Raw genomic sequence first — 576716 nt, 5'->3', positions numbered from 1 at the left:
TTACACCAAACCTTTCACATCCAGGTGATATAATAAGGTGGGTTTCTATGTTACTGTTCATGACATACAATCATTCTCCAAAAACTGGAATTTGCTCCAAAAACTGTGTTTGTCTGAGCTTCCACACGTTCATTGTTTCATTGATGAAACTCCTTTTAGTGATGAGTGGCTTCCATCAGATTGCACAGCTGTCAAAACTCTGAGGTGCAGGGATTTTATTTATTCACCCCAGCAGCACAATTGCTCTCTGTCTCTCAAGAAGCAAGACTGGCTGTACCATCACACAGCTCCAGGACAATGCATGGCTCCAGGATGCCTCAGCAGGGAGAAGTCATTTTAAAAGAGTTACACCAGCCTAAAATCTGAGCAAGGCAGGGCAGAGTGGATGCACTGGGTTCCTGATGATACAGTTGTCACTTTGTAATGTAATCCATCTGTTTGGCATCCCTTCCATATATCAGTCTCTCACAATACAGTATACTTGAGCTCTCAGTACAATTCTTGGACAACAGTAAAGCTCCAAACTCAACTTCCCCATCTGAGCCACTATTTTCCTCCCAAAAATTCCTTTGGAAATGTGGCTGCAGTCTTCCTCACTCCTATAACTATGGCTAAAAGTGAATCCTGGGTGTGATAGCCTCAGCAAGCCTCAAATAGGTTTTATTCACTGCAGCAAGGAGACTACCACCTTTAAGACAAACTCTAGACAGAATATTCCCAAACAGGAAACTTCACAGCACTTATAGTCTGCGCCCACCTAGTTTATGGTCAAGAGGTTCTGCCATGTGAATAAAAAAATACATGTATTTTGATGTTATTAGAGGGTTATTTCATTGTTGGTTTTTTTTTTCACAGATAGCTTGTGGTGCTCACAAAGGGACCATCACAGTGCTGGAAAACAATGCCAGGAAAACGCTCATGTTGTTCAGCAACTGTGACTCCTATTTCATGGGACTTCAGGTTTTGCAGACATTTGGCTTTCTCAGGCTCAATCTAAATCCAGGTTTTGGAAGACAAGAGCTGACTGCACATGAAATCAAAACGATAATGGTGGCAGGAAATAATTGGGGGAGATGGCAAAAGTGGTGCTCGCCATCTGGATGGAGGGAAGCCTTGCCCTTTGTTGCCCGGCTGGAGAAGGCCTCCTGGATTTCCAGATGCTTTTGAATGTTCCAGTGGCAGCAGGAGCTACGAGTGTTTATTTCCCCTTCTCCTATCTGCTTGGTGAGGAGATTTCAACCTCTTGTCCTGTTGGACTGTGTCGCCATTGTCTGTGCTTTTCTCATCTCCAGACTGGATCGCTGCCATGTGGTCTGCTCAGCTCTACGTCTGAGGACCACTCAGAAACTTCAGCTAATTGCAGTATGCAGCTGCCTGCTTACATATCCACATTTCAGACACAAACCATAGAGCGCAGATGGCACACAGGCTGCGCCAATTTTCAGTTCATTTCCAGGTGCAATTCGGGCCTTAGTTTCTAAATCTCCTTGTGATTTGAACCTGCTCGTCCCACAGAAACTACATCTGGCCACGAACACTAGGTCCACCATGGAGATAAGTTGGTGCCTTTGAACTGGAAGTCCTTGGAACATTTGGAAATGGCTTTGGGTTTTTTTCTCAGCAGAAGAAGGCCCACACTCATGAATTTGCTTTCTTGTGTGGCAAACCTTCAGGGCACATTGCAAAACTTGTTTCTTTTGTTAAGCTTTAGTTTAAAATATTGGGGTGGGCTGTGAAGGGGAGGTTTTGATGAGGACACTTTTACTTTCATTGTTGTCATGGCAGTATAATTCAGTAGGGAATATGAGGTTTGATTTGTTTTTATTTTAACTGCAGCTAACGAAATCATTTGTGCAGAGCATAAATGAAATCAAATAAATAATTGCAATTGTTTCAGGCCAGTGCTGTTTACTGGAGAGCCAGGGAAGGAAAGACAAGAACACTGTATTTCCAGAAATTACTAACTAGGTATGGCCAAACAAAAGGGAGTTAATCAGGCTACCTCCCTTAGCTCAAGTTATGGGATGCCACTGATAAGTTCCTTGCAAGGGGATCCTTGAGGTCTCATGTGATGTGTCCTTCAAGCTCATATAGAGAACTTGCTGCAATATGGACTGCCATTGGTCTAGAGAGGAAAGGACAGAGACACCGAGAAAGAAAAGAAAAGAAAAGAAAAGAAAAGAAAAGAAAAGAAAAGAAAAGAAAAGAAAAGAAAAGAAAAGAAAAGAAAAGAAAAGAAAAGAAAAGAAAAGAAAAGAAAAGAAAAAAAGAAAAGAAAAGAAAAGAAAAGAAAAGAAAAGAAAAGAAAAGAAAAGAAAAGAAAAGAAAAGAAAAGAAAAGAAAAGAAAAGAAAAGAAAAGAAAAGAAAAGAAAAGAAAAGAAAAGAAAAGAAAAGAAAAGAAAAGAAAAGAAAAGAAAAGAAAGAAAGAAAGAAAGAAAGAAAGAAAGAAAGAAAGAAAGAAAGAAAGAAAGAAAGAAAGAAAGAAGAAAGAAAGAAAGAAAGAAAGAAAGAAAGAAAGAAAGAAAGAAGAAAGAAAGGAAGAAAGAAAGAAAGAAGAAAGAAGAAAGAAGAAAGGAAGAAAGGAAAGAAAGAAGAAAGAAGAAAGAAAGGAAGAAAGAAAGAAAGAAAGAAGAAAGAAAGAAAGAAAGAAAGAAAGAAAGAAAGAAAGAAAGAAAGAAAGAAAGAAAGAAAGAAAGAAAGAAAGAAAGAAAGAAAGAAAGAAAGAAAGAAAGAAAGAAAGAAAGAAAGAAAGAAAGAAAGAAAGAAAGAAAGAAAGAAAGAAAGAAAGAAAGAAAGAAAGAAAGAAAGAAAGAAAGAAAGAAAGAAAGAAAGAAAGAAAGAAAGAAAGAAAGAAAGAAAGAAGAAAGAAAGAAAGAAAGAAAGAAAGAAAGAAAGAAAGAAAGAAAGAAAGAAAGAAAGAAAGAAAGAAAGAAAGAAAGAAAGAAAGAAAGAAAGAAAGAAAGAAGGGAAGGGAAGGGAAGGGAAGGGAAGGGAAGGGAAGGGAAGGGAAGGGAAGGGAAGGGAAGGGAAGGGAAGGGAAGGGAAGGGAAGGGAAGGGAAGGGAAGGGAAGGGAAGGGAAGGGAAGGGAAGGGAAGGGAAGGGAAGGGAAGGGAAGGGAAGAATAATAAGCATCAACAAAGCCTGGGGTACAAAAACAGAACACATTAAAAGAGATCCCAAACCCTAATCCTAACCCTTTGTCAAAGAACTATTTTCTCCTTTTCTTCAGATTTTAGTCCCCCCTTTGTGTAACCATCTCTGCCCTTTTTCTCAGGCTCTTTTCAGCTGGGTTTGAATATTGCAGATTAGAACTAAGCAGTCACACTAAATAATTCTTACAGGGCAGAAATGAAAATTCCTGGAAAGAAGAGAGGCAGATTGCTGAAAACACCCAGATGATAGAGCTGATTCTATTGAAAGGCACTTGCACATACATGTACAGAGACACACACAGGTAAATAGCTCATAATTTCTCAAAGCATTTCTTTGTGTAACTCCACAGTCTGGAAATACCTCTAATCATTTTATGGACACTTGTATCCTTTTCAGCTAGAGACCTGTGTATATTTTTATTTAATAAACCAGCTATAATTAATGATTGCTTTTGGGTATGCAATGACAGTTGTAGTGCTTCAATTTCTGTAGCCATGTGAGGCAGAGCTTCTTGCCTAGAGCTTACAGGACAAAACCATGGACAGAACACACTGCAGAAATCACTCTAAGACCCGGGAAAGGAGAGAAACCCAGGGCCCCAAAGCATGCAACCAGGAAAGAGGAGGATATGTCAGCTCTTTGGAGCTGTGCTTTCTTTACCTTAGAAAAGCTTTGTTGAGGAGGTCTCCAGTGGTATAAAGAGGACTGAGAGCTGCCTCAAACCGGCAGCAGAAGGTTTGGTCTTTTTTCCTGTGATGAGGATTGGCATAGTTTTGGGAGAAACGGGTTTATACCATCTGCTTCCCCCTCTTATTCAGAGGAGAGGCAAAGGACAAGAGGGCCATGCACCACTCTTGGCAGTGTGACCTACAGGAGACCAATTTAAACTTCTGCCAGTAAAGTGTTCATCCTGCTGAATCATCATGTCTTCTGTCATCGTGTACACAGCTGTGTCTGTAACCACTCCAACAGAGCAGGGTAAAGGTTTGTATCTGGGGGTTCACCTCTTGTGTTCCAGGCCTTTTCAGGTTTTTTGGGAGTTGAGGAACACCATTTTATTATTATTTTGGGGTTGGTTGGGGTGTGTTCATTGATTCTCTTGTTAGCTCTCTTTAAATGCTGAACATTTTCTCAGTTGCACTAACTCCTTTGCCAAATGTCACAAGTTAGTCGCCAATAATCTCAACATTTTCAACAGGTTCTTCATTAAAGTTAGCTTCAAAGTTGGTTTTCTCTTTGAAATCCAAGAAGAGAAGTCTGGGTTTTTTAACTCTGTTTTCATATGTGCAGCTCTCCATCCTAGGGAAAGCAGTGTGATGTCTCTAACTTAAATTCACTCAATCATGAGTTCACGTCCTCCAAGTCCAAAACTCAGTGGCATGAAAGGAAGCAAAAAAACACTGCAAGCTGGACTTGTTACATGAAGAACAGGAAACCAGCTCTGCATTTTGCAATCAGAGTACATCTTGCCCGTACAGGCTTGTGTGAAAACTTCCACAGCAGTACCCACCAGCAGGACAAAGGCAGGAGGCATTTCCTGCACTGAGGGGATTGGCATCTGCACAAAACTGAGGACTGAAGTTGAGAAATGACACCTACCTGACAAAGTCACTTTGGATGCTACCTGAATCACCCTCTTTAGCAAAGCAGAATTGGAGAGGCACTGCAGAAGGGAATGCGGTTGTTTGAAAATCCAGAAGTTCCACTGTGTGCCAAGGCACTGTCAGAAGAGCACAAAGCAGGTTGGGGCAGGAGGCTTTCCTGGGGGGCAGAGGACACTGCTTGAGATGCAGGTAGCCTGGTACAGCTAGGCTTGCCAAAGCCGTACTCCTGCACCAAAACCCTGACTGCCACCCCTGAGCCAGAGCAAGAATGGACTTCCCCCCCTGGAAATATTATGGCTTTGGCAGGAGAGGACCTTGTCTGGAGATTGGTATGAGTCAATCGTGAGGGTCTTTTGTGTGTGTGCACGTCCATGTGTGTGTGCATTTACCAAGCATGCTGTCAGGGACTGATTTTCAATGATGCAAGTCTCCTCGAACTGATAACACTCTAAATAACAGGTGAGTGACTCCTGGCAAGAAGGAGATTGTCTGACCTCATTGTTTGCCTTTTTTCCCCTCTCTTTGTTCTTCACAAATAAAGGTTTTTTAATAAACTGAAAGGTCCTCCGCTCCTGCCTGATGATAAAATGAAAGGAACCAGTGAGGTATGGTACAACGTGGCAGCAAAAAAAGAGAAGCTCATCAGAAAATAACAAAGGTGCAAGTTAAAGATAAGGCAGCTGTCAGAGATTAATCCTGCTGGCCTGATTGTTTTCTTTAATACCAAGGCCTGCAATAGCAAGCGATAAGTTTGCTGAGTAATTTGGTTTTTGGTGAGGAAATAAAATTCAGGTAGGCCTCATAATTGATTTCCTTTTCTTTAGTTTTCTAAACATTAAACAAAACAAAACAAAAAAAACCCCAACCTCTGCTTTGACTACACTTTCCTTTTTTCAAATTTGCTCCAAGACTTTGAGCTTTCCCCCAGCCCAGGTCGGCAGGAAGGCAAATGCAGGGAGGGCAAAGCACCCTTTCCTTCTCCAGCAACCTCCTGGGAATACTTTTGTTTCATCCTAAGGACTAACTGCATCTCTTGGTCATAACAAAGTCTACCCATTTTTGACTTCATTTTACTCTCTGAAAGAGGGCAAAATGTGAGGTGGTGGGAAAAGGAAATTTCTAAAGAAAGTAGGTGCTGCCTGTCCTCAGTGGGTTACCTGGTACCTGGACATGGCACTGGCCACCATCTGCAGAGGGAGGAAGGGCAGTGTGGTACTCCTGGGGCTGGGGAAGAATCATTGCTGTCAAGCTGTGGAGGTCATCCAAGGGGGTCACACTCTGGGGGTCACCACAGCAGCACATGGGGCCTCCTGTCGTGTGCCTGGCCCTGGATGTGGAAGGAGGAAGAGCAGCCAGCAGGAGGGGTTATGTACCAAGCTGTGCTGGTGAAAATCCACTCCTCACCCAAACCTTCCTCCTTTACCCTTAGGGGGGCACACAGCCAGCTGTGGGGGCGAGGCACCCCACATGCAGCAGCTCTGGGACGAAGCAAGAGAGAAGAGAAATTGAGGGAGGGAAATCTCTCCAAATCAGGTTTGTCACAATGAGGCAGAGCCACTCTCAAGTGAGAAAATGACACTGAGGGAGAGACAGTGGGAGTGTGAGTGTGCATATGTGTGTGTGTGTGCCTTGGTGCACATGTGTGTGAACAGGAGACAGCAGAGCCTTAGTTATTGTGACAAAATAAACAGCCCCCGGGATGCTCATCCAGAAGCTAATTTCTCATCTTATCTATTATGTGAATGAGATGGGAAAACAGTTTCCTATTTTTCACAGATATCACTAACACGAAAGATACAGAATAAATTCCCTTGAAGGCCATGCAGCCAGATCCAGCCACAGACTCATTTGTTCCAATGGAATGAATAAATGCAGTTAGGGACTGCCCATTGATGGGGAAAAAAAGTCTGTGAAGCTTTCTATAGAAGCAAACGTGCTGCCACCACCTCCAAAACAAATGAAGAGCTTGGCACACACTTTCTCCTCATCCATTGACAGCACACATACAGGATCAAGGCTTTTGCAACACACAAGCACACACAGTTAAACCTTGCCATTTCTCTTGTTGATAACATTTCTAGTGTTATAATGCAACACCGGTGCTATTGGAAAAGGGAACCCACAATGAAGGACTTCTCTGCCCCTAGGGAGCTTTTAAGGGTGTAAGAGCAAGAAGTGATGAGTGTGCTGAGCCACCAGCCCTCAGCACACCGAGTGTAGGGTGAGGATTTGGAGAGTCTCATGCTACGGTCAAACATATGGACCAGACCAGCTGTCATAAAGCCAGCCTGTCATGAAAGGAGGCCATACATTTCTTTTAAAGCATAGACTCATGGAAAAATCCATGGGAACAACAAACAAACAAATTTCTGTGTGTGTCCACTGGCAGTCAATGGCTGCAACTACAGCTACAGAGGCCTCTGACAGAATGGAAAGTGTCATGTTAGCACTTTCTAGGCCAATTTTGCCCATTTTGTGTTGATTTTCATCTCTTTACTTTTCCCAGCAGAGGAAGCACCAGACCAAAGTGCTGAGAGGCAGCACCCCATGGAAGGCCACCTCAAAAGTTTCCTTTGTCTTGCTTTTCCTCCGTCAAAGGCACAAATGGGAGTAGGGGGCAATGGGAGGAGGACCCAGCCTCCTTGCAAAATGGGCAGCTTCTCAAAGATCAGTCCCATCCCACCTCCTGGCTGGAGGGAGAGCAGGACTGGGCAGGAAGAATGGCTTTTGACCAGACCAGGGTAAGATAGGCACAGCTGCATTGCACCGTGCACACCCCTCTGTGCAATGGGCCCTGATCTCCGCTCCCCGTGTCCCACCTGCTTCCCTCCTTCTTAAATTTTAACTCTTGTCTCTCCTGCTCTTTTATTCCTGTCCTAGAGGCAGCAGGAGCTTTCTGCCTTCTGTCAGCCTCTAACCTTAAGTACATCTTCTGATCCACTGCAGCTGGAAAAGGGATATGTACCTGCCCCCTGCAGTGAGATTGGGTTTGACCCACAGCCCAGGGGAGTACCAAGTGTGTCAGGCATCCCTGCCTGCTGCCTTCCCATTGCTAGCAGAGGATGAATCCAGATGATGCCCAGCATCAGAGGCTGGATGAACAAAGAGGTGGGTAAATAGCTCACAGAGAGAGGAAAGTGGGAGAAAGAGAAGTGGGAAGTGGCAGAAGCGAGACCTGAAGAAGGTTAAAAGAAATGAGAAAAGACAAGTCTGGTACTTTAGTACAGTAAAAAGAGATGCTCCAGTTACACTGCAGCAAGGCATTAGAGTAGGAGAAATGAAAATAAATTCAGCCTACAGTCCTAATGAAGTAAATTCCAGAGTGGGCTGAGACCTTAACTGATACAAATGAGGATCATTATCTTCACTCTGCTATCCTGCTCAGCACAGGGCAAGAAGTGCAGAGACAGGAGGGGACAAGCAAGGATGAGATGCAGTACAGTCCTGCCACCCTGCTGCTGTCCTGTGATGAGGAGTCTCATGCAGGGGGCTAGCAGCAGCACTCTCTGTGAACTGTGCAGGCCATCTGCAAGCCTCAGTCCTCTTGTGGTTTAACCCCAGCTCTTGGTCCAGTCAGGAGAAGGGCTTCTGGATGCCAGGCCAGCAGGCTGGCAGGAGGAATGCTGGGTCTCTGGAAGGATGGGCTGTGAGCAGCTTTTGTGTTGTTCCCATGTGTGTCCTGACAGGACATTGGCAATATCAGCCACCTGTGGGAGTGGCTTCTTTGGTTTCAGCTGTCTTCCTCTGCCTGGCAATGCCCACTCAGCTGTTGGGGTCAGTCCTGGCGCCCTGGGACTGGGTTGAGCACCATGAGATAAGAAACAGCAGGTACAAAACAAAGTGCTTTTCACCTGCCCATGATTACTGTTTGTCCCCAGGGTGAGTGAAGTGGGCACTGTTTTGATGCTTCCTGCTGTTACACACACAAAAAAAAAAAAAAAAAAAAAAAAAAAAAAAAAAAAAAAAAACCACAAAACAAAACAAAACAAAAACAATGAAAAATGCCAAAAAAAACCCCAAAAAAATAAAAAAGAAAGAAAAAAAGCACGCATTGGTGCAAAGCAGAGCAGCAGCACATCTGCTCAGCAAAGCAGGGAACAAACCTTCTCCCCCATCCTGTTAGTGGGATGCAGACTCCTTGGTGCAGCCAGAGAGGTTTCAGCACCTGCTGCGGCTGCGTGTGCCCTGCCAGGCTCACCTGGGAGCCCACCTCTCTCTCCCACCAGCCATCCATCTCCTCCTGACAGCAGCACATGGCCACTCTCCCACAGACCCGTGATTTATGTGGTGTGGAACTCACCACCATCAGAAATTAAAATGACCCCAAGATTTGCCACATCCAATATTAAACCTAGAGCCTTGCTGCCCTATCTCCTAACCTTGTCTTCTTCTGATCCCTCCTTCAGCTCTTTCCTCTCAGAAGGGGTGATGAAAGCTACACAGAAATACAGCAAAAGCTTTCTCTTGGTACTCTCCATCACCGTATTTACATGTTAATATTTCATCTCATATTTAATACTGACATCATAAATCCCTCTTGGCTTGGCTCGGTCAGGTATGACATGTAAGTAGGCAGTGACTTAGTTTCTGAGTATTTACCTCTAATGAAAAGAGCTGGAGTCCAGATAGGTCTGAGAAAAGAAAGATACATTAAGATAAATTCACTGTGGCATTAAATCAAACTCTTAACGGGATATTTCATTTAACATTTCTCTAAGAACCAGGCAAAAGCCTCTCATCCAGACTCAATGGAAACATTTACCTTGTATAAATGTCTCTGCTGCAGGTGCAGGGTAGTGGCAACAGAATTTAAGAGTGAAATTCCAGTGCAAAACTGAAGCCCTTACCCAATTTAGTCTCTTTAGCAATGATCTCAATAAAAATCTCATTAAAAAGACACTGGAATGAAATCAAAATGAGTTAGGTGCTTTCAATCCAGAACACGTTGGCATTTTGAGGTCAGATTTTTGTTTTGAAATGATATTTGAGAATCTAATGTCAAAATGTTTTTAGGTGGTTTATTTTGGGGGTTGTATTATTTGTATTTCTTATCAGGATAGCTCTGATAACTGACATCAGTGAACACCATAAAATTGCAATAATTAGCTTCCAAATTAAATAAATGACCAAGTGATCTACTTCTGAAATGCTACAAGGCAAATTTCCAAAAGTGAAATTTCAGAGAAAATATTTAAACAAACATATTTCTGGTTCAAACAGGGTAGAAATAACAGACCCAGTGAACTGAAAACTCAGTCTCAGCCATCTGTGGTGGAGGCTTGCATCTGAGCACTGCTCCCAAGCAGGCAGGCAGTGTGCTTGCTTCTCTCTTAGGGTGCAGGCTAGGATGCATTGGGGTGGGAGGTCCTCTGCCTGACTTCTCCCGGCTTGGCCTCTGGGGCTGTAGGAGAGGAAAGACGGTGCAGGAAGATGGATAAGAGCTCTAGCAGTCCACTTGTTAAAACAATCCCACTTCAGTGTTCAGGACAGCAGCATGCACAGTGTGGTTTTTGCACGCTAGAAGACCAGTCCAGACTCTCATTTTCACCACCATGTCACAGCAAATGAGTCATCTTCAATCTAAGCCAGACTTGGAGACAGAGGTTGGACCAGAATTCACATGAGATTTTGTTTATCTTCATTTTTCTGAGGCTGGACCACGGAGGGTTGGAGTTGGGTGGCAGGTTTGGGTTTTTTACACCACCGCATTCGTGTAAGTGCAATGTGGTTTCCTCAACTGCTTCACAGTTGGGTTAGTGACATTTAGACAAGCACAGTGAAATGTAAACTCCAGCTACAACATCAGACAAACTCATTTTGCCCTGAAAAACCTCTTTTATTTTTCTGTGCTCTGGGGGAAGAAGGCATTCACAATATTGTGGTGGAGGTGTATGATCCACAGGGTTATGATAAAGGTGCCAAACCCTTCACAAGCCAAGTACACCTTGCATCAGGTCCACAAGTGTCACGGGTGAGGTGGTATCCCTTCCCTTTCCAAAGCAGTGGCAGCTGATTTCCCTTTCAGTACACACACCTGTTCAGCACATGCTCCAGGGTAGGTTGTATCCAAATCATCCAAAACTACAGCTTTGAGAAGACCCATAAGAGCTACATCTTTGCCTCATCTAGGGAGAAGTTGCGTTATCCACCTCTCCCATCACACACTGGTTTCACCCAGTCTGGCTGCTGTGCCAGGAGCAGGCAAGAGGACAGCTGTGGCTTCCCTGGAGCTCTTTCCTAAGGAACTGATTCCGCCCCACAAGCCATCCCAAAATGAGTCTTGTCTGGCAGGTGCCCCTGGAGCAGCTTCAAAGGTGCCATGCCCTCAGTTCCCCTCTCCTTCAGGGAAGCAGCTGGATCTATCCTGTCTGAAGGTCTCATTCTTGATATTGAATTCACTGCTGAGGAATTTTTGGTGAACCAGGTGCCCAAACCACAAAGGTCACAGGAACAAAGATACAGACATCCCAAATATGGTCCTCCTCTCCTTGGATGCGATTTTGTTCATTTGAATACAATTTTCTTTTGTTTTAAAATCTGGAACAAAGATGATTTCAATACAAGGATACCTATATATATAGATATACCTAACCAGCACCAAAAAGAGAAGGAAAGATTGGCTTTGGGAATGACTGGTTAAAACCAGAAGGACCCAGCATTTCTATTTTATTTATTACAATCTGCATGATTCTAGGGGGGGACATGGCAATTAACAAACATAAGAAGACCAGAACTCTGCCCTGAGGAGCTGGTTTAGCTTAAATTAGGCAGACCAAGCACAAACAAGTCTGGATAACAAGAACATCTAGAATTTAAATAGTAAATATTAAGATAAAAATCAACTACTGCTTGAGGCCATAAGTCACCCTTTAATTGACAGCAGTTCAAAGGAAAGTTTCCCAGGGGTGAGCCATTCCATAACCACCTGCTGTGGGATTTTCCTCTATCCCCTCAAAGCACATGGCTCCAGCAACTCCTGGCCATAGGCTCGGAGCTCAGGGCTCAGCTGAGCCATCTCTGCTGACATCTGACCTCTCCTATCAGGTCTGACCATGCAGGCTGTGGCTCCCCAAAAGATGTTGCCAAATGGAAGAGAAGGCTGATGGAAAAGTGCACCCAACTGCAAAATACTGAAGAAGGGGTCAGGGTGGAAAAGCCTGAGCCACTCATGACTCAGGACCTGGACAAGGACACTGGAAATCTGGATTTCATCCCAGCCTTGACCTTGGTCAAGTTCCTCTGTCTCCATTTGCCTGCTCCCACTCCCAAATGTCATCTGCCTTCATCACACTGTTTATAAAACTCTTTGGGGCAGCAACTGGCTCTTGCTACACTCTTGTACAACACTGCTCACAACAGGGTCCTAGTCCTCCCTCAAGTCTGCTGGCATGGATCTAATGAAAAAAAAAATAAAAGTGAGAGGAAAAAAACGTTTAAAAACTTCAAAATCTGTTAAAATATTTAAAGATAGGCAACCAAAGGGAGTTCAAATGAACCTCAACTAAAGATCTGATTTCCAGTGTTGCTACTAATTATTACAAATAAAAAAAACCCCCAAATCTGGCTTCGAATGATCAATGAATAATGGCTAGGACACATTTTTCACCCAGGAACAATGGAGAATTTCACATTGAATACATTTTAGATGAAAAAAAAAAGGACATTTTTCGGGATTTCCCTCCTTTTGGCAAAAATTTGCCATCATTTTAACAAAATTAGCACTGAAGTTACTGCTGAGTGGTTTTGCTCTCTGAAAAAGAAAGACTGCTTGCAGTAAATGAAATATCTCAAGAGTTATCCTGCTAACAAATTTCACTAAAGGCTACTATGGCCTATTTCACAAGAAATTTTTAAAAAGTCTGTTCTGGTCCCTGCACAATGAAAATAACTTAAGAAGTTCAAAATTTGACAAAGCTGTTTTCCTGAATTGAGGCCTGCTCTATTTTTCACGCAGTGTTGACAAGAGCAAGATGAGAAAGAAATGCAGTTTCCATCATCTATTCAATCTCTGGCCCCTCTAACTATTAGCAAAAGCGCCTTTTTCACTGGTGTTTTCTTGTTAAATAGAAACTCTTCCCATAGAAACACAACTCAAAACCATCAAATCATTTCACAACTGACAGATGGTAACAGCCATCCATGCAGCCCTCAGCTGGTTTTATCCAGAGAAGTGGAGGCAAGAACTGCTGTATCATGATCAATCCCTGCACACCTCATCCATCTTTTAGGATTTCCTCTCTGAAATAAAGGCAGAAAAAAGCTGCAGTCATACAACTCACTGATAAAGCCATCTTACACCCATTGCTTTGCTCCTCCTTGAAATTAATTTTTTAACTAAGAATTAATATTTTTTTTAAATAAGGATGTAGGATTCTCTCTTTCTGCTTTCCCCAATGGAATTACCCAGCACACAGAAAAAGCTGAGCAGCAAGATGAGAACATTCAAAGGCTCCGTATGGTCTTGAAATCCATATAAAGCTGTTCCCCACCACAGGAAAAATTTATCAGCATTGTTCTGTTGTTTTGTAAAACAATTTCTTCCAGAGCAGGCAAGCCAGGAAAATGCCAAGGGGCATAGGGATGAACAAGGCTATGTGGGAACCTATCATTCATTGTCTGTGTGCAATTACAGTTTCAGCCTGGCAAGCTACTTACTGTCAGTAATGGTCACTCACCAGCCTCTTTGGAAGCAATTTGTGGCCTGGGTCTCGTGTCTGAGACAGGTAACTTCAGGTAACACCAGCTCTGCCAGGCTCAAAGCTGTGTCCAAGCATCCCAAGGGATGGACCAAATGAAAATCCTGCATGAAAGGTGTGAGGTGCTTCCAGAAGGGAGCAGTGCATGTGAGGGAAGCTGCCCCTGCTGCTGTGGTGGCTTTGTGTACAGAGGGTTTTCCTTTCCTTCCTGGAACTCCCCACCCTGCTGCTGCCACACTCACTGAATTCACAGGAGATGGAAAAGCAATGCCTACAGAGAGGTTAGCTGGCCATGAGCCCTCAGCCTCGTCCCTCATAGATGTTTGGCCTCCTCAGGAAAATGGCTAGAATGGACTTTGGGTGCCACTTTCAAAGGACCTGAAAGAAAAACAAACATTTGCAAATGCTTCTTGCTAGCATTTTCAGGTCAGAAACACAGGCAGCCTGGAACACACATAACATTGCAGAGCACCCTTCACACCATGCCACCATCCAGCCCCTTCTGTACCTCACTTGCACTTCCAGAACAGCCTTCATGTATGCATGCAGTGCAAAAGAAGTTTGAATTGAGGAAACTCCCATGTAAACCACCCTAAAGAAAATTCCTTCCATACATTGATGATTCCTAGCTTCTACTACAGCGACTCTCATGGAGCTGTGACATTCAAGGAGGATTTGTTTGCAGCACTCAGATATATCATTATCTGGACAATTTTTCTTGTGAGGTTTATTTTTTTCCCTGCATTATTGAAATGCCTGCACTGTACTCCTGCCCTTACCTTAATATTTGTGGCACGAAGACAAAGTAAGCAAGGAAGAGTCCATCGCAATGTGGAAATAAAGGGCAAGGAGTGATAGGAAAAGGGAGAACAGTTTTAAATTAAATGGGGAGGGAATTAGGTTAGATGTCAGGAAAAAATTATTTGCACAGAGCATGGTGAGGTACAGGAACAAGTGGATGCCCCATCCCTGGAAGTGCTCAAGGCCAGATTGGATGGAGCTCCAAGCAACCTGGTCTGGTGGAAGGTGTCCCTATCGACAGCAGGGGGGCTGAAACGAGATGATCTTTAAGGTTCCTTCCAACCCCAAAAATTCTGTGATTCTTTGAAATAAAATATGAAAAAGAACACATGCAAAAGGAAGGAAAAACCAAACAAAACACAACCCGAGGTTTTACAAAAGCCTGTATAAATTGTCTTTGGGGCTGAAGGAGAAAGAAATGCATTTGCCTCAGGTGAAGGAAAGCTAAATCCATTTATGCGCAAGCTGCAGGATTTTAGCCATTTCACTGATACAAAACACATCAGCATTAGTGGCTGGCAGTACTGAGAATACCTTCTCATCCCTGACCTGCTAGTGAGCTGAGGGTCTGACCGTTTTTAGGCACAGAAAGGAAACATTCAGGATTTATTTTAAACGCAGCGGAGAGCTGAACAATTCTATGTTTCCCTTTGGGGAAAAACAAAAAAGGAAAAGAAAAGAAAAAAAGGAAAGAAAAAGTAAAGAAAAAGAAAAAAAAGGAAAAAGGAAAAGAGGAGAAGAAGAAAAAAAGAAAAAAGGAAATAAAAGAAAAAAGGGGGAAAAAGAAAAAAACAGGAAAAAAGGAAAAAAAGGAAAAAAAAGGGAAAAAGGGGGAATAAAGAAAAAAAAAGAAAAAAGAAAAAAGAAAAAAGAAAAAAGAAAAAAGAAAAAAGAAAAGGGAAAAAAGGGGAAAAAAGAAAAATAAAAAATAAAAAAGGAAAAACTAAAAAAAAAATAAAAACACAAAAAAGAAAAAAAAGAAAAAAAAAGAAAAAAAAAAAAGAAAAAAAAAAAGCAGTAGGAAAGAAAGGGGAAAGGAACCCAGGCCCTCGCTTTCCTTTGGCTTCGCAGCCGCCCCTGTGCAGACGCCGCTGGGCTTGCAGCGCCAGCTCCGAATTCTTGGGGGAGCACTGCCCCCTGCCGGGCACTTCCGGGCACTGCGGGCCCGCCCCGCCCGCGCCCCGGCCTGGCCTGGGGCCCTGCCCGGGATGGGCGCCCACAGCCTCTCTGGGCAGCCTGTGCCCATGCATCGCCTCTCTCGCAGGCAAGAATGTCTGCCTAACAACTCATCTAGACCTACTTTGCTTCTATAAAGCCATTGCCCCATGTCCTATCACTGCGTGCTTTTGTAAAAAGTCCCTTTCCAGCCTTCAAAGTCTCTCTCCAGCTTTCAAAATGGAGTCCAGGAAGGGCCAACTTTCCATCGCATCAGTCCTATTCCCTTCTCCACAATATCACGCCTGAATACTTAGCAGCATTTGGGTTTACTAACTTAATTTAATTACGGTCAGCTCCCTCAGAATGACTGACGGATGGACACATGGTCATTTCCCCCACTTGTGCTGCACTGCTGAGCCATTTTTTAGCCTAAATAGGTACAGACAGCTTTGGTGCATCTGCCTGATGGCAGCGGGCTGGGAGCAGTGGTACCCCTGGAAGCACAGCCCCCTGCTCGGGGCAGGCTGTGGGTGATGTCCTCCAGCACTGCCTGACAAGGTGGGCAAAATCCTGCTGCCACCAGCTGTGACAGCCCAGTCAGGCACAGGAGGGCTGGACTAGGAGCACTAAAGCAAGAGCTCTGAAAAAACCCGTTTTCCTCTGAGTGTTTGTGTGTGTGTGTGTGTGTGTGTGTGCAATTTCCATAATAATTGTGTCTGTTGTCTGCAGACATGAATTCATTACAGCAGGAGGTAAGAGAACAGCCAGCCTCAATATACATTTCAAATTCCTTACTACAGCCTTGATTTATAAGGCACAACCTGAAACACTGACTAGCTCGTTGCCTCTCAGTGAACTGAATTTAGCGTGATAGCTGAGAGGACTGAAAAACAAATGAACAAATTTTGTTCTTGAAACACTCCATCTCTGTATTTTTCATTTTTGAGAGTTGCTAGCTCTGTCCTGGGTATCCCCCTGCTTCCCCCACTCCTTCCCCCTCCTTCCTCCTGTGCATGCTCCATCGGCACTTGCATTAATCCGGGCCCGAAAGTACTAAATTGATTCACAGTAACGCAGGCACCCAGGGGCAGAATATTCCGGGAACAAATGAATTAATCATCTCAGAGCCTCTGTGCTAACCCACATAAAAGCCCCCTGCCCAGAGTGGTGGTGATGAGGGGCTCAGCCTGGCCCCTCAGCCGACCACACAGCACCCACAGCAAGCATCCCATCTGCTGGACATGCACATGCAGGCTGCCAGGCACGAGCCCATGTGAGACAGTGCTCTTTGAAGAACTCCAGCATGGAGGAATTGGTCTAACAGGGAATCCTGCAGAAAGAGAGAGGTCTGCAGTCATTATGAATGGACCTTCACGGCAACAACAACAACAGGAAACAGAAAATAATGTTTTGCAATTAGGACCCGCAGCTGCCGCAGCACCAGCGCGCCGGCTATACACAGGTGCAGCTATTACAGCAATGAATAGCACACACTAAAGGTGCCATCCACACAGGCAATAACACCAGGGCTGAAAAGGTATTTCCATTTGCAGCCTGATGTCGGGAAGGAAAAAAGCACAATAAGTAGGCTGTCTCTCAGCCACCCAGGCCTCAGCCTTATCTGGAGCACCAGCTGCGCAGGTGAGCACTGGCAGAGAGCTCCTTTCACCATCTGACTGGGGAAACCAGGTAATGTCTGAGTCAAGACCATGAGGCTTCAGCCAGTTGAAAAACTGGCAATTTTTTTGCTTTCTTTGTTGTGAATAGAAAGGTTTTAGAAGTTTCTTCCCTTCCTGTTATTTAAAACACTCAAAAGGTTTTTGAGAGTAGGAGAAAGCCACGATTCTCTCTTCTGGTCCCTTTCACACAACACTCTGGCAGTGCCATTCTGCTGACTTCAGTGACAGGGTCTCTTACTGGTGGGAACAAGAGACAACCAGATGCAGAAAGAATGCTGTGGGACCCATTCATCAATATTTTGCCCTTTCACCCCACCCCTGTCCCTGTGTCAGCCCCATGCAGCAGCAAGTGAGCCTGGAAAAACCTGACTCCAGCCTCAGTTATGCTGCTTCTGTGACCTCCTGCTGGTGCAAAGTGGCTTAATCTTGTTAGGCTCCATCGTGATCTATTGCAGCTCTCAACCACTCTCCAGTGGCATAGATCTGAGATCCCAGGGGCACAGGATGGTTATTTCTCTACACTCTGCTTTGACCCCCTAAATCTTAGAGATTAGTCTTAGAAAGGGAGAGGGAATCACAGACTTATCAACCCCTTGCAAAAAAACCAAACATTTTCCAGACTGTTTTACCACACACACATATCCTTTCTTTCATCAGAAAGGGGCTCTGTTTCAAAAACACTTTGCAAAGAGCTAAGAGAAGAGCAGAATAGGGGTTAGCCAGTGCAATCAGGCATCCTGCCCCTGGGTGAGCTCTTATTTTTCTGATCTGTAGGCCACTAAATATTTTTTTCACTGGTGGTGAAGATGTCTAAATCACAAATGTAAGGCTAGCATCAGGTTTGCCTTTTTCTCATGGAGGTCCTGGTCGCTGTCCACAGACCCACAAGCATCCACAAGTCACAGACCCCTGTGCAACTCATGCAGCTGTCAGAGGTACAAGGGTGTCCTCATCCCCCTCACCTCTGCCAACTCTGATCCCATGCCAAGCTCTGTGTTGCCAGAGAGCCACACAGTTTAAAGCTAATGTGGGTAAACAAGTCCACCATACCCTTTTGACTTGCACAGACACAAACCTAAGCTTTTATTAATTTTAATTTTTTTTAACTTTGTGTAGGAAAATCAAATCACTTGTCACCTCGGCCTCACTGCTACCCACCGGCTTCAGCTGGGCTTTTTTGGAATGAGCCAGTTGAGCATGGAGACACGGGTGTGAGGCTCAGGACTGCCCTGCTGGGGTTGCCTGACCCAGCACAGCGTGGGACAGGGCTGTGACATCCCAGATATAGCTCTGTCCCTCTGACCCAGGATGGAAGCTGAGGAGGGGTCCGGATGTTTTCGGACTGATAGTGCCAGGAACCCACTGGATGCAGGCAGGGGAAACAGCTACCCCCAGCACCAAGGCAAAAGCATCCTCCAGATTCCTGAACAGGTCCCAGTTCACCAAGGTAAGCAGAACCAAGTTCTTTTTATAGGCCTTAAAATTGAGGAAGGCAGTAAAATTAATTTGAAAACTTTGCAGGAAGCTGGCATAATGAAAACAAAAGTGGATTGATGCACTGGCTGGCATACCCTCGCTCTGGGAAAGCGCTCAGGCAGCCACTTCCAGAAAAGCTGGAGCCTGCTGGAAGAGAGCACAAAACAGGAAACACTGCTCAAAGGAAGCTCACAGACAAAGTGGCAATGTGGAAGAAATTATAATCATTAATACAGCGCCTGAAGTGTGCAGGGGAGCCACAAAAGATTGAGAAAAAAGACCCAGAGATTTGATTTTCCACTGCCCTTCATCAGCAGCAGTCATTTTATACCAGCACAAAGCGGGAGTGCAATCTTCACAGCACAGAACAAGTGCACTTTCTGTTGCCTTTCTCTTTATTTTCCTGCTGCAAAACTCCCAGGGAAAGGGGCAATCAACACCATTTGTCCCTGACCACTGGGGCTTGGAGCCTAAGCTAGGACAGAGACCATAAACAACAGACAAACGGAGAGGGAAATCACTGAGAAGAGCTACCACATTTATCTCTGGCTAGGATGGTAGAGACAATAAGAATAAACTGGGGACAGCATCCACTGACAAGCTGCAGAAAAATCAGAGTTATAGAAAAGAAAAACTTGTTCCTTCTCTTAATTTGATTGTGCTCCAGAGTTTTGCCATAATCAGTCTCTTCTAATATCAAAAGCAAACCAAATTAGAGCCTTAGATAATAACATTTTAAGCTGTAGTTCAGATTCAGTCACTTCTGTATATCCATCATAGCAAGTCAGCAGCAATAAATGAATAAGGATTGAAAGACAGGCATACAAAACAGGTATGTAATGTCACCAAGGCCAACCAGCAGCTTTTGGCTGTAGCACCAGCTTTCAGCAGTCCAACAGTGCACTCTCAGGGCGTTTGAGGTTTGTCCTGTGAGGTGCCCCCACACTTCAGGTGCTGTGGTTTCTCCAGAGTGAAGAGGGTTAAGATTTCAGTTCTTGGTTCCTGCTCTCTGAAAAGCTGTGGCTTGAATTAAGAGGTGTCTTGCTCAGGTTTACTGTGGATGGGAATATGTTTCTGCCAGGTCTGTCTTCAGGTCCTCGGTGAAGATGAGCAGCAAATCAAACTGCTTGTGAGATTTTCACTACTAGTACATTGAGAAATTTAAACATACCTAAGTGGCATGTAGGTTTACAACAATGAGCAAAGGGGCATGTTAGGTATAACTTCCCCTGAGTAAATTAAAAACACATATATTCAGCAATTATTTATTTGCTACATCAAGTCCAGAGCAGATGATTTTTGCATGATTTGTATCTCTGTGACAGGGGAAGTATGTTTGGTCTCTCTACACTCTGGCTTTATAAGGCTTCATAAAGACATTCAGATGTATATTAGTTATATCCTAATTTGTATATATGTTCTGTGATAATGTTTGGACTAAGCTTCTAACAGAAGGGAAAAAAAAAGGGGGGGTAATGTTCAAAGTAATAGGCCACTTTCCCCTAAACCAAAAGCAAGCAAACAAAACCAGAACAAACTTTGTGGCTAGATCCTTTATTTTGTAGTTTTTAAAACAGAGAAGGAATATTTTTTTATCTGGATATCTAGAATATTCTTCCAGCTCAGAAATATTTGTCTCCTCACTTGCACTTTCTTGCAGCAGTCTCTGAATTCCTTTGAGCCATTAAAGGATTTTGTCCTCAAGTCATTCCCATTAGGGGAATATTCAATTTAGAAACTTGCCTCCTGCTCAAGGTTTGCATGTGAAATTCACAGTTAACATCCCTCCTCACTGTGTTTCAGGTCAGTGCCCTAGCCACTGAAGAGAGAGAGATATTTAACAATTAAATAGTCCTCTAGGCTACATCCGTATGAGGCAGTCCAGGAGTGCCTCCCAGCCCAGGGCTCTACGTGCCCTGACTGTTTTCACTCCATGCTGGAATGGTTATCACCCTGCCTCTCCTCACACTCCCCATCCTATAGGAAGGAAAATCCTCTCAAAGGGTCAGGAAGGACACACAGTGCCCTCCGATCCTCAGAGCAGGCGGCTGGGGTCTTTGGCCACAGAGCCAGCCCCACCGCTGAGCACTGCTGAAGAGCTGGGCACGAGCCCCACAGTTATCTCCTGGTGTCTGAATACCTTGTGTAAATATGTCCATTGCTTCAGGCACCCAAGAAGTGGAGCAACCTGAAAGGCAGGAGGATGTAAGGATGTATTTTTGCCTGCTCAAAGACGACACAGTTCTGCTTGTAGAAAGCGAGATATTTTTCTATTCTCAGGCTTTTGATATTAAGAATTAGCTATCCACTTTCCAGAAAACAGGGAATTAGTCTTTCCAGACTACGTGTTTAACAGAGAAGAAATGAATCTTCATGAGCTCAAGACATATTCCCTCTTCTTCTCTTAGCCCCTCACCCCCTGCCTCATATCTCTTCTATGCAGTTTTTCAAATAGTTTAATAATATTCACAGGGACATTAGATTAATTGGATTTTAATTCCAAATGACTGTGAAAGCAGAGAAGTGAGTCACCAGTCCATGCTAATGAGAAGATCTATTAAGGACCCTTCTCTGATAGACACATAGAGTAGGGTTATAAATATTTCATATTCAATTAATTGAATTTTGCCCCCTGTTATATGATGCTGCCCTGGAATGTTAATCAACTGGGACCAGAGAGAGAGGGAGAGATGAAGAAAGAAGGGGGGAAAAAAAAAATCTAAAAGACAGTCTTTAAACAACATCAGAGCCGTTCCCATCCTCAAATCCTCCCAGTTCACACAGTGCCCTGCACATCAGAGCAGAGGCTTTCATACAGACTGCATCTGGTAACACACAGTGGATAAATTAATGTTAATTAATCAGACAGTCATTTTATGGAGAACTGTGCGCAAAAGGTTATTCGAGCCCTGCTGCAAATAGATTTATAGGTATAATTGCCATGTTGAATGACCCTCTGTACATGGGCTCATTAAACTGGCCATCAGTCAAGAAGTCTAATTGAGGAAGGCCCATATCGTGCCGCTGGGACCACGCGCTGGCTGCAAACAAACCCGCTCCACAGAAGCCAGCTCTCTGAAAGCCGCCAGTAATGCCACTTCCCATCCTCTGGGCACTTCTGCCACTGCTTCTCCTGCCAGCTGAAACTCCGGGCAGAAGGGAGAGAGGAGAGCTCCTGTGCACATCATTGTGGCTTTACATCATTTGCAGAACACACAGGGGGACTGGGTGCAGCGTGGAAATGGTCTTATTGACAGCTGCGCTTTCCAAATGCCTCTCTGGCCTTGGCAGCTGGGAACAGCTTGGATGCAGAGGCTTCAAAGGCGCCAAGATCAGAAGGCAAATATAAAGACACTAAAGATTCTTGATGACATTTTATGTTTCAAGAGCATGTTTTGATTTGGAGTGGGAGGAACATGGGAGAGTCCAGGCCAGGAGCCGAAATGTCCAGGCACAGTCACATAGTGTCTGGGGCAGCTCATGGGGCTGCAGCTCATGGGGCTGCAGTCCTTCCCTCAGTGCCACCCAGGTCCTTCAGCTATGCTGTGGCAGACAGTCATTCCCATGGGGGCTGTGTCCAGCCCTGTGGGTCCTGGGTCCAACATGGAGCCCTCCAAAACAGCAGACAAACCTTGCCAGCATCCCTAGCAGCAGACACAGGAAGCCATACAGGAAGACACAGGCACTTTGAAAATTTGCCTTTTCTTCTTCTTGTGGCACGAGCTGCCTGCTCACAGTCAATTGTCACAGTCTCTATGCCTCCAGTCCCCACCTATGCAATTGTTTGTTTGAGGATTGCCCCTTATTTCACACGCCCGAGGACCCTGCACCCTGATTTACACGCTGAGGGCTGCAGTTGCAATTCTCTCTCACGCATGCTGTGGATCACACATGTGTTCCCAGAGTGGAGACAAGGAGGGAGTACATGGGACTCCCCACTACCCCAAAGTGTCCTGGGCAGCCACTCACTAGGCCAGCCAGGGGACCTCTGGGTGTCAGAAATGAACATTTTTTGTCTAAGCTGGTTCCTAAGACATCTCCAAGGGAAAACGCACTATCTGCTCCACTCTGGAAGGTGTCATTTAAGGGTACTTGGGGGGAAAAAAACCCAAAACACATCAGAGTAACAGACAGGTAAATCAATTGAATGTGTTCACATTATCTCTTTCAATACTCATGTTACTCACTTCTTTTAAGGTTGTGCTTACCAGTGTATCAGCCTGATCAGATCTAAAATGGCCACAAAATCATCTTTCTCAAGCGCAAATTATAAATTAAAGCAGAAAAACTAAAGTGCACTAATACAGAAGACATCAAGGCAAGAATAAGTATGAACAGGAAATCAATTTGTCTCAGAGCAGTGGCAATGTCACTGTCTGAAGATGTTTCTGATGAAGAAGGGTTTCCATCCCTGGACAAGACAAGGGTTGCATAGCATGTCTGGGCTGTGGCAGCATTTCTCTTCATCCTGTTCCACCATGATTGGCTTGGCCTCGATGTGTTCAGCACTTTTCTAAGCATTGGTAGGCACAGTATTTACCTGTACAGCATCTGACAGAAGGATCAGGAAAACTGACTGTGAGCATGGCATGCTCCTGGATCAGCTGCCTGCCATTGGTGCCAGGGCTTCAGAGGCCAGCTGCACGGCCCCTCATCTGGGTGCACAGGGAGTCATGCTGCAGCAGAATAGCCTCCAGGCAAGCCTGGGGTCTCACTTTCAGAGCTGTTCTATGGATGGACAACAAATTGAGTCCCAAGGGCACTGTCAGGGCACCTCTCAGAACTGATATTCCCTCATCCTGTGTGCCCCTTCTGAAGACTGTGTTTGAGTTAGGAGAATGAAAGCGTGCCACAAGTTCTTAAGGCATACAAACATCCTTTCTTCTATGAGCAAAGCAGCATTTCCTCCTATAATAATAGAGGTTTCCCCCAGTTATCTAAGGTCTTCCATTTCTCCCACTCTCCTGCACGGCACACCTGTGTTACCACAGACCTGAAACCCACCAGCTGCCTGGCATTTTGAGCGTCTTGGCTGCTGCCAAACCTTTTGCCTCTGCAGTGTCCCCCGCTCGGCACAGGAGGAGAATCTTCTCTCGAGTGCTCGCCCACAGAGGGCACCACTCGTAAATGTATGTGAGTAAACGCGCTGCCACTTCACGTATGGGCAGCACAAACGCAAACCCTTCGTGCATATCATTACTGTCATCGCCGGGAAGAAAGGGAGCAGCAGGCTGATGGCGCACAAGAGGAGGCGATTTTACAGCGCACACTGAGCATTCGCGCTCATGCTGAGAAGTCAGGCAAGGCTTCCCCTTCTGTATCGCTGCGCGACGCCTCCAGCCCCTGAGAGCTGAACTGCATCGGCTCAGTGACATCAGGAAAGAGAACGCTACCTCAAAGGACAGCTGATATTTCCATGTGCAGCCATGCATGGCACTTCTTCTTGGGCAAGGAAGAGGAGACACACATGCTCTCCCTATGTCCACAGCAGGTGGACTATGGGGATTCTACCCTTATACATTAAAGACAAGTTTTTATTTATTCTGCGGCCAGTAGATAATTTTTCTGAAGTCCTCAGTCCAGGGATAAGGAGACAAAGGGTTTAAACATGAGTCACTAACCTCACTGATAGGAATTTTGCCCCTAAACTTCCTTGGATGTTGGGATTTCAACTTGTATTTCTGCAAAATCCAGATCAGGATTGCTGGGCCTGCTTTTACATGTGTAGAGAGGTAAGTTTGCAGCTTTATGCAAACACCTACCAACAGAGTAAAAATCTACAGCTTTCTCAGCCACCTACTTCATTTTAAGTGATACAAAAATCCCAGCTATGTGCAATGTATGCATACAAAACAGAACAGCCAAACAGGGAGAAAAAAAATATCTGCCCACCTTGTATCCCACTTCTGTGCTGCCTCCATTGCTTGGCAAGCTCCAAGTGGACATGCAGTAATGTACTTAGGACGGGGGACAGCTTACAGGACAGTAAAAATGTACATTGTGCATTCAGTTCATTGAAGAAATTGCTGAACACTTGCTTCTTTAAATACCAGACTCGTAATTAAGTTGAAATGAAGTTTTACTCTTTATTCAGTTTTCTCTTCCAAGTGCATCTCAACTTCTAGTTTAGAAAAATCAAAATATGCTGAAAAATAACAGCTAGAATATGCCTTCAATACAAGGGGGTAATGGTGGTGGTGTCTTTTTGGTATTGTCATATTTAAAGTCAACCTTTGTCCATCCAGTACAATCTACCTTTCTCATTTCTGTGTGATAGTCCTGTATTTCTTTCTTACAAGCCATCAAGATTGTTGCTCTCTTCAGAATTTCTCTAGATGCTCTTGAGTTTTTTGCAGCACTAAGAACCCAGAGAGGGATTAGAAACTAATAACATGTTGGTAATCACCACCATGTATTTTGATCACTGAAACGCACAAATGACACTAGAATTAGAATTACCAGTATTCAAGTTCCTGATGTCATCTTTTTCTAACCTAAATATCTACTTTGGCTCTTTGAATTACATACTCCTGTGCAAAGTAGATGCACATTACTAGCACGAGTCTCCTCTAAAGAGTAGCATCTGTTTGCAGTCTTTCTATAAAACAAAATATCATCCCCCTGAGAAGAAGAAAAGGAGAGGAAGGCTCAACACACCAGATTGATCAAGGTAACCTCAAAGCTAACAGCCTTTTTTTTCAAAGGAATTTTTTACAGCCATTTATATCCACTCTGTGTTAGCTTTGCAGGACTGCCACATTTGGTTAGGTTTGCTGCCTAGTCCATAGTAACATAGTACAGCAAAGATTTTAGGTAATTTTCTTCTTTTCCATCCAGCTTTAAGACTAATTCAACCACCAAGTTTCCCTGCAAATGCCATGTTTCAAAAAGCCAGTTTCAATTTTGGCTCATGTAACATATGACATTAAATCTGTATGACTGGTTCTCTTTGATTCCCAGGGCACCTGTTTTCAGGGAGAGGTTCAGACTGAGAAGACAACATGACAGGAGAGTAACAGTTTTCTCACTAGCCCAGACTAATTCATCACATTATAGGAGCTGAAACTACAACATCAGTCAATGGCATTTTACATATAAGCAAGTTTCACCTGGGGAAACACTAGAAGAGAAACCCCTCTGGTCATACCTGGCTTCTCTTGAATGTGCACAGCTCAGGAAGAACTACAGAACAGGGAACGAGCTGTGCAGGCAGATCTCAGGCACAGAGCAGCAGGTACAGACCCCCAAACCCCTTTGAGAGCACTCTTTTTCCAAAGCAGGTGCTAAGGCCAACCTGCTGGGAACATTTGCCTTCCTCACTTTTGCCAAAGCCCAGCATTGATGTGAATTTTGCTGGCTCTGGCAGAGCTCACACTGCTTCTTTTGTTTCTGAGAGGCAATTGCAGACTGGCTTCAGCCCACAGGATTCCAGGGCCAGCAGCACCCAACTCCCCATCTCTTTCTGGGGATGTGCCCTGGTTCCCTCCCACAGGATATAGGAATGGCACAATCAGACCTCAAGGGAAGTATTAAATGCCCAAAATGCAACTGAGGCTAGTGCCACAAGGAGAACACACACACCATGACAAAAAAAGACCAGCCAAGTTAAGGGCAAAGCTGCCATGAAAACAGACAGGGGTCACCTTGTCTCTGTTTCAGCAGGAGCAGGATGGAAAGCTCAGCTGCTGTAAAATCCAGCAGACCTGAACATCTTCCCTCAGAAGTGTGATTTCACCCACCCACTCACCCATTTTTCACATTAGACGTTAGTGATCAATAATGCCAGGCAGTGACACAAAGCAAATTGTTTATTCAGATCAATCTTTTAATCCCATCTTGCCCTTTAAAATAAATTAGCAAATAAACTCTTCCATGAACTATGCTGCAAATCATAATGTGGTCATGGGACAAAAAATTCCCATCGATGAAAAAAAAAATCACTTTTTTTGGAACTGGGTTGGTTTCATTGATTTGTTTCTCTCAAAACATGAGGATTCTGCAAAACTTTAATCTGACACAAAAATCAGAATGCAGGAAACAGCAGGTTCTTTCCTCAATCACACATTATTTAAATGTCGATAAAGTAATACCAATACATTAACAAGGGAACTGCTTCTACAAAATCCTGATAAAAACATTCCTGGAAAACATTTTAAAAAATGCTTCAGTTGGTTTTGATGTGTGGTACCAGTCTATTTTACTGGGTTAAGTGGATTTAAGAAAAAAAATTATAAAAAACCCTGACACAGCATTTTGCAGCAGGTTATCTCGATGCACAACAAGCGCTTAGGAATCAAGCCTCAAAACATCCGTGTAAGTCAAGAACTTTACAAGCAGGGAAACTTGCATCAACAGTTAAGTCAGATGTGAAGATCACACAAGGACTCAGTCTCGACTCTTGTGGTGATCACAATATTTTGTAGAGAATGATTTATTATGACAGTGATAATTACTGTTCAGGTTTCCTATTAGTGTTATCTGCTGGAATGTAACCCCTCCTTAAGATGGGATGTTTTTGAGTAGAACAGTCTGATCCACTAGAAAGCTTTTTCAGATTTAACCCATAACTGCAGGTTTTAAAACACTAACCCTATATGGCTCCTCATGCATTTTGATACCAAAAAGGAAGTGCTGCATCACTAAGACTACAAAGTAAGGCTGATGTAGCAATGAGCACCAGCTGTGTCATTAGAGAAGCACAACTCTACAGACCACAGGCTGTATGTCCCTTCTTTTACTCTAGATTTGAGTTCCCCCTTCTGCCTTTTGTTTTTCTTTTACTTGGCTTTAAATTTTGGCTTAGCCAGTTATCACTGCTCCCAGACATCGAATCCCAAAGGACTTGTCTTGCCCTCATCACCAGCAGGTGTCACATTGAAGGATGTGAAGTACCTTTGCTGCCCAGCTCAGGCTGCAGTCCCTGCTCCGCGGTTTTCCGGGGAAAGCCCCGCTCCCCCTTCCCCCTGCTGGGGCACGAGTTAGTGCCAGCACCTTGAGCAACCCCATGCCTGTAGTCTTCTAATTGCACCATCTCTCTCCACAACCAAGAGATGAAAAGTTTCCCCTGACAGCTGCCCACAGCACCAGGCTACCAGGCAGCTGGTCTAACATTTACTAGCTGCTTTCTGTCCCTCTCTCTAATCACAAGATTATTTGTTGATTAATAGTTGTGTGTTTCTGTAAAAGAGAAAAAATGTCTCTCTGTGAAAAAGTTTAAATATATAAAAACACTTCATAAAAATATTTATTATAAAAATTGAATGCCCCATGAGCCTGTAAACGTTGCCTGTAAAATCTCCATTAACTGGAATAATTTGAATTACAGTCATTCAGGCTCTTCTCTGCCCTCTCCAGTAAGATTTTAAGATAGCCAAGAGAAATGCCACTTGTCTTGTACTTTGATCCTCCTGCAACCCGTTTTTCTTCCTTTTTTTCTTGTTTACAATACAACAGATTGATTTCCCAATGCTGGCAGTTTTCTTTGGAGGCATCATTTGTCTTTGTTTTTAATAGAGTTCAGCATGGCCTGATTCTGAGCCCTTCTTACAGAGTGGGTTTGAGGTCTGACTGGTAACAGGAGCAACACCAGGATGCTTAGAATGTGCATGTGAAAATACACAGACCTGGGAACAAAAGCAGAAAGAATATTATATTTTTGTTGGGAAAAACAGTAATTCTGCAGCCCCAATATGCAGAATTTAGTGCTAAGGAATGAATGCAGGATGTATGAACCTGACCGAGAAAGCACAAAAATATACCCTTGAATTTCACACAGTCTTGGAATATGATGTCTGCTGGCATGGATGAAAATGCTGCTGTGGATGATAATGGGGCAAGGCAACCATCAGCAAACCCTAGAATCCAAAGTCTGACAGCTCAGATAAACCCATCTAATTCAACCCCAGACTTATTCAGCCCATCTCTCTTCTAATATTAGAATTTACAAGGCCAAGTTGTGAAGAAATATCACTCATGGTTCAAAAAGAATTTTAAAAAGTGACAGAAAGAAATAAATTCAACCAAAATGCTGAGACCTGAAATAAATCAAAACACTCAGCTTTTAACCGGCGAAGGTCAGGTAATGACGTTTACAGAAGGCTTGCATTTCTGAAGGTAACTGCTCAGAGATATCTGTATTTGGTATGTTTCTAAACATCAAATATTTTGATTTCAAATAATTCAGTATGCACAAGTTCAAAGAGAAATAAAAAAATACTTAAACCAAATAGATGAGGTTCTGGCAGCTAGGGGAAGATGATGATTGGGACCAGTATGGTCCAGCTGTTAAACATAGCAATGTACATTTCTGTGGTCTCATCTATGCTTCTTACCATAGTTTTTAATATCCTTGTAAGGTGCTTAAGACCACTGCTTGTGGTGTGAAGTGCTCCAAAAATTCATGCCCTAGTCCAAAAGCATAACATTTCCTTGCTTACAAGTCTCTAAGTTCAAATGTTAACTATGTTCAAAGTTAACCAGGGCAAAAGTCACCAGGGCAAAATTATTAAGAAATGAAGCTAAGAAAGATCTGGAGAAATTTTTACTCCATCATAAGTTTTCTGTGTTGAAATCAAATGTTTCAAGAAACAGGAATAGAAAATGTTGAAATTCAGCCTCCTGCAAACAGACAGCGGCTATCTTGACTACCAGCTTTGTGTATTTTATGTTGGAGGAGGGAATTGACTTTCTTCTTAACCAAAAGCTGTTACTCTATATTGACAGTAAAATGAAAGAAGAGTAAAGCCATGTAGTCCTGTTTCCCTTTTCTACTTATTTTCTCAATTTTTCTGTGTCAGCTTGGTTTTATTAGAGCACATTCAGTGTACTCTGCAACACCAGTGTTTTCCTTTTTTTAAGGAATCTTATTTTTAAGGAATCTGGGGAAGTACTCCCTTTGTAATAAGAGAAGCACACTTTCATAATGAAAAGCACACTGATTTCAAGGAGCACTGCTCTGCCAGGAGCCCTCCATATCTCCTGCTGATCCATCACACCTCCCCTTATACGCATTGAGCAGCTGGAAGCCTGGTCTTTGCTCAGCGCCTCCTTCCTTCTGCCAACTCACATTATTCTTAACCTCTTCAGCCTTGGCTCCTGCTAATGGTTGAGGCCCAGCTGTTTTGGAAATGGAAACCCAGTATATGAAATGTCGTGTAAGGACACAGAATGAGAAGAACAACCAAAGTGCTCTGCCTTGGCATTGTTATAATCTCATTACATTACAGGAGTGCAAAAGTCACCTCGTGTACTTTAGCAAGCATCCTGTCTGGGCTCCTTTCAAATTTGATGAAATGCTAACTGCCTTTCAGCGTGGTTTGGGTTATTTAACACAAGTCTGTGGCACCCTGGAGAGTAAAGTCAAGGGCAGAGGACTTACTTGTAGAACTTTATGGTGGGCTCCACAGCCAGCATGACGAATGGTGCAACAGTGTAGCACACAGCCAGCTGAGTGACCGCCCAGGTAACCACGTCGTAGGCTATCTTCAGAGGCACTGACGAGAGGAAGTAATGTCTGCAGTTGTTCCTTATCTGCAGGTCAGGAAAAAGTTAGCAGAAAATTATATAAACATTTCTTAGACAAAGCCACACAGACACACAGCAGTGCATGACTCTGTTTACCATCAGCATTAGTATCACAGGAAGGTTTATTCAGCAGTTACAAAGCACTGGGAGAGGAATACAGACGTGTATGGACTGGCATTTTCAAGATCTCACAGTCATCCAGTGGCAAACAGGGAAGTGGCCCCCAGCTTGTTCTGTCATAACCACAGGTGCAGACTCTCTCATTCTGGATGTCTGGTACAATATTCTTTGGGAGGGAAGCTGTTCCTCCCTCCTGACGTTCATTTCTTACTGGTTATTAACAGTAAATCAAAGTTACTTTAAATGAACAAGTAAGTGCTTATACCTACAGGTGTGTGCCATTCCCTAGAGATTTTAAGTTACTTTCACATCTTTGAAATCCTCATAATTGAGAGGCAAAGCAACCTGCTCTAGTGATACTGGTTAATACTGGTCACTAGTTTAAATCTCCTTTCAGATTAACCTGGTTATTTATCCACAGTCATCTCCAAAAGACAACAGTGGTGCTTCCCAGCCCTGCACAAGTGGCTGGTTCAGCCTGAAAGATCAGCAGTGATAAATTTAACAACAGTGAGACATGAACCCTATTCTGTCTTTGGTTAAAATAAGGCCCATAAACACAGATCTCATTTTACTGCATCAGTTGGATCCACACAAATTGTTCAAGTTTGGGCTCCTTGTGCAAGACTGGGCCCAGAGTTAATTACAAGCCAGCATACAGGCAACATGACCCAGCAGAAGTCTGGAATCCCACATGACCTTGAATCCCAAGCTAATTTGACTGCATAGACATAGCTGGTGGCACTCCTAACTATACATCCTGAAGCAACATTTCCTCTGACAGCCAGGGACAGAAGTGCATCATGTCCAGAATTGGTGCTGGTTATAACTGCTGGGTACTTAGCAATTAGCATAAATACAGAACAGAGTTTCAGGGAGCATCAAGGCTGCAAAGGCATGAAAGAGGGCTCACAGCAGGGACAAGCTGCTTGACCATGTGAGGGTGCAGCTGACAGCTGGATAGTGTCTAGCCTTAGAAGAGAACAATGAAAGGTACATACTGCTCTGGCTGCGAGTGTGATAAGGATTCCAGTGAGAAACGTAAAATAATATCCGGGATAGATACCATGCCACAGGGCCGAGAGGATAAATGTTAAAGCCGTAGGGTACCAGGGAGCTCTGTCATAGCAGACACTGCGAAAATGAAAACAAAACAGAAGAGGTTGAACAGTGGCCATTGTGCTTGAAATCCTTCTGTTTCTAAGGTCTTACTCTGTGTTTTTTTAGCTGTCTTATCTTGGTTTAGTCACAGGCTAAGGCATGAGACACTCTCCCTTCGTTTAAATGGAGGTTTAGATGGAATGAGGAAGCATGCTTAGATGCAAATGAGTTTACAAAGAGTGCCTGAACAAATATTTCTGGTGCTCAAAGCATTTTAATCAATAATGGAATAAAGGGCAGGCAAGACTTTGTTCACCTTTACATCTCTATCTGGAATCATACATTACCCTTCCAAACTCTGATGACAGATCAAGAGCAAGTTGAAAGACAAATAAATGTGACCCCACCCTTCACTCTAGTGACAGAGGTATTTTTAGGCACAGTTATCTGGCAGATGCTGGGAACAACAGGGAGTGCCGTAAACTATTGCAAAACAGGGGATTCCAGCTAACTTTAGCAGCAAAAATCTTACTCCCAAGATGCAAGGATAACAGTTCAAGAAAACAACACCCAGTCTATTTGGCTATCTGAAGTTTAAATCAAATGCTGTGCCCCACAGAAACAAGTCAAGATAATACATTTCTTACCAGGAACCATTTAAATAATGAAAAATAGTAGATATTGACTTTTAAGATGTATAGATTTACTTACAATAATTACAATAAATCTGTGCCTGCATTTCAGACACTATGTCGACAGTATGCTGAGCTTTAATCACACCAAAAAGTGAAATGCGTAATGAGACACAGTCCAATCTACAAAATTTGGACTTATGCTAGTATTTATAATACATGCCTTAACAGCCACAGGTTAAAACCAGATCCTCTCAGTGCTATAAGTATCTTCCCCATATCCTAAACAAGAACTGCCTGGCAAGCATCTTAGGGTAACTCCAAAGGAGACTACACTGGGGCTCTGAAGATTTTGACCTTATTTCTCATTGAATTTCTGGATCCCAGTGACACAGCAAGGCTCACCTCAGTGTGGGGAACATAACATAGCAAAGTAAAACGGTACAGGAAAGTTAATGGAGGGAAACAACAAAATGCTATTGCTTTCTATTATGGAAGTTTTGAACAGTTTGTTTATGACTTTGCTGCTCATAAATAAAATACGAGCATTTTACACTTGCAGCAATAAAACTTTACAGCACCAAATACCCTTGTATTGCACCAACTATTACAGACACAGGAAACAAAGGAAGAACAAGAGGCTTTATATTTATGAGAGCTACCAAGCAGCATTTTTCCAGGCCACAGTGAGCTTTTGGATCTCACAAGCATGTAACTGTTTCATTACTCTTACCGTTTCAGCCAGGCAGCTGTCTGAATGTTCCAGTTTTCAATGTACATTTTAAAACTTGTTGCAGTCTAAGAAAGAAATTCACATGAAATGTTAGCAATGAAGCCTGTAAAATACTACTTGCAATTTAAATTAGTGAGGAGGTACATGGAAAATATTAATTCTAGCAGCTAACTTTTATGATGACTGTGCCACAATCCATCATTATACTAATATGACTTGGGAGGGACATTAACTAGGCTGATGGCTCACTGCTAACACTTGGCACTTGCTCTAAAATCTCACTTTGTCTCATATAATTAAATACAGTGTTTGGTTACTTTTCAAATAATGGGCAATCTGAGAAGCTTTCTTGTTTTATATGCTTGGCCTTCCTTTCAGTTCATAAACAGCTTTATTTCTGGAAGAGATATCTTGCCACCCATTATGCAATCTGGACTTCCCTATGGTGGTACTAAAACAAAGTGTTATTTAAAAAAACCCCAAGCATTTATTATTATTTTTATTATTATTATTACTATTTAGAGAAGGAAGGGGGAAGACTGAAAAACATGGGCAAAAAAAATAGGACTAAATTTAGAAGCCAATTCTCAGCCCACCGCTAAGCTTGAGAAACCAGAGTGGACTCCAGTATCCTGGGAGAACTACCCATACCTCCTCCTCTGAGCTCCCCCAGCTTTAGGGACTGCTGGACTCTGTTGTTCAGCATCTGTTCCCCTACTGCTGATCAACTTCCCCTCCCAACTCCACCTTGGTCCCTCACCTGCTGGCAGAAACCTCCAAGGACACCCTGGCCAAGTGGGAACATGATTCAGTGACACCACAATATTATGCCATATCAGCTGAAGGCAAGGAATGGAAAAAATGACTGAAAAATGGATTAAGGGCAAGGGCTTCCAAGGGGAATGTGCAAATATCTTTCCACTTCCACACAGAATCCTTAAAGCTAGCATTTCATCCTCTGTTTTTAAAGAGTTAAAATGATTAACAATTCCTGCTGCAGCATTGCCACATTTTAATTGCATTACTGCACCACGAGAAGCCAAGAAAAACATAGTTTCTCTTCCAACTAATATTGTCACTCTCTTTTGGCCTCCTTTAAGTTCCCCTGTTACATTACCAAGAGAGGAAGTAGTTGCTGGCTGTCAAAACAAGCACGCTGCCAAGGCTTTCAAGTCCCTCACGTGGGCTTAGCCCCTGTCATGTTTTAAGGCCCACACAACCCCTTCCATGTGCTTATCTTCTCTACAGATCAGATAGTCACAATTAGCAGTCAAGTTCCCAGCTCTGAGGTAATTTTACACATGCAAGTGGCTATACCTGCTGAATATATAGACTGCATCTGTATACACTGTACAATAATACTTCAACTGCCAGCATTGCTGTTGGCACAAAAAGTGATGGTTCAAGGCTTAGCCAAAGCCATGGTCTCTGTAGGCTCTCTTTTTCTCATTGCAAACATGAAAAAAATCAGACAACACCCTATTTTATGCTCTTGGAAACAATTTCTGATCTCTTGCCCATGTGACCCGTAAAAGAAGTTTTGAGAGGCCATCAGTTCAGTGGGTAGAGAGGAGCAAAGGCTCCTTCATTTGGCTTGACTGAAGAGTACTGGCTGCATTTTACTTTCCTCTTTCAAACAGAAGCTGCCTCAGCCCATCAAAGAATCATCTCCTGCCCCAAAACTGAATCAGATACAGATTCAAGATCTCAGAGTGGTATCTAGGGTGTTGGTGTCATCAAGAAGTGTCAAGCATTTCTGGGCTGTGTATCCTGTACTCATCAAGGACTACACCGAGGATTAATCATGGTTAAAAAAGAAAAAGAGAAAGAATGTTGAAAAACAGGCAATGTATAATGAGACTTCCAATTTTGCCATCTTCAAGGAAGAATTACAGGGGTTATTTCATTTTTGAGAAGAGCTATTACAGTACATTCACTTAGTCACAGATTGTTCAGCAATAAAGCAATCAACTTATTTTTATCTGTGATTACTTTTAAAATCACAACTAGAGAATTACAGAGGGAGGCTTCTCCTATTTCTAAAAAAGAAGCCTTTAGAAAGCAGTTGCAGACACACAAATATTTCCACATCTCACTGGCACTCACAAAATATTCTTCAGGGCAAACAAATTATATGGGTCATCTTTTGCATTAGAGACACAAACATGAATAGTTTTCAAAAGGCTAATGGATCTTAAAAGTATGCAGCAGTCACAAGGAAGGAGTAAGAGATGTTTTGAGCAACAGTGTGGCTCCCAGCATGGTGTTCTAAGGCCAGCACCCACCTAAGCTTTGTGTGCCCCTGTCAGCTCCCACTCAGGTTGCTTGGTTTGTACCTGTTATGTCTCCTACCCTTGCTTTTCTCCATGTACCAGAGGCAGTTCTGCCCTTGCACGTGTCTGTGCCACTTGTGGCAGCCTCTTTCACTACCACCACTCATCTCAACTGGGCTACAAAAGTGAAAGATTGTTAGAAGTAAATAAACAGAACACTCCACAGATGGTGAAGAATCATAGCTGCGAACAATTTACTGACCCACTGAGCTCAGCCTCAATCTACAGTAATTGACTGTTCATTTATTAAATATCTGATAACATTATTTTTAGCCCTCACAAAACTATTTAGAAGTACAACCTGAATACAGAGCATGAGGTAGCCTGTATGACAGATGCATTTTATCTGTCCAACAGATAAAATACAAAACCTCTTCGTGCTAAAGAGGAGCAGCCTGGTAGCATAGATTTCCTTTCAGTAAAGCCTTTACCCATTACCATGCTCATTTCTGTATAATTATGCCAATGCAGCCACTCCTTTATCTCACCTCAATGTTCCAGATATTCAAATTGGACAACAGGTCCCAGCGGAAAGTGCCTTTCTCATCAACTCCACTGAATCCATAACCAGCTGCATTGTTGACTGCATCTGCTGCAATGTCAAAGCAAAACAGGTCAAAATCAGACTGCTGGAAGAGACATGTTTTCTTACAAGTCAGTATGGCACTAAACAAACATTCAAGCCAGCTTTGTAGGATTTAGCAACCTCTCTTCCTAGGAGAAGCTTCTTCTTTGCAAAAGGGCATTACTATAAGACTACACAATAGTAATTTCCTCAAGAGGAAAGACTAGCTACTCCTTGTGCAGAAGAAATAAAATAATAAAAAACCAACTAATATAAATCACTTTTCCTATTATTTTTCCTTTATTATCATCCGAGACAGATATTACTATAAAATGAATGAGCAATTTTCTCAAAAGGGCATCTGGATGTCACAGCATTTTCCAGAATTCAAAAAAAAAACTTAATATCTCAAAGACATGCTTATTATTTCCATTAAGAGTTCCAACGTGGCTATGTTAATTAAGACTGTCATTCAGAATTCTACAGACAAAGCCTTTTCCTAATCCTCTTGCCAAGTGCCTCATAAAGTGCCTCAACATCTCTATGAACCAAATATTGAGTAACTTCAGTTACACATGTAGCTACCTTAAAGCAAGTAAAATCTTGGATAAGAGTAGGCATTACACACTGATGCACTCTTGTCAACCACCTCCTCTCTCAGAGTGCCTGGGAATCACCTCATCACTGGGTCTCAAGATTCTGATTTCAATGTGCCCCTGCTAGAAATACCTACTTGGAGTACTAAGAAAACAGAAGGGAGAATTCATTATTGTCTCCGGATCACTAGTGTTGCAGCCAACACTGAGGATCATAGCAAAAAAAAACGGGAAGCGCAAATACAGGTTAGGCTTTTCCTTCCAGGTCATTTACAAAATACAAGCCCGGTTATTCTTTAAAAAGGCCAGCATTTCTTCCCCAAGATTTTACTTTGTAAATGCTGTGAGTACAGGCACAAACTCATGGAGAAGCCCTAGTGCACAAAACTAGGGAGGAAACCTAACTACAAGCAACAAGAGTAACAATAAATAAATAAACAAGCAACCTTCTCTAACCTGAAACTTTCTGTTTTGTTTTCCACTTTCCTAAATGAGAGAGATTTTATTGATGAAAAGAAAGCTCTCCATGTTTTTAATTTTCTCCCTGTTTAAAAAACACTCAAACAATGAACAACAACCCTGCCTGAAGCTGGCCCAGAGGATTCTGCCCAGTCTCAGAGACTGGAGCTGCACATAACCATCCTCCCAAAGCAGTGCACTCCTGGATTTGCTCCTCCTTGCTCCAAGGGTAGCAGGGACAAAATAATTAGTGTTTCTCGGCCAAAACCAAGAAAGCAAGAATCATGGGATGAGCAATAATTATATAGCATCCCCCTTGGCCATTTGCTTCCCAGGCTGCTGTCTGCAGAGCACGGTGAGAAGCACAGGAAAGTCGCAACTGTGTGCCCTCAAGCTGCTCACGAACAGGAATCCTCCCAAGCTCCGCCGAGCTTCGCTTCCCTGCAGCCTGCAACAGCTCGGGCTGTGCATGGCTTTCACAGCTGCTTGCTTGGAGGCACTCGGACCCAAAGTGGTTTCAGTGGCAGCTGGGAGTTCGGTTTGCAGCCGTGTTCCCAGAGCTATCCCAGCGAGAAGCGGAATTTTCTTTCCATGGATCTGGGTGGTGCAGCTCCCACACAATAGCGCGCCTGTCCTGTCCTGAGGACGGGAAGCATTTCTCGGCCCGTTTCAGCAGGGCTTTTGTAATGCCCTGGGCCATGCCACCGGGAGCAAAACTGGGAAAGGATAAAAAAAGGATAAAGTGCCTGCTGTTCTGCTGCCTGGATTTGGGATGTGAATAGATGAGGCCTCACCCTCCGCTATGCAATGCATACTTTTCTGCTAACTGCCTCATTTGTAAGACGTTTCTAGAGCCTCTGCAGCCTGCTCTTGTCACAAATGCAAGTTCAGTTTATTTCTTTTATAATGGCCTTCCAGTTAACTATAATGCCAGAAAAAATGGAGGCAACAATTTAACATTGGATCCCACAAAAGTAAGTTTGTGAGCAAGCCATTCTTTATCTCAAAGCCTTTCCCATCCTACACAAGCCAGTCCTGGCTGCCTTCCCTGAATCTGACAGTTTTATTCCCAGCAGTTTAATCACAGCCTTGCAATGAATCTCCCTGCCTATTTCCAGCTCAGTGACACCCTGCTCAGCCTCAAGGTATGCACATTCCTTGCTGGACTTCCAGGATCTCCCCTACACACAATGTCTTGTAATACCAGCAAAAAATCCTGGAGATTTTCAGCTTGGCCTGAAGGATTTGACTCCTCACACATAGATGGTGAAACATGACTTGTAAAAGATGAAGGTAAAATGCAAAAATATTATTTTGACCACCAGTCTGACTGGCTCTTAAAAAAATTTGCTTCCCTCTTCAGTTACTTTTTCTCTCCCTTTTCCTTGCAGACATTTTGGTCCTTCCCAACACTTCCTTTGCTCCCCACAGTTCTCCAATTTTTTCTCTGGACTGCTCAAAGCCAAGGTGTATACAGGACCCCACTGTGCTTTAGAGGCAAGGCCTAGCATCAGCCTCCCAACAAGCACAGGATCCACTGCTTAAAGGAACACATCTCCCACATGAACTACAGGTCTAGGGACAATTTTATTTCCCCCCCCCATCCCAGCTTTCAGACCTCCTCCCCCATTTAGGAACTTATTTGCTACACACAAAAGTACATAATGTAGCCAGACTTACCCAACGTCCATGCAAAATAATACTTTGGTTTTGCTGCCTGTGTTACAACATACAGGTAACCAAGTCTTGACAAGAAGGGAGTTTTATCAAGAAATTCGTCATCAATAATATATGCCATAGGAAAGTTCTTGGTAAGTGTCAAGAATAAAATGAGAGATACTAGTGTGATACACAGCTTGTACATCACTGCTCCCTAAAAAAGCACAAACAATGAAACATGCATTAGAAACATTTGTTTAAGGGGAAGAACAAGGCACTGCTCATGACATACAAAAACAATGGGCTTCAAGAACCATTAAAGTTACCAGTGACAAAGTTGATACTAATTAATTTAGAAGAGGTGACCAAGAGAAGGCCAGAGTCACAGGCTCTAGTTTAATTTGGTTTACTGAACTACCTGTAGATAGGTAGGACAATCACAAGTCAAAGTCAGTGAGGAACTTCATGACAGACTCTACATCAGTGTGCGGAGATTCTAAAATGGGAAAGGAAGCAAATCAAGCCCCACAGTGGAAAGCAGAAATCTTCTCTAAATGTACTGTCCCCTCCTGGAACTAAAGACTGGATTCCTCCTGGAAGCAAAAATCACTGATATTCTGTGCAACAGTAGGTCTTACTACCCAGCTACCACCCAGAAGACTTGCTAAAAAATCACTTGTCCAAAAAGCATTGTGTTGTTACAGCACACTTGTACCCACAATACAGGGTATGTGCTCTGCCACATGTTTTCTATTCCAGCTCCCTAGCTTCCTACACACCATTATTGACAATCATTGCAGTACTTCAAAGCTTGTTTGCAAATACACACCATGGATAAACCCTTCTTGATCCAGCTGTAATTAAAAAGTAATCTGGCACTTGGATACCATGTGAAAATTGACTCATGTTCTCAAAAGGCTAATAAAAATGAAATATACTATTAAAACAACCATGTATTTTGCTTATCCTTTTGACTTTTGATCTATTTTTATATATTCTCCATATTCTGGAATAAAGTAATGTGAAAATTTTTTTTAACACAGATTTCAATACTCTCTCCTGACTTGCATCCTCCACAATATAGACCTTATTCTGACCTCAGTCAGACTAATGTAAATCAGAACTAACACCACTAGGGTCAGTAGAATGACAGCTGTGTGCAACAGGAATCATTATACAAAAGCACATGATCAACTTCAGAGGAGACATTCTGCACACACACAAAGTTACACTTTCAGTGTCACCTTAAGAGAGAAAATCTGGACCTCATGCTATGCTATCCTGCTTTACAAAAAGGCTATTTTCTAAGAATATTTTAAGTAATGTTAAAAAAATATATAAAACCAGATCAGTGTTAAAACTAGGTGAAAAAATTACCTCTTGAGTCCTCTTAAAGTGTATTCTTGCAAAGCACCTGGACAGGCTACAGTTTCTGATTATCAGTGATTCATGTACTTCTAACATCTCCTGCACTGTGGGGGAGATTTGACTTTTTTTTGTTTTTCTGACATTTCCTCTTCTGTCTGGAGCTGAGCTGCAACTTGTCATTGTCAGAACCTGCAGTCCATTCCCATTGTTGCACAAAGAACACCCATTAACAACTGACCCTTTTTTGCATGCCAAACCCATTTGGCAAATTCGCCAGCCCCTTCACCCCTGACCTTGTGATAAAAGCAGCAGCCACTGGCAGAAAAAAACTCACTGTAACCTTTACTGGAAAGATAACCCAAAACTGGTTTTTCTTCTTAGCTTTTAATTATGAGAATCATGTACAAAGCTGTAATTTCCTGCCCCCTGCAATCAATCTTTGTCATTTTAAAACTTACAGTTGGAGAAGGATCAGGAAGTCTGTCATAACCCTTCTGCTTCCAGTTCACTTCTAACAGTTTCATGTGCACATGCCTCCCTTCAATGAAGGCAATATAGTCCTTGTAATTGCTGCAAGGCCCTGCTATGATGCTCATAAAATTGAGGAGATAACTTAAATACTCCAGTAAAGAAGGTCTTGACCTGTGAAAAATCAGCCACACACAACAGAGCAAATTAAAAAAAAAAACAAACCCAAAACAGGGTAAAACATATCAAAAGCTTCCACCAACGTTTTTTGTCGCACTGTCTGCCTCAGTCCTAACCTCACTCCTACCCGTTTCCCCCCAGCTGAAAGCTCTCTAGGTCTGTTCTGGGGAAGATAAAACACAGCCTGTCATAGTCTGATGATGTCTGGTAGATGGCAGCCAGAGCAAAGGTAATGTCAAAGTGCTTAAACTACAGGTGAACTAATGCTAGTGATTTTAAAAGTTGTAATCTTAGAAACTTTTTAGCTAAAAACAGTAATAAATTTGTCCATTTTGGACAGGTCAGCAGTACCAGGAGTGAGAAGCTGGTTATTGGTTTTGGACATCTGTCCAGGATATCAGGGACCATACTGCCTTGTTATAGAAACCACAAGGCAGGGAGTCTCTAAAACCAGGGCTCGCAGTCCTGGGAGGAGCCTTTACCCTCCCTTTAGTTCAGCCTTTCAAAAAATGGGAAGTGTCACGTGAGACATACAGGAAGAGAAGCACTCTCTCCTACTGTTCAAATAAAGGAAGTAATTGCCTGTATTGCATCATGAACAGGAAAAGGAACTAAGGGGGGGGGGGTGGGGGGGGAACATATCAATTGAAAGATGGCTGAAGATGAAAGTCATATTAATTTTTTTCCATTTTGCAAGTGCATAGCCCACAAGTTCCTTCTGGTGCTGTACATCTGATGTAAAATTAAGAAGATCCACTACCTTTGCTACAGATCATTACAATGCAAAGGCCTCTCAGCAATAGTGTAATTCGTAAATTGTTAGGCTCAAGGTTTTTATGTGGCAGAAAATGCCAACATCTAAACTGTGCACTGTGTTCTGCACTGCATTAGAGTGAGTGCTCTCCACAAATGTCCTAATTGTTACCATTCAAGTAATCATGGAGGCCTCAGATGAGAACACAAACTTGGGCACAGTGCTTGAGGGCTCTCCTGCCCAAGACACAGATGGACACGCATAACCAAAACACACTTAAAATTCTTTAAGACTAAAACAAATCTCTAGCAGAAAAACTAAGCAACAGTTAAACATTTTCTGTTGCCTACTTCTATTCTGAAGTGGAATTAGTTTGAATAAACAGTTAGATTAGCAAGGATTTTCTGCATTCACCCTAGTGGTAATTGTAGATATTAGTGCCTGAATGGTATGTTCTCTGGTGAAAGCATTTCACAGAAAGATGGAGCAAACAATTGGGGTAAGAGTCATCTTTCTGTCCTGCAAAAAGAGGTCCATGGTGTGGGCTTCCTAGCTCTACAGTAAGATTAAAAATAAAGTCAGTTTCAACTTGGGTTCTGCACATGGTTGGGTGGGGAGACATGAGCAATGCACAAAGGAATGTACAGAGGATGAGTGAGAAACAAAAACAGACCAAGAACAGGAGGGAAGACAAAAGGCTGTATTACCAAAGGGGATTTAAAACTCTTCAGTTATGACTTGTCTGCCACTGACACTTTAACTATTGGCATCTTCTTTTCTATTATGAACTCATCTACTGTACAAGAAAAAAAACCAAGCGTGTTTAGTGAGAATTTGACTAGAATTAAGGGCCAAGTGCAGTTAGAAATTATGCTGTGAGCTTTAAAAATAGACACTATGGGGTCACAGCTACCTACAAGAGTTTTGCTTTTCAAGAAATTACTCCCTTTCTGAAGTACGTAGGCAGATTTTTTGATGGCTGAATCTTCTGCCTTGGAAATTAAGGAAATAATTTCCTTGGCCATAACAAACATATCATGGTGAAAAATAGTTATGGTTCTAAGAGTAATTCTGTAATGTTAATTCTTCATTGAAAACAAAAGCAAACAAACAAAAAAAAACCAACAACAACAACAAAACACTTACAAATTCAACTCCATGTTGCATTTTTATTGAGAGACAAACTAGGAAAAAAAGGGTGCTCAAAGAAGTGCTCTCTCCATATAAAAAATTAGAAGTTACATAACGTGGAGACCTAGGAGTATTAACATTATGGAGGGAGACCAAAAAAAATAAAATCCAGCATTCAGAAATTATGGCAAAGGAAAGCGGCACTTGAACTGTCAGACTCAAACCAAAATGGACTTTTTACTATGCAGTGGATTGTTGACAGGGGAGGAGTAATTACTTGGAAAAAGAGCACATCACAGATCAGATGAAGATAACAGCCAAAAAGTCTGTATAGCACAGTCTTTGCCTGAATTTAAAAGAGTTAATACAGCAAATACTTGTTCTGTTGCACGTGGAGTATATATTTAAGTATAATTATGAGACATTGCCAAGTACTTCAGTGCTTTACTGACCAGCACATGTGATAAAGGCAGAGGTCCTGAACTGAAGAAAAAAAAAGGAATATGAGAGAGAAGGTATGTTTGTTTTAAGGAGGGTAATGAAAGCAGCATTACAAGAAAAAACTTCCCAAGCAAATAGAAAAAGCATGTAGGACTTTTGGTGTCTCATGGACTGGAAAGTAGCAGGAAACATTTCTATGGCTGGGCCACTATGTTGTCCCTGACACTGTAATGAAAAAAAAAAAAAGAAACCCAAACAAAATAACAAATAACGGACAACCTAAACAGTCAACTTCTTTGGCAGAAATTAGACGCAAATCACTCAGATAATTACATCCTTACTTTACAGCAAGCCGATTTTGCTCAGCAGTGAGTTCCTCAGCTTGTCGCCCTATTCCTGGAAAGAAAAGACACATTACACCTTTCCTAAAGACAAACAGTAAAAGCTATTCCCAAAGGCTTATGCTTGCACCCCACAAATAAATTTCTAAGGCCATAATTTCAAATTTTTTTTGTCACAGGTGGTTTTAATACATCGCAATCCCTAACTTCTATGCCAAGTTCTACTGTACCTCTTTACCCAGTTCCTTACCTCATTCCCCCTTTCTCACCCAGGCTACACTGTCAGGAAGAGCAGCCATAGCATTCCCACACACACACAATGGAAGTGGCAATGCCACCAACTGGCTGCGACCCCCAACAGCCTCTACAAACTGTCCTGGGCTAGAAAAACCTCTGTTGCCAGAAGCTGCTGGCTCATTTAAGCACAAGCCTCCCGCTGGCTCCTTGGTGAGAAATGGAGCATTTCACAGCAGGAGAAGTGGGCAGGGGAAGGGAACAGAAGCTCCACTGGTGTGAACGAGCAGCCGAGCAGCCTGCTGCTGGAGCAAGCCTAAACATCCACATGAGCAATAATCTGGAATTGTACAAGGTCCAGACTGGAAGGGTGACCTGCTGTTGAGTGCACAAGACCTTTGGGGCCAGAGGTAACGCACAGATTCAATGTCCCAAGAAAATGATGGAAAAATCTTGTATCATGGCCAGTGGTAAACAAATACTGTTTATAGCACATACCTCAAACCCTTCAGTCTAGAGCTTTAGCTGCACATACTGCAGGGAATCCCACTGGCTTCAGCAGAACTACACGGGATGAGTCTCAGCACTTGGTGTGGAGCATGTGCACAGCTCCATGTGCACAGGCCCAGAAGATCAGGGGCTTGGCACCAATTGACACTCCTGTTCTAAACATACTGGCCATAATTACCAATACAGACACAGGACCCACATCCTAAAACGGCTGCTGATAAGCTGCTCATTTCCATTCTTTCTCTACTGTTTCAGTTTGTAAATACTGGGAGGGCCTGAATTTCAGAGAAACAATTAGCACTTAATTACTTAAAGGACTGGGTATTTTGTTTGTCTGTTTCCATTTACAGACAGCTGTGTTAAATTTTTACAAATACAAATTTGCCACTGATGCTTGAACTGAAAGCTGCCTTTATTTGATCAACTGCTCCATATATGGATGTTTGCAATGTAATGAGCCTTTTCCACCATCATTAATCTCTAGGAATTCTGGTCTGTTTAGAATGCTTCTGCCTCTGCTGTTGTCTTTTTCCTTTCTGTCTGGTCGTTTACCTTCAGCATCCTAGCTGTGTACCTTGGCTGCACATTGCTGTGGAATTACAGCAATACCAGAGCTGACTCAACTTACAGAAGCAGATAAGCCTCAGTAACATGAATGCCAACAACATGGTCAATTAGCCAAGCTTCCAGCTGTGTCTATTATACCCAGATAAAAGCATTAGATTCACTTGTCCAAACCTGGCTTGCAAACAATGTCAGACCCTCGTGTGCCATCACCTAAATCCTTGCTCACAACAACTCTATAGCAAGGCACTTTTTCAGTCACCCACAACTTGTAAGGCAGTGGGCCTCAGACCATCAGAAATTCGCACTGCATCAGTAGGCACGAGCAATAATGCTACTGATGACAAGTGACATTTTTAGCCTTTGCACTGTAGTAGACACAGGCGTTTTACTGGGAAATAATAGTGCTCTTTGTCACAGCACAGCACAAGACTGAAGACAATGTTATTTTGCTTGCAAAAGTGCTTCTCTCTGCACTGGGGAAAAGCTACTGAATTCTATCTCTCACAACTCATGGAGTATATTACCACTGCATATATCAGTGCTAGCGTATTTTTTGCTAAATTAACATTAATGACTGAGTGTATGTATCCTCAGCTCTTGACTTCTGAGAATCTGTAACAGCTTCAGAGAACTTAATGGAGATGCACTGTAGCATCTAAACAGGAGATATTGGCACTAGCTAAAATCCAAACTGGGCCCCAAGGAAGTAGAATACCCAAAGGGGAAAACAGTTGTCTCTGATAATGCAAAGACAGTTTGATCCTAAAAACTGATCGAAACTTTAAGTTTCTCATTTTTCCTCCATAAAGCGTTTTTCTTCTTCACTTAGAACAACTCACTGCACTACATTCATTCACTCCATAAATCAGCCATAGAATTCACTGGTACATAAAGGCTGTCTCCAGGACAGAGATTCCTTTTCTTACCATCATGTAGCTGGCATGCAAGTGTTGTGATCTTCTGTGTTATTATCATCAGCGGACTATAACAAAGACAGAAACAACAGTTACGTGTCTTGCAATACAAATTATTCCCAATTTTCTCACTGAATATGCCTTTAAAAGGCATAACTGTATTAGCAACAAGTGGAAAACATCCAATTAAAGCTGAAGGAGGCACTCAGGCATAAGACAATTGCCTGGTTCAAAACAACCCCACAGTAACTTGCACTGGAATTTTTAATTGCTAAGTGCACACAAAGCCTTATTTTATATCTCCCTATCGTGCAGCAGTGCAAATTGTAGTTCAGAAGAAATCACACCACCAGGAAACACCAGCTTCTGCAGCCCACTGAGCTTCTTTTCAGGCAAAGACGAAATCGAAGCCCCATACAATGCAACACTAGAATACAGCAGTGCTGCTGTAACCCAACTCTGGCTCTTCTTACTGTTTGTTACTCTCCTATTGTCTGTCTCCTCAGTGCCCTAAAAAATGTTGACTCTGCAGATATAGATGCTTATTTCCCCACATGAATAGCTCTATCAATTAGGACTGTGTGCAAATACCAGAATAGCTGTCAGCACAGCAGTTTCCCACTTGGTTATTGACCATGCATCTGTGTTGTGAACAGCCTGTAGAAGATACACCATCCAACTGGGAGTGTATGGGCATGTGGGATCTGGAGCCCCTGGAAAAAGGAGCTGGTTGTACCTGAGCCAGCCTTGCAGCCACCCAGCAGCTCTGTTGCCAACTGAACATGCCATATAGAAATAGCCACTACTCCCAGTAGGGCCACTCATACTTCCCATATCCAGCTTTACAGAGCTTCTTGGCACTGAAGGCAGATGTGAGCTGCTGCAGCTAAGGAACGGGGGAAAAGACTAAACTCAGCTTGGTGGCATCAGGAGCTGGTTCCCACAAGGATTAAGGACGCAGCCAAGTGTATTTAGAGGAAGGTAAGAGGAAAGATGGGAGGAAAGCCATGGGGACAGCTGACCAGTTCCTCCATTGTCTGTGGCACCCTAAACATGAAACCTGTCACTGAACGTCTGCAATCTGGAAGAATCCATGGTAGGCAAAACAAGGGATGAGCACCACCTCACACTGCTTCTCCCCATTTCTCTGCCACGGGAGACAGCAGCACAGGGTGCCCAGATCTCTCACAACCACAATAGCCACAAGATGGGAATGAGTGATGAGGATACACCACTATTTTAAAAGCGTTAGTTGTGATGAATGTATGTAAAACCAGTCCCACAAAAGAGATCTGTCTTCACTGAGGATTAATACAATGGGTTGTTTCTCCATTTGAGAATAAATTAACAACATTAACCAGATGGAGGCTTCTGTTTGAACACAAATGATATCTTCAACCTGGAAATGAAAACTTGAGTTTGTACACATTTATTTAACTATTTACACAGTTTGACCGGTATATGGGTGATTGTGCCAAACATTACAGCTGTTCATTTTAACTACTGTAATATATTTTCTGGAACACAATTAAAGAAAAATGTTGAGGATGGTTGTTTTTTTTTTTAGTTCCAGCACTGTGTTTGTCTCACAGATTTCTCAAGGTAAAGGAAAGAAAAGTGGAACTTACATTCAGTGATGTCTCTGTCTAAAGTCAAATACTTATGTCCTACAGAGATTTTCAAGAGATTCGGGATCATCCTTAACTAAATGAACCTACTGGTTACAATCAAATGTTAACCCAATGGCTAAGATAAACTGTTTACAACCTGATTATCCCACTAATATAAATCAAACAGATTCTCAAGATAATTCATAGGCTGAGCATGGTATACACAAATACTGGAAAAAGACATTCTTTCATTTTAAGTGGTCTTTTTTTTAAACACTTAATATGGTTGATTTTTTTCCAAAAGTCCACAAGCAATTCTGTATTTTCTACCCAAGAGCAGAACGGGCAATATCAGCCAATTACTTAATCAGAAACTGCTTTTATCATTTCAGAAGTACCTACTTGAACTGCCAATGAAAAAAAGTTTGCACAAAAAATTCAGAATAGGCTTAAATATACACAAAACTTGAATACAATTGTAACAGAGGGGTTTGTACAGCAGCTTTTCTTGGGTCACCTAGACCACTGATAGTAGTCAAGGAATGGATGAATTCAACAATGACTTTTCACCTTCCAGCAATATTGTCAAACAGTCATTCTAAATTTTATTCCAATTAAGCTTTCAAGAAAAGTGATTTATAAGCTGTTTTTACCATTATCTTCAACATCCTGTTTCTCAAAGTAGATTTTCCCAGACAAAATTTAGCTTTGCTTTCAAAGATACATAAATCCTAATCCTTTAAGCATATGAAAAGGCAGATTTTTTTAATCCTTAAGAGAGACAGAGGCTGTCACTGAATCAAGCAGTTTTACTGCAATAAACAAAAATTTTTATTTCGAGTGTTTGACCATTTTAGCTTTATGGGGGAACATTACGACTTGTTTCAAATTGCTTCAATTTGTTGCATATGTTTCTTATGGCAGGGACTTCACGCCAATATTGAAGTGGGTAACTTTAAACCTCAGGCTCTGAGCCAAAACCGTATGACTTCAAGTGTCTAAATTTAGACACTTGTCTTAGACAAGGCCCCCATGGTAAACCAGAGAGAACCAAAATGCAAACAATCCGAGGGCAGCAGGAGTAAAGCCTTCACTGAAGTCATACTACATATAAACACAGAGGAGAGAGGCTCTCCTCATCTATATTAGGAAGTCATTGCCTCATTGATGGCACATTGTAAGCCAAGAGAACAAGTCAGCCTTTCCTGCACTTTCATCAAAAAAGATGGACAGTCTTTCTCCTTCAAATCTCCCAGCTCCAGAGGAGACAAGAAATGACAAAAGTGACATGTCTGTCAGGGCGAGTGGGAAGGAGGTATCATTAGATACCTCCTGTTCTCCCTCCTGACATCATCATGTTACATGTCATATGTATTTTCCAGAGTGGCTGGAAAGTGGCCCAGCAGAAAAGAACCCAGGGGATGCTGGTCAACAGCCAGCTGAACAAGAGCCAGTGTGTGCCCAGGTGGCCAAGAAGGCCAATGGCATCCTGGTCTGTATCAGGAGTAGCATGGTCAGCAGGAGCAGGGCAGTGATTGTCCCTCTGTACTCAGCTCCAGTGAGGCCACACCTCCAATCCTGTGCTCAGTTCAATTCAGAGGACATTGAGGGGCTGCAGAATGTCCAGAGAAGGGCAATGGAGCTGTGGAAGGGTCTGAAGCACAAGTCCAAAGATGAGTGACTGAGGGAGCTGGGATTGTTAAGTTTGGAAAAGTGAGCCTTGAGGGGACCTTATCACTCTCTACAACTGCCTGAGGGTGTAGCCAGGTGGGAGTTGGTCTCTTCTTTTGAGCTGCACCAGAAGAGGTTTAGGTTAGACATCCAAGGAAATATTTTACAGAAAGAGTGATTTAGACATTGGAATGGACTTCCCAGGGAGGTGTTGGAGTCACTGTCCCTGGAGGTATTTAAGGAAGGACTGGATGCGGCACTCAGTGCCATGGTCTAGTTGACATGGTAGTGATTGGTCATAAATTGGATTTGACAATCTCAGAGGTCTTTTTCCAATCTAAATGTTTCTGTAATCTCTTTTCTACCCTACTCAGGAAGGTGGAAAACTACAGTAGAGTGGCAATGGGATGACACACACTAAATCTTTCACGAGATCAGTGTCAGGTATCAGCCAACATCTCACACAAAGGGTAAGCAATGTTTCAGGTGAACAAGGAGCATCTTCCTCCCTCCTCTCCTCCTGCCCACTATTCCCCTCTGACTTGATCTCAGGGGGACCATATCTGTGCTGCAGCAAAAGTCACAGCACAACAAAATAATGACATTACTGGAACTCTCTCTTAAGGGCAGGGAGGGGGGAGGGAAGAATCATAAACTCCTAAACATATGAGTTTTGATTATTAAAACTTTTAAATATCAGAGTATGAAATTGCCATTTCTATTCAGCCTCTCAGGCAAGCTGTAACTTAAAACATCAATAAAACATTGAGTAAGTTAATACATTAAATACAGTACCATATCACATATAGTCAACTGTTTCCAACATGGTACTATTTTAACCTTTAGACACGACTGGAAAAAGTCAATATTGGTAAAAATAAGAAGGGAAGTTAACAAAACTATAAAACTCCCAATCTCTTTTCTTACTCCCAAATTTTGCGATGCACAGGTTTTTGGAGGGGAGCAATTAGATTGAATTCAAAAAGAAAATCTACACTTGCACTTACAGATGAAGCACAAAGACTTATCCTTAGGAAGGAAGCATTCGAAATAAAACACATTTAGAAGCCAAAGCAACTTGCAATCCATCACATTTGAACACCTACTGATTGCTTTGTAGCCACATGCTGAGTGGTGATTCCACACCCTCTCCACCTGTCCTATTAAGCAGTACAGTTACAAACTACCACAGAAACACAGAATCTGATTTATGTGTGGTGTGATTTCCCCTCCCTTCCCATGTTTTATGTATTGGTTATGAGTTTAATCTTAGGTTGTATATGTGCAGTACCTCCTACACATAAACCAACTTTTAATTAAAAAAAAAAAAGAAATCAAGAAATTGACCCAGGGACAATTTTATTTTTCAAGGCATCTAACATAAGGTAAAGATAGCTTTGGGTTTTTGTTTACCTCACATTAGATGAAAATAACACAAGAAAAGCCTTGAAAAATAACACAAGACTAAGATGGAACCATTTACAGAGAATGCTCAATAAAGGGGTTTACTCCTCTAATAAACCTTCCAAATGGAAACCTATCAGTTAATATAATTTTTAAATCCAGCTTTCCCCAAGGCAATAAATTTGCCAGAAGTGACAAAATGGAAGGCCAGTGGAAGTACAGATGTTTTGTTTGTAGGCCACTGTGGGGGTCCTCACTGCATCACAGGCTGGCTTCTGCACAGAGCAACTTTCACTGCTTACAAGAGAAAAGACATTTTCCAAGCATAGTCTGCTTGACCTTAGGTAATCCCGTGGAGAAGTCTGGCACACGCTCGCTAGAAATAGTTTCCACTGACCTGATTTCACTAAGAGAGGAGGTGGAGTCAAAAGGCTCATAGCAGACAAGACTCCAGAGCAGCAAACATGTATTTCAGGGTTACCTCTGCAGCACTGAAGCCATGACAAGAAGTTCACACAGTCACACCCTACTGTGACAGTAACCATTGCTGACAAGGGGATGGCCAAGCTGGCAGTGAGCTCATACTTTTGCTTTCAACAGTAAAAGGAAGAGGTACTGAAGTACATCAGAGGAAAAACACTTCACTAAACACACTTGCCACCTCCAAAGCAAGTTACAATTTCCTTCATGTGATGTGTTGCCTTTGTGTGTGTCTGTGTGTGAGAGCTCCCAAGCAGTATTTCTTAAGCCTTCATGGTAGAAGCATTTCACTTAAAAGAGTGTTTACTTCTGGAGAAGTGTCCAGGGATGTACTAGATGCATGGAGCTCTCTAGTAGTGATTGCCTGCTTGAATTCTGCCTAGTTCCCACACAGCAGTTCTTGCAGGGCTCCTGTGACTCCAATGGTAAGTGATCTCAGGGCTGTTTCCAGTGGGCAAGCACCCAGCCAGGCAGTAAAGCAGCAAGCAGGCATGGAAAACAGACTGATCCCCCCTTACTCACCCTGCACCTGCACTGCTGCACTGCCTCTGGGGACCAGCTGCACACCAAGGTTCCCCAGCGCTGCAGGAACAGACACTGCAGCAATGTACTGCATGTCATGCATTTAGAAGACAAGAAAATAAAAATAACCAGCTGAAATTGCAGGACCAGACAACATTTCTGCTCTGTGTTTTCACATGGTAACATCTATCTTTGCTTTAATCAGCAAATGTATTTCCTTTGCAAAAAACAGCTGCTGTACTTTTATTCCTTCCTTTTGTGGTTGAAACAAGAAGCCAGTGAGAGAGGAAAATCCAGCAACAAAGCACTAACCACCCAGCAAAACTTCACTGCCTGAAGTGACACTTGTTACTGAAGCATCTGCTTATATATATGGCTTTTTGAGAGGGCTCTCTCAACGATCATTCCTTTCTAGGGGGTTTGCTGAGAATGCTGCTGCTGCTGCTCTGCATTTGGGATAGGGTGAACACAAAGGTGGTGTCTGGGCAGTGATGTCCACCAAAGCACTTGTGTAAGAGCTACAGATTTGACACATGTGGAGAGGAAAACTGCTCAGGCCTCCCACATACTTCAGCTATGGTCTCTCTAAGACCAACAGAAGATTGAAAACTGTGCCAGTGTGTGTGGTGATCTTCACAAACCGAGTTTCTCTTCTGTAAGGGATGGCAGTAAGAATCATAGAATCATTAAGACTAGAAAAGACCCTTAGGAACACTGAGTCCAACAGTTAACCCAGCACTGCCATAACCATGTCCCCAGGTGCCATAACTGCATCATTTTTGAGCACTTCTAGGGATGGTGACTCCATCACTTCCCTGAGCAGCTTGTTCCAATGCTTGGAAACACTTTCCGTGAAGAAACTCTTCCTAAAATCCAATCTAAACCTCTCCTGGCATAACCTGAGGCCATTTCCTCTTGTCCTGTCACTTGCTATATGGGAGAAGTGACTTACCCCAGCCTTGCTACAGCCTCCTTTCAAGTAGTTGTAAAGAGTGATAAGGTCCCTCCTGTTCTCCAGGCTAAACAACCCCAGATCTCTCAGCCACTACTCATATATGAAAGAAACTCCCATATGCACAATCATTCTCTGACATTTCACTGAATAACCTGCAATATTAGGGAATTTTGCTCAGACACTGCAAGAATTCAAAGAGGAAACTAAAAAGCTCTACAGCCCTAATCAAGCAAAGGATTGAAACAGACACAAGTTCCATACCTTCTGAATTTTATCTGGATGATCATGTGCATCTGGCATTTGGTCATGAAGCTTGCTAGACTGAAACCCTATCTATTACTACTTTCCAAAAATTAGAATCAAGATTCCTTATTTTAAACTAATTTTCCTTAAAGCTGTCATATTGCTATACTCAAGCTGAGCCTGTGATACAAAGGGAAAAAACACAAATTCTATGATATTATTACGGTTTTTATGAAGTTGTATAGGCAGGCAACTTACCAGCATAATCCTCTTAGCATAAAGAAGAAGAAATAAGAGAGAGAAAGAGTTAGGATTTAGTTTTTCCAGGTACAATGTACAAATGTCATGGCAAACCAAGCAAAATAAAACATGCATGTTTCTCTCAAAGATTGATTTAAATTAAGGAGGAAGCACAGGATTCAGTTATTGTATAATTAGCATTCAAAACAAATAGGATTTTTGAGGAAGTGCTAAAGGGAAAATTCCTAAATTACATAATCACTTATTTGAGAAATAATATAACTGAAAGAAATTTGATAAAATATATACACTTTTTAAAAGTAATTAAAATTGAAGTGCAGTAAGCTGGAAATTGTTTTCCTTAAAACCTGGCAGTAGTTTAAAAAAAAAACACGAGTTTTTCCTTAAGTATTATGCAATACATGAAAAACTCCTAAATCCAGAAATAGCTGCAAGCAGCTTGAATACAGTTTTGACAGTGGGACTCAGTGACCTTCCCTTTTCAGGAGTAAGAATTAACTAATCACCAGCAGGTAAGGAGTCCCTTATTTCTTATTCTGTAACCTGGAAGTGATATGCCACTGCTTGATCGTTCATTTTCCAGTTTGCTTAAGATATGACTCAAAAGTTACTTGTTCTCTCCATCTCTACCTGGATTTTATAAGCTCTGTTCTCAAAATGGAAGGGCTCCAAACAAATAGCAAACCAACTATTAGTAAAAATGCCCCAAAAATGTATTTGCAAGCACACTTAAGAAGGGTTATGCGTGCAAGTTGTTAAGTGCACCAGGCAGGCCAAGGGAGAAAATGAGGAATGCTGGCTTTCAGCACTGCCACTGGGAAACACTCAATGATCATCTGGCTTGTCACTTCAGGGAACTGACATTGGAAAGCTGATGGCAATAGAACTGGTTATGTGCCTATTTGATGTGGATTATAACTTCCTCCTTGCAACCAGATATCACCAGACTCATGGGGTACTGAAACCTCAAAATGCAAGACAGCAGCTGATGGGTTTTTGTTGCATCTTAAAGATTCCCCCAAGTCCAGTGTCTTGCCTTCTCAATATATATCCCCAGCCACATTCACCCAAAACTGTGGGAGGCCAGAGGGAGATGGGCACAGCTCCATGGTTCTGTCTCACTCATTTCTGAAACCCTGAGGGAGAACTTCAATGCCATCCTCCCAGCCACACCTTGTCCTAATGATTCCCTATTGCCACATGCAACAGATGAGGAACCATCAAATATGGGAGAACAAGCAAGAGGAGGTTCAGTTGCTGCTCATACATGGTAAAACTGTGTCCAGGGCATATATTTTGCCTCTCTGGATCATCACATCTGTTCAGGTATGTGAAAAAAGCTTCAATGGGCACATATTTACAGCTGAAGAAAACAGGTTTTAAGACAGATTTATGAGGGTAATCTGGGTTTCAACACTTTGGATTGCAAGTTTTTATTGATACCACCACAGTATTTGTATTCATTCTTAGCTTTTAAAATATACCATGAAGGTGCAATTCATATCCATAGTACATTTTCCACTTGTTTACTACTTGGTAGGTTTTACTTCTGACTGAAGTTTAGGAATTGGTGTGTATCTTGAAGCAGCAAGTCAAAATCAAATAAAAGAGTAAGTTCAAGCATTACTTTTTCAGTACCATTATTATCCTCAAGCTCATCATTAAATAAGAGTAGTTACTTTTCCATTAAGGGAGCAGAGAACACTACCTAATCCATAACAAACAACCACCATTCCTCTTCTTTCACCCCCAGTCTCAGCTGGATTTTTATTAAATGTATTCAGAGAGAGAGAGCTAATATGCCTGACAGTGCATTTCTGAACACAGCATTCAGAAAAGCATGATCTCTCACATTTCTCTCTCTGTCTCTGTCTCTTACACACACTGAGCTATAGCATTCCAATCCCATTTATAGCCTTCTTGGTATGTCATGCTCTTTGAGGACATGCTTTTGTGCATTAAGAGAACTGCAGAAAAAATTACAGAACTAAATTTCTTTAAACATATAAGTTCCCATTACTGCAGCCTCCTTAATAAAAAACCTCAGGAGTTTGAGAGAAACTTCTCCTCCACCACCTGAAGTTTAATTAAATACTGAAACCCACCACCTCAAAGAGAGAGACACATGCACAAAGACAGCAAAAACCTTCATTCTCCTACTCTGTGCCTGTAAGATGAAAGAGACTTGGAAGAGTCATGTAAAACTTACTGTGCAAGTTTACAGAAATTTTTCCTGGTATATTACTGATTACAGTGCCTTCAGACATTCAATTAAACAAGTGGAATACGGATTAGCACTCTGGTTTCAAATCACACAAAAGCACACCTTCCTCCCACAAACAAAGCTCATAGGGTTGGTTAGCTGTCTCTATCTTTGCCAAGCATCCTCCACTGCTTCTCTGAGTGAAATCAGAGGCCACCGTGTGTATGAAAACCATTTCACACATATCACAGCATACAAAAAGTTGTGCTATTTAAGCAGCAGCCACAAGCTAGCCTCATGAGAGAACCAGTGCTGACAACCTGAGCTGATCTCTTGTCTCTCTGCCTGGGTTACTCACTCAGCTCCACCAGCATCTCACGCCTGCCCAAGTCCTGCCCTCACATCCTGGAGAGCCTGGGCTGGGAAACACCTTCCCAGCTGGGGCTTCAAGGTAAATCAGAATGGGGGAGAGGAGACACAGAGCTGACAGCTGTGCCTAGGATGCTGGAAGGAGAGCAGCCCACCCAACCCCTCAGGGCAGACCACCATCAGCCACATAAGTCACTCCTACAGCTCCAGGGAGAGACTGCCCAACTTGTCCTCCCAGGCTGCTCTGCAGGGAAACCTAGCTAGCTAACTAAGCTCTACCTTCCCAACTGCACAGCTTCCAGCAAGAGAACAGTAGAAACAATGAATCAGTGCAAAAATCATACAGTGCTTATTCCTTTTTTAAAAAACAAAACCAAAACCCAAAGAAACAAACAAAAAACCCAATCCAAAACAAAAGAAACCCCAACAAAACCCCAAAGATCACAACAAAAGCCTCAGAAAAAGCTTAAGGGAAACAAAATTGCAGGTGCTCCACAGATAAGATAAAAATTATTCTTACTACTTATTGAAATCAATTAATACTGATTGACAAGGGAACCAGTTTGCAGACTCACTCACCCGGAAAAGTCTGTAGTGAGAATGCCATAATGAAATATGTATATTCGACTTATGTGGCACAGTGTGAGGTATCCCATGGCTACGACAAAGGAGTACCTAAAAACATAACACACAGAACACACAGTTACCAACACAAGTACCAAAAAGAACTAGAATCACTCAAATTGGCTTGGGCTTGTTTCAATTTTTTCAAATCAGATTGTTAAAAGGTCTGGAGCTATGCCTACAAGGCCTGGAAGAAATTCTCAAAGGGGGCTGATGGTTTTGTGTCCCCAGCTGAAACCTTACAGAGGTGTCTCCTCATTCTGGGGGTAGAGAAAAAATGGAAGAAGAAATAGGATCAGTTCAAGTTTCAAAATTGAATTTTCAAAGCTCCCATCTCCACATATTATTTTGGAATTTCTGTCCAACTTAAGTATTTGAAAGCAGATGATACTGTATGTCATTCACTGAAGTTATCCACTGCATTTTGGTCTGTAAACGTTCTTTATTTACAACTCTTCCTCAGATCTAGGAAAGATAGAAAATACTAAACTATTTCAAGCTTAAGGTATTCTCTCTCTCATGATTTTATATAATGGCAGACTTGAAGCACACCATCTTCCAGAAAAATCATAGAATCAGATAGATTGGAAAGGACCTAGAAAATCACTTCAGAAGCATTCCTTAGGTAGGATGTGACAAATTCATTTTGTATTTCAAGATGGTAGCACACTTCTGTTGGGCAGGGCAGTAGCATGGTTCTACCTTAACAGCTGCATAGTCTGAAGACTGAAAATATTGCAGTGTCTGCATGGGCAGACGCAGCATTTCATACAAGTAACTTCTCCCTGTATTTACATGAGCAAGGAAGAGGATTCTGGGGAGGAAGGAACTGGATGGATGTTTGGAGAAAGACTGACACATTAAGCAAATTACACCATGCAATGGAGAGCTGGGACACCAGAATGAAAGGCTGGCACCCCAGGGACAGGCCAGGACCAGGTCTGCTGGTGTCCTCCATAGGTGAGGTTATTATTCTGTGGTATCCATGCAGGGCAGAAGAGGAAAAGAGCAACAGACTACAGGAGGAGATGGCACATCCTGCGTGCCTGGTAGTGCTGAGCCTCGGGGGCTGGTCAGCACACATTGCCAAGAGGGTCCTTCTTGGACCCATGAGAGCACCCACCACAGGGGAGAACTAAAGGTGAAATCAGACAAGAGGATCAGGCAGCAGACAACTGAAAAAGAGCCAGGCCTTTGTCAAATTATGGCTGGTTTTAAAAGAAATGAGTTTTTCCTCCCTGGGGGCTAATAAGCTGCAGTGTGAGTGACAGTGATGGATCACAAGGCAACCTGCAGGTCATGTGGCCCACAGCAAACAGCTGGATGAAAGGCAGACTGAAGGGATATGACAGATTCTTCAGGAGATTCAGAGTAGAATTTATCGAATTTTATCTGGGTCAAGCATCCAGTCCTGCCTCAGCAAGGTCCTTGGGTTCCCCTCTCATCAAGGGAGAATGGCAAGCATCCATCCAAAGGCGAGTCAGACATGTAACAGCAAGAGATAGGATGAAGGATCTAAAATAATTCCCCATGCTGAGGTGTAAAGCACTTAGACTGAAACAGGGGGCAAGCAGGGAGAGATACACTGAGCTGCTGCTGCAGCTGGGAGCATTTCTGATGCTGGATTAATTCGTCCATTTATAGGCCTTGAAGGCTAGCAGCTTCACCAGAGAGCAAACTAGCAAAAAATAACCAGGGAAAAGAGAATGAAGGTTAAATTAGGCAGTTTATTTAATTTGTTCTCTTCCACTGTGTTTTTCTGGGGAAATAAGAGGCAAGTCTTGAAGCCCCACTCTGAGGGATCTGCTCCTCTGTATGAACAGGTCGAGACCTTAAAGTGGACTCGTTCAAGCTTACTCTCATCTGGTTTGAAAATATTGTTACTTTGCCAAAATTAACAATGTGGATGCACTTTGAGTCACACTGCTACGGCTAGTAGAACACAATAGAAAAGCCCTAACCCAATCCTCCCTCAGAACTCCTGAGGTTTTTCAGCAGGTTGGATGGACATTTCACATTGACTCAAATCAACATTTGCTTGTCTTGCAGCAATGGGTGACATTATATGAACTGGCTTGATCTGTGTTTCAGTATAAAGCTGTTTTGTTATTAGCCACTGTGGCTAATTAGCTAAAGAGGAAGAGTGAGGGGGTTTCCCTCTGAAGCTGTGTCCTTTTCCTTATCACCACCCCACCTTGTCTGGGAAGATGTAAATAACTAGTGGATGATTCCTTTGTAGACTTGGTTCTTCTGATCTATAGCCACGAACTCCTGCATTTCCTCAATGACAGGCAGGGACAATGACCAGGAAACCATAATACAAATTTGTAAGACATTTTAGGTTGGTCTCTGGATGGCATTCCTTTAACAAACACTGTCCAATTACCTTTCTTTTTTATGACATTATTAATTATCTCTAGACTTCTGGGCTTTGCACTCTGTGAGAGGGTAAAAAAAAATACCTTGTTAATTCCCTATCTTGCTGGTGCAAAATGCTGTAGACAGGATTGCTTTTTACAGTTCACATTTCTGAATAATATTAGAAAAATCATAAGTAGGGTTCCCATTTAGATATTAGAAAGGGGCCTCCTCATGAAAAAAAGGAAGGTGACAGGTTTATCAGACCATCAGATTCTCAGACAGCCCTGGCCTTGAAGGCAAGTGAAGAAAGGGTTTCCATTCCCCAGCCCAGATTTATGTCGATTCTGAGCCTTCAGCAGCAGCTACAGAGACAGCCAGACAGTGCAGAGACAGAAAACACCTGTCACACACCCAAACCATAAGCTTCTGCTTGAAGCAATAACAATTCTGGTATTTTCTACTTTTTCACAAAGCCCAGTACCAAAAGCAAGACCTCATTTTGTGAATCACTAAGCTAAGCTGCATCGGTGACCTTATTTGAACAACCTAACTCAAGAATAAGTGGAAAATACCTAAAGGCCAAACAGCAATGGGGAAAACACATTAAAAAGGATTATAAAATGCAATCTGGAAGAATACAAGACCAAGGAGAACATGACTTCATTATGTTTAAAAAATCAAAGGTTTGTCCATAAATTATTATGCTTGCAAAAGTCAATTTTTGAGGCCAGTGATTTCATAGGAAAATGCAATACATCAACCCAAAAAAAACCACAAATTGAGATTACAGCTGCTTCTGTAACTCCATGAACAAAGCTCCTGCAAATAACTAGGAAAGAAAAGAAGGAAGGAAAGAAGAAAAGGTGGTTCTAGAAACTCCTCATGATTCTCCCTGAAAGCAGAGAAGTTATCAGAGGGGCAGCTGTAGACTTGCAGCCACATCAGCTCACCTGTGAATGTTGGGAATACTCGCCATATTCATAATGCCATAGTTCATCATCACCAGGACAAAAAGATGAATGGAATACCTTGAAGACAACAAAGTGAGTATTTAGATAATTGCTATTTTATCTGGAAGTGCTGGCAGTTCAGAGCAAGAGAATATTTTTCCACGCAAATGACATCAATGTGATGTCATATCAGGCTACCAGTAAACATGGATTACCACAGGACATCTGACTATCCAACACGACTGATACTAATTAAAAAGATATTATCCATGTGTTTAACTGAAAGAGAAGCCTGGCTCAAAGTGCACATTCAAGTTGGATACATCTTTTCCAGAAGAGGTATCTTCACAGCAGACTGGTGTGGCCTTAAATTACAGAACAAACATCACAAATTAAATTAAATACTTCACTTAAAAATACTTTTATGAGTCACTTTACTCTGAGGGTTTGGAATGGTTATGTTGGTTAGGATATTTTTTTAAGGTAGCATTAAGAGCCTTCAGATTAAAAAGATGTAATCCAAAAAAGCTGAAGTTTAAAATTATTTTTACCCAAGTCTTGTCTAAATGGTGACTAAATACTCACCACCCAAAGCAGAAGACAGCAAAGTATATTCCAAAGAGGGTGGCAAATGCGTGGCGAACAGCAGAGCTGGCATGACTGGGACTCAAGTAAATACGAAACCAAAATGCAGCCAAAAGTGCAAACAGTTGACAGGCTACAAAATTGATCTGTAAAAGACAAGCAAAACAAAAAACTGTTTTGATTCTTGGAGGAGGAGGAGGAGGGGGAGGATTCTCTCTGTTCTCAGAAAAATTAAAAGCAGAGGTAAGGAAAGGGGACGAAATCATGAGCTAGGAATCTTTCCCTCTCAACATTCTCCCTTGTGAACTCATGTGGTAACTTTTCTTGGCCAGTGACAGAAGGAATTAAACAGGCACACAGCCTGAAGCAGAAGCAGATGAGGAAGGTCAGGTCCAGCTGCCCCAGGGTACAGCTGGGCTCTGGTGGTTCTCACTCTCCTCAGAGGAAGGCTCTGCTCTGCTGCCAGCCTGGCCCAGGTGCAGGGCACATCACTCCCCTTCTCAGAGCTCTTGGCGAGGGGCAGGGGCCAGGAAGCAGTCTGGGACTGAAATATTACCCCAGTACCTGACTGTCCCCCACCCCAACACAAGGGCAAAATCAACAATCCTGATGTGACACTGTTCACTAGCAGTGAGAACAGGGCAGCCACCCTAGCTGAATTCCTCCATTCCACAGCATCTTCCACACAGACCTTCCAATTCTCCATTGTTTTGTGGTTTGAGTGCGAAGCAAACAACTTTGCACTACCATCAAGCAGACACCTAAAGGAATATGCTTCTCAAATGTTCTTTGGCTACTGCATGTGAAAATCAGTCTGGCCTCGCTGCAAGGAGGTACAGATGGCAGTGGGAGCACAAGAGATGCAGAGGGGAAATAGGACAGGAGTAGAGGCTGCTCTTGTCAGACACAAGGACATGCAAAAGCTTCAGTGTCCTCCAGAGCAAAACTGACATCACGTTGCCTTCTTCAAGTCACCTTCTCTTTGACAGCCTCAGCAAAAATCCCAGAAGTCAGAGGAAAAACAGATCAAAGTCACAGTCAAAACAGAGCCAGGAGCTGTCTCTAACAGAGCAAATACACCACTGGGATACAACATCCTTAAGTCCAGCCTGGACCCTGGACAGCTGGAGGTAAATTCATTTATTCAGTCAGAGTGTCTCAGTCCTGATTTTTGCTTTTTGTCTTTTTAATCTTTTGGGTTTTTTTTTTAATTCACCCTGAGCTCTCCAGCAGCAAGTCATCCCAGACCAAGCAAAACTAAGCAGGCTGCAACATTTAAGCAATCACATGGATTAGAGGATTATCTGAAGCTATCAGTCCAGGACAGGATAATACATCTCACTCAGAAATGCTCTGACATGCTGGCTGTCCAGGGCTGGTTGGATTCTGCCAGGCTTCTTGTCAAAAACATTTACAATGTGTTTAACAAGATATTATAGCCCCAAAGTGCTTTTATTCTGGTGGACTACATCCAACATGGTGTTGGCTGTTCATGAAAATGCTTCCATTAAAGGTTTGTTGGCTTCATTGGTGCAGTTGCTCTATTTCAGTGATGCAGGCAGTCATGAAATAGAATAATGCAATAATTTAAATATTTAGGTATGTTGAATTCTAGTTGTTTGGAGCAGAGACAATATCAATTTATTTCTTGCTCATGCAAGCAGCATTTATAATAAATAGTATCACAGAATTATAACCAAAGCAAGTAATTTTCATTTTTAGTGCAAGATCTGTAGAACAAAAAGAACAAAAGAACAATATTGCACTGGTCTCACAAAACCCAGATGCTGTAGTAGAAGTCCTGAACTTGTCTGTTACCATAGAGTTACATTCAAAATGCTAACACCTTGCTCCCACCCTTCCACAGACAGAGGTGCAGCAGAAACCGCTGAAGCTCCTACAGGGCTGCTCTGACTGCATCCTTTCCAAGCAAGTGGAAGAGCCTTCAGATTAAAAAGATGTAATCCAAAAGAGCTGATGTGAAGTTTAAAATTATTTTTACCCAAGTCTTGTCTAAATGGTGACTAAATACTCACCACCCAAAGCAGAAGACAGCAAAGTATATTCCAAAGAGGGTAGAGACTCTCATGATTCTCCTTCAAAGGGAGAAGACTGATGGGTGCCAACTCATCAGTGACAATTCAGTGACCCTTAATACCCCCCATCCTGCTCCAGCTTGGGGTCACACTGGCACATCCAGTGCAGCTCAACTCTGTGGCATGCAGAGCTTCTCTGATCTGGTGTGAAGAAGGATAGTGCAAAGACTCACAGAAACTGATGGAAAGAAAGTGCAAAGACTCACAGAAACGGATGTGGTTGATTGTTTGAAAGACAACACTCCCCGCTGTGCAGTGCCACTCACGGAAACTTTATACCAGGAAAAACCATCACGATAAGCAGGCATTTGTTTTTTACTTTCACCTGGCTCTTGTAAGCCCAGTTTGAGATGTTAACGATGCTGGGATCTCAGAGGTTCACACACATAGCATAAGGAAAGTGCAAGAACCCAGAGCAGACACACTTTAACATTATTTAAACAGCTAAGGCAGGGAATGACAGTGGCAGCAGCAGCAAAAAAGTGGCAGAGACTTCATCACAAGCATCACAGCAGCCTCACATACACATGCTCTTGCTTGCCTTGGCCTTTGAGTATGTGTTACCTGTGCTACCAACCATGCCACTGTCACACCTTCATTTTGTTGTGCAAATTAACCAAGACAATTAACCAAGACTCTGAGCTCTTTTTGCAAGGGTCGGTGCAAAACCTTGTACCAGGCCAAAACATCACCCTTATGTTTCAATGAGTTTTTGGTTTCTAAGGGTTGTTCCTGCACAGCAGCCAAACATCACAGACCCAATGCACTCAGCAAGCAATAATCTGACAATAGACCAGACTTGCTCTGCTCTACATTGTGGAGATTCTCAGTTCAGTCGAAGAGAATTCTCCCAAGCTTCAGGCCTGGGAAACTTAGAGAGGAAGAATGAAAACAATTATTATCTCTCTTTCTGTTCAGGTTACTTATAGATATGTACCTTCAGAGTGTGCAATTCATAGTTCACCAATGCCACACAAGGGAATAGAGGGATGCAACAGCTTTTCATATAACCTCCTCTATTTAGTAATTTCTAGGTACCATTTCAAACACATGCAGTGTTCACATGCATGCACACAAAGGCTGACAGTTCATCTGACAGTGACTTTACTGCATTCCATTTGACATTAGTTTTATTCTTCATTCTACATACTTAAGGCATCCAAGTAAACAGATCCCTAAGAATTTAACAAATGTGCTGCATCACAAATGAACTAAGTCACACTTTCCTTCCTTTCCCTTTCCAAAGAGAAAAGGATTCATACTTTTGGTTATTTCCACTGTTGCTAGAAACACTTTATAAACAGAAAACTCAGAGCTTCTGAAAACTGATGAATGGTGTCCAGGCAAAAACAACACGGAAATAAAAATTATATGCCAATTAACCTTTTACAGCATTGCAAGTCATTTGACACGTGTTTTTAGCTAGCCACATCTCTTTGGTGTTGCCACCAAAATTTTGCACATCTTGTTTCAACTTTGCTAGCAGAAAGGGAACACCTTTGCTTTTTACAGTCACTTTCTTCCATGCTCTAGAGAGTAAGATGTAATAAAATTAGGAACCAGAGCACATGATATGCTGCCAAAAGAAGACAGTATCTTCCTTTCATTTTCCATGATTAAACACTGGAAGACAGAAAGGCAGTCTCATCACAGTATTCTGCATCGACATCTGGAAGTCTTGTGTCTGAGCCACAGCCAGCTGGAGACAGCCTTGCAATGCAGAAACAAGATATCCACACTTTCGGAGAGAGAGAAAATCTGGAACAGCTCCAGCACAACCGAGTCGATCATTATTGTTGTCTGCTTAATTAAGCCTTTAATCCTTTATTAGTCTCAACTTTAAAAGGCTTGATGGATCCAGAGCAGGTATGAACAACAAAGGAAAAAAAGAAACTGTAGTTCCTCCCTGTTTTCTTTCTGTAGTAGCAATAACTTAGCAGTGATGTTTAGATAGCAAATCTGAGTTTTACACAAAGTTAGCAATCAGGTCAAACCAACCCACCAAACACCCACGATGTTGATGCAAAAATAGCCAAACACAGTGGTTTCAAGATCCCCCTATTGGATTATGCTGTAATCCAATCCCTCAAAGTACATAAAAGGTCAGTTCCATCTGTCTTGAGTAGTTGTATCTTCTCCCATTTTTAACAGGATGAAACTTGGCAAACTTTGGAGTGGTATGTGTAAAGGGGAAACACTAACTCCTAGGGATTGGAATCACCTTTTCAGTCATCTCCATCAACAGGCAGGGCCTTTCACATAGCAAAGTCATCTCCTCAACTTTCTAACCACTCTAAGAGGAAATCCATATGATTTTTTGCTCAGTATTTTATTTGATCCAATTAACCATTTGCAAGTGGGCACTTCTAAGGGCAAATGCCAGTTGGCAAATCATAAAATAAAGGTTCCAAATACTTGGAGTTAAATAGGTGGATCTAAAAATTTCACCCTTTGCAGGACATGAGCCTGATGTCGATAACACTGAATAGAAGCAATTATCACTTTTTGTGCTGGGAGCAAACTGGCTCCATGGTGAAGGCTGAGGAGGAAAAATCAAACTCAAACAAAAGTAGTAACTGGTCAAATCCCTATAACAGGAAAGCCATGGAGCCATAGAGGATTTCCAAAGAGAGAGGTAAAGTGTTGCTTGGTACACTGAAAAATTACTGAGAAAAAATCCCACAAAAATCTGAAAAGGAGAAAAGAGAAAGTGCATTTCCTAGCTAGAAATTCTTGAGATGGGAAACAGAAAATATGAGAGGAGACAAAATCTGACTATACACCTTTAAACCAAATCATTACCAAGACTTTTGGTCACTACTTCTTGTAGTTGAAGGTAGGCTACTGATAACCCACTTCAGGAAGTTTCAGTTCTGCTCACCCCATAAGCCTTGCATCTGCAAATCTCCCTGTTTAAAAAAGTGGCAATACACAGTTGAGAGTTCCTAGATCACACTGTAGGAAGAGATAGTTAAGGTCAAACACATAGCCTCTTATTTTAGGGCTTTTAACCATTTCCTTACAGTTAAGCACCAGAAGGAAATATCCTGCATTCTGTTTTGATCACAAAAACACTTTCTTTTCCCTCTACTACATTTTTCCTCCCTTAGGCTTGAAGAAAATTTGATCTCACTTTCCAAAAATCTAGGAGGATATAACAAATTGACCACACAGTTCTCTCCAAACTCCAAATGCCTATTAAGTCCATTACCCAAACCAGACCATCCTCTGTAAGCAAAACTCCTGTTAATGCTGTTACTCTGACAATCACTAACAGGAGTCACACTGCTAACTTGCCCCTTGTTGATGACAGGGTGCTGGTGTGTCCTCAAGAGCACACAGTCTGTGGATAAAAACCAGGCATGTTGCACATTCAGACACATTCCCAGAGAGAGATACAAGTGTGTTTGAGCACAGCCAGGCTGTCAGAATATTCCCAGCCAGCATCAGGTCCATGTCCACTTCCACATGTAGCAGATGATGCAGTCAGGTTATAGATATGGCAGAAGATGCCTCTAATTTATTCTAGGTCTTGGATTCAGCAGAAAAATGAGAGAATAAAGGTTTAAATCTGCATTTCATTTACTGCACAGAAGTACAAGAACAGAGGCCTCTCATAGTGGTTCAGTAGAAAGATGAAATTACATCTCATGGTGAAGATACTCTGTTGCCATTACTAATGAGCTTCTAAGAGCTACTTTAGGAGATTGCTACATGGTTTTTATCTGGTAAATTAGACTTTCTCCTCTATTCACAGACTTACCACAGACAACCAGACAGCTCTTTTCAGTATTTGGAAAAGCATAAAGAACCTTGCTAACAGAAACTACTTCCAGCAATAGCAATTCAAGTCAAATCACTGTCTGTGGAATACAACAGTGCTTGGGTAGTATTTTGGAAAGGGAATGCCATAATAAAGCATTCCACTCTGCCAGAGATCAGCCCCATCTTCCAGGGTGATGCCTTTCTTCCAAAGAATAAAGCAAGAGCTACAGAAATGCAGTAATTTGTTTTCCATGTGTAAAAGATTATTTTGCACATATAACCAAAGACACCTGGCAAACAACATGTTTAAATTCACTTTGCAGGAGACATTTCTACTTTGATGTTGAAAAACAGACCTGCTGTTATTAGAGCATTTCATAACATCAAAAGTGTGATATTTAGAAGGGGCATGTTAAGAATGAGAGATGGAATAGTCTTTAATCAGATCTCAAAGATATCCGATACTTGCTGAAATTTCTCAAAATATTTTGATCTTCCAGACTATTTTTATGAACTATAAGGACAAATATCCTCTGCAGAGATCATTTAGCTCTACACAGGGAGAGGACAAGCATCTCCAAAAAGGAGGGCAATACCACAGAGACCATGTCATGTTCCCACTGCTAGAGTTCTGACCTAGGCTTCCATGAAGGAAAAGGATTTGTGTAACATGGCCCATGCAGTTCCCCTTATTGCCCACAGTGGTATTGCTTTGCACAGAACTCAGTGCACTGAGCCAGCACAAAGAGGCTTTTATTTGTAAAGGAAGCAGAACTGACTGTCACTTGCAGGATGCTGTATTTTCTGTTCATAGCCAGGCACTGCAGACTGCAATCAGCATGGATCAGAGAGGAGAAAAATCAACTTACATTGGGGAAATAGTGATTCCACTGCTGCCATGTCACATCTCCAGAGCTATACAGAAACGACTTATTTCTCTGGCTTTGTGTTGTAGGAGTCCTATGGAAGATTTTGGGGGGGCAGAAGCAAAGGCTTGAAAACAGAATTTCTGTCATGGGAGAGACAGAGAGAGAAAAGCATGTATGCATGACTAATTAAAGATTATTGTCCTCTTCAGAAGCAGCACTAAGTTGTCACAGCCCTGGCGTTTTTTGTGCAGTTGCATGCAGAGAATTGAGTTGGTGAAGTAGAATATACAAAACTGACAGTATTTTGGCTTGTTGTGCTGTTTTCCTGGGTAAATTCTGTTTCCCTACTTACAGGGTCAAATATCCTTCCATGATTTAGACTGTAAACTTGAAACAGATGTTCTTTCTGGATTACCTCTATGAAACCACTAGCAGAATAATCACTAGCAGGACACAAAATATAGTTATAGATTAAACCCTGAGTCATCAAAAATTTTGAAGGAAAAACATTTAAGTCAAAAGTAAGCTTGAAAAGTCAAATCTACATCATAGTGCTAAGTCACACTCCCATACACTTACCTTTGATAAATTTAATATGTGGATCTGATCCAAAAACAACTTTAGCTCATTGTCAACAGCTCTCACATTGAGCCGTAATGACTCTGTATGTTGAACAGATGTTTAAGCAATGATCATTTCTGTGCAGCAATGTTCTGCCACTACCTGTACCTCATTAATTACTGCTCTCTCAGCAAGTGATGCCAAATGATGAAATTCCCTTGTATCTAAGATAGGCAGCACTAATTCCTACCTGTAATAGGAACAGCAGGAAAATCAAACAATCTGGAGCCTTAAGTCATCCTGGTGGTTCTTTTAAAACAGAATGCCTCTAGGTTATTAGAAGATCTGTCTTGCTCCTTCAGACTGCTCAGCAGTGAGGCAGCACACTAATTACAGTACCTTTAAGTCCAAAAATACTTTAAAAGAATAATTTTGCATACTTCTGTGCAGGTGGAGTATTTCACAGTACTACGTGTCAGACATGTCTAAAAGCAGAACTACAACTAGGAAGTCAGAGTATAGAGGGTATTTTAATAAGAAAAAGAAAAGAGGACTGAAGTGTTGTTATCCAAACAAGAAGTTTGGCACACCAAAAAAAATCCCAACAAAATTAGCAAGCAAAAAACCCAATACCAGAACTACCAGCCTTGCTTCTTCACAAAAGAGTCCCTTGGATCAAGTACTTCTGGTAGGAAAGATGGCATCTTGCACCATCTACCCTCTATCACTACCTCACTCCAACACTCTAGCTCTTCTGTCAGGTATGCTCAGAAGGCCCCATTTAAACATATGTAAAGTTAGGAGAGAGATGCTTAAGTGAAAATTAACAGAAACAAGGAAGACACCTACTCCAGGAGAGTAAGATACAACAAAGCAGACACCTGAGTCCCTGCAAGGCCTTCTCTGAAAGTCCCTAGAACTCTAAGAAGTTCCCAGGGTGGGAGCACCACAGCACTGCTTCCCCCTCTCTTTCTAAGCCACCTGCAGGGCTCAGCACCTATCTGGAGCTTGGATCCTTGGCATCCATAATCATTAAATACACCACTTCCCCACCTTTTTCTCACAAAGGAATTCTTGGGTAACAGATACTGACTCCAGCTAGTCTTTTCAGATGTGATGAGTGCCCCAAATCCCAAACAGGTATTTCCACAGCACCTTCCAAGAGCACTGCTGAGCTCCCAATCCACAACACTGTGTCCCTTCATCCACCACAGACAATGGATGGACACCACAGCACCAAAAAGGAAGCAGGACCAAGACAGGTCTCATTAGACATGATTCAGGTCACCAGCCTCAAGCACTGATCCTGAGATTTCAGCCCAGTTTTTACATCTGCATTCTTGAGTAAATAACTTCAAAGAAGCAGCACTAAGAACAGCATCAACACAGACCTGATTTTTCTCCCACCACATTTAAAGGTTTAGTTTTTAAAAACTTAGAGCAAAACACAATAAGCCAAGCACCTTTTCATTTTGCCTGTGTAACTGATAAGTACACAGCTGATTTATGCAAAACACAAAGAAGGAATACATACAAATGTTTGTCTACCCAACCACCCTTCTGTGACTTCAATGTAAATTTATCTTCCCCAAATAACAATGGGGCTTGCCTGAATGCAAAGATGGCAGGATCCTTTTAGCAGTATTTGTAAAGTCCCAATTCAGACACACACTTAACTTTCAGGCCAGATGAAAGCCTTGAGCCTGCACATATTCATCAATTTAAAAATAAAACAGTAGGCTTAAAGAGCAATCCGTCAGTAGAATGGGAACTGACACATCTAAAATAACTTGCCCCATTCTTGCTGCTGCAAAGTCTGTGCAATTCTATTTTCAGTTCCTATTCTATAGAAAAATGTCAGTGGTCTTTAAAAAAACAAACCAATACAAACAGAGCAGTTTTGTTCTCATTAGCCCAGTGATGTCCCAGTAAGTGCACACAACAGAAAGAAACAAATATCAGTAAGGGGAAAAAAGTTGCAACTTGACAGGTTATTTTATGCCAGAAGAAAGTTGGTTTTTTTCCCCACTGTAGAAACTGGCAGCACTGTGCTAAATTTAAGCACATTATCCTTGGAATTAGTGGTTTGATCAAATACTAAACTTTTCAGACATTGCAATGGTATTATGTAACCCTTTATTAGGCCCTTAAACACAGAAAATCTGGAACATCCTGTATTTAAATACCAAGTCATGTTCATAGTAACTTAAAACAAGGGCACAGTAAAATTAGCCTATTAGGATGTGCTTAAAAACTTTATGCATGGACTTTGCTAGAAAAAAGGATGGATTTTATCTGTCCTTACACTCATCTCGATAGCAGAGCTATAGCAGAATCTAAATTTCTTTTCATTTCAGTGAGGAAAAAAGGCAATTCTAGGTTGGAATTCATGAAATTCCAAAGCATAACTCTAAAACAGGTACTTCTATTGTAAAAGTACTCTAGATGAGTAAGGTTAGGTGCAGAAATGTACAGTGCATACTTATAAACAGTATTTATACTACACACACTAACTTTACCAGAAGCAAAAAGAAATTCCTGGATTGTGAAACTGGACTTCATTTACTTGTAAGAAATGAAGTTTTCAAAAGTGACCCATAGTTTCTCATGTTTCAAATTTTGGTTTAACACTTAAAGCCACCATAAAAAGGTTTCATATTCCAGAAGCTGGTATTCTACACTAATTTCAAGTGCCTGAAACAGAGCTGGGATAAAACAAAACAAAACAAACAAAACACAAACCCAAAACCAAATGAAAAAAAAAAAAAACCCCAAACCATGCCAGTCAGGAGAAAAGCAAGGTAGCATAGCTACTGCTAGATATGTGTAGAAGAGTTTTAGGGTGACAATGCTCCCACACAATGGGTGTAGTCAAACACATTCGGTTTCCTGCTTCCCCAAGCAGGTGCTACAAACCTCACTTCTTCCTGTCCTCTTCCTTGACTAAGCAGTTTTCTGTCTCAGAAATACACAGGATCAGCACTTGCAGAGGGAGTGAAGAACAAAGCAAATGCTTCACACAAGCACAGAAACATAATATTGGGGTACATCAACAAGGAAAGATGAAGATCTCTGTTGCTGTCTTATGCTCCAACCTAGCAAAATAAAGCAAATCTTTATTTCTTAATAAAGATTTGCTTTATTTTCTAAATAAAGAAAATCTCCTTTAATGTAGCCAACAGAATTTGGTGAAAGAGGTACAGAAAGTATTCCCAGCTACCTTTCACGGGCAGAAGAGGACACACAAAACTTTTGGGAAGCCAGCAGTAAGGGCCAGGGGAAATCTGCAGTGAATCTGCAGAGAATTTTTTTTCTTTAGAATTAATTTTCAGTCAGCTCAACCAGATGCACGTTAGAGAGGTTTTTCACATGGGGAAAAAAAGAAGCATCACACAAGGGCAGGAAATATATGCACAACCACATTTTTTGGCAGTAAACCTTAGTCAGAACCATTTAATTGGGAAACTCAGTTTATATTAGACAATTATATTTGCAAACATAAGACATAGAAAAACTCACTCTTTTTGTTTCCAAAAACAATGAAAACTTTATATTTTCCAGCAGCTTGCCGAGTCACACGTTTCCCCCAAGGCACTTGATTCTCCTGGACAGCAGATTTTCTAGATAGCTATTTTCTTCATTTTTAGCCTATTTCCAAATAACTTTGTATGTGTTGCTTTTTTTCTTTTTTACTAATTCAAACACAACTATCTTCATTTAATTCCTTTGTTATTACAGTGACCATGTAGAATCTGCAAACCTCTGTTAACTGCCAGCTCTAGATATTCACTTTTACAACCACAAAATACTGGCCCTTCCTATTGTTGTACAGTTTAAAAGTAAAATTATTGCCCTGTGTTCTTCAATATATGACATGTTTATCTAACCTTCATTTATGTGGGCTGCAGACTTATTTTTAATCCCTTCAGAACCGTGGCAGGAAGAGAAGACACCAACAAAATGTGCACAGTGACAATATCCTGTTGTGGCTTTTTTTCTCCTTCCTTATTTCTGCTCAGAATTTGCAGCATATTTGCTCCACAGTCATTTATTTTGGATGGTGAACCATGCAAAAAGACAAGAACATAACCCCAGCTGTTTAGTTGTGCCTGATACAAGCACCTTACATCTACAGCAAATATGTCTGAAAGCTGAACTTAGGAGCATGTCTAATTTTAGGCACTCAGCTTCAGACACTACTGAAAACAAGTAACTTGGAGATGACAAGTGCTCAGGACTTGGCACAAGTCAAACATCTCAACCACCACTAAACTAACATATTTGGAAATCATCAGTACCTTTCAAAAAAGTCATGCTCTGAAGGAATTTGAGGGGTTGCCCCTTCAAATTAAGCAAACAAATAATGAAAACCAAAAAAGCCCACATTTCCTAGTTTTCAAACTTAGCAACCAAATCAAAACAAAATCTAACAGGAAAACACACAGCATGATCAAGCGTCAGTTGGTGAATAAAGAAATGCAAACAAACAAACAAAAAAAGAGATATTTGGCTTTTGCTATAAATTAATTTTATTTGCATTATACTATATTTGAGAAAAAAATATTTAATTTCCTGGCCTCATTAAAGCCTTCTTCACATTCCCCCCACTGGAGCTCCGTAGTTCTATTTGCATGCAGTGCAGCAGAGCTTTGGTTTATTACATTGATATTTTCCAAAGATAACTGCAATATGAGGAGGAAAAAACTCACTCACCTTTACTTAATCATGGTATTTTTGTATTCTTGCCATGCTTATGAGTCAGCAATAGCAGAAACTTAACTTGCTTTTCTTAGGCAAGGGGAATAAGTCTCACTTTTTCCTCTTGAACAGTTAGGAAAAAAAGAGAAGAATGTCCTTACATTTTAAAATTATTGCAGTGATGCTCCTACTGTGCAGTGACAGGCAACTTATTATCCAAGAAACAAAGTACAACAACAAAATTCCAAAAACTCCAAGTGAACTCTTCTCAAAATACCGTAAGAAATTGAACATAGCCAGGGAAAAGAAATTCAACAATCCTTTAAGTAGCATAAACAATTATAATTTCCCTTTCAAGCAAGTGCTTTACACATAAAGCCTAAAAAAACATACTGTGAAAGAACTAGGACATTGCATGATCTGCCCAGCTGGCTTACAAAATGTATTTCCACCTCCCTATCACAAGGTTTTATACCACTAACATCTGGGTATCTCAGAGGCACTTTGAGAAAGCATTTCAGGTCTGATTTTTAGCAAACTTTGCTATCTCAAAATGCACATGGTGATCTTCCCACTGTTGCTGTAGCACTAAGGTGCAGATTCAGATGTGGGGAGGGTTTCAGTTTCTCTGATGCTGGGACGCACCCAAGCAATGAGCAGCACAGAGTTTATATGGGATGAGGGAGAGGAGATCCAGGAGCTGGAGGTGACCAGCAACCCCTTTGGGTCCCCAAAGACCACCTGAAGTTTTCCAGGCCACAAGCCACTAGTTCCACCTGTCAACAAATAAATGAGACCACCATCTCATAGACAGAAATTCTCCAAGCCATTGCAAAAACACGATCCTAGACACAGCAAACAGGCACACCTGCCATTTAGGGTCTTCTAAAAGTGGGCAGGTGTCTCATCCTTGTTAGTGAGTGACTATGCTCAAAAACTGAAGTGCCAAAGGAAAAGGAAATAGAGAAGGCAGATACAGAATCTATTTTCTCCTGATAATCATTTCAAAACTAACTCAACTCTATCTAGACAAAAAAAAAAAAACAAAAACACAAAAAAAAAAAAAAAAACAAAAAAAAAAAACAAAAAAAAAAAACAAAAAAAAAAAAAAAAAAACAAGAAGACTGTGACCCCTAGACAACTGAGTTCATGGTGCACATAAAAATGTATGACTGATAAATAGGTAGATAACAGACTACAGATCAGGATGTCAGAACCCTATCAAAGGATGAAGGCAGACTTCACCAGACACCTGCTGGCATAATCTATTCAAGGAATATATGCAGATCACGAAACTATCAAATACAGCATTAAAGATATGCAGCATGAACTGAAGAGAGGGAAGGTGCTCAGCATATGGACAAAAATCCCCCAGCAGTTAAAAATCAGAACAGAAAAGTAAGAGGATAACCCAACAGGGGAATACATTTCAAAACATATAAGGAGCCAGTTACTTTTTATATAAACCAATAAACAGAAGGACAGCTGCAGCTGGGGCTGCCTGAAAGTGGGATGTGAGAGAAGTGACCTCTCCTGGGTGTTGGCTAATCTTCCCTGCAGAGATCTGGTGCTTCCTGCTATATTATCACCATGTGAAGAAACTCAAGGAATAAATCCAGCATGAGTCAAGGTCTGGGAGGGGATGATGACTCTAGCAGAGCCACTCACCCATAATGGAAGTAGCCATGTTTTGGACTGTCAGCAGTGATTTGGGACCCCAAAGGCATCAGCAACACCAGAGGCAGGGCTGATAGAAACCAGTGCCTGGAGGGGGAACAAGCCCTGAAAGGAGCCAGCAAAAGAACAGGTTCCTCCAAAAGGTTTTTCTTTTAAGCTGTGCTTACCCTAGAAACTCATGTTTCATGTAAACATCCAAGCCCACTCTGGCTCTGGCCAAGTTCTTGGCCTTCGCAGCCTCCTGTTGAAAGGCTTTCACAGCCAGGTGTGGACCACATGAAAAACACCCTAATTTTAATCACTGATGAATCTGCAGCCTATCACATGTCTCTCTGAACATGAAGAAACACTGGGAGACACAAGGGAATAAGTCCTTTCTTTTCTTGACCAGAAAAGTTGTGAACTCCTCCTCCCTGGAGGTCTCCAAGGCCACCTGGGGCTCTGAGTAACATGGCCTAGTGGAAGTTCCCTGGCATAAGGATTGAAGCCAAATGAACTTCCAACATATTCTATTACTCTATGGTCTAAATACATTGCTTTCATGCTGCTCACATACACTTTCAACATGATCCCTCTTAAAAGTCACATTTCTAAAGCAAACCTCTTTGTTCCTTCACTTTGCTTTAGCAGGTTTAAGAAAATAAGCTTACCCTATATTTTTTTCTCTTTTATCTAGTTCCAGTTTTCATCCTGGTTCATGGCAAAGAACATCTACAGTCATCTTTTCATTGACAAAACTGACCACAATGAAACAGAAATATAGTTATGTCACTCTGCCCTGAGCATTCTTTGTTCTAATCCTCATCTTATTTACTGATTAGCATCAGCAGAACACCTCTGAAACTCTCTTTTTCCAAACTGCTGAGCCCATTTTCCTCTCTGCAATGTTAGGTTTGCAAATTGGGAAGTAACACCCTATCAGAGAAGTGGCAACAAAGGTAACACAAAATTAAGATTATATTATCTGAACAAAAAACAAACAAGTGTTTTCTCTCTCAAGAGTCTATCATATTTCACAGTGTCTCACAGCAATATGCCTACACTTTCAACATTCTTGTACAAAGTAAGGAAAACCCACCCATACTCTGAGTGCAGTGTTATTGTTGCTGTGGCAACTACAGACCACAATTTTTTGCCTCTAGAGAATTAGCATGAACACAAACATACACATTGAGGCAAAGACCATTGTGGGTCCTAACAGTGGCTACAACTCACTGTAGATGCCTAATGCTGCCATCAAAAACTGAATTTAATTTTTAAAAAATGAACTTTACCTTCTCAGTCACTGTCTCCATTTGTCTATACTTTGTTTCCAATTTCAACACAGCATAGTTGGCAAAATATCCTGAGAAACCCTGACATATGAGAAGTGTAAATGTCAGACTACTTAAACTCCACTTGTGACTGAACAGAGTAATTATAAAACTCTCTCTAGAACAGATAAATTAGTGATCCATCAGCTGGAATTTGCTGGTATAAATACTTAGTGCAAACCCTAGGAGTCAGGGATTTGAACCTGCCTTCTGTGTGTGTGAACGTGAGATGAACAGTCACTGCTGTACTCTCTTTAACATTACCTCACACTGGTAACAGGAAAACAAAACTTACTTTCACCAGTTTATAATATCATTTGAGCCAGATGTAAGAGTTAAAAATGAAAACTTTTCTACTCAGTGGTCCTTTAAAATAAGAGGTTTTACTTAGAACCAATACATGAGCATGAAAATAAGCACAGGATTTATTTAAGAAATATTGAAAGCAGGGGGTCCTCAACTGTTTTAGGTTTTGCCTTGTCATTTTGCCTTCCCCATTCCTGCCCTATCTGCATACCAGGGCCGAATTGCACTTGAACAAGAAACCACAAATGAAGAAATTGCTGAAGTCCAATTAGAGCTTTGTCACAAGACCAGGGCCTATGGAAGCAGCAAACACTCACCCAGTTCATGACAGTCAGCATTTGAAGTCTGTTTCTTGGCCTGAAATGGTTATTTAGTTTTTCTAGTATTCTGCATGTAATCCAAATAAATTATTTAAAAGAGTATTTTCTTGCCTCCCTTTTCCATCCTAGATGTCCCCAACCTGACACACCCACTGAACTTGAAGACCACAGAATACAATCTCTCACTGATCAAAAATTTAAAACTTGCTATTCCATAGGGTTGCCAGGTCTTTGTCTGGGATTTAGCAGCCAGATCCACTCAGGTCTATTTGCTTTTTGCTGAAGTCATCTAGGTAGGCAGCTCACATGCTTTGAGACAGCTTCCCACCCACTACACTGCAGGGTGTGACATGAGGGCACAGGCAGGACAAAGCAACCAGAAAGAGGGAAATGAAGAATTGGTCTTAAGTTTAGTATTTATTTTGCCTCAGACCAGATAGCATGGCAACACTCATGCTACAGACTGATTGATTAACTTTATAAAAAATTTTCAGGACAATGAGTACCATTTCCTGTGGAAGAAAAAAATAAAAATTATTCCTGGCTGGAAAACTGTCTAGTTAATACTTTGGATTTGGGTTTTAAAAATTGTCTTCTATTTGGGTATTTTACTAACATTTAGAGGAATGATTGAGAAAAAATTTTTTGGAAATTTGTAAATGATTCAACATATTTTATTCAAAAATATGTTTACAAGGGTTTTTCTCCTCACACTATTAAGATTGGTTTTGTAAAGCCTGGAATTTTCTTATCATGAGGGAAGCCAAAAACAAAAGAGGAAAAATATTTCCACCCATCTCCATTAAGGGTGAAACATACTGTAAGTAGACCCCATCCAAAAAACTTCAAATAAAACCATTTATGTCAGAATGTGTGCTTTTGGCTGTGCATCTGTGCTCACCTGTGATTGTGCAAAAGCTGTTTAAAATGCTTTAAGCCAGGGGGAAAAAAAGGACTGGTGAAGATAAACATTCCCAATCAAGGTCATTAGAAGGGAGACTGATGCAATCTTGGAAAAGGACCACCCAAAGGCTTTCCCTTGGCTGTTTCTCTCCAGGGGCCATTCTCTCTCTCGGCAGAGGCTGCCCTGGCCGAGCCCTGCGCAGGACACGCTGGGTTCCACCTATTCAGCAGTGACCAAACAAGCCTGACCAGTGCTCCTCACTGAAGGAACCACCAGATGGAGGTCAGAGAATTCCACCTTGTCCATCTCTGCACGTGCTGAGGTGGAGCAAAAATGGCTCTGAAGAGCGAGGCAGCTGGGGACAAGGTGCCTCATCCATGTGACTCATTGTCTGCAGGGTCTGAGGTCAGAGGACCTGGACTCAAGGGCTGTGTGCCCCTCAGCAGCTGAGCCACGGCAGGTCCCTGGGCAGCATCCTCTGGCTTCACATTCCCAGAAAGGAATCCTGTGTAAGTGCTCCAGGGACACTTTGTGTCCAAAGTGTGCCCAGTGGGGACAGTCAAGGGATTCCTTCCCAAAGCACACTCCTGGTCCAAACTATATATTAACATAAACACTCTCACCACCATTAGTGAACTAACTGTAGAAACTTTTGCATCAGGCTGTACTTTTGAGAGCAGGCCTGAGTTTCTGGAAGATCTCCTTAATGACCCTCACTAGACTATCCAAGCATCCAGATGAGGTTTGGTACCCTCAAGGTTATCTGTAACTACTAAGTAACATAGAGAGGGATTTTTTTTTTCACTCCAAAGCAAAATATGGCCCATTGACACGTTTTAAAAATCATGCTACCTGTTCCTTGATTTTGGACAAGTACAAAAGGTTGGATTCCTGCAGCAATGCCAAGCCCAGTGCTGCAGCCTGCCCTGCCCAGGGACTAGCAGCAGCACTTTGCAGTTTGGCAAGCCTGCCTCTAGTGCTGCCCGTCCTTGGGAACTGTAACAGGAGCCAAGGAGCAGCCAGAGGATTAAACACTGTGCCAGGCTGGCAAATGCACAGCAAATCCCTAAGCATCAGGGGCTCCCCCGAAAACACAGAGCTAGCTCTGTGCTCAGTGCCTAGACCCCTAGGCTGGAGCCCAAGAGTTTTCATCACTACTTGAGATTTTCTCAAAATAGCTGCAGAGCACCACTAAATCAGCGCTGGCATGATTGATGCGAAGGGAAGGTTTCAGGGAGCTTCATGCAGCCCTTCAACGTTTATTTTTCCAGATCTTGTTTAACACAGATGAGAAGGAAAGTGCTTAAAAAGGGGAAAATTGTAAGCAGCTGATTCCAGTTGCACTTTTGTCCCTTGCCAAATTAAAAAACTTAATAGGACAGGCTTTGTTTTCAAGGCATGAGGGATGTGGAAATATTTACACTCGTAGTATCAAGACATCAGCCATAAGGTTCAAGACTACAGTGCCAAACACAGTGAGAACATGTTGGAAAAGGCAGCACACATTTCCAAAGCAGAGGAGAACGTGTATTTATTGCAATTGTTAGTGATATCTGACCTGAAAAGGAAAAAAAATGCTTTGAAGATGGCATTAAACTTTGGAAGAAAGTATTACACCTCTGTCCTAGGACTGTCCCAGGAGGATACAGACTCCTGGACCTTGCACAAGTGGTGAAACAAGAGACTGGATTTACTGCAAATGCACTATGAACTGCCCTGTTCACAAGCACCTGTTTAACTGGGGACCCAAATGAGAATCAGCAAGATTCTTCCTCTGTTTTTTACATCATGCCTTCTCCTTCATGGCATTATAGTAAGAAGCTAATGGCTTCTTTCAAGGAAAACAGTTTTATAAAACTTAAGTATTCAAAAGCCAGAAAGGCTCAAAATTAAAGTTGGTTTTGGCAATGCAAGTAATATTTCTCTATAAATGTGTCGAATTCAAATTTCATTTTTTCTTTTTGCTTCTCAAATAACTCAGATTTACATGGCTTTTTTTTTTTTTTTTTGCAGTTGAGTGTGTTAGGCAGGGAGGGATGTAATGTAACAAATACTGCTGCAATTCAAAATGGAAATGTAGAATTTTCAATTGTAAAATGATGACATTAGGAAATTGAAATACAGCATAGTTATACCAACCATGACAGTTTTTTCCAGAGTTTCAGAGCAGCTTTTTTCAGTTAAAAACCTGATGCTATCTCCACTTAAATCTTTAATGAACTTCCATCTTCAGTTATCTCACTTTGGTCTGTGACAAATTACCTTTCTTTCTTCAGCATTACATTTTCTAATGTCTCTATTGACAACCATTAAAGGATCCTCAAAGTTCACAGACTAAAGTCTGTTAAGTTCCTAGAAAGTTAGCTTTTTATTTGACTTTATACTGCCCAAAAACTGGATAAGAAAAGTCATGCCAAGAGGCTTGGGACTAACAGATCTTCTGACTAGTTAAATCAGAAAGCAGAGAAGTAAAACTAAAGTCAGAGGAAAAAAAAAGAAAAATGTTAAGAAAAAAATTTAACAAAACCATCCCTGATATTGGGATCAGAATATATGTTGATTTTGTAAAAGTTCAAAAAGATATATATACTTTTTTCTTCTTTCTTCTTTTAAAACCAGTTCACCAGCATGCTTTGTGCAGTTTTTCAAACTTAAGGAATGGTGAAAAGACATTTTTCATACTCCAACTATCCCAAGATTCAGAGACGTCCCAGAACCCCTTCACAGTTAGTTTTTTTTATTTAAACTGCTGCCAAAATATAAATATGCAAATGACCTACAATGAAACAATTAAAATGAAAAATTTTTCATTCCCACCAGCAGACAAAGCCAAAACTAAGTTAAAGTGGACTTTTTTTTTCCTCTTTGGGGAAACATGGCTGGCCTAATCAATGAAGACACCAAAATTAAAAGCCCTCTGATATAAACAGGAGAAGATGCTCATAGAGTTTTCTGGGGGAATTTCCTCTGAACTTACTTCCCTCAAAGTTAACAGCCTTGGTACTGTCTGACAATAGGTCAGGGTAACAAGGCCTGTTAAAATGTTATTGTTATATAGCAGTTGACCATTTGCACTAGGGTTGCTACTTCTAAAGCAATTGGTAACCCAGCATATGAAGGATACTGCAAAATAACCTTGGGAAGTGAAACTTTTTAATCATGTGTCTTAACCCTCAGAGCCTGAATACGTCTAAAGATGCCTAGAGCTTAGGAAAGCATGGTAAAACTACATATGAATAAACAATGCCATTAAATTTACTTTAAATATGTCTTGAAATAGTATATTTATTTCTTCACAGTATTTTTACATGCATGAGCTTTGTTTACATAAATTACAGTATCAAAAGTTTAATGTTTAACTTCCCATATCTCACTGATTTATGGTAGAGGACTACATCCCAAAATTGGTGATTTTGGGCATGTATAACAAAAAAGTGTATACTTTTCCAAAAGTCATTGTATAAGCAATTGAGAGGGAGGATATTCCAGCATCAATGATTTGGGGAATACATGATATGGAAAAAAAAACACCCCAAAATTCTTTTGCAATTGCTGCTGAAGGTATATCATTGACCTAGACAGGTATTTTTAGAACACAAGTCAGCTAAACTTCAAAGTCTGCTTTCCTGAGATATGAGAATTAATTGAATACAGAGAGTCTTTTCATCCTCTCTGAAGATCATTAATCTTGTTACCACATATAGCACTTCTTAAAAAATAATATTTCAGTGCTAAATTCAAAGATCAATCATCCATTGAAGAGACGTGCAAATACATGCTGACACATCAGGATTGTTTCAGCATCTAAAGCAGAAAACACCTTTATGTCCTTGTGCAGTGCACTGTCTCCTAAACAAAATGTGAGCAGTCTGCCAGGTACACAGTGCAGAGAGGAGCTCCACCCTCTGTAAATCTGGGCTGCTTTTAAAACCAAGTCGCAATTTTTTGCTTAAGAAAACCACCAATGTGGAAAACGACATTTCCATAGTCATCCATGCTTCCCATATTGAGTGGCACAACAGCTGCTTCTGAGATGACAAAACATTTTCCAAGTACCATTACCACAGCTTTTCTGCCCCAGCCATGAAAGGATAGTGATTACAACCTTCATTTCTCAGACCTTCAGCTCAACTTTTTTTCTGGTCTTTTACACAGAGCGAAATCTTTCTCATAGCACAGTTCCCATGGAAAATCATCTCTATGAAAGAAGGGACAAGTCCTCTGTCATTTAACACAGACATACATGGTTTTCACATATCACAGTGACCTGGAGGGTCTAAACTTCACCTCTACCTCTTGCTCACCAGGCACGTTCTGGCATTTTTGAAGGTTCAGGGACAGCCATGGGGAACTGCCAGTTGCATGGAGCAGAGGGAGATTGGGGCTGTCACCCTCCAACAGGCTAAGCATAATGATGTGGCAAGAGTGGCAAAGCAGAGATACCTCCCCTGCTGCAGCCTGGGCACTGAGCAGAAGGCACAGAGAGCCTGTCAGCACTGCACTAAGGGGCTCCTGTAAAACCAGCCCCTGCTCCACATGGGATTCAGATCTGGCAAAGTTGTCTTTCATATACAGAGCTCCACTCTGTGCAGAGGAGCAAGTGACTGAACTTCTCCCTGCCTCAGCAATACACTCTCTCATTCTTATGAGGAAGGGAAGCAATCCACCTGGCAGAAGAGTCATGTAAAAAAGATTTTATTTTGCTTCTGAGGGCCTTAGCACTGCAGGTCAGAGTTGAGACTCATGTAATTTGAGGGAACAGTGGTGGCACAGTGCTTCCACACATACCCACAATGTGGGTATATCCTGTCCCAGGACAGCCAAAGTCCCTGATGCTTGGCGTGGAGCAGCATACTGCAGCAGGGCAGGAGGAGTGGGGGAAATTTTTAAAAATATCAATTGCATAGTCTCACAGGGACAATTAAATAGGGGGATTTTCAGGCAAGGAAAGTTCTATTTCATTGCAGCTATGCTACAGTTCCTTGATGAACCCCAGAAAAGGGGGGGTTCCTCCTGGCCCACCGCTGCCCCGTGCCACCTGAGCCAGCAGGGTCATGGCAGGGACAGCAGCCACACCTGCACACACACTGACACAGCCCAGGCACTCTCACAGAGCCCAGGCACACTGACACAGCCCAGGCACACTGACACAGCCCAGCCACTCTCACACAGCCCAGCCACTCTCACACAGCCCAGCCACACACACTCACACAGCCCAGGTACACTCACACACCCAGGCACTCTCACACAGCCCAGGCACACACACTCACACAGCCCAGCCACTCTCACACAACCCAGGCACACTGACACAGCCCAGGCACTCTCACACAGCCCAGGCACACTGACACAGCCCAGGCACACACACTCACACACCCAGGTACACTGACACAGCCCAGGCACTCTCACACAACCCAGGCACACTGACACAGCCCAGGCACACTGCTGAGCCCAGAGCTCATGGCCCTGCTTTCTACTGTGGGCTTGAGACACAAACCAGCAAACACAGAAATGCCCAGCACCAGCACCCATGAGACCAGAGCCCAGGGACAAACACAACACATAACCAGACACAGTGAAGCATCCTCAGGCCCAGAAGAGCATGAGAAGAATCTTCTCCACAGACAACACCATCTTTGTATCACCTCAGCTGAATGGAAGGGCAAGACTTTGAAAGCTTAGAAAGAAAAACTGCAGTCTGTCAAGACCTCATTGTTTGGGAACTGAGTCAGCCTAACTCTGTACGTACACTGTGGCACCACAAACAAGCTGGAACAGCAAATGTTTGCTACTCCTGGCTTCTTTGCTGCTCCTGTATTCATCAATCATGGCATGGAATACCTCAAAAAAGAAGCTATCACTATTCATGTGCCTTCTCCTAATCTAATGGCTCACAGATAATTATAGGCCTTTATTGTTTGACTGTTCTAGTGTTGAGCAACATATCTCTCTTCTTGCATCAAAACCTGTTTTCTGTCAAAAAAAGGGAAAACTGGCATGGTTAGATGAAGGAGTTTAATCTACAAAATGACATATTCCTTACTCAGCTTTAAAAACAAACAGTAGTAAAAAATGACACATAGCACTACTCACTCTGCAAACAGAAGAAAGCAAATAAATCTCAACCTTTTGTTGATATTTTACCAAGCACACCTCTGCTGCCCTGGTTTCTTAGAGCACAGGTCAGCTTCCTAGTAGCTTGATGGAGTCTTTTTCTGGTCAGCACAAACTTCCAGACTGAACTTCCTTGTCGCTGAAAGAATGCAGGAAGGCAGCAGGTGCATGCAGGCACAGGGACAATAAAAGGCAGGGGGTAGGGGAGAGCAACGTTTTTCTGCCTGTTAGGGATAAAGTTAACTAGGAGACTATAAACAATTAGAAAACACCACCACAGCCAAAAATTTATAATGCTGTGAAGGATTTAATGCAAACTTGCCCTCCCAGAAGACCACTTGTGTGTCTGTGTGCTCTGCCTATCTCCATATATGCACTTTGAGATTCCATCAGGCACTTGGACTAGGCTGGAAGCGGCTTCTGAGCTTCCCTTCTACAGTCCTGTAGCCACGAAAGCAGAGCCTGAACGCAAGGATTCCCTACAGGGCACCCTGCATCTCCCCACGAGGTTGCCAGGGCTGGACCAGCACCCGAGATCCCGAAGCATTCCAAACTCTGCCCCAGCCAGCCCAGCACCGTGACTGACAGCATCCAGCAGCATCCAGCAGCGTCCAGCGGCGACTTCTTGCGAGAGCAGGAGAAGCGCCAGGCATTGCCGGGAAAAACGAAACGCTTCCCCGGTGACAGCAGCCCGACCCCCGCCCAAAGCCGCTCCTACCGCTGCTGCCGAGGCCCTCGGGCAGACACGGCGTGACAGCCACGGACCCGCCGTCCCTCCCTCCGCCCCTGCCGGCCGGGTATCCGCGCTGAGGATGCCGCCGGGGCCCGCGGCATTCCCGCCTTCTCACCTGGTCCAGCGGGATGCCCAGCAGCGCGCTCAGCGGGTGCAGCAGGGTGGAGCCGGTGGTGCGGTGCGGGGCTCCGGGCGGCTCGGCCATGCCGCATCCCCCCTCGGGCCGCCGCACGGCCCCGCCGCCACCTGCGCGCACCTCCCGCTCCCGCCGCCGCCGCCGCCGCTCCGCGCCCGCCCGGGGCCCTCCGCGGGGCGGGGCCGCCGCCGACGGCCGGGGCGGGGCGGGGCGGGCTCCGGGGCGGGGAGCGGGGAGCCCTCGCCGTGCCCGGGGCCGCATCTGCCGCCTGCCGCCGCCCGCGGGCGGGCGCGGTGCCCGGTGCAGTGTCCCGGTCCCAGGCTCCTGCCAAAAGCACACGCTTGTCCGGCGCCGGCAGAGCTCGTAGCTGCCCCCAAGCAGGGGAGAGCTGGGGTGTCACAGCCAAAACAGTCCCGAAAATAAATATTTATTTACTTATTTATTCATTTATTTATACAGACACCCTTCACAGGGGGAAAAATGGAAAAATGAGTAGTAAGCTTTAAGTGATGTGTTTATGTTGCAAGTGAAATATGGCCATTAAAAATATAGGGAGAGGATTATTGCTTGGGTATTTTTATTGATTGCCCCAAATGTACATTAAAACAACAGTTAGATAACAAATGTAAATACCGAATGAAGTATCTCCAGGAAAGGTGTGTTTACTAAGTAGTTGCAATCAAAATTATTGAATGGGATACACTCAAGGATGTTTTGTTCTGGATGGCTGACAGCCTTCAATCCAAGTTTTGATGAAAAGAAGTGCTGTGAACATGGCAAGAGACAGTGGAGCCACCTGCTCTCTGTAGATTATTCTGTGTGTGCACCTTTGTATCCATCAATTTACAAATGTGTGTGAGTGCTGAAACTGCAGGCATTTGCTGCGTGCTCACACACACTGCACACATAACTCATGTGTATGTTAATAATTTAATCTTCTTATAACATTAGTGATGGGAAAATATTATTCGTTGCAGCTGAAATTTGCTATAATTTCACAAGAAAGTATACCTAAATCTAGTAATAACCTCATGAGAAGGGTGCTCTATCTTCTTATGCTATGTGAACACTGGTGCTTTGCTGAACCAAACTCAGAATTCTTGAAGCCTTGTAGTAAAATGGAAAGAGTGGCCTAAAATCAGCTGGGAACTATGCAGGTCATAAGGAAGTGGAGAGAATTTGGAAAATTCAAGAAAGCTCGTCTTATCTGCAGGAGGAGTGTTCTTACGCCTGCCCCGGACAATGCGGTGTTGTGTTGCAAGGAGAGCTCGGCCAGCGCTGCGAGCTCTCTGCTCAGCTCACAGCTGCTGGCACGCTCACAACCTGGAATATCCCAAAGGGTCCTTGCGGGCTTGGTTACACACTCTTCAATAGGCCGGTCGTTTTCTTTTCTTCAACTAATTGCCAACTGTGGTAGCTGAAACTGTAACAGTGGCTTAAAATGGTATTGTGCCATTTTAAAATGGTATTGTGCCATGCTGAAATGCCCTGCTTATGCTGTGCAAGGGAAAACCCAGGCAAAGGCTGTTCAGTGGGGAAGGAGATTTACAGAAACAACATTCTCTTAGTATCATTTTAGTGGTGCCACTTTGAATGCATGTGAAAATATACACATGCACACACATACTTTAAGTGGAAAAAGTAAGAGGTTTGGAAGAACTGGATAACCGTGCATTGGAGTTCTTAACGTTTTCCATTATAAGTTGCTCTTTCCAGTTTAAAATTTGCCAGCCTGAAACTCTCTGGATGGAACTTTCCATGGGCTGTGTCTTCCACAAGCAGGCTGCTTGTTGAGCCTTGGCTAAAAACATTGATCTGCTTTTGGGAACAGAATAAAAGTGATTTATGGCACACACAGTACAGATAATATCAAAGCTTTTTTTTCACTGTGGAAATCTAGTAGCTCTGGGAGGGTGACTTCAAGTTTAGACATGGTAGGTTTTTTTTTGAATCAAGGAAATGCCTTTCTCTGTGTTTGTGAAACTGCCCAAGAGCCATCAACCGCCAGAGTTCTGGGAGGAAAGCCACACACAATCCATGTGGATACTCAGGGCTCAGCACATAATATTTCTGAAGACCATAAGCATTCTTCTCCCCTTAACATTTCCTCTGTGTCACTGGACTCCACCTATTTCTGCCATTAGAGGAGCAGCATGGGATATCACCCAGCTCCAGGCACAGGAACTGCGTGTCTCTCTGTGCTCAGGGCTCAGCCATCTGGGCTTTGTGCGGTGGTGGAAACAGCTGATCCGGAAAACAGCTGGAAGGAGGGAAAGACAGATGGAGAAAGTCAGGCACAAGAGCACAAGAAGGAAGGAGTTGGCAACTCTGAAGTGGGTTAGCACAAGAAGCTTGGTGAAGGGAACTGAGCAAAGCTGGCTACAGATACAAAGGAACAGAGCAATCCTTTTACCTTCTACTGTAGCCATCAGGACTTGAAAATGGAAATTTCATCTGGAATATCATGTTTAATAGCCACTCATAGGCCTATCTTACATTTCTAATATATTTTGAATTAACTTATCTTTTTGACCTCCACAGGATCCCATGGGTTCTGCTGTTTAATTATGTGCTGCATGAAAAAGTACTTCCCTTGGTTTGCTTTAAAGCAGCTGCCTTGTAATTTCATTGAGGGCTGTCTTGTTCTTGTGCTCTGAGAAATAAACAAGTAATCATTGCTTAACGACCTCCCCCATGTTTTTCATAACTTCATATACCCTGAGCTGCCTCTTGTCCTCACTGAGGACTCCAGTTAATCTCTTATTACATGGAAGTTATTGGTATCTTTGTCCTTTCTTTTCACCCTATTCTGTTTTCTTTGAAAGGAAGAGACTGAAGTTTTGTGGCAATGAACTATATTGTTCTACATTCCTTTACCAAGAACCTCTAATATCATCCCCAGTGACTTCAAAGTCTATTTTCTCAGAGGTAGTAGGTAATTTACAGCCTAATGTGTATATATAATCAAGATTTGCTTTTTCCTGCTTACATTTACCAATATTAAATGTTAACACTATTTAAATTGCACCACATACAACATTGTTAAATCTGTCTCAGCTCAATAACAAAGCTCTGAATATGCTGAATTACTTCTTATCCTTGCTAACTTGGTCGTCTTATCTCCCTTTCCAAAACCTTAGAGTGTTCAACAGGACAGGTTTATTTGTATTATCTTCCAATTCAACATTTATTCTCATCCTTTATTTATTTTCTTTTGAACAGCTAGTAAACCCAGGGGAAGTATTTCCTGTGATTCTGTGATTATTTAAAATTTTGGGTGTGAAACCTTACCCCTTCTTGTATCTGGAAATACAAATATACTTTCTTGACAGGATCACTCTTGGTGTTTAGAGAATACTAATAGATTTGTGATGTATAACTTCTGTACAATGACATTAGTTTTCCCATTATACCATAGTTTTCTGTGTGTCTTCTGTGCTTAAAAGACTCACAGCCATCAATAAGAGTACTTTAAAAGCTTACACTAAATTCTAGTACAGTCCAATATTATCATTTCCTTTCATGGGAATATTAACTCCCTGTGAGTGTTACTTAACTTTTAAAATGTTTTCCCCTCTGTTCTCTTGTAAGAAAGACAGGATATATTTCTTCAGAAAAGCAAATCAGACTGTTTGGAAATAGAGATATAACTATTTTATCATTTATCTTACAACACTGACAACATTAATTCTATACCAGGTTCCTTTTTTTAGGGAAACCAACTGTTAATGAGTAACAAATAATTCTGAATTAAAATTAGAAATTAGGCAAGAAACATCTAGGTGGTCATGCTAATAGTTTTCCTGTCTGAATTTGTGCTCATTGATGGCTTAACTGAGTTTTACTTCATAAACACATTATTTTGTTAAGCTTGTCTAATGTTATTGTTATTAACTTATATGCAGCTGTGAGCTTCTTAAGACTTTTTTTTGTTTGTTTTATTTTTTAAATAATTTGCTATTAAAGAGAACTAGCATACAGCTATGTGTACTCTTTCGTATCAAGACCTGTTTGGTAGTAAATCTATTTTTGGGTGACTAATTTAACAAACCTGGCAATTTTGCAGCTCATAGAATTCTCCCTTAACTAAAACTTGGAAAAATCCCCAAAAGATTTGCTAGTTTTCCTATTGCAACTGTGAAAGAAAATATGTTGACAATGTAGCTGATACATAGTTATAAATGTAAGACTATTGGTGCAGCTACACTTGCTCAGGGAGTTTTTCAATGTCACAGTTCAGGTTAGGCCTGGGTTATTGGGATGTGTGCACTGTTCAGGCAATACTCAGCAAATGACAAGAGTTTATCTGTTCACTGGCAGTTCCTGGCAAGATTACCAAATTTCTATGTGTCTCCCTGCAGAGATTCCTAATTTCAGCAAAGCAATAAAGCATAGGCTTAAATCGTACAGGACTGCAGTTTTCATTGAATTTTAACTAATGCTCTGCTGCCTTGACATGTCAGGGCCAAAATGTTTGAGTAAAAAAATGGGTGAAAATAAGGAAAATATAATCCACTCTCAGTCTCATATAAAGTACTGTGAAACAAACCTGTGTGAAGAATAGAACAGTATGAGTATTCTGATTATTTGAAAATATAGGAGAGGATTATTGCTTGGGTATTTTTATTGATTACCCCAAATGTACATTAAAACAACAGTTAGATAACAAATGTAAATACCGAATGAAGTATCTCCAGGAAAGGTGTGTTTACTAAGTAGTTGCAATCAAAATGATTGAATGGGATACACTCAAGGATGTTTTGTTCTGGATGGCTGACAGCCTTCAATCCAAGTTTTGATTAAAAGAAGTGCTGTGGACATGGCAAGAGACAGTGGAGCCACCTGCTCTCTGTAGATTATTCTCTGCGTGCACCTTTGTATCCATCAATTTACAGATGTGTGTGAGTGCTGAAACTGCAGGCATTTGCTGCGTGCTCACACACACTGCACACATAACTCATGTGTATGTTAATAATTTAATCTTCTTATAACATTAGTGATGGGAAAATATTATTCGTTGCAGCTGAAATTTGCTATAATTTCACAAGAAAGTATACCCAAATCTAGTAATAACCTCATGAGAAGGGTGCTCTATCTTCTTATGCTATGTGAACACTGGTGCTTTGCTGAACCAAGCTCAGAATTCTTGAAGCCTTGTAGTAAAATGGAAAAAGTGGCCTAAAATCAACTGGGAACTATGCAGGTCATAAGGAAGTGGAGAGAATTTGGAAAATTCAAGAAAGAAAGTACAAGTCTTTGCTTCCACATGTGATACCAAAACATTGAAAGGTCTTTAGTATTAACTACAGTGCAGGGAGCATCTGACTTAAACAAAGGGGTTTTTTGAAGCAGTTGGCAGACTTTCAACAACCTCTGTGTTTACCAAGAGTGCCTTTAAATGCTCATTTTTTTCTTGCTGTCACCTACACCTGTGATGACACTTAGCACTAATTTTTGCAATTTATAAATGAATCCCTGCTTTTCCCTTGTCCTCAGTGGGAACAAAATTGAATTAAAAATTAATGTTTTATTAGCTGAGAGCTTCCACTCTTTAATTTTAAAAAGGTTTCAAAAATCTCTTATTTGGAATAAACTAGAAGAAACTAATTCTCTGTAAAACAATTCACAGTTCTGTATATCAAGAACATATAATTTCATGATTATGCTTAATAGATTTTCAAAGGCACAAGTTTTATGCATACTATTTATACTGTGAACTGTCTGATTAGTGCCAATGCATTTCAATGTATAAACCACTGCCTTACAAAAGTCTTTAAGAGTAGTTTGACTGGACATTCACTTTTACAACCTGGACCCCAGCTTTTGCACCAGCACTGATGTGCAGCAGTTGAAGAAAAGTTCCTAATCCAAGTTCCTTCCATAGAAGAATTTTTCAAGGCATTTACTTTCTCCATACTCCAAAAGAAGTTATGAAAAAGCTTGTCTGAAGCTAAATTCCTCTCCTGAACTCCCAAGTCACAGCCTCAACACTAGTGGTTTCCAGTAAAGAGGTGCTTCTACCTTCCAGGCTTCCAGGTGTGTGAAAAAAAGCACCAGCCCGGTCTTTAAAGCACTTGTGGTACAGCCACCAGCGCTATGCTCTGGAAAATGGACAATCCCTCTCTGATTCATAACTTCCCACCTACCACCAAAATCATGGTGAGGATTGCCTCCCTCTCAGCATCTCACTGCCAGCTCTTCCCTAGGGAATGCCTTTTCTCTGTCACTGTGGGACAGGGTGGATGTGTTATCATTATGTATCTCTCTAGAAACAAAAGCTAAAAACTCAAATATATGTTTCTTTCTAAATGTGCTGGGAGGAAATGAAGATGAGCCAGGCTCTTCTCCAGAGTGCCCACTAAGAGGACCAGAGGCAACAGGCACAAATTATAAAACAAAAAGAAAGTAAAACAGAGAGAGAGAAAAGCCCCTTTTATTTTGGTGAACATCAGGTGCAGGAGCCTGGGGGTCCCAGAGGATGCACCCAGGGACAGGAGATCAGTACCTGCAACAACAGAGCCAGAAGGCACTGATAAACCTCCAGAGGCAGGAACAGGCATGCCTTGGTTCCCCTTTCTCTGGGAAACATGCTTGACAAGGAATCTTTTATAGCGCAGAAGAGAGAGCTAGTGCTGGCATTGGTTACAGGCTGTCTCCGGCGCCTCATCCCCTTGGGAAATAATGTCCTTAGGAATCCATGCACGTGCAGAGATGCACAGTGCCCCAGTGCCAAGGCACAGGACTCAATGGAGCCCCTGGGGAGCTGCCATGGAGTTCTTCCCAAACCCAGTGCAGCACCATCCAGGGATGCTGTTGTCCTGGCTGTCCCTTGCCAGCAAGCTGAACTGACTTAGAGCAGGGCTGAGAACTGGGAAAAATGGGCAGCAGAGCCTGGTAGTCAACTGGGCCCCTTCCTCTTCTGAAACTTGGGCTTAGTTTCAGTCTCCTCCTTCTCTTTTTCCTTGCTGGATGCCATTCCCTCTCATCTGCCCAGGGCTCACTTCTCCTCCTTTTTCTTGGCTTTTCGCTTTCTTGTGAGGAGCGTACAAAACTTTCTACCCCACAGTGGGATGAGATAGGGACAGGTAGGATCAACTGCAGTCAGCTCTTGATTTAACCAAAGCTGCCTCCCTTTACCTTCTTTCCTCTGACAGGCTCCCTAGGTCTCCTGCACATACCAGACAGCCTAACCTGGTCTCTGGGCTGGTTGGAGACAAAGGAATGGGTGCCTAAAGCAGAAGTGTTGGAGTCTGCAGGCGACAAGGGACAGCCTGAAGCAGGAAGAGACTCTGTCCCACTTTTGTCTCTGCTCTGCAGAGGAGATCCCTTGGGCTGGTTTACATCAGACCTTTCTTCAAGGGCCTGCCTTGGGAACACAGTGTTCACTCACTGGGAGGGTGACCCTTGGCTCATTGGGGAGCTGCATGGGTTGGGGAGCCTGCAATCACTCTCCAGTCAAGAAAACGTTTGCCTGCTTTATTCCACTGGGATTTCCTTTGCTCTCGTGAGACAGAGAGCCCTTCAGTGCCATACGACCTTCTGTGGTGGAAGACTCTGCTGTGGGAAGCTGTCTCTGGAGGGATTTTGCAGGTGTTGAGGCCAGTGTGCTGAAAGAAGTCCAGCAGCTGCCTCAGGAAGAGGTTGGATGCTGGTGGCTTCTCAGCCATGCCGAGCAAGGTTTGCCAGCAGCACAAGGTTCACCAAGCTGATCCCAGAGCTGGCCTGGGGCAGGAGGCAGCCAGCAGCTGTGCTGCACAGCTGTGCAGGTGCTCTCAGCCAGCTATCAGGGCTCCTGTGGTTGAGCAGGGAAGGAAGCCCAGCATTGCTTCCTAGCATTGATTCCAGCCAAGCCCAAGCTACAGAAGGCTGTCTGTCCATGCATTTTCCTCCAATACACAAGTGCACCCCAGCAAAGGTGAGCTACCAGAAACACCAGCTTTTGAAGGAGGCAGTCCTTTGGCAGGCAAGTGCAGATCCCCTCCCAGTGCCTGCTCATCTGGCAGGCTGCAATCCCTGCTTATGCTTTCAGTTCCTCCAGCTGTGCCTGCTTGCTGCTCCTCTGCCTGGCTGCCATGCACTCCTTGCAGAGCTCTGTCATGAGAAGCTCTGCCAGGAATGCTCTGCAGGAAGTCCTTCAAGGGCTCCCAGTGAGCCTTTGGAGACTCCAGGCCAGAAAGGAGCTCTTCCAGCGTCAGGTCAGAAGGGATCACCTTCAGGTCAGCCAGCAGCAGCACAGCTTGTCTTTGCCAGCATCCAGGATCTCCATCAGCTCATGAAGGGCTATCTGCTGGCACTCTGTGGAAGATCCCCTCTTGCACAAGGTCCCTCTTGCTTGCAGGATGCCCAGGAGCTGGATGGGCCAGAGTAGCATGCTATTCTCCTCACAGGGGGGTGCTAGGGGCTGTCCAAAGAGTGCCCTCCTGCAGCTGGAGCACATCTGGCCTGGGCCCTGGGCAGCAGCCACTGGGCTCCACCACATAGGGCCAGCACAGCCCCTTCCTGCTGCTGCTGCTGCTGCTGCTGATCCTTCCTGCTGCAAAGGAGCACTCACCCTTATCCAAAAGGAATGTTACCTGCTGAAGGAGTCTTCAAAGGTCATGGGATAATGATTTTTAATATTTGCAAATAATAGTGAATTAGAATTGGAATCTGTTGATGAGAAATGAAAGACAACAAAAGACAATGAATGGAGGCTTACACACACCCTTAGCTTGTGATTCATCCTACCAACGTGAGGTCTTCCACGTCCAGGCTTGACATGATTTTGCAGCCTAGTTTCTTTTCTGCTGCTCAGAGGGACATCTTGACTTTACTAAAACCAGTGGTCATAAAGCAGGCACATGTATATATAGAAGGATTCTCTTTTTTTCATTTCCTAGTGAATTGAAAGGAAGGTGGTTTGCATGGGATCTTTTTGTGAGCTCTACTGCTCTTCACTCCAGAACATTTTGAGATGTAGAAGCCTGTGTAGTACAGCTTGAAACTAAAAACCCGGAGGGGTATTTTTTGATGTACAAAATGAAAAATTGTAAATATTGAAGTTTAATATGAATTCCTCATAGTTAATATGAAAAAAAGTTTGCATGAACCTTTGTTCATGCAAATACCTCAGGATCCAGTAACTATTGGACATGGCAGAAGATTTCAGTTCAAGTACATTAAGGAAATCAAGAGAAGGTTTTATAAAGAAAACAGGAGATGTCTAGGACTATTAGAATAACGATATTTGTATTTTTAAGGAAGGGTTTGCATAACAGTTGTGTAAAGGCAAATCATAGAGCATTAAGGTTTTTGATAATAAAATTCCTTTAAAACTCCAGTTTACTAGGAACCATTGGTGTTTTCAGTATAACTCTTCTTACCTATGTCAAAAGAAAACTGAACGTGAAAATAATTTACTATACAGCAACTTTTCAGCTTCTTTAAATCATAATTCACTGGCAGCAGGTTTTTATTTAAGATCATCCCAGTCTTCACAGTGCAGGTCCCTTAGATTTTGTTCTCTGCTACCATCTAGAGGAGAAACTGTACAGCACAGAGAAAAATAAATTTAACTTTTCCAGAAAGTTAGATGAATAATTTAAATTTTTTCTTCTTCAGAAATCCTTTTTGCAGTAATTATAATAGGTGAGTAAAAATAGGTGTTGAGACCAGTCAAGACTTAGAGTTAGCAGAAAGGTATTTCAGAGTTTTTAAAGCTGTAGGTGTAACACTACAGTTTTATAGAAGGAGAAAAGAAACTGGTATATTCAAACAAGCCCTTTCAACTGTAGTTAAAAGTCTTATGGCAAAGATTCAATTACATTGCAGGAATCATTCAGTACTGGTGCATAGATTCAGACAGCCAAGATCTACAAAGTTTTTTGTCCACTATTGCTCGGATAACAGTGCTCAGCAACATGTATAGCCTGAATAAGATATATTAGAATAATATTAGTGCTAACTGAACACTTTGTCCCTCAGTACATGGTTAAAGAGCTTTAATTGTGTGCATTATTTTTCTAGTTGTGGACAGTCATTACTTTTCCAAAAACATCCAAAGGAAAAAAAGAAATTAGAGATGAGCATGGTTTGAAGCTGATTAGTGTTATTTAGGATTACCAATATATTAATTACGTAATTACAATAAATTCTGGGTTGTTAAGATTTTCTAACTGTTTTGCCTTTTTCTTCTTTAAATTGGTACTTCATTACCCTGCTTCAGTGAATACTTGTGGAGATCTGGTTAACACCTTCTCAGCTAAAATCTCCTGCACCCTCTCACTGTCTCTTCTTGTGATAACTGAAACTTTTTTCCTCCAGGACTGGCAAATCAGACATTGTCCTATCAGAAAGCTACTGCAAAGTGTACTTTCCAAATTCACTTCTTAGAACACGTCACTCTTATTTTTGCATATTCTGTTTCACTCCTTCTAATGCCATTCTTCCTTTTCTGGGTTCCCATTGTCTATTCATCCACCCTAAGACAAGCGTTAGCCCTTATGTTAGATTTCAAATGAGCACTCTTGGCTTTTCTTCTAAACTTGCCGTTTTACAATTAGGAGTTGACCCCAATAACCATGCAAGATTAAAAAACTATCATCTTTTTAATTACTTCTTAAAACTTTTCTTTTTCTTATTGTTTCAAGGGGGAGGGGGAAATGCTTTTCTACTGAAAGCTTGTCAACAGAGACTTGTTATGCTGAGATCACAGCATATTCACTGATTAGTGCTGTCTTATTGTTTTCCTTGGCCTTCTATGCCAGCTGGTCTATATCCAGCTTTGAGTCCTGCCTCCTACTTAGATCATTAGCCCCTTCAGCCAGAGCTGCCTGCTTTATTCTGAGCTTGTGTAACATCCAGCAAAACAGGGTCTTCCTCCATGAATGCAGCTGCTTGGCACAGTGATAACAACATAATAAACATATTACTGCTGGAATTATCATTATGTGTGTAATATTTATATGTGTGGGGAAAAGGTCTGGATTTAACACACAGTAAACTCCTTCCAGGAGGAACATGACCCAGTTAACAATGAGATCTTTAGGTGTATTTTCATCACTGGCAAAAGCAGGACCCCTGCTGATTGATCTGTAAAACATTGATGATGCTTGTTTTAAAGGCAGCCACTTACTAGACCCTCCTGGATGGATCAGTCTTTTTTGCTGTCTCAAGCCAGGATAATCAAAGAAAAACTGTGGATACTTTTAAGAAAGAAAAACTTGATGCTCACATTCGAAGTCTGATGTCAATCACATCTGTGAGCAGATATCTTATAAAGTTATCATGGATGCTGGCACACCTTTTGGTTGTCTCATAAATGTGAGGCTACTTCTATTTAGAAAAGGAGGTGTAGTTAAGGAGAACATTTTGGATTAATTTGGCCACTGTCTGCTTTAGCAGTTGCTCAGAGAGAGCACCATGCCTACAGGATTAAGTGAACAAATTCCAGGTTTCTTAGTAGTGCAATAAAATAAAAAGTAATCATCTGTCCTACTACAAAGCTGGGCATCCAAATTACATTTTAGCTTTATTAGTGGTCCAGCTAGACCAATCTCATGGCACAGCATGCATTTCCCACAAGGCTAAGATGGTGCATAGAAAACTGGGCCTCCAAGTGCCATCAGAATGGTGCCAACAGGAAAGTACACAAAGATCCTTCAAATGAGGGGCTAGATGTTATATGTATAACAAGACTGCATTTATTGGAAAGATGTTTGAGTATTTCCCTCTCTACCTCACTCCTACTATTTAGCTTCTCTTTCAGAAGTCACTCCCTTACCACTAGCAAAAAGCCTTTTACTTAAACTGGCAGAAATGAGATGAGCTTGTCTTTGCTGAATGTTTTTCACTGCATATTTTACAGCTCATCTAAAAAATGGGTTGATTGGCAATGGTGCACTCTTCTAGGTTAAGTCAAACATTACTGATTTTCAGAAACTGCTGTCTTGTTCAAATGATGACTCTCTTAAGTACTTTGGGGGATTTAAAATGTATGAAATAAGTGATGGAAATGGTTAATGTAGCTGAAAGCTTCACTCCTCACATACTGCTGGTAGAGATTCACTGGCTATAAGGCCAGAAGTGACCCTGATGGTCATGAAGTCTAAACAAGCTTCATTTTAACTTGATTAAGCTTTCCTTTTGTCATCCTTCTGTAGTTTTCTTTACACTAAATCAGCTTTAGACTTCATATGGAAAATATGTACTATATGTAGATATTAAGCACCAAAAACAGCCCTAAGTTGCTTGCCTTACATTTGAAGAGAAGTTTTGGTAAGTTTTTCAGGTTTTTTGCATGTTTTCCCTACATCTGCATTAGTGAGAAACTGTTGAGTTTCACTACAAAAAGCTTGTACTGTGGAAGTGGCCAAGGCATCATGCACACCTGAACTCTCAGAAACTCATTCTGCACACATGGTAATGAAGCTTGTCTCAGAAAATTAAAAGGTTTAGGGGTTAAAGATTGGAGTGGGTGGGGGGGAACCAACTCATGTGGTAAAATCAGCTTTTTGTAACAGGTATTTCTTGTTCAGACCAGAGCCTAACTTTAGACAGGCAGATTCTCTAGCTTTTAAAATTGCTAGGGATAGAAAAAAGTTATAGTCCTATTGAAGTAGTTTTAATGGATAATTAGCCTGAGAGACAGACAGAGAGGTGAAAAATGAATACTCAGTGTAGAGGAAGGACTGATTCTCCTGTCATGTACAGGTAAAATAGAAGCTATAACTTTGTAATATTTGTAACCACAATCCTGATTATCTTTAAATCAGAAACCAACTCTGTTATTAAATCTTATTAAATAGGAAATTCCAAAACAAGAATGCCAACCTACAAATTAAAAATATCTTCCAGCTCCTTCCCAGTACCATTTTTTCACAGGGACAGCATCAGGTGTTAATGGAAGGGTGCTGAAGTTGGTGATCTGTGGCACTGGACAAGAAGACAGCTAGTCCTGGCACCCTTCTCTCTGGCAGGGTGCAGTCCCCTTGGTAATGATAACTCTAAGAACCTTTTTCTGTGCTTTCCTTCAGCATAATTTCTGAGGAGCAGTTAGACCTGCTCCAGAACCTCAGCTGAACACATGCCTAACAGGGCTCTGCTGTTTCCAGCTGGTTCCATAGGAATACTTTCTTTCCTCTATCCCATTGTTAGAATCCTTGGTCCAATGCAGGCTTTCTTTATAGGAGGTCATTGCTGCTGTCACTACACGGGCAAAACAGCTTCTTCTGAAGGGGATGACCCAATTACTGAGGTAACAGATGGGCCAATGTACAATGCACTTGCCAGCTGACTGCTTGCAAACGTACTCTTAAGCAGATATCATCGTCATTCGCTACGCAGGAGCTGACAAATTGCATCCTATGTGACAGGGTATGATATGGATCTGTGGTGGTGCCAGCCTCCTATACAGTTAATGAAAGGTCTCCTTTCCCATCCCATGCATAGGCAAGGCTGACAACGAGGGGGATCATCATTACATAGTTATTGTACTCCTGTAGCTTCCATTGATGCTTGCAGCTTGCCTGAGTTATCCCTATAAGGAAGCATTGAGGCTTCTGATCTAACCTGAATATATCTTCTCCAGCTAGACTGCAGATAGTGTCTTCTAGATTGCTGCACAGTGACACTATGGGCAACATATTCCAGCTATGTGGGTCTTTCAAATGTCATTACTGATTTTAGGGGATTAGAGAGAGCTTCCTGACCTCTTGAAACCAAGCAATGTAATGATTTTGGCAGAGGATTGCAGTTTTCATCTGCCATGTACACAGAGGGATGCTGCTATTTGTTTGTCTTGAAGAGGACAAAGAATGGTTTCACCTCTGCTGTTCATCTGTGCCTACCAGTGGGAAGCATCTTCTCCACACCCATGCTCTGGGACCAGGCAAAGGAAGAGGCAGTGGGACAGTATCTGAAGCACAGGACATCCTGTGCATCTTGAGCTCCCATATCTGCAGGCAAAGCCCTCTCCTCAGCCACCTTGGAGGAGCTCCCTCAGTGACTGTGCTGTCATGGCCTGACTCTCCCCAGAGGCACTCTGACTCCTGAGATGGCCAGGAGAAAACAACAGGGTGTAACAGAAAACTAACACTGCTGAAGGTATATTGACTCTGAGCAGTGCCTGATTCCTCTTCCCGTTGGGTTTGCCAACTTTTCCATGTATCCCTACACTGTAGTTTTGACTCTAGGGGAGGGAAGAAAAAGCAGAGTTGTTTGTCCTCTTTGCAAATCTTCCTCCTGCAAGATTTTTCTGGTCACAGGAGTGGCAGGACAGGTTGGTTGTTAAAAACATCCCAGAGTTTTACATTAGACTTCTGGAAGGTTAAAACTAGCCTTTGCTAGTGTTTACAGTATGGTAAATTATGACCTAATGTTGCAACTCCCATTCTAATTTGCCTCTGCCTAATTCAGCTCAGGTTGGGTGTGCAGATAATTAAGTGCTGACTGCTTGCTCGAACTGTTTCTTTGGTTTCTCACACATGACGGTACCATGAAATAGAAAAAAATAACACATAACAAAGTCCAAATTTTGCTGTTTCAAGATCCCTGCAGATGTAGCATTCATCTTCACTTTTGGATGTGGCAAAAAGTGCAAAACACACATGTAATTCTAATATTCCCAAGGGACATAACAGAAAGAAAACAAAATTAAAACACTAAGTTATTAAAATGTTTTTGTAATGTCAAGATATTATGTCTTAACAAGCTATGGATCCAAAAACCACACTGTTCTGAAAAGTGTGGTCCTTTCAGTAGGTGTTAACTCTCTGTTGTATAACTTCTGCAAATTGCAGTAGTTTTTCTGGCAGGGATGTACCCTGTAGATAAACAAACCATCCTGTGTCTCTGCAACACGTGTCTGAGGCTGTCCCATGCCTCACTGAATAACTTTCTAGTTTCTGGCATCATCTTTGGGGTTCCTCAGGCTGAGAAGCCCAAGCACAACAAAAACCCAGCTACTGCTTCATAGCTATAAGGAAAGACCAGAAATTATTTCCTAAGTCTGTGACTGTGCTTGAAGATTGTTTTGCTTGCAGCTTATCCAGTGTGAATTTCTGCAACTTAGGAGATAGCCCCAGTTACTTAGGGCTGAGAAGTAAAACTGAACACCTTCCAGCACTTGAAGTTCATGTTGGAATTCGAGACTGTGAACAGGAAAGCTAGAAAATATAGTCTGCAAAGTACTTATCACTCCAAGCAAATATTTCAAGGGCCCATTTAACAGCTAAAGTGTAAAGTCTCTTGTAAATAGTTAGTGCTGAATGTTGTATATCATCCATAGTCAGGGGCATAATAGTGGGAACTTCTGGATGGTTAGCAGGCTTCTCAGCAAATTATTGACCTGCTGGGCTAATAACACATGGAAACACATTAGCCATTTTTAAAAAGTTGTGCTAATTGTTTATTTTGACTCTATAAACTATGTATATATCTTTGGCCTAGGGAAATTTGAGAACCTTGAACTTCGTGGAGGGCTCTGCTCTGTGTTTGTTATATCAGAACATGTGAGGAAAGAATTTTTAACCTCTACTTTACTCTAGATTTACAACCAGTCACAATCATCAACTGTTCCTTAGATTAAATCATGAGAGTTTTGCTTTCTAACAGATTGCTTTTTAGAAGTAGATATACTTTATAAAAGGCAAAAATTTCTCCACAATACTGCCTGCAACTTAAAATATTATTTTCATTGCCCGATAGCTCCATTTTGACATTTTCCCCTTATAGTTTGCAGTGAAACTGGATCAGAACTTTCCCTTACTAAGGCTTTTTTATTCTTAAGAAACCATCCATACCTACAGAAATCTGCCCCAAAAAATATAATGCTGAAGCTTGAATGCCATCACTAAAAATCTGATTTGTAGTAGCTCTTAAAACATATGCAGAATGAAGGTTGGACTTGATGATCTTTGAGGCCCTTTACAAATTAATGATTCTATGATTTTGTTAATAGTGCTTTTTAAAGAAAAAACTCATATTAATAAAAAATGGACAATATTCAAATAAATGTTTAATAAATGGAAAAGGGATGAAGATATAGCAACCCAATGTAGAATGAAAATAAATTTTTTTTTTAATGGAAATAAAGGTCAATTAATTGCTGTGGCAGAAAGATTTTATTTTTCAGGGCCCTGTTAGTCTGACATTTTTGTTGTATTTGTGGGTTCTATTAAATGAAGAAATAAAAATTATTTCAAGGCTGTAAAATGGTTTCAAGGCCACTTCCCATTTGATCTGTGGACAGCAAAGCTTTGCCTGGTCACAGTTACTTGAAGGGACAGGCACTCATAGAGAGTGGTCTGAGTCATTCTGGGATAACCTGGACGTTTTCAAACAAGGTGCAGTAAAGGTACAGTTTCACAGGGAGCAGAGGCTCTGCCTGCAGCATGGGAGGCTGCAGCCTGGGCAGTGGTGACTCCAGGAGGAGCTGCAGGAAACAGCAGCTGGACAAAGACACCAATGAGTGCAAGGCTGAGGTTTGGCATGGCTTGGAAAATACTGCAGGGAGAAATGGTGGGAAGGAGAGAGAGTGGAGAAAGAAGAGCACCAGAAATCTGCACAACTGCAGACCTTATGGCAGCCCTCCAGTACCATGGAGGGGCCTGCAAGAGAGAAGGGGCTTTTTACAAGGATTAGGGCAGATATTAGACAGAAATGCTTTACTGTGAGGGGGGTGAGGCACTGGCACAGGTTGCCCAGAGAAGCTGTGGGTGCCACATCCCTGGAAGTGTTCAAGGCCAGTTTGGATGGGGCTCTGAGCAACCTGAGCTAGTGGAAGATGTCCCTGCCCACGGCAGGGGTTGAATCCAGATGAGCTTTAAAATCTCTCCCAACCCAAACCATTCTATGAAAACCTCATTAGCCATCATTATTTAAAAGGATGTTAAAAATGGGTATTGATATGGAAGAGAGCAGCAGTATTTATTACAGAGCTATAGGAACTGCCTTATGGACAAAGACCTGAAAACACAATCTGTTATAAAAATCATATTTGATTATAGTGTATAAGTATATACTGAAGGAAGAAGTACTGAAAAGAAAATCAAAATGACAATCAATGACTGGAAATTGGAGCCATGTACTTAGAAACAGACTGTAAGCCCAAATGATTTAGAATAATAAATTGTCCAAAAAGTGAGAAATGTTTAATCTATTTTGATATTAAAATATAATTTAAATTTCTTTCCAGAAACTGAAGTGTAGTATTCTAATGAAATATGATTCATTGAATGAAATAGTGGGAGATATCAGTCAAAAGTAAGAGTCCATAATATCCTCCAAAAAAGAATGGCCACATCAAGTGGTTAACTAGGAATGGTCCCAGGCCTGCAACAATTCCTGAACTATGCACAGAACTGATCTGGGATCATGGTTAGTCAGGACCATAATCATGCCAGCAAGATTCTATATAATTTTAAAGTTTAAAAAAAAAATCAAGGTCCAGAAGAGTTCCCTGATGCTTTTTAATTTCTTAGTAACACATAGTAACAACACTGTCTCTGAACACACAACCTCACTTAAGATTTTTGCATCAATTCTTAGTTTATTTCTCCCTTTCTTGCAGAAAAAGGCACAAATTAGGCAATTTTATTAATTCAGGCCTAAGATGCAACATCACATGATTCAGTAGCACACAAAAATTAAGCTCTTCCTCAGCAAAATTGTAAATTAGACAAAACCCAGGGGAAAAATTACACAACAGAACAGTTTATGAGTACAGAACATTGAATTGACACACCCACTCATCTCATCCTACCTTCCTCAGGCCCATCTCCAGCCAGCTAGGGAAGGGGAAGAAGGAAAAACACTTCCTTTCCCAACACCCTCCAACCCTTGTTTTCTAAATGAACCTGCCCAGACAGTTAACATTGCACACTTGGTGCCAAGAGATCTCAAGATATGCATCATCTGCATGTAAATGGGTCCTGTTGAAACAAAAGATGAGGAAATATCAACATTCAGAAACAGCTGATTTTGGTTCCTTAGCCTGCACCCCATTCCATATCTCTTAGCAGCAGGGTTACTTCTGCTCTTCCTCTCATTTACATCCCAATTGAAGCCACTAATGCTTGTGTGTCAGTTTGATGTCACCAGTTAACTCCGTAGGAAGGGTCACTTCATTTTAACATTGTCTTCAGAGCCTAGGAGTGAGCAGGTGCAGTAACAGTTTTAACTTGTTATAATGTCAATGAGCCCAAGAAGATGCACTCAAACAGCCCTGGTTTAGACAAAGAGCCTCAACAGCAGGCAGGAGCAGGCTGTATTGCTCAGCATTCATGTTATTAACATACTCTGCTGTCATTTCTGTGAAATCAGTGTTCACAGAATTATTCACTGACCTCATGCTTGTACTAGCACAGCCGATTTTGTTTAAGTCACAGTCAGCCTAAATAGGCCCCACCAAGGAAACCCAGTCCCTAAAAAAGCTAAGTTAGCACTTAGTTATTAAGTTTCTAAGTACTTTCTCAGTAGCAATCCTTGCTTCCTTAAGTACACAACAATTTAAAATTATATGCAACTGGCAGTAGGTGGAAAGGGATTCTGAGAAACAGCTGAGAAAACTTGGATATGTATATTTTTCTTTGTTTGTTGTTATTTTACATGGAGGTGTTTTGGTCAGGGAGTAGAGCTTTATAAATTGGAAGGGAACAGACAGCTGTAAGTGAACTGAGGAAGTGTGTGTGGGTAAAGTTCTGACCAGTTCCTGTGAAAGAAAAGAAAAATCTACAATTAGTTTTTGGGGACTTAATAATCAGGGTATTGTTCCTTCTGTCTCTCATAATGCTTCCATTTCAAGGTCACATCCGACTTGACCTAGCCAGGCAATATTTCAGCTCCAGGGAGGAGGCTGACCTGCACAACCACCACATGTTCTGGCAGCCTTCTCTGCTTCCACAGCTCTCTGCTAAATTAATGCCAGCACCTTCTACCACCAGCATGTGAACTTGTGAAGCACCTCTACACAATTCTTGGCTCATTGTGCAGCAGCATGGCACCCCTTCAGAGGCTTCTGGCAGTCCTGGGATCAGGGAAGCAATATTAAGACAGCACATTTTGTAAAGTTCCTCAGGCTTTTTGTGTGTTTCAGTAGTGCTGCCCCATTGGGTGAATCAGGAGTATGTAATTATCCTCCTGTTGTTTTTGCTGCCCTTTACCTCAAAAATTGGATTTCTTGTATCTCTGAGAGATTGCATATTTACCCATGGTGATTCCTGGTATGCAGAGACTTTAACATTTGATAAAACATTGATGAAGTGGTTGACTAGTTCATGAGGATCTCACTAATCTCAGTGCAACAGTCTCCAAAGCTTCCAGGCTCCTAAGGTTTCCCATCTGTCTCACAAGCTTAGAAATGGCATTCTGCAAAATCAGAAGAATGTGAGATCTGAAGAAATCTGTTCCTTTCCCAACTGATTTGCTGCCATCTCTTTCCCAGAAAGACAAGATCTTCCCAGATGAGTCAGACATGAAAGTGAATTAAGGACCAAAACAAGAACGCATTTATACCCCAGCACAGCTAACTTAACCTCCTGCATCATACAATTTTCTGAAATTGAAATGATAAATTATGAAAAACAGAGCATAAGCCTCTATTTTCTATTCTGCTAAGTTCAGAGTTTAAATTAGAGACACAAATTATCTTTGTTCTCATTGAAAGAAAAAGGATACTTTAAAAAAACCCTAAAAGAATAAAAGAGATAGAATCAGAGAAACATTTCCCATTTGTAAACATTTATAAATAATAATATGCTTTGCAACACTTATGCTTCTTCCAATAGCTACTCTTTCTAGTCTCAGAATATTGATGTCTGGCTAATGAGATTCTCATGGACTTGAATCTCTTTGGTTTTTTTAAAGATGCATAGCAGGATTGATCATTTTGAGGATTGAATCCTAAAATCTTTATGCATGACCAGATTGTGCTGAAACATGGGGACACAAAGGGAGCAGAAAACCTGACAAGAGGTTTTCCTTGTGGGGAAGGAATGCATCCCAAGAGACACTGTTTCCTTCTAGAAGTAAAGAACAATTTGCATTAGTGTCTTCTCTCACAACTGTCCATTCTACAAGCTTCATCTTTTTATAAGACTTTGACAGCCACACCATTGCACGTCCACTTATGCATATGGAGTTCTCCAAAGAAAGGGAGTAAGATTTGTCCACCTCTGTGATATTACTCAAGAGTCTTTCCCAGCTCACCATTATCAGTCACAACCTCAACAGCCAACTATAATATATTTATGATCCTTGTTCTTACAATGGTAACCATGGAGTGCAATGATAGTTGGTTATAAAAAGATTATTTTTATTTTAAAAAGCCAAAGACTGGTGAGATCAAAGCAAAGTCAAGTGCAATGAACTGGTGGCAGGACATGGCCTGGTTTGGTGGGAGGAGGTTCTGAGAAAAGCCAACCTAAGTAAATAATAAGAAAAGTAGGCAGACAGGGCCTTGCCAGGGATAGGTGTGTATTAAAACTGAGAGTAAGAGACCGACCAACAGCTGCTCCTGGAGCTGGTTCTTCCAGCTGCATCTGCAGCTGGATCTTCCCTCGAGTTTGAGGGCAGATGGTATCACCCCTACATGCATTTTATGCAGAAGAGTCCTGGAGAGTGGGACAATGCAAGCTGCTCTCTATGTCAGCTTTTACTGCCAGGTCTGAGGAAACTTGATTTTGCAGCTGCACTCAAGCAAACCCAACAGAGCCCAGGGCCACAAACCGGAATGCATCAGCTCTGTTAAGATCCCTTCTAGAGAGAGCCGAGGCTGCTGTAGGGCAGTGCTGAGCAGCTCATCCAGCTGTGGCTCAGCCAGGAGGAAACCTGTGTGGGGCTGCTGTGCAGGTGGAGCAGGAGCTGTCTGCTGAACCCTGCGGTGGCAGTGAGGTCTCCTTGGCTGCAGTTTTCTCTCTGGCCACCAGACTCCACTCTCCTGCCTGGGATGCAGGCAGCTGGGACACGCACAGCTCCACTGAACTTGGGGGCTCCCAAAGTCCCACCTTGGAAAGCAGGAATGGTAGGCTAGCTAAGGCCAGAGGAATGGAAGTTGTGTGAGTCACCTGTTGTACAGAAATGGGTGAGGAACGTGGCAAGACAGCAAAAATTCAACTCATTGGCCTCATTAACTGAAGTCCTGTGAGGCACAGTTGATAAAAAGTATGGAGTTTCATTAACTCTTTTAGCTGCTGTCATCTCCTCTCCCTTTTTTCCAGGCACCTGGATCATCCCTGTCTGCATGTTGTTTCTGTTCTTGTGTTGACATGAGAAAAATTCTCTTCAGCTCTACAGTGAAACAGATCAGGAACTGATACAAGAGTAACCCAGCCCAAGTCAAAGTTGGCTCTAACTCAGATCAGTTCCCCAGCCACAAGCAAAAGGGAGGGGTAGCACAGGAACAGGAACAATTGATAAGTGAAAGGCAGGACTGCTTCTGCTGTTGGCAGTGACAGCTTCTGCCTGGTCAAGTTGTGCATGTAACCACAGCCCCAGAGGAGAGGCTCTTGGGCTCAGTGCTCAAGCCTGAATTGTTGGAGCAATGTTGGATTGCTCTGCCTGTACCCCCTGCTCATATATCCCCAAAAGGTACCTAACTTGAACAGCTCTAGACAAAGCAAGATGCTAGAAGTCAGAAAACAGGGATTCCCAAATGTCTTCATAAGCACCATGGCACGTTGATAGCAGGGAAGACAGAAGAGAGTCCCGTAGGAGTCGTGCTGACCACATTTGGAAACCTTGGGGTCTTGCTAACTTGGTTCCCACTGTAGGCTAAATAGAATGAGTTTCTGAAGTCCTTATGTGCTGAAATAATATTGAAGCATTGTTTGAAAGTTTATTACTATTTATTGTAAATACTTCTGATGCCTCCAAAGCGCATTTCTTGCAGCTACACTCCTGTGATGATGGAGTCTCAGATTTTGGACAAGCTGCAGGTGTTGGAGAAGTGAGGCCATATTCCTGCAAAAGCCATACTGGCAAATCAGTTCAAACCTAAGAAAAATACTAACTGATACTGTATACAGGCATATGAAAGAGGAAGATAATGACAAGCATAACTTTACTTACAGAAACCCACTGTGATGTGAACAGTGGATTTATTTCAAGAAGAAAATTAATAACACAGTAAAGAAATGCCTTTTCACAAGGCACAGAAAAATCTGTGATCTCAAAGCAAACTTTACAAATATTCTGATGCAAGAGTTCCTGAAGTGTTAGAGAAGTTTGAAAGCAAAACAGAAGGAAGGACAGGATTTCCTTCTCCAAAAGTGGCAATTTCTACATCTATCAAACCACAGATAATATGAATTTTGAAAAAATCCAGGACAAAACTTTTAAGTTTGATAGCACAGTATGCCTCATGCAACTCTGCACCTCTCTAAGATGGTTGTTGGTTTTCTGGTTAATAAATAATAAATCTGGCCATTTTGCCAAAGCCTGTAAATAAAGAGTTCATTCCAAAAGTCAGCACATTATGAGAAACAGCCTCAGTGCCTGAACATTTTAGGCAACTACTCAAAAAAGTAAATACAGCATGCAATTTATCTGATCTGGACGAATGTGGAAAAGAGACTTAACAAACCTGGATTGAATTAAGGCATTCCACTAGTATAACTTTCCTACAATAAGCTCACTTATAAGTTGAAGAAGGATAAAGGAGACCTTGTGTACACAGAGATGAAAGTCTTCTAGTTACAGAAGAGACAGCGCCCTAGTAAAGTAGTTCTGCTCATGTATCCTCTAATTGGAGGTAATTTTGAGCAGGATTGATGGAGGGGATATAAATTGAGTATTGTGATGCCTGTCTTGTAGGCCCTGACTGTGGCAAGGAAACAGTCTCCCATCCACTTGGCCATTGGTACTCTGCCTCATCCTCTGCCTGCAGCCTAGGCTCATGCCCAGCCCAGGCTCCCATCATGCAGCCGTGTGCTTGGCCAACATTCCTGGCCTCCTAGTGAAGCCTATGGGTCTGAAACAAGCACTCAAGCTCTTCCTATCCACTGAGTGGAGAGAAACAGGCACTGTAAGTTAACAACTGGCCTTACACGCTCAAAAAAAAAAAAAACCAACAAAATGAGCAGGAAGCTTCAGAGAGGCTCTTACTCCAGTTCTTCACAGCAAGTTACTGAGCAGAAATTGCAGTTTTTTCTGATTGTTTCCCCACAGCAAAAGGTATTAGAGCCCTGGGTCCAAATCTGTGTTCTGCTTACTTTGGAACATGGGTTTGAGCATGTGTCTCTGCCCTAGGAAAGTGCACAGGCTGTGAGCACCCTCCAAGGGAGTTGTTCCCCTGCCAGCCAGACCACTGTCAGAGCAAATCCTCAACAATGATTCCAAGTAACTGAACCAAAAACCTGGATTGAAGCCCTTGGTCTAGTGTGGAAAACTGAAGAAAACTCCAGAAGTTTGAAACAGATGCCTAATCAGAATGCCCTGAAACTGTATTTCCCCCAAAACTTGTTCTTTAATAAAAACATTTAATACAAAAGTACACAAAAATTAATGAATCATATATTGTCAATATTATATACCTGATTATATGATTATATACCTCAACGACTTTTGAAAACTAGTTGTTTCATGAAGTTTAGAGCATGAGAGGTTCAGTGCCTGCATGAACAGCTGTCCCACAGACACCTACATACTCTGGAGGCCAAGGAGCTGAGGTGAAGCAATCCCCTCTGGGTGCAGAGTCTCTTTACAAACAATTGCTTAGCCTTGATTATTGCAAGGAGATTGTTTGTTCTGTTGGGAGGCAAACGGTTTTCAGTTAGACAAAGGCTGAAACAAATAAAAGATTGAAGGTCTGAGGAGTAGACTTAAGAGGTTAGATGGCTTCAGAGCAGCTTTACATTAAATTGCTTTGTGTTTTAAGTAACACTTGATCAAGAGGAACAAGGTTTCAATTGATTACTGTGTCAGTACATGGTGCAGGAGGCTACTGTGGACATTAACTCTTTATGCAGAGTTGGACTGAATTGACAAAAGGGATTGGAACTGCACAGAGAGGAACAGACCTGACATCTCTTCTCATTCCCAGTGAAACCCCCTGCACAGTTCTCAGAGGGCAAGAACTGAGAGATGTGCAGTAATCTTGCAAAGGGAAAGGCAGAAAGTTGCAACAGAAGGACCAGCAGTCTAGAAAGCAGCCAATCCCCTAATCCTGCAACACACAGACACTTAAAGTCACCTTGTGATAACTAGCCTGCATAAGGTCAAGTGTATGTTCTGTCTCTCCATGATAGGGGCACAGCACCCTTCCTTTCATCAGGCAGATGGTCAGGCTTGACATTCCTCACTAAAACCCTCCCCAAAGCAGAACTGTGCTGACATACAGAATTTATAATGCATGCATGATTTTTGTTTTATTTTCATAAGTAGCATTTGCTGCAAATCAAAACTATATGTTTGCCAATGTATGTAGGTAATGAAGTATAGAAAAGGAAGACATTGATAAGTTTATAGATGTATACAGGATTTTTTAAAACATAAATACATGGCTACATGCAAAGAATTGAAATTCTTTTGGAATATCAACAGATTGTGATAACCTTGCCTAGGGTTAAAAAAAAAATCATTAACCCTGAAAAGGAAACTCATCTGAACCAGGCAATCATTTCTCACCATACAGTTCTTTTGATATTTAGGTTTAATGGATGCTACACAGGAATAATGAGGAGATGCTACCAAATGATGCTCTGTAACTGTATATCCTTGCTCCAGTTAGGTGGTCACCTGCTTTCTCTGAAACCACTGAAATAGGAGAGATGTCTCATTAATTAAAAAAAATTGTGTTAATGTACAAATAATTTTATGGCAAAGTGACATTTCAAGGTTGATGCCTTTTGCAAATTAAGGGAAAATAACCCTTTAATTTTTTCCAGAAACTATTAGGTAAATACAGGCAGTAACTAGATCACATGATTCTCGTAACAGTCATTTCACTTCTAAATTCTCAGATCACATTCTTAGAAGAATTTACAGACTAAGGAAGTCAATTTAGTTTTAGTTTCATTTCTCTGGTATTTTGGGTTGTTTTTTTTTTTTGGTCTATATAATATAAAATATAATAATAGTCCCTGTAAATTTTAGAAATGTAGATGTGATTCATGAAATTGCTCAGATTTTTATTTGTGATTATTCTCAAAAGGCTTCCTAGAAGGGATGCCTGTATATTACTCTCTGTGAGGGTAGACATACCTATACTTAAGGTTATCCAGCATTTCTTATTCTGGGACACAGCTTTTCAACCTTCTGTCACCTTCTAAAAGCTAAATAATTTGGTCTGAAATTTCACACAGAAATCACTTGAGAATCAAGGCAAAGGAAAACAAGCTGTCTTTAAAAAAATCTGACAGGCTTTTCTTTGAAGTAAAGCCTTGAAATCTGGTCAAGAATAAATCTAATACAATTTTTCTGAAATTTTCTTTTTCTAGAAGTAAAACATATTGAACATCTCAGCTCACAATTGTTTAGCAGAGATTCAGAAGATGTTATCCTAGGATGGCAATCATCAGTGGAGGGAGCGAAAAATAGCATCACAATTCAGACAGAAAGAGAACAGACTTCAGCTTTTCCAGTTATCTGACTGCAAGAATCCCATGGGAGATTGTCCTGGAGAGGAGACCAGAAGATCAGTTGCTTTTCATGGATGACCTCCTCCACCTTTAAGATGGTCCCACCCTAATGAGCCAGAAATCAAGGAAAGGCAACAAGAGGCTGGTATAGATGAACAAGGAGCACCTGACAAAACTCAAAGGAAAAATGTGGTGGAAGCAGTGACAAGTGGCCCAACAATAATATGGAGATGCTGTTCAGGCATTAATGGGGGGGCTTAGGAAAGTGAAAGCCCTTGTGAAATTGAATCTGGAGAGGAATGTGGAAGGCAAGAAGAAGAGCTTTTCTATGTACATCAACAGCAAAGGGAAGATGGGGGAAAATATGGGCCCACTGCTCAAAGGAGAAAGGAACTTGGTGGCAAAGGACAAGGAGAAATCTGAGGTACAGAATGCCTTCCTTGCCTCAGTCTTTACTGGCAAGATTTGCCTTCAGGAATCTCAGCCTCTTGAGACACCAGTGGGAAGGTCTAGAGAAAAGAGGATTTACTCTAGGCAGAGCAGGACCAAGTTGGGGAACATCTAAACAACCCAAATATATACAGGTTCATGGGATCTGACAGGATATACCAACTAGTGCAGAGGGAGCTGGCCAATGTCACTGTGAGGCCACTGTTGATAATCTGTGAAAGGTCATGGAGACTGGGAGAGGTTCCTGACAACGAGAAAAAAGTAATTATCAATTCTGTCTCTCATAAGGGCAAGGAGGATTGGGGAACTAAGGTCTGTCAGCCTCACCTCAGTCCCTAAAAAGAAGGTAATGGAATAAATTATCCCAGAAACCATTTCCAAACACAGAAAGATGATTTGGAGTAGTCAGTGTGGAGTAGTCAGTAGTCAGTTTATGAAGACAAGGATAGGCTTGACCAACATGATAGCCTTCTGCAGTAACACTAGTTCACTGGATGAGGATGAAGCACTGGATGATATTTATCCTGGCATCATTAAAGCCTTTGACAGTCTCCAGTAACACCTTCATGAAAAAATGGATGAAGCATTGGGTAAGTAAAGTGGGCAGTGAAGTGGAATGAAAACTGACTGAACTGTGAGGCCCAGAGGGTTCTCATCCAGAGCACAATGTCCAGCTGGAGGCCAGTCATTAGTGGTGGCTGGTACGGGTAATGCTGGGGTTGACAGTGTTTAACATCTTCTTTAATGACCTAGATTATGGGATGTCACACTTTCAGTGACAGCAGGAAACACACATCCCATCAGTCTCAGTATTCCCTCCAGATGTCCCTTTGCTGTCACACAGGTTGTGTTCCAGATGTGTGGTACTGAGCACAATCTCATCCTTCCCTTCTCAACTCTTCCTTGCATGCTTGTGAAATCAAGCTCCAAAATGTAGGAAATTAATTATTTAAAGGGTAATAATTAGCAAGCTGGGGGGGTTTGTACAATGTCAGTTCTACCCCTCACATGTATGCATAATGACGTGGTCTTTTATTATGTGGACATTTTTCCTGCACAGTTCTTCATTCAGTATGAAGGATGGGCAAGTCTCATGGAGTAAGTAGTTGTTGAGTATTTACTGTCCTCATAATTATTCCATATGCAGGGCTATCCATTGATTTTTGCTATCTATTTCTATTACAAACTTTCTTAGAGAAAGTTTTCACTTAGGAATGTTTTGCAGTCTCCATTGTAACGTTGTCCAGAATCTTCTTCATGGGAGAGGTCTTATTGGAATCCAGGTCTTCAAGTCAGATTTAACCATTTTAACATCTAAGCAAAGATTTTTTTATTGCTTCCACTACCTGTAACAAGTAAGAATCCCAAAGAAAGCAATTCTCATTACACATTATTTTCAGGACAAATACAGCCTTTTCCCTAAATGACTGTAAATTGCTTATCATCACACAGATAAAGACCATATCTTGGCAAGGATAGCAGGACAGTACCATAGAACCATACTCACAAGGAAAGATAAATCACAGCTGCACACCAGCCTTAATTATAGGATCTCCTAGGCCTTTGTGTTCTGCAGGGTACTTTCTCTGCAACAGATACCTGGATGATGACATCCCTTTAGGCAGTAATTTGTTTTTTACAGACCAACAGAAGTCCTTGGGCCTGCAATTAGCTTCCTTTATGTAGCTCTCTGTACACTTTTTATGTATATTTAATTTCCACTTTCTTTATGTTCCTTCCACTAGCTCCAGCAAGTGAAATGCACATTTAACAGGTCCCACTGCAAACTGAAATATCTGCCACAGAACTGTGTTTCAAGAAAAGAACAATACATCTCTTCTCCTGCAGTATTTTATGCAGATTTCAGTTTATGGACAGCAAAGTTGCTGTTCAGATGAACCCCATGCTTTTTATTTAAAGATCTTCCACCAGGCACCCCACAGTCACAGCACAACTCCAATTCCAGAAGACAGGAACATAGGACCCTCCCATCCAGATGATATGGGCCCCGTCTCCTGGCCATCCCATTTGGCTGTTGTGCAACTCTGGGACTAGCTTTTAACACCATATGTCTGGTTACAGACATAAATCAGTGGTAAGGATTTCTTTTCCATTCTTTTGTAAAAATAGCTGTTGTTCTTCTGGGTTTATTGCAGTTCAGTTAAAGTGTCCTTCAGAGAGTAACACTGCTTTCCTTGCTTCTTGTAAACTTCTAACCTTTCTTATGCATTAAGCCAGACCCTTTCCTTCAAAAAGTAAAACAACACAGAAAGAAGCAAGATAGGATTCAACTGTTAATAGTTTAGCTTTACTTTATTTCAACTACTTGAGTTACACCCTTGACAGAGTAATGAACTTGTAGAAACTTAGAGGATGAAAGAACCAATACATGAAAGTGAATTCTGAGTGTACCATGCATTAGCCCATGCACTGTCTGTTTTACTCCCTCAATTTAACTGTGCTTTGTTTCTGCTCCTGGGATCCTGGTGAGTCTACTACATCTACATGGCTCTTTTTATACTCTCATTTTTGCCATTCTTTCTCTTTAAAGGTCTGCTCTAAGGCTCTCTAATTTTGCCATCCTCATTCTGCTGTGTTTTTTTATTTATTGCTTTCTTTCCTTATGCTGAAATATCAAGGCCCACATTTCTTCTCTCTGTCTTGCAGGATCCTTGAAACCAATGTAGTGCTACCATTTCCATACATATAAAAAAATTAAATCTTTACTTTGAACTATGAGCACATTGCCTGCCTGCCTGCACTTTTCTTTCTGTCTGGACTTTCCCTTCACCTCTTGCCTGCAGTTCTTGTTTCTCAGCCTCTTCCCTGTTTTGGTCCTTGGATGTGCCTCAGTTCTGCACTAGGCAGTGACTCCTGCCGTGGGACACTCTTGAAGGATGGGTAGTTAACTAAATATGGCAGAGGGAAACCATAAAATATGGTTCAGAAGGAGACTGGAGATGAACTCTGCAGCAGGGAAAGGTTTGTGTTTCTCCCTGCTTCTCCTTGAGGAGCCTCACCCAGCCAGCAAGGTGCTGCTACACGTGCTTGGTCTGGGCATGTTAAACACAACTTTTACCTGCTTCACCATGTGCATGGGCACAGAGTTGGACATTGCTGGCTGACTCCTCAAGAGCAGTCCACAGCAGCAGAACTGATCATTTGGATGAAACTTTAAAGACTGCTAAAGTTCTGCAGAAGAACATGAAATTTTCCAGGCAGCCCCTGCTCCTGCCTGGGCTGGAAGGACTATAATGAAGACTTTGGAAGGCTTTTAGGTCTTGGATGCTGAGCACAAATGCAGACTTGCTAAAAGAAGTTGAAAAGACTTGCTAAAATAAGTCTTTCTCATCTATTAAAAAGACTCCGTGGTAAGCTACTGTAGGATTTCCTTACCACAAAATTCATTGATCCCCAATTGTCTAGATTAAATTTAATATTTCCTAAAAGGTTTGTTACCCTCTCCACAGAGGAAGAGCCATCTTCTGTCACCTTTTGTGTATCAGGTCACCACTATCATCTCCTCTTCCCCTACTTTTCTCTATGACAAAACAAAAGCCAGAAGCAAAGGTTTCTTTTACAAAGAAGGACACATTTTTCTGACCAGGTTTTCTTGCCCTGTGGTATCTTTCCTAAGGTGCAGTGCCCAAAATGCATCCAGTAGGTTAATCAAGGCTTTTTCAGTGCCAAACAGAGCAGAATTTATTCCTTTGATGGAAGACATGCCCAGAATGGAAGATGCCCTTATTTAATATGCAACAGTATTGCACCTTAGCCATCTACTCTGACTGACCTGGGGTCAGACCAGGAGAACCTTTGGGAAGGGCTGAGGATTTGATAGAGCAACTCACTTGGTCATGTACTTGCTAGAGATGGAAACACGGAAGGTTCCCAAGGAAAAGGATCCTTATCTGCCTGACTCAGCAGTGGCGGCCTGGACACGCTGTCTGCTGGGAGCACTGGTTGAGGGAAAGGTGTGTCTGGAAATAAAACATGAGAAAATAGGGCATAGCTGGTGGGTGCTGTGCAGGGTGGGGCATTAAATAAATTAAGGGGGCGTGTTGGCAACGCAGTTTAAATTCAGGGGGTAGGGCGGTGTTTGGCCGAATGTTGGACCCAATTATCTTGGATACCTTTTCCATTCCTTAACGATTCTATGATCCAAAGGAGGCATTTAGTAAGTGAAGAGAACTGGGAAGAGCTAGTGAGCATACTTCCACTGTTTCACCTCTTGGAGGTAATACAGACCATAATGGAAGGGGGTATTTTGCTAATCGCTTATTTTTTGGGGAGAAAAATAAGTAAAGTGCTTCGGGTGAGCTGATTTGAAAATCTGTGGATGCAGGCGCACGAAGAAAGCGGAAAAGCCGTTCCCCAGCTACCGGAGGTGACATCCCGCACCGGGACGCTTTTAAAAGGGTCCCTAGGAATTCCCCGCTGGCGCAGGCCGGTGCCTCTCCAAGCAAACCGGGGCGAGAACTCAGGTGACCCGTCCCGAGCCGCAGAGCTACCGCGCGGGAACCGGCACCTCCCGGCAGCTCCGCAGCGGGGGCAGCGGCAGCGATCGCGCCCACCGAGCGGGCCAGAGCCTTCCGAGAGCTGAGGAACGGGCGGCTCGCCGCATGCTCGCCGCACGCCCGCCACGCCAAGGGGAGCCCGGCGGTGTCGGTGCTGGATCAGCATGGGTGTAGGGTCGGTGTGGGTGTGGGTTACGGTGCCGGGGCGGGCCCGGGGCGGGGCCCGGGGCGGGCCGGGCGCTCCGTGCGGGAGCAGCTGTCACTGTCAGCGAGCCGGCGAACCGGGATCCCGGCCGCGCGCAGGGGGAATCCCCCAGCCTCGCCCCCGCAGCCAATCGCCGCGCCGGATGCAAATCGCGGCCGCACCCGGGCCAATGGGAAGGCGGAGGGGCGGGGAGGCGGCCCCCCCGTTGGACGGCGCGGAGGTCGGCGGGGGCCAATGAGGCGGTGAGGCGGGCGGGGCGCGCCCCGGGGGCGGGGACATGCAAATTTGGTTTGAAAAGAGGGCGGGAAATCCGAGTTTCGCGGGAGGCCCTTGGCGCGTAACCCGTCTCCTTTCCCTTCATTCATTGTCAGCAGCCGCCGCTTCCTGGAGCCATTTTCCAGCCGGCCCCACACAGCGGGAGCGGCCCCGCTCCATCCGCCGCATCTGCCCGCCCCGCCGCCTCCGTCCCCCCCCGGCGCCCCGCATCCTGCAGCCGGGGCCCCCCCGGCACCCGCAGCCCCCAGTATTTTGCGCGGGGCCTCGGCATCGAGGAGGAAAGGAGCTGGGAAAGCCGGGGGGGGAGGAGGGACGGGGGGGAGGAGGAGACGCGGCTGCGGGGACAGACCCAGAGGGAAGGATGAGAAGGGGACTCCAGCCTTCGGCCCCGGCAGCAGCGCCGCCGCCCGCGCCGTCCACGGACTCCAGAGCAGCCCCCGCCGGCTTCCCGGCCCGCTTTGCCGCCGGCACCTTCATCCAGATCCGCAGCACCGGCGCCGTGGCGGGGGCGCCCTGTGTTGTCTCCTCCTCCTCCGCCGCCGCCGCTTCCCAGGCTCCCGGTGCTTTTGCCCCGGCGGCGGATGGGGGCCAGCCCGCTGGCAGCTCGCTGTACTGCACCCCCCACGGACCCGCCGGCAGGACGGCGCTGCTGCAGCCCGCTCTCGCCGCAGGCGGAGGCCGCCCCCCGGTAATTTTGTGTTTTCCCCCCGTCCCCGAGGGGAGGGTGAAGGGGACGGGGGGGATCCCGCCGCCGGCCGGACCCGGGGGCCGGGCGGGGTGCGGGGGGAGGGCAGGAAAGGCGGAGGCAGCGCTTTGTTGCAATAAACTTTCCTGCCTCCTTCCCAACCCCCGCTGCCGGGTCTTATTGAAAAGGAGAGGGGGAAAAAAAAAAAAGGGGGGGGGGGCAAATAATAATCTCCCGCCACGTCCCACCGCACGGGTGCAAAGAGCGAGCAGCCGGCGGCGGGGAAGGGCCCCGGGGCGGGGGGCCGGGCCGGGCCGTGCCCCGCCGGTGTCTCCGCTTCACCCCCGGAGCCGCCGGTGACGTCTGGCACACGTGCGCGGAGGCCGCGGCTGTGACTGGGAGCCGGGGCGGGCGGGGAGGGGGACGCCGCTTCCTCCTCCTCCTCCTCCTCCTCCCTCTGGCCTGGGACAGCCCGACCGCCGGCCGGCTGCCCCCGGCCCCCGCCGCTCTCCGAAATGCCCCTGCAGCAGGTCAGTGACTCGTGGGGCGGCGGCGAGCACCAAGCCTCCTCTCCCCCCGCTTTACAATTTATACCCCCTCCTTAAAATTTACGCCCCCCCCTCCTTCAAAAAAAAAAAAAAAAACCCGCCTCCCCCACTCGTGGGGTTTTCTTTGTCCTCGCCGATTTCGGGTGCGCGCTTGGCCCTCGTGGGCTCCGCCGAGTTGGAGAGCGGGGGAGGGCGCGGGGCATCCCCGCCGCCGGGGGTCGTGGGCGTCGGGAGGGGCTCACCTGCCCCCCCGGGCTCCGTGACCCCCGCCCACCCCGCGGCGTGGATTGCTCCACTCCTTCCCACCTCCCGCCCCGCTGCGCCCCTGCCAGGGCAAAAGGGGATTTAGCACCCCTTCCCCCCGCCCCCTTTTCCCTGCATCTGGTCGGTGATGGTCCAGGTATGGGATGGTGCTGTAATTCTGAAATACTTCTGGAAGAGCTTTGGGGGCAGCTGGGAGGCCCGTGAGGATGGCATGAGCTGCTTCATGTGTGGGTTTCTGCAGGTGTTGGTTGCTGATCTAGTGGTGGAAGTTTCAAGGCTTGTCAAATCCCATCCAAAGCTTTTTTAAAAATTATTATTATAATTTTTTTACATTTAAAAATAAGCATCTTTGCTGTAAAAGAGAATAGATTTTTTTTTATGCTCTTGGTCTTCAGCATGTCCTAATAGCACTCAGTGTCAAGCAGGCTACTTCAGGCCACTTTGTAAATATTTGTCTGTCCTATGTGAAGGTTGATTCCTAGAAGGTGGTGGTAAGTGAATATAAAGAGGAGCATATGTTACATGATGATTCTGGGGAAAAAAATTAGACAGGCTTTTTTAGCTTTGTGGGAGGAATGTTGATGTCATAGGAACTCCTAAAATTTCTCATTAATGGGTCCTATAAGACCTTCATGTATGATTTGAGTGCTTTTTTTTTTTTTTGTGTGTGTGTGCTGCTCACCTCTGGCAGGAACTCCTGGCCTTACAAACCTGGGAAGGCTTGTTTCCACCTTAAAGGTTTGGAATTGGGGAAAGTGATTTTGGCCTCTGCCTGCAAAGAAGTCCCCACACAAGTGACGAGTTTGTTGTACACCCTCAGCCCCCATATTAACTTTGGGAAGAGATGTGGGATGGAGGAGGAAGAGAGTGGTCAGGCCAGCAGTGTCTGCAGCTGCTGGCTGGCACCCTCCCAGGGCGATAAGCCATGCATGGCACACACCAGGAAAGGGGCTGTGCATCCTGCTCTGCCCTGTGAGCCATGCTCATGCAAGTGCCCTTCTTGGAGCTGTGCTGGTTTGCCACACACCCATCTTTTGGGAAGTCAGGCTGAAGCGCCCTACTGCTCTGCCTGGACCCCAAACTTCTTGGCAGGGACACTATCCTGCCCTTTCTGGTCTGTGGCTTCCAAGTAGCTTTCCTTGAAAGTCATGGAGGATTTTCTGGGATTGGGAGGTGAGGATGTTCTGCCCTTTGTTCCTAGCAGAGTATTTCTGACAAACCTAGCATTAGCTGGACTGGTGAAAGGAATGAGAAAACGCTGGGTAGCTGAGGCAGTGAGCTTAAGCAAGTAGCACCAATATAAATTTAGCTCTTGATTATTGAGTTGCAAGTGGTGGATGGAGTCTGAGACCCCCAGCTGAAAACAGGCCCTGCTATGCAAAAGACTGTAGAGGTAAGTCTAAAATTTAGCCAGCACACCTGCACTGGTTAGGATTATGAAAATATTCTTGCCTTGCAGATGTAACTGCACTGGCAACCCACCCATCACTTCCAAATATAAACTATGGTAACACTGAAAAAGAGTCAGTACAGCAGTATAGTTTAGGCTGTGCAGGGAGGTGTTCAACTACACGAGCAAATGGAAAAAGGTTCTTTGGCCCAAATAAGCTGCTTCCCCTTGGGAATTTGGTAGTTCTTTTATCTGTGCTTGTGTATGTGTAACACTACTGGAAAAGCCTTGAGAAGTGGCCTAGTCCATAACAACAGGCCTTTCCAACCCCACACTGAGGAGAATTTGCACACTTTTCCATGTCCCCAGCAAGCATCTCCATAGGGTCCAAAGCCAGTTCTTGCTCTGTGGCAGCTCCTGTGCCTGAGGGTTGCTAAACTGGGTCCTCATGCCCTGGAGAGCCCTGGCTCTGGGAGGCTGTGACCTAGCCTGTCTGCCCTTTCAACCTGAGGGGCTTTTGCAGGATTCCTGGGGAGTTAATGGAAAGTGTTACCAGGTGGATCTGAACCCCTGCTATGGCTTAAACACCAGCAGTAATGAATAATTTAACCCTTGCAAAACAGCCATCAGCTTGCTCCCCTTGGGAGAGCCTGAGCCTCTGGAGACAGGGTCAGTGCTGTGGCAAGGGGCCAGTGGTCCTGCATCCTCCCATGCTCTCCTGCACCCTGCTGGGGGCTGGTGCCTTTTCCCTTCTGGAATCTCAGGCTTCCCAGGATGGAAAATTAACCCTGACCTAAATAAATAGAGGTTTTCTGCTGGGCAAGCAGGTTGAACCAGCTAATGGCAGGTCTGGGAAGTGCCAGGGACCATCAAGAGAAAGTAGTGGCCAGGGATATGGCATAGGAGTTGTGACACCACGCTCTTTTAGTGTCAGTGAGTTTGTGAATTGACTTGGATCCTCATGAGAATGCAGGAGAAAATGGATAAGGTACCCCAAAAGCATTTTCACTGGGGTTGCCTTCTCACTTGATGTGAGAAAGTCACTACCATTTGCACTACCCTGGACTGAGAAATGGGCTTGCTATAAAAGCAAGCTGCTCAAAATGTTTCTAATTCAAATAGTAGAGAATTTCTTACTGTCTTTGGGTTATAAAGATAAGCCTTTAAAAAGAGGGCCATTTTCTTAGCCATGAGAAAATGCTTAAATGGAGACACCACCCACATGTTAAGTCCTTTTTAAAAGGGGCTAAATCCTCTTAACAACAATATCTTTAGAGAACTCCTGTGGCCTTTAGATGACATGAGCTGTGGAGAGGCTAGTTCGGCATACTTCAGAAGGGGGCAGGAGGATTTACATTTCCAAGCTGAATACTTAGTACCTCTCTCATTTTTCTGGTAGTTTAGAAAGTACCTCTTCCTTCCTCCCTCCTTCTCAGCAAGATGCAGCTGGAAGGGGAGAAAAATGGGGTAACTCAGTCTTTCTCCTAGGTGTTATGTAAAGGAGCAAGCCAAATAAGACATAAATAGTGAACAAGGAATTAGGGTGTGGAAGAAGAACGTGTAAGTCACGTAAAGAAGCAGGCAGTTAACTTAGTAGCTTTTCTTTATTTTGCAGCAAAGAAAAGGTTTGTATGTGAAGACACAGGTATCTTCATATTCAGATCTTTTTTCTTTGCCTGATACGTTGTGTTAGTAGAAATGGATGTTAGTATGAGTCTGGGACTTTTGCTTTTTGATTAGCATTTAAGAGATTTTCTTTGGTTCAAATCCCTCTCCTCCAGCAACACAGTGTTTCTGAGCCCCAGGAGGTACCACATGGTCCTTTGGGTGCAGCTGTCTGAGGCGGGTTCTAAGAAGTACAAATCATGATTACCCTAACTACGCTGACAAACATCTTGTGAAAAGTGGGCATCCAACTAAAACCCCACAGGAAGAGGCTGTAGCTTGCTGATGGCTTTGCTATCCTCATGCAGAGTCCAGCTGTGCTGGTGTGGCTCCATCTGCACCAGAGCTCCTGAGTATGGTAGCCCCATGATGATGATAAGGGCTTTTGGCAGGGTTCCATGAGCAGCTGAGCTGCTCAAAGGCTTTACTGTTGCTGGAAGGAGTAGGCTGGCTTGTCCCTCACTGTCTTCTCTTTGTCATCTCCTTTGCTCTGCCTATAGCCAGACAGGGTTCTTGCCCTCCTACTGTGCCTGGGGAGCATCTGGCTGTGCTGACAGGTTGGTTTTTATTCTGTTTGAGCAAGGTAGAAGAGCTGGGTCTGAGCACTAGGTCTGGCAGGCATCTTGGGCCCAAGATGGAGTGAGTGAGGAGGAAGGAGACAGGAACTTGCCCATGGTGGTGCAGAGGTGTTAAATTGTCCCAGCAAGCCTCCATTTTATCATGTTGGTCTTATTGTTCTTTCTGTGAGTGTATTTTTCTTGCACCACCAGTCTGCTTACCAGAATCTGGGTAGGGGTCACTTTGTCCTGTTTATTCTTCTGTAGAGGATGCTCCACCTGGTTGAGCAAATACAGGCATTTTGTTTTCCCTCATTTTATTCCAGGTGTGTTGGTGCTCTTCTGTTCATTTTTACTGTGTGCTTATCTGTGAATATGTGCAAGCATTTACAAGGAGAATAATCTTTGAATTCAGGAACAGCTGTATATTTTGCAAGATGAAGGGTTTCCCCACTACTTCTCTGACTATGACTGTGGCAAGTGTTTCAGGAAAGAACACAGGGAAGGAGGCTTGCACAGGAAAGCCCTTCATGCTTCAAAGAGAGCACTTTCTTGGTCAGGGGTTACAGTGGGTTTTATAGCTTTCAGTGGCTGGTGGTTTTTGTGATCCCTGTTTGAATCTAGCTGTATTTCTAACCTTAGGTAGCAACAAGTTCTAGCCATGATTTAGCTATTTTGTATGAAAGGAACAAACTATTTTCTTTGTTTCTTGCCTTGCTTCTTAGTTTTTTGTTTTTTTTTTTTTTTCAGTTTGAACTTGATGTCTGTAGTGTTCTTGGGTGATCTAGATATTGTGGTAGGGAAAAATGATTTTCTGATATATGTTTCTCTGCACAGTTTATGATAAATTATCTTATGTCCTCAGATGTCTTCTCCATTCTGAAGAGTGTCAGACAATTCATTTCTCCTGAAATGAAAGCCATTAATGTGAAGCTAAAGCTGTCCTTTTGTAAAGGAACCACATGGGTGTGAAAACAAGTGTGTCTTCTGTAACTGTGAGTTCTTACTTGTAAAACTTATGTGGACTGGCAGCTTTGAAAGATGTTTGGAACACATGTTAAACTCACTTTGCAGGGACCCTTTCAGACCCAGCTAGTTTCCTGATGTCTTAACCTGGCCCTGGGGAGGGGATGAGTAGGCGTGGCTGCTGTGGGAATAGCTCATTATGAGATGCAAAAAGGAAAGTGAAGTAGCACCATTCCTCTTTGGAGTCCAGTCCTGTGCAGGCCAGTAGGCCTGGTGTGGTTGTGGGAGGGAAATTCAGCCCATCCCTCCTGTTCAGAGCACCAAGTATGAGATTGGTGGAATGAAGACAGGAGCTTTTCTTGGTAGCTTCAAGTATGGCATCTTTCAGGCTTTGCTTCTGAAGGTGTCTGCCTGGTTGGTGGCCGTGGCCCTGGTGGCAGGGCTGGTCCTGCGGTTGGTGTGCAGGGGTGGGAAGGTGGCTTAGGCTTTAGTCTTGGTTTGTGGGGGAACTGCCTGCTAAGGATGAGTTGGAGACTCTGACTTCAGTTCCAGTGGGCTTCTCGGTGGTAACAAAGATCCAGCCCAGCCCAGTGTGGGGCTTTAGCAGATGGAAAGCTCTTAGAGTAACTAAATCTCCAGGTTTTAGAGTCTCTGCAAATAATCCCATTTACAACTGGCAGCCCTGAGTGTGTATATATGGAGGTAACTCTCATCCTTACAAATGACTAAGTTGGACTTCAGGCTTTTGTTTTGGCTGACAGAGTTAATCACTTCCTGCATTAGTTTTCAAGACTAGGGTTGTGCACAAAACAGTAATTCTGGGGAGAAGAAACCCCCATCATGTTCCCTGGTGGAAGTGGTGTGCAGTGGGAGAGAGGCTGCCCGTGCCTCTGGGATGGGGCTGCTGCAGTGCTGGAGGTGCTGCTGGTGAGGTATTTGGATTCTGTTTCAATTTCAGTTCTGTTTGAAGACGGGCTTGGCAAAATTGCCCAATATATCACATCTTTAAAAAGGAACTATTTAACTTCTGTTTTCCTCAAGTAAGTTGGTCCAAAACCACACTTGGAAGTGCTATGCCTGGCATGGGTGTCTCTTGAAGTGCTATGCTGTCTGCTTGGATGCTGCTGCTATTTGCTGGATCTAGTGGCATTCATGGAGTTCTTAATGCCTTGTGAGCTCAACATAGCCTGTGGTAAATATTTGCATCTGCAAACCCTGTAAAGAGAGAAGGCAGGAGCTTGACTAGGTGTTGATTAAGCCAGAGCTTAATGAAAATGGCCTCTGTTGTGTGGTTAGAGTACTACTTCATGGGTTTTAGCATCCCTTTTATACATACATGAATGCATAGCAAATGTGCTGTTTGCAAACTGAGCTTGTCTAAGGTTAATGGTGTGTGTCACGAGTCTCCTGTCCCACTTTATGAACGTGGGCAGTTGTTGACCTGACCTGTGACAGTGTGAAAACTAACATGTTAACTCTGGCACTGCTGCACATGCATGCCCTGCAGCTCTCAGGTGTTTTGTGTCCAAGCTCCTTGGCCTAGGACTAAGCTAGGAAGGCAAAATGGAGCATTAAAGATCACCTTCTCAGAATCAGCTGGCATCTCTTCTGTGAGTGTGCTGAGTTATGTGGGCAAATACGGCTTTTCTTTATTCCTGGCTCTAAAAGTAAAACCAGTATTCCATTTCATTGCTTTCTTTGAGTAGGAGACTTAATTTGATCACCTCCAGCTACTTTCAAGATTCTTCCAACTTGTGTGTGGCTGCATTTAGGCCCAGAAGTGTCCACTCCGTAAGGCTGGTGCCATATTCAGGTGCCTCACCTCAAAGGTCTAGAACCTGATTTTTCAGAAGATGTGGGGTGTTTCCTGTGATGCACGCTTGCAGTATTTCAGATGTTGAGTCCTTGGTGTCTGGAGTTTTATATGGGCAAATCACTGTTAAAGCAGAGGCTGCTATTATTTTGGCCTTCATTTATTTATTTTTACAATGAAATCTTAGGATCCTGTCACATAGACCTTGCGAGCCACTAGATGTTTTGCAAACATCTGTGAAAACTTTAGAAAACATGTAAAGAACTATTTTTGGTAAAAATAAGTTGTATTGGGCATCTGGACAGCAAGAGATGTTTGCTTAGCCTTCCTTGCTTCAGCTCCAGCATTCCTGCCCTGAGTTGTGGTATGTCTGCTGGTTATGTATGCATAGATTCTAAAAGTAATTTTCATTAATGAACTTCTTGAAAGACATTCTCGTCTTAACCATGCTGTTCTGGTTTGGGGTTTTTTGCTTGTTGTACAGCTGCTGGTTCAAAGGTTGTTGCATATTGCATAACTAAGTGCTAGAAGAGGGGGGCGGGTGAAGGAACTCATTGGCAAACTTCCTTCCTTGTTAATTAAGGTGACATTAAAGGTCTCTGGTTTAGGACTCAGTGGTGCACACCATGCACTGCAAGAGTCTAATTCTTATATGTCATGTCAGGGCTCATTGGTCCACTCTTCTAGTTCTCGTTGAATATAACTTTGTCTTAATTTTGGTTCTACCCGTTAGTTATAAAATCATACTAAAATTAGAGTGCAGTAACAGATACTTTTTTTTTTTGCAAGCCACTGAATATGCACTGTAGGATTTTTATATTTTTTACACATTTTAAAGTACAGATGTAATTTTGGAGTGAAATACTTCTCCATGGGGTGAGTGTACTACGCTGTCTAAAAACTTAGCTTTCAAGTTTGCCTTTAAAATGTTTTTCAGAAACAAATTGACGTGTAGACTTGCTTGCTTCCCTCCTTCCTAGACCTTCAATTTAGGAGGTGTCATCTGGCAAATTTTAGGTCTGGGAGTAAAAACCTTATCTCTTGGCTCAGCAATTATATTGGTGCAGTCCACTGAGGTGAACAATAGGCTTCTGACTTTTCAGGTGCTACGCAAGTGTAAGCAGATAACTATGTAAAAAGTACAAAATGGTGCCCAGAGAAGGTTTCATCTTGTACCATAGGTGCAATGGTGGTTTGTGTGTCCCAGGTTGTCTCCCATGGCTTAGGCTGGGTATTAGGAAAATGGTCTTCACCCAGAGGGAGTTTGGGCACTGAAACAGGATCCCCAGGGCACTGGTCACAGCACCAAGCCTGGCAGAGTTCAAGAAGCCTTTGGACAATGCTGTCAGGCACATAGTGTGATTATCAGGGCTGTCCTCTGCAGGACCAGGAGTTGGACTCAGTGATCCTATGGGTCTGTTCCTGCTCAGGTTATTCTGTGATTATTAATGGGTAATGGTTTTAAACTAAAAGAGTGTGGATTTAGGCTAGATATAAGATGGTTTTTACAGCAGGGCTAATGAAACATTGGAACACATTGCTCAGACAGGTGATAGGTACCCATTCCTGGAAACATTCAAGGCTGGGTTAGATGGGGCTCTGAGCAACCTGATCCAGTTAGATGTCAGTGCTCATTGCAGGGGGGTTGAACTAGATGACCTTTAAAGATCTCTTTCAACCCAAGCTATTCCGTGATTCTATAGGAAAATGCATGCTCTAAAGAGCAGATCTGAAGGGTTTGCTGCATTCTCTGAGTGCTTCTGTAATGGAAACTGGGCTTTCTTTCACCTTCTGCTTGGGTGTTTTTTAACATCTGCTGTCTCTAAAGTCATTTTTCTACCAGGGACGCTAGAAATGGAATTATATGGAATTATAATGTCTTGAGTGATGCTAGTAACCTAATAGTGCCTTCAGTACTTGTTTTCTTGTGCTGTTAATTCTGGAATTAAATGGCAATTACCATGTATATATGCTGGTGCTATTTTGCCTTGCCAGCACTGTGTTTTTAGACAGCGTTGGTCCCACACATTGGCAGTCAGTTTTTTGTCCCCATACAGTAAGCTAGTTCACACTTTGCCTAATGTCTTCGCATAGTGGGACTTGATGTTGGTTACAGCTCTCACAGAAGGCTTTTGTGTGGTGATATCTGAAAGCTGTCTTGTTGGAGCTTTTATCAAGGCTTTTGCAATGAGGCCATTATCTCTGCTTGTGGAAAACATAGATATTCGCAGAAATTTTTATAGCAATGCTTGGTAAGTGTCATGCTGGGACAGAGTGACAATGCTGGAGCAGGACAGAAATAATACCCGAGGTGGCAGCCATGCCGTGGCAGGGCGTTATCTGTCCTTGCAGACTTGGGGACAGGGTGGGAAAGGAACCCCACACGGGGCAGACGGAGGGTGGTGATCAGGGCTATCGCAGGCACGAATAATCCTGGCTGTCCGCTCAGCAGAATAAAGTTTCACTTTTCATGGTAAGAATTTTATTGAGTGGCTCTAAGTAACCCAGCTCTGAATTGCTGTATAATGCTTCTGCACCTCTTCTGCGCTGTGTTTTTTTGGGTGGGCTGGTTTTTTTTTGGTTTTTTGTTTTGCTTTCAGCTGCATGGTATCTGTGACCAAAAAGTGTCTCTGGGGAGTTATGTAAAGCTGCAAGTCGGGTGAGAGGAAGCTGAAACTTCACAACCCGGCTGTAGAACCCTTAAGCACAAAATTCTTTCAGCCAGTAAAAAAGACAGCTTACTACTTGAGGTGGGTACAGGAAGGACTTTCAAAATTATAATAGCATTTTCACTGGCTTCTTTGTCTCAACCGTGGGTATTTCACTGGGTTTATTCTTTCTTTCCCTCAGGAATTATGGGTTAGAAAAAGCTTTTTTTTTTTTTTTTTTTTTGTAAAATACAGTGTCCTGAAAGCATAAGCAAGTTGCTCATTTTCTTTCTCTGATTCTTAATCATAAGAGCTGCCTTGATGATTTTTCCCACCTCAAATTAGCAGTTTATTTATAACATGCTAATGTTCTGCATGCCCGTTGGTATTGCTGTTCTGTCGTGCTGAGCTGAGAATTGTTCTCTCAAAAACTGACACTGCAAAGATGACATAAAAGAACATGAGAAATTGCCTATGATAGAGAAACATTCAGGTGGCTTTTGGTATGACTTTGATTCACGCTTTCTATAAAATCATTTACATTTCCTTCCTGATTTCTATTGCTAGTCACATTGGTGTTGCTTGGTTTTATTTTTGCTTACCAAAAATAAAGAAAAATGCAGACCGTTGGCTTTTGGCATCCTCGTTACTCTTTCATTCCTCCTGGCAAAACTTCTCTGTGATCGTCTTCCACGCAGTGTCACCAGCTGCCTTCTTGGATTGCAGGCAGGGGAATGAGGAACTTTAGGAGGTGTTTCCCCCTTCTGCAGGGTGCCTGTGGAAAGCCTCTTCCAGATCTAGGTGTTAGCAGCATCCTTCCCATTGGTCCTCCACTTAGCTGCTCTGCAGAAAGACAGGAGAGCGTTCAAAGCCCACACGATGCAATGTGGGGTGTCTTGTGCATGGAAAAGCAAAGGGCAAAATAAAAACATATCCTATGAGTTTCTGTACTTGGAGCCATGTGTTTTGTAGGTGTTTACAAGAGAGATGGCAAAGAAAGATGCAAGATCATTTGGCAGCCTCCAGCGTTGTTATGACCTGTTCATCTGTAAAGGTGCTCTTCGTGTTGCTGCTGGTCTTGGTGCACTGAAGTCCTTCACTATTCTTGTCTTGGTGGCATTGTGTTTGCTGAATATGTGTGAAGTGAACGCAACAGTAGTGAACAGGTTGTGTGCAGTTGGCTAGATATTACACTTAGGTACAGCCTTCTGTGGGCAGAATTAAGTTAGTAGTTACAAAGGAATTTCTTTGGTGGTGTTTGTATTTTAGGGGGACAGAAGCCCCTTTTGCTGTGAAATGGAATGTGTAGGGAATTCCAGAGACTGGCATATTTAATTTAGATGAGGAAAAAAAAAAGGAGAAAAGGAGGCAAATCCCCCTTATTCAGAGCCATATGTTCAAGATACTATGCTTAGTGTGATTTATTTACTTCAGAATTAGGGAAGAGGGTTGCTAGGAAAAGTAAGATGCATTCACTTCCTTCACCTAAAAGAATCTTATTAGGGTGATTACAATCTGCCTCCTTTCTCCCTCTTTCCTAGTCCTGGAGAATAATCGATATAGTGGTAAGTCAGAGCAAGCAAAAATGTGATTGTTCTCCTCTGCAATGCAGAGACTAAGATGGACTCCTTTCTCTAAGGCCAAAATCAGGTCTTTCTGTTTTGAAGTGAATCAAGAGTTACCATTGTGTTTTCAGTAAGAAATGATCAGAATTTCAGTCTTTTTCTTTCCCCTTTAAGATTTGTGCAGTTTGGGGGCTTTTTTGACTACCCTTTCACTCTTTTGATGGCCTCAATGCCAGTTTCAAACCACTTCCTTACTTCCTCCAAGGTGAGGAAGCAGCCCCAGTTGTACTGGACAGGGATTATATCTGTACTTCATTTCAAGCAGAGAAATGTGGCTTTCCCAGCTGTTTAAAAAGCTCAGTTGACTCAGCATGTGGAGAGCAGGTCCCAAACTCTGTTCAACCAGCAGCAGAGAAGGGGGGAATTGCCTTCAAGACCTTGCAGGGAGAAATCTTGAGGCAACTGTGAGGTGCTATAGTATATCTTGCTAAAAATATCAGATACTTGAGCTTGCCTTATTGACTTGTTGGATGGCAACACCTTGTTGAAGTGGAAAAAGCCAGCAGATTTGGAACTTTGTGAAAGATCCCAGCAAATGTACTTGCTCACCAGAGCTACCTCAGCTTTCCCACTGAAAGTGCAAGGGTGCCATGCCTAGAAGATTAGAAATTGCCTGCCTGCCTGTAATGGTACTGGAAGATTTGCTTTCCTCCTGAAAAGCTGATGTCAGATTCTTTGTCCGGATTTAGCCCAGTTTCTTTGTTAGTGTGGATCAAATCATATGAAAATGTATTGTTCCTTCTGCTGCAGAGTGATGCCGAATGCCTTCTACAAGTACTTCACCTCTCTCTGAGAGATGATGCTTTTTGTCCTCATTGTTGCTCTGCCTCGTCTTTGAGTGCCTCTCCATGACTGCGTGGGCATGAGCCCCAGCGTGGAGCAGGTGCAGTGATCTTCCCAGCCAGAACCCTGAATTAGAAGTATTGTCTCAATGGGAAGGTACATTTTAACTGGCTACATGCATCTCCTGTAGCATGATGAAATTGCATCGGTATTTTCACTAAGCATTTTTATCCAGAATATCAATTTCAACAAAGTGTTTTCTTAAGTTCGCTATTAAGGTCTTTAATCTTAGAAGACAGGCCAGTGAGGTGGTTCAGGTAAAGAAACTTTTAGAATCACAATATGAAATTTTTTCACCCTAACAAGGGAAGGTGGCGGTTTGAGCACGTGCCAGTTTGCCTTTCCAGTGCTGTGATACAGCTGAACCACAGTGGAAATCTGGAACCATAACAACACTGCTTATAGGAAGTTTGACTCCCTGCATTTAACCACAAATGTGGTCAATGTTAGGAGAAGCAATAGCAGAGGGGAAGAAAGGTGGTAGTATTTGATTAGCTTTTTTCTCCTTGTTTTCTGTTGTGAGGGAAGAGCGATAATATTACTAACTGATGGTTCCAGTTTCCTTGTTATACTTTGAGGATACTCTTTTAGGGTAGATATGATAAGACTTGCTTTCAGCATTTTAAATAGTCACATGCTGTTAAGCAGTTGTGCTGCTTGGTAAACTTCTGGGTATTTCTGAAGACAGTTAGATGGAGAAGAGGATTAAATACCATGTCAAGATCCTTCAGGTGGTCACTAGCTTCATGCAGGGATTGGAATGCAAAGTGATTCAGTCATGATGGGTTTCTGCAGGAGGTTATTGAGAGATAGAGGTCTTCCCATTGGTCCTCACCATTGTGCCCTAGATCAACATGCTGTATTCATTCAGTTCAGCAGCAACAGAATGGTTCTCTGTCTTGGACATTAAAATATCCTGCTGTTTCCTATCTGCACATTCTTGGAAATGAAATGTAATCATCTCATAGGCAAAGTAGCCTTAATTGCCTCATGGGATAGGAAGGGAAAGGATGATTTGGGAACCAGGTCTGTGCTACTAGAAGTTCTTCCCATGACAGAGGGTATTTCCTGGAACCATGCTGGGAGACCCTTTGGGGATGTGGTTTCAGAGTCAACTTGCAGCCACGATCCAAATTGGTGCCATGACACAAATAGGGTCACACTGCCCTCCCTCCCTCCCTGATTTGGCGCCTGCCCTCGTACCTCTCTGTGTTTGTCAGGCCGGGGACTGCTCCAGCTGAAAGCTAGCACTGGCTGAGTGATTAGTTTCAGCACAGGGAGCTCCCTGGCCCAGCTGGCTGTGGGGTTAGGGTGGAGGTGGCCGGCAGAGGCTGCCCCCGGCCGTGCCCTCTCCCCACACACGGGACGCTTGCTTGGAGTGGCAGCAGACCAAGAGCCTCACTGAGTGTGTGACCTCAGCATCTCCTAGAAGCCAGTGGAGTTGTGCAGAATGAAACCCTAGCAGATGGCGAAGCAAAGAAATAGGCAGCTTTTGTGCCACTACTCTCTGCTTGGGTTACTGAGGGTGTGCAGCTGCCCCAGCCTGGCCAGCAGTGCCCAAGGGCTGGAGGGAGCTCGCACGCTTTCCCCATCTCCAGCTTTGAAGGGCTTGAGGGCAGTGTAGTGGGTTTGTGAGCACATGGAGGAGTAATTATGGCTGAAAGCAGCCTCAATTCATGGAAGAAAGCCATATTTGCTTAAACTGGGAATCTGCTCAGTGCTGTTTGCACCATGCCTCATATGCTTGTCTTCCAGTCCCTGACCGAGGCTCCCAGGCTACGTGTAATTTAATTACAGTCTGATGGCTGGCACTGAAGTAGGTGAAGATAAAAATGTAATTTGTGCCTAGAAGTTATGTATGTAGTGAACTTGCAATACTGGAGGCCTTCTCGGCAATCGCTGCTATCAGGGTATACCTCCAGAGGAAAGACTGGCTGTGCTGCTCTGGCAGGTACAGCTCTAAACAGGGATTTAATGTGACTGATTGTTAATAGGTGAAAGTAAAGGAGCTGTGGTCTTGCGTGAAAGATCACAGAATCCTTGGAGATAGCAACTGGGATGGCTTTTACAGTCAACAGCCGCTGCAGCCAAGGGTCTTGTGTAGCTTATGAAGGTGGGAAGGCTCATAGGGCTTCTGGTCAGATGGGGGGTAATGAATACCAGTCACATGCAAAGTTGGCTGAGGAAGGTTGAGTTTCGTGACTGCGCTCATAGCAAAGTCTCCTTCTGCCTCTCGAATGGCGAGGTGGAGCCAGCCTTTGTGGCAACGAGAGCATCCAGGGTCCTGCTTATTCCATGCTATGGCAGAATTCTGCCTTTGTGACCAGAACATACTGCTGAATTTCAGCTTTGGCTTAAAAGAAGGTGTATCATTGTTACTGTAAGTAAACCTCCACTACAAACTCAGCTAGTGCGGAACTAACTGGAGACAGCCTGTAACTCAGGGCTGTGAAATAAGAGTTTCACTTTAATCTGTTGTCTGTTTTCAAGCATAACTATTTTGTTATTGATTACTTGCGAAAAAGGTCTGATGTATTTATCTATTGATCCTTACACATGCTGCCCACTGCCAGTAGCCTCAGTTTTCCTCTCAGCAGCTGCCAGGATTTCCATCTTTCTCCTGATTTCTTTAGCACCACTATGCATTGAAACGCTTGCAGGATAGCAGTAGGCGAAAGCTGTGTAGCATTCCTGTTTATCTTGGAAGTCAATGTTTTACACATGGAGCGCTGTAACTCTGCCATATTTACTTTCTTGCATTTAATTCAATAAAATGTATTTACCTGAAGTGGACACGAAATTTCCAGTTTGCGGTGGAAAGCGTAGGACCAGGCTGCAGAACTCATTCCAAGTCAGGACAGAGTGTGTGAGGGCTCCTTGCCAGTGCAAAGCGTGGGAGGACATTCGGGAGTAAGACGACTCTTGCTGCCATCATCAGCAGGCGCCTGTTGAAAGGGTAGGAGTTATGGATGTCAAGGCAAGACAACAGGTTTTTGTGTTTTCTTAAATTTTAGACTTGCAAGATAAACTGATGACTGACAAAGCGGGTTTTGTCCAAGACTGTCTTTGCTTTAGCTTGGATAAGAACTTGCAGTCCCAGATAGTGAGATGTAGTCAAGTTTTCTGGGGTAATCTTAGCTTTACAGTTTGATTATAGTTTGGAATTAGGGTTGGGAAAACAATTAGTGTAGAAAATGAGGGTTTCTATGGGAATCTATCATGCTTAAGGATTTTTAGCAATCTAGCAAGCCTACAGGCTGTGGGAGCTTCCCACAGCTGCCTCAAGTTACCTTTTCTCCTGCTTCTAAGAGAACAAGGCTGTCCTCCTTCCTATCCATATATTGTTGAGAGAGGGCATCGTCCACAGGCTATTTTTATTCTTATTCCTTTCCATAATTATATGTAGCTTTTATAAATCTGTCTGGATGGAAAGCTCTCATGTACTTTTGAAGGGTTTATTTGATCTAAATTTAAGGATGTCTCATGTCCAGTTGTGAAACTTGCTATTTTAGTTCACCCTACCTACAGCTTTTACTAAAACAAGAGGAAAAGGATGAAGAGGAGAGACTGAAAAGTGTGTGTGAGAGGAGGGAAAGATGACTCATAAGTGGGACTGCATTTGAAAATGCAAAGGATCAAGGTGTACTGATCATAAGAGAGAAAGTTATGGCTTCTGTGAAAAAGGCACAATTAAACTGTATGGTCATTTATCTTCTGAACAGATTAAGGTATGTTTGGGAAGGAATCCATGGGCCTGAATTGAGTAGATGGATTTCTTCTCTCTTCAAAGTTATTTAAAGAAAGGAATTTTTAGTGCAGCCTTTAATAGGTGATATTTTAGTGCTAGATTCCACTGGAAGACTTCCCCAGGCTTCTGGAAAATCCCATTTAGCTGTCCATTGCCTACAGGATAGTTCTAATAGCTGCATGGTTATGCAGCAGGACAGGTAGCAGAAAGGGAAAAAGGAGGAAGGCCACAGTACAAGAAGCCAAATGGACTTTCTCAGAACTTTAGGCTACAATCAATGGAAATTAAAGCTCATGAATAGATCCACAAATTTCTGCTTTCAATCCAGGTGTTGTCTCTTTATCCCTCTGCTAACATTCTGCTCTTCCAGCCTTGTGCCAGTGCTTGTAAAACTTTCGGAATACTTGGGATGGTCAATAGTCTTGAAATAAATCTCTCTGTAGGGTTTAAGTAGTGTGCAATTATGAGGATGGAGTTCTTCTGTATACAGCACTGCAAAGAGTGCCTGTGGTGTTTCCAAAAGTGTTTACCAGCAGTATCCCACAGACAGCTCTTCCTAGCTTCAACCTTCTTCTCCTGCCGAAAGCTGGAAGTTAGCAAAGGTACAGCTGTCCAGCATGTCAATGAAGCTGATAGAAAATACATTTAATTTTGTAAAGCATTTTGATTAACAAAAGTAACTCTCAATGTGAAATTGGTTTAAAAAATCGGCTAAGTGGCAGGAAAAGGGTCCTTTCGATTGATTCCAGTGAGTATTTTCCCTAATCCCAATACTATGAGGTGCTTTCATCATTGTCGCAGAAGTAAACAAAAAAACTGTTACTGATAGTAATTGCCAGCAGAATGGGAGATGATAATGGAGCTCTCACAACTTGCTCTGTAGGCACATTCAGACACACTGTGTCTTTAGTACGGCCAGAGGCAAAGTTGTATGCCAGAGCACAGGGAATGCAAGCCATGCCTTATGAAAGGGGGCCTGTATCCTGGAAAGCAGCACTTCTCAGAAGTCTGTAGTAGACAAGCAACTGCACACCAGCTTCCAGCACAAGGCTGAGAGGCAGTGGCACTGAGGCTTGCATCCTGGCATGTACAAAAAAATGAACAGGAGTGGGGATACTTTTGCCTCAGTCAACAGTTTTGGTGTAACTGATACCTGAAATGACATAATGTGATTCAGTGCTAGTATTTGTAAGGGAAAGATCTTGAAATCAGAAGATGCTGTTAAACAGGACAGCATCAATTATTTGAGGTCTAAAGAAAATGCCCTTCAGTGCAACTTAAGCAATGTTTTGCTTATGAAATTAATATTAAGGAGTGACTTCACTGATAAGGAGATACAGAATTGGGGGCGGTAGTTGATACAGCTGATGGTTGCACTGCTGTCCAGAGGAACTTTGACAGGCTTGAGGAAAGGGCTGGCAGGAACCTCATGAAGTTCAGCAAAAGGAAGGGCAAAGTCCTGCCTCTGCAGAAGAATAATTCCAGGTACCAGCATGGGCTGGGACAAACCTGCTGTAAAGCAGCTCTGCAGAGTGAGAAGATCCTTTCCCTCTGCTCAACCCTGGTGAGACACAGCTGACATGCTGGGTCGGGTTCTGAGCTCCCCATTGTGAGGGGACATGGACATACTGCAGCAGGTCAGTGAGGGGCTACGAAGGTGGTTAAAGCCTCAGAGCATCTCATATAGAAGAAGAGGCTGAGAGAGATGGGACTGTTGAGCCTGGAGGTGTTTAAACACTTGATGGGAGAGAGTGAGGAAAATGGAGCCAGGCTATACTGGTGGCTCACTGGTGGCCAGTGACAGGATAAAAGGCAATAGGCAAAAATTGTAATGAAGAAGTCCATTTAAACAGAAGATGATACTGCAGAGGTGTATCCCTAGGAACAGCTCCCTTAGGCTGTGGAGTTGCATTCACTGGCCACATTAAAAACTCCCTGAGCATCCTGTTCTAGTTGCCTTCTCTTTGAGCAGTGGCAGGTGGACTAGGTGATCTCCAGAGGTGTTTTCCCACCTCAGCCACTCCCTGAGATGATTCCAGTGTTAAAGGACTTCTAAGTTGTTGAACTTGAGCACATGGATGATTTAATATTGAAAGCTTAAACAATGCAAACTCAAAGTGGAAATTAGATTTTTTAAGTGAGGGGAAAATAATGAGTTTATGCCTTCCAGTTTTGACACAGTGACTGTTTTGCTGTAATTTCTCTCATAACTGTAGAGTTATGCTCTGTAATTTCAACTCTGAACAGCCTTGAGGTTAGCAAATCCTTCTACTTGCTTTTTGGTAGGAGCAACTGTGTTTATGGTGCTTCCTGACAGATGCTTGTTCATTTCATTTTCATAACAAAGATTCTAAAATTGCATTCTTATTCTTGGCAACAATAGCACAGCAGCTAGGGTCTGTGATACGTAGGAGGTGATATTAGAAAGTCAGATTCTTTCATCAAAGTGTAGATTAGAGAGAAAAATGCAAATTCACTTCATTTTAAAATTTGAGACTTCAGAGTGCTACTGATTCTTCTGGAGAAGTCATCTCAAGGTGTTTAGGAAATACATTGTAAAGAAGACAAAGTAGAAGGGACAGATTGTGTCTGGTGTGGGTCAGTTTTTGCAGAGGTTAAAGTTCTTGTTTGACTGTATGACTGGAGATTTTCTGCTTCACCAAAGCCAAAAGGGATACTTTTGAAAATATCCAATGTAATCTTTAATGTCTTTTCCTCTAGAAATTCATTACCTGTGACTCCAAGGAAAATCATCTGTTTTGGTTGTCGTCTTGTAAATTAGGCTGTCGCATCAGTTTTAGATTGTCCTGCGCGTGACAGAATTTTCCTAAATGTGAAAAAGAAAATTTAGTCATTCACGCTCATTCACTTCACTTAAGGCCTGCTGCCATCATGTCTTCTTTTTATTCCCTCTCTGTCAATGGGAATAAGTAAAGCTTCCTATTCGAAATCAGTTTGTTGTCCTTTTGCCAGCACGCTCAGGTTGTTCTGCTCCATGGTGTTGCTGATGGATTGATAAAAGACTGCCAAGGTAGAATGTGCATCACAGTGAAAGCTCAGGTGGATTAGTTGTTCTTTGTGACATTACACAGCATTTAAAGCATCAGGAACTTGGCTATCTTGTGCCATTTCAGCCATGTAAACTGTTGCCAAACTGACCCGTGCAATAAAAGTAAGTGCAGCAGCTGCCTACCTTGATGTGGGGAGGGAGGAAGTCATCAGTTTCTAGAGTTTAGCAACCTATGCTAGGAGAAAACCAAGTTCAGTTTGTAGTCAAAGAAATGTGTTGCAAAGAGAAGCCTTCTGATGGCAGTACCAGCTCCGGATCTAGGGTGGAGGAGGCTGTCAGTCATCACTGGGGTCTTTAGGGCCCAGCTATCTGTGATTATCACCCTTGCTCTCTTACAATCTTTTATCTATTTCTGTGACTTTCTGGTAATCTGGAGCCTCCTTTCCAAGTGCTTTTGGGAATAGCTGCTTTTGGATATGTAAACCATGTTTTCCTGTTTCTTGGGTACTTGTTATTTATTTTTGTTACTCTGAGGTTTGGTGTGTGGAAGAGGTTATTGTGTTAACTTCATCAAGGTTATGTAAGGATTTTTTTTTGTATATAATGCTGGTAATTTAATTTTTGAAATGATACTTAAGTTTAGAATGATAAATTGATCTCTTGAGCAAAGTCAGCATTGTAGTTACTTGTAGGTGCAAGCATAACTTATCAGGGTTAACCTGTTTGAACAATGTTGAGACTCCTTAAAGTGAGCTAACACTCACAGTTTACATAATGTACAGAACTATCCTTTGTTACAGTAAATGCCTAGGATCCCACGTTATTTCTCATTGTCCGAGTCTGTAAATGCAAATCATTGCATGTTGCCTGGATCTTCTGAATGTTTTTTGTCAACTTTCACAGTGACCTTTGGAAACTAGATAATATTTTTATCACCCTAAATGGATTCAAAGTCCATTTATTACTTTGGGGGAATCCTGCTGTATGCTTTTATACTTGGGTGAAACTGGGTTAAGAAAGTACTTCAGAATAAAAGGTTTCGCTGCTTAAGATCTGACTTCTCATTACTAATTACATTCATTGAAAAAGTAGATAGATGTAAGAGCCATCGTACCTCAGGCAGTGAATTAAAAATATGGAGTCAGGATTGGTGTTGACCTTTAAGGACGGATTCACCTGCTTTGGTGATGTGAATACCCAGCACTAATGCTCACGTGCACCTGAGTTTTCAAAACTTGTTACCTTCTAGTTTGTAGCTCTGTAGTTTCTGAAGTGTTTACATACGTATCCTTTGCATCATTAATTTTTGAAAGAATGTACAAGTTTGTTAGTTCCCAGTGAATCACCTCTCAGTGAGTCAAGTGATGCAGTCCCATGGCGCTCCTGTAATGTAACTTGGTATGGGTGTTTCGTGTGAAATACAGAAAGGTTTGGGGTGCCAGGGTGGGAGATCGCGAACCGCAGACACGTGTAGACACGAAAACTTGCACTCCAGAAATTTCATTTGTGAAATTCCACAGTTGTCTTCTCTTGTAGGTATCCTGTATCCAAGGAAAACAAAGCTCAAGATGCTGTGGCTTAAGCAGGCAGTTTAGTGAGCGAACTTTGTAAAGCAAGTCCAATCTTGCACCATTACAGAGCACCTACACTGTGATAGCTCTGGTGTGACTTTGTAAGTGCTCCTCTTTCTCCTCACTTTTCACTGTGTATGTATGCAGTCTTATTAATTACATCTTCCTGGAGAGGTTTATCACTGTATTCTGTACGTTTTGTAAGCAAGGAGTAACACTTTTCCTGATTCCTATGTCAATATAGGTGCTTGGAATGCTGCTATTAGTTTTTAGCCTGTTTATCTAGTGCTCCATGGCATTTACTGGAATTTCCTACCAGGAAGTTCATCCTATTATATTCTCCAGCTCTCAGTGTCCTTCCTCCCCCAGTCTCAGGGCTTGTTTGTTTAATAGACAATTTGGCAGACAAGGGACAGTGTTCAAAAGCTTTTCTTTTCTAAGTAGCTGTGCAAATTTCCACACATAGAGTGGAAGCCACTCAGTGAAACAAATCCAATTGCAATCTTATTTTGAAGTTAATGACATTTAAAATAAAAAATAATCCTTAGATACAAAAGAAAAAATATCTCTGGGATGTATTTTGAGACTGATTTCCTTTGCAATGGTTTTTCTTTAGGATCAACTGTAAAATGATAGGGAAAGAGTTCTTTCCCTTGGTCCAGTTCAACTTTAGCTTTGCTATTCGGGAGGCTGAAAGTCTCCTGAAGGGCTGAAACATTGCAAGCAGCTCTGAAACCACACTGAGATGTTGTGCCCTATCATACACCATGTGAATTGAACTATCACTTCCTTATTTGGCTTACTTTGCTCTCAATGGGTAGCATCAAAAGTGGACTCATGTTGGTGGAGCTGTTGCATGTAAATGCAATACAAAGAAATTACACCAAGAAATTACATGGCTGGTCTGCTGTCACATCCTGTCCCCTTTGTGTTTATGTCCCATCATGTTCCCCCCTCCACTCCCCAGCTGCTTGCCAAGAGTTTGCAAGTTCAGCATCAGCCTGTTCTGTGACAATCTTGTTTTCTTTAAGGGATGTGTGTGGTGAGAAATCACTGATGTGAACCACAACTGAAAATCCCCAAGCTCTGCTCTGGAGGCAGCAGCCTTGCTGAGGTGGCATCTTTGGGAATGGGGTAGGCAAATGGGCTGGGAGCTTTGACACCCGTTTGTAGGATGGCATTAGAGCCTGCTAGTGACAGGGTCCAGCCTTACCACCAAGGCCCAGGCCATGCTTCCCAGGGAATGGGAGGGAAACGATCCTGCTGCATCCAGACACACCCCCAAAATTCTGTGGCCAGGATTCCACATCCCAGATGCTGCTTAGTCTGGCTGCACTCCTGCATGTGAGTGTTGGGTGTTTGTCATTACATTTTCTGGAAGTTTTGTCTCCATAGCTTCCACCTTAACCAAGCAGGTGCAGCTCAGCCCCTGGCAGCTGTTGGGATCAGAGGCTTGCATGGAGGTGTTTCAGACTGCCCAGAGACACAGGCGCTCCTCACCATGGGCAGTTCAGCAGTTGAGATGAAAACTGGGTGCAGTTTCCTGAAAACAACTTTTCATATTTCAACATGAAGTGGTAACTGGAGCTTTCAACCTTAGTACAGTGCAAAGCCATTGCTTCCAGTAAGAAGTAATTGTTTCGTATTTGGTGGAAAAATTGCAATAAGAAAGATCTCAGATGATTCATTTCCTATGCAGCATAGGTGTAATTCTCTTGGTTTGAGGCCAGAAACGTGGCTTGTGCTTTGGTTTATGTCTTGCACAACCGTTGTAATGTCCTTCCTCTTTTAGTGCAAAGAAAATATGAAGTACTGCAGCAGAGTAGGAAAACAAGATAAGCTGCACGTTTTGACACTGGCTGCTATACTGAGTGCAGGTCTGGTGGGGTGTGGGGCTGATCCCATGGCATTCCAGTAGACCTATGAGCCTAAAATGGAGGGATGTCAAACAGGGCTGGCCACTTACCTTGGTGTCAGAATTATGTTAGCGTTGGTGACTATAAGACAATCAGACCAAAGGGCAGGCCAGGTCACATGAGATATCAGGATGAAAATCAAAGGTAATTAGTACATTAAGATTATAATCCTGCTTCAGTGATGACTTACTGTGCCGGTGTAGGAAGAAACCACCGTTTTTCATTGCTACATTTCAGTACTTTTTTGATTTGGTTTGGGCCATTGTGTTTCATTTAAAAGCAGTTGAAAATGTTCAGTTCAGCCAGGCTGGGGATGAGAGTGTGAAGCGCCTCATTGGCGTGGCACTGATGCGCAGAGCTGCTAAGGCGGGAGCGCTGAGCGTGCCTGGAAGCTGATGTATTCCTTTCTGTAGGTGTTAAAAAAGGCTTTGTGGGATGTTCTGCAGCAACAACTGGGAGGCACTCATGGCACTTGCATTGCTTCTTCCTGCACATTCATCCTGAGAAGGGAGAGCTGCCGCTCAGTTACTCTGGCTTGGGTCCCACTTTCAAACAAGAATTTGCCGCTGAAAGTTGGCCACCCACATTTTAACTTTTTGGAGCTAAATAAAAGTTGTGTGGTTTCATCTCTAAGTGCTTACAGTTCATGGCTTCCTTGGCTCTTGGATACTCGGTGGCAATCATGAAAATGGGAAATTTATAGAAATAGGATGGTTTAATTAGGCCTTGAAAGAAACTTCATCAGAGTAACATCAGACTTCAGCCCTCAGTGTCAAATACCTAATGGAGGGCTGCGTGTGATCAGAGTGTCATTTTATTTGGTGATTGTGATGTGCTTCTTATTGAATTATAAACCAAATTAAGACATATAAAAGGGATTTTCTTTTAATATTCATCTACATTAAAAATAAAAAATTGACTGTAGCTTAATTAATAATTTTCAATATAAGATCTAGAGAAGAATTTCCCTCAGTCAAAACTATAATAAGCTGGAAAAGGTGATAGCTCAGGTAACAGAAATTGCTATAATAGAAAGTAATTTTTGGTCCTTTTTTATATACAATTGCTGTTTTATAAGAAGACAATTTCAGACTTTTTTTGTTGGATTAGATTTCTGTAAACTGTTTTCATTTGCTTTAAAAAGATTGTTTAAATTTTACTTTAAATACAAGCTGCTTATTCTGATGAATAAGGAGCTATTATTTCAGGTTCCTGAAATTATTTATTTCTGCTTTGTGTTGATTTTACAATATATTCAGTTTTCAAGGCACTATTTCTATATATATCTTTTTGTGATCTTTTACTTCAGTCTTAAGAATGGCTATGAGTAAAGCAGAATTTTGAGGTCATGTTTTCATTAAAAGTGCCATTCCTGGTCTTGTTCCTCTTGTTCCTCTGTATGGAACTGCCTGCTTTCCATAGGGAAATAATACTTTGGGAAGACTTGAGAGGACTTACAGAACTTTCCTTTTAAAGACATGCTTTGTTGTCTTTTATGTGCAAATAGTTTAATTCCCAGTTATTTCTTTATTTTCTTATTCTTTCCTGAAACCTCTTAAATGTTTTACCCTGTCAGAGTTAACTACTGAAACTGGGGGTAGTATGGTACAAATTACTGGTATCTGTGTGTAGACCACTGGGGTAAATATTTCTTCATGGAAGATGGAAATCCCTCTCCCTTCCAGGAGTTTGAGCTGCAAATTTATTTCTGCTGAGAAGTGAGGCAGGGGGTATGAAATGAGTTGTCAGTAAGAGTTTGAAGCCAGGAACTCTGGAGCTCCTCTTGCATCTTTTTGCTGACCTTGGGTGTTTCTTTGCTTGTAAGCTGACCAGCAGAGCTGAGCCCCTTCCTTACTGAGAGCTCCTCTGCTTTCCTCTCTGCGCCTCTCCCTATTTTCCAGTCTTCCGAACATTTGCCGTGCCCTCAGCTGGGTGCAGCCCTCTGGCAGACACTCACAGCTCTCCACATACCTGGCTTTGTTCATTTGAGTGTGTTCTGAATGCTCAGCCTGTATCCCTTCCTTCAGTGGAGACGTTTCCTTAGCGTATGAATATTTTTCTGCATTCACCCCAAGGTGTCTTTTCTCCTTTGCTCCCTCTCATGTATTCCTTCCTCATCAAGCTCCAGTTTAATTTACCCTTTCATGCAATATATTTGATTTCTTCTCTGCAGCTCCTGACCTCTGGAACAGCTTACTAGAGTTCATGCCTGCAGAACCTCAGCTTTTAAATTGTATTTTTAAGTGACTGCTTAATTTAGAAAATGTAGAAGAAAGCCTGTGCAAAGTGTGTGGGGATTGGTAGAGAACCATGCTATGGCTTCCTTGCTGCAGTCAAAACTTATCTGTGCTCACTGGAAAGGCTTGCATCCCCTCCCCAGTAATATCAGCCTTGTGGTAAAATACAGAAAAGCTGCCATTTTATCTGCCCCTAGCAATTGTAATATCTTCTAGAGACTGCACCAGGCTTAGTCATCGTCCCTTGCTTAACTTGCCCATCTTACTCCTAGCTCTGAGACACCCACAGCTGAGGCCTAAGACACATTTCTCTGCCTTGCTGCTTAATTCACTGTCAGCTATCACTTAATACAAACAATTTACTCCTTACCACGCTTGGTTGTTTCCAGTCTTCCTGTTTTTCCACCTCAGTCAACCATAAAGTAGAGTTTCTTTTCAGCTCCTCATCCCATTGTTTTTTTGGAATAAGTTTTTATCTTCCATCACCATCTCAGCAGGCTTTGTCCCAGGTTACTTTTGTTCTCATTCTGAGATCAACTTGTGTCCTTTTGTATTTAAATCAGACTGCTGCTCCTCAAACACACCTTGAATGCCTGCTAGGGGAGCAGGGGATGTTGGTAGGTCTCAGGACCTCCAAGGAGGTGGGATGTGCGGAGCCTGGGAGGCCCAAGAGCTGTGATAGGAGTTTGAAGTGGAATTTGGTGCCTCACACTTGTAATGAAAATGTACTGACTGTACTTTCCAAATGACCTTGAATTTAGGGTTTTGGGGTAGTAGAATATGCCCAACTCAGATCATTCCAGCAAGCTTTATATGCTTGCTGAAGTCTAATGGGTGCAGCAATATTTCAGACAAAAGATTTTCAGAAGGTAGCACAGGTAATGTAATTTAAAATATAATTTTTCCTAGGTCTGTCTCTTGCAAGCAGTGCAATTAACTTATATCCAGTAAACAAGCTGAAGCACACATCTAGCAGGACAAATTCTAGTGCACATACTTTGGCAAAGTTATTCTCCATGATTTTATCACTGGAAAGAATTAAGAAGTGTTTTACTACTTCTTCCCTCAAACTTACGAATATAATTCTCAGAGAAACTAAGGCTTTGGGTGGATATGATGCAGTCCTCAAAAACTGATGTCTGCCCCACCTGGGCACTGTGCTCTGCTATCTTGACAAAACCCTGTGCTGGCTCTTACCTGATGCTTAGCCTTTACTTGTCTGTTACAAGGTAACACTCTGAAATTTTTTCTTTATACCTAATTGCTGCCAGTTTCTTTCCCCAAGAATGAAGTTGATTGCTGTGTGACATGACTGTGAAGCTGCTCAAATGTCAGGCTGATGCTCCAAGGGGCTTGGGTGGGTGTTACACTGCTTCTACTCAGCAGCTCTCAGTGCAGGCTCATCACCCACCCAGCAGAAAAATAATTTCTGTTTTGGAGTAGGACTAAGTTCCTGCTGGTGGGGACCTCTTGAACCACCTTTCTGTGGGGGCTGATGAGGACATATCAATCAAGTGCTGCCTGCACCAGGAGAGCAGGGATGGAGGGAGGATGCAGAAGAGGTGGTGTCAGCAGCCTGATAGACCTAGGTAGCCATGAACTCAAACCAGCCCATTAAAGGGAATGGGCTATAATTTCCCCTTTGCACCTTTTCCACCCCTTTTGTCAATTAGTTAATACTACACTTGCTCCTTTTTTTCTCTTCTATAAGCATAACCAGCCTCCAACTTCCTCTTGAAAGTTAATCCATGAGACTGAGTACTGTAAAGTGAATTGCGTCAGGTCCTGTATACTTGAAAATACTTAGCTTATCCTGGGAGTTTTTAAACTATTTTCCTCTAGAGACAAGTGTTCTTAGGAAAGACGTTCTTGTGGGTTTGCCTCTGATGTGGATTGTGGTAGCTATCTAGGTTTCTTTAAAAAAAAAAAAAGAATTGAAGCTAAAAGGGCAAACCTACACAGGACTCAAGGTGCCATCAGTTTTTCATGGTCTGCACTGAACAGTGGGTCTGTAGTTGTATCTATATCAGGGATGGCTCATAGTATTGGAAGAGAAACTTGAGTTAAAGCAGTTGATGCCACAATTTTTACATCTGGACCAAGGTGTTGGGTAGGTATCTGGTTTAGCTTAATGGGATGCTTGCTTTCCTGTTACTTTTGTGTCTCTTGCTGGAAAGTATCAGTTTGTGGCTTACCTGTCTCATAGTTCCTTTTATTTTATGCTCCTTTCACTGTCTCCCTAAAGAATCTGACTTCCCATTTCTTGCACTCAGGTTTCACGTCACTGAGAAATTTTTAGTCCCTTTGCTTCCTATTTGTCCTTGTCATTTGGGATGCTTTGTGCTGGTGTCCTTTGGCTTGTTAAGTCTTAGCAGGTCCCTCTTACTGTGTCAGATGGTTGTGCATGCTATGATTGATCAAGTAATGAAATAAGGACAAATAATACTAATTTGTATAAATAGTACAAATAGTGAATACAGTGCTGTAGCAAAAATAAGTGACACAAATCAAGATGTTTTTTAAGAGGCTCACTGATTCTGCTGATCACAGATCTTGAGATTTCTGAAGAGAAGCCAGATATCGGAAGGCACTATGAATAATTTTGGAGATGGAAGAGAAACTGTGAGTCACCATGGATCTCTAGTGCAAACAAAACAGCACTAGGAAATCTTTAGTCTGCAATTCATGAAAGAAGAAATTGAGAGAATACACCACTTCAGTCCTGCATATTATCAGTTATGAAGTTTGTAAAACAGGAAGGGGAAGTGAGGACTTGCTGAGTGACGTGTAACATCTGGCCAGAAATTAAACATTCCTCAGTGTTTCCTAAAATTGCCTGTCAGTAATCAGGATCTTTTGGACTCCACTAAAATATTTTGCTCTATATATCTCTCAGGTTTGCTGTATGCTTTGTAAACTAGAAAGCATCTATCTTGTAGATAGCTGTCATGTGGTATTTTTTTCACTAGCCTTACAGTGTCTGTAGGTGCACTGAGCCTGACAAGAGTGTGGTGTTTGTGCCAGCCCCAGCAGACGCAGGGAGGCTTTTGCTGCTCTGCAACCAAAGGATGCTGTCTGCATTCTCTCAGATTATTTGAAGTTCACGGGAAAAACTTATGTAAGTCTTTAACCACAAAAGTAGAGGCAAAATACTGTTGTTTTTATCTTGCAGACAAGTTGAGACAAAAAGTTTTGATGTGTAATCCAAACCTAAGTTTCTCTTCTGATGGAGAGAGCTGCAAATCTCTGGATTTTATGTTTTAAGCATTGCCCCTCCTTCTCACACCTGGTTTTGAGATTCTCTTTTATCTTTAATTGTATCCCTTTGGCCTAGTCTTCCCACGCCCTGAATTGTTCCCTTTTCACCCCTCCTTCCTTTGCTCTTACAGTTCTCAGGGTGGAAAAACACTTGCATAAAAAAGTGTGAAATGTATTTGTCTCTGTGGAATAGCTGTAATCTTAATTTAATCCAATTATGTTGGCTAAACATATTAGCTGGATGCTTTTGTTAACACTTGACCTTTAGAAATCTGTGTCCTTGGATTACAGAGCTGAACAGAGCAGAGGTGTTTCATGCTATTGGAAGCTGCCACCAGTGGTCTGCTGGGAGTGTAGTGCCTGTGTTGGTTAGAAGGATGCAGTTCAGTTTTGCCCTGTTGCCAGTGAATTTTATGCCTCTTCACACAAAATGTGGAGAAGAGTGGCTTGAATGCTCTGCATGTGCTGTTACACCATGGACTTGTATGGGTTTCATGTGCTTTAACTTGCCTTTTAATAAGTCTGAGGTTTGCAAGCAGAGTCCAACAGAAAGATGTTATTTAGCTATCCATAAATAAATGCATATAAATTACTTTATTTAGAGCCTTCTGTTGGTCACAGATGCAAAGTAAAGTGCATAAGAGAAATCCACAATACAGAAATACCTGTCTACAACTCCATAGCAGAACATATTGTTTTGTCTTGGTTCAGTGAGGAGCAAGACATTATCCAGCCCCATAGGGTGAATCTTAAAAAACAAGCAAATAATGTACTCTGAATTGCTCTACCTGACTGAATAAACAACATTCTTCAGGAACAGTTATTTTTCTAAACTTGATTAGACATAAAAGTTCTTTTTCCTGTGTCTTCCAGGTAATGTGCTTTCTATTGTTAGGATAACGAGTATCCCCAGATTTAATTTCAGTAACCTGAGTGGCAGGGAAGGGTATAGAATTGTTTCCAAAGATAGTATATTGTGTTTCTGTCTAGGAACAGAATTCATATTGGTGGTGGTTTTCACTGCAGTTTGTCTGTGTGCTGCAAAGTTTAATGGTTTCATTCACTATTTTCGTTATTCAAGATGTGTTTCCTTTGAGCTGAATGCAACATTTAGCAGATTTTCAGGCTTTGTCTAATACTACTTTTGCTCCACCTTACTTTAATTTAGGCAGCACATGTGCTAGTTAATGTGAAATAAATGTAGTGGTTGTGCTTTCAATGAGGACAAGTTTTTGAGAGGCAGAGGAGAGGACTTGTCCAATGCTGCTCTTGGTGTTGTGTCATGTAGGAAGTTCATAGTAGTGGAAATTATTGGTCCCCTCAAAGCCATCCTCTCAGACAGTGAAGGGAAAAATATAACTTGGACTAGGACTACTTTTGCAGAAACTTAGATGGTTATAACAAATTTTTCAAAGGAAATGTAGATTTGTGGATTCATACATATGGGTGCTTGAGAGGCTGTCTTTGTTTTTCTTAAATGAAATCTTCTCAACTCAAGTGAGGCCTGAAATCTTTCATACCTATTCAAGAAAGTCCAGACTAGACTGGAATATACCGTGAAATGGTCACTCAGCTTTTCAAATCTAAAAAAAAATGCTGAATTTTCAAATAAAAACCTCATCAACCTAGCTTTTGAGTGATATATTTAAGTCTGCCTTAAGATTCCAGTAAATATTTGGATTCGTTGTGATGCACATGGGCTATGAACCTGTACTGATACCTTGGTGTGAAAAGTTCACCACTCTCTGCCTTTCTGTAGTCCCAATAATGTGTTTGATAAAGTGAAATATACTTCTTAACAATGCATTAATTATTTTTTTTTAACAGGCAAAACGAAGGCTGGAGCTAGGAGAAAGTGGCCACCAGTATCTTGCAGAAGGACTAAAGACTCCAAAGGGGAAAGGAAGAGCTGCAACAAGAAGTCCAGATAGTCCAAAAAGTAAGGGAGCTGGTAACATGCTGTCATCAGTCTGCCTTACCTAGCTTAGAATGTGTTTATTGCTGTCCTTACCTAGATGTGTATGCAGCAAACTCAGCCCCCCAGCTGGGCAGTGGTCAGCAGGTTTGCAGCATGGAGGGGTTGCTGCAGAGCAGGGGTTGCTAAGAGGCTGCAGAGGCTCCTGGCTGCCAGGTGTGTCCCTCTGCCTGCTGGGCAGCCTGTATTCTCTCTGCCCAGGGCCTCCTCTTCAGCCAAGGATGTGATGCTGGGGTGCTTGGAGAGGTGGATGCTGAGGAATGAAGGTGGCGTGATGGCATGGATTGCACAGTTATTAGGCAAGGCTCATCAGGCCTGCCTCCTCCTTGGCTGCTGGAGTTACAGCAGCTGCCTGCCAGGGCTTCTTTCCCTGGGCAGGGATTTGCAAAGAATGCTAGCTGTGCCTCAGCAGCACTGCATGAAAAATGCTCTTTGTGGCATCTGAGATGCCTTCTGTCCCTGCAGTGGGACTCTGGATACTGCCACTGCCTAGTTGCTCTGAGTACTGATTTTTGTACATCTGCATTGCCTTGGGCAGTGGGCTTCTTGCAACAGAAGCTGGGGGCTGTAGCCCTGCTGTCCTGTTTGGGGGTTTCAGCAGGAGAGTTAGACTGGCAGGGGGAGCCAGATGGGGCAAGGAGAGGACTGGAGCAGCAGTGGTAGTGATGTCAGAGCAAGAGATGCCAAAGGGCCTTCCTCATCAGTCTGCTGGTTTCTATTGAGGCAGATAGGAAAAGTGAAAGTAGTTAAAGATAGAAACTTAAAGCATAGGAGTTAAACAACCACAGTTGATTTAATTAAACTAAATTTCATTAAGCTGTATGAAGCTTATTTTAAATTGAAGTGGATTTTTGTAGAAATTCAGTACTGTTTGGTGCACAGGATGCTGATGCATCATTGATAAACGTGTACAAAGAATTTGGTGTGGGATGAAGAGCACAAGTCGTTTTAGGTGGGACTCCAGCCACTTCTTGCCATTATTACTCTCATCCTCTTACACTTTTCTAAGCCCCAAACAAAACCCTGACAAACCAACCACCCTTGCTCTAAATCCACAAGGTCATGTAAGTGACGAGAATGAGATTTAGATGAGATATTGGGAAGAAATTCTTTCCTCACAGGGTGGTGAGGCACTGGAACAGGTTGCCCAGAGAAGCTGTGGATGCCTCATCCCTGGAAGTGTTTCAAGGCCAGGTTGGATGGGGCTCTGAGCAATCTGGTCTAGTGGGAGGTATCCCTATCGATGGCAGGGAGGGTGGAACTAGATGATCTCTTAAGTTCTAAGTTCTACTTCCAACCCAAGCCTTTCTATGAATATTCTTCCATTTCCTAGAGCAGACAAGCTCTGAGTCTACCCAAAGAAATACAGCTAGCTGGTTCTCTTTGCAAAGATGCAATGTCTTGGTTTTTATTGAAAAGCCATTGTATTCTTCAAAATATTTCAGGGTAATCTAAAGGTTCACTCCTCAGTGGGATTTTCAGTTTTGACTGACTTCTGCAGTTTAATGTATGGCATGACCCTTGAAAACCTGAAAAAGACCACTAAATCAGCCCATGTTCCACCCTGCATAATAGTGGAAGCAAATGAAGGGTTTGAGACGTACCAGCCCAGCAGACTTGTAATAATGGCTGGCTCATTTCCCTTGACAGAGAGGCCTTGAACATTGAGAATTAGGCATCATTCTGATACAAGTATTTAAACTCTTAAAAGCCCATCTGTGAAGTATATAGATGCTGCATTTGTGCATGGAAACCATGAATTGGTCCAAGCCGTTTGCTGACTTCTAATTTAGAAGCTATGGATACTCTGTCCCAGTTTGAGCATTGCTTGGTTATGAAGCAATGATGATTATAAATTGTTATTTTGTATCAATCTCCTCTAATTCACTTGAGTTTTCTCAAGCTGTGGAGTCTGACACTGATGGAATCTGTCATTGTGTTCACCCACTGAAGTACACCTAAGTCCTGCTTAATTGCATATGAAACACTTATCTCACATGAGGGGAAAATCAAACCCTGATGAAAGCTGGCTATCAGACTGATGAAGGAGAGTCACAGGGGATTTTTTGGGTTTGCTGCCAGGATAAATAGATACTAAAAATACTATTATGAATTCACATAGAAAAAGCCTAAGCAGAATATTTCCATATGTATCTATCAGACTACTGGAAATATTTGCATTTTAAAAAATGTATATATTTGCTCATGTACCTGTGACTTTTGGAAAAGTACATCTTGAAATACAAATACATAGTGGTAAGTTGTGTCTTAATGCGAGGTATGAGAGATTTCTTCAGTAAAAATGAAAGAAGTAACTGTAATATATGTAATTTCATTTTTGGTTGCTGCTTTCGGAACCAAAATGAGAAAAAAACTGATTTAACTTTCTTTTTCCTTTTCCTTCCAAGCTCCAAAATCTCCTTCAGAAAAGACTCGGTATGATACATCCCTTGGCCTTCTTACAAAGAAGTTCATTCAGTTGCTGAGCCAATCTCCTGATGGGGTCCTAGATTTGAACAGAGCAGCAGAGGTCCTCAAGGTGCAAAAAAGGAGGATTTACGATATCACCAATGTACTGGAAGGCATCCATCTCATTAAGAAAAAATCCAAAAACAACATTCAGTGGATGTAAGTATTCATTATCCTTTTCCATCCCTGCTGGCTGATTTCACTATCACAGGGCTGCAGTGTTTTTCTTCTCCCACCTTTCGTTCTAACACTTTGCTCCAAGCAATTATCCAAAATGCCTTCCAACAGAATAAAGTCCTATTTTCTTAACAGAATCTATTCTGTTAAGAAAAGTTTATAAAAAGCATTTTTCAGGGAATTTAGAAACCAGCATTTTGTTTGAAAACTGGATTAATTAATTTACTTGTGCATGTGGAGTAGGTTTTAGGTATGTGTTTCTACCTACTGCCTTCCTTGGTAAAAAGTAAAAAAATAAAAAGTAAAGTAAGTAAAAAAAGTCCTTTTTTAAACTGTGGTTAGAAACAAGATTTTGGAAGTAGCTGGAAATACTAAACTCTTTCATCTTGGTGGCAGTTCCAGAATGTGTTGTTGTCATAAAAAGATGCTTTTTCTGGAAAGCATCATTTATGTTGACTCGGTAGGGATGGGTTTAGGGAGAAAGAACGAAGAACCTGATCTGCAGTGTAAAACCCTGTCTCTCCCCTTTACCATGGTGTAGAATCAGGTTTTACAGAATTCTTCCTTCCTTCTGTGTGTCTGCAGGGGCTGCAGCCTGTCCGAGGACGGTGGGATGCTGGCGCAGCGCCAGGGCCTCACCAAGGAGGTGACGGAACTGACTCAGGAAGAGAAGAAACTGGATGAGCTAATCCAAAGCTGCACACTGGACCTCAAGCTGCTAACAGAGGACTCAGAGAATCAGAGATATCCTTTTTCCCAAAACCTCAAAGGTGCTCAGCCTCCTTGCTGTGCCCTGTAATACTAGGAGACTTCCTCTGTGTAATGTCATTGAAAGAAAGCATCAGAAGCTTCTAGAAGTTGAAAAGGTTTTAATGTGGTTTGATACAAAAGCTGCTTAAGCAGCTTGAACCTGCAATGCTTCTGGAATGTGAAAAGGAAAACCAGAAAAGGTGATACATGAAGGAGATTGTTAACATTTGTGTTCACCTACAGTAGAACCAAGAACCTTTACTGATTAATGAGTGAGGATATCCAATTGCATTTTTTTCAAGCCTACAGCAAACCGCAGTTTTATGTGTTTAGAAATTATAAAGGCATGAAGAGAGAGTCTGGTCAGGTAACAGACTTGTTTAGTCATTACTTTTTTTTAAATTTATTTCACTTTAAATATAAATTACAGGCACAGAGAGGAAGATAAAGTTGGGATTAGGTTTAGTATGAAACTTGCAACAAAGTTTCGGATTCCTCTGGTTGGAGAATCGGTAATAAAATATAGATAAAACTTCTGTGAGCTCTCAGAATAATTTAGGTTGAATTATTTAATGTAATAATTGCATAAGGTTCATATGACTTATTTTGGCTGTTAATGCTCTTCGTAATTAACCAGTTGTCATTTTCCTTGGATTTCCCAACTATTAGCAACACAAGAAAGCATTTTATCAAATGCTGATATGAAAATTTATTACTATATATAATCAGTAGTGTTCAAATAGCATCTAATAAAGTGGATTTATTCTCTGTTCTGAGGGACAGGAAGTAACTATGGGAGTACCAGTAAAAAGTACTTGAACTATGTGAACATTGACTTTTGACTGGATTTCATAGACATTTTGATGTAACCAAAGATCGCCAGGTGGAGTGGGCAGTAGGATCAGTACTGCCTTTAGCTAGAGTATAATCCATGAGGAGACATAAGCAAGACAAAGCTGAACATGACAGTTCTGAATTTTTGTAGCACTAAATCCTGTGGGGATGAACTCTGCCTTTTCAAACCTTATTTAACGAGTGGCAAAAGCCTTGATAAAAGCCATTTGGGTGAAAGATGATGACCTATCACTTTGCCTCTTGACTTGTTTGATCCAAGATAGATACAGTATGTATGGGAGCTTGGGCAGTCGGTCTTGCTGTACTGCTCAGTAACAGCACACACTCACACCACCCAAAAGTATCTATAAAGTCAGGCTTTTTATTCCCCTGGATATTCCCCTGTTATGCCAGGTAACAGATGACAAAACTAAAGAGCTGGAGCTGTATGCATGTGATCATGGCCATTTCACAGTTCTTTTCAGAGACAAAAGCACTTTAACATCTCAGTTACATGGATCAGTATGTGAGGCTTCCCCATATAGTAACCCCTAAAACACTGACATTTTGACAAATACTTGTTGAACAGCAAAATATTCATATTTATTCTGTCCTTATGCAGAAATTGACATTCTGCACTCTAGAGGTTTAAAGTAGCTGCTTAAACAGGCTTTAAAAATAGTTTTGTATTACATAAATTAATATATAAATATATGAATGTTGCATAAATGTTTGTATATTTATATATATTTTATATAGGTTCTATGTATTATATATTTATGTTTGCAAAGCCCCTCAAATTTAAACTGAAATTAGGATTTTTGTCAGCCTGGAGAAGAGAAGACTCCAGGGAGACCCTATAGCACCTTCCGGTACCTAAAAAGAGCCTATGGGAGATCTGGAGATGGATGTTTTATTAAAGACATTGTTGTGAAATGGCTTTAAACTGAAAGGAGGTGGGTTTGGATGAAATATTAGACAGAAGTTTTTTACTGTGAGGTTGGTGGGACATTGGCACAGGTTGCCCAGAGTAGCTGTGGATGCCCCGTCCCTGGAATTGCTCCAGGCCAGGTTGGATGGGGGTCTGAGCAACCTGGTCTAGTGAAAGGTGTCTCTGCCCATGGCAGAGGGGTTGGAACCAAATGATCTTTTAAGGTCCTTTCCAGCCCAAACCATTCTATGATTCTATGATGCTGTGTATGCACTTCTATAGCATGCATCTATAAATTTCCTATACCCTTTTCCTGTGATTTTCAGCTCTCTACATATTGATAGCAAGTGCATAAAAATTTTTGCTTCATGGAGTCTATTAGTAATTTCAGGTTGTTGAACCTGAATTTCTGTAGTTTCCCCCATATTGAGGAGGAGAGGAGCACTCAGCACAGAGAACCCCTTTTGTTCACTGAATGGTGGCCCCAGCTATTACATCAAAGGGAAGTTCTCACAGGGCTTCACAGTGGCAATCACTCTGTAGCGAACAGAAAACCTTGGGCTAAGAGCTTTTTTGAAAATCAAGAAAATGGAAAAATAATTGAAAGACTTCTGCCTTTTCTAATAGTGTGAGTGTATTGTAACCTGGGTTGAAAAATTCCTTAACACTGATTACATTAGCTTACGTGACGTACCAAGATATTAGAAAAATTAGTGGCCTTAAAGACCAAACTGTTATAGTTGTGAAAGCTCCTCCAGAAACAAGACTTGAAGTGCCTGACCCAGTGGAGGTAAGGAGAATCTGGCATTTCCTGCCTGGTTATATATAGTTTTTCTACAAATGCAGTGTCTCCTGAGTCTTACGGTAATATGTGCCCAGGTACACAATCCTATATTCTTACGCATTTTAGGGATGTTTCTGTAGAAAAGGAAGGGGAAACTTTAAACATCAATTCACACAGAACAATCGTTATTTGTTCCTTTTCACTCACTTTCAGATTTCTTCAGAGTAATCCACACTATTTACAGATATTTTCTTTTGCTATGCTTTACATAAAGAGAAACTCTTTCTTGACAATTGAAATTTCCTTGGTTTGTAGCAATGTAAAGTCTTTCACAAGAAATTCGGCTTTCTTATCTTAGTTAAAAAGTTAATGGAAAACTCAATGCCTTAAGCATCTTGACAATGCATATAACTGATATCCTAATTTATTGAAACATGTTTTCATGTAGGAATTTATTTTCTGAAGTATTACAGGTATTGTAGAAATTTGTGTTTTACTCCTAGAAACATTCTTGCCCTTCCTTCTTTCATCATCATCATCTTTGCTTCATTGGCACTTATTTATTTTAATTCTCACTTGGGAAGACAGACTCAAGTATGTTGGGCAAATGGGAATAATTGGCAGGAATAGCTTGGTTAGAGATTCAAAAAATGTACCTAATTTCTTCACTCAAAGAGCAGCTAGAGATGGGGCTAACCCCACAAACACGGCAAATGTTTTGTTCATAGCTGTGCATTAATCTTTCATCCCTACACCAGGCCAAGTGAGCTCAGCCATACCTGCTGCCCTGTGGGCAGGATCAGACTCTGGATTCCCTGTCACTTTTTTTCCTAAGATTATTCTGCACTTGCTTAGACCCATTTTGGTTTCCATCCTTCTTTTTTTCTTTTCTTTGCCTTTGTCCTTACTTTCCCCTTTGAACCTTGTTGCAGGTTCTGGCAGGAAGAATAAATCATTTTGCTGCAATGAGAAAAGTGTATCTTTTATCAGTATTCATAAATATATACTGTTATTGTTGTTTGCTTTCCTGTTTCTTTCCCCTGGGCATTTTGCTTTGATTTTTAATTCAGCAAAATCAGGCAGGCAGAGAGGGATGCACACGATCATTAAAATTAGTGCTTAGACCTCCCTTATCCTCTATACCCACCTTATTTAATTTTCAGCTTCAGGCAGTAAGGTCCTATTTCTTTCTGTCACATGCTATTACATTTCACTGTTCTTTTTTTTGCATACCTCAGTCACTCAATAGTACGTTCCTTCTTCAACTCCTGCTCTTTACATCTCCTTTTCTCCAGTTATCTGCAGCATTGACCTAAGTACTTTTAACTGTTTTCTCTTCCCTGGCAAACCCCCATTCAGTTGCTGTTCTCTGTGTTTGTAAATGCTGTCTATTATGTTACATAACTGTCAGAACCCAAATAATAAAAGGAACATTTTGCCAAAGGGCACGAAAGGAAATATTTTAAACAAGTCTGCAAAGCGGTACCTAATGCCTATATTTATGCTTTTTAGAAAACTATTGATGCAATTCAGCAGCAGCAGGTTTATTTATAACCAGAGTAATTTATGGTTTTCCATCATAACACAAAGAGCAGCTTTGCAGGTTTTCTGTGCCTGGGTCATGTTGGTTTACTGCATCAGTGTGTGAAAGTTAAGAAAAATGTGACTTCTTGCAACAAATTAGCAGTTCCTATTCAGAACCGCCATCAAAATCACTGCCTTGATGGGGAAGAAGAACTTAGATAAGTAGTTTGGGTGAAGAAAATGGCATCTGGTTTGGAGATTTTTGGTTATTTGGAGATGTTGCCTGATAGATAGGTGAACTTACATACAGGTATCTGAGTTCAGTTGAGTAGGTGCTGAAGGCCCTTGGGAAAGTGGGAAAGATGTTTTGGCATCTTTTTAAAGCAGAAACATTTGTACAAATACATTCAATATTATTGTTATGAATAATAATAAAACCTGTGACTTGCATCCCACAGTTCCCTTCCATCAGAATGCTCCAGGCTATTGTGGTTATAAGAAAATGTTTGGAGTTTAATCCTTTATGCCTCCCTTCTTATGATATGACATACAAAAATGGTGGGATTTTGAGATTTGTGCACTACAGTGGAAAAAGTTTTTATGTTCTAGTCTGCAAGATAAGATACATCAGCCAAACCTTTCACATCTTGGAAAAAAAAAAAAAAAAGCTTGGTGTTCTTTTCAGGTTCTTTTGATTAGTAAAACTGTTCTCAAATACTCACAACCCAGTAAGAATTTACTCAGTATCATCAATATTCTCTTGTGTTCATTGGTGTAACACCATTCTGCTGTTTGTTTTGTTAGCAGAGCGCCTTGATACATTTATCTAGTACTCAAGGACCTATTGAAGTTTATCTGTGCCCAGAGGAAAATGATGCCCTCAGTCCAATGAAAACCTATAGTCAGGACCACAATGGAAATATTTCCAAAACCATTTCCAAAGGTAAAATTATTTCTTTGCACTACTAATGGCCTTTCTTCAAGCTCACATTAAAGGTTTCAGCTTGAACTTTGGATTTCCAGCTCTTTTTCTTTGGCTTTATTTTTCTAAGTGGAAAGCTAAGGTATCAATTTTTCACTATGTATTTCTGGTTGATGTAGTCAGAAATAAGTTTTCATTTGCATCATTTCTTTAAAGTAAGTTTTCTATTTGCATATCATATGTAACCAAAATGTATGTAATTCTGAAGAAAGAGACAATAGTGTTCCTTTTAAGTTTTCAAATAAGACAGTAGCAGTAAAGATCCATCTCAACACAAGAGGCAGAAATCTCTGTGTATGGGTATATGTGAAGCTACATTTCTTCACTGACATCTGGTACCTAGAAAATTCTCAGGTTTGACTATGAACTCCATTGAAAAATGGGCATCTCACAATGTTTATTTCCCCCTACAGATGTTTAAATCTTGTAAGATGATTTTTTTAATAGAAAAGTCAGAGATGATAGCAACATGGTCATTTTTGAGAAGCCCTTTGTAACACATCAAAAACAAGCTAGCAATTATATGGAGGCCATTTTTTTATTGTTGAAATGATTCTTTATGAAAGGCCCTTTATGCAGTGGTTACTTTGTTTGATCTGTGTTTGATATTTCTACAGAGATTAAATGTGACAATTTTTATTTTTTTCTCGCTCCTGTCACAGAAGTGGCTTCTGCTAACTCAGGACAAGGTGACTGCTCAGTAAATATGGCAACAATCTCTCCATTGGCTTCTCCAGCCAACCTTCTACAGCAGACTGAGGACCAAATTCCCTCGAACTTTGAAGGACCATTTGTGAATTTGCTGCCTCCTCTGCTTCAGGAAGATTATTTGCTGGGCCTTGGGGATGAAGAAGGCATCAGTGACCTCTTTGATGCTTATGATTTAGAGAAACTTCCTTCACTGATGGATGAATTTATATACAGCTGATTGTCTTAAGTTCTGTCCGTATCTAAACTATGTTTTTAATGGAATCAAAAAACCTGCCGTCATTCAGAGTTGTCCTCTACTTACCATAAAATAGCATTATTAAATAAACTAGGCTCCTGAACAGTGCTGATATTTTAATTGAATACTCCCTGTAACACCATAAGAAACAAGGGAAGGCTATTACAGCAGAGCCTTCTCCTTGACCCTGAGCTCCAGTGCCTTGCGAGTCAGCAGGTGCAAGCAGGTGACCGTGGATGTTTTGTCTTCACACTCCCCCAGTCTCTGCTTCCCGTGACAAGTGGGCTTACGGAGAAGGGCTCCATGAACTGGTTTAGTCCTAAATCACAATTTTGTAATAGTATTTCAGGTCGTGCCTTCTGCAGAGAATGCATGTCTTTTGAGTGTCACAACATGGATTGTACATGCAGTGAACGTAAATATGAAGTAATGCAAAAGAGTGGAATGGGATTCTTGAGCTACTTGTGGGAATGTTTAAATTGCTGTCATAATGCTCATTTTGAGCTATGTATATGTCTCATTATGAGGTCAAATACTTATGTCCTTAAAAGCTTTTAATGAAAAGAAAATACACTGTAAATGTAGTGTATATTGCAGATATTGAAAAGTATAAAGTTCTGCCACTTCTCGTAGTAATCGCAGATTTTTAAAAACGCTTGTGTGTGCGTGTGTGTGTGTGAAAGTAGCTTTTGTTGGTTGTTTTTTTTAAACTAGAACGAAGATGCACAGTTCAATTTTACTGCCCCCAGTGTGCATTAGAACTGGTACAAGAATTTTTGTGGTACTAAGTGGGGCTTCATGTTAAGTGCCTACTAGAGATGCACTGTGGGTTTTTCCCTCTATGGAAAACACTTATGCCAAGCTTTGTTTGTTCAATATATCATATTTATCTCAGTGGGTTAGTTTCCTCTGCTTACAGCTTTTTATAATTCTCTTCGCCAGCAAAATGGAACTAATTTTTTTCCAAAGTACATAACTGTAAGTACCACATCAACTGAATTGCATTTATTTTTTGAAGATCTTTGCTAGTATAGTATAGTACCAATATTTATTTTTTGAACGTCAGAGGAATTCTAAGAAGTCTTAAATAATTTTTTTTTTCCTTGAGTGTAAAATATTTTGCCATGTTCTGGGCTAAATTAATGTAATGTTGATTAGATGGTGCCCATATAATCTTTTTGTTTGCATTACTGTTGTGCTTATCTGACATACTCAGAAAATTAGTACTATTTGTACTGTAGTAGAATATTATGTATGCAGGTTTTCTGGTACCATTGAGTTGCTGCTATGAAAGCTCACACACGAAAAGGCAAGAAGTCACAGTACTAATAAGGAAACTGTATGACTGTGTGGGTTTTAGAATATAACAAATGTATAAAGGGCAACACATAAAGAACTGTTAAACAGTGTTAAGTGTGTGTTTATATGTACAAATGTTTGCATAGATCATTCAGCAGTTGTATTTAATTTGATATATGTTCTCAACTCACACTTTAGTTATCTAGCAGTTTTGTACAATAGAATTAATTTGTAAACACTGCCAGAATATTTTCTAGCTGGTTTGTAATTTTTTAAGAGTTTTTTTAGATGTGGATCTGTAAATAAAATTGTAGTATTTAAAGTTTTTGTCTTGTGGAAGAGGAAAGTAAAAGTTGTGTGAGCATGAAGATTTGCGAGACAAAGGGGCACTTTTGCGAGGGAAGAGAAAATGAAGACTAACGCAGACCATCTTTTTTTTGTACAAATTAAACACTTGTCCCAGTGCGTGTGGGCAAAATACTAATCTAATTTAGCTTTGCATTGTATGCTAGTTTAAAAAAAAAAACAAACCTCTGTAAAATACTGTAAAAAAAAAGGAAAAAACCAACAAAAAAAGCTTTTATGGTGAGTTTTGTAAATAGATTTACTAAAGGGTGACATGTTCTCTAGCTGTGATCTTACCACTTCAAATGGATGTAATTTGAATAAATTTTGTATGGTAATGAATCAATAAAAATGAAATTTTTTAAAGACTTTAGATTTGTATACAACTATTTAAATTTTTCTTAGTCTTGGTGCCTGTCATACTGCTTCTTGAAACCTGTTACTGTTTTCGTTATTAGTGCAAACACTCATTTGACAGATAGTTTCAATCCCTTTGTTTTTAATTATGCCAACATTTCAGTGGGTTTTTTTAAGCCAGACTGAAACAAAAATAAAAGACACAGCAGGTGATCCAGAGGTTGGGATTATACAAATTTATTTTTATTTATTCCCTCTCCTCTCATATGAATTATGAACAGACTTCTTGCACACTTGATAGAAATGGTGTTATTGTAGGATTAAATAACATTAAAGTACTTGTTGAGGAACTGCTTAACCTGCCCCAATAATTGTCCAGAAGTTTCCTAAAGTAGCTTTGAAAAGAAGTGTTTTCTTGAGTCACTTCCAACAGTCCCTTGCACCAGACCTATATTTACGAACTTGTACTTCTTTTCTGGTATTAGTGCTGCACCTTTTTAGATACTTGGCCATCCATCAACTGCAAAAAAGGAAAAAAAAAAGGATAATAAAATCACAGTAATACAGTTGATTGCTTAAATGTTGTACCTCTGAGCAAGTCACTTGTGTCTTGTTGACTTCCAGTACACTAGGAGAAGGCTATTACTTTTTCTGTGCACCTGTATATATTCAAACATCTGCACACAACAGTACTGAAAGGAAGATTACTGAAAGGTCCTCTCTATATTCTTAATGAATAATAAAGGAAGGCCAGAAGTCTGTGTTCCATTATCTCCTTTTGAAGCAGAGGTGGCAATAAATATCTGCTGTACCTCCCTGGCTTGTTCTCAGTTTCTCTGTACTCCAGTTGCCATAAGCACTTTTTTATTTGCCCCTAGAATCTGCTTCTGATTACTAGTTTTCATGTCACTTTCCCCTATCCTTCCTTCTGCTTTCTGTATCTGCTTTGCAAACTTGGGATGTGCTGAGGTGCAGGATAAAAAAATCAGCCAGTTAAAATACTTATTCCTGCTCTTCCAGGCTAGCACTGTGTACCTCAACATTATTCAGTGTACAAGTATTAGTTCCAGGGAGGTTTTATTGGGGCCTGTATGTGCTGCATCCCTTGGCTGCCAGCAGATGGAAAAGGTTTTGGAAAAATCTGTCAACATAGCCTGAATGATAGGCAACTGTTTATTTCTTTACACACAGGAAAGGAGTTTGAAAAAAAAAAAGGGAGGTTCATGCTCATGTACAGTAAGAACTCATTCACCTACAAATGACCAGAAACAGTAACTATATTCCTTTTTACTTATACCTGAAAGAATAAATTGCACCTTGATCTTGATGCTGACATGAACATCTCTGTTGTAGAAAGAATTCAAGATATGTGAGGTAGCATGAAAGAGCTATATGTTTAAAAGCAAAAAAATTATTATATGTTTTTTTTTTTCCCCCGCGTGAAACACAATTAATGCACAATGCCATTAGTGTTCCTGCAGCCAACAGTTCTCAACACTGAGTGAACCATGAGCCTGAATAGCAAAGTCAGTGAAGTGATACTAACCAAAGCATAAACAAGCAGAATTCATCTCTCCATTCTGCTTTTCATGCTGAAGTAAGATCTGCCTGGATATTACTCTACAGCTAAGCAATGATCAGAAGAATGCTTGCTTGGCTTAATTTATTAAGTCTGGGAGTTTCTTTACCCACTATTTTCTTTCTAAAACTTGACAGGAAGAAAGTGTCATATATAACAGGAAAAAATAGGCTGTCACCAGTTCTGAATGGTGTTGAATGTTGCTCACAAATGACAAACCAAATTCTCTTAAATTTCAAGAGTAGAGGAAAAAAAGATCTAATTTCTTGTGTCTCTTTTAGGACTTCTCCTTTTTTTTATTAATACCTTCCCACCCATTTCAACCCAGATATGATTTTAGTTACCAGAGAATTAGGTTGCCATATAAAAATTGAGCCTTCCCCTCCCTGGCCATTTTCCTTCCCTAAGGATGTTTGTTGAGATGCTCTAAACCCACTAAGGATGTAACTTCTACTTACCAGGACGTGAAGCTGAGATTTGGATTTAATTTTCCCAGCAGTTTTTGTGTTTTTCCAACCACCTGCTCCTGGCAAAACCTATGACTTTAGTTGGTAACTCAGGTAACTGAGTAATTGAGGCTGATGTGTTTGAGTCCACCAGCCCTGAAGAGTAGGAAGTGAGGTCTGCAGGCAACTTGGAAATTATGAAATCTAAAGCTCTTCTTTGGACACTCAAGGAACTGGAGCGTGTATGCTCCAGTATCTCCAGCCCAGAGAAGGCCAGCACTGGAAGTTGTAGTCCCAGCCACTGTCACATAAGAAGCAGTTTTCCCAGGTAGGTATGGATCAACTTTCTTCCTGCAGTCAAGATGTAGTAGGGAATTATCTGCTCCCTTCTCTCCCTGCTGTGCTACCTGCTAGGAATGTGCTACAAAGCAATTTAGGTTTGTGAGCTTCCATGGCACTGGGAGAGCGCCTTCCAATTTGTGGCCACATCCTAGGGCTCACCAGGACCGTGCTGGCACAAGGGCTGCTTGCTGCTATGAATTCTTGGCAGCAGGACAAGGTAAAGGCTCTGCCAGATCATGCTGGAGCTGATCAGTGTGGCCTATTTCTGTCACTAGGTATGGGACTCATGGGTTATTCCTGCCTGGGAGCTGCTCTTGGAGATCACTGCCTCCCCTTAATAAGTAGTGCTTGTCAGTGCTGGCCATTTGGAGATTTTTGGTTGTGTCTGCTCTTTTAGCCAGCTGTAAGTCAGCACTGGTGTGTGCCCAGTTGGGTTTTTAACCAGAGCAGGAGCACTTGGCTGGTGGGGACAGCTGTGAGGGAGGGCAGTGCAGTGCTCCCTGAAGAGAGAAGATGAATCCAAGGACTGCATGTGAAATACTTTGAACTGAAAAGAAGAAAGGAAAGGAATTGCTACCCTTAGGAGGCAGCAGTTAAAATGCTGACTGGGGATACAGATACCATTGCTACTGACCTGGCAGGGACTTCTTACTCCATAGGAGGTGGTCTGAAATAGATCAGTGTGGCTGCCCATTTTGAAATATTTCCCTCCATTCTCTCCTGGCTAAAAATGCTGCAAAAGTAACAAACTACTACACATCAGACAGTGTCTCACTGAGAGCATCTTTGGAAAGTACTTGTGTGCTTAAGCAAAGACCAAATAGGAAGGCAAATATATCTTCAACTGTAACAATGATTCTATCATGAGATCAGGATGATATTAATAGTGCTCAGTCCTGCTCAGAATGATTTGTTTTTAAAGATTGATTTAAGTGAGGTGCTTATTTCGTTCTGTCCCTGTTCTCTTCTTTAAATCTCACCTGTTCTTTTGTCCACATTTTCTGTTTTTTTCCTTTTCTTTTTTTTTCTTCTTCCTGCGAGCATTGTCAGATAAGCATTATATAAAGTAAGCACGAGTTTGTAAGAAAAAGGAGAGGGAGATGATATTCTTAATTAGAAGTTGCCACATTTTATCTGTGAGTCAACCGACAGACCTATTATGGAGAACACCCAGGGTTTTCATTCTCTTTCGTTCCAGTTCCAGAGAGGCTACAATCTGCTTTTTTAAGAATAAACTGATTCCAAGTGCTCCTTCTAAAGCAAGAAACCTAACGTTTGAAATGCAACTACAGGAAATGGTGACTTTTACATTCCAAAGCTGACTACCTCAAAATAGAATATACTAAATACAAATATACTATACAATATAAATAATCGTTTTAGGTTAACTGTGTATATTAAAGCCAAAGCAATAATAAATTGCTCACTCTCGACAACACTTAGATCAGCAGGGACACTGCATGCTTAATCTGCTCAGAGTTTTACCTTCAGCCATCCAACAACCACCCTGGTGTTTTACTAAATATCAAACAGAAAAGTTTGGAGAAAAACAGTGCCAGAAACTTCAGCCATCTGATACTGAATATTTTGACCAATATCTTTTATAGTATTCAGCAAAGCTGCCACTAACATTGTATTTTGAGGAAATAAACAATGAAAAAAAAATAAGAATAAAAAAAGAGCGTTGTGGCCAGAAAAGGATTGAATAGCTCATCACCCATTTGGATCAGATACATCAGCATCGCAGGATAGGTATAGCTGGGATTGCTATTTTCCAATTAAAACGAAGATGAAATTCCGAGGCTTCGGGAGACCGCGCTTTCAGCGGCAGAGCGGCGGCGCCGAGCCCTCCGCGCTGTTTTGGCCTCCGCCGGCCGCCGTCCTGGCGCCGCTGCGCGCGCGAGGCCTCGGGGCGGGGCGTGATGGCGGAGCCCGGGTGAGGCGCGGGTGAGTGTCGGGGTCGGGCTGGGCCCTGGCCCCCTTCCCCTCCATCCCTCTCCTTTTTTCCCGTCCTGTCCCGTCCTTCCCTCCCCTGCCTGGCTGTGACTGCCTGGCCGAGTTGCCCTTCTCTTGCCCGCGCCATGCTCCCGTCCCCTGTGCGGCCCTCCAGGGCTGCGTGTTAAATTCGGGGGGAGGAGACGAACGTCCGGGCGGGAATCTGCGGAGGGGCCGGCGGCCGGGATGCAGCTCGGGGATGATGGGGTACCCTCAGCGGGCTGGGGGAGCCGAGCCCAGCCGGGTTGCGGGATGTGCATGGGCCAGGCTGCCCCTCGCCCGTGGGCCGCTGTTATGTGTGTGTTTATATATATATCTACATATATATATATATGTATATATATATATGTATGTATGTATGTACGTTGTTCGCATATTTATGTGTATGAGGAGAGACTGCGGGAACTAGGTCTGTTTAGTCTGGAGAACAGAATACTGAGAGGGGATCTCATTAATGCGTGTAAATATCTCAGAGGCGGTGCCGGACTCTTCAGGTGCCCAGTGACAGGACGAGGAGCAGCGGCCATGAACTACAAGGCAGGAAGTTTCGCTTTAACAGGAAGAAGAACTTTACATTGAGGGTGGCCGAGCACTGGAACAGGCTGCCCAGGGAGGTTGTGTCGTCTCCCTCTCTCGGCACGTTCAAAACCCACGTGGGGACATTCCCTTGTAACCTCCCCAGGTGGCCCTGCCCGTGGCAGGGCTGGATGATCTCTGGAGCTCTCTTCCAACGCCAACAATTCCATCGTTCTGTGATATGTACATATATATGGACACACACACATAAAACATACGTATACGCTCTAAACTTAGTCTCTGTGTATTAACGCTGCAGTTTTCTTCTGCTCTTTGTGGGGCCGGGAATAAAATCCCGGGACTTGACCGGAGACACGTGTTGGTAAATAGCTGAAAAAAGCAGCCCTCTTCCACCTGGATGGATGTTCCCCATTTGAATGTGCATGGAGATTGAGCATGGGTGACCAAACCAGATTGGCACACTGGAAGTTTTGGTTGTGACAAGATGTTAAAACAACTCTAGTTTCTTAATTGCTCTAATGTTGCTCTAAACTAATGTTTTTTTAAAGAAAAATGTAGCGTTCTGTAGGTGCAGCTGGGCTGTATGAGAAGAATACATTGACTTCTAATTTTGTTATCACTTCTTATTTCAGTCCCTCTGCCAGAATAGCTGCAGGAATTCATCTTTATTTTTGTTTTTTTCCTTGTGAAGGAGATCTCATGTATGCATATGGAATTAGTGCAGATATTAAGTAATCTGTTTTAAAATAACTTCCACAGTGTTTTAATTTAAAAAAAACCTGTGAATGACTTCAACTAAAATTTGCTGTTAATCTTTCTCCCTTCTTTCATTCAAAACTTTAAACTGATTGAGGACAGAATCTGGAGGAAGTCTGAGATAACTTAAATACATCTGACTTAGACAAAAAAAAGACTCTATAGAAGAAGGATAAAAAGAACAGTGCCACTGCTCGGGAGACAGGGAAAACGTGGGAACTCTTCCACCTTGCCAGCCAGCCAGCGTGCATACCAGCTCCACATGAGGTCAAACTCATGAGCAAGGAATGTATTTCTGCAAAGGGAGGATGAGTGCTTGTTGGACAATAACATGAATTCATGGCTTTCTGTCTGCTAGTTCTGCTTTTTCATGCCATATCTTTTTTCCTTTTCCTCTTCCTTATTCCCCCCACCCCCCAGGTTTACTGTCCAAGAGGATTTATACCTTGCTTAAAAAGGTAGGAATTTTAGTTTGGCTGTGTTCTTTGTTCCATGGGTCACTGAAATAAGCTAGGGTTATTTATTTTTCCAGCTGCTCCATTATATTGGGTATTTTTCTGTAAGAGAGAAAAAAATGATAAATCAAAACTTTTTGTTCCCTTCCAGATATTGATTTGAACATTACTTATTTGTACATATTCTCAGTGGTGTAACTTAGACATATGAGATGCCACCTTTCTCTCACATTCTTTATTGCTAGAGTTTTCACAAATGTTTATTTTTGTTCACCTTTTGCTGCATTATTGTATAGATCCTGTTTTTTTTTTTATCTAGAAGAATGCTAACTGCCTAAGTAGCTTGGGCAGATGCATCCTCTTTGTGACATCATTCTGTTCCTTTTTAAGTTAAATGCAGATGTGTGATGGTTCAGCTTACGTGAAGTTTTATTTTGAAGTATATTTTGCAAGATTGACTGGGAAAGTGCACGGGTGTTCCACTTTTTATGTTCTTCAATAATTCATTTGCAACATCTGGAAGTGTTTTTATGCCAGTAGCAAATCTTCAGTTACTGAAGTATAAGTTTAAAGACATGAAAGCCTTGGTTTTTTGTTCTTCATGGTCACTTAGGAAAGTGTTGTATTTTCCCTGTAAACTGTGAAATACCCTTGTATGATTTCCTTAGTAGGCTGTTGGTTTATGTAAAACACCTGAGTTTCCACTGGTACTTCAGACTTAATTCTAACTAGGAGTTACAGCACAGTGTGGTGTGTAATTAATTCAGTAGCTTTTTTTATAGACTTTTCTAGCAAATGGCTTTTTTTTGATTCCTGAAAACTGATCTGGATTTTCTCATCTGCTGGAGATACATATACATATATTTTTAGTTTCTTGTGAAAAATATAATTAAATATTAGCAATCTTTTAATATATTATTCTAGCCAGATTATAGTATATATATATTTTATTAGTTAGGTATAGTTGTTTAGCATTCTTTACCTGAAAAGAGAAATTTTTATTTTACTGTTCCAGTGAATGAACTAATTCAGATGAAAGCCATGTGGGATCAGGAATTGTAGGAAGTTTGGTTTGTTTTCAGAAGGACTGTGAAAACATACTTGGTTAGTGTCCACACACAGATAAGAGAGCCAGAATGGGCTCTGGAACAGTCACTTGGGTTCTGTGTCTTTTGTTCTTTTTCTGTGATGTGAGTGGAAGTACATCCATCATATGACAGGAGCTCACTATTTTATTATGATGCTGACGTGATTAAAAATACCTGTATCTTGAATGTGTCATGTCAGAGGAGGTGAAGGGGTTTTGAGTTAGGAGATGACAAGGAACAGATGATTTATAAATAAGCTCTTAAGAATCTATATGGTTCGTGACTTTCTCCCTGCCTGTGTTCAAGGTATTGGGGGAAGAGGGCATTCAGGAAATGTCTCTGGTAGTGGATTGTTTCTGTGTACTCAGTATCCCTCATGTGTGTGATACATTGCACATATGCTTAGAGATACATCTGACTTTTCCTTGTGGGAAATGTGCAGTAGATACAAGGCCTTGGTTTTGTATTTAAATGCTTTCCTAATGCCAATCTTCTCCCAACACTTCTTGAAGATGCCTGCTGCCTGTGAGTCAGTGCTTGAGGATATTGAAGACATCGTGTCAGCAGAGGATTTGAAGCCACACGATCGGCAGTTTGTGAGAAGGAATGTGTTTCCCAAAGTGCGAAAACGCAACTCCCAGAAGAATGCTCAGACAGATGATGAGCCCCCAAGTGACAGGTAAAGTCTTACACTGACCCTGTGCTGGTGCTTTTCTTGTGTCTCCCATGCACTTGTCAGATTTTAAAAATAAGGTGGAAGTTTGTGTTATATCTTAATGTGAAATCTGTGTACAAGATAAAAATGAGTAAAATAGTCCGCATAGAATGTAGAGAGAATAAATAATAAATCCTAAGCAAATTCCTTTTCCTAGACAGATTTTCTGTGGAAATCAGTTACTGCTGAGATGTTGATGAATGGAATAATCAGACTGGAAAAATGGTTTCTGTTACGCTTTTATGTGTAAAGGATTTCTGAAAAATTGTCTGTTTAATCTTAATTACCTAAATATAATCTGAGCTCTTCAAAATGCAGTTCTGGAGTAGCCTTTTGACTTGTGAAATGAGTAATAGGAACAAAATCCTGAGAGGTGCAAAAGGGTTGGGGTTGGAAGGTCATCTTTTCCAAACCCACTGCTTGAGCATTGCCACAAAAAAGCAGTTGGCAGGACTCTGACCAGGTAGTTTTTGAGTATCTCCAGGAGATGGAGATTCTCCAGTCTCCCTGAGTAACCTGTGCCAGTTCTTGGTCATTCTTAGAGTGAAAAAGGTGCTAAGAGGGAACCTCCGATGTTTCAGTTTATGCCTGTTGCCTCTGGTCCTGTCACTGGGCACCACTGAAAAAAATCCTGGCTGTGCCTTCTTTGCACTCTCCCTTCAGGTATTTATATACTTTGATGAGATCATCCTGAGCCTTCTCCAGGGAGAGCAGTCCGATGCTGCTTCTGTTACGAGGCGTGTTCCAGTGCCTTCATGATCTTTATGGCCCTTTGATGGACTGTCTCCAGTACGTCCCTGTCTCTATTGTGGGTGCATCCTGTCAGGGCCCAGGGACTTGTGTATGCTCAGTGTGCTGAACTGTGTATTCTCTGACCCAGTCTCCTTTCATGAAGGGTACATCAGCCTTGCTTCAGTCTTTAAATCCGTTTTCTGCATCCTGGGGTGTGCAAAGGCTGTACTTCTTGTGTGTACATCCTGCAAGTGACATGGTAAAATTTCTTTTGACCTCAATGTTTTATTTCAGTGGAAATAGTATGCAGTAAGCATGAAATGCATCTTTATGTTTTTCCTACTTGTGATTTCCATAAGAACAGAATCAACTTTCTGCTGCAGTGGAATTGATTAGAGTATAGGTCAGCTCAGTTATTGATTATAGTTTCTACTGCAGGTCTGAGATCTATGTTTGTTTTTTGTTTTTTTTTTTTTTTCCAAACATTAGTTTCAAGTTGGTGCATAAAATTTCCCAAGATGATAAGAATGAAAATAAATTGTGTATGGAAATTTAATTTGCTGTGGAGAAAAAAATTCTGGGTTTTCACTGATGTTGAAAAGAGATTTTATAAGCATAACAATGCATTTTTATCTGCATGCCCCTAAAGGTGCATTGGCCCCAATCTGCCAGGAATGTATGGACAGCTGAGCTGGTGCTCTGTAGATACTTCACACAAGTAGTTCATGCCCTAAAGCGTTCAGGTACTATATATTCTCTAGCAGGCTGTGTTTTAATGTTTTGTACCCAAGAAAGCACATTGAACATGTGTTGTTTAGACAGCAGGAAGTCTAAATATCCTGTGTTTGCAGTTAATGATCATTAATGTTCCATCAACAAATTTCTATTTTTAGCTAGGGGAAGTGTCTGTTAAAAAAGAAGCATGGAGGGGGGAGGGGGAGGAAAAAAAAAGCTGTAGGCAGGGCACAGTATTGTGTTCCAGGATGTGTGGTGTTCTTGTACTGGCATCTTTAGCTCATTGGCAGTTATCCCAGGAATTTCAATGAGAGCTTCTTACAGAACTTTTTGTTGGTTTTTGGAGCCTTGTATGTGCTAGCTCCAGACTGCATGTCTGCCATGCTGCTTCTGTAGCCCGGAAAGGTTGGGATGGGGGCTTTCTGCTGTTCGTGTGGCTGGTGGCCATCAAGTTAATTTATAGAGCTGGCTTGTGTGGAGGGAACTGCAGTCAATGCATGCTGTAATATCAAAAGGTTGCAGTTTGTTTGCTGGTGGCCTAATTTCAGTGCTGTCACTTGAAGGTTCCTTGTTACGTGGTACAATAATTTTGAGAACTTTGCGGAGTTTAAGTTTGGGATTTTTTTTTTTTCTATTTGTGTGTTTTGTTGGAGTTTTTGTTGTTGCGATAACATAACTGCAATGTACTGATTCTGTTGTTATCCTACAGCTCCTGCACCTTCTCCATGCTGAAACTCTCTTCTGTCTCTTTTCTTACTAGTTGTGGTGGATTGACTCTACCACAAGGGAGAGAACTGGAAGAGTAAAAGTGAGAAAACTTGTGGGTTGAGATGAAGACAGATAAAATGAAGGAAGGAAGGAGCAGGGAAAAACCCAAGTGATGCAAAAGCAGCCATTTGCCACCTCCCACAAGCAGACTGGTACCCAGCCAGTCTCAGAACAGTGGTTATTTTGGAAAGGCCGAACCCACAGCTTTTATTGCTGAACATGATGTCATCTGGAATGAATTATCCTGTTGGTCAGCTATTCTGCTCATGTTCCTCCCAACCTGTTGTCCATCTGCAGCCTGCTTGTGGCGGGATGGAGCACAGTGGGAAACAAGCAAGCACTGTTCAATGACAGCTGAAACCACCGGTGTGTTAACACTGTTACAGGCACAAACACAAAACACGGCCCTACAGTGGTTTTTGTTACTCTATCTCATCAAGGCCTAATACCCATTACACTAAAATCACATAATTACTGTTTTTCTTCAGCTGTTTTGGAGTTGTTACTACTTGCATTGCTTATTTTATGTTTGAAGAATTACAATTCATTCAGTCAGTTCAGTGGGCTTAACAGGGAAGCTTATTCATCATTTAACTGGCATTTCTCATTTGTTTTTACTTGACAGCATTATTCCTGGTGTTCAGAAAATCTGGATTCGTACATGGGGATGTTCTCACAATAATTCAGATGGTGAATACATGGCTGGACAGCTGGCTGCATATGGATACAAAATTACAGGTAACAGTATGAGTGAGTCCTGTAATTCAGTTTTTCTGGGGTGAATGTTCAGAGCTGTCAAGCTGTCAGCAAATGTTTTCAGTCTTAATTATACTTTTAAAAATCCACTTCTGACCCCTTTCTGATCTGAAGGTGAGGAGGTAAAGTGTTTTCCTGGCATTAAGCAGAATGATTACAGAATGAGTGCTTTCAGAATGGTTAGATTTTCTTGACAGGGCAGACATCAGATAGATGCAATTCAGTGTCTTTTTTCACATTTTACTTGCTAAACTGAATTGAAAAGTTTTCATAAGAGTGGATGGGAAATCCATTAATTCTTGGTGTTTATTTGTGATTGGTGGAACCCAAGGGAAAGAGGGAGAGAGGCAGTGTTTTCACTTAGTGATGTGTGTGTTTGCATTGGAGCAGAGGTGCTCTACTCCAGGTAAACATTCTTTCAGGAGGGATGATCAGTATGATGGAGGTGGGATGGTACAGGATTGTACCTCATAGGTTTCAAAGAGCTGAGAATGCTATTTCTCTTTCCCTTCCAAGTATTTTAAAATCTCCCCATCATCTTGTTGTGCCTCCCCAAGCCTAAAAATACATCCAAATTTGTGCTTATGCTGACCACATTTCATCTCCTTAATGCAAAATATGCTGACAAAAAAGTTGAAAAGTTGGGTTAATACCATGTTTCAATATACAAGTATTATCTGAATATTTTTGTATAGCTTTTGACTAGTCAAAATAGAAACTTAAATTTTACTAATTAATTCAAGTTCAGGTGTGTATTGCACCTAAACTTGTAAACTGAAAGACCACAAAGTTGTCTCTCCTGACATTTTTCTAAAAACAATACTGATTTCACAGAATGACTTCCTGATTTTCACATGAATGTGTCACGATACTGTTGAACAGTTGCATCTTATTTTTCTTTATTGCTGCTGATCTTTCTTATGTAGAAATAAGACACTAAATTATTTAAGTGCTGAACTACTTTGGGGAACCCATGTGATGATTAAATTAGTAGTACAACTCTGGAGTAGAGGTATGCTCTTTCCACAGACAAGTTGAGTACTGGTCCAAAACCCCTTATTTGTGGCAGCTGTTTGTATAAGATTACAAATATGTTCTCCTTATGGCTTTCTTAAATTTAATTCCTCTTTACCTTTGTTGTTCTAATGCATATTATTACAGAAGCTGCTTTTGGCTTGTCAAGATTCAGATGACTGTTCTGTGCTTCTGGAATTTTACCAGGAGAGATGTAGGGAAGATGGGAGTGCAGTGAAGGAAGGATCTATGTTAAATTTTCGATACCTTTTTTTTTTTTTAGAAAATTAACTGTTTTTGACATTAGAATAGAATGAAGTCTACATCTAGAATCTGAAACTGAGAATTAAAAACCTAATAAAAGTTGCAGTTGCTGGGAGAGGAGTCTCAGAGTAATTTTGGTAGTTGTATGTGAAACTGACTACTACTTTTTAGTAATTATTAAATCTAAGTCTTGATTTAGTTTATGTTAATGTGTGTACATACATTAAATGGAACAAGCAAAAAAGCCTCAATGCTAGGTGATAGGCAGAAATTACGCAGTGCAGTTTCTTCTTTTGAAATTAAGTAATTCTTGTCAGTCTGTTCTTAAGAAGGCATGTTTGGCTTTTTTTACATTTAGTCATCTGAGAAGTTGAGATAGGATGTCAAATAGGGATTTAATCTTTTTGTCCCGTACAGTGAAGCAGCTACTCAGTAACTGTTGCTTAAATGATCCAAATGTAAAACATTTCTTGTAATTAAACTGAATATTGTTTACAGTATGCAAAATTAAGAAGAAAATGTTTTGTAAGAGGTAGTTTGTAAATCAGTCTCTGTGTTGCTAGAATTTGTTAGTTTTATGTAAAACTGTTACAGTCTTGGGGAAAAGATAGAAATACTCACTGAGATGAAAGATTGTGTGTTGTCACAGTGTCTTGGACAGCTATTACTTAAAAGTGTTTGGATTAACCTATTTCATACATGTTCCTAAGCTTTTGACACAACACTTTGTGAAAAGATGCTGGAATGAAGTTCTGGCTTTAGAAAATAAGATGTGAGCTTTTCTTGCAGTTTTTGCTCCATTATGAAGGAGTCAAGCACTGTTTCTACTGCCTTCTGTCTAATTGCAAGATTGGAAAAAAATATAGAAGGAAGAAAAGCAGTGTCAGACAGACTCTTGTTGCTACCTGGAAGTTGTAACAATGCAACCTGCCTCATAGTTGACTTATCTGAAACTGAACATGGATATAATGTCCTCCTTGCTTTTCATGTTTTTCAAAAATGTTCTTTCTGTACAAGCACCCTTTGTTGCTTCCAGGAGTGTCTATATCCAAAGGTAAAACTGAGGGCTGTACTTTTCACAGCAAAGATTGCCTCTGTCTGGCGAGAGACCAGAGTGTCAATCAGCAATATACAGATACTGCAATAACAGCAATGATGATTAAAGTCAGGGACTGCATCAGCTTAAAAATAGGCAAAGGGAAGCCAGCAGAAGAGCTGAACCTATTTTTATATCTGCTTTTACAGTGTGAAGGTGGGCAGCATTCTGAACAAATCTTGCATACCATCCTGTGGGAACACAATGCTCCTTTATAAGCCTGAGCCACACAGAAATGTGTGGACCAGCTGCTGTCAATATAGGGCTGTACCATGGGTAGTTGTTCATATTCTGAAAATGGTGTAGCTGATGGTGGCTTTACTGGTTCTAAAACTGGTTTTGGTTTCTTGGCAGCATGCCTTGCTGTATAGTTTAGACATGCCTGCAGACCTGCTGGAGTGCTCCCTGTGAGATACGCCCTGGAGGAAGAAACTCATGGTGCAGACTGCCTGTAATGCCTGCTGTGAAAAACAGGAAGTGGGCGAGCTGGGAGCTTTCAAATATTGTGAGCAAGATTTTTGTTTGGAAGGGACTTAAGTATGTTTGCCATGTAGCTCGCTTTCTCTGAAAAATGGAACTGCACATGTGTAGTCAGACACAGAATGTTTTGACTTCTCAAGTGGGCAGTTCTATTCACGTATGTTGACATCTGTATGTTTCTAGTTCTGTGGAATTAATGGGTTTTGGCCCAGCTTTGAATGCATTTTGGTGGACCCAAGACATTAAGTATGCTTGTTATTTCATACAGGTTGCTTCTGGCTCAGGGCTGTTCAGGTGAAAAGCATTCCCTCCTCAGCCATTGTAAAACATGCTGGGGGTAAGAAAGGCATTGCTAGTAACTTAGAAATATCAGAAAAACGAGCACTAACTTTTTCTTTCATGGAGACAAAGCAAAAATTGCTATTAAACATTCAGTGAAGCTAAACCAGTCACAGTTTATCTGCACTACATTTTCATGGATTTTAGAAATAAATGCTAGTACAGAACATACTCCTCATCTAGCATGGGATTCTACAAACAAGAATTGTTTCTGCTAAGTCAGTGGGCTTAGCTTTGATGAAGCACTTAGCAAGTGGGTTATTTTATAGACCTTTAGCTTTACTTGTGCAGTTTTACACTAATCTGAAATTAGCTCAGGCATCCTATTCACTGTCTTAGAGATTTCTTCTGTAAGTGTGTTGGATGCAAAGTTGCTGGCTGTGTAGAGTTCACCCCATTATTGTCTTTAGTTGGCAGGACTTGTATCAGTGAGACTTGCCAATTCTTACTGTTTATAGTCCAAGTTATATGTCTTACACCTCTGTAACTCCCTGTGCAGAGAATTTATGTATTTCTCTAAGGCAAATATCAAATAATATTTTGAAATCCTGTTAAAGAAATTATCTGGGGTTTTTTGCCTCTTCTACTTGTTAATTTTCTAAACATTTGTCAGTTTTGCTTACCAGTGGATATAACTGAGGTATCATTAAGACTCTCCATCTGCTTAAACAACATGTTTGAGTAGAAGAAAGAAGGAAGAAGACAAGGATGAAAGAATGATCTCCTTAAGACCTCATGTTAAAAGAAGACAGGTGTAAAAGGAAAGAGTCTGCTGTTGAAAAGCAGATGAGGTGCTGCAATCTAAAATGGACTTCAGCGTTCAATGGCATTGTCTCGTGTGCATTGTGTTGCATAAGCCATGCTTGTGTAGATTTTGGCCATCCCCATGCAGATGCAGCAAAGCATGCTGAAGCATGACTTTTATTCATCCAAGTGCAAAATAAAGAAAATTACTAAGACTGTACAGGTATTGATTCCTGGCTTGTGAATCACTTCAGTATCTGGTCCTTTGTTTCAAGTGTTGCCTTCTTAAAAGTACTTTTGTACTACACAATAAAATTTTAATACTAGATTTTGATTTATTTTATTGTTTTAAAGTAGAGATCTCTTTAATAGGTTACTGTATTATTAAAATAAGCTCTCTGCAGCTTGCATAGTGGTTGATGAAGTATTTTGACTAAGATCTCTGCTGGTTTCCAGTGTATGCTTTTAGTTGCTCAGAATCAGCAGTTGGTCTTTCCATTTTTTGCTCTCCACCCTGCTGATAATGCTCATCTGTTCCTTCATAAGTATCATGTGAAATTGTAGTGACTACTGTGTAATTTTTGGGGTGAGCCATCCTCATTGTGAGGTATTTTTAGTATTCTTTATTAAGCTAAAAGACAAATCTTTATTAGCTGCTCATGAAGTGCCTTATTAGTCAGAGAATTCAAGGTTAGTCCTTGTGTTTGGATTTGTTTTTTTCAAATGGTTGTGAGTGCAGTTCCAATTTAGAAAGAAAAAATAATTTGCAATCCTTTCTTGAGGGGCAGGGTATGCATGGTGTGTGCTTAAATATGCAAAATAACCCATGCTACTTTTCTGTTGATGAGAAGTGTTTGTTTTCTCTACAACACTGCAGTCATGAAACTGTCTCTGAAGCAGCTGAGTAATGGAGAGGAGTGAACAGAGATGTAAATTCTGGTGTTTTGTACCCTCACTGAAGAATTCTCCCATTGTCTATAACTTACAGAGTCACAGCCCTGTATGATTTTTGTGTTGCTTGATAACCTTACCGGCATACCTGTTCTGCCACCGATTTTTCTTTCAGATTCAAGCTGACTCTTATTTCTGGATGTAAAAGCTTTTGGATGTTGATACTAAGTGAGGCAGTAAAGTAACATTTCTGTACCTGTTATCTTTACAGTTCCAGCGATGTGTATTCCTGCTGTTAGAAGATCAGAGTTGCTGCTTGCCATAAGTTTGTTTTGTGTGCTGATTCTTGGTGCTTAGGCTTGAAAAGTGTGCTCTGACATACAGTTTGTATGGGAATACTTGGGATGTGGGTGTGAAGGTTTTCTTCTTTTAAAATCTAAAACTTTTATGGTGAGATGTTTAAGAGGATGAGGATAGAGGGTGAAATGGGACATGGTGGGGAAAAAAAGAGGTGAGGCTCATGGGATGTAGCAGATGGGGTTGCACAACTGTAGGTGATCAAGATTTCACAGTTCTTTAGAAGGACTAGATATTCCCAGAGCATCCAGTGTCCTATAAGCCAGTGAGGTACAATGAATCTGGATGTTGTTGGGATGGTTTCTTGCAGTATAGAGTTCATACAGCATCATGCTGTGACTCATGTGCAGCACTGCATGTTCCCTAAGTCTGTAAACTAACGTATAATTGTGGTTTTGGCAACTGTGTATTACTGCTCCAGTGTTCCCTGTAAAACTTCCTAACCCATGTGTGGCTAGACTTCTGTTACTTATCACTTCTGACTTGTAGCACAGTGCAAGATATATGACCTCTTTGCGGTGGGTTTTTCCTACCTCAGCTTCCTCAGGATCAACTTCTTATTCCTGTTGGGCAACTTTCTGTTAAGTGGGGAGTCCAGCTTTGAGGATGTTGTCTCTGTTACAGGATAGAACTCTGAGTTCTCAAACTGGGTAACATGTCCCCTGTTTATGGGGGAACTAGATAAGAACTAGAGTCTGTTTTCTTCTCATAGTGGCATCACTGCCATTAGTGCTTGATGTGAAAAAATGTGTACTGTCCTTATCCTCTTTAAAATTGTGTATTCATCTGTGAGTGGCTTCTTTGTTTGTTTTTGGTTTTTTTTCTCTTTCAGTGTTTTTATTTCACAATCATAGGGCAGGCAACTGAAAGTTGGGAGCACACTGAAGAACCTCATAAATCCTACGGGCACGTTATCTTCAGAGACACTTGTAGAGAGCTCAGATAGGCAAATTTAAGCATGCACGACATGTTTAGGGTTACTTCTAGTGACAGGGCATTGGCTCCATGCTCTGGTGGTTGTGCAATGGAGTTTAGTTCTGGCAATGCTGAACTTAATGTTATCCAGAAGAATGAATTTGAAAAGGATTGAACCGTGAAAGGTAAATTTCAACTCCTGGTAGCATCCATCCTCCTATGTGGAACATGTCCCTGTAGTAGATAGTTAAGCAATTAGCAGATGAAGCATAAATAGCAGTGATGAAGTGAGTTCAGCATACACACCCAGATGATGGGGTGCTTTATAGGGTGTTCTACAGAGACATTAGTTTCACATGTCTCATGGTTCTTCATACTTAAGGACAATTTATAGTAGATTTATAAAAGCTAATGGGAGAACAGACCATTTTTTTATAACCTGAAGAGATTTCTTTGACGATGTACCCTCAAAGGTAGGAGCAGGATTTTATTTTGATCAGGAACATTTGTAGGAGCATTTGAAAAAGATGTGCTTGTTACCCTGGAGGACTGGGGAATAGTGATGGAGGGTTAATGTTCACTGCAGGCTCTTGCTTCAGTTTGACTACAGTTTGTTTGCTAGAAAGGATGAAGTTTAGCTGCCAATGAGGACAGAGTTCTCTGAACTTGCCAGGGTTGCAGCTTTGCATTAAGATGCTTTTAATATATTCGGGAATGTTTTTTTGTTAGTTGCAGTGTGGATACCTCCGTATGAGAATTACTCTTAAGTTACTCTGGGGGCAAGGCAAGCCTGGCCAAGTTGCTTTCTAGCTTGTTAGTTTTAAGAATTTTGAATGTAGCACAACTTAGACTGTTCTGTGTCTCCAAATACAGAACGTTAATCTGTGTTGTTCTCCCTGTTTTAGGCCTGAGGGCATACTAAGAGAAAAGACCTGCTGTGTGATTATGGAGGCTGTCTGGGGACAGTAGAAATGCACTAAAACAGATAATAGACACAAATTGGTTTTGGTGCTTTTCCTCGTTGATGGGAGCAAATAAAGAAAGACGGGGGAGTAAAAAAAGAGAGAGAGAAAGAAAAGGACTTTCAGACTGGGTGTAATTTCTTTTCCTTCTTCAGGGCCGGCTTTGGTTATGTTCATGTAAGCCTGGTAGGTGATTCCGTGGCTCTCAGGTGTTAAAACAGGTTCTGTCGCTGAGTGAACAAGTAATGAAATATAGCAATTTTTTGTCTCTCGATTCCCATCCCTGGAGTGTGCCTGCTACTGTCTTAGCTCATCTGTGCTTTTAGTTTATGCCTTTTTTTTTAATAAGTGATACAGCTCTGTGTCTCCCCAGGCCTGCTTGGCCATATGAGTGAGTTTGGACACTACCCTTCTGGTTTCTTCTCATAGAATGTTTATACAGTGATCAGGCACACACACACACAGTTGGGATAAGGTAATGTATGAAATAGTTGAGGTTTTTTTCAGCTGGAGAAGGTTTGAGAGGTGGGGCTGGGCCGGAGCCTTGGCGGGAGCAGTCGAGAGGGGGCAGCAGTGCCCAAGGAGTGCCGCGCTGCGCCGCGCCGGCCGGGAGGGCTCCGGGCCCGGCCAGCCCTGCTGAGCTCGGAACACTGAATGGATGGAGGCGCCTGGAGCCTTAGGCTCCTGGGAAATACAGCCATGTGCGTGGGAATAAACCTGCTTTGGTTTACGTTACTTGGTGCCGTTCTGGTCTTATGCCAGTGTAGTTGGCAACTTTGCTGTTGATTATGAAGGTCTGTTTTGTACTTCTGTTTTGTCTCGAGAGTTACCACTTTTTAACTTCAGTTATGTTTTGTGTTGGACTCAGTTTCCCTTCTAGAGAGTCTCTGTTAAGGAGATGAGATTCATAAGGTGTAATTGCCTAAATGCACCTTTTTGAAGAACTATTCTGTTTGGAAGCAGTTTCTGCTTTATGTTTGCTGATCTGGGTAGGCTGGGTTACTTTTATCTTTGAAGCATTATTTGAGAGTTTGCTTATAATGATCAACATACTATTTTCTTTGAAGAAAGAGTAAATTAAAGTTAAACCATTTTTTAATCTGTCTTACTGTATTTCACCGAGACACTAAAAACTACTGTAAGGACTACTGAACAAACACTACTTGTTGAAATGCATAACTACATCATAAATAAAACTGTGAGTGTAAAGGCAGATGATTTTCAGGTTGGACATCAATATTTAATTGTTTGGGTGCCTAACAGCTTGTTAGGGCTAGTATTTGGTAACTGTTGTCAAGACTGTTGTGCTATCCTAAGTTTCCAAAGCTAGCTTTTTCATTTGTTCAGGCAAATTCTAAACAGTCTACAGGATATGATTTAATGTGGTTTTTTGAGGGAAAATGATACCTGCTGTGAATTAACATCCTAAGTTGACTGTGGGTAAGACCTAGCTGTGTACTTGGCTTATGTATTCCGTGTCCTTAACTTAAGGTTTGTGGAAGTACTTATTTTTTTTTTAGTTTGTGTATGTTGACTGCATATCATTTTCTTGAGCTTATCTTCAGGAGTATCTCTGAGTTGTATAATTTTCTTGCTTTTGCCGTCTAAATATTTTAAATTTAGTTTTGTAAAATCTTTTATTGTGAATGATGTTTGAAATAGTGGAGACAAACAAGTTGTCAAAGGACAGTCTGTCCCTTGCACCTCTGGGGGCAGTAGAGCTGTGCCCCAGGAGGCCTTTAATTCAGCAGGGAAGGAGCTCTGTGATAGTGAAATAACATTGTGCTACCATCTGAAGCAAAGCTGAAGCAGGCTCCCATGTGACCTGTATCCTCCTCATGGTGTTCATGGAATAACCATTCAGTCCTGCTCTTTTCTGGCATTGCTGTAATTCCAAAGCATTTGAAGCTGATAAGCCTGATTTGAAACCAAATGAGTTATGCACAGGCTCATAATATTTCACAGCAACTGAGTAATTACTTGGTCTCAGCAATACTGGAGAGATGGTGAGCTGTCTCACCCTGAGAGAAGTGGTAAGGCTGCTCTGCATGTCAGGATGTGCAGAGAAAATACTTTATTGCATCTTAAAACTATGTGTTAGAATATTTTATGTTGTCATAACCTATTTCTGCTGTTCATATGAAACTTCAGCCTCGTCCTGTCCAGTTTTTGTGATTTTTGTGCTATTTTCAACCACTTGGCGAAAGTGGGATAGCTGTTGTGGCCAAGCAGCACCCATGGGGAGCTTAAGCTGACTGAGCTGGTGCAGTCTTTCCAACACTCATGCTTAGCCAGAGCATGATGGACCTACAGCAATGCACATCTATCAATCTTGAATTCACTGCTGTGAATCCTGTGGCTTTTGTGTGCTACCAGTTGGAGTTAGCAGATTAAATGTTGGGGCTGAGGACCCGGCTATTTAAGCAGAAGACATTAGCTTTTGTCTTGTCTCAAATCCCTGGCTTTGGAATTTGCTTACAGAAAGAAGTTAAGCAGGAACTTTGTCGTGGATAACTATAAATAGACTTGGAGTTAATTGTGCCAAAACTGAATTGCTGTTGACTGGTACAAGACACTGGTGTATAGAGAAGTGATTTTTTTGGCTTGTGATTTAATAGAAGACAGAAGACTTGAACTGCAGATTTTATTAGGCATTTTGGACCCTCAGCTTTTGTTGGCTGGGTTTTAAGGGTAAAAGTGTGCTCGTTTGTAATTGAGTCCCTAACTGATAGTTGACTTTAGAGATTCTGTTGTTTATTCCTGGGTTGCCACTTTTCTGCTTGTCTTTATCATGATTTGAAAAATTCACTTCCCAGTGGAAATGCTGATTTTCCTTTGTGAGTGTAAAGATGTAGACCATCAGATGATGGTAAATTTGAGCATCCAGTAGTTATTTAACTAGAAGCTTGAGTCTCATAATTGGTAGTGATGGAAGGAGAATATCAAGTGAATATGGTTTGGAAGTCTTACTAGAAAACAAAAAATTAAGTTCAGTTGTAGGACAGTCACCTTTATATATTTGCTGTTGGTTCCAGATATTCTTTGTAACACTAGAGTACAATAAGAAAAGCACTACCAGAATTTTCTTTACAGGAGAAAAATCTTATTGTTTAAGTTTTTTTTTTTTCTTTACCTTGATTTTTTGTAAAACCCCAAACTCCAGGAAAGTAATGAGAGGAAGGAAATTTTCTTCACAAACTCTTGCCACGACACTTGTGTCTTTTTGTTAAAAATGGCTTGTTGGAAAACTTGCATATTCAGAATTGTCTTTGAGTCTGTTTATGATTTTCCAAATAAAAACAGAGCAGAGCAAGAAAAAGAGTGTCTTCTTCTGTAAGTGACTGCCAGTTCTTTTACAGGTGCAGCTTTTCAGTGTTGTCAGTGGCTCCTCTCTTTACTGAGGCAGAATTACATTTAAATGGAGGGGACTGTGAACTTTGCCTCTACTCTTTGGTGGCTTGAGGAGGAATTGACATAGTTTTTGATCAGCACCTCAGTCTGATGCTGCTCACCTGCTGCAGGCAGCCCAGCTGCCAGGTGCAGGAAGAGGGTTTTAGTTCTGGGGTGTAAACTGATGCAGAGGAGGACTGGGAGAGGAATTTTAAGTGGAACTGTTTTCCCTCACCACCTGCAGGATGTAAGTTTGTGTTCATGGCTGACAGAGCCTCCTCCTAGACTGCTGCATTCTGTTGAAGATCATAGGCCAAAAGGCACCTGGCAAGGTGAGCTCCCCTTCCCAGGGCTGGGCCATTCAGCAGCTTTTGTTTTAGCTGGGTGTTGTAAACCTGCAGTGATGGAGAATTCATAACCCCTTTTGGATGATTAACTGCCTTTCTGGTTGAAAAGTGTTTCTGGGTGTGTGACCTATACCTTTTAGCACAGTTAAGCCTTTAGCTGCCTGTATGTTCCTTAGTGGGTATGGAGAACATCTGATTCCTTTCTTCTGCATTGGTGCCTTCCACATATTTGAATGCTGTTATGCCTTCTCTCTATAGACATCTTGTGTTTAGGCTAAGTAGACCTAGTTCCTAAAAGCTTCTCTCATAGGTCATCTTCTCTAGAACTCTGACCTTTCTTGTTCCATTCCTCTGGACATTATCCAGTTTATTTATTTGCATCAATCTTCGAGTAGATTAGTATGTTTATCTAGCATGTACAATTTTGATAAATGTGGAGGAGGGAGGGTTTATGTTGCCTTATTCAAAATACAGTTTATGAAACCTTCCAATTTAGGTCCCAGGACAGCTGAAACCTTGATCAGGCTCTGTTAGAGAATAACTCTGTCATAATTGACTTAATGTTTTTTTTAATATAAGATAAGAAATACTGAAATCCACCTCCATAGAGAAATACTTACAGGAAATACTTTTTGAATAAAACTGTTGAAGATGGGGAAGTTGATGTCTTGGTGCTAGCTTGTCAACTATCCTTGTCAGAATAGCTTGCTTCTCTGCTTTGGTTTTTTAATGTGTCTGAAGTGAATGATGCTAATTTACAGAGAGTCACAGTGGGTTTTTTTTAAAGGCTTTGCTTTCACAGCTCATTTAGGGCCACCACTGTTGTTCATAATAACTGTTCTTAGTAATACTAACTCTGAATTGCTAAGTAAAGGATTGTCATCACACTTCTGTTATTTGCTTTTACTTTTTCCCCACTGTGGTTTCAAAAATACTCTGTCACCTTTTGGTGGTTTTTTTGGGCCATTTTTGTGTAAAATCATATTAGTTGCTTGGTTTGATTCAGTGCAAATCTTTGTGTCTATGCATATGCATTGAGACATTGAGAAAGAAAGAAGGCAGAGCATTACCTGCACTGAGTGGGCAAGATATGGCTTACAAGAGATGGCTTGTCTTTCATTTAGCACTAAGGCTTCCTTGTGCTGAGTTAAATTATGTGCTTGTGAAATCAGAGCTTTAGACTTGGAATGCTTTGTTTTAGTGTTTTGTGCCATGATAGATTTCTGCAAGTATTTTGTGCAACTTGATCTGGTAAAGAATCCATCTTGATGCCATTTGTTGGGGCCTTAAAAGATCCTCCCCCCACCCAGTACGTTAGAAACCCTGAATTTATTGGTGTGTGTAACTTGAGGTGTTTCAACAGTTTTAGTCATGACAAGCAGAGAAATCTTGGCCACTTAAAATAAGTGAAGGTAACACGTTGGAGAAACATTAGATCAGAGTCTGATGTCAGACTTGCAATAAGAACTGCGCAGGACTACATTACAGCAAGAGTTCTACTAATGCTTACTTAGCTTTTTCAGATCATTTTTAGAAAGATTTTTGCAGAAGTAATAAGCTATCAAAGATGTTTTTAACACCTTCTCCCTTTTGGGAGGCCAAAGTTTGGTCAATAGGAAGAGAATTGCAGCAGTTGGTGTAGATTCGGTCTGTAAAGCTTCAGCTTTAGGTTTGTTTATAGCAATTGTACGGGTCACTTCCCTGGATTCTTTTAATTTCTTTAAATGAGTGAGGATTTTACAAACTTTGATTTCTGAAAGTGTCAAACTCGGTGTCACAGTAACTGCCTTACTGTGAGTCACTGCTAGATGGCGCTGTGTGACCGCGCTGGCACCGAAATGGGTGCTGAAACCTCTTCTGGAGAACCGTTTAAATTAACATTTAGGTTAAAAATGCCATTTTGTTGAATTTTATTTTCAATTTAGTCACTTAATTGATCCCACTACAAATGATCTCCTGGCTCAGGGCCTTGCTTTGCATTGCTTGAAAAGATTCAAAAGTTCAGAGGAAACCGTAGCAAGTGAGGTAAAATTTTCATTCGTTTCCCACAGAAATTATTAATAATGCAGGAGCATTGCATACATTAGGCTTGTGTAAATATCCTAGAAGATTATTCCGAAAAAATGAGATCCACTGTCATTTCCAATATGGTCGCAAAGGAAATGAAGCAGTGATTAGTGTAAAAGTCTTTTGAGATTAGAGGGATTTGTATGATTTTTATTAATTGATCATCGTCCATGTATGTTCATGCTAGTTTATTAACTCTTTATTTATTTTTTTTTAGGTGGGAAGGTTTAAAATAATTTGAACTTTTTTTCTGTCCTAAAATTGGACTTTTGGTTTCAGAGTGTGCTATATAATTGTAAACAAATAGTTGTTCATTCATGGAAAAGATCATATCCAAATAAAGATTTCTGGGTGTGGTACTAAGTCGCTTGCAACGTGATGCAGCCAGGGTTTTGTGTGTCCAATCAGGATGGGGTGAGGTTTTTTCATAATGCTCAGCGTTAGCAAGAGGTTTTCACTATGCGGGAGGTACAATGTGCTAAGCAGTCCGTTTCCTTTACTGTCATGCTTAAAAACATTTTAGAAATTTTGGCAAGGCAGATTTTCATGGGGCTCAGGTACGTACACCAGGAAAGTTTGAATCTCTTAAAGATGTGAATTCTTCCAGCAAAAGAAAGTTTGCTTCAGCTGCAGCTTGTTATATGTATCATTAAAAAAACCCCAACCAAACTCCAAAGGGTCTGTGAAGTGCAAAAGTGGCATTTATGTTACCAGACTGCATGTTTTCTGTGTGCATGTGTGAATTTTTTTCCATTGTTAAGTGTGTTTTACTTGGTTTTTTTGAGAAGGGGGGAACAGATAAAGTTGGTGAATGCTGTAGTTGTTTCTTACAGTAATGATTACATTGATTTATTTGTTAGAGTATATTCTTCATTTACATCCTAAGATCTTGCTGGTTGCTGTCTTGGATCACACCTCTACAGGTGTATCAGTGATTATTTGCATTGTGTGTATACAACATTTCTAGTTTGACTCACCTTTGTGGCACTAATTGAAATCAGTTGATAAATTTGTACTTGAAGTGCCAGGTGTGCTACCTGGCACATACTAAAGAGCAAATGTGGTATTTGGCATAACACTTTAGGTTAAAAAAAAAAAAGAAAAATATTAGCAGAACAACTTATCTTATAGGAAGATTCTAAAGAAATACTGAGCAGCAAAAAGTATTTTGCTTCTCTTTAGCAACAAAAGCTTTATTACAACAATATTTTTCACAGTTTTTGGGGAGGATAGCTCATTTGTATTGAAGAAGTGGACTTAGGAATACTGTATACCACAATGAAATGAAAAGTAGTTTCTAGCCCTATATAACTCAAGACATTGAAGTCATGATGATCTGGATTGGTTTGCAGTATGTGGTTGGATGGCAAAAGTTAGATGTTTGTGTCTGTAAACCGTGGGACACCAAAGAAGATCTCTTGTCTTAGGTGAAAGTTTCCTCAGTTTAGAAATCAAAGCATAACTCTAGGAAATATATCCATAGCTGCTGATCCCTGATGATGATGCAGTGCTTCTGAGGTAGTTCAGTCTAAAATGTGTAAGAATTAGTTTAACATAATTCTCTTTCTTATTTTGCAGGTTTTCACAGCTTTTGGTTTGAAGCAGTAAGGCAGCTTCTAGGATGAATTAATAACATGTAGTTGATTCAAGTTGAGATCTTTCCCCCTGTATCTCAGTTAATTTGGTTCTGCAGGAAAATGATTTTTTAAGGAAAATAATATTTTGTATGAACTGATTTATAGGTTCTTACTTCTCTGCGAGAGCTACCCATTCAGGACTATTATTTATTTTTCTTTCTAGAGATCAGCGCCCAAATTGTGATTCAAGAAGGTAATTGAAGGGGTCTGCATTTTTCAAACAGGTGGACACACAAAAAAGAAAAATTAATGCAAACTGTAAACATTTTTCTAAATTTTGGTATATCTACAAAGGAAGAAAATTTGAAAATCCCTCTGGACTAGGGTTGGATTTGTTGTTTTTGTGAGACCTGGGATACAAAAATGCCTGCTAATCAGTCTCTTGCCCTTGCAAAACCTTGTTTTAAGCTTCCATAGCTGTATTTTTTTCATTTTCATTAATACAGTCCAGCTTTTTGTAAAAGCAATTCTACTCCCCTTAACATGTTCGTCAGGTACCAGGAACTAAATCAAGAATAACTTTGATGTGTGGAAAGTGTGGAACCAGTTAATGTCTTGCTAACATCAAGGAGTGTGTGACTTGTGAAACAAACTGTGTGGTACTTGATACCGAGTTGTACCCAGTTACTTTAGACACATTCCAGGATTGAAAACACATGTGCCATCTATGTTGCAAACCATATCCTCAAGAAACAAGATTCCTAAAATGAAGGATTTAAAGCCTGATGAATGAGGTGGATTTAAGACATGTTTTAAATGGAACTGCTCGTATGACTTTCTGTATGCTAAAACATGTATTTTTTAACCTCTACAGAGTCTGCTGATTTTTAGCATTGATTTCTGTAGCATTGTTTCACAAATGTTTTAATAGTTACACCTTGAAAATAGAGTAGTGTCTTCGAAAATGTCAGTCTGGAATAAACAATGAAAAGACTTCTTTGTCAAAAACCTCCAAGCAAAAAACTGTTGAAATGGGACTTTCTGTCCTTGTTTAAATATACGTTTTAGCTGCTGCATTAAAGTGATCATAAACAAAGGACTATCTTGGGAATGCTCAAATATCTATCAAATTAGGTGTTCAAAAATTGTTGTTACCATACATCCCATAATTAAGTTTCTAAGTTAGGTCCGGTTAGCTAAGTGAAAATATAGTTGCTTTCCTGAAGCACCCCCTGGAGGTAAGGAATTCAAGTGTGTTGGCTTTTTTCCTTTCATTGTAGGGGGAGTTCTGGTCCTAACTCAGGCAAGACACTTAAGAGAGATGCATAGCTTGAAATGGTATGAATACCCAGTTATTAATACAGTAAAACCAAGTATTTTGTTTTAACCTTATCTTCTCTTAAATTACGTAAATCCTTTCAATGTTTAGTCAGCCTTACAGTTCTGCAGAGTTTTTGTGTGTCGAGGTAAGCATGTGAAGTGTGTTAATAAGTTACCATGAAAGTAATGTGGTCAGGCTGACAATACAATTTCAAGTTCAGTTCAACTTTCAAGTTTTTTATTTCTTGTTAGTTGATATTTTATTATTTGGTGGGCTCAAGATTTTGTGTTTTAAGTTCAGAGCTTCAACAGCATACTTAGTTAGCCATGAATAAGTTGATAAAAATGATCCTTGTTCCAGTTCTGCTTTGGCAAAAGTAATTGCTATGCCTTTCTGATGTGCCTTATGTGATAATTTTATTTGTGGATTCATACATCATCATTAAAACAGAGAAGCAGGTACACAGTTCCTTGACACATCCTGTAAACAGCTGCAGATCTGTCTGTGCATCTGACAATGGACAGGATCTGCTTATTGGACTGTCTTGCCACCTTCACTTAAAATGCTCTTTCTGTCTGAAAAGAAACAGATTCAGTCCAGTTCTGTATGTATACCCTGTGTTTATACACTGAGCACTATCCTATAAGCTAAAAGAAGCAAAACAGAAGGTGGAGGAACCACTTGCTGCAATGACACCAGTCTAACATTCTGTGATGGAGCTGTGAACATGTTTGTCTGGCAAACCAGTACTGTGTTCTGCTGAATTCTATCTGTGATTTCAAAATTCACACATGATTTCTTTTTGTGTCTGTGAAAAGAATAAGACTATTAAAGTTTTTCCCTAATATGATGTGTTAAATATTCTTAGTATGTCCTTGTATGTTAGGGGTTACATGATGTCTTTGTTTTGTAAATAAATAGTCAAATTGAAATGTGGTGTTTTGTAACCAAAGTTCAATGCAACATTAGTAAGTAACTATTATATATAGATTTTCTTGCTGTTTGGCAATGGATGTTTCTCACTAGGAGCCAAAATTGTTTTAAATAGAAGGGTATTATAAGATTCTGTTTACTAGGAGAAAGAAGCAGGTCAAATATACTTTTATATGTTTTTAGCTTTGCACTAGACATACTAACATTATAAGTATCTGGGCTGGTTGGGTTAAAAGGAAGTATAATGGAGAGTTCCACACATGAGAAAAACAAGATACTCTACCCAGGGAAGGAAAATGCTCCTTTATTTCTGCTTACACTTGCAAAGACCCATTTCTCTGAGTGCTGGAAACTTCACAGGCATCTAATGATGAACAACTGTTGTAGAAGAAGTTTAAGCTTGTGTCATTGTTGTTTATAATGTTTGAATTTATAGATCTAAAGTGGCACCTGGATAACAGATAACATCCAATATTGTTTGACTGGCACATGCAATTCAAACCTGAACTACTTCCACACTGGAGTCTCATAAAATACAGTAAATTGTGTGGGATACAACATTATTTGAATTTGTCCTTGGCTACAATTTGCATCAGTTTGATCTTATTGCTAGTAAAGAGATGGAGGTGTAAGGGTGTATGCTATGGGTGGTTTTCAAGAGAGAAGGGATTAGGTCACACTTTAAGTTTCACTTCATGGGGCATCAGTATGAGTGCAGAGAAACAAGTAGTTTCTGAAAGAAAGAGAGAATACTTTTTGGAATTGTCATCATCTTGATGCTTCCTGTGGAAGGTTTAGTCCGTCTATGGGAATGGTAATTAAAGAGTGGTTTTGCTATCAGTAATAGAATAGTTCTTTATCCTTAGTTGCTTTCAAATCTGAAGAAGAAAAAGGACCTATTTGTCTTCTGAGTTAGAAGACTGATATCACTCTTTTTGTGGAAGTTATTTAATGCAATTATCAGTTACACTTGAGGAACAAACTTTGGTTTACACGTTCCATTTCAGGGTTTTTGGTATCTCCTTATCCAGCTCATTTGCTGTGGTTGCCATAAAATTCTAAGTACTTGCATTTAGCCTGGTGGTCATACCATCACCTCATTCAGCAGCAGAAGTGAGGTACAAGGAGTGAGTGGACTGTGGGTGTTGTGTGGAGTTAGTGCTCTCTATTGTTTATATGAAGCACTGTAACTGAAGAATTTGGTACACTGTCAAATGTCAGGATATTTCTGGCCTTCAGTATAGCATACGTTGATTACCAACCAAAAACCTCACCCTGAAAGTGTAATGTAAAAATATTAAGTTAGAAAAAGACAAACCCCAAACAGATAGATATTTACCCTAAAATTGTGACTTAATAATTTTTTTACTAGGCTGAGATTGCCTTGACTTTGTTTACACTGTTCTCAGATGTATCACTTATGAACGGCAATAATTTTATTAAGGGATTGGCCAGAGACAAATATCTAATAGGGAATGAGCTTTGTTTATCACGTTTTCATTGCTTTGATATCTAAATGTGAGATTATTTTGAAGAACTGTTTTGGTACCGTTCTTAGTATCTTAAATGGATGCTGAAATCTTTATTGGGCTGCCTTGAAAAATCTACTGGTAGGTTGAAAAAGTAGAAATGGTTCAGAAAGGTGGTTTATGTGAGGGGCCATTCATATGTTTTGGGGGAAGGTGCTCTAAGTCTTTCAGCTGCAGTGATGTTTCTGTATGGGTGCTATTCAGAGTAGATAGCCCATTGTGAACTTTTTAATATAGATTTTAATTAGAGTGCTGTTCCTACCACCTGCTGAAGTAGAGCTGGAATGTCTGCTGACCTGAAATGAATGCACGTGTTCAGTATTAATACTGCATGTCTGGATCCAGACAGCAATCTTTCATTTTGACATGCACATAGTCAAAGTAAATTAATGTTTAAAATCTGAATACTTGAAGTTCAGCCAGAGTGCATTCATAATTATCTTCAGGCAAATTTAAATGGAAATGTGTATGCTATTTTTATTCTTTATTTACAGTATGTACAGGTAAAATTTGTGATAATGCTATATAAGTTAATTATGTTAACTTGTTTTTTTCCTATTTGTGAAAGTATTTGTTAACAGATTTTAAAACATTTCAGTGACAGCATTGAAGTTCTGCATGGTTCAGTGTGTGCTATGTGGGTTTTTGTCATGTATCTTGAAAAATTGATCCCATTTGTTTTCTAGTTGTGTATATACATGCAATTAGTCTTAGAAATTGTAAAATTGTTTCAGGAAGGTCTAAATTGTTGCAGATTTTTTTTGTCAGCAAAATTCTATCTCAGAAGAAACATTCTCTAGTAAACAGCATTGTGGCCTTCAGAGATTTGATTGTGACCACAGCATCCCCTTCCTTATCATGTGTATTCTTAAACCTCCCAGAAGAAGGTAAATAGTCTAAATGCTGCCATTCGTTCTATCCCTGATCACACTAGAGCAAAATTATTTTAACTCATATATTTAAAAGAGAGCTGCAGCTCTGACAACACAAACATTGTGACGCTAATTTTTGTTTGATTGTAAGTCAAGTAAAGTTCAAGCACTTAAGTGCTTCTCAGTCAGCACAAAACTTTACAGTGTTGCAAAACTGAGGTTCAGGCCTGTGTCTCCAGAAATGAAAATTATTGGCAAGAAAGCTGATCAATGTACTGGTGCATCAATTGCTTTTTACAGTAACATGACAGCAGGAAATCTTTCCAGTAGTTCTTTTCTCTTAATAAATAACGCTGATGATTACTGGAGGCCATGTTCAAAGACTGGAAGACTGAAAGGCCTATTGGTACATTATCTATTTTACTTCTGTTGAGACTATAATGAACATAAGTCCAAAGCTGTTACCTGTGGAGTGTTCAGCTCTAAGTAGTTCAGAGAAACAGACAGTGTTTTAAAATCTGAAGCCTATAAACAACATAGAAAATCAGTCAAACAAAATAGACCCTTCCATCCCCCCAAACCACCCCAATATATTTTAACAAATATAAAAATGTTTGTGTTAGTGTAGCTGCATCTGCACATGGATTGTGTTTGAATCTGAAAGAGGTGTTATCCTATACTGGTTTTTGCTGGTAAATATCATGTCCTTAGATTCACAGGAGAAATGTATACACTGGTAACCTGTAATAAGTGAGCTCTGAATGGGAAGTTTTGCTGCTGGCCAATGAAGAATCTTTCTTCTTCTTTTGAACTCATGATTGATGACTGCTAGCTGAACAAAGAATGAGCAATCAGATTTTTTGAACTTAATTTTTCCTTCATTAAATAACTTTCTCGCTTGAATTCATGTTTTACTGTCTAATTATAGAATCTCTTGAGTGTGGAGAGTAATTGGTTAAATTTTATGTTCCAGTCTTTTATGTATCCTATTTATAGTGTTTATGTGTTCACCTGATCCCTTGCTTCCAGAAAGATTCTTGTGGTGAATCTTAAAGCATTCTTTCTTGTTTCCTAGCTGACCTGTGAATCTGTTTTTAAGCAAAAAGAGATTCCTCACTTCTTGTCTTACTGGCCTCAAGAAAGAAATAAATAATGTTTTGTGTCCTTGATTTTACAGCAGGAGATGCATATGTGTGATTGCAGGGCCATGTGTTTTTGAGTAATGTTGGTTTCACTCTTCTGTGCTTTGAAATACTAATTCTTTAGCTGTGTAATTTTTTGATCTTCAGGTGAAAAGTAACTGCATTTCTAATCTGCTGACTCTCTTAGTTGTCAGGAATTTTTCTTAAATTCTTAAGGGTTTGGTTTTTTTTTGTGTTACTTGTGTGAGTAAAAAAAGCCAACAAAACCCAGCCAGGCATCAGGCTGTTGGTACATGTACTTCCATTATGCTATCTAGTGTTCTTATATCTGTTTCCACATCTTAACTTATTATACTGTCTTCTACTATGGGATTCTGTTCTAACTAAATACAAGGTACCAGAATCAAATACTGAAAACATCAATCAAGGAAAGAGAACACTGCAGATATCAAAGTAATAATTCTCAAGGTTTTAACTTGTCATTTCAGTAATTAGGTAATTTAAGTCTTCATTTTAATATGACATAAACCAGCAAAAATTACTTTTTCTAAGCTACCTTTTGGCCTACTTCTTCGCTGGTCTCCTAGTCCCTGGTGTAAAACAAACATTGGATTTCAACAGAAATTTTTCTTCTGTGTTACCACTTTATGAAGAGAGAAGCATGTAAAGTGTGAAATGTTATAAGGAATGCTTTATGACTCTTAAATTCAGTACAGCTGTTGAATTTATGCAGATTTTCCTTCTTGTTCCTCTTAAACATATAGCGATCATTGCAAATATGTAACTAATAATGTCTGCCTACAATGTAGTGTAATAATAACTCGGGGTTCTCTTCAGCAAATGTTACTCTGTCTTTTGCTATGGTCTGACAGGCATGACCTACATTTAAGAAAGCCCTCTGGGTCTGTCTGGTTCATTACTGTCTACTTGCAGATGCTTCTTCATAGATGGTTAGTTGAGATGCTCTTGCAGACCTCTAGGTTTTTTTGCGACGTTTTGCTGCAGTGGTTTGGCAAATTTATGTTCTCCAGTAGTAAGAGCCTGGCTTGTTTAATAGAATTTATGTGGAGCTTAGTTTTAAGCATATTTCTAATATCTTAATATCAATATCAATATCTTTCTAATAGCAATATTGAGAGCATTTTCATTTTTATGTCACTGAGCTTCAGGTTGTTCTGGGTTTTTAGATAAAAGTAAATACAAATGAAATATCCTGTCTCTATTCTAAATTCTGCTTGAGAGCCTGTTTTCAGTAGACTGTTGGCAATGGTTTTGCACATAATTTCAAGGCATTTCCAAACCAGTGGATTTTAACAGTAAAGGAAACTGCCTCGTGTTTTCTCCTTTACTAATAGTTAAGGCTGCTCGTTGAAACTGGCATAACTTTTAAAGTTACGTAGTAGTGATTTTTAAATTCATCAATACTGCTTGTGTTTGAAATGCTAATCCAGCAGACTGTATGGTTTGTACAATTATTAATACTCTTTGTCTGTGTTGCTTAGTAGTTAAGAGGTTAAACAGTTCATGGGGGGTGGTGGGGCGAACAAAAGCAGTTTGCATTTTGTCAATTTTCAACTTCAGATATCAGTAAATCATTGCAGCAGCCCTCCTTATCAGTTGTTTGCACAAAAAAATAAGTGGAATGGGGGAGTGGAGAAAACCTGTTAGAGTTGTGTCTGAGGGGACCATCTGCTGTGGTTCCCAGTGTTGGCAGTGTGATAAGGGATAAGCTGTGTAAACAGAGGTACCACAAAAAAAGGCAGGCCCAGTTCAGGGAGGCATATGTATGATTTGGATTTGGGTTGATAAGAGCCTTAGAAAGTCAGGGATCTTAGAGTAAAAGTCTGTTAAGCAGAGGAGTGATGTATTTAATCTGAAACTCCAGATGTAGCTTATTAGCATGAGTTTGCCTTTGGACTAACTTCTGTAGCTTTTTTCTGATTTATTGGGACTTCTACAAACAGAAAATATGGATGAGTTGCATGATTAATCCAAATATTAGTACAAAATGCTGACACTTCTGTGTTTTGGAAATGTTCACTAGTGGTTTGTATTAGTGCTTAACCAGCAAAGATAGATAAAGATTTGAAGAATGACCAGCAGTGTTAATAAATGTTTGATTTTTGGGGAAGAAGTAGCCAGGTGGCAGAATAAGCATGCCCATATGAACAGTCAGAGGATAAGCTGATTGGTGACTACTCACCTGGCCACAGGTGTCTCTCGTGTATCTCAGTCTGATGTACTGTATCTTAGACTTTTGGAAAGATGTGAAATAGAAAGAGACTGCCTCTGGAAGTAGGGAGGGGATTTCCCGAGCCTCTTGTTAGTCACACAGTGGTTGCTCATTACAGCAGGGTGGGTTGCAGGTGGCTGCCAGTCCACCTGCAGTGTGGACAAGGCTGCATGGATCAAAGAGCCTTAGCTCTGTTTGGACTAAGTCAGGCATCTGTTACTAAGGCCTGTCTAAGTAGCTAGTTCCAGTTTAAATTTCTGTATCGGGGTCACTCATGTGTCTGGTTTTATGGTGACTGAAACACTGGAAAAGGGGGAGTGGTTTTGCATTAAAAATGAAGTTAAACTTTCTGCCTATCAGTTTCTGTCTACTTACCACAGTGCTTAGGGGAAACATATGCACAATTTGGAATTTTTTTGGTTAATATGAGGCTTTACTACTAAGATTCCTTCAGCTATGTGTAAGACCTAGTAGGAATGAACTCTTTGGGAAAACCACAGATAGAATAATGTTCTGAGGAAAGGAGAATATGATGAGCTGCTTACTACTTGTCCAGGACTGTCTCCCTTTCCATCACACAAACTCTCCTCTCCAGTAGCTACATTGGGAAGGTAATGATTTCTTTCAGTTGGTGATGATGTGTGAAAACTGAAAAGGTGCCAATACCTTTGCCTTGCTAACTGCTGGAATGGGATCTGCCATATTTCGGGAGACTTAGCCTGGGTGGATGTTGGCCAGGAGGTATGTGGTATTACTCCTTTGGGGTGGAGTAGCTGCTATGAACTCTTACCCTCTGTGAGGAGTTGAAGCCTGGAATTTGAGGTGCAGAGGTTTGAAACAGGCTGAACCTGGAATCTGTCTCAAACCTTTATAAGAAAGAAGGAAATTTTCAAATCTAAGAGAAGTTTGAGCAGGGCTGACCTGCAGATCCATTTACTTTCTGGTGACTATATAAGATCTGAAGATTTCTCTTGCCTATTATTGAGCCAGTAACAGCATAAATGTATTATTTTCCTAACTTTGGAGTCTGGCAGCAGGTTTATAATGGCCCTGTTTAAATACATTTGCTGTTTTCTCTGATGAAGGCTCCCAGACCTTTCTGTGGAGGGCTTGACTGATGTCCCTGCTGCCTGTGCAAGTAAATGATGCCTGTCTGTGCTGAGATTTGCATCTGTGGTGTCCAGTGATGGGACAAGGCAATGTGCATGAACTAAAATACAAGAAATTCCATGTAAACATCAAAAAAGGCTTTTTTTTCATAGTGATTTTGATCAGATGCTGTAACATGTCTCTTGAGATGTGGAGTCTCCATCCATGAAGACATTTCTAGTCCAACTGACCACAGCCCTGAGCAACCTACTCCAGTTGCTCCTGTGGCTGAGGATGGAGGTTGGACTGGAGGATCTCCATAGGTTCCTTTCCACCTCAGCTGCTCTGTGACTCTACAAAATACTGTAAGCTTCAGAAGCCTCTAGATAAGGAGGAGGATGTTGGGGAGGGGAAAAGACTTTTTTTTTTCCTTTTTATATGAAGTCTTCTGAGTTGTGGGTCCTTGGTACTTATATTTTGAGTCTGTGGGTCTGCACTTGGGTTACTAGGATACCATGAGGTGTCTTTATCTCTCTTGCAGAGGAGGGAGGCTGGTTTTCTTGCACTTATGGGAAGTGAGGGTAAGAGAGAAGAATTTTACATAATTTTCCTTTATCTCATAGAAAGTGGTTTCTAACTCCTCTTCAGTTTTTATGAAGTTGAATTCTGTACTAACCTAGGTGTTACTGTCTTTATCACTTTTTAAATGAAACTGCCCAAGTCTCAGTAAGGAGAAATGTGATTCTGCTACCATTTCCTTTGATCAAACTATGATCAAAACTTTAGAATTGATGTACTGTTTGGAAGAGTGACTTCATTTTTTTTTCCCTCTCAGTTCAGGCTCAGTTATTGATTATGTGTGAAATACTATTGAGGGATGAGAAAGAACAAAGTGAGCATAAAGTACTTCTTAAAAATAAATTTTCAAGGCAGAATGCAGCACTTTGTCTTTATTAAACCAATTGATGTTTCTTTTATACTCTTTTCAGTTTGTGAAGATATTCTTCTTTACCTGACAGCCTTTTACCTTCATGCTTTGGAGACCTTCACCTTTTATTGCTAGGGCTTAGTTATACTTTCATTGATTCTCATCTTGGTAGAATATTATACTTCTTCGAAAGAGTTTCATATGTAAGGCTCTCCACAGAGAACTTTGACTGAAATTAATGGGACACTTGCTAGGCGGTAGAATTTGCTGGTTTTTCTTGGATCTTGCAAGAAGAAGATAGTAAGAGTTTGTCTTTTGTTGTAGGAAATAGCTCACTGCTGGTGTATCCCTGTAGAAAGAGTAAAGTTTTATCAGAGGCAGAAAATGTGACCCATAGAATTTAAGTAGGTATCATCTGTTATCATCTGAACAAGATAAATTATATGGGTATATTTCTACATGTTGCTTAAAATGCTGATTTAGTGTGTTTTCTTTCTTGTCAGCAAACATCTGGTATGCTACAAATAACCTACTCTCCTTAGGATATTAAAAAAAATCTAAGTGCTTTAAATTATTGAGATTCTGCTTAACTACATGTACATAATTATGAATTAATTGGTGGTTTAATTAATGACACTTTAATAATTCTTTTACAATTAGATTGAGTGATAGAAAGCAATTGCAAGCTGAACTATCTGTGAAGTTATTTTGCACATTGTTCCTGTGTCATCTGCAGGATATGTTTATTGATAATTTCTTCTGCTATAATTTCATCTTGGCTTACTGCAAACTCCGTGCATTATGAAACAAAAGATTGTGTTTCATATAACCATGAGAACAATACTTCAAATCTGTCCTTATCTCTGGTTTCCTTCATTAAAAAGATTACGAGGGAGAACACTGTGGGTCAGATGCAGGGTTTTATATTTCTTTATTCTGATCTGCTATGGACTTTTAAGTTCTTGTAGTGGTTTTAAAAATCTGTCTTACCTGCAACAGCTTGTTTCTTTGTAAACACATCTGTCCTAATTATGTTGTATTCTTTTCACGTTTTAAAGCCAAATATTGGAAGCTATGTAGCCAAAACTTGCACTCTGGCTCCTGTCTGCTTTTTCTCACTTGAAGAAATAAAGTTAACAGGCATTATTTAATGTGTTGGAGACCTTTCTTTAAATAGTTTCAACATTGAGTTCAGCTTTCTGTTTGCTCTTTTCCAGTTTCTGCAGTTGTTCTGAGATTTGCTGCTTCAACTAATAAAACTAATTAGAACTTGAAGAGTGTAGTTTTTGCTTTTACAGCAGTGTAATTTATTTTCCATTGAAAGTAATTGCCAAGTGAGTGGAGTCTGTCAACCTGCTGTGTACCTGCAATATTCTGACAATGTAAGGTGTCTAAAAGATGAATTGTGTGTGGGGAAAGACCACATGTCCTTCCCTGGCTTGTGCAGTGCAGAGGTGGACTAATCGAAGGGAATGCAGACTGATGGAGAAATAATATTTTGGACAGCATTTTTTTGCATATTCTTTTCTCTTTCAAGTAATCTTTTATTTGTGCTGACTTTAAAAATCAATGTATGAAAGATATCACAGAAACACAATTAATTGGTTTCTTCAATAAGACTAAAGAAGCTTTTATAGATGGAAAAAAATTAAAAGAAGTAATCATTATCAAAATGAAAAGTTCTCTTGTCTTGAATTGCGATCAGTTTCAAAATTGGTTTAGGTTTCTCCATTACTGTATGCTGACATAAGTAGTGTATTGAGATCTTTGGGAAGAGAAGCAACAAAGATGATCCAATAATGAAAACGTACAGTCAGACACCTTCCTTCACTGCTGTTCCAAATTGTGGCCACCTGATTTCTGCTGCTGGAGGCTGGGAAGCAGGAGGTGATGGGCACACAGATCTCTCTGTTGTGGTAGCACATCTTGGTGTCCTGTGCAAATGGGAAGGGGGTGTGGGCTGCTGGTGGGAGTGTTTGGGGGAGCAGGCAGTTCACAGCCACTGCCCAGTGCTGGGGCTGGACATCAGCTGTGGGATGTTGCTCCCAGCTGGTGCTGCACTTCACTGCTCTGCATCCTTACAGGCATCCTCGCACCCATTTGTGTGTCAGACCCCAGGAAGCTGGGAAGGATTACTTATTTTTACACACTGGTCCTGTATCTTCAGCCTTCTTGGAACACAAAGAAATTATCTTGCAAGTGTATTTTTGTTCTAGAATATAGGTCTCTGCTTCTGTGTTCTCTGAGGCAGATAGATCAACAGGCACATAAAGTCTCTTGGCCTTCATAAAAACTCATGGACGCAGTTTTGCTGTTTGTTTTAAGGTGCAAAGCAGCTTTTACCATTTGTTTGTATTTAACTTGGGAATTATAGAAGAGCTGTGGAACATATTGCAGGTAATCTGCAAAACATTTATCTTTGTGTGTGTGTGTGTGTGTATGTGTTTTTTGGTGCATCTTAATTAAGTGGCAGTATGGATAACACAGTTAATCCTTTATCCACAGTCTGCCACAGTGAGCAGTTCCCTAAGATAAAATTTAGCAATGTTTGATTGGAAATTTTATTTTATGTATACAAGAAAAATTCCTTCTGCAGGATCAGGAGGATGAGTTTGGTAGCTGCTGTTCAGAGTTGAAAATAGGGGGCAGCTCTGTACTGGGGGTCAGTTTATGAGTAGACTGTTTAGGGGGGTGTCTAGGGGGAAAGAGAGCTACCACCATGTAGGAGGAGAGGCAGGCAGACCTGTATGTGGGCAGTGCATGTATCTCAATTACAGAACAGGACGAAGCAGCGGGAGTGGGAGTGGCTGTCATTAGAGAATTGGTAGAGCAGGACTTGATACCTGGTTTGTGTAGTTCAGAATGCTCCATCACCAGCTCTTGCAGCAGCACAGTTCCGCCAGAGTACCAGAACCTTAAACTGTGAGCTGCATGATGCCAAAAGCTGTAGCTTTGATACTGCTGTTTCAGAATGTACCAATTCTGAAAAAGTGTGGCATAACTGATTTGTTCACATTTTGAATGATACAGGATTTTAGCAGCAGTGACAGCATTGTGGTCTGGTTCCTTCATTTCATGCCATATGTCACACTTGTAATTTAATTCTGAAAAGTGCTTGCATAATGATTTAAAAGTGCTTTAAGTACTTGACAGTACATCATCAGTGGGGGAGAAGTCAGTTTGATTCTGTGTGAATTCCCTTCTAGTCCTTTTGACTAGATTATTCAGCACCTTGTTTGAAAGACAGATGACATGCAAGTGTCTTTTGAAAGTCAATTGTATAACTTGAAATTAGAAAGTAGTGCAGAAGTGTTAATGATAGCACCAGACAGAACATTGTGATGCACGACACAGCATGACAGACAGAATTGTGCCTCCCACACGCTCACCTTGCCACGGGGCCTTCGTGGTGTCACAGCTCTATGGTTTTGTATCCATCAGACATCCAGCCTCACAACCTATAGCCTCTGCTGAGCTCCTGACGCCAACAAATTCAAAGCTGAATGAGTTTTTGCATATTGACTTGGACTGTCCTACGCTCACCAGCCATGCTGGCAAGGCAGAGGTGGTAACAGCTGTAATTAAATGTGGCCATCTTTTCATTGACTTCCTGAATGCTGAAAAAAGGGCAGGAAAACCCCCGATATTTTAGCAATCTAATGAGCTTTTTCTTTTAACCACAAAGCTGTAGATTGCAGAGAGCTAAGCTTGCAGGGACCAATTTAACATTTTTTTGAAAAACAAGGTATATACACATCTTGCACACTTTTATTTCTAGCACTTGAAGACATCTGCTTCAGTTTTTTCTTTTGTAGAGTATGAGCTCAGATTTAAAACAAACAAACAAAAACCAACCCAAACCTGCTGTTAGGGAAATCTGTGCTGATAGGTTGGAATTTGAGATCTTCCTAGGAGTGGTAGGTTTTTTGAGAGCTAAGCACTGGTTAAGTGAGGAAACTTCAGTTTTTAGAGCGGTTACTTGTATATTTATGTAGAATATATGACAAGTGTCTTCTGAAATTGGACATTTTTTATCAATCATGCACCAAACCTTAGATTACGCCACAGGATTTGCTTCTTTCCAGTTAATGAGTTAGGCAGCTTAGCGGGGAGTCTGTCTTTAGGAGTGCCATGCAAAGAATTAAATGTATTTTTTATAAATGTATAATGAATTAACTTCCTTATTGGAAAAATGTGATTGCTTAAATGACAAAACAGCATGGGGGCAATTTGCTGTTTTGGAGAGTTTATTTTTAGTGCATGTTGTCTGAAATTTGTTTTTTGAATAGCTAAATAATGAGTGGCTCTAAAATCAGATGATGATTGTTGTTATGAAAATTCCATTCTCATAGTTTCCAGTTCTGAAAGCATTTACCATTTATTTTGAGTTTTGAACACATTTTCTAACGTTTAATCAAATAAATCTTAATAAATTACTGAAAATCTGCTTGCTAATGGACTAATGGTTTTGGTTTTTATGTGAAGTAAATGGACAGAGACTTTCATTGCTAAGTAGGTAATAGTCTCAGAAATTTTGAACAGTAGCTGTTGACACTTGGAATTTTACTGTGAGATGCTCTCTGTCCAGAGATTGGCACAAAGCAGTTTTATATTTCTATATTATATCATTGAAACTCTAAAACAATAGTTTGTGTAGCTTTTAAAAAAAATCACCTTTTTTTTGTTTTAAAGAGATGCTCTTTGTTTGCTATTATTCATCAGTTCTTTTGTTATTAGACAGAACTGTTATTTTAAATCTGCAGGATTTCTCCTGAAAGTTCTCCTAAGCACAACTGAGTTTTACTTGATTTGTTTTCTTTTGGATTGATAAGCCCTGAGGTAACAGAGTAAAATATGTCTTCTCTTCATAGTTAAGGCATCCAAATACAAAGTATTAACTACAAGAGGCTAGTTGGCCCCCCTGCCTACCATCTGTGATGGCCAGCTGCTGGATTGCACTACGTTGTGTTGGAGGAGAGGCACACGCCGGAGTGGCTGCGAGATGAAAAGCTGGCGTTGGGAACACTGCTCCCCAGGAGCAGGCAGCCTGCCCTGGGCTACTTCTGTGGGGCAGGTATCTCTTATTCCCTCACACTCTTAATGCACAGAACACTGTGTGCTCTCAGTTACTGACGTGGTGTTTGCATTGAGCAGCATGGAGGGAGGGGGTAGGCTGCCCCCAGAGAGGGTTGTAGGGAAACAGCGCTTCCCACTTGTATTCCCTTGGCTCTGTGCTCAGAGCAGGTAAGTGCCTGGCACTCTGCACGTGTTAAGGCTTTCCTGTGTGTGTTGGCCTGGGCAGACCAGCTTGGATTCTCCCTTCTTTGGGCAAGGTGGCCTTCAGGACTGTTCAGCTGAGCTGCTGCCTTGCCCAAGCAGTGTGGTGGTGTTCGCAGGGGTCCTAAGATGAGGGAAGAGATGAGAATCTTGACTCCATGTTTCAGAAGGCTGATTGATTATTTTATGATATATATTATATTAAAAAATGATATATTATAACTATACTAAAAGGATAGAAGAAAGGATTTCATCAGAAGTCTAGCAAGGAATGAAAAGAATGATAATAAAATCTTGTGACTGTTCACAGCCTTGACACAGGTGGCTGTCATTGGTCATCAAGTAAAAACAGTTTCACATGCTGGGTGAACAATTCTTCAGATCACATTCTAAAGCAGCAAAACATGGAGAAGCTGAAGCTTCTCAGCTTCTGAGGAGAAAAGATCCTGGCAAAAGGATTTTTCATAAAATATGTCTGCGTCACAAGCAGAGCCTCTCTGTCCCTGCCAGGGCACTGAAGTACTTGTCGCCCAGACATGGCTTAAATGTCATTACTTCCCAGGATGTGGAGGAAAAAAGGAAAGAGAGAGGAAAAATAATAATCACATGTGATCCATTGGCTTTCTGTGAACACTGAGATTTTCTGCAGAGATTCAGGAAGGAATAGTCATGAAGTAATGTTATTGAATTTATTCTAGATAAATTCTGAAGAGATGGAAGTTCTGGTTTTGGTTTGGTTTTTTGTTTGGGTTTTTTTTTTGAAACTACTCTTTGTCTAAATGGATAATTTCTTTAATTTATTTAGACAGAAATTGCATATGCAACACGTTAAGGCTTGCTTCGAAGAAACTTATGGGGAGGCATAGAAAGTTGTTTGTGAGACACAGAGGGAAGAGAGACAGGAGAGCAAGCTGAAGCTTGAAGATTGAGTCTGAAAATGCTTGGTTTTGTGTTGAAAATGTCTGATTTGAAAGATGGTGAAAAAAAAAAGAGCAAAGCTGTCTTGAAAGTTGGGGGTTATTTTTCCTACTAGTGTCAAAAGGAGCAGGATTGCTAAAGCTCACAAGCTAGTTTTCCTTCTCTTTAAAAGGATAATAGTAAGAAAAAAAATCAGATCTGCAATTTGTATCAGGTACGGTGATTTGTATGTAGTCATTTTAATTTACAGTTTGATTGCACTTTGTTTTTCTCTGCTAAAGCATGTGGCTCACTCTTGGTAAGAAATGACCAATTCTTTTGTGTTGCTTTTGTGGTTCTATGAATGCTTTTTTCCTTGATTTAAAGCGGTGCCTATGATTAAAGTGGTACGAGCAGCATTTTCTGAGTTACTGGACAGACACAGCTAATTAAAGGAGCTGTGAAAATGAGGTTTGATGTAGAGAATGATCAGTGAGAAAATGCTCAAAACTGAGAGTTTCAGCTCATACTAGGTGAGAAACATTGGAAGGGATATGACTTGTTACATTACTGTGTTGCTACTGTTGTGACAGGCAGCTAAGCTAAAACCACAAAAAGCTAAATTTTAAAATACAGTGCTTTTGTATGTGCTGTAAGCTCAGCTCCTGATATTCATTACTGGAAGTATCTTCAGGGCCAAACACTGAGGAATGAATTCATACCTCGTATATTAAGTGAGGTGTCATTACCTATGGGCCTGGAAGCAGCTTCTTTCATAACTCACTTGCTCTTATGTTTTTGACACCTTCTTGTGAAAGAGCCTGTGTGCCCTTCTGCCAGAGTGTTAGACAAAGAGAGACTGGCCAGCGTGTCAGCAGTGAGGAAATTGCTAAGCAAAAAGCACTTATCCTGCACTACTGTTATTTTGCATCAGCTAACTGTCCAAAGAGTATGTGGAGGAAATTGTAAGGATCATTTGTTATTCAGATAATATTCTTGTAATTTGTGCAGCTTTCCATGCAGAGAACGAAAATGGGCATATTTTATGAAATCACTGGGTTTTAACAAACAGCAATAATACTGAGTAAGTGTGAAAATTCTTAAGAAAATTTATTTTCTTCATGAAGAGTTAGTACTTCTTGCACAGTGTCAGAAGAATTCTTTTCAACTTTTATAAATGTAGCTGGCATTTGCCTGTCAGGAAGATGTTAAAGCTCTTCATAATATTTAACATTTGCAACCTGTACACAAAGCTTTGTTTCATACTGTACTTCTTTTTCTGTCTTCATTCATCATATGAGTGTTGGACTAAACTTCTTGGCTTTTGTATTCCTAAAACGTGACTGTGTGTGAAATAGAGATGTATATTGCCACTGCCTGAACCCAAAGCCTGCCAGAGAAAGGCATTTACATATCTCTCTCCTTTGTATCTGTGCCTATACCTCTTTGAATGAAAATATTACAGAATAATAAGTGCAGTTTGGTATGGAAGTGATTTCAAAATGACATGTTGTCTAGTGCAGAGAAATGGGATGGTGCTATCTTGCACAAAACCCCTCGTGTTGTGTAGAGTTTCTAAATGTTTTATAGGTAAGTTCTTAACAGTGAGCCAGAAGCTTAAGGAGTAAAATACAGTGACACCACCTGAGCACGTTTTTCTCCTAGAACTGTGCAGGTGAAGGGACGAGGAAGTAGAGGCTTTTCCATGCATGCTACTGAGGTTTTGAGTCCTCTGGTTTCCATCCAAAATAGAGATTTATGTAAATGACAAAGGAAAAGTTAAACATTAATTAGTTGGTAAAGAAAAATACTTAGTGATTATTCTTAACATGTGAAAATGTGAAGTTTTAGAATCTGCAGAGGTCTGTCTTGAAGTTGCACAACTTCTTAAGTATAGAAAGAAGTGTATTTTGTGGTTAGCAAAGAAGGATTTTGGTAGAAGTTATAACTTAGAGACTGGAATTCAGAGCAGGCTATTATTTTATGACATGAGTTTGAAGTTAAAGTTGTGCTTCTTGACTACAGTAAAATAGAAAGCAAGTAGCTTTACATAACTATGCTTAACCTTGAAGCCTTGCTGTCTTACTTTTCAAACCAAGCTGATATTCAAATCTGCTTCAAAGCAGCAAAGTCATCCTAAAGATAACGTTTAATCTTTGCAAGTGTTGAAGTGGTGACATGTTTTGTGGCTAGCGTTGTTGAAAGACTGCAATGGTTAAGAATTTGCTACTATTCATGTGTTGGCATAAACTTCAGCATGTTACTTTATATTACTTTGTCAGAAGCTACTGTTAATGATTAAAATTGTTTAAAGAAAAACAGATTTAATTTTTACCATTTTTTGTTCTGACTGAAATGTTCCATTGTGTCAAGTGTTACAATTTGGTTGGAAGAAAAAGGCAGTCCTTGGGCAGAGGAGGGAAATATCTCTTCTTCAATGAAGTGTTAATTGAAGTTTTTAATGTGTTTTGGGCCATTTTTCAGCTTCAACAAGCTGCTAGTCCAAATGACAAGAACACTAAGATTGAAATGAGAGATAGTGAGCTTCATAGTTCCAGTTAGGAATGTTGCAGAAAAATTGTATTTTTCTCCAAAATAATAGTAACTTGAAACATTTTCACCAGCATTTAATGAGAATTTCTTAAACATTTAATATTGATTCATATATAAAAGGGGAAAAAAGTTGTATTTGAAAACCTGTTAAAAGTATAGTTTGTAACAATGTAAAAATCTTTTCCACTTTTTTGTGAATTGATATTTAATGAAATTTTAAGTGTTTCACTTCCTGTATTTTTTCAAATGGAAGGTAGGTTTTCTGTTGAACTTCAGTATTGATGTGTTTGAAATGCGTTACCACTGATTTTGAAAGTCAAATAATTTGAAACCTAAATAGATTTTTTTAAGTAGAGGGGAAATTAAACTTATAGTGCCATGAGGTAAACAATTTGCTGGTACACACTTGATTGAAATTAATTTGAGTGGCTTAGCCTGCCAGCCCATCGACCAGGTGGTTCTTGTGCTAGAAAGTCTGCTGGAGTTACCAGGAGTTGGCAATGGGGCAGTGGGAACTGATTACAGAAATGTGCCTGCAGATTTTCCTGCAGCAAACATTTAAAACACTGCCTTGAACTGTAATGGCTCACTGGCTGGGGAACGTGTCTGTGCTGCCTGTTGATGTACAGCTTTCCTGCCAATCATCTACTTCTGTATATAAGCTCTTCTTTGTAAATACCGTTGGGGGTGAGATGGCACCTTCAGTAAATCAGTTATCATGGGAGAGGGTGTGTAGTAAGTTTGAAAAGTTTCAAGTGCAGATTTGAGATTGCCTTTTGACGTTAAGTTACAACAGATGTTGGATTTATTCCAAATCCTTAATAAGAGATGCGGGTTATAGTTTCCACTTGGCAAGTTACCAACCTAAAGAAAAAGGCTTCTATTCATGCTGTTATAATGGAAACTATTCTCTTTACCTTAGTCTTCCACAAATGCAGCTCATTTAGTGGATAAAAATATCTCCTTATATTCATAGATTTCAGTCTCCTGGTTATTCAGAGCTAGGCTGGTTTGTTGCTGTTTCAGAGGTCTTGGGCAATACAGGCAGATCTGTACAATAGTGAGAAAGCCTCCTTTGAGGCTTGACTGATACCTTCTTTAAAGTAAAAGGAGCTGAAGAGAAGCCTGGTAGTGGGCTTAGTGACTCATTTGTCCTTCAAGGAGTAGTGGCTTAATCTTGTGGCATCACCTGCTGTACTTGGCCAGCAGGAATGGCTCTTGTGCTGGTGTTTGGCTTCTGGGCTGCTCAGTTTGTGCATGGAGGCCAGGTTACTAGAATGGTAAGAAGAGCAAGACATACTGTTCTGTTCAGCAAAAAAAGAATTATGGACCAAAAAAATTTTTAATTCTGTATGTCTGTTTTTCAGAGGAAAGCCCTCTGAGGGCTTGGTTCATTACCTCTTGAAGCGTGCTTGATACATCACCTCAGTGCATTGCAGTGTTGATGGAGATGCAGATCTGTTGCTACGATGTGAATAGCAGGCAGAGATGTAGATGTTCTTCAAAACTGTTCTGCTTTATACATCTCATGCCTGTTCCCCAGTCAAAAAAGCATTCAGATACAGCCTTCTAACAATAGCACTTCAGCAAAATTCAGTGAAGACGGGCACAGAAAGCAAGAGAGTTTTGAGCCACTAGTTACAGGACAGATAAATAGCAGCTTTTATCTCAAACCTTACAGTCCAGTGCACTTTTGCAGGGCTGATATTAGCCTGAGCACTGAAAGTTCACAGTGCTATAGCTGACCCTGGCTTTCATGATCTTTACACCAGTGACTAAAAGGTCATGATTTTAAGAACAATGATACAGTTGCAGCCGACATTATCACTGTGTCATATTGCCTGCATAGCACATTGTGGCAAAACAAAAGTCACCAATGGCAGGCATGTAATGGAAGAAGCCAAATGTGAAGGGAATATGAAATGTGTAGGAAACACTTAATAGAAAATGCATGACTTCAGTATTAATCGGTAAAAACTGGTTTAAATGATTCATATGCAAACTGTTTTGGTTTTGAAGTTTTCATCACTTCACGCATTTTAAGCTTTATTCAGTCTGTTTGGTTTGTTCTATTAGATGTTAAACATGCATTTGCTGTCTGACTCTTTAATAGGACTGGTAGCCAATTATTCCTCTAGAGGATGAAAATGGGAACAATAAGTCTAAGGAAAAAGTAGTAAATTCCAAGTCTGTAATTCTAATTCAAAATTCTTTTTTTTTTATTGAAAGCTAGTTAATAGAAGTCCACCATTTCTAAAGTCCACCACTTTCTGTGTCTTATGGAAATTATTTCTGCTTTGATGAGACTGTATTACTGTGTGTTGTGATTCATGAAACACTTCTGCTTCAGTATCATTCCAGACTTCTTTTTCAGTATTTGCTGAAGAAGTCTCAGTTACAAATTTGTAATTGCCTAAAATAGAAACAGTTTTTCCATATTTGTTAACATATGGGGACGCTGATGCTACTGCCTGATAAAAAATCTATAAATAGAGTTAATTTACCTAAAAAAATCAGGACATTTGAGAAAATTAGTCATTATGGTATCTCAGTAAATCTGCAGTGATACCTAAAGTCTCCTAATTTGATGTTTGCATGGCATTTTAGGAATATTTTTATTCTTGCACTGTTTTGTACTGATTTATTTCTTACTGCACTGTGTACCCAAGTTGCATTGTTTAAGAGGAGTTTAGGAGGCTGCGCTACATGTGATTCATTTGGAGAAAAATTATGTTCATTGAAAACAATCTAACAAACCTCTCTTAATCCAGCATTACTATGTCCTCATGGAGGAAGCATCCTTTCTGAATGTTTCACTTTGACCCAACCCGTGTGCAAACTTGTGTTCATATGCAAACAGTCTGTGTGTTATATAAATATGACCTCCTTTATTATTTGACGTTTCTCAAAGTGGTTTATTTTGGAATTTGCCTAATCACTTGACTTGGTATTTTGTCTTATCAGGAGTGCGGATGTTATAGTTATGAAAAATATTACAATGTGCACAAAACACAGAAAGGTAGTGTGACAGGCAGTTTTCCCAGGTTAAAATCTTTCATAGGTATTTGCATGCATTTTGAATATTGAATATTCCAAGGTTAAAAACTTTTGCAGGTATTTGCATGGATTTTGCATAGTGAAGCATTCATGTGCTTATTAGCCCCACACTATACTTGCAGTTAAGAAATTTGCATATGATTTACTTTGTGTTGAGTGAAATAAGCTTTACACAGAATTCAGGGCATTAACTCTTTTTATGCATGACCTATTACTGAGTGGAAGGCACTTGAAAAAAAATCTGCTTAGCATTTTGTAACAAACACAAGATTTAAAAGGGCAACATGAGTATGAAGTGTTCCTATCAGTAATACCTTTCAGGAGCACATGCGTGTGCTGCGTGGCATGTTTCCAAATTTAATTGTATTTGTACCTTACCAAGGACTCAAATTTGAAGCTTGTTCTTCATAGAAGATGCAGAAAAACAGATATAGGCGATAGTTTGTATTGTTTGTGTGTGTGAGTTTTGTTGTAGTTTTCTTTTCTTTTCTCCCTGGGTTCTTCCATTCATTTGTTACAGAAGCACTGATTCATTGCCATGTTCATGACTGATAGCGTGAGTTGTCGATTTGTTGTGTTCTTGACAATAAATTGCCATTTGTGTTCAGAATATTTCCTAGTTAATTTTGGCTTCCTTTTGAAGCATAATCAATATTCATTGTTCTTTCAGATCTACAAGCTTGAATTGATATTACTCAAATCTTTGAAAACTTACTAAAATCCTACACTTTTTCAAAGACTGGTGGAAAATAATTGCAGTTGGAGCCTGACTGTCAAGTCACTAACAAATTTCAGTGTGTGGTGCTCTGTAGTTCCACAACATGTGTGTAAAATCCTACCTCTGCATGTCAAAGTAAACCAGCCACTTGCATGTGACTAGTTCTTTTTGAGCTTGATTTGCTTTCAGTAAATTCTAAATTGTGGTAAGTTTATTACTTTGGTAATATACTTGTGTGCTTCCTAAACAGTAACTTATTTGCCTATTAGTATGTTAATATTGGACAGTCAACTTTTAAAAACATTTTCATAATTTCCAGTGCCTGTGCCAGCATCTTCATGGCATTGGAAAGTGATTTCCCCTACTTTGGCTGCACATCTCTTGCTGTAGGCAGCAATGTCAGTGTGAGCAGCTGCTGTTGTGTTCCCCTGCCTGCCCAGCTGGGCCAGTGCAGATGTGCTGCATCCCACAGGTCACTACCAACAGAGGCAGTCCTTTGGCCTGGTGCATTTTTTTTTAATCCCAGGACAAATATTCAGCTAATCTTTATAGTGGTATCATTCCCGTGAAAGGGTGGTATGAGAAAGAGGAAAGCTGCTACTTGAGGGAAGCTTTGTAAAGCTGTGCCCCAAGTCTGTTCAGTGTGTAAAAAAAATGTAAATTGTGTGTGTGGGCCAGAACTGGCCTGTGAGTAGGATAGAGGACCAAAGAATTTCTGCAAGGAATGAAGTGGTTGGTTTTAAACAATGATTTACTGCTGTTGCTGATGGCTGCATGTTTCTTTAGCTTTACACACTGCACTAGGCAGAACAATAAGCTGTGTTTGAAAGCCTGAGCTTTGCCTGTGGTTTGCATATTTTGTCTTTGGATACATACTTGGAGTTCATATGACTAAGTTCAAAGGAAGTAGCTTTTCTTTTTTCACATGCTCATGCTGATCTTGAAATATTAATTTATTTTACCTATTTAAGTGATTAACAGGAAAAAATAACTTTTTTATTACATTGGTTGGTGTCAACACTGTATGAACATCAGAAATTCAAAGTAGATCTGATTATGCAGGAGAAAGTATATTATGTAGTCTATTGGTGTACCTTGAAGGGGAAATGTGTTTTGAAACTTATTACAAAACAGATAAATATGCATTTTCTCCAAGAGATGTTCTTTAACTTCTGTATCTGAAAGTCATTGTTAGTGATTCCAGAAATAATTTTCATATCTGTAGTAAAAATACTTTTTATCTACTGAGATTTAAGAATCACTCTTGTACAGATTGATAGTCTTTTTTAGTGATCAGGTAGCAGTGTTTCCGGGCACATGAACACAGTATGGGTAAAAAAATGTTATTAAAAAGAGGGTTTAAAAATGTTTCATTATCTTGATTGTGCTAAAAATAATAGCAGCAGTGAATGCAAAAGCTGACCAAAAATCATCAGAGCCTTATTTTGTTCTGTTTCTGCTGATTTCCTCAACTGACTCCTTTTACTACTGTGACCAGGCTCCTTGGCTTGCCATTCTGTGAGCATAAGTGTAACAACCAAAAGTGCTGGATTCTAAGCACTTCATTGAATTATTTGTGTCATTTGTGCCAGTTACATTTACACAGTATATTTAAATGGAGACATATAGAAAGGTGTCATAGGAGGCAAAATTTGGTAACAGCAGGATTAGGGTAAGGACAAAACTCTGTCTTTTATAGGGAGGGTATTCTTTGGGATAGACCTTGGTTTAAATCCCTTCTTCTCAGATGCCTAAGTGCTTTGTGTTTAAAGCCTGTGGACATCGCATCTGTAATCAGGCAGTGTTTTGGGAGCTGGTTTGTGCTTCCTTACATGTATCGTCTCCTTGGTGTTTTTGAATTCATTCTCCAGTGGTGCAAAATGTCCACAGAAGGTCATGGATAAAGACCCTGTTCCAGTCTGCCTTGTATTCTTTCTTGTCTGAATACTGTTCTACAAATTAAAAATCATTATTTGACTTTTTAGAATGTGTTACTGCTTGCCTTTATCCTCTGCACTGTGTAAAATTTTAAATCTTCTGGAAGAGAAGCTGGGGAGGGTTTTTAAATTTATCACCATGTAGACCAAACCTGTGTTGTGTATTTCAGCTCTACAGCTCATCTCTCCTGGAGAGTGAGAAAGATAAAAATAATCATCTCCCATTACCTGCTGAATGGGGCTTTGTGAGTATTTCAAGCACCTTGGTCCACTTAAGAGTATCTGGTTTTTCTCTGGGGACTCTGGTGCCAGAGGAAGGACAACTTACATTGCATTTTGTGTAGCTTGTGGCTAGTTTCTTTTAAAACACTGGGCTGCCTGGGATCTGTTTTACAAGCAACTTGGATATCCAGACTGTAGGAACAGAGTAACAGTAGCTTTGAAAGCTGTCTCAGTAGAAGTCACCTCTTTCAGTCAGAGCTCTGTAATGGAGATTACTTTTTCTGTGATGTTTAGCATCTGCTTCTTGAGACTAAGTAGCAGTTCCATTTTTCATTACAGGTGGACGATTGCAACTACATTTTAATTATTGCTATAGCTTTAAAGGCTTTTTTTACACTGTAGATATGTAATTGAAAGAATTGTGTAGGTAATGAACCTGATTTCAAAATGTGTAGCTTCCTAAGTGGATCCTCCCCCCTCCCCAGCACTGGTGAGGGCACACCTGGAGGACTGTGTCCAGTTCTGGGCTCCCCAGCAGAGAGACATGGACTTAATGGATAGACTCCAATGAAGGATCATGAAGACAATTAAGGGACTGGGGCATCTCTCCTACGAGGAGAAGCTGAGAGAGCTGGGATTATTCAACATGGAGAAGAGAGGCTCAGAAGAATCTCATCATTGTGTACTAAATACCTTAAGGAAGGGTGCAATGGGACTGGAGCCAGACTCTCTTCAGTGATGCCCAGTGACAGGCCAGGAGCCCATGGGCACACAGTGACACAGCAGGTTCCTTCTGAGTACCAGGAGACACCTCTTTTACTGTGAAGGTGCACAGGTAGCCCAGGGTGGTGCTGGAGTCTCCATGCCTGCAGATATTTAAAAGACATCTGGACATGGTCCTGGGCAGTTGGCTGTGGGTGGTCCTTCTGGATCAAAGAATTTGGACCAGATGACCTCCAGAGGTCCTTTTCATACCCAGCTTTCTGTTGATTTTTAGCTTTGGAGAAACTCTTGTGCTGTGTGTTCCATGCATTGCTTTCTTTCTATAGAATTCAGGTTGGAGGATGTGTTTCTGCTGCATCAAGGTAACAACTGTAACCCTGCCCAAGTATTGTGTGTATTTGTGTACTTTTCCCACAAAAAAACCCAACAAAACAACACAGCAAAAACAGTCAGCAGGGAGGCTCTTAACTACCTACTAATGTTTTGATGTATTTTTAGTGTGATAAGCCTATCCTATTTTTTTTGTTAAGGGTCTAAAGCAGGAATGCACTATGTGTGTATGATTAGTATGGGAAAGAAAGAAAGAAAATTGATGAATATTTATCTGGTGAAAGGCAACTTGAATTTTAGTATTCAATATAGTTTTGCTCCAAATCAATTTTGGTCATTTACTGTAGAGTTGGTGTGCATTTACATGACACAAGGTCAGTATATGCGACTTAGAAATCGTTCCACTACCCAAGAATACCTTCATTGTCTTATGTCCATCAGCTCTTGTGTTTGTTGGAGGCAGAACGGGATTGTTTTAGGATTCGAGAATCCATTTACATTGTCAGAAGCAATATCCTGTTGAATTGTAATGTGTTTCACAGCTTGACTTGTGACATAATATTCCACGATGTGTTATAAACTGATGTAATGTCAGATCTTTGGAAGGCAGGAGACAGATTATCTGGAGCAAATACCAACCTGTTCTTGACATTTGTGAACTGGTTCATTAATTATCAGAACTACATACTCAAAGCTCAGCAACATTCTAGGATCTCATAAAACTAATTTCATATGACAGAAAAGCCATAGGAGAATAGGAATACGGTTTTAACATTGTGTCTGAGTGAATTTGCTGTTTTCTTGTAATAGTAGCTAAACACTGGTTTTAATCTAATCATATTTTGTAAATTTTTAAAGGCCACTCTATCTTTCTGGGATGCTGTATGATTTGGTGAGTGCCCCTCCAGATTGGACTACATCTTTTATGAGGAGTCTTGGTGGCTGTTGCTGTTTTTATTTTCATTCCAAGGTGGTTAATTACTTTTGAAAGTGCTAACACAAGATTTGGAACCTACACCCCAGAAAAGACTAGAATCTGTACAACATTTATGGGTAAGGCTGATTCTGTTTTATTGCATAAGAATTGAAGAAGCAGATGTGCTTTTGCATACACAGACATAAGGTCTGAAATAAAAACAGCTGACTTCAAAAGTAAATAAATGTTGAGAACGACTGCTTAGTCACATATCCCTGAAAAAAAAGGACAGTGGAGTTTATGGTGGGGCCAATGATAAGGGATGATAAAAGGGTTCCCTTTGGAGGAAGAAGTTTAGCTTATTTCTCATAAATGCTGATTTGAAGTTCTCTTGTGGAGAGACACAGAGGCTTGCTTTTCTGAGATGTGTGGTAGCTGATCTGGCTTCCAAAGCTGATGAATTCTCTCACTTGGGTGTTTGCAAGGTGTAGCATGGTGGCTGTTTTGGCTTTTGTTAGGTAGGCATTGCTGGTCACTGCCTCTCTGCTAAATGTTTGCAAATACTGCTGTATGCTGGGTAGCTCAGGGTGCTGATGAAATAAAGTTGTAGGCATTATTGGATGAGTCTTCTTCCTTTGGGTTGCTAAGAGCCCTCAGTTCTTAAAGATTGGTCAGAAACCTGCTTTCATCCTGAGGGAAGTAATTCTTACTATGTCATTGCTCTATGAAATCTTCCTCCTAGTAAGGTGGTACTTATATTTCTGAAACCCATATGCTTTATATTTGTTTGTGTTATTTCAATTTCCTGACAGGTCTGGTAGGCAAAAAATCAGTTTTCCATTTGCTTATAGACCTTACTATACCCTGAATGGCACAACCATTTTTGCAAATAAACATTTATTTATCTTTCAGGTCAAATTCTCTACTAGTCTGGTATAATTAAAATTCTACCAGTTTCAATTTTTCATCATTAGTTCTTACTCACATTTCTTGCAAGACTACTCTAGTTGCCCATATACTTGTAGTGTAGCTTTGCAAAGTATTTCTGGTAGTGCTTTGTGTTGCGAGGCTGAAAACACTGAACTGGACTTAGCATGTTTGGATACACTTTGAACAAAACCAGTGTATTGAAAAAGAGAAGATAGATGTGTATTCAGACTTTATTTAATGCATCAGAAAATAATACAAAATGCACTGAAGATAATTTTCTGGCTAATGACTGTGTCTTGTGGTAATAAATGTGTAAAAATAAAGGATTTAAGCGTCATATAGAATTTTTCTTTCAAATGCAATGGCAGTTTCTTTGAAGGGTTTAAAACAACCAAGCAACCTTATAGCTCATATTGTACTTTACCTCTAGACTGACGTGTGTTGATTATCTGTACGTATATTGGGATTTTTTTGTATGTGTGGGCAACAAATATAATTACCAAGTAGGATTACTTCTGCTAGTAAGATTCCTTTAATATTTTCATGCATGGTAAAAAAAGACACTGGATGTACAATTAGCAAATAAGGAAACAAAAGTAACTTGAAGACTTCATTACCATATTATTTGCAGTGTATTATTAAAATGAAGTAAAAAAACATCTATCAATAGTGACTTTTTAAAGGAATAATGCCCACTTTTTCAGAGGTACTGGTGTTTAATATACACCTGCTTGAAACAGATGTAATAAGTTTTCCTCTTTGAGGCAGTCATCCTAATAGTGTATATCAAATTTGCTCCTGTAGTACAATGGAGACCCCTTAAATGCCTATGTTGAAACTGAAATCTTCCTGTGAAATCAAGGGTGGAATATGTAGAATATATGCATTTGACAAGTATTTACTTTTCTAGTAAATACTCAATTCTTCATACTTCTCAGAATACTTCTGTGTGCCAGTGGAATGGGAATGTTATGTGTGGCTTTTTACTTGCTTTTGTAAATGGTTTTAAGCAATTAAATTCTACCACTTATTTATTTCACTAACCATTTGTTTCAAATGGATGGGTCAGTAAACATACCTGTTTATATATGCTACTGGCACTTGTTTCCAGTCATTAATTTTGTATGGAGTTTGTTGTGGATCTGTTGAAGAAATGTACCTTTCTGTGATTTTACTGTGTGCTTCCTAAACATGGTCTTAACCTGAGCCTGCTTCCTCCCTAACCTCAGAGACCTTGTAAAAATTCAGAAGCTGTTGGTGTCATCTTTCATGTATTTGTGATGCACATTTTTTGCCCCTACCTAATTTAATCTTCAGCCTGAGCATAATGATGACTGATCTGTACCTTTTTAGTGCATGCCTTAGCCTTTTGAATAGTTTAATCCTTGCAAGAATTTCTTGAAGTTACAACCTGTTTGAAATAATAGAGATCTTCATTAAATGTCCTTAGCTAGGACTTCAACAAATCAGAAAGTGTAAGAAAAGTGAAGTAGCTGTTACTTTTATGACACTAAAGGAAGGCTTTACCTTTAATATTAAATTTTATTTTTAAGGAAAGAAGTTAACTGTATATTGATACTGTAAAAAGATAGTGGGGAACAGAAAGATAAGAAGTCATTCAAAGTTTTGAAAAGGGGCTAATCTATTTGCCATAAGTGCTGAATATTGCTTTTGAAAGTAAATGTAATGCTGGATCTCGAGTAACTTCAGCAAAAAATGAGGTATTAGAAGCTTCAAACATTTAAGTTTTTTTTTTAACAGTGTTCAAAAATTAGTTTTTTCAATCCCTCTGCTGTAGATCGATCTTCTTTCTACTTAATAACACTGGTTTAGTTGTGAATAATTGATGTCCTTTTGTGCAGGACATTTTGGAAGAAATTACACCTGTTATCTTGAGTGTTTGCTTGATCTGAGGATGTAAGTGTGCTTTGTGTGTAAGAGTTCACATTTGTTGGGGAGTTTGGATTATGTGTACAGTTTAAAACCAAATACAGCAATTGTAATAATTATTTTCATGATCCCATACGAATTGTCAATTTAAGGATTACACAAAATGGGACAAAAATACATTACTCAGCATCAGGAATACCAGGCTGTGCAGGGCTTCTGGATTTGAGTGTAGCTGGAGGTTTTACCTGCTGACTGAGGGTACAGGCAGGGCAGGGTGCAGTGGGCTGGAGAGTCCAGGAGAAATGAAGTCACCCCCTGTGGGGCAGTCTGAGAGCTACAAAGGTTTGGGGCTTATTTCGGCTCTTGTGGAGCTTGCACAAAAGTTGACAAAGTCTGCTGATGTTCTTGGAGCTGAAAGTTGGTTTTTGTAATGAGAGATGATGGGAGTCCTGGCATGGATGGGTTGTTGGGGGTGTGGACACTGAAAACACCTGGGTTGCAGGTGGGGGGCCTGATACAGGAGTTTCAGGTGTGGCAAGTGCAAGAAGCTCTGCAATGAAGTGCATGCTTTATTGGTTTTACAACTTGGAAGTATTGGCAAAATGTGTTGGTTCAAAGCCACTTGCAACATTGTGTATTAAGTGCCAGATGATTAATGGAAAATACACTGTGTGTGCTTGCAGGACCCAGTGATGATTAATGGCTCCGAAGAGCTTGTAACAAATAAAGCCTGTAAACAAATAAAGGGTGAGGAGAAGGCTGAGGTCCTTAATGCTTTCTTTGCTTCGTCTTTAACAGTCAGACCAGTTAATCTCAGTGTACCCAGCCTCCTGAGAGAGAAAATAGAGACAGAGAGCAGAATGAAGCTCCCATAATCCAAGGGGAAATGGTCAGTGACCTGCTGTGCCATGTGTACATAAGTCTGTTGGGTTGGGTGAGATCCATCTGAGGGTACTGAAGGAGCTGTCAGAGGCACTCACCTTCTCTGACCAAGTGACCCCTTTGGAGGGTGAGGGAAAGGCTGTGGGTGTTGTCTTTCTGGACTGCATTAAAGTCTCCCATAGCATTCTCCTGCAGAAGCTGGCTGCTCATGCTTTAGATGAATGCACTGTTTGCTGGATTGGAAGCTCTCTGCCCAGAGAATTGGTAAAAAGGGGAGTTTGGTCCTGCTGGTGGCCGGTCACAAGCACTGCTCCCCAGGGCTGTCTTGGGGCCAGTCCTGATAAATACCTCAGTGAGCTAAACAAGAGGATCAAGTACATCCTCAGTGAGTTTGAGGACTGAGCTGTGTGGGAGTGTCAATCTGCTGGAGGGTAGGAGGGCTCTGGTGAGGCATCTGGACAGGCTGGATTGATGGGCTGAGGCCAGTTGTATGAAGTTGAACCCAACTTCAGCCACAGCAACCCCAGGCAGTGCTCCAGGCTGGGGGCAGAATGGCTGGAAAGCTGCCCAGGAAGGGAGGACCTGGTAAGGTGTTGGTCAACAGTAGCTACACAGGATGCCAGTGGCCAAAAAGCCAATGGCATCCTGGCCGGTGTCAGCAATGGTGTGGCCAGCAGGACCAGGACAGGGATTGTCCCCTGTACTTGGCACTGGTGAGGCTGTGCTTCAAGTCCTGTATTCAGGTTTGGGTTCCTCACCACAACAAAGACATTGAGGGGCTGGAGTGTGTCCAGAGAAGGGCAGCAAGGCTGGGGAAGGGTCTGGAGCACAAGCCTGATGAGGAGCAGCTGAGGATCTGGGGGTGTTTAGCCTGGAGAAAGGGAGGATCAGAACAGACCTTGTCACTCACTACGACTGCCTGAAAGGAGGCTGTAGCCAGGTGGGGGCCGGTCTCTTCTTGCAGGCAAGTGGCGACTGGACAGGACAAAATGGTCTCAAGTTTTACTAGGGGAGGATTAGGTTAGATATTAGGAAAAGTTTCTTCACAGAAAGGGCTGTCAAGGACCAGACCAGGCAACCCAGGGAAGTGATTGAGTCACCATCCGTGGAGGCATTTAAAAGGCTCATAGGTGTGGCACTAAGTGACATGGTTTAGTGATGGATTTGGCAGTACTAAGACCTCTAAGATTTTAGAGGTCTTTTCCAACCTGAATGACTCTATGAAAGTGCTGTGATGCTTGTTTTCTGAATATATCATTGTAAGTTTGAGTACAGATATTTTATTTTTATTTTTTTTCTTTTTTAAAATCCAGACTTGGTGGAAACAACAAACAAACTTTACACTTCTTTTTATTTATTTCCTGGTTTTGGTGATAAAGTGTCTGCGATTTTTAAGAAGCAAATTGGCAGTTTGTATCCAGGATGTAACAAATACTTTGCTTTCAAATGTGAAAAAATACAGTTGGAAATTGTCCTGGATTGGTAGTGCTTTTAGTGTTTTTTCTGATTTTTTTCTATCAGTCTGTATACTGCCTTTGTTCCCTCTCCATTACAGTTGCCTCTTCACTACTATCATTACATGTATAAACCCTCTTTCCCTGTCATGGCTGTTTGGTTTGTGAAATAAATTATTAAAAATTACTGTAAAGATCTTTTGATGTAAGACTGTGGTTATGAATATCTAGCTACTATTAGACCACTTCTTTTTATGTGGGTATTAGTCAATTGTCCATACACTGCATGTAGCTCATTCTGGCTCCTGTGATTTCTCATCCAGGAGAGGAGAAATGTTCTCTTAACGTGTTCTCTGGATCTGTTGGAAAGCAGCACAGTGTTTCCTGGAGTCAGATGGAATGTGACAGTAACTGTAAAGGATTTTCACATGACAGAATTCTTATGAATCTGATTTAAATCCAATTAAAGGATGTGGTATTCTCTTCTCTGGAATTTGGAAGACTTTTAATTTTTATTTACATCAGGACCACAAATTTTCTCTGCACTTAACCTTTGAAAGAATGTAATACCTTTTCTCTTCCACAGTTACAAGTAGGTGCTGTAAAGTACTTGTTACTTTATGGTGATAATTGATTTTTAGTAAGGGAAGGGCCATTGGAGCAGTAGGCAGGGTGTTGTATATTGTCTTATGTACTAAACACTAAAGTAACTTAGCTTTATAGAGCTCAAGTATATGGAGCTTAAATTCAATCCAAATTGCAGCCTTGCTGGCTAAGTACCTGTGTTGAAAGAATTTTAAAGTGATGCTAGCAGAGACAGAGCTGGTCAGACTGAGGAAGAGGACAACATGAAAATGTGAACTTAACATGGTTGTCTCAGGGTATCTTTATTTTCCTGGATTTAGACAGAAGTAAATACTTTTATCTGAGTTCAATTTTAGTATTTTAGTTGGAAGACCTTAGAGTGGGATCTTTAGTAAGGGTTAGGCACTTTGTGGCAGCTAACTTCTGTACTTTATAAAGGTTGAATGGTGTGGATGAACCTGAAATGGAGATGAAGTGATTTCAAAGACAGGAAGCCATCTGCTCTGCCTGCACTTTGGGAGACCTTGATGATTCCATGTTGTCTTTTGCTATGTGAGCCATGCTGTGTTCATAGCCTGGATTACCAGCTGTATTTCAGTTTAGATCCTGCCCAGCTGTGCTGATGACCCTAAAGCTGAATTAATACTTGTGTTCCTCTATCTTGCTGGATGCATCCAGACAGGACACTCAGAAATTACTTTTTTTAAGCTTTCCTTACCTAAAGGGGTCTGTTAATGTACTTAGAGGTCGTACTGTTTTTCAGGGTCGTGGTTTCAAGGCCAGTTGAAATAAATAAAGACTAATTACAAACCAATGCCCTTGGTTACAAATCAGTAACTTTATGGGCTAAAGGTAGGTAGTCTAGGCTTTCCATGTAGACATGGGCCTCCTGGTATCCTCTGTCTGCCACCCTTCCCCTTGTATCTAGCAACTTCTCATTAATTACTGTTGGATTTTTCTCTTCTAAAATGTTTAAAATACTAAAGGTGAGGTACAACAGATAATGAATGTCTTTTCCTACTGGAAGTGACCATAACCCTTTAGCCAGGGGAGTTTACAACCATAAGCATTTTTATTTCTGCAAAGTGTATATTAAATAAAAAAGTAGTTTGCTTATGGTTTTCACTTTTTTTAAAGATTTACCACTAGAGTTCACCAAAAGCTTTCTAAAAAAAAAGTCAGTATCAAACACTTGGGCAGATAATGTGCCAGAGTGGGATGGGTTATGTGACTTGTAGGAACTTGATATGCTATTTTTAAAAATTCATCTTTGAAAGCAAGAAAAAGGTGAAATCATAAGATATAAATATGCAAAGAAAGGATAGTGATCATGGTAAACACCGGATTAAACTCCCATCACTGACAAACAAAAAAGAGAAGTTTGTGTAAAGATCCCTCTCACGTCAGAAAATATAAATTAAATTGTGGATAACTACAGGCCTTGAAGTCTTAAAAGTAAGGAAATGAAGTATCTTCAATTTTCAGAAAGGAGAAAGGTCAAAACGGTTTTTTCAATACCTTGAGCTGTGTAATGAAACGTAGAACGTAGGTTTTGTGTTGTTGCTCTTTACCTTGCCTTCAAAGTAGGAAAGACAAAGGTAAATCCAGCCAAAGGAAGATACTCCCAGTGCGGAGCCTGGGGTAGGAAGAAGATAACATCCCAAAAAAATTTGACTCCCTCTGACCTATGGAGCTCTTCCAGCAAATCCTCTGCCTTTTCCTTGAAGGAAATTGAGAACTGCTAGACAGCACTGTGCATTTTTAAAGTGCAGCTCTGCCTGCTGTAATACACCAGCATCACTCCTTGTGACAGTCCTTGAAATCCTGAGATGTGGCTGCCAAATAAGATGAGAAAATGGATCCTCACCCACCTTCTCTTGTTTGTCAAAATGTTCATTTTATTTTTGGGAGCTGCTGTTACATCAAATAATACATGTCTCAAACTAATGTTCGAACTGGTTTGTGCTTGATGAAACTGAACCACGCTGAGGCCGTAAAGCTACATTTTTCTATGCAAAACTGGCATGTTTTAACTTCAGCACTTGTAAGTGCTGCTGAAAGTTTCAAAATAGGCTTGTCTTATTGCGTGCAATACTGTACTGGAAGACTATTTTCTGGTGCTTTTTTTGTGCATGATGGTAATTTAACAAAACTGCCTCTAACAAGGGTATCAAACCTGCACTCAGGATTGACAGGAGACACAGTAGAGAAATAATGTGTGAGGCTGTAATGGGTATCTCAGTGTTGGAACAGAACAATTCAACCTCTTTAGGCATGGCTCTGTAGCAGCTGCATGGGCTGGTGTGTCTGCTCTGCATGAGTCAGGGCACGGAGAAAGGGCAGCAGGGGCTGGGATACACCTTTGCACACCTGCCCATGCTGTCTTTGCTTTTCTTTCCCAGCTCATCTTCACTCCTCTGCCATGAACAGGCTTCCTTACTATTCTGGCTCAATGGGAGTAGATCTGCTACTTTGTCCTAAATGTTTCCAGATGAAGCTTTTTCCAAACTTGTTGGTGGGATTTTGTGAAGAAGCTTGCACTGCTGATTGCTGTGCTGCATTTACTGGTTGTGTGTGTAAAGTGTGAGCTTTAATTTCTGCTGTGCTTAGTCTGGAGCTTTCACAAGCACTAAATTTTGCTGATAGTCTGAACTGGGGATGATGGTTGGGAATTAACCACAGCGGAGGCTTATCTGGCTGCTGAGTATGGTACCTTAAGCCCAATATCTCCTGCTTTTCAGAAAACTGATAAAGTAGAAAATAGATGAGGTGTGAAGGTAGTTCTGAAAAAGTCAATAAGTAGCCAGAAGCTACAATTTAATAAGTGTTTAGACATATCTGGCTCAAATAGCTTATAATTTTAACTCTTTTAAAAGTGATAGCTAAAACCTAAATCCATATTCCCTGTGGCATTAGGTATCAGGAGAAATAAGTGGAAGCAAGGCATTTGGAATCAATAAATGGCTTCTAGGTACAACTTAATGCAGACAGAACTTGGAGGAAAAAGATTGTGAAACAGATACAGGAATAAAATTTAGGTTTCTTTTGCAGACTATAGCAAAGTTCTAATCCTAGCTCTTGTGAAAATGAATGGAGATTAGAAAGTTGTGGAAATGTGGAAGTTCACTGCCATGGGCCAACTTGTATGGAATTAGATGTACTGAAAAAGTAAGAAATCTGTGGAGTAAAAGTGCTGTCTTTATGCCTTAAATAATAAATGAAATAATGTTAATTACCTAAGATCCATTTTGTATTACACGGGAAATGAAGCAAAGATTTTTTTCCCATTTGCTTGGGGATTGTGTTATGCTTGAGAATCTTCTACTTCACTGCTTTGAGTTTCATGTTGCTGGATTTAGTTGTGGCTTACAGGGCCTAGAAGTGCAAGAGGCTCCTCTGGGTAGGTAATTCAAGTGATGCAACTGCATTTTATGATGGCCCTTGGTTTCTCTTTTCTGTTCCTTAGCCCAACAGATTGTACTTGCATGTATGATGGGACTGAATAACCATCAATTTATATTTTCTTTGTTCTATCCCATAGACATGGTGAGGAAGAGCCATTAACATTCTATTAGCTCTGTGGATAGAAGCATTTATATTTGTGAGATTTGTCATAGTGTTACACCTCAAGGAGATTAAAATTATATTCCTGGGGCAGGTTCCAGTCAATCCTTCTTGATTCTGAACTGCTTATTTTTTACAGCAATTCATATGGAATCAAATGATGCATAGTGGAAAACATAGACTTTTCATTTTTCATTTACCCATACCTTTGCTATCATCATATGAAATACCTGCTTATGCTTGATCGCAGTAGTTTTTTACCTGAAGCATCACAGTATGTGATATTTTCAAATCAATAGTTTAGATGACATTTCTGACTTGCAGTTTGTGTCTTGCCCATCTCAACATCAGCAGTTTTCACTTAAATTTCAGCCATTTTTTAGAAACTCCGATCTGCAAAACTGAATCCTCTTTAATAATTTTTACCAGGTAAGGCTAATTCTGAGACTACAGATAAAGCAAGTGGAGATTTCTGATGTGTTGTATCAAAATGAGAATGCAGTTGTTTTTCAGTGAGTCCTGTGAAATCTGGAGATTCTCTTGGAGCTCACCCATCAGCTGTCATCCTTCTAAGGCTGTAGTTAGACTTCAATAGATGCTCTGAGACAGCTGGTAACACATCTGCAAGACCTGTGTTTGAGCACACATGGGGAATTAGAGCTATTATATCTGTTTGAGATAGTTTTTTTGAGGGGGAGGAGAGATTTTTAATTTTTTTTAACCTTGTCCCATAGAAAGGAGTCAGTTTGTTCTGCTGTTCAGTGTTTTCTGTTCATTTGCTGTGCAACCCAAATTACTGAAAAGTTGGGTTTTGTGATTGCCTTTAAACTCGCCAAAAATTTAGTGGATATCACTTATCTGGCCTCTAAAGGATGTAGACTGAAATAGTGCATATGAATCTAGGCAATGGCTTTGTGTTCAGGGACAGACCTGAAGGCAGGGACAACTTGACTAGGATCTTGGCTTGTTTGCATAGACATCCTGTGTGGCTCTGTTGAGTTACAGAAATTCTGAAACTACTTGTCTACATTTATGAGATGAAAAGGAATTGGTGTAGGGAAGGGTGCATATTTAATATGTGGCTCTTGAAGGTAAATCAGTTAATATTTGCAGCGTGCTTTGAAACTTCAGTTGCATGGTGTTGTGCAAGATGTTTTGTTCATGGTTGGCTTTGGATTTTGAGAGACTAAGACAGAAGCAATCAGTCTGGATTTGCTCATTTGAATAACTCGTGCTTTGCGTATGAAGCTGTATGTAGGGACAGAAAAGCACTGAGTTGTACTGTGCCTGCTATTTCTGGAATATCAAGCAGGCTTAAGACTCAAAGGAGGAGGAGTTTCTGGGATTTTTCCAAATTCTGTCAACAAAACAAATTCTATCCGCATTAATCATCAGAATGAGTTGGAGTTATTTGTGTGTTGTTGTAGCATAGCCTGGCTGAAACAGGCGACTTGACCTTGTTCCTAATGTAATGGGACTTTTCCCAAGAGTCTGATAAATCACGCATCACTACTTTGCATATTGAAATTCTTCACACTGATCATTAAGTCTTCAGTGAAATGAAGGGAGCAGTTGACCCTTGGAATGCCTTGAAAATATGTCTGTGCTCAAGAGCAGGGTGAAATGCCCACCTTAGAGCACCATGCTATGGCACCTGCATCTGCTGCTGCCCAGGGAAATTTGGGTTCCTTAACATCAGGTGTTATTGTGCTGAACAGCCACTGGCAAGGCTTAGGCTTTCTGCCAACACACCTCTTAGCTAGCCGTGAGATTTATCTTCTCTTGTTTTAAGGTCTTGTTTTGTTCAAGAAATAGTTACATGATCCACTTTTCTCAAAGTTGTGAAGTCTTTATTTTGAAGGAATGAGCTAAAAATGCAGCCTATATTTTCCACCTTTGGTATATAATACTGTGTGCAGAGTGAGCTTTGACTATTTTATATCAAAAAAGAGCCTTGAGAAAAGAGTAGCTCATTAAGGCCATGTCATGTTGGAATAAGCTTCCTTTAGAACATGGCCATGGTCATTTACTTGTAAGAGGGGTGCTTTTCCTTTAAGTGTCTTTCTGGGAGCTGTTTGACAAGACAAGTGTGGAATGTAGACTAAAATGCAGCAGATTATGGCACATGAAACTAAACTGTACCCAGAGTTGAACTGAAGTATACAATTTTTTTTTCCATGATCAACAAAGACAGCAAGCAGGTAAGATGTGGAAATGATCAGTCCCTTTCTTGATTGGAACAACTATGAGTTGTTCAATAGCTATAGGCTTGGGAAAGTTCTCATTCATGTGGGGGAATTATTGAAATGTCTTACAAGTACTGCAATTTTAGAGTGTTAAAGTTCCAAAAGGAAACCTGCTGTTTTTCAAAAACATTTCTAGCTTTAGCATTTTTAAACATAAATCATTTTGCAACTTCAAGTTACCCTCAGGTGCCTTAATGCATGGAAAATCTAGTGAATTAAAGTAAAATGAACAAAAATACCAAAGTAATTTGTCAATTCATGTTGTCTGTGCTGCGTGCAAAGGCAGAAGAATCAGCAGGACATCGCAGAAGGAATGAAAATACAAGTTATAACCTAATTGGATTTTTTACATTGCTAAAAGGTAAACCTTTCTAGTAGGTTTAACTCTCCTGTTCTTTACTTTGTGCAGCTTAGGTGTTGCTGAGGGTGGATGGGCTGAAGCCTCCCTATGCAGCTGTGTGTGTCTGGGTGTTGCAGTGCAGACCCTGGGCTGCAGCAAGCTGTGTAGCTGGGATATCCTGCTGGTCTGACACAAGTCTCAAGTGTAGAAAGTGGGAGAAAAAGGCGGCTCACAAGGATCACCTCAGAGCCAGACTGCAGCCTGTGCTGTGTCTAGGGCAGAGATGAAAAGTACTTAGAGAACACATTACTCATTTCAAAATCCCAATATAAATTTGGATTACTCTTGTAAGTGCTGTTGATGGTTGCAGAGTGGAAGTGAGAAGTAAAGTTTATCATCATTGATATTTTGAAGCTAAATTTATTCTTTCATGTACTTTTTCTCCTGTGTTGTCTAGTGTTCAGTACCGCCATGCCAGGCCTGAAGTATTCTCTTAATAAACATGCTCTGAAATACAGATTCTTTTGTCTGCACTATTTATAAATATGCTAATGTTAGTTCAGGTGTTTACCTATTGTAATTTTTCCAGTTCCAGTTTCATGTTCTCAGTGATCTCACAGTCACCCTTTAGTTTTAGTGATGGCGGCAGAAGCCATAAGCTGTTTTTCTGACCTTGGTAAACTTTAGCAAACTAAATATATTTTGAAGGAATTTGTTTTTGGGAAGGAGTGGTAAGGCAAAGTTCCAGATCATGAACAGGTTGAATGGACATCAACTGATAGGTTAGTAGTTTGTCCCAGTAACTGCATGATACCCCATAAACAGCTGAAAAGAGAGGTGTATGTGCTTCTTTTTTCAAAAAGAGTTTTCAAAGGTGAGTGGAAATAAACCAGTATTTTTTTAGAAAACTTTCAGTCCTGAAAGTAGGCATGAGTACATAAAATTGAATTGTTTGTCTGTTGTACTGAAATGAGGAGAGGCAATGATTTAATGTTTCATATTTTGAATCCAGTAGTGTATTACTGGATTTTAACTGGCTAGATCTTATGTGTTTAAATGTGCTCAGTTCCTACTTATTTGGTGTGCTCAGTGGACAAGTCCCTGTGCACCTCTGTTTTGGTGCTGGACAGTGAGAAATATCCTTTGATAGCAGGCACTGCATCCTGATCTGGAAGGCTTTATAAAATCTGCTTATAGTCCAGCAGTAGCTGCTGTTGAGATGTCTGCCTGCTCAAGAAAATTTCCTAAAAATACTAAATTTCTTAAAAACCAGAAAACCCAAGAAAGGTTACTTACACTATTAGCTCAGTAATAAAAATGTTAATGGAGAATAAAAATGGCAAATTTGCATATTTGTAGTTTAAATCAGGGCAAGAGGCATGGCGGGAGAATTATTTTTTTCATGAAGGCTTGTCTGCATTACCTGATTTGATAAGCAGCCTGGCTTTCCTTTTGGAACTTTAAATAACATATATGCAGGGTGAACTAAATAGTTGTGTTTTCATTAATTGTGAACGAAGTAATTTGTTACGTCCAGAGTATCTCAGAAGTTTAATGAGAAAACAGAAGTCATGTTGCAATCAAGCTGATCCTTTTATATTTTACATCCTGATGGTGTTGATAAGGCATGAGTGGGATTGTTTTGAAAGACATTTGCAATCTGCAAAGTTGGTATTTTCAGCATGCCTTGAGTGTTTTGTATCATTGGCAAATGCATGGTACGTCTTCAGAGGTGGGAACTGATAATGTGTCCCTGAGATTCCAAACAAGTACCATCTGGAAACTCATGATAACTTGTGGTTTTGATTTGTAGTTGCTGTCAGGGGTGCAGACACACGGAAAGAGCTTGTTTGCTTGGAATCTTTTCTGTAGGACAAGTTACATGAAAGTTGATAGCTAACTATATCTGATACAATATTGAGAACTAGCAAATGGTAGCCAAGTATTTTGTGTGCCGAGGAAAGGCACACGAATAAAACACCAAACTTTTTCTTGTTACTCTAAACTTTATTGAGCTTTTTTCTTCTTCCAAGCAAAGCCTATTGTCTGCAAACAAATAACTAAACTCCCTGTCCCCAGAGGAAGATGTACCTTTCTCCTGCACTGATGATTCACAGCATTTCTGAACTAGTATTTATGAGGAGATTCTTTCCCAATAGTTGTTGAGGTCTCTCAATGCCCAGTGGTCCAAGAAATCATTAAATTAACCAGCACCTAATTTCAGTAACCTAATTTGAGTGACCGTGGGTTTCTGTGACACAGGGATGTCGAAAGAAAAGAATTAGTTTGGCAACTTTGTTCCAGTCAGGATCCTCCGTGACTTCTGTAACTGGCTGTGAGGTGTCCTCATGCTTAGATGTTTGTGTCTTTTGGGGGCAGATGATTCCCATGGAGTACAGTTGCAGGCACACATTCCAGATACCTTGGATGTTACTGGATCTACTACATTTCATGCTATTCCAGAGCATGAAATGGCAACCAAGGTATCAAGGGAGGGAGCAGAGCTGTTTTGGAAGGAAGAACACACAGGACAAAGTGTTTAATGGGGAGGTCCATAAATGGGAACAGATGCTAGAATACAGCATGGGGAAATAGAGAAACTGGAGGTATATTTGTTGTGTAAGAGAGTTAGAAGTAACAAAATCAGAAAAGGTGAGAAGGAAGACTCGCAGAGTGGTTAGGAACAGGATAAGGACAGCTGGAGGGAAATGCCCTGGAAGAGCCTTCAGTGATTACAGAGAAAGATCTGCTTTCAGATTGAACTTCTCAGATCGATGTACAGTATTTAAAAGTATGTCATAATAGCTATGAGTCATGTTTTTTTTAGCAAACTGTGCTGAGCAAATCTGGTAGTGGTTTGAGTGCAGAGAGAGGAGTGATGTGCTGAAGAAAGTAAAGAAAGGCTGTTCTTTTAGGGCTTCACTAGCTGTGTTTCTTCTAATTTTTTGCTTCGTGAGTGTTTTGATTTTCAAGGAGGTGTGGTTTGGGGGGGCTTGGAGGAAAACAAAGTTTTGGAAAAAATTGAAAGAAGAAAGACTAAAAGTTAAGAGACCAGGCAAACCCAAGTCAGTTGTTTATTTTCAGCTGATAGTATTACTACAGTCTTAAGAAATTCTGCTGATGTATGATTTCTGAAATGATAACAAAACTGACACTGCTAGTTAGAAAAGAATTGTAAATATTATTTTCCTCTGTAGGTATACTGATGTTACAGACTCTTACCATTTTATCATCTTAGTATTGCATAACGCAGCCAATTCATGTTTTCCAGAGTTTCCCAATTAACTTAAGTGCTCAGAAGTTTCCATGACCTTTAGGTTCCTTTGTACTCTATGTTGTTTTTCAGAGAGTATGATAGACTTTGTGGTTTACTTCCAGTGTAGCCTTTTTTTATGGAAAAGATGTCACAATGCAAGAAGTCCATGGTTTTGAGTTGTGTTTTTGAGCATTTAATACAAAGCTGATTTGACATATCTTCCTTTTTTCTTTCTAAAAATGTCTTATCAAAGAGGAAACTGTTTAAGTAGCTCATAAAAAGAAATGCTGGCAGCAAAATATCATAATGAAAAAAGTATCATTAGGCTAAATATATGACAAAAATAATTTGAAGAAGATCCCCATAGAGAAGATTGTTGCAGAATATATGCACCTATATCATATTCACTGCTGTAACTGATGTTCACTGTACTTATGATTCTTGCTTCAGTTTTGGCTGTTGGTCTCCATGACTTGCTGGAAAACCTTCTGTCAAGTTTAGTTTGTCCTGTTCACTCAGATCTGTGTGAGCTCCCAAACACAGGCCTCTGTTCTTCACTGAAATGCTGGAGGTTTCCCAAAAACTTTACCTATGGAGTTGGAGAAGGTGGCAGGTGGAGAGCTTCCAAGGAAGGGTGCATGGATGCCTCAGTGAGTGCAGCACCACATTCATGTGGTGCTTCCCATCCAGACCTAAACTCGTCATCTGTCTGCCTGGAGTATAAACAGGGAATCCTCAGGGCTGTCTGCCCCCACCCCTCTAGGTATGTTTTGAGAAGCCTGAGTGTATTTGTCAGAGCTGTTTGACTCTTTATTTGAGGACAGTGCAGAACAGTAGCACCTACTCATGTCAGAACATGTATAGGTGTATATATGCAAAAAAAATATATAAATACACACATATACACATGCATATACCTATGTATATATATATATATATGTAGCCAGTTGCTCCAGTCTCCATGCCCTGAATAAAGGATTATTACCCCAGTGTTGCTTAATATTTAGTAATTATGAGCCAGAAGATGTTGTTTATACATGCCAAGCCCAGTCTGCTCTTTTGGTCCATGTTTGTTTCCACACATCCATCAAGGCCTTGCAAAGCAAAATGTGACTGCTGACAAGTTATTCCCACAATGTTGCAAATGTTCACATCTTCCTGCAACCTGATACAAAAAGGCCCCATTGGCAGTTTTTTTCTTTTTAACTGAAATTTTATTGAAAAAATGCAGTAGTCTGTGGTGAGTTTACAGTGCATGCAATTATTTCAAGTATGAATAGGGCAGAAAAGTACGAAGAAAATTCAGCTATCATTTTGAAGAGTTATGTTATAGACACTTAATAAATGAATATAACTCATGAGTGCGTGTCTGTATGTTTATATATATGCATAATCAAAACTTGTATGTACCTATATTCATATGATAGATCATAAAAATTAATTAGAAAAAAAAATATAAAAATAAAGGCAGAAATAGAACAACTAAATATGATAAAACACTACTGTTGCTGTAAGAGGAGGACAAACCTCAGCTGCACTTTTATGTTCCTTAAATGATTTTTAGATATGTACATGAATGAGGTTCCTTTTCCCAAAACTGCTCAGGAGATTTTATTCTGTAATAGCCTGTGCTTTTTATCTTCTGTTCTGCAGAAGAATCTGAAACCTGTTAAGGAATGAATTTATGTGTATTTCTAAACTTAAATGTGGTGCTTTTTCCAAGGCTGTTTTGAAGAGAGGGTTTGATTTTGGCTTTAGGGGAGAAGTGTTGCCACAGTGTTGTCTCTTCCTGCACACCTGGAAACCATGGTACAAGAAGGAACTGGGACCAAGCCCAGAACTGGTGTTCTCTGTATTAAGGCATCTCTCCTCTGAATAAAGGCATCTCTTGAAAATGGTTGTGCTTTACAGTGGTGAATGAGTGCTACTGCAACTGAACTGTTGTCTGTTAAATGTAATGTCTCACTTAAATTTTGGCCTCTCTCTCTTTAGTGTGTGTGTGTGTGTGTGTGTGTGTCCCACCCCTAATTCTCAGGTGGGTGTGTTATGGGTGTGGGGCTGAATTTATAATCGTTTTATGCTGCTGAAAAGAATAAGAAATACAAGGGTTTGGCTGTGTGACTGGAAAACTACTTTTAAAATGTGTTTCTTTTCATACTTGGTACATCTGACTAGTAGGCCAAGAGATCACTCTTTTTCTGACATTGAAACTGTTTTTTTGCTTGTCTGTACATAACTCCTAATCTGTTTTTTTAACCTCTGATTATATTTCTAATAGTAAATGGGTCTGTTCATTAGTCTAAAAATGTAGTTTTCATGCCGGAGAGGTTCTTTGTCTTGTTGCATTTTTTTTTTTGACTTCTATGTAGGCTGAAAAACTGAGTGCTCTTTCCCAACCTGATAGGGTCAGATATTTGTTTTGTTTAAAGAAGCTAAAGGTCTGATTGTTGTTTAGGTGACTGCTTTGTGGTCTTTCCCTGTTGTGAAAGGAAGTTGTGTTTTAGCCAAATGAATAGTGTAATATTGGTCAACAATGATTAGAACCCCCCTGAATGTTTTCTCTTATTTAGCATTAGTTGCATTTTATGTATTATTTTCAATTTACCTGCTTCCTAGGTTAAGTGACTGATAATTAATTGTAAATGATTCTTTCTTTGAAGAAAATGTCAATGAGACAGAAAGCTTTTTCGATTTTAGCATTTTGTCATAAGTGTGTGTGCATGGAGGAAACGGATATTCATGCCTGTATGGATGTATCCATGATGGGTGCATGTATGAATATGCCTATGTCAGCTTTCTCCTTCTTTAGCAGGACATCAGATCAAGTAAGGCATCCTAAAAATTATGTTTTACCTGTATTCATTGATCACTGGTTTATGTTATTTAAAGTTACATCAGTCAATACTTCACTGCTACATGTACTGAATAGTAGCGAGTGACGTGAATTTTCTTATCCAAACTGATACAAGCTATTCTGATGAATGCTAAAGCACTAAAATATTTGAGATAGATTATCTTTATTCTTTTGTTAAAAAAAAAGAAGCTCTAACTTCACAAGGATAATGACTATGCTAGTCATTTTGTACTATAGGCCATGTTTTACAGGATTACGGTTTATATATGTGCTTCTGCAGATAACTCTGGGATTCAGTTCTGTTAATGAATTTAGATATCAAAGGCTCTGAACATACAGAAATATTTGGATCCTGAAAAAAATAGTATTCTTATCTGAATGGAGATAGATACTGGTTGCTTGAATATCTTTTGTCTGAAAATTGCTGAGCTATAATTATACCATAACTAAGATATAACCAAAACTAGAAATATGTCTGTTTCTTTCCAAACCAGCTACATTGACTTTTCTCTTTGGTAGAGGTTTACATGTTATGAATTGTGATTTGTTTCTTTTGTAGTATTAATTCACAGTGGAGCTGAAGCAGGGATTTTGTTTTCTTAGTGAAACCTGCTTTTGTTGACCACTTAATTTTGCCTTTGTCTACGGAAGACTTTTCTGGGAGTTGTGACCATTCTTTTTACCTTTGTTTTCCATGATGTGCAACCTAGTGGCATCTCAGTTGGTAAATGAGTTAACAATTCATTCCCCATTGGCAAAAAATTAAAAAGAAATTACAATGGAAATGCTCATGTGTCTCTTTTTATTCTAACACAAAACAAAGAGAAACAAAAAACCTCTTCCAAGAATGTAATTGAATATAAAGTAATCTTGCAAATAGCCAACTTATTGTTAATGGCTCAGTTTGGTTTTTTTTTAAAATATTATATAAGTTAGGAGTTGGCAGGTTTAATAATTCTTAACACAAGTTTGTTTCTTTCTATTTTGTAGATAACTCTGATGAAGCAGATTTATGGTTGCTGAACAGTTGTACAGTAAAAAATCCTGCTGAGGACCACTTCAGAAACTCAATCAAGTAAGTTGTTTCCTTACAAAGATTTTTATTTTTAACTATCAGTGAGTATTGCGTGTCTTAAAGCTCTGTGTTTTCAATCTAGAAGTAATTTTGTGTTTTAGAGCAATAAATGTGCTGAGTTTATGTTACAATGGTGAATTCTCTAGAATGGATTTGTAAGATAGACTGGAATTTTAAAAAATAGCAATAACTTGCAAGTGATTGTCACTGCACTTATTTAGGGGAACTGCTGACCCATATAGGGACTTTTATATCACTTTTTAAGACAATGTTGTAATAGTCTTCTGAAGAATTGACTGCGCTTTTGGTTTTGTTATTTGCTTTTTAATATATGAAATGTTAGGTTGTTTCATTTTTCACCTACTTAAATATGGCATAACTGGCACCTGCTTTTCAGTGGTGGGCAGCAGTGGCCATAAATTAAATGAGAAGAAGTACCTTAACAAGAAGTACCTTAACAAGAAGTACCTTAACATGAGAAAGAAGTTCTTTATGTTGAGGGTGTCAGAGCACTGGAACAGACTGGCCAAGGGGGTCATGGAGTCTCTCTCCGGAGACATTCCAAACCCACCTGGACATGTCCCTGTGTCACCTGCTCTGGGTTACCCTGCTTTGGCAGAGGGTTGGACAAGATGATGTCCAGAAGTCCCTTCCAACTCTACCAATTCTGTGATTCTTTGTAAAGGGTAATATACTTAAAACCAGCTATTTCACTGTGCATTTTCTTGGAAGATTAGTTGATTAGCCTATAACAGAAGTCTTGTGAAGAATGTTTTATTACTCAGTACCATTCCATTGATGTCAAACAAAATGACATGGTAGTGATTTTGCCTCCAATTTCTGCAGAAGTGTAGTTATGGTGAGAGTAACCGGAAAAACTGTACACATACAGCTGCCCAGTATAAAGAAATACTGTGGTGTGTGTCTTGTAGATTTTACATTTAGTACACAAGTTTGGCTATTTGTGGAGCCATTTGTTTAGTGTGGTGCTCTGGGGATGGACTGGCTGTTGAAATCCATTGTGGTTAGAAACACATAGTTCTTGGGAATGGAAAGAGGAGAGAGAAGCTGGATATAAGCTACCTGTTTGCAATGCTGGAGTTACTAACAGGATATCAGAGATATAACCTGGAACAGAAACCACTTGCCTGCTGTAGGTGGCACAGCAGAAATTTCCTTCACCCCTGAGAGTGCTTCACTTTCTGGCTGCTGGTGTTGCACTTGGTGACCAGAATGGCTTAGGCCTTTCCTTCTCTGTTGCCAAAAAAAAAAAAAAAAAAAAAAAAAAAAAAAAAAAAAAAAAAAAAAAAAAAAAAAAATCAAAAGGCAAACTATTCCCAGAATACTTCCAGCAGTTAGTGTGTGTTGGCCAGCAGAACTGATGACAAGATACTTTCCAGCTCAGTTGTGGCCATCCTTCTATTTTACTCATCCCATGCCAGAAATGATGTGGTATGGTGTGTGTCCCAGCCAGGAGAATAGAGTTAGTTAAGAAAGAGGGCCTAACTGAAAGCAAATGACCAAAAATATTTCTTTGAAGAACATGTTTCTGTTGCTGCTCTGTTCCTGAACCTGATGTTACTCGTAGCCTGGATTTATTCTTTTTTATCCTTACATCTCCCTATACTTGTTCTTTTCCTGTAGCATTCATGCTCTAGTCTCAGATCCTGGCAGTTCCCAGCCATGGAGAATGACATCTTCTGTAGTTGTTTCTGATTTTTCGTATTGGTGCATTAAACACAAGGGAAACACATTGTCTCTTCAAGAAGAACAACTTCTCCCAAATAGTTCTTAATTTGTTACAGCAAAAATGCAATGCATGAAGTTTGGGTGATAGAAAATGAACTGCCATTATATCCTGTTACAGCAGCTTGTTGGTAACTATGGAAATCTTTTTTTTTCTGAATTGACTAACAAAATAAACATGTAGTGTGCATGTGTGTTGTCAAAGCAAACATGCTTGGAGCAGAAAAATTAATACCCAGCCCTGTAAAATTCTTCTTTAAAAAAAAAAATCAGTCTGAAACTGTTACATTGTATTATGCCTGTTATGGAGAATAGTATTTATTCTCTGCCCACTGCAACAGTTCCTACATTGCTTGAATATATGACTTTTAAATGCATTGATTCAAACTAGTGGTAGTGTGTTCCCACTGGTGGTTAGAGAATGGCTGTGAAAAGCTGATCACTCACTAGTAGCATGGGCCAAAGAATGTGCCAGAACCCAACAAGTCCTGTAGGTACAACCTTTTTGGTCTGGTTTTCTTCTAAAAAAGGAGCAAAACCACTCCTAGATGCTCTGAACCTTTGCAGATGTGTATACAGCTGATACAAGATGACTGACAGTACAATCTTTATGCTTGTTTTTTTTTCTTATAGCTCTTAGGAATAGTCTCCTTCAGTATCAATAAAGTTAAACTTGCTGAACTAGAGTAATGGTAGAGAGGGCAAAGTGTTGTTTAAAAACATTAGCTTATAGATGGGAATTGAGTTCCTTGGGCAGATTTTATTCTCAGTTGATTAATCTTAAAATAAGATTAAAGAGTTAGGCAATAGCAGTAAAGAATTCCCTCTATAATTAAGTGGGTGGAGTTTAAAAAAAAATTATTAAGGCTAATGTTTTGATTAGTGATGGATCTACCTCTTGTGCTTTGTAGAGTAGTTGCTGGGCATTCCAGGAAATTAGCAGCTTTTAGAAAGTTCAATTTTTTGAAGTTGACTTTATTTTCCCTTAAAATAAAATAATACTTAGAAAATGATCTATTTATTTAAAAGTCAGTCACATTCTTTTTTTGCAGATAATGTTTCAGTATGATATCTTTGTTTTGGACCTGATCATCTGTCAGTGTGACCAACATGGATGAGTTAACTGTATATGTATATGTGTGTTTACTTAACACACATATATATAAACAACAAAACAATAACATATTATAAATACATAATATATGTAACATATTATAAAGAAGTATAAATAGCAAAAAAATAAGTAAAATATCATTAAATTTCTTCCAGAGAGATGTCACTATTTATTTGTTTTGGGGGATGTTGGTTGGTTTTTTTGTGGTTCATTTATGTGCTTCTGCTTATTGTGTTTGTGGTATTTCTGTTTGTTTGGTTGGTTTTTCTTCTCATTTGCAGAAGGTTATCAGGTAACATTTTCTGCTATCATTTATTTTAGTCAAAAGTAGTTTTCTTAAAACTTAGTTGTTGGTAATAGCAAGAATAAACATTCAAGAAGTAAGTTACTAACCTTAACTTGTGTAAACCACAGTAAATCTGGTAAGACTGATGAAGAGAATTAAGCCCAAGAGCATGTGCTAGAGGAGCTTGCTTCGTTTGAAATAATGTTATTTTGCTCTTCAGTTTCATGCTCCATTAATTTCTATGTGCTCTGATACTCTTTTCTTGACTGTTACATCTCAGATACATAACCCAATTTTCCTGATGCCTTCTGAAGATTTAGAAACTCTTGAGTGTTTCTACCCTAGCTGTCTTTTCCCTTGCTTAATCCTTTCCTAAGTGCTGGTATAAGTTACTCATGAGTTTGGGGACTTTGGCTTTTCCTTAAGGAGTTCTCCTTCTGGTTGAAGTATTTTGGAGAGGAATTTGGTGGCTCGCTTATAAAAACAGCCAGAATGATGTCTGGGAGGAAAGATGTGGTTATGCTTTTGAGGTGTCCATAGCCTGTCTCATGCTATAGAAAAAGCCTGACCATTATGAATAATCATCTTTGTTACTATATACAATGAGCATGTAGCATTAACACACATTCTCTGATATATTTGTTGCTGCATTCACTTTAAGGCATGCTCCAGTGTGTGTTCAAGCCTTTTCTTTCTGATAGCTATGAGTTGTGACAGAGATGCGAGGGCTTTTAGCACTGAAGTAGCACCATGTGGCTTCCAGTTCTGTCCCTGCTACAGTTTTCACCAATTCATGAATAAACACTGTGTGGGGCATCTCACTTTCATGCTAGAAGGAGCATCAAAACCCGTAGAATTTGTGGAGATGTTTGTTTAAGAGGACTGTGATTGTAGACATTGCAAGTTGTTTAAAGCTCTCAGTGGATTAAATTGAAGAGTAAAAGGCATGACTGCCTTTGGATGATACAGGATTTCTGTTAACCAAATGCAACTGTGTTGGTGTTAAGTACAGAAGGAGGTTATTTAAGAAATACAAAAGCTTGTTCAGAGATAAGAATAATTTTCTGCTGCTTGAAATCTTTGCAAAAGAAAATAACCCTGGAAGAAGGTTTTTTGTTGTTTTTTGTTTTCTATTTTCCCAACATTTATGAATGTATTTTATATGATGCATTTTGAAATGGAGCAAAATGAAAAATTGCACACTATGCAGAATTATCACTTTTTTAAATGCAGCATTAGTCCTTTTGCTGTTCCTAATACATTTCCAGTGTAGAAGTAGACTGTGATTTAGAGTTGTTTATACTGTTCATGCAATACAATCTAAGCTGTAATATACTTCCAGGAGAGGAAACATAAGTATTTCAAAGCTCTTTATTTTATACATCCTCTTAACATGAGAAGATGACTTACCCCAGGTGGAAGTTTCTGAGCTGAGTGTCAGAGCCTGGCTATTGCATTTTACAGAAACAGAGTGTTGCCATGACTTGGGGCGTTTGTGTTGGAGTACTTAAGGTACCAAAGCAGTATTGAGAATTGTAGGTAGGGGTACTGCTGTTCCCCACTTGTACTGAAGAAATCTAAGGAAGGCCTGGATTCTCTAAAGTAAAAATACCTGCAAAACAAAATGCATTGGGTGGGAGGAAGTTGGACACTCGATTTCTATTTCCCTTAAGACTTGCCAACGATACTCCTTGCTCAGACTCTCTAAACTAGTCTACATCATGTTGGTGAAAACCTTGCTTTTTGCCAGGATGAAAGGCTCACACACCTACAGATTGGCAAAGTGCTTGTATTCAAGATTCATACCATATTCATAGTGAGAGAAACTCCTTCCCCAGCCAATAGGAGTTACTTGGTTTTGAGTGGAGGCTGTAAATCAATTAGCTAGAATTGAAAGTCACGTTTCTTTTCTAAGAACAACCTGAGGAGCTTATGTGACTGCTGAAGTTGCTTCATAAAAACCTTGATTGGAATACATTTAGGCACAATATTTTATGTTTACAGATATAGGAGATCTATTAATATCTCAGCAATCACACACCATTAACCAAAATTAACTTTAAAATTAGTTTTGGACCTCATTCTGTTTTGTAAAGAAATATTTTATTTTTTTTTAGGAAGTGCTCTAATCTTCGGTGTGATGTGTACAAATTAATTAGCTGAAAACACTGAATACTGAATATTTCTCTTATGTTCACGAGTTTTTGGGGTTTTTTTTGAGCTTCTGGGTTTTCTCGGCAAAAATTTCAAGATGGGTTTTCTACTTTAGCATTTGAGAGGGTTTTTTTGTAAGCTGTGCCCATCCATATTACAAAGCAATGATTTTTTTAAAATGTTCATTGTACTAGTTAACCTTTCTCAGCTTAAGCAATACCAGTTTCACATTTATATATTTGGTCAAGCTTTACCACAGAGCATAGCTGACTCCAAATGCTCTATGGCTTCCAAATGCTGCAGAAGGATTTTATAGGCTTAGAACAAAATTATTTTTAAACTGAAGTCTTTATTTAAAACTTTTCCAATCTAGTAAGTATTTTTTTTTCTTCTTTTTACACTTACTGAATATTGTCAACCATGCTTTTAGTGTCTTAAGCTGATGGAAGACATAGCTGTTGGTGAAGAATTCTGTGATTTAAATGTTAGTGGAAGATTTTTAGCTACATTTGAGTGTGTTCTTTTTCTTGCACTCATGTCTGCCGTGAATAAGAATGTTAAAAGCTGGTTGACATGATGCTATAAAACACAGAAAAAGCACACCATTGAGAACTGAGTGCTTTCCATTGCTTAGTATTTAGAAGATAAAAGGATTATGGACTGCTTGTGAATGCATGTGTTACATGGCCGCATTTTGCAGAGATTTGCAAAAGCCTGGGTTATAAACTTGTGTGCACTTTAATTGAATGTTTTTAAAGGTTTTTTAAAAAGTACAGGAACAGAAACTGTAAAATCAACTTCTAAATGTGATTCTAGAAATCTTTTCTGTTTTGATAGGAACACATTTGGGACTCCTTTAAGTACGACATGATCTGATACTTTGAGAGGTTACTGCAGTGCTGATTAAGCCTCAGATGCTTTAGTGGCTAATTAGCTTTAGATACTCTTTATGTCTTGAGCCAGATCATTGGGGACAAATGTATGTTTGATTGCAATTTTATGGAAGAAATATGGCCAGGACATGAGAGGCCAACTCTAGTTCATAACTTCATGTATCTGTATTTGAACTTTTTGTTGAGGCTGTAGTTACATGTCCCCAGGTATATAGGCTCCAGGAGCACTGGTGCTTCACAGGCAGTGTTTACAGACATTGAAAATCAGTTAAGTTCATTGCTAAACATACAAGATACACTTTCCTTTGCAAACAAATGCAATCAACCATTACACTTCAGTGATATGGGTAAACAAGGAAAACTTCTGATTTAAAATGTAGAGCTCTCCTGATAGTTCATGGACTAATGCTTTCACCTTTCTCCTTGTCAACCAAAAATGGGAACACAGGTATCATAGAACTGTAGAAGATCCAGAGCTGGAATGGACCCATAAGGATCATCGAGTCCTGGCCCTGCACAGGCCACACCAAGAGTCATACCATGTGCTTGAGAGCTTTGTCCAAATGTTTCTTGAACTCTTCCAGGCTTGGTGCTGTGACCACTTCCCTGGGGAGGCTGTGTGCCAGTGTCCAACCACCCTCTGAGTGAAGAACCTTTTACTAATATCCATCTCTAGTTAAAAACCAGAACAGTTCTTCTCCCTCCTCTCAGACTTGGTCAAAATGTATAATTTTCGGAAACCTCTCCAGACAGAGTTAATGAAATTAGCAAAAGGAAGAATTGGGCTTTCCTAGTGTTTCTCATGCTGTTGTGCTATATGCTTGCCTTGGGGATGGGGTGTTCCCCTGGGCTCTTAGTGCTGGTGACCCCCTCTTTGACCAGACCAGGGACAGATACAGGAGATAGATCCAGGCACTGTTTTGGGTCAGAAGTTTTGGGTTTGTTTTGTTGCTTAATCAAGGGCTTTAAAGAAGAGACTTTTTGAGGGATTGGAGACATTTGAGCAAAACTATGCTTGCTTTCCTATTATGAGCATGTACATAAAAAACATGTTGAAATCTATTTGAAATGTCTTGCCTCTTTTAACAGGACGGGGACAATGATTTCTCGTGACCAAGTTCCTTCCTTGATTTAACTCACACTTCAGATTAGCACCTTAGCCTCTAGTTAATCCTTGCTGGATTGGAGGGTTTTCTGTTCACTGTTCAAAAAACAGGCTACAAAATAAACACTTCAAAAGTCTCATTTGGGTTGTGGTGTGCGAAAGAATAAAATCCATGACTGTGTGTGTGTGAATTTGAGGAATGTAAATGGAATCAGGATGTTAACAGTTTGTAAGTCAGCATGCCTTCAGGTGGAAAATGCCCCTGTGGAGTTTGCCAAAGCAGAGAGCTGGTGACAACCCCTGAGGAACTTGTGATTCAAACAGTGGTGAGATAGCGGGCAACTGCTGGAAACAGCAGCAGTCTGAGACGTTGTAGTGTGCTTTTTTATTACCTCAAACAGTAGGCTGTGTGTATTTTCTTGTCCTTGAAACAACATTTATGACTTAGCCAAGCAGACTGTGCCCAGTAGTGGACTACTGAAGCTGAACTTTGTGTTGCAATTAATTTGGGGATCTGCAGTCGGAATCCTTGCTGCTTCTGCCGTGTGACATTCACCTCCCATCTGTTGGGGAATTTCTGTTTCTTTCTCTTATTGAGAGGTAACCAAATTACTTTCTCCAGCACTAAAAAGTGTAGGAGATTCTAAGAGATTTTAGATTTGCCTCAAATAGGCAATAGCATTACTGAGAGAGGATGTAGTATTAATTGATGTCCATTGGAATAATGTGGGACAGAATGAGGACAGAGCTTTGCTTGGGTTGGTTTGCTTGCATACAGAAAATCATAAGAGTTGAAAAAGAATGGAATATTTTATTGGCTTTGTTTGTTTTCCCTTTTCCGCTTGCTCTTTTGAGCTTTTAACTAGTAGACCAGAATATATGAAATACAGTAGAATGATGAAAGGGTGATTCAGCAATACTAATTGTTAGCTGGTTTTTGAATGGGTTATATGAGCTTTACAGAATTAGTGTTTGGTATATTATGTGTCCCCCTATCTTAACAGGTGTTTTGTTTTACCATTTCAGATGAATTGAGCAGAAAAGGTTAATGATTTGAGTGCTGGAAGCAGGTGGTTGGTAGCTTTGACTATTTATCTAATTAGCTGCAGGCTGCCTGTTGTCCTAGCAGGCCTGACTTTTCCCAGGGAGGGAGCATAGGAGAACATGCAGAAACTTGCTGTAGCAGGACTAATGCAAAAATCAACATGATCTAAACTTGTCCTTACTGACAAGTATGTTTTTATTTGTTTTTGATTCAAAAGATTATCTACTAATGCTTTTTGGGTGTTTGTCCTAAAACAGTATGCTTGCTTGTTCAGGTAAGCTTGAGTGTCAAAAGCATTTTCTCTCATACTTCTGAAAGCATTTTTCTCATGGTTGTTAGATGCTAACCCACAAAGAGCAAAAATAATGTTGGTGATTTTTTTTCTTTGTCTGTATTCAACAAAGCTCTTGTTTTTTACACTGAGTTCCATTGTAATTCCTGTGTCTGTTAAGGTTTAATTGTGGCATATTTAGTCAAGGCAAGTTGGGATACTATCAGTGCAGCACAGCAGTTCACGTTTGGCATTGTACACCTCAGCTGCTGACTTGACCCTTGGTGCACCACTCTTGGGAGGGACATGAGCATAGACAACTGTTCCTCTTGAATTTAATGTTTTATCCAAATTTTTTTCTTGTAAAGTTTTCTTTTTAGCTTTCAATGAAAAAAAATGCAGAAACACAGGCTAACACCAAGACACAGTTGACCACAGGATTGTTTCATTGCAAGTATGTGCTTGAATTTGAAACTTTGCTAAGAGATAATGTCTGGTAACTACTTTTAACAGGATAAATAGTCAGCTTTTTTCATGGATTGGTTTTACCACTCCAAGCACAATGGAAACTGATGTTTGTTAGTGGCTCCAGCTACCAGCATAACACAAATACTCACCAAGAAATTTTATATGTGTTTACTCCAAGTAGGAAAAAACCTATTGTTTTGTTTGGGTCTATTATATTTTACTAGCATAACCTCAAGGGAAACTCAGTAGTGAAGAGGCAGAGGCTCTTTTTTTACAAAAGTACAGTGTTAAATAAAATTGTCTAAAATACAGCAAAACTCATTGTAGAAGCAGTCTGTTTGTCTGCTTTTCCTTGTACCAGTCCTTAAATAGGAACATTTACTTTGTGGAGCTGTCAAATTGATACCTGCAACTCCAAAAAATGAAGATGAGTGAAAAATGTTCTTTAGAGACAGAAAAGATGTAATGATCGATATATCCTAAATACAGTGAAGAATTTTCTTTCACATTATTTCAGAAAGGAATACCATGTTTAATTGGGATCCTGAATCCAGGTTGTAAAACTTCTTATACAAGGAAAACTGCAGGAATTGGGTTTTTACTTCAGATTGCTCTTAGCTTTAAATACTGCCTTTTAAATACATAATATCTGAACTTGAAATTATTATTTCAGGTATTTATTTTTTTCATATTAGTAGAATGTTGTTTTTCTTGCTATTAGTAGGAGCTCTCTTGTTTAGCCAGTGTTGGCCACATTTGCTAGCTTGGTAATGTGAACTGTGCTGGACTGAACCAGCAAAAAGATTTAAGCTCTTCAAAGGAAAAGACCAAAAATAGAAGGATTTTTGAAATGGATGGACTTTTACACAAGAAGTGGAAGTTGTGGTTCTTTTGCTTTTATACATATGAAATTTACGTGGCCTCTTTTGGTCCTATAGCTTGTAATTGTATTTATAACCTGTAAATTTGACTGTTTATGTGTACATGGATGTAACACATATATACTCAAGCATTATAGAAAACAGGTCAAATGTGGTTTTGCACAGGCTTTGTTATGACCTTCCCTCTCTGGCTCAGCAGAGTTGTTTTTAATTTAGTCCTGAATTAATATAAATTCAATGTATGGTAAACTTGGGGCTTCACGATGTGGTAACTGTAGGATTCACTATCACAGTATCACTGAATAGTCTGGGTTGGAAGGGACCTTTAAAGGTCACCTTGTCTGACCTTCTGCAATGAACAGGAACATCTTAATCTAGGTCAGAGTCCTGTCCAGCCTGGCCTTGAGTGTTTCCAGAGATGGATCATCCACCACCTCTCTAGACAACCTCTTTAGTTTAAAACCATAACCCTGTGTCCTATTACAACAGGTCCTATTACAGAGTCTGTCCCCATCTTTCCTATAAGCCCTCATTACGTATTGAAAGTGCTCCCTGGAGCCTTCTTCTCTCCAGGCTGAACAACCCCAACACCCCCTGTCTCAGCCTTTCCTCATAGGAGAGGTGGTCCAGACCTCTGATCATCTTTGTTGCCTTCTCTGAACTTGCTCCAAAAGGTCAGGGACCTTCCTGTGCTGGGGACCCCAGAGCTGGATGCAGTGCTGCAGGTGGGCTCTCACCAGAGCAGAGCAGAGAGGCAGAATCCCCTCCCTCATCCTGCTGCCCACTCTGCTTTGGATGCAGCCCAGGACACAATTGGCTTTCTGGGCTGCAAGAGTACATCGATGGCTGAATTTTGGTATTTCATCCCACAGCACCCCCAGATCCCTCTTGGCTTCCTCTCACAAGGCAAGGGATTATTTGCTTCACATTTGAAATACACTGGTTTTCAGTGTTAATGGCATAATGCAGTGTTAAAATATGTCTTGAGCAACATGTTTTTTAAGTCAACAGTTCACAGTTTTTACATCAAGCAGTGCATGCTCTTGGTTTTGTGGTTTCCATTTGTATTTCACAAAAGACACCAGTTAAGCATGCTTGTTGCAAAATTTTTAAGTTAAGCTATTGTGAAATGCTGCTTAACATATTACAATTATTGCAGGAAGGACATTTAATGAGAAGAAGCCAGGTATTGCGCACTCTGTTGTTATGATTCTTTACTGATGCTGTGGTTGAGATGCAGTGAGTGATCTTGAATTTCTTGTGACTATTGCTCAGAAACCACATGCTAAGATGACATTGTCATATTCTAAGAAAATGGTCAAGGAGTATGTTTGGATTGAGGAGAATGGGCTGTAACTGACTTCCTCTAATGTCCTAAATGATATTGCTTACATAACGAGGTTTCCAGCTGGGAATCACTTCTTGATGCAATATTTCAATGTGAAGAGAACAGAGTTGCCCCATTTCTTTCTCTTTCCCCTGCTCCCTGCTGGAGCTGTTGTGGTGACACAGCTGCTACCAGCTTCACCCCTTGCCAAAGATGTGGCTTTGCTTTGTGGCCTCGTGGACAGATGGCAGGTAGCAGGATGGAGAGAGGGTGCAGCTTTATTTTGTCTTAAAATATGCTTCGAGTAACTTAGTGATGGTGATGCTACATTTTCTTTTCCCACCTTTGTCTTTCCTGACAGGGAAATGCAACTGTTTTGCAGCCTGGGTGCTCTTTTGTTAATCTTTACCTACCATCCTGAGGATTTGAGATTTGAAATAGAGTTAGAAAATCATTACATCACTGTGTGAGGTTTTTGGTTTTTTTAACTTCTCCAGTGCTGGTTTGTAATGCTTTTTTTCTTGGTTTCTAATTTTGATATGTTTGTAATAGGAAGAGGTAAACTATTTCAATAAGAATATTATTTCTTACTTTGACTTGAATGGTAATGAGATGCTTGCAGTATGTTTTCCCAGGGTTACCTTTTTTTCAGCATTGAGATCTGAAGTTGTGTAACTAGAGGTTTTGTTACTGACTCACAGTAAATTTGGACTGTGTTGTTGTTGTTTTTCCTTTGGTTAGCTTAATTTTTTTTCTAAGGACACTCATCTATAGTAGCGATGTGGACACACTGAACCATTACCCCAAACATCATTGATTCAACTGCACAGGGATTCAGTTTGCATTTTTGAGGAAAAATATATATTGCTATGTGAATGTATGCAAGAGGTGAGCATGGCTAGTAGCTATTACAAGCAGATTTGTTAGAGTTGAGCATGTGTTCCTTGGTGTTTGCTTTTAAGAGACAGGGAAGACTCTGAATTGGAACCTGAAATCCTAGTTGAGTCTTTTTGCAGAACCTTTTATTAGATAAGTGATATCACTTTATCTTTGACTAATACATTGGATCCCACATAGGAATTAATGGCACAGTGCTGTAATAATAGTGCAACAAAATCTGATGAAAGATCTGGGGAAAGTGGTTATATTTTGGAAAAACTCTTACTGATTCATAGCTGCATACTCACAAGTAAGGTGGTTTTCCAGATATCCCTGCAGGAGAGGAGGAGAAAAGATATATTATTAGCTGGGATCGGTGAATTCGAGTTACACCAGCAGTAAAAATTATTTTGCTTGTATTTATATATCTCAGTTAAGTATCCAAGAACTCTGAGACAGGTATGGAAATAAAGCAGCCATCTTCAGTTAGAACTGCACAGATGAGCAGTGCTGCTTCTGGACCTCTCTTACCGAGCTGTTCTACAGGGCCATTGCTCTCTGTCATCCTCTATAACCTGTACTTTAGATGGAAAGGAGAGGTGAGAACATAGGTAGTTCAAAGGCAGTTTTGCCTTATTCCATACCTTAGCATTGTTTCTGGTACTTTGTCTCTTAGGAATCCCAAGGTTTTACAAGATGAACCCAGGTATTAGGAAGGCTTATGTTAAATCTGGATTGTAAGGAGTTTGTATCATAGATGGAGAGCAAGAAGATACTCAAAAATAGCATAGGACCATTGCTTTCTCTACTGTGTTTAAACAAACTGCTTTAATTAAATTCCTGAAACAGTTTAAATATTTCTTTTAAATTAACTTAAGCCAAAAATGTTTGTTTATAGTTTTTGATATCTGATGTAATTATGTTGAATTATTTTGTACTGGGATATCAGCATCCATGCAGGTTGAGAAGGTAACTAAGTACAACTGGAACATATAAGTATGGATCAGTAATTCCTAAGGTCTTTTGTCTGTTTTCTGTATCAGAGTTGGTTGTGTTCTGAGCAGTCCCCCACAGCCAAGCAATGACTAACACAAATAGTCCCTCTTCACTGCTGTAGGTTATCCAACTTTCTTGTTGCTATTGTGTGTGCAAAAAATAATAGTTCCTCATATAATTTAAGTAGACTTTATTAGTTGCTTTACTCTCTCTGCACATAAGCATGTCTGATCTGTGCATTTATAATGTCCATCCATAGCTGTCTGCAGAGAAATACAGCGTTTGGCAGTTGTGGGGTGGAAAACCCAGAAAAATCCCAAACCCAAACAAACCAGGACCAACAAACCCAAACAACAAACAAACCACCCCCTTCTTAGAATGAATAATGAATGGCCTGGTTTGGAAGGGACCTTCAAGATCACCTAGTTCCAATCTCCAAGTTCTTTGGTACTTGTAATACTGCAATTAGAATAAACACTGCTACATCAAGCACTGCAGGCTTGTATATTACTTAAACATGTTTTTATATGTAATATTTAAAAAAAGTATGTCTCTGTGTGTTTATATATATCTCAATAAAGGTTCCTGGTTATGTGCTAGCTTTATATCACCTAAGGATATTGTTATGCATCTCTTTGAGAGCAAAATTTTACTTTTTTAATCAAAAGTGGTATCGTTGGGAAGGATTAAGGCATTGCATTCTTAAGCAGAGTGGTTGTGTCTGGCTTCCACTTCCTTATGGATGTAGAGCAGTCTTTATTCTGTGGAAGTTATGTGACTAACTCTGACTCTAAGGAGTTACTACTGAAGAAACCAAGGACCTTCCCACTGCTCCTTCCAGACTTCCCTGGTGGCCTTGCAAAAGGAGATACTGGGGTGATAAGAGCCACAGCAGTAGGAAACATGGGTAGTTGTGTCAGCAGTTACAATTAGCACTTTGTTATGGCAATTTCCAGGGAACTCATGTGTGAAACGTAAATTGCAGGTCAAATTAGTACTCAAAATATTTTCCCATAAACAGATGCATGATTTTTTGTTGTTAGGGGTTACTGCCTTGGGAGTCATTATGAAATTTGCATCCTTGTTTAACTCTCAATTGAAAATATATTCAGAATATGGAGGGGAAGGAATACTGATAAGGTGTATACAAAGTCCACTACAAAGTACTACACCTATGCGCTAATGTCGAATTGAAGTTGTTACTCTGTGTTGATCTAATGTTTGATGTTAATACTTGAAAACTGCTAATGAAACTTCCTGGCACTGAGCTGTTCCATCCTGTTTGCTCACTTATGCAAAGGAATCCCAGATAGCTTACAGATGTTCCTTAGTAAAGACTGGGAAGCAAGACACTGAAAATCCCCAGGCAGTCAGTTCTAGAGAGGCCTGGTATGTTTGATACAACCTTATTTTGTGACATAAAGTGATCTCAGGGTAAATTGCTGATGTACTTAACAACTCCATTTCTGGTCTCAAGGTAAAATTTCCTCAAAAGATGCAGACTTAACAAACCTTCTGCTCCTTAACTCCTAAGTTCCCGTGACTGTTAGTAATTCAGAAACACGGGCAAAATTAGCCTTAAACTGTCAAATTAAAAGCAGAATTTTTTTTGTTGGTTTGTGGAAGGTGAAGCAGGTACCCTGGTTCATCAGTGTTTATCTCATGTCAAGGTGATGATGTCAGGTGATTCCAGGATTCATGTGAAAAATGTCAGGTCTCCATTGTCTGTCATGTTCGTTACTGACACTGAATTATTTTTGTAAATGGCAACCGTGAAACGTGTTTTAACAGAATACTAAGGAAATTGTGGTATTTTCTTCTATGGTACCAATCATTTAGGAAAGTTTTAGATTTTCTTAGAAATCTTATGTTGTTTGCTCTGTCTTGTAAGTAATTGCACAGTTTTCTTAAATTTTTTGTGTATGGTGGGCTTAGAGAAGGATGGCTTTTGCTTTACGTGGAATATGGTAAATCTGTAAACTTCTATGCATTCTTGGAGGGTAAGTTTCTTCGAATATGATGGATGTCAGAATAATAACTGTTTTTTACTTTTGATGTATTGGTAAAAGATGTTTTATTTGGGTGTGTGCTTCTAGTTGGGAGTAGGTGATTTTCCTTGCAACTCTTCCCATAAAATGCTTTGAGACAGGTTTTTACTAGATCTCTAATATGTAATTTATCTAGTTTCTAAACATCTAACAGTTTTAGAAAATCAGGCATGGACAAACTTTATTAAAACTTATTTTAATAAAAGTGTTCCTTTTCTCTTTGTATTTCATGCCTTCTGTTACATCATAGGGGAGATATGCTCACGTAAAACTACAGAAAAACAAGGGAGTAAATTTGAAATAGGAGTGTGAACGGCTGCTTTGTTAGACACAGATTGATTTAGGGGGAGAGAAAAAACACAAACCAAAGTAATTGTGTTTTACTCTTGAAGTGTTTTACTGTGGCACCACCCTTTTGCCTGGGGTCTGTTGAGCTGAAAACTACCCTGCCCCTGGCTCAACAAAAACATTTCTGATGGTTTAAGACCTGTTACTGCACCTACATCAGACTTAGCGGAGGAAAAATCTGTAGTCAATTTTCTTCCATTCTTTCAAGCAGTTCTTTAGACTTCTATAAAGCCCAATGAAGGGAATGAAAGTGTGTAAAGTGAAGGACTGAGGTCACTCTGTACTTGTCATAACTAGAAATCTGTTTTATAATTTCAGACCCAAAGCTTTGGTCAGTATATATCTCTGCAGCCTTCAGTCTGTATTGGTGGCAATTCCTTTTTCTCATAGCTGCAGATGTACAGCTATAAGGTGTATTACTCATTTTCCAGAATCAAGCAGGCAGAAATGAAGATCAGTATGGAGAACAGCTCTACAGCCTTGTTGTACCCTGTGACAATTCTTACTTGGTGATTACTTGCTGGTGTTTGCTAAAGGTTACTTCCAGTTTCAGTGCTGTGATGCAACTTCCATGGCACATTCTCAGGTGTTATTTACTGGTCTCTAATTCTTCTTAAAACTTGAAAACTCTTGCAGGGGGCATGATTTTAATGTTCTTATGTTTTTTCCTTACTTTCCATCCCTGTAATATGCAAGTGCTTTACACAAATGGTTTAATTTGTTTTCACACTATTCTCTGTGGTCACAGCTTCATGGTACTCCTTGTTTCTTAGTGTTTGGAAACTCAGCAAGTGGGAATAGGGTCAAATGTATCCCCAGGCTTAGTCATCTGATATGTGACTCCCACAGGTTTCATGCTTCTGAGCCTTAAGCTGTAGCTGTGACTTTCCATGCCTGGTGCCTCTTAGTGAAAGCTGCTTGTGCAAGTCAGGCAGGCTTCACCCAGGGTAGTGTGTTCTAAAAGGAATATAAGTTCAATTTGCAAGGATAAATCAGTTCTGGAGCAGGAGCACCCTTCGGAACTGGGTTGTGACTGGGTTTCTGGTTTTGTTGTTGTTTGGTTGTTGTTTTTGGGGGGTACAGGTTTTTTTGAGGATAATGAGGGCTCTTCATTAGGACACCATATTTTCTCCTTTTGGAGCCCACTAAATATGTTTTTCATGACTGTTAAAAAGATCATAGAAAGTACAGTTGCCCTCATTACACAAGCAGTGGAAATTGATCTTATCCAGGATGGGGTGAGATGAGAGTCCTGGAGAAATGTATGATCCTGTGTAAATAATTGTGTTACAAATGCACCAGGAGGAAGTATTAATGTGTGGGAGCAGCCTCACTTCTGACATTTTCGCATTTTAAATCTTTGACTTTGCAACCTAAATAGTGTGTTTTGCCCACAGTTTTGTGTGCATTGTTTCCCAAGCCAGAAAAAACCCCAACAGCAATTTGTTACATAATGCTGCGCTCCATGCATCCCTGGAATGTCTTTTCCAGGCTGCCAAGTTGGTCACTGTTCCCCCCAGTAGCACTCCCTGGTTCACCTCTACCCTGAATTTGTGCTGTGCAGTTGAGCTGTTGCTTGAACAGATCTGAGTCCCTGAAAGCAGAGGCTCACTGCTTGCTGATGGGTGGTTGGGATGCAGCCTGCTGGATCCTGGAGCTGTGTTTGGAGGGGAAGCTGTCCTACCTGGCTGTACTCAGGGCAGGCAGCCTCTATTGGGTCTTCAGTCTTACTCTTGAAAGACAGCTGTGATTTCACAGTTCTGAGAGTTAGGATTTTATGCTGGCGTTTCCAGAACTAATAAGATACTTTATAAATTACAGTCTGCTAGAGGGGAGGGGCTTTGAGCTGAAAAATAAGGTATTGGCCAGCTGGTAGACTACTGTTTGTAAGCAATCTGAAGAACACAGCAGCTGAGTAGTGCTTGATTTGAGTTTGGTAATCCTAAAATTGTTTTAAAATGACCACTAATAGAATAATTATATTTTTGCAAGGAAGAAGGCCCAAGAGGTGCAGAGATGTCAGAACCTCTCTGGCCTCTCCTGCTTTGCATCCACACCCCAGTGACCTGTGAACCCAAAGGTTTGACAAGTGGTGGAGGGAGATAACGGGGGTTGTATGTGTTCCCACAGATGGAGGTGTAGTTAACAGGTACACTTTGTTTACCAAATGGTAATGGTTTCTTGAGGAAATAACTCTGTGCCTTCTGGGGCAGTTTCATAACTGAGTGGAATAGTTAAAGCTCTACAAATGGCATTTTAAAATGGTGTTTCATTATAACTAATGAATAGGCTGGCCAACTGATATTGCTCAGGAACAGCTATAGCCACAGTGGCTTGAAGTGTGCCTGTAAAGCTAGTTTTTTTTTTTGGTCCTTGAAGATTTTAAAATGGTTAAAGAAAGTGCAATGGATTCTGGGTGTTCTTTGAACTTTGAAAACAGTCACATTATTTTTAAGGATGAAATTGAGAAACACCCCCAGTCATTCATCACTGCCACTTAGCAAATGGAGAGGATAGTAATGGCCTAGCTTTAATCAGAAAAATAACTACTACTTGATACACTTACCTCAGTAGTTGTAAGGACAACATTTAATATGTTTTGGGCTTTTTCTGCTTCAGTTGCATGTCAGTGTGGAAGGCTCACTGAGCTTGAACAATGAAAGAAAAATCTGTCTCACCTTTCATGAGTTAAAGTTTAAACAGTGGGGGCTAACTATCTACAGACCAGGTGAAACAAAGGCCTTTTTTGAGCTTTACACCTGTCAAATGCTGGAAATAATTGCTGTTCTGAAGCAAAAAACCCTAAACACAAGCTGCACAGCAGCTGCCAAGCCCAGAGTGTGGGTATATGCAGGTACCTGGGCTAAGCAGGATGAGGAAGCAGAGCTTTTGGTGCACGTAGCTGAGATGTGTTTTGTTGTGTGGAAACCATGGGATACAGGTGTGGTGTTTGCACAGGAGAGAAGAGCCTGAGTAGCCAGGAAGGGAGTTTGCACTCAGGTGGGAGGCAGGGAAAGCCTGGCTGTAACTTGAGTTGAATATGGCTCAAAGCGTTTTTCCAACCGTCTTGAAACAGACAGGAAGCCTCTCCCCTCGTGGAGCCTCCCTTGGTTGTGTCTTCAGGTCAGAGGTGTAGCCACTCTCCACACTTGTGAGTCATGTTAGGAAAGGTTTTCTCCACTGCCATGTAACCGGAATGAGAGAATTGCACCCTAACGCGTCTTTGTAGGCTTCAATTGGTACCCTTGTTTTGCTGAAATTAATGAGCCATGTGGCTCTTCTATTACTAGAAATCTATTATTGAGCACTTCAAAATCTGGAGGGGAGAAAAAAGGTGCAGATACTGGAATTTGAATGCTGCTCATGGTTTAACTCAGCTCTAATTGATGAGGTTTTAAAGATAGAAAGGGGCTTTTTTTTGTGGTTTCCAGACTTTTCTGTGTCAGTTGGAATAACCCATTAGTACTGAGAGAAAATGTAAAACTTAAAATGGTGGGACTGGTAATAATTTACAAGTGATGAAATGAAAGTTGAATTACCTCCAGGATTCCTTAGTTAAGGCACGTGTTTGCAGCAGCTTTAGCTTTGTCCTAATTGATTTTGATATTAAGCTTCTTGTGTAACTAATTTCCTTGGTAAGGAGGTAATTGGAGGATGCTTGTACTTTTTATTGTTTAAGGAAACAAAAAAGGGAAATTGTCTGATAAATCTGTTGCACTTGCTTATACTAAACAAGGCCAGTAGTAACCTGCATCAAGGTTTAGCATGGAAATAAACTGTTGGTCCCCCTTCCTCCACAGGTCTTGTTTTCTTTCTTTCCTTCCTATGTAAAATTACAGTACTTTGGTAAGCAATGAAACATGATTTATTTATGTAGTCTGAGAACACCTGGATCCCTAAAGCAAAATGGCCCAATAAATATTGGCTTTCCATGTCGAGTTTCTTGCTATATCTTGTAAAGCTTGGCTTCTAGGACGGACAAGAAAAAGGAAACTGGGTTTCAACTTTTGTGTCAGGAGGTGAGAAAAAAGGCAGCTGTGCTCTCTAAAGGGGTTTTAGCTGTAACTGACCCAACTATAGGTTATTTGAGAACAAGGGAAATGTTCAAGACTGTGATATTACAAGTGTTCTGATGCCTGGCTGTAGCTTTGTTTGGTAGGCATCTTGGAGCATCTTCCATGGAATAGATAAAACTAGTGTGAGTTTTAGGAATGAGGACACTGAGAGAACTACGTGAGATCTCAAGAAAGAAAACTGTGTTATGTACTAATTATGTACTTAATTGCATTTTATATAATCAGCATCTAAAAAATATTAATGAAATTAATGTACTATGTGAGGAAGGAAAGTATAATCAGTTTTGTTTTAAGAGAATGAAGGCATTAGAAGAACTAACAAGATTCTCATAGGACATTGGTAGCAGAGGTACAAAACCAAACTGGTTTACTAGAGTCCCACTGCAATTCCAATAACATCAAGGGTTTTTTTTTGCTCTTGTATATGCCAGAGCTTACAGCCAAATCCAGTCATGTTTTTAGACTGAATTGTATTGTTTATTCTCATTTTAAAAGAAAAACAGAAACACATGAGAAATTTTTTTGTCTCTGCTAACCTATATTGAAGGATCTTGAATTTGCTTCATGCTAACAAAAAGCCAGTGTCTTTTTACCAAAGGCAAAAAAAAGGCTTGCTTGCCTAGTGTTTGTTTTCGCGCTGATCTTGTTAAACTGGGAGCTGAAGAGATACAAAAAGCTCTGTGTACACTTAGAGAGGAGCACAGAAGCTTGTGCTCCTGCTGTTCTGTGCAGCCACGGGTCTCTGTAGCTGCTGGCACTTACATCCTCTGTTTCTTCTTGCTGTTTTAAAAGTCACATTACTGTCTTTTCTTTACATGTAGGATGGGGATGCTGTGTTTCAATATGTTCATGCAATTCAAGGATGCTGCAGTGCTGCTCTGCATTGCTGCTGTTGCTCAGTGCCTCAATGCAATGAAGTGAGGTGTAAAGTCCATCCCTCCTAATCTCATCATTCTTGGTTGACTTCTACAATTGTTGTGTTAAAGAACTCAAAGGTGGGCCAAAATTGTGCCCCTTTTCCAAAGCTTTAGTATTTCAGTGCCAAGTTTATTTGGATCTAGGACCATACTTTCATTAGTTATGGGTGATGCTTTTTTCTCTCCTCATTCCTTGTCTTAGGACTGTGTGGCCTGTGTGCACCATACTTGTGTTATAGTAGTAATAGGCAGCCTTGCTTGTACACTGGCAATTTCAGTGCACCAACTCACAATTTTTGGTTATACAGATAAAAAATAGCAGTTGGTTATTAATTTTGAATGTATAATATTGAGCACTTCATGTTTGGCTGTTTCCTACTTGTTTTACACACAGAGAATTTACCATAATAGTCAACTGGTCTTAATGTTTCATACCTTTAAAGTGTAGGATCTTCCAACTCTGTGTGCTGAAACGAAGATATACCATGTACTGTAAAGTGTATTCTGTTTGCTCATTTTTTACTTAATAGTGACAGCCTGGGCACTCTACGTGACTCTTTGCAGGGGCATGGCAATAATGCATGTATCATTGGGGCTTCTTGGGTGTTCATCTTGCTCAGGGCTCTTTTCATTGATGTGGATGATGGGATGAAGCTCATCCTTACCAGGTCTGTGGATGACATGAAAGGGACATCAAACACAAAGACTGTTTGATGGCACAGCAGCCTGTGATTGGGTGGGACCTCAGCAAGCAGGAGGAATGGGCAAACAGAACCTCCTGAGGTTCAGAGAAGACATGTGTGCCTTGATTAGAACAGCCTCTACATAGCAGTGTGGGCTGGGAGCAGCTTCATGTGTGGGTTGTGTTTGTGCTTGATTTGGTTTTTTTGGGGTGGGTGGTTTGTGTGTGTTTTGGTTTTTTAAAGAAAAGTAAACTTGTGGACGATAGGCTGAGTCAACTCTGTGCCCTTGTAACGCTAAAGGCCAAGGTCTTGGCTGCATCAGCAAGAATGCAGCCAGCAAACGGGTGAAAAGGATTACTCTTGTTTACTGCTTGGGAGAATGGGGCTGGAAAACTGCCCAGCACAAGACTTCTGAAGATAAAATGGGTATCAGTGACCTGGAGATAAGATATCATTGCTGTTTTCAACTGCCTGATTTGTAGCTACAGAGAAAGTAGAACCTGAATTTTCTCAGAGGAGCCCAATGATAGGACTGGAAGCAGTGCACTTAGCAGCAAGACCTTGGTGTAGTAATGGGAACAACAGGAGTAATGATTTTATTGTAATTCTGGCTGGTTACAAGGAAAAAAATGTTCATGGCAAGAGGGAACAGGTTTCCTGGAGAGGCCTTTGGGAGTCTCCATCCTGAGACCAGAGAATGGGACCAAGTCTATCAGGCATGTTGTCCTGTTTGACAGGCACACACATTCAGGAGGGACACGCGTGGAGTTATCTGTCACATCAGATCTGCTCAAAGCTTAACTGGACAATTTTGGGTTTCATTATTGAACTCTAGAATTAGCTCAGTTTTAAGCAGGTGCTGGAACTAGATGGGAAGTGAAAGCAGACTATAGAGGTCCCACCTAACCATAGCTTTCCTATGGTCCTATACAGCTCTCTTGCTGATGAAGGTTTCCAAAGACAACTTTCTATATCATTATATAAACCTGTCTTATGCAAGGCACATGTAACAGAGCCTTGGTTTTTGAGGCCTGAAGACTGGGCCAGTTTAGCTCTGGAGTGTGTGTATGTATATGTCATTTCAAGTGATTTTTTTGTTTTGTTTGTTTTGGAAAGAGCTTAGTTGACTGGAGGTGGGGGTGTTTTCTTTTGGCATCTTCAGAAAACAACATTAGTGTCAAAGAGCAGAGCCAAAAAGAGCTGCAAAACAATATTCTTACAAATAAAAATTCTCTCAGTGACAAGCTAGTTGTTTGCTTACACAGCTAGTCTGGAACACTGCTGTTCCCTTGTTTTTGTTCAAAAGTCCAGATATTTGTAAATACAGTCTTTATAATTTTCCTAAGAAAAGAGGGTAGCAAGATAGGGGCATATACACTTTCAAATGGCCTCATTATTGAGTAAGGCCAGAATGCCATGCCTGTAATGTTGGCTAGGAGTCACAATGGAAAAATGTAGAAGAGTAAACAAGATAATTGTTAACTGTTTACAGGCATTGTCTTCCTAAAAGTAACGTTTCTAAAATGAAATTGCTTAATCCTTAAAGCAGGAATTTCAGAGAATAATTTTTCAATTCATTGATTTAGGATTTTTGCACCTTGAATGTGTAGTTCTTGCCATCTTGATTTTGGGAAGAGGTAGTGATAGGTCCAGAGGAGCGCAGTTGGACTAGATGACAAACTGGACGTTGCACGTCCCTTCCAACTGAACTATTCTAAAATACTCAATGTATCTTTAACTTTTTATAAGCTTGTTTCTGCCTCGGTGGCTAGTGAATTTGTTTCCTGGAATGTTACCAGAAATGAATCCTCATAGTCCATGAAGTTGGTGCATTTTATGATAGGCACTTGCTTCTCTTTTCTGAGTCAAGGATTGTGGCATCCTCTCTTTTGTCTCAAGGGAAGCTCCTGTGTGCCTGGAATATAGTCTGCTATTGATCTTGAATCCTTCATTGTGGATTGATGTCTGAGTAGGGACATACTCAAGAACAGCTTAGATTTTTGTCTGTTCCTTTGCCATTTTTTGGTGCTTAAAAATATGTCTCAAACAGAAGAAAGCTGGAGTGTATTTGTGTATCCAGCCCACAAGGACAGGCGGCTGATCTGATCTGACATGCATAAAAATCCTGTGAGTCTTGACCTGTGGCTCAAAATTAAAAGCTGGGCTCCCACCTCTATTTCCTTGTAAGCACCATCAGCCTGCAGCTGTGCCCCAGGCCCACTTTGGAGTGAGCAGGTATTTAATTAGCTACACATATGCCTCTCTGAGAGGTGCAGGGATATGAGTCACTTGATAAGAATAGAGAGCATGTAAGAGAGGCTCTTGCTTTTTTCTGTCTGGACTATAATACTATTAAAGGTAGGACCATAATTCTCACTTTTCTCCCCTCCATATCTTTGCACATGACAATGCTATGGTATAGAGTCCCTGGGCCTTTGTACCACTTACTGAAATATAGCTGCAGTGTACAGTTAAAAATGACTCTTAGTATCAAAGAAGGATATTGGCATGCACCTCAAAGTACAATCTAGATGAGCAGTTTTAAGCCCTGTGTCTCGTAAGCAAGGGTCCTCCTGCTTTTTGTGGAACTAGTGCCTGTCTGCCCCAACAGCTGCAGGTGATAAAAGGCAACGTTGGGCTGAAGCTGCACAGGTGTGCAAACACAATGTTTGCTTACTCTGTTTGCTGCAATCTGAATCCTTCACTACTCCAAGTATTTTCTTTCCTTGGAAAACTACATTGTAGTGTAGCATGTATAACACCACATTAAATACCATGTAAAAGGTAGGCTGGCTGGTCACTGGGAGCAAAAGGACTGATTTTTTTAGTCAGGGACACTATCTAACTAAGGAACTGCAAAACCACCCCACCTCAATATAGGACTGAAAAAACCTACATGGAATAAACACTAATGCACATGCAGTTTCCACTGGAATTTTGTCTTGCTTTCAAATCTTTGACTAGTGGCCCTGGGGAAGAATGACCTCTTGCTGTGGCTTAAGAAATGCAAGAATTGCATCATTGGCCTGCTGCAGCTAAGCTTTGATTAATGCTGTGTACTATCCCTGGCCAGTGTGTAAATACATTGCAGCTGAGTGTTAGTGTTGGCTTCACAGGGGTGGTACCTTTCTGGTTTTTGTCAAGTTTGTGGAAGCAGTGAAGTTGGGATGAGCTAGTTATTACTGGAAGGTGTGAGCATACGATTGTTTCCTCCCTCCTACCACCTCAGCATTCATTACAAGGGTGGGCCCTAAAAGTTCAGGAAGGCAATTTGCCCTCAGAGCATCTTCCTTTCATTGGTGTTAGGTCCTCCTTGCTTTACCCAGGCTGGGGGTTGTGGAGGTTGGACTAGGACTTCTGTAGGGTGCATGGTTAGGGCTGCAGAAATATGATAATTTAGTTCCCACAATCCTATTGCAACCCTAGTTTCATAGACTATTTTATACAATTTCTCCTGTTTGCCAGGAAGTTACTGGATAACCTGTATGTACTCATGCCACGTGGAGATATTTATTTCTTGACAAGAAGAAACAAGTGGGTATTTTCTGGGCTTGGGGTTTTTCTTGAAGAAAGAGGAGTGCTATTTGAATTGAATGGTCTTATTTGGACTTGACTTGTGTATCTGATCACAGTAGTGTGGTAGTGTCTTCATGTAACAAACATTTTACAATATTCCATTTTATTATACTGCAGTGTTAAAAATGCTGTGGCGTGGGCCTGGATACCAGAACTGGGGTCCAAATTTCTTATTTTAATAACAGTTGAAACATCAATAAATATTTTATCTCGAACCAGTGAGGAATTCAAGCATATAATCTGGTTTAGTAGGCTGATTCATTATTCCAATAGTATTTATGTATTATACACTTCTGTTTATTAAATATCAAATAGATTATGCAACTGTTCTTAATTCTTCTTCTGAGCTGATGCCTCCTCAACTGAGAAGGGGTAACTACTGCAGTAAGCAGAATGGAATTTAATAGTATTGCAAGAGGAAAGCCACAGACTGAAGACATCAAAACTAACACAAAATCTGAGTAGCAATGCTCTTTTTCACACGACATGTAGTTCTATGGAATTTTAGTGCTTCTGCATGTAACATTAGTTTTGTTCAGTCTCAGCTCACTAAATTTATTCTATGAAAAGAAGCACCAACAAACCCTTAATGTGTTTTTAGGGATGTAAAAAGTCTTTCGGCTTCTGCCTCTGATTTTCTATCCTTTAGCCCTTTCTCCTAGGCTACAAACTTTTTAGCTCTTAGCCTTTTCACTTCTGCAAGTGGTGATGTCCTTTATTTAAAAATAAATAAATAAATAAATGCAATCAAGAAAACAAAATCCCAGAGCAGACAGTACTGGGCGTTGAGATTATTTTTAGGCATATCTTACTTCTGTCACATCAGTTTAGCAATGTTGTATCACTAAAAATATTACAAGCATACTATTAACCTTTGCCAAATAAATGCAAATGGTATTTCAGATTTCGAGATAATGCCAGCATGAGACTGGCAGATGTTTTTCCCATGTCCCTTTCTGAGAAATCCTGGAGGGAGAAGGGGCATGTGAAGTGCAGTAGTGCCTAGAGGGGTAGCTTCTGTGCTGTCCCCATCCTCCTTGAATGACTAGAGAGGGAGTATTACAGTATGCATTTCAGGTACAAACCTATTGGAATTAAATTACCAGTGAGAAATGAATTGAATTAGTGGAGTATTCAGTGCTGCTTTTTATGGTCTGTTCTCTCCTTCTGTTTATTCAGACCAGCACGGTTGTAATGACAGAATGTTTTTCTTCACTTCAGGTGACCTAAGTAACCTTCCTTTATGGTGCACAGCAAAGTGTGGAAGGCAGTAAATTCCTTTCCTATTTAAGCCTGAAAGTAGCTGCTTGCAATTTCTTTGGGCACGGGCAGATACACAATGAGCAAGTAAAAATTATTGAGAAATAATACATTTAACATGAGAGTCACAGGCTGCACTTTGTGGCTTTTCTCTAGGACCAATGTTCCCCAGGTTTCTTGTCTGAGATGGCGAGCACTGGGTTTTCTCCCTGTGCCCAGTGTCACCTGAGCAGCAGGCCGGGAGCAGCAGGGAGGCTCCCACATTCCTGGCTGCTTCCAGGGGGTGCCTGGTGCAGGTGAGCAGCTGCTTGAGCTCCCTGGGTGAGTCGCTGCTGTTACATAAAGGAGTAACTGAACGATGGGCTGGCCAGCAATAGTCCCGTGTCCGTTTGTCATAAAATGTTTGAGCCATCTGTTGCTAGAAAAACTACCCCAGCCTACCACCTGGTGTTTCACTGAGCCTGGGGATTTAGCCCAGATAAGCACTGGTTTACTTAATAAATATTGAAAGGGAAAAAAATGGAGAATGGAGGGGGGAAAGATGCCATAGTTGTTCTCTGTTTTATTGAGTGCTGAATGAGACCATTTGGATCATTGTCTCCTGCAATGGTTGGTGTGTCACTAAAACCCGTTTTCTTTTAATTTTAAAAATTGAGGAAGAAGAATAACATTAAACAGATACAACACTACAGAGGGAGTGGTATAAAGTTCTGAGCAGCATGTGATTTAATTTGGAGTTGTGGATGGCCACCTGCTGTACTTCTGTTCTGGTGGCAATCTGGCAAGTGGCTGCACTATTTTGGTGCTTTTATTTGTCGGGTATGTTAGGATTCATCCAGGGGAGCTGCAGACTGCCTGGGCTGGCACAGCCTGGAGAGTGCTTGGCCAATGGCCCCTTGAATACAAACAGAACCCCAAACTGCTAAGGTTTCTTCCAGTGATCACAAAATGCATCACTGTGTTTCTGTCACATACAGGTGAATTATAACGTCATCATAGGTTAACTTGTTTCCTTTTGCTAATCATTAAAATAAAAAGGAATGCACTACTCTCAGGTAACAGAATTCCCAGTGCTGTCACAGCACCTGCTGCTTATGCCCTCGTGGAACCAGGGAGGTTCCAGTTCAACAGGGAGTGCTGGAGCAGTGGGGGTAGCCCACTTTTTTGGGAGTGGGCTCAGCTCAAAGCAAGACACAGCTCTTGACATGAGGCTTGTTGTTTTTTATTAGTCAAGGCTTTTTTTGTTTCTTTGGTTTAGTTTGTTTTTTGGATTTTTTTTTTCAGCTTGAGTATTTATGATCTGTCCTTCAGAGAAAGCACATAACACTGTTCACCATCAAACCCTTTGGTTAAAAACCCCCAGCCTAGAGTTGGCAGCTGTGGTCTGCTGGTGTAGCCCTCAGCTTCCTCTCATTTGATTCTTTCACAGGGATGTTTTGGTGCCCCAGTAATGTGGGAAAGTAATGTGGGAATTATTTAAACACTAATAGGTGTGTATTTTTCATATCATTACATTCTGGTGACTTTTTGAGTTTAGATACCAATTAGGAAGCCATAGGGCTAGAAACACCTGTTTCTAATTTGCTGTTTGCAATTTTTTGTAATTGGCTGAAAACTTTACCATAAAGCACTACATGAGTACTAGGAGGTTTTTAGTATGTTGCATTTAAATTTATATAAGAATTGAGAAAATATTTACTGTAAAATAAGCTCTAAAGGAAAAGCATAGACACCCAAAATATTTTCAATGCAATAAATAACACAATTGTTTTTGTTTTGACATAAACTGGAAGTATTTCATAGCCTGTACTTAGAATCTGATAATTTTAAATGAGTTGTCTTCATGTACTTGTTTCTTTAGGCTACAGAAAAACATGATTTTTGATTATGAAGGCTAATACTCTTTTTGTAGGAAGTGCAGTTAGAAACAGTGAGGAAGACAGTACAGTACATACTCCTGTTGCTATTTGAAAACTTCTTTGCACTTGCCTGTTGTGATTTTTAAAGGAGCATTATTTGCAGATGTCTGTAATTTTAATATCAGCAGAAAGCTAGCGTAGTGTGCTTTTTGTTGCAGTTTGTTTGGGGTTTTTTTCCTCTTGTTTTGGGGATTTGGTTTGGGTTTTTGTGGGTTTTTTCCTGTTGTTTTTTTGAAAGTTCTTGCTTACAGAGACCCATATTAGATGCTTACAAAAAAACAAATTAAACAATCATGTGTTGAGTAACTATCACAAATGCATTCCTGTGTCAGCTTGCTAACTGACAAATGCTGGCCTCTTGTATTCTTGTTTCCAACATTATTTGACACATCCTGGAAGCTGCTTAACTTTAGTCAGTTCTGTCTGCACCAAACTGGTAGGCATTTAAATAGCTTTCAGCTCTCATGTGGATATGGATTATATAAACAAACAATGTTTTAGGCTTGGATGGGATGTCAAGGCATTTCATAAATTGCCTTGTTTAGAAGTTAGAAGTTTAAAAGTATCACATTTGTTAGTTAGATCAGATCTTGTCCCTTTCCTGTGTTCCTGATTTTGTCCCTTTCCTGTGTTCCTGCTGTGAACCCCACTTCCTGGCTTTGGGAAGCTTCAGTGCTGGCTGTGTTACAGCTATTTCTCTGGTAGAAATACTGCACCTTGAATCATAACAGCTTATCAGCTGCTAACTCTGTCACTCTGTAGGGCCATTTTTTGGAGCATGAGGTGGTGTAGCCTGTGGTACCTCAGCTTGTTTCAAAGGGAATTGACTGGCAAACTGGAAGCAGTCAGCTGCAGCAAAATCCTGCTTGAATTATCCTCAAAATAATTCATCATATGTGGAGTGTATTGATGGGGTGGCTGGGGGACTGCTTCCAGTACCTGCTGCAGCCCCTTCAAAGCCACATCACCTTGCTTTTTCTAGCCAGTCAGATAGCATGGCCTCTGCAGCCTCTGGGCTTTGAAGGACGAGAAGTTTCACAACAGGAACTTGAGTTCCAAAGGCAGCTCAAGATTGTTGTGGAAATAAATACCAGCTGAACTTTCTTTCTCATAGCCTGAACATGTCAGGTTTCCTTCAAGAGAAAACTGAGAAAATGCTCAAACAAGAGAAAATTGTGTGTGGTAGTAGCTTTGTTTTGTTTTTATAAACCATGAGCATGGTCGGTTACAGTAGAAGCATAATAGGGGTAAGATACTCACGTTTTAACATGTGGGCAGGTAACATTTCTGTTGGCAGAAAAATTGATAATTTTCTTAAATTACCTGTTGAAAAAGAACCCCTGTGTACCATCCATTATTTTGTTGGAGAAATCTGTCCAAATGCACTTGAAGTACATTGAGGCGGATGTGATAAATGGTGCTTTACCTTCACTACAAATACTTGGTAACACAAAAAGTGCTAACAATTTGATAACAAAAAATTCCATACCATGGTTCTCTAGTGCTGAACTGTATCTCTAGTTTAAAAATGTCTTGTTGATTATTTTAAGGAAAAAGAAACAATTTTGAAAACTTTTCCTTTTGATTGATATTGACATAGTGGAAATGCTTGTGTGCAGTTAAATCCAGAGTCTTCACTGGAGAAGTGTATGTAGGAAGCCTGGATGCTTGATATGTGCTCATTGTCTCTCAGGACAATTTGCCATTGAGGGCCCATTGTCAATTTATCTAAAATACATGGAAGAGCACAGAAAATGTGACTGGGCTCCGCTAAACTGTTTGGGTGTGTAAACATGGTGAATAAGCTCCATGGAGTTGTTGCCAAGCATGGACTTGGGAAGGAATGCCTGCCTGTGTTTTTTGGGTGCATCCTTGCGTTATTTCTGAGGTTGCTGTAAATTCTTCATCTCAGACCCAGTGGGTTGTGCCTGAGGTCTGGCCTCAGGGTTACAAGTTAACCAGCTGGCTGGAGCCAGACAACTAACAACTCCTCATTTAGCCTCTTGTGCATTTTTTTTGTAATTTTTCTGGAAAAGAGAATGCCCCTGACACTGCCTTATTTCCTAAAAGGTTTTTTTTTGAGTTAACCTTGTAAAGTTAAATCAGCCATGTGAGGTAGGTAAGCTGAAGTGCGAGTTACTCAAACCCAAACTCACTCCCTCATGAGCACAAAGGGTTTTGTTTGTCCCTCACGCCATATCAGAAATGGCACATTGAAGGAGATAGGTTTACTCATCACTCTGAACGTGTGCCAGTCGTCTTTCTGAGATGGAGCCTTTGTGCAACACTTGGGCAGTGAAAGTCTGAATGTGGTTCATTTTGTGTTAGGCAGTTTTTTGGCTCTGCTGGCTCCGATGTTGTAATGCACTTAAAGGGAAAGCTTTGTCCGCTGAAGTGGAAAAAGTAGCAGCCAGTCTGTCTCTTGTTTCGCACCAACCCAGGCTGGCTTAATTTTGACAACAGGATGATGGTCTGGATTTTGGAAAATGGTTTTGGTTTTACTGCTTGAGTGACTTTGAACAAGTCACTCTTTACTTTTCAGGGTTGTAAAATTGTGATAAAGAAAGGATATCCACCTTATGGATATGAGGGTGGAAAAATGGTTCTTGGACAAAGAAAGGATTTATGATCCTCGGATGAAAGCTGATACATAAAATGCAAAGCAGCACCATTCTGAGCTGTTGGTTTGTTTTTTTTAAAAAAACCAAGATTATTCTATTATGCAATGGGATAGTCAGCTCTAGCATATCATGACATGCTGAAATATGTGTCTGCTGTGTATGGTTACCAAGCAAGCTTCCATGTATTCATAGTGATGTTCAAGTTGAGCCTTTTGGTAGGGGTCTTAGTGAGCCAGAGGGCTACCAGGTTATTCCTAGACGTTACAACTTTTTAAGGGATATTTCAAGAGATGGTTATTTATTTATAACAGGGAATGTATTAACTTTTACTGTGATGCAGTTAACTCTTTTGCAAATAGTGGAATTCATTAAACTTAACAGCCTGCTGTAGGTATTTGAGAAGATAATTACAGTCTTTTGCTTGGGAACAGAGCAAATTGTCTTCAGAAGGTGGGTTTTGCAGGCACTGATTCTGATTTGATTATATTTCCACTTGCCTCTGGCATGGTTTCTAGCAGATTTATCTTTTTTTATTATCATGCCAGAAAACAGCCTTTGAAATATGCAATTTTATGTAAGCTTAGCACTTTCCCCATCTGTCCCACTGTTCAAATTTGAATTTTTTAACTTCCAAAATAAAAAGTTCATAGCTTCCATTAGTATGGCTGTATTCTCTAATGCTGAACTATCAAACAGGGCAGAGAAAGTGAGGATTTTTGTATCAAAATTAGCTATGTGTATTCTCTGTGTGTGGGTAGATCTGGTGAAAATTGCTGCTCCCAGAAGGGAGAACACAACAAAGATGGAGCGAGACTACTTGCAAGAACGTGTAGTGACACGACAAGGGGGAAAATGGCTTCAACAGAGACACAGTAGGTTTGGATTATACATTAGGAAGAAATTCTTCACTGTGAGGGCGTTGAAGCATTGGCACAGGTTGCTCAGAGAAGCTGTGGATGCCACATCTTTGCAAGTGTTCCAGGCGATGTGGATGGGGCCCTGAGCAACCTGGTCTAGTAGAAGGTGTCCCTGCCATGGCAGAGGGGTTGGGATCATTAAGATCACTTCCAAACCATTCTGTTGTTCTCTGATTGACATTGCAAACAATTTTATTAATTTAAAATTGTTATGGTTACTGTGCTTTTTTTCCTCACTAGTATTTCCAGCACTTTGCAGGACTTCCAGCTAGAGCTTCAGACAAACTTACAGATAAGAAGAGCAGCTTCTTTTTGAACTGATGTTAAGGTTTTTGCTTGGCTGTTTCTGCTCTGTGTAAATGCAAATGCATCCAGAAATGACCCATCCCTGCATAGCTGGACATGTGAGCTGACCATTGATCTGTTGGTCACCCTCCCATTTTGCAAGCCAGAATTGCTTTTGGTCAAGAAATGCATTCCTTCCTGTTCCACCTATGTCCTCTTTTCATCTCATCTGTGTTGCTTGGTGAATCTTACTGTAATAACTCATTCAGCTGACCACTGGGAAGGAAATACAAAGACCATGCTTTATAGAAGTAATCTGGAAGATCTCTTTTTCTGTCACCTGCCTTCTCTTTAATTATAGCCCACAAACTGTAGAAATACAGTTCTCTTGAGGCCACATTTTCAAATCTGTAAGACCAAATTTAGGCACTTAAAATTCCCCATTAGGCACAAATTTTCATGTGATGATGGTGAATAATCATGCTCTTCACCTGATTTTTTTTTCATGGATTTTTTTTCAAGCAACACAAATAATGAACATGATCCATTTGAAAATGGTCACTGGGTAGAATACTCAGCAGCTGGTCCCACTGGAAATTTTGGTTTTGCATATACACTGGTGGCATGTTGACTTAATACAACAGTGATCCTAGATTCTCTTGTGGCCAGTTGATTACCTACAACGTACTATAATTAGAAATTTTGCCCATTTCTGAGTGGGAATGAAGAGAAGGTAGAAGGTAAATGTATGACAGAGAGATGCTGTCAAAGAAATAAAAATGCTGCATTTCTACATTAGGAACAAAGAAAAACCTGCCTGTTGATGAGGTCTAAAGGAAATAATTCTGGCCACCCTTTTGTGAGTTTTGACAACTTACTCTTCTCCTTTCAGTAGTCTTCCTCATTTGGCATCTATTCACATCCTCTTCTTGTTTGTGTTTCGCTCTGAGTCTCATGGTTTTCTGGGACCGGAGTGGCAAAATGTAGCACAAGTAGATTAGATAAAGTCAAAGAGCTGGAGTGAAGGAAAGTAAGCAGTAAGGTGGGATAACTGGGCTTTTATGCAGTGTGCTCTCTGGGAATGAATGGCAGGAATGAAGTAGGCACTGCTCTTGTTAGCCTTATTGAACATGCAGCATTAGAATAGGAGTACTGGACAGTACTGGGCAGTCCCTTTACTCAGGAGTTACAGGAAAAATGCATTTTGAGAAGTTCATAACCCTAACAGTGTGCTTATGCTTTGAGATAAATATATAGTAATTTAGTTGTTCTGTAAAATATTCTTTACAATTATTGCAGGGCATAATATTCTTCTAGCAGCACTGGTTTTCTGTAGCAAACAAAATTTTTATAAAATGTTAGTGCTTTATTAGATACATGAAAAGTCATACTTCATTGACTTTAGTTCATGAGAATTGTCCCTTATCACACATTTTGTTCTTTTTCTTATTTTGATATGTAACATGGTAGGATACTGTCTTTTGTTTGAAATTTCTTGCAGTACTAAGCCAGTGACAAGTAACTGCTGACAGATACAGACCAGATAACCACTCAGTGAAAACACAAACATCCTGAAGGAAAATGTTTTAAATCAAGCCGAGTCTGAAATAACATGGATGGGGTCTTAAAAGTCTTGTCAATGATAATTGCAGCTCTGCATACCACAGTCTTAAGAAAATGTTACGTCTTTTGTACTGGTTGAGCTGTGAAATGTAGAGCACTTGTTATTCTGAGTCTCATATTCTGAGAACTCTGTCCACTTTGGGGGCTCAGTTAAGTGCAGCTGTTACACAGTAGTCTAAATAAATGCATGAGATAGAGCCTGGTTTTGTGTAGAGGATGACTGCCCTGCTCTCCAGGAAATAATGTTACATTACTTGTTGCATTTTTCACTTATTTACACATTGCTAAATGTCACAGTGGTAGTAAATCAGCAATAATCCATTACTTACCTGTAGTGTTTTAATATGTCTGTAGGTGATTTTGTGTACTACTGTTGAAATATGTTGTTTCCCCAAATATTTTACTTCAGGTGAAGACTTGTGATATTTCTGCCTTTGTCTTTTTCTTTTCTTTTTTTCTTTTTGTGTAACAACTGCTTGTTCTGGATTTTGGCATTAGGCTAAAAGCTTATGATGATGCTCTGTAAAGGTGGAAAGCATCTTCAGGCTCTTTTGGAAGAGCATTTAGGAACTCAGGCTGTACAGCATTGTAATTCAGTTGCCTTGAGTCATTCTAGATTGTCAGCCTGGAGGGAATGGATTCCAGTAGCACTTGTGAAACTTGAAGGCAGGGTGACATTAGGCATTGGTAAATCACTAAACATTTCCTGTAATATACCTAATCCCTCATATCTTGCCTTCTTGGCCATCCTTCTTTGCATCTCTGCTGCTCTACCCATCCCTGTATCACCTGCTCTTTGTACCTGGCACACTGACAGCAGGGTGAGTTTGATGAGCCTTGTAGCTATGTCAAGCAATTCACAAGTGAGAGTGAAACAGGGAGCTTCCAGCAGAAGTATCTGAACCTAATCTTCATAGTGTTCTTTGGAAATGCTCATGCAATGCTCTCTTCTGTTGGTAATGGGGAACGTAGAGGGAAGACAACCCAGAGTGAGCGATTTTAAATGCTCATGTCTTTTTGAATATGGAGTAGTAGACTAGTAGACTCTTACTTTTTACTCAATAGTTATCTCATCTTTATTGAAATCAGCATAACTAGTAACTTTGAATATAAATTGGGATGCTTGAGATGGTCTTTCACCCAACTGCTGGCACATGTTTCTGTGTGTTTGAATGATGTGTTTTGTATTCTATCAGTAATCCTTGATTAATTTAGAGCAATAACGTACTTGGATGGAAGTTTGATGTTTCTTTCCTCCACTCTTCCTTCATTGTAACAGTGGATGAAAAGTTGCAGGAGTTGGAGTGGAGATCAGATGTGTTAACAGAGAATGCTGTTGACTTAGTTTATAGGATTCACTGTAGAGACTTCAGGTCATTCTTCTTTCACTGTCCCTTCACTCCCTTCAGTCTTTGTATAGATATGGGCCACCATAACAAGTGGATAATAGCTAACCAGATAGGTATGAAGAGATTTAGTATTTAAAAGAACACTTGAAGATTTAAGTGAAAGATATTGTGTATTACCTAAACACACTGTATTACCACTAGAAAAGAAGTATTTTAATAGTCCTGGTGTTTGTCCAGTCTTCCATTTTGTTTAGGATGTTGAGGTTATAAGATACACTGTTGCAGAAGGTGCTTGGTAGCTGTGCTACCAAGATAGTTTCTGCACAGAGTTACAAAGCTCTTCATTTCTACTGCTTGCTTACTGAGGCTTTTTTGTTTGTCAGTTCCAAGACCCTATTTTTGAATGGGAAGGAGCTCATGTGAGAAGCAACACAAGTCAAATAAAGTAGGCGGCCTCAGTTAGTGCAAGAGGAATTCAAGGTCTCTTACATTTGTCTAATAAACTTAAGATAATAAATCTTAAGTATGTTTAGCAACATACAAAACATGCAAATACAAACTGACATGACCTCTTATTTTATTTTACCGGTTGAGGTTGATCTCAGAATTTTTCCCCTGAGGCTAGCTAGCTCTTGTATCCAGTATTGTTGAGAGGCTGTCTGAGGGATGGTGGTTTTGTTTTCATGTAAGATTTCACAAATTGCTCTTCTGCTCCACATTGTAGCTTTACTCTTGCTTTATCTGTAATCTGATAAAAGGGTTCCTAACTCACTGTGAGTTTCAAATGTAAACACTGCCAGGTCTGAGGTGGAAAGCAACATTCCAGAAGCTGTCCACCCCTGCAGCTAAGGTATGGGGTTGCCCCCCTTCATTTTGCTACTTGCCAAACTTGTTAACAGATCCACCTTGCTGTGAGACAAGGAATTCTGACCTGAGTTAGGTGAACCCCATCAGTCAGAGACCACAGATTGCTTCACCTTTTGAGAGAGATCTCAGTTCTAAACCAAATTGACTTAAAATAGTTTCTACAAGAGTACAATCCTAATGCATTCTAGGTCTTAGGAAAAAAAAACCAAAAAGAACACAAATGTTGAGCTTTTGCATTCAGAATAATAAAAACATTGATTGCTGGTTATTTACAAGATCTTTCTGGCAAACCAGAAATTCTTAATTCAGCTTTTTCATTTGTCTTATGGTATTACTCAGGTACTTGGCATGCTATATATTTTTTAGAATTGGATAATAATGGTTATGTGAAGAAATTACTTTCCTCCCTCACTTTTTCACTGTTTACACTTGCAAAAGTATGTGTGCACATACTGAATACTGCAAAAGGAAAATTTCTTTTACCTGGTATGTTTTGTACAAGGCAGATGCAGAGACCCCATCTACAAGGGCATTCCTATAAGACAAGGGGGAATGGCTTCAAACTGAGTGTGGGTTTAGATTAGATATTAAGAAGAAATTCTTGACTGTGAGGGTGGTGAGGCACTGGAACAAGCTGCTAAGGCAAGTGTTCAAGGCCAGGTTGGATGGGGCTCTCAGCAACCTGGTCTTGTGAAAGGTGTCTCTGCACATGACAGGAGGATTGGAACTAGGTAATCTTCAAGGTTCCTTCCAACCCCAACCATTCAATAACTAAAATTTTATTTATGCCAAGAATTGTTCTTTAGTGTGATAATGCCTTCATGTTTCACTAGAATTTTCAGAGCTCAGTTTAATTCCTATTTAGTGAGCAATACTTGTGAGTGAATGTCAGTCGCTTTGGTACTTGGGAGCTTTTGTTTTGCTAATGATGTCTTCTAATGGCATAGTTCAAGATAAGATGTTGACCCTTCATAACCATAGTTCAAAATCATCTCATATCTGTCACAAGTCTTCATCCTATTCAGCACTTTCATTTTATAGTAAATACTGCTCTGCTAGAAATAAAGCCAAATTTTCCAGAGTCTGTCATGTGCAAGAGTTAGATTTCTGTGTTTTGTGTCAACTGGATTTGTAGCTTTTACTTCTTCTGGATGAGAAAGGTTCACTCTATCCAAAAACATTGTGACAGTAATGGTGTGTGAGATCCTGCATCAATAACCACAGGCTTCTGAGAGGAATAGAATGAACTTAAAATGTTCAGACAGCTGATGACTGGTAATTGCCCTTCTTTAGGAGAGGTTGTTGATTATGTAGAATATGGAGTAATAAATGTCTTAACCATTCAAGTATGTTAAATTATTAATCAGAACTGGTTTGGTATAACAGATGTAACAAAAAGATGAACTTTTTCTATTAGGGCTTACCTTACCCATGATAATTTCAAGTGCTGTGTGGTTTTTGTTACAGCAGGTAATTAGAAACTTTGCTGCTCTGCTGCCTCCCTTTGCTGCAGGTGGTGCTTAAAAATACTTGATACCATATGGTGGTGTTTCTTCTTAAAACATTTACTGTCTCTGGAATATTTTCTAAACAGCATTTCTTAGATGTGTATTGGAAGAGGATGGGAGGATCTAGCCAGTCAACTTCTCAGGCACATAATTTTTAAGGAAAAAATCAGATTTTTCTTGAAAGCAACTGCATTGTTATATAGTGGGAAAACAGCTACTTAACTATCAGTCTATAATTTCATTAGTTTTGTTATTTACCAAAAGTACTTTCCCTTTTTTTTATCATTGGACAAACAGTAGTTTCCTCAGCTTCCTAAAGAGAGAAGCTGTACCTAGGTAAAACCATGATCTGTAATGATGTTATGAGAATTTCTGAAATTCATACTATAAACCCATACAATTTTACTTTGAGGTTTTTATTTTACTGAATTTCCTAAGACCTTTACTGATTTTACCATGTTATCACAGCTAACCAGGTGATTTTCAGTAAAACTGGGAAGATCTCCTTCCCTCCTGCTACCTCTTGTGAGGAGTCTTGTCAGTATTAACTTCTCCATCACCCTTCCAGGAAGCCTGTTTGTAAGCAAAGAGATGTGTCTTGCTCCCCCATGCTGATTAGCTTTTACTGGGAATGCAAACAAACTGGTTTTGCTATTTTTATACACAACAGATGGGCAACTTCTGCTGGAGTGAGGCTTGCTTGACAAATAGAAGTTCAGTGTTACAAGGTGCCTTCCAACACAACTGTTTGTCCCTTTGACCTGTTTGGACTGTTCATCTGGTTTCTGAACTGAACAGTGTTCTTCAGTAACCTTAAACCATCACATTTAATTGTCTATATTTTTACCCTAAACATTTTTCTACCTAGAAGAAGGTGATTGCTATTTTTGAACTGTGTCAGGTGAAGATGAAATCATAAATGGATTTCAAACTGATAGATTGGGAATGATTAGGGACTTTATGAAGCTGATTGTCTTCAGTGGGGATTATCTCAGTGAGTAATGTGTTTGTCATTTGGAAAGAAATAAAAAAGCCAGTAAAATTGTCAGAGAAGAAAAATTTAGACTACATTGAGAGTTCTCTGAGAAGAGTTCCTTAGCTAGTCCACAATTCTGTAATCAAGAAGAGTGAGGAATGTGGAATAAAGGTCTAATTGGGTGATATTAAGGCAGCTTTTTTTAGATATCCACCTGAAAGTGGAAAAAAGTTACAAGATGAATGTTAGAAAACATAGAATTTTGGCAAAGAAACACTAATGTTATTAAGGGAATATATATGGTGGAGAGCTGTAAGAATAAGTGAAAGGCCATGTGCATTAGAACTAAGAAGAGAGAGCCTACCAATTTTGGAGTGGTGTTAAAAGAGATATATTTATTGTCTATCTTTAGTATTTTATGTACAAATTTATACAAAGCATGTCAGTGCTGCCTTTTTAAAATGCCATTGGCTGTGGTGATAATTGATGGATGTTAAATCAAACACGTGTCACAATGCTGAGAAAGTTCCATTAGACCAGGGCAATGCTAATATTGCAATAATAATAAAAGAAACAATAGCAACAGAAAGCAAGATGCTCCAGATTATTGATGTACTCATAAGCTCTCTTTGTCCTGGAGAGATCTGTAAGCTAACCAAAAGATAGGAGAGCACTGTGTATAGCCCATAGAGAAAAATATTGCTGATAACCATGCTGATATTGCTGATAACTAAGCATCCAAAAGTGTTGCTTGGGCTTGCACAGGACTGCCAGTTTGGTATTTGTGCTCTTTCTGGGGTATTGGCTGATGACCATGTGGCGAGTGGAGTGCTGCATTTATAGAAGGAAGGGTGTGTACAGCTGAGGAGTCTGAGAAGAACAGGAGAGAAAAGACAGGTTTTCCAACAGCTCCCAAGCACTTTCTGTGGTACAAATAGGAACTGAAGTGTGTGTTTTATGGATTGGGTAAATTCTGGAAGATGATAGCTGGATATCCACTGACTGTAGACCATAGCCTCAGCAGTGATTTCTCTCAATTAGCATTTGGTGACTTCTCTTTGTAGTAACAGTCAGCAAATGCTGTTTTCAGGAAAATATTGGCATCTTGAACTGTTCCTTTCAATTTATGCATCCGTTTTATTATATCCAGTCTTGGAAAAAGAAAAAGCATAATAAAAATAAAAATATTTTGTATTGTATTGGGCAGTATTAAATGAAGTAAATGTGTTGCAGACTCTCTAATACCAGGATTTGGAGTACCAAGAGTGAGAATGGTTGGTAACATATTAATTAAACTGTATGTAAGTTGAAAGTATGGAGAGAATCATTGTCTATTCTGATGTCAAGGTCAAGTGAGCATATTTTAGAATACAGAAAATGAAATTAAGGAGTTGGCTCGTTAAAATTTATAACTTTTGAGAGTTATGTGCAAATTCTCAAATTATTCATGTACTTTCAGAGCTTGAGCAGTCCTGTTGAAGTTGTAACTCATTGTGAACACCACATGTACTCTGGTTTTGTGCTTTAAAATTGATAAAGCGAATGTATTAATGTTTAAAAATATTTATCTGTGTTTTCTCCTGAGTTATTTTTTAAAGCAGAAGTTTTTAGAGGCATGGTTTGGCAGAAGTTTGCTGCAGCAAATAATTCTTGGTGTATGTCTTCATGTTTTCTAAATTGGTATCTCTGTTATTGACAATGTGATTTTCTGATACTGATGACATTTCAAACTGGATAGATACAGAGTTTATCCAGCTCAGTGTTATTTTAAATACAACTATTTCCACAGAGCAGGATTAATATAGTCATACAGTGTCTCTTTCAACTAACCTTGCTTTACTTGTAGGGTCTTGTCTGGGTCTGCCTAATTCCCATCAGAGGGAAGACACTCTTGCATGGAACATCTGATAGCTTTTTCAGAAAGTGGCAAATACTGGCAGAAATGAATTGATATACATTGTGAATGGAGGCGGAAAGTAAGGGCAATTTTTGGCACGCTCATGGGAGTAGGGAGGGAGAATGTAGCTGTAACAACATTTTAAGGAGAGTGCATGGGGAATGAAGGCTCTCAAGTCTTCTGAAGGTCATCAGAGTGGATCTGGCCTTCACTTGACCCATGATCAGGGCACAAAACAGGGTAAAAGCTTTAATTTGAGGAAAAGAACAAAACAAAAAATAAGTGAGCAGTTAAGCACTGTTTAGCTCTATGTAAAGGGTATTATTAAAACCAGGTTAGGAGTATAAGATGTTTGTTCCTTGCTGTTTTGTAATGTTAAATTGAAGAAACCTTAAAAAAATCAGGTTGAGCTGCTGCTATAATAGCAATGTAGAATTGACCTTTTTACTTCCGTAATGCTGTAGTGTATTTTGAAGTACAAATGCATGTGAGCTCATGTGCCCCGTCCCTTACTGAAGAATTAAGCTGCCTTTTGCTGATACAGGTAGGCCTGTATCTTACACATATGGCATTTTGTATCATCTGAAGTAAGGTTAACACACACTTTGCTCCCCTGAGTTCTAGGGAAACCTGGAGTGTGTTGTCTGATGCAAGAGATGTGAAAAATTGATGAATGGGGCGCAGATTTTGAAAGGTGTTTCAGGGAGTGCAGTGCTCAATTTCCTAATCTGAGTTTTATTCAAAAGAAAGCTCTGCCTTCCTCTGGCACCTGTTTTAAAGTTAAGCTTCTGCTTGCTCACAGGAGAAGATCTTCCTGTGTGCAGACTATTCAGAAAAAAAAGGCTCAATTGCCTATTTAATACTTTGAATCTTTGTATAGAGGCTATGGTAGAAAAAAAAATCATAATGTTTATGAATGAAGTAGTATTTGAAAGAAAAAATATTATATGTTTAGTGCAATCAGAGTCTAAAAGAAGTACTTGAGTTGCTAGAAAAATTGGAAAAAAAGACATGAAAAATCTTTTAAGCAAATTTCAAAGGCATAAGTTGTGCAGTTAGTGCTTCTCCCACCCTCTCAAATTCTGTAGTGTTTGGGAGCCATAGAACTCAATTTCTTTGAAATTGCTGGTGGGAGCAAAGGGGTTTCTTTTCTGGAGTTTCATAACAGGATGACAATTTCCAGTGAGATTCAGTAGAATTTTGATTTAAGTGAGTTTGATGCAGAGCCTTGCATTATTTAGTATAGTTTTCTGGTGTGAGGTGTCTTGAAATCTGCAGAGATGCATACTGTATAAAAAATAGAAATGAATTAAAAATATGAAGTGGTTGCATAGGAAGTGATCTTTAAGCAATTCATATTCTTAGAAGTATTTAAAGGTTGATATCATCATTGTTATGAGCTGTTTATATGTTAGAGAGAAACCTGAATGTTACAACTTTGTGGTGAATTTACTATGTGTTGGAAGTCCAGGAAAGGAGCTTTATGAGGAGGGCCTTTTTCATTAGAGTTTTAATACAAACACAGATCCATTGCACAAGGAAAGTCTGGGAGCCCCACAAACATGCAGCTGGAGTCTGCCTCCATTTCCTGTACTCACCTGTGGGTGATCATGCTTCAGGAACAAGACTAAGAAAAAGGTTAGAGGTGGTTACAGAAGCTTTATCTGTAAAGCACCAAGCTAATTTTACCTAGAAGTAACTTCTAAAAATTTTCCTTGCAAAGTAACCTTTAAAAATGATTTATTACTCTTCTGATTGATTATTATCAATTATTATCTCTAACGAGATCAATAACATATTGCACCAAGGCCTTTGTTCTGACCTTTCTGATCACTGGGATGGGTGACAAAGCTGTGAAATCCTGGTGAAGTGTTACATGTGGTTTACTGTGCCCAGAGAGTTACTGCTGCTGGTTATATACTGCATATGTACAGCTGTGCAGTGTTGGAGCCTGCTTATTCTTCAATATTAGATTATTCCATCTATGTGCAGGTGAAGGAGCACTGTAAATATGGTGGTATGAATCTGATAGAATTAAATTTTATGGAAAATTTGGAGGGGAAAAAAGGAAATAGAGCTTTAGGAGTGAAGTAGCTGTTGTCACATGCAAATATTTATGTTCACTCACACACAGAGAATGACACTGATCATGCTGAGTTGGAAGGGACCCGTAAGGATCATCAAATCCAACTCCCAGCCCTGCACAGCACCATCCCCAAGAATCACATCATGTGCCCAAGAATATTGTCCAAATGCTCCTTAAGCTCTGTCTGGCTTGGTGCTGTAATCAATCCACATTGGATTGCTCTCTGTTAGAAATTAAAAGTTTTGTTGCTAGAATCCTTTAAATTCTTCTGACTTTTCAGATATGCATGTGATTTAAAACTTACATGAACCCATACATTTATTATTATCCCTATAAAATGCCTGGGAATGTATTAAAGTTCTAGAAGATCATCTATTGTGAAAACTACTAGAATGATATCTTGGTTATTTTAGGAAACATTCTTAGGCAAGCTAATATGCTTAGAGAAATTATCCCTTCAGCTCTGACAGAAGTTACAATTTTTAGCTCTCTAAATAATACATTTTGAACTAGATTTAGATGTCTAAACTGCAACTCTCAGAGCTGCTTCTAGGACTTGTCTTTTTTTTCTTCTTCCTCTTAGCAACCACCCAGGAAATGTTTTTCCAACCACAGACATCAAAAACCCTAAACCAGAATGGAAGGAAGTGTGCTGCATAAATTGTAAGCAAGGAGCAGATGTAGCTCCTCTGATCAGTCCCACCTCACAGTGGGAGAGCACTAAAGCCATCTTGCGCTGCTTGATGCACTTCTGGGCTTCCACCTTTTAACAGCATCTTCTCCCCTTTCCCTGCTAAAGCATCAGTGACAACAACTGAGTGGAGAATTTTTTCCACCACTACAAGCAGAAGTGAAGTGCAGTTGTTGTTCAAGTCACCCTTGATACTGTAGCTAAAATTGCCTTAATAGAAAAGATGAAATCTTTTTTATTTCAGAAGCAGTATTACACTTTTGAATCTATATATGTAACCATAGACTCAAAGCTTCAGTCTCTGAAGGAAATAAAATTGTAATTTCTCTTCCATTTGTATTGTAGCATGTGGTGCAAATCCCTCCTAAAGCATAAAGTTAAAGCAGTGTAGGAGTCTGTTGCTTTCAGGGATTGAGATGAATTTGTGTGAGCACAGAAACCACTAAGATGTTCTAGCAATACAAAAACCATAAAAATAAATTGTATGTCAAAATGTAGTCCATGGAGAATTGTTTGGATTTTTACCATTCTTTCAGGTGTTTTGTGAAACAATGAGAAATTAAAGATATCAACGAAGAGTTATTGGCACCTCTTGGTAATTTACTGAGATAAGGCTGGTGGCTAAGTGGCCTGTTGTGAAGAATGTGAGATGTATGGTGAAGACCCAGAAACATGAACCAGCTCTCATGAGTCATTCTCAGTTGTAAATAAGTAAAACATGAACAGATATTGAGAGGAAGCATTTATTGCTCTTTACTTGGTGGGGCTTCCCCTGGATTGCTGTGTCTTGAGTGTAGCAGAGGCAGTTGAGGGATATTAGAAGACTGGAGCCAAGTCCATTGAAGACCTGCTAAAATGATCAGGGATGTAGAGGCTAGTGGATAATTTCTGTTGCTGTTCAGGTCCTGTGATCAGTTCTAATCTATTTTGATTAGGGAGAGCTTGGTGGGCTTTATTGGAAGAATTTAAAGGAAACAAAAACCCTAAAGTTTAATAAAAATGTGATACAGTGAAATTTGGACAGATTGAAGGTTCCAGTGTTGAGGAGTGACTTTTTTTTTTCTCCTTAATTTTCTGCTCTGTTATTTGTTGCTTTTTCCCCTGTTTTAACACACTATGTTGTGTTATTTGTTGCTTTTAACACACTATGTTAGAGTCTTTTTCTATTTCATAATTCCTTACAAAAGCTAGTCACAGTGCGGCTGCTCGTATAGGAGTTCCATAAGGAAAAAAAGAACATGCAGCTTACTGTTCTGAAAAATTACTTCATTGAATTTTATGTCCTTTTCTTTGTTGGATAACTTCTGACAGTCTTCTGTGCACATAAGATGAAAACTATATTTAGTGGCTCTCAAGTAGTTATTTTTGTTTCTTTCATGTAGTAGCTGTAGCCACCTGATTTTGAGAAAAAAAAAGCCTAGATGTTGAGAATTTTGGCTGCCTTTCAGTTTTGTGCTTTTCTTCCTCAGCTGCCCTGGAGGAGTCCAAGAAAAAATGAATTGGCTGTTAGTTTCTTTGTTATGTTCGATTTTTTTATCAGAATGTTCCATGTCAGACATGCCATGGAGTTGTGCAGGGGTTTTGTTCTGATGACTTAGTAAAACACTGTTGGTATCATGTGTGTTTAGTCCATGTACATTCTGCTTTCTTCATCTGGATTTTCACCATTCTTACCCTATCGAGAAAGATTCCTGGTGTATTATACTTAGCAAAAAACCTGGAGAAGTACTAATAACCTCTTCTAGAACAAAACCTTTTAAATTTTGTAGCTAGCTTGTTAGTGAGAAGCATGCTGTACCTCTGGGGGGCGGGGGAGAACGGATTATTTAATTTTCATTCAACACTAATTTCATTTTTTAGTCATTGTATCAGCAGGGTTTTCTATTACAACCACTGGCCATGCATACATATAACTTGAAGCCTGCCTGTACTTTGAACCTGAGAGGCAGTGTAGTATTTCACACATTAATTACAATCATTATTCTGTGCCCTAAATGCACTCCTTTTTTTTTTTTTTTTTTAATAGATGAATAGAACTAAGAGGGGGGTAAGACTGGGAAGGTGAAGTAGAATAAATTGTCAGTTAACTAAATATAAAGGAGAGATATGCTATAAATACTGTGATAGAATATTCTCACTCCTGCAGGAATATATGTTGAAAGAACAGAGTAATAGCCTAAGCGCTGTGTGGTTGATATAAAAGTTCACTGTTATGGTTTTGACTTCCATTTTTTTAATCTGTTAGAAGTTTAGTGTCACTTTGCAAGTGAATTTATGTGAGATTTCCTTTCACTGTTTTTGAGACAAGTGTACCTTTTGACAGTCCACCTAGATATGCAAAAATAAATTTGGAACAGGATTAAGTTTTCCAATTTGAAGGGGGAGCATGATGTCTTGCTTTTTTGATGTAGTAGAAAGAAGTGAAAATGCTTGCTCTTAAAGAAGGAGAGTAGTGTCAGGAGGCAAAGAGAAAAGACAAAATTGCTGCTAGAGCTTTGGAGCTATTTCTGCTTCTGAGAACTCTCTCGCCATTGTCGCTTCTGAGATTCTTCTGAAGAAAGGCTTGCATGAAACTGAAGATTTAGAAAGACAGTGAAGTATTTTTACAACTCTACTACAACTCGTCATATCTGTGCTAAAGGACATAAAGATTCAAGGATGTTCAGAAACTGCAAATTTTTTTGAAGGACAATTCCAGTTTCTGTGACCTGCATCAGCTCCGGTGGTTTGGCTTCTAGCAGCCTCTGCTTTTCAAGACTGAGTGGGCAGAACTTCAGTGTATCTGGAACTCTGTGCCCCAGAGAAGTTGAGAATACTCGTGCTGTCAGCAGAGGGATAAAGAAGAGCCTGAAAGGGGGGAGGAGGAAAAGGAGCTGAGAAGCATAGTAGTGTCTCCTACCAACAATGTGTTTGAAACCAAAACTCATAAAGCCCAGATTTGTAGAGCAGCAAAGGCAAATACTTGATTGTTTTATCTGAAGAATGGTGGGAGGCTAAACACTTGCAAAATACTGCAGAAAAGAAATTTTCTCTCAACATTCTAGTGAGTACCTTCTATAAAGCATGGATGTCACCTGTGTTAGGCAGTGAAGGTTTGTCAGTGCTCAACAAGTCCTGGCAGACTGTGCTGTTCACTTGACAAGAGCTGGGGGAGGTTTGAACCAGTTGAGTGGGTGTCTTGGCACCCCCTGAGCAGATTGCCGGGTCCAGTCTGCTCAACAGTCTTGGGAGGACAAATTCTATTTCTAGTATTTTCTGTTACATGACAAGGTCCCTCAGTCTTCTCAATAAACAGAAAAAAGGAAAAAAACCCAAACCAACAACTTTGTAATTACAAGGAAAAATAATTAAAATTTAAAATATATATGCCTTTTTAGCCAACAAGTAAAAATCTGTCTGCCAGCAGCCAAGACGAAATTTTTTAAGGAGCAGATTGTCATTAATTACACTTTCCTTTTAAGAACAGTTGTAAGGCTGGTAACTTCTAATTATGGGTTTTGCAGATTTGCTTTAAAGCTATGGTATATTGATTTATAAAAATCTGTTTTCTTAATCATCTGTGGGGACAGGAACTGGCATGTAACCATTTTTGCCTAGCCTGACCAAAAGACATTCTGGAAGTTTCTCACTCATGTTGATCTATTCAGCCTTGGTTGGGGCTACAACAAAAATTACTAGCCAGGGCCAAGGTGAGATTGAGGATTTGTTCCCTTATCCCATCCTCTTCCTGAAAACATTCTGGTCTGATTTTTCAGTTTGATAAAGTCTTTGAACTATTAATTTGAAAGCCTTTGCAGGAAGAAAAGACCACCATTACCACTAACATGCTCTGTTTGTGTGAGTAATGACTGCCCAGGAATAGCTGTTGCATCTTTAATTGCTGCCTATAAAGTTACATTTACAGAACATTTGAGTGAAACTCAGGCACCGATTTGACTGTGTCTAGAGTTTCAATTCAGATTTCCTCTTGCAGACAAAGCTGCAGTCACTTCACTTTCATGCCAGGTAGTTGGGTGAAAACAAGTTTCCATTGAATTCAGGAACTTGGGGAGTAATTTGATAAGTAGCATGTGAGTCTTGGGGTTATTCTCAGAGCTGACATTTCACCTGCTATAAAAAACTCTCTTAGGGAAGGATATTTTTATGCTTTTATTTATTAATTTTTGCTTGGAACATGTCTTTACAGCCTCAGTCTGGAATATTGCATGTAACCTGATGGTATTTGCCACAGGAAATGCTATTTGACAAGTTTGGTGGGTGCAGCTTGGCAGTGAGACAGCCAATTTGCTAAAGACTGGTCCTCCAAGAGCAGTTCAGTAAACTCCAAGAATCAGCATAGGCATCCTCAGATCAACTTTGCATCTTCACATGCCTCAAAGATAAACTACAGTAATTTTTGGGGGCTGTGGGAAGTGCACAAGGAAGCAGACTCTTGAGTGGTTCTGCTCTGATTAATAATGTTGACAAGCTTTCATCAGGTTTTCCACAATGCTTTGTCTATGGGGCTGTCCGTAACTTTGAAAGCAGAGCATTTGAGTTTCTAACATCCTTTTTGCTTCTTTCTCACCCACTCTGCTCAGCATACTGTGCCCTCAAAGGTTTCATAAGACTTGTTAAGCTCATCAGAGATAAAACAAGGAGTTCCCATATCCTTCTCTTTTTCTGTTTCCTTCCCAACACCTTTTGTTTTCGCTCAGTTTGGTGGTTCTGCTGCATCCCTTTTCCCATGAGCTAACTTAATGGAACAAAATGGTTAAACTCCCCAATCTTGGCTCAGTAAATTTCTCCTATATCAGTGAGTTTAATAAGTGAGCCCACTGGGGCTGTGGAAGGACCCAGTGAGCTGCAGAGCTTGGAGCAGAGGAGGAGTGATACCAGATGGCCAGAAGTGAGAAAGAGGGGGCGTTGAGAAAGGTAAGAGCAACAACAGCAGACAGAGAGGATGGGAAGTGAGCTTTTGAGTACTAATGAGACATTAGATGCCTGTAAAGCCACAAGTTTAACTTACCATTTGTAATTTTTCAAACAGAAGATTGCTGTGTGATTTTATGGATTTTCAGGAGTGCAGTCCAAATGCTGTGGAATCTTTTAATTCCATGGATGTTGCACTCTCTTTAAGACTTGTGGCTTTCTGCTGATTAATTCAGCAGATGAGAGAGTGGGAAGATCTTTCACATATTTGCATCTTCAGCCAAATAGCATTTCTTTTTCCCCAGAGATAGCACAACATCATTTCTATAGCCTGGGAAGTAGTATCTCCTGAATTTTTCCTTTTTATAACCATTGGCAGCCTGATCTCATCATGTACCCAGCTAATACTGTATTTAGCTAGAGCTGCTGTAGCAGACCTTTTTCATGTATGCTGACATTTCTTTGGGCACTTCTAGACACAAAGCTCCCCTTTGTTTATGGCTTCACACCTTTCTAAAACACCCGATAAGGACTGTTGTGGATTTTGTGTAATAGGAGACCATGAAAATGGTATGAATAGACTACAGTGATGCATTGCACAGTTCAATTTAAGTATACACATCTTACAGGGAAGTTGCCAGGTTTGTGCAGGTACAACAATGAGGAGGTGATTGCTGCATTTGTTGGGAATAGCTCATGGATGGTCAGTTGTCATCTGCCTAGTAGGATTCAGGTTGAAATAATTACTTTTTCATTTCAGTTAACAAAGTTACTTCCAGTTGTACTTCAGCATTAGAAATAGTTCTTATTTTATGAACATTTCCCAAGTGCTATCCATACAAAGCCTGAAGAAGCTTACTGTAAAGCACTTTCCCCCTTAATTTCTTGTGCTTCTTTAAAAATTCTACTCTTGGTTCTTCTCTTACTTGTATTTTACTGTTACTTAGTCCTGCTGCAGGCAACCTTCTGCTCATTGTTTATACACTTCTTCATTATTTAATTCCACCAACAATGGGTTTTGGAAAAAAAATGTGAGGTTTGCAGGCAAAATACTTGGTATCACATATCTGATACTAGAGCAGCACTTTACAAATTACATGTTTCATGCTGACAAGTCTGTAGTTTATTAGCTTTCCTCCCTGCAGACCAGAGTGCTTTTTATTTCAGAGGCCTGTTAAGCCTTCCTGTGCAGCTGGGATCCCTTGGTGGGGTGTAGTAGTGGCTCCCTGAAAGCTCTGAGTTACTTAAAGAGTTCACAGCTTACAAAACTCCAGTGGGCAGCTATGCTTATGGAGAGGGAAACGAGCAGCCAAGCAGTCGTGGTCTGGCTCCTCTTATCTCTAGCAAAGAGCAAGTTAGCAATTACTTTCACTATCACAGATGGTCTTCTGTTGAACTTGGCCCATCTTCTCTGCTTTCACTTTTTCAGTGCCTTCCTTAGATTTGAAGCTCAGGGAAATGTCCCTAGCTTTTTTCTTTTGGTGGTTCCACCCAAGTATCTGTGAGTCATGAAAAAGTGGAACAGCTTCCTGCCCTGGCTGCCATGGTATCCAGCAGTGTTGCTATACACACAGTGCTGATGTAGCAAATGCTTATGTGGAGCTTTTTTGGAGGGTGGGAGGTGTTTCTTTGTCTTTGTATTACTGACTAAATTTTCTTGGGAGTTTAAAAAAGAAAAATTGGAGGAACCATGCCACAAACTACATAGAATTGTGAGAAAAATATTCCAGTTTAGGAAAGTCCCTAACATAAATACAAGTGCTCATGAGCAAGGCAGAAATTCTCCAGTTACATTCTTAAATTTGCTTTTTAAAGGCAGAATACATGGAACATATGTCATTAGCTCTGCAATGGAGTATAAATCTTGTGATCCTGTATGAGTCCTCTGCTGTATGCAGCACCTCATGCTCCTGTTGTTTCCCACTTGTTTTTTGTTTCCCACCCATTACTTAGGAAGTAGCTTGAATAATTCCTTTCTTAAAAAAATAATAATTGCTCTAATTAAATTTCTATTCAGATGTATATCTTGCAAGTAGCTTTTAGAAATGAATATTTCTAGAAGATGTTTCATGAGTCAATTAAATTGAAAGTTCAAGGTAAAGTTCATGTAACTTAAAAATAAAAAGGGTTCTAAAAGAGAAGCTGTATTTATTCATGCCACCTACTAGATTCCATGAGGTATTATTCTCCTTACTATTCATGTTTTTGAAGACTAAAGGCTCTTCGAATACAGTTCTCATGCTAACTAGATTTCTGAAGGATAATTTTTGCAGGCTTTTGTTATTATGAGTAGGGCTCATTAAACAATATTAAAAGGAGGTGACAAAATAGCACTGGAATGCATATTTTGAGAAGTGGTTGTTGAAAATGAGGCAAAAAAATCATAATTTCCTTACAATGGCTTTTAATTTGTGATGGGTTTTATGTATTGTGTTGTATATTATGAAGGTAATGAAAATTTGCTATGATTGAAAATTTAGTTCTGGCATTACCACTTAATTGCATTTTAAAGAAAAAAAAATCTCAGTGTACAGAATTCTTTACTCTGTAGAGACCTGTACGACTTTTAAAAAGTTAAGTGAAGGCAGTGCTTATTATGAAGAATATTCATTTTAACTTTCCCCCCCTAGCTCTCGTTATAGTCCCAGAAGATATAGCAAAATGTTAAAGCTGTGAAATAACATTAAAATGCCATTTAATGTGTCAAGGGAAACTTTGTTTATTTTTTTTTTCCTCAGATAAAAAGACATGAATAAAAGCTTTTTCTTCTGTGGTGCTCACAGGTTTTCAAGTAGATGGAGCGGGCTGTTGCTTGCAGCAGATTATACCAGATGCCAAGTTGCCTAGGGATGTGTGCTTTGTTTGCTGGAGACAGGGCTTATTGTCTTGCCTCCAGGCATTAGGTTGAGTCTGTTAGACTATATAAGTAGTGATTTTTATCCTTTGAGTTAGTGGAGTGTCACATGGTGCTATGTGACATTTTTAGGTAAAGCATGAAGTCTGATTTTTATTTTCTTATTTTTTCTTGGATATGTAGTAGGTAACCTCCATTGAAGTTTTGCAAAACCCTTAAATGTTTACCACTGAAAGAAAAGAGGGATTACAGGTTTTGGAGACATGTTTTTACATTCTGTGCTGAAGAAATATAATAAATTAGCTTCTTATCATAGTTCTTTACCCACAGAAATATTATCAAGGAAGAGATGAAAAGGTGTGCATTTATATTATACACTCAGTGTGCAAGTAGAGGACCAACAGGGTTCTGTATGATGAATGTCTGAATATTTCCTTAAAGTCCCACTAAAACAAAATCAAATATCTTATAGATATTTGCTGCATTTATATTGGATATGAGGTAACAGTGATAATCTATTTACTTGTTATTTCTCACTTGTGTTTGTTTCTTTCCATTAAAGTAACTCATTTTAGTGCAGCAGCCAACACAAGGTATTTAGGAAAATGGCCTGTGATCTCCTTTATTATTGCAATCTGTGTGTTATTTTGAGCTTTCATTTGAGCTGTAAATTGTAAACAGATTTGTCCATATAACAAGTGTGAGAATTCTGAGGACTGAAAGGAGTGAAAATTCTGAGCAGGGAAACTCTCTGTGGTACCACTCTGGGTTGGTCTGGGGTTTTTTTGTTTAAATTGCCTTTTGCTGGAGATTGACAGATACTCATTTAGTGTTCATGTGCTTGTTGAACATCACTTCCTTTAGTGCATTCATCTTGCAGATGGCTCAAACAAGCTGAAGAGTATAAAATTGTCAACTTACCCACATATTGTGGATATTTTTTCTGAAAATTGTTGTGATGTGTCTTAGCCTATTCCAACATAATGGTAAACACTTCCTGAATTCATACATTGCTGGAGAAAAGATCCAGGTTCCAGTTTGACAGAAGCCATGATAGAACATGCAACCATGAAAGATTGTTCTTGGAGCAACCCGTAATATGTTAGACCTAGCAAATCTCCTAATATTATTCAGCACTTTCCTTCTTTTGTGTTTTGCACGTTGTTAATGCAGTTTTTGTATTCTTAATGTGGTGATGGATGTTCAAAGTTGAATGGACATTGGCAGGTTTTGCATCTCACTGTTTTGTGTGTGGCTGCTAGTTCTGTGCAGAACTTCATCAGTTCTGAGACTCAGTCCTGGCTTGATACTCACTGCTGAATTCAAAGTGAGTAAAAATGTTACTAATGAGATGAACGGTGTTAACCATTTCATCTTAGTGTTTTCATTTCCTGCCTGATGCTAAGGTAGTGTAAAAGTTAAGGAATAAAATAAGGTATCCAGACAAAGAGCTCAATATGCTTAAATACTGAAACATTTTAAAGTAACTCCATATTTTAAAGTAAATAAATGTTTTAAGTAGACATCAGAAGACTGATGTAACTGGTCAGTTCTGACTGGTGCTACATAAATGTGTCTGTTCTGAGCTAGGGGTTCCTGCCTGCATCCTATCCTCTGTCCCTTGCATTCTGTGTAACTTCTTGAATCAATGTTAATTACTCTGCCCCATCTTTCTTGGCCAGTTTCTCTTCTACCATTTTGGCAAATAAAGTGAACTTGATTAGTGCTTTCAAGGTTGTGTTTTTGCCCAACATATGCAATGGTCATGGTCTCTGTACATACTCCCCAAACTGAACCAGGTGTGCTGTAGCTTCATATGGGGTTCTTTTGGTGTGTTGGTTTCTTTGGTTTCTGAGGCTCAGACATGCTCAAGTTACTTCTGATTTGGCAAGGTCTTCACTGGGATTGTTTTCTGTTGTCACATGTATAACGTGATTGTGTTGAAGTTAAAAATGATAATTAAAAAAATATTGACACACTGTTTGTCTTTCTTTAGGAAAGCCCAAGAAGGGAAGAAGAAAGTTGTGCTAGCAGGCTGTGTACCACAAGCTCAACCTCGCCAGGAGTACCTGAAAGGCTTAAGTATTATAGGGGTATGTATCTTTAGAAATCAAAGGTTTTCATAAATATTTTCAGTAGGTCAATGTCAATATCTAGACTCTATTACATTTCTCTGGGAAAAAATCAGCAGAGAAGCTTCCTGCCATGTGCCCCTCCTGCTCATCTTTTTGCATTACACAACATTTAAACCTTCCTTCAATTGAGGGTGATTTTATTTGGCTGTGGCAAAAGAGGGGAGAAAGAAAAGCATGCTGTTGTTGGAGCTGACTTCCAGTGCCCTTTGAAGCCTGGAAATTTCCAGGCTTGATCCAGGATGAAGATATCAGTTACCATATTCTTAAGAATATCACAGTTTATTTGCTCCAAGACAAACCTTAAGACCTTTGTTAAAATCAGTGGAAAAAGCATAGGGCATATGAATTACACAGACACAGATGAGGATTTCGTGGTTGTTTTTTTAATTCACACTATTAAGCAGAATGGAAAATAGAAATTATTATTTTGTTTAAATTTGAGGCAGTCTGAAGAGTTAAATCCACTGGTGACTGACTTGTTAAACAGTTACCAAGCTTTACCTCAAAAATGAAACCACAGATCTTTGACTTAAGTAATAAAGTGTTTTCAGTGTTTTGTGGGATGTGGTACTACTGTATCATTGAATCACCTTGAATCACATTGAAAAAAGTAAAATGGGCAAATGGATTTCCTCTTTGCTCAGAGGCCACAAAGTTATTGATCCATAATTGGTTGTTATAGCCAGTATAATAATACCTACACATATGTAGACAGAGGGGACAAAAATGAGCAAGTCACTATCTTTTCACCAAGACTGTAATTCAGTGTTTCAGTTTTGATGAATTTTAACCTATTAGAATTGGGAAGTTAGATTTTTTTTTTAAACATTTTTCTCCTCTTTTTAAAAATTCTCTTTTAGGTAACATGTAATTTCTGAAAATTAACCTCTTCAAATCGTCTTAATTTGAGTACCTAGAACCAGTGTTTCATGAAAAGTATTAGTAGTTTAGTATTTTTTACAGAAAGATTTCTGTTAGGAGATGAATTAGGTGTTAATGCAGTGTTCCCAAGTGCTTTGAAACTAGACCTGAAAATACTGAAATTTAGTCTTTGCAATAAGGACACTGTCCTCTGGCTGTCATTGCTGTGGAAAAATTTACTGTGCTTTGAATAAGAGATCCCTCAGCTCAGAAAGATCTCAACCTTGAGGCAAAACTATTAAAAAAACAAAGCTAAGAGAATGTTATTGTCTATGTTTTCAGTTTGTACATTTAAGATTTTCTTCCCATTTTATAAAGAATGTGTGTGAGAGGGTGACTGTATTTAAAGGACAAGACTTGTTATCTTACTATTGCAAAATATTTTTGAAAGGCAGTTTTTGCAGAATTGAGAAATAGAAAATGTTCTGTTGGCAATAGGATATCGATTCTACTTTAAAATTTTGGGCATTAAGGGTACAGTTTTGAAAATCTTTCTTTTATATCAGGTTGGTTTTGTCTTCAACTTAGCTGAGAGACCTAGTTGATTTATTGTTGCTTATATAAGTTCTGCTATTTTCTGTCCTCCCCCCTTTTTTTTCTCTTTTTCAATATTTATTTTAAAGACCATGTTGTCTGAGAATGTGTTTATTTACCAGCAATTGGAACTCCCTCAGAGTGGCTTTCTAAAAGCAGTGTGTCAGAGGCTCTTCTGCTCCTCTTGTTAGGATGGAGGAGGAAACTGTGTTGTAACTACCAGAGAAATTCTAGTAAATCAGAGCTTGTTTTGATCTGTATTTGAAAAATACAGGACTGAACTTCCACTGTTCTTTTTTTATTGCCTAATTATTCCTTGGGCAGAAGGAAAGGAAGGGCAACTTCATATCCTTCTTACAATTTGTGATGTTACTGTGCTTCTGTGTTTTTTTAAAATAATTGCTACTTTATAAACATAATGTGGGTTGAGGCCTTGCCATAGGCTGTGTGTGAGGCAAACCATAATGTGACATGACAAAGTGAAGGAGCTCTTTTGTGCAATGGGAAAATTCTAGGCTGTAATAAACCTGCCAAGGGTGTAAAGTACCTGAAGCACATAATAATGCATTACAGAGGTTCACAGCCAGTTCCCCTCTGGTGGTTTCCAAAGCTTATTCCTTTGTGTTTGTGGCATACTCACTTCAAACTCAAGTGCTCGTGCAGTGCACAAAGAGACATCAACTCTCCTATGCAGTTATCCCTCACTTTTCATTTTTAGTTGCTGAGAAGTAACTAAAAAAAAAGTTACACCTAAAGTACACATCCTAAGTACAACTAAGTTACACATCCTAAAGTAGGATGTGTGACTGCGCAGATTGTTTTGAGGGGATCGTAGGGGAAGGAAAAGGAGAGACAAGGGGGAATGAAAGATTTATCTGACAGGTTATGTTTTAGGACCTGTGAATGGATGTAGGTAATGGCAGTGTTTCCTCACTTCCTGAGCTGCATACAAAAACATGCAAAACCCTGGTTCCCAGTGATAGTTGAGCCATTGGAATGGGATATTTTATTTCATTGACATTTTCTGGAGTTTTAAGGTGCTTGATCTCCAAATGATGCTGTGTGTTGGACCCCCTGGTCAGGCTGCTGGGAGTTTATAGGTCTTAAGAGGCTTCACAAGGCCCGTGCATCCATACTTTGAAATCATCAGACTTGCTGTGCAGACTGAAGCATGAGGCCTAATCCACATATGTATTCCAATAAAAGCATACAATAGCTCCACAGGTGAGTGAATCCTGAATGAGAACTCCAATTCTCCTTCCTTCTCTATCTTTCCCAGTGTAACATCTAGCATCAAAGACCAAGGGAAGAGTTTCTGCCTATTCTTTCATCTGCACAAACCCACACAAGCAAGCCAGTGTTGCAGCTCTGGAAGGCTGTAACCCCCCCCCCCCCCACCTTTGCTGCTGCTCTCTGAGTCAGAAGGTGCAGGTCCTGTGCATGGTAGGGCACTGCAGGCTCTTTGGCCAAGGCAAGCCTGAAGCCACTGCTTCCAGGAGAAATACATAGCTATGAAAGCCCTCTGCCAAGGTTCCTTGCATTGTCCTGACCTCCAACTAACCCTTTCCCCTGGCTATTCTACTGTATAAGGCAAGCCTTAAGTAATTTTCTTTTCATATCCAGTTTGAAACTCTGGAATGTGATTAGTGGGAGTGCTGAACGCTCCCAGCAGCAGCACATAACACTTGGAGCACTGCTATAAAGAGATGATGCAGCATAAAAAATGCTAAGTGCATTACAAAAAGCAAGCACTTTACTTCTCAAGCTGTACATCTGTAATTGTTAAGTTTAACGTACCTTATTCCTTCATTTGTAAAATGCTCCAGTGAGCAAAGCTTTAGCAGTGCCATTGTGAAAGGAAATCACTGGAACTGTACCAAGATGCCAAGTGTCCATACATCCCTGCTGCTTTGGCCTCATAAATGAGGAAGATACATTGTATGGTATTTCTGTGGTTCAGGTCATAAAAGTTTTGATGATGTTTGCAAAACAGTGATAGTGATACTTGCCTACCTTGCAGTGTTTATAAGGCCAGACTGCATTCAAGATTGGGAGCCTGTCTGCTGCCCTTAAAACAGAGCCTTGCATGAAATGCAAATATCCAGTATGTACTTCATGAAAGCCAAATTTGATGGAATTTTACTCTGAATTATTTGAATTAGCAGAACTTCTTGGAAAGCATGCTGCAAACCTGGGAACAGGTGGATGCTCTTCTTCTGTAACTTATGGCTAAGAATGGCTTCATACAATTCTCAGCTGGTTAGCTTTGGCTTTTGAATTCCCAGGTTTATATTCATATAGGACACTTGAACTGGGAAAGCCAGAAAAGAGTGTCAGTTAAGCACCTGCTTTTAAACTGAAAATTGGATGTGCAAATAGAAAATGCTCATTTCTACAGCAGCTATGTACTATCCTATCAATCAAAGGGTGTAGCAATTAATTTAGATAAGAACTATCCTTCAGCTGTGTCAGTGTTTAGCAATGAAAATCAGTTGTTTACGTGCATCTCTGGGGTAGTTCCCTTCCCTTTAAAGTTTGTGTAGATCCTCCTCTCAGGATACATTCCTAACCCAGAGTAATGCCCATTTGGTCAGTATTGTCAGCAAAGGTTTTAAACACAGATGTTATCCCTCTGAAGCCAGGGTGGCTATAGTCACATGCCTTTTGAAGTTATGTACTAAGCCCTAGATTTATCTTGCCTAAGTGCTGTAATTTGAGAGTCTGTTTTGCTCAGCTCTCTTTATGGTCAATGAAGATAATTATCTCTAAAATAATTTAGATTTTTAGAAGACCTGAGGTGCCTTTTGAAGCCATGTATTTCTCTTTTTACTGGCTTTAGAGAGGGGATAGGCTGAGTAGTCTTTTAACATCCAGCATTTGGCAGAGATCCCTAAACAAGGTGAGATGAAACAGAGTTGGTGAGCTGGAGTTAAAATCTTCAGAATTATAAATAGCATGTTCTAATTACCTAAGATAGACTATTTTATCTGTGTAGTGACCATTTTGTTTCTTAACTGTGTCAATGAGGATCAATGTATAGGGTTTCTTCAAGATGAGAAAAAAAGATTGTTTTACTTCAAGTAGCTCTGTATAGATATTATGCTCACTCCTAGGGTGTTCATATTGGAAAAATTTATTTGTGTAAAGGATGATCATGCATTGGACCAGACTACTCAGGGAAATGGTTGAGTCACAATCCTTGGAGGTATTTAAAAGTTGTGTAGATGTGGTGCTTAGGGATATGGTTTAGTGGGGTCTTGGCAGTGCTGGGTTATTATGAATACAAATGATTGCTGAGCTGCACTTAGGCCTAGTTCTGATCCCACCAGGAAGGGTCAAAGATTTTTTCTGGCCTTTGTTTCAACTCAGCCTTCGTGCTTTGATAAAACTCTCTTTATCCTTGCCTTTTCACCAGACAGTTCCCTGCTTTGGCTGCTCTTCCATGAATTCATGAACCTTGCCTTGCTCTTGGCCTGTATCAATCTCAGCCCAGATTTCTGCACCAGCCCTGATTTGTGGTGGTTGAGTGTTTTGTTTCTTGTTTTTCTTTTTGCACAGTTCTCCTCCCAGTTGACAGCTGTCAACTCTGTTCTGTCTGTGGCTCTTGTTCTGTTCACCTCCCAGTGGAGAACCATTTGAAGTGGACATTAAGTCAGAAATGTACCTAACTATGCTGGAACCAAGGTCCCACAAGATCTGTGGAACCAAGTGGGGCACACTAACCACACCCAGGAGTGGTGTCCTGCTGTCAGTCCTGGGGAGTTGCTTTTTTGAGACATTCTGCAAAAAAACGTTGAGGAATGGTGTCATTTCCCTTCATACACCACCAGGATGTCTGTGCTTCATGGACTTCCTGATGCCTGATGGAGAGAGACATTATTGGAGCTCTGCTATGAAGGTTTATACATATATACCAGTCTAGAGCAGAATTATCCATAAGGTCAGTGAGATGTGAGGAAAAGCATCCACCAGACCTTTATATATTCAAGAAAATTTCATTACTATAACTTTGTAATTTTTTTTCCTTTTTCATTCCCCCCCCCCCACCTTTTTTTTTCCCAAATAAGAATTTTATAAACCTTTCCCTCTTTTCACTTCATGTTCACCTCACATTTTCTAAGATACTTTTATCTTCATAAATGCAGACTGGAAGCATTACACATTTTCTTCTTGAGCACTTGGGGCTTTAGCCAAATAATTTCAAATGAAAAATATTTAATGTGGGAAATAACATGTAAGGCAGAACAAATATCCATTTCTCGGTGAAGATCTCATTATATCTCAGACCTATAATTTTAATTACTTACATGAGCCATCTTCTTGACAGACATATTGAGAATAATTTAATTTATCCAATAAAATGAAGATGCAATATAATGGTTGGTGGTTTTTTTCTGTCTCTATTCAACAGGGGATTTGGAGCAATGCAAAAATTCCTCAGATGCACAATGCAGAAAGTAATTGGTAGCTCAGGTTATGAACCACCCAGATTTCTCATATTTTAAATTATTAAAATGGTCATGAACTTAAACAGTCTAGTACTGAGACATATAACAATAATATTTTAGGTAATATAACACAGACTTCGCTCCCTGTCTGTAGTGTAGTTTTAAGTGTGCACACTTCTATTTTCAAATGGAATTTTTCTATTTATTTTTAAACATTTAGTAGAAAGTATATATGTTAAATATCTTGAGTCATAATTTTTAAAACTACACCCAAAATGGATGTGTACACAAGTATGTAAATAGGCATGTGTTCCATATGACTGCTTATTTGTGCTTTATTTATAAGTTGATTGCTAGATTTGTATGTCTGTAATGTGAATGCTTGTGATTCAGAAAATTATTTAAATACATTTATTTTTCAATAAAATTATTAAACTGGAGATATTAGGAATACTATAACTTAATTTCTAGAATTCTTAACTAATATACTGTATTAAATAATCTGAAATGGTGGATATCCCTATTTTAAAATCTGTATTTCAAAAGGTAAAAAAAAAGAAAAGAAAAGAAAAAGAAAAATACTTTTACATGGACTTGATCCAACACTCAGGCAAGGAAAGGAATTGACTCCCACTGACTTCAGTTGGGAATTTAAAATCAGACTCCAGCTATAGGTGAGCTTTTTTTTAACTTCTACTAGACAGATTGGAAAAATGAATGTGAAGCAGACAAGATTGTGCAGTCTTGTGTTTACAGGAGATGACAAGATCAGTGGTTTAGGGCAGAGAGACTTAATGGCTTTGATATGAGGGACCCAAGTTGCAGGCTCCTTGTTGCAGACCAGGCTCTTCTCTTGAAGCCTCTGCAACTTGTGCTTTTCTGCTTGTTTTGGAAAAAAGTTGGAAAACAATCTCCAAGGAAAAGACTGCTAAATTCATACTACATCTAGTTAATGTAATGTACAACTTAGAGAAGTAGTGTTTAAAAAGGAATAATGTGGAAAAATTGCAAACAAACTTAAGTATGGCAAGTTGGCTTTTCTGCATTGTATATAAATGTAGAATTGTATGTAGAGTAGAATTGCACAGAATAGTGGTTTGGATGAAAGCTCTGGAGAGAACCTCAGCTTCAAGAATTCGTGAGTTTTAATTTTGTAGTGTTAATGTTGATTCCTTTTAGCTTATATTCCAAAATCTCTACAATGTGTTGGGCATTGACTTTATTTAAAGACTGATATATCTATTAAGAAATAATTGAACTATTTATCTCATTATTGGTGAATTTTGGCAAATATAGCATTAAATTTATTGTCTTTGTTGCAGACATTCTATAAAAGTAATTAAAGATTATTCTGTGTTGTGAACAGCATGAGGGCTTTTCTCTCCATTTCCAAACACAGCCTGCATCACCTTCAGGAGAATGTCTTGTTCTTTTAAATTTTACAATAGTATTTTTAATTTCTTCCCCCTCTAGTACCTCATTCATTTTCTCCCCTATATTCTGCCCTAACAATATCCTCACTTTTTTGTTGTGTTCTCCACCATCCACTATTTTGCTGTGGAGACTGGGGTGAGGGAGCACTTTGGCTGTTTGAGCCACCCAGGTGCTGAGTGCCTGGTTCACCATTGTCTGCCACAAACCATGAACAGCACTTAAGGCGTGAACACTTTTCTAGCAATTTGGTGATTTTTGCCAAATTTATGGGAGCTTGCCATTTTTGAGGACAAAATTTGGTTTAAATTAGGTGGCAAATTTTAAAGTTACTTTTGGCAGATTGACCAAGATCCACAGAAAGTTAAAACTGGCTAAAAACACAGCTCAAAATTCTTTATTCCCCCTTAATCCAGAAGAAGACACTCTTGAAAGACTAGTTAATATGAAAGTATGTCCAGTTGTTGACTACTTAGGTATTTACCTTCTAACTTTTTTTAGGTTCAGCAGATAGATCGTGTAGTAGAAGTTGTGGAGGAAACTATTAAAGGTAAGCATCACACTTGAACTAATTGCAGCTAGTTGGAAACATGTAAGCTTTACCAGAAGTGCTGCTGGTGCATTCTTTTTCACCCTAACTCTTGCTTTGTGCTCCAGCTGAATGTTTGGGCAGTGCTATACTTTGTCATGTATGCTTTGTATAAGTGATAATTTCAGAGTGTTTTCTGTCGGGAGCTCTGTGGGCTGTTGGTTTCGTAGGTAAATGATCAAGAGGAGACATCAAGAAATCATTTCATCACTGTAGGTTGGTGTAGAGTATTTCTCCTGCACTATTTTAATTGAGTGTTACACTTCTACTTTCTTATGTTTAGTTCTCTGGTATTTTCTTCTTTTCCAATGTTTTGGCTTACCTCCCTGAGCTCTTCTCAGCCGGGCACATAAATTATCTTCTGGTTTAATGTTCTTTTGTAACTCTGTTCCTTGTTCTCTCTGGCTTTGATCATGTGTGTACTCTTAGTACTTTGCAGCAAAGGAGGGAAAAAACCCAGTATTGTTTCTGCAGCCTGACCAGTAAACATTTGCTGTTAAATAAATATATTTGTCTGGGTCTTTCTGGGTTACCTAAGTTTGTCTCCTTTACTTATCAGGCCATAAAAATTACTGTTCCATGAAGCTTTAAATTACAAGTTTTAGTTTAATTGTCTGTACTTTCAATATAAACAAGTGTCTAGTCCACAAGACATTGTCAGTAACTTTATTGCTGGAATACAATTTTTTTTGCACTAAAGCATGAAAGTTTAAAGCAGTGCAAATTTTTAAAAGGAAAAAAATCTTCTATCATGAAATTGTGTAGTGTGGTGTAAAGTTTCTGGAGCTTGTAGTTTGAAGGCCTTAAGATTTCATGTTGCTTTGAATGCTTTCAGGAATGAAACCGGTATTTTTATGTACTCCTAACCAAAATTTTCCCCAGATTATCCTTTACTTATGGCATCTATTTTTGGGGGGTAGAGCCTACTTTTCCATACAAACAAAGAAGAAATATATTCAGTACATATTTTTTATTTAATAAGGCAAACTCTTTCCCCAGAAGCATCATGGTGTTCATGACAATATGTTGGAAATAACGATGCTTCATGATTTTTACAAGAGTATTTTAGATCCCTATCTGCTTTTTCCCAAATTTTATTAGTTTTTAAGGGAGTGAGATGATAACCTGGGTCAGCATGCCCTCCCTTGACAAAAATGGGGTTTGTAATATTTATACTGACTCCAGATATTACTGCTTTTTTGATAACATAATTACTCAGGTTATGGTGACTGAATGTTAAAGAGTCCAAATAATCTAGTAGCAGCTGTTAAAATAATGATTTTCACCAAATGGATTTTTAGATTGCATTTTAAACATTGATATAATGCTGGAAAATAATGTTCATAGGAATGTTAGTGAACATTTAAACTTTAAAAGTGTGAATTTTTGGAAAGATTTTTGTTCCTTTCTAGCTTACTAAAAGTGATTTGAATTAGAAGGAGAAAGTGAGCTGCTGAATTCCATACATAGTGCCAATTCCATCAGGGATTTCCCGAAAGGTAATGGAACACAGGATTTCTGGAGTTTCATTGGAAAAAAATGAATGAAAACCAGCTCTCTGTTTTGAGAGAGACATTGACATACTGGAGAGAGTCAAACAGAGATGGTTAAGAGACTGAGACTGGATAATTCCTCCTCATAGGAGAGCCTGGGAAGGCTCAGGGAGAGGGAATCACATCAAAATATATAAATACCTGAAAAGAGTGTGCAGAGAGAAGTGAGACAGACTCTTTTCAGTGTTGCCCACAGACAGGACCAGAGGCACAGGCACAAAAAAGCAGAGGAGATTCCCTCCAAACACCAGGAAACGCATTTTGATTGTGAGGATGACCAAGCCCTGGCTCAGGTTACTGAGGGAGGTGGTAGGGACTCAATTCCTGGCTGTATTCAAATCCTGTGGACATGGTCCTGGGGACCTGGCTCTCAGTGGCTCTCCTTGGGTGAGGGGGCTGGATAACGTGGTCTCCAGTGGTCCTTTCCAGCTGTAACCCATCTTTAGCAAATTGCATTTGGAAGGAGAATGAAGTTGGCAGAGATCATAGGATAATGGCTTGCTTTGGTAAAAGCTAGCCATAAAAATAGGAGCTTTTACTTATATTTATTTAATTTACTTCAATAAGCTGCATTATTTTATGTATTTTGGAATCATCTACTAATGGAGAAGAAGAAGCTCTTTTTCATTGTGTTTTATGAAGAGTGTGTGAACTTCCATTGTCCAAGTGAAGTAAAATACTGTAGATAACAGGACTGTTGATTAGAATATTTTATTATATAAAATAGATACATGGTAGAAGATTAAATTAGTGTTAGATCAAATGAAATGTAACCCTTTGTTTTCATGAGTCTACATCATTGGCAACAGCTTCTGAAGCTGCTTTTGCTTTCAGGAGATTGAGGTGATGTGGGACAGGGGATTAAATATGAATTCTGAATTCAGAGCCAGCTTACACCTGTGACTTTTAAGCTGAGTGTCTCTCATAGCTGTACAACAAAATTTTTTTTCACTTTTTTTTTTTTTTTAAGAAAAGCTAAAGGTTGCATGGGTGATATACTCTTGTAGTGTGGTTATGTATACATTGAAAGCTTCAAAAATACTATATACTGAATGTTTAAAGAAAATTTGATTGAATAAGTGGAACTTCATAGTGTCTCTGCTCTGTAGGACAGCTCTGTAGATTGATCAGCCTAACTGAGTTGTCTGGAATTTCTGGCCAAATACCAAGGTGGAAACAGGTTACCCTGATGCTAGTTTTAAGTCTAAAAGTCTGGCTTTCCCTGGCTTCCCATTTCTTAAGTGGTACCTAAGTTTTTTTCTTGGATGCTTGAATTTTGTAGTACACAGTTTACAAAAAGGGAAAGTTTGCAAAAAGAATTTTTTTCCTTATCTTTTATTTTTTTTTCTAATAGTCATCTTTTCAGTTTTTCATGAAAATGGCTTCCCTGTTGGATTTGGTTGAAAGCTTGCTGCACTCCCAATATAAATTGATTTCTTGGAATTATTTAGAACTCTTTGTATGAAATATGAAAGGGTTTCTTCTAGCTTTATTTTTCAGTCTTAAGGGCATTGTCAGGAAGACCTTTTCAGAGCAATTCCATTCTGCTGGGTCAAGAGGTGGTAGTTTCAAGAAATATATCTTTGTGGTGGTCTTTACCACATATATGTGAAGTCAGTGTAATTGTTAGTTCCCAACTCTCCATCGAGATAATTCTGATAAACACTTTTTATGTGACTTTATCTTTCTATCCTGTTTCATCAGAAAATGGAAAAGAAGGATGTGCACATTTGTTGTTGCACTGACAGTTAAAAGAGAGAGAGAAAGAGAGACTTTTAAGATGCTTAGTGATTTCTCATTTTTATGCCATCCTAACTTTTATCACAAGTGTTGAATTGAATCTTTGAAATTTCCTAATTAGCAGGTAAATTAGAGGTAAATTGTCACTTCCAGAAGCAATCTTCAATAGCAGTGCAGTATTTGTATGCAGGTCATGTCTAATTAATATTTATACTGTGTCCCAAGATATATCTTAACTAGAGGCATCTTCAGGTACTTTTCATATGATATGGTAATTTATAATCTGAAACCTCTATACTGCCTGTGAGGAACTAGACAAAATAATTCATTGACAGTCTCAAAACTGAGTTTCTCAAAGTGACGGCCACAATTGTGTAGCCAGTGTGTCTCTCATTCTTCCGATAGAACAGAATGGTTTTGTCATGCAGGGCTCTGATTTAACAGTTCAGTAAACCTTGCTTCATCTGTACGTTTTCCAAATTTTAAGTCTGGATTACAGCAATTTTTACAACATTAGGGCAACATACCCACTCCATATGCTTAGTTTTCCAGTAAGGTGTTATGATGACGTAGAATGTGAGGAAAATATTGCTAGGGAGTTGTGGTGTCTGTGAGCTGGGTGAAAACAGGCCTATAATTGATGTATGTTGCATCACTTAGTAAAATTTCTGTATAGAATATAAAAGTTATTTGGGATGACCAGTTTCTATGGTATGCTCCAAAAAGCTGAAGATTTGTCTTTGGAACTGCAGAACATCTTTATGGTGACTACTCAAGTCAGCTTTTTATGAATCACTCTAAAATCTGTCTTTAAAAAAAGCCTGTGTGTGTATACAAGCTTGGCTATAAACAGTTTACAGTAGGCAAGAGAATACATTTCTTCTGTATTTTAAAGGAAAAATGTTAACTGCTTAATGGAGAAATTCTTCTTTTCTGGCTTTGAATTTAGGTCTTCAGAGATTTAGGTCTTTCCCCCTTCCTTTCTAGACATGCTCTCAAATCTCATGTTATTAAGGGTTTGTGGGGGTGGGAGATGTGGGACCCAGAGTATTTGTGTACAGTCTGCTTTTAGCTTAGGCCTTAAGGAGATGAGGGACATAGTTTGAATTGAGTTTTGTCCATATTGTGTCTGTCTAATGCTTTCACAAAACATAGTTTTACAATGGGTCATTAGACCTGATTATAAAAAACAACCAAAGGAAATTACTTCAGGGTTGAGCCCTTTATACTTAACATAACCTTTCTCAGTTTCAGTCACGTTGACCTGTCTGGTGAAGTTGTCCATCCATTCCCAGTTTAAACATTGACCATTATTTGCTCAACTGTTTAATTGTCCTCATGTGGTTAGCAGGATTCATGATAGTTGCAGTGTCTGTATGAAAAAGGGATAGACAGTACCTATATTATATATAGGCTCAAGTGTAGAATATATACTGGATTGTCCACCTGACAGTGAGTGTGTGTGTATATGTGCTTATCTGTACGTGTATGAATGCCGGAGTGTTAAACGGTGTTTGTATGTGCTGCTTGATTTCACTAGAATCTGCTGGTAACAGTAGATAAAATAGACTATTTTCAATTTCTATGACTGTGGGAAGAGTAGCCTTGACTTGAGAAGTTGATGACAGGCCAAATTGAAGAATAAAAATTGGAGGAGTCAGGAGTTCCTATTTGAAGAAAAGTATCATTTGGCTCCCAGTCAGGAAAGTGATTGTTTGTGCCAAAATGCAGCTTAAGGAGGGTCAGAGGGAGGGTAGTGGCCTCATCAAGTCTCTGTTTCTATCTCCTTTGAAAGGACATAGAAAGTAGGGGTGAGGGGGAGCAGTTTTGGGTGGGTTGTTTTATTTATTTCACTTTGTGGTGGGTTGACTTTGTCTGGCTGCCAGACCCCCACCCAGCTGCTTTCTTGTTCCCGCTCCTCACGAGGGCAGTGGAGAAAATAAAATGGGATAACTCTTGGGTCATGATAAGGACAGGAAGATCACTTACCAGTTACCATCATGAGGAAAACAGACTCGACTTGGGGAAAATTAATTTAATTTACTGCCAATTAAAAATAGAATAGAGTGGTGAGAACTTCCCCCACCCCTCTTCTTCCCATGCTCAGCTTCATTCTCTCATCCCAGACTCCTCCATCTCCTCCCCTGAGTGGTGCAGAGAGACGGGGAGTGTGTGGTCAGCCCAGTGCACCCCCTCTGTGCTGATTCTGCTTCCCCACCCTGTCCCCCTGCTCCAGCCTGGGGCATTCCTGTGGGCTCTGGGGATCCAGGAACTGCTCCAGCGCGGGTCCTCTGCAGGGGGTGCAGTCCTTCAGGCCAGGCTGCTCCCCTGGTGGGGGTCCCCACAGGCTTCGTGCATTTACTGCCTGCTCCCCGCTCCTGCTCCGCGCTCCCTTTCCGCGCTCCGCCGCGGGCTGCGGGGTATGATCGCCTTCGCTCTGCTCTTCTCTTCTCCAGCGGCTGCAGGGGAATCCACTGGAGCACCCGCAGCAACTCCTCCTTCTCCTCTTTCTCCTCCTCCTCTTCTCTCCTTGCTGCTCACAGGGCTTTCCCTCACGCTTCTTTCCTGGCTGCCAGGCAGTGTTTTTCCCTTTTTTACCCCTGTGGCAGCTCTGGAGCTCCACGGCACCGTGTGGCAGGGCTTTTGGAGCCAGCTGGAGCCGCCTTTGTCTGGCCCTTGGCAGCCCCGGCCTCTCCTCGCAGAGGCCCCTGCAGCCCCCTCCACACACCCCGGGACAGTACCATGTCCCTAATGCAATTTCTAGGAGGTAGAATTGCCTTTTAAACTGAGATTGTGGAAAAGTAAGGGCACTAACTGGAAAAGCTGTGTTCGAGGCAGGTTGGATAAGGCCTTGAGCAACCTGGTCTAGTGGGAGATGAGCCCATGGCACAGCGGTTGGGACCAGATGGTCTTTAAGGTGCTTTCCAACCCCTTAACTAAGAAGTCTATGATTCTATGAACTCATGCCAGGGACTGTGTTTAAAAGACTTAAGGAAGTTGGATGGGATTGAAATAATGTTTTCAGTGGGAATACGCAGAGCTACAGTGAGTCAGTAACTTGGGGCCGTGACTGTGATTAAAGGATTCACCCATCGCTCATTTGTATGTATCAATCACTGAGGTTAATGGCATAATGTTGTACATGTCACCTGCCTCTGTTTTGTGTGCCCTGGATTGGAAATTTTGGAGATACTCCTATTTAAACAAAATTATAATATTTTTGTTGTCATCAGAGCATTATGGGTAGAAAGAGCGTCATTGCTCAAACAAGTAGCTTTTTCCCCCCTTTTGTTATTTAAGAGCTACTTTGACAACAAGCATTGGCTTATAAAAGACCTGGCTGGAAGGTGTCCCACTGTATGGTTTTTAAAGAAAAGTTTTTTCATGTGGACAGAGGCTTCAGTGAGAGCACCACGTTGCATTTTGATTGCCCCTTTCTGACTGCTTACTAAAATGTGATGTACTGAAGGGTACTGATGAGTTCCAAATAGTAATACCATGATCTGTGCCATTATCAGTTCAGAGGGTTCAGCTTTGTATACTGTAAATTAAATAAAAATGTAGAGCATGATGAGGAATATACAGTAATTGTGGAGAAACTGTTTCTGCAAAGGCAGATTTTAATTGCTTTTGTAAGATATCAATAATAATGTGGCTCAACATTAAAATCATCCCTGCTGGGGCAAGAAATTTCTGTTACTATCAACTGATTTTTGCTCTTACAAGAAAGTTTATTGCTGTTTTTGCTGTGTCTGTTCCAATGCTTTTGGGCATGCAGGGACTATTAGGTATGTGAGATGATCCAGGACTTTAGATAGGTTTAGTAATTATTTTTCTCAGTGTAGGTGTTTCACTGATTTAATTTATAAATCTGATAGAACTGACTATCCTTATTATGACTGTCACTGTTATGACTTTATTTTGTAAGTAGCTCACAGAAACTGAATGGAAGATAAATAGTGCCACAGAAGAAGAAAACAAGCAATTGGGGGAAACAGACTGAAAATCTCAGTAGCACAACTGTGATTGCTCATTGCTAAATGAGCCTGTGATGTACATGGAAAAGGTGCTTTTTCTTCCAAACCCTTATGTTCTCTTTTCCACATTTTGAGTGAATCTTACATCATCCCTATTTTTCTGTCCTATTCACATTGATTAGACTCACCTGGATTTAGCTCTATTAGAGAATCCTCTTGGCTGGTAAATGTAAAGAGTACCTCATGATTTTGGATACAGTGACAAGTTCAGTTCAGCATTTCACTCTGATGCTAAATTCATTCTGTTCATCCTGCACACCCCAAAACATTAGGCAAGTTACTTGTGCTGCTGCAGCTGGCTCTGACAATCCTGCTTTCAGCACTTCCCTTCCTCATAATGCAGCCTGTTTTATCTGATTCAAAATGTCTTTTCCCTTGGAAGTTTCTCTCCAGGATCTCCTGAGGTTTTGAGCAGAATCTTTGATCTTAATCAAATGCATTTCTTCACAGAGAGGTGAGGACAGAGGGTCAGGGGAACTCTTCCTGTAGTCGATTCTAGGTATTGTCCTTCTGAGCTGTGGAATTGTGGCTGGCATTTTGAGCTCACAGGAGATTTAATGTTCAGGCACTTTTCCAGAAAGACAACAACATTGCCTGATCTCAGAATAAGTAGGATTGAGCTAGTGAATCCTAAAAAAAAAAAAAAAAAGCAGTGGTGCCTTAATAGTGCCTATTAAGCATTTCAAATGCTTTTGCTGTGATAGAGGAAAATACTATGGATGTGTCAAAAATGTTCCTGAATACTTATATTCTTAATTTAACTTGGTGAAATTTTTACATGGACAGTAATTTCTTGTTAATAGTTATCTCTTTTTCTGTATGACTTCTTCTACAGTATGGTTTCAGTGCTTACAGATATTGTTATGATTGAGTCATACACTGGAGACATGCCAAGAATAAAGAGGTATTGCATGTTTAATGGAGAGAAAGTAGTGTATTAATTTTAGCAATATGGGACACCTGTGGACCTTTTCTACTGAATATCTTGTTTTTGAAATTACATTAAGTGAATTTTAAAAAGCTCCTGTCTTCACCAGTGTGACACTCACATTCCAGAGTCTTCCAAAGCAGTATTATTGTTGGATGCTAATTCTAAGTGCAACACTTAGTAGTTCTCTGTATTTCAAGCTAGCTACAAATGTGCTTTATGCTTAGTAATTCCTGCACATTTCTATGAAGTTTTTTGATTTGGTATAGAGTGGAAAGCAGTCTTTTTATGAAAGAGTTTTGAATGCAGAGACTGGATCAAACATAGCATCGGCTGTCATTATCCTAATGGGACTGGATGCCTGGCCCAAGCACAAGGAAAGATCAGTAACTCTGACACCATTAGTCTGAATTGTTCCCTGTTCCTGCCTACACCAGATGGAGGAGTTTGGCTGCTACAGAACATTCCTATCATCTTCACTGATCTGGAAGAGGAATAATTTTTATTAGTTGCTTGGTCAGGAGCAGGGCCTATACCTCTCAGTTAGGTTTGGCTTTTCTTTGCTCCTTGAATTTACTTGGGACAGGAAATGCCACTGATGACATTCAGGGATGCCAATGTGCTGCTGGCCAGCTGGGGTTGGTTTGGATGGGAGCATCCAAACAGCAGAGCACTAAACCAATTAGTGACCTTGTTTTTGCACTTGTGTATGTCTGACAGCATGTGATTGCTCTGAGGAGCTTGGGAATTCCTTTGAAATCAGTCATGTCTGCTGTGGGACAGCATGTTTGTGCTGCAGGGCAGGGAGAAAAGATGGGAGAGGAGCTTATGGTCTGCCCTTGCTTGATGTTTCTTTCAGTCTTTATTACTGCTTTTGCTTCTTCTTTACACTTCTTCCTTTAATTTTTCTTTGAAGAAATGTATTACTTTGTTTTCCCTTCATACACTTTTACCTTCCTTTCCTTAGCTACACTGCTCCAATGTGCTATTTTTTCCAGTGCTAACCTTGAGGAAAGGAAACTCTCTATTCATTAAGAGCCAAACAGTGGTGGAAGGAAACATGTGCAAGAGTACATGAAATAGTGCTTAATCCGCTTCCTTAAAGATGTTGGAGAAAATCAGGTTGGTGAGAGACATCTGAGAAGTGCAGAACAGCGCGTTGGCAGCCGTGCTCTGAGGAGAAAAGCATCTTTCAGGAAATGGTGAATAACCTCTAAGCACAGTGATGTAACTGGGAAAGGGTAAGAGTGTGTAACAGAACAAGCAGAAAACAATAGAAACTGTTGCTGCCAAGGCTAGGGTTTCCTGCATCTTTGAGGATTTTCTGTAAAATCATGCTTTTGAGCTGCTTGAGATATCTGCACTGAACTTGGAAGCTAAGAAATCTGTGTCTGGCTGGAAGTTGTGTTTCAGAGTCACACTGTATAGCTCCAGTGGGGTGTGCAGGGATGGGGAGCGACCCTCAGTGGGTGCCCTCTTCCATCTTTCAAGCAGATATAATTTCCCAGCAGTTCTTGAGGAGTGTAAGCCTATGGACACAGTGAAACTGACCATTTTTTAACCAGAATATAGATCTCCTAGTATCTGATATGATGCTGATAGCCAGGTAAAGTTTGCTAAAATTTACTAAGCCAGGCTACTTTCCCCTGATTTATACTTGTAATAAACTAGGAAGGTACCAGTCCCATTTGAATCTGTTTGCTCTTATATCATTAGCATGCTTCTGTGGTTCTAGGTCTCAGGGATATGGTGGTAACCTGAGGTTCACAGGACATTTAATGTTATAATCTTATGACAAAGAAATTCCATTACCTGTTCCCTTCATATATTTGTATTTCAAGATTGGGCCTTTTCCATCAATCCTGAAGCACATACATTTATGATTAGAGGAATATGTACATGCCATTAAAACTCTTTGTGTCCTTTTTAACAAGTGAAAATAAATACCTTGAAAATATTTTCATTTTGCATACTGAATGATCAAACTAGACACATTTAAATGCCTTCTTTTAGACTAACACTAGGATTTAATATCCTGGTTAATTCATTCCAATCTCATCCTTTTTGCAGATAGTACCAAGTAATGTGAATTGCATCTACTGACTTCTATGTAAAGATGAATTTAATATTAAACTATTCTGATAACTAGAGAGCTCTGATTCATTTTAAATTGTTCCTAGCTTGATTTCATTTGCATTTGATGTGAGTGATTCTGCTCTGCAAGTGTCCTTGCTGGACTTGGTTAGTACTTCTGTTATTCGTAATCTGTATTAATTATCTACTAATTAATGAAAAACTGCTCTGACACATGACCTAAACCACTAATTAACTTTTTCAGGTTTTGTTTTGTTTTTTCTTAATGGAATTTTATCTGCTGCTAGACTGTGTGGAAGATGAAAAGTTATTTTTATAGCAGAAGCAATTAATAGGCCTAGATCGTTTAGGCTCTCCTATCTAACCTGACTAGATCTGTTTGTCTTTAAGCTGTGTTTCAAAGCTTGCATTGTAGAGTGAGCCCTCAAAAAAGGAGTGGTGTTTGTTTGATATCTGAGATGGAGCACTCATCATTATGGTAATAGACTTGTGATTAACTCAGTTTTCAAAAATGTTGTACAAAACTTAAAAAAGGAAAGAAAACAAACATGAAAAGAAAGACTCCTTTTAAGTTTGGGACACCTGCTTTGCTTAGGTAAGTTATGCAACCTGTAAAGTCAGAGAGAAGGTAACTTAATCAGATAAAATGCTTTAGAAGTAAAGCTTAATTGCAGTGTTTTGTCCCATTCTAAGCTTTGAAAGGAGGTCATGAATGAGATTTCAAGTTACTACCTTTTCTGTTAAACTTGATGTTGATCTGGGCCTAATAGTGCTGGTTAGGCAATCTAAAAATAAAAAGGTCATTTCGCCTTTTCCTAGTTGAAGATAGCAAAATACTTAAGTTTTCTTGAAATAAGTATGAGAGAAAAAAGATTTACAGCATGTGAAAAAGTATGGTTCAGTGTTTATCAAGTTATGTTTTATTAATAGAAACAATTCTGTAAACCGATGTTTTAGTGCTTACTTAAAATGAAACAGAATAGTCCTTGTATGGAGTTGGGGAAAAGGATTTAAGGTCACAAATACTGTAATTGAGGGGGTTTTCTTATTAGGAAGAATAATTAAGTGTGCCTGCCACACAAGTCACAGTAGTTGGATGTGTGTGTGCTGCTTGCCTTCTGAAAGCATTAAACTCTCTGCTAAAAATCATCTCCTACCAGAGGCATTTTTTCAGCCTCTGGTGTCTGGACTGAAAAGTACAGGGATATTGTTATTCTTGAGTACCCCACAAGTCTTAAAAGGCTGTATTAATTCAAACTTCAGTGTCCTTCAGGAGGAATATGGGAAGTGTATTTTATGTGAGAATAAGATGCCGCATTTGATTGCCAGGCCATGGATTTCCTGAGCTCTGGCTCAGGGTTGGGGTGGGTGCTAACATTCAGTGGGTCACGTGGGGGATGGTCACAGAGCTGGGGTATCTTTCCTGAATAAAGGAAGTCTCTGACGATAGAAGCAGCTCAGTCTTATTCTCCCAATAAACCATATTCTATCTGTAGAATGGCCTCATCTTGTGGGGTGTTTTTGGGGGTGGTTGCCTGTTTGAGGACTGCTCTCAGTCTGAGAAAGGGAGAGCATGAGCTAAATTCCTGTTAGAGAGCAGTTACTCACATGGCTTTTCCGTGTTGAGGGTCCGTGTTCTGAGGAGATGAGGCCTCCCCAATTCTGCACACTGAGATATTACCTGGGGAGGGGGTCAGGTTGGTTTTGTGGTTTGTTGTTTTCATCTTGTTTTTTAAACTTAAGAATGGTGGTTTGACCCCAGTTCTAAGTGTGTTAATTTTAAATTTTGGGTAACTTGTTAAACTTGATTGTTTTAAGACTACAGTGAATTGTTCCACTGTATTTTCAACCATAAATCCAAATACGCCTTTAATATGGCAATGTAGCTGAATATTTAAAGAATTGATAAACTGGTTTATTCCAAATAAACCACAGTATTAAGAAATAAAAAAGGAATGTTTTCTGTTTCTGGTTTAAGGCACTTACTTTGGTTATACAAGTAAATAAAATGATGCCATGCTTGCAGCTCTTCAATGAAGCATTAGATTAGAAAATAAGTGATGGTATTGCGAGACAAGGATATTGCTGTTATTCTCAGGAAAAGGTAGAAGTGAGTAATTTAGCAAATTTTAGTAGCACAAGCACCATATTACTAAATTCACCACAGGATATAATGAAATTTTTGTCAAATGCCACTGCAGAAGTAATGCCTTTTGTTTCCTTTTGACATGATGATGTCTTCTATCAGTATTAACCATTATGTCTCCTATTGGTATTAACCTTTATGCTGTCAGGTCAGTCCTGCTCTCCTCTTCATTAGATCACATTTTTGATTTAAACTTTTTATGTACCTTTAAAAAACTTGAGGAAGATGTTATTCTAGAAGTAGTTGGATTTTTTCCAGGCTGTTGTTGCCATATCAAGGAAATAAATTAAGAGAATGAATGCTACATTATTCAAAAATTAATTTATGACTCAAAACAGGCAGTGAAGAAAGGCTTTGACTGATGAAGGAATTAATTTAAATTCTTATTAAAGTAAATAGCTGTTGGTAACATAAGTTAGGAGCTTTGATGTAACACAGTTTTTAAATGATTTGAAGGGGTCATAGGCTTTGCTGTGCTGGATGTAGCTCTACTTGTACTTCATAGTTTCATGCATTCCTCTCACCCCCCTCCTATTTTAGGGTTAGCTTTTTCTTTCCTGAAAAATGTGGTGGATTGGAGCTTTAGGGTTTACTATGAGGGAGTTTTCCAAGTTCAAGAAACACGTTTTCTTTTCCTGCCAGTTTGACTTGTTGTCTTCCAACTCTATTCAGGCATCTACCATTAGCTTTCCCTTGCTGTCTCTCACCTGCCTGTCCTAGGCTTTGTGGAGTAAATGATACAAGTCTTACGCTTATAACACTTGGGAACACTTTAGACTACCTTATGCAATAATACACACAATTGTTTTGATTCTTCATTGTTAGTTCTTGCTTCAAAATATCAGTGAACCCTGTCATTTGTGCTCTTTAAATAGAGGACTTGTCATGGCATGACTGATGTTGCAGGCAGTTGGTGAAATTATTTTTATTTTACTCCCTGAACATTAATGGCTTCAGGAAAGTAGTTGTGAGGCAGTTTTCTGACCTGCAGTTGTCCTGGTGTGGGAGGAATATGTGCAAATCTTTAGCCATGGACATGTGAGGATATGCTTCACAGCACTTCCAGACTTACACAGTCAGGTAACCTTGAAATGTGTTGGTTCTCCATGTAATAAGCTAAAACAGTATTTAGTTGTTTATTACCTCCTAATTTAGGTTTGAATTAAATTTTTCAGGAAGAATCATCTGATCCTGCCATGCAACTCATTTAAATATTATTGCTATGTTGCTATTTGCTAGAGAATATGAAAATGAGACTGCTTAGATAATTTTAATCATATAAAACAGAAAATGTAAGTGTGAAGAGATAATTGGATGAAATAATTTTCTCATTTTAAGGTGATTTATTTTACCTGTCAGTGTCTCTTTATAAATGCTCCAGATGGTGGAAATATATTATTACATCTCATTCTCATTTTCAGTCTTTGAAATATAAACACTACTTCTGAAGAAGAGCAAATCAAAACAACCATGATGAGACTTCTTTGTAATGACTGCATTTTTTTTGTTTTATTTGAAGGTCATTCTGTGAGACTGCTGGGGCAGAAAAAGGATAATGGAAAACGTTTGGGGGGAGCACGACTGGATTTGCCAAAGATTAGGAAGAATCCACTGATAGAAATAATTTCCATCAATACAGGGTAAGAATCTTCCAAAGTTACAAAACATTCAGTACTGCAGAAGAATTCCTTTTGTCTCTTTCTGCAGGTCTAGTGTACTACTCCTAAGCTACACAGAAGGAGGCAGGATAACCACTTTTAAATAGTTTAAGATATTAAATTATATTCATTTTAGAAAATAAATCCCTACTTATTTGGTTACAGAATGAAAAGAGCATTTATAGGGTTTTTTCCCCTCTGTGATTTTTTGATTTCTAAGATGGTAGTTCCAGAATATTTTTAGTAACTCATTATGATCTGTAAACATTGTTAAGATCTGTCTGATGTGATTGTCAGCCCAGATTTATTAATGGCTAAATTAGATATAGTTACTTCTGTCTTGCTCCTCTAACCTGTTTGTGAAGAGTCATCATGTATATATTTCATTCATATATTCATTTGAACAAGCTACTCTCTCCTGTCAATCAACTCTGGATGCCCATTTCCCAGCAAGGCTACAAGTATTTTCTGTTCTGTACTTCTGCTTTGAGGAATTCTATTTTAATCTTCCTTCCCTTGTTGCTTTCAGAAGTGTTTATCAATGCCAATTGGTATCCTTCCATTTTGTCAATTTATTAAAAAAAAAAAAGAAACAAAGCAGCAACAGCAAGAATCACAAAAGTCTTCTTCTGATTTTCCTATCTTCTCCAACTTATGTGGTAATTTCCCTGGCTGAATTTAAAATCCATTGCTCTGGGCATCCCAGGTAGGTGTGAACTTACTGCCTAGCATGAAAAAAAAAAAAGTGGTGTATCTCAGGTCTGAGTTTAGATTAGCACATTCATAAACATTTCATAGAGGAGTTTTGATACTATCTTCTTTCTCATTTCCTTGTCTTTTAGTAATGTGGCCTTCATAATTGCTGTGAAACCTAGTGTGCTGTTTTGGTCAGAATACCAGTTCAAGGTTTAGTGTGGTTACTTTTTCTTCCTCTGACTTCTGGTAAATATATGGGTGACATTTTGTTGTATTGCTGAATTATAATACCTTTTTAAACTGCATTTTTGTTCACGGATTGGTTTTGAAGTCTGGATATAAGCTCTTCGGTGTAGTTACTTTGAGTGCTCTACATTCTTTACCTCATTTTCTTTCCAATGGACATCTTGTTTTTGCCCATCAAAATCCTCTTCATGATTAAAACAATTTTTTACATTTGCTGAGTCTGACTTTCAGATGGTAAAAATTTTCCTTTTCCATTAATATTTATCACAGTATAATGTTATAATATCTTTCTGGTTGTAAATGTTGTCAAGGTTGTGAGCTAATTGAGCTGTGGTCTTGTTCCTGTCTTTTGATGTACAGTAATGAATTTAAGATAGGAAAATTAAAAATACTATTATTTCAAATATCAGATTATTACTAATTTAATTACAGAGGTTAATACAAGGGTACTGTAGGGTATGTACACTTAGCATTAGGTGACTGATGAGGGTAGCAACCATTTGAAACTTTTTAAAATATATTTTGAACAGATGTATTTTTTTACTGTTTGAAAAAACAATTACTTCCCAAATTGATCAAAAGGCAGACTGTTAACATCTCCTAAGAAGTTACTCTCAGAAACCCTTTGCTTTAGAACCTGATAGTTTACAAACAAAAATTACGTTGCGTAGTAGTTCTTGCTGTTCTCAGGTCAATTAAATGCCTACTTACTAACATAAGACAATGTAAAAAAATATTGGAAGCCACAAGAAGCATATCTGTTTCATTGAGAAGAAAGTCAAATATGACTTGATAAGGCAAAAGCATTCTTAAAGCCTCAAACAAACAAGTTAGTTGTATAAGATACATAAATTAACTACTATGTCAATCTGTGTTATATTGCCTGCATTCCTCTCCTGAAATACAGATGTTTGGGTTTTCCTGTCTTTTTCTTCCCCTTTCCTAGTCTCCCCAGCTGCGTATCGTAGGTGACTTTTTTGCCTGTTGGTCTGGGTTTGAAAAACAAAGCATAGCTTTAAAAGGCAGCAGTGTGCAGCAGTTTCTGAAAATATAAAAATGTAATGAACAAAGAACAAGACACAGACTGTATTAGTCACCGTGATTTGACTGTGCTAATTTTATCAGCTTTGCCTTAGTAGTCTGGTTATGTCAATTTTAGTACCAACACCACATTGGACCAAAGTTTTCTCTATGTAGAGACTTGAGGAAACTTTGAAGACTATTTTTTGGTACAGTGATCTTTATTAAGAGGTGAGTTTGGATCTGACTAAGTGGTCTTAAAATAGTAAAATATATACTTTGTTAAAAAGAGTGGTTTCCTCTTTGGAAATATTTTTATCTGATGCTGTTAAATGTTGGGAGCAGCATGAGCAGGGCTTCTCTGTGAGGGAGGCCAAGAAGGGAGGTGAGGGTGCCACCAGCCCAGGCAGTGCCCACTCCAGCAGGACACCTGGTGCCATGGAGCCTGAGCAGTGTGACAAAGCTGGGGGCTGGTTGTGGGAGCCATGAGCAGTCCCAGACATGGAAAATTCCATAAACACAGATTATGCTGTGTTGGAAGAGACCCACAAGGATCAGAGTCCAACTCTTTGCCTGCACAGGACAGCCCTAAGAGTCACATCATGTGCCTGGGTGATGGAATGATCACCCACCCTGGCTATGAAGAGTACAAATAACACAGGTCTGAGGAGATGAGTGCAGGACTGGAGGCAGGCATGGTACTTAAGCTCAAGCCAGGTCTAGGAACAGAAGTCTGAGCTTCACTGGGGCTCCTGGTGCAGAATGGGCTGTGGAGGCAGCAGCTGAAGCTGGGCAGGTCAGCGAGGGCCTGGGGGTGCCCACGGGGCTGTGACAGGTGGTGCTGAATTACCATTTCCAGCTGGGGTTTTAATGAAACCTTGGCCTCTTTTGTAATTCTGTGGGGGAAGAAAAGGCTTATTGGAGCATGTATATTCCCTCCTCCCAAAGCACTGGAGTCTTCCATGGCTCACATTAACCCCTTTCCTTCTCCAGTAGGATGAATTCCTTTATGTACATGGACATCTGCCAGCTGGAGGTATTCTTCTGAGGGTTCAGAAGGACCACTTAATTTTTGGGAGTCTCCAGAAATGCTGATTGTTAAGACATCTCTCATCTGTGTCTTTGTTTCTTAACTCAAGATGGTGTCAAATTTGGTAATTTTGACTTGAGATTTCTTCTATTGATTTCTTCTGTCAGAAATGGAGGAAAAAAATTTCCTAACCCAAAGATTTCTGTCTTTGCAGAGTAGCTTTGAACTTTTCCTGTACTTGTCCAAGCACAAATGCATGCCTACATATGCACATGTCCCTCTGTGTTTGTATTGCCTGGACTGCTGCTGTACATGAGTGTCCTCAGCTGTTTGCATAAATCATATCTGTCCTATCAAGGGACAGACATATTGTCCACTGCACTGTGCAGTCTGTAATAATTATAATTAAAAATAAACCAAAACAAGAGCCCACTAGGTATGAGTATCTGTGAAGATCAGGTACTCTTCTGTCAGTTGTGAGCCAGCTCAGAGGTTTTGCACAGTGACATGTTTGTCCCTAAAAAGGTGTTGCTCTGCCTTTACAGGTATCTGTGTCTTTTTCAGAGTTTGGCACTTATTTTATTTATTTCTTTTTTTTTAAAGTATTGGACAGTTTTTTCCTACTGTTAATTTTGATTGTCCTGAGGGTTGTTGTTTTCTTATTGAGAAATCCAACCTATTTGTTTAATTTACCATGACAGTTGGTGGTTTCTGTCAACAGACTGTGACTCTAGAGAAAAGCTCCCATCCCAGGAGTGACATGTTTCAGAGTTTCCAAGTATGTTTGCAGAGACTAATGGTGAATTACCAGAATAGAGGCACAGGAGATTTACCAGATTTCTCTGACATGCAAAGATGTGTTAGTGACTCTTCATTTTTCCATCTTCAGATATGTAAGAAGTCCTTACCACCCCAGTATCCCATACAAGCTGTAGATTGGCCTCTGTAATTTCTCCCTAAGAAATAAGTGACCTTTTCTTCCTGTATGGTTTGCTTTCTCTGTTATTGTTTAGAAAACACTTTGCAATATTTTTCAAATCATTTTTTTTTCTATAAAATAGGCAGTCAAAAGCCAGGGATTGTCACAGTGCCCAGATAGCTGTCTTAATCTTAGTATATCCTGCAATGATATTAGTAGATCTGAACCTAGAAACAGAGAATTCTTCCTGTACTCCAAAATAATTCTCTGCTTTAAATTAAGGCATTTGGTTAAATCTCTTCCACTTTTATTTATGTCACAAGTATGTATTGTACAGGTCATCATCTTACTGGAACAAGCCAGGTAATAGTAGTAGAAAAGCATGTTAAATGCTGTTTGGAGAAAAGGCATAAATTTTTAAACTAATCTACTAATGTGATTATTCTGTTACTTTGAAGTAAGAAAGAGAAATGTTCTCAAGTTCATTTTGTATTACAGCTTCATTTAGGTTTAAGGAAAAATCTTTTTCTCCTTGTGGTCTCATCTTCATTAGTGCCAGTTTCATAACCCATGTAGCCACCTAGACAGCTCTCTTTAATGGGATCAAGACTTGGTTTTCCACATACTAATTAATTCTGTATCTGCTTTGCAGCTTGGACTATTACTCGTGTATCTTTGTTGTTTGTATTACTTGAACTTCCTTATTAAGACTCACATACATTCAAATATGACTTTATTTGTGCTTTTTCTGGATGCCCTGGGAAGCATGAGTGTAATATCACCTGAAAATGAGCCCACACTAGAATTTACTGATGGGTGGATTTGCACATGGGTCTGTTGAAGTGCTTTCCGTATTCTTTTTGAAGTTTCTACCTCTCCTATTGGAACAGGCAAGTAACGACACTGCTCATATGACTGGCTAGAGAAGAATTAAAATATACTGAACAGGGAATTCAGAACCAAAGGGAGCATAATAATGTACATGCATGTATTAGACTAGATTATTCCTGCTGTGCTGGAGCATCTTAGAGAAGATCAACATGTTACTTTATTTCAGAAAGATTATCAGATCTGCTTTTGTGTCTTAAATGCTAATTAAAGTATAACACTTCAAGCTTAGTACTCTGTGTTGATGAACTGCAAAAGTGAGCATACACAGTATTGCTTAAAAGCTTGATGCATCTTGCTAGTTTTGTAGGGATGTTTTAAGTCACGTTATCTAGTGGTGGTTGTTCAAAGTGTTTCTGAGCTACCAAAGGATCTGAATCTAGCAGAATTAAAAAAAGAAAGTAGTTTTACATACAGAACTGAGTTTGTTTTATCAATCAGGTTGTAGGCACACAGTTTGTGGCAATTGGGAGTGGGGCTGTGGCTGAGCCTCATCTCCAATGGGCTACAGCTGTGCAGGACAGATGACTGGTATTGAAGGTAATGAGACACAGAGTGTCCAGGTGCACTGATAAATGACAGAAAGGTAGAGAGGGCACACAGGTGCAGTGCATGAACGTGAGGAGTATAAAAGGTTGAGCTAAAGAACAAGAAGGGCAGATGCTTGAGGCCTTCTGATGGGGTATGGTGGGACTCTGTTCATAGTGGCAGTCTGGACTGTGGCATGTGCTGTGACATATGTTGCAACATCAGGTGACTAAAAAGTCAGCATTAAAAAGAAGCTAAAGAGCTACTATTGTCAATCCTGATTTTCCCAAGCAGGAATATTTCCCTGGTTATGTATTGTGAAAGGTTAAAATTCTATTTCTTCATCTTTTTGTGTTGTAAGCAGATATTTCAGTTTTATAAATTGGGGAGTATAAGAATTGAATTTTCTCCAAGAGGTGCATTTTAATTTATATGAGATCACACAATAATTTTTCAATAGATTTCATTTCAACATTTGTTTAGGTTTGAATATATAAAATACTTGGAGCTGGATGTCCATGAAAGTGTAGGTAATTTGGGTTTTGGTATTTTTGGTTTTGTCTTTTTTAAATTGTGCCAAAAAAAAGAGGTCATAAATTAAATGCTTTCAACTCTCTGTTTTTTTTAAGGTGGTTTTCTGAAATAATTGATTCAGTTAACTTTTGTCACATTTAAACTTCACAGCATTAGCTGGTTTTCTCCTTGAAAAAAGGTAAAATAATGATGGTAAGAGGTCTGGAAAATCTTTGGCAGTATGTATAGATTCATTTTGCTACAGGTAGTCTTCATTGAATCAACACCTATTTCAGGCTGCTTTTGGCATTAAAAGGAGATCATATTCCATCTCTTTGCTGCAGTTGGGTGAGATGTCTGAAGAAGAAATATCAGTAGGCCTCCCCAGCCAGCAGAATGTAAGGAAGACAGTGACAGAATGTCAAAAATGAGGAGAATGTCAACAGAGAAATCAAAAAGAGAAGTACAGTGCTCTATTTTCTTACTCTGATGGAGGGAAAATTTTTGGTTCTTATTTGATGCCAGTACACTGACAGATGTGTAGAGTCCAGTTAGAACAGTATTTATTCCTTTGCTAGCATAAGATACTCCACTGAGAGATACTGAAGTCCTTGGGAACACTTCTGAGTGCTTCTGTGGGTTTTTGTCTAATTATCTTGTTATCTATTATAGATATATATCTAATTTTACCTGAGCATGGTCTAGCAAGTCTAAAGAGTCATTTAAAATTAATATTTAGCAAAGTAGTACAGAGATCTACTAGCATCCACTAGGTTTTTTTCTATTGCTGTTTATCAGACAAAAAGAGGCCTTAACTGTGACTGTTAAATCCCTGAGTTGTTGCAGTGACCTGTGTTGCCTGTCCAGATTTTTGCCTAGTTGAACTGTCTGAGCTAGATTTCTACCTTTTTGTGGCATTCAGCAAACATCACCTACACCTGTGAGTCCACCTTTGAAAAGGCTTTGTTTGTTCACATCACCTTTGATTTCTTTGTAACAGGGATGAACTTTCTGGAGTCACCCTCTTAAAACCATATCAAAATATCTTTGATTTCTGAGATAAGGATGTTGTGGCTTAAGTGTGAGAGCATGTGTAGCCAGTGCCTTTCTGTGCTGATGTTCGTGGGTTATTTCACTTATAATCTCATCAGTTCAGCAGAACAGCCATTTCTTTGGCTGTTTACTCTTGTGAATTGAAATCTATTCCTTGGTAAAAAGTTATCTCTAGATAAAAATATATAAGGAGATGGAAAGTGAAAATCTTTCTGGTATGTGAAAAATTGGATCACCTACTGTTTGACAGTGATGGACTATTTTTTTGGCAAATGCTTGTATATTTTTTGTCTATCCGGCTATGACCCAATGTTTTCAAATTGCCCTCCAGAATATTGCTGTCCCTGTTTTGAATGAATAGTGAGTCTGAATTACAAATCTGCTCATATTTAGCAAAAATCTTTGAGTACTTACAAGGACGAATTCCACACCTTCAATTTACCTGGTTTAGCTTGTTTATTAACAAACTAATAACACATACCTTTTCCATATATTAATGTTTTACTTTTGAAGATACTCATGTAAGTGGCTCTGAAGTCAAAAGCAGATTTTGAGAATACAAGATGAAAATATGTTTTGATTTGCATTCATTATTATGCTTGGAGAGGCAAAATAATATTTCTTTGGATTACAATAATACAATTAGTATATAATTACATATTATATGCACACATATTGTATTTAATTGTAGTTGGGTTCAAGGTAAATGCTTAGAGTGAACTCCCCAGGAAATATGAAGCTATTTATAATTACTTTGAACCTACTTTACCTTATAATATTTAAATAGGCACTTTTCATAACTGTTTAGGTCAAACATTGATGACATGCTAGAGCCTATCATGTCAGTTACTCTCAGAAACAGGGAAGGTAGAAAGGTAGTGTACGTGTTTTTGAAAGGAAACCTCTGCATCAGGCTTTTTTGTTTATATTTCAATTGGTATTTGCATGTTCATATATTTAGATTTTGGCTATACTATCTTCAAGCACCTATTTCAAATGTGGATGTAACTGATATTAATCTGTTCTGGTTTGGCACAATTCACAGAACAATTTACATAATGAAAATGGTGGGTGACATAGTTATGTGTATCTAGGCATTTTAATTTTAGTAATAACATCTGAAAAGCTAGTAGTCCAAAACGCACAAAAACCACATTGCTGTAACTGAGGGAAAAGGAAAATCAGTTGTTTACAACAGACAGTCCCAACAATCTATTTTTTTGCCTAAGGTCTCTTTCCACTGCAACTTACTGTAACTCACATCTAAGGTCATTATTTCTTAATTAGATATTTAAATAGCATATTGATAACACTCTCTGAAAGATTTCTCTCTTTTTCAGTTATTAGTAATTTCTTGCAATTATTACAATTGCATTTGTACAATGACTATAAAATTATATGTGATAGTCTGTTTAAAAAAGTGCTACAAAATCTCTAGGTGCTTCATGGTAGCAATTTCACTGAAATCTTGGGAAAATTGTATTGTTTATAATAAAGAGGTGATCTATCAGTGTGGCTTGCATTCTGATCTTACCAGCTTGTTGTGCTTGTAGTCATTTCTGTTCTGTGTGTCTGTCCTGCTTCTGTGTCTCCATTGCTGAGAATGTCCCTGCCCGCTGTGCTTCCTCATGCAGAAAAGTGGTGTGGTTTTACAAGGTGGTTTCCTTCAGCAGCTTATGCAGGCAGTCATTTAAGAAAGCAGGAAGGAAAGTAAGTGGATTGGACCAGCAAAGGACCTCCTGAGCAGCTTGATTTCTGTCTTCTGCAGCTCATTTTGTGGCACAGATTTGTACCTCCTTCAGTGTCAGAACCTCTATCTGCTGGTGCAGCTTGCAGGGGTTAATTGCTCATGGACATCAACAGCTGAGGGCAGGAGGAGGAGGAGGAGGTAGTTATGGTCCCTTTCTCTCTCTTGGTGGAGGTAGTTGTGGTCCTCCTCATCCCACAGAAGTATTAGGCCTCGTCATCTTCATGGGACTGTCTGGAGTTTAGTATGATAAATTTCCTTCTGCTACTGGGAAGGTGGAAGGTGTTGATATCTTCAGTTCCTTCTCCTGTTGCCCACGGTATTTCTGCCATTTGTGTTGAGCTGTATTATACAAAATTGCTTTGGTGAATAGTGAATACGATGTAGATGTTTTGCAGATCCCTGTAGAGTAAATGTCTGTCACCATGATAACCTTGAAAGGAGGATGATCTTGAATTCAAGATGATCCCTCACAAAAAGGAAGATGTTTATACACAAGAAGTTTATTGCATACCTGTATTGAATATATAATAAGGATAGAAGTTTTTCATTAAGTATTTGCCTGTAAGAAACAATTTTTTCTCTTATGCTTTTAGACTGTTCTTTTTACATACCTTCATGATTTCTGCCACCATTACTCTCTTTATAATGCTACTTCTTTCTCATTTTTAGAGTCTTCACTGCCTGAGCTCACTTCTTTGAATTTCAGTTCTATCCCTGGGATTTCAAGTACAGAACTTGTGAAACCCCTTAGCTATAGGATCTGAATTTCTCTGATGTCATGCTGTCTTTTTCAATGACAAAGTAATCCTGAACTGGGCTTCTTTACTTTCCCTTTACGGTTTAGAGCATGATCCTCTGCCAAGAGAAATTTTTTGCGGGTGGGGGGGGGGGAAGCGTTCAAAGAGTCTTTAAAGGACTTTTCTCATTAGTACATCAAATACCTGCAGTCATAACATCATTTGTGGTATGATGACTCGAAAACTCATACTTCTTTTTCAGGCTGTATTTTTCATTGCTGTTGTTTAATGCTGTTAGAATGGCTCTAAGAGAAGCATATGTTCAATGAACAGCATGCATCTTGTCCTTTCCAAGAAATGCTTGGCCAGTCCCTCATTAAGTTTGTTGGCATATGACACCTAAGAATTATTCCTGTAAATAGGTGTTTCTTTGGCTTTCTTCTGCTATTCAGAATGACATACTCTGGCAATTTCATACTAGCTTGTAATACTGCCTGTATTATAATGTAATAGAACAAATATATTTGATTTCCCTGTTGTTATGATGATGGATTTTGTGCCTGTTGCTTCACTGGTGCTATTTGATGATGTCAAAGTAAACTGACATCTAAACCTGCTCTGTCCACTTGGCTCTTCTCTTAAGTCATGTGCAGTTTTCATGCAGTGTGGTTTTTCAGTGGAGTCAGAAGGTACATGCTGGTAAAGTTCTTCGCCATGGGCAAAAATCATTATGACATTGTTTGTACACACTGAGCATTACTGGCCCAGAAATCTTTCTGTTCAGTGTTTTGTGTTCATGCTACTTTGTGAGCTCTCAGTTTTTGAAAGATGCTGGTTAAGTATGTGTAATACAGCTATTTTTTCTGGGTCATGAAAACTTCCTCTTTCAAGTCTACTGAATTACTTCTGCATCGAGTTAGAAGAAAATAGTTTGTTTTGATTGTTTCCATTTTTGCACATTTGCTTCCCCTGTGTTATTTCCTTGCAGCCTCACAAATTTGAACTTTTTCTGCATAGCGCCACCATGAGTTTAAAATTTGCATCAAACCTTCTTATGCATTTTGATATAATTCCTTTTGCTCTTGTATATCTCGAGAAAATTTGCTATTTCACAGTTCATTTACAAGGCTTAGTAAGACTCATAAAACTTGTCAGGAATCACTGTGCAATTCTCTAAACTGTAGTATACCACACAACTTGTAAGTCAGTGAGAAAAACAGCGGTCATCACATGCTCCAACTGCGTCATCTCGTTAAAACCTTGGGCAGCTCCAGGCATTTTTGTGCTTCTCCGTCACTAGGTGGCTTCCCACACTGCGCAGTTTTGTGACTCTCTTAACCCAAAAGGAAGATCACCAGAATTTTAACACAATCCCCAGTTTCCAACTTAAATTATGTGGGGGAAAGGCTAAGAGTTGGGAGGGGGCACCGAGCTTTATTTTGCTTTGTGTAACTATGATCTGCAGTTTCCTGCACTTTCAGCTCAATCCTTTCAACGCCACATTCCCAATTATTTTGAAGACTGATTGAGAAGATGAGACAGCTTTAACATCCTGGAACCTGATTGCAGGGTAGCACAGAGCATTGTAAGGCAACTTCCTGCCTGCCTCTTTGGCAAATGCTTCCTTGCAGAAGTGGTTTTGGATCACACAACAAGCTGCATTTTGCAGTCTGTCTGAGAAGAGATTGTTCTGAAGTTGTTTGCAGTTTCATATAGCCGTAATTCTGACATCACTTTACTCTCTGAGGTTGGAGATAAATTCCTCCCTGTTGAGCAGAGCATTCATCTGTGTCCCTTCTCTTATGCCCATATTCGTATTTCCTAAGGGAAATCTGGACAAAATAGTGAGAACCACTTTATTCATTTCTCAGATTACAGTAAAGACTGAGAAATAAGCTCCTATGTCAAACTTACAATTGATATTGTGTTGTCTTTAGTCCCAACTTTTCACATAAAAAAACCCCCAAACTTGAAAAACAAGACAAGCACTAGAGAATCCATTGTTTTTCAAAAATACTGTCTTGCTGAATGTTAGTATGAGAAATGCCTGGGCTTTTATGTACTCATAGTTCTGGATGGTTTAGTGGTCTGTTCTTTAAAGTGTTGTACAAGTGTTTAAAGCTAAGTGCTCATGTCTTTGCCTTTACTGCTCATCAGCAGAAGCAGGTAACTTTTAGTTGCCTAATAATAAAACCAACTTATTTTGCTGGCATCCGTATGACATCTTAAACATCACCAAAAATGAAAACATCTTGTCAAAGTGTCTGACTGAAGTGCCTCTTGTGCCCTTTCAGGTCAAGGTTGATTTTTTTTTGGAGACCTGAAAGGGAAATGTGTTAAAAGAGGTGTAAAAATAAGAATCAGATTTGGGAAATGTCTTCAATTTGTTCTTAGACTTGACCTAGAGAGAAATTTAATAGAAAAAGAATTTTCCATGAACAAAATTTATGAGCTTAAAATAAAAAAAAAAAATATTTTGCATTACCTATCAAGTACACAAAAGCATGTGTTTATGATAATCTCATTGACATGTATGTATAATCTCATTGACATGTAAGATTTGAAAAATACGGAGGAATAGGGCATTTAAACTGTGGTTAATCAGTATGGAACATAAGAGCAAAATCACTGAAGGAAAGGTGCTTTTAAAAAAATCCAAGCAAATAATAAATGAAAAGTTAAGTATTGAGATTGTGCTTCGAAGATAATAGGTGGCATAAAATCCAATGTAACCTGTTCCAAGATTATTGATATTATATCAAATGTTTTGTGTGGAATAGTATCTTTATATGACCTATTTATATGGAAAAGTAAAAAAAAATTAACACCCTTTAATTCTGATATTTATGCTAAAGTTCAAATAAGCTGTGAATTTTTAGATTACATGATCCTTATTTTTTAGGTAATTTACATTATCTCTCTTATTTCTTGATCTGTTAATTTTACTGAGAGTCTCAAAATCTGTGTATTTTCTGTATTCTTCTTCTTGAAAAAATTCTTGAAAAAATCAAATTCCTGATTGCAAAAACAAGTTACACTGAATTGAGTAATAGTTTTATTTGTGCTTCAGTTACCAAAAAAATGTAAGATACTTAGTGCAGATTTCTGGATTTCTTCTCCTTTTGCTTTTACTGCAAGATGCATGTTAGGAGACTTAGTGTTTACACCAAGGATAAATAAGTTTAAAGGAGGCACTTGAAGGGTCCCCATCTCCATTTGTGCAATTTAGGCAATAAATGGTAGATTTTTGTGGATGCACAAATTTTTTTTTCCAATGAGGAGTCTTAACAAAAACCCTTTGAAATATTTGCTTTAAATTTTCTTTTGACTAGTTTAAAATTTTTTTTCTACCGAACCAAGATGAATCATATCTAATAAATCACATGTGTTTTTTCACTAACCATCTATTAGTACGAATGAGATTGATTTCCTGAGTTTGAGGTCCCCTCTGGATCATCTCTTTCTGGGCAAGTTGCTCCTTTAGAAACTCAGGGTACTCAGCAGATGATGGAAAATGCTGAGATGTTTCTGGACTCCTTTGCTGCCGAGCTCTGTGCAACAGTACTGTGCTAATTCAGGGGGACTTAAAATGTCAGGGCCCACAAAAGGTAATTTCTTTCTCTGTCAACTGGATACTAATTATGGGAGGGTGTGGAAAACCACATTTGTTTGGGGTTTTACCTAGAAGATGTTTGGGCTTTTTTTCAAATAGAGAAATACAAATGCAGAAGTGAAGATTTGAGAAGTGCCTGGAGTTGGTTCCACCCCAACTATTAATAGTTGTGTTTGGGATTAACTGAACTGGATAATTCCCTGACTAGAGAACGTCTTTCACATGCTCCTTCTCTCTTGACAGAGATCACCCATTAGTTCCCTTGTTCAAGTTGTCATCCTTGTTTTCCTTAAGACCAGACTCAATTGAGAGGAAAAAAAAAGGTGGTAAAATGAGATCTTGGATCGCTATTTAGACTATAGTAGAAGGTAGTTGTATAACTTATTTCAGCATGCTAGTTCTGCTGAGGAGTGTGGAGTGAGGCTTGTACAACTGTTCTGTATTCCCTTCTGCTCTGATGTATAGCAAGATGTACAGAAGGCTTCAGTCAAGTGCTCCCCAACTACTGTGTCTAGAAAATGAGGATCAGATGTTTTTCTCTATCCCCATGAAGTGTATTGGTAGATGAAGCTCCCCAAAGCAAAAGTTTACATCAGTATGTCAGGTGTTCGATGGAGCTCCTGACTTGTGTTTGCATAAACCATCTTTCCAGACATGAAAGGTCCATATGGAATGAGCCTAAATTTGACAGTTATAGTTAGCAGTGTAGCATTAAGTCATGTATATCATCATGAGAAGGAGACAGCTCTTTAGACCTCTGTTTAATCTGTTCTTTTTTCCTTTGTCTTATTTACATCTTCAGGGACTCATCTTGTCCTGTGTAGTAAGAATGTGAATGCAAAAGAAATTGTCCTGGCATGATGAAAGTGGAACTTTGTGTGTGATTCTCGTTAATGTCCTTTCTTGCAGACACTGCTGCAAGTCTGAAAGCTGGTGCTTTCCTGTTTGCATATCATTCCCAAGGAGTCAAGAAACCAGAGTGCTTGTTGGTGGGATTGTGTCAGTGTTAGTTAAAACAGGCTTTATCCTTACAAATGGGGTTTAGTTGTCTGGCTTGTTCGAAGCAGTGAGAAAATTTCTCTGATGTTGCCATATTTGGTTTTGACTTCCGGATAAAGAACAGTTGCTCTTGGATGGGTGGTGGTAAATGAAAATGCATTTTTAAAATTTTTTACCTCTTTTGATGATTAATTGTAATGATTAATTCCTCTTTTCAGAATTACTGTTGGTTGCCCATTTTTAGGGAGATTCTTAGTCTATATCAGGAGTGGTTGGGGACTCTTAAGTCTTTACTCTGTATCTTGAATACACTAGATGAAAGTGAAGAAAGAAGCCTAAAAGAATGTGTTGTGCTGCTTGGAGTGTGGTTAACAGCTTTGCTTTTGAAACTGAATATCACCACTGACAGCATCATATATATTTAGGTAAAACACAAAACTAACTGTGAGGTTAGGCCTAAAATATGAAACTCTGTGCCATGCATCTCCTTACCTTCAGTTTAAATGGGCAAACCACATTTTTAAGGCTGTTCTTAGTACTCTCCAGGGACAGAACAAGAACCAGGAGGCACAAATTGAAATATAAGAAATTTTATTTAAACATAAGGAAAAGCTTCTTTTACAGTGGAGGTGATTGAGCTCTGGCAGAGATTGCCCAGAGGTTGTGGAGTGTCCATCCTTAGGGATAATCAAAAGCTGTCTGGACCTTCTCTGGTTGCTGCTGCTTTGAGCAGTGAGGGCTTGCACCAGATGATCTCCAGAGGTCCCTTCCCACCTCAACCACTCCGTGATTCTGGGATATTTTAAATAAATATAAACAGCAACAGAAAAACTCATGAGGATTTAGATACAAACACTATGCATAATGAGTTTGCTTAATGCTGGTGGAGACCCTTACTCCAGGGGTAAATTTTGTGGTTTCACACTTCAGAAAGTAGTACCCTAAAGTAAGGGTTTCTTGTCCCATGCAGAATGCATCCTCATTTCCTGACTTAAAAGAATTTCCTGTGCAATCCTGTAGGCCTGGTCAGCCTCAGGAAGGAGGAACTTTTATTTCCAAATTCCTTGCCTGCTAGGCAGAATGAAATATTCCCACTGGAAATATACATTTCATCAGTTTGATTTACAACAAGACCTCAATGCTTTTTAAAGAAAAAACATTTTTTTCTGAATTTGTCCTTCAAATATATGGGTTTTTTATTTTTCTATGTAGAATTTTGGTTTTAAGGACTATTTTCAACACCCTGGATGAAATGTAAGGTTTTAGCTCTTATTTTTTTAGGAGTTTTGTTGATGTCTGTGTGGATTTTTTGAAAAGGAGCTATTAAAGCAAAGGTCAAGTACAAAATTGTCACTCATCACATGCTTATCTAGCTTATTTTTAAACTAATACACAAGTGTCTGAGTATCACATGCTCTTTCTTGCGTTGCAGACTGGTGCCAGTCCTGGTGTCTTTTTTGCTTTTATGAGATAAATGTCTAGTGTTTTTTGTTTGCACTGACTATGGCTTGTGAGTCATGTATGTCATATAATGTTGCTTTGTTTCTGAAGTTTTGCAGAAGGTAGATGGAGTCTCCACATTTTAACTTGGTATTAGGCTGAAAACTGCAGCTGGGGAATGTTTACTGAAGGGTTTGTTTAGTCATTCACATTCCTCTTTTCTAACAGTTTGGTTTAGATCATTTGTTAAAGAGCTTAAAGAAGAACTCCCTTTATTATTGGTGCAGATGGGAGAGGGTTTTTGTCTGCAAGTTATGGTTTTTAGCTAATTTTCTAAAATGTCTTTTTCCTTTACAAAACTGTATCAGTTACTATTTAAAATTTTAAGTATGGGTAAAATAGTGTAGTGATTTATTACTAGTCAAATACATGTTGAATCTTTTGTCTTTTGCTTTAGCTATATTATAATTCTTCAGTAAAATGAAATGTAATAAATTTTGAGATACTGTTTTTAATTTACCATTTAGGACTAGACTAGGACTAGTCTAAAGAACAGTTTTGTGCAATAGAGAGAAAATATTAGTAGAAGTTAAACTATTTAAGGAAGTATCTACATCTTTAGGACAGCTCAGCTTGTGTGATCACCAAGCACTCTATAACCATGTAAATAACCTTTGATCCTGACTCAAGAGTTAGAAGTGATGTCTTCTCTCGGCTTGGCCATTTTGCTTGAACAGGAGGAGTATGATAGTGTTGTGCTTGTTGGCTTGTGTCTGCAGTTGCTAGGTTTGCAGGGTGTCTTCCTATATCTGCAGCTGGTCTCAGAAGTGTTTTTTAGACATGTTAAAATCTTAATCCAGCTTTTTTTTTTTTTGGTGGGAACAGGGAATGTACTCCAAGTTTAGAGATATGTGTATGGGAAAGCCTCAAACAAGCTTGTACAAGCTTGTTTATTGTAGGTTCCTTTCTCCTGTAAATGTTTCACTAACACACTCAGTATACAACCCCTGCAGCTGTGCTGCAAGTCAGGCTGCTGCAGACACTTTTTAAGCTGCTGGTATGTAACACAATCATTCTTTGTGGTTCAGACAGCTGCTGAACTTACTGCAGAGACTATAATAGGAATTTTCATCATTAAGCTTAAACTAGGCCTTGCTTGTTCATTCCAGCAGCTTATGTATTTTTGAGTGTTTGAGTGTTTTGTTACCTTGAGTGTAGTATTAAAGTCAAATATAGGAGTGAAGCTATACCTCTTAATAAAACAAAAGTCAGTTAAAACAGAGAGTCACAATCACAGAATGGTTTGGGTTGGAAGAGCCTTAAGGATTGCCTCGATCCAACCCCCCTGCCATCCCCAGGGACACCTTCCCCTAGACCAGGTTGCTCAAAAGCCCATCCAACCTGGCCTTGAACAATTCAGGGTATGGAGCATCCAGAACTTCCCTGTTTCAGTGCACCACCAACCTGACAGTGGAGAATTTCCACCTTACATCTAATTTATAACCTACTTCCTTTCAGTTTGATTTATGTATGTTCTTTTAAATGGCACTTACTGCTAGTTAGTTCTCAAAGGTAATATTGCTCTACCTATATCCACTTAAAACTCTGGTCTCTGCTGTCCTCCTGCTCTTCTTTCTTTAGGAGTTTAGGATTTATGATGTCTTATGTACACGTGGAATATTTTATGAATGTTGTTGAATACTGTATGCTCAATTATTTTCTTATGCGAACAATATGTGGGGAAAAGTAAAGTTCTCTTTTGAAGTAAAATTATGAGAGCAATACATAAATACTCAGTAAATAAAATGGCTTTTTTATTTTGGTCTAGAGGAACTGAATGGCTTTATTTTCCAAAGGGATGAATGCTCCTCTGTGAAGCAAAGCTAAGAGATAGAGACCTATCTCCAGTCTTGTGAGACTGGAAAGTTTGATTCTATAGTTTGAATAAACTGCCTTAGACATGAACACACACAAACAGCTTACTGCACATCTGCTCATTGGGGGCTTTTCTTTTTTGTTTATACAGTTTACAATCAATTTAATGCAATCAGGTCCATTCCACCCCCCCCCCCCCCCACTTTTATGTGTGGTAAAGGTGTGTTGGTAGAAGAGAGTTTAGGATTTTAGGGTGAATTCAAGTTGAGTGAATTCAGAAGTTAAAATACAGCCAAATGTAACTCACAACAAAACTGATAAATTTAACCTTTTGTTTTTGGTAAGACTTATTTACATTTTGGGTTGATATGAACATTTCAAAGGAATATGGAGAGGCACAAATATACTCCTCCATTCAGGAAACTAAATTATGGGCACACATCTGCTCACACTCATACATGTGGACACAAACCTAAACCTGGAGCAGCAGAAGTCCTTGGTCTCTAGGGAGGAGGAGTGTTCTTGTTGGGTTTCAGGGCCTCAGAGAGATGAGATCAGCTGTGGTGCAGCTTGTTCCAATACTTGATGGCTCTCATGGTATAATACTTTCTTTGGTCTGATGGTATTTTCCTGTTTTACAACTTGCATCCAATGCTTCTAATCCTGAGACCTCGAACCTCCAACAACAGCCTGGCTGTGCCTTCACTGTATGCTCCCATCATCCCTTTGTAGACAGCAGTAAGAGCTCCTCATTCCAACAAGGAACAAACCAGTTTTCTTCATGAGGTTCCCCCTTAGCCCCTTTCCCCAGGCTATTGATGTCCCTCTGAACAGCAAACCCGCCTTCCAGCATGTGAAGTAATCCTCCCAGCTCCACTTTTAGATTTGCTGCAGATATATTACATCCCTTCACCTCTATTGCTAATAAAGTTGGGAGATTGGAGTGTCCCCAGCATCAGTCAGTCCCTGAAGAACACATCACCAGTTAGACTTTGCACTGCTCACCACATCCCAAGAGTCCAGCCCATTTTTAACCCACTCTAATGAACACCTATTCAATCCATATCACAGAATTTTGACTTTACAGATTCTAGAGGAGCCTTGCAAGTAAAAAACATGAAAAATATCAAGTCTCACGACATCTCCAGTCTTCCCCATCCCACAGGGTTAGTCACCACCTCTTTGTAGAAGGCAAGGTCAGTTTGTGTCTTCGGACAGCTCAGCCTCTTGAGGAAAATGTCTATTTAACCCATGTCTAGAAAAGCACATAAGTGTCTTGTAGTACGTCATCAACCATATTTGTGAAAGCATTCTTGCAGGGAAGTAACTGGTCTGTGTTCTGTGGGAATCCATCAACTTGTTGGGTCTTGTTCAGCAGCCCATAGGCACATCCTGCAAAACTCCCTATCATCCAAAAGGCTGGGTCTTTTAAAGAACTTGGTTGAAGCTGAAAAAATAGTTCAAGTCAGCCATTGCAAAGATAATGTTGTAGCCAGATGGAGATGTGGAAATGTGAAAAAAGCTGCCATTTGAGTATTGACTAAGGCCTGTAAACAACTGAATTGCTGAGCTACTTTGTGTTTTGTCTGTCCATTCCTTTTTATTGTTAAGTCTTGCTTTGGATGACTAGGGCTGCCTCTTGTGTATTTTCCAGCCTGTAATGTCTAGAAGGCTGTTTAGACCCTGAATCCCCAAGAGGTTCTGTGGCCTGTTTTTAATGCTCTGATTTATGCATTAAGTGCTTTAGTAATGGTCTTTCTGATTTTCTTTTAAATGACTGACCGTAACTGTCTGAATTGCAATGGAAGTGACAAGGCAAAAAAAAAAAAGTCATATTAAAGTCTAAAGCTCGTTGTCCATCTTAGTGCTTTAAAAAAAAAAAAAAAAGCTAGCAAATTATGGTTTCTGTCAGAGCTGGCAGCAATTGAACTGGAAAAGTTTCAGGCTCACCACAGGCTTGAGTAGTTAAAGAGGAAATCAAAGCATACAAACACTGGCCAACTAGCTTGGAAGAATGTCAGACCATTCCAGTCACTGGGATGAGAGGACACTGCAGGAGAGTTACAGCCCTACAGGTCACCAAATGCAAGACAAGATGAACAACTTAAGAAAATGGCAGGGAAAAAAAACGCAGAAAGTAGAATAAAAGATTTGAGGAATTATTAGAATGGGAGAATTTTAGAGTAGTAAAGCAGATGGAGAAGTTGATGATCATTAGTATTGAAAAACTACAGTTTTCCTGGTGTTCTGCACTGTCATTAGTTTTAAAGTCTGCAAAACATACATTTTATGTTAAATATTAAATACATTCAAAGAATAACGTTACAAAATAATGAAAATAAAATAATTCATAACTCTTTGTTAAGAAAGTTATGTCCATGGTCTGACTGACTCAGCTCTGTAACTGTGCAAAAAGGAGATTAATTTGCTTTTGAAAAATCCCTTTGGAGACTCTTAAAGGCAAACATATAAGGGCCCTGGTTTAAATTTCTGTTTTTAAAAGAAATCAGTCCATGCATCTTATAAGAAAATCTGTTTAAATCAGTTCATTAAATTGTTTGGGAAATCTGTGATTTAGGATTGGCAATTAGTGTTGAAATACGTGGTCTTCTTTGATTTTACATTGACAAAGTAATACATAGGGAGGGGTATGTATTTGAAGCATGTATGTATCTACCTCTGCACAGATGCTTTTATTTCCCAGCAGGACTAACCATTTTATTGCAAGATAGAAATGACATTTAGGAGCAACGGCATAGTATTAATTGCTTAGATCCTTGTCCACATTGGAGTTTCTAACAGTCCTACTGCTACCACAACCAGTAGGATGTTTTGGGACAGAAAGCTTTGTGTCCGTGCAGTCATTGGGAAGGGCTTCTAGTGATGCCTGAAAGATAGGCTGGAAATAAATCCCCATAGAGTGATGTCTACAGAGCAGGTATTTGTTGACTGCAGTGCTGGTGGTGAGGGGGATATCTCCTCCTAACTCACCCACCTTTGTCAAGTGCTCTGGTATATTTGTACAGTAGGTATTGTTTAGTGTCACTATGTCACTACACCATCATCATGTAGGCTCCAGAACTAATTTACATTGCATGATCTCATGGTTATTAGTTCTTTCGCACTGCACTTGCATCTGCCCAATTTGGGGGTTGTCAGGGGTCTTTGATGAAGGCTTCCAAGGTCTTCGTAGATCTGAACTTTTCAACTTTGTCTTTGGAGCATGTGCAGTTACAGTGTTCCTTGGTCTGTCTGGTCTTAACTGGTCTAAATTCTTAATTTTCTGTCTGATTGGCTTTGCACTTGCAATTTTTCATTAGTACTATACTTATCTTTATCTAAAGCTATCCACCTGGTGAGGTTTTTTCTTTTTTTTTTTGTCTATTCAACATTAAGCAACTAGTTAACTGTATACTAGTCACTATATTGTATAAAAAGGTATTTATATCAGGTTATTTAGGTATAAAAGGCTATCATTCAGGTTATATTGATATCAGGTTCCACAGATATATAAAAGATATATAGATAGATATATAGATATGTAAAATAGATAGATATATTCAGGTTATATTGATATCTTATAACTCAAGCTATATAAGCAATATATAACTTTGACTTAAGTTATAATTGGTGAGTTTGTTTTTATTATGCAGTTACTTCCATTATTTTACCCAGACAATTCAGATCCAGTTTCCCACAGACATTTTACAAATGCTTTTTTGGAAATTAGTCTGATGGCAATCTCAGATAAAGTCTAAATTAAGCCTGGTAGTTTTAGTGCTGCTGAAATGTGACTTTTTTTTTTCCCCTCAGGATGTTTTGACCAGTACAAAAACAATACCTTTTATCCCAAGAATCTGTGTGGTACCTGCTGTATGTTACAGAATTAACGGCAGCCTAATGTTTCCTGTGAGATTTCACCACTCTAAAAGGGTCTGTCCCAAAACCCATTCAGGAAGTAAAAACAATAGCTCTTGTCACAGGCAGTGGTCTACTTTTCAGCCATGTTTTCTGTGGGGTTGGTTCAGGAGCTGCTAATGTTATGAAGATGCATGGTAAATCAAGTGGATTGATTATAGAAGGACATTTGACTCCCTTTAGCCTTCTTCCAATCATACAGATCTGCTGAAACGCTTCATTCCTGAAACAGGACTTTAAATGTGCTCATTATACACACCCACGCCCCTAAAATTCACAATTTTAATTGAAACAGTAGTATGTCATTAAAACCTTTGAAAGCTTGATTTTTAAAAGCTTTGGAAATTGTTCATTACTAACCCAAATATGTTTTGCAGCACATTCTCTGTAAGTTTTGCTAAGTCATCTGCCCCCCAGTAGAGTATTTTAAATACAATTACACTGTTTGTTGCTTTAAATACTAAGGCAGTTGTCAAATCACAGCCCTCTGGAACTTTATAAATTAAAGCAAGTCTCCAAGAATCCTGTTCTCAGGGGTCATTTTTCAGCCACTGCTGTTCATTAGGAGGGATCTGAGAGTAGCAGTTCCTCATGATAAAGTGATGTTGGGCTGTTCTGCTGCTGTGTCTCTGGGATTAGCTGTGAGCAGATTTCTAAGAAAGTATCTTTTTTCTGAGATTCTTCTGCCATAGCTCTTCATTTCTACCCCCTTCGTTACTACTGTTTGACTAAGACCAGGAGTCATTATCTTCTAAATATTATTGCTGTTTATGAAGTGCTGAAAGAATTGATGACTTGTAGTTAGAATGCCATGGCATTTTCTGCTCCATGCAACCACAGAACCTCATTTATCTACCTGTGCTGTTTTAGCTGAGTTGCTTTCTTGATATTAATGCCTGTCTTGATCTGCCCCCAAAACTGATTTCTACATAGCCACGAAGCTATTTGGAAATACTTCTAAAATAAGTTATGTCTCTGTGAATCATAGGGCTTTAGTTTGAATTGAAAAAAAAAAACCCAACAAACAAAACCATTGCAGTTTCCAGTAAGCATCAAGCACTGTTTTGGGTCAGGATGGGGAGTACACATGTGCGTACCTTAGCAGTGGGACATTTTGTCTTTTAATATCAATTTAGAATGCCTTAATATATTAATTCAGTTGCAAAACTGTGTGGCCAGAGTAACTAATCAAGAAGTTCATTAGACAAACACTGAAAAGTGCCATTAATGTACTTGGTTTTAAATCATTGACCTTGAAGTGAGCAAGGTGAATGTAAGTGATATAACTACACAGCTGTGACCTTTGAATCACCTGCACTTGACTGTAGGAATTCAGTTTCAGAAAACGCAAATATTTAAAGTACGAAATTGAATCATATTATGGCTTATCAAACCAATGGAGCTCCTTCTCTCCAAATTCCTTTTGATTAGTAACTAGTGAGACATTACCAAATAAAACACTGGCTTCCAATATCTTTAGAAGAGGAAAATTTAATGCATTTCCTTGCCACTTTGCTGAACATGGCATGAGTAGCAGATTTAAAAAACAGCATCTCATGGTGGCATCCTACTTTGAGAAAAGTGTGTGCAGTCCCATGTGTTGTATAGTATTGCTTGAAGCGTCATATTATTTTCTGCTAGAACTCTTTTGAGAGACTTTGTAGGCTGGCATTGCACTTTCAGAGAACTTTTATCACAGCATATCTCTAAAATACTTGGCTACAAAGATAAGTTCAGACAAGTCCTGTTCTTATCATATCGAAAATGTTGTAACCTCAAGTGTGTGTGTGTACCTGTGGCTGGTGTCCAAGCTCAGTCTGAACAAGCTGGGATACCAGAAGCAGTATTTCTGTAATAATGTGGTTTGCTGCTTAGACTAATTAGCCTTTATGAGAAATTGCTTGCTGCTGTTTCAAAGGTATTTTAAATCTTGAATATTTTGTGAAAGTGAAAACAACCTCCCATACCCCAAATACTTGTCAGGAAGTTATACTCCCTGCCATTGTGGGTTGAAAAGCTTTATTGTAAAATGTGCAAACTTCAAGCAAAAGAACAGTTTCCTGAAAACAAGTCAGGCAGATTGGGCATGCCTTTTTTTTTTTTTTTTAAATTTTCCTGTGAACAATTTTTTCCCCCGATCCATTACAGTTATGCTTGAGGGAATTTAGATATTTTGGAAGTAAAAGTAGATTTCATAGAGGTAGAATGCAAAGAAGTATTACTGGCATTTAATTCTACAAATATAATATGATATTTGCTATAAGTATAGTGTCAGTGTTGTTAGGTTTTCAAAACTTGGTATTCTAAGCAGAAAAACATTTGTAGAACTCTACTAGCTTTTGATGAATAATTTGTGACTAGTATCCATCTTTTCACCTGCTGGCAGTAGGTATTTTGTGTATTTCTTTTGCTCAGTCAAGCCTGCAAAGGGAGTTTTCTCTGTATTCACACTACAGAATGTTTTTGTCAAAATGACATTTGATAGAAACTGTAGAAATATCTTTTAAAAGCATAAATCTCTTCTCTAACCTGTATTTTGAAGCAAGCAAATGATATTCTCCTTTCAGGAAAACCATAGTTTTAATACAAAATATTCTTGGCCTGGAGCTATTGAGACCACCTGAGGAAGTCTGGTGGTAGGTGCAAAGAAATGGTATGGGGGGCAGTGATGAGCAATCTTTCCATGTTTGTACTGATGTAATGTGCCAGGGGGGTCAGTGGCACTGCAATACTGGCAGAATTTTTTCTTTTGTTTTTTTAAAACAGGGCAAGCTTCATAAAATTTTGAACATGTAAAGTTAGTCAGATCTCATGATGGCAAATATTAGTGTTTAGTCTGAATTGTGATTAATGATTTTATGCAAATTGCCACTTTGGTACACCACCTCAGGAGCAAGCAGGATTTTACCAGATTATTCCAGCTATTGAGGGAACACTTCCCCAAGACTAACCACCTGCAGAGTAGCAGAGATCTTCTATCATATTTTATATATATATATGTGTATATATATATATATATCTCATTGCAGCATTCAGCTTTCCCATCTTGCTCACAGATGTGTGGTCTTGATCAGTCACTTTCAATTTGAATGACACACACACTAATGGCTCATCACACACTGTAATTGAACTGTTTTCTGATCCTTGAATGAAAGATATTTTATATTTTTCCTATCTGAGGGTGGAATCTTGTCTTGACTAAACTTAGTGGCATAAGTCCTATTAAGAGGAACCAGCATTTTTTCCTCGTGTCTGCACTCTTATGCTTGTCTGCTGCTGAAATCCACTGATTAGTCCCACTGAAGGGAAGTCTTTATTTGTCTGCTGTGTCATAAGCATTCTTACTCATAATTAGTTCCATCTGTAAGGGGGAGCCTTTCATGTTAAGTGCATGTTTTATGAAGAATATTGCTGTTTTGAAAATGAAGAGTCAGGTTAGTATAATGCAAAACATGAGCATGTACTACCTAAACATTGTAAAGACCACTGTTACCTATGTCTATAAGAAAATTTTAGGCATTTTACCAAAATGTTGATGATGCTCAGTTTGGTAATGTGTTTGAAAAGTGTTTTAATTAGCCACATTGTTGTAATTTATCTGTGGATAATATTTTATCTTGCTGTGAATAGTTCTGTGTATTGGGCACATAACTGATTAACAATTCAAAGTACCTTAATCAATTTAGTTTGTTGGAAAATCATGATTTGGTGTTTTTTATTCTGGAATTACTCTAAAATTTAGCCAAACATTGGCAATTGCAAACACAATGATCATTAATTATTTTCTATAAGTGTCTGATTTCTTTGTGCAAAAAAAAAAAAAAAAAGCTATGACCTGCATTAATACAAACTAACATTTACAAACCAGCTATAAATGCTTCAAGAATGCTCCCAGTTTAACACAAAGCAGATACACTCTTGCAAGTACTGGCTTCTTGGCTGTGTAGTCCTGTGTATGTGAGCTAGAGCTGTGGTAAAGGCTGGTTTTTAAGGAGATGTTGGTTTTAGGTGATCCACTTGGGGGTGGGTGCCACCTAGTAAGAGGCAGTGCTCAGATTCTCAGAGTTCCCAAAAGCCTTTTTCCACTTGATTGTGGTCTGAGTATGTGGCAGCATGGACATATGAGTAATTTGTTATGCTGGAAACTTGGAGAGGAGGCTGGCTTACTAGGGAAGAAACCACTACAGATCCTTGATTATACTTATGGTTTGGTTTAAATTTCTATTTTCAAGAATTGGTAATTCTTATATCTATGAAAAGTGATCAGTTCAGCATTTTTACAAGTAGTTTAAATCTGCATCCTTTTGTTGGTCAGCTGTATTCCAAAAGATTATCTCCTTATACAAGTTGTTATTAACAAATATAATACAAACAGGATATAGAAGTTTTGTCTCCTTTAGCTTGCTTTCTAAAACTGATCCTTTTGTATATTACATCTAAGCCTGTCTCTTTCTGGTTTTGTTTTCTCATCTCTAAGTACCAAAAAAAAAGAAAAAACTAAATTATTTAGACATGTCCAATACTTCTTTTTTTATAGTAGGAGTAAGTTAATTACCACAGCAAAACTTGAAAAAAGTCTGCCTCCAAGTTCCAACTTTCAGCTCCTACCCCAAAATAAATCAACAAACCCTCTGAAGTTGTACTCAAAGACCCTAGTAAATGTCTCGGAAGCAATACCACATACTACAGTGAATATTTGGAAAATATAATATTGTGAAAATATTGGCAAATATCATAATAATACTGTGAATATTTGGAAAATATCTTCTTCTTTATTGCTGCTTCTTTCTCCACATTTCCATGCTCTCTTTGTGACAGAGTTTACTGAAGTACCATAGAAGAGCTGCTGTTACTGCATTTTTTCAGGTAGTGCAGTCTTGTAGGACAAGAGCATTGATTGAAGATGTGAGAATTATGCTCAAGGTTTGCAGATTTAAGATTTCAGTATTTGGCACTGGTGCATAGTACTTAACACTCCTAGTGTTTGCTATTTTTGCTGTAAAGCTTTTCAAATACTGCTACCCAAATATAGAGCAAAATACATAGTAAGGAATGTATATGATTTATGCATAAATAATGAGGAGAGGGGAGGAGAGAAAGCGGTGATGTGGTGTATTTTATAGACGCACCATACATGATAAGGAACAGGAAAATTCTATCTATATAGCATAAATTATCCTTTTTACTGTACCTCAACACCAGTTTATATTTTACATCTATTACACAGGAGTAAGTTTAAAAGTTTTTTAAAATAACTTACTAATATTTCAGTTTTTAACAATCTTAGGATGATTTGACACACCTGAAGGTTGACAAAAAGCATTGTTTTCATTCAAGGTTACAGTTCAAAGCAACAAAAAATTTGTGATAAAGTTTTTTGTTGCCTTGAGGCAACTCTTAAGGCAGAATTTGCAGATTTAAGGAAATTATAGAAGTTGTTGTTTCATTTTTCTCATTTGTTGTTGTTTTTTTCCAAATCTGAGCTTCAATTTGAGCCCAATAAATTTACTTTATCCCAAGAGAAAAAAATCTTGGTGCATCCCTTTTTTACTGATGGCTGACAGTATTCTCTTCTGTGAGTGAAAAAGCCAGCATTAAAGTAACCTGCTGTTCAAGGGGCAGGATAGTTGTAGTAGAATTTCTTCTTCACCTGAGAAGTTTGACAAAATAGCAGGCAATTTTATTTTCTTGGAGAAAACAAAGGTTAGTATAGTACAAAGGTTAGTACATAATATCACACCTTTTGTGTTTTAGTTCCAAAAGGGCAGACATATTTGTTCTGAAACTGATTTTATGTTTCCTTGACTGATCTGTAATGCTTTTTCTCCGTGTAGCTGTGTGGAAAAAGGCTGGTTTGCTGAATAAATGATGTAGAGGAAGAGGAGTGTGACAGGGGTATGTCAGGATAGGAGCATGCTTAGAAATGAAGTGTTGGCTTGAATGGAGAGTTGTGCTTTAAAAACAAACTAACAAAAAAGAAAATCAAGAAAAGAAAAAAAAAGGAAGGAGACATGTTTTGCATAGCGGGACCATGGAGAGGAAGAAGTACCCATGGGCTTTGAGGGAAAGCCATTCATGGCAAAGTTTAGATGACAGTGACCTAGAAGAAAAATATTTTCATTTGCTACATAGTTACACAGACAAAGTATAAACCAATTATCTGCTTACACTTTCTTGATTTCAAGTCATACCTTTTACACATGCTTCAGATCCTGTGCAATGAAAGGCTTTTGATTTGCAGAAGAAAGGTGAGATACATCTGATGAATAAGTTGTCTTTGGGTGGCAATTGGTCACTTTTTTGGAACAGGTTGTAAAGATTCAGATTTAGGGATTTTTTCTATTTTTAATAGCCAGTTGGATATTTTACTGGCAACCTTTTTCATATATATTTTTAGTTAATAGAACAGTCTGATTGCTGCTGTTAAGCAGTATATTTTAATTTTGTGATCTGGAGTGAATGCTAAAATCTGATGTTTTGGTCTGGTAGGCACAACAAATAATATACATATCCAGAGAGAATCACAAACTACCTAAATGTTCTCCTAGAACTTAGGATTCTGTTGAATGGAGAAAGTCTTGGGGCTGAGGGAATGTGCAGTGGCAGGAGGGCAGCTGTACAAATGTTCTGGGCAGTGTTCTGCCCTTCCTGAACCCTTTCTTATGCAAAAGCAGCAGAACTAACATGTGAGTGGAGTCTTTGTGAAGAAAAACCTTTGGAGTTTGCAAAGCACTAATCAGCTAGTCATGTACATGCCAGACATCCTAATAGAAGACAAGATACATCCAAGTAGTGAACACAATCTTGGAGCTGGTGACTTCATCAAAACCCGCCCTGTACTATATTTGCCTTTCCAGTATTGTTTTGAAAGTTCTCTGGTATTAGTTCCAACTATGCTATAGTTGGAACATTTGCCTTTTCTGGTACCTAAATGTTTTCCTGTCCTGTTAAATATCTCTATTGATGAGGGGATCAGGTGCATCCTCAGTAAGTCTGCAGATGACACTGAAGTTGGGCTGGGGTGTAGATCTGCTGGAGGGTAGGAAGGGTCTGCAGAGGGAGCTGAACAGGCTGGGTTGATGGGTCAAGGCCCACATTAGGAATTTCAAAGACCAAATGCTGGGTCCTGCACTTGGATTGCAGCAACCCCTTGCAGTGCTACAGACTGGGGGAAGAGTGGACAGAACGCTGTCCTGTGGAAAAGCACCTGGGGATGCTGGTTCACGGTGGCTGACGTGAGCCAGCAGTGCCCAGGTGGCCAAAAGGCCAATGGCATCCTGGCCTGTGTCAGCAATAGTGTGGCTGGCAGGAGCAGGGCAGTGATTGTCCCTCTGTACTCAGCACTGGTGAGGCCGCACCTCTAATCCTCTGCTCAGCTGTGGGCCTCTCACTGCAAGGAGGAGATTGAGGGGCTGGAGTGGGAAGGGAAGGGAAACAGAACTGGGGAAGGATCAGGAGCACAAATCTGATGTGGAGCAGTTGAGGGAGCTGGGAGTGTTTAGCCTGGAGAAAAGGAGGTTCAGGGGAGACCTTATCACCTTCTAGAGATGCCTGAAAGGAGGGTGTAGCCTGGTGGGGATCGCTTGCCAGGAAACCAGTGACAGGGCAAGAGGAAATGGCCTCAAGTTGTGTCAGGGGAGGTTGAAGATGGACATGAGGAAGAGCATCTTCACTGAAAGTGTGGCCAGGCATTGAAACAGGTTGCCCTGGGAAGTGGTTAAGTCACCATTCTTGGAAGTGTTCAGGAGATGAATGTAGCACTTAGTGCTGTGGTTTATTTGATGCAGTGGTGATCAGTCAAATGTTGGACTTGATGATCTTGGAGGTCTCTTCCAGCCTTAAAGATTGTATGATTTTATGAAGCTGTGGCCTGGACAGAATTTATGGTCTTCAAGTAAGCATGAACAACAGAAATATTTAAAGAGTTTTTTGGGGTCTGTGAGGTTTTTAGGGCGTAGTTTTAAATGCTTTAACCCGAAGAAACCTAGAGCAATATCAGCTCTAAAAAGGGGAGAAGGGAAGAAAAGCACAACAGGTTTACAGTGAGAGGTAGTTTTTGTTTGTTTTGGTCTTTCCATCCTTGTACTCTGAATAAGTCTGCCTTTAGTATATTGTCAGGTAAATTAAAAGCAATCACATTATTTCTTCATTTTCTTGTAGGAGTTTTCATTAGTTTTGCAGTCTTTTGTGCCAAACTCTCTTTTCTAGTTGGTGATTCTGTCTTCATTACATTGTTTGTTCTATTTATACAAGCCAAAGTAAAGTTTAAAAAATGAATTGAAATGTCTTTTCAAGTATATGCACTTTTAAAAATCTACTTTCAGCCTTTTGGGACTTTTTTCATTTACTTTCTGGTTCAGGTTGGATTTCTTATGTAATAGAGGGATCGGAAACCTGGAAATTGATCTTTAGTAATGAAAAAATTATTAACCTGATTATACCTTTCTAAAAATTTTTAAATTGCTACTCTTAGTTTTGTTTGTGGTTCCCACTGATTGTTTTTCAAACTTTCATATAGATGTGAAAGATACTTTAAGAAGTATTCCATTGATTTAAAAACAAAATATTACTCTTTTCTGGTCATAGATATAAAAACTCATTTTTCCAGAGGTACTTAATAAATACAGCTGTGCCTATAAAGGCTTTCCCGGCTAGAAACTGAGTATTTTCATTTTTTGAACAGGTGTCTCAATGCATGTACCTACTGTAAAACTAAGCATGCCAGAGGAGATCTAGCAAGTTATCCTATTGAAGAACTGGTGGACAGAGCCAAGCAGTCTTTTCAAGGTAAGGAATTTTATCCCTACAATAACAGTCAGCCACTGAAGCGTATCTGGGCTTACCTTCACACATAATGATTGGGGCACAATATGACTCTGTTATTAATAGTCACAGCTGTGTCTCGTGGTGTCTTTGTGGTAGAAAGCCATGCTTTTGTTATGGTGTACACCACTATTTGCAAAATGCAGTCTTTTAAGAAGTATTTTATTTTGATTTTGTATTCTTCAAGTGAATTTCTGTGCGTGGATCTTTTGGAGGTGATGTGGAAATGGTAAAATTTGTTCATTTTACTGTATCTCTAATTTCTTAAAGAAGGTGGTGGAAACCTTTTTCATTCAGCTATGAAAATTTAATGAGCCTCCCAAGGATTCTTAAATCCTATTCAGCAATACATTGCTTTTGCTGATAGTTGATTTAGTGGAGACATTCTGGGGTGTTTCTGAGACCCATACAAAGCTTATCAGCTTTTAACTTCAGTAGGATATCTGTAGTGTCACATGGATTCAATCAAATACTAAGTTTTTCCTGCAGTACACTATCTGGGGCCAGTATCTGCCTAAAGCTCTTGCATGTATGTTAGCAATGATAGCTTTATTGTATCTTAGTATTTGTTCTTTATATCTAAATTTTACCTGTGTTTCAAAAATACAGATTTCAAATTATGCCAGTATTCATTGTGAAGGCACAGGTGATGTTTGTTCTGTTTGTGTACCATTTTGGAGGACTGAAATGTACATTGAAAACACTCCGGTAATTCTGGTGTAGCAGCTCCTTCATCTTTGTATGGAATACTTTGCATCAAAAGGAGTAAATGCAACATTTGATGTCACATCCTCTGTGGATGCAGACAGTACATCCTCTGGGCTTCACTTATGGCTCTGAGAGTTGCAAATGTTCTAGTAAGAAGTCTCCAATAATTGAAAGTTTTTTTGAATCTATCCTTATTTAGGGATCCATAATGAACCTTACTTAGGCCAGTGATAAACTTTTGTCTATTCCTATCAGTTGTATGCAAGGAAACCCTTTTTCCTAAGCAAAGCCCATATTCACAAATTCTAAGTTCTACATTATGCACACAGAAGGTTCTTGCTTAAAATTGAAAATGCCCTTTCCTTTCACTTTTGTGAAAAGCCAAGTACCTCTCTTTTCTTCTGTGAAGCTCATCCGTGATTTCCACTAATTTTTTCTTATTGCTTAGGTTTGTAGAATTAATGTTCTTATTGTTGTGCATTGGATTGGCTGCTAGGATTGTCTGAGAAGAATCCTGTCATATCAGATTTCTTGGTTTAGTAGGATAAGTTTCTAAAACCTATATACATACTGTGAAATAATCAATAACTGAAATACAGGATACATAAATACGCTTGTTATTTTGGTGGAGAAGCAGCTCAGGAAACATTTTTCAGAAAGCTAGGAGTTTTCAGTAATATAAAACAGATGATTTTGAAATTGGCAAGTAGTTACTGAGCAGGAGTGAAGCTGCCATTTATAAGTAGCATAAGAAGTGTTACTCAGCACTGTATAGCTGCTCTAAAGAAACTTTGGACTATTCTTCAGGAAAGTATGACAAAGATAAGATTGGTAATAAGCAAGGATTATGACCTTGTTTAAGTTAACTATCTAAATTTTATTTAGATTTATGGCATGTGTGGAAAGAAAAAACCCCAAACTTGTCTGTTCTAATTGTACTTATATACCATAAATTCCACATTGTATTAGCATAAAGATGTATTTGCTTGGCATAACAAGAAAGAAAACTCAAGTTTTGTTTGTCTTTGCAGACAATGAATGTGAAATTTTGGAAAGTATTTTGAACTTGAGTATTGTACATTTGGATTGAAAAATGAGTAATTCAATTCATGTGTTGTACTGTGGCCTTTATTATAAATATTGACTCTTTCAAAATAATTTGATTTCTAATGGAAAAAGTTGCCCTTAAGCTATTGTTTTGAAATTTCTTGAAGAAATGCTATGACGTTCCTCACAGCAGGCATCTCCAGGGAGTTCTATTCTTGTTTGGCCTTACACTACTACCTCTGTTAGAGGCCATAAGGAAAGAAGCAAGTATTTATTCAGTTGTAAAATGGCTTTGCCTCCAGCTTTCACATACTTAGAAATGGATGAAATAGTCAGATCCTTAGTTTGCAGTGCATGGAGAATTTATTACTGCCAGCTTGCTGCAGCTGTGGGCTGCAGAATCTTCATCAATCCAGTGAAAGATTTTAGCAATTCAAAGCCATTATTCAATTTTTGCTGAGTTATTGAGCCACAATCTTTTCAACAATCACTTCTGTTTTCACAGAAGATATATTGCTGAAGCTCTAGTTAAAAACAGGGAGGTACAGATGTGCCATGAAAAGTTTTTCCACTTTGAAAACTGATTGAAAAGAGATTGCTGAAATTCACCATGATTGAACAAATATTAGCCTAATTCTTGTACTTTTTCAGCCTCTGAAATAAGCTGGTTTTCTTTTTGTATATTATTTTAATATCTTGAATTCAATGTGATGTGCACAAAAACTGTTGTAGATTTCTAGCACACGCTGCATACTTTCATAATGCCGTGGACTAAGTGTTCAGTACTGAGGTGTACTGAAATTGAGGGGGTTTTGCATACTTTTGCATGGTTTATGTTTCCTCTCTGACCTCCATAATAGTTTTGAAGTTACACGTCACATGAACTTGAATATTTCACAAAATTTCATTAAGAAAATAATCTATCTCAAGTTGCAAGTAGTTTGTTGAATTTTTTCATATTTTAACTTTAATGTGTTTTTCTCTGAACTTCAATTGTTAGTAAGTGGTAGTTTAATTTTTTTACATGAACAGCCATGTCAAATCAGAATATATAGCAGAGTTCTGTAAGAAAGCTAGTAAAAGAAAAAGTATTGTGAAATACAGTAAAGTGGTCTTTGAGTGGAGAACAAATGTCTACTGTTAGGTTGTTTATGCAGTGTTTTTCTACAGCTGATTGTACAGCGCTTTCTTTGTGTCATCAATTTATTAGTAAGTTTTTTTCAAAATGTGCTGTGTCATGTTCAGTGCTGTGTTTTAGGGGATCACATTTACAGTTATGAGAGGGCTCTTTCTTTCCTGGGCAAAGCAAATTTATGTATAACAATGTGGTTTTGCTTAGTATATAAAGTGGAAGGCTGGGGGAGCTGCCATTAGTGAACAGTATTCCAAGGAGACACAAAAGTTAAACAAGCCTGAACTTTGAATATTGTGTGCAGTGGCGTCCTGGGATGGCTTTGGCTAAATTGCAGGACTCAAAATTGATTTTTTTCCTTGAGTGGGGCTTTCATTATTATAAAAAGCCTACATATTGTGAGAGGCTTTCTGGGCAAAGACAATACTTTATATTGCAAGCAATTTTGGCTCATTCAGCAAACTAAGTTAAAAATATAAATATTTTTTATGGAATTAGCTGTTATTCATTCTAGTTTAGAATGAAAATCTTTTGTATGTCCACTTCAAAACTATACTTCTTAAGCATTGCATGTCTGTTGCAGATGGCAGGGAATATACTGCTGTTAAATATACATTTTATAATTAACTACTACATTAGCTTACTTTATGGTAGCGGTCGGGGTGCTCAGATGAAAGTCAGTCTTGTCAGGAAACAGTGTTCTTCAAACTATGTGGAACAATTGCTTCTGGATGGGTAATTGTAGTGGCAAAATATCACTTATTTTTATTCCATTATTAGCATGATGGTTCACTGGCATGAGTGGTGTGGAGCTCTGAATAGCACTTCTGTTAGAAATCTTGGACAACATGTAGCATTGCAAAGCAGGGAATACCAAAACTAAGATTCTTGAGTCTTGAGTTTCATTAGTTGTCTTTAGCAATTATCCCTAATCTGGTAGACCTCAGAGTGTTGAGAGTTTAAAAGAGATTAGTGTTAAATATTTTTCTCTCGACAAATTTGCCATAAACAGGTGTTTATGGGTGATGATAAGGATTGATTTTATATGATGTGATTGGTTTCTGGAGGTTTTCAGATGACTGTGAGCTTTGCTGAGGATCTTTGGTTTCAGCAGTTCTGATGAGGTACTGTCAAGACATTCTGCTTTATTCCTAGTAGCTGTTTTGCCCCTGCACAGCTACCAGTAAATCCTCTGTATGATTTCAGGGCAGCTGGCAGTCATGAAAGGACAAATATGAAGTATTGGCAATGTTTGAGTTTCCCATTGGTTAGCAGAAACAGTACCCCAAACCAGGATGCTTGGGCCACACTCTTGGTAGTGGTTTTTGTCTCTGAACACACTGACAGAGACTGGGTGTCCAGTTATCCAGGTGGAACCTGGGCTGTGCACTCAGGGTCTTTCCAGAGTAGAAACTAACACTATAGAGAGAGAACTTGTGTCTGCAGTCTGACCTAGAGAGAGAGAGGAGGGAGGAGAATGGTGACTGTTTGTCTACAACCAATCTTTTCTGTCAGCCTTTTTACTGACTTCCAGGGAATGTAGACTTGAACATTGCTCCTGAATTATTTTCGTAATTTGAAATTGTGTTTCAGAGAGCTTGGGCTGCTGTATTTAAGACACTTTGATAAAAAAACCTGTCTTTGTTTTGCTGTGCTTTTTGAGTATGGCTATAGGTTTTTTTGAGCTAGGGTTTTTTCATTGTTATTCTAAGGTTTATTAAAGTTCTTTCTGTATCATTTTTTGTCTGATGAATGTTTCAAGCTTTTTTACTGCTGACTTTGCTAATGCACAGAATACTTAAGCCAAGATAAATATTTTTGTACCAGCTTGTCATTTCATACTTAGATGGGATAGCATTATTAATTAGTTTTCGTTGTCCACATGTATTTTTTATTTTATTTTTTTAGATGTTGTAATCCATCAGTAGTGAATAGAAGCAGCATCTCCAAGTATGTGAAAACTACTGTGTAACATATACAAACACATATAACCAATATCATATAGCAAAGAGATATTTTAACAGATAAAAATATATTTTCAGTAGTAAATTGCAATATTGGAGATACTTTCCAGCTATTTTTGAGTAAGCATATTAGTTTAGTGAACTTTCTTCTTGGCTCTGAAGGAAATTCCCTGTTGTCTTCTTGGTACATTATTTTACACAGTCATGTTGACCACTATGTTACTGTTATTTCTGTTGTCTTCTGAGGTCCTGTTGCATAAAAGATTCCTTTGCATTATTTTAAATTTTACTCAGAAATGTAGTGGCAATTACATTAAATTATTGGTGTCTAGGTTTTTTCCTCATTGCTCTCTCCAGCTTTTTGAGAAGCAAAGGCAGAGAGAACAGTGCTGATCCCTTTTCTATGGCATCCAATGTCAGGACACATGGGAATGGCTCAAAGCTGTGTCCCTCAGGGGAGGTTTGGACTTCACATGAGGAAATATTTCTTTACCAGAAGGGCACTCAAGCCCTGGAACAGGGTTCCTGCAGTGGTGTTCAATGCCCTGACCTGGTCAGTGTTGAAGAGGCATTTGGACAACACCCTTATTAACATGCTTTAAATAAATTCCTCCATTCATTTTATTATGACAATTAAGTACTGTGAAAATTCTGTGTGGATTTTATGCTAATAGTTTATTTTATTAAAAATTGTTGCATTTAAAAATATAATTATTCTCTGCATGTTTTTCTTTTGTTTTTACTTGGCCTTTTGCAGTTAACATTGAAGCTTCCTTCTGAGATGGCCAGATGTGAGCTGACTGTGAGCCAAAAGCCATGTAGCCATTCTTGTGCATTTGTAGTGTGTTGTGTGTGCAGTCAGTCCACTGCTGTCAGAATGCTTCAAACCCATTGCACATGCTGGGTGATAGACTCATGCAGAATAAATTCAGTGTTTTCAAGATCTGTTGCCAAAGGCTGATCACTCTGCAGTGCACTTGCAGTATGTTTGATGTTGTCATCAAAATATTAAACATACTGATCATCTCTGTGCCCTCTGGCCACAAAGGATTCTGGGATTCACAACATGCCACTGTTTTTCACAGAAACACTAAGAATCAGCAGAAGGCTCAGATTTAGTTTAATATGTTGTTAATATTTTCATTAAGGGTGTAGAACATGGCATCTTCTAATTTCATGGTTGCCAAGTACTTTCAGTAATATAATCTTGCTTCCATTTCCTTATAACTCTGTCAAACTTTAATTGATACTTCTAGTTAAGATCATCAAATTATTTGCAAGAATTACATTTGGGAAAACATGTTATTCCTGACAAGTTTAGAAACTAGAAAAACTTACTAATAAGTTATGGAGCCCTTTGTGCCTTAGTGTGGCAGATCAGATACTTTGCCCTAGGTGACCTTTTTTAAATTTTTTTTAAATTTAATTTAATTTTATTTTTTTCTTGGTTCAAATGGGTTTTGTGGAGACTCACTTGATTTTGCCTGTTAGATTTTGTAGGCATGCTCCCATACCTCAGTTTGGTTTTATGCATGATGTTTTTTTCCCTTGCTGCCAAGTCTACTGTGATACTAGGCATCAGAAATGAGGAAGGGAAACCTCTTTCTCTTTTGCTCCATGTGCCAATGCCTTCTTCCACAACTCCTATAGGATTTAGTCCTGTCAAACAGCCTTGTGGAGCAATCATGCCATAAGAGTTAATTTGCCAAAAAATCATGCCCATGCCTCAATTAAGAAACAAAAATTAATCACAATAGCTTTTGCAAGTACGCAGCATAACCTGCAGAGCTGTAATTGGGCTGTTCACTTTAAAGGAAAACCACTTTGTCACTCATTGCTATTTGTATAATTGGGATTTTATTGTGTAAGTATTGTGTACCTGATAAAAAAAAATGTGGCCCCAAAGAGCTTGTAATGTAGCAGTGTAAACAACTGAAGCAGAATAACACATGACTGCATTCAGGATAATAGGTGGTTGGTCATTTTATTTGAGACAACCATGGCGTTGTCTCAGATCTTGTGTGGGAAGACAGAGCAAAGTTTGTGGTTTAGTGAAGACTGGAAAGAAGATAATGCACAAGGAGTGGTCATTCATTTAATGAGGAGCTGTCACCCTAGAATTTGCAAAAAATCTTGTTTCCATAAAGATTTTAATCAAATTCTCCATGGGCTGCCTTGTGTTCCTGAAAGTAGTATTTTCTCCTCTGTGGGGATTATTATAAGCTTGAATAGCTTTAAATAGATTATTTGGATGCCTTGAAATGTTTATCATATCATGGTTATCTGTTCCAACACATAAAGCATATTAATGCTGTAACATGAAATAAAAGGCATATTTTTTGAAAATCGGGACAATTGCTGCTTTAGGATGCTGTTCTCTATGTGTTGCCAGAAGTACATAGGGATTGTCCAGAAGCTAACTTGCCAGATAAATTGAAACTGTTGCCAAAGTGTCTGATAGCATGACCAGATAACCTTTTTGTCTCTATCCAACCTATTCTAGTAATGCGCCTTTTTTATGAAGTCTTTTGACTATGCATGGATTGTTGTACCTTCCAGTGTTGGAAATAAGGATTATAAATTGAATACAGGAATGCTTACTTTGCATGCCTGACTAAAAATCCTAGAGACAATAAGACTCCACTAATCTCTTAGCTTTGGCAGTTTCAAGAGCCAGAAAAGTCTGTCTGATGAAGGTTGTATTTTTTTTTCTTCAGCAGAAAAAACCCCCAATTTTTGGTCACATTTGCTATATGTAATTCAGTCTTCTTATTCCATTTTATTTTCCTACTCAAATATTTGCATTTGTGTGTTAAAATCCTTGAATGACAGCCAGCCTGTTTAATTTTGATTGTTATGAAAAAAGGTGTATTTTATTTTTGTGTGAAATAAAAGTGTAATAGAAAAGAGCCAAAGCAGAGATGTAAACAATTCAAAATATTACTTGATCTTCAGCCTTAGGTTATAGTTTCAGCTGTACTTTCAGCAACCACTGCAAGTAGAAGGAGCATTTCTGGGCCGTCTCTTCCCCTGCCTTTCCTCCTCCATCCAGCCTCCCTTTGCGCCTTGTTTTTTTCATAATTTCCTCAGGCCACTTGCTTTGTAGCTGGGAGAGTGTTCCTTGTGTGAATCAGGCTGGGGGACTGACCTGGGGTAAAACTGAATGTGTTTTTAGAAACCTCACAGGGTGACATTAGTAACTGATATAAGCTGAATCTTCCCAGATGCTGACATAGTGGAAGTACCACAATTCTGCAGTATCCTAATGGAATTATCGTTTGGAGCAAAGGACTGGACGGATGTCTGGGAAACCAGATTTAGTAATCAGCCCAAGCTTCTCTCTCTCATCACACAGCTGCTCCTTCCTAGGCCAGTTTAGCTTGCTTTTGGGATGAGAAAAGGTCCTACAGAACTTCTGTAATATTGGACACTCTGGGGTGTCTTCTCTCATCTTCCAAGGACAGGAGAGATACCTGTTCCAGCTTAACTGGGGAAGGGGAAGAGAGAGGGTTGAAACACACTCTAGTCTTCATGCTTTTTAACAGAATGTTTGACTCATTTGTGGCTTCTTCAGAAGAGCTCATCAATCTGATGTTTGCTTGAAATTATTTTTTCTCTTTTTTGGAAAATTTGTTTATGTCATACAAGAGTAGTGTATGTTATATTCTTTCCATGCTTATTTAATGGAACAGCAGCAGAAAAAAGCTGGGTTGCATTACTTGCTTGTTAATTTTATTTATAAATTAATTTTTGCTAAGTTTGCCTTATTTGAAATGGAGTGTAAACCACAGAATTCAGTAATGTCAAAGCCAGTAAACTCTTTACCAGGCAGATTAAGTTGGTTTTGTGTGTATTTAGTCTTGAATCTAAAAAGACTTGGAATTAAAGTATGATGTATCTTTTAAATAAATGTGATTTTCAGAGGGGAAAGGTTTTAATCTTTAAATTTGTTTGAAGGTGGAAGTTTGGTTTTATGTGGCTTCTTGACCATAGAGGTACTGGAATTTTTTCACTCCTTGCAAATATTTTTTCAGCTATAGGAACTTGTATTTCTTTGATAAGTCACTCATGTATTTACTGCTGGTTTTGTTAAACCTGAATTAGAAATACTTCCAAAACATTATAAGAGCATTCTCGGGGTCAGCTTTGCATAATATGCTGCAATCAGCTGCCTGAAGCTTTCTATAGCTCCTGTGAAACTGAAGCTTTCTATAGCTCCTGTGAAAATATCATGAGCAGTTTCTACTGTCAAACAGATTTGGTAACTAGAATCCAAATCATTAATTTAACAAATCTGATGCACTGTGTTGCACCATGCACCTACCAAGTTGAGGTCATCATTAATGTCACACATCCAAACGTAATTTATCAGAATGCAGCAATGATTCCTTTTATCATCTGCTAAGTAGTCTGCTGCTGGACAGCTTGTGTAGGAACAAGCCTTAGCTGTTCTGTGCCACTGAAACCTCCTGCTCACAAAATTACTCAAGTCCTTCTGCTAACTTTTTTTTTTTTTTTTTTTTTTTTTTTTTGCTATGGGGGTGTGAAGGAGAGATTTTTTTTTAGGAATTGGGGTTGTGACAGAACTAGGACCTCTGAGCATAAATTTTGCCCACCTCCTTTCTGTGTTTTTGTTCATGGGCTAAGTGAGTCATGCATGCCGCACTACCCCTTCTGCTGTAAGGTGGCCAGTGTGCTGGCTACTTAAAATGAACAGCAATGCTGGACGTCTCAACCCATACCAAGTTCCAAGGCATTACGTGAAGCTAGCAAAGGCCAGGTTCAGATGAAATTGTTGTGGGATTCTTAATCTTGTAGTGTGGTCAAAACTGAGAAAGCCCTTAGCATGGGACCTTATTGTGTTTGAAGGGAAGCCCTGACAAAGGCAGTAATGATGCCCATGTTCTCAGAAGGCTAATTTTTACTTTGTAATACTATATTTTATTAAAGAATACTATACTATACTAAAGGATACAGAAAGGTTACTTACTGAATGCTAAAAAGCTAATAATGAAAACTCGTGACTCTTTCCAGAGTCTCGACACAGCTTGGCCCTGGTTGGCCAATGAGTCAAAACAACCCACATCAGAATCCAATGAAACAATCTCCAAACACATTCCATACAGGAGAAGCAAAAGAAATAAGAATAGTTTTCCTTTTCTCTGAGGCTTCTCAGCTTCCCAAGAGAAAAATCCTGGACGATGGGATTTTTTCAGAGAATGTGAATACGCCGCAGGACATAGTAGAAGTTTGAGCATTTGGAAGAAAGAGGACAGAGGCATGGAAGAAGAATCAATTTTTTAAAATAATAACAAATCTTCTGTCAAGTGTTGCAATTTTCTGAGTATTCAGCAAGTCATTTATGCATTTATACTCTCCACTAAGCATTCTATGGGAGAAGGCTCTAGGCTAAGCTGACTAATGGTCTTACTTTTGGCTATTCTTAAGCAGTATTTCAGCAATTCACTCATTTCCCCCAGTGTACTTTATATAAAATGTGCCTTATGCTTTTAGTATTGCTCTCAATTACCTTTTGTAATGAGTTGGAGGTTTGGTTTTGTGGTGATCCTCTTGACATGTTGTACAATACCACTGTGACTCAAGGCCATGCCATCTCTGTATCTAGTGCTAATATAAGATTGTAACTTTTGAGATTAATTTAATAGGAAACTAAGAGCTGGTTTGATCTAAGATAACTTTCTTTCAAAGACCTTTAAAAGTGTTATGTGATTAAATGATAAAGGTGCAGTTCACAGAAGCAAGAGACTGCAACATCAAGCAACTCAACTCACAGCATATCTCAGGTGTAAAGTGTAAGTTATAAAAAGAAATTGTCTAATCTTTCATGCTGTAGTCAGTGAGGACATAGTGAGAGTAAAACTCTGGGTGGTGATGAGCCCAGATGTGACAGGGAGAGAATGTTGAGAGACTACTAAATGTAACTTATAAAAAATAAATTTGTAGGCTTGGGCCCAGAAATTAGATGGATCTCTCATGGTTAACTATTGTCCCTTCTTTCTTTTAACCTTCCCTTGAGTACCTCCTACTATGTTAAGGAAAAAGTCAGTATATACTAAAATATTTTGATGCCAGCTTTAGACATAATGCTACAGTGATTGTGATTATTCATGAAATAACAGGACAGGAATAAGTAGAAGAAAACATTACTTGCATGCTGCCCTGTCATCATTCATACCATGTAATACAAAGACCAATCGAGCAACACTTCTTTTAAACAAAATGTTTTCTGCAGCTTTAGCAGCCTTCTGAAGGCTGTTATATTTATTGTATTGGATGCATTAGGGACTTTTTTCATTAGACAAGACATGGCTGCAGTTTTTCTTATCTTAAAACCCTCTCACATGTGCAAGTGTCTGCATTCAAACATTTGATGTTCTTATTACATCCTACAGAAGTGACAATTTAGGTGCATATTGTACTGGTACATTTTAGGGAGCTCTTTGGCCTCTCTAGTCTAAATCCAAAGAAAATAGACCTTAAAATGCACTTAAGACCCACTTTGTACAATTTGGTAAGCTCAGATATTAGGGAGATGGCTCTTATGCACGGTTTGGTTGTATGTGGAAATAGATTAGGAGCAATCATGATGAACGACACAATTTTTTTTTTCTGCAGTATCACTCCATGAAAATAAAAGCTATGATTTGTACAGATGTGTGGGACTCCTGATGTGCACACCAGGGTGTCTTGATGGCTTTAATAGATGCCTTTTTAATGCTGTGTATGTTGTGCAAAAGTACTGAAATCTGAAATTCAAATATTGCACGTAAGCTAGGTGTAAGAGCTGTCAGTGAAAATACTTGAGAACCTCTAGGAAGGCACCTGTGAGAACAAGTTGTTTCTGAGCAAGTTGCTTCTGCTTTAATTTAGGATAACTGTATTTGTGACCTGTTCATGGTTTGTTTTCATATATGGGCCCATGCCCTAAAGAAAAAAAAGGAAAAAATAACACTCTTGTTCCTAGTTTATTTGTAAACCAGGTCAGATACCCTTGATTAGCTCTCAGCTGGAGCATAATTTAAATCCTGACAGATTGAACCTAAACAGCAGGCTTTTTTCAGATCAGCCAGAAGATTGGGGGGGGAGAAAAAGAAAAGCTATTTTCAGTCCACAAGCAGTACAACAGTGCCGAATAAATCTGCAACTGTTAATGAATAGCTATTTCAAATATTTACAGGAGGCTAAAGAAAAGAAGATTGGCATCCAAGGCAGCTGTGCCCAGGGAGAGCTATTAAAAAGAAACATGATAAATGATGTTCAAGTGCTCATAGAGCTGTCAAATATCAGAGGTACTCAAAGAGGAAAGTGTTTATACTCTATGGCCATGCTGCTAGGCATTCTGGACAGGGATGTTTTTTCCAAAATTTTTTGCAAAATTGACTTAGCCGATCAAAAGGGGAGAGAGGATCTAATGCAAAACTTTCCAGAACCTTTAACGTTTTGCTGCATTAAAATACAGAAGTGCTTATTTGCTGTGTAGATGAGAAATTAAATTTTTTATACATTTAATTATTTTCACAAGAACCCATTTCTTTAGTCCTGATTTATAATATAAAAATGCTATGAGAGTTTATGCTTGTTACAAAATCTTAATTTAATGATTTTTTCAGTCTTCTGTATTAGTGGATGATAATGATGAGGGTCTGTGACTGTTGCACTGATTTTGAGCACAACTTGAAAAATTGTATATACAGAATAAACTATGAACTTCATGTGCTTTTGTACACAGAGACTTATTCTCAGGTAGTCTAGAAGGTATTTTTATATCAATTTTTAGTTCTGAGTTTAATGTATGTCTGTTGACTGGAAACTTTTTAGCAGGGACATTTTATTTTTTTACTTCACTGTGAAAATAATTTATCAGAAGCTGTCAGGCTGGTGACAAAAACTTGATGCCTTATATGCTGGAGATACACCAAGTGCAAAGGACGTGGAAAGCATGTCATTGCTTACAGGATGCTCTAGTACAAATCACATTTTTTATGTATGGATATTGCTTTCTTTCCTCTTGTAATTTATTTTTCCCTTTTCAAAAATGAATTAGAGAAAGTGATGGTACAATTAGATTCCAGCTTGTCTTAGAAGCAAGTTCTGGTCCTGTGTTTTAGGGGTAAGCAAACATGGAGTACATGTAACTCATGTATTTGTAGTGGAACACTGCAGCAGGCCCATGTGTTACAGTGACATGGATTGCTGACTTGCATGTGCATAAAGGCCTGTCCTTTAGAGCCAAAATTCCCTGTGGAATGAATACTGGCTCACCTGTCTGAACCCATTGTGGACAACAGGCTAAATGGTGTCAGTTTTATATTTGGTGTCTTGAGCTTTGGAAGAGTTTCTTAGATTAAGTGTCTGCTATTGTCACAATGAAGAGGAAGAAGAAATTTGAAAGCATCTCATTCCTTAACCTGAAGACATCTTCAATGTTATGCAAATGGCTTCACAGTTTCCTCAGAAAGTAAGTTTTAGCAAAATCTGCCAGATCTACTTATCAAATTGTGGTAAGCAACCACAGTGAGTGATGGTGGAAAAAATGGGACCTACCTAAGCCTGAAATTTTCCTCCTTTTTCAGGTTTTATCTTAACATGCAATAGCAGATGTAATATACCACATTAATGTACCCCTGCATAACAGCAGAGTTTCCTAAAACGATCAAAGGAGACAACAGACTCTGGATCAGTTTTCTTCATATAGAGGCATTGTAGGTCACTGGGCATTGATTTGAAAGCTAACACATTGTTAGATGTTGAAATGATTGTGGCTGTCATAGCCCAACTTCCTTTCAGTCACCTGTAGTTAAGCATGCCTGATTGCCTGATCTCCTAAATGGATCTCTTGCTAGTTAAATTACTTTTATTGTTTCAGGACTATAATGCTGTGCTGTGTGGGGTACAACCCCTGAGTCACTTTAGGACACTAATGTGTAAATATCTCAGGTGAAATTTTGTGGTTGTACCATGTAAATCAGACCTCGGAAATCTGTGAGACATTTTTTGTGAATTTTAAAGGAGAAATTGTTGTCTTTGTCACTTTTGAAAAGTCTGTGTGGTTTGAGTAAGCAGTTCTCACCTACCTAAGTAATACTGCCCTGCTAGGAGCAAGAAGTGGCATTTCAGAGTAGAATAAGGTGTTCTCCCTTAACTAGATTTTTGAAGGTTTGCTTTGCAGTTAGCTCATCAGAATCTAGACTTTAACTTTCTGTATGTGGTAAAACCTCAAAAATTTCCAAATTACTTAAGGGAAGGAATAGGTAATGGTTAAGGAAATTAAGCTGTTTGAAGGCTTTGATAGACATGTATATCAAAATAAAAATTGTTGTATATAGATAAAACATATATGATTTTTAATCTGTATGAATACTCTGCAGGGCAGGAAAATCCAGTTTATCCAGCTGCCTTTTCTTCCCCCCCCAATTCCTTTTTGGCTGCACAGTAGGAATCCTACTCATTACAGAGTAGGCTTTTCATTGCCTTTGGATAAACAGTAAGCTGACATACTTTTCGAACAAGAGTTGAACATTAGTAGTAGGACTTTTAAAAAAAAATTTAATTTTTAACCTGCAGAGTCTTACTCAAAGAAAGTGACAAATACTCATAGCAGTCATTTAACAGGGGTCTATCTTATGCAAGTAGTACATAATACTCTTCAAATAGTAAAGCTTACCTTTATGTATTTAAAGTAAAATTTGTGTGGGCTGCATTATTGATACAAGCTAGTGTTTTATTAGTATTTGATTCTCCTTCAGCTGTGCTCAGTGTTGTTATTTAAACATAGATGACATGAACAGAATTTTGTTGGAACAAATTTTATCATAGCAAGCTTAATAAATAGGGTTTCTAATTGGAGAATGTGAAAGAGGAAGGGTTAATGAAGAGTTCAAGCAAGTTCAGTTTTATTACCAGTAACAAAGACATTTTTGCTCAGAAACTCTGGGGTTTTTAAAGGCCTTGTGGTTAATCCATGAAGGTATATTTCATAGATTTCACTGGACATACATGTACTTGCAGACTGCTGCAATAATTCCTAACAATAAATGTAGATGTAAATATAAAGTGCATTCAAACACTGGAAGGGTGTATGAGACTTACCTTTTATCCTTTACTACTTTCCAGTTTCTACAAATGGAGTAGATTATTCTGTCTTTCATACAAGAAGCTTCTTATCGTTCTTGGGTGTAGAAAGGAGAGAGATTCAAATGGCACGTCTGAACAAAATTTACAGCATCATGGGAGTGATTTCTTTGGACATGTTTGCTGCAGCTCCCCCCACCATACCCCCTACTGAAAACAGCAAACATTATCTCGGATATTGTGTCACATCTGCCACGGGCAGATCCAGCTAAGCTGACTTCAGTAAAACTACCCAGAGCACTTGTCTAAAAGTAATTAATGTTGCCCTGCACCAGGTTTTCTGCTGTGAAGAGCACTCTATTATTTTTACCATTCCATTTTTTTTTCCTTCTTTGTGAATATGCTAGTTGCTGCATCTGGCCATATTTTTCCCAGGCTGCAGCAATGAGACAGAACAGTAGTGTTGCAGAAAACCCTTAGTATCCTGAGCAGAGGCAGAGAAGGAAATAAAACTAGCATCAGTTTCTCTGTTGCTGTCCTTTGCAAATTCTGAGGAGTGGTAGCTGGATGGCCTTGAAGATGCAGGGAGGTGAAACTTCAGCTACTCAATTTCCACTCTTAGGTGGAAAGTTTTTTGCAAACACAGGGATAGAAATTTTCTTGGAGGTTTAATCAGATACCATGAGGGTTTGAAGAAGGAAGCATAAGCAAGTGGATTTTCTTTTTAATGCATTGTTAGAGCACAATATGAAGTTCTTTTCTGAAAAAGGAGAAATAAAACATCTTCTATTAAGTATGTTTGGTCCTTTAAGTATTCTAAGCAGTAGAGGTGTACATAAAACAAATAGCATTTTTAAATTTCTAGTCCACTGTGGCAAAATATCTCTTCACAGCAAATAATAGAATGAAACTTCTCTAAGGATATTATAGTCCTTTTCATGCTTGGCTATCATAAACAATATCTTTCACTGTAACTTAATTTTTAAAGTATCTAAGTCGGGATAGTTATCATAAACAATATCTTTCACTGTAGCTTAATTTTTAATGTATCTAAGTCGGTATTACTATGTTAATTTTAAAGGTTACAGGAATTTTATTTAGATGTAAGTTAGAGCTGTGAAGATTTTATTTTTTTCCCAGTCCCGTCCCCACTGCAAATCTTGCTTTATAAGGTATTTATAAAGCATTCTTACATGTATTTTAATGCATTTAAAAATATTTAATTATTTTAATTTGCATATTGGGCTTGCATAGTCTCCTTAAGTTAATTGTTTCATTTCTTCAGCTGTTCCTAAATAGCCATTGTGCTGATCAAGCACTTACTTCAGTATGTCCTTGATAAAATTAATGAAAGCATCTGCAGAAGCAGCGACAGCAGCTGCAGTGCCTTATGGAAGCCAACTTCTGCTTAACATTCTGATAAAATAAATAGTTTTGTACTTGTGCTGGAAGCTAATGCTGGCTGGCTTATTTACAGCATAAAAAAAGTTGCACCTGCCACAGCTAGACCAAGCACTGAGGCTTGCTGATTACATGTTCTTGTTAGTGTCATTGTTATTGGTAAAATGGGAGTGATGTCATCCTTATCAAACCCTACTGGCACCCTACAGAGTGACAAATAATTTGCCCACTGCTGTTTATCAGCGTGGGCCTTGTTTTAGAAGTGACGAGAGTGCCGAATTTTCACAGTTGAATGCTGTACAACCACAGAGGTGTATGAAAATGAAATGGATTGATACTTGTAATCAGCGTGCATAGTGATGGTTAAGGTGTAATGAAACATAAGTGCACATTTAGGGTAATTATATGTCTGCCAGGTGGGGCCCCAGGGCTTTGCCTGTATAGAAGCCGCTTGAGGTGGCAGATACGCGGGAAGAAATGCTGCAGCACCATCTGCTTTTTTTCTCATTTCCTCATTAAATCTTCTGCCCCTCAAGCCTGGACTGCACAGACTTAAGCAGCCCTTGGTCTGTTCAGTGTCACGTCTCCTTCTAGTTGGGTATAGCCCCAAACACTGGAGTGGATGTGATGCAAAACAGCAGCTCTTGTGAGTAGAATCGATTAATACACCCTTCTGGAGCTCACTGAGACATATGTTGCATTCTTCTTAAACCTCCTCTCAAAATGGCTTGTAGGAAAATGTGCTCTTGTTATATTCTAAGGCAGTATCTCATACTCAAAGGCTTTGTGCATATATGGGTTGTCTACACTGATATGTCTATGTCTTAAATGGGTGATGAAAAATACTAAAAATTCCTTTAGACAGGCATCTGTATTTTCTGTTCATTGGAGTGGAAATCTGTAAGCCTTATATTACTTGCATTTATCTTAAGTAATTAATGGGAATAAATGGTTGTTAGTTGAAAACACTACAAGTGTCTTTTGCTCCTTGGAATCACTGCACAGACTAAGAAATGAGAACTACCATTCATTTGTGGTAATTACTAGGGGAAAGGGGGATCTGTGTTTTCAAATTTAAAAGGGGAAAAGGAGCTTGGTGCCTCCAAAGACACCATTCACACAAGAACACCAAATGTTCCAAATGTCATAGATCTGCAACACATGCAGTTTGGCTGCAGTCTTATGTAGAGAAGGTTTAATGTATCTCAGATGCCCTGCATTCATTTGTATTTGGTAACTGATCTGTGCTTGTGCATTTACTTGCCTGAGAGTGTGCAGTGTTTCCAAAGCAGTTACTGGACTGAGGGCCATAGTCTGATTGTATTACTGTGAAATGTTTTGTATTTGATATAGCTTTTCTATTTTAATGCATCTTTTATACATCTTTGACATTTTGATTGATCTCACTTTTCCCTTGCTGAATATAGGTCATTATATAGTTTTGCACTGTTTGTTCCCTAATAAAAAAAAAAGAACATTGCTGAATCTGACTTTTAAAAAATTTTAATAGTGTGCCCTAGGGTCAGGGTCATACTTGATGTAGCTACAGGGAAGTCAGTGGAGTAATACCTTGGATGAGTTTCCCCCAGCTTTTAACTGGAGCCTGACAGTATTTAAAAAAATAAAAAGAAAATTATCTGACTAGGTATGGAAACAATTCTATATGTCTGAGGTAGCTCCTGGTAGCTGTTTACCTTAAGTAATCAAACAAACTCAGATTTTGGAATGCTGATTTACATAAGTTACTGCTGATTTATGAGTTAAATACAAAAAAAGAAAAGTCACATCTTAAACTGATTACTTTAGTGAGAGAAACTATGGAAATTTTAAATATAGGTATGTGTACAAGCTGCACATACAGGGAACATAAAAGTTTAATCACTGTAAACTTTGAATGAAAAAAAGTACTTATGGATGGCAAAGATATTCAAATTTATCAGCTTGACAAAAGCCAGTCAGTTCTGAACATTATTAAGCCCTTTATTTCACTTCTGGTAACCCCTGCAGAATGAAAGCATGAGCAATCCATTTTTTAGAATTAACTTGGTGGCAGTCTTTTATCAGAGGAATGCATCAATATCTCATGGCCTGGTGGATAAATTACCTCTGCAGCCTGTGACCTGAGAGGCTGTAGAACTCGTGGATGTGCTGCTCTTAGTATACTTAAAATAGTTCTTTTGATTAGAGTACTGGAGTATTGTGTTTATCCCATTGATCTTACTAAGGTAGAACATTTTGTAACACTCAAGGGAAACAAGGAAGGCTCGGGGGTTTTTATGTTCTGCTACCACATATGTTATTTTTTCTCTCTTTTCAGGGTATGGGGTCCAAGATGATTCTTTTGATCCTCTCTTTCTCCAACAGCAACCACAAGACAGAAAGCATGTTTACATGAATTAGTCTTTTTAAATGGTTATTGGTGTTGGTGGTACTTTAATGTACAGGTGTCCACCACGTATGCTTGCAGAAACTCTGGGACTCCATTTACCCCTTTACTTACTACATTGTTATCCTGTTGGTGATCATAACTTCAGAGACGAAGAACAGTGTTGGCTTTTTAACTGCTCCCATAAGCTACCCTTAGAATTTAATTTTAATGCCTGATCTGGACTTGGTGTACAGTTAGCTTTTCCTCCTTCTTTCTGCCTTGTTTCATACCAGCTGAGAAAGGCATAAGTGCATTCTCTTTGGGAACTTAAACCAAGAAGTATTTTGATTTAGGAGTTGGGAGTGAGATTTTATTTTTAAATCAGCATTTGAAATATTAAAGGTTTTGATTTGTATTGTTTTGGGGGTTGAGTGTTTGTTTTTGGCTTTCTTAAGAAAGGTTTGCCAGTGAAGTGCTTAACACTGGGCAAGAAATATTTAAAGTGTTTCTGTCCTAAATTATGGTAAGTTCAGTTTTGCATGGGTGGGGGGAGAAATAGCAGCCTGTTTTTTTTCAGACAAGACCTTAGTTTGCAAGATTTTAGTATACATATTGTCTTTTAAATGCAGTTTCTACCTCAGTCCTGTCTGTCATTCTTGCCTAGATAGACATATCTCTCTCTCTTGTGAAAGAGAGCTTATTTTGTCCTTGCAGGCATAAGTCTCTGGAACTGGTACTGTTGGCCTTGGTTTGTGATATGAGGTGGCAACTGTCAGTAGCAAGTTATATTTCCAAGTTAAATGGAAGCAGCAGCTCTTGACTCCAGGGATCTCTCTTCTCCTTCTGCATCCTCCAAAGTATACATGCTGTGTTTTTAAAGATCAAGATGAAGCCTTTAATTCTATAGCAGCTGATGAAAGAGCCAACAAAAACAAGCAAACAAACAAACCAAGTCAAAGCATAACTTCAAAACAGTTGATTCTGGCAAACATCTAGATTGGACTATAGGTGGCTTTCACTCATATTATTTGTATTCTCAGGACAAAAATAGCTGTTATATTGAAAACTTTCAGCTTAAGAAACTTTTATACAGCATTCTTGCCTAGAATCTGTAGGGTCATCACAAGTAAAATATCCGTTACTCTGCAGCTTCTCTGTGTGACTAACAGCTCCATTGTTATAAATACTTGGTGCCATTAGGGAAAAACTTGCAATAAATTTATTTATATTTGTTTGACAATATATTTAGAATTGTCTGTCTTCAGTAGAGTAATTATATGAGTAGTGCCGATAAAGCTCATGAAATGATATGACCATAAGAAGTGACACCATTTCCATCCATTAAGGCAGAGAAAAAGGAACTGCAAAGGTGATTTTAAACGTGAAACATGGGCCGTCTTGCTTTTAAGTTGGACATGAAACCCTGATGAGCTGCTGGGGTATGCAGTTCGTTAAGCCTGCTCTAAGCAGCAGCAAAAGGTGAGAGAAGTTATGATGCCAAGTTAGTGGGAGGAAAGGTATGTATGGGAACAAGAAGGGGAATGGACAATGCTACAGGCATCATGAAGACAGATTATGCTGAGTTTCTCCAGCCCTTGAGCAATGCATGAACTTGTACTCACTGGTTTTAATCTGGAATTCTGTACTGAGATGTTTGATATTTTGGCAAGAAGGAAGGGTGGATGTTATTTATGCCTGCCTGGTTTTCTGGATCTTGGCAATATGAAAAGTGCTTAGTTCACAATAAAACACACAATAAACTCCTTTAATTATGAATTACTGGTTTTATATTGAATTGCATTTGCTGGATATATTCTGTAATGGAACAAGTAAAAGCTCTGTGCCTGAATAGATACAGAATGTGATTCTGTCTTCTCCTTATACTTCTTTTGAAAAAGCATTTTCAAATTCTTCTGTTGGTTTTCTGTTTTCCTGATAACCTTAACTTGACACCTGTCATGATGTCAAAACTGACTCCTGTACTTTAGAGTAACAGTTAATTTTTAAAAATTATACTAGCAATCAATTTTAATAATAGGTTTTAATTCATAACTCTCAAATTATAATATTTAAAGGTGTGTGGAACTCTTAGCATGCCAGAATTGCTTGTTTGTTAGATGAAATTAATTTAATTCTGAACATCTTCCATATGAATGTAATGTAATTAGTTGAGATGTATTAGTCAGTATATGAAGTATGGAGAATGAACAATTTTAAACCAGAAGAGGGCAGCAATGATATAAAAAAATAATTTTGGCTCAATTACCTTCCTTTTTCTTTTTTGCCAGTAAGTCACATGTATGTACTCTGCTAATTTCTTGGACAGACTGTAAGATTAAAGCAGCTTGAAAAAAAGTCTGTTAATACCATTGCAGTGGTTATTATTTCAGTTTTATTTCTTTGAACAGCTTCATCCTGCCAAAAGGTATTAACTTGAAGAGTACATGTAGAGGACCTACTGACTTATTTTCTCTAAGAGATATTTCTAATATGAAATTTTGCACTATGATGTTTCTGTGGTGATTTCTGATTTTATTGTGTTGGTCCTTAGATGATTTAGAACAAAATCTTTCATTTTCTATTTGTCACAATCATATTCATTTTAGGGGATTAAATGTCAAGCTGCATACTTTTTGATCTACATGTTTTAAGCAGTAAGCTATGCTGGTCAAATATGTAGTGTGATACTTTCACAACTTTTCTATAATCAGAATATGACTGTATTGCAGAAATTTATCAGAGTATGTAAAACAGTATTAGGTACCTGTGTGTAGAGTGGGGCCATATGGAATGTGAGATAGTTCCTAGGTAGGCAGGACTAAAGTTTACTCGATTCTTTCTGATGATGCTTTGGTTGTAGGAAAAAGATGTTGTCTTCTTTTAGGAGTATGATCTAAGGGGAGAGGAATAGTTTCAATTTCCATACATACAGGAAAGTAGGTCTGTTGAGGAAGGTGATGTCCTACATATTCTTATTATAGAGCAGAGCTACTCCTCAACACTCAAAAGTGCTGATACAGTTTTGTGACTGAGGGTGAAGAGGAGATAGACAAACAAGTCTGCGTTGCTTATTTTGGTGCTGAGTGAACATCTGAAGAATAACTGGAGCTATTTTTGTGGCATTAGCAATGTGTGGGTGCTAAGGGTTATGGAAATGCACATCTTGTGTACAATTAATTGATTGTGTGGAAATGTAGGGTTTGAACCTTCTTTTTTCCTAGTGCTCCAGTGCTGATCCATATGGGAAAGAGCAAAAAAACTCTTCAAGGGTCCACACTGTAGTCTGAGAGAATAAACTCAAATGTTCACAGGCTACAAAAGAACTGGAATACACAGAGAGTGTTGCTTCACTGTCTGGGGAAAAATTAGCATTTCATTTGTATTAGCTGCTTCTGTTCTGGTTTTAGAAGCTGACTCATTGTCTGAACACACTAGAGGGCTTTTCCTAATATGTTAATTTTAAAACTAGTCTATGTGGTGATTAGTATCCTTAATAGTTTCCTGAATCTGATACACGTTGCATGCTAACATGCCATCATTAAATAGCACCGTGCATCCAGGTTGCTATTGGGTTGGCCCACTGGAAACAGAAGTACAAACTTATTCCTCCATTGTTTTGGTACATGTAATTATCTAAGCTGCTTCCTGGCTAGACTGTCTTAGTCCTGTGTCAATCTTGACTAAGACATGACTAAGAGGAAATGTAGAAATCAAGAAATCTTTGAAGATGTTACAATGACAGCATTGTTTAAGAATCCTGACCTGTGTTGCTTGTCACAATCATGCTTGTGATTACTTCTAGGGAATTTCTGGTTCCAGATTTCGAAGGCAGAAATATGTGCTAGTATGGCACAAAAACTCCTCCCAATGGGCAGTTCCCCCCTCCCCCCAGGTACATGCTAAAGATGAAATAATTTAATATTAACCATAATGTATGCACAGTGAGACAAACTGGGCATTAATACAAGGAACTATTGAGTGGCTGAAGTCTCATGTATTACTGCATGCCAAAGGCATGAATTCTTTTAAAACAACCTATCCGTAAGTATGTCTTGCAGCTTTTTAATTAAATCCTGCAAAATTGCTGCAAGTCTTAAATGTTTCTACTGTTCTCTGAATCTTGCTCTTCCACTTTAAGTAGTGGTTTGGTTTTTTAAAAATTTTCAGCACAGAGACGCAAGTTGGATTTTTTTGCAATTAAATGAATGTGTAAAGGAAAGAAAATGTTGGTAGACATCATCTGATGCTGTGGATTTCAGTCTTAAAGATGCATTTGACTTTAGTGTGTAATTGAGCTTGTTTTGGCTTGATGTGTATAAGTCTGTATCTTTCAGAGTTCTTCAAGCTTTTTGTCAAACTGACAGAAAATGGCACAAGAAAGCAGGATTTCAAACACAGTGAAAGTTATTTACCGTGGTTTCATTTTTTAAGATGACATTGTTTGTTCCAAGAGAATTGCTTCCTGGCTTCTCTTAGTATGCTGTGCACTTAGGTAACCTACCCAAGATGTGTAGGAATTAAGAACTAAAGCCCAGTCTTCATTGACTATAAAGGTAAATAATAATCTTATTTAGACACCTAAATGAGATACTTGAAATCAATGTAAACCCATCTGTTTTCCCCAAAGTATTCAGAAAATTCCCTTGCAGAATTTACAGATGAAAATAAGCATGACACTACCTTCATAACATCTTGCCAGACTTCAAATAACACCTGAGGTGATGTCATGTTTTCTTATGTGGAAGCTGGGAGAATTTTATTTCCTAGAATCATTGCAGGGTTGAGGCTGAAGGCACCTCTAGGTATTCTCTGCTCCCAACCTCCTGCTCAGGCAGGGACAGATTTTTGAAGGTCTTTCTCATGAAGGGATCTTTTCATTGTCAACTGGTTTACTCTAAGGGATGTCATTGCTCTTTGCCTGCAGTGCAGGCTGCAAAGCATGTTAGCTTGTTCAGTCAGAAGAGGTACCTGGTAAGAGATACCTCCCCACACTCCTGGCCAGTTTACTACTGGAATATATAAATTACAGATAATTTGATATTATAAAGTGAGAGGAGTTTCTTTATATTGTATTATGGTATATTTTAAGGAAAGAACATATGTTACTACCATGTAAATGCATAAAAGTAAACGAAATTTACATAATCTGATTTTTGGAAACTTCCTTTTTCTATTTAGATTACTGATTGCAATAATTCAGGTTTAATTGCAAGATTATTTTTGGATTTCTTTTCAAGTATTGTATTTCTTCTTTTCATGGTTTCCATATGAAATATTGCTAGACACTTGGAGCATTTTTTCCTGTTCTTACTGCAGTAATGGATAAATTTCAGTTTAAAATTTAAAGTACTCTGTGACAAATATATTCTGGTCCTATCAGCTGCTTTTGGTAACTTAGCCATTCAGAATTGTTCATGTAGTTGTTGGAACTATGCTGCAACTCATATACATAATATAGGTGCTGAATCTTATATTAAATGCTTCAAAAAATAGGCTTGCTGATTTTGTATTATTATTGATTACACTGTTTGGACTAAGGTATGTACTTGCACAAGGTAAATTGCATATCTTTAACACCATGATGTTAAAGCTGCCTCTCCTTGGAATCTTAGTGGTTTTATATAAAGTTTGAGTCTTCTAATAGTAAACGCCTTTCCATATGCTTAAGTGAGATTTATTTACTTTTCAGTGTTCTTGTGCTTCCACATGTTTTTTCTTTTTTCTTTTAATAGCAGCTGGAGTTTTTTAGGTTTTTTTGTCTCTCTGGATGTATCAGTTGTGGAATGATGTATTTGTGTCATTTGTGCTAGGGACTAGTTGAAATGGGTGCATTTTATAATTAATTTATCTGGGAATTTGGTCAAATGCACTGCAGTGTGGGCTGGATTTACCATCTCTCCTTACCACTTTGAACAAATGTTTTTCAGACAATGTGTGCTGCTCAGCCTCTGGGTATAAGCAGTTACTGTTCCCTCTTCTTTGTAGAACTCACAGTATTAAGGGTGAAGCCTGACTTTTTTGTTTTAAAACCATCAGCTTTTCCCTCTGGTGATGGAAGTGAGAGATACTAGATCAAAGGACCTTGGGGGGTCTCTTTCTTAATCTGGAGATACTTGCTCTGTGATTCCCCTGTAGACAAGCAGAGGGCTTTGTTCAGTTACCTGCCCAAGAAAAAAACTCATGGACTTTCAGGCAAACAAAATTGGTCAGAGCTGTATGTGGAATACTTTTAGTTTATTAAATGACATTCGTGAAAACAACATCCCATGGAGCTGTATAAAAGTAGCACCTGTGGCCATCGTGTCTGGTTTGGACTTTTGCTGTTGGTTTTGGTTTTTGTTTTCTTTTCCCCTCTCCTTTCTATGTTGCCTTAGTCCTGCACCTTTGCAGTGTTTAGGCCTGGTTGTTAATTTCTCAGCTTTGACACGTCCTCCACATTTCTGGTTTACCTGTGAAAGAGGAAGACAATCTTTCAGCTCTGTTGAACGAGGACTCTTGACTATGGCTGGCAGGAAAATGCTTTTGTTGGCTGTAACGTACTGTTGCCAGTAATACTTCATGTAGCAAGAACTGCATGTGACAGAGCATAAGAGGGGCACCAAAATCAGCACAACACAGTGATGATTAAACAGCTGGCTTGGAACAAGGAGTGGTGACATCTCCAGCCCTCTGTCTGTTGCACCTAAATTATTATTATTTTTACTTGAGAACTTGTTCCAAAAATTGTGCTCACTGTGCAATTTGGGCATAGTAAAGCAAAAAACCTTCTGTGGTTTTTAAGACCAAGCCAAAGGAAATGTTTGAGCACCAGCAGCTGGCTTTTCCTCCCCACAGCCAGAGTGACAATTCTCTGAGTGCGTTTTGGAGGAGGCACTGAGAGAGCCGTGAAGGAGCGGCCTCCTTCAGCCGGGCGTGCCAGGCTGTTCCCCAGTGAGCCAAGGTCAGGGTGCTGGGCCACGCTCCCAGCAGCTGCTGCCAGGAGGTGCCGGGAGGTGCCCGGGCAGGGCTGGGGGCAGCAGGTGCTGCAGGGCTCTGTGCCCCTTTGTCCCGCACCTGCCGCACGCCAGGTGAGTATGAACAGCTGTCGGATGTAAACCGGGATTAGCCAGTAGGTGGGCCTGGCCCTGACCCAAATAGCTGCCTTTTTTTGCCCCACCCACCCCCTCTGTGTGCAGCTTGGTTTTATTGGGTGTTTTGAGCCGCAGGTCACAGAGCACGCAGGCCGTGGGGGACGGGGGCTGGCAGTGCCCGCTCGGTCTGGGAATGTTCCCTCTGAGGGCTGGGAGCTGGAGCCCGCCTGCTTTGTGGGGTTGCCAGGCACTGTGCTCACCCACAGGTAGCTGCAAGTTGCACCAGCACGTTGAAGTTTTCAGATAAGCAGTCAGCCAGTTGTTTGACTTAGAAAACATTAACTTCTTTGTGTGGCTTGTGGCAGTGTAGCAATAGGTGGAAGGGGAAAGAGCATAGAATAGAAAGCAATACTGCTTTATTGTTTCTAAAAAGGACCGTGATTGCTTTGTTGTCAATTCTGAATGAGGAAAAGAGACTTTCTTGCTGTTACCCTTCCCTTATGAAACAGAAGTACATTAATGATAAACACTTGCAGTGGGAAAATATATCACTGCAGTATGTGTACTAAGCATAGGAAATACCACTGTAGGTCAGTACCATGGCATAGTAAATGTTTACTTTTAAAAGGCATCCGCTTTTTACAACTTTTTTCTTAATGCAGAGTTGTGTAAAAAGTGTTTGTCTATCAATATACTGTTTAGGGAAGAGTCAAATGTAGGCAGCCAGTAAACCACAGGAGAATTCATTATGCATCAGTTTAATGAACTTCATAATTTTAATTTCTTTATCATTGGGTCTTTGTAGGGTTTTGCGCACCATTCATGGAGCTATAGTTGTAATTAACTATTGTGAGAATAAATTTAGGTCAAAGCAAACTGAGTTCTTCTTGTCTTCTGAAAACAGAAAATTTTAAAGAAGTGGGCAGAGAATGACCTAGATGATTAAACCTATCTGGTATGTTTGTCATGTCTCCTTCAGAATATGAATAACATATGAGCAAGACTATGATTCTGGATAGAGTAAATGCTAGTGGCAGAATGATGCAAGAACATAGAACAGTAATCTGGAAAACTAGTTATCAACAGTTATCCTGAATGTTGAAACAAAAGTTCTTGAAATAAGAATATGGACCTATTAAAATGCTGACACTGCTGAAATATGGTTGAAACTTAGTGAAAATTCCATTTGGTAGCACAGTATCTATTTAATAGCTCAACAGGTTGGAAAAGAATGCTGTAATTACTCTCAAAGTTGATAGTGTCATTTGTAGGCCTATTAGAAATAGATCTGAAAAATCAATATAGAGGAAAAATGGTTTAGGACATTGGAGGAATTCAAATAGATAAAAGAAGCAGCTGTTCTTACGTTGAATTTTACTCTAGGGGACAGTCATGGCGGAGAGAGTCCCTAGAGGACTTTTGAAAAAAAAATAAAAAACAGGGAGGAATAAGGAAGTTAAATTTCCCATTTGGGGTTATGTTGTCAATCTAAGTGAAAAAGGAAGGAGGAACTGGTTCAGCTTAAATTTGATTTTTATTAGCATAAAGGCAGGTGTGTGTCTTGATAGAGTGTACTATCTGAGATAAATAAAAAAGGGGGAGTTTTTAATGCCAAGAAGCTACATATATGCAGGCAACGAAAATGTTTAATTTACAAAGTGTAAAATAATAAACAGATTCTAAGGTGTTTAAAAATTGCTGCTTAGGAAAGTCATTAAACATTTTTAAAAAGAAAAACAAAGCAAAAGCCAATGATTGTATATTCACAAGAACCATCAGAATAGCAGTTGCAGACTGATGTCTCTCCCTAAGTGTGAATTCAGTGCGACATGAGGCAGACTATTCCTGGCCCAATCATACCCTTCTCTCTTTACTTGCAAGGGCCACCTGGAAATAGACAAGATAGTTCAGTCTCCTGACCTGTTCACTCTTAGTGCATTGACTGGAGCTACTGGCCAAGTGCTAGATCATTTAATCATAAATCAACACTTTTTAGATGCCCTTTAGATGCCTTTAACACTAATTGAGGCTTTGGTCACAAGTTCTAAGTGCCTTATTTAGAAGTCCTCGAGTTCTGGTATTCAGAAGAAAGTGCAGCTTTATTAAAAGGCAGTAGTCATGCATAGTGCTGTCCTGTAGCCCTTTGGTCTGTTTCTGTGTAAAAGAAAAGTGCACTGATAAGTGCAGCTAGTGAGAAAATAACTTATGTTTTTGTTTCAGAGTTTCTGCTTAAGGGATAGCTGTTTTACTCAACACAGTTGAATGATCCAGTTCTTGTTGGGTTTACATTTGCAAGGAAAGACCTTGATTTTCCTGACCCTTATTTATGAAGAAATGCACTTTGGCTCTGTCTGGGTTTATTAGTCCTCGAAATGAATTGAACCAAAATGTTCTCTAACAGTGGATGTTTCACATATTCAGAGTATAAAAACAAGCAGTTGTATGGCAATATAAGGTAGCAGAAACATCTAAAATGAAGGTAATGGTATTTTATTACACCTTCTTCTGTATACATTATTGGCATTAAAGTTTGAAAATTGAAATTCATTTTAGGCAACTCCCTGTGCCATGTAAATTGAGAGGGTTTATTGTGACCAGGCTCATGACTTGTTCATAATTTTTTGTGATTGGTTGTGTCCTGTTGCTTTAAAAGAACTGTACATTTAAATGTAGAAATTTAATATATTCAAGCACTTGCAGGTGCAATAAATACATGTCATGCCAAAAGCAAGTAACTTGGATATTTGAGAGGAAGACAGTTGCTTTCAAATACAGTGGTAAGACTGATTATGGTGCCATGTGCTTACTTGAATTGTTTCTTTTCAAGCATCTGCTCCCTTACTGAAAATGTATTTTTGAACACCTGCAGAGCACAACCATTTCCCACTTCCTTCCCACATAATGGAGTTGTATTTGCTAATGGTTCAGAATCCAGCACACCCCCAGGGAGAAGGGGAAGGCACGTTTTGTTTTTTATCACAGTGAGCTCTGCTGTGTCAAGGAGCCCACTGTGATAATCTCCCTGTGCAAATGCTAAAACTCATTGTGAGGTGTTTGTTAGGGGTAGCTGCAGGGCTTAGCATCTAAAACAATCCATTTCAAGGTGCAAATTTATTTTATCCAAACTTAAAGATTTATTAAAGTGACCCAAGGATCATGCACACTTTCTATCATAAACCATAGGGAATTGTTTGAATGTCTGCTGGAGTATCCTTATGTCCTAAAACCTGAAGAAGCAAATAAGCTCTGTGGTAGAAAGCATAGCTGACTCTATGGTTGAATTTTGTGACTACTGGAAGGTACATTGGAAAGCAACTCTTTCCCTATTGGTCTTAGACAGCAGACATATAGATAGGTTTTACTGCTCACAGAATAGTATCAGTAACTGGTACAGGTCAGGTGACAGAAAATTTACTTGTTTGGTTTGTAGCATGCTGGCATTTAAATTGTTGGTGGTTCAGGGTGCTACAGAGCTATTAGCATATTTTTTAATAGTTTGTTGCTGTTTTGTTTTGTTTTTCTTGTTTGCTATCCTTGAACCCTAAATTTAAAAATGTGGTTTCACTGGAAGTTGTTTGAGCTTGTTTTCTGCTGGTCTTGACAGGCTATCCAGTCATTATGTCCTCAGGCTGTCATATCACAAGGTGTTTATTAATACTGTTTACTGGTAACTAATGGTTTTGAGCAAGAGAATATAGAAGCAAGTGTGTAGGACTTAAGTTGATCATCAATTTTGAATCATAGAGTAGTCTTTGTAATGGCTAATAGTTTTTCAGTGTACTATTTTGAATCTCCAGAGACAGTCTGTCCTTGCCTGCCTTCTAGTTTTAAAGGTTTAATTGTCTCCTTTGGACTGACGTTACAAGTCCTTGTCCGGCCCATGCTTGCATGGTTAAAAGCAAACAAAAAAACTTACATACCTTTAGCTGTACCAAAACCCCCAAACCTGTTCATGCAAACATACAAATGTAATTTTAATAGAAACAGCAATGAAAAGCTTCAGTATAAACCACTCAGTTCAGCATGATCTTCTCAGGAGTGTCTGACTCTAGTGTAGTTATTAGAGTAAATAATAATTGTATCATTGTTACCTTGAAATATTTAATTGTATCTAACATAAGACCTAATAAGAACAGCACAGTATATGTGTAGCTCTTTCCATTTTCCAGGATTTGAAGCTTCATAAAATTCCTATTAGGCTTTAATATTAAATGTATTGATTTAATATTTCTGTTTCCATAAGAAGGGGTTTTCACATCTATAAGTGAGGTGTTCATCTACGTGTTACTATCTTTTTGTTGGTTCTTCATAGATATATTGGCTTTGCATGTGTGAGAACTGCTGGAACTTCATTGTAGCCTAGGCAGATACAGGATTCAGACTGTCCTGTTGCAGATGAACCTAAATTGAATTAACTTGAGTCTGCTTTGCACTGACTTCTCACAGATGAAAATTACAGCTTATGAGGTAACTGATATTTATCTGAGTCCTGGCAGAACACACAGACTTTTGACTGCATGTACATTTATACTGCATAGACAGATGAGTTTCTTTGGGTTTTATCATTGTTGTTGTTTTTCTGTAATTTAATTAGTGTTATTTCTAGAGGAGGTGTATATTGATAGTTGTAAACTCTTAGAATTGGAAATACTGTAGCATTTAGTACTGCCAGTGTTCCCTGCGGGTTCCAAGTAATAAAGTCTTGGTTTTTGGGAAGTAACTAGTATTTTGGTAGGAACAGAGGGAACTTGTAACATTGTATCTGTTGCTATTTTATGGCACTAAACTGCTCAAACTGGTCTTTGTGACTGCTTATTGCAGGATTGCTTTTTTCATGTGTTTCAGATTCTCCTTAGTAGGCAAGAGTTTCATAAGCCCATCTCTTTCTTTCCATTTTCCTGTGCAGTTTTCTAGGATTTTTAGAGCTGTACGTAATGCGTGGTAGTTGTACTGCTGTCCAGCTTGTTGTTGTTGCAGTTTAAATTTACAATTTTCAGAAGCATTTTTCATTCTAAATTTTCCTTTTCAGGCAAATTTTCTGAGTAGCAAAAGGAGGGATTCTGCTGGGGTCCTGTAAGAATTCACTGACCTGAATGAGGATTCTTTGTCTCGGGAGTACATCTCCTGCGCCTTCTGAATTCTACAGGTTTTTTTTTTTTAAGTAAGAAGAACTTAATCAAGAGCTTATGAGATTGTGCTGCTGGCTGTGGAGCTCTCCAAGTAATTTTGGGGGCTTCTCCTTCAAGCATAAAGGACTTGCTAAATTTTTTCTGTATTTTTTTCCTTTTCTATACTTTTCTGTTTCCATCTAGATAAAATGTCTTATGTGGAGCTGATAATTATGTGGCCAACTAGAATTGAAAATATTCGAAGGATAAGTATAAAAGGCTTCTTCACACAGATCTGCTGAGCTGTTAGATTTTCTGAAACAAGTTTTTCTATAGTCCTTCCATATTTGCATTTGTAAACTGTATCAGACTTTAATCCCATTCAGTAACAACTTTCTTTAATGCTAGATACTGCCATGCTACTTTTAATATGGTTTCTGCCATTTATGTTGGTCATAACTCCTCTAATCAGTTGGGCTGTTAAACAATATAAACTCTTGGTTTGTTGGGTCAGCAGTTTCAAAAAGACCCTGGTGAAGCCAGTATATTGATGGTGTAAGGGATTCCTTTCTCCCTGCTGAACCTGAACATTTGCCCTCAGCCTTGTGGGCCTGTGTTTCCTCTGTCAGAATGGAAGGGGGGAAATCAATAAAACAGGATGTTCTTGTCCATATTCACCCCTGAGCTTTGAGCAGTTTGTATCCTAGTTTGGATAGGCAAGGAAAAAATATGTCATTGGATTTGTAAATATACCAACATTATTCGTTACCTTTCAGGCCTCCATTATTTACTTACACCATTTATGCACCCTCAGTGAAATCGGCCAAGCTGTGTGTCTAGGAACAAGCAAATATTTAAGTATGTGACCTGTAAAGGCATTTAGATTGCTATTTATGTGCAATTGCTTTTTAATTTCATTGAAGATTATGTGATTGAATACATTTATAGATCAGTTATTACACAGGAATGACAGGCTTTTTTAATAGTCACACAATAAAAGTCTTTTCCATATAGAAGAAAAATATTTATGCTAAGATTAATAGATTAATTCTTGTCAAAATATGTATAATACCAGTATTAATACCAGTTTTCAAAATGTGTTTAATACCAGTATATTGGGACTTCAATGGCCATATATTTCAAATAGTGCAATTTTATTTAATATTGAGTCATTAGCCATTTCTTGGTTTACTTAACTTGGATTTTTATTTGCCAAAGCTTGGAACAAGAAAGAAACTTTTATGATAAAAATGTTTCATTTGCCTTTTTCTAGAACAAGAAATACATATGTACATCTGCCTGAATTCCAGTATTAGGAAAATGAACTTTTGTAAATTCAAGAGTTAATTTCTCGATTTGTTTTTCTGAGCGGGAGAGTGTCTTAAGAGGTGCTGTAAATACTTGACAGGCAATAGTAGAGCTAACAGATTTTTGAAAAGTGGCTTCTACATTAACTCAATTTTTATTCTCCCAGCCTATTACCCATTTACTTCAATGCCTTCAATATGATACAGATATAGTAACAATAATTGGATTTCTAGCTATTTCTTAGCATTCATAGGCTTACATGCTGAGGTTTGGTGTCCAGTTCAATGTACGCAGACGAAGATTCAGAACCAGTTTTTTTAGACTTGACTTCTTACTCTAAAATTCTCTAATCACCTAATTTGTGTAAAAACCTTCAGGGAAAGTCTTGACTTTTGTTAAGAGATTCAAAATTTGCCCATCACTGGCAGGCTCTGTGCATCTGACTTGTATTTCCGATCAGTTGTTTATTAAGGTCAGTTGTACCTTCCAGAAGTGGGTGCCGACATTCCAGGTGTCTCCTCAACAGAGTGATCTCTCTTTAGAAGACTGTGGCCAGTTTCTTACTAAAATGTAGCAGTTGTATTCTCATGCCACTAAGAAATTGCTGTGTTATATTCTGCTTTTCAGCTTAAAAACTTTCAGGAAAAGTCTATTTTCTTTGTAGAGCATATAGACTTATTTAAATTATATATATAGAGAGTGTGTGTGTGTTGTTTTTTTCCTGAGTGAAATGGTCACTTAATCCCAGAAGATTTTTTTTTCCCCTGGGAAGTGATTAATTACTGAAGGCAAACTCGTACAATAGAAGCTATTTTGAAATCTTAATTATAGTGTTGATTATATTCAATTTACAGGCTTCTGGACATGACAAAACGAAGTATGTAGGTTTTTTAGACACTGAAAATTAGATGTATAATTAGTCTGTTAGTGTCATTATTAAGATATTATTTCCTTTTTCTTATTGATCAATGATAAAAGCAGAAATTTCTTCTTTCAAATGAAATAATGATTATGATATTTGTGATCCAGCATTTTTAATGTTAATTTGTCATTTGGTGTCACTGGAAAGAAACGATTTTCATTGGAGATTTTTTTCTGGATTGGACTGGAAAGTGTGGCTTTGTGCTTTATTATTTTTATAGGGTGGAGAAGTTTTCCTGGTCTGTTTCTGAAAGAGAAAAAAAAGATCAAAGTGAAATGCTCTGACATTTTTCCTGAGAAAAGACCAGCCTACTGTTTGATAGGCTTTATGTTTTTCTCTTGCGTGATGATTGATGTTTCTCTGGTACACTGACGTGTGTCCCGAGAGCATAAAAGTGAGGGGAGGATGGTGCTAACATTAGACATCATTTGAAATGACTTTGTGTGATCATTTCAATGTGCTTTATTTTTCTGTCCATTGTTTATCATATTTTTCTGAAGCCAGGAGAGCTCTTGTGTTCCACTTGGTGAATATTTTTCTGGAATGTTTCTCATTGAGTTGAAACAATTTGTGTAGTTAGTTACTCATCTATCACTCTAAAGGTTTTCTTTTTTTCTGCTGTCTACTGCCATGTTTTCATGAGGAATCATTTTTTCTCAAGTGACTCTTCACTGTAAGAAACTATTTGTATTTGTTAGGAACAGTACATTATTTTAATAAAACCAAGTTAAGGAAAATGAGATATTGGGGTTAAAGTTTCAGAATGATCTGTAATGACTTAAAAACTTAAACCATTAGTAGTTAAAAGGTGGTAAGTACTCAAAGGCCTATCAAAATGTTACCCTGTGCCCTTGGAAACTTTGGCTTAATTCTTTTTAAGTTCAGAAAGCATCAGACATTGTTGGCAATAATCTCCATATAAAAATATTGGTGCTAAAAGCAGCTTCTACAAGGACAAAACCCCGAAACAGTCCACATAAATAAACATGAAATGTAGCAAATGTGGTAGTTACATGCACTCTTTGCTGGTGTTATTTTTGGTAGGAGCAGGTTTTCAGCGCTCGTTGAGAATTACATTTTGCATTTCTCCTCCTGTACGTGTGCCTTTATATTCTGTCAGCAAACAGGTTGACATCCTTTAGAAATCTGAGAGCTGGTGTTGGCTCATTCACATCTCTTCTTTGAGCTGTGTCAGTAAAACCTTCACATTCTGTTGTCGATCTGCAGCGTGGGAGCATTGGAGTTTGTAAACCCCAGCAATGCAAATTCATCAGCAGGCAACCGTAGTAATGCTGATGTGTGTAAGGAAATACTTCGTAGAGCATTAATGTCTGCAGTATGGACTGTCTGGTTTTATAATCCTGCTAGCTCCCTCTCTCAGAAAAGTGATTGGTTTTCATGGGTATGGCTAGAGGAACGGCCCGAGAAACAGCAAAATGCTTGGCAGGGACAGTGGGGGAAGGAAAGTTGAGTTAGACAACTTCAGTTTAATTGTGTTCGTTTAGCTCGAGTGAAAGGGGAAGTAGATCAAAATAGTTGAAACTTAAAACTCTGTTTTGCTTTAGAGCAAGACAAGAAGAATCTCCTTACAATTGCATTTAAATAGACAGAAAAGGAAACCACCAGAGGGAGATACAGGGTAAAAGTAAGGTCACTTTTCTAAGTGACTAGTAAATTGAAAACAAGAATTAAAAAGGGTGGGAGAGGGGACACTGTTTGCCAGGAACTAGTTTAAAATGTTTCAGGGAGAAACTAACAAGTTTTTCATTGGCAGCTTATATTAATTCAGTATTTTATTATTTTTCTGAAGTTAGTGTGTTTCAAGTGCTTTTATTGTGATTATTACCAAGTCTCTTGGGAAAATTATATTATTAGCATCACTTTCTTTTACAAAATACATCATTTTAAGGTACAGAGTATTGTGAATATATAGGACTGTTGAGGATCTCTATTGTTCCACAAATCAGATAAAATACTTCTGTCCTGGATATTGACCTAGTGGGAAAAGATTTACTTTGATTCATAAGTCAGCAAAATTTCATACACACCTGATATTATTCAGGCAAGAATACTTTTCAGAATATATGTTTTTTCATTTCCTCTGACATAAATATTCTCAGCATATTGGGTGTTGAGAATACCAACAAATGCCTTTGCCATTGTATTGGACTCTCTTAGTCTTCAGCACCACTTTTAATTTTCATCAATATCAGTGTTTTTACATAAATAAGCATTTATTTGAGATTTGTTGACTTTTTTGAGTTCTTGGCTTCTTGGAAGACAACTGCACCATCTTCAGCTTAGCACTAGCCAGCCTGGTGTTCTCTGTCCCCTGATTCAGCACTGATTCTGCTTTTGCTAATTTCTTATAAATGGGAGAATTGACACTTAACATGATGTTTGTAAATTCCTTGGACTGGCAGAATCATGTAAGGGTACAGTCATGGTATCTCCTCAATTACGTGTCTATGTCACTTTGACAGAAATAGTGTCCAGCTAGTTTATTCTATTTTGGCATGAAAGTAACTGCAACTTAGCACTTAAGCACTGCTTTTTCTTTAAGTTGCTGTCTACAGGCACTGCTTATTTAAAACAGCAATTATTGAGCACTCCTTCTTTAAGTGGCCAGTGCTGCCAGCTGTGAGGGTGCCAAAATTTGTGCCTCTGCTCTTAGTCTTCATCTCCCTCAAGGCAAAGACTTCTACTAGCACAAGAAGAAACCTGGTTTTTAGATTGTACATTTGGGAGCTTTGTTTGGGGTTTGCTGATATTTTTTCAAGTGATACAATGGCTTAATTCTCCAAAATTGTGTTTTTACATTTTACTTGCAAGGAAGGAAAAGCTAATAAGCATTTTGGGAAATGAACATTATAAAAAAACTCCACAGTTTGATTGCTTCTGGCACTTACAGTTATGAACGGTTTGACAAATATCTCAAAAAGGAAATAACATATAAGTGATATTCATTGACATTAAAAACTTGTGTGTTTTTTGAGTGTCAGTGCATTGGTAGTTGTAGCTAGATTTTAACTTACTACAGCTCGCAGGAAACCCATTCCAAAGGAAAGTAGCTAAATGGTTTTGTTGGACCAGATCATTAGGTTTAAATGAGAGAGAAGCGAGGCTCTTCTTCCAAAAAGAAGACATAAAGCAGAAAAAAAACGTTAACAAGGTAATGAAATAAGGAGTTGTATCTGTTGTAAAATTAATGAGTTTTCTGGATTTTCTTGTCAGCAATGCAAATTAAGCCACTGCTATCTAATGTTGTAATCTCTTCTTGAAAGCGGTAATTTCCTAGTTCATGGACTTCTTTAAATATTTTGAATTAATTGTAGTGAAGATGATAAAGAGCAGTTGCCCTTATAAGCAGGAGCATCTCTATAGATCTTAATTTTTATGATCTACTTGATGGGTCTGAACAACTGGAGAACATTTTTACCCTCCGAGGTCAACAGTAAATTCAGATTTAGTGCTCTGAGCACTCGGAAACACCAGATTCATGACCTCTGTTATTCTGTGACTTTTGCATTCCTCCTACTCTGCCTCCTCTCAGATTTTCTGCATGGTCAGGGTTACTCATTTTTATTCCCCTTCTTCCAAAGATTACTGTTTCCCTCCCGCCCTCTCTTCCTCCCTTTTCTGTTTTTTTGTTTGTTTGTTTTTTTTTTTTTTTTGACCAGCAACCCATCAATATATGCTTGTGAGTAAAACTGGGAAAAGCAGACGTTTCCCATCATTTCATATTGCTCTGTATTTTATTAGAATTTAATGCTGCTTCAGGCTGAAGAGAAACTTGTTAAGGAATTTGAAATGCTATCGTGATTATCATCTTGGGCCCTGTCAGACATTCTTCTGTCTCCCAGAAACTGCTCTCTGTTAAAGATAAGTGTTGTCACACATATGTGTACATGCTTGTATGTTGTATATAGCAATGGCTGGTAAGAGAATCAGGAATAGTTTTCAAAGGATGTATAATAGGATTTTTTGGTTTGGTTTTGTGTCCTTGAATGAAGAATGAATAGAAACCTTATTTAGTGGATGATCCACCTAGATTCCAAGACTGTGGTTTGCATATGGTACAGAAAATATATTTGGTATGATAATCTCAGTAAATGAGCTTTTGTAGATATAAGTGTATCCAGAGAGCAAGAGAGTAAGGGACAGTAAATGTTTGTGAATTTTTGTGATTTTTTGAAAAATAAATGTACTGAAATCTAGAATTATATTAAGTATAAATTTTATCAGTAATTGCAGTTTAAAGGATTTAGTGGCAGTTGGATTGGGAAGGCTTGACTTGGGCAATGGGTAGGTATAAATTTGATCTGTAATTTCTCTTTTAAATAAAATTTTGTTAAAGAGTTTTGAATTCCAACAATGAGGAAAGGAGCCTATATGTAGGCAGGAATAATAGAAAATGGAAAGAGAATAGAAAAATACATCTGATAGAACAATTTGTTTGCCTAAAATTCATGTGCTTTAAAATTATTTTGATTTATTTCAAAGGTATAAAAGGTTACTATAAAAGTTAGGACTGTAACTACAGTGGTTTACTACTATGTTTCTATTGGTGCTTTCACAGGAATTATGAGGTCCTGGCTTTGAGAAATCTGCAAAACAACTAATGTATATACATGTCATATAAACACATTTATATGTGTGTGTGTATACACAGAAGTAATGTTAGGATTGGTTTCTTCAGTGAATCCCTCTCACACACAAATAATGCTAGGGTTGGTTTCTTCAGTGAATTCCTGTATTTGTGTCATGTTTACATCTTCATATGGAGTTAAGCCTTATCTAGGTATACATTTCCATGCGAGATTAAGCATTGTTTTCATACTTGTCCTGGATTGGTTTGGGTTTTTTGTTTGTGGGTTTTTTTTTGTTTTTTTTTTTTCTCTAACAAGGGCAGGATATTTTCTAGAAAAGAACTGTTTCTCTTACAGAAACAATACTCACTTCTTATTTACTGATAAAGCAACACTGTAGGTTGGAGTAGAAGAGTACATTCTGATGTTATGTACCACAGATGTATTTCAAAATATTTAAGAGATGTAATTTTGGGTTGCAAACATACAAATATTCTTAATATTTATTTCACCTTATAAATATATTTATTTATTTCACCATATATATTTTATTTATTTATTTATTTCACCAATAAATATAATAATATTTATTATATCCCTACCACATGGTAGGGTAGGGTAAAAATAAATTTGTATCTTTTCCTGTATATATCTGTGTATATGTATCTGTATGTAAATATCAAATGCAGGCACACAGAGCAGGCAGCATATATTGCTAAGCTCCTTCTGAATGTTTAAATTTGGGAATTTTGTAAATTACATACAACTGCTTTTCCAGAAAGTGCAAATGTGTGAAAAAATTGCCAGGATGTGCTTTGTTGACAGATTTGCTAATGCAGTTGTCTCAGTGATTTGGTTGAGGCTGTATGTCAGGCAGCCTGCAAAGCCTTTGCTGCGGGTTTAGTGTCATATGATGTCTAGTGTTTTTCAAATTTGGGTCGTTTAATTATTCACCCTTTTAAGCCCCAACTTAAAATCTTGGACAGAGCTTTGTCTTCTCAGCTTTGTCATTGTAGGGCTTTGAAGAGGGTGGGGAGGAAGGCTTTTACTGCCTTGCAAAGAAGCCTTTCAGAGAAAAAAAAAAAGAGATTCTGTATATGTCTTCGCTCCAGCTGACAGGCAAGTGTCTGTTTTGTGCCCGTGCACACATGAGATTAGGGACATGCTCTGCATTAAGGCTGTTGTACAAGGCTTGCTATATCTTTAATAAGAGTGTCATGAAATTTGCCTTCACGTTCCTTTCTGATTCATTTAGTTGAAGAACAGAAGGAAAGTGTGTGGCTCTGCCTATGGTTTCTCTACCATTGTTTACTGTGTATTATATTGTGTAATCCGTCAGCCAATTTTAATTTCACAAGCTACTCATTGTGTTTAAACAGTGCGTTTCTTATATTAAATATTTATGGAAGTCTTTGGGAAGAATACATTAAAATGGCAGATGGAGGTCGTTTCAAGCATTCTCTTGATTGAAGGCTGGGGACCCCTGTGAATTTGAAGTCTGCTTTCAAGGAAAGTTCACAATGTCTGATTATAACCCAGGCAGGCAAGAATTCCACCAATTCCCTGCACTGTGATTTCAAAAAGCAATGGCTGCCTATAATCTTCATGCTTCAGCACCTTTCGTTTTGAAATCATTTGCAAGTGCACTGAAGAATGGTGAACAAAAGCATTTACAGTTGTATTGCTTATTAATAATTCAACAGACCTGCAACTTTTGCACATTAAGATTACTTTACTCATTGATTTTTAACTACTAAAGCTACGAGGAAAATCTGGCTTTTGATGACAGGACCGAGATGTGCATTTTCAGACTCACCCTGATAACTGGGGACTTTTGTGGGCCAGGTGTGAAAGGAGCCCAGCAGAGGGGATGATGTTATGTCAGGCAGGTGAGCTGCACTGTGTCCTCAAAGGTTGCAGCTGAGGTTTGCTGCTGCTCAGCCTCAGCCAGCTGCCCTTGCTGCTTGGCATTGGTGCTTCTCCAAGAGATGCCATGAGTGTCCCTGCTGATGTGCAAGGACTGATTTTGCTTTTTTTCTTGCTAGAAGCTTTTACTCCAACATGTTTTCCTTTGCTCTAGTGGAAATATTTTCAATACCTATATGCATGAGAAAATAAATCTAAGCTGGTGTGTTTTCTAGAAATAAAAAGATAGTATAGGAGTTGCAGCCTTTTATACAAACTTGAACAAATAGGACCGAAGGCATATCCTGGAATTGCTCTTTTTTAATAACTGTACATTTAATTTTTTTTTTTTTTTAATTATAGAGAAACATTTAGGAAAGCACACAGTAAGATTGAAAGCACACAACTCATAGACAATGTTTAACATTTTTATTCTTCATTAATTTATAAGCAAATGCAAATGTGATATGAAATTGATGGTGTCTCAAAGGTGAAAGAGAGATTACAGAACTGCTGGCATAGAAAGGAGAGACAGAAAGGTCCACCAGGATATATTAATCATATTTTTAAAAAATTAAAAAAGCACACCAACCCCAAAACAAAACAAACCCTCATTGGAGAAGGCATTTTTATCAAGCTTCAGGATACTAGCCATTTAGGAAAGTTTCTTTGAGAAAAATATAATAACTAATGTGTTAGCAGCTAGTGGAACGTACCTTTTGCTCTTGCTATTTGCTAGAATAGCTCCAGTGTTTTCTCAGTGTAAATTATATTAATTTTTGTTATTAGGACTTGTTGACATTTGCCACTTAAAACATATTTATGCTTTTGCTAATTATAAATTCTGAAAAGTTCAATTGTGAAAAAGCCAGTTTCGTCATTGCACATTACCTTATAGAAATGTATGCAATGTGTAGTAGTTATTTATTTCATATTGGGAATTTTGTGCCCATCAATTCGACTGAAAGACAAAGTTCTCGCTACAAAGAGTCTGTTTTCAGAGCAAACAGCAGGTGAACCTAGCAGGAGTCACTATACCCAAAATACAGGCAAATGAATTGACACTTCTGGGTTTTGTGTAGACAAAGGAGACATTCTTATTAATTCTGAAACTACAAATTTGGTTTCATTTTTTGTAATTATTCTCTGTCCATGTGAATGATTGTGGCAGCTGAGTACTCTGTGCAGGTTGGGTGACTTAATCATATCTCTTGACCTTAACTAATACTGACACCAAGGAGGCTGTGCTGATGATGGAGGATGTTACCAATAACAGGGCAGTTTTGGAGTCAATTTTACACCCTCAGAAGTTCTTACATCTTAAGATTTGATTCAAATTTAGAAATTTCATACATTTCTCTGAGAAGTTGTGTGTCAGGTTTACGCTTTTGCTTGTCAACCATTTTTTCATTTATGTGAGTATAATGTATTTTTGTTGTTTTTACTTAAGAACTTTGTGGTTTTTCTTTGAATTTCTTTTCAATGGTACATTGGATGTTTTCAAGCTTCCTGAACACATGGATAATAAAGTTAGGTCTGAATTCACATATAAGAAAATAATTTCCATAGAAAATTGAGGGAGAAATTTCTTATGCATGAAATTTAAACTGTAATTCTAGCATTGTTTGGCCATGTTGCTGTAATATATTCACTGTAAAAACTAGAAGCTGTGTAAATAAGTGAGTGGCAGTTGCCCCAGGCAGAAATTTTTACTGATTCAATGAGATAAAAGTAATTAAGAAACATGTAGACTGATGGGTAATTAAATCCATGGGAAGCGTTTTGTAACTAATTACTACGTTCTAATCACAGATTGCTTTCTATTTGTCAAGGTAAGTGTATATAATTACACAGTTCCCATTTTCTTTCATCTAAAATCATCTCAGTTGGATGAGTATCTTTTAAGCAAGCCCAGACCTCTTAGTTTTTGGCAGTTCTTTTTCCTTGGAATAAAACAAAGTGGTGGTCATCTTGTTGCCTGCATCCAGGTGGCACAGTGCCTGCACTTAGCAGTGATGCTCTCTGCCATGCTTGCCTCACATCGTGCTCTGTGACACGTCATTCTCATTGCTCTGTTTAGATGCCTAATGACTTTCTGGTACACACCACTGGACTGAATTGAAACTCCAGCATTTAGGCATCTGAATTTCGTGTCTTTGTCTCAGCTTTTCAAGTGAAGATATTTTAATACTTTAAATAAAAAGGTTTCCTTCTGTTAAGAAGAGCAATATTGTTTAGATAAAGCTTTCTATGTAAGCGCTTAGGCAGAGCTGACCTGCCTATTTTCCTAATGTGACATTCCAGTTTCTCTTTCAGATGGTTTGTGTTTTCAGCCTGACAAGGTGTTTGAGAAAAATATAACTCCATATATCTGTACTTGCTTTTGCCTTAAAAAATGGGATTCCCCAGCATGTCTCACCAAAACCCACATTTCCCTTGAATTTCAAGGCCTGGAATAGAGAGGATATGAAAATCATATCAATCTTTGGAATTGCTGTTCAGTAATTCAGAATGTCTTTTATTATAAAATCATGCATTCATCTATAATCAGTGTAACTTGCCATTTTCTCCTGCCTTGTTCTCACCTTTACAGGTGACTGAAGTAGGTATCATGAAGAAGTGTACTCTGTTGTATCAGGGAACTGCCAAGAATACTCAGTAAGCTTGTTCTGTTTTTCTCCAGTGGTGGTCAGTACTGGATGCTTTGGCAACAGTGAAAGAAGTGAGGCAGCTCAAGGTGAGGCTCAGCTTAAGCCTTGCATGGCCCCCAGCTTCATGGGTCCTCCCATGTCAGAGATAGCAGTCTGAAAATCATCTTTAATAGAAAATTCATAAATTTTCTTATAGACTTAGAGTTCTAGTCTCTGCAGCAGCCCATAGCAATGAGTTTTTTACTTTCTGTTTGCAATATCAATTTTTTTTACCTAAAGCTTTTGCCCAAGACACTTATTGGTTCTATAAAGGTATGGAATCTGAAATACTGAAAATAGGTGCATCGTCATTTTCCTGATGATCTTCATGGTAAGCTCAAGGTTCTGTATATCTTTGTTGTATTCTCCTTCACCTCTGTCATTCTCAAACTGAATTCTGGATTACCTGGTCTGTTTACTTGTGTCTGCTTTATTACAGTCTTGTCTATGATAACTTTTATGAAGAAATGCCATGATAGAATTCGGAATTTTGAAATACCAAGGGTGTGTGAAAAGGCATAGCATTAGCTTTCCCTTAGTTTTGTATTCTCTTTTTATTCAGTGTTAACATTCTGCCAAGTTTTTTTTGATTGGTGTTAATTAGTTAGATAATGTTTTCAAAAAATTATCCAGAGGAAAAGGTTATCTTCCTTTTTCAGGCTGTACTACATAATTTTGAGCCCTTCTTTTTCAGGGTTTCATTTTTTCTTCTTTTTTGTGGTGTGTAATTTTGTATTTATCTGCACAGGTTTTCATTGGCTGTGTTGTTATTATTATTACCTCTTCGTTCATTATCACCTCTGTAAGTTGTTACAACTAATTTAGTTTTGACTTCTTGTGCATAATTTTGTCACCAGAAATTTTTCTTGTGTTCCTATTTCACAATTTTTTCATATTGCTTGTGTCTTGAACACACCAATCCACATACAAATGTGGAAATTTCTGTCTATTGTAAAAGCTGGCAAGTTATTCCTAACACTTGCTTCCTATCTGTAGTAAGGCAATCCACAAGAGGCATCAGTCCTTCTATCCCGTGAGATATTACCTTCTCTGCAAGTTATTGGTGAAGGACGTTTGAGAGCTCTTTGGAAATTCATATGCACTGTTTTGTCTATATTTTAACTGAATTATGGAAAAAGTATAATAAAGATAGGAATTCACATAAGCATAAGGATTAACATTGACACAAATACAAGTTGCCCTTACTGTGACAGAGAGATCTATTAAGAATTTAAGATAGAATGATACCAGAATAAAATGTAACACTCACCTTCATATAACATGCAATTCAGGGCTCAAAGGTATTTAATCTCTTATGCTTTAAATTCTTCATAGTATTTTTAATACTTAATTTTAAATACTTAGTTTAAATACTTAATAGATGCATTCTTTATGCAGAATGATTTTGCAGCATATACATTTTTAAAACGAGCCACTGAAACTTGGTAGGGCTTGCACTCTTGCATCAGGAGTGGAGAAGTTAAATATCACTCATGTCCTTTTGTATAGTGCAGGTCTGATTTGATTTGCGCCATCCTAGGCTTGAGCTTGGAATTGTAGCTATTACAGAGCTTTTTCTAGATGCACTTTATCAAGTATGTGTAATGAAAACCACTTTGCAGCACCTGTGACAGCTGAAATTTTGGAGCCTGTAAATTCTACAGGCTCCAAAATTTGTAAGTAGCTACTTCTGTAGTAGCTGAAAAGCTACTGAGCTGATATTGAGAAATGAGAAGTTGATTTAAGGATAAGGAAGCCCTAAAATGAGTGGGCAAAAGGTGAAGTTTTACTTTCAAAGCTAACAGAAGCTCAAAGTGAGCTCCCGGAGACAGCTTCCCTCTCCCCCCACTCTTGGCCCTTTGTACTGGCTCCTATACTGCCATCTCCACTAGGATGACACACTGAATGTCTCCTCTGTGAACATCTGGAGAGCTGGATTGCAATAGCCTTAGGAGGATGCAGACAGATTAGCTTTGGTCATTGTTAGTCCATTAATTTCTTTATCCTTCTCACTGCAGGACGGAAGAGAAATAGGTGGCTGGAGAAAAGTTGTGACTATTTAAGATGCCATGCCATTCTTCTTTGTTTTCATCATCTTTTACCCCTGGATACATCTTCTCATTCGTTCTAAACAGCAGTTTACTTTGGTCAGTGTCAGGACTGTCCATTATCAAATGTTCTTCCTTCTAACTACTTTTTCTGATTACATTGCTTCATTACTGAGGGGCCAAATAGGAGACCATGCAAGAAAGCTGTTTCTCAGCAGAAAACAGCAATTAAGAAAGAAGGGGGAGGAAAAACTAAGGGGAAAAAGAAAGAGTTTGTCTCCTCAGCTTACTGTTCGACTTTGTGCAAAGATAAGTCAGGGACATGAACCTGCAGCATACAGGAGTGTGAGACCACTGTAGATACAAAAGATAGCCTTTTAATATTCTTGTAGGATGAGACCCTTAGAAGAAAAACAAGGGCTTGGAAGAAGCAGAACAGATTTGGCAAGGCAAGTAGACTTGATTGTCAGGCTTTGTCTGCAAAGAAGTGCTCATGTTTGATTGTGGTGGTTTGACAGGAAATGTGTTTTTTGGGATGCTGTGTTTTTGGCCAATGGATATTCAGACTTTAATATTGGCATTTAACCTGGCCATTGAGACATGGACACGCCTCTGAGAACACGGGGTTAAAAGCAGAGCTCTCCCCTGGGAGGGCTCTCTTGGGTTTCCGGCGGGAAAGAGTTCGGGTCTCTCCCCCGGCCCAGCTGCTGGCTGGGCAGGGGGAGGGGAAAGCCATGTGGCTGAGAGAGGTAGGCCTGAGCCCCGGGGTGGAAGGGTGGAAGAGAGAGAGAGAGAGAGAGAGACACCGGGAGCCATCGGGCAGCCCCCCCTGAGAGACACGGAGAGAGAGAGAGAGAAAGAGCCGCTGCCTGGGACTGTAACCTTGAGACTGGATAAACATGGGCCTGCGCCGGCAGCACGGCTGGGACGGAGAAGAGGGGGGGGTTCAGCCGGCCGCTTGTAGGAGCTTTTAACCCCGTTTTGGAGAATGAGAACTTTACAGAACATTGACCTTTCCTAGAAGATAGAGTGGAAGATGAGGAAGAAATGGGCCAGTGTGAGAGAAGTCTGGGCGAGTGAGAGATAATAGAAGAATAGAGAAGAATCCTAGTAGGAAGAGATGATGGAGTAGCTTTTGCTGGACTCTTTTTGTATAGCCATGGACAGAACCATGTTCCTTGTGATACAGAGACTGCATTCTAGGGGGAGGCAATGGCCTCAGAACCAAGAGGGTTCAGTGTTGATGCCCCTCGGCCCCAGGGGGTGAAAAATATGGGGGGGACAGGTGTCCCAAAGGAGAGATTGTGGGGACAGATGTCCCAAAGGAGAGACTGTGCCTTTTTTGGATCAGGACAGAGCATCCTTAAAGGACAACCCTAGAAGCAGCTCTGGTCCATGTTCAGTGGTGAGAGCACTGGACATGAAAAGGAAGAGGTCACGACGGCAGATGTACTCCGGGCGGTGCCACGAGTGACACAGAAACACACGAGGCTTCGACTGTGTTTCCAGGGGAAGCCCATGGCACAAGAAAGACTCCTCTCCTCTTGATGAACTGAGGATTGATTGTCTAAAAGGTGGTGCTGGACCGAGAGTTGGTGATTTGAGGAACCAAATGTATTGTGTTGGAAATTTGGTGGGGGGAGGAGGAAATGCACTTGTGAAGTTTTCATTTTCCCTGTGTGTGTGTTCCTTTTTATCTGTAGTTGTAGAGTAGTTAATAAAGTTCTGGTTCTTTTTCCCTAAGTAGGAGCCTGCTTTGCTTATTCCTGGTCACATCTCACAGCAGAAACCAGGGAGAAGGTATCTTCATGGGGGCACTGGCATTGTGCCAGTGTCAAACCATGACATTGATGAAGCAATGTCTACTGAGACTTTCCTTTAGGCTGCAGGAGTGCTGAAACTGATGTGTCATAATTTCAGTCTATAGAGGTGGCTTAGAGTGAGAAGTGAAGGAAAAATAATCTCCTGAAATAACTGCTCCAAACAGACTTGACTTCTGAGAGCTATCATTTGTATGCTTTTCACTTCTAGTATCCAACTGGTGATACAAGAGTGTGATTTCTAGAAAAGATGCATTGGGTTGATGTTTATACAGTACATGGCACTGGTTAGAGTCATGTGAATTTCTACCATATTAGAACTAATTATGCTAAGAAGAAAACTTACCTACTAACTTTTTAGAAGAGAAAGAGAAATGACATGAAGGGCAGTCTTTCTTTATTTTCTTATTCCTAACATGCATTAATTATTTGAAATAAAAATCGCATCTCCATTGGGTGACATAGCCGTGAAGTGTTTTCAGTTTAAAAGAGAGCTAGTTAAGCACTCTTTGTAGGATAATATGAATGCTATTTATTTACTGAGATCATCCAGGCATCAAAAAATAATGCTAACATTACAGAGTGTGATTCTTCTTAAAGAACCATTTTTAAAGAAATTAAATATAACCAGACTACAGGCACAGCTGCAGCATAAGCACACAATCTTGAAATAAGCCACCTTTATTTTTTTTTTCTAGTACTTTAACTTCAGCCCATACTTTTATTTTTCAAGGTTCTCTAGTAGATTTGTTTTCCTTTAAATAAGTGTCTGGGATAGCTGCTGCAAGCCAGGTCACTTGGACATGTCCAAGCAAAAACAGTAATGCAGGATGTATGCACTGGTTTGTATTATTCCTTTAAATTAGCACTTTGTTTAGAACTTCATACAAGCAGCAAATTGGTGATATATAAGCCATCAAAAACCTTTCAGGTTTCTAGTCTCCTTTAAATTGGATTGTATTCAAGTTAATCTGAGATGAAATGCGTTACTGCCTTTACATGGAGTCATTCCGTCCCTCACGTTTCATAAATCTGTGGACAAGATATTAATCCAGTTGCAGCTATAGTGAGGTTGCTTATATTTTCTCTCACTGGCTTAAACAATGCTAATTTCCTCATCTTGACTCCTGTGAACTTACGGAGAAATAATAGTGTTTTAATTTATGTTATGGAATTTGAACATACATTTTAAGTAATAACATTGGAATGCTTCGGATGAAAGCTAGTGAGTGGCCCTGAAGATTAGATGCTTAAGTAAACTACCTTTTTTCCTATGAAATAGAGAGGCAGATACTGCTAATTTGAGATGAACTCCACAGAATGTCAGTAGAATTCCTTTAGTGTAGAAATAATTTCAGCCATTCTTTCAATGTATTTATTCCCTGGATAGATGATTCAATCCTTATAAGCCATGTAAATTTACCATTCTGTAATAAGCTTTCTTTGGAAACTTTGTGCTTTATTTTTACAATGCTGGTGTGTTGAATTGTGAATGCACTTGTGGTTTTTTAGAATATATCTTAATAAGGAAACACAACTTTGGAACAAAAGCATGTGGTCTTTTGTTTCTCTTTGCAGTTCAAGGTGGGCTAAATAACAAGACGCTTGTGTTAGTTCTTTTTCTGACAGATATTTAGGTGGTCCTGTATCTTCCTATTAAATAATTGGAACTGCAAAAAATTCTTTACTGGCAGTCTGCACCTTGGCTAATTGGTGCTGAGGATGTCACTAGTCAGATCCAAGGACTTCCTGCTGCTGGTTTCCCAAGTTACAAATCAGAATTAGCTGCTGACAGCCAGCCAAATAACTTCAGCAAATACTTAGGACAATGGGCACTGAAAGGCACCAAGTCTGTGAAGTAAGTCAGTGGTTTATAGACACTGAAGCATTCCTGAGGATCTCTTAAGCTGAGCCACATGGTGCTCAGCTTGGAAGTTGATTGATGGTTTTACAAAGAAAAAAAATGTTTATGAAAGAATGCTTTTCTTACAGATTATCCTGCATTAATATATATCTGATGTGCCTGGCAATGTTTCAGCAATTGGACGTTTGCCAAGCCTTGACACTTCTGCAAGACACAATGGAGTTTGTCTAGCAGCACAGAGCTTTTTGTTTTATGATCCTGTTTTTAATGAGGCAGACACTTTCATAAGTATTATCCTCCTCTAAATCAGTAACACTTGTACATTGGGATCCTTACATGTTAAATTGTTTATCTGGGCTAAAGAGAAGTCCACTTTTGCAAATTTTTGCTTCTTATCCAGAATTTCTGTCTTGCTATATCATTCTGTTTCAGTGGTTGGATTAAACAAAAAAGATAGCGGAAGGGCTCGTGTGAAGCTGAAAAAGAATTATGGACCACATACAAAATATTCCAGCAAGGTTCACTGTTCATATATCCCAAAAATACGCTCAGAGGTGTTTAAATACCTTTGTAAAGATCAGTGCTCAAGGGTATCAATGGGAGCCGGGTGACTGAATGCATTTGTAGATCTGTCTGTAGTAATTTCACAGAACTAGACAAAAATTTGATATTAAATGTCTTTATTGGACTTATTTACAAGTGAATTTCTTTTGTGCACTTTGTGCTGTTAAATATTTGTATTTTGTGTGCTGTTTTATGGAGGGGAAAAAGGCATTAATGTGCAGTGGGGAGAATTATGAAATCGTTCCTCTCAACATGGGAAGGCAGCAGAACTTAGTAATTCTGAAACTGCAGCACAGAAATTGGTCAGGCTGTGGTTCCCTTATGTTACATTTATGATTAATTCCTGTAACAAATAAATTATTTTACTTTGAAATTTGACTTACGTCTGTCCTCCCTAACGTCACCAGTGAATGATTTTTTTTAAGCCAAAATGTATTCATATGATTCAAAATTATTGAAATGAAAAGATATGTGTGCCTTCTTTTATGAGAGAAGCCTTTAACAAACCATCATTGAGGCTGAATTATTTCTCATTACTAGCAGAGAGTGGTTCATTTAAATTGCATTTAAGGTCATCGACAGGGCAGGTTGAAGGGGAGGAAAGAGAGGAGATATGCATTGTGGTTAAATGTGTTGGAACAGACCTGCAAAATAAAATAGAGACTGTCAGATAGTCTCAATATTTGTTCTGTCATGCATAGAAACATACAAACAGAGAATATGCAGAAAAACTATTGCTCCAGTGGCTTGCATTCAAGCATATGGTTTGATGAATTGCTTGGAGCCCTGGTGATAAAGAATATTAACAACCTGAAGATGGCAAATCATTTAACTGCCCCATACTATTGATTACTGTCACATACTATTCTTTAGGTTTAAGTAGAAGTAAACTAAAGTATTTGCACAAATAATTATAATTACAAGTTGCAAATTCTCATGAATCTGTACTTTTATTTATGCAATGCTTGAGATATTTTTTGAAGACCAGCTTTTTTGTGGTGTGATACAGTCTGCTTTCTAAAGTTTGGTGCCCTGTGATGATGACAGACTTCTCAACCAGTATGAACCCCCCTTTTTTCCATGTGTGATATTCCAGGCTGGTGGCTATACCCAAATAAACTGAGAGTCAGTCCTGCCTGCTTTCCCTTGAAGTGGGACAAATGCTTGGGGAATGCTTCTCTGGCTGGTTACTGTTGTTCATTAAACTTGTGGAAACTTACTGTTGTTGAGAATACTATTTTTCTGCCCAATTTCATAGAAATTGGTCAATGAATTCAGAAGTCACTGCAATAGAATGATACATGCACAACATGATCATGGAAGCCTTTTTTTTCTTAGGTATCCTGATTAAAGCTATATTTCTTAAATACAAGCTTAAGAAATCTGAATCCACATTAGAGACTTGAGTAGGGAGATTCACTTAACAGTATTGGCATCTACTAACTCAATTCACAGTAAAAGCAAAAGACAAGTTGTTTTTTAAAAAAATAAAGCTGAATGTTGTCCATTCTTCTTTATTCCTAAAACCCACTCTGATTGATTCAAACTAATATTTCATAAGTAAGAGTGGCATCAAAACTCCTGTTTGAATAGTAACTCTAAACCTAAACAAATGAGGGAAAACTTCATAGTAATCCCAAGATGACTGGATATTTTGTTCAACTGGAGGAAAGGAATGCATTTCTTTTGAACATTTTCTTTTAAGAGGTTTTAGTTTATTTTTCTGTGCCAATCTGTAGTTAAGACTCTGGTGTTATTGAATACAGCCAGTTTTGCTCATTTCTCCAATTTGTGTTTGCGTTCATGTGTTCACACTCAGTCTTGAAAGGCTTCTTTCCCATGGCTGAGTCTCAAACAGTATCTGAGCTGAGATACACTACATGTGTGTCTAGAGCTTCTCTGTAGGTTTCATGGAAGTGTTTTCATCCTGTGCATCACTTTAGGGTTTATGCTTATATGTTTCACTGTATTCTGTTATCTGTATTTAGGATTTATGGCATCCTTTTAATTTTTGTTTGAGGTAAGTGGTTGAAAAAGGTGATTGCTCTCATTATTTTCAGAGGTTGGAGACAGGAGAGAGGAAATATTACAAGGAATCTTTCTGAAAATATGGTAAACTCACAAAGCCACTTTATTCCCATGTCTCTTAAGCAATTGTTTCTGTTCATTAAAAAACGGCTAAAGGTATATAACACAATATAAGTTGCAGCCAAATTGTTGTTAGTGTTCCACAGGGACAAAAAGATGTCTTATGCTACAAATTAAGAGTTACTATAAGCTCTTTATTAGATTATTTGGATATTGCAGCATGTGACCCAAGGCTAAAGTTCATGTTCTTAAAAAGAAATTATTAACAATCAAGATATGCTATTTAAGAAATGACATTTTTCCCATTTCTGAAACAGACTAAAACCAGACCTTTCGTTAGGTTTCTTCTTTTTTTCTGGCATTGCTAAAGCCTATGGCATATGTAGAAGTGACAAATGGTGTATGAACATGCAGCAAGTTTCTTCTGCCGCAGGGCAGAGTATTTTATAGTACACATTTTAATTTTTTGGTTGTACTTTGGGTTGGATATTTGATGACTTTGTAGGGTGTTGTCTGTATTTTATTTCTTTATGCAACTTAGCGATATGCATTTTGCATTTTTAGTAAAACTGTTCTGCAAAATATCCCATCTATCATTACTGGAAAACATAAACATATGCAAAAAAAGCACTTCTTTATTTTTTGGATCATATTTCTTTCAGAAAAAATGAGAAACATTTTGGAATGGCATTTGTGTTTGATTTGTGATTCCTCTAGAAATTTTGGGCTGGAATTATTTTCAAGGCTCATAGGGTTCTGAAAGAAAATTATTCTTTAAGTTCCTCTAAAAATAATGTAGTTGTGGAATTCTGAAGCTTGATTGCAATCCAACGATTACATGGATTAATCATCAATATGCTGTAGTAATGTTGCTCAAAGTGTTGAAAGGCTGAATATTTTACATTTTAATACAACTTCTTAGCATATCCATACTAACTGGCAGAACTGGTGCTGCCTGGAAGAGTTTTTCTTCAACCTAATTTTCCCCTGGCCATAGAAACTTCTGGTATGCAGTGGCCAAGGCCAGGAGCACCATCCCAGACAAACTGCAGCACATGCCCTATAACCCCTGGGATGTTCTGCATGTTCCTTTCCCAGGGACATGTCCCTGTAGCCGCGTGAGCACCTCAGCCAGGCTTTGGAACCTGGCCTTTGCTCCCTGCTCCTCTCCTTCCTAAATCAAATACACATTCATTTCTAACAGTTAATGCAGCTGAACAGCAGTTCTAAGATTTGCAAAGTTTGATACCTTTATAATTTTTCTCCTCAAGTTTAATTGCTGGGTTGTGTCTTTTAGAGCTGAATATAGGCTCTAAAGGTGTTAGAAACAAGTCTGAGGAACACATTTCAGAAAATTTTAAATGAAGACAAAGGTAAACTTGTGGGACACTTGTAGACTTGTGTTACCAAGTGTTTAATAAAAAAGTCTTTAACAAATGGATGTTCTTAGATTATTTCAATAATATTTTTTAAGGGGCTCTTTCCTAGTGTCATCTGTTTAGTGGGGTTTTCTAATAGATGGAATAATAAACCTTTTCTGAGTGACTAGGACCTTGTTTGAATTCTAGTCTTTAAAAGACTAAGTAATTTCACTCTCAATATTTTTTGTTAACGGTTCATGGAAAGAAGCTCATCTCTCTTTATTTAGATTTAATTCATGTTCCTATGTTGACATATAATAAATTCATCAAAAGGTAAATTATTGTTTAGATTGAGTCCTTTATGAGCATTAATCTGTTTGAGAAAAATACATTAATATCCTTCAAAGCCCTTGAAAGATTTCTATTTGACCTCTCTGTGGACATCTCCAACACATTTTAATTGCATTCTGCTGATGATATATTTTGGTGGTCTATCATTGAATACTTAAAATAAATTATTTTAAGGTGGCTACACACCAAAAAGGCTTTGAGTGCTCTGTGGTAATTCAGTGGATATAATTAAAGAACTTTGTGATTTAGAATGGGGGAAGGTGTGTTACTAGTGCAATGCAAGCATTCTCCTTTTTTGGTTAAACTGACTCATTTAGAGTTGCAGAGACAATACACTTCATTTGAGAAAATATTTTAAGTAACAGTGAACATTAAAAGAGGCGTTTGACAGAAATCAGGGGACTACGATGTTATTTCTGTCTGCAGACTTCCTAATTTGTAATGCCTATTTTCCTAGCAATTATTTTTCTCATTTAAAGAAACAGAACAAACAAACAAAACAAGCAAACAAAACAAGCCCAGAAAAGCAGAAAAGGACACATGCACCAGGTGCAGCAAGCTTGGCTTACCTGTAGATACAGGCTGTAATGAATGGATGGTATTATCTATGTTGTTGAGAGAAGGTAACTTTAGATAAGGATTATCTACCCCAGAAATGGTATTTACCCCTCTGTATTGCCGGCTTATGGAACTGGAATCCCCTAAGTGCATTCCATGTTTAGCTGATCACCTTGCCCTTGAACATGCTGACGCTTTTCCCTGCTTTCTTGTTTTCTAGGATGCATCAGTTTGACAGATTCTTGAGCTATTTTCACACTTTATACAAAGAATGCTTGTAATTTAAATCAGTCTTTTCCCTCAGATTCAGTATTTCCACATAAAATTACGGTGATATATTGAGGAATTGATGAAAAACAAAGTAAAACAAGCCTGTCTTTATTAAAGTATTTCTGTATTCTGTATTGCCATTCGAGGTTTACAGTATTACGTCTTGGCTCATAACTTAGTGTGAAACAAAGCATTTAACACCTTTTTATTTGTCCCTTATGAGAGCACTCTATTCTGAATTCTAGGGTTCTTTTGTGATTAGAACATGAAAGGTTTTAAAAGATGTCTCGCCTAATCCTGGTATATGTCACAGAATAAGGATTATTTATTCATTTTTGTTAACTTTTCAGCCAAAGAAAGACATAAACTATCTCCTTTCTTTGATTACATTTTTGAAATGTTGACATTTTACTGTAACCTAACTTATTTCAACTAATTTTCAGCTAATTTTAAAAATATCATCTCTAAATACCTAAAATATATTTTCTTTCTCCTCTTGCTCTTCCTATTTTAAAAAGTAAAAGTCAAAAAAAATTTGAATTAAATAGGACCATAGGATTCAGCTCTTTAAAATGCAAGAAATTTGAGCAGAAGAATGCTCTGTGGAGGATGAAGCTCCATGTCAAATACTTCCAACACACCCTGGCAGCTTGTGTGCAAGCTCCTGTTGTAGAAGTTTTAAGTCATTCTCCTTCTGTAGAAGTTTATATAATGATAAACTCAGATTCAAAGAGTTATTTAGCTTGGCTACAAACATTTTTAATGACTGAAACTTGGTATGCCATGCTACCAAGAATTAATCAGTTTCCATGAAAACATGTTGTTTAAATTAATCCAAACTCATTAGCACTACAGAGATGGATACTCAGTAAAAAGCCTCCATTAATTAGCACTGCATCCTGTAATATGCCTACAGCTCGTGACCATTTCCTTGAATTTGTGCAGTTTGTGACCCTTTGCATCTGATATTCATCTACAGCAGAACGATAGCCCATGTTTGGGGTTTAAAACAGCAAGCGTATGTTATAATGAGTGGCACGTTACTCTCTTTTTCCCAATGAATTCCAAAGTCATAAACAAGATTTCTCGTATACCTCATTTTGAATTCAGAGCTCAATGCAGATTTTTCATTTGTGTTTTGACAATAGGCATAGCAATAATAGGTTTTGTTTCTTCAGTTTTTAAGTTTATGGAAATTTTGCTCTATGTCTTTCAGTAACTGAAGAGTATCTGTGCAGGGTGCTGGACTGTCCCTTCTGGTGGAGGGTCGAATATTCTCTGCCTGCCTGTAGTACCAGGATAACACAAGCATATCAATATTTTACAAAGTGTGTTTGTGAGGCATAGAGTAGAGAGCAATAATTCCATGCTTCAGGAACCTGTATTTCTATATGCTGTGTACAGGGCTGCAGAACAATTCTAAACTCATGTCTTGTGTATGTTTTCTGAAATTGCTTTCCTTTGTGTTTAAGTCTCTTCTTGCAAATCTGTTCCCTATTTGCTCAGTCCTTTATGCTTTATTTTCTTCCTGTAGGTACCATTGCTTATCATTGAACCTGCTCCTTGAATAATGTTATTGGTTTAGCAAAGAACTAATTAACATCAGGCAATTATGTCCCTGATAATTAATACACGAGACTTTTACTCTGTTAACTCAGGCAGTAGATGTCCACTGTCTCTGAAAACCAAAGGAATTCTTGGAGGATGTCTGTATTTGGAATGGCAAATTTTAGTTTTATCTCTTTTCAGCTGGCAAGTGTAATGATTAAGTGGATTTATTTTTTTCATTCTTTCATTTGTGCAAGAGCTAACCTTCAAAACAGGCGATTGTGTACATAACACACATGCCTGGAAATGGGAGGGTCACAGGCAGGTGACCAATAGAAAAAACACTGACCTCTCTCTTAAAGAATGATTTCCTCAGCCTGAAAAATAGGACTAACTCATGAAATTCAGCTATGCACTTTTCCCTCCATTTAAAAAAAAATCTTTTCCTCCCCTTTCTCTTCAAACTGGCTACAAACCCCAATTTATCATCATGATGTATGGTATCATTAATCCTCCTTGAAAGCAAGATGCATAATGCTGCAGTGTTGGCACTGAGCAAACTTCAGCAGCCTGACTGTCTTCACGCCCCTTTGAGTCTCCCTTGTTCTAGCAGAATGGAACTGGACTCATAATAAGATTAGCTATCATGCTGTTTGCAGCAGCAAGTGACCTATTATCCTGTTCCCTTTGCTTCCCCTCCTTCCTCTCCCCTCTGCTCTCACACTGCAGCTACAAAACGAGCGAGACAGGGCTGCTGGTTTGTGCTCTAGCAGTGAGCTGTTAGGAACAGAGGGCCCTATAGGGGTAGAATGACCTCTTTTGTAAGCAAGGACAAGAGTTTGCTTTGTGGGAGAGAAAAACCTTTTATGCTTTCTTTGGTATTTAATGATTAGTTGGCTTTATCTGCTGCATGCTTTTTATCGAGAACTCTCAAACTTTTATTTTTAATGCCATAGGAAGGAGGAATAATTTAAATAAAACTTTTGGTACTGTTACAACCTTTCTTGTTCCTTAGTTTCAAAAAACTCCTCCTATAAAAATGCTTTGCTTATCAATATAGCAGAAGTGAGTAAAATAAACTATGATGCAAATTGTAGAACTACTAATCCCTACAACAGTCACAGGTAGTGAACTTCCTTTGTAAATGCCTTGATGGCAAAGCAGAAGGAGCAGTTCTGGTTTTGAGACTTTTATGTGATGGATTTAGATAAATAAGCAAATTCAGTGAACTCATATTCTAAATGGTTTCATCAGTTTCATTTCTCAGATGCATGACTTTGGAAAAGTAAAATTTGGAATAAATGCATTTACAGCTTCCACTTTGTTAAGCAAAGAAGAAAAAATGGAAAGCTGCTATAAGTCATGTGGTTATTAGGTTCTTCTATCAGACTTCACATCTAAATAGAAAGCAGATGGTAGAGGATCATTACCTAAAACTTACTTTGGTGTTACTAAGGAGTAGATGGCTAGTTTCAGTGTGCACTTGTTCTTGTAAAATCTCCAAAGTAACCCTAAAAATTGGTGTGGAGTGTGTTAGCAGAAGTATATGCATATGTTGTGGCATTGGAGAGGATGGGGGCAGTTTTAAATTTTTGCAATATCACAGTGTTTTGTAATTCTAACTTAAAAGTAATTAGAAAAAGTTCTTGTTCCTAATGCTCATTGTTTTGGGTTTTTTTTTCCCTGTGGTTCAGTTCTGATTAGATTTTGTAAATTACATAAAATAAAAAAAATGCATGCACTTGGAGGGGAAAGATGTATAAAATGTACATTTAAAAAAATTTATTGGCACATTTTTAATGAAGTAGAGCCAAGCTGTTTCCTGAACTAATTTGTATTGTGCTTGATAATGTATTTCTTCAGCTCTTTTCCATCAAAGTTCATTTAAGCTCTGGTTGCAACTTACTGTGTGAGATACAGTGCATTTTACTTATTGAAAATATAACTTAATCTAACCAAAATCCAAAATATGTTTCGCAGTTTTGAAAAAGCAATAGCTGGAAGAGTTAAGAGGGGCCAAGGTGCAATTAATTTTTCTATTTTGCAGTTTGTGAATATAGCCCAAACTTTTTTGCATTAGTTTGCAGGATCAGGAATTTGTTGTGAGTATCTATGTCATGTCTGTAGTAAATGATCCTTTAAATCAAGTTCCTGTTATGGCTTCAGTGGGTCTAAGAATTTCCTACCATGGATATATACTAATGTATAGCATTTTTATATAAATACATGATAACTTTAATAATTTGTTAGAGTAAACATTTACTGAAGTATGTTGGCAAGGAGAAAGAAAAAATGTCTTTAATGTTATTACTAAGTGTGGTAGACAACACAGCCAAGCAGAATCTTCCAAAGTGATACTGTTCAGTGTTCTACTTCTAAAATAACACATTATTCCTACATAGGTGGAATGATCTCAGTCAGTATAACTTGGTCTGTATGCCACTTTGTATTAGTTTCCAAACATTTGTTCTCAAAAATATGTAGACCATAAAAGTTACTGAGTTCATTTCCTAAGCACTCTAATATATGTGTCATCCTGTGGGTAGTAGAAACCACAACTGCTTTAAAGGCTTGTACTGAGCTCGGCACTTGCAAAACACAGCTCTAATTTTTGTACCTGCAGACTGACATGCAGAAGTAATAGAAATAATCCTGCCGTGAGAAGCATCCAAGTGTGCCGAGAGTGCTGGCTGAAGTCATTATGAGGCTGTTCCCTCTCATCCCTCAAAGGACATGACAACCAGGGGAGATTCCTGATGACTGGAAGAGGGGGTAGTGTCACCCTGCCCTCCAGAAAGAGCAAGACAGGAGGACTGGGGAACTACAGGGCAGTTGAACCTTACCCTGGATGGGCAGACACTCCTAGAAGCCACGTCCTGGCACAGGAAGGGCCAGAGTGTGCTTGGGAACACTTGGCATAGGATTACCAACAGCAAACCATGTGACAGGCCTGAGTGACTTTTCAGATGGGATGTGTGGCTTTGTGGAGGATAGGAAAGCAGTGGAGTTGAGGTGTTTTGGGATGGGTTGGTTTGGGGTTTTTTGGGGGGGGGCGGAGGAGGATGTTGGGTTTTTTTTTTTGTTTGTTTTGTTTTGTGGAATTGGATTTTTTGTTTCCTTTTGGGTTTTCTGTTTTGTTTAGGTGTAGTTTGGTTTTGTTTACCTTTAATTCATCTATAATTTCAGCATAGTTCTTAATGTTCTCAGAGTGGTGAAGTATAGATGGAAATACTGGATGGTGAGAAGGTAAAGGAATTTATTGGACTGCCAGGTTCCCAGAGTGGCAATCCCAGAGTGGTATAAGGTCTAGATGGCAGGTACTTAAGGGTATTTTGCAGCCAGTGTTTCATGTCTTTTGTAACAAGGTGGAATCTGGGAGATGATACTCAAATTAGGGGAATACTTGACTGGCTGGAGGGTACAGCTAATATTGCAAGAGACCCCAACTGCCTGGAGAAATGGACTTAGTGTAACTTCATGAAGTCTAGCAAAGGCAGGTAAAATGTCCCAAATCTGGGATGAAATGCTGCACTATGGATGCTACCAAATGCTGCACTATGGATGTGGAGAGCTGACTGTCTGGGAAGCAGCTTTGTAGCCTTTGGAGTTCCTCTGGGAAAGCTGGTGCACATGAGTCAGCAGTGGAACCCCTCTGCATTTGCCAGCTGTGCCCCAGCTGCTGTTGGAGTATGCAGCCGCAGGCCCCAGGGGAGCGACTGGTACCTTGGATTTGGCAATTGTGAGACATCACAGAGAGTGTGCTCTGTCCACTTTTGGGTGCCTCAGGACAAGGCTGACACAATGCAGCAATTCAGCAGAGGGACATTGCAATGATCAGGAGGATGGAGCACATAATAGACAAGAAATGGATTTGTGAAAAGAAAGCTAAGAGGAGTTATTGCTGTTTGCAATGGCCTAATGGGACAGTAGAGAGAAGACAGAGCTGGACTGTCTTGAAGTCAGACAGGTCTTGCAGAGGTAGGATGATAATTAACAAGTTGGACAAGTTGGAACACAGCAAATTGCAATTAGGTGAAAATAAAAACTTTTTACTCTTAGGCTGATCAAATATTGGAACAGATAGCCCACAGTGGCTGTGGTATTGCTGTCCTTGGAAATACTCAGAACACAGCTGCAATTGTAGTAGGTCAGCCCACATTCATGATGTTGTTCAGATTTTGTTCTCATGTTTGTGGCAAGCATAAAGAAAATAGGAGTGTACAACCATCTTCCATGTCCTTAAGACTGTCCAGAAGGGTAAAAAAATAGGTCTTTTAAAAAGAGGAAATAGTTTTGAGCATTAATAAAGATCCTCTAGAAACAGGCTGTGAGACAGTTTGTACATAGTGCGTCGTGAGCAGAACTGCAGCCATGCATTTATCTGTACAATATGGTGCTGAACCTGCACTTCACAAAATACAGAAAAAGCATTGATCCTTTAGGTCATAGCCTGACAGCTTGCCTCTTTCAGCAGCCATGAACTTAGACCTGTCTTTTTTACTTCAGTCTACTTATATCATCTGCTTGCCAGAATGCAAGAATCCTGTATTCTCAAATTATGACAGTTTCAGTGAGTTACTGAATGACTAGGGTTTATATAGGATTGTGTCCAGCTCCATTCTTTCTGTCTTCCAGAAGCCCTGTATACATTCAGATGAAATAAGAGTAAGGGTCTCTTGGTGAACTGGAAATGAGTCCTTCCAAATCCCCCTTATCATCAGTGAGTTGTTCCCAGTTTGATTTTCTCTTTCAGCGAAGTCCCTGCAATGGAATGCTTCAGTGCTGATCCATGTGGTTGAACTGTCTTAATAGGACACTTGGATGATGCTGAATCAATCCTTGCAGAGTATTTCAGAATTACAGGAGGAAACTGAATCCTCCAAATCTCAGTTTCTGTTTAAACTTGCATTATATCCAGATTGGTACAGTGTTCTGCTATTTGCATAGTTCTTCACAATTTCCCAGTTAAGGCTTTGATTCAGCAAAGTAATCTAGCACAATGCACTGCATGAAGTATGTAAATGGTTCCTGTAAAATGCTGAATAAATAAGGAAAAACTCAAATAATTGAAGAGAAAATAAAGTAGGCTAAGCTCATTCTGAACAATGAATTTGGTGTTTTCTAAGCCTTCATCTTTGACCATGATTTTTTTGTTTTTAAATGTTTCTAAGGTTGTGATCAGGAATGGTCAGATTGACTGTCCTCAAGTCTGCAAGACACAGACGTTTATGTAAGGCCTCCCCTTGGCAGATGGTCTTTCAATTTCTGTGGTGCACTGGGAGAGGTATTTCTGTGGTCTGTGCAGCACTGCAGGCTGCCATAAGAATTCACTGTTGGAGAAGGAATCACAAGGAGGTCAGGCAGTTGTTGATAAGCATATGCGGGCTACTGAGAAGGTCAGAGTCAGGGGCCTCCCACTGAAGCAGCCTGCAGAGAATTGGAAAAGCCACTCTGGTTCACATTAAAAAATCTGCTAGGAAAGAGAAGAACAAGGAAGGAAGGAGAAGAAAAATTATGAGGATTTGGGGATTGCATTTAATTTGTAGAGTCAGTTATCAAATGTGAGAATTTCACTGGGATTGGTGTCCAGTATTTTAACATCTTCAGATCTTTCTGTAGATTGAAATAAATGAATCTTTCTGATGGAGTACACTTCAGTTTAAAGGACGTTTGGTACTGCCAAAAACAGTGTTTACAATAGTGACATGAAGATAAAGCAAAATAAAAATGCTAGAAGTTTTTTAGAAAAGAAATTAATAATTTCAAGTGGTTTCTAAACCAGGAATGCAGATATTTTGTAAAAGTGATAGATGTCGGATTTCTTATCTCCTTCATGACAAGGATTGCTTACCCCACAGAAATGAAATTAAAACCTGTATCAGATAATCTGCAGTGAGTATTCTTTATATTGAGACGTGAGAAGGAATAGGCTCAGAACTTTCTTCATTTGCTTGGAACCTGTTCTTTTTCCAACATTTTTCATTCTCCGTAATCTCCAGTTACAGCAGATCAGAGGCCAACTCTTAAGGTTTCTCTTTTCTGCTGGATAGTGACGGCAGAGTGAGAAAAAACCATGAGCTGTGACCAGGCAGACTTGTAATTACTTGGATATAGGGATAATTGGCCTTAATACTCTAACAAATGCTCTGAGTTTCCACATCTGAAGCCTCCTGTTTGGATTGATTTTCTTGTTTACAAAATCAGCTTGCCTTTATTAGCACCAAAATTGCCCAGTAACAGAGTGGTGAATGATTGAATGAGGTTCACTGCAAGAGAAAGGAAAAATATTATGTATGTGATTAGACAGTGGATTTGAACAGGTTCCTGTGGAGGGCTGGAGTTTGGAGGGGAGTTGGGTGGACTGAAAATGAGAGGTGTTGACTGATTTCATTAATACTGTTTGAGAGGTCTATTGTTTTCTCTTCTTACCTGGTGTAAGTTTAGGCTCCTAACCTGGGTATACAACGGACTAAAAAGAAAAGGCCTAAAATCAGTCCACTCAAAACCTCTTTCACACAGTTATGTACAAAGTTGATTTATCCTAATGATCCTCCTTGTAAATATTTATCACTCACAGTAGCTTTCAGTATTTGAAGATCCATTTTGTCAACCTGAAACTGAGACATGAACTTTTTCCTAAAATACAGGTGTTCTTCCCCCTCCCTGCACCTCCCTGCCCCCGGTAATAAGACTACATCCTTGGATCTCTCAGCATGCATTATTCCCATTGCTTGTTGTTCAACACCCTGATCGGAGAGCAGATGAGACAGTTATTCCTGCTGCTGCTGATTTACTATTACAGCTGCTTCCTCTTCTTGTGATTTAATTTGAAGTTTCAGCCCACCAGGGGGCTAATGGTCCCCACCTATGCAGCTTTAAAAGCTCGCTCTTGTTTTCCACCAGAATGTTATTTCCATTCCTAGACAGTGATTTATTTTTTTTTTCCTTAGTGTTCATTTGGCAACTGTGAGGCAGTATTCCATTAGCCATGTTCATGAAAAAAAAGAAAAAGGAAATCCAACCCAAACCCCATGCAACTCTTTAGATGGAAAGCTTGCAAATGAGAATTACTCTGTTACAGTAGAAACTCAGCCAATCAGTAAGTTTTGTAGTGCTCCTATGGCTGTTGAAGACTCATATAGAGAAACCCAAACTAAACAAAACAGGACCTTATCAATCATTTAGATTCCTTACATTTCTCTTCTTTGTTAACATACAGCATATAAAATTCACTTCTTTCTTCATGTGTTTCAGGAAAATGTAGGGCAGGCAGCAAACCCAAGAGTATGTTTCATGGTGGGTACTGCCTGTGGTGAGATGAATTCCAAAAACATTAGCAAGTGCACTGAAATCCACAGTGTAATTGTGTCCTGCAGGCAGATTCTGCACAGGGAGCTCAGTTTGAGTGTGACTACAAACTTGTGACTGCAAATGGTCGACCAAAGAGCACTTACTACTTCAGGAATGCTTTACACCAGACTTCTCTCAAGATACAAATTGTACATCTCCCTCACTAACCTATTCTTGAAGCAGAACTTAAAAAGTAAGAAGTTTTCCAGTTAACCTTAAATTGTAAAGCATTTTTCATTCTAAGTAATAAATTACCTTGAAAATGTTTCTGTGCCAACAGGATTAACTTTGATGCTCAGCATGGCTTGCTCTCTGCCATTATTGTTGCAGTGTGAATTTAGGAGTAGCAGTCTTGGATTTACATTTTGTAAAACATTTGGTTTCTAGGTTTATTGCTTTTTATGTGATTAAAGTTGGTGTATGTGCTTAAGTTTTCCTCATTTGAGTATAAATTTGTAACATAAACATTTACATTTTCTGATACATTGTCTGCTGGCCCAAAGTGTGCTTTGATGAATTATGCACCTTCTAGTGTTTGATAATTTCTTTTACCAGTTCATGACTGGTTTTAGAAGTTTAGCTCTTCACTGAATTAATGGTATCTTATCTTGCTGTAAATCACAGGTGTTTTCTTCACAGACACCCTGGTTTTGATGGTTTATTTCTTGCTTTGGGGTGGTAAGGAAGGATAGAGGGATTGTATTGCAAAAAAGGATGAAAGCTGGGCAGGCCGGCAGAAGTGGCTGCATGAAACCTCAGTGCTTTCAACTATTGTTAAAGGGTGGTACAATCTTTCATCTTTCTCTCTTTGGGTAGGAGGCTATTATTACCAAATATCAGTGTTTGAAGTTGCTATTTACAATAAAAATCAAATGCACTACTTCCTAAGGCTCTGATTGATGGAAAATGAAGCATTAACTGCCAGGAAACAGGTTTTCCCATATTATCACTCAGTCATGCAGTGGTCACTAACCTTTTCAATGCAACCTTAATATTGCATTGCTAATTGTATAATTAAAAGAATACAAGATTTTAATAGTTACTTCAGGAAGAATGTCAGTCACAGTGCTTTACAGCTGGTTTTGCTCACTGGAAGCTTACCAGTTAATAAGCTAACTACTGTAATAACCATTAGTGCAAACTCTGCTTGGGTGATGTCTCTTGCGGTGTTTAATGAATTAGACTCAAAAAATAAAACAGAGTGTTAAACTTGTCTGACTTGCTGTAGAGGCAGCACAGAATTAGTCATTGGCTGTGAATGTTAATCACTCCACAGCAATGATAATTTACAGCATTGTTGTAGCACTCTTGTGCTCATAAAATGAACTTAATAACCCACTGCTACCCATGGGATAAGCCTTCCTTCTCCTTCCCTCCCCTTTGCAATTGAATACCCAGTCTGGCTGCATAATAGCCATGTGAAATACTGCATTTAAAAGAGTGAGCAGCTGTATGATAAAATAAACAGCTCTAAAACAGATTTGTTAATTATCTCTTTCTTTTATTCACAGAGGGAGTTTGTGAGATATGGCTGACCAGTGAAGACACAGGGGCTTATGGCAGAGACATTGGCACAGACCTCCCCACGCTTCTGTGGAAGCTGGTTGAAGTTATTCCTGAGGGAGCTATGCTGAGGCTTGGCATGACAAACCCTCCCTATATTTTAGAGCATCTGGAGGTAAGGGAAGAAAAGGAATCATTTGTATGCCAACATGGACATTCATTGAGTGAGTCAGCATGGAACCTTATGTGAAGTGTCTTTCATTTTAAGCAGTAGCTTAAAAACATAATAGACTTAAAAATGCATTTACAACATTAGACTAACAGTGTAAAGCCATTTGCCTGACACAGCAAGTTACTGAGATAATAAGATCCTCAAGTAATTTTGGAATTATAATATTAGTGAGATCTCTGGCATGTAGGACTTTATGGTAGTAATGTTCATTTGTGTGTGTATCTAGCATTTCCAAGAACTAAAGGAAATGTCATTTGCAAGTGATGGACTATGGGATTGAATTTTTCTTCCTGCTTCACCTCAGACAAATATTTCCAGAAACACTATATAGTGGTCTCACTCAATGATGCATTCATTATCCTATTTTTAGCGTGTTTATGACTTCCTTGATAAGTTATAGAAATAGATATACACTTGGTAAGTGTATATCTGTGTTTAAAATAAATGTAACAAAGCAGTTCAATGAAATTAGAAGTATATAACAGTGTGAATTTGAAAGTGTAGCTTATTCATGCAGAGGAGGAAGTGAGTTTCTTCTGAAAGGTAGGTTGGTTTTGATGGATTCTGTCACCAAATGAATTTATTGAAATTCCTAGAAACTGTCCACAGAATAAACATAACTGTAAAGAGGAGGAAAAAAGGAAGGAAGGATGTAGTTGAAAGTAAATTTTGTAACCATGTGCATGTTTACTACCCAGATAAGTAGCTGGTATCCATGCTGCTTTCCCAAATATAATGTACCATTAATAGTTGCACTTATATTTTCTTAAGATGTCAAGGACAGTATTTTCTCATCAGAGTGCTATAACTGCACCTTTGCCTATTGTGGAAGCATGTGGGCCAGAGGAATCTCATCTTGGTAGGAATAAGCAGGTTTTCACTTCACCAGCTAAAGAATTTGACCTGCAGAAAGTTGCAAGAAACTTGCTAGTTATTATTTAATTCTTTGGTTTAGCATATACTTCACTAAGAGAGGCTTTTAACTCAGCACTCTGAATAGGAGCCTTTAGGAAGCAGTGTAGTAGTGTTTTTGAGAATTTGCATTGTGTCTGGGACTCTCATATCTGCCACAAGCTTTTCTTCTTTTCTTTTTGTATTTTAACATTTTTCAGCATCTTGTACAAAAGCAAATCAAGCTTTTAGCAATTTTCATAGTTAGTTCTTTTGCTTTCATTTTTCATTCACATTATTAAAAGTGTTTTGGCATAGACTGCTGCTTTTGTCACTGCTGGTCATTGTGTGAGTGCTCTCAAAGCTTAAAAAAAATAGAAAAAACAGTTGCTGTAAATAACAAACTGCTCTGCTGAGATAAGGGGCACCCTTGATATAATCCATGAAAAGTGGAAAGAATGTTGCTTTCCTTCAATCATAGTAAGTGTGAGCATGTCACAAAAATCTGTAAATTTATGATATCTAGTCTTCCTGTTTCTAAATTTTCCAGAAGGTGCTGTAGGTAGGACTTATTTTTCTACCTGACTCATTTAGGAAAAGTACTCTTATCTCTTTGAAAATGCATCTTTAGGTGTCATGGCAAAGGCAGAGGAATTCATGGAAGCCTACTGAAAATGGGTGTCTTGAATGTTGCTGTGCAGAACCATGTGTTTGTGTGCAGCAGCCTTTTTGTGCAGTAGCAACATCTGGTGTTGCTCATCCTCTTCAGTGTTCCATACAGTTTCCAATTTATATGATTTTTCTAAAGATTATTCAATCATATTTCTGTGTTTCGCATGTGACCAAGAATTTCTGGTCTTGAAATTTTGTGACATAATTTTGCTGATTTGTCAAACTAAATTAGTGACAATGTTTGTTTTGGGGTTTTTTTGGTTTTTTTTTTTGCTTTCTGCATGTCTATTTAATCTCCTCTTCCAAGCTTACCAGACTTTTCTCTGAAGGATCACTGGGGAATGTAAGCAGTCTCCTGTATACGTTTTCACCAAACAAAAGAAACTTTTTATGGGCAACATGCTTTTAACTTTCCAGTTGAGGAAAGTGTAAAACTGTAGTTTGTTTAAAAAACCAAAATTAAGTGAGAAGCTGATTAACCCTCATGTCAGTTGATTAGGATAAAATCCAGATGTAGATCTGTTATCTCCTAAGATATGAAGATGTGTTATTCATTGCAGATATCTTTCATTAATTGTTTTAAAAGGTGCTGCATTTTATTAATTGAAATTCCTGATTTTATTAATTGAAATTTCTGATATTTTTTTCAGAAGTAATATTTCTAATTGTCACGTTGTTTGGCTTTCTGTGAAAAAAATTTACCTGGGAAAATGTGTTAATCTTGTGTCCCTTTTTGTATGCAATACAAAGGACAAAGTCATTCCAATCATGTATCTTTTTTAGAAATCAGACATCTTTGGTGTACAATTGTACACATGCAACTGCTTGGCAGGGGTTTGTTTCATTTTCGAAATGATATGTTCATAGAGCAACAGTAGTCCTCTAAATGTAGAAATTAATTTTGAGATCTGGATAAAGCTTCCCTAGAGACTCAGCCTAAAAGCAAAAATTTTGATTCATTCACTTTTCTTCCATATTTACTGGAGTTTACCTGCAGGTGAGAGTGTTTCATCTGCCTCAATGTCTGGGAATCAGTTTCATAGTCTCCACTAAGAAGTGGTAGCCAACAGCTCTGCTGTTCCACTGATGGAGGCCAGCACAAGGAGAGGAAGAAGACAATTTCCCTTGGGTCAGGAGTGGTGGGAATAGAGCAGAGGAGGGGGCAAAGAAAAGCTGTGAGTGCTTGTAATGGGCATTAAAGCTCTTATGCTGGAAGGCTTGGTAGATTTGGAGGTCTGGGCCAGTGGCCATTCAAACTCAAGTTTGTGTCAGGTAGGGACTCAGTTTAAGTTTTCATATGATTTAAAATAGCGTAACCAGTGCCTTCTGGTACTGCTGTCAGATAAATGCCATTCTGTACTTGGAGATGTTTGTAATTTCAGAGAATACTGTTAATTTCATGAAAATCCTTACTATAATTGTGTTTGTTTGTTGGTCTGTGAATTTAGTACTTCAGTAAATATGGTGGTAGTAGTGCCTTGTGTAGCATGAATAGTCTTGGGATGAGAAGCAGACATGTGCTTTCAAATTAGAAATTCTGCATTCACTCAGGCCTTCTTGTCTAAAAAGAAAGATGTGTTTAGAACCATGCAATGTTTTATAGTCATGCAAAATATTAGATGTTTTTTGGCATGCTGGATACTAACCTATGTCATTACAAAAAGCCTTTGTCATAATTATTCAGGGTATAATCTAAAGTCCTATATTTTTTATCTGCTATTTTCTTTAGCCACAGATGATGTCTGTGCTTACATTAGCGAATAGTATGAAGTATTAAGAGGAGATGAGGAAAACACAGAATTTGGTAGTGAAGCCGCTACCAAATATCTCAATTTATCTGCATTTTGGACTCTTTACTTCAAAATAAATGTAATTCTCTTAATCAAACTTTCCCACTCCCCATGATCCAAAGCTGTTTCAAAGGCATACCATTAGTTTGAATCCTGCTGTTTCCACCTATGTGGATGGAGTACATTCATGGTGAACCTAGAGTATGGCTACTGCTCTGATTTCCATGGAAGCTAATTTCGTTTGTCCACTACGAAGTTCACCCCAGACTGAACGAACCAATGGCTGTGAAGGGAGAATGGGGAACTGCATTTTAAAATTTCACTGCTGCTTTCAGTGGGCACATCAAAGTGAACACAGCAAATCCTGGCAGGAATTCTTCAGCTTGAGGTTTGCTGTTATGACAGAGAGGATTATTTGGGGTGTTCAAAGTAACTGAGGGACCAGAGACTCAAACTCTTGGTTGTGTCACTAAGACTGAGAAAGAAGTTGGAGTTTGGTTTACCTGCAGGAGACATCCTCAGTTTTCCTCGGAGAAAACCTGGGCACGGAGGTAGTATTGCATTTTCCAAAGTGCTCTCACAGTCTTAGCAGTCTGTTTGCATGGATACAGCAGGAAGCATATAGCTTGCTTATTTCACGGTTGGTCTCAAACTGAAGATTTTTGAGACACACCCTTGCCCGGTGTCTGTCCTCTCTTAAAATGTTAATGCAACATGATATTGAGGAAAACTTGGGATTTTATCTACATGGAAGAAAATTTTAATAAACAGACATGGACTATGGCCAGGGAAAAATAATTTGCCCCAAGTGTTTTCTGTTTTATATAATGTGAAGGAGAAGATTAGTGTTAGAATCCATTATATAGTCCTAGAAAAACCTGCAAGGAGTGTATTTGTGTTGTATTGGTTTTCCTGTGTGTTCTTGCCCATATGTCTTTGCACAGAGCTACTGCTCTAGTTACACACACTGCCAGATGTCAAAGATTTTATCACCCCATGGTATCAACATGTAGTAAAAGTACATAAGGAATACACCCTGCTTTAGAGGTAACCTCCAGACACTTTATCCCCAGTCATTTTATGGAGCTACTTGCTAGTGCTCTGGTGAAACAGTGTTTAACATCCACTTCCAGTGACTGATGGAAAGGGAGGGTTGGGAAAAATCCATTAAAGCAATGGTAGTAGATAAATGATGAATGGGAATTAGTCTGAAAAGTAAAAAATAAGGTGAAGTGTATAGCAGCTTGAAATCAATGTTAATGGCATAGTGTTAGATACTGATTTTGCCTAAGCTATATTTCACTTTTCCTTGGGTTGAAACTTAATTTTCTTTTTAAGTATCCAGGGCTCTGTCCAAATCACAAGGGACTCTAGATCATCCAGACTGTAAAAGGGCAGGGACTCACATCTCAGCCTTAACTTGCCTCCTTTGTGGATTTAACATAATCCCAGAATTGTCTGGGATTTTAGTACGGCACTTTCTGTGAGTGATAGGATGCTTCCAAATCTGTATAAAGGAGGCAGTTCACACCTGCCATTCCCGTAAGTGCTTAATTTCACATGACTAGATGAGTAGTCGTCTTTGTCACCTGTCAAAATGAGTCTGTCTCAAACCATACTATATGCCATCTGTGGGCTGTATCTCCGTTATTAATTCAGGACATTTGAGTGATACACCAGCCATTGAGATGGAGTCTGCATGGCAGCAGAGCCTTTAAATGCAGAAGGTGTGCCAAGTGTACCACAAGTTGCAGTAGTATTTCTTTGCTCTTTTGCTTTGATTTTTTGTGTCAGCTCAGTGTTTGTGTTTCTTAACCTCATTGAAGCTGATACCTTACAGATGGCTCCCTCAAACGTGCCTTGACACAGCACATAGGAAATTGTTACAGTATTACAGTAAAATTACTAATTCACTTTTCTTTTTTCTCTGTTGTCCTTTTTTTCCTCTGAGTGCACCAAGCGTTATTGAGCGTTGTGCATAAGCTCAAGTTTTGAATAACCTCGAGTGTAAGCTGATTTGAAATGCATTTAAAAAGGGAATAATATGCACACATTCCTCAATGGCAAATAAAAGGGCAGCATAATTTCAAGAATTAAAAGGACTTTAGGGCATGTATTTGCTTTGTTTCTAGTATTATTTTTTGTCATTTTCATAGAGTGCTGCTTTTGAAAGTGCCAATTAAAATCTGTTGATTTGACCAGAAAAAATGAAAACTGCAGCATACATTTAAATAAATGAATACTTAAGCCCCTGTCTTCTTATTACTGTGAGTTTTGCAGTGTTTTGTACTCGGTGGACCATGCAACTTTTTCTTGCTGTAATTACAAAGTTGTCTCTATGCAAACTGTGTCTGTTTTGCTGGCAGTATAATTGAAAGGAACCTCAGATACTAAAGGGAGGTGGATGGGGCAATTGCCTCTGTCCTCCTGAAAAAAATAAAAGGTGAGGTATGAAGGGATGTTTACTGTTTCCTTTGGTTTTATGTTAAATGCTTGTTTGTCCTATGGAAGCTGTATGTGCATCTTTGCTAACTCTCTATATTCCTGCTTTTTATTTTTTTGTACTAAAATGGTCTGTCTCTCCTCTACTTCCTCTCAAAGCATTCTTTGTCTTTGGGGTTTTCAAATATAGCACATTTCCTTTAAATTACTTCTTAAGACATAGTGTCATGGGAACATGAGCTCACCCCAGAGTCAATGTACTTTTTTATATTATGGAGTTGGGAAATGGATGAATCTCTGCTGTGCTTTGGGATACATTTTGTCATGCCATTTTCTCTAATCTAGAATTCTAACATCGCATACACAGCAGATCCTAACGTCTGTAAATGCTTGGTGACATGTTCGTTTCCAGCTGGTAGAATATGATTTGGCTTAATAAATGTCAAAATAAGAACCCATTTTACTCTTCCTGAAGGTTTTATGCTGTATTTGTGAATATTGGGTTCTCTCAAAAACCTTAGCAAATTGTGAACTTTGGACAATAAATGTTTCCTTCCAGACAACATGGAAGGGAATATTTGTGTTGTTGAGAATGGAGCTCATGTTCTTTATAACACTAGTAGAAAAAATGCTTTGAGATACATAAAAAACTGGCTTTATTTATGCAAAATTCAGTTTTCTTTCACAACAGAATCTTTTATGCATGCATCTAGTGCTTTTCTATATTTAATAATCTGTGAATAAAACCTGGTATTGCAAAAAGGGGTTAACATTAAGTAGCACACTGCCTGACCAGTTAAATCTGTGCATATTAGTTGTACCTTAATTATGATTTGCTCGTATGAATGTTGCTCTTGCTCGTTAGACTGACTGAGAATGAAGAGTATTTAAATGCAGACAGATCCACACTCAATCTTGTGCTGAGTGTCAGGCTGTCAATTACTTACAATACTGTCTCATCCCAGCAGTCCTTTGGAGCTGGAGCTTCTGGTGAATTACTAGCAGAAAATAAAAATCACCAGTAATTGAGCAATATGTTAAAAGAATGGGAAATGCATATATGGGATAGTGCATTTGTGCTAAATAAAAATAGGATTTTTATCAGTTGCCATGCACTTCAAGGCATTGAGGTAGAAGATATTGTCAAACTTAGAGCTTGCATAAAAACTGTGCCATCTTTTAATATTTCTGCATTCATTGTTAAACAAATAGCATCTCACTTTCCTAGTTATTTATATTATAATAAGTAAAGTTCTACCAACTACTCTCCATGCTGTTTCAAAAGCTTCTAGTTAGTTTAGATGCATAAACCCTTTTGTTTTCTTTGATAGATGAGCTGTCACATTCCCTGTGCTTTGCAGCATCATCTACATAATCTTCAGTAAGACTGCTTGCTTTGTTAGGCATTGGCATTTGTTAAAAAAAAAGGTTGATTTTCTTGAGGTGAAGATTTTCTTTAAAAATGAGAAAAATAAAATACATTGTGTTCTAGAAACTTCAATAAAACTGCACAGTAATATTTGCTTTGTGTTGTTGTATCACTGTTAATCATGGAAAAGATGTAAAATCTCTTCTCATTCTTGGATTCAATTGGTTTAGCTCTGTTAAATTGCAGGGGTTACTGAAAAATGTGAATTCTATGATATAAATCTCATCGTTATGGTTTGCAATATTTTTATTCTGTTTTACTATGAAATTTAGGTCAGCTCACAAAAGGAAGTGATAGTATTTGCCTAAAGGTTTAAGTTTTGATTAAAACCTTCCAGTGTTTTCCTTCCACTGGAACCTGCTAAAGCAGTTGCTATTTTAGATCTTGTACCTGCTTGTTTGAAATGAAGGGAAACAATAGAGAGGCTCCCTGGCACTGCCCCATCTTGGTACAGATAAATTCTGGAGGGGTGTGCAATTCATTCTATGTCTTCCTTCTGAGCAGAAACCATCAATTCTTTTCTATCCTATGGGATTCTCATTTTTGAGCTGGAGAACAAATTCATGGTATGGATGAAATGAGCAATTCATTTCACTCATTCAGCTTTCTGAAGACAAAAAGTGTGACAATCCTACTTGCCTATTGTGTGTGCCTCTCTATGCTTTAATTAGTTTTCAAGGTTTTATTAGCATAAAGTATGATTGAGACAGAGAGTTATTTAAAATAGCAGTGTGCTGTTGCAATAAATCACCTTTTTAGGGACCTTCCCAATAGGTGTTTCTAATACATATTGAAAAAAGGAGTATTAATTTACCTCTGGAAAAAAAAATTTCATTTGAGGAGTGCTTAATGATGAGAAATTAGGGAGGACCATAGAGAAAATTTTTTAAAAAAAGGTGTCTTTTCTTGCATGTCAGAATTAATAATTTCACAAGTAATTAGTATTAGCTCTTTGGTTGGCTGGTTTGAAGTCATGAAACCATCACTTTAACCATTAATGAAATGTACATTTCACCTTAAAATGAATCAATTTTTGGAACTGGACAAACAGCACTCTGAAGCTCCACAAAGGCTCTTTAAGATTGTAACGATGGCTGCAGCAGCAACAATAACAGTTCTTATCTTTGAAAGCACTGAACCATTTTCCTGCATGGCGCACAGAAATTAGTGTGGTATCATGCTGAAAGTGTCACTGAATCAGCTCTGTTTTGGTGAGGTGGAGACTCAGATGTGCTTGGGCTCAAGGCTCATCACAGGCTGAGTAATAAGCAATCCACCCAATGGAGATGGATAACATTTTACCCAATGTAAAGTCAGTCTGCTTTAATATTGGAAGCAAATTGTGATAGGGAAGCCAGCTTGCTCATTGTGAAGAATTTCAGGAACCAAGGTTTAAGATGTCTGTACTGGGAGTTATTGGTTTTGTCAAAAAATATGAATAAATGGTACTGTGCAAGAAATTTCTTTTTATTCTTGGTTATAACATGTATAATCTTAGAAAGAACCATATCTACCTGTTAATGGAATAGGAGAATTCTCGATATTTTTGTGTTTAGAAAAATAGGTACCTAGGTTTACAAAATTAGGTACCTAGCGTATTTGGTCATGTGTGTTTCCTTTGTGCACTGACTCATGGGAAGAGATGTGAAAAATTTCAGCTGAAGCTTTGGACTGTGAATGCAGTTACTGTATTGTGATACTATCTGAACATCACTTCTTGTGCAGGAACTCGAGTTAGCTTGTGCTCTTGTTTAATAAAGGAAGATGTGGCAAGCCCTTCAGTGCATATTAGGTGATTTTGGTATGGCATGGTTTACCTTCTTTTTTTTTAAGAGATTAGGCTTAACACATATTAAGCTGTGAGGAAGGAAAAAGTAAAAAGTTGCTTAGCTAGCCATGGTTTGTCTGTTTTCTGAGGCTGGAAGCAGTAGAGAGGTCCCACACCTAGGAGAACAGCTGGGAGCAGCTAGGCTGAGCATATGACTCTCACGGCTAGTTTTCCTATCAGCAAATCACAGCTTGCAGTCTGGTTTATATCCACTTCCAAGGGTGGCCTGAGCTAATACCAGTTTTCTGTTTGGTAATATAGAAGGCATTTTTCCCATATGGCAAAACAGATTTTTGCCCTCCATCTGGCAACCCAAAGATTTGATTTTAAGCTTCAAATTACATTGGTTAGAATTGCATGGGCTTTTAGCTGCTCCAGTGTGACCTGCCTTTATCCTAATGACAGGATAAAGACCTGAGCATGTCATGTCATGTTACATGGGGTAGGGGTTGCCTCTAAGCTTGCCCATCGTGTGGCTTCAGCATATCTCCCCTGGTGAGGGAGAGGCACAGATGAGGGAGAGGCACTGCCTTCCAACCAGTGTCCTCAGGGACATCCCACATGCTCTTAGCTTTTTAAAGCCCCATTGCTCACAGGGGGTGGGAAGTGGGGGAGAGTTCTCTGTTCATTCGTTTTAACAAAGCTGCTATGGGTTTTCTAGACTGGATCATAACTGTGTCATCATTCCCATGCCTGCATCACAAGATCACATCTGTTCCTGAGCTGCACTGCAGCAGAGGAATTTATAAAATGGGCCACAGCCACTTGATTTTCATCCAGACTGTGCTGGTGGTAGCACCGCTCAGCTTCTGAAAGACAACAGTCAGCAGACACCCCTCGTGACATATCCCAAAGTAATATCTGCCACAAAGGGATGAAGTTTTGAGGGAGTGCCATTTTGTCATGTTTCCATATGGACGAGGATTTCTTTGGGCTTCACTGCTGGCAGAGGACAAAATCCTTTTGCTAGCAAGCAAGCTGTTCATATTATCATGACTCAAACACAAGACAGAATTCAAATACTTGGATTTTTGCCTGCTTTAGGTAAGGGGAAAGAATTGCTGTCTGAACAGCTTGCTGGTACTGACATAAAGATGCACAGATATTGATGTTTATTGTCTCTGCAATTTTCTATGGTTACACATGGTGTCATTGCAAACAGTAGGTGTGATTTTCTGGTTAGGTGGTTAAATTTGTGTATTGTAATTGCTAGGATAAAGTACACTGACTAGATAGAAATCTTTCTAGTAGTGTGCTTTGTGTTCTAATGTACTCCAGCTGCTAAGGACTGGAAAAAAATATTTCATATGTGATCAGTATCCTAAAGGATGCTTCACATACATTGTTATTTTCCAAATGTAGATGACGCCTATTTTTGTAGAGTCAGGTTAAAACAAATTGTGCTACTTTTTGACCTTTTAGTTCCCACATGATATTTCATTTTTGTGTAGCGCATCCCTTCATTCATAGACACATTATCAGATTCCAGTGAATAGCAAGAAAAGGCAATCAGCCGTTCCAGTCATGATGAAAGACAGAAAGTTTCTTTCACAGTGATATAGTTGCAAAATGTTGTTCATTTATTGTTTCCAGATGGGAATAAAATTCTTGATTGTTTTTTTTTTCTAACTGAAATATGTAATTATACCTAGTAATGCAGAGCACTTCAGAAAAAAATAAATGTATATAATTATAAAAAACCAACAGGAAATAGATGTTAAGCTTAGGATGTTGAGACATGGTGAAGTAAAAATATGCATTAGCCCATGATGTCCTTCAAATACTCTTTAGGATATTAACTAATAGTTTTATTCAGTGATATCTATGTGCAATCCGATATTCTATGTGCAATCTGTAGTATGGGAAAATCTGTCAGCATTGACTAAGTATGACTGTTAAGTGCAGAGTAGTTGTAATTTGATCAAACCTATGTGGCAAAGAACGTCAGTGTTATTTTAGTGGTAGGGAGGATGAAAGATAAGACTGGAACAGTCTTGCCTTAAAGCTACAGGTCAGAATGTGATATTTCTATCTGAACAGTGCAAACTTTGTAAGATTGATTTATCCAGATTTCTGATGCAATCGTGCAAAGCTTTTGTTTAAGTCATTATTCTGTTTCCTTCTGAATGGCTCACTCAGAGTTTCTGGTTATGAAAGGTAAATTTGAGACCACCAGCAGTACTTAGAAGTGAATGACAATGAAACATTGGGTAATCAGGTGTTTCTGTCTTGTGTTTGGTTTGTGTTAATAATTTGTGTTGTGCTAAATTCACGAAGTTAATCGTTACAATCCTCAAGTACCTGGTGGGAAATCAGTTTATCAGTAGGATCTTTGATTCAAAGCACATGCAGTGCATTTTGTGTAGCTTTAGATACAGAAAGCAAGTAAAGAAAGGAGTTCACAGTATAAAGAGCTGTTTGCAACCTCCTCATCTCTAGAAGGAGCTTTGACTGTCCATAAGACCCCTGAAACCCTTGACCACAGCAGCTAGGCTGTGTTAGTGTTCCCAGACAGACCATGTGTGTGTTGCATGTGAATCTCTGATACACAAGGCAAGCAAGTTACTTTCTAAAGAATGCCACTTCTTTTGATATGGAGTATCTTTCTGAACCAAAATGATGCAGTGAAATAGTCAATAATGTTTTGGGCTTACAGTTGTAGCTTTTACTGTATGCAGGGATCTGTAGGGATAGTTGAAAAGTTCAGTTAATTAATGCCAGGCATTTTGCATCCCATTGGTACAGAACCATGGGTAATTACTTTAAATGACAACAGTTGTATTCTTAATCTTGAAAGTTATCGACAACAGTGATCGCACAAAACATGTGTTTTCTTTCTTTACATGCGGGATAACTGGAAGAAGGAATTCTGATCAGTCTTGTTAAACACTGGCTGGTGGACACCATTGGTTCGGTTCCTCTTACAGGAAGTGTGGTCAAAAGCTCCCTCTTGGCCACATCCCCCTGAAAGAGATTAACTGTGAGACCAGCTTCTGCCTGTTACTGTCAGACCAGCAGCTAGTGGCTTTGGGGTTGGTTGGGTGCTTTGGTTTTTTTTGAATCCTCTGAGCAGGAAAACCCTATTGAGATTTTAGAATTTGATTTTCATTCTTCACATTTCACCATAACATTTTCATTGTTTAAGGTGAATATGAGAAATAAAACCAACATTTGCTATTTCTACATTTGTGACTTTAAAAATCAAAACTTTGTGGTAAAAAAAGATAGGTTTTTAAATAATAAGATATTATAAACAATAAGATATTTTTAAAATTTAATATTTCTATCACAAACAGACACAGTGAATCTGTTTGGGTTTTTGTTCTATCAGATGATTCTCAGCCTTACAAAAGCTGGAATAAAATAACACTTAAATGATTTCTTACTCTCAAAAAGAATTCACAAACTGATCTCATATGTAAGAGTCTGTTATTCAGAAGATGCAAAATTTGAGAGGAATGGCAAAGAATATTTTTTCCTATGTCATAGGGTGAGTTGTTTTTAAGAACTTGGCAGATTTAGAAGCACGTTATGAAACATGACTTTCGTTCATTCCTTATATCATAAATCTGTTTTTGAAAACTGAATCAGGTACTTGGAACCAAGAGATAAGCAGAATAATAGGCTTGTAGTCCATAGCTTAATTTTCAGCTCATATTTTTCGTATTTTAGAAACATATTTGATTACTGATAAACAGAAAAGTCACAGATGACTACAAGGATGCTTCATATAAATTACATTCACAAGATTTTCTAAAGCTTAAAAAAGGAAGGTTTCCCACTTTTAGGTACTTGTTCTGTACAATTTCATTTTTGAAAATATGTTCTAGCTGAACATCTACAATTATTAAGGACACAGATAAGTATAGTTCCATTTAAATTGGACACAAAATCTGTGTGGATGCATGGTGGCCTTTTCTTCACTCTTTTTTCATGAGGCCAGCTACCTCCAGCTTCCACTGAGAGCCAGGTTCACTGCACGCAGCCTTTCTGTGTATCAAATTGTGTGCAATTCTATGTATTAAATTGAGTTTACATGCCTGAGATGGAGTAGCTGTTGCCTTGAATAATGTAACCACTTCTCTGAGACATTTATGTAATAGGATCTTGGACAGAAACCTTCAAAACTGGTTCCAGAAGTGATTTGATAGAGTTTTGGGTTTTGTACACATCTGTTTGTCAGATAAAAAGTGAGTATCGAGAGAGCATTTTTTTCTTCTTGTTCCAAAAATCAGTGCTTTAAAAACTGAGCTCCTGCAAATGAAAAGGCATAAGGATGTCTGCCTTCTCTTTGAACAATCTAGGGCAGCCTTTTAGAAATGCAGAGAGAAAATCTAGATGCATGACTAATATTGCTGATTAATGGCCCGGAAGAATTTGTAAATAGCTGCAGCTTAAAAAGTAAATATGGCAACAGTTATGTGTTGTCAGCCAGAGTATCTGTGACATCAGAGAAAACAGGAGGAGTGGCGTGAGTGAGCCTGACTGGAGCACACAGAATGCACTGGCAGAAGAGCAGTGCTCAGTCCCAGGCCATTTCCTGTATGCCCACAGCTCAGGGAGAAAGGGAAAATCAAAAACCATATGTGAAGATGTGCTTGTTCATAGAATATGGTTCTTTGTCCAAGTTCACTTATTTGTTGCAGGACAAAAATTAACAAGCAGTATGGTACCATATTGCATGCAATCTCAGTGCTGGTTGGTTTCAACTTTAAGAAATACTTAAACTTTGTTGCCTGACTGTATGTCCTTAATTGGTTAAATAATAAAAATGAGAGAAACTGGACCATCATATTCTATTCTCTGTCTCACATTCCTTCTCCTTGCCAAGCCTCTGTTGGGAGGTTGGTTTCGCTTTCATTAGGTGGTTTGGTTTTGCTCTTACCTTGTTTCGCTCTTACCTTGACTTTTTCTTCCCCTGACCTTCTGCATTTGTACAATCTGTACATTTGTATCACATCCTGTTTTAAGCTGCCCCCTGATTAATTCTACTCAAATTATAGCCAAGCACTTTTAATTTCAGTCCTTTTCTCTGAAGTAACACAGGCAACATTTCAGACCAGTATTGGAGCATGTTTGCAAGTGATGAGGTGTACCTTAATTAGCAACTGGCCAACTTTAGGGATGCTCCAATTACAGACATTCTCATTTTGGTATCTGAGAAGTTACTTCATTCCAACAAGAAAGCAACTAACCCTTGCCATATTCTGAAAACAGCCACTGTCTGAAATCACTGATTTTCATAATACTTTGCCTCTAAAATTTTCTTTTAATTGTGTAATCAATACAACATAGGGAATGTGATCCCTATCTCAAAGGAGATTTGATTTCATCACTTTCTTCTTATTTTCTCCTAAAAAAAATTGCTTTCAGATATTTACACCTGTCCCTACTGTTTCAAACTGGGCTGGGGCAATTTAGTATTGTTTGGGTTTTAGAAGTATTACTGCTGATACTTACCCCATATATTAATCTGAGTTTTCTGTATTAGTTTCATAATGCTTTAAAACTTCTTTTTCTTTTAATAACTCTCAGGAAATGGCCAAGATTCTCAATCATCCAAGAGTGTATGCTTTTCTGCACATACCAGTCCAGTCAGCCTCTGACAGTGTGCTCATGGACATGAAAAGAGAATACTGTGTGGCAGACTTCAAACAAGTAGTGGATTTCCTTAAAGAAAAGTAAGTCTACTAATAATTGAGAAAATGACAGTGTTGGGTTTGTTGCAATGTCAAGAACATGTGGCTGAAAACACAATTATTTGCAACTTCATAATTAAGGTATGAAAAAAATGAGGTCCTTTAAGCTTTCAAAGTCTTTGAGTTTTCTGTAAGCCCCTTGATGTGGTTGGACTCAAGCTTTTATAAGCATCTTAAATCTCTGCATGACATGCTTTTAATTTGTCAATATATTCCCAAACTTTTTTGAAAAAATGCATTCTTAAATGATTTTTTATACATAAACTACTATATATAGATTGCTTGAAGTTGGAGTTACTGAAGTTGTCTTTAATGCGGCTTTAGAGCATTGCACACTTTGCGTACAGGAGATGATCCAGCTCCAGCAATTGTAAATGGCTTGGTTTTGTGTTTGTTTGTTCTAATAAGTATTTTATGTCATATATCTTATGTAAATTTGCATCAATATAGTAACACTCTAATCTTGTTTAGGGGACTGATGAGATCTAGATTAATTTCAAAATTATTTCCCTTAATAACACAGCTAATTGTGAGAAATGAAAGAATGTATCATTAATGTATTTGCTTATGCTGACACCAAGATGAAAGTTGTATCTACCTGCAAAGCATTTGTAACTATAAGTAATAATTTCATATCCAAGAAAGTATTTTCTTAGCTTTTAAAAAGTTAATAGTGACATATTTTGATGGGTATTTCTGCACTGATTGTCAAAAAACCATGTGTCTGGAGAATAATTTCTGACACCTTGTTTGGCTACTTTCTCTCTTTCTGCTTTCTTTGTTTGTGTTTTTGTTCAATGACTTAAGGCAGTGACATTGTACCTTTGACTCTTACCTTGCATTAAAATACCGGTACATCAAACCAATCAAACTTTCATAATCAGTTTTTTTGTGATAATTGAAAAATTGAGAAGTCTAGCTATGTAAAACATGTCATCTAATAGCTGCATGGGAATTAAAATATGTAAGAAAGAAAGCCAACTGTGACACAATAGAATCTGTTTTGCAAACTGAATGTGTAATTTATAGGACATTCCTATGCATCTAGGACAACTGATGGAAATGGGGCTGCTTGTCTTCATACAGGTTGATTTGCATTAATTTTCCACCACAAACAATGCCCATGAATTCTTGGCACTAAATTTCATGTGACTATGGATCAGTGTTAGTTTTTAATTAACAGATGTATTGTATTCCCACGTATCTTAAGTGGAACTGTGTCAGTTTATGTCTTAGTTGACTTGAAGTTGATTCATTATTCTCTTCAGTAGTTTTAGAATTGGAAGCTATTATCATAACAACAGCTGGATTTTTGATTACCCAGTATAGCTGGCACATGTTGGGGCATATGGGGATTTATTAAATCATTCAGCTCTTGCACACAGCAAAGAGTGAATTACTTAATACCCAAATTTAAAACAGCTGGTCACTGAGCATATAGTAATGTATGTCATACGTCTTTTTCCAGGGCTTTTTTGTAGTGAACTTAACAAGGAAGAAAACTGGTTTGATGTCTTGATTTTAAAGAACAATAAACTTTACTTATCCTGCTTATTAAGAAAATAGCAAACTATCTAGTAGTTCCTGTTAGAAAATAGTCTCCAGATATTAAGATGGAAAAATCTTTGAACTATATGGCAGCAGGATAAAGAAGCCATGCAAGGTAGAGAAAATGTTTTGGATATTTGAACATGTGCTCATCTGTAAAATGCAAGGTTTTTTTCTTTGCCCTTAAGAGTATAGAGTCTTTGTTTGTAGACTTTATTCTCGTGACAGCAGCCAGCTATTTCATTCTCATGTAGATATTCCTTTAAGATCTCAGCACAAAATTTACCAGAACTTAACATAGCTGCAGACAAGTCCAGAGCCTAGAGCCAGAATAGCTAAAAATTAATATATGTTTAAACTACTTTAATAGCCAAAAGGGATTATCTCCCATTTATCAAAAAGGTAAAATAAACCAAAAGTAGAACCCCCTATATCTCTTTTCTCTATTGCTGGGGCCATAAAATGATCTAGAAGCTTCCTACACAAAATGTACAAGGACTTATCAGTAGATTCGAAATGTCACCTTTGTCTCTAGAATGTGACGTCTGCTCTAATAATAACTTCACCAAGAATTTTATGAAAGCAATACTTATATAGGTTAACCTGCTGAAGAAGTAAAGCCATGCATCAGGGAATGCTAATGGTTATCAGTTAAGTGTTTAATAACTTGCATTCAGACATCTAAGCACATAAAATTTAGTCCAGCAAGTAAAAATGAAAGAAAAAAGGAAAAGAAACAGCTATGTCATAATTTTTGTTTTGGAACCCCAAAGACATAACCAACTCATTTCTGAGTCTTTTTCTCAATCAGGCCAACAAAACACTCCGGGGCTTTTATTCTCCAAGATGAGAAAAATGCTTTTACTTCCTCTGGAGAGCAATAAGTGACTGCAGAGGCATCTTCTTCAGAGTGAGGATTTATTTATATCCTGCTGAGCACAGAATACCTCATAGAGAAGTTAGAGTTCTCCAAGAGTACTCCAGACAGAGTACTCTCTATATTGAAACTCTCTTTTTTAAAAGAATGGAGCATTCTTGACACTCTGTTCTGTGAAGTTAGAAATGTCACACTTTTCCTCTTTTTGAGGACTCTCTGCAGGCATGAGCAATAGAAATGAATTTTAAAATTTAGTATTGATGTTCTAGTGCTGGCTTTTGATATGCAACTCTCTGTATTGCAGAGCCACTCTCCCTAACCATGTGCCAACATTTTTGGTTTACTATGAAGATCAATAGCAAAATGCATAGAATATAAAGCAAGAAAGGCAAATCCATTAGACTGTGAAAAACTGAAGTACAAAAGGCTTCATTTATACTTTTTTTTTTTGAAATTCCTTCTATCACATTTTGCACTTTTTTGCACTGAAATTTCAGTATGTTTGACTCTTCAGGAAAATACTGTTGAGCAGTTGATCCACCGATCTGCATATATCTGGAAATCTAATATATAAATAGAGATATATAGATATATTTCCTGAGAATTTATTTTTAAACTATTTTAGAGAACAACAGCATAAAGTGAGGATGTATTGATTATTATTGTAGAGGGTGTGCAGAGTCTGTAGGGATTAAGTAAGAACTAGTGCCCTGGTGTATGGTCTCTGGGGGCTAATAGAGTAATCTGCAGGCACTATTCACAGGACTGATTCCTGCATGAGTTTGCAACTAAATAGAGGACTTCTAGAAATTGCTGCTAAGTGAATTTAATCCAGAGACAGATTTCGTCTTTTATCATAAAGTCTTCTTTTTGGTGTCATTATATCAAAATATGCGCTGTTTTTCAAGTGATCTCAACTTTCAAGATTCAGCATAGATTATATTTCTGAAAGGTGATGTTTGTAGTTGCAAAAAGAGCAAGACAGCTTTAATTATCTTGAAGTTCTGAAACTTAATCCCCTGAAATTTACTTTTGATGGTAAAAGCAAACAATTGGAATGTATTTGAGTTAAAGAAACCTGAGATCTGAATGTCATATTTTGTAATTGCTTGAATAATCAGCAATGTGAATATATACCCATTAAAAAGTCCTTAGACTGGTAATGTGTTTTCCAAATTTGCTTTTGTTGCCCAGACTATATTCTCTTACCTTTTTGGTTTGTGAAGTGATTGTTCATCAAAATTTATATTTATGTCTCCTAATACTGCTGCTTGATAAGAGATTTGTAAACCTAAAATCTAGACAAATAGAAAAGTAGGGAAATTTAGAGCTAGACTGAAAGACTATACCTTTCTGTTTTGGAGAACAGAGTAATTCTGAGGAAAAGCTGGGTTTGCCTCCCAGTTTGTTTTTGTTTGTCCCCTGAGATAGGAGCATAACATTAATTGTGGAGGGTTACTGCTGTTCATTTGAGATTGTCTCATAACTCAGACTGGAAACATTGGAGCTTTCCAATATCATCAGAAGGACAGCAAACTTGGTCTGCCAGCAGAGAAGCCACAGCTCTGTCAGGCAGAAAGTTCTGGGGTTTCTTTTCACTGGTTCTCCCTTTTCCATTAAAATCTGACCTACTCAAAAGCCTCTCTGAGCCTCCATTAATTTTTTCTGTAATCAAGCCTTGATTTTTCAGCACAGGTAGATACATAATTACTGCGGTTGGAAGAAGGCAGTAAAGGACCTAAAGTGAATGTGTGCAGTGGAAAATAAATCACAAACTTGAAAGGAAATTATTCACTCAAGTGCAAACTGAAGACCTTATTGCCCAGCATTACAGACAACTGCCTGACGTCCCAGGAAACTAGAGATATTGTCCAAACTGAGAGAAGGTGTTACAGAGTCCTTTTGGGACAGCTAGCTTCAACAAGGCTCCTTACTTCCCTGACATCTACTGAAAGTAGAATCAGAGGGCCATGAAAAGAGTAATTTTAAAATAAGCACTTACTATTTTTATATACCTTTTTCTACTCACTTTCAAAATGCAGGTAATTATGAAGTAGACTATATCAACTCCCTCACTTTTTTACAATGTGAATGTGTTTCATTTTCTTTCTCAAAATGCACTTCTGTTTCTCAGAGAGAGACGTTGTTGAGCTCATTTTGCAGACGTGTAAATCGTGTCCCTAACAAACCTTGACAAGGCTTTCAGATTTGGGCTTTTTTTAATGGGTTTTAGCACATCTGTTCTGTCAGTCTGACTACTGCAAATGCAAATGTCATCTGTTTAAAATCCTTATTACGTTCTCTGCTAAGAAATTGCTGAGTGTATTTGGTACTTATCTGTAATTTTATACCTCAGTCTCTAGACTCTTCTCTCTACTCTGTCTTTTGTCTGCTCTTGGAGTCTGAACTAATCACTTTACCAAACATGTCTCTTTTTTTTTTTCTTATGTTTTAAATTAATTGAGTGCCTTTAAAAGGTGTTGAATTAGCACCAAAAGCTAGAACGTGGGTGTTTTTTATCAAATAGTACAGAGGTATATTCAAGTTTGTGTCTAGACTTGACCCTAGTGCTTCATGGTGTAACTTTTGATGGACAAACTCCTTTTTATCACAGGATTAGTTCTCTTTAATTGTCTTGAAATTTAAATTTGGACTTTGGTAGGTTTATAACCCTTCCTGCCCTGCATTTGATTGACAAGGTATTGGAAAGAGGTGAAAGTAGGCTAGAGGTTTCAAAGGTGCTGAACTAACTAATTGTAACATGACTTCAACCTAGCTAAATGTTGTTTTAGGAGGACAGTCTTTCCATTTTGGCCTGTACAGTACTTTGCCCTTTTCTCAGCTAATGCTACTGCACCCTTACTGTTCAGCAAGGAGATACATTTTTCCTAGTGAGGGAATGAAAGGCAGGAAGGCAATATCTGCAACTTCTGAATCTTTGTCTTCACTGTTCTACAGATTGTAATTCAGGTTTTGGTTAGTTCATGGAGAGATCTCTTTACTGCCATGGTTTACAGGATTAGATTTTTGCCACTTTGTAAATTACTAGTCACTGTTCGGTAGCCATAGTCTTTCATGCCAGATGCATCAAGAATATTGGAGTTTTCTGGGCTGTCAACTCTCAGTTATCCTGTTGTTTGTGCATCTTGTCGGTTCACGTGTGAGGATGTACACATAAAAATACGCAAGTCCCAAGCAAATCATGTGATGTGATGTTAACATAAAATAATTCCAAATTTACAGACTACTTTGCAGATTAGTTGACACCAAATGTAACTTCAACCTGTTTATTTTGAGGAAAATACTGTATAAGGAGCTATGATTTCAAAATTTCCATGCTCTGTAATTTTTTTATATTAAGTCTCTTTGGATTCTGGATCACTTTGGGTCTGCATACTGACCTGTTTAGCAGGATGTGCATGCTTATGGGTACTCCCATTTTACAGCATTTTCTTCTATATAATACACAGGTTTTTCTGGAGATAAGAGAACCATTATGTGAGGGTTGGTTTGGGTTTTTTTTTCTCCTGGTTCTCAGGTTACTATTCAACTTCCACAGTAAGAACTGGAGGGTGAAGCCTGGGAAATCAAGTACCCAGGATGAGCCCAGCTTGCTGAGTGCAGACTTAGTGGGCACACAGGGCATTTGCTGTTCAAATCCTTTGAGATCATTACACTGTGATGCTCTGCTTTGGCCAAAATTTCAAGGAATAATTTTTTGAATAGTTGCTGGAAAGAGAAGATATGTGCCCTGATGAAATGTAAAAGCAATTTCATCTGATTATTATACTTGGCTTACAGTCTGGCTTACTCTTTTTGCTAAATATAAGTAGTGAAATTGCTTAGACGGATACTCTCTGTATGCAGTTATTATTAGGCTCTCCTTTTTCTGGGCAGCCTCATCTGCAGTTTTCTTCTGAAAAATCCTAATGTGGGAGTATTGTTAGATGATACAGTAGAAATTAGTAAAGTACATCTAATTCAGTTTCTTCAGTGTAGCAAGATGGTATCTTTTTTTCCTTTTTTCTTTTCCCCCTGAAGGCATGTGAATGTGTTCTTTGGAAGTAATGATACAAAATCTGTAGTAAGGATATAAGGAAGGAATGCAGTAGTGAAAATAAGTTTTAAAGCATTTAATATTTATGAGTTTAACTTCTTGTTTGTACTTACTGGGATATTTCTCTAGTGTTTTAAAGCAAAATAGCTAAAATCACTTTGGCTTTTTCCTGAGTACTTATTTTATTGTGATTAACTTTCCTGAAACACAACCTGGGGAGGGAAGTCTAATTTGTTTTTAAAACAATAACTGTAATTAATATCAATTTGCTTGATAGCAGATTGACTTGGCAAGTAATTCTCAGTTTTAATTTGCTCCTAAGCTTTTAAGCATATCCAAACATATATTAAGATGTATAAGTATTTGTGATAGCAGATTAGTACAGATATAAATATGTGTACACCTTATAGTGCTCAGATATGCATCAGAAAATTCTGATGATGACATTAAATTTTCATATTTGATATGTTTCAGAAAAGTATTTCTTCATTTCAGTGTGTATTTTTTTCACATTTTTGCCATAGTACCAAGTAATGAATTCGTTTTGTAAGCCATGTTATTCTGATCACATAAGACAATGTGACACAAAGGAGTTTTTGATGAAGGTGGTAGCTGGCCAGCTGATAAGTGCTGATTGAATCTACATTTGTCGAACTTTCAGGGAAAATCAGTTGAAAAGAATGAATTAATGAAAAAGGCAATATTTCTGTAACTGTTCGGTACCTTTAATGGTTATTTTTTTAAACACAAACTGCTTAAATGAAGAAAACTAGGAAACAGAAATATACAAAGCCTTTTAAACCTCTTTAAAAGTGTAGCTATCCAATTAAAACTGTTGCATTCAAGAAGAATGATAATTCTGCTACCCAGAGGTTTTGTCTGTATATTTTTTTGGGGACAGTGGTACAGATTACTTCGGCTAAGCTCAAATTTTGTTCATGTGCATCTTATGTTGGTCTGTATAAAGTATTCAGAAGTTGATGATTCACCTCTTTTTTAGTAAGAATGTCATTTATAGTTGTAAACTTAATATTACATGGCAAAATAGTCACAGACCTGAAACCTTAAAAGGTTTGTGCATAAGACAAATATCTGACTATAACAGATGAATGTTTATTTTCCACAGCTGAACCACTTATCTCATGCACTTATAATTATTTTTGTCTTTCTATTTTGCTCCTCATCATTATGTAGAGCTGTCATTTTGTTTAGTAGGAGTAATTGACAAAGTCCAGCTGTTAAATTACTTCATAACAGGAGGACAGTATTGCAAGTCTGGTTGGAGGACAGTATTGCAAGTCTGGTACAAGAGTAAATGTACATTCTTCTCAATCCGCCTACTGGAAAGTTGTAATTCAGATGCTAGTTCAAGCTGGAAAATGTTAGTATGTCCAAACACCTTTCCCATAGGAGAAGAGAAAGCTAGAGTGGCTGATTGTAAGCCATTTTGTCTTGAATCTGGAGAAAATATTTATTAGTAAAACCCAGAGGCCATAGAAATAAATTATCTTATGGTTTGCTGGGTCAGATGCCTCCGTGGTTGGCCTCTGGAGGAGCCTTGGCCCTCAGCAGGGGAGGCAACTCTGAGATCAGAACACAGCTCCGTACAGACTTGCAGTCAGCTTTGGGGTAATACCTTTTGAACATCTCAAACCTCAACAAATTTGAATCAGTCTTCTACAAAAAGCTTTGTATTACAGAAGAATACTGATCTCTCTGAGCTTTTATCTGCCTTGAAGGATTTTTGTTGAGACAAACTTCTCAACAAAACATAAGCCGTCAACTTACTACACAATGGTACACACATCTGAAAAATGGGTTGTGTGATCATAGAGCTGCTGCTGAATTTGTACGTGTGTGTGTGTGTGTGTGTCCCACAGTTGATGTTTAGCCACTGTGCTTGGTGAAGGGAAATCTACTGTCCCAGACTCTGCAGAGTGAGGGAGGCAGACAGACAGACTGTAGAGTTCAGGTTTGAACAACAGATTGGCACAATTTTCCACTGCAGTGAGACAGCTGCTCCCACACTGCTGACTTCAGATTTGGGGAGTACCTGACTCACATGTTTATTCCTAGAAATGGCTAAGGCAGCCAGCTGGACTCCCAGCTGTGACCTGGGAAGTATTTTTCCATGTAGCATACTCTACCCCTGCAGGCTCCCTTACTATCACAACCTTGCCACACTAACCAATACAACTTTCTGTGGGAAATAGGAGTCCTTATTGCCATTTATCATAACATAGTGAACAGAACTGTTAGTGCTTTGCCAGAGTATTTCAGAGTGATGTACAAAAAGAATGTCCTAGTTATCTGGTTTTTGTCTTCAAAAATGTTAAAACTCTATATAAAAGATCAGACATGATTTTGTTAAGATTTACATTCCTGCTTTGTTTATGTCTTTAAAATATCATATAGAGTTAACAGCACTAAGTCATAACATGCTTTGCTGCTGCTGGTTACCTTAGATAATTTAGTTATATTTTCTACAGAATGCAAATTTTTGATGTATTTTGAGAGTTTTCATCATTACAAGAATAGAAGAAGTTGAAGTCTGTCTCTTAACGTATGTTTTCACAAAATACAGCTTTTACTTGACGGCATTTAAGTGAAGTACAGTAATTATGGCATTAAGTGATGAGATAATATTTCTGTGTTTTCATTAATAATGCAAATAAACATATTTTTTTCTTAAGGCAAATGTTCAAATAATTCTTAAGAACAAAAAATTGTTTTGTTGATTGAACTAAATGTGCATTGAATCAGTGATTATGTTAGTACAATGGCAGTGGCTGGGGATTTTTAATTCTGTTTTTTGTAATGTAGCATTTCTATGGGATATGTTCCCATCCTCTGCAAAGAGTTTGCACAGAAATTAATTGTTCCTTCCATTAGACTTCTGGAGCATCCAGAAGTTAGCTTTGACGATTTTCCTTTCATTTTTTAACTCTGTCATAAAAGCCTGTTTCACATCATCTTCTAATACTTTTGATGAATTCTTGGTATTAATTTATCCTTTCTTTTTAAACTTCTATCCTGAGATTTTTTCCTCTGATCTGCTGGGTTTTTTTCCCCTTGAAACAAGATTTTATTTAATGACCTGGTATAAATGTGATTTTTCCTATTTCCCAGAATGTTGGTTTGGTTTGGTTTTTTTTTTTAATTTTCTGATGGACTTCCTTCATAATAAATAAAATGCCTTTATTACATTTACTTTTATTTTATTACTTTTTTATGGGATGAAAAACACATTACATCTGAATACCTTGTCTTTCTGATAAGTGAGCCCTGACCCAGAAACTCACAATGGCATCTTCCAAGTATTTACTTCCTAAATTCAGTGTGCTGTTTTGTCAAGGAAATCCCTCACAGTGCAAGTTCTCAGTTACTCCAGTAGCACCTGCATTGCCTCCACAGAAAGCCTGGCTCGAAGGCTTGGTGAGGCACCTCAAGGTGTGTGTTGTCCTTGTGCAGCTTTCTGCCAAGTTCTGAAACCTGAAGCAGGCCCAAAGTGTTTTTGCTGTGGGAAATGGTGCCTTTGCAAGTTTGATAGGTGCTCATAACCCAGGGTTATACTGAGATGCCACTGTTGCACCTTGTAGGCTGCCACAGTTAACACAAATTGACCTTTATCACCAAAACAAGTTTGTTCTGGAATTATTAGCTGTGATTCTGGCGGACAGGATTTTAAAGTCTTGCATCTTTCTATTTACTTTTGCATATATACAATGGATTTTAGGCCTTGCATTATCTTTTGGGAGTTCACTACGATCATTGCCTGTGAAGGTAGCGTGTGTTTTAGCTGGAAGGAAAAAAGGGATTTGAGTTCTCATCACGGATTCTCCTTTTGCTCCTGTTTTCCATAAAGGCAAGGTAGCCCATGTAGTATTTCTGAAGTCCTTCTTCAAGGTGACGTCCACCATTCAGCTATTTTAGGAAAGTCATTGTGCCTTGTTTTTCTCCTTAAACCTCCTGCTTTCCTTTACAGATACTTATTTTGTATCCTGCCTGCATTTTACCTTCTGTATGTTAGGGAAGAGTCCTAAAGAGCAATCCCTGAAGATCTTGTATCTGGTGATGAAGAGTTCAGGCAGGTTAACAGATACCTCAGACTCTCACAGTAGATGAGAGGAATGTTACAAAGTTATGAATAGGGTTCATCTGCTGCTTCTTTAATAGCTCCTTCAGTTAAACCTCACACAACTACACTCTGCATCATACCTTTGTATTTTTTTATATGTGAAGTGGACATTTGAAACCACTTACATGTTTGCTAAGTGCTCCTGTGCCTAGCAAAAAGCTGCATTTGCCATAGCTGTCTTTCAGTCTTGGTTCATTTAGAGACACAATGTGCCTGTCTTCAGATTTTCCATATGCTTAGATTATTTGCAGTGACTGCAGGAGTCCCTCTGAAGAAGAGAGGTTATTTGTTTGCCCGTAACAGATTTGACTTTGAGATATGCTGTCTGCACATTTAGCCCTTCCATTTAGATGTGTTCCTTGCTTAGATCAAATCAGGGGACTCTGAGGAGGTCTGGGCTGCTCCTGTTACTACATGAACTACTGGCTGACAGATGTGGGCCTGAAGGATGTTTCTTTAGATACTGCTGACATAAAACACATCATAGTTCAGTGCTTGCTTACACCACCATATGATTACATGTAGGCGACTCATCTTCTCTGGTCTATAGCTAGATAACTGGTCTTTGCCCTCTCCTTAGAATATTTCTTCTATTTTTTGTTAACGGCAAGCCAGATGCCAAAGAAATTTTGTTATTGCTACTATTTTTTAGGGTTCAGTTTTTCCCTAAAGGGAGAAATACTAACATTTAAACCTATTAGGCTGAAAAATATGGTATGTTCTAAAAAAACAAGAAAAATAGAAGAAAATGAGAACTGTAAAATGTAATTAATATTTTCAGATTTTTTTTTTCTGATAAGGTAAAACCCTAAAAAACCTTTAGAGAAATGCTAACTAGTATGTCTTCTACTCAGCCGATAAGAAAACCCAACCTACTGAAATTCCTGGAACTTCAACGCTGGCACTGAAACAGAAGGAAAGGAGGTGTTGTGAATTATAAAGACTTGCAATAGATCACAGAGGCTGAAGTATTTTTCATTAATGGACTCAAAGGTTAAATCAATAAATAATTTCTGAAGTTTTTCCATGTTTTTCTATCTACTTCAAGCATGTCTGAAATTCCCACCCACATGGAATAAGGATTTTCAGAATGCTGTTACATAGATGGTAGTTTTGTATCAGTTGCTCAATATTCTCTCCATAATGAATGAGTTTAAATTGTTTGAGATACAGCCTGTTTCATCCTTAATGATCCTGATTTGCTACTTCCTTCAGACTTCCTTTTATACCATGCCTTCTGTTTTTTTCGTGGTTGAAAAGCCAGTGTCTGTGTTAGGCCTGACACATTACACCCAGACATTGGATTTCAGCTTGGGACTTTAGTTTTTGCACCAGCCTTGTGGATCTTGCTGCCTAAGAATTCTTCCTATTTTGTGCTGGTATTGCAGAGCCAAAAGGGCACTGTTGTGCCTGGCAGGCATTTGACAGGTTTTCCAGGTTTTCTTTAACTGATGCCCGAAGGCTATTGTGGAACATTGTGTGATTTGATAAAATTGGTTTCAGTGATACAGTCTGAATGCACACACTGCTGTTTCCACTGAATAGATTCGATTCCATTTTTATATTCTACTCCCTCTGTATTGTACTTCGAGTATTTTATAAAATTATTCATTACATTTAAGTGGGCTTTAGCAGAAGGAGTTCATGGTAATGATTACATTCAAACTTGTGTTCAGCTTGCAAAATTGAGTAGTTATAACCACCTTATTTCATTCATTTGAGACATTTTTTCAGTTCTCTCTGTATTGATTTCATTTAATTCTGCAGTTTTAGCCTGCTACAGAAATTTGTTGGCTTTTGGGGAGGTCTCTTCCCCTGCAAATTGTAATATGATTTTCTGATTAGAATGTTGGGCACCTCAGGAAAAACATTTTTTTTTTTTCATCGCTGTCAGTCTTGCTATCAAGATCTCTCTCTTTGTTTCTATACTCATCTCTTTAGTAACAAAAGTTTTCAATTTTTTTCCTTTATCAGAACTGTTAGATTTAATGTTCCCATCTGATGACATCACTGATGTCCTTTCATAATGACGCTTTTGAAGGTTTTCAGTTGTCTTCCATTTCTTTCTTAAGTATTGCTTTTTTAACTTTTACCAACTCTTTGGGGACTGATGCTAGTTCCTGAGCAGCTGCCTTGCTCCATCCTGATTCTTATTTAGTTTTCAATGGTAAGCGTCCTGCCTAATTTACTAACTGTGGGATCTTCATAGACTGTTTGGGTTCTGGGACTTCATGTAGCAGGCCTTTCTGTCTTACCATGTCAAGACAGAAAAAAATCTGTTTCCCTTAATCTTTAGATATTGCTCCTGTGCTTTGAATCACATTGCTAGACCCAATTGGTACTGATCCTGTCTCTTAACTAATTACATGTATTCATATGTGAGAAAGAAGTTATTCATCTCAGTTACATCTTTATTCATCTTCTACTGCTATTAAATTTACTGAAACCTTATTCCCTAAATACAATTTTCATACATTACCTATCCAATGTTAATGGTTCAATGATGCCAAAGAGCTTTAGTTGCCATAATTGGTATGCTGTCATATCTTTGAATTCTTAATAAAACATACTTTTAATTTTGTCTTTGATGATTCTTCAGTGATAACAGCATATTTTAGTTTTGTGCTAATTCTCTTTTAACTTTCAGTCACTGGCAGGTTAAATTAGGTAACTGCTCACAACATCAAGTTGCCTTAATTATTTCTCCACAATATGAGTTTGTTAACTCTGAGGGCTTAATTTTCTGGCTATTTTACTTCTTTACAATGTACAAACACATTTATACAGTGTGTGCTTGTCAGCAAACCAGAGGACATCTGACACATGCAAGCCCAAAATATGAAGGTGACCACCTTCCAGCCTTTTGTTTGAATAGTTGCAGTTTCACTATCTTTTCTAAAGTTCTGGATTTTATTTGGACTTCATTAATAGCTTTGCTATTATTGCTTAGTAATACCTCTTCTCATATTGACAGGCAGTATTCCTTTTATGTTTTTCTGAAATTTTTTAAAATTTCCTACTTAGTAACCCTACCCTTAGGCAGCAAAGTGAATGGATTGCTTGAATGGATTAAGATTTGTGGCTGTGTACAGCCTGTCAAGAGTCCTCAAAAAAAAGGCACCTGAACTTCTACACATTTAGCAGTCCATTATTTTATTTAAAGCATTTGACTGTGACAATATACACTAATAAAGATACGGTAAGCTATCCTAATTGTCAGTTTTAAGGTATCTGCAACTTGGTGACACACTGAAAGTGAAGTAGTTCACTGAATTGAACAGAGAGAAATGGATAAGAGCTTCCCTGAGGCAACAGTGTCCATTGATTTTGTATTGTTTTAACTTTGTCATTGGCAAGCTAACAGTCTACATTTAAAATACCATCCTTTCTTCTCCTGATTTTGCCACCGATGTCCCCCATGTGCTGCTTGGTGTGCATATATGAATCTGAATGTCCTTCAAAACTTTTGAAGGAATGCATGCACTAATTACTTCAGTTGACCCCAATATTCTAAACTGATTCTGTCTTTTACAAAGAAATGGTCTTAAATTACTGGCAATTCTAGGCAAAGGAAGCTGCTACCAAAACATTACAAACATGAAGTGTGTAAGAACATGGCTAATTGAGGCCATTCTTCTGAGAGGTTGACTAGGTACTGTTAGAAAACTGTTCAGGACCTTTTAACTGAGAGGTTAACTAGGAACTGTTAACTCTTTTAGAGCTGATTTCCAGGTGATTTTGCTTTTTCTGCCTAGTGTCCTCAAGCAACATAGCAGACTAACCATTTCTCCACTTGGAAGACAAGCCATAATATTTAGCTTTAAATTGTGTCTTATTAACTGATACATAAAATAATATTTTATTTTTATGGACCAATCCTGTATAATCTCTTGTATTCTGAACTCACCTGCTGTTTGGGTATACCTGAGAACAAAACAGATACTTCTCACAGCCATTCTGCTACCTTCCAGTTAGCCAAGTGAATTGTTCTTGCTCATAAAGATGGATATTATTTCTCGTGTGATTTCTTTAAATTCAGATTGTAATCAGAGAATGTCATGAATGGGATGAGACAGTGATCTGCAGATGGTGTTTGTGGTGTATTATCACTCCAGTGATGCCCATTACCTTAACAGTCATGCCCAGTTCTTTCTAATTATTGTTTCAATTATATTTTTAAATGAATGAATGAATAATTCTTTATACATGCCCTTTGAAATATTTACTTCATAATTTCTTTAAATTTATTCTTGCAAGGTAAATTCTCTGTTTCCCAGTGATCCAAGTTATATTGCATTATGCTGATTGAAGTATGATTATATTGAAATATAATTAACTTTATCTTATCACACTTTAATTAGTAAAGCACACTGGATCTCTTTGAAGTTAAGCTTATGGGTTTTGGCTTAATAAGGAAATATCATTGCTTGTGAGTCTGAAGTGTTACTTCTGAAAATATAATTCTGAAGCTATACAGGTGGTGTGTTCTGAGTACATCCTAATCACTGTGTCACACTTGGGTCTGAAGTGTTAAGACCATATAGTCACATTTGCCAGTGGATCATGAAATAAAAATGAAAAACTTTGAAGTTACATGATAGCAGCTTTTAATCTTTGCGGAGTAGGGAGGGGATGGTATTGGAATTTTGAGCCAAATACTACACTTTGAGAAATTTTTTATTATTATTCAAATTTGCTTTTTATGCTGCTGATAGGAGTAGTAGTTCCCTATGCAACCCCTTTCCTGTATATACATTGCTTTCTAAGGGGAAAAGAAAAGTTTTAGAGAGGTGACAGTAAAGGGTTTTGACCTACCAGATAGTTGATACTTGAGAGATGCTGGCTCTGAAAAATTCACATTTAAGAATGTATAGGAATGTACATCAAAAACTGTCTGGTGTAGAACTGCAGCATTGTTTATTTAGAGTACATGAACTGTGATTTAAATGCCTCTAGCTAATATTCAGGAAAACTGGTTATGGCTGCTAAAGCCTTGCCCTAGACAACCTGCCTGCTGCTCTGTTAAAACCGTGACTCTCAGGTTTAATTATAACAACACATTCTTCAAGTACTGTGTTGATAAGGATGTAGCACATAAGCTGCTGTGTTTTGGATGATCAGCTGGTGTGGTAAAAGTTCTCTTTCATTAGGTACTTTGAAAATGGAACGGAGGTTACATTAAATTTAATGCACATCATGCCTATGTTTTTAAGTGCTGTTTCCTTCAGTGTTGATCCTTTCCATGTTGATGTTTGCAACTGGAAAACTTTTTGTGTGATGATTTCTCACAAAGTTGTAAGACAGAAAAAAGATACAGTCAATTTGTTTGTTTAGGTTGTGATGTGAAAGAATTGTGTCTCTTTTAAATCTGTCAGCTGTTTGGGGGAAACTCTTTCAAACTATGCATGTTTTTTTCAAACTCTTTGTTTTAATGTATGTCTTGCCATTCTCTGCTCTTTCCCTGTGCTGCAAAAGTTATTAATGTAAATTTACGATCTTGAACCAACACCTTGGAATAAAACATCTGTTCCGTTGGCAATTTTATTTCCTCTTTATTTTTTTATCTTGATCAGTTCTTGGTTTTGCTTCAGACAGAAATCTTACATTCTCTGTTAAAGTCTTGCAACTTGTCATACTATTATTCCTCCTTTGACATCTTCAGTTCCCTTTACCACCACATTGCTGACTTTGTCCTGTCTTTGAAATGTGCTTGGCCTTTTTGTTTTCACTTTTAGTTTATTTATTTTCTAAAACTTATTTCACTCTTCTCCCTTACCTTATGTATGGTCCATTGCTTTTTGCTACCTGCTTACTAGAAAACAAATTAACCCAAACCTGAAAGAAAACTATTAAAAGCAGAACATTTGTCTAAATTCTAGAACTATTTTAAGAGATTTTTATCTTGTTGTGCCTGTATTGTTACTTGCTGTCAGTGCCCCTCTTAAGAAGATAGGTTACAATGAGCAATGTTACTGTAAAGACTAGCAGAGATTATCAGAGGTATGATAGATCTTCGCACAAAGGAAATTAAGGATTCTTCGGTCTGGAAAATGCTAATTGAGAGGGACTAGAACAGAGGTTAGTAAAATCATGAAGAGCACTGAGGTGAATGGAGTTGTTACTGGTCTCTCCCAGCATAACAATTAGGGGACAACAATTGGAATTAGCACATGGAAGGCTCACCAGAGATTTTTTTAAAGGTTTCAAGTTGTTTTGCAATGGAGGGGTTTAGGTTCAAGGAGAGACTTATTGACAAGTTAATAGAAAAGAAATCCATCAGAAGCTGCTGGTTACAGAAATATCTTTCTGACAAAACCCAGTTGGAAGGACGAAGGGATACTGGGGGGGCTCAACATCTGAAATGCTTCCTGGGCTACTTCTGGTGCCCACTGCTAGGACTAGTTTGCTGACTTAGATGGCCCTCTGGTCCAGTATGTCCTATCCTCATGATCCCTGAAACATTGCAGGACTATAGATTATAGACTGGTGAAAAGACATGTTCAGAAATATTTCTTTTTCTTTTTTTTTTTTTTTTTAATTAGCATTTGTTAATGGAGCCCTGCTTGCAATTTTTTTAATTTGGTTTCATCATGCCAAAAAGGCATGCTAATCATTTTGTTTTATATGCCTGATTTCTGTGTCAGAGTGAAGAGCTAAATGACTGTCACTGAAAGAGACGTGGATGGGTCCTCAGAGCCCAAGACGTTTAGTATTGGTGATAAGCATTGTGTCAGACTGAGAAAAAGTATATCATATTCTCTGCTACTCATGGCTGAGATCCTATTATATCTGACCATGCCTGACAGCTCTAATGCTAAAATGTGAAGGGTCATAGAAAATTAGTGTAATTTCAATGGCTGCTTTAGAGCAGCAAACATTAAGTCAGTTCCCAAGAACAGTTCCCTGGTGCAACCCTTAATAAATTCAAACTTTATTTTTAGGGATGACCTTTAGTAATGCGAGCCTTGATCCATTGAGATGCTGTTCACTTTTGATGCATCTCCAAATCCCTTTTTTATGCATTTTAAATCAACACATGCTTATTCTGAATTTATGTGTGTGGATAGACGGAGAGATGTAATTTAAACACATCTGTTCAAATATGCATTTCAGATCAACTTGGTGCCGGTTCTCATAATACGGCTGAGTTTTTGACGGGTATTATATCCCTAAAGTACACAGCAGATGGTATTTATTAGAGATTGAATGGAAATGAAGTTTAAGGATGTTGAGCTTTTTGTCTTAAGTCGCTCATTTTTTAATCATAAAACAATAATGATCTGAAGTTATAAATCTGTAATTAAGTTCTATAAAATGTTTATTGTTTATGGGGAGAGTAGAACACCTTATAGCTGAATTAAGTTGGTCCAAGCCTTAACTGTTTAGTTTTTGGTTTGAGTTTTTTGGGGTTGTTTTCTTTTAAGGAAAATTGATAATGGGAAGTATTATAATGCTTCTTCTAAACCATTTGGGCTGTATCTAGTAGGAACTCTGGCAACCTTCACGATAATTGTTTGAAGAGAGTAAAACCATGTGTACTCTTTTCATCCTCAGGCAGTGAGCCATGCTAATTATGAGATATACTTTTTATCTAGGTCACTATTCCCTGGTAACAAGGACAGCCCAGTCCCTACTTGCACAGAGTCCTCCACACCTATACCTTCTCAAGCTGAGGTCTGGAAATCAGGTCTGCTTGCTGCCTCCAGGTGTCATTCAGCCCAGTTTCTGAAAGAGCTCTTCTGGGGGCAGGAGGTGGGTTGGGAAAAGAGCAGTCATTAAAAAAATACCTGTTCTTGCTCTCAGTTAAACTCTGAGAGCTGTTGGATTGTGCTTCTTAATCACAGATACAATTCTACAGCCTGTTTAAGATGACTTACATCAAAACCACAAACTACTCCAAATTCAAGCCCAACATATTAAGCTGCACTTTTAAATCTGTTGGACACTGCTGATGATCACAAAGCTCAGGTGTAACATGTTCCCTATGGAATCACCAGAAGGAGCGGCTTCAAGTGCTCTGTAAGGTGTGGAATGCAAAAAGCAGGATACATCCCCTGACTCTGTAGCTGTAAGGCTGGACTTACTGTGTAGTTTCTGCTACCTGTGAAATTTGAAGTGTTTCACTATGAACAACCTCCAAGTTAACTGGTAGGATTTAATGGCCTTGCCAACTATTCTCCCAGGTGTACATACCTTCCTTCAGGGAAATTTGCAAGAATACTCTGAAAAAATATGCTGAGGTTTTCTCTGTGGTCCTGTCTGGCTTTCATTTGTCTGTTTTATTGTTTTTTAATCAAAGCAAGCATATAAACAATATGGCATTACATTTTTTTTTCTGGTTTGTTGTGTCTTGGGCATCAATTTCAGAGGAATATGATCCAAGCTGTGAAAATAGGTTTAAAAAAGTATTAAAATTATGCTTTTTACATACATAAACACAATAGACTTACTTAAACATCTGATAGTATTTGTTGTCTCAATAGTTGAGTAAAAAGTGAGTTGGCTTATAAATGAAGCCACTTAAATACTTTTACATGCAGTATCAACCTAGTTACCTTTTTTTTGCTTTAATTCTGCCAAACTGAGGTGAAACAGAACTGATTTGTGAGACAAACTGGAATTGTCTTACACAGTAATAGAGAACATATTGACATTTGAAATAAGATAATTTCTTATGTAATTCCTATATACATTCTCTTAAATAATAATGTTCTTGATGTATATATAGCTGCATTTTAATAAGGTGTCCTACCAAAGTATAATTTATATCTGGCCATAATGCCCCGTATGTTATCATTTAAGAGACTTTACACAGAAGTGTTTATGACATACCTGTTGTCATTGAACCAAGGTACTTTCCACTTTTACTCCATGTGTAAATCAGTTCAGCAGTTGATATGAGGATTCAAAAGAACTTGTTTTTCTGACACAGAGGTTCTGAACTCACACATCCTGGACTACTTTTAAACACATATGGAAAAGATTACTAAGGAAAACATTTTCAGTGGATATCCATTTATTAGATGCCTGTTCATTCATTGTGTAATTTAGAGTAAATCATAAATGGGAGAGGATGAAGAAATGCATAAATTATGTTCAGGTTTAGTCCCCCAACTCCAGACACTTAACTTAGGAGTATATTGTCCTGTGCTGGATTCATAGTCCATGAGTCCATGGAGAGAGAGAGAGAGAGAGAGGCACTGGGGGATTTCAGAGCAGAAACAGGCTGAATTCCTTTCTCAAAGTGTGGGGATTTTTCCATGGCTTAATCCTCAGGTTAATTTCCATATAGCCAAGAGAGAAGCGGGGTGAAGTTTCCTGTTGTTCCTTGACGGTGCTTCCAGCTGAGCAGTCTGTTTCTCTTGTGCTAGCTCCAGTTGGTGTGACTCCTCAGTGTGCCATTAAAGTTGAAGTCAGAAATCCCACAAGACTAGGCCTGATGGAGAAAAGAGAAAAAGGGAGTGAAAAGGGCTTCTGGAGGACTGTGTGTGGTCACTGGGAAGATGCAAACACATCCTTTGGCTCCAACACAAAATAGCACATTGAGATGCCTGTTAGGCTCTGTAAATATGCTTGAAAGACCAACTCAGATACCTTCAAATTATTTCATCCATTAACCCCATTTCATGTTCTCTGAGTAAGCTTATACTGTGGAAGAATTCTAAAATATAAAATAATGTATGATGCTGAAATAACATTTCAGAGTAGGTTGGTTTCATTTTCATAAAAATTCTGGGGTTTTTCCTAATATTTTTTCAATACAAATTTCTAATTTATGAATCAAGAAGTTGCCATGTCATCACACTTTTTGTTTTTACTTTAATTACTATAGATTACACAGGGTGTTCTCATACCCTTCTGTAAGACTACATAGTGTTTTCTTTTTATTCATATTGCTATTTATTCTAATCCATTATTTTTAATTCAAAATCCAGTATTTTGTCAAACTGTAAGGGGTAGAGGTAGCTGGTCTTGCTTAAGAGCAAGTTGGTGACTTTAAGTTATTTCTGGATTTAAGTGTTAATTGCTGAAATGGAAGTGAGAAGAATATGTGATCATACAAAAGAATTTCAAGTGGTCATGTGAGTAGCTGAAGGTGATAATTTTAGCTGCTTTACATAATTTCTTCCCAGAAAGTGGATTTGGTTTGTAATGGTTATTGCTAAAGGAAATGTTTTCTGTAGCCAAAACCACATTAAATGGTCTATGTAATAAGTGAATCCTAGACATTTTCACAATTTTGCTGCTGCTTTTCTTAGAAATACTGCTCTTCGAAAATGGGGGTGGGATGGGTTGGGGGGGTGGTCTTGCTGTTTTATTTTGTCAGCTCTTATCCCTTTTATCTTCTTTCTAAGTCGCTTGTCCATGACTTGACTTCCAGGCATCAGTCAGGTCCTTGGGTCTGATTTTTTTCTCTGACCCCAGAGGTTGACTTGGTTCCTCTTTAGTCAGAAGGCAAGATGTTGCTTTTCTTCTGTATTCTTTCAAACACATCTTGTTCTTCCTTTCTGTGAGGTTTGGATACCTGTGCTGTCAGCACTTGCTCATGGGTGTGTTGGCCCTTACAGCATCATACTAAAACAGATGCATCTTCACTGTAAGGTGAAGCAGTTGCTTCTTTTTTGGGTATTCAGAATTGCCCAGGATTGATGGGATTTGCAATTCTGGTCTAGTTCAGAATGGCAAAACATCAGTCTGCTTGAGTAGAGGGAAGGGATTTATATATGTAGAGGGACATAGGGGAGAAAATAAATTAGAATATAGAAATTAGAAAATAAATTAGAAATTAGAAAATAAATTAGAAATTATAAATGTTAGAAAATATAATATTCGAAAATATAAATGTTTTATCTTATAGATGGCTTTAATAATTCCTCTAATTCATCTTGTTCTGAAATTCCACAGTTTTGTTGTAAAACATATCAATTGACAGTCAACATGTTGTAGAGCTTCTATCCTACACCCTAAAAACCATTTGTGGAAACTGAATAGTTAGTTAGGCCAACTATAAATGAGTTTATGTAATAAATGTTACAGGGGATGTTCATCAGTGTTTTCTTCGTTTGCTTCAGAATAGATAAGCAGCATTTGGTGTAAAATAATAATAGTATTGGCTGATGCACAAGAACTTGTTTTTGTGTGATTTTGGATCATATTTCATAGATGGAGCAATTCTTAAACATCATCTGAATCAAAGTAATAAAGAGTTTTGTGCTGCTTTCTTTCAGGCTGTCAGAGAAAAGGTCACTTTAATTTTCAAGTGTGTATGTGTTTTATATTTTTCCATAATGATATCTTTTTCCCCTCTTTTTTCATTAAGAAATTATGTTTCACATGTGGAACTAATTGTACATATTTTTGTTCATCACTGCTTTGAAAAGTCTTTAAGAGCTTGATTTTTGTAATTTTGGACTTTGAGTGAAATCTCATGCTTTTCTCCCCTTTTTAAACTGCTTGTTAAACAATATAATCAGCAGTGATATAAAAATGCACTATGCAATGTCATATTTTAGGCAGTTACACTGGATTGAACTGTAATTAATTGCTGTTGCTGAATACACCGTGGTCCTTATTCTCTTTTTTGTATCCAGGCTTTTCTTTGTGTGTAATAATTCCATCCAGGAAGAAATCTAATTACTAAGATAATTAACACCTTATCAGCAAATGGAGTTCAGACATTTGTAGAGTTTATGAATTTTTAAAATATGTAATTTCCTTTTAACTGAATGACAACTGGTGTTATGGAGAAAAAGAGCATATTTTATTGTATCTAGCTTGATTGGACCTTATAATTCATGTTGCTATAGAAACAACCAGGCCTTTATAAAGGATGGTATTACTACTACCATTGGTAATAAATGCTTTGACTGTTGCCAATAGTGTCATTAAAATGGATAAAATAACTTCATTATAATCGTTTTTTCAAATGTAATGAATGTTCTGTTCATGTTCTGAGAAATGGCAGCTGATGTTAGGTGGCATTGGTTTATAAAGTACTCTTTCTTCCATGAGCTTACTACTGCTACCAAGATATTTGTGGTATGAACAAAATCATGTTGCAGGGTGTGGTGCTGCTCTCTTCACTCAGTCCTTAAAGATAAGGAATTTTATTGTTACTTGATATCAAGCAGAAGTTCATGTCTTGGTGTTTGTCAGTCTTGGGAAAGCAGTGGTGACTGAGGGTGCTGAGCCATCAGCTCTGGGAATTTCTGCTCTTCTGCACAACATCCAGATTGTGCTTCCCACTTAGGGTTGTTGTATCAAGTCCTTGAAAATATTCAGTTTTATAGTGGTTTTGATTTGTTGTTCAAATGCTACCTTTTAACCTCAAAATTCACACATTCAGACTCCACCACTCAGATGGTGGAGTCTGAATTTGTGAATTCAAAAAGGAATTGATAGAATTTGGTTTCTTTGCTGGGGATTTTTCATAAGGAAAAGGTGAAAGAAGATTCTAATAATAGATGATAAATTCCTGTGCTGCTACCTATATGTCCAGGCACATGCTAAAAGAAGGGCAAGGCATTAATATAAGCTCATTGCCAATACTTGCAGAAAAAAAAATTAAGTTTGAGGGAAAAAAATCACAAAATATATTTACTACCATGTACAATTTGTCTGAAGGCTGGTCTGGTAGATATAAGCTATGGTCTAATACCGCACCTAATAAAATTAATAAGAACAGTATTCTCTGCTTCCCTTTTTTGGGGTCTTTTGCCAACAGGTTTTCCTTTTTCAGTACAACTCATTGTTTCAGGAAGTTTTTCTTTCAGGAATTTTTTCTTTCAGTTATTCAAAACCAAGTTTCTTCACTCACTATAGTCACAGCATTATTTTTTTTTCTGTGGTGATGTAGTTTCTAATAAGAAATTATAGTTTTCTTTGGCTATTTGAATGCTTTATAAATGTAATTTGGATTACATGCACTGACATTCACAGTTCTGCATTGTCTTAACCAGATGAGGGAAAGGGAAACCTTCCGTCCATTTCTTTAGGTTAGAGACAGTCTTGGAGACCCCTTCTTAACCTCAAGTGTGAACTTTGCTTGTGACAGTTGTCTTTATGCCATTCACCCCTAAAACAATCTCTTTCAGCTGTTCTGTTCCCTTGCCTGTGGCCTATATAAGAGCTGTAGTATTATTTAGATTGGAAGGGACCTCTGGAAGACATCTCATCTACTCCCCCTCCTTGAAACAGGGCCAGTTCCAAGTTAGATACAACCAATATTTATATAGAATTCTTCCTTTTCTCCAATATTTTCTGCAGTTTATCATTGTTACTGGCAGTGTGGGGTGAACTCTGCATTGTGGAAGCAGTCTCATCTGTGTCGAGAGGGAGCACTATGTGTTTCTGCCTCTCTCCAGAAGATGCTTATCATTATTCCCACTGTACACAAAGCTCAGTCTGGGTGCAGGCCTTGATGGCTGCTCCAGTATCTACTGGGGAAAGTGTTCATGGCATTTCCCACCATGTCCAGGATGGTGGTAGTGGCACAATTTCAACTGAAGCCCCCTAACTTCACCCTCTCCTGTGCAACCTTCTGTGTCTGTGGGTTGTCTGTCAGCTGTGCTGCCTTAACCTGGTGTGTGTGAGGGATCTGCATATTCAGTCCAAGGGGAACAGTTAGGAAATGTTGACATTGCTTAAATAACAAGAGAACTCACTGCCTGTGCATGTGAACTTAAGTATTTTGTTTTCCTTTTAAAGCAAGGCATAGGCTGATGTTTTAGAATACTGAGTCAATTTTTAAGTTGTCACTAAAGATGTATTTTTGGCTTTAAAGCCAATTTTGTTATATTTGCTAGGGGATATGGCATGCCAGTCCCCTCTTTCAGATATCCTGTTCTACTTTGTTAGCAGCCTTATAAAATATTAAATAGTTGACATTTTCTAGTGACTGAGTCTCAAAAGGTTTGCATTTTATGGATTAAGCAATCAGAATTCAAGAAATAACAAGGTGTGCTGATTACCTCTAATTTTGATTGAAGGAAGAGTTGATCCAGATGTTTTCACTCTTCTGTCACAATCCTAATCCAGTATTTGCTGCAGTATCTTCTATTACTGTGCTCTCAGATGAGCACCAGATGCATTTCTCATTACCAAACAATGGGGTTAAAATCTTTTTTTCCCCCAAGATCCTTGTAGGTCTCAATTTCTGTAGATAAAGTTGAGGGTTATATGTCTGTGTACACTAGCTTTTAAGGTGCAAGACTTCTACATGTCCTCAGTTAAGTGTTTCTTTCTACTTCCTTTACAGAGTGCCTGGAATAACAATTGCTACAGACATCATTTGTGGATTTCCAGGAGAGACAGATGAAGATTTTCAAGAAACTATGAAACTTGTAGAACTGTACAGGTTTCCAAGTTTGTTTATTAATCAATTCTACCCACGTCCAGGAACTCCAGCTGCAAAAATGCCTCAAGTTCCAGCTGCAGTGGTAAGATGCATTTTCAGATGGCTTTAATACATAAAGCATGTACACAAAAATGTACATTTCTGCAGAACTGTGCCACATTCAAGTGAAGGATTTTTTCAGTCCAGTAAGGGAAATGATGCTAGGCTAGATCACTGAATGTGTTTTCATATAGAAATGACTGTTCAGATTGTCAGGAAGGGTAATACTGTGGTTATACTGAAGATCTTGTCTGCTTTTTATCAAGTTTGGGGTGAATGACTACCAAGAGTAGTAGCTGATTGTTTACACATAGAAATGTTTTCCATTTTAAGACTTCTGTGACTCCAGCATTCTCAAGCTTATCATGAATAATTATGCAAAGAATTAATAACAGTGATCTTCTCTGATTTATTTGTCAAATATTAAATTCACAGGCCACTTATCTTGAGACTGTCCTTATGCACTGCTCATTTACTTCCTTCAGCCTGCAGGTTAAAGGCCATTAATTAAATTCCTTCCTTCCTTCCTTCCTTCCTTCCTTCCTTCCTTCCTTCCTTCCTTCCTTCCTTCCTTCCTTCCTTCCTTCCTTCCTTCCTTCCTTCCTTCCTTCCTTCCTTCCTTCCTTCCTTCCTTCCTTCCTTCCTTCCTTCCTTCCTTCCTTCCTTCCTTCCTTCCTTCCTTCCTTCCTTCCTTCCTTCCTTCCTTCCTTCCTTCCTTCCTTCCTTCCTTCCTTCCTTCCTTCCTTCCTTCCTTCCTTCCTTCCTTCCTTCCTTCCTTCCTTCCTTCCTTCCTTCCTTCCTTCCTTCCTTCCTTCCTTCCTTCCTTCCTTCCTTCCTTCCTTCCTTCCTTCCTTCCTTCCTTCCTTCCTTCCTTCCTTCCTTCCTTCCTTCCTTCCTCCCTCCCTCCCTCCCTCCCTCCCTCCCTCCCTCCCTCCCTCCCTCCCTCCCTCCCTCCCTCCCTCCCTCCCTCCCGCCAACTTCCAACAGTCTCATCTTAAGTTCCAAACTGTTTTTATAAAGAAGGTACACGGCTATTGATTGTATTTTGCTAGATATAAATAGCTATTTATAAGCAATAATGATAGCAATCATATCAGAAGGCATGGTTTGATTTATTTCAAAAAAATTGAATTTTTATTTTTGTAATCTGAATCTCAAAACAGGAAAGTATACAAGATTGATGCCTGTAGTAATTCAGCTCATTACTGTATCATTTTTGTGGGCATAAATAACATTTATTTTTCCTTTCAGTGTAAGAATGAAAGTCAGCCAGCAATGTAAATCAATTTAAATGAAAAACCTATTTCTTTCAATTTATATATCCTGGTACACCAACATAAAGTCAAAACAATATATTGGAACTTGTATTCCTTTGCTTATGTGTCTGAAAGCTAAACAAAGTACCTCTGTTTACTCTCAGTATGTACCATGAATTCCATAGGATGTGTCCGCTGCTGGAGACATAAAATAAGATTATATCTGGCTTCTTCAGTTTGCTGTTTAGTGTAGTGAGCTTGAGCAATTTATTAATTTATTATAGACTATCTCATAATGGGAAATTGCAAGTTTTCAAGTGTAAATGCCTGCTGTTGAAGTAGTCTCCTTAGTGTAACCAACTCACATGGTTGCATTATTTATCTTAGTCTTGAAGGCTTTTTCAATATTTTGATACATGAAAAAAGGTTCAGAAATGTAATTTTTGGAAGGTAGGAAGTTTAAAAATCAAAACATTGGTTTGTGTTTCAGGTTTGTATTCCTATGCACAAGTTCTCAAGCATGCCATTTTCACAGGAGGTGCAGAGAGCTTAAGTTAATTTACTCACTTCTGTTTAACTGGGTACTTATGGGAAGACAATCTGTGAAGAGATAAATTATTAAAAGAACATTAGCTGTTCTGTAGTTAGAAGTATTAGTTGGAAAATGGTAATTGTCAATTTAACCCAGTTTTACATTCTTTCTTCTTATTTGTAGCACTAGTACTTATTGCTTTCAGTGAAATAGAACCTTCAAAGAAGATGGGGCCTCTAATCCAGGGCTGATGAAAATCTGTAATTAATAGATTTTGTTTCTCTTTTTTCTTTTTTTTTCTCCTTGTAGTCCTTCAAAAATCCTGTGTTATGAGATCCTTTGTTCTTTTATCTCTCAGTAGAAATGGAGAGCAACTAGTCAAACAGAGCAGGAAGAGCTTGTGCTAATCTCCTATGTTTTATATTCACATTACTTCTAGACAGCAGCTGATGGTCTTTCCTGCATTACCAGAAACGGACAGGCATTTTATTTATTATTTCTTGCTTAGAGTAACTTATGTTTCTCTGCTAGGAAAAGGAAAGTAGCGCACAACCGTCCACATTATGCACTCTGACCCTTTCATCTTTTAATGAAATATTATTCATGTTAATGAAGGCATTTTATTGCATTTGCATTGGGTAAGAAATAGCACATGCACTGCCACACAGCTGGTCTGTGCAAGAGCCTCAGTGTGCATTGGATCACCAGGCTGCACTTGGGAGTTTGATGCATCCACGAGGTGTTCATGACAGTATCCACTGCAATGGATCTGTTGGTAGCATTTCTTTATGGGAAAAGAATTTTGTCTGTACAGATGTTTTTTAAACATCTGTTTAAGAACAGATGTTGAATCAGTGAGCAAGTTATTTGACAACTCTTATTCTTCTTTTCTTCTTTGTTATGTTTTTCTGAAGGCTGAATATATTTGCTATGTTGTTTCAGTTTTTATACACTTCTGCAGTGGACAAATCCATTGCTAGTTGCAAACTGCTCCACTTTATTGAGTTCCTCTTCAGCAATTCTGACTCAAGATGGCTTTGGTGGTTCTGCCCAAGTATCACAGCTGCAACAAAAACATACTTATCATGTCAGTTCCTTTTAGATTAGCTTTTTTTGGAAGACTTTACCACTTCTAGAGACAATCTGTAGAGTATGAAGCATAGTAATATTTAGTACTTTTATATTTTTAGGGGATGGTTTTGATGATGATCTTAAATATAATTGCCTTTTGGGAGAAAATCCTCATTTGAGATTATCTGAATAGAAAAACAATCAGTAGGTCTACATGGAATCATCCCTTCACATAGATAATTTATCACTGAAAGCCTTACAGGCACCAATATTTTGCTAAAATGTCAGATGACACTAATCCAGATGGACGTTTCTGCCATCATAAATTCAGAAAAGACAGCTTAGGCTGCAGGCCTTTCTTATTTTTCCTGGAGAAAAAATGTCCATGGAGAATCAGACATCTGTCTGAATGGTCTCATCATTTAATAACCATCAATTAGATTATGCTTACCACAAACACTCTTTCCAGTTTAGAGAAAAGTCAAAAAAAACCTAGGCATGATTTTTTTTTTTTAAGAAGCAATTATGGTAATGCTGAGTCATGTGCATGGAAAATGAGCCAAGATGTTGTCCAGAACTTAAATGCTACCCAATTGTTTTTTCTTTCCTTTGCCCCCATATTTTCCATGCACTATTTCAGAGATGACTCTGGATGCTCCTTGTGTCCAGTGGGTTGAAAATTCTCACTCTGAAATGTGTTAACGATGAAATGCTATTTTGTGTATTGTTACTGCTGCTATTATTGTTTTTATGTATCTGAATTTCTCAATTTCCTTGCTGTGTTTGCTTGTAAAAGTGATAGTGCTGATAACTGCATAACTCAAATTACAGATTCTAGTTAAACTAGTAATAAGCAATATAAGAGAACATGACTCAGATGTGTCTGGTAGGGAACTCATATTTAGCTGCATTGCAAAGGATCAGAATAATTCTAAGGGTGAAAGTTACTTTTTTTCTTGAAAATCAAAAGCATGTAATACCTTACATTTTTGATAATTTCTCTGGTCTTTATTTTTTCAAGGCAGCTATTACTCGTGTGGGGACTTTCCTCTGTCCTTGTGATTTGGTCCATCACAATTTCTGAAACATTAGGGGAGATTATCATCTCAGGAACAGCTTGACTTCTGTCACATGGAAAATACATGAGGAAATAGTAATTTTGAAAATAAGGATCTTAACAAGGTACAATTAGGTTCATCTCTACTGAGAATAGGAGATGGTAGCTGTTTTGAGAGCAGTAATGTGGCTGCAACTTCATGATTACACTGCTATCAACTGCAGTGTGGATTCTAATTTTTCTGTATACATTTTCAATAGTGTAAGAAATTCAGTTTCAGTTATATATTCACTTTCTCTTTCCTTTTCTCTTTATATCACAAGATAATTACATTGCTTCGAGCTAGAAAATTTTGTCAGTCAACTATTGAACATTTCCTTTAATTCCTCTGAAGTGTCTTATTATTTTTTTCTCTCTGTATTAGTTGTATTAAGCACTGTGCTTACTATACTGAGGTGAATAACCAATTTACAAACTTCATAACTGTCCTGGTTTTGGCTGGAATAGAGTTAATTTTCTTCCTAGTAGCTGGTACCGTGCTGTGTTTTGGATTTAATGAGAATCATGTTGATACCACTACATGATATTTCAGGTTGTTGTTAAATAGTGTTTATAGCAAGTCAAGGACTTCTCAGCTCCTCATGCTGCCATGCCCTGCCAGTGAGGAGGCTGAAGGGGCACAAGAAGCTGGGAGGCTGCACAGCTGGGGCAGTTGCCCCAAGCTGGCCAAAGGAGTATTCCATACCATGTGGCATCATGCTGAGTGTACAGAGCTGGCCAGAGGCAGCTGCTGCAGCTGCTCGTCACCCTGAAGAGTTAGAAAACTAACACACTGTTAGTACATTCACCATTATCAGGAGAAATAAATATCAGTGATCAGACCTTGTATCCCTCTCCATTTAATCAAATCATCACTTAGATCTGTTCTCATATCTCCCAATAACAGGAGCAGTACATAATGCACTAAGAGATTTTTTCCATAAGGATAGCATAATACAATATACACCTCACTGCTGTCTGCCAGACAAGTTGTATTTGATCATCTCTGTGGGAGCAGAAATTTTGTGGCCTTTATTCTATAATGGCTACTTATGTTTCTTAGACTGCTTTACTGTTACTTCCCTCTAGGAGATCTCCAAGAAGTTTCATAATACCCTTTCTTAACTGGATGGCTGCAGATCCACCACATCTCTCTTTGATTAGATTTCTGCAAGGCACTAGAAATGCCTAGAAATAGGCATTCTTGAGTGCCAGTAGATACAGTGTGATGTTTACCTCCTTTGCTGGATGGATGGGTATAGGTTTTGTAGTTCTGAATCTCTGCACACAAGCAGCTGAATCTTCTGTGGAAATTCATGTGCTCTTCCTATTCAAAAGACATGATTTCCCAAATGTTGCCAAACTGTCCCAGCCTCACTGAAAAAATAACCACTCACTCCTGCATCAGGCAATATTAGCTGTCCTCTACTTCGGCACTTTTTAACTTCAGGTATGTGGACAGCAAATGGAATAGCATTGCTTGTGCAAAGGACACCTTTAGCCATGTTCAGAGCTCAAAAGGAAAGGAGCACAAGTGGACCTTGTAGGTGTCCCATCAAAGAAAAGGCTGGTAAGCTACCTGCTAAGCAGACAGTGAGGAAAGAAGACAATTGAGGACCACTCTTGCCTTTGAGCATATGTTTCAGACTTCAGTGGGTAGTGATGGGGCACAAGGTACTTGGGAAGGCCATGGTCAGAGCTAAAGCAAGGAAAGAATTCATCTGCTGTCCAATATGGATTTAGAAATAACTTGTTAAGGTTTCATGTGATACATGACAGAACCAATGGCACTGTTAAGCACTTGAAGGTTGAGAGAGTGCAGCTTCAGGTGGACTTGATTAGTTAATGTGATTTAAATGCCCAGACAGGAAGGTACCACCTCATTTCTAATTCTCACAGACCAAGCAGAATCAATAATACTTTTTGCATCAGATTAATGGTGGCCAATCCAAAGATCATGCAATGGGATTATGTAGGGATATTCTTCTAAAATTAAAGAGGAATGCTGCAGCGATCATAAGGTGGGAGAAAAGAAAAGTAAGTAAAAAAAGAAACAATGCCACTTATTCAGCAGTACTGTTTCTCCACTGTGTTGTCACTATGAGCTCCCCTGTTAAGTGCTGTGACTAACTGGCATTACATGCCCCAGGAATTGGATGCAGCTGTGATAACTGCTCCTGGTGTATCAAAGGTTCTTGGCCCCCCTGACACACATCTCCCCTCCCCAGCACTTGCAATACTGCATGGTGTAACATGCAGAACGTTCTTCGTGTGTAAGAGAAGCCAAGACTGATTAATGTCTGAGTTTGTCTGCTGAACCTCTGTACTGCAATTTGTTTTTCAGCAGTACACTTTTATTTGCTGTTTGTTATTCTGCTAGAATAAAAACCTGAGTGAATATTTTCATGACAACTTTGGGACCAGAGAGTTAAAAATGTGAACACTGGAGGGGAATGTAGAGCATGAACAAAAAACCAATATATAATTCTTAATATTTTTCACTGAACTGCTCTAGTATTCCAAGCTAACATTTTCCATCCAGTTGCTTTCTAGTAGTTTTATTTACATCCATGTTCCCTTATAATTTTTGTGAGAACAGCATGTGAGGTACTGCAGAAGGCCCTACAAACCATTGATAGCTATGAATTCTCTCATCTATAAACCCAGTTATTCTTTGATGGGTTTTATTTTGATTGGTGTGTCTGTTGGTTAGTGCCATATCAATGTTGGTTCCTTTTGTTACCTTCTAGATGCTTAGAAATAGTTTTGGATTATTTCCTCCATGTTTTTTCCCAGTTATTCTATAAACTGGTTGACCTGTGAAAGCCTGGTTCTTTCTTTCCTCTGTTTAGAAGATGGCCAAAACATTTGACTGCTTTTCTGCTGTATCTTTAAATCTACCCCAGCATATAGCCAGAACGTCAGGTTTTTGCAATGATTTCAAAGGAGCATAATTACCTGTGAATAGGGGTTTTGTGGTTAGACAAAACTACTAAACAGAATTTTGTAAATGCTTAAAGCCATTTTATTTTAGGCTAGAATCAGCTCAAGCTCAAACCCCCTTCAGTTATATGACCAGGCGCTGAAATGAAAATCTGTTTTTGTTGTTGTGGGAGACAGTTGAGCTGGTAGGTTTTAAAATAGGTTGAACCCTTTTTGAGAGCTGTAAACGGTCTGCCTATGGAGCTGCTGAAAATTCAGTTCATAGCTGAATCTGGGGAATGAGTTAAATTGCACGGTAACAGCTGGACAGTGCAGAGTCAGACCCCTGAGAAAGGACAAAAGTATTTTTACTCTAGCTTGGAGCTGTGGCTCCTAAATCTTACACTGGTGTAAAATAGAAGTCTTGTGCTTTCAAGGAGCACAACTGGGTTGCTTGAGAAAACAAGTCAAAATTCAAAGCAGGATTGGAAATGCACTTAGGAAACCAGCTTAGTTGGTGTTCTAATTTTTTTTTTTTTACAGCAGAAACTGGTTGGAATGAAAATTACCAGCAACTTCCTTACAAACTTTATACAAATCAAAGTTGAAAATTAGAGCATCCTAAAGTAAAGCACAACTATGAGCTCAGTCTAGGCCGTGTTGTTAAGAAAAATAATTGGAAAATAAAATAGGGAGAATATACATAAGGAGGAAGAGGGGGATTTCTTCCTAAATTTCATTGTCAGGCCAGAAATAGTTACAGAATTTGCAAGAATAATGAAACTGCTGTTAAGATCATGTAACTTTGTGGACTGATGCTTGCAGCCATGTGCAGAACATATGTTGTATAAAAAAATATTTTTGGAAAGTGCAGTCCTCCAAGATTTGTAATGGCCATGAGCATTCATTACCCATCCTCCTTCCCCTGTGAGTCTGTCTGAAAACCTTGATGGAATTGTGAGATTTTTAGTTGCAAGGAAGCGGAAATAGCACCAGGGGTTTTGAACACCACATACTCCTGAGCTGAATAGAAGAAAAGGAAGATACTCTCAGAGATAAGGTAAATAGCCTTTGATTTTATTAGAGAAAACAGTTTTATCTCCAATCTACTCTTTATTCTACTGTCCTGTTCATTGGCTCATAATGAAGTAGAAAAACCATGGAAGAAGTCTTAACTGTGCCTTTTTGTAATTTTTGTAATTTTTGTAATTTTTGCTTGAATTACATTTATGTAACTTATGTAAAACTGAAACCAAATGCTCTTTTTCAGTTTGGACTTTTAATTCACTTTATAATCCAGACTGCTCAGAACTAAAAACAGTGCCAGCAGCTGTAGTAATTAGTAACAACTTATTCCCTGAAACTGGATATAGGCATCAGAACAGAAAATTTTCATAATTCCAGACTTCTTCAAATGAGAATGTGGTTTAGGTGTAATTTTTTGTAACTTAACAGAGACAGCAAATTCATTTGTATCATGGAGGCAACTAAGCTTGTCCATCATTTGCAAATAATGTAACATTTATGATGGCCCATACAACATGCTTTGGAATGAAAGGACACTGAAATATCCTGAGGTGAGTTCTTGGTGACCTTTTCTTGAACTTCATCTTGTCTTTGATAATCCAAGTGCACTCCCTCAAAGCCATCACAGTCAGTCAGGACAGTGAGTGCTCTGGAACTTTAACTTCCACTGTTTTCATTGCTGTACCTGCACCTCTGGTCATGGGGCTAAAACTCTTGGAACCAGGAATTCCTGAAAATCTGGAAGTAGAGTGGAGGATTGAATAATAGATGAAGATAAAACAGTGAGAACAGTTTTTTTGTTTCTATTGAATTCGTGTGTTGTAGGTGGTCTCTCTCACACAGCAAGCACTTGAGCACTGCTCCTCACAGTTTATACCACACTGTACCCTCTTCAGCACTTCTCTTTCTGTTCTTCTTGGAAGGCTGGAAAACTTGGTGCTTTCAAGGCTGCTTGTGTGTGGTGCAGCACACAGATAACCTCACCAGACCATAAAAAGGAAGAGTTCCCTGCAGACAGATTTGTCCTGGGCTTATGTATGTTCTGGGCTTAATATGTCTGTAGATACAGATACACGGATATTTTAAAATAACATTTCATTACTAAGCTGTAGTTTGCAGTTCATTCTGGTTTTTATTGTTGTGTAACTGGCTGCAATAACTATATTCAAAACCAGTCTATCCCTCATGACCAATCACTTTATTTCTGATTTAGTGTCAATCTGATTTGAAATATGGCTGATACCACAGGCCAAGATTCAGCTAGATATTTTGGTCTACAAATTGTTTTGACCTAAGCAGTCTTCCTAATCAGTTATAGTGTCATCCTTAGGAAATACTCATCTCATATAGACTGTGAAATTTCTACATGCATTTCAGATATAAAAATCTATCAGAAGTCTGACAGAGCATTTTACAAACTGTACCAAATTTGTGGACCCTCAAAATGAACAAGTGCTGAAGGCTTTTTCTGAAATAAATAATCGTTTTGTAAAAGTCTTCAGAATAAATTTTGCATAATTTATAGAATCATAGAATTGTAGAATATCCTGAGTTGGAAGGTTATTGAGTCCAACTTCTGGCCTTGTGCAGGACATCACAAGGATCACAGCCAGTGCCTGAGAGTATTGTCCAAATGTGTCTTGAACTCTGTCAGGCTTGGTGCTGCAACCACTTCCCTGGGGAGCCTGTCCCAGTGCCCAGCCACCCTCTGGGTGAAGACCCTTTTCCTGATATCTAACCTAAACCCCCCCTGACTCAGTGTCATTTCCTCAAGTCCTGTCACTGGTTACCAGAGAGGGAGATCACTGCCTGCCCCTCCTCTTCCCCTCACAAGGAAGTTGTTGACTGCAATGAGGGCTCCCCTCTGTCTCCTCCAGGCTGAACAGACCAAGTGACCTCAGCTGCTCCTCACACAGCTTCCCCTCAAGGCCCTTCACCATCCCCATGGCCCTCCTTTGGACACTCTCTAACAGTTTAATGTCCTTTTTACATTGTGGCACCAAAACTGCCCCCAGCACTCAAGGTGAGGCTGCCCCAGCTCAGAGCAGAGCGGGACAATCCCCTCCCCTGCCTGGCTGGCCATGCTGTGCCTGATGCCCCCCAGGACACAGGGGGCCCTCCTGGCTGCCAGGGCACTGCTGGCTCAGATTGACCTTGACATTGACCAGGACCCTCTCATCCCTTTCCACAGTGCTGCTCTCCAGCCTCTTATTCTTCAGTCCATACATCCAGGTTTGCCCCATCCCAGGTGCAGAATTCAGCACTTTGCCCTTGTTAAATTTCATATGATTGGTGATTGCCTATCTCTCTAATAAAAAGTGACAGGAATAGCAAGCTTTAATCATAAGATAAATTAAAATGTCTCAAATTTACCAGAAGGAAGAAAATTCAGAAACATTCGTGAAATATATGGGTTTGAAGTGTCTGTATTACATAGCTAATATATGGGAGGTAAGAAGGAGGAAATTGCAATGCACATTATTTAATTGAAAATGCATCCTTCAACAAATTATTTTCAGATAATTGAATATACAGATGACATTGAATATACAGTTGACAGATATTCTTATGAAGATCCTAGCTGTTTTTTGAAAATGTCTTTAATTTTCCATAAATCAGAATCTCTACATAAAATGTAAAATAGTTTAAACCATAATAATTTGTGTTGCTGTAATCTGAAGACAGTATTCTTTTAATGTTTGCAATCCTTTTATAGTATTAATTATCAGTAAAACTGTGTGAAGTTTTATATATTTTGCTCTTTTAGACAATAAACTAAATTTATTTTATTTAAATAAAATAAATAGACAAATGTTGGCTGGAGTCATAGAACCATGCTATACATTTTAAAGAATTATTTTGTGTAAAAAAACCCCAAAATATGAATTATGAATTATCTACAGTTCTGTTGTTAATTGGAGCTGGCAAAAAACTCCACTGTCCTGTAACACTGATGTGAACTGCTGAATGACACACTATACATTAAATGATATTTTCTATGCATGGATCAAAAATTATTAGACAGTTATTTCTTAAAGCAAGCTGAATATATATGTGGGTCAGTAGCTGAAGTAGAGCAATGAGTAAACATAGTAATACATAGTAATAACATAGTAATTCAGGTAGGTTAGGTCAAAAGACCCCAAATTATCTTCTATGCTTTATTATAGATGGGATCAGAAAGACAGGAATAATGTCAGTAGAGGTGAGGTAGTGATAGGAAGCAGAGAAGTGGTCAGGCCTGTATTGTCACTTCTGTTCTTTCACAGCTTACAGGGCATGGATACAAGTGCAGAAAGAACACAAGGTATGATTTTATCAAGAAATCTGGCTGGGGAACAATGTTTTTTCAGGATCATTTCTAAGAGGGTGATGCATTGAATAACAGAGGTCAAAGAGAATGGTTCAGTGGTTTCTGATCACTTTTTTAAAAGCTGTTTTGCAGACCAAAAAGCAATCTGCAAACTTTGATAACATGGTGGTTCCAGTGGCTTGTCTCATATCTCTGTTGTGGTTATAGGTACACAGATTTAATACTTTATGGATTGAATCTCCAAGCAAGGCTTTTAAATGTACCTTGGTTGGAGTAGTTGCTATCTCCCTCTCTGGTGTTTTGCCAAGTAATTCTGTGGAGATCAAAGTTAGTCCAGGGGGTGTCTTCAGGTAGGGTGCTACCTGCTTCTTCTAATTTATAAAAGTTCTGAGTTTGGAACTACCCCAGGCCTTTGTAGTTTTGAGATCACAGATGTAACATCAGGGAAAAGAAAGACACGGCTTTTTTACTGATCAGAAAATGGATGTTACTGAAGTCAGAGAATTCCATAACACAAAACGTGGTAGAAAGTGCTGTTTCAGAAAAGAAAGATCCAATCTCATGGTTTTGTGAGTGTCTGTTTTTCTGAAGCCTCTGTGCTTTTAGTTATACTGGGGAGGGAAACTGTGAAAATACTTGAAAAGCTGCTTCATTTTTCTCCCAAACTGTATCAAAATTGTAGTTACATTTTTCCCTGATTCACTAAGTTTAATATGACTTTTCTAAATGAAGGGAATTCATTAGATACTACAGAAGGAGGTAAAGTGGTTTTCCAGATTTGTTTGAAAGAAAAACTGAATATTGCTATTGGTTTTTAGCATGCTCAAGGATAGGGGTGGGATGCTTTATAAATTCTAAATTAAATAAAGTTCCTGTGGTAAAATATTTTTTTTTTAAATTCTGATCAGCAGTATGTAAAACAAAAATGGGGGAGATGATTGGTAGTGAGGGAACAGAACTGAAATAAAGACATTAATCTGATTGCCTTGACACATGTTATTATTCACTGTACTCATGAAGGAAAAGAAGAGCATTTGAACAAAAACAGATACATGTTCTTGTGACTGAAGGCAGCCCTGTGTATTGGAATGATTATAAATCATCTGAGCAAGAAAACAAAGACAAGAGAACTTTGCTGGCAATATATTGATGCTGAGACTTTCAGTGGAACTGCTGGAATCTGCAGATCTGCCACAGTATAAGGCTGGAATTATTAAGAACTCTGAAGGTGAAAATAGGCTTTATAAAATGAAAGTTGACTCTAAAGGAAAGCAGTAATACCTTCATATTGGGAGTAATTTTGTCCCTTTTATTCCTAGATGAAAATCTGAGAATATTCCATTTAAGTAGCTTCCAAGTAATCTATAAAATAAATACCTCAGTGATATTGTAGTTCTCCTTCACAATAAACATTGCAGACCTATGACACCATGCTTGAAAAGAAAGCAAACAAGTTTTGGGCTACATTAAAATCATCTGAAAGACAGATAATTATCACCTGAATATGAAAAGAGGATCACAAGATAAGTGCAATATACATGTGCGCATGTGTGAGCCTACAGTGTTTAGCATTTGTTGTAACTATTCCATTTGTAAAATTAGTTTTCTAAAGTATATTCTGATTATAAAAATTTATTATTAGGATACCCCTACTTTTACCCTATTTTCACACCATTATTTGCAAAAAAAAAAAAATCTATGGTAGTCAGCACAAAATTCTATTCTGGTTTACTTGTGCAGAAAATATTTTAAATTGTTTTAGATTCCTTCTGTACTACAGGGTTTGTTGGGGGTTTTTTGTTGGTTGGCTGATTTTTTTGCATTCTCTTGTTCTTCAAGTGATTTTTCATGACTTCTACGTTATTCTGCAAAAGTAGAATAATAATCCACAGTATAGTCCGTGTAAGATATTAGAAAAAGTTTTATTATTGCTAAAAAGCAGTGCACTAGAAAAAGAGTAAAAACACCAAGATCACTAACTCAGCTTTATTGGTGTATAGTCCCAGACTATTGTCAAAGGAACCTTTATTGTTACTTTACCTTGAACATATAATATGCATATTGGATGACCAGTATCCGTTTAATAAATATCAGTAATCAAAAATCTGAGGCCCAGCAAAATGAGAGAGAGAAAGGAAATAAACAGAGCAAAGTGTGTGTTACTTGCATTGCATATCTGCTTGCAGGATGGGGGAAATAATGAAATTGAGGTAATGTGTTGTTTCCTCTCTACTAACATTGTCTGTGTGTTCTGTCCTCAGAAATGTCATTAGTTGATGTTGGTTTCTTGTTCTTATTTTTATAAATATCTTGGACACTACCTGTCTTTTCAGAAGTTAATTGCTTAGGTGCATTTTAGTAACAAGCTTGAAATAACTCACTTAGAAAAAATATTGATTTATTTAAGGAAAACCTTCCATCCTGGCATGCTTATGTGTACAAGCATATACGGTTTTACAGTATTTAACTCAGTCCTGCAGCAGCAGTTTAATTCATTTTCAGCAGATGTTCACATAGTTTTCCTGATAAAGATATAAAAAGTGCCTCCTTTTTGTCTCCTATATAATGTGGTATTTTTGCAACTTTTTAACACAGAAAACTGAAAATTTGTTTTTACAGTCATATGCATATATATATTTTTAAGTGGCTCACATCAGTATAGGATCTGAATTTCTCTCTCTATCTCCTCTCCCTGAACTTGTTCCTTTAAGTGCTGCAAACTAAGGACTATCTATCACTGTATGGCAAGCCTCAGAGAAGTACAGGAATAAGCTATAAGCCTGATGTTGCTATGAGACTCCTGGAAGGTCTTTTCATACTAATTTGGAAAGAAAATATAATTTTTTTCAGGAATAATTGATATATATCCTCTGTAGGTCTGTGAGCATGTTTGAAAGCAGTAGTGCTGCTGCACGTGGAGCAATATGATAAACTAGTACAGTTGCCTAAGTTCAGAGAGGGGTTTTGAGTGGCTTTTTATGATGTGCTTTTGGCAACATTGTTGGTACAGAACAAAGGACTGGAGAATCAGAACACTGAAGAAAAAGAGCAGGGAAATAGAAGGTTTTTTTTGGTCAAAGGGTACTTTAAAGGGATATTGGACTAAGCTGAGGGAACATAAACAGGGGTATGAAGCTATGTTAAAGGAAGAAATTCTGAATAGCTATGTGTAAATAGGTAGTTTAGGGACTGAAATAGTCCACTGGAGGTGATGAAGGAGAAGCAGCTTTTGGACTCTTTACTTTCCACTGTAGCCTCTAGACATGGAGAGGCCTGCTTTACCTTCTGCTCTGTACTGCAGAGGTGGGCTGTGAACCATGCTGCTTCTTTATTTCAAAAACTTACTATTCATACCATATGACTCATGCCAGCTGTAGGAGTTGAAGGGATTACCATTGGAGCAGCATGAATTCCTTGTCCTGTGTGTGTGTTTTGAAATACTACATATTTTTGGGTTCTAGAGATCTGAGTTAAAGTACGCTTTTTGTTGTAGAAAGACAGAAGTTATCACTAAGCAACCTTAACTCTGTGCTTATGACATTTTTATCTGTATATATTCAGATTCCATACAAAACAATAAAATGCTGTTTAGATTTAGTTCACCTAAGCCTATGGGGCATCCTGGGAATTTTGGGGCATTTCTTCATCTGCATCTTGAGAAGTTTCATTGCATGTTTTTCTCTATTAGGAATTTCCAGCATTTCCCCAGTCATGAGAGTTTTGGTTTTGTACAAAAAAAATAAAACTTTTGTGGAAAGGTAGGAAAGAAACCATAATTTTCTATAACAACAAAAAGATTAAGACTGTGTCAGTGTGTTGTGTGAGGGAAGCCATCTTCACTCTTTCTCTAGCTCAATGTGTAACCAGCATTTTGGTGAGTCTGAAGGTGAAAGATGGTTGCTTTTCCATCATATCATGTTACTGAGTGTTATTAAAGTAAGTGCAATCAAAAGAATGCAAGAGAAATAGTCTTCAGTAATAGTGAGCAAGACTTGGACTTTTTCTGGGTTTTGTAGGGTTTTCTTCCTAAAAAGATTAGTGGGGTTTCCATAACCAAAACTCAAGCGCTTTAGTCTTCCTCTTGCATGATGCTACATTAAATTAGTTTTTTTCAAGCATTCTTTTTTGTAATCATGTTCATATCTCTTTTTAAGTTTTTATCACATTTCTCCAAATAATTTTTATAGTATTTTAAGTACTTTGACTGTCTACAGCTGTACTACCAGAAAAGAAGTCATTGTAAGTTGCTTAACATTTCAGTGAAAATAAAAACTATGTAAAGAAAGAAAATACATAGTTCATGTTGCATGATCAAAAGTTAGTAAATTGCCCTATAGTTTCCAGAAGTTAAAATAAATTCTGCAGTCATGCAGCTGTGTATGTAGCTCCCAGCATGCTGGAAACATAAAGAGATCTTTCCAGCTTAGCTATAAAACTACTTTCACAGAAACAATGGCTAAATAAGACACTGGTACAGACTGCAAGCAAGGAGTTCTTGCAGTTGTCTCCCCTTTACACATTTTCCAACATGCAATGATTTGCATTCCCCAGCTATGAGATAAGTAAACAGTGATTTTGACATAATAAAACTTTGAACTCATTTGTGACTCATCCCTGCATTAAAGACAAAGGATGTTTTTCTCCTCTTCCTGCCCATAGGATACAGCTGAGAAATTCTATTTAACATCAGCTGAAATTACTGAAAGCTCTTTGGCTAAATTCAGGAGTTGGATCAAGCAGGTTTTGTCTTTGAACTATACTCTGAACAGAACAAATATTTTTTTTCCCTTTGCCTTGGCATTAAATGAGATATCACCTATTAATTTTCCACAATCAAAGCAGTGAGAATATTAGCATCAAAAGAAATTGACAAATAATAAATGATTCTTCTTCAAACTGACTTCCTTTACACCTGGTCTTCTATAAGGCAATACTGCATGTACATGCTAGAATAGTAGACAAGTCTTTACAAGATTGTAGCCTGATCTCTCAGTTTTATTATCTGTATTCTAAAATATTATTTATGATATATTGTGAATTGTTTACACATTCCACTGAGGTTCCACAGATAAATGTTTATTATTTACTAAGGATATTTTCCTTAATATTGTTAATATATATGTTAATTATTTCCTGTAATATTTAATATCCTTAATCTGCATACACTACTCTTCATAACTACAGTTTCATTAACAAAGTGGGGAGAGAATGTGTTTGTACCTGCATACAGCTTTTTAATCAGTAGCTTCTCTCTTTCTCCTTTAACTTTTCTAATATGGCTTATTTATTAATAATCCTTTACAGAAGAAACAGAGAACGAAGGATCTGTCCCAGCTGTTTCATTCATACAACCCATATGATCATAAGGTAAGAAAAAAATATACTATCTCAGTTTGTTGTTAAGAAACATTCCAAACATTTGTGGTAACTATATTTCTTGTTTGATGCAAAATTGAGGAGAAATGATAAAATTGAAATTGCTGAGCATGTTACTTAAATTCTGCTGTCACATAAATGTTTCTTTGTTTCTTTAAGCCAAGCTTGAAAAGGTGCATTTTCTGATTGGTGAAACCAGTGACTCGCATTAACCTCGTAGAAGTATAATTTATAGGCTGGCATTAAATCCTGCAAAGTGACCGCATGTGGTATTGGATTCCCCTCTTTTTTTTTCTCTGTGTTTAGGAACTGTGTTACCCTAGAGTATGTTGCTTGGCCTGTTGTGTCAATTAGGCCCTGAGATACATGATACTAATGAATTATCTATTGATCACAAAAGCATCATTCAAAGAGGCTGCTGGGTGAACAGCCTGGTGGTTGTCTTGGGGAAGAAATAGAAACACGCATCATTAGAACTTGTTTCTAACATCTAGGGGAAAAAAGAGGGTCCTTTCTCATTGCAATGTGAAATTAAAAAAAATAAAGTTGTTACAAGAAGATTTTGGAGACCCGAGAGACAGAGATCACAGTATTTCTGTGCTATAGCTATGTCATGGGGTTCTTCTGGATGTTATGCTGAAGAGAGCATTAAGCAGCAGACTGAAGGAATTTTGAGTAAGTTTTAAAATATTTTCATGGTGTTCCTCCTATCTCTGATGCCTCTGTGGGCATATTCTTATAACAAGTGCACAAAACCCTTTAAAAATTTGTCAGCAGTATGAGATGTCTGTCTTTGCTGCTTCTGTTTTGAGAAGTGTGAGTGATTTTGCAAGTATCCATTAAAACAAAGAAAGATTTGAAACATTTCTGTTGTTGTTGTTGTTGTTTAGACATTGCAAAGGAAAGTTCTGAACTCTATCTCTTCTTTTCCTGGCCATTTACCAAACATATTGGAAAAAACAGCTAGGTTTTATATTTGGGAGAAGGTGGCAGAAGTATGTATGTGCATCTATCTCTTTGTAGGAACACATGCACATATGCAACATATGTGTAACTACACATATGTCAATGAGAAGCACAGTGTGTAAATGAATGGATTAAATTTATCAGGCAGGTTGTTGCTGGAAGAGTTCTGTAGTTACCAGCCACTTGAAACTTTAGTTTAAAAATACATTGTAAAACAGCAGTTATATTCCATAGCTTTAATAATTTCAAGTTAAATTCATCTCTGCTTAGTACTTCTTTTATAAATAGTCTCACATTATTTACAAAGATTGGTGAAGCTGATACTAATGGCCTGTGAAAATGGCCTTAATGGAGAAACATGAAGAATAAAGGAAACTAGTGTGATAACATTTTGAATGGGATTGTTGCTCCTTTGAATTGAAACATTTCAAGGTAAATGTAATAGTAAGTCAATTAAGATCTAATAAGGAGATGCAACTGGTGAACAAGAAACTTTGATATTCCTCTCCATGCCTTAATTCTCCTGTACAAAACACTTTTTATTCATAGTACAAGGAAATTCCATTATTCTTTTATTAGCACTTTTAATGGAACTTGGCCATTTGTAACTTCTGCTGTCTTCCTGCTCATATCCTTTGTGGCATTATATCAAAGTATTCTCAAATGATTTTGGCTGCAGTTGTGAGGACTTCTACACTCTTTACAAATTAGTCATCACACAATGTGGAATGGAATAGAAATGCTTAAATATATTCGCTTTTGATCTTTGTTTTAGGACCATTAATATATTATTAAAAGTAGTACAATTGTTTGATGGGTGATTTTTGTACCTCCACTCTTTTGTTGCTTCCAAGCATATTCTGTATATATCTGAGAGTACAAGTGCAGGGGAAAGGACAAGTGAAAGTTTGTATTAAAGTTATGGCCTTTCCATATTTTCCATTAGACAGTGAAGGTTTTCCTTCTCCTAACTACTTCCTATTTGTAGGCTGCAACAAGTTCACTGCAGATTTCTTGCTCTGTGCTTTTAATTTCCACCTCAGCTTCCAATTTCATGAGTGTTGCAGTCTAGGGGAGGGCTTTTAATTTTTGTATTAAATCTAACATTAGTTGGGAATACAGTTATTTCTACTGGAGGTGTGTATTAGCTTTGCTCTAGTTCTATTTTGTTCTGTTTACATGGCCAAAGGATTTGAGGGCAGGACAGGGGCACATGTTGTTTGCTATTTTGTAGATCATTTTCAGGAAGTGTAAAAAGATTTCATAATGACTTTGTGAAAGAGTTGGTGATGCAGGATCATGGCATGAGTGATTGGAATTAGTGGCTTCCAGGATTATTTCTTTCTTGATTAAACAATTTTTCTCTGAGAACCTTTCTGAAATAGATAAGAAGAAAACTTAAGGGTAAGTTTGTGCTTAGTAGTAGTAGTTAAAACAGATGTGAAAATCTCATTAACTACAGTGGCTTAAACAAGACTTGCTACAAAGATTTGACAGTACTTCATCTTTTTAGGATGAGATATCTCACAGTAAGGAGAAAAATTAATCAGAACATCAGAAAGTGTTCATTCTTCCATGCTTGCATTTCACTCACTAAACCAGAAAGTGATATTTTGATGAAGTAGCTATACTAACCTTACTAACCTTGTTACTATTTATGCATGGTCAGGAGGCCAATAGCTCTTAGAAACAGTAACTGTCCCCCTGAAAATGTTACCTCAATATATATTTTCCAATCTAGTGTAACTTACAGCATCCTGAAAGACATTTAAATGCTTGTGGGTCTTCATTCCCAGATGAAAACCAAGGACTTTTATAGATGTGGAAACAAGGATTTACTTTCCCTTCCACTTCCAGGTGTTGAGTTTTATCTTTTATCCAATGAGGCCTTAATTCAGCAGCAGAGGAGGCAGAGCTTTCAAATTCCTCCTGCAGAAGGAATGGAAAAGAAGGAGAGATACTCTGCTGGTATCAGGAGAGAATAAGCTGAGCTCCTGTATTCTTTAATTCCTAAACAAGTGTAAATTACCATCTAGTTGCCCTTCTCATTATTCAGATAAAACCATTCAACAGCAAATCTCAAAAATTGCCCATTATATACTTCTCCTATCCAGGCAGATTTGATCCTTCTCTCTTTTACCTAGTGTTACTGAAATGCTTTACAGAGCCTCTGACTACAGAACCTGCAGGTCTTTCAGATACTGTGCCACAGACAAAGCTCATTTTAGCCATTTTTGCATCAGTCTTTAATGCCCAGCAAATATATTGAATTCTTCATGTCAGGCACATAAAAAGAACTGCCTTTTCTCAGTTTTTTTCTTTTGTTGTTCTTAAAATAAGTATCTTCTAAAATTCTTTCTTTTCAGAACTAAATAATTAGTTAGTTCTTTTCTGAACTAACTTAGGAAATGCTGAGCAATATCTTGTTCCAGGTGTGTGATTGCCATTTATTCAAACTTATTTCAGCTGGCATGTGTAAAAATACATAGCACTGTGGTTTTAGATTAAGCCATTCCTTGTTCTGAAGTACTTGCTTTTCCATGTTTATGTAGAGTAAAAATATGTATGGTCTGGCTTTCTTGAGAGTTGAGTTCTGATTGTTGTGTATCTTTTCTCTAGTTAGCCATAGAACAGCACATCCAGTTTTAAATACAGTTAATCTTTTTCTAGGACCATCAGAAAAAGATTATAAAATTGACATCCTCATAAAGCTTTACCAACAACAACTTTAATGTTTTAAAATGTAAAAGTAGATAGTTGAGAAGCTGTATTCTGCCAGTTTCCTGCATGCTCACTTAATTCACTTAATGAAAGATAATGTTTGCACACAAGTAATTTCTGCTGAATGTTTTTTGTGTGTACACTGTGAGGTTTCACTTTTCACACAGTAAGAATTTTATTCTGTCTGAAGTAGATATTTAGCTCAGAAATAATGGAATTTGAGCACTCTCTGAAATTACCCTTGCTCTTTAAAATTTGTGAGCCAGTTGTTTTTAAAGCTGGTAAAGTAGCTGTTATAATAGTTTACCTGGTCAAAACAACAGGTTTTAAGCTTAATAGGAGTTTCAGGGTCCAGTATGCACCTAATGGCCAAATTCAGAAGTGCAGAGCGCTAGTTCCATTTCTTTTTGTCAGATGAGTTTAAGCATTCAGTCTAGCCCTGGAGTGATTGTTTAAAACTATAATCCTCAATTTTTGCTCCGCAGAAGAACGTTTTTACATATTGTAATCACAGTATATCAGAACTACTACACATTTTGCTGCCTTGCTTTCTTGGGAGGGTACCCGGGGATACCTTAGGGCATGTCCGTACACGCCTCTGGCAGCACGGGGCTGTTACACTGAGAAATCCCCTGGGAGTTGTGCTTAAAACTCAGCTCCTTCTTTGCTTCTGCCTTTTGCAGCCTGAATCTCTTGCTGTACAACATATATGAATAAATATATGAAAAAATAAGGTCATGTCTTATCGCTTTAGAGATTTATTTTAGCATATACTGTGTCCAGCCCAGTAAGAAGTATAGTCAACACTCATATGATTTGAAGAGTTTTTTGAGAGATTTTCTCCCAAAATGAAGGTGTGCTCAGGATTAAAAAAAATAGTTGCTATTTCAAAATGTGCTGTAATTGATGAAATTCTGCTAAAATAGTTGTAAAATCTTTAAGCCTCATGCTTCTAATGTTCTTTAATAATGTATTCTGGAAATGTTAAAACATGCAAAAGAGCAAAATCCCGTAGACAATGCCTGTGTGTTTGGCAAGTTATATGGACCAATGTGTTGTGATACACAATTAGGTGACAGAAAATATTTTCTTGGTTTTTTGAGGATTTTTTTTGTCAGCTCTTAGCCTCATAAGCAATTTTGGGAACCAGGGAGTTATGTCCTGTTGTCTTTGATAAGGGTAGATATGTGCATAATTCACTCAAGGAACATTATTGACAAGATTATAACAAGGCTATGCTTAAGGTACTAATGGCTGCTGCTACTTAAAAGACCTATGATGTTTTCAAGCAATTATTTCAATAGTACACAGACCTTATGCTTAATGGAAAATAAATAATCGAGTGTCAGTTTCCTTAAACTGAGGTTTCTTCTGCTGCATTCCTTAGCTCTCCTGGACAGTTGACATTTTATGTCAGAAATTTTTCAAAAATTAACATTGAAATAGGCTGTAAGTAATGAGGGGGTGAAACTATTTTCACAGTGAAGCAGGCAGGGGCCACTATGAAACAGGTGGGATGTCTTCTGGCTCTGCCTTAGGAGGCATGTCTGTATGCTCCAAGTGGTTTTCATTGACAATAACACAGCATATTAATCATGGCCATGCCCAGGGCTGTGGCATTGTTTAGGAATCATCATGGGCACCTGTGTGAAACATAAAATATTGGAAAGCAAGTGTAAAGTACCAGGTGAAGGGTGAGGGTTTGGAGTCAGTTGGCTTCTGATAAAAAAAACCTGTTAAGTCCTGCATTCCTTCCACCTCTGTGCTGTTCTGGTGGCCTCTGGGAAAAACAGACTGTGGCAGGAGAATGGAGGGTGTGGTGGTGGCACTGAGAACCAGCAAAACTGTCTTCACCAAGATGAGGACTCTTTATCCCAACAGCAGAAACAGGGGGAGATGGGAAGTCAATCACTTAAGTTGGGACTAGTTTTCCTACTGATAAGCTGCTTTCTTTCATTTTTCTCCCATGTACCAGGACTCCTTCACAAATAAGCCAATTTGAACCAAAGAAATTCTGATGTCTATTGAATGAAGCCACTCTAACTAAAATGTCTGATGTTGGCTAACTTCCTAATGGCAGGCATCACCACACTACTCTTGTTAATTAGACCCTAAAACTATTTTTTGAAGATGCGTCTGCACTGTGGGACAACATGTTTCATAAGAGGACATTTAAATCGACATCTTGGACACCTGTAGAGTTGGAAGTATTGCTGTGGGAGTAGCTGAGTAGGACTAAAATGTAGTTGCAACGCTAAACATGTGGCAGGTGAGATTAACATCTTTCTGTGTTCATAGTTCCAGATCTCTCAGACTTGGACATCTTACATGTTTGCTGCTGTCATCTTCAAAAGCTACTGGCATTAGGAAGTGGTTTGTTTTACATGTGAAGCATGGCATTTAGCATGTTTATGTAAACCAAATTTGGATGATTTTTGGAGGCTGGAAATGGGAAATTACAGAACTGCTGAAACCACAAGCAATTCTTATTGTTTTTCATAAGGACAGTAATGCTTCTCAGTTATTAACTGTGTTTTGTAAGATGTGTGGTGGGAATACTGTGAATGTGTAGGTTTTACTTTTGAGCCAGAAAAAAAGAAAGCAGTTTTTGTGGTACTCTGTCAGCCTTCAGATTTTTTTGGTAATTACTTGGATATATGATCCTGGAAAATAACAAAAATCCTTTTAACCTGCTTTTTATTTATTCCAGGAACAGCATTGTACTGAATTGTAAGGCAACTGTGAGGTTGCAATGCCTGTGATATAAGCCATGATCTGAATTTTCTAAAGGAGGTGCTCTGATTTGTTGTTTTGTAAGATGAAAAGGTTTTTTAGGTTATTGCTCAAAAGGGCCAGAGCCTTTTGCTATCTCCTGCCTTGAAATAGATTTTGGGTTTAATTTAAAATCTCAGATGTCAGATATGACCACTTTTTATGGAAATACTCTTATTGTAACCTACATCCATTCTTCTCTGTTCTCTTCTCTCTTGTTCAGAGCTGCTGTTTGGAGGAGGTTACATAAAGCTGTTTTGTGCTCTTGATATGATGTGAGGCTTCAAAGAAGACTACTGAAAGAGAAAAGCAATTTCTATTTGGAAGAGCCATGCAGTGGCCTCGTGCTAATGGCACACTTGAGCATTACTTGATGATAGTGAAGAAAATCTAATTGTCTCAAAAGCTCCTGCTTATTCTTGACTTAACTCTAAGCTACGTTTAAGTTTGTGCCATCTGTAACACAGAGTGAGCTAATACAGAGATAGTTTAGAAAGGGCTGTTCATACACCAGGAACTGTTTCAGGGTTTGTAGAGAATAGGCAAAGAAACAAGGCAAGCACTGCAACAAAAAAGCTTTCTTCTCCATTGTATATGCTGTAGAAAAATACATATTTGCTCTGTCTTGATTCTGTAGCTGAAGTGTTGTGATTAAGGAATTGCAGTCTTATTTGAAGTGCACATTACATCCAGAAAATCATGAAACAAAGAACCCAATTCCTGAATTTGTTGCTCTAAAACCAATGCTTTCTTGGTTGGTTTTGTTTTAGACAAAACCTAGACTATATGCAGACAAGTATACACATTATTAGTAGATATGATTAATATTTTGGTTAAATCCATATTTAATGCTAGTAACTTTTGCTGTAGTTGGACATTTAAAGCATCTAACCTTGTCTGATGCTAACCGAATTGTTTGGGATTGTTACCTCTATTCCAGAACAGAGGCTTTTCCTGTTTTAGGATAGAGAGGTGTTTTTTCTATCTTTTTTTAAATGGCCTTTCAAAAAATTATTTAACAGTAGTCTGTTAAATCATGTTTGTATCTATACACAAAGGTGTACCTGTGCCATATGTTGATGTTTGTACTTAAGTGTTGAACAAGGTTTCACAGATGTATTACTGAAATATCTTCATTAGTGATCTTGACAACAGTTTTAATAAATGAACTCATGAAATCCACATAAATCCTTCACCCCATGTAAAACCACTCTTCCAGTTAAACAGTTTTAAAATAGTGGTTATTTACTTCACAGTTTTTCTCCTTGGTACAGCTTGTAAATGCTACCTGGTACAGTAGATTGCCTGAAATAAAGATATTCTACTCCAAAAGATATTGAAACATAAAGTGAGACAAGTTTTACAGTGACATTAAATACATGCCATATCAACTTAAGGAAAACAAATTCTTTGATGCCCATTAATCCTCTTGCTATTTTCTGGAGAAAGACATTACCTTTTGCTTCATGTCTTGTATCATTTATATGCCTTGTCCATCATTGATTGATCTGATACTGAGACAAAAAATACAAAAAAGAAAGGTTTTAGAGTTTTTCAAATTAGTTGCTGGAAAACCTTGGCATCACAAAAAATAAACAGGCTGCTACAGTTTTTTAAAGCTCCCTTCAGTCTTGTGTTAGCATCAAAATCACGTCAAAATGTGATGGAGTGTATAACTAGCCATGGGCATTTCAAGTTCAGGTATCTTTCCTTCTCTATTCCTTAAGACCACATTTGACCTTTTCCTCTCTGGCTTTGCAGTTTGTAGTGGATTGGATTTCCTAGTTATCTCCCACTTTTTCCCATTTCCAACCCCTCCCTTTTTCTTTATTTTATTGCCCTTTCTCCCCTCAAAAAATAAAAGGGTTTTTCCTTTATGTAGTCTACCTTCTTTCTTTTGCTTTCTTTCTTTCTTTCTTTCTAATTATTCTTTCTTTAATATCTTCTTCAGGTACTAACATTGCATTCTCACTCTTTTTTGTTCACCTGCCCTTCTGTTTTTCTTGATTATTTTCCTCTTTATGGAGCCACTTAGCTGTACCATGGCATTGAAGTGGCTGTGGGAGGGGAAGGCATCAGTGCATCAAATATAGCAGTGCATGAGCACAGTGTTGTGGAAACCCATCCACAGAGGTGGTAGTACAGCTCCCCATTATTCAAACTTTGCTATTGATGTAAGTATTCATGTGACCAAGCTCTTGGACTTGCCTGCTTTTATTTAAGCACTAACCAAGAGACCGAAGTTTTGGGAACTTCACTGGTAGATTTGATAACTGTGCTTATGTTCAGATCCCCATCTTCTCACTGGAAATCTGTGTACTGTAATTAATTTGACATAGTATTTAAAATTTTAGATGTTAATCAAGTAGGCATCAGTACTTCTATTACTGGAATATTTTGAGTAGTCTTCTGGTACCTGAAATCTTGGGTAGATTTTTACTTTCTTCCATGGAGTGAGAATATTCCATTTCTTTTTCTTCTTAATTATTCCTGTGTAAAATCATGTTTTATTGACCCTTTGACATAAAGTTGTGAAGGAGATGTGGATTTTTTGGCTTTTTGTCTGAAAATAAGGTGTAATTTTCTGCACAGACTTGCATATATGCACATACACACATCTACAAAACCCCATAATTAACAAAACCTTTGATTTGAGATTGATTCCAAGTATCATCCAGAAACAATCTGGTATATTTTGCATAAATCATGCTAGGATAGGATCACATTTTTCCCCATTTGGAATAAGTCAGTGCTGGCTACTTATTCCATCTTCTGCTGTAATTTAAACTCTTGGAACTTGAGACGCTCCATTAGTTTTTATTTTGTTATAATTTCCTCTCTGCACTATATTCCACTTAAAAGCATGAAGAGAGGTTAGTTATACAGTTGAAAAGAGAAGTCTCAGTAAAGTGGCTGTGTAAAACAGTAGATATAATTTGGGCATTAGATTGCTCTACACAGGAAACTAATTCTCCTGCTGTCTCTCCATGCAGTGCAGTTTGGCCACTGTCAGTGTGAGCTCAAGAGCTCAGCTTTGAAGGGCAGCTGGAGGAGGAGTCTCAGAATCTAACAGCAAAACCACATGGATTTTCCATGCATAATCTTGGTGATTGTCCTAGCTGTGTGTGAAATTCAGGGCTCTCTCAGACATGCTCTTAGTGATTTTGCTCTCAGTGTGCCTGTGTTGGAGGGAAACTCTTGTGATCTTAGGGGACAAAGAGTGGTTGTATTTAGATATAATTAGACAAGCATCCTGTGGCATCTACAAATTGCTCAGCCTTCCCGAGAATTGTGGGATGAATGCTGGATGATGTCAGTTTTCTCACATGTATACACTGTATATATGTTTACAGCAAAATTGGCAACATTAGGTTAAATGTCTCAGATACTAACATTTACTTCTTGTGTGAATTACAGTAGGCTTGAAAGACTTTCAAACCTTGGGCAAGGAGGGAGAATCTGAGTAAGTAGACTTTTCAGTTCAGCCTGCAGTGTGAACATGCAAGGGAGGTTTGGGTTCCAGTTCAGGGTGAAAGAAGCATCTTAAACACACAGTTAATTTCAGCGTACTTGAGCTTTAGTGCATCAGGAGGAAGGAGTGGTGCTGGTCAGTAGGAAGAGAGGTACAAACCTGGATTTTATTATAAGTGTACCTTAACAAAGCCTTTTTCATTCTTTTAATATGACATCTTAATTTCCTTTATATAATTTTTTCTTCTGATATTTTAAGAACATAGGAGACTTTTCATCCAAAAAACTGTACCCATCCATAGAGGGATAAAAGAAACTATACATCCTCTCATGCATTTTTTGAGGGAAAGGCTCCAGTATGAGATGCTTGTATGGCGCCATCTTCTCTATAATTTTCTATAAGTTCAAATTTTGATGAGATTCCAGCATCCAAAAACCATCTTTCCATGATACTGTAGATTCTTCCTGTAATTCTGGAAACTGCCTCTCTTTGATTTGCATTAAGTGAAGTATAAATGGTTGTATAAAGGGCTAATGATTAATTTAAGGTTGGGTATCTCGTGATCATCAGAATAAAAAGGGGGGGGGGGGGAGTCATCTCCTTAAAGGAACAAAAGCATTACAGTTTCTTCTTGATATGCATAGTACTACTGAAAACAAGTAAGCAAATTTTGTAATACTACTGAAAGCAAGTAAGAAGTTGATCTTGAAGGATGACATTTAGTTTATATAAATGCTGCTCTAGTCATGTTTAATTTTTCTTCCTCCCATTTCTCATGCAATCATGACAGTCATACCTAGTCTCCAAGCCTTATAGAAAAAGAGATGGATATGTAGGTAGTTTATGCAGGTCTTTAAAAGAGAATGTGATATTTATTTTTTCACAAAATATATTTCTATAAAATTTGATATATTCTCTTACATGACACACATGAGAGAAGTGTTGTGATAAAACACTTCATGCTGCAAATACAAGCAGTCATGCTAACAAGTCCTTTATTTCATACTGCCTTGCTAGTTCCAGGTAAAAGCACCTATATGTTATTACTGCTGCACCTTTGGGCATCTCCTTTAATATTGATAGCATCATTTGTGAAGTTTGTGTATGGTATGGCGAATTATGCTTCTTCATGCCTTTTATTTTTACAGGCTGATGTTTTAAGTACTAGGCCTGCTTGGTACAAACCTTATAAGATGTGAGCCACCACTGTTTTCCATTGCAAACCCCACCTTGTTTTCTGTATAACATTTGCAGAAAATGTGTAATAGAAAGCTAAAAACATGAACCATTTGTAAGTCCTGTGTGGGAAGAGATATTAAATACCAATTCATGTGTCAGACAGACAGTGGCAGCTGCTTTGTTTATGTATGGCACGATCCCATATTAAATCAAATGGCAAGTGCACAGTTTGACAGGTACTGTCATCAGTGCAAACATTAAACTCATTAAAGGCATTGCTTTTAATTTTTTATTTAAAGTACATATATTTGGCTTGCAGAGCCTTTCCCAGTCAGAGTCTACAGCAGCAAGTAGTAATTCTACTTTTTTTTTTTTTTTGCCTAACAAAGCCTGCTGTGTTTGTGGCTGTTCCTTAGGGGCAGTGCCATGATGTTTATGGCACTGCACATCGTGCATTAGGATCTGTGACCAGAAATTCCATTTGAGAGCACATCGCTCAGGATAGCACACAGTGGTCTTTTCATTTTGATTGATGGCTCTGGTTTTGCACCATCTGGCTTCTGATAGGCTGCATTAATCATATTCTGAATGATGAAAATTTAGACAGGATTTTTTTAATGATGTATGTTGAAAAGTGCATGATTGTATGTGCTTGTGTATTTAATTCCTATAAGTTCCAGTCATGCAAAAGAGTGCAATAAGCCTCTCATGCAGATTGAGTTGCATAGGTCTCTAAATAAATTTCTGTTTATGAATGCCCATATTTTGATTTTACTCTTAGTTTTAACTTTATTTCATTTTACTTTCTATAATCTGTTTACAGTCACTGAGTCAATGCCTTATGGGGGGTTTTTTTGCTATTATATTTGGTTCAGAACAATGGACTTGTCCAAAGTGTTTGAATTGCATCTCAGGTGTTTTAGGTAAATCTTAAAATTTTTTTCTGCTGCTTTTTTGATACACTGAAGTTCCTTATTTCTCTATAAACATAGCATGAGCTCTAAGAATCACAGAATATACTTCATTGATAGGGACCCACAAGGACCATAGAGTCCAACTCTTAAGTGAAGGGCCTGTACGGGGATTGAACCTGCACTTCTGGTGTTTTTAGCATCATGCTCTGGAACAGAATATCAGGTTTTAAATTCTGTATGTATAGAACATCTTAAAATGGTTATATTTAAATTCACATCCTAAGGAAAAAAATAATAATCTGAATTATAGATACAATATATAAAAGTTGGTAATTGGCCATATTTGAAAACTTCTGAGAGAGTTTGACAATAGTGGATTTAAGGTATTGTATCAGTGGATTAGCAAAATAAGATCTCCCAATATAGAACTAAGCAGCCAACATGCAGTTGTTCAGTGTTCCAGATTTTATTCGGTATTCTAATTTACAAGTAAAGCATTATCTATGAACCTTCTCATTAGGCTGCTTTCATTCTGTCATAGTTTACAATTTAACTTAATGGGAAGATTTGGCCTGTCTTATATAATCTATGACATTGAAGCAATGAGCTAGTTGTTAGCTTTCAGAATGTGCTTAATCTTTACCATTTAAAGTTTCAAAGACCTCAGGATGAGAACCTGCCCTGAATTCCCTTGCACCTATGGATCTAACACTCCATGAAATGGTGGATGGACAGCAGTGCTTTATACTCTTAATAAGAAATCAAGTGAGCGCAGTCGCTCTGTCCCTAAATCCAACATTTGCTGGTCTCACTGGAGTGGCTTTCTGAGGTGTGCCTCTATTCCTTTCCAGTCAAATGCTGTGTAAGTATTGCAGCCCCAAATTTTTCATTCACAGCTATGAATTGAATTATTGTGGGGGTTTTGTTTCATGTTTTAATTTTTTAGTCCTATTTTCTTTCATTTTTCCTCTTGTAGTCTCATTCACAGAGCTTGCAGGTACTCTGATATCTTATCTATATGCACACACACACACATACTTTTCCCTCTGCTTTCCATGTGAAAATAATATCTTTAGGTATGGAAGAATTCCATATATAACTTAGCAGGAAGGTGGAGCAACATTCATCCACAGCATCAACTATAGCAAAATTTCCTGTTCTAATTTTATTTCTGCCAGGCTTGATGATGTGTCTCTGTAGAGCAGACAAGGTTTCTTTTGAGATATCTGGCATGAATTCTTTTGCTTTAAAACTATTCTTAGGGTTCAAGCTAACAGCATGTTAGAATGTTGTTTGACATACAGTAAGAAACAGTTTTTGAGGAAGATTTTAGAAAATTCAATCACTGTATTTCATAAAGCTTTCTAAGGTCTAGCACTATGCAGATGCTGAGAGCACCCTGTCTCACATTTGCTCATTTCCATTTTTCTGCAAAACTCTACTTTTTCTGTTGTCTCCCTCTAACGCGTTCATGTATTCATATACATTTATTTTAAAAACAAGTCCTCTCTGGTTTTTTTATAGTCTCACAGCTTTTTAGAATACACATATGGGGTTGAGAGAACCATAATTCACCATTAATGTGTGTTAAATTAAGTATGGATGCTGAAAATTAGGATGCAGAAAACCTGCTTAATCATTATTACAAAAGCACCATCTTCATTCCCTTGACAAGGTGTATGTTAAAAAAATCTTCATGGCCACACTTCTGACCAAACTGTGCCCAGTGTTGAATTACAGTTCTCTAATAAATCAGCAAGTGATCTTGAGAAATTTTGCTGTGGCCTCCCAGATGCAGAACTCCCACCTTATTTTGCCTGAATCGTTGTAATTAAAGCTCACCTCAGAGACATTATGGAAGTAAAAAGTTAAAGTCTTGCCAAAAGGCATTATCTTCTCCTAAGCTGTTCATAAAAGCCTGGATCCTCAAGCTCAGAAGAGGCCTTCAGTATGTATACAGCTCCCTGGTGTTCTCATTACCCATCTTCCAGTTTGGAATAGCAGCATCACAGTACATACACAGCACACATGCACAGAGCGCATCACCAAACACACACAGCACAGCAGCACACCACACTTGTGGAAGCTGGAGCCACCCAACACACTCTTGATAACGAAGGTCTGCAAAAGGACAGTTGCTCATATCAGCATTCTGAAAAGGGTCCTCTGAGCTTTGTCAGGTATGATCAAGGTATTCTGTGTTACAGAATACAAGATGTTCTGCATTATACTTCAAAACATGGAGGGAAAGGTAAAATATATATGGCAGTGTCTTCCTGAGAATGAAAAAACATTGCTATTGTCATTCAAACACTGGGGTGTAGTGTAAAAGGGTGAGATCAGGGCCTGCAGGATGGTTGATAGAAATCCCTAACAGGTAAAACGTTTTTATGGTAGATCTCCTTTGATCTCCTTCCAAGTTTGTATATGCCACCTTAAGAAAGCAGCCCACAACAACTTGTCATACAGATTTACTGGTGTTTTCAACTTTCAGTAAGCAGCTCAATATGCAGAACCATTGTATTAACCATATTTTCTGAAATGCAAGGCCTGCCTTTTCAGATGAACAGCTCCAGTCAATCTTATCTTAGTCCATGCAGGTTTAATGAATTAGCTTCCTGATGTCAGTGCAGTCAGTTAATTCTGTGTTTCTGTAGTCATGCTGCCTGGGCTCTTATGGCCACTGTGGTTTTGAAACAAAAAATTTTCAATAGGGAGGATGGAGGAATTTGAAATTTGTGTTTTATTTTTGGGTTGAATTCTTGTTACGTTCTTTCTTAGCTTTATTGTCACTCCCTGTGTTGAAAGAAATGTAAGGAGTAAATAAATACTCTAAAATCTGTTCAGTTTTATCTGCTTCTGTATACATATTCCATTCTTTATAAAGCTTTCCAGTAACAAATCAGCAAATAGGATGACTTTTAATGAACTCCTTTCCAGGAATATTTAATATACTATATCTGGTTTTGCTCTTGCTCTGGTTATTAACAAATTTGTATCAGAAGCTAATGTAAATTTATTTTGGGATGTTTGGATTTGGAAAATAGATACCATTGGTACTTATTTTTAAAATTTCTGTACTTTTTTATTTAAAAATCCACAGCATTTGAATGAATTCATATGGAGAAAGTACACATGCAAATATTTTATAATTTATTACAAAGGATTCCTTCTTCCTTGAAACTACATACAGGTTTTTGGTGCTTTTAAACTAACTCCTTTATAAATACTGTCTTTGAGTACTTCCTTTCATTGAGGTGTGTGTAGTTTTAAGGAGGGGGAAGCTCTGTATGGGTTGGATTCTGAGGGTGTGTAGCATAGGAGAAATGGTTGACAACTGTGCACGCTGTGCAAGCTCCATGTGTCTGGTAAGAAATTGGGTCTGTACATCAAAACACTTTGGGGAAGTATGGAAAGCAAAATTACTTACTGTAAAACCTTTGTAATGCCTCACATCTAAATCAAAGTAATGCAGTTATTTATATTGAAATAGGATCATGTTATTGCCAAGAAAGCTATTTTGTCTTTAGTGGTAAATAATATGCCGTGTATCACATACATATGCGTCATTTCTGTGGCGAATGCTCTCCAAACTCTCTTTAGAAAGAGCTCTGCTGGGCCTTGGTTTTGTTTTTTTTTTTTTTTAACCTGATTCTGAGAACATAATTTCACAAAAAAAAAAACCCTCAGAGCCAATGAGAGGAGAAAGTTAATTGCCAGTATCTGCCTGTGTATTGTTGTGGAAGTTGTGATTTTTGAGGAACAGTCTCCTCTTTCACAATCTTTCAAAATCCCAGTTCCACAGATATACTTAAATTAGGTATCAGCATATTTTATTCTGGAAAATAAGATAGCTTTTGATTCTAAGCTAAAGCCTATAAATCATCTAGAATCAAAAATTGCTAGCAGCTTATTTGTGGGGGCAAAAGGAATTTGCATCTCATAGGAAAAATAACAGGCATGTGGGGATGTATGAGTGTATGGAGAAAAATTGGCTGACATGTACTTATGTGTCTAAGTCAAATACCAGTCCAAAGTTATTGTTCTGCCTTATTTCCTCAGCAGTGAACAACAAAGTGACAACTGCTGTAGTACTCAGGCACCATCTGTCTTGTGAACCCTGCCATTCTGTTCTTGCCTGAATATGATAAATTTTACCTTATTTTCCCAAGAAAATAAAAATAGTATTTAATCTACAGTTCAAAAGCTGGATCAGTTCCAAGTGAGGCCCTGTTAGGAGTGATATCCCTTGTCTCTGGGGGTGTAAATTTGGGCTTACACCTAACTGTGTGTATATAAATATTGCAGATTTATTGCTGCTTGTGCTGTGCTATGCCACAAATGCAAGTCTGTATACAAACATGCTATATAACAACAGATCTTTTTAACAATCATAGTAATTTGTATCCACAATCAAGTAATTATTTTACATCTACATTTTAAAGGTGTTCTAATGTTCAGGGAGCAGGGGAAGGGATTAAGGTGGATTTCTGTTTGATTTTGTATTTTAAACACTTTGCTGGTGGTATGTTGTGAGCAGTGTCTTTTAGGTATTTTTTTAATATTAATTTCAGCATGGTGAGATTTGAAATTACTTTAGATTTAAAAATTAAATTTTAATTTTAATTTCAGCGTGGTGAGATTATCTATTACTGGATAATTTTTCAAATGCAACCTTCCCATTTTCTTCTGTATAAACAAGATTCATTTAGGGAGGATTTTTTTCCCAGAATTCCTAGTGAAATAGTATTTATTTGACTCTTACTGCTGCTTTTTCCACTGCCAAACATTTTCATCATCTTCAGTTTTGTTAAGGTGTAACTGTACTTGTGATCTCAGCCTGTGAATTATTATGCTGCACCACTTGCACAGTTAAATTGGACAGCAGCAGAAGTACCTGAAAGCCAGCTGGCTCCATGCACAGCTTTGTCCTACGAGGAGCCTAATGAATAGGCACTTAAAAATTGTAACCAAAGATCTGCTCATGTCTCTGCAGAAACTTGAAGCACCTGCTTCATTTTTTAATTTAAGTGTTTTTATAAAGTCTGCATAATCATAATCTTTCAAAAATACAGGATCTCCAGCATTAATTAAAAATTATACTGTGCCTTGAGAAAATGTGACCTCATGTAAAAGACTAAATTATTTTCAAACACTCTATTTTAAGAATGTGATATCCACACTGCAAGCATTTGCAGTGAGCACGTATAATGAGAGTGGTGTGTGAAGCCATGAATCCCAATTGCTTGCATTTATGGACCAAATGACAGCAAACTTTATCTTAAAAACTGAGCCTAAGCTATCTTAGGAAATTAGAAAATGCAGCATAATTGTCTACATGACTTTTATCAGGTACTTAAAATTTTTTTTCTGGAAATTTTGTGAGTATATTTTCATCCTGAAAATGTCCGTACGGAATCATTATTTTTCTTACACAAGTGAAAGAAATTCCCTATTTTTTCTGTAAATATAAAAATATTGTAAGAATTAATACGGGAAATGGTGAGGGAGCAGATTGTTTTGAAGGATAAAAAGATGTCTTCTCAGAGGTGATTTTCTTGCTCTGCATGCTCAGTTGTGTATCTACAATAGGTGCTGTTCCCAGTGGAACAGGGAGAGTGAGAGAGAGGTGGAGATGGTGCACGGCTCTTTCCGGATATCCAAAAGAAGGTTTGACAGTGATCAGCTGGGAAAAATAGCTACTTTTATAAAATAGAATTAAAAGGGATAGAGATAATGAGTACGTCTTTTGGCCCTTCAGTGATGAGAACCCCACATTCATGCACCATGGGGCAGAGCTCAGCTGTTTTTTCACAGCATGCTGCACACATCCTGACCATGGAAAAGTTTCCCTCTGGGGTCCAGAAAAAATTGCTCCTTGAATACAATTGGATCTCCTGTTCTAAAAAACCACAAAAGGGTATTGCTTTCTTTAAAGTTTTTCTTTTAAAGTATTCTACAGAGTAGAACTTGTGCCTGTGTATATGTTTTCTCTGCTCTCACTGAAATATCCCAGGTACAGGAAAACATAGAAAAAAGTTCTAATGATGAAAGGAGTAATGGTGCAAATGCCATCAGTTAAACATTTAAATTTAAAAAAATTTAGTCAATGGCCCCTCTCCTCAAAAAGTGATGGGAATGAGGAAATGCCCTTGTAAATGGTGTGCCTCATATAAACACTGTTTATGAATACCAAGGTGAATGTGCCTTCAGATATACCTCAGGAGACCTTATATATGAGAAAAACAGCAAGTGAAGAAACAAATGCTTAAGGAAAGAAAAAACAGTCCTACCAGACTCACTGTCTGCTTCACTTGGAGGAAAGACATAAATTTTGTTTACCGTGTAACAGTGAAAAATGTTTGATGAATGTAGTAACTGTAAAACCTTCATTGTTCCCTCAGCTAAAACAAACAGAATGTGTAATTAGTTGGCTGCTTCTGCCTAATCCTAAATCCCAAGAATTTTTGAATCATTGTCTACCTGTTTTTTACAGTCATATTTCAGTTGTTTCAAATCATTTCCATGTTTGCGTGCACCAAACCTCTCAAAGCAGGAGAGAACAGTTAACACTGCCCTGGCATGCTGCTCTTAGATAGTTAAAGGGGAGCTTCCTGCTTGTATTTCATTGACTTACAGCCATACCAGTGATTTTCAAATGTTTATAGTATTTTTTTTCACAGCCTTCAACTTTGTACATTTGGTTTTATAGATGAATCTCAGTACTAATTCTGTTTTATGGGGTTTTTTTTTATTATTTATTCTTCCTTGATGAGGCAATTAATCTATTTAAACTTGTATCTTCTGAAGTAAAATTTACTTCCAATTAGCTGTAGTATACAAGGTTAAAATGTTTTGGTTTTATATTTGCAAGGTCAAATTAAATAAAAAGCTGTTTGTGGATGCACAGTAAATTATTGATTTTATTTCTGCATCAGAATGAGAGAAAGTTTGGATTAGAATTAATATAAACTATAATTTTGCTTTATCCTGAAAGACTCTTGAATGAGATAGTACATTTACAGATATTGCTTGGGATTTTTGTCTTTTTAGATAAAACTTCATGAAAGTCTTTTTTCCTCTTCTTATACCTTTTTTCCTCTTCTTGTACCTTTTTGTCCAAGTTTAACTGGTTGTATGTTTTAATGAGTAGCTGGACATCTGCTGCCTCAGAAAAGCCCAAGGTAGTTCACTGGCCTTTCATAAACCTCATGCAGAGAATATTAGAACACATTGTTTTCCCAAACGCAGTGTCATGGAAGAGGAAGTTCATTGAAGTCATCTATCAAATGTCAAATATGCAGGTCAAAGCAATAGTTCTCAGTTTGGTCACAGATGTCTGAAAAGCTCAGCTAAATGCCACTGTGGAGTTGCAGATCACACATAGAAAATGCATGCAGTAGTCCCACAATTTCCCTTCATTTCTACAGGAAGAGAATCTTGGACACAGAATAGGGGAAGTCAATGAAAGCCAGTGAAGTTCATGTCTGTAGCACTGGTGTTAAATAAGCCTCATCCTGGTCAGGCCGTGTGCCTCGTGCTATTTTGAAAGACTCTCTGGGTAAAGATGACTTCAGAGTTTGTAGAGACTGTATGCAGAGGTAATGTCCTTTATTAGACAAATTGCTACTGTTAAAAAAATTCTCAGGCCGTTGGAAGCTCTTGTGTTGCTCCCAACTCTATCAGCTGATATTAATTTATTTTTAAAAAGACAGTTCACCATATGAAGTTTACCAGTTTTGTATCCTCATATCATTAAGGCTATACCACCACTATTTTAAAATCAACAAAAGGATAGGTTATTTTCACCTTTTTTTTCCCCCCATAGCTTTATTTTCTGAGTCATCTTGGATTTCCTGAGCTGCCTTATAACTTAAGATGGCAGAACTGAATTTTCGGGGAACAGGGAGGGTTCTCTGATTCCTATATTGCTATCTCCTTATGAAGTAGCAAATTGCAACAAACACAATCAACTTCAGAACGCTGTGTAGCTTTATGTCTTTTTTCAATTGCTTTTTGTAGTAGTGCAAGGAAGAACTACTGCACTTGTGCCTGGCAAGATGGAAACGAGACAGTACAGAACTTTTGCGAGGCTGAGGTTGCGGAGTGGGTCAGAAGGTGGCATAACCAGAGGGAAACATTTAGAAGCAAGTGGAAACAGAAGCATTAACCAAACGAAGCATGTTAATTTGGTATTTTCTCAAAGGGATATTTGGATTATGTTTCTTTGATTAGTAAAGTGATTTATAGATGTAACTGGCACTTTTTTCCTGACTGGAAGCGACTCTATCTCTTGTCATACCCAGCATCGCCTATAATCAAGTACAATTAAGCTGGGCTCAGATTTGCATATTTGAAGTTGTATGAGCTTATTCAAGCCAACAAAAAGAGGTCTGTCTTGCTAGGCTAGACCATTATTTGAGCTAATCTGCCTGCTTGTGTACAGTAATGTTTTGCATACGGCTCTAAGAGATATGTGCAGCTGGGTGGCATAGTTCTGAATTATTGGAATGATTCATGGCACTGGTTTCCTTGCAGTCACCTTCTTCCTTTTTTAACAAATGAATACAGCCTCAACTCAGTAGAAATCCAGCCTTTCTTTGCACTGCAGCAGAAGTATTGTTTGTTCTTTATAGCAAAGATCAAAGGATTTTTTCTTTTGTAAATAGCTGCAGGAACCACAGATCATAATTCATTGAAATTGCTTCCCCCCTTTTTTAATCTTAGAACTATACTGTTGTGGGGTATTTATTGTTTTACTATGGAATCTAGATGTCACTAGCTGCAGTTATGTTGATTCAGTATGGCTTTTTGTATATGTTTTTTCTGAGCTACAAATGATTGCATTTAATTAAAACACACACATTAGACCAGATGCTCCTTTAAATGGAAAAAAACCTCATAATATGGGCAAGGAAGCCTCCCCATGTTTCTGTGCAGGGCACTTTCCTCCCAGGAAAATGCTTGGAATGGGAAAGGGTGGTATAAATACACAGGCAGTATTCTAAAACCTAAGAGGTACTAAAAATGCTTCCTTTGGTTTTAGCAGCCTCCTTCCAGACTTCTGTAAAAATGTCTGCTTCCCCCTGGAGTGGGGTCTGTCTGTGCCAAGGAAGAATCCCAACACTGTTGTGCTGACAGCAGCCTTGTCATGGTGTCTGTTGAAGTAATAGATGCAGGTAGTTGGAATATCATGTAAATAATCCTTATTTGTCATTCCTGGATGCCTCCTGCAGCCAGACATTTCTCTCCCCTTCACCATGCACATAGAGCGCATGTTCTGTAAATCCTTGTGGGCCTTCTAATTTCTCTGTTGCAGGTAAGGAAGGAAAAATTTAAGTTTTCCTTAGGATAAACTTCTTGCTTTGAATTCAGTTTCTGTGCTAAACCAGACATTTCTTCTGTCCAAACTTCCCCTATTTTATTTGCAGAAGTTATGCTTAAGGAAGGAATAAGAGAAATGCTTTTCCTCCCGCAGGTTATTCCCATGCTTTAGTGCCAATAATACCCTCCTACACTCCCATTTCATGTGGAATTATCGTGTTGGCATTGGGTCAAGGAAGAAGGAAACTTTCAAATGGGGGGTTGGTGGTAGCGGATGCAGTTTTTAAATAGTCTTCCTCCAGTTTGGAAAGGGTACTAGCATGTGCATTGGAGGATATGTACCAGCCTAGAAAACAGGTCTGTTATTTAAATCATATTGAAAAATATGGAAACAGCTTGGCTTCATTTATCTTTTCTCTTTCTTTGGAGTGGAAACCACATGTTTTATCTTAGGTGTGTTCTCTTACACTTGCCAACTTAGGAAACTGTGAAGGTGAATGTTTAGGGTGATTATTTAGGATAACCAGTGCTTTACCTGGGTTTCAAAAGAGACTTTTTAGCAGATCACAGGCAAAATATTTAAAAGGGGTTGGAGGAGGGACCTGTCCTTGAATATATATTACAAATATACGTGCTTTCCCCCTTGTTTACACAAATAATACACAGAGCTAACATAGCTCAATCTTTTGGTGGCCTGGACTCCTTGCAGGAGAGCAGTGAGAGTGAGAATCCCACAATTCTGTCTGCTGGAGGCTTCCCTTACGATTCCCATCTCTTTCATCTACCTCACCTTGAAAACTTCCTCTTACCCTGTTGGAGTAGAGGATAAGAGAGAAGAGGAAGAAAGAAGTGAGGCAATGGACACAAAATCCTGTACCAGAAGATTGCTTTCAAAAATGTACTGCTGGGCTTCAAGGAGCCTGCAACCTCACTTGTGTCTCTCCAGCATTGGTCTCTCAAAAAAAACTTGAGCCAATATGTTGCCATCCTTGCTGCTTTGCTTCCTGTATTAACAGTCTGTATTTGTTGCTGTCTGCATCCATCTAAAAAAGAAAGGGGGCTTACTTTTTTATGCATCCAGTTCTTGCAAGGCCCAAGAATGAAGCAAATTCATCAGCTATTCTTCCCTGTTGACTTGGTCAGGGCTTTTTCTACTAACAGTAAAACAATGAGGTGAATTCTGTAGAACTATTAAATTGTCCATACACATGGACCAAGGTGTATTAACCAATACACCTTGGTCCACGTGTATCTAGGGCATTGTGTGTTTGTCTAAAATGATAGCAGTAATGTCCTACATAGTGGGATTTTGAATGAAGGTGGTTAATGATGGCATGGCTTTAATGTCCTTCCAATCATGTTTCTTAAAAGTTATATTGGCTTAGAGTTCAGATAGCCATTGGTTACTCAGTGCTTTCTGCTGCCCAAGATGACTTGAACCATAAGAGCTGAGTCAGATTTGCATGTTCTTTATCTTAAGGTCTTGCCCTGACTACAAAAAGTTATCATCCCAAGGTCTGAACTCAGTTCTTCCATGTTCTTTGTCAATAGATGTCAGCATGCAGAACACTGCAGTGGTAGATAAATCAAGTGCAAGGGACTGAAACAATCATATAATAAAATATTTTTTCTAAATAAAAAGGATTGATTGAATTGGTAAGAGAGCTGGTGCTGGAAGAGTCAAAGTCAGGCTTCCACACTGCAGTTAGGTTCAGGAAAAATGAATACTTTCAGAAATTATTTTGATAGTCAGCAGTACTGAACTGCTGTAAAACAAGCCAAGAAATTCTTGAAGCTCTTCTTTTGTAACCTTTGGGCAAATGCTGTATAACTCTTATGCCTGGCACAGCTGCATTTGCAGATTCATGAAATCATGATTTTTTCTGAAGAATGCTATTGCTTTCTCACTTGCAGCATCAACAGGGGCAGTTGTTTAATAGGTGAAATTTGCAAGTCAGGATAATATGCCTTTTTACCATTGTTGTCTTTTGATTGTTATTTCTGTTGCCTGTGTAATATGGGGCTGACAGTACAGACAGCAGGAACTCTCAATTAGCCTTGAGGTCAAGCATCTAGATTAAAAATCTTGACACATTCCTGTATTGTTTCACCCCAATCTTAAAAGGGTTTTCCTTTCTCATCTGTGTTTAGTACCTTGTTTCTTCTAGGAGACATATAAAGATAATTTTGTTTTACAGCCCTATCAAATTTGTTCATGATGCCCCTAGAAGACTTCTTTCTTTGGGGTGCAAAGTATCATTTTATTAAGCTGTGTGCTTGGAAGTTAATTTTGTTGCTCTGTTAAACCAGTGAGAACTAGCCTTTCTACTGCTGTATGAAGTCACCCAGGACAATGATGGACAAAGCTTCATTCTGAGCAGATTTTAAAATGGTTGAGGTGATTAATGGACATCTGAAGGCCTGTGTTTAGTTTACTAAATATGTGTAAAATATTTTCTCACATCTCCATTCTGATATGTCTCAGTAAGTTTGAGTCTCCTGAGGTAGGTTTCTGCATCTAAGATTCTGCTTGCCCACCTGGTGGGTAAAGTAGCTTTGGCCTTTGTTTAGGATTCCCATGCTTTTTTTTTTCCCCCAGTACCACCATCCTCATAGCATGAGTGGCAATATGATTCTATGTTTATGACAGTGTATTTTCATTGTTTTTGGCAAACCTAGAATATAACAACACTGTGTGGGTTTGGGTTGTTTGTGTTTTTTTTAAGATCTGAGAAATTATGACCTCTTTCTTTAAAAAAATATTGATTTTTTTAACCTGGTTACTAAAGTTTAACAGGGCATTTCAGCTGCTTGTTGAGTGAATTAATTGCGGGGTGAATGAATACTGCAGAGCAGATTACTGTTGTGGTTTTTCTGCCCTTTGAAAAAGAAGTGTTTCTGGAATGCATTAGAAAGCAGCAGGTATCTGTGAACATCACTGTTCAGCTTTGTAGCTCTCTCTAGTCCTTTATTGTCATATTCACACATGGAGAAAGTGCAGCACAGAACTTGGAATGACTTTCTGAAGGGAAAAACACTAAGGGAATTGCTCTGACACATGAAGGCTTTTCTTGGACAAAACCCCCCACATTCCAACAGGAATCCAACAGGATTCCAGCAGGATTTAAAGGAACTACACTGAGGGGATGAGTCCTTGTTTTGTATGTAGAAATGTGTTCTAATCACATCTTCCAGAGGGTTTTTTCCCATTATTCTAGTTCTTTGCAATGTAGTGTTAATGATTGAAATACTACATGATTTACCCATGCGTGCTCTCTCACTTGTTGGCACCTTTTTGATGGGTTTTTTGTTTGTTGTTTTTTTTTGTAAAGGGTATAAAGAATTAATCTGCTCTCAGGAAATACCTGAATAACCAGTGTTCCAAAATACTTATTTTATGAGAGTTACAGGAGGAATTTCAGATGTTATATATGGGATTGATTTGATATGATACAAAGTCTGGAAGGATCAGAACATTGCTAGTACCATTATTTTCATTAAAACGCTTCTCATATTTTTAAGAAAATCTGTTCAATTAATTTATTCTTCTTGTGTAAGGTCATCTAGACAGGTCTGTTAAATTTAATAGCTGTTTCATGATTAAGGGAGAGTAGGAAGTTCTTAATTGAGGAACAGATAAAAAGCAAACTAATTAACTCCAAATGCATTTCTTTAGCAGTATCCAAACAGCCATTTCCAAGATGAACTTGGGTTACTCATCTTTTGAGCTTTTAATCATATTTTTAGATTGCATTTTTACACCATCTCTACTACAAAAATGACTGTAATTTCTGTCACAGTTGGAAGCATCAGTTAATAAATGTTTTTGATTTTGATCTAGGGAGGTGTTTGTATTGAGGGGGAAAATATTCTCAAACTAATTGGGTTAATTTGCAGCAGATTGAGAGTGAGTGCAGTGGAAATGGTTTACTCCTATTTCTACCTGGTTTTCTTCCAACTAAAAGCTTGTTCTTTATTTAAATACTGTCCAAAATAAAGCCCTTGCCATAGCCCTCTGATCTTCTGTAAATTTCCCCATTATTGGGAAACCACTGGTAGTGTATCCATGCTCTCTCACTCTATTTGTAAAATACTTAGCCACAAAATCACAGAATGATTTGGCTTTCTGGGCTGCAAGTGCACGTTGCTGGATCATGTTGAGCTTCTTACCTAGCAGCACCCCCAAATCCTTCTCAGGAGGGCTGCTCTTGGTACCCTCATCCCTCAGCTTGTGCTGATACCAGGGGCTGTACCAACTCAGGTGCATTGCACTTGATTTTCTTAAACCTAATAAGATTCTCATGGGCCCACTTCTCAGGCTTGTCACGGTCCCAGTGGTTTTTATAGTAGATCCAGGGTTTATAGAAAAAAGGGAAAAGAGAAAAAAAAACATCTTCATAAGTTGCTTGCGATGGTAAATTTTAATCCCAGGGCTTATTTTTATGTTGCTGGTCAAAGGACTCTTTCATGTAACAGTAATTATTGTAAAATATGGATATTTTGGAAGGTTATCAGGTATAGCTATTATATTCTTAATGTGTATGTGTATATATTTTACTCTTGCTTGAATGACAAACTGCTCTGTTCTTTATAGTTGAAGCAATAAAGTTTGATTAATGAAGAAAAACCAGCCAAGGTCATCTGCCAAAGCCTATTTTTTGTGTTTATAAATAAAATAATTTGGTGACCATTATGCAACTCAGCTACTCTGAAGCCACTGAATTACCTTTTACAATGATAATTTTAGTCATATGTTTCTCAGAATAGTATTTCTCTTTTCTTTTTTAATCCTGCAGAACATTTAAGTGTCATCTTAAACCTGTGTGAAACAGTGTACAAATCCCACTCTAAGGATTCCTGATAAGAGTCAGACCTTAAGGAAAAATTATTTTTTTCATACTTGAGTCTCCTTTGTACCATGTGCAGAGAGACTTGACTCTTAAATACTTCTGTTCCCATGGCTGCTAAGTGATGCCTTGAGTCCTTGGTAGTCCATAGGCACCACTTGGAAATGTTGAATTAAACTGAAAATAAAGGAGGAGAATTCTAACATCTGTAACATCTGTAACATGTATTTTAAGACCTTGAAAAATGTTTTCATTCATTCATCCTTTCTGATCTGTGGCGAAGACGAGCCTTTTAAGAAGCAGTTAAGCATGTAAAGATCTTTGGGCATAAGTTCTGAGTCTTGTTTTTATGTTCCTAAAGCTTTAGTTGAGGAGGAAGTTGGGATTTGATGAATGAAAGATGCATACTCCTATCCATCTTCTGTAACAGCTCTTCATTCTAAGATTACTTCTTGGTTCTTTAAGTAACTGTGTAGGTGGCTGTTTTCTTTAGCTGTCAAGGTGAGCTCCCTGGCTCTGTCTGAAGAAGCAGCTGGCTCCAGGAGTGCAGTATCTCCTGTGACTGCATCTCCAGCCTCACAGGATCACAGTTACCAAGTTTCCATATACTGAGTTTACCATTAAAGTTGGTTTGCTTCGATGGCAGTGGCATATTTCATTGCCTCAGCCATAAGCCTGCTTTTTATGGCCTGTTTCCTCTTGTTCTGCAGTAAAATTGTGTCATGTCACAGCACTGGGGTGGAATTTGGAGTATTTGCCAATGATTTTCCAGGATGGCCAGCATGGCTGCTGTGTTGCAGAGAGTCTACTGGCTTAACAGCATTGGTTTTAATTGCATAAATGTGAGAGGTGTTAATGAATGCAGTGTTAATGGAGAGAAATCAAGTCTGCAAAAGAAGATATTACAGAAGTATAGATTTTCTTACCATAAAAAGGAGACTGTATTATCTATATTCTAATACTGTACAAGATGTAAATCACATAGCAAGAATTTAGAAAGATTTGGAATTAAAAACAACTGTGTTAATTTTTCCTGTAATATGTGTGTGTACATACCCTGGGAACATCAGAGCTTCATAGACAACAGTGACCATAGGAATATTTTTGCAGATTTATATGCTGGATGAAATAAATTCATAATTCCAGTTGTGTCTCTGAAGCTTCTCAGTGTTCTCAAATGATGATTTGCATTCTTTTCAGTCTTTATTTTTTGTTTCACTTGTGTACGTTAGGAAAGGGAATCTCACTTGTGTGAGGTTAGTTGGAAAGACTTGTCCACACATTGAGGTGCTTTTTCATTCATTAACGTGCTCAATTTTAAAATAAACCAGCAAGCCAAAATCTGTACAATGCCAGTTGGTGTAAAACTATGACTGTGTGAGAGGGCAGAGAGGTAACTTTTGGTTCCTGAGTTACTCACTTCCCAGTAGGTGCACGATTCCCCAAACCTGCTTGAAGGTGAGCATGTTTCTCTAATGAAAAAATGAAGTAGGTTATACTGGCCAGTTAGTGCTTTCAGGAATTCTTCATGAATCTTGCAAGTTCTCCTTATGTGTCAGCAGGTTTATGTCGTTTGGAGAGATACAAGGTAATCTTTTAGGGGCCATATTCAACAGTAAATCTGCAAGTTTGGAATAAGTATGATGAGTTAAATCTTTTCAGAAATATCACAGATATTATATAGGGACATTGATCACAAGCTTACAGATTAGTAACAGCAGTTACAAACTTGTTAACTCCACTTTTCTGAAGATTAAAAAAAATAAACAAACCAACCCAGCACTTTAAAACTCTGCTGTTGACAGCATAAATTTCTATTGAAGGAATGCACTGACATTTGTTAGTGTCACATACTCCATCCATCATAGTCCTAAAAAAAAAGAGCTGTATCCCCATATCCACACATCTCGGTTATTGATTTGTCAGTGACACAATGAGCACAGTGATGTCTTGTCACCTTTACTCCCTTCCATTTTGTATATGGCTATTTTAAAAATTATTTTTTAAATAGTATTGAATGCCTTGCAAGTATGGATTAAGGGAAAAATTTCTAAATTTTACTGGTGATGGCTTTCTGTTTGTTTGTTTTAGAGGGGATTCTTTTTTCCAAGCATGTTTCAGGCCAGTGCTTCCGTCGCTTAAAGAATGAGCATGTGACTGACAGGATACTATTTGGGAAGTGATGTGCAGTCTCAGAGTAATATGACATTTTATGAGCAGCTTGACTGTTTTCATTGCCTAGATTTATACTTTTATTTCTGCTCACTAAGGAATAAGTGAGCAAGGCAGCTGTGGGAAATAGAAAAGCTGTCAGGATGAAGTTGATAGGACAGCCTTGAAATCATGCCATTGTGTCTAATAGGACACAATGCTATCTTTAATCCTTTAAATATAAAAACCTGATCAAGCAGTTTGATCATTATAATGGTATTAGGTGTCTACAACTTTGAAAACCTTGTGTGATTTCAGCAAGGAGGCAAATGGTGATATAAATTAAATTAAATACATGCATAAGCAATTAAAACATAGTAAGTAGTTCATGGTGATTTATTTTACTGTTAATGGGGAAAAACACACTACTGCATTAACATAGCATTAAAGAGCTAAGACAAGAAAAGCTGCCTGTGGAAGAAATACAACGTTTGAGACACTAAGTGCTTGTTTGGTGGGTTTTTTAAATTAGAAATTTCTATAACAACAGTGTAAGTTGTAATGCTTTAGCAGCAGCAAGTGTCTTCTGAGGAGTAAGAACTAAATTTAATATCAGTATTATCATTTCAATTGCAGCAAGGCCGATCAGTGGTCACAGAATGTTCTTATTAACATAGAGAGAATAAAAATCTCCTTCAGTGCTTTGAAAAAAGTGGTAACATTTTTGATTAAAGTATGCATAAAGCTATGTTTTAGTGGATTATTAATGGAAGTTAAAAAGGAAAGCCTGTGCTTACCAAAAAGCAACATTTTCTGTACTTTTAATTCCAAACAAAACAAACAAATACAGTGCTCTGTGGTGGAAGTGAACATTATTTGTTTACAACTTATGGAGAAAGGCATCTTATGAAGGAAGTTGTTTCCATCTCCCTATGCTATTGTGGCAAAAAAACAGGTACAGAAAAGAGGGTAAGCAGGCAAAAAGTTTTTTTGCATAATGGTGCTGACAGTAGATCTGCCTCTAGCAGGTAAGTATGGGAGGAAATTTTTGTTTGCTTTGCTATGCTTAACTCTCCCATCTTATCATACAGCAGTACCAGGTGCTTATAGTACAGAAATTGGGTGAATACTCCCTCTGAGTGAAAGTGAAATAAAATTAAATTTTAATTGCTCATGAGCTGTTTTTACCACGGGGTTACAGCCATTACGGATTTATTCAGAGACATCAAAGAGCATTGCAAACCTCTGAGCAAGATATGTCTTCCATTCTCATTTAAGTCTATTGTGGAACACTTCAGGTGCCAGCATAGCTAATGTCTCACTGGATGTGGGAAAAAAAGCATCATGATCCTAGGAAAAATGATTTATGTAAAGCTGGCAGGCTAATCAAAGAAGAGCAGCAAGTTATTACAGAAACAGTTACAAATTACAAAACAAGCAATTACAATAACTAGCGACCAATCTAGTGAAAAATAAATGGTTAATGTAAGGGTCTTACCAGTGTGTTATGATATTGATAGGAGTCATAGCTGGGCAAGCATGTATGTGTGATGTGATGACATTTCTCTGCTCAGACCTTTGTATATCACAAACAAATTTTGAATGTGGTATCTGATTATTTTAAAGGATTTCTTATGCTTTGGAGGACAGAACTTTGTTATTTCAGTCAGCATTGAAAGGGAAAAGGTAGAACATATTGAAGTACTGATACCTAATTAGCAGATAAACATCTTACCTCTGTAGCTGCCTGTAGAGGAAAGACCTGATTGATAGCAGTTATTAACACCTTCCTGACTTGAAGACGAGTGCTTGGAGGAAAGCTTGTGTTTTTCCCTGATGTGTCATTTGGTCCACTTTCACCCAGACTGTGCCTTGTTTACATCTTCTGGTAGAGCAACTCCCACACTCAGCTCTGTTCATTACTTCAGTATTTTTTTTAATGATGATTCCCTAGAAGAGAGGAAACAAAACAATGATTTTTGGAAGAAGGAAGAAAACAGATAATATGTTTTTGGAGTGGCAGAGCTTTAAGCAGAGAATGCATGCAAAAATATCAGCAAGTGAAGGTAAAAGCAGATTACATGTTATTTCTAGTAAGAAAGAATAATAGAAATTATACTCTTAAATGGAGTTCTGGAATTGTACAAGGAGAGCTTGTACAAAAAAATGCCAAACACAAGGAATTTTTCTTATATACAATGAATTTGGCCAAGAGAAACATACCTTTTCTCTTTTGCCTCCCCAGTACATCTATACAGACATCATATATAAACGCAAACATACATTTCTTACTGAAACTATGTTCCATGTGTCGTCATGCATTAAATTACTTGCTCAGAAACACTCAGGTTGCACAATTTTGTGGCTGCTTCTTATTAAAACTTGTTTCTTCAGGGCTGGTCAATCTTTTAATCTAACAAGCACATGGACATTGTAAAGGTTCCAAATGCCAGACTCTTTAAGTAGTATACAAGACCAGGCAAAGTAATAAATGGCTGTCTCTATTTCACAGCTTCATTTCCTCTACCACTCTTGGGTGAAGAATCACATTATTAAACTCAGTTTCTTCCCCTATGTATTCATTGTTCTCTCTGCTGTGGAGTATGTCCTTATCTTGTCCAATTTTTACCTGTTGATTTTGTCTCTGTTTGATCTGATCCTACAGATATACCTTTGCCAAGAAAGTATGACCCATTCTTCCTCTTCCTTGCATAAACCTCATTTGTTTCTTTTAGTTCATGTGCATACTTTCTGAGTATTTTGGGTGCCTTGAGGTAGAAGATCCAGCTGTAGCAGGTAGGCTTTTTTCTCCTTTTAAGTGTAGTCCAATACCCCAGACTTCTTCCTCTTCAGGCAAGCTTGGCTGGCCAGTTTTTCCAACTTTCCACTGTTTCACCAAGCTTCCACGTGAATGAGTAGCCTTCAAGGCTTAGTGAATCTCCATTTTATGAAAGATGTGTAAAAAGAGCCCTGACACCACGTGCCTGACTCTGGTGTTCACTGGTGCAGCAAGTTCATTGCCTGTACTGGGTTTTGTACATTGTACAAGGTCTGATTTCCTGAATCAGCAAGACCAAGTTCATGGTTGTCTGACAGCTTTTACTCCTACTCCCTTGTACATTTGAATTACATTTACATGATCTCATGTTATCATATGTGCTGCAAAGCAAGCTCAGTACTCACTGAACAACTAATTATTTCCATTAAGTTTTTATCATCCTCCTTCTGCATGTGGCCTCCTACCTATTTCTAATTGGCATCAGCCATCTCTGCATTCACAAGTTTTTCACAAGAGCTTGTGAAGTACTGAAAAAGCACTGCTCTAACATCAGGGATCTGAAGTATGGGGAAATGATAACCAAACCTTACAGAAGTGCCTTAGCTCACTGCCTCAGAGCAGAAACCTCTCTTATAGGTGTCTAAAGCCAGAATTTATCTGCATATGCATGAAGTAGTATTTTATAAATTAAAGAGAATGTAAAGTTCAGTCACAAATGAGTTCTTTAAAAGTAAGTTCATAAATGGTATTTATTTCCTTAGAAAAATAAAAGTGAGTCACAAGGGCATTTGACAGGGAATCAGTCATTCAGAAGGAAGAAAATGTTTGACTGCTGAGCTGGCAGAAAATGAGATGATGTTTTTATTCATCTATGAAACTTCAGTGATATCTAAATAAGGTCTTTAATGCCTAGCAAATAAAAATCTTAATAACACTCAGCACCATTTATCTCTGCTGCTGTTTTGACCTAGGGAAGAGAAAATTCTCAGCAGAAAATCCTAAATGACTCTGTCATTCTAATTCTGCCCAGAAGTAGTTCATAGTGTGAATTAAGTAACTTTGAGTATTGATTTGGCTTCCTAGTACAATTAAGCAGATTTAGGTAACCAAGCAGTCTCTGAGAGCCATGTGTTTTATGAAGCGGTAAAAGTAACATTTCCTTCAACCTGTTTATATCTAGCTGTTCTTTGTATTAAAAACTAATAATTTAAGCAGCTGTTTAAGAATATTTGTCTCTTAAGAAAGCTGTAAAATATTTCTCAATGCCTAAGTTTGAATATACTATATAAATTTTGAAGGTTGGCATTGGACCACTCAAGTAAAATATTAGGTCTCTGAGGGGGGTGCTGTAGCCATGTTTCTTATCTCTTTATCTATTTTTTATATATATCTATATACTGCCAGTAGTATATATGAAGGTTTTTGTTTATTTTTCAACTATTTATAAAAAGTACAGGGAAGACATTAAAAAATTTAAATGGCTTACTGTTTTGCAGAATCACACTAAAACTTTATTTGCAAGCAGTTACTGAAAGGGAAATGTGGGAATGTATATGTTCCATATAGAAAGCAGACCCTGTTCTTCTCCTTCAGTGATAAGTAGGAAGGGACATAACCTTAGCTATAATATTAATCTTATGTGTAATTTCTCCATCCCTGGAAATTTGGAACTAAAGTGATGGAAGAAACATCTCTAGAAAATTATTCTTCTTGTGTTGACAACACCTCAAGATGTTCCTGACAAATGAAGTGTAAAATTTATTTTCAAATACCATTTTTCTCAGAGTGCTCTGAAATGTTTTATTTCCCTTAGGCTACTGGCTTTGACCTTAAAACAAGTGCTGAAATTTGAAAATTCTGGCAAGCTTCTTCGGCAAAGAGTGAATAACAAGGGGGTCTTACTTCAGGGAGAATTGGGACTAGGAGTTGTAGGTTATTAGTAATTATAAATATATGCTGAAAAACATATTGCCAATTAATTTATTATGTTGTCCTGTCAATTAAGTTTAATGTTTATTGCCAAACATTTAATAATCAGAAAGGTAGGAGTCTGTGTGTTCAAGATGCAGTTGTGAATTTTGATTTTACCAATTTCCAACTTTCTAAACGTAGGCAAGAGTTTAACTAGTATGACTTCTAATGAAAGCCAATACACCAATGACCATGTTCTGCAGACAGAGCTGTTTCTTGTGACTGTACTGCTAGGTGTTTATAATGTGTAAGAGAGATTTAAATTGTCATTTACCTGGCCATGCAAAACTTCCTGCAAGGAATTTATGTTCCAAGTCTGACCACTTAGGCAACAGCTGGTGTCAGTTGTATTTTGCTGAATTCATTAAAGTGACTGTGGTTTGTCTCCTTTTTTGTCTTGCTTTATGACAATATAAGTTTAAACATTTTATATGCTTCTTTAGAGGATAGGTGTGATAACATTGGTTTGCACTGCATGATTTTAATTTTCTCTTAGAATATATGAAGAGTCTTTGAGATTAAATGCACACTATGGTATAAGCAGTATTATTAAAATCAGCATGTTGAATGAGAAGGAAATTGTCTTTAACTTTCTGTATTACAAGAGAAAATTCAAACATCAGTAAGCATTCTAGATATCAAGTGCAGTGCACAAAGGCCAGTCCAAATATTCAATAGATGATCCTTGCCTATTGGGTATTTATTTGCAGGAGCGTATACAATCCCATTAGACTTGCAAAAAAAATCTTTTTTCAGCTCTAAAATTACCCGTGGTGCTCATTATTTTTTCAAGTGTGATGTAAATCTGGGGCTCGCAATTCTTCTGTCATTTGGATTGCAGAGAGACAGTTTCCGTGCATGTTTACCCACAGCTCCCCTGCATGTGGAATATCATTAAATAACTGCTTAGAAAGGATGGACTGGACCCAACAGGCGTGGGTTAACAACTTGTTATTTATGGAAAGTACTCCAGCAGCGTGGTTTTCTTGCGAGGTCTGCCTATGTGCCAATAATAGGGGCCAATTTCCAGAGAAACACAACGCTGCTCATATATTCTTTCGTGAGCACAGAGATGCTGAACTGCCACAATGATGTATGAAACTGGGACTTTACAAAGATTTAAAAACATTTGCAGCAGTTAGAAAGCTACTTTTGTAAATCTGATTGCTGGAGGATAGAGGATGAAAAAATGGTTTTGTGTAGGCTTGCTGGTTTTTATTGGGCTTTAATTTTTTGTTTTGCAGTGGCAATGCAACAATGGTAAAATAAAATTACTAAAAATTGATTAGAAACATTGATTGTTTCAGTCTGCAGAGTAAATGACCTGCACACGAATCCTCTTAAAAGCTGATTGCTGGAAAAGGGGCTTAAAAAAAAAATAAAAGAGAGCATGTGGATTTCTTCTGCATTCACGGAAAGGTTCCTTTTTCTTGGTTTCACACAACCACACTCTATTCAGTGAAGTAATTGTGGTCCCCTTATCTCACATCCCAAGCGAAGTTCAGCATCTGGAAAAGCTTAAGAACTCAATGCATCAAATTATCCTGCTCAAACTGTTGTTTATTGCAGGCCATTTTGTCCTGTCATCTCCATGACAGAACGTCAAAGCTTTTCTTTCTGTTGCCTTCAGCTCCCAGCATCTGCAGTGATCCGATATGCTACCCCTGCATCACATGGGAGCTGGGGGGGACCATCAAACAGGCGACATTCAGGCAGCAAAGCCAGGGAGCTGCAGGCCTGGGGAGGCTCTGGGGCTGCCTGGCAGCAGCGCCTCCCCTTCTCAGGCACTCACACACTGACTGGGTTTCTCAAACCTGCTGACTTCCCACGTGACCGGTGGCTCTTGCCCGTCTTTTCTCCTTTACTAAAATGTTCCAAAGTGTAATGGCATGAAACTTTATAGCATTGCTAGGTGTAGGCCATTATTATTTCCTCTCTCGCCACAGGTTTCCATAGTGGTTTCCCCTGATGATAAAAACTTTTTTACACATGTGCACAAAGCTACAGAGAACCCTGGCGAATGTGTGTGAGATGTAGAGGTGGGGACTCCAGTCACAGGACTCTGAATTCTAAATTGTTCAGTTTTACTCTATTGCCTATTCTACCTGTTTTATTTTTCCTGGTGATATTAATTGTAGTGTCTGTGCTGTCATACAGTCCTACTTCAGGCTGAGACTCAGCAGTGGGAATCAAGTGCTGCAGTTTTCTACTGTTGTAGCTTTATAATGCGATGAAAAATACTTGGGTACATGCTTTTAAAAAAATACTGTCATTTACATTTGTACAGAATTTGTCTGTGTGCACATGCCCATTTTTAACAGTATAATCCTCTCAGTTTTAAGGTCTTCTACTATAAAAATGTCCTGAAACAAAAAGACATAAATACATTCAAGCATCTTCTAAGATCATAAGTTGTCACTAAACCATCTTCTTCAGACATTTTGACTCATTCAGAGTCCAACTTATCCTCCTTCCACTGGCCCTTTAAGAAGCTTGCATCTTGAATGCTGGCTCTTTGAAGCACTGCTGTGCCTCAGTAAGTGTTAAACTGCTCTGCATTCCCCCACCACCAACATGTCTGTGTTTTTTGTACGTGAAATACTGTGATATGTTGAGTCTCAGATAGTCCATAACAGGTGACTTCTTGTAGTGGATGAGCCTTGCCCACTCCCAGCTCCATGATGTGGAGGCAGTCTTAGAGAGGCAGTGCTGATGCTGTGCCAGCCCTGCCCAGAAGTAGCCAAAACACAGGAGTGTTATCAGCACCTTTCCAGCTACCAATGCAAAGCACAACACTCTGAGGCTGCTGATGGCAAATGAACTCCAGCTCATCCAGACCTAATACACTTCTTTAGTTTTCAATAACCTGTGGATTCAGGGATTTACCAAGATATTCTTGGGTTTTCAAATGGGGACAGCATGGCTAAATTTGAAGTTTCAAAATATGCTGCTCAGACTATTACAACCATGTTGTTTGTTGACAAGTTGTTGTCAACCATGTCAACCATGTTGTTTTGTGATTTTTGTCATAAATGTTTTGTTGTAAAATTTTTGTCCTAAAAATAAATAAGAGCTGAATGAGTTTTTTCTTCAGCATAGCTTGATTTAGAAATGTGTAGTGTTGATCTTACTATATACTTGATAAAGGGAGTCTTCTATGGGCGATATCTGTAACACACAGTACTGTACAGTAATTATCTGCTTAGTATAGGAAAGTAACATTTTATTTATAAAGTAGAATCAAAAGAATTACCTTAAAACTTGTCTGACAGTATACAGTATGACTGTAGAGTCTGATTTACAAAGATACTGAGCTTATGTGTTCAGCAAATCAAAAAAAGTTTATGTTTCAGTTTGCCTCTTCATTTGCTGCATGATGAAGTTGGACTTCAAGTCGGAGATCCAAGTTCAGAGTTTAACATTGGAGGTTCTCTTAGCACAATCTGACTGGATGTTCCATTAGTATAGCATTTTCAGAGCTGCCAAAGATTTGTTTCCTTCTGTTTGCCATTTGGACAACTTAGACATCATCAGTGTGGGAAGTGCATTATAGAAAATAATTCAACAAATGTAGTGTTTTGTTTATTAATTCTAGGACTCTGTAACCTTAAATAAATGGAGGTGAGAACACTGATAAAGAGTACATTTCACAGTTAAATGTGTATCACTCTAAAAAGTAGCTAAGTAAATTTGACGTATACTAATAATTCCTTTTTTCTACATTCATTAAAATTAAACTTTGCGCTCTTATACTGTGAAAATTTGAAGAGTATCAAATAACACCAGACCAAAAAAAGTACAGGTGGTAACTTTTAATATTCAGAATTATCTGATATTATGAATGAGGATTTCATTGTTTTGTGTTTGAGTAGAGAATACAGAGCTCTAAATTTTTTGCTGCCAAGGTGAAATTGGCTTTTGCTACTTTTTATCTATTAAGGATCCTTAGTAAGGAAGCCAATTGAAAAAATTAGTCAAAACATAGCTTGCTAGCAGCATAAAAAATAAATCAGCAATAAACCAAGCAGAAATAAACAATATAATTCACGAGTTATCATGAATTATAAAGGATACCAGGACCTGATGTCCCACAGCATATGCTCTATTTCTTTAACTGAAAAAGGTAAATTTCTACCTAAATCCACTTTATCACCGATTGTTGCCTGATCTGTGAGCAGCGCAGCCAACACATCAGGCACTGTGTTTATGAATGATGGGTGTTTTTGCAGATGTTCAGTTTCCTGGCTCTAACTTGTTAGTTGTGTTGTTGCATGGAGGAGAAATATCTGGGGACTGAGAAGTCCACTGACATGTACAGACTTTTTGTAAAAACCCTCTGGGTTGGAAGAAGGAACTTATGTTTCACACATGCTGTTGAGTCTGATGTAGCAGCTCCATTCCTGTGTTAAGGTGACTGAATTCGCACAGCATGCAGGAGGGGGAGAAGGACCCTGAGTAAAGCTCACACAAAAATCCTGATGCAGTTGTTCTCCTTTCTTGCAGCTTTTGATCCTTAAAGGATAATGTGCTTTTACTGCCTTTTTGTTTGTTTTCTTAGGGTGGTTTTTGGTTTTTTTCTATCACTGGAGATTGCATATGGCATGTGAATTATCTTGAAGAGAGATTAGTCTTACAGGACTATATGATAAATAAATGGTGATGATGGAAGAATTACACATTCAGGATGGGATTTAGAGTGCATGTCTGTGTGTGCATTTGTGTGAGTGTGTATATATATATATGGCGGAGCAAATTCAGATTATGATTAGTGGTACACACACACATATACATGTCAGTTCAGAGAAGAATGTAGCTGAAAAGAAAAATATTTTGCATTTGTAAAAATGGCAATTTATAAATCTGGCATTTTAAAAATGCAAATCGAACATTGCTTTCTATGTATCTTAATTAGGTTGTGTAATGTATCACCTAGGACCTCAGTAAATCTATAAGAACTGCATTTGTTGTCATCATACAGCAAAAGGTGGAGGAAGAAAATTTCTGAACTTTGGGGTTAAAGGAAAGTATCTTTTCATTTAAAAGCAAAAACAAGTATGAAATACCTTCTTTGCTAGTTGAACACACAAATGCAGATGTCTACCCTGACTTCAAAGCATCCAATAGGAAAAATGGGAATTTGCAGAGTTAGATTTATGATTTTTTTCTTGAAATAATTTTGTTAGGGTCTTGCTTCACTCTTTATTTCATCAGACTTCTTCAGGTCCTATCCAGTCATGCTTTTTGGTTAGGTAGGTTGCAATCAAAACAGGTAGTAGGTGTTTCCTATAGGATGATGAAGGGCAACCTAATGATTATTAAAAGAACTCTGTGGTATATTGAGCACTGCTGAAAGGGAGCATGATAAATAGCATCTGGCTGACAAGAGAAATCCCAGATTACTGCATGTGGTTTATGCCAGTATGTCAGTTTTCCACATACTGAGTCGTAGTTTGGAAAGGGAAAAGAGCAATTCACATATATGTGTAAAATCTGAATCTAATCCAGGATATCACATTATTCTGCACAGCCACTTTCTCTGTATGTTAACTATTAGTAGTGAGCAATTTCCATCAATATTATCTCTGGAGGATCCAGTTGCCTTGCAAACTCTCGCAAATTAATTTGTTGTGAGGATGCCTGTACAGCTTTGTTGAAAGTATCTATTTGTTTTAATTGAAAATACCTATTCCAGCAGTATGAATGCTTGGCATGGTTCTCTAATAAACAACTTCTCTTCATTTCACTTGCTGTATTTCTGGAATCTGAGCCTGAGGAGGTACATACATTCTTCACAGATCTTAATTCTTTGGGAGAATGACAGGGGTTCATCAAACTTTGATCTCCAAGGTTTCAAGCAGTTTGAAACCAGCTGCTGCTGAGTTCTATTAAAGGCAGAGGGGTTGGATCAATCCAACAAAATACATGTTGGCTTGAAAGAGAGGTTATCAGCTCTGCTTAGATTTAAGGTTAAAGATGAGGGTGAACTGTGAACATAAACTGACAGGGACATGTCTTGTTTAGACACAAATTGAACTGAAATGTAGGGGTATGAATAAAGAAATATAAAAGATTTCTTTTTGGTTCATTGCTGAGGATAAATGATTTTTTCTTTCAGATAGACTCCCTGAAGTTATATGTTGGTTTGATCACTCAGAAATGTAATTAAGAGAGAAATCAAGCACTGCTAAGATTTGGGGGTATTTTTGTTACCATGTCTCTTTCTTCTTCAAAGTGGGATTTTTTTTCCAGTGCCTTCAAAGTAAGTGGATTTTTTAGTACAATTTACATATTCTAAAAATATTTCTAGTCACTGTAGTTTGAGATTAAATAATCTAAAAGGACTATTTAAAAAGGCAGAAAATAACTTCATTGTTTATCTCTAGACAGGCTTGTTGGGACACAGGTTTTGGGTAGTGAGACACAGAAATTGTTCAATATTTCAGGATGGCAAGCTACTGTACAATTCTCTTGGGTACATTCACTACAGAGCAAGTGTCCTTGGATGCAGAGATTGCCTGTGCTCAGCACACCTATGGTGTCAAAAGCCTCTATCTAGGCTTTCTTAAATTTTAGATATTTATTCTCAGCTTAGTCATGGTCTCTCCATCTGTAAAATGACATGAATGGCAATGTAGTATTGGTGCTAGTGCTAATGCTTTTTTAGATATTTGAATTGCAAGCCAGACACAAGTTCCAAAATATTCCTTTATTTATTTGTCATCTGGACTAGAGGACAATTTGTGAGTGCAGAGTTGGCAAGAGTAAACACAGGCAATTGTAGCTTAAGTAGCTTTCCAAGAGTGGCTGCAGTCTTTTGCCAACTAAAGATTACTGTTAGTTACTCCCTAAAGTATACAGATGTATATCTCAGGGATACAGCTGGCTTGTCACCTGGGACAGAGGATTTGTGCCGAAGGTGACTCTTGCAAATATTTCCAATAAGGTTTCAGTGAATCCAAACTGAATTCTAGCTGCTAGACAGCTTAAACTTCTTGTTCTCTGAGAGCTGGCTGATGTCAGAGAGGAAAATGTTAGATTGGATCTTCACTTTGCTCCCAAAATCTAGAAAGTTGACTTTTGCAGCTGCCGATGAGCAAATTAGCATTAGAAATACCAGAATATGTACTTCCTTCATTACTTCTCATTATGATTTGAGCAGCTGAATGAATATATGATCTAAAAGTTGGAGTAGTTTGGTTGATGGACATCTTATAAAGCTCTTGTCATCCAACAGTAGGTTCATAAAACATCAGAGAATATGAACCAGTACTGCCTGAAAAACTGCATGTGTAATGCAAACACAGAGCTGGCCTCATTTGTGCTGGGTTCTGTGAAGGGTGCAGTTAAAAGAGAAGCAGTGGTGTTAAAGGGTTGGTCAGTAAAGATGAGAACATGCTGACTTCCCATCTCATTGATACTTTATCCTTGCCAAAGTTCTTTCTATATATAAGGTGAAAAGGGCATCACTTGTTACTTTTACATAATTAGCATGGGGGTGGTTTTGGCAGTTCCCATTCCACATAAATTGTGAACTTGATCAAGGAAGGTCAAAATGTGTTGGGATTAAGCATCCATTTCTCACCTAGGTGGATTACTGAGAAATGTACTGTTTGTTTGATTCTTTTTATAATAAACTCTTGCAGTCAAGGAGGTAAAAGTTAGTGCTAGGTAAAACAGTCGTGTCCAGTTTTCTTACAGACAGAATTCTGAGGCCTTTCCTGATCACTTCTACTTAAGCGGTGCTACAGAGATTAGATAATAAACTGCAAAATTCACTCCACTATTACACAAACCGAAATGGGGATGAAACAATTGCATCTAGGATTCCTTAATTGTGAAAAAGTTACTTTGATTTAAAAAAAAAAGAAAACAAGCCAAGCAAACTACTAATACAAGTGAAAATAATGGTAGACAGGCTTCAGCTACTGAGCAACATATGAAGTTGATGGGACAGAGGAGAGAAAATAAAAATATTTTCCTTTAAAATATGACAATCCAATTTCAAGGTAAAACTCTATATTCTTTCTGAAGGTCATTGATGCCGCCTGACATTCAAAGGCAATGGATGTTGCAGCAGGAACATACTTCAAAGGATAACCAAAGCAGTAGAAACTTTAAGAAAAATTTCAAATGCATGCTGAGAAATATTTACGTTTTTAAAATGTCATTCATATTCAAACTAAACAAGACTAAGAAAAGCTACCTATTGAAAAGAATTCTATTTATGTGATGAATAATAAAGGTTCATGTGGCACAGGACTTTTTTCCTAATATTTTGATTGTAGTGGTTTTAACTGACCCATACTGAGGTTCCTTGTCAAGTGGTTTTACCTGACCATATCTTCCAGAGGTGCTGCACTGCCTCATTGCTTCTTGTTACTCTTTTCTCCTTGTCTTTGTCAGCCTTGTGATCTTGCCTCTTTACTTGCCAGCTCCAGATTTCCAATGTCAATTTTTTTTCTCAGAATTCCCAAATCTTTCTGTAATTCAACTTCTGGAAGGGAAAGCCTTAGCTCAGGTCCAGTGACCACAAAGCAGGACATTGCTCACATCTGATTGGCCATTTGTCTGTGCATTTTGCTCTCTTCAATATTGGCAAAACCAGCCTTAGAAAATTGTGGGGATTTCTAGTTTAGTGTAGGTTTAATTTAGTAAAACTTTCAAAAACAAAGGAAAGGGAATGACATAGTACTTATAGTTTTCAGAGTAAAAAAATACAACTCTTTATTTCCAAGGCCCTGAAGGAATGCTTAAGCTCAATGGCTTAGTGCCACACTCATGATATAAATACTATGTGTATTTATTCTAATATAACGTAGATCTGTGTTATTTTACACTACTGTGTCATTTTACAAATTAATGTCCAGTGTTCTGTCTTCCCAACAATCTTTTTCAGCACTGTTGTTTTCCAAGTTTCCCAGAGAGCATCTGTGTTTCAGATTATGTATTTCCAAATAGATCAGTTGACATTTTCAGAATGAGAATCTTGTTTTTCTATACATAGTTCAATTTGTTTTCTCTTACCAGTGTTTCCATATCTTCTCCATTTTAATCTCCTCTATGGATTTCAAGTCTGTATTACTTACTCTCTTTTCTAGATCATGTATGGATATATATTAAATAAAGATGGATGTGTAACTGATAGCTGAAGTTTTCCATCTTTTGCTTCCAACAAATTGAGATATTGCAGTTTGTCTCTTAGAAACAATTCCCATTTCATTATCAGGATGTGATAATATTTTTGTCCCAAATATATATTACATGCAAAATCTTATTCAATGGTAATTTATGCTATATTGTATAAAGTGCTTCACCAGGGAATATTTATTGTACTTATGACTCTTCTCTTGTCCCCTAAATTTTGACAGATTTTTTAAAAAAGCAAACAGCAAAACAACAACAAATAAATCCACCATACCTCCCTCCCACATCCCAGTCTTTAATCAAAAGAAAACAACTACCTGTTAAGCTTTCTTTTTTCGAATGGTCATTTTTGTAAGGCATGAGTTCTGATAGTCTGAATTCCACCAGGTCTGGGTGATCAGTGTTATCTCTTAAGTAGCTGCTTACTATGATCAACACCCATCTGAAGGTCCACCAAGGGATAGACAATCCCTTGAGGAATGCTGAACTGGGTTTTCAATGACCTTTGGGTCTTTTTCAGCTTAGCACTCCATGATTGTGACTGGATATTTACACTTGGTAATTTGTCTTAGTTTTAAAAAGTCTAGCTGAGGAGGCATTAAAGCCATCACCTGGGCATTGAGATGCTAAGAAAATATTCATCTGGTTTTTGATCCCAGTACTCCAGAGGTAATATATATTAACAGCAAGCAATGGACACAATCCTTACAGTGAATTTATTTTCCGATTCCTTAGACAGAGGAGAACTTGCAAACAAATGTCTTCTAAATTCCTTCTTGTCTCACACTGCCACTTTCTAGTAGAAGAGTCTTTTCAATTTTTTCCCCCCAGCAGTTAATATCCTCTTTGAGTGTGCAGTGCAGGTTGGCCGAGGAAAGTGCATTTATGTTGCATTATCTGTGGAGATTGTAATCTCTCTGCAGGCTCAGTGGTCTTGTGACTTTGGAATACTTGCTTCAGGAAGACTGCCTGTTCTGATACTGGCCTGTTCTTGTGTGCAGCTGTGAAGGGTATCTGAAACAACATGTATTCTGTTTTCAATTGTATGAATTTCATTTACCTAGGACTTTTCTAAGCACTGCTACAAGGATATAAATAGCAAACATCAGATTGAAGCAAAGTCAGTGAGGGATTCCTTATTGTCAGTCTCTCCAGGCAAATCCAGAGATAATTCCTGAGTTCTGAACTGAGCCCTTGGCCAATGACTCATTTTTGTTCTATTACTCTGAAGAGTCAAATTTACAACCCAAATGAGTACACCTACAGATATTATTATCTTTAAAAATCTGTGGCAGGCTTGCTGACTACAGCTTAAGTCTCTTCAGAGCGAATAGTTATGCATAATCTTTCTAAATTACCAAAATTATTAATTACTTTGAAAGATTTCTTCTAGCAAAAAGTAGATAGCTTCTTTGCCATATGACTGTACTTGCAATAATCAGCTCCCACAGGTCAATTAAATGCTTCAGGCTTTAGTCAGCAAGCAGACACCCATCACTGCTGCATGTACTTAGATGGAATGGAAGTTATTGCTTAATTACTCCATTTAAGACTGGATGGAAAAGGGGTCATTACGGGTTTAAAGCTTTACTTTCGATTTATATGGCTTAGAATTATACTTACAAAGACAAGAGCTTTTCTCTTTGCATAAATTAATTTAAAATCATAGACTTTTGAGTGCTCTTCAGAAAGTAAATGGGATTCTGATTAATTTTAGTTCTGCAATTGCAGGACTTAGTAATGAACTAAACGTAGACTGAAATCATCAGGAAATTGAAGAGATTTTCTAAAATAAGTGTGAAAATGTCAGATGGATCTGCTGTGCATGTGCTTCTTTTATATGATGCAACCAAATGTTTAGGTTTCCAGCCTATATAGTGAACTCTATGAAGTGCCTCCCTCAGCCTTCTGTGGCATGTGTTCACAGGGTGAAACCCATTACTCTAAAACCTTAAAGTTGTCAGTGGAATTCTAGGAAAGCAGGGAAATATGTGATATTACATTTTGTAAAGAAGCAGCCTGTCTATTTTCAAGAGTTACATTTTTGTGTGTGATTTATTGCATTGCATCCATATGTAGGGCTTATGTGCAGCTCTGGTACACTTGTACTGAGGAATCCCTACATTATTCATACAATTAAATAATTGTATCCAAGGTCTTTCTGTTTTTAAATAGATTCCTTTTGATTAAACTGATGAGTATTTTTTACATAATCCAAATATCAGGTCGATGCAATGCAAAGTATTGGTAGACACAACAGTCTTCCTACTCCAATTTTAGTATTTCCTTGTGAGAATTTTGTCCTCACTATCCATTTTCCCTTGTGGGCCATATGTCTTTAGAACAATTATGGTCTTTAAAGAAAATAATGCTCAGAAGGGCTGCATCAGTCTGTTATAAAATTAACATTTATTTAAATTATGGGGTTTTGCTGTGCATTCACTGAAATTCTCTTTGGAATGCATTGAAATTCTGAATAGAGTTCACCTCTCTATCTGTTTTTCTTTTCAAATTGTTTGTTTAAACTGATCATTTATTTTTAACTGACTCAGCAAATGCACAAGAAATAGAAATCAGTTTCAAACCATGAGTGCAGTGGAAACAAATAGGTGCTGCTTTGATCTTGATTCAGACTGGTTTTGTGAAAACATTGACTGTTGTTATTTGAGATATCTTAACCTAAACAACAAAAATGTTATTCAAACTTAAGTGGCTAATGTAAAATCAGTTGTATTATGTGGTCTGCTATTTCAGTAACACACACATGAACAATAATACAGTATTTTCAGAATTTCATTTGAGAATGGTGACTTCCAGCCTGTGAATGTTCAGCTGGAGCAGTCAGAAATGCAAAACACTGTCCCTTGTAATGAGGAGCTGTTGAATGCCAGGTAGTGTCACCCTGCCAGCTACATACTTCAGGTCTCCAGATTGCACTCTAGACTGGCTTTGTTTGTCTGCAATTTACACTGTTGCCTTTGGATATAAAATTGCACTGTCCTAATGTGCTGCAGCAGCATTCAGAGTGCTTTGTCCAAGTGCAGTTTGTGTAAAGAGCAACCTGTGAAAAAATAGGGACTAAATCAACTAAATGGAAGTTTACAAAGATCAGAGACATGTTTTCTTAAAAAATATAACACCATGGGATTAAAAACAGAAAGTATCTTGTATTCAACAAAATTAAAAGGGTTATCTATTAAGCCCAAAACAAAACAATAAAAATAGACAGCTCCATGATATGACTCAACTTGATTTGCTTAAATCAGACCACCCAACCACAGCGTTCTCCTGGAATAGTATCTTGTATACAAAGCATACATACTTACTGTTAACCTCTCAGTGACTTTAGATAACATTTCTGGACACATGCATGGTATATTGTAACCCAGTTGCCAATATGAACACCTCAAGATATTTTCTCGAATAATATTGTTGTGGCCACCCAGTGAGCAGCCAGCTCTTATCTGTAAAGCCAGTTTGAAGAGTAATGGCAGCTCTGTGGTAGATATTAGCTGACACCTTTAAACTAAATCTTTTGCTTCACTGATCATCAGTCTCTGTGTTAAACAAGCCAAAAAACAAGCAGATAAAGGAGAGATTTGAGATTACTGTAAAAACTGCAATGATAAAAGGATTTGCCAGTTCAGAGTCATTTGCCATTTGCCAAGGATTCAATGTAACCACAAACTGGTGTTTGCTTTACCATCATTTCTCTTTATTTTCAGCCGATGTCCTGTGCACCATTCTGTGCATAGCAGAATAATAATTTTCTTTCTAATGCGCAAGGCAGCTGGTGTGTCTTGAGTAAGAAGATTATATTTGCAATGGCAAGACAAGTATCTAAACACATTAAATTAATCTCCCAGTCCTCCTATAATTGAAGAACCTGGTTATTGAAATTTTGCTGTCTGCTGGAGAATTTCAAATGGCAGGGCTGGAGTCAGATTTTGATGGCCTCACAGTTATATGGTTATCCTTCATGCAAGTCACAGTGTAACAGAGGGCTCAGATGGCAGGGACAGAAAAAAATCCTTGTTACTGTATCTGCCAATCACATTTGCACTGGCTTCCTCCTAAGAGGTGACTGCAGCGTTTCATACTGAAACAGAAACTATATTTTAAAACATTTTCTTAGTTGTTTTCTTCCCACTTTACAAGTTGAATGTATTGTTACCTCAACAGGCAAAAGGGTAAATTTCCAAGTTGAGGCAAAAGCATTGTATAGATATAAGCCTTCCTGACAGTTATTCATAAATAATTAGATCTCTGTGCTTCTGAACTACTTTGCTTTTTTTATTATTCAGCCCATTTTTAAGCAATGTGGAATAGTATAAAAATGAAGGCAACTGTGACTGGTGTATTTTAAATCTATCTGTAGGAATAGAAAGGCTACCATTGCCCTGGACTGAGTTTCCTTTTCCAGTCTAAAACCTCAGCAAGGTATGTATTTAGATTTTCCTTCTGAATGGTGAATTTCTTACTCTGTGGATACCAGAGAACAAACAAAGAAATTTTAAGAAACAAGAAGCCCAAGGACAACCATGTCATTTTTTTTCCAAGATTCCTGAGGATTAGACTGTATTTTGTCAATTATTTTTTCTATGCAGTTTTTTTCAAAGAATTACTAAATGTTGAAGTGCTGAAATGCTGCAGAACTGTTAAACAATTTAAAGTGAAAATAAATAGCAGTTTCCCACATTTGCCTGACTTCCTTATCTTTGGATTTTCCATTCATGCCTACCATGAGATTTCTTTAATAGTTTCCTGAAAGATGTGTGTTCTGGGAAAAGTAGGTATTCCCTTCACATTGTATGCCATATTTTTGATCTTGCTGCTAAAATTCTAGGATGAATTTATATAAAACCAAAACAGTTAAAATGAAGCAAGAACGGGTATATTCTAATGCCAAAATAAAAACACATCCACATCAGACCAATACACTGAATAGTGTAAAAATTAACAAAATAACAAATACCCAAACACAAGAAGGAAGGCTATAAAATGGAAAAGCACTCTCCTTGAATAACAGCTTGCCCCTATTTTACAGATGGGAAAACTGGGGCGCGTAGAGAGCTTAATTGATTTCCCTAGTGTCACCCTATAAATCATTGATGTGACAAGGCCTAAAGCTGATTCTTTCTGAGAGCTGTGCAGCAAACTCTTTGCCTGACTCTCTTCAATAAACAGATTCTGAAAGCATGTTCTCTTCCATGCAATAATTTATACTTGATGCATGCGAAGCCTGAAGTATGAGCAGATAATGCTATTTGATCTGTGTTTTGCAAAAAGCCCTTCCAGATACTCTGTTATACTTGATCTGCTTCCTTCATAAACAGATTTTCTGTTGCCGACTTCTTTCCTCATTCAATCTCTTTTCTCTTTGTGTAAATGAAATAGCATATCCTCTCTCCCAGGTTCTGCATTTATTTCATGCTCTCTTGAGTTTGGATCATATAACTCATCTCAACCTCTCTGAGAGGCTAACCTCTTCTTCACTGAAGCTGGGTCATGAATAATTTCCTAGAAAGTGAGGCATTACCTCTTCTTCAACCCTGGAGCAGAGGGAATATCAGCTGTGTGCAATTATAACCAATAAAGGTAACCCTGTGAGTTAGGCCCTTTCTTTGCAATGGACTCTTTATATGAGAGAAAAATTATTGCATGACTTACCAAGACCCCTCATCTTCCTTGCCTCTGTATGAAGTCCTTGTTTTCTTTTAATCAATCCCATTTGTTAATGTCATTCATAAATGCTGGGCTTCACCAGCATCAGGCTTCTCTTGCGTGAGGATTGCTGGGTGCTAGCAGTCATGAGCCTTTCTATTTCCTGCCCTGCCATCTGGCCTTCATAAAAGGAAATTACCTGGGACAAACCTAGAAGGAATTCTTGTTTTAGGAGCCTCCTTTTTTTGCCTTTAGAAGGACCATCATGTCACTTGTGGCACACACTATGGCTTATCTCACTGCATAGCACTTAAAGAAATTTATTTGGAAAAACGTTTGGCAAATTTATTACGTGGTCAGAATTTTTGTGACAGAAGTTGAAAGATGTATTTTCAAAGTGCTTCAAATACAAACGTGACCAGTTATCTCATACTACCTGAAGAAATTCTGTCCTTGATTATACAGAACAAATAAAAGGGCAAATATTTCCTTTACCAAAAGCATTCTTCAGAGTTTAACAGTATTCCTTAAAAGATGTAGCAAAAGCTGTATTCGCTCTACTGGCTTTCAAACATGATGGAATAGCAAAATCCACTATATAAAATGGCAGGGGTTTTTGGTGGACATATCTGTAAGTTGTTTAATTTATGATCTTGAAAACTAAAAAGCAATATAAAGGCATGCCCAACTTCATGTTAATAATGAAGCTGCTGATATTCTCAATTAAAATGTAGATTTGAAGGTTGAGTGGAGTTTCTCTTTGTTTGGACAAAAATTGCCCTTTCGTTCTGCAAAACCAGCGCAATGCCTCTAAATTCTGTTGCCACCATTTTCCCAGCAGTTTCCACCAATTTTCAATCACCAATCCCCATCTTTACCAGAATCCCTGTCAAGTTTCTAGAGCTTGAAAAACCTGAGTGATCCTGAGGTGTTTGTATAGTCTTTGACATATCAGCTAGGAAAAATAATAGGATGAAAGTGCAAATATGTGGAGAGTTACTTGGATACAGGATATACTGGCAAAAGATGTTATGCTAGCTAGAACTGATCAAAGTGAGCAGTTTATGTGAAGTTATGTCATTTTTTAGTGTGATGAATTGTGCTGCCATTTCTACCATATTCTTAGGAGAAAGGAACAATACTAATTTTTTATTTTATTTTTAACCAGGAGCCTTCTTATTTTTGGACAGCTAGCTTCATTCTCATTTCTTTCTCATTATAGTGTGCTATAATAGTACTCCAGACACCATGCTGGCACTCTTGATAATATTTTTTTTGGTTGTGCAATATGAGACTTCCATCAGCACAGACCTCTTCACCAGTATAGTTGAGGAACCCAGTTGCCAGGCAACTTTGTCTTCATAATTTCATGAAACAGCGTAAAATGTAAATATCATTCTTTTCTTTTATCGTACATACCTGTTTTATGTGATCACCTGATGGAAAGTAGCTTGTACTCTTCTTGCTGCTTCTCACATAGAAGTAAGATACAGACGATGCAAGGCTGATTCTGATGCAGAAGTCATTTTGGAGAATTCAATAGCTGGCTGTTAAAGTGTAAAAAGACCTAGGCCTGGCTCATTTTTTGTGCCCCATCTCAGTTGTTTAAAAGGCAACTTCAAGTTAATTACTAGCTTTTTGCCTTTGGAATCTGGCAGCTTATGGTTTTGTTGCCTTTACTGGTGTAAAATAGAGGAAGAGGTGTAAGAGGTAAAAGGGGAGTAGGTCTTAAAAGTGGAAAACAGTAAGCTTCATTTTTTTCATGGGGGTATCTCTTTTCTTTCTCCATGTTTGGAGCGTCTCGACATGGAGGAAATGGAAACAATGGTTTGCATTTCTTCTTGCATGCATGAGACAGGTTCATAGAGTCCCTTCAGGAGCAGAACAAATTTCAGGGAAAATAAAAAGAGCAATTGTCTTAGGCCAGACATGGTAGAAAAGCCTAATAAAACTATGTGTTGGGCAAATCACTAAGATGTAGGCAGGAGGGAAGAAGCCAGGAGAAATCTTGCTGCTCTTAAGTTTTTAGTCTGCACTTCTTCTGAGGAGTGGGAACATTGTTTAGTCTTACTCAGTTTATTCATTCCAGTCAAGCATGGGTAAAATAATACTCTGAAAGGTGGAAATACAGAAGAAGAAGAAGGGCAGGACAGGACAATAAAATGCTGCATGCTACTGTCCTTCTGATGTGATCCAAGATTGAGCAAAGGTAACAGCAAAAACAACTGTGTGAACTTTTCTCACAAGTATTTCTGCATCATTTTGATACCTTCATAAGTTAGGCTTTGAGAACATTAGACTATAGCATTTACAGTAATTGTGGGAATACAACAGTGATTTTTGCCTAGTGTGCCACATTGATTAATACATTTCTTTTAATGAATGGTGATTTGTTTCCTGTGCCTCTGATTTTCTGTTGCGTTTTGACTCTGATTAATGGGAGATTACTTACAAAAGGGAAGGAGCATAAATAGAAATTCAAAATATTTTTTTCCTTGGAGAATTGTAATGTTTACATAGCACATTTCTATTTGTATTTGCAGGCTTTTTTCACAGAGGCATAAGAAGATCCTCTATTCTTGAGGCCCTGTTTCACAGCTATCAACCTCCTTTGTGGATGGTCTGCAAAAATCATAAAGATAGGCAGGGCCACTCCTTCCTTGAGTGTTCAAGACTGCTGAGTGTAAATCTCCCTCTGAATCCCCATTTTCATGTACACTTAAACCATCCCTCTTGTCATACCCAGACAGAGGGTTAAAAATGTGTCACACAATTGAGGATCATTATTTTTCCATCTTCTTTCCTATTAGCAAAGACTTTATACCATAAAAAATTTCAGGCTTGTCTAGGTTCAGTGTGTATGTCCAAACCATTCTATAGGCTTAATTAATAAAATAGCCAGTACACTTGGTGTGGAATTGGAAACCTACTTAGGTGAGTGCACAATAATCTGATTAGTGATGTGATATGCACAGAGCTACAGACAAAATATTTAACATCAGCTGTGATGTTTTTTTATTTAAAAAGTTTATAATGTGATCATAACACCTGGGTTTAGAAATTCTAGCATGTTTCTTGTTGACCTACCTCAATAATTGATTTTCCTTGCAATTTAATTGTACATCTGGTTCCTCTTTCTGTTGTATTAAAATCCAAATACAACAAAAGGTGTTGCTGCCTTATTTGAAGGATTGTAGAAACTCATAGTGTTTTCCAGTTTTTAAGTACTTCTTACTGTCTGAGCTATGTAAGGGCTTTTTTAAAGAGAAGATGGCACACAGTGGAGTAGATGTTTAAGAGAATTTACTGTGGAGTCAAGCCTTTAATCTGAAATATTTCTCCTGGTATAATGCAGACGGTCATGAGTGTACGCAACAGGACCCAGATGAGTCCTGTTAATGCTTAGCCTTGAGAACTGAGTAAGTTATGGAGAAGACATTAGGAAGATATTTAGTCCATGGTACTAATTTCTTTTTGTTTTAAAACAGAAATTATTTATCTTACAATTTTCTTGAACTGATTTATTTACATTTCCTTGAATGGATAATAAAGAATTGGTCAAAATTATCATTCTAGTATGCTAATGAAGAATTGTTTCTTTTGTTTACATTTTTTTAGGTGCAAATCATCGGCATACAGTTTAAAAATAGTAAAATGCATCCCATCTAGTTTGAGAGTAGTTGCTATTAAATTCTAAACAATGTAAAGTCACACTACATTTATCATTATTTAATGACTCATTCACTTTGGTCCCTCTGTGAGCCCTTGATGTTATTTGTCATTCAGCATTATGCTGCTAGAAGTGTCAGCAGTTCTAGTGTCTTACCTTGCCTTAGACTGAAGAAACCCCCTGAAGTGTGTAATTTTTGATCATGTAGTGTCTACCTTCAAAACAAAAGAAAATAATATCATTATCCTATCCTCATTAACATTAGCAGGTTCTGATGATGTTCAGATGCTTTTTTCAGTAGCCTGTGATTCGTGTAGGCAGGAGGAGTTTTTATATTCTTTTGAAAAGAAGGCTGATACATATTTATGCCCTTTTTAAACTCTCAGCTAGTGCCACCATTTTGTATTCTGAGTTAATTAACTCACAATGGTGCATTACGTATTTTGTGTGCTGTTAAATGTATTCAGAGAGGTTTTAGTAGATTTTGGGGGAGAGTTGGGATTGGCTTTGCAAACACGGTCATTTTGAACCTTTGTTTTTTTCTGTTTCATCCCATCTGCTCTCCCTTTTTTCTCAGATGAGATGAACAGAGAACATTGGCCTCAGTTGCAGGATGAGCAGAAAAATTACAGTGATATTTTGGAGAGAAGTCAGACCTTTTTTTGCAATCTTTTTTGGTGTATTTGATTAAAAAATATCAGACTACGGATGAATTCTAGGAGCACCCAATCTTACTGGAGGGATCCCAGCATCATGTCAGGGGAGACAAAACTGACTGATTTCTATCAGTGCTGTGTTTACTTTGTCATCTGTGTTCTCAAATCCAGTATTTTCATCTGTTCCTAAATTTTGCCTTCTTTGTTTTGTCTGTGAGGAAGCGACCTGTGGTTCGGCCTGCGATTTACTGAAGTGGAGCTTACGTTGGGGCCTTTTATTATTCCTGGCAATTATTATTCCTTATTATTCCTGGCAATTCTCTCCCACAGCTGCTGGTGCTGAACACAGCCCTGTATCTCTCTGTGCTACATCAGCACCCTCCTGACAGAGCCACTGCTGAGCACTTCTATTTCCGTAGTGTAGACAAGACTTTAGTCTGAGTAAACAGTTTGGTATTGTGAGTTTCTAAAGCAATTCCTGGAGAAGTTATTTGATAGGGTATTTACCAAGCTGATTTATAAATTCTCATATAACTGATACTTGCCTGGGCTTATGCAGCTGTTAAGAGAGATCACCGAAACAGGAATTGCACATTGTTGCCTTAGCAACTACCACTTCATATTGTGCTTAAATCACTTGGAAATACACAGTATGTCTTAAGGAACTGCTTCCAGCAAAAACACCCAATCTAAATAATTCTAAATAATTTCACAGAAGAAGCATAAGGATGGCCTTTCCTAACAAAGACCATCATTCTTTTAAGCTTGGTTGCCTCGTTTCACTACAAGCTTAGCTTGTTATTGGAAAAAAAGCACAATAAAATTTAAAGAACCCATATATTTGTTTACTCATGCCACCATAATCCATCTGATTGCCAAATTGGCTGGAAGTTGAAAATGAAAAGATTCTCCTAAAGGCCATCTTCCATTCTATAAAATCAGCATTGACAGTATGCTTTCCCATACTTTTATTTTTAATGTCAAGTTTTCTTCAGGGTAGACTCATTGTCTAGTTTTTTGTTTTATTTGTGAAATGTTAGGGTTATGTAAGGAAGACCTTAAACATATTTTACCTTCTCAGATGTTTGTTGTTCCTATTTTGAGATGATATTGTTATTTAGAATTTTTCTGTAGATATTTGCAACAGTTTTATGGCGGTTTTTAGATCATTTGAAAAAGAGGAGAGAGGGGCTTTTGCCAGTATTACATTAAGGCAGTTGCTTGAGTGCTGATGCTACCTGATAGTCTCAAATACCAGTTTTGCACTGAGTATTTTATATTGCTGTAGCAACTTCCCCAGCTCTGTGCTCACTCCTCTGTGTAACAGTCAGAATTGGATTTTGCACGTGTGGAAACAGTGTTTCAGAGAGCTCAACAAAACAGCGTCTTAGCAACGAGAAAAGCCAGAAAAAAGCCAGTTTCTGACACCTCATCCTTTTTCTGCTGAAGCTGAGGTTTACAAAACAAAGATCAATTGAGAGAGACTGCTTTCAGGGGCAATATGTATCTCCCATTTCGGAAAACTTATTTTCCTTTTGTAATATTGTACACAGTCAATGAAATTTGGAAATGTAATATGGCAGAGTTGTCAACATTCTACTTCTATTCCCCTTTTCTAGGCAATGAAAAGGAGAGACAAGCAAAATGCAGGCTTACAGAATTTAAAAGGAATCAGATATTTTGAGGACCAGTTGTCATTTTTAGGTCACCGCTCACATCTCTGAATATAATTTTCATCTAAGCTGCATGGCAGGGTTTGTATGTGCTGGGAGAAGCTACATTTTCCCAGCAGGAGACCAAATCAAAATGAAGCAGTCAGATGCAGGTGCACAGTAATAGAAAGGATCTATTTACCCTGAAGCGTGAGTAGTGGGCCAAGAAAGCAGAAGCAGTCTACTTCTATCTCTCACCTCCTTCTCTCCCTACCTTTTCCTTCCCCCATAACTATGCCAACAAATTCATAAGGGGACCAAAGAGAAGGTGTTCACTTGCTGTTAATGAGCTGCAGTGCCTGCTGCCGAAGGTCTAAAGCACTTTTTTGTTATGCTGATTGTGTACTATTAGAGCTGGCTGTCTTTTAATTTATACCTAATCCTTCCTTCCAGCTTGCACTGCCTCAAGCCAGCCTGGAAAATGGTTGAAAGAGTTTTTTCTGTGGGCATCTGTTGCCTGTGTCCATTCTGAATTTTGAATGATGCTGTGGAAAGAAGAGTGTGGCTGAAGCAAGTGTGCCTAAAACAAAATTTTAGAAAGCCATTTTCCTAGATATTATTTCATAAATTATACTTTTTATGCAATCTTAAAAAAATAATTTTGCAGCTTTGTTTAAAGAAGGGCAGTTCAATAATGATGATTTAACAAAGTCAGCTGTATTGGTTGATGGTGAAATGAGACACCTTGCTGAGCATTGTCTGCATTTCACTTGGGTTTCCAGAGTTCATTAGTTAAGAGCTGAATACTTTCCTGTATGTGAAGACAAGCACCCAATGCTCTTTCCAAGGCTGAAAAAACCTGAGCAATATAAGTACAGGAAAAACACTGGGAATTTTGGTTTTGTTGCAGATTAGTGGCATTGTAGGACTGAGACAGCATTGTCTAGGTTTGGGAGGAAGAAGTAGGGATACATGAAATCCGTGAATTCAGCTGCCTACTCTGCAGCACTGAAGTGCTCAGGTTCAATGTTTCTGTGCCCAGGTAAAAAGGGCCAGACATATGCTGTAAAGATTAATCTGACTGATTATCGTATGATGCAAAAGATGTGGAACTCTAAATATTTATGTCACTCTGTTGCTGTAGTTCTGTGCAGGGTTATGCACTGAACATAACATAATAAAAAAAGAGGCATGTACCCATCTGGAATTGGACAGCCGTTGTAACATGAGCCTTTGTGAAGTGGCAGCTGTCTGTGCTGTGTGCTAGAAAAGTATATTTATCCCAGCTGAACTATTTTAATGTTACTGCTTTCCAGTATCCACATTTAAATCCCAAACAACTTTGTCTAAAAGCTCTGAGACAGCTCCATGCTTTGTCTCCAAGATTACCTTCAGAAAGGGAGAGATGTGTACATTCTAAACTTTGGAGTAGTGCTGCATAGCAGAGCAAAGCACTACAAAGGAGATTTTGAAAAGAGATGTGTTCTGGTATCATCCAAACAGGACCATGTCATAAGTTTCTAGAAACTTTGTTGCTTTTACAGGGAGGTACTGGCATACTTTGACTTCTTTGTCAGGTGGAGAGCACCTCTACAATATGTAAACAGAAGACCTAGAGAATGCTTGATTATAATTCTCAAGAAATTTGGCTTCTATTTACAGATGGATTCACATGATTTTTAAAAAATAGATCCTGCAGTTCATTTCTGCTTTATAGTGAAGAATACATAGTCTGCATAATAACTAAAATTAATTCAAAATAATCAGACCGCAACTGAAAAATCAGGAGAGAAGTAAACCAAAACTGATGTAGAAGAAACACTATCTACATTTCTTTTGCTTAAACTTTGTTATACTTAATAAAGGTCAAATATGTTTACTAGAAATATTCTATACATCAGAATAATCTGCTAAAACATGCACACATAAATTGTGATGGTGTGTATTTTTTGTTGCTTACTTTATGACATATTTAAATAACAAATACAGGAAAGCAAATTTTTATGTGGCTTCCAAGCCTTGTACTGAGTATGTTCCATGATGATTTGGGTCAGAATCCAAGCCAGCCTCCTTCAAGAGAAATGGAGACATGCTCACCAATTCCCCTATGAATTGAACTTAGTCTGAAGAAGGGTTTGTCCACTATCTCTAAATCAGTGGAGTTGCTACATGGGCAGTGTGCTTTCTTCTATGGGAGAGGTATAGAAGTACACTGGTTATGAATTTTATATATTTTTAGCCAATCGGCGGCTCTTAAAAAACAAAGCTGATAAAATACAGGTAAAAGAACAAGGAAACGATGGAAAAGATCATGTTCCACATGCTCTGGCTGTAGTAAGTAACAAATCCAAACTGTGCAATCATAGTCTTCATTGATGGAAAAAAATAAATTAGGGAGGTATACATTACCTGAGTGTAATCACAGCAGGCACCACTGCTGATGTTACTTAGCAATATTCTATCAAAGCATGAAAAAAGGGACAGTCCTTGGCACCCAAACTGTTGCAGAGTTTAAAAGTCGGTCTTGTGTTTTATGTGATTCAGTCATTTTGGTTTAAAAGAGAAACTTAATTTGACTGCAGCCAAGAAGGATTTTGGACATTTCTTGCTGTTCATTCGTTCTATAAAATCAGCCAGCTGGAAAACCTGCTTTTCATGGTTTCCGGTAAAGGAAAAACTGAGTTAAAGAATTATCATGTCAGAATTTCCTGTAGGATAAATGAAAATGAAATAAAAGTTCCTAAATGATTTGATTATTAACTCTGAGATTTACAAACTTCCTGGTAACTGTTGCAGTGCAGGAAGTGATCAGACCAGCAGCAATTGTTGCATGGTTTTGGGTGAAAGCAAATTGCCCTTGAGGAAATTATGTGACCAGTCCACTTTGGCATGGGGGAGGTTGCTGGGCAAGGTTTTTTTGCTATCATTCATAAATATTTTCATAATGTCATCCATAAAGTAATAAATAATGCTTCTATAGGAAACCTTTCCAAATTGAGATGCCAGGGCTGAGTTGCCTCAGTTCCCAGATGCTTTGGCAGGACTGTAGTTCCCTGAGAGCTGGAACTCATGTGTACCTATGGAAGCAGATGAAAGAATAGGAATAAAAATAAGATACTGAACTACTTCTGCTGCTACATGCCTGAAAAAAAATCATCAAAGTTATTATAATTATGACTGTTATTAGATATCATGTCTGGTTTCTGCATATTTAAATTCTGAGAGAGGTGAAACTTAGGCACTTAGAGATCCCAGGGGAATAATTGCAGAAATGATGACATATTCCACTTTTTGAACAAATTTCAATACCAAAGCTGCGTTCTGCGTACTTACATTTCTTCTTAATTATACTTGGATTCAGGATAGATAGTAATTTTCTATCTTACAAATGCATGTAGCCAATTACTCTTGTAGATCATGAATACGCAATGGCCTAACTCATTAAATGGAATTTTCCTTCTCTGTTGTTTTGGCAAAGGAGTCTGCAAATAGCTGAGTATTGTATCTCTCTTGGAGCTCAGCCTTGACCAGATCCATAACTTCAGCAAGTGGACAATTACTGGGTTTACTTTTCATTCCTTACAGTGCCCCATGCTAGTCTTCTCTGTGTGTCTGTCTGTATGCATGTACTGTAAATTGGTTTAGGCTGTTTTGCTCCTCTGAGCTTCTGATCTTCAATTTAAATGCCACCATTCTGATCCTATGTGATGAATTTAGTCTTCCTGATTTCTTCCCATTCCCAAGAAATTCTGAGCCCAGAACCTCTCCCTCTGGCCCACTGAGACACGCAGACCTGACCTCTTTTGGCTTCTGGAAGCAAAGCTGAGAAAAACTGGCAACATGTCTCTGAAGAAACCACAGTTATATCAAATTATCTAACACAGGTGTTCTTTTCTTCTTCCCTCTGATTTTTTTAAATTTTTTTTTCTGCATAATATGTTTACCATTCTGTCATCTCAGAGTATGAAGATAACACATGTAGCCTAGTCTGCCTCACAAGCAGGCTTCATAGCCATGATGAAGGCAGACTGTTATAACCAGAGAGAGCCAGGGAACCACAAGACAACTGAGAAATTATTACAGACCCAATATTTCTCTGAGCCAGTTTTGCTAAGTTTTGGGATCAGTAAATAATAAACAGGATGTGAGGACATGACTTGGTGATTGGCCTTCGTGCTTTTCAGTGGTAGCATGTTTGCCCAAGGGTGACTGTTGCTTATCTAACATTCTGTCCTCCTCTTTTTCATAATATTGCAGGACATCTGAGACTTGAGCACTTCAGTGCTACAGCAGATGTTGAGCTGTGATTTTTAAAAGCTGTGGTCTCAAATATTATGGAAGCAACAAAACCTCTCAGTTTAGGGGAAATGTTTTCTGTAATCTTATTACTGGAGTAGTTATCTTGAGTGCCTGAATGACATGTTTTGCAAAACTCCTCTGGGGATTTAAATTTAATTACTGTTTTCTTGAAAACAATAATAAAAAAAAACACCATGCTGTTGGTTACACTGGATTTTTACTAAAATTTGAGTATGTTTATCAGTTGTAATTTGTAGTTGCAGACTTCCCAGAGAATGGAAATTCTAAACGTGTTATAAACAAGTCTTAAATACCTTTTAAAAGTATGCAAAAATATACTTTTTTCTACTATTAGGATTCTGTCACTGGGTCTGGAACTCAGGGATTTGCCCCCTTCTACTGTGTACCCCACAACTTGTGGTTCTGGGGAGTGAAGTCTATCTGCCTTTGGGGAAATGAGCTGGGTGCTTGCTGTTTCCTTTGCTTTCCAGGGTTTACTTTGGGAATGTTCCAGATAAATGCATGAGGAAGAGAAGGCAAGAGTTATTCTGTGAAATCTTTCTTTTCAGCAAGTGGAGAATTATATACATTTCTCATGTGTATACATATGTGTGTACATAGACATACTGTAATGCAGATGTGACATTGCTGCTCATATTTCTTAAAGTTCTGTTTTCTATGATTAACTGTAAGAGAAAATCCTAATCTTATCTTTTACTGCTTGTACCTTAAAGAATCAAAACATTATTATCCTCTCTGAATCTTGCAGAGTTCACATGGAACTTATGATAGAGATCTTTAAATTTGTGTGTAACAGCTGCCACTGGGATGTGGTGGGAATCTTTCAGGGAGAGGGGAGGGGAATGTAACTTTGCTCATGGATATTAAAACCGTGGAGTAAAATGTGAAACCTTCTTGAGTCTCAGAATAGTAATAAAAGCAGTGAGTAAATTTAACTTGCTAGACAGTTGTAATTTGCAGAATGCATTTGTCAAATAGTTTGGAAATAATCTAGAACACATTTAGATGGAAAAAGTAGAGATGGGCTCAGACTAAAAATGTGAGCTAGATGTCCTTCCAGGTTTGCAGAAATCAGGCTATACACTTCATCATAAACTCAGTAATGGACAGGACCAGAGGGAGATTTTGAACTTTGGGGAAAGTCAGATTTTGTTCCATAGCTGTTTGGTCCCTGAATGCAACTGATTTGTCTTTGAGTCTTCAAGTTAATTTTAAAATTGCTGCTTCCTTTGAACAGTGTAAGTGCATTTGGAAGTTGAGAAGTATAATTGAAACACAGGTCTTCCCAGACCAGTGTTTATTTTGCCTTTAGTATGTTGGGTCTGTGAGTTGTTAAAAACTCTTCTTCTTGAGTCATTGTAATATGCAGTGTTGGCTCCACTGCCATGGAAATTGGTGTGATCTCATGAGTACAGCGAAATGAGATCACCAAGAGGGAATAAGGAGATGCCCCAGCATTGTAAATTACAAGTGTGACTTTTAAAGAAAAGACACCCTTTTGGTGATTGATCACAGATTTTTTTTCATTAGGTGGATGAAAAGGTAATGAACTTCATTCATATCTGACATTTTTATTTGATATAATGTTAATAAATAAAAATCAGTTTATATTTCTGAACTGGATTTTCCTGTTAGGCCCCTCATTTTTTTCATTACAGCCCCTCAGTTCTATCCCTCAATTCTTTTAACCCTGTCAGTTTTAAACTCTTGTAAGTAGGGTTTTCTCTACTCCACTTTCTTGCTGATACAGAGGTTCCTCAGAGAATTTGATTATTTCTGCTAAGGGCATTTGTTTGTAGCTGAAGTTCTCAGTATAATTCATTGGTTTTGCTTTCTGAGTCATCTCTCATCTTCTATTTTCTAGGTTGGTGAGAGGCAGAGAGTTCTGGTAACAGAAGAATCCTTTGACTCCAATTACTATGTTGCTCACAATCCTTTCTATGAGCAGGTACAGTTAAATAAACCAAATAACATATTTTTCTTTTATCTTTGTTTTCTGATAATCTCAGCAACCCAGTGTGTCAGGATAAAAAAAAATCTAGTAAAGAAATATGAAGCATTTTCCAGGAAACGTGACCATCAAGACTTTTTTATGAGATATTTTGTTTTATTATTGTATTTTAAATATAATTTACCTGTAATTATGTTAAGAAATATACAGTGGATGTTTGAGTGTACAGTGTGGTTTAAGAAGCTGTTAATTATTGCAGGAATTTTAGTGTCCCCAAAGCACTGATTTCTGAATAGTTGAGTCATGACAATTTGCATACATCTTTCTGAAAAGTGTTTCAAGCAATGCAATTTGAAAAAAAAAATGCTAACAATAGAAGGGTCAGAAACTTTTTTAGATAAGGACTTCAACACGATATGTTGTGTTTCATATAATCATACAATGGTTTGGGCTGGAAGGGGCCCTGCTGGCCACCCCTTTTTGGATGCAGCACAGGATACAATTGGCTTTCTGGTCTGCAAGTGCACATTTCTGGCCCATGTCCAGCCTCTCATCTACCAGCACCCCCAAGTCCTTCTCTCTCACTCTCCATGAGTTCTTCTCCCAGTCTGTGCTTATGTCTGGGATTGCCCCAACCTGGCTGCAGCACCTTGCACTTGGACTTGTTGAACTTCATTATGCTTTTGTGGGTTCACTTCTCAGGCTTGTGTGGGTCACCCTAAAGGGCATACCTTCCTTCTAGTTTTTGTCATTTCCTTATGGCACTTCCAGTAGATAAATTCTTGCCACACAAAACCATTATCTTTGAGCTGGGAAAGAAGTACACACATAAATTTCACAAAATGTTTATTTTTGCTCAAAAGCCAATGACTTGCTTAAGACCAATAAAATTGTCTTTCCTGAATCATCATGATTTTATTCTCCATTTTATTGGACTAAGCTGTCTACAATTTGCTTTTGCTACCATTAGGTATTCTGTTTTCTGAACCTGGAGAGATTATAGATGATGGCTGTGCTTCTGGTTTTGGGTTATGTTACAGAATTAATTTATTTGTTTTTCCTTAGTAGTAAGTAACATTACTATTCTTGAACTATCTGTTTCTGTTAGATATATGGGTCACTAATTATTTTTTCCTCACTTTATCCTTTTTTTTAATAAATCTCTTTTTTTTTACTGCATATCCAACTTCTCTCTATCATTTTGTATTGATGCTCCTTGATTTTGTAGCTTATCAGTCAGAGTTGAGGAACATGGTCTTCCACATAGAGATTAAAAAGAAATTTTTTGGGACTTTTTTGTTCAATCCTTGTTTATGGGAGCTTAATTAATTAAATGAAAAGCAATATGTCCAGGAAACAAAGTGTTGATTTTTTGTTTGTACTGCACTTTATGCAGCTCATGATTGGGACTGGTAAGGAATTCACTAAATACAAATAGTCACATAGGGACTCATTTTAAATTCTATTAGGGAAGAAATGCTTTCCATTAAGAGAATGAAAATCTTTCCCTAAAATGTTATGTGTGGCATGTTTCATAAGGATGGTATCCTACTGCTCACCCAGGTAAGCACAAGAATCCATGCTAGTAACTAAGATTAATAGCAGTAAATTGAAAACCACTCTGAAGTCTAAATATCATATTATATATTATTTAAGCTGAAGCTCAGAATCCTACTGTAGTGTTTCGTTAACTCAAATAGTTATCAAATGTATTCTGTCTTCACTGAGCTCATCTGTACTAAAAGAATTTGCTATTAAACCCACATCAGTGCAGCTGCACAGACAGACTTAGTGGTGGAGCTGCAGCTGACATTTGTGAAGGCTTAGGTGGTACAGTTTACATTGAACAGAATAGTCTAAAGTGACCAAAGACTGCTTTGCCAGATCCACAGCCAAGGTGAGTTGATCCACAGCCAAGGTTAGTTTCTTAGAAATACCATTGAGGGTTTTTTCTTAACAAATACTTCAAAAAATATCTGAGTGTATGCCAAGCCTGGATGCTTGGTTGTTTACACTCTCCCAGTTATTTTCACTTAACCTGTTTCTTTTTCTGAAGTTTGGTTTATATTTAGTTCCTTTTTCATGAGGAGATGGAAGACTTACAGAGGTCATGAGCCCAGTATATACTCAGCTACCTAGTTTCCCTTTGATTTAAATTTGCCCAAGATGAGTTGCTTGGGAAGAACTGTGATCCAGTCACATTGTAACACTCTCTGAGCATTGCGATCCTGACTTTGTGTTTGTTGAGTCTCAGCTTGCCTGTCTCTGAAAGGCAAAGATTTCTGCCTTTCTTGGAAGATGCCTAGGAAGCTCAGCAAGATCCTAGGATCTCAAAGTGCTTACAGTCATGAACACCTTGAGCCTTCAGGGAAGAAGGAAAACCGCTAGTGGTGATTTCCTCCAAGTGGGACAATCAACAGTTGTGACAGGTGAAAATGGAGAGGCAGTGTTGGCAAAAAAATGGTCTCCAAATGTGGGTGGCACAGATTTTTTTTTCTCTGAAAGTCCTCTGCACACGTAGTCCTAAAAATTAAGCCATTTTAAGGCATTTCCATTTCAGCATCAAAGAATCAAGATAAAAAGATAAGATCTTTTCCTTTGAAAAGCTCTCCTCAGCCCTGGTAGGGCCACACCTGGTGTGCTGTGTCCAGTTCTGGGCTCCTCAGTACAAGAGAGACACAGGGCTGCTGGAATGGGTCCAGTGAAGGACAGCAAAGATGATCAGGGGACTGAAGCACCTCTCTCATGAGGAAAGGCTGAGGAAGCTGGGCCTGTTCAGCCTCAAGAAGAGGCAACTGAGAGGGGATCTCATCAATGTCCCTAAGCATCTGAAGGGAGGGTGTCAGAGGGTGTTTCCAGGCTATTCCTCAGTGCTGCCAAGCTGTAGGACAAGAGGCAATGGGCAGAAACTGATGCTTGGGAAATTCCCCCTGAACATGAGTATTGAATTTGCAGGCAACCCCAACGAGGGGAGAGAGAATGATGATGCATCTGACTCCATCTTATCAAAAGGCTGATTATACTAATACTGTACTATATTACATTACATCTAAACTGAATCTGCCAAGCACTCAACTCTGCACACAACTGCACAGAATTCTCATGACTGTCAGCTGTCAGTCCTGACACACACACACTCTTGGCCCTGATAGGCCAAGGAAACAAAACACCATCACTTTGGGTAAACAATCTCCATATTGCATTCTACTTTTGCACAAACAGAGGCACAGCAAATAAGAATTGTGTTTTCTTTCTCTGATGTTCAGAGAATGTGAAACCCAGAAATATTCTTGGGAAGAATTGTGCCTTGCTTTTCTCTGTGAAGAGAAATGTGGGGCTGCACATGAGGAAGAGCTTCTTTACTGTGTGGGTCACCATGCACTGAGACAGATTGCCCAGAGAGGGTGTGGAGTCTCCCTCACTGGAGAAATTCCAGAACTGCCTGGGTGCAATCCTGTGCCATGTGCTCTACAATAACCCTGCTTGAACAGGGAGATTGGATCAGATGACTCCTCTGAGGTCCCTTCCAACCTGATCCACTCTAGGATTCTGTGTGTGGATAAGTAAATGTTATTAAATAAGTCCCCATGATTCAATTTTTCATTGTAAACAGTGAAAAAAATGTAATTTCATCAATAAATTAGCCCGCCTTTCTTTTTCAACTACTTACCTATTTTGGAGCCATTTAAAGTCCATTTATTCTTCCATTCCAAAAAATGTTGCTCCTGTGTTTTGGGCTCTTTCTTTTTTTAAGTGCATGACCTAAGAACATCTGTTTAGTGCTTTTATGTGAAGTGGGACTGTCTGATATCATGGTTGTGCAAATTCAGGAAAGAGTGGCATTAGTTGCTGACCCAAGAAACAGTCATCTATTTTCACAGGCATTCATTGTCAATCATGCATCTCAGCTGCAAAGGATCTGAACAATCAAAATAAAGGCTTGTTATTTATGCAAAGAGAGAAAAGGGTATACTTTCTGTCCTGAAGCCTTTACAGACTCCGATTTTTTTTTAAGTGTCATGGGACAGAGATGAAAATGGGAAGCTTTACAGCAGTCTGTTAGAATTGTGTAGTACAAATGTCCTTGGGAACTGTTTGGGTCTGGATTCAAAAGCTGTAATTCAGGCCCAACTTTCTCATCAATCAAAAAGCATGACTTTAGGAATCAGTTGGAGTTGAAAAGAGCTGAGCTAACACTGAAAAGCTCTTGTAGAATACAGGCCGGAGATCTTACTGGTCAAGTGTGCCAGGGCTGTAGTGTACACTGGTGACTAAAATGTTTAAATTTAGGATTTTCTCTGATGTTTATCAAAAATCTGTTTTCTGAATGAATACTAGAGACTCTAATGTTCCTTGCAATATTTAGTAACTATGTCTTTATTTTATTTGAAAGGTTCTTGTGCCAAAGGATCCACTGTTAATGGGTAAGATGGTAGAAGTGAATATTTATGAGGCTGGGAAACATTTTATGAAGGGGCAGCCAGTATCAGATGCCAGAGTTCATACTGCATCCATCAGCAGACCATTAGCAAAAGGAGAAGTTTCTGGTTTAACAGAGGTGAGTAAAAGACATTTTCTGCTTTGCTACACTGGCAAATCCACAGCTGTTCAAGCAAAATGATTCCATGCTATGTATCTGTTATCATTTTATAGTTCCCATTTATATATGCATGAAGCTTTAATCTTTTCTGACAGATTGAAATCTGAATTCAAAATATATTTTTGCTGATGCTCATAGCTTTACTTTGCTGACTATAAAGGCAATAATACACTTGTTTCTTGTTTCTAGATGCAAGATGGGTAAAGAACATACTAGAATTGAAAAGATTAAACACCAGTAATTATATAATTCAATATATTTCAGTTTAATGGAAGGAGGAGTTAGTTTAATTTTTTTTACAAAGCTGTTCTAAACAAAAAAAATGTATTGATTACATATCTGTTTAAACAGGTCTAAACACTATTCAGAGATTCAAAATTAATTGATGGGTAGAGGTGCAGAATATATTTACAATATATTTTGGAAAAAGGTCAACATCTGATTTAGTCATGTAAAAAAAATGAAACTCTTTTAAAAAGAGATCTGATTCTTATTTTACAGCTCAGTAGATATGGCTGTTAGCCAAGTATTCTCATACATTTCATGGAGCTCTAGTTGTAAAAACTGATGGAGTGTGAAATGAAAATGTGTATCACATTTCTAAGCATCATTTGATGTCCTTTCTCCAGCACTGTTGTTAAGATCTCCAACAAATATGTAGCACATGGGAGAAGGATAATTGGCAGTTTATCAGCCACCTTACTGCTTTTACAGTAAATTGCTGATAAGTATTTAAGTATATACATGTCCTTGTTTATGTTCTAAGTAGTCACATTTAAAATACATCATCAAGACATACCTGAGGTGACCAATGTTAAGCTAAGCTCCTTGGTCTCTTGAATAAGCCTGGCTGTGGAAACACAGAGCAGCAATAATGCATTCCCTGTAATGCACCTACTGTAATGTGTTCAGCAGATCCTGACACTTAGGCACAAACACATTACTAAGCTCCCCATTAATACTGTCTGTGTGTATGTGTATATTGGCCTGATAAGGGTCTGTAAGAGATAAAAAACAGCCAAAACCTTCAAATTGTCTGGTTGGTCTATGTGGCTATTTAAGCACAGCTGATTTTTTCATCAGAATGTGGGTTTTTTTTAAATAATCTGCTGGAACAGAACCAAGACTGTCATTAAACTGAGTATGTGCTGCCAGAAGCTTGTAGATGGGGACAAGCAGGCAGACTTGACTGAATTTTTTAACGTTAAAATGAGAGGTTAAAATATTACAATCAAGGATACTGATAATTTCCTTAGGGACTCATTGAGATATGTACCTGGAACAAGTACCTGGAATCCCCCCATAAATGGCTGCAGCAAGCAAATGATAAGGCAAACTGCTTTTCATGACATTTGTGGTTACCAGTGCTCCTTCAAGGGAGTATTTTATATATGATTGGGCCACTGGAAATGTTGGGAACTTTTGTGTAATGGAAGAAAATAGAATCTCAGTATTTCAGTAGATGGAACAGCTTCAGTACATAGAGGGTGCAGCTGAAAGCTTTTAATCACACTTGGCCAATGTATAATATATAGAACATGAACTGAAATTCTTAGTGGGAAATTCATCTTGAAAAGTCATACATATAAATAGAAGCTCAGGAACTTTCTTTAGGTTTTCAGGAAAAAAAAGTCAGTTTGCCACAAAAGTTACCTTGGTTTTCTGACTGGCTGCAAGATGCAATTTGGGTTGCTCTGTTTGCTTGAACTGCTGGGAAACACTTCCTGCTGCGTGTGCTCAAGACAGATAGTTCCAATGAAAGATGCTTTGAGTAAGATAAAAGGGGCTCATACGAGGGTCATGTGAGCCTTTTGTAGCTTGTTACGTGCACGGATGGCAGGCTGGGGAAAGATGAAGGAGGCAACTCAGAACTGATGAATTCAAATTTCCCAAAAGCAGCAAAATATCTTGGATCTTTAACAAGGTCCCAAGTGTCTCCAGCAGGTTTTCTGCAGCTTGCAGAACTAAAATCTTGGATAAATTTTCCACTGTGCATACTTATGAGTAAGAATTAAGATCTGCTCATTATTAATAGTGTTTTCATTAACTTACATAGGACACAGTAAAAGGTGTTTCAAAATCCATCACAGCTGTACTTCTCTCTAATGAGGAATGCTCACAGAAAGAGTGAAAGCTTTTGAAACTGTAGTTTTTAAAGAAATTAATCAATTGAGAGCATCATCATATGAGGATGTCAAAGCAAGTCATAAACTCATCCTAAGCAAGAAGGTACTTCTAGAGATGCTGTGAGGAAAAGTACCTCCAAAGAATCAAAGCTTATCTGCAGTTGTGTGCTCTCTTTCTCATCTGATACATTACCCTCAATAATTTTTTTCTGACAAATTCAGAGTGAGCACCACAAGCAACATGTGTGTCTGAAGGAACAGTTGTAGACCTTTTTTACCTTTTTGGCTGCATGACTCTGGTAGGAAATTGGTCCAAAGAAATAAAAGAAGTAGGTCGCCAACTGGAGTCGACAGATTTGACTGAAAAAGAGGGACTGCAAAATGCAAAAACACAAAGGACAGTTTAAAGTGTCCATAAAATATTCACACATTGTATGTCTGTGACAAGTAAGGAGGGAAATATATATAGAATTAATTCAGAGTATTTCTAGCATTTCATGCTTTTTCAGTGTATGAAGAACACAGCTAATACATATATCCATTAATGTAGTAATGATGTAGAATGTCTTACAGTTATTAGACTCTTTAAGGAAAAAACTGTAACCAAGTAGATGGTGGAAGATCTTGACGTTCAATAATGTTAGGCTCTGTGGTAGAATTTGGGATGGGAAGGACAAAAGACTCTTGGAGTCAGCAGATGGGGTTAAAAAGCTGTCAAAGCAATCAGACTTAGTGATTGTTGTGGTCATACTAAGTTGTAAAATGCACAAGATTTGCCAGGACTTTTTTTTAAACTTCAGCATGAATTTTCCTATAAAAGCCACTCAAAAAAGAGTGATGTCTTCAAGTGGCACAGTTTTACAGGATGGCTATTTGGGAGGGCAAGCACATTTGGAAATTTTGGTTGACAAATCTACTATAGACTTATGCTTGGGTTTAAAATGGACAGTTGCTGATTCAGTAAGAGAACCACGTCTAGAAGGCATACATTGCAGAGGAGATACAGGTGAAAGTTGAAGTCAATAAAGCATGAACACGTGTAGAGGCAGTTTTGAATTTGGTTCTAGTAAATCTAAGGATGTATGTGAGCTGGACATTAAAAAGTAGTGACAATAACCTTAAAATGAACATTCAGACAAAACAAACCTGTCACAAGTTACTAACTGCAATTACAGATATCAGTGAATAAGTATTTCAAAGCTCTGATCAAGATTTAGTTCTCTTAAGTTTCACAAGAACAAAAAGAAGAAGCAAATGCTGTTGATGTTACATCCTTTCATTGAGGTAGGCTTGAAGCTGACAAAGCATTAAGAGTGCACTTCAGCATTTTGAGATTCAGAAAGCAATTTAGCATGTTTACTATGTTCCTAAGCACTTTGGTAAACTTGTCTTTTAGGATTTGGAGGTAGGTTTGCAATGCACATCGTGTTGAGTATATTATCTTTGGATAATATTTTTGAAAAGTCAGCAGTGTGTGTCAACAGTCTAAATGTAATCTAATTTAGAAAAAAAAAACAATTTTAATATTTGTATTAGTTTTATTTGGCCATATTTAGGGATCTTGACTGTTTCTCAGCAGCATAAAGTACCTAATAAATGTATCCTGTTTACAGACAAATGTTTGCCCAAAACTAATCATTGAAAAAAGGAAGAATCTGCAAGAATATGATCTCTTGTTAGAACTAGAAATAGAGTATGTTATGCTTCTGTACTCCAAAAATAATTCTGGTTGTTTACATATGTTCTGTGGCTAGAGGAAAAAAATACTGCAAGATGAGAAATATATGAAGAAAAGACCAAAGGGCTGAGGGATAAAAATAAAAGGCTGGCTACCTGCCAGAGTTGCAATGCATTGCCAGAATCAAAGCCCCATAAGTCTGAGGGCCTTTGGTGGGAAGTTTTAATCAGATGGAAAATTAAGGCAAGAGGAAAAAATAATAATTTTAACAGGCTGTTTAATCCCCAGTCATGATTATTTTATGTTCATAGGTCATGTTTCTATAATGCCTCTATGACTGACTTTCTTTTCAAACAAATACAGGCACATCTTTCAGTTTTCTGTTTTCCATTGGTTTCTCTGATTATTATATTCTCCATGCCTAACACTTCCTCTGTGAATGGCATCTGCTGGGAGCCACCATTTCCAATGTCTCCTTCTGTGAGTCTGGGATCTTGGTGCACATCTCTGTGGTTCCTAGGCCTTGGAAATACCCACAGCTGGCCTTTTAAGTTAATAGCTATTCAAGTCATTGGGCTCTTTGGAGGAAATGAGGAGTGAGCCACTGATTTTCAGTTAGCAGCCAATTATTTTGGCCATTCTGCTTTTTTCTGTTTTCTCTCCCATCCTCCCTGCATTTTAGCTGCAGTAGGTTATTGTGGCATTGTGCTTCTGGATACTAATGAAGATTTATGTTACTGGTCTTACAGTTAGCCACAAATATTTTCTAGTTACATGAGCAAAAACATCACCCAGCCTTTTTTTATGATGTTAAGAAACAGGAAAGATGCATATATCAAACACTTCTTTATAGCCTGCCAGCAAGAAAATTCAACAAAGCATAGCTTAAAGGAAACTCTCTGATCTCAGGTAGAAAGGGTGCTTCACTTGCAGGCAAAATAAAATGGAGAAGGGGGGAGAAAATATCTTCTGCTGGAACAGAAATGAAAGAAATCATGTCAGAATTAAGATCTCTCTAATGGAAACTTCCTTCAAGGACTTGGAAGGAAATGTGGAAGATGTGCGTTAATTAATAAGCATAGTTTTTACATGTGCTGGAGTTTCAAAGTGGTGGAAAATTTGGTTCCTGAACAGGAACTAGAGATTAGAGATTTAGGGCAAAAAGGGAATGAGGAAGCAAATCTTAGATCAAAAAATGGCATAGAGATGTGAGTAGAGGAATCTTTCATAAAGTTTCAGAAACTGTAGAAAGTATGAGAAATGCTAATGAAAGATCAGAATTTCCAAAGAAGAAAGATAAACTAATATAGAACCTCTTACCTCTCTCAGAAAACTACTTTGCAAAGGGATCTTTTTATCACAAAGTCCAAGAAAGGGCAATATGAGAAATGTAAGAAAAACACACTGACAAAAAAAGGAACATTTTCTGTGTAAAATCATTTTCAAATAATTCTTTATGAAAATACGGTGCATTACTTGGTACTCTTGCATTCTTAGGAACATCCCTTTGTTAGTTCAGTTGAACTCTCTCCCTCTTTCTGATACCTTTTTTGTGACACTAAGCTGAATGGTGCAGTTGTCTCACCTGAAGGATGAATTCCAATCTCATGATGTTTAACAAGACCAAGTGCAAGGAGCTGCAGGGCAATCCCTGATATGAACACAGGCTGAGGAGTGAACAGATGGAGAGCAACCCTGCCAAGAAAGACTTGGGATTACTGGTGGGTGAGAGGCTGGACATGACCTGGCAATGTGGACTTGCAGCCCAGAAGGCCAACCTCATCCTGGGCTGCATCAAAAGCAGAGTGGCCAGCAGGGAGAGGGAGGGAATTCTGTCCCTCTCTTCTGGTGAGACCCCACCTGCAGTACTGCGTCCAGCTCTGGGGTCCCCAACACAGGAAGGACATGGACCTGCTGGAGAAAGTGCAGAGGAAGCCACCAAGATGATCAGAGGGATGGAGCAGCTCTCCGGTGAGGAATGACTGGGAGAATTGGGTTTGTTTAGCCTGGAAAGGAGGAAACTTTGGGTTAACCTAATTGTGGCCTTTCCGTGTGTGAAGGAAATCTGCAACAAAGATGGAGAGGGACTACCTACATGAGCAGGTAGTGTCAGAACAAGGGGGAACGTATTCAAACTCGCAGGGAGTAGGTTTAGATTAGATATTCAGAAAAAAATCTGTACTGTGAGGGAATGAGGCACTGGAACAGGTTGCCGAGAGAAGCTGTGGATGTCCCAACTCTAGAAGTGTTCAAGGTCAGGTTGGATGGAACTTTGAGCAACCTAGTTTAGTGGAAGGTGTCCCTGCCCATGGCAGGGGAATTGGAAACAGATGATCTTTAAGGTCCCTTCCAACACAAACCATTCTATGATTCTATGATTCTATGAAAGAACTGATTGTAGGGCTAAGTGCACAAGTACTTAGTGCTTTTGCATGTATTAATCTGTTTTGTTTAATGTGCTCCTTGTATTCCCTGCTGGTTGTAAATAGAGGTCACAAAAGATCGTGTAAAATCCTTCTTAATTAATAATTTTTTCTTACATTTTCTTCAGTTCTTTCAGGAAGGTTACTATAAAGTTAGTGTCATAAGAGCTAGATTTCCTTTTGAAGAGCAGAGCTCAATGCCACCTCTGGATGTTTTATAAAAGGACCTTTGAAAGTCTCATTTTTTCCTGAAAATTGTCATGTGCTCTTTCTTAGATGCTGATTTTCATTATCTACACATTATCTGCATGCCGTGTTGGCTTTTTTCATTTGGGCAATTGAGTTGACTTGAATTTTTCTTCTGCTTGGAAGCCCATTTCTTGGCTTAAAATTTGAAACTTGCAGTCAAGTCTTTCGTATGGGCAGAGTAAATTTTTCTTGCTGGGTTTAGATAAGCACTGGCTCGAATCCCATGTAGTGTTTGGGGAATTTTAATCAATGCTGATCTCTAGGAACATACTTAGCCAATGGCTGTGACAAACACTGGAGATGTAAGTCAGCCACCTTGGGTCATGGGTATAGGATAGGTGACTTCTTTGTTTCCAGCCTTATCTGCTATAATTCAATGAATGTTTTAATTTAGCCATTTGATGACTCCCAAACTGGAACAGAAGGTAGTGCAAGTGTGTTGATCCAACACATTTCTCTGCCCTGCTTTAAGGGCTAAAATACACAGGGGTGATTTAAGGAAGCAAGCCCAAGAGCCAGCATAAGACCAAGTAGTTTTGTCCTGGTGTCTTTAATTTAATGGGCATGTTGTCTTTCTGCTCCTCCCTCTGGCAGGGCTGAATTTCAACTACAGTGATCAAAGCTCAGCTGAAACAACACATAGACCCTTTTCAAACAAATGCTCACCACAGTCCGTTTCAGGTGAAAAAAACTGAACATTAATTTATGTACTTTTCATTTCCTCAACAGACAGTGTTATTTTGCTGAATGTCACTGTTTAATCACTTAAAATACATAATTATGTTAATCCTGTGCAGTTCATGCAATAAATGGAAATAGTAATGGCTGGGAGGATTCAACTCTAAGTCATTTTCTGGAGAATAAGCAAAGGTTAAACAGAAATGTTCTACCCCTTCTGCCTCCAGAAGTAAAACTCTCAGTGCTAAAATTGTTCTGCCATTTTTGTGTATTATTTCTAGTGCTCAACCTGCTGCACTGCAAGATCAGTGAGTAGGTTCTGCTCTCTGTTGGTATAGGGAAATGTGTAGCCATGGTAATTTTAACTACTTGACACTCCCTGTAATATTTAGGAGATCCTTTTAAAATATTTTTTCTTTTCCATCAGATCTCTAACAGACTCTTCAGGAAAAATTAAATAGCATTTGGTTTTGGTAATCCTTTCTTATTTAATATACCAGTGTTCAGTAAGTTTTAATTGGCTTTCAGGAGAAATGTATAGCAGCCACAACTTTTCTCAGATTTTATGTTGTTTTGGAAGTCATCTACATCCAGTCCACAAAAATCATCATAGGTCTGAATTTTATACCTCTCCAGCAAAGATAGGTGGAGTATATGTGTACATTTTATCTCTGTTTGCAGTACTTAGTCATCCCTTTTCTTTTTATTAGTACTCCTTAGATCACTAAAAAAGCACACTTAGGCAGTATTTCTCTCTTCATTCCTTCCCTATCTCTCCTTTCCCTATGAGAATACACAGTCAGAGGTATCAGATATTATGTCTTGAGTGGACGGTATTTCTCTGTTCCTCCTTTATTGAAGCTGTAATTAAAATAGTCTTTCTACATCAATACTTGAAAGGGACAGAAAAAAAAAAAGGCACATGTAGCTCATGATACAGCTTTCCCCATCACCAAATGAAAGGTCAGTAGGAGGTTTGAATTTACACGTATAAAGTTCTGGAATGTTGAACATCCGCCTCTTAGAAATGTATTTGTTGCCAAAACCATTGAAGTGAGATGATTCATTACCTTTGAGATTGTTTTGAAGGGCAATAAAAATTACAGTCATGACATTAAGCTATTTTTAACTAAAAATTGTTTTAAAAGTATAGCTCATTTTAAAAAAAATTACCAAACCATGTTAAAGGTAAACTGCCATGTTCTATATCCTTTAATATTATTACATGTTCAAAATCTTTATTAGAGTCTGAGTAGATTAATGGGTTTCTAATAGTCTAATAATCATCCTTTGTGTTCTTGCTTATTCCCTTTATGATAATGAGAATTGCTAAGGTATACATAAATTTTGAAAGTAACTTTTTTGTTTTATTCTGACAAATCTATTGAAAAAGCATTGAACTGCTCTGCAATATTAGGATTAATTGCGAGTAATACTAGGATACCCAGATACATTCTGAATCATAATCTTCCAGTCAGACTTTTATAATACGTGGGCATAGTGATTTATGTTTGTGCTTTTAATATACTTATAAGAGATTTATTAGAGATTGGAGATGTTTGTTTTTAATTTTGTAGTGTCAATGGTAAGGTAAGGAGAAAGGATAAGAAAAAGAGGAAAAGGCTTTGCAGTAAGAGAAAGAAGCAAATTTTGTATGGTTTTGACACTATTAAATTAGATTTGGGGAAGATGTCTACATATAAAAATTCAAAGTCACTTTTGCAGGGGCTATGTCTTTGAAATGAAATTTCCATTGAGTAATAAGTTTTATTTGATGGCTACATTGGAGAAAAGGTATCTTAAAATATTCAAATGCCATCCTTCAGTGAATTGGATGTGAACTTCACATCCTTAAATTTAGTCCACCGAGCTTATGCTCCCAACTACCCTAGAATTTCCAAAGAACTTACTGTGACCGTTGAACACATTAGAATGATTGTGTGCTCAACGACAGTCCACAGAATGTTATAGCATCTTGCTTAGGCAAGCTTAGAAGCTGCTGCTTATTCAAAGGTCACATACAGTAACTTTGTGTTTGTGCAGGCTGTATTCCATATCAAGTTTAACATTCCCTCCAGATCTTTTATCATGTCATTAGCTATTAAAGTGTGTTGTTGCAGTTTTACTGGACCAAATAACAATAGAAATAAACCCTTGTCCTCCTACTGTAATCTCTCCCATTAAGATATTTTTAAAGGGGTCTTCTCAAACTACAAGGGTAATAATCATTGTAAAAAATTGCATTCTCCCTTTAAGGAACTTGGCTCAGGGCCTATGAGTTTTCACAGGACCTGACTCCTAAACTGAGCTTTGGGATCAGTTCTTATTTTTAGCAAATTCCAAAGCAAGCTGTTCCTGTGGGCTTTATCAAAGACCATTAAATAAAAGAAACACAAAAATTACTGATTATTTAAGTACTTTGTTGAAGACAGCTTTACTTGTGGTTAGTGCACAGTACACCAATCTTTGATAACCTTTCTCTGACTACTTCCCAATGTGTATTTAAATTACTTGTAGAGTTCCCTCACCTACAATTTATTACTTCAGACCTTAGAACCCTTCTTAAAAATGCAAAAAGATTTTCTACTGATTTATTATAATGCCAGCTATTCTAGCCAGAAGTTACAAATGGATCTGTTGTAATGGTCCGATCCAGCAGTGGGATGAGGGAATTCTGGATTGAAAGACCTAGTGAGGTTAGCATGAAAGGTTATAGTGGTGGTGTGGTAGGGTTAGTGTAAATATCCCATATATGTTCCCACTAAGGTAAAATTGGTAAAATCCCGTATATGTTCCCACTAAGGTAAAATTGGTGCTACATCTGTTTGCAGGGTCCTTTAGATGTTAAACCTTTCTTTTTCATCGCAACATATTCCAAAGCTTGTTCATCTTTTCCACTTTGAGTTGACTCAAGGCAGATTCACAGGTTGACATCAGAAACAGTTCATGTTTTGAGGTTCCAAAAAAGTCAGAGGGCTTCAAGCACAGCTTTTCTGTGCTTGAAACTCAAGCCCATGGGATGCTAAAATTCCAGCATATTTACTTTCATTTCTTTTCCTCGAGTCAGGATCACAACTCAGATTTGGTGTAATAATAAAATCATGATCTAGGACATTTTTCTTCCATTCTAGATATTATAAAAAACTGGAATTATGATGAGGAAAATATATGTACTGCAGTGGTGCTTCAGCTTTTAATCACTAAGGTAACAAGCACTGGCATGAAGTAATTTTTAATTAGGATACAGTAGTATAAAGTCAAATCCAAAGTTATTCTACACATTTATTAATCCCACCATGGTATGAAAGAAATAATATGGATTTTTCTCATTCTTTATTGTGGAAAAGCACCAACAAGTCATTTATAAATTAAAAGGATACATGTAAAAATGTTTATAAATATTTTTCTAGAAGAAATGTAGATTTTTAGTTGTTGTTGGTGATGGCAATCACACAGAATAATTAAGGACCAAAGACAGACCATTTTTGATGTAGATAGCTCATCAGCCCATAAGAAAATAGTTAATCCCAAGTTTCTGCCTCAACTTAATTCAGCAAATGAGTCTTGATTTTACTGTTCTATCAGTATCTTCTTTATGACATGGTTGTTTGGGGTTTTTTGCCTTTTTACCTGGTCTTACCAGTAGAAACACTGTTTTGTGTTTCTACTGGTAAGAAAATAAAGAAGTAAAAGAAGAAGCCCTCTCCACACATGTGTGAGCATGTTGTCTGTATTCCAGAAATGGCCAGCCCCTGGTGTGGGACAACCTAAAGAGTTGACCTGGCTCATTTGGTGTTATTCAATACCCTCTTTTCCAAGGGCTGCCAGGTCAGTATCATGTATGTGTGACATGTGGAGCAGGAGAGCTCGTAGCTATTAATTACATGATGCATTTCTGTCTGGCCAGGAGATTGGCAAGACATGGCAGTCTAGGCTCTTGGTAGATCCAGGTGACCTCTCAGAAAGGTTTGACCACCCAAGTGCTACAACCTGAGATGGATGTATGATTGATAAATAGTGAAAGGAATGAAACCTGACTAGCGTAGAGAAACAGATGTCAAATGCAAAACAAAAAGAAAAAGCCCCATGGAAATTACTGTTATTTTTCTTTAGTCTGAATATAATCAGGGGGTCCTTGACACAGTTTTATCTGAGAAAATTATTCACTAAATGTCTTGGCTTTCAAATTGATAGATTCTTCTTCATACCTATATATATATATCTGTACTGTGGCAGAATTTGCACAAATGCTTCGTTTTGGATTGGAGTGGCTTGGAAATGTCTGTGAAAGTACTTTTGATGGAACAAAAATATGTAGGCAGTACACTTAAGCTCTTTTTGTCAAAAAAAATCACATTGCTACAAAAACTACCTATGCATAATATCAACCAGATGGATTTCTGGTCCTGAGGAAAGGGTCCTGTTATCAGGACTAGAGGATTTTTTTTTTAACTCTCGTCCTTGTTTTGACATGACTTCGCATGTGATTGTTAAGTCATTTCAGTCAGTGTGACTGTGATTTATCTTATCCGTATGGAAACTATTTTGCAATTCTCACATACAAAATCTCTGATAAGTGCAGATAACATAATTATCATACAAAAAGGACAGCTGTGAATATCCATTTCTGACACAGATAGTTTTTTCAAAATACAAGAACTTTAATTTGGTGAAATGATGGAAGTAGTGCTTAGAATGACAGGAATTCTTTTCCTTTTTCAGCTCATGTGTCTCTTGTCCAAAGAAATGTTAGTTCATTATTTTTTTCAGTGAGGAGTGCTTAAGATTCTGTAATATAATCAGATTTTGTCACAGAACCACAGGGGAAAGCCAGATGTGCAGCTCTTAAGAGCTGGAAATGAATGAATTGTACTTGGGGGAGTATCTTGTATGATAAAAGAAAACTGTTGTAGTGCTGTTATGCTTTAGTATGGAGACATGAAAGATCTTAAAATCCAAACCTATCAATTTGTTAAAGACTACATTAAGCCCTGCAGTTGTCATCCTGTGGGCTTGTATTTCTCACCCCTGTAGACACCTGGTATATGTTTGCCACTTTCAGGTCATCCTCTGTTTTATTTGTGTTTATCTCCTTTTTTTGTAACTGCTTCTCCTGGTTTGTGTAAGTACTGCATGTGATTTTGGAGTTTCAGGAGTACAGGCTGGTCAGCAGCATGGGGGCATAAAATAGATTATTGAGGCTGTGGTCTTCCCTCAGCGGAAGCAGTGATTTAGTGAGGGTTTTTAGTGAGGGTGAGGGTTTTTTTACCAGCCCTTGGCATTCTCCCACTGTTGAAGTGAGTAGCTTCAAAAGTTATTAGGACAGGCAGAGATATTGAAATGATGTGGAGGACACCACCAGGAGTCAATTGCTGTCAATATTTGTATTCACCTAGAGACAAAAGCAATGGCAAAACACAAGAGAAAGCTGTATTAAAATATTATGGGCTGTATTCTCACAGACCAGTAGCCTTTTCTAAACAAAGGAAAGTTTAACAATCCTCATTTCTGTGGAAATGCCAGCTGTACTGTGTTTCAGTCTTATGTTTATGAAGTATTTTCACATGTGTCCATGTGCAATTTTTTTGTGCACAGAGCTGAGACTATTCCTTTAGTATCAGAATCTTTTAGGTTGGAAAAGACCTTACAGATTATCAAGTGCAATCACTAACCCAGCACTGCCAAGCTCACCACTAAACCATGGCCCCATGTGCCACATCCACACATCTTCTAAATACCTTCTGGGACAGTGACTCAGCCACTTCCCTGGGCAACCTGTTGCAATGGTTGACAACCTTTTGGGTAAAAAAAAAATTTCCTAGTGTCCAATTTAATAAGCTACTGTTAGATATTTTTCCTCTTCATTGTTTGTCATGTAACATTAATGTCGTTACATGTCTTTTAAATCTCTCTTTCAAGGGAGTTATTTATTTCTTTCTAACCTTTCCTGTGACCCCCATAACTACATTTCTGAGAGCGTAAGAAACAGTTATAAGTTTATGTTTACATTATCCTTCTGAAATGTAGCTTTTGTCTTCCCATTTCACTGATAAAGATGAAGCAGATGTTTAAAGTGTCTGCTGGGAAGTTAGTCTGGAGAACATTATTCAATTTGATGGTGGCCAGTTAAAGATGCTTGGAAATAGATACTTAAAATTATTAAAATTTTGTATCATTAATTCAAGCAAGATGCAGTGTTGACTTTTCAGCAGTTAAGACAACTCTAGGGGATGATATTTCAGAGAAAAAGAGGAAATTAGTATTTTTTATTTAATGGGTAATTCCAGAAGAACTAAATTTCTCCTCATGAGCTAATCCTCAGAATTATCGGATACAACCTGATAGAGCACACTGTGTAACACCCATGTGGGATAAAACTGAGGTCCAGTGGGTACAGATGGTCAGAATTTGAGCATGACAGGGTGCAAGTCCCTGCTCAGGCACTCCAATCCTGTACAACTGCAGAACTTTGGTCAGACCACCCTCTGAATGATACGAAGTCTCTCCTGAGGGTAGATATTTGTTCCAGCCTGCAGATTGGATACTTAAGGCTCTTTGATGTCTTAGACAGAGTGCCAAGGTGCTATCATGATTATCTAGAATAAAATACACTGCAAGCCAAGAAAGGTTTTTCTCATGTAATCTTTCTTGTGGGGAAGGGCTGACGAATCATTTGTGGTGACTGGGGATAGAGAGATTGTGTTAGAGCAGTTAGGCTTGCTAATCACAGAAAGTAACCATTGTTTGATGTTTCCATGAGAGAGCCCTCCATTAACTGCAGCTGAACTTGACTGAGTGTGAAATTAAAAAGGAGACACAGATTTCCAGACACTCCCTCAGGTGCTCAAAAGTATGCTAACTGGCACTGTGGGAGACCTCCTAAAACAGCTAAGGATACTTAAAGGAAAGGGGCCACAGACAATGTGAAAAGAAAACCTTTGTATTATCACTGAACCCACAAAGTTGATCAAGATCAGTCACACTGTATTAACTGGTAAATTTTAGGCTTACATGAAATGCTTCTTTCTGCCAAGGTCTGGTTCCAGCTGTGCTTGGTGAGCATCTGCACTCCCAGGAACTGGAGGTGTTTAATCTTAGGCAGAAAAGTCTGTGAAAATAAGTGTAAGAGAAATTGTTAGGAGCCTGCATATTAAGGCATTGCCTAGCTTTAAGAAAATTATTTTAAAACTTCAACTTCACAGATTTTACAGGCTATGTTGGCTTCTGCTGGCAGCTGGAATCTAAATTGTAGAGACCCGATTGCTGACTTGCATTGTGGCACTGGAGGCACTTCAATCTTCTTAATTTTTTTTTCTCTCCCTGAAAAATGAGGGAGGCATATAGATCCCACAGATACCTACTGGAATGAAATTTGAAACTCTGGAACCTAGTATCATTGCAAAGTATTTAAAATGCCCTTTTTAAACCATATTTATTACCCACGACATTGAATTGTAAGAAGGGCTGTATCCTTTGTCTCTGAGGTTGTTGTATTATATAAGTCTCTATGGAACATTCCATTTTAATGCTTGGTTCTGTAGGAAGAAATGAAAACACCATAAATTCAGGATTATGACATATTCTAGGATTAAGGGGGAGGCTTTAGCCGAGAATATATACATATATCAGTTTATTCTACTCTGCTGTATGTGAAAGATCTTTGAAATCTCCTGATTTTGAGAGACAGTGTCCCTTGAGTAAAACCAGTATTACTCATTTCACTGTTGATATGTGAATATCATTCAGTTATATTGGTAGTTCTTGTGACATGAATATACATTTTCAGATCTAGCTATTCATTTTACTGGGATACTCTTTCTGATGGAAACCTTTTGTGTCTTTGCCTGTAGCTACCATTGACCTCCACATAATTGTCACTGTTGTTTCAAGATTTAAAAGGGAAGCAAAGAGGTGATGGTCTCTGAAAGTTTGTGCTGTAAAAAAAGCATATCATATTTCATTTAATATTCTCACTTGTAGAGCAGACTTTGAACATTCACATGTTGTATTTCTTTCATCATCCAACAAAATAAACTGGGAAAATTGTTGTATTATAAACACAACTTTAAAATTCTTATTTTAAAAAACATCTCCCCCCCCAAAAAAAATCTCAGTGATCCTTTGAAGAAGGAGCAAGCTGGAATCCTATGGAATGGTATCTAATAAGACAGACTCTGGTATGCACACCAAAAAATGCTATCTAGTTACTACAAGTTAATGTACATCCTGTAATTCACTGTAATGTATTTTCAAAGCCATGAAGCCTGTGCTAGTGATCTAGGAAACAGATTTGTCTGTTAGCCAGCTAATTACCAGATAAGTGCCCAGAGCAAGTACCTGCCATCTCCTTCATAAAACTGTCCTGTGCACAGGGAGATAAATAGTGACAGAACCCCATCCTGAATTTGTCCACATTGTGCTGCTATGTTTATTCTTCATTTCAAGTCATTGCTTGGATGATTTTTGAAATGCAAACTTTTTCTGTGTAGAAGATCTCTCAGTTCTGTTGTGGTTGCAGGTGCTGGCTGGAATGCTGGCTGTCATGTCCTTTGATTCTGTCATAGTGATTGACACCCCACACACCTCATTGCAAAAAAAATAAAGCTCAGAACCCAGGTATCACACTTTTTTAAAGATGTTGTGTCTGACCTTGAATGACAGGTTATTTTGACAGTGCATTGTTTGTGTAGTGGAACAGTACTGAGTCACTAAGTTTAATAGCAGCACAAAAGACTAATATGTAAAAAGAGATTCAAGTCCTGGCTGGAAGCATTTATAGATAAATATGAAGAAACGGGGTAAAACAAGTGGGTATAATGAAAAACAGAACAAGACTGTGTTTTAAACATTTTGGAGGTGTTTTTTGGCTTGTGTTTTTTCAACTGGTTGTTTCTCTTGTTTTTGTTTCTTTTGTTAGTTGAGCTTTTTGGTTGTTTTATTCCTGCTTAAAGTGTACATCACAAAGGAAGTTATTTAATAAGCCCCAGTTGCTCAGCCTTCTGTCTAGCATCTAAGTGCTTTTTGAATTTTGAGGGCTGATTGAGGGAATAATATGAAAGACTGGGGGAGGAAAAAGAAGTAGGTAGGCAAGGGCCTACCCTTAGGTCGAACATGGAAGAGAGCAGGGAGATGTCTGCCAAGAAAAACACCAATGCAGCCATACAGTAATGGTGGGAATTTACAGAGAGAAAATTAATTCATTTTATACTCTTAAATATTAAAATTTGATAATATTAATTATCAAATTAATAAAGGGGGAGGAAGTTCCAGATGTGTTTCTATATGACATTACGAATTTTTGTTCCTAGTGGCATCTCTGCCTTTGTTTATTTGAGAGGCTGCATGGTCAGATGATGCAAGAGAGAAATGAGGAGAAGTAGAAGGAAAAGAGAATGGACAGGAGAAATTATTGTAGTAGTAATCAAGGTAAAAGTTGACTAGTGAGCAAAATGGTTTTTTCCATACTGATCAAAGGAACCAGACGGATCATGCAGGTGTTACTGGAAAGAACACAGACTTTGCTGACTTGCTGTGCAGGTCAGGGAAGGCCCTGATTAAAGATTGTGTCCATAAAGGATGAAAGCTGGAAGGAACTGTCAGATTTAATGCAGATGAGCTTGAGGTCAATCAGTCTCTACAGCATCCCATTATTACCTGTATAGTTGTATTTGACCATGGTCCAGCCTCTGGGAGTATTGCTGACCTGCTTGGACTGGGTCATTTGCAGGGATCTTGCCATAAATGAGGAGCTGGGAGCTGTAAGGAGTTCAGATGTGCATCATGGACTTGGTCAGGGGCTGGAGCAGCTGGACTGGGAGGAGAGGCTGAGGCTGAGGCTTGGTCAGGGCTGGAGCAGGGGTGGCTTCAGGGGACCCCAGCAGAGGCCCCCCAGTGCCTGCGCAGGGAGGGGTTCTTGACAAGAATGAGCCAAGTGCCTCCCACTGGCACATAGGGGGGATGAGACGCTGGGCCTAAGTTGAAATGAGAGGTTCAGATGGATATAAAGGGAATGGGCTCCAGCAGGGGAACAAAGGCACAGAGAGGTTGTGGTGATCATCGCTGGGTGTCTTCGAAGCCCAAAAAGAAGTAGTAACATGAAATTCCTTTGCAAAAGGACCTGGGTGCTTTATTTTGTTCCCTCAAGGTTTCTCATTTTTTAAAATGGGTAAGTAAACTCTGCGTGTGTTGGGAATCAGTGAATTCCTAGGAACGGTGTACAGCTGAAAACATCTGACATAAGCATGCTTGTAGACAGCATTTTCTTTTAACAGCATCGTACTGGGCATTCATTGGAATACATGGTGGCAGGGATGCTTCTTAGAGGAATTACCATGTTAATTCCATTAGGAAAAATTTTTTCTGTGCCATTTACTTTGTAATTTAAGATCAGCATTCCACATTTGCAGAAGGCTGATAGACTTTTTAAAGTAATAAATCAAAGGAGTTCTCTTAATACCTACAGAACTAAATGTAGGGACATTTCCAGAACTATTCAATGAAACTCAATTTACATATTTTTTGGATGTGTAATCTATGTGACCTTCAGTAACTGTTTGTTTTTTTAAATCTGAAAAATGCCTTTAAAGAGTAATAGCCCAGAGTTTCGAATAGTGCAGCAGGAGATGTAATGCATATTTTAACATGTTTTCTTTAAATTTGTCACACAGACTTGTTGTGCATGATTATGTAAAAGTCCGTGTTTTTAAAGCCAGTAGTACAAGTCTGTGATGTACTTGGTTGGGCTAAAAAATTCAGAAGTCTAATTTATCTTGAGATATGCTCAGTCAAGAAGTTTTTCACAGCAGTTAGCTAACACTTCAAGCTCTAACAGTGCCCCTGAGCCATAAAAGAAATTAACATGTAAGAAATGTTTTGAATCTATTAAAACCTCAGCTCAGAGCTAAAGAGTTTCTCTTATGTCTTTGTTGACTAACATGAAGTGAGGTCTTACAAAAAGCTAGGCTGTGATCGACAGATGCCAAATCTCAGGTTTTGATGTGATTATATCTATTTCTTTCATGCACAGTGGTTTGCTCTGGGACTGGAGTTTCAGAAAGACAGCAATCAATGGGTCTGTGCAAGAGTACACAAAATATATTACTCCTGGCAGTTGTCAAGGCAGAATTATTCAAAAAATAATCTGAAATGCATTTGATCATACGCTAGAAGTTTTAATAATTTATATTATACCTTATTAGCAAAGTCTTGTGTTTACTTTGTGACTGCCAAAACAAGATGAAAGGCTGCCTCCGTGGAAATACAAGATGCTTAGCTCAAAGTCTCTGTCTGTGCATTTCAGTTTGGTAATTTCCCTTCCTTCCCTCATTTTGATTAATAGTATATCATTTTAAATCTTAGAGTACCTTTTCCTTCATTGTGGTCCTATTTAGTGAGAGCAATGCTTAAGAAGTCTACCAAAGAGTTTGTGGCCTATCAAGACTGAAACTAGTACAAACACGTATTTTTGAAACTTCTTTACCTTAGGCCTTCCTTCCAGCACTTTTTTGTTGAAAGAGTCTTTGAATTTTGTTCTAAATTCCACTGAAATGAATCATTATGGTAATCTTTCTAACTCTTGCAGCTACAAAAGTGTGATATCTGAGCTCAGCTTAAGGAACTGTTGCACTCTGACTAGTGATTCTATGTGGTAAATATCACAGCTATATCAGGTCAGAATATTACAGAAATTACCTAAAGATTTCCTTGGAAAGCTAATGCACTTTGAATATTGTATCTAGAGACAGAGACACAAATAAGGACTGTTCAGAATTAATCCTTCTATTAAGTGAGAGCATAGTGAGTGGACAGTGTAAATGCTAGTTCAAAAAATTAGTTTTTTACCTCCACTGAAGCTTTTTACACCAAATGTGCATAGAGTCATATTTACAGTGTTTTTCACTAACACAACTGTTTATGGGATACTTATGTGCTCGGAAGAACTGCTTATATTCTTGACAGGCCATGCTGTGGCAAGGGCCACTCAGCCCTTACTCAGGAGGGAGAGGGTGCAGTGACATGGTCCCTTTAGCAGGGCTCCTCTTCCCCCTGGGGAATTTGTGCACAACGGACTCTGAGGAAGAGGCATCCACCTGCAGGTGTCTCTGAGTGATTATCCTGGGTTTAAAAGCTCTGTATGAATCTCAGGATGAGGACAAAAAGATTATTTTCTACAGGAGCCTTTCAGTCACAGGGAGCCAGATGTACCTTTTTTTTTTCCCACAGAGGCATATTCTGTGATGATAATGAGGGAAAATTTCATGGAAGCCTGTGGTATTACTCATGTGTCAGGCAGAATTTTGGGCCAAACTAGAGAACAGTGCTTAGAAAACATGAATCAGATGAATACACTCTACTTTCCTTGAAGGGAATATTTGGCAGGATCACCTGAAGAGGTGTACACTATCAAACAGAAACACAACATGTTTAAGTGGTAAGCTGTGATGTCTTTAAGAAAAGGGTCACTTCAGTTTGCAATTGGCGATATTTCTGTCTTTCTACAAAAAAAACCAAAAAACTAACAACCCAAAAAATGGATTTACTGTATCAGTATGATAATCTCATTTATTGGAAATATGATGAAGTAAGGAAAAAACAAATTTCACAGCTGTACAGGCTGACTTAGATGAAATGCTACTTGGACAACTCACCAGAAGTGTTCACCACCACTGGAACTTTGTAAACCTTGCCAAAATGTCTTGTGCCATTCTGTCCTACCAGCAGTATGCAGCACTACCTAATGCATATGCAGTGCATGTTGCAGTAGAGGTGTAAGAAAACAGTATGGTAACAAAAAAAAGCAGTATAGGCATGATCAAAATTATACCAGCAAGATGAGACTCTTTGGTTTTATGTTGGAAAACAGAAAAACTGTGTAACATAAATGAAATGCCAGTGAAACCACTACTGTAAACTATGTTACAGAAACATGATTGAATGCATGAAACACTGATGTGCTTAACTGTTTGTGAAGGAGAAAATGTAAAAGAAGTCCCTCAAAACATTTTACAACTTACAATTTGTGGTTGGGGCATTTTGCTGGTTGTCCCTAGTCTTCCTAAGAAATGTAGATAGGAGCTGAAGCATTGAGGAGAAGGTCCAGCATTATTTATGAGGTACTGCTATGAGGTACTGCCCCTTTTTATCTGTTTGCCAAGGGATAGCATCTAGTCTTGTATGAGTGAATAACTATGATTTTATCATGCAGTGTAGAAATATTTAATTAGGAGTCAATAGGCTGATTGTAGTCAGCCAAATTTTAAGTCATGATTCAGTGAAAAATAAATATCAGAAAAAATAAGACTTTAGTTGTACTGATATTTTTACAGACTTATCCATTCCTTTAAATCACTTTAGCCTTAGTGTTAATGTACCAACAATACATGTAAAAACAGGTAATTTCCATAAATTAAGTACCTTACATTAGAGATTTGTGAGACCTTCAAAGAAAAGAAATGCTTTATAAATATCTAGAAAGAATAAATTGCAAAAGAATTTTGACTCATTTGTAAAAAATCCTTTATAATGTACATTTTCCAGTTTAATCTTCAGGCAAAGGTTAATCAACTTTGATTTGGGAGGACAAAATAGCTTTGGCCAAGTGCTAAAATTTCAGACACCTTAGAAATTGATCATAATTAATAACTTAACAATAGTTTTTGATTAAGTAAACATGTCCTGCACAGTATAGACTGAATTTCTGGAGTGGTGTTGTTCCTGTGCCTCACTCTGTGGAGAATTACACCCTAGTGTGCTTACCTGTTTCCTTTCCTCTGTTTACCCAGCTGACATTCTTCTGGGTGCCCATGGGTGAGAAGTCATCCTCATTTCATAGTTCACTAGATCAGTAACCCTTTGCCTGTGTGAATTGGGATCCAAGTCAGCAATAACTCAGTTGTTAGAACAGCACTTATTCCAGGCTGTCATTTGCCCCTTTGATGCTTACTTACCTAGCCAGTAGTAATCATTATTTTCCTTCTACAATTACTATAATGGAGCTGATTGCTGAAATGGAAAACAGGAGGCAGTTACAGAAGGTTTGAATTGTGCTGTCACACTTTCATGGGCAGGCACCTTTCTTGGAGCTTTGATATTTCTTTGAGTTTGCCGAGAAATATGTTTGGTAAAAGACAGTGTGGGCATCTGGTCTGTATTTTCATGTGGCCCTGTTTCAGCTTCTTGGAAACACAAGATTATCCAGATAGGTACTTTCTGGGTCCCTGATTTATTTTATACAAAATGTGAAAGAGAAAAAAATAAAATGGTTTAATCAAAAACCTTTTTTTAACTGGAAAATTTCAAACCAATTAAAAATCCAGCTGAACTCAATTAAATTCCCAAGAGATTATTCAACTAGAGGGAGGAAAACAGAAATGAACAACAGAAATATTGCATCTTATGATGCAGCATTGTTACACCTTTGTTTAATTACACCTTTACCACTTACATCTCTTGCAAATGTCATCAGAGTTTCACTGGATGTTTTTCCTTTTGAGTATCTACAATACTGAACTGAATAAGGAGAAAAGAGAGAAAAGAGCCTTTTACTCATTTCACTTGGATTTTCTGCTGAAATAGTGATGCAACATCTGTAACTTGTGCTGCACTTAAGAAGACATCATATTCTTGGGGATCTTGGTGCTTGCAGTCAGGTTGGGAATGGTAATGGCAGGCACAGCAGGGAACTGGGATTCAATATGCTGAATGAGAAGGTGAGTGTTTTAGCACAGCTGCCTCCTGAGGGTCAGGGGAAAGGAAAAGCCCTTTGGGAGGATTTTCAAGCACCACTGAGCTGGCACACCAGGAGTCAATGATTGACTTTAGAAGATCCCTGCTGTGCAAAGGATTGAGTGTTGTCCCCTTTATCACTGGTTAGACATTTCTTTTGGAGAAGCTAAAACTCGGAAAGTAGTGAGATAGCAGCAAAACAAATTAAAAAATAACCATCAAACAGCTTCTCTGGTGTCAGTGAGGTCTGGAGATTTGTTTCTGTTGCTAATAGCTGCATTGACTTGGCAGTTAATTTCATTAGAAATACTGATTTTGTATGGCATTTATAAGATTCCTGTACAAAAAACTGATGACCCGGTGATGATGCAGTGCAGGTTGAATTGTTGGTCTTGAAAAGGACAATAATTTGAACCTCAGTACAAAAAGGAGAGTGTATTTGGTATGTACAATCAAAAAGACAGAACACAGTTTCAGTCCTAACGTCTGCATTTCTTCACAGGAGTTCCGACGTTCAGCACAGAATGGCACAAAGTGGAAAGCACAGCCTAACGCTGAGATCCCAGTGAAAGCACGGCTCAGCTCCTGGATGGCTTTGCAGCTGCCATGGCAACAAGAGGGAGGTGGACTGAAGATCCTGTCTGTCAGCCTGGCTCTACTGGCAGTTCTTGTTATGTTTTACTACGGAGGAATGAAAACAGAACTGTGAACTGAATGGGGCTTTTATAAAAGCAATGAAACTGCTGTTCAAAATCTTCAAAGGAAACACTTTTACCAACAAATCTTTTTTTATTTTAGAAAAAAAAAGCTAATATAAATTGGGCAATAATTTGTACTCACTCTATGCCTTTCCTGTCATTCAAAGGAGAGAACATTAATAAGCTGTGGGAAGGCCTATCTTGCCAAAACCTGAGATCCTTGGTTGGTAGAACAGGTTGTTGCATCTTTCCTTTTCTTTTTTTCCTAAAATGATGCAAAGTTTGCATTACATGCTCTTTTAATATTTGCTGTATCAGATAAAATTGCATTAAGTTTATAAGGAATCTTTCCATTGAGTGATATTGGTCATCTTTTATGGGTAGATTATTTAAAGCTTTCCTGAAGATTTTGCTTGATGCAGTGTGATCGTTTGGTATCTGTCTTTTTACATTAGAATGAACACTGCAAGGCCATTAAAGTTTGTTATTTGTTGCTATTTATTTTGCTGTCATTGAAAGAATTTTTGCCTGCTGTCTTGCATCTCTCAACTTCACAATGGCTTTTATAATACAAGAAGAATTATTTTTTATATAAAAGTAGCTCTAAAGGTGTTGGGTTTTTATAATTGAATGGGAAGATGTTGTTCTGGTGATAGAGTTCTGTGAAAAGATGAATTTAATACAGTCTGTAGATTTTATACAATCTTTAGAGAACTACCTGGGAATCTCTTAGCTTTGTGTTCTCAGTAAAACAATTATTACTCTGTTAGTGGGGAGGCTGCATTTTACACAATGAAAATTTATAACTGCTTTATTCAAGCCATTTTGTCATGACAGGATCTCCACACATCCTGTGAGTGTGCTGGTGAGTCAGGGACTGGACTGTGTGCCCAGTTCTTCCTGCACCTGACCTCATCATATTGTTGATTTGTTCATGACTTGTCACCTTTCTGAATCTTCATCCAAACTTCCACTTGCAGAGACTGTTTAAAATCATAACACAGGCACTGTTGAGGGTTTTTTTAATGTTTGTGTCACATCCAGATGGATCTGAGCTGTCTTACGTGACTGTTGTGGTTTAACCCCAGCAGGCAGCTGAAATACTCACCCCCCTGCAGTGGGGTGGGAGAAAGAATCAGAAAGGTAAAAGTGATAAAACTTAGGGGTTGAGGTAAAGACACTTAGGTGAAGCAAAAGCTGCACATGCAAGCAAGGCAAACCAAGGAAATAAATCATTCATTACTTTGACAGGCAGGTGCTCAGCCATTCCCAGAAATGCAGAAGAGGCTTTGACTCTGTGTGAGCCCTCCTCAGCAGCAGAGAATCCAAAACATAGCCCCATTCCAGTTGCAGTGAAAAAAATTAACTCTATCCTAGCCAAAACCAGTACATTGTCTCTACAGTGCAGAGGAATAGTCCCCTAGTTAGAGTGCTTGTACTTTATAAATTGTGGATTCATAATAGTTACAGACAATTAACCAGGAAGCTCCACCATGATGCTTTCAGCACAGCCTGTAAATTATAACAGCAGATGTTACTGTCTTTAGGAAATCAGGTGTGTGATCAATCAAATATTAAATTTTTGATAGCAACCACTGACGGTCATAAGCCAAGACTCAAAATCCACGAGTTTTAAAAGAAAAAAACAAACAAAAACATGCCCTTAATTTTCTTCTGTTTGTTGGCATGCTTTTTTTGTCAGGTTTTTCTGTACAACAAGGAATATATAACAATCAGTAATTTACTTTTTTAACAAATCTGAAAAATTCTCAGATAAAAACCCACCAACATGACTCTGGGAGTTGAAATTCTCAGGAAAGTACCACAGATTGCAAGATTCTCAGGAAAACTGTGGATTGGCAAAATCATTATATCCGAGCCAAATTTTCGCATGTGACGGGAATAATCTATGCAGATATGTTGTGTGCTTCTAGCATTATCTCTGTCAGCCACTCTAGCTTATCTAATCGTGGCAATTACAGACTCATTGCATCAGCTATTACAGAGATTTACCAAGCTTGTGATTTAGATTCTGTGCATCGTTGACTTTAATGGGACCAGCTTATTTTCTTAGAAATAGTGTAATACACTGAAAGAGGCCAAAGAAGACTTTGTAAATGACATTGCCTGCAGTATATTCTTAAACTGAGCTTTAATCTGATAAGTAGGAAGTGTTGTTTATCACGTATTTTGTTGCCTTCCTTTAGATTTTGAGAGAGGTTTTTGACACTTTGTGTTGTAGAGCAGCATTTTGTTTGTCATTGCATTCTGGTTATGTGCAAATAAAGCTTCCAAAGCCACTGAGCTGAGCAAAACGGTTCTGGTCAAACAGCTCACCTGGACCAAGCCTGGACTGCCTGGGGCAACTGGTGCAGCTTGGGAAACCTCAATGAGTGTGGAGTGAGCTGTACAAATAGATCCTCCTCGTGGAACGAGTTGACCTGAACATCTGATCTGTGATTTTTGGCTCCCTGAATGTCCTAAGTACCCTGCCAGGCAGCATTTTTAATTTTTACATCAACATTATGTTTGAGACCTATTTCCAAGTATTCCCTCTTTGCAAGCCATCACGATGGGTGAGAAATCTGCTGCACTCCAGCTTAACAAGGTCATTGCAGGAAAAGTTACCTCATAGTCAATTGATCCCACTTTCACACATGCTGAACACACTCATCACTAGAGAATGTGTCTGCTAATAAGCAGTCTACGTTCAATGACCTTTTGTCAGAGAAAAAAAGAATATAATTTCCATTTGATACCAGGAAAGCCTCAACTATTTTTCTTAAGTGTTTGTGGTAGCTCTGAGTTCTCTTTGGCTGTTTGCAATGAGGAATCTTGAAAACCACAGAACCCTGAGTAGCAAAGACAACTTAAATCTGTTGTGAACAGCATTAAGTACACACATTTTATTTCTGCTTGAGCATTGTATGCTGGAGGACTTTGTCATTTAGTCTTTTCATTGTAGCTTTCTAGTAATACTATACTTGTTTAGAAAAAGAGTATGACATAGAAGTGTTTTATGTAATGCTTGTTCTATAAAGCAAGAGAAAGAAGAAAAGGTGCTTTTTGAGGAGACTGACCTCTGTTACATCATTCCCTGCACATCTCTGAACATCTGACAGCTACTGTTAATCTAGTTTCACTTCCCGGTTCAACTTCCCATATGGAAAACTGGAGTGATTTTTGAATAACAGCAAATAATATCAGAAGTGGCAGCAACTGGCAACTCTGACACTGAGCTTGGCTGTGGCCATTACCCAGAATCCTCCTGCTCTTCTTGAGAAGCAATTACAATTTCACAGGTTGGAATTAAAATTCCCTGCAGTATGCAGGAGAGTAACTGAAACTGTCAAAGTGATTTCAAGCTGCTAATCTCTCCCTGCTCCAAGAGTGAAAATAGAGCCACTCTTACCCAGGCACAGATCTGACAACTTAAAAACTCCAGCCTTCCACTTCACTTAAATACATATGGAGAGTAGCTTGATCTGCTCACAGAGGATATCTGTAAAGATGTTATGTCTATGAACATTTGTGTGTTATTAACAAGTCTATCTTTTTTAACTTTAAGACGTGTGTAACTTCAGGGACTAAGACAAATATAAAAGAAGTCTTATGCAAGAGCTCTGACAGTTTGGAGGAATGAGAAGGCATGTGCCTGTTTGTGTGAGGCTTATTAAAATCTTTATTTATGTCTTCTCAAGCATGTATTTTTTGCTAGAAAATTTGCTTGCAACTTTCCCAGATTTTATTTTCACAGTTTTATATCCCATGTTATATTTTGTGTGCACTGTGGTTGATTGTATAGATAGAAACAGAGAACATTTAGAAACTAAAAAGCAAAGGAAAAAATTGAGGGGCTGTAAAACTAGGGTGCAAAATGAAAAATATTTGTGCAAAAGCTGCAAAACAAATTTGGTCTAGGAGACATGGACCACAGAGTTAGGAATTGGCTGCAAAATAACATTGGACTTGTTCACAGGCAGGATTCATCCACTAGATAATTAAAATCAGAGTCATTGCTGGAAAATGTTTGTGCAAATATCATTAGATGTCTTTTAGTTCCATATTTGATTTATGCATGCTCTTAACATTCAAGTGAATGCTTTTTTCCTTTAAATGAAAGTTCTTCAGTTGATAGAAGGGAGATTAATTATGAATAGTCTATTTTCATTTTAAAGAAGCCCAATACCATAAAAAAAATCATGTCACTGCAACTGCTGGTATCCCAGAGTCCCTTTTTGGGAAGTTGTGGTTATGGATTTGGATCATTAATGCTGTCCAGTCATGTCCCATGAATGGAGAAAGAGTAATATTTGAGTATCCTTTCAACAATATTTTGTTGGAAAATATTTAGCAATTATAGCCATTCTTCTTAAAAAGTGGTCTTAACATGATGTTTTATAGAGGACAATCTGCCCTGCATGGTTTCTTAATCTGGTTGTAGGTAATAGGGTGAATTTCAATGTTGGTGACAGAGTGTGATGCAGATTTGTGCCTACAACTTGCATGCTTTAAATGCCCCATCTGTCTTTGAGTGTGAAAACAGGATAGTTGTGCTTAAGTGAGCATAAAATATTGTGTCTACTCTCTTCCTGGGTGCTGTTTGTGGGGAGTGGTGTACAAATGTTAGTTGCCAGTGGGTTATGGATTACAGGAGAAGCTTGGAGATGATAAAACACACCAAAAAAGGGCCATGATTTCTTGGCACATAGTAAGAGTTGGGGATCTGAGACAAATTAATGTGATGAAATCATGATATGATGGGAAATTTGACTTCTCATGGTTAGGATATCGTTACAGTATAATCTGAAAAATAAAATGTTAATGGTGCTAGGAAGGCTTTGCTGCACAGACACCCTTCCCAACTACTCATAACTTGTGCTCCTGTGCTGTGTTGGAGCAGTCTGTTCCACCACACTGGTGCCACAGCTAGAGAAACGCCGCCCAGCTCACCCGGCCCCTGTCTGTGAGCTGGGCACACACACTTTCCTGGAGGAGGGCATCCCAACTCTGTCCCCTCTCACCCTGCCTGTCAGTGCATTGCATTTCTTGCTGCATGGTAGGGGAGATGGGTAAACTGTGGCCAGCTAAGAAACTTGCTCAGTCCAGTGGCATGCAGTAAATAATGCATACTCTTTAGTGGTTGAAAGCTTCAGCTTTTTGTTTGGGTTTCAAGTACCCCCATTCCACTGTGAGCCTGCATTCTCTCTTACCCTTTCTCCCAGCTGCCTCAACCAAGCTATCAGCACCTCATTTTGTTATGTGGAAGATGACATGTCTTCAGAAGGGTGTTATTCTGAGTAAGGTGGCTTCTTCCCTGAAAAGAAGAATGCTGCTTCTCCAGAGAAGCTCATTTGCCAGAGGTGTCAGTGCTTGAATCCATTGTGTTGCAGTGTCTGTTCTTCAGCTGTGTGGTGTCTGTCTGCCAGAGCCTTTGGGTTATGTCAGAAACTCCCATTTGCTAATAAGCAGGATTAAAAGGCCTCTTCTGCTGTGCTGTATTAGTTTTGAACTTGCAAATCCCAGAAATGCTGTAATTCAGAGCGAGAGATAAAACACATCATTGATGTCAGCTGAACATATTAAATTTGATATCCACTAGTGGCTTTATGAGCTATAAAAGCCAATATCTAGAAATCACCAACTACAAGAAGTCTATACAAGAGATTACAAAGGGCTGTGTGTGGCATGGCCTGCAGAGTGTTAGTATGAGACTGCAGGAGGAAACGAGAGCATGTTACCAGGTCAGCTGTACAGATAACTAGTGGCAGAGAGAAAGATGTTCACACTCAAGGGACAGCTTAATCTCCAAGTATTATGGTAATATTAAGGAAATTTAGAAAAGACAGATAGCAGCTTGGACATGCTGCAGCAGCATTATTTTGCTTCTGTCCTGCTCAGATTTAGTAGGTGAAAAGGGCAGTCTGAATAACATTCTCCAGCAGAAGGATAAAACAGAGCCTAACAGCAGATAGCAGCTTTGGATCTGTGAGAAGGAAATTATTTAGAACAAATCTGAACCTCCTGTACTTCCATATCTCCTCCCTGTGCTGCTCTGAAGGGACACCTTGTTTTGATTTGGTTTTATTTGGCATTTTTTTCTGGAAACACATATTCAGGTTCCCAAACCATTTTTATTTTATCTGAGTGAAATAATACTGAAAAAAAATCATTCACTTATGCTTCTGGTTTTAAGATCAGACTTGTTTGCATTCTTTTGCATGCTCTGTGAGCCTGCATCAACCAGAATCTTACTTGTAGAATGGATTAATCTTTGTATTGATTTGAACTTAAACTGGAAGGTTTTAGTTGGTTTGTGAAGTACTACCAGGAGTATCAAGAAAATTAGGCCTAGCTGGCAACCAATTTAATATATTTACTGTCTCTATCGAAGATTTGCAGGTATTGCACACTAAAAATGTTGAAGTTAACTAATCTAAATCCACTGATAAATTCTCTGTTTCTACCAATTTATAGTGTCATTAAAGTCAGACACATAGCTGATTTGATAGCCTTGCCCCAGCATATATCTGCTGTAAGAATTACTGCTGCAGGACAGCATTATACATTGCTTTCACCATGTCCTCCACAACATCTGCAGTGCAAGAAGAAAAACAAATGATAATCAGCACACAAGAGGCAGGTCCTAAACTTTGTAAAGAAGTGGCTGTCTTGAGCCTCAACACAAATACTCAGAAAAGGATGTGGTAAATTGTAGGTTCTGAGTTCAGAAAATTCCAATATAAGAAATTTTCCTGCCACAATAGGACAGAGGACCTCATCTCTTCCACGGCTGTGTAGCAGCAGTCACCTATCGCTGCAGAGGTAGATGAGCCTTATATATTACATACACATTGTATGCAAAACAGCAGCAGAACTTCCAGGGCCAGCCCTTTGTCATCTGTGTTCCTTTCCAAAGTCTTTGAAAGCCATTTACTCACCAGGTGTCCTGCAGGACCCTTGTATTTCTGATGTTCTTTAATGAGCTTGGAAGCTCCTGTGAGTGCATTCTGCAGAGATCCAGGATTACACTCTGGCTTTCTGAATCCCAGCAGGCAGAATGAGCTATTCCGGCCTTTCACATCAAAGCTGTTGTCGTAAGAGGGTTCAACAGTATATTTCCTGTTCTTGCTGCAGACACTGCTGCAAAAGTTGAGTCATAAGCATATAAATACTTTCTTGGCCTCAGAATATCTGATTTTTTGTGTGTGTGTTGATTGGCTGCCCGTTTAATTTCTCTTTCCACACTTACTGACTCATCTAAGAATAATGAAATTGGATTGCTGCCAATCATACTTCATATTGCTTCAAATGTAGGAATGCTAAGGCAACTCATAAATACTATCTTATCTGCCAGGAAATCCATGAAACTGAATTTCAAGTCATTCCCATTCACAGCAGTAGCTTGAGCAAAGACCTGGAATAGTGTTGGTAATAAAGTCTGGTCCTGTGGACAGTCTTGTGCTGTGCTCTCTTTTCATGTGCTTGTGAGCAAAGAAATGAAATGAAAATCTGCTTCATGGAGAGAACAGGTTTTATTCTGTTTTCTTGAAATGTTTATCAATCTGTCCAAACTCACTTGACAGGTAGAATTGACAAGGTCTCCTTGCTTTAAAAAAATGACAGTTCACTAACTAGTCTGATTTTCTAATTGTCGGAGTTCAGTTATCTAGACATGCTATTCATCTTTCAGGCAGTAAGAACAAGCTGGTGTGATGGCCAAAGAAAGCATAAAACTTCTCTTTTCTTAGACACTTCATAGTTGGTTGGAAAGCAAAAGTTTTGGCCTTATGGAAGAGGAATGCTATAGACAGTTCTTTCCATACCTTGTAATTATCAATATGGGACAAATTTTAAATAATACAAAGACCTAAGCAAAGGGAAAATTTTAAATAAATTATTCTGGTGTGCCATATGGTTTTAAATTAAACTACAGTTTAACAGTTATATCCATGAAAAGTCCAATTATGGTATTTTGCTCACTTTTTTCTCTTTTTTTATTTTAAAATGTTATGTTTCCTTATAGTTCTTGGCAGATTAAACATTTTCATTTCAAAACAGAATGGCTGTAACTCACATGGTACTCTTATAAAAACAAATTTTGAGTCTCAATAGTTTCTATAGGCTGAAACTAATTTCCCAGAAAGGAGGATCAATGTGGCAGCCTCAGGAAGTGAGTACAGTGGCCCACAGAGATTTAAAACTAAGGATACTGCCTTTCTGTCCTACATCCTTCTATTGACAGCTCTTGCTTGCACCAGCAGTGCTGCCATGAGACTGCCTGAAGGGAAGTGTGGGGGGCTCATCTGACTGCAACAGTGTTTTGGTGGGGCTCATTTTGGGATGGCTCATATTGCTGTGAGCATCTTTGCAAGGCAAGGGCTGATTTATGTTGCCTTGAACTGCCAGAGAGGATTGTGTGGGTCTTACAAGCTGAAATGTCTCTTGCTGAACACACTGCAACAGTAGAGCTGTGGAAAGGTCCTTACTCCACCACTTTATTTCCATTCCCAGGTTGCAGAGGCTGCTGACACACAATACATGACTGGAAACACACCACTATTGGGCGAGCACTGTGGAGCAGAGCCATAAACTTGTGGTTTGAAGACCTCCACACGGCTCTGAAGCTGTAAGGTGAGGTGTGCTCAGGAATTGCAGAGCCCAGGTCATGGCACATAGGGCAGGCAGGATGTTGCTAAATGATAGGGTTTACTGCAGTGATGTTCCTGATCAGCTCAGTATTAGTGCATCATAAAGGACATACAAAGTTGCTGTCAACCTGTCCTCTCCCTTAGGCTAGTAACTCCTTTTTGATATACAGCCATACATACCTAATATAACTTCCCTTCCCTTTTTCTTTTTCTTTTTCTTTTTCTTTTTCTTTTTCTTTTTCTTTTTCTTTTTCTTTTTCTTTTTCTTTTTCTTTTTCTTTTTCTTTTTCTTTTTCTTTTTCTTTTTCTTTTTCTTTTTTCCTTTTAATGGGAGTTCAATTTGCTGCTGGCCTCCAGGAAGTGCTGTTGATGTGGGTAGAACATGCTTCATCTTTCATGACTCCCAATCTGTCTCTTTTGTTAACCATAGAAATCAGTTTAAAAAACAGCTGGCATGAGAGTGGGTGGTTTTGGTTGTTTATGGTTTTGGGGATTCTTTTCTCTTGTTGCTTACTTTCCTGATGCACAGGCTGCTAAATTTCTATTTGTTAAGGAAGTTCAAAGGAGGAAGAAGTAAGTTCTGCGTCATTTCAGTTTGCCTTTGTGCTTAGATCTGGTCAGAGCCAGCCAAACTCTAGGCAGTCAGCAATGTGAGCAAACATAAAGCAGATATCTAGAAAAAGCTCCCAGCTTTAAAGTCACATTAAGAATTTGTTATAAACTTCTGCTTTGAAGACTTGCAATATGACACATGAAAAAAATGCTAACTTCCATTAAAGGCTCTCATGAGATTTGTTACCAAATGTTAGCAAAAATTCAGCAGAACATTTCAAGGGGTACAATGCAGAAGTTCTTATCATGCATTTGATGAAAACACCTTTAAATAGCCTAATTATTGTAAAGGAGAAAACTGTCCTTGCACCAGATTGATATTAAATGCAAATTTGTTTTGTGCGAGCATGTAGGAAAACAATGACTTGTAGTGAGAGCTTCATGGAAATATTGAGAACAGAAATGGTCTTTGCTTGACAGTCTGTCCAGTGCTCCCAAAGCATGTAGAAAGCAAATTATTAGCTGTTTACATTGTGAAACACCAGGGAAAAAATAGCAGTTTATGATCAGTATTCTTAATAGAGTAGTGTGGGCATCCTGCTATTTCTAACAATTCTTATTTTTTGCAACTCTTTCCCCTGAATTGGCTTGCATTCACTAAAGAGTATATGCACTGCTTGTATATGTACTCTTATATACTTTTGTCTTTCTCCTGTTCATTCTGTAGCCAGTGGCTTCAGAATGTCTGTGTGAGTTTAGAAAGAGGAAAATAAGGTTTAAGCAGCAGCAGCAGCACCACCATGTCTTTTTCTAAAGGCTCTGAAATTCAGTCATTTGAAACAAATGCCCTGTTTGGGGCCAGCTATGGGAGAGAGCTGTCTCCCCTGCCCAGGCCTGCTTGCAAGACAAATGGCTCCATTGTGTCTGTGGTGTGCAAATATCACCGGTCCTGGGAGGTCAGGATTGCACACACACTGAGTGGGTGCTTAAAGGACTTGGATGAAATACACAGAGAAGATTTCCAAGATAAGGAGTCAGTAAAGGTAATACTTGTGTACTCTCTAACTGTGTTTTGGTGGTACAGTAAAAACACAAAGCACTGAGCTTGTGTAAACTTACTCATTCTGCTGGATCAAAATATGTCAAGCTGCTTTCTACCAGTAGGCTTGGTGCCAGATAAGGTATCATTTTTCCCTCCACAGCCAGCCTAAAAAGCAGAGGCTGCCATAAGCCTTCTATCTTTCACAGAAATGCAGTTGTGTCCTTGTGCCTGATGCTCCCGTGTATGCTGGGGCTGACCTGGTGTTCCTGGTGACCAGGGTGTGGGGGCACAGGCTGGGGGACATGGGGGACAGCACATGGCTGAGGCTGGGCTGGGCTGAGGCTGGGCTGGGGAGGCTTCCCAGAGGACTGTACAGCTCTGCAGGAGTCTGGGCCTAGGGTGATGCTGCAGGTGAGCTGTGGAGGAGTGTATGGATTTTTGATTTGAGTGCTATAAAGATGATTTTTATTTCCACTTTAAAAGCAGGAGATGTCATAGGCATAAGGGCTCATCTAGCAGCCAACAGGCTGATCAGATATTACAAAAAGGCACAGCAGTGCTGGTGAGCTGGTGATCTTTGCTTTGGCTGCTGCTGCTGGTGTTCTCCATTAGGCTGAAAGAGCTCCTCACAGAAGATCAATGGTTATGGAATTTTGGCAGACTTCTGAGTTACTTATGTTCCAAATAGAAAATGAGAAATCCTCCTGATGTATTTTACATCGCTGCCTGTTGCTCTGACCATGTACTTTGTGGTACAACTTTGTGCTGTCCTTGAATTACACAGATGGCTGCTGCTGTGTAGTGTCCTTGATCATTAGCTGCCCTAGGACTGGAGCAAAACCATGCTAAGTTGTTTGGCATCTTAAAATGCCATATAGCCACCTAAGATTTTGGAAGGACAGTCTCCACCACTCACCCCCCACCCTTAGCCTTAGGAGGAGAAATACTTCTCTCTGTTGTCCTGCATCTTTTGCAGTGGGAATTCCCCCTTCAGTTGTGTCTGCTAGAAATGGCACTTTACCAATATCTGGGACCATTTTTGACTTTTATATTGCAGACAATGAAAAATCACTCACAAACAGACTGCATTGTTATGATGGTTGTTTGGTATCTGTGTAAAACACAGTTGGATGAGTTCTAGTGACATGTCAGTGTCTGCACTCAGCCTGAGACTCTATAGAAAGTGGTTGTGGTGGGGGTTCCTTGTCAGAATGAGACAATCCTGATGACAGGACTGAGTGAGCTCTTTTAATTCCACTGCAGAAAAGTGGTTTTGAGGACCTGCTTCTCCCTTATTTGGAAATAGAATTTATCTGACTCAAGGATTCCTACCTTGACTGCAACCCTGGGGTAGAGAGGGACCACCAGAACTGTATGCAGAGTTAAATTTTTTGAAATCCTAATTTATCTATATTTTCAGGTACCTCTGCTGATCTCATATTTCTTTAGCTCAGAAAGGGCATATTTTCATAATTCTTCTTTGCAGATATGCATTGGAGTATAGAATTCTTTCCAATGCATGTTTTGAGTGAAAGATTAAATCCTTCTCTCCCTATAATTTTATCGCTCCTATTGTTTTAATTTATAAGGTTGCTGCAGACATTTTTTTTCTAAGGTGGGTTTTCTGGCCTTTTCTTAAGGGCTTGGAGGAAGGGGAAAAACAATTGATGTAAGAGAATTATTTTCATTCCAGTAATGTTGATTCACTTGGCTAATAAGAAGAGTTTATTTGTTTGTTTACTTGGAAAGAATGAATATCAACACATAAATAATCAGCTGGGAACTAGACTTCCAGGAGAAAGAATTTTCCTAGCCACTTTTCTGTTAATTCAAAGCAGTATCTTTTAAAATTGATGTAACTCACAGCCTTATGATGATCATATTAGTTTCCCCTAGGAGTAAACACAGACAAAAGTACCTGCTTAGTTTCCAAACTAGAGGAGTGTTGTTGCCTCAGGTACTCATATTCCTATAGAAAAAAGCTTTCCATAGCTCTTGTAGCTGTGCATACTGAATGTATCAGGGTACCTGGGGAGTTCCATGCCAACTTTGTGAAGTACCACAAACTCTTCTTCAGAAAGACATGGAAAAACAATTTACTGAACAAGCCTCCCAGAAGTGCTTTTTTTCAGACAGTCTTTCACCTAGCTAAAGTACACAGGCTTGATGTGCTATAGCTGGAAGAAACTAACCACAACATATAATTTCTGAACTAGTTTTGCCCTTCTTTTCACTCTTGGAAAGATATGTAGCCTAACAGAACAACAGGGTTGACCCTTTCTGCAAACCCCATTGCAGTGCAGTACTGAAATCTCCTTCTGGAAAACCCTTGTGGGCTAATACTGCAATCCCACTTTTCAGAATTTGCAAAACCTAATGTATTTGTATTTGTTAATAACATCCCACAGAATCTGAGGTCCCAGGGACAGTCACAGTCCTTCACAGCTCAGGGATTTTGTAATACTCAACAGTAGTAAGAGATTTGTCCAGTAGGAAGGCCAGGGCCACTGGTCATGGACATCATGCAGCATTATCTCTTTCAGCAATATAACTTTGTTTTTAATGTTATATTGAGAAGTGTATTACTTCCATTATGCATAAGTCCTCAAATGCTTTTATCAAGTACCTCAGATGTTCCAGATTGCAAGCATATTTTTGGGCTATGTACTTCTATTGGCTTGTTTCTTTATCATGGTTTCATAACGCTGGAAATAGAGAAGCAGATTCATCTTCCTCAAACTGCTTGATGTGAGAAAATTACGCTTCTAGATGATGCTGTTATAAAAGGTTGCTGTGACCCAGAGTAGTAATACTTAGCTTATCATTTTCCAAGTTTAAAAGAATTAGCTGCCAGCAACAGAAACTTACTTTCTGCTTGCTTTTAAAGCATTTTGCAGAATGCAGTGCTGCTGGGTGTCAACAGACTTTGGATGTTACACAGGAACACTTAAATAAATACAAGTAAGCAGTCATCACACTGGCTTCCAGATATTTACAGTTATAGTGCCAAAATCCCTTCTTCAGACATTGGACTTCAATAATCTAATGAAGCAGGAGGTGCCAAGAGTTTAATAACTTAGAGGATAAGAAGTTGGAGACAAAAGTTGCAAAGGAACAAAAAGCCCTACAAGTGTACCTTGAACTTGGGGCATTTGGAGGTGAGGTAGAGTTATTGTTTGTGCAGAATAGCTGAGAAGAATTGCTAAGTTTAGAGTCAACAGAATCCTACTGGCTTTAGAACTGAGGAATGTATTTTCTACCCAGACTGAGTCAAATGGAAAACCAACTTTAGTTTTGTAATAAAAATTGCATGTGATTATTAAAAAAGAAAAAGAAAAAGTAGATCCTCTTGAGTTGTGTTTTCATAATAGGAAAGTATCGGTCATTTTTAGTGGTACTTGAAATTGGCCAGAGTCTCTTGTTCAGCTGTTTCTGGACTTAGATCAGGACAGATATCCTTGGGGATGGTTAAGCTACAGAGAATTTTTGTAAGGTGTACAGCTGTCTGAGTTACCAGTAAACCTACTGTTCAACGCTAGCATAAAATCTCACTGCCAGAACTGTGCTGGAACATTTTAATTATTATTTAATTATAATTTTAGAAGAAAAATCTGGCCCTTGACTTCAGCTTGCTCAGTGTGGCAGCAGAGGTTGAGCCTATGCAGGGAGAATTGGTGTGATACTTTCCCCCTATTGTTTTGAACTTTGTGTTCATTTGCTTGTGACATTACAAAGAATGAACATAAAATACTGCCAAGTCATGACTGTGACAAATCTGCACCTACTTGCTCATAAGGTGGTCAGAAGTCAAGCTCAGGAATATGTATTCCCTGCAGCCGGCCAGTCATCTGGCAAAAATACGAGTACACACCCTTATCCAGAATAATGTTAGGGGCCTCATTCATGTTTAGCTGAACCTACTTTGGAAAGGGAAATACCTTGTGACATTCTTCAGTGGCCTCTATGGACAAATAAATAAAAGATTTCATGGAGCCTTCACAGTAGGGTATTGGCAACTGAGAAGGACCCTAAGGACTGGGTTGTATAAATTAGGCAGAATTGGGATATTTTCAGAGCTCTGTAAGGGATGAGGAAGAGGTCTTTCATCCACCCAAGTTCCTGGGGCTCTGAGGGAAAAAACCCTGCACTGTGTTTAGCACAGGGAACAACCCTTTCTGAGGAGTGTTTTGAGGCTCTGTGTGTGCATGTTATAGTCTGGCCTTGTTCCATCAGATACTTCCCTCTGAAGTGGACATGGATGGTAACGGCTTTTATTGTGCCAGCAGGTAATTAATTATTATAAACGTGCAAATTGTCTATTGTCTCAATAGGCTCTGTAGAGCCAAAAGGGTGCATGTGACTAAAAATATTCTGCTTAAAGGTCTGCAGTAGTAATGAGCAGTGCAGCACTGTTCCACACTGAGTCACTGAGAGCTGTGCTGTCAATTACCTGTGGATTAAGGACCAATGCAATTTGAACCAGATCCCTTATGACCTAAGTGGAAAGTCCCAAAGGGTTTTGTGGCATTGCCTCTTACAAATGCTCCATGACAGATCTGTTTTCAATTCTTATTCTTTCTCTCTTTTTTTCTTTTCTTTATTTTATTTTAATTTTTTTGAAAAAAAAAGTCAGACTTCAAAGTGACAGCCTAACTTGTTATTAATATGCCTTACAGTACATATCCTATGACTTTTTTTCCTTGTTCCATCCATTAGCCTTCACTGTAGTTTCTGCACATGGATGCTGGAGGGAAGGAGGTGGGGCAGGATGAGGGGAAAACAGATGATGTATGCCAGAAGAAAAAGTAATTGTGCTGGTAAGAAGTTTTAGCAATTTGGAGAAATATCCTTTCCCTCACAATTTTCCAAACTCTTTTGGCTTTCTTGTTAGCCTTTCAGTGTTATTTGTGTGTGGGCATTGTTGTGTGTGTGTGTGTGTGTGTGTGCACATATTAAACCCATCATTATATGTAAAGAGGAAGGTTCTTCACTTCAGCACATGAAGGCGAACTCAGAACCACTTTGTCAACATAAATAAACTATTAGACTATCCACAACTGACATCTTTGAGGTCATCTTCCCTAGCCAGAATAAATTTCTCTTTAACAGTACAGATGGATACTAGGAAAGCCAGCAGATGCATTGTAGCTAATCAGAAGGAGACTCAGCAGGGTAACTAAAATCTCTGCTAGAATTCATATCCCTTCATGGAGTTTAATTAAAGAGCTTTGTGTGCATCCTTTTGTTTTATCTGTTGCCAGTGTTTTGTCTCCTATTGTGGCAGTTCCTTCAAATAACCATCAATTTGCTGTGATAATCTACTGAGGAGAATGAGCAGCACTGTTTAATTATATAAAAATGATAATGAGCTTTGGCTGTCAAAGAGTTAAGGAGCTGCTGCTGGCCACTGGAATACAAAAGAGCTGGTGCCAAAGGGGCCCCTGGAAGTGTGTGGCACTTCAGATTTCATTGCTGAGCAGCAGAAACTGGCTTGAGCAAGCAGCAGGCCAGCAGAGCTTCCTTTGGAGAGAGATAACTGAATTATTGAGTAGTTTCCTAACAGCAGGAAGCTGAACAGACATGGACAGATTTCTGTTTCACACCCCAGCAAAAATACAAGACAATCCAAAGGAAGATCTCTTGTCCTACATAAGCCCAATGCCTTTGGCATTTCTGCCTCATCCTCATGGCAGAAATTGGAGTGTGGGCATAGCCAGGTGTCATTTGGTGCCATTTTGCTGCAGGACGTAGCAGGAGAACTTGGGGAATGGGGTTCTGGCTGTTGAGGAAACATGAGCCAAGGTGCAGATAACTCTGCAGATAACACAAGTGCTTGTGCTCTACCCAAGGGTAGTGTGGATCCAAGTTTATCAAGAAGTAACTCCTCTAAGAGGTAAACACTTTCTGTTCTCAGACCTTTTTTCCAATTTTCTTTTTTTTTTTTTTTTCCACCAAGAGGTGAATAAAATCTTGTGCAACCTCCATATTTGGCATCCAAACTATTTACTCAGAGAAGCTGTTGTTTTCCCCTTTCTGTTTTCTCTAGCTGGGATCATGCTGAAGTAAGCATGGGGTGGGGAACTTTGTAAAACAGGAGCAGCACTGGATCTGATGAGGAGAAATTGCTGGAAGCCCTATTTCTTAAAGCAGAGAAGCAAGAATTCAGCTTAATATTATGTGACTGACTTGCCATGTGCTTGGCATCCAGATTAATCCCAGCATTAATGAACTCCTGAGGTACAGAGTACCTGCAGGGTCTTCCAAGCCAGGTCTCCAGGCATGGAGCTACTTGGGTGGAACACGTGTGGTGGAGCTGGCAAAAACACACCCAGAAGCAGGGATGTCTCTGAAGGCAGAGATGTGACAGAGCCTGCCTTCCTTCTCTCAATGCATGGCCTGGCCACTCTGCTGTGGGAAGCCAAGGACTGCAGCACAGTGGAGGTAAGCAGGGACAGCGCCTGTGGCAGAGCAATGTTGGTTCAAGTGTGACATGGACAGGGCTGTGATGATGCCACTTTGGACTGACACTCCTGTGCCACTAAACCATGGAAGGGGGAAAACACTTTGAGGAGCATTCTGGTTTAGTTGGTTGTATGTAAGGAACACTGGCAAGGGAAGTGTTAGTGCTGAGTTGGTAAGAGATGCAGATTTGCTTTTAATGCAGCGTTCATTCTACAGGATACTGTCCTGTCTGTTGGTATGTCTGTAGCAGAAAAGGAGTGATGGGAGAAAGTTTTAAACAGCAGGGTTAAGGTAAGTTCACATTAGGAGAATTTTACAGGTGTGGGACTACAATTGCATTATACAAGTAAAGCATCTTTATTGTTGCTGACAGCCTTTTAGACACTGGCTCCTCGGACCAGGTCCTCTGCAAATTTGATTCTGCAAATTTCTCAAAAGAGCAAGTGAGCACAGGTGCCATCTTCCTTCCTTCCTTCCTTCCTTCCTTCCTTCCTTCCTTCCTTCCTTCCTTCCTTCCTTCCTTCCTTCCTTCCTTCCTTCCTTCCTTCCTTCCTTCCTTCCTTCCTTCCTTCCTTCCTTCCGCCACTTCCGCCACTTCCGCCACTTCCGCCACTTCCGCCACTTCCGCCACTTCCGCCACTTCCGCCACTTCCGCCACTTCCGCCACTTCCTTCCGCCACTTCCTTCCGCCACTTCCTTCCGCCACTTCCTTCCTTCCGCCACTTCCTTCCGCCACTTCCTTCCTTCCGCCACTTCCTTCCTTCCGCCACTTCCTTCCTTCCGCCACTTCCTTCCACCACTTCCTTCCTTCCCCCACCTTCCCCACGTCTCCTCTGCAGCTCTGTATCCATTCTGTCCATAACAGGGTCATTGACCCGCTTTCCTTTGTGGGCCCTTCAGGTGCCACTGTCTCTACTCTTATATTTCATGATCCTCTCCAGCCTTGTCCTTCTTTGATCCCTGTGGACACTGACCCCAGACAATGCTGCTCAGCCCCAGAGCCACAGAACTCCTTTGGCTCTCTTGTGTTCCAGTGGCATGCCACAGCAAACCTGTATGACCAAGGCACACTTGTCTTTTTTTGCATGAAGAGTGCCATGCACCTTCCTCATTAGGAAAGATGTGAATCTGAACCACCTCCTTCTCTTTTAAGCTCACTCTTTTTGACATCCCTTTCATTTATAACTGAGTCTCCTAACTTCATTCTGCATGCCATCTATGCAGTACATCCTTTTCTCTCTACCCAGAAAACTACAACTTCGCTGTTACAACTTCAGCTCTTGTTATCTTACGGATCAATCACTGTACTCATCCTGTCATAAATGTGACAGATGTACCATACCAATCCCCAGTGCTCCTGCAAAGATAACTTTCCCAATGCTTAAGTTTAACCATGTTGTCTGTTCTCTGTGCTTTCCCACTGACTTGCTCTTGAAACTTAAGCTACTTGTTATTACTTCAAGTAGCTTAAGTTATCATGGCCTGTCTTCTCCCTACCTATAATCTCCTCCTTCGTATTGAAGAGTTAGCTTTCACCTCTATTTACACACAGTCCTGGTCTTCTTTGAGCTCTCATTCCATTTATAAATGCTTTTCATACTCAGAAGGAGCATCCTGTGGAGCTTTGCAAAGCAGCTTCTTTTGGCTCTTAGCATCCATTCATAAGGCCCTTCCTTTCCATGTTGCCTCTTAAAAGACTTTCTGGCTGGCTGACATTTTCTTATTTTGCTCCTTTCCCTGGCCATTCTGTCCTACCATTTTATGCACAGGCAATGAATGCTTTGGAATTGGGACTGTCACACTGTCCTGCCCAGGTACAGCACACGGCAGAAGGGGAATGTGGTCTGTGGAAAGGGCTCCTACAACACTTTGGTAGTAAATCCTTATGCAGCAGGAGTGCAGCTGTAAAAGCAAAGTGCTATAACTGTAATAACACAGTAAAGTTGTCACCCTGCCCCTGGTGAAATAAGCAATCCAGAAGAAAAGCAGATTTGCTGGTGTCCACGCTCAGTTTGACCACAGCCAGAAGAGGTTCCATCTCCTTCTGCTCCTACCTGGCTGATGGAAAGGAAGACACAAGCACACCTTCGTCTCCTGCAGCACAGATTCCCCAGCTTATCTCAAACTGCTTTATTGGCAGCTCAGGCTGGCAGGGCTGGGTGTGCCCTGCTGCTGGCTGGGGGGCACATGTGGACACGCTGGGGAGCCCTTGGGGCAGTGAATCCCAGCAGTGGGGTGGTAGCAACAGCCAGGCTGGGGGAGAGGAGGAGCAGCTGCAATGTCTTCAGCCCTGGCAGCTGTGTGCAGAGTAAGTGTGTCACAGAAACCTGTCCTTTCCTTTTGCAGAGACTCAGGAAAACATTGCTGTCTTTCCATAGGAACGGAAAGCCTTCATTATCCGTACAGTTTGACTGGTGTCACATTGAAATGAACTTCAAAGCAAATTCACAACGAAACTGCTAGAGACTTCATGTTTGCTTGGTTTTGATACAAAACATGAAAATCACCTCAGGCTAGCTGGCAATGCTTGTGACGAGCAAATCTTTTGGTGAAACAAGAGAGGGCTTCCAGTTACTAATGAAATCCTCCCATCCCCACCCCCAATCCAGTGGGCATTTACATGGTTTTCTCATGAACATTTCATGCAGCTTTGAAAATCAAATGCTTCCTTACAGGAAATGTTTTCTCTCTGTTGTGCATCTCTTGTGGCCAGCTGCCAAGAGATCCTGATCCGACACCCAGCTGTGCTTCTATGACTGGCTTTTGTGACCGTGGAAAATCTTTTTTTTTTCACTTCTGCCTTCTCCATTTTCTTCTCTGTTAAATATGTATAAACAAGCTGGAAATCAGAGCCTGTATGTTCTTGGCAGCCATACTGGACAGAAATGGGATAGCAAAAGGTTAGGGTTGTGCAACCTTAAAAAGCCTCCAAACTTTTTGTTAGTCTGAAAAAAAAATGGTTTTTATTCCCATGGTAAGAACCATGCCATATTTCAATGTAGGTTAAAAGTGATAAAAGGCTCATCCCATATTAAGTTTTGTTACATGGGGGAAGAGATAAAGCTCATGCAAGGAATACACAAGAAAATCAGTTTCTTTTTCTGGAAAACACATTTTACTGATATGTACCCTTCTATACTGTTTTTAGGCTTTCTGAAGTAAGAAGGCTGCAAAAGCAATCCATGTTAGCCCCATTTTGACTTTAATAATGAGGTGATTACTAATGAGATAATTTCACATGGGCAGATGTGTGAAAATCCAGGCGGACACCCAGCTTTACACTTACGCAACTGTAAAGTGTTGCAGTTATAAATACCAAAAAAAAGAGAGGAAGAGGGCATGGGGAACAGAAGCAGGCCTGGCAAAAAAGAGCCAGCCAAACAGCCCCTAATTTAGATTCTTACCCAGCCCCTAATTTAGATTCTTAAAGCAAGGCCAAATCAAATTAACAAATAGAAGGACATTATAAGATAATGTCCAACAGGAACACTTGATGTTAAAGAGGTTGTAGAGCCTGCCCTTGGCCAGGCTTGTGTGCACCTGGTGTCCCAAGTGGGGCATCACTGCACTGAGGACCAAGGGCTCAGCAGTGGAGGCTTTGGGTGTTGTTCAGGTACACACCAGGAGGAATCCATCTGGCCCTCATGGAGGGCACCTTACAATGCAGGAATTTAGCTAATATGGAGAAAAAAATGCCCATTTCGTTCTGGGAAACAGATTCAGTACTGAATATACAAGGAGCACAATGCTCTGTGTTCAAAAATAACTTGGATATAATGATATCTTTCTTAAGAGAATCACATGAAAATAGTATTAAAAATAAATATTTTTCCTTTTGATTTGTCATTATCATGATTTGGAATATTTAAGATTTATGCTTCCAGTTTCCCCTCATCTCTGGCAGTAGATTTGATGTATGTTTCTTTTCTTGTTAGTGAAAGTTGAGGTTTCCTCTGACTGTGAAACTGGGTTAAGTATTTCCTGCTTTCCCAATCTATCTCTCTACTCTTTTAGCAGGCCTGGAATAGTTGCTTGTGGTTCAATTTCAGATTTCTGAAAATAATGTTTAAAAACTTTCCCTCTGTTTTTCATGAAGATTTACTTTCTTTATTTTTTCATACCCATTCTTCACTGCAGTCAGTAAAATGTTCCAAATGGCACCGTGAATATGGCTTCCCCATGCTCCAGTAGTGCCCTTTTAGGATTGTAAGGGAAATAAAAGATTGCTCTTAGCAGACTGAGGATATTGGAGTCTCCAAAATGTATTCACACAGCCTGCCTCTTTGTGCCCAGGAGCACTACTGAATAGTCCTTCTCAAAGGCACAGCATCTGCCAGAGGTGTGGAACAATTCTGCACCAACATCCAGTTATTGTGTGGACTGTGGAACAAATTCGTGCAGGGGAAAGTCCTGCTTGCAACTGTGCAATTTTCTAAATCAAGAAAAAACCTGTATTAACTTCAGAACAGCATGTTTGTTGACCTCTAATTCAATCAGGATCACAGCTGAAGGACCTACCAACTACGATTGCTCCTTTCTGTTAGGAGCTAATTTTTCCTTTTGCCATGTCTTCTCAACTACTGGAACTTGGGTAAAATAAATAGAAGTAGAAAAAATATTAGCATTTCAGAAAGGACTCTATAGAAAATTCAGAAAGTCTTTAAAAGATAAAAAGAAGGAGGTACTCTGTGCACGGAGAAGTTGCACTTTCCATTTGGGAAGGCTGCTATGGCAACCTCAATAAGCAGTTTAGAGATGTCATTGATTGGTCTGGTGGTGAGTGGTCCTTTTTAATGCACTGCATTGTCCTCACCTGTGGCCTTCAGGGCACGCCAGCTGCAAGACTGGCAGGGTCTTCACTTCCTCTGTTCAGTCTGCATGGTTGGGTAGTAAATCTGTGCTTGCAACTCGCATCATTTTGATCAATAAAAATGTTGTGGTATTTCATGGTGGTCAGGGGAGCTCGGGCTGTCATTGCCACTGCAGTTCTGCTGGGTTTATGCTGAGGCTCCTGCAGTTTTATCCCTAATTGCCGGAAAACTCTACAACATTTCTTTTAACAAAGTGAGTGAGCTTTCTAAACAGCGAATCAGAGATATCCCCATTTCCTTGAATCTCAGCACTGTGGGAGTCTGTATGGGGACAAAAGTGCCTCAGCCTGTGGAAAGAGTTTTGGAATTTGCTTAGCTGGGATAAGAGAAGAAAGCGAATTCTTTGGCAGTCAAGGAGGACTTAAAGGAGTGTTAGAGGAGCTGAGATTTGTGGTTGTTCCCTTCTGCATCATATTTCCTTGTGAGCTTGGATCGCTTAAGAATCTTCTTCATGAAACCCCAACACCTATCACCTCAATTTATGAGGATCTTAGCTTGCATTTTCTTGAAGCACATTTCTGTGCCTTATGGTTGCCAAGAAAGAGTTGGAAACACTGCTGAAGTGTCTACACAGGAGTTCTTTTCTTTCTTTCAAAGTAAATTAGCAAAAAACAAAAATAAACCTAAACCACAATATTACTTTTTTACATTTAATGGAATCTAACAATTTTAGAGAGACTGACTCATGATGTTTGAATGCAAGGAGTTGGTAATCCTGCTAGAAGAAGTGATAAATCCCTTCAAGATCTGCCCTGCTCATCACCTTTATTTCACAAAGAACAATGGGGCAGGCAATATGCTTATAACCAAAAAATTAAGCTCATGCAAAGGTGTCATTAGATGCTCAAAGGATCTCAGGGAGATTTTCTCCCTGAAAGAATTTTGACCTGAGAGTGATTATGCTAATAGCCACTCATGTGGTACCTTCCAAGATCCAAGAAAAAAATATATTTGAGCATCTCTCTTAAGATGAAACTATACTATTGGAACGTCTTCCCTTACCTTTGCTGCAACATATTAGTTGGAAGAGTGATAGTATTTAAACTGTGTTGTTCAAATGACACAGCCCATGCTCACCTGGTTTGGATATTGTTTCTCCCTTCCAAAAATCTGAAGGAAATGCAGAAATATTTTACACTAAATATTGGCCCCTGTATATGTCTTATTGCATGCACTTCCCCCCCTTCCCACCAAGCACAAAAAAAATCTTTTATCTTTGTCGTTTATGTATGGTGTTGTGGTATTTTCTCTTGCTATTTGTCTAGCTCTACCTTTATGAGGTACACTTATGCCTCTGGGGCAGAGTAGTGGAGCAGAATGTTTAAAATTAGGTGCAAAATTTAAAAATGCTGATAAATATTTATGTAATGTGTATTTAAAATCACTCCGAATCAAGAAATTACGTTACCAAATCACAAGCCAGCAGTGCTTTTTCATGCTACCAGAGCCCCATTGGAAAAAAAACCATTCTGGATTTGGATTTTCTGTCAAAACCATATTTTTTCTAGGTCCCACTACCCTTTGGACAGAACATAAAATGACCATTTTTATGGTAAGGTAAAATAAACACGGTTGGATGATTTTGGGATATTTCCAGCTAAGTCTGTTTTGCCAATGGGAGAGGTTTATCATGAGATACAGAGAAGCTGGGATGTGTAGGATATTACCTGTGTTGTACAAAGAAGGGGCTTCCTGCTGTGGAAGCTGTATTGTGCCTTAGAGGCTTGTACAGTGCCCTCAGCTAATAAACTGAAGCTTACTTCTAAAAGAGCACTAGTCAGCATAAATGGGTAAAAAAGTGTATAAATTGCAAATATGCTTCAATTTATATTAATAAAAAATTTAAATTATTTAGAAGCAGGGTCACTGGCTAATCCAAAATGCCATGGAAACTTTAGTTTTAGTAGAAACAATGAGATCATAGGTAAGGTCTTTAAAAACAGCATTGACTGGTTCTGTGAATTTCTTGACTTCTGCACTTAATATTTTTAATCTGAAATTACCAATAAAAATATCTGTTGCCCCGGCAGATATCAGGCACAGGCTCCCAACATGGAGGGTAAAGCAAAGGTCCTAGTATCTGCTGCAAAGACAAAGCTGTGCCATATTTTTTCATAGGTATTTAAAGCCAAGAGGGACCATTACAGCCATGCAGTTTGACCTTCTACATAACACAAACCAGAGAATTTAACTCAGTCATTGCTACCCTCCAGCTATATTTCAAAAGTGGAGAGAGATTTATTCCTTTTTTTTTTCCTTTTGATCCCTCAGTGTGCTCAAGTGCCTGAATCAGACTTTTTTAAAATTAAGAGACTGTAATTTTTATTTATGGGGTTTTCTCAGAATATGTACATAAATACATTCAGGTATAGGTATAGATACATATCTATATGGATATATAGATATAAAATACACACGTGTGTATGCAGATACACATTTAAAATGCTTTGCATATGTAATAGCAGTTGGCACCACCATAGAGATGACCTCAGATTTTAAAAGGTCCATAGAGCCATAGGAAACTTGGGAAAGGATGGCAGAAGGTAGCATGACCTTCAGATGCAGCTCATCATGGGCCTCTCTGGTGGAGTGTTTATCCTTTGCTGTCAAGTCAGCACAGGGAGGGATTAGAGGCCTGCAGAGAGAAACAACTTGCCTCACCCTAGAGAAATTGTCAAAAATGTGATGCAGGACAGAGACTTCTCAGGTGAGGCTCACTGTAAGAAGGCAGGAAGAGGCCAGGAGCTCAGCTATTTGCAGGGATGTTGAGAACCCCTTCTCTGTGCCCAGTGTGGGAAGAGGCTGGGTAGGAACATGCACACTGAGTGAGGAGCAAGCGCGGAGCCCGCTCTGCTACCCACTGGATTGGAGCAGCAAGGTTTTATCTTTCACTTCACAAAGTTTTTAGTGAAAGCTCCAGTGATACTCCAATACTTCACCTTATGTGGGCTAAAAATATTTTCTGGAAGAACCTGAAATCACTTCATGCACTCTAAGGAGTGTGGTGCACATGATGGGACACTGTCAGGCCTTCAGCCATGTTGTGTTCACTGCCAGTGAGGACCCTTGGCCACCCTCAGAGAAACAATTTCTGTTAAGTGGCCCGTTAAGTGCTGTAGTCTGATTAATGAGGCAGACTTATTTATTGTCACTGGAACTTGACCTGGAAGCTTATTTTAGAGGAAAACTGCAATGGAAAGTTGTCACACTTTGAATAGGTACATACTAAAGAAATAAGGCCATATAAAAATGAATTTTTATTACTATAGCTAACCCTCTCTTTCACAATTCCCATAATAACCATGACCAGTCTGAATGACTTCCCAGTGGGTCTTTTTATTGATACTTCCCAGCAGGAGTTTCAGTCTGATAAGTAGGTCAGGATTCAATTGGTCTGGTTCCTATTTGAATGCATGACAAAACAGGAGGATTTCAGCTTCATTGTCAAAGAGGTTCTTCTCTTTCATGTTCAGGTTATCTAATATCTAGAGGGCAGGTGCAGGGGTAAAAAAAAAAAATCACAGTGGGGAGAAGGATATTAAAGAAAAGAAAGTAGCAAAATTTAATCCCCTTAGTGATAGCATGACTAATGACTCCATAATCTGTACTCTGCCATTTCCTATCTATCACAAACTTGTCTTGCTGCAGATAGTTCTTAATGTCTGAAAATATTTTGTAACCACCTAAATTTCCTAGCACTATCTTTTTGGAGTGGAAGAGAGGGTGTGTTGATGCATTTTGCCCTCCTCCACAAAAATGCAGAAGGTCCAGGGGGCAAAACTGAACTTGCTCTGACAATTCCTGCTTCTCCCTTTTCTCCACGTGCCTTGTCCTGGGAAGGGAGTTCATGCAAATTTCCCAGTGCCCCTCTGGCGCTGGGAAAGGAAATTTAATCTAATTTACTAATTCACCCATGGGCTTATGATGAATAGAAAATGAAGAGGTGTGTCATCTTGTCCAGAGAAGTTGGGGGTGATGAGCTGAAACCAACAAATATATTACAGAGAAGATATCAAGCTGGACTAAAACCAAATTCTCATTGGTGAAATATTAGTCCACTGTTCATTATTATGTCTAGTTTCAATCCTAATGAGGTGGAACTTGATGAGATAATTACTTTGAACTATAGGATTCTGTCTGCCCACAACAAAAGCTTATAGTATGGTGTCATGTCATCAAGCCTTTCCCTTTTTCTCAAAAGTTACTAATTTTCTTTCGAATGGGATCTTTGCCTTTTCTCATTTAATGAAAGTAGCATCTTGACTGCAGATATCTGGTACCTATCAGGATTTATCTAAGGGTAACCACCATCTGCAGACAGTTCCTACTCAGTCTGGTTGAGAAGAATATCAGAAAAGGAATGTTGAAAGGGTATTTAACAGGGGAAATCTGATGCAAAGTTGATGCTGTTTGTATATTGTCTGGTACAAAAGAAATGAAGAGAACTGGTGCTATTGGAACAATTTTTGAGTCAAGTGTTTCACACAGCATGGACCTCTATTATATAATTGGCACAAAGTGTGTTGAAGCCCACGGAGGTTGCAGGTTCAGCTAACTGGCAACATCACTGGTGTGTGAACACCTCAGGTCCCTTTCATTTCCCACTCCTGCTGACAATTTGTTTCAGCCTAGATAGAATCTAGGAGCATTTGTGAACCTATGGGTGAAAGAGTTTCTGCTTTTTATTGCTTTGTCCCATGGTGTTGAGGTATGTTTCTTTCACTGAGCAGTTATTCACAGTTTTAGGGAGGTTCAAATCCTTTTTCCAAAAAGGATGTGATGTACTGGTTGAGCCTTGTCACTTTGTTCAGGAAGCTAGAATTGCTGGATTTTTCATCATTTGGTAAGGAAAGGGGATGAAGGAAGCAGTCTTCAGACTAATAATAACAGAAGGATTTTTATGTGGGTTCTAGTCTCAAGGGTGCAGCAATATGTTATAGATAAGGAGGGGACAAGTAGTTTGGTACCTGCTTATCTTCTTTTCCACAAATATCACAGACTCTGGATGAGACATTAATTTTTATCTGACCACAGCTTCTTACTCAAAAATCAAATCGATGCAATACAAATCTTTGAGGATGTGGGGATGTCAAAGGGCCAAATATATGCTTATTTTCAGAGAGTCTAGGATTAAAGGAGCTGCAGAAGAGCTGAGTTTATAGCAATCAAGTGTGATTCATTGAAGGAATGGGAGGGTGTGTTGAAATGTCATAGAACTAAGGAAAAATGAGGAAACTAAGCTAATTGGATTAGTAGTTAGGATGGAAACAAAAGGAACTATCAAGCACTATAATACAATATTTCCTTCTTGTGCACTTTAAAACATGGAGGAAAAGATGAAGGCACATATATTTTCCACTCATTAGTATCTCACACCAGCAATGGCACTAGTACAGAACAGTGGCTTTGGACTTTGAAATCCTTGATCTTCTCCACAGAGACACAGACAGGGAATGGATCAACTCCATGAGGCCATAGGAGTGGCCATTCCAGATCAGACTTTCTAGCTTGCCTCCGCATCACATCTTGGCCTTGTAGGCAAAATCTACTATAATATCCATTTTGTCAACTTAATGCCAGACCTATCTGCACTTTGAGGTCTCAATTATCGCATGGGTGTGGGTACCAGAAGGTCAGCTTGGAGCTTTCTCTGTGCCTGGACACAGCAATGCAGTGTCCCCAGGAAGAGGGTGGTGGGAATAGTGAATGCAGAGACAAAAGGGTGCAAGCAAGGGTGAGTATGCAGCAATATTTCTCAACAGTATTGTCCCAGGCTCCAGTGACTCATGGTTCAAGGACTGACTGGGCCAAAGCAAGACTTTGTGTAAACTCTTTTCCAGGAGTTCCAGACTTTTCTGAGCCAGGTAAATTTTAACATTCTGCAGCAAGGAGAGTACAGTAACAGTCTCAACACAGTGTGTAAAGAAGAATCCTTTTCTCTTGGCTTTGAACCCCCTACCTGCCTTTCCCATTTATGCTCCCCTAGCTCTTTTTCTTTTTTTTGGAGACATGGAATAACCCTTCTCTCATTCACCCTCTTTGTGGGCCACGTAGGATTTAGAAGGACTTTGTCATGTCTCTTTAAAAACTTATAAATTATGGTTACAATATGAACACAGTTAATTTACTTTAATGGCAGGCTGTGTAAGAAAAAAGCTAGCAGGAAGTTAAAACAATGATACATCCTTCAACAGATATTTCAGTGTGATTAAGAGACAATACAGGAGCTATTAACTGTCAGGCTGCAATGAAGTTAAACAGCTTGTTTTGTTTTTACTGGAAAGCAGAAGGACTATAAAGAATTTAAAATGTCGTTCAGATCAGGGCAAAGGAGTTGCTAAGAAGCTATTTCCTCATGTAAAAACCTTACTGAAAGGTCTGAGGAGCTTGAAGCTCCTAAATTCTTTTCATAGGGAATAGGTAGCAGAGTTGTGTAGAGAGACCATTTATAGCTCTTAAACTCCTTCTCTTTGAAGTTTGTCCACTTACAATTCAGACAGACAATACGGTGGTACTTGCTCTTTGTTAGAAGAACAGAGGGAAGAAACAGAAGTAGTGAACCCTGTCAGACCCGCATGGATGAGCCCTGTTGACATCTTGGGCATTGAAACCCATGCCAGAGCCTAAGCAGTGAAGAACTTGAAAGTTCCCAGGAGAACTGGTGAAAAATCAGGTTTTGTCAGTTAAGGAGATGCAGTGAGGACACTGAGGAGGGCATGAGTGTTTGGGAAGCCCTCCAGGCATTGTTTTCATTTTAATGTATTTTTAATGGTTTCAGGTTTTTGCCTCCAGGATAGATATGGTTTAGGGAACTTGTAGAAGCGTGCAGTATCTTTCAGAACCCCCAGCCTATATTTCTTTAGACTTTAATACCTTTGTTGGCATTAATATTTTTTATGAAATGAAATTTTGGGAGCTCTTTTTCTGAATATTTTTGCACTGGCTGTTTTGAATAAACTTATGCTTCCATAATCCTGACGTTTTATGAATAAATGCTCTTTTCTCTTTTAGCCACAGGTGTTAAAGCAAAATGTGCTGACTAGCTGAAGGTGCTTTTCAACACTAGTTGTCTCCTAATATTATGTCCTGAGTAATCTTCAGGCTGGCTCAGTGTTGAATATGCAGATGTTTAACCATGAATCCCAAAGGTTGTGTTCCTGGCTCTAGAAATGTCCTGTATCTATTAGAGCAGGAAATTCAAGCTCCACTTCCAGGGTTTCCTACTGACTTGCTTAGAGTTCTTCTGCTGAGAACACTGAAACCACTGGGGTACGTTAGCCTCTGTGGAACAAGTACATTAATTTCTTACAACCATGTGGTCCATCGTGCTGTTTGGGAACTCAGTGCAATTCATCAATGAAAGAAATTTGAGAATGACACCTTCAGTTGTAAGGTTGATGCTTGAAAATTTCTCAGAAAAATACCAATTGTTGTTATCATTGTCATTTTATCTAGGTTGTTAGCCACCAAATGAATTGAATCCATGACCTATTTCTTCACATGCAGCAAAACATTATTGCTGTGGAGAAGTCATCATCTGTGGAGAAATAAATGTCCAGCTCTCACTGTGCTCTGAAGTGCTGTACCAATGGTTCTTGTTTCCCCTTCCCTTGCTTTGAGCCTTGTGAAGAAATTACAGAGAGAATTGCAGAAACATCTAGCTTTGGAAATTCAGGCCTGGAGTTCCCAATCTTAATATCTTCAGGGCCAAATGTATCCACAGCAACCATAGATGGCAGAAGCCACAGATACCTTGTGGGATGACTGGCCTGGGGACTCCTTCCTTTGCTGTGTGTTCATGACAATCTGCCCATGACCCTTTTCTGTTACACAGCCTCATCCCCTAGAAATTGGAGCCAAGCCAGTGTATTTGCCCCACAAAAATAAGGAGACCATCACCACATACTCCCAATCAACCTCTTACACCCCTGCAATCTGTCATGGTAACAGCCCTTTGCTAATGTTTTTATTTGTACAAAAACACAGATTAATCCCATGTTCGTTCTGTGTCAAAATGTACTTGCAGATGCTTGATAAAAGTCTGCAGCCATGATACTCCTCTCTCTATTTTGTAACTACTTACATGTAAAATGTCTCTGTGTGATCATTGCACCACATTTGGATTCGAGATTTTGGGGATTATTAGCCAATGCTCCTGGCAGCAGCTGAGGAAGACAGGCTCGGGAGCCTTGGCTGAGCACTTGTCCTTAAACCTGCACTTCCTTCCTCATCCAGCTTCCTGTTCAGCTCCCAAGAGTATTTCTGATCTGGGCAAGGGGCTCTTGACTCAAATGTTTGCCTTTTACTCTTGGTTGAATCTCCGAGTGTTTCCAAGCTGTGGTATGCTGGCTGCTCATGGAGCCCAAGTGTGTTCAAAATGCTGCCCAGCTGGGGAAGAGATCAGTGCTCCCTTCCCACTGGTGGTCCCTGCTGCTGCAGGAACTGTCATGGGGAAAAAATGCCTGGGTCTGTGGCTTTTGTCTCTTATGGCCAGAGCCATCTCTTGTAAAGCCTTGCTTTGGCCATTTTCCAACTGGGAGAGGTTAGAAAACAGTCTGGCAGCAGCTTCCACGGGTCTTTCATGTCTGACAGACTGGACCAGGTGGACCGTTTCACTCAGGAGTTTGTGTGTTTTGCCAGCCAACTTCTTTTCTGTGCTTAATGACTTTTACAGCACATTCGGGCAGCTCCAGTTAATCTCATACTTTCATCCTCCTGTGATCTCACTCAGTTTCCTGGAGAATGAAGTGTGAAGGTGCAGTTGGCTTTTCCTGTACGCTAAACCCTCAGGCTGCCAGTGCTGGAAAGGGGTAGTGCCCCAGCTCATGCCTGATTTTGGAGGTGACTGGAAAGGTACCTGCACTTTCAAAGATCAGTCCTCGATTGGAGAAATCCTGATAGCACTGATATTTCAATGCAAATTAGTTGTAAATTATAAGGTCTGTATATATGAAAACACTCAGTTACATGCTGAATTTATGCAGGTTTTTTTTAGAAAAGAATGTTGAAAATGGTGCAAATATTCCTAGAGAAAAAAACGGCGATTACTATATTTATGTAAAGAGGATATAGAATACACAGATGGCTGGTTTAGTGCCTACCAATGTACTGACATGTGCAGAGAGCTGCTTCATGTACATCTGTATAGCAGTAACTGAATATTAAAATTGAACAGTCATGTAGCACAGTCTATGTGTTCCCTCATTTTAAAAAATCTGGTCTGCTTTATTTAGGATATTCCTTTTGGAATGTCTGCACAATATTTACTGAATTCATAAGTCAAAATATTAAGTCAGTTTTCATAAATTGAAGAACACTAACCATTTCTGTGGTCTCATCTTGTTTGCTTTTAATAGAAAATTCACAAGTTGAATAATATATTTTGAGAGTGAAAAGCATTTCGCAAAAGAAATTCATAAAGATGTCTAGTTCAGAGAGGATGCATCAGATGCAAAAATCCCCAATATGCTGTAATAATTGCAAACTCCTTTTAATAAAATTTATTAATGGGATTTTCATTCTTAGGATGATCACATGGAGCATTTAATAAACTAAAGACTATAAACTCTCTATAAGTTAAACTCATCTAGGGACTGGAATCATTATTTGGACCATCTTTAAAAGTTCTGCTGTTTATTCAATAGTCTAAAATGGGCTTTATGAGCTGTAGGATTACATTATGCAAATACCTATTTAAGATTTGTATGGACCACAATTAAAAACATAGCTGGAGAAAATATGCTATTTCTACATGCCTGGTAGACATGCTCCAAAAAGAAGTATCTCCACTAAAATTCAAATTATTTTAGCTCCAAACTAACTGAAGAAAATTACATTTACACAATGGCTCCTTACTTTCTCTCTCTGGTTTTATTTCCAAGCCCAAGAGTAAAGATCAACCACTTTAGGAATTAGGACAGAGGATGAGACCTGCTCTCACTATTGCCTGTCATGGCCAGAGCATGGCAGGGCATGTTCTAATGAGATCTTTGCTTGCCAGAATCCTCAGCAGGATTATGTCTTCCAATGCACCTCTTTCTATAAAATAGAATAGCTAAATTTCATAAGAGATTTTTAAAAGAGTAATTTGCCAAGCATGAAGTATCAGTAAATTATCTCCTTGAATCCTTAGCTTGCAGCAAGGGTTAACTCTGCAAATGTTAACAAATACTTGCTTTCCCTCTGCCTTTTTTCCCCAGCTGCAGATGTTTTGTTTACCTGGAGTATGATCTAATCAAAGGAGTGCTCCCTCCTTCCACTGATTTTTATGGAAGCAGAGTGTACAGAGTCTCCTCTGGCACTGACAATAAAAGACTTTAAGCAGAAGCATTTTCTGAGACATGTGAGGTGCAAATAAAGTCTACAAGAGTCTCTTCAGGACACTAATATATAAAATCTTCACCCCACAGAGTTATCATTCTGGTGTTAAGTTCCAAATGAAGTGGAAAATCTTCTGTGATAACAAGACATAATAGTGAAGCTTTGTGCCCCATTTTTTGTGACTTACAGGAAATCATCACTAGTATGAAATGGAGAATATTTTCTTCTCTTTCATGGCAGTGGCATGAGTTTTGTTTTATAGACATTATGGTTGTTGCATTAAACTTGCTTGTGTTCTCACCTATGAGCGCTAGCTGTAATATTGCAGGTGATGTGTTGTTTTGTGCTCTTTATCTGAAGATCCTACAACATATAAGATGAAATTACCCTGTGCTGGAAGCTAATCACATATTTTCTATCTCCTCCCCTAATCTTGCCAATTGTATTAATCATAAATGTCAATGAAGTCTCCAGATGACTTCCTGACTTTCGACAAAAGGCCTTCATCGCAGCCTCTTAAATTCCAAGGTCATGGGGAATGTAACATTCAGAATAATTATTAGCATTATTTTACCTTGACATTTCAGCCCTGCTTTCAGTTTAGCATTCCAAACAGGCATAGAAGACGAATGTTGTCTTTCAATTCGCTGGAGGGAATTGCCCCAATTAAACCTGACTTTAAGGATATCTAAAGCCCTGTATTAATGTGCTGTCCTGGTTTTTCAGCAAGAAATACTTCATGAAGGAGAGAAACTTTCATTAAAAACAGTCAAGATTTACTGTCAGAAGAACAAGCAATTTTTGAATTGCACTTTTTTCCCCTAGGCTAGGATAATAATCAGAGCTGCTCATTTTCAGAGGAGTAAGTGGTTGTGCTGCCCTAAAGATTCTTTAGCCTTTTGTTTCAGCTAAAATGTTGAAGTTATAATTTTGTCTTATTGTAAACTATAAGTGGAACCTTGTCAAAACCTTGTTTCTTGTCCATCCTTGATCCTATTCTTTGTACATACCTGCATTTACTTTCTTTCTTAACATCCTGTCAGGTAACAGGGACAGAATACATTTTTTGTGGATTTTTTTTCCCAACAAGGAAAAATGTTTTCACCAAAGCACAGATGAAAAGAAGACACAAACCACTGCACCACACACAACCCTGCAGCTATTTGACCTTGATTGGGTGGAGATCTGGCAGTCTGGTTCAGTCAAACAATTTTGCTTACTCACTTCCTGCAAACTTTTGATGACCCTTGAGATTCTGGAAGTCTGTGTCGATAATGAGGTAAATAACTGTATAAACATTGTTCACTGTAATTTGGTCAGAAAGCAGGTGCATGCAGACAAACCACAGACACTGGTTAGTCTTCAGACGATGGGCTTTTTGGGTACAATACAGAGAATAAATTTAGTTCCTATGATCAGCACAATTTCTTTTGATACTGATGTGCCCATTCAGTTCCTGGCAAAGTTTTCCTGTAGAGAAAAAATGGAGCCACACTGCAAAAGGATATAAAAGACTGCATAAGTTTAGCTCCCCGTTCTTTTTAGCTGCTTTTCCTACTTTTCTATGCCTTTCTGTGAAACCTTGAAGATAAAATTGTTTTGCATGTTTTGGGCTGTAATTCATAGCTACTCTCCAGCTGATAACAAATTGCTGTTTGCATCTGTTATGGTTGTGTGCCCAGTGTGTGATTTTACACAACTGCTGTGGCCGGTACTGTTTCACTGGAAGGAATTTTATTGACTTTTACTAAAATTTGACTTTGGGACTTCACTTAACTGGAAAGTAAATTGATTGATGCTGACACTCCTTTTCTTCTAATTTCTAGCTCCATACTAGAAATGGTATTGTCTCCAGCACAGACACACTCTTTCTTTTATTCTTTCTTTATTTTAAATTAGAAATCTTGCATAAGTATCAGATGAATGTATAGTTTATCACATAAACATAGAACAATCTGCAATGTTTATTCTCCCAGACTTTTCAGGCAAATTTGACATTGCCTTCTTACTTAAATGCTGTCAATTTTGACAAGGTTTCTTAGTTAAACGTCAAATTGTACACAAATATCAGAAGGCTTTCTGTGAAAAGATGGTTAAGAAATGCACCTCTGTAATGCACCAAGGAAGTCTACAGGAGTCTTGAGCCCATTTCCATTCTCCATTTCCTTCCCTGTTTCCTCCTATTAGATATTCACTAAGAATAGATGACTAATCTTCAGTGGGTTTATGGCCAGCAGTTCCTGACCTGTCCTAGTTAGCTTTCAGTGGCTTAAGCATTGCTGTGATTAATTGTGCTGATAAGAGAAGTGGAAGCTTCTTTCCTTCTGCCTGCCAAGCTCAAAAAAAAAACCAGTGAAACCAAAGAACATGGCAGGAGTAAAGAGTTTATATTAAACCCTGTGGAAATGATCCTGTGCTGCCTCAGCTAAGGATCTGGCCCATTTTGTGAAACAGAATTAAGTTTGTTAATTTCATTACATAGATGCTGCAGAAAAGCACATACTTTGCATGCATATATACTATGTAAGGATATAAAAGAAGCTGTTGCTAGTCTTTTACATCATAATTTTTACTTGTATTTCATGGTGTTGAATGAGGGTGTGAAAAGCATTCCATTGAACATTCATATTTTCCCTTCTTTGTCTCCCCTTTCCCTACATGTATAATGTACTTTTTAATTTTGTGACAAGGTTTTCCCAGATATCTGAATGTCTCACCAGTGCTAATTTACCACATGGGACCCTGCAGAGTGGGAAAGAGAGATTCAGATGATCTTGCTGTAACCCAGTAAAGAAAGGTTTTCTAGATCCCCTATCATCCAACTACTTTGTATTCCCTTTTGGGGTGCTGCCTTCTGGAGTTTCCTTTGTATTCCATTAGGATTACCTGACCCCAAAAAATCACTTTTCCTTGTACTAGCATTCACTTCTGTGTCTCCAGCAAGCATGAGATTGGTGGGGTTTGAGGCTGAGAATGCAAAACAATCACTTTCTAGAGAGCTCTTTTATTTTTGCACAAGCAGTACAAAATTTCTTTCCTCACAAAGCACTGCAGCCCACAAATTCACCTTTTCAGGAGACCACACTCTGGTGCCATTTCTAACTTAATTGGTCCTTTGTACAGTCCTGCTTCTAAGCCCTTGGAACCTGAAGCCTGGGAGATAATTATTTTCATTCCTGAAGAGAGGTCTTTCAAAATCCCTTTGCATCTTGTGCGTTAAGTGTTTAATGTTTCAGCTGGAGATTGGTAAGCACAGGAACAGAAACTGAATGGAATGCATTGTGTTTGGTGCCCATCCATTTTAAATAATTTTCCTTTTGGCTCTAAAGTTCTTTTTCTTAATGTATAAAAAATGTATTTGGAGTTTGCAGTGAAGAGGAACTTTCAACTGGAATAAGCACAGAAGGAGTGTCTGGCAGATAATGGATCTGCAGCAGCACAACTCCAAGGCCTTTATTGTCTGTGTTTTTCATTAAGTGATGTATGTCTTCCCAGTAATACAGAATTGCTAACAAAGGAGTGTTGTCAAGTGTGGAGGAGCAAATTGATTCAAATCTATTTTCGGAGTCAAATAAATTTCCTTGAAACATTAAAAATAAAAAATTACTCCATGCTGACAAGAAGTCCTAAAAAATTGGTCTGTTGAGGTAATTTATATCTGTGTACACACACAGACAGGTATTCTGGTCTGGCTTTTTAGTTTGAGACAGTTATAAAAGTGATTGAAAACAAAGGGAGCTGTTTGGGAGCACTGCTTCAGTGAATCAAAACTATTAGGGATTTTACTGTTGTGAAAACAGGATTTATTTAATAGGCCCCTCCAAAGAGTTTTTCCCCCTCTGCCTCCGAGCCAGAGTGGACACTGGCATGTGAGATGATTGCAGGCTGTGAATTTTCAAAGAGGTTTAAAGTAACAAGACCACCCCAGTTGCTGTGCTAATGCTGCTGCCCTTCGAAAGAATTCTGTAAGTGTTTGAATTGCAGCAGCAGCACGGTAATTGAGGAGACTTGTTCAGGAAGCAACTTATGAATGTTTCCTTACCCAAGAGCTCTTTGGTCAAGAACATGAAAGCAAATGTAGGTTAAAGAAACCTAGTAAAAACCTTAATGTAACAGCACTGATTTTCTGATTCGTGCTTTTTTTTTTTTTTTTTCCCTTTTCTTCTATTTTAATGCATTTTCTAACAAATTACAGTATTCCACCCATTGCCTAAGAAGTTTAAAAAAACCCAATTGAGCAATTAAACAGGTTTCCAACAGCTTCAGTTACAAAGCCATTGGGCTGCATGGAGAATATGCTGGCGACAAACAACTGATATAATTTAATGAGGTGTAACTGAGTAATTTGGGGCATCCAGCAGGTTTTTTGCTATAAAGGGCTACATCAGAAGGCCTCTTTAATAAGTATCCTGTGATTGGCTTTCGGAGTTGTCCTCACAGAGCAGTTTTGAAATGCATTGTGGTGATGCTGATCTATGGGCCCTGAACTCCCTCTTTTCACTCATTTAATTAATTAGAGAAAAACAGAGCCAGAGGATAAGTGACTCTAAGGTCTCATACTTTCTTTTCACATTGTAGTACTTACAAACAATTTGAACAGGGAGAAGGTGACCTTGCTTGCAATTGTAACATTCCCTATTTTTTAATATGAAGAAAAACCTTTTGTCCTTTACATTCATATGCCCTTAAGTTATGGGTAGTGAGTTGCTTTAGATTTGGATTCTTCTGTTAGGAAGGTTGTGTACATCTTCTATTGCAGAGGTGGTTGTAAGTTTCCTGAACTAGTGTGCCATTTCAGTAATAGCACTATTTTGAGAGCACTGAGTATTGCACACTTCGTGACACTGCTTATGTACTCTGTGGGTCTGAAAACATCTGTGGTGTGGTTATTAAAAGGGGCACTTATGGCCACTAAACCGAAAACTACTACAAAAAGAGATCATTTTTGCCCTTTTATTTTTCAAATACTAAATTGAAATGCATTGATCCATGTAATAGCCATTTCTCTGGTGTGAACTGCCACCAGGCCCATTTTTTCTTGTCAGTGCGACGTGAGTCCATAATGCCGTGCCTTTGATCAAGCCTTCCCTGCTTTTGGAGGGCCAGATGTCTGGAAGATTCTTTCCTAGAAAGCAAGTCCCTTTGATCAAATGCACTCACTTCCTCCCCAGAGAGAGACCTCTCCCAGAAAAATGCCCATATCCACAGCCCTCCCAGACCAGCTGCTGGACTCGCCAGCTTTCCTCATCCACTGAGCAAGAGCGAGGCAGAAAGAAGGCAATTTCTGC

The 576716-nt window shown here is 39.0% G+C and overlaps 3 protein-coding genes across 4 annotated transcripts; 2 read left to right on the top strand and 1 right to left on the bottom strand.

Annotated features, from left to right (window-relative positions):
* Nucleotides 1-26359: 26359 nt before the first annotated feature.
* On the bottom strand, nt 26360-83032 carry MBOAT1 (membrane bound O-acyltransferase domain containing 1). The gene is made up of 13 exons (XM_036378925.2): nt 82905-83032; nt 59437-59582; nt 58852-58929; nt 55496-55591; nt 45211-45266; nt 42974-43028; nt 40117-40300; nt 38312-38504; nt 35500-35603; nt 32679-32743; nt 31214-31346; nt 29947-30098; nt 26360-28192 (listed from the first exon to the last, which is right to left on the bottom strand). Exons 1-13 carry the CDS (start codon nt 82992-82994, stop codon nt 28060-28062), a joined length of 1485 nt encoding a protein of 494 aa, XP_036234818.1. The 5' UTR covers nt 82995-83032; the 3' UTR covers nt 26360-28059.
* A 30985-nt stretch (nt 83033-114017) lies between these two features.
* E2F3 (E2F transcription factor 3) lies at nt 114018-156059 on the top strand. Its single transcript, XM_036379154.2, has 7 exons — nt 114018-114614; nt 144498-144609; nt 147054-147273; nt 147877-148035; nt 150482-150596; nt 152922-153057; nt 153759-156059. The coding sequence occupies exons 1-7, from the start codon at nt 114288-114290 to the stop codon at nt 154022-154024; spliced, it is 1335 nt and encodes a 444-aa protein (XP_036235047.1). The 5' UTR covers nt 114018-114287; the 3' UTR covers nt 154025-156059.
* Nucleotides 156060-160293: 4234 nt separating this feature from the next.
* Nucleotides 160294-540031, top strand: CDKAL1 (CDK5 regulatory subunit associated protein 1 like 1). 2 transcript variants are annotated; one of them, XM_036400051.2, is made up of 16 exons: nt 160294-160357; nt 162119-162156; nt 163754-163920; nt 166817-166929; nt 227059-227143; nt 279717-279813; nt 287691-287739; nt 301796-301916; nt 331843-331946; nt 395620-395786; nt 410431-410576; nt 435472-435652; nt 452130-452192; nt 512268-512351; nt 516748-516912; nt 539335-540031. In XM_036400051.2, exons 3-16 carry the CDS (start codon nt 163754-163756, stop codon nt 539539-539541), a joined length of 1749 nt encoding a protein of 582 aa, XP_036255944.1. In that variant the 5' UTR covers nt 160294-160357; nt 162119-162156; the 3' UTR covers nt 539542-540031. The 2 variants fall into 2 exon arrangements, with proteins under 2 accessions (XP_036255944.1, XP_036255949.1); XM_036400056.1 differs by having other exon boundaries at nt 160334-160346.
* The last annotated feature ends 36685 nt before the right edge of the window (nt 540032-576716 follow it).

Source organism: Molothrus ater, chromosome 1 (assembly GCF_012460135.2).
Source record: "Molothrus ater isolate BHLD 08-10-18 breed brown headed cowbird chromosome 1, BPBGC_Mater_1.1, whole genome shotgun sequence".
Lineage (NCBI taxonomy): Eukaryota > Metazoa > Chordata > Aves > Passeriformes > Icteridae > Molothrus > Molothrus ater.
The sequence above is the reverse complement of the archived record's forward strand: the minus strand, read 5'-3'. Positions and strand labels throughout refer to the sequence as shown.

Coding starts and splice junctions, on each gene's coding strand:
- MBOAT1 (XM_036378925.2), bottom strand. CDS start 82,994: ATGGCCGAGCCGCCCGGAGCCCCGCACCGCACCACCGGCTCCACCCTG. Junction 59,583..82,904: donor TGGGCATCCCGCTGGACCAG/GTGAGAAGGCGG, acceptor TGTCTTTTACAG/ATCAATTTTGTAGCCTGTCA. Junction 30,099..31,213: donor TCACACTCGCAGCCAGAGCA/GTATGTACCTTT, acceptor CCTGACCTGCAG/ATAAGGAACAACTGCAGACA.
- CDKAL1 (XM_036400051.2), top strand. CDS start 163,754: ATGCCTGCTGCCTGTGAGTCAGTGCTTGAGGATATTGAAGACATCGTG. Junction 227,144..279,716: donor CACTTCAGAAACTCAATCAA/GTAAGTTGTTTC, acceptor GTCTTTCTTTAG/GAAAGCCCAAGAAGGGAAGA. Junction 301,917..331,842: donor ATAATTTCCATCAATACAGG/GTAAGAATCTTC, acceptor TTTTTTGAACAG/GTGTCTCAATGCATGTACCT.
- E2F3 (XM_036379154.2), top strand. CDS start 114,288: ATGAGAAGGGGACTCCAGCCTTCGGCCCCGGCAGCAGCGCCGCCGCCC. Junction 114,615..144,497: donor CAGGCGGAGGCCGCCCCCCG/GTAATTTTGTGT, acceptor TTTTTTTAACAG/GCAAAACGAAGGCTGGAGCT. Junction 147,274..147,876: donor AAAAACAACATTCAGTGGAT/GTAAGTATTCAT, acceptor GTGTGTCTGCAG/GGGCTGCAGCCTGTCCGAGG.